Source organism: Cheilinus undulatus, linkage group 9, assembly GCF_018320785.1.
Source record: "Cheilinus undulatus linkage group 9, ASM1832078v1, whole genome shotgun sequence".
In the NCBI taxonomy this organism is placed as follows: domain Eukaryota; kingdom Metazoa; phylum Chordata; class Actinopteri; order Labriformes; family Labridae; genus Cheilinus; species Cheilinus undulatus.
In genome coordinates this window covers 30,908,683-31,485,398 of record NC_054873.1, presented here as the reverse complement: position 1 = coordinate 31,485,398, position 576,716 = coordinate 30,908,683, and the positions used below count along the sequence as shown (strand labels likewise).

Below are 576,716 nucleotides of genomic sequence, written 5' to 3'. Positions count from 1 at the left end.
ATATCTCTTTATCGTTGTAATATTTTTACCTGGTTTGTAATATTTCGGCACACTGTACTTGCATTTTGAATGCCTAATAACTGCTATGCACTATAGGGATGTGAATCACTAGTGGCTCCATGATACGATATCATCACAGTACTTAGGTCATGATTAGATATTGTGATTTTAAACATTTTGCAATACAATTAGTACTGCAATTTGTGATCTATACCATTTTTTCAGCTGTTTAGTTGATTTAGCATTAGCCCTGACCTCATGTTTGTCGTATTTCCACAGAATTTGATTTTCATGCAGCGCTCATTGCAAAACCCATATGTCATGTCCATCTCATTTGTGCCCTGCTTGCATTCCTGATGCCCTCTCCCATGTGCCGCCATATTTGTTGTACTAATTTCTCCTGCTCTATGACTGTCACCTCTGCTGACCTCACTGGATGCAATCAAGGATATGCTTTATCAGTTCACCAAAGAGTAAGCCATTTGAAAGACAAAGCCACTAAGATGAAACAAAGCCACGTGCAACATAGGAGTGCAAAGCTTTGACAGTGCAGCTTGTTGTAAATTAAGGTTCACTGTGACAGCAGAGTGCGAGTGATGTCAAATACCTTGACTGGCATAATAATAAAGTCAGTTTATGTGTATTTATTTAATGAAGCCTAGCATTAGTTCATGGTAGTCATATGCCCAGCAGTGATCACCTGATGGCCGGCTGATCCTAATTATCACCTCCCAGCTACCACTGCCAATCACAGCTCTTTCTCTTTAAATATGACGTCCTTCTCAGTAATCCCTGCTTGCATTAACGGTGATGCACATCTCTGCTGCTGCTGCTGGCAAAGCTCAACCTCCTCCACCCCAGCCTCCTCCTTTATAGCATAAAGCTTGTTGCACCCTCATATTCAGATTCATGCTACTATGGATTAATTGCTTCTGAACTAATTTTATTGTACTCAGTACACATTGTCATAAATGTATCATCCATGTGGGGGTTTCTAGCTATGTACTCCCCAGAAAGTCAAAACATGCTGCCTGACTACCGGGGAGCATCTTTTGAGCAATACAATGGTTAAATATATGACAAGAGTGTTCCTGGCAGAATTTATTTATTTAGGGGACTTGGGTAAACCTGATGCTGCCTTACATTGAAATGATTCCCTGTCTCATCCTCTAGTTAAAGAAAAAGATGTTATCAATTAAACCCAGGTATCTGATAGGCTTCGTCAAAGCCCATCAGATCCCAGGTATGGGAACTCGGATTATAGGATTGGTACTTCTCAAATAAATATACATTAAAACATTTTTTATTACACTAAACAGGATTAAGTAAAGAAATCTTGATGGTATGTGGCTGTGATGGTTGAACAGAGTATTTATGTGCATGATGCCATTTATAGCTCAACAGCTGGGTGATGGGCAACCACGGCGCTTCATCCCTGGAGCTGCTGCTACTGTAGCTGATGAATAGCCACTGAAGTCTCTGTCTGCCAACCTACCTCCTCCTCAGTACACATAATTCCAGTTTACAGTTCTCCCTTGGCTGTGGCATTTTTATGTCAGGGATGTTGTGCTCTCTTCCAGGAAATGGTATACGTGATCAATGAGGCTGTGTCTGTGCAGAATGTGTTGGAAAAGGGAAAGAGTCTTTGATTTTATGAAGACACTGACTTATAGGCACAAAATGCAAAGGCTATGACAGATCTATAAAATTGTACTTTTTGACACTGCTCTTTTCTTTTTGCTCCCTAACACTTGAGGTTACATTTTCCCTCTGATGTGGTGAAGGCAGCCACTCTAAAGCCCACTGGATTCAGAATCTGCCTGATGGTAGTGAGCTGGAATCAATTGGATTTTTGCGCGGTTGTGGCCCACCTCTGGGGTTAGCTTGCCCACAGGCATGGCTCAGCGTCCTCAGCTGTAACGCTGGGCACTGGTCCCTCTTCATGAAGCAGAAATGGTGGAGCACAACGGTAATCTCTCCTCTCTGCCGAGTCCCAGCTGTGGCCCCCGAATCCCCACCAGAGCCTTTAGTATGGAGGAGGGAGACTGCATGGACCTCTAACACCGCAGCCATGGCCACAAGGACAGTCACACTTAGCAATCATTCAAAGCTTGTGCTTGCTTTAATGAATCTGAGTTGGAGGGGTATCCAATTTAGAAGACTTTTTGAAGGACTTCTCTGCGCAAAACCAGCCCTTAGCCAAGGACTTCTTTGGCTTTCTCTCTTTACAGATTGAACGATACAATGCACTGACTTTCTACAAGCTTCACTTTGTTTTTTAGTTCTTGAAGAGTACACTTTCTACCTTCATAAACAGAAGCTTTCATTAATATTTAGGGCACAATCCAAAGACCTTCAGCATTCATTTCTCTTTCAGTGTTCTGTAGTTTTCTACATCTTGTAATAGCCTTCATTCTGACACACAAAGAGTTTTTTTCAATGGCATTTCTATCTTTTTTTGTTTGTTTTGACACTCAGTAAGGCATTTAAATAGAATATCTCTATTTTAAAATGTGGAAGACCTAAAAAAGAAAGATAAAGTTTGTTCAGGTGACCTTTTCAGAATTACCTAAAAGGACAAAAAAGAAATGCCTAAACTTTCCAGTTACAAACATACATTTAAGATGACAAAGCATCGTTGGAAATTAAATAATGATTGGATCCTTCATTGATCATGGTGTGTCCTCTTCCAGAGAGGTCAGAGCGCAGAGTCAGGTAACAACTGGCAGGGATTCTGAATTTTTTTTGCTCACGGACACTTCAGTAAGACGGATGTTTGCAGACAGAAGGGCTTGAACCTTTGTCCTTTGTTTGAATAATTGTGTCCCTATTCACAATGCCTCCCTCCTCTGCTTCAGAAAGCTACTCACCAGCCTGAGAATGAGTAGAAAAGAAAGTGTAGATAAAAAAAAAGTGGGTCACAAAATCAGACATTGCGGCTATGATGTAAACTATATGGACAAAAGTATTTGGCCTCATTTCATTCAACCTTTTTTTAATCCCGAGATGCCATTGAAAGCATGCTCTCATTTGCAATGACGTCAAAAGTACAGAGACAATAAGTAAGCGAGGAGAAAGAAACACAAATGCAAATAGTCATAGATTCTTGAGAATAGGCACAGGAAGTGGAGCACAGATTAAAAACAGTTACGGTCATGTACAAAGTACTTCCTTATCATGTTTTAAAACTGTCCTTAGTTAATAGGCTAACCGTGTTTGCTGTACAGTTTTCCAGGTGTGGGCTGCACAAGAGCTGAAAGATGTTTCTCCTTTTAGTGTTTACTCTTGGAACTTCAAGTATTATCCAGTCACTTGAACAAGTTTGATAATGGCTAGGACAGGTTCAATAAAGAGATTAGGTATAACTGCAGATGTCCAGACAGAGCTTTATAAATAAAAATGATTTATAACGGTAATTTTTGAATTTAGGTATTTCAATCAAACAGCCCAGGTGTATAAAATCAAGCACCTAGCCATGCAGTCTGCATTTGTGATATGAAAAGGGTCGTTCTGAAGAGCTCAGTGACTTAAAGCATGGTGCTTTGATGGATGCCACTGCTGCAATAAGACTGTTCATAAAAAAGTCATCCCTGCTGGATATTCCACGGTCAACTCTAAGTGATATCACTTAAAGTGGAAGCGTTTAGGAACAACAGCAACTCAGCCATGAAGCAGAGGACCACGTAATCTCCAGTGAAGACCTGAATGCGTCAGCATACTGAAACATCTTGGTCAATGCTATGCTTCCAAGTTGTGGCAACAGTTTAGAGAAGGCGCTTTCCTATTCTAACATGACTGTACCTCAGTGCACAAAGCAAGGACTATAATGAGTGTGGTGTGGAAGAACTTGACTGGCTCACTCAGAGTTCTGACCTCAGCCCCATCAAGCCCCTTTGGGATGAACTGGAACAGAGATTGTGAGCCAGGCTTTCTTGTCCTTACCTCGCAAACACTATACAGAATGAATGGGCATAAATGTTCACATAAACCCTAAATAAATCTTGTGTAAAGCCTTCCAAGAAGAGTGGAGGCTGTAACAGCTGCAAAACTTCAAGTGAACACAATGTCATTACTGACCCTGTTGGTGTAATGGTGAGGTGGCCAAATACTTTTGTCCATATAGAGTATCTTTACAATCCATCAACTTCCTGTTTGTAGAACAAAGAAAATATCAATGATACTAGTAAAGAGGAAAAGGAATCCAAGTTGTGCTCTGGTAAACAACTTTTCTAAAAAATGAATACATTCAATATGGAGTTCAGTATGCAGCCACACTGACAGGATCCAGTGACTTTATTCAAAGGGAAGCCTGGGGAAAATTGCCCATTGTTATCTTTAGTAATCCGTAAGGTCTCAGAGCTACAGCGCAGTATGGTCTGGGGCTTGGTTGCTAATCGTAAATTCACAGAAATCTACTTAGAGAGAAAGGCAAATATCAACAAGTCCTGCGCTGGCTTCTCTATTTTCTCATTAGGCAGATAGATGGCAGATAGCTAGCACTGGGAGAGGTGCAGGCAGGAACAGATTAGTCTCCCCTCACAAACAACCACATATCCTTGACTTTTAATTAAAAATGCCATCGCAATTAGACACGGTAGTTTAAAGGACCGCAGAAATAAAAAGAGTTCAAGCACTGCTATAAAAGCAATCCGGCGCAGTTCCAGGAGAATAAAGCTTTTTCACTTTTCCCATTGTGAATGTGTTTTTCTTAAAACGGAAACTTAAATCGGCTTATAGGTTTTCGCAAAAGCACTGCAGTAGTGGCAAAAAGAGGAGCCTGAGAGGAGAAAATAGAACTCAAAGTCATCAGAGTGGTTACAAAGGACGCTAAAGATTGAGGTCAGTGGAGGAGGAAAACTATTCTGTCGGCACAATAAATGAGAACAATTAATCAAGAGTTAATGTGAATCACACCATTTATCCATCGAAACAATCTGGTTTCACCGAGTCACATTACTAAGGTAATGAATCTGTGCATCTCTGACATTTCAGATACTTCAGAGAGGGACAACAGCCTGTGGCAGCCAACAAGAGGCTAAAAATGACTTACCACAGAGCTGGAAGGGGTGCACAATGTAGCTTTCTGCATCTGAGTTTAACATGCACAAATGAAAGCAGTGTGTGTATGGAGAACACAGAAATAGGTCTGTCATTATGGCCCACTTTCAGTCCTTCTCTGGTGAGATGCCTTGGTTATTTAACAGTATAAATGGCTGACATTAAATGTAAGCTATTTTGTGGTGGCATTTATAGCAGCATGTTATAATGAAAGTTTTTACCAACGGAAAAAAAATTCCACTAAATATCACTGAAAACACAGCATTTTGCAAATGTTCTAAGTCAAACCATGGATTTAACAGCTGGACCTTTGTCGTCTTGCCCCTAATTGTTGTATGTGACTGCTTTTAAAACGTTCCTTTTTCCTCTGCACAGTCATATTACATGAAGTTCTTCTTTCTAATGTGTTTTACCTGCATGTGAACAAAGATGAGCACATTCCCTTTTTGTAAAAGAATAACAAATTGGTCCTGGTGATTTAGTATTCCCCTGGGTAATTGGTTTTCTGGAGTGGTGACCATGTGGAGATGAAAAACAATCAGCAAAGCTCCTACCAGATGCTGTAATTACCTGAGCGGACTCACACAAGTGCTCGAGCACACTGGAGTAGAAGATGCTCACCCAGTGTGATCTTACGTTTACAGAGAGGGAAGGGCAGTACCTGAGGGCTTCATTTTGACAAGTAGTATTATGCAAAACTAACTGAAGTGTAAAGCCAAAGTAGGCACAAGGAGTGGAAAAAATCTACTGTATGATCTATTAAAAGGGGGTTTAATCCTGATGGCTTAAAAAGCTGTAAATATACATTACACTGCTTTCCACATTATTATGCAAATGACATTTTTTCTCTTATTTTACTAAATATTAATGCAAATGACAGTCAGAATATTTTTCAATTCATCAGCTGTTAGAGTATAATTCAAATGTTTTTGAACATACTTCATAATAATAACCATTATTATTTTTAAAATAAAAACCTAAAAATGAACTGTTCCACATTATTATGCAAAACAGAGTTTTAAAAGATTTTATAGGTTGTAAAGAACTGAAAATGGGCATCCATTGAATTTGCAGCATTAGGAGGTCATATTTACTGAAATCAAAAGCTATTTCATTTAAAAACATCTTAACAGGCAAAGTTACATGTTAACATAGAAGACATTTGTGACTGATTCAGAGCACAGACGGTTTCATGCAGATAAAGGCATAATGAGGAAGGTTTCTGATGCACAAATACATCAGATTAAGAGAGCAGCTGCTAAAATATCATTACAAAGCAGCAAACAGGTATTTGAAGCTGCTGGTGCCTCTGGAGTCCCACCAACCTCAAGGTGTAGGATCCTCCAGAGGCTTGCAGTCGTGTATAAACCTACTATTCAGCCACCCCTAACCAATGCTCACAAGCAGAAATGGTTGAAGTGGGCCCAGAAATACATCAAGACTCATTTTTAAACTGTCTTTTTACTGATGAGTGCTGTGCAACCCTGGTTGGTCCAGATGGAGGAGTAGTGGATGGTTGGTGGATGGCCACCATGTCCCAACAAGGCTGTGACGTCAGCAAGGAGGTGGCGGAGTCATGCTCTAGGCTGGATTCATGAGGATAGAGCTGGTAGGCCCCGTTAGGGTCGCTGAAGGTGTGAAAATGACCTTGGCAAAGTATATAGAGTTTCTGACTGACCCCTTTCTTCCATGGTACAAAAAGAAGAACAGTGCCTTCTGTAGCAAAATTATCTTCATGCATGACAATGCACCATCTCATGCTGCAAAGAATACCTCTGTGTCATTGGCTGCTATGGGCATAAAAGGAGAGAAACTCATGGTGCGGCCCCCATCCTCCCCTGATCTCAACCCTATTTAGAACCTTTGGAGCATCCTCAAGCTAAAGATCTATGAGGGTAGGAGGCAGTTCACATCAAAACAGCAGCTCTGGGAGGATATTCTGGCATCCTGCAAAGAAATTCAAGCAGAAACTCTCCAAAAAACTCACAAGTCAATAAATGCAATAATTGTAAAGGTGATATCAAAGAAGTGGTCTTTATGTTATAATATAACTTGGCCTGTTAAGATGTTTTTGATTGAAATAGCTTTTGATTTCAGTAAATATGACCTCCTAATGCTTCAAATTCAACGAATGACCATTTTCAGTTCTTTACAACCCATAAAATATTTTAAAACTCTGTTTTGCATTATAATGTGGAACAGTGCATTTTGAGTTTTTTTTTTTTTTTAAATAATGGTTATTATTATGAAGTTTGTTCAAAAACATTTGAATTATGCTCTAAAAGCTGATGACTTGAAAAATATTCTGTCATTTGCATTAATATTTAGTAAAATAAGAGAAAAATGTCATTTGCTTAATAATGTGGAAAGCAGTGTTTGTGTAGCAGAACATTTTGACACATACAGCTTTCTGTTAGATCAGAGGATCCCAAGGCACACTTTGAGGCAAGGCTAGGTGTGCCATGGGAATTCGTACATCCATGAGTTATTACAATAACTAGATATGGTAACATGCTAAACAGGCTATTTTGCATGCTCATGAATACTGTGTACCCTGAAATTTTGACTTTATATTAAATATGTCTTTCGCAAAAAAAAAAAGGGGGGTTGGAAAACTACTGCGTAGGCTGTGTAGTAGGCTGATTATCTAAATCAGCCTAACTTCTGGGTAAAATATGGTGCGTAAATATTGCAGTAGTAGCCTTTAAGACATTTATGCTAGCCCATAGACCTCTCCACTTGTAAATCTTGTAAATACAAACTGGTGGACAACCATGATATGATAATGTGCACAATGACGTAAGATTAGGGATGCACGATAATGGATTTTTTGCCGTTATCTGATATGCCAATATTTAAAAATGTATCCAAGCCCATGCAAATATCAATACCAGCATTTATAATTGTAATTCAGACTAAAAACCTGTCCTTAAAAACATATTTTCAAGTTAAACCTTTTGAGCCCAAAGCATTTTTTCTAAACATTTTATCCTGGACAAGAAAAGCTTGTAAAATATCAACCCTGAGACACAGTCAATCTCTAAACATCCTTTTTTTTCAGGACAGACTAGGTTTTAAGAATATGAGTGCTGCAGTAATGTCACTTGAATAAAAAAAATGATAATCTTTCTGTGAAAAAAAGTCTTAAAAATATGTACATGATAGCAAACAGTTTTAGCTGTATTTGTGCCAATACTCAAAGCAGTTCCTGTCTTCAGAGACACAGAGGGACACATCAAAGGCCCTCTGTCTCTCTCCAGTATGAGCTTTACAGGCTGTTTTCACTGGTAGAAAAAGCAAAATTCTGCAAAATATGGTGCAACAATGGATCAGCCTGCCATTGTTTGTCGCAGCCCATGTGACAGCCATTGTAGGGAAACAATATGGTGGCCAATGCTAAGCTAGTGGCAGATATGATTGATAAACTGATTAAAAATTGATAAAAGTGTTCAGAATCTGAGCAACTGGTGTAGATTTAATATTTAAAGTCACTTAAGTTCCAGGCTTGATAGAAAAATATCCATTATGCTAGAACAGCAGAATGAAGAGCCTTCAGAAGAAAAAAATTAAGTGGCTCTGACTTATGGTTCAAAAGTTAATTAACTTTAAGCAACCAGTGTCTCTTCTTGTCCTATACAACAACATCAATCTCAGAGGGTTAAGTACTAATTTGTATTTTTATATGATACAATACAAATTATGCAAATTTAGGAACGCACAATGTTGGATTTTTTTTTTTTTTTTTTTGGCTAATATTTACAAATTACCTTTAGCCAATGCAAATATTGATTCAGAGATTTATAATTGTAGCTCAGACCAAAAACTTTAATCCTTAAAATCACATTTTAAAGTTGAATGAGAGAGGATAACCAAAGAAAAAGATTCCAGCTGCAGTAGGTCGGTTGGTCCAACCTAACACGCCACAAACATATGGCCAATGATTAAAGCTGATATAGGCCAATTTCAGCATGGTTGTAAATACTGGCAGAATTTTTGTAACTGCTGATAATGATGATGAACTCTTTAATATAATACCTGCCCATGCCATGCAGATAATATTGTGCCTCCCATTCTGAAATGATAAGATAACACATCACCCAATGCCATACCATGTACAAAATCACAAAACAATACAATCTTTTACCATACGATATATGATACCATACACTACAATATCAAACAGAGCTATACCATATGATAAGATATACAATAAAATATATCAAACATGATAAAATGATATGATATTAGAATGACAGGATACAAAACAAAACGATAGCTCAACTTACCATTAGTGACCCAAGGAATGGCACAAGAAGGGATTCAAACGCAGACCAGATCCGATGTTCAAAAAGTACACAAAAAGGCAGAGCAGAATCAACGAAAAAATTCAATGGAGCAGTCAGAAAACACGAAAGGTCATACACTGGGGTACTAATACAAGAGAAAACAAGGCTGGAACAAGGTCACATGAAGGAGAACGCCACGAACTGGCAACATCAGGGAGCACACACTGGGATTAAATACACAGACAATCAGGGGATAACGAGACACAGGTGAGGGTACTCGGGTTGGAGCTGACACATGAGGCAGGAGACATGTGGAGCAGGATCTGAAAGACAGAGGCAAGGGTAAGTAAAATACAAAATAAAAGGAAATAAACATGACCTAAGTTACATGGCACAACACATCACAATACAACATGATAAGACATGATACAGTATTACCAGATATGGAGGTATACAATGGCATATGAAATATTATTAAGTGATACAATAGGATACAAAACAAGACAAAATGATACACAGCATGTGAAACATACACAACACAACACAATACGATACACAGCTGTATCACACCATGTAGAACATGCAATAATTTGATTTGACTCAATACAACACATTACAAACAAAACAATGTCATCACTACCGTATTACACAACACATCACAATAGGATAACCATTATATATCAAAAATGAAAAAACAATATGATACTGTATCTTTTGATTAAAAACAAAATGATACCATGTGATACAACAAGACACGACACAACACAATATGACCGTATGAAACAATGCAAATGATATTATACTCTGAAATGTAATACGCTGTGACATCATACCATATGAAATGTAACAAAATGAGACAATAAAATACAAAACAGTTCATTTTCCCAGCCTCCTCTACAGCGGAACCAATGAATGAAAACAATGGCAACAAACAATTCATATGTAAAACAGAAGCACTTATCATTGTTAACCACAAACATCATACATCACACATTTACCATAAGGAATGTTATGCACACATGAAAATAACAAAAAATAATAGAAAAAGATAAGAACAGATAAGAAAACCATGACAAATTAAATAATATTTAAATTTTCTGCTCTCCCCCAGTCTGCAGTACAAAGCGAGTGAAAGAAAGAAGAGCGCACACACACACAAGGCAGCTGATGTGCTGATCTGCTCTTGGGCAGAGAAGTTCTTGTGAGCAAGATGAACAACTGCCAACTCTTCAGTATGTCAAAGCTTTCCCACCTCTGTTGACCTCATGGCCACACTGCTGACATGTTAGCTTGAGTGTGTGGGTGTACCGTAAGCGTTTGTCTGGCTATGCACGAAGTATGAAACTGTGAGTGTGAGAGAGTCTGAGATTTATCTCAGAATCAGATTTATCTGTGAGGAGCAGACATGTAATTGGGTAAAAATCACTGCTTGTCAACTGGAAAAGTTGGTAACTGCAAGGCTTAACGAGGGCCCAGGAGGGCTAAGAAACTAAAATCATTCAAAATGTGCAAAATTTGCAATGACAGTAGGAAACCCCCCTCTTAGGGCCCCATCTGCCGGATCTCACTCACACCCTCACTCAAGTTTTGATATTACTTACATTAACAATCAAATATAATATTCATGGGAAATTTGTGAAACACAATTTTACCTTTTTTTTTTATGAACAAGGAAGATGAATGTTCATTGGAGGAGTTTGGAGGATTTTTGCCAGGGTCCTAAGCAGCCTAAGAATTAGAACTCTTAAAAAAAGACCAATTCTGATCAAAAGTAGTTTTCTTATTTAAAACCCCTTTGTAAAAACATGCATTATTATAGTCCAGAATGTTTTAAAGAACCCCATTAAAGAGACAATAGCTAAACTCCATACATTCAGTTGGACTTTTGTCATTAAAATAATACCAGAACTGTAAGCTTCATTAGCATATAATTTAGCCCATTGCTCTTTTACTTTGTGATATTATACAGCTTGTTCTTTATTTTTGTTCTCAAGTTATTGTATCTCCATCCCAGTAGTGTTTAATATGCATGATTCTCAATGGGTGTTCCTGATTAAAAAAGGAGAACAATAGTTATGTAAAACATCCTGTCTCTGTTTTTCTGACAGTAACTCACCAAAGGCTAAAAAAGTGGGCCAAAATGAAGTTCTGGCATGCATGCACTCAGCTAATTACTGTCAGCTTGTATTTGATGTTGTGATGTTCTTATCTCAAAGCAAAAAGGTGCAACCTCTGGACAAAAGCAATCTGTTATCATGACCTAAATTAGTACTAATAATAGACTGATTTAAACAAGCTCCATCCTTTGTTTTTAAAATGCTGAGGAAAATGTTCTCTCGCTGTTCGGCTTGATCTGCCCGTGGGGATTCATCATTTTTGTACAGCAGTGTAGATGATTAAAAGCAAAATTGCTTAAAGGGGTCTCGAAGAAAAGAAAGGAGAACATTAGAGGTAAATGTTAATGCTTGAAGGATGGGAGGTTAATGTGGTGCCATGCTGAGAGAACTTGTTCCTTCCCTTCAGTCGACTTTGCACTCCTGATTTCCTCTGAACAAAATGACCTCTGCTTTGAGTCAGGCACACAATATAATGGCTACCTGATGGCAGCCGTACCTCATCTGCTCCAACACACAACAGCAAAACACAATGTGAAATGGCTTCAGACAAATGCATCACAAGAGATGTGACTGCAAGTAGTGACTCCCAGCAGGAGGGCTATAATATTTTGGAAAATGGATATCCAGATGTTGGTATGTATAGAATATGTATATCTTGTGCTTCACTTGATGTGACAAAGCCCTCTTCAGAGATGAGAGTGTGTCCTGAGTGCAAGAGGGCAACTTCCCTCACTACTGAATTTGTGACAGCAGCTTTAACAATTAATAAGTACTGCCAAAAATTGAACAGATTAAAGAGGTATTTATTCTCATTAGTGATGTGGTAGGCAGCTTAGTCAGCTGATAGTGGGAACTCATATGTAGATGATCACTGAAGACTTGGCTCCTAAGACAGAACCCCCATTAGTCATGAATTATTGGTGGTAGAGTACTTTAGGACATTCATTTAGGGGATTAATATAGTTTCTATTAAAATCATGGTTTTCCCTTAAACTATAAATGTGTACTGATTTACCAACAGTCTAGAGAGAGAAAGACCCAAACCCTTTTCTCACATGGTGAGAGAGATCACAGAAAGTCTGAGCAAGAGCATGCCACGTCATCTACTAGGGGTTGTAACGGTATCGGTAATACAGTGATACCACAGTAACAGAGGCATCTAAATCCCATCTCGGACAAGTGATAGTTTCAAATGGCATGTCTTCAGGGCAGAAAATGTAGTCTTTTAGTGGAGCAGAGCTAATAAACATGGAAACAACATGGAAACAGCAATGGCGTACCTACCATGCTTTGCACTCCACTCGCTTGCTTGATTCTACAGCAAAAATGGCAGACGCATGAAGTACAGAGAAAGAGACAAGTGACAAAGGTTTTGAGACTGCAGAGATGACTTTAAATCTGACATGTGGAATCATTTTGGTTTCCTGGTGTCAAGAAATGAGAGGAGAAAAAGTGACGGAGAAAAGACAGACAGGTCAGTGTATTATCCTACAGATCCATTTCCTGGTTGAAACCAGACTCTACAAACGGGAGAACCTGTTGCTATTCTGTTTTTTGTTTTTTTTTTTTCATTTTTGACCAAAAATGGGGTGGGGGGTGGGGGGGTGGAAAAACAAGCTGTTTTTTCCATTTTTCATTTGAACCAAAAGTAGAAAAAATGGAAAAATGAGCCATTTTGTCATTCTGGTCGCAAAAACAGAAAAACAAATAAGTGGTCCAAATTTTGTTTTTTCAATTCAATTTTATTTGATGAAATGCTTGAGGAAAAGGAAATCATGTGACCATTGGGAAAGGTGAGCTTTTCAAAATAAAAACCTTCATGTCGAAACAAGAGCCATCCATTGAATTTTACAGTATTATAACAGGCCAAAATGCTCTATATCTATGTATGATAATGTAAACTGTAAATTGCAATTTAATGGACTGTAATGTTATTACCCTTTATTATATATAAGGGCTGTAAATAGATTAGAATTTTTAATCACGATTAATCTCACGAATTTCATAGTTAACTCAAGATTAATCATAAATTAATTATATTTTTTTAATCTGTTCTAAATGTACCATACAGGAGTATTTCTCAAAATTTAAACTTTTATCAACAAAAGTGGACAAAAATGCTTGGTTGTTCATGTCAACAACCCAAAACAACAACAGATAATGTCCAAAAAATTCTCTAGTCTAAGTGCAAAGATACTGAATGCTCCAAAAATATGCTAAGAGCATAACGCGGTAAACTCAAGCCCAACAAGGACAACAGATGGAGATACTGACCTTAATGTAACACTACTGAATAATACCACAATATAGAGTCTAACTTTAGACTTCTAGAAGTTACTCCTCTGTTGTTTTCAGCAGCTTAACCCAGAACAACAGATCTCATCATCACACATGGACATAAAGAACATGGTCAGTCAAGTTTAAATCACTCAAAGATCATTCCTGGTCCTTCACACTTAGAGCAGAGAATTTTAACCTAACGTGGGGGAAATAACAGCTCACAATCATTCCTTTACACCAAGAGGACTCACAACAGGATCATAAAGAAAAGACAGACTAAAGTTGGAGAATTACACTACAGATCTCTGGGAGAAGTCAAGTTTCCTCTGAGAGCCCAGCAGTAAGGCACAGACATATCTGATGGTGTTTCACTGTTCTGACTGACTAGTTCTGTTCTGACACTTGGTGTGCTAGGCCTTTAATATCCCTTTGTGGCCTAAGTGCTTTTATTTTGAAATGCTGCTTGACCTACATAAAGAAAATATTTCAAAGGTGGAGAAGGACCAGAGCACCACTCCAACATTGATTGATGACATTATATTGTGAATCCAATATTGCTGTCATTGTATTGTATCCCTGGTTGAGTTTATTAAAGCTATTCAAACAGGTTTATATCCCATATGTGAAAAAAAAAAAACAGATGTCGCTTTTGATTTTTAACCTCCAATTTCCAAGTACAGCAACCACGCTGAGATTCTCTGGCAAACTGTACTGCAGCACAAATCTTTCTGCCTTTTTTGTACCTTTGTAAATGGAATTCTAAAAATTTTGCCAGCTGTTGTATCATTTCAGTTGAGTTATTTCTTTGTATTGTGATGCTTTCATATAAATATGCATTTTCTAATAAACACTTGTAGGAGGAACAGCCAGTAACATCTTTTTGTCTGATCAGCATCAGTGACAATATCTAATGTTTGGAGGAGCAAGAGGGCACTCAAGAACAAGGGGTAGGGCTAAAAATTTGAAATGGGGCAGAGCAATAGAGTCACTTTACTCGTGTCTGTGTGGATGTTCTGTGGTCATTGCAGCAGCCAACACCCTGAAGCTACTGTATGCTGTTTACCAGCCTGCCTTTGGAATCATTACTCACAGCTGTTATTGCACACAGCACTGTGGATGCACAATACATTGCACGTACTCTACTGAAGCACCGAAAAAATATCAGCCAGGCCTCTGCCTGTGCAGCTGTAAGAAGCTGTCAAAAGTTGAAGGGCTGCTGTTGCACATGCTTTAATCACAGACACATCATGGTGACAGAGCCGTGCGTAGTTTAATAAAGCTTCAGGAACAAAGGCTCCTCTCCTGTAAACTCTCTCTCGTAGCATATGTGAGCAGAGCTTGAAGAGCAGGCATAACCATCTCATTGAGAAGGACCTCTCAGCAGCTTGTAAAGGGTCTTGGCATCATGTCGCTACTTCACTGCATGCTGACAGCCCAACCATCAAAACTACACTTTTCTTTGGAGGCTCCTCAATTATTCACTCTTTCCTCAGAGTGTCAGTGCTGTCTCTCTGCTGACACCACCCCTACCTGTTTTCTTCTTTTTCTTTTCTTCTTGTCTCTCTTTCTGCCGTCTACTTGCAGGTTTCACACGTCAGGTAAAACTCAGACAGTGAGAAAGCAGTGGGAGAATGAAGGATTAAAGAGCACAATGCTTTTAAGGTCACAAGAAAAGGCCCTTAAACAGTGCTTATCTCTACAGAGAGCCAACATCAGATACCTTACCAAGGGGAATAATTATCTCTGATCAGAGGCTAATCTAAGGCTATCAAATAAAAACAAACTTCACAGTGAGAGTGAGGAAATGCAATTATTCAAATGGGATAGAAATGCAAATGTGTGGTCTTATGTTGAGGAAACAAGGAGCCAGGAGGAGAGTTAGTCCTCAAAAAAGCAGACTCCCAATTGACTCATGTTTTTTTCTGTAATTGATGTCAATGTCCTGGTGGACATGCATCATTTTATATTGCAGGCAGAATTGTGTGGAGTCAGCTAGCTGCTAATCAAAAGGAAATGAGTCTAACTGGGTTTATGAATGCCCACATGCAATAAAATTACACCATCATTAATGTAGATTAATGTAGATTTATTTAACAATATTGTATGCCAGGTTTAGATTTAACAAATCTATTTAATGTTTGGCCAGTGTTTTTAAATAAATCACATTTAAATTTATTTCTTCTCAAAATGTTTAGTGGCATAAGATGAAATTATGTTGCAGTATATAACTGCAAAGGACAGAAACTGATATTTTTGTGACATGTTTCTTCATTATATTTATGTCTACATATGATTTCTTTTTCAGTGGGTTTCTAGATCATTGCTGAAAATACAGTGTTGAATAAAAGTAAATGAAACTTGCATGTTTTTTTCATAAAGATAATCTTTGTAAATGAATGATGTATCCATCTTATTTGTTTTCTAAATATAAATGATTAAAATAAAAAGCTAAAGTCATGCTGTATTGAACTACAACAGTAAGAGGCAGGCTCAGTTGCTGCCCTAAGGGTAATGACGTATTACCTTGCAAAGCAGATGGATATGCCCGTTTCCGTGTTTCTCATTGGTGAATCCATCTTGCAAAGCTCCCATCTGAACAGTTTGGGCCCGGTTTGAAAGTGACAGGACCAATCAGCGTCTAGGGGCAGTACTTTCAGGTGCGGTGGAGTCGAGATGTAAGCAAGCAGCAACAAGACGCTGGTGCAATTATGGTGGTGGACATTATAGAGGATGCTGCTAAAGCGCCAGTTTTATCAGAACTAACGACATTTCTTCATTAAAAGAAAAACAGAGAACAGCATTGAGTTTTCTTTTCAAAAACAACAAAAGTCGTGTACTGACAGTCGCCATGGTTCACTTTATGCAGTTCACTATGGAGTTTACTCTTTTGGTAGGGGAGCACCTCGGTAGCGGCTATGTCATGTACTTTGTTGCTCTGATTGGCCTGTAGAGATGTGACAGACAGAACATTCACCCAATCACCCTCCGAGATTTTTTCAAAGCCTCTGCCTTTTCTCAAACGTTTCCTATTGAAGCTTTCCTGTGTCAGGTTAAGTTTTGTAAGTATTATATTTTTCACCCTTTTTCACCTTTGTCTTTGGCAACACAAAGAAAACAACAGGTCACTATTCTAAAACCTGTTATTTCAGCTCAGTTTCCTACTTCAACAGCTGACACAATGTTTTCATAAAGTAAACATACCGTACCATATCGTGTAGCTTTTGCAGTTATCAACCCTTAAACAAAAACAACAGCCATTCAAAATACCTGGAGACTAATCCAGCTGTATTAGAATAACTTTGCATATGCAAATTTTAGTCCGATAAACATTCCTTCATCAGCTGTGCACATAAGCGTGATGCACAGTACTTTACAAGAGAGATACATTATGATTGGTAGAAGTTTTACTGTATTCTTCAGTACATTGATTTGGGCAAATTATTGTGGAATTAAATAATGTTCATTAGGGCTGACAGCTTCCATTTGATTGGTCAATTGCTTGGTCAAAAAGCTTTTGTCCGACCAAGATCACCCTGGTCGGCGAGTCAGAGATCACTGAGATCATGTGATCAAAGGCATTTGCACACTGATTGTCTCTCAATTTATTATTTTTTTAGTATGACGTGATGAGCCTAAAACAGTATCAATGCTTTGAATGTCCTGTTATGTTCATTTTAGGATCATTTAGCGTACCAACCAGATTCAGTGAGGAACCTGTATGGGTTAAACTGGTTCCCAGTGAGGTGACTTTTTTTTTTTTTTTTTTTTTTTTTTTTTAACCTGAGGGACCAACCAATTGGTTGGTAGCTGGGTATGATTTTGGTCGACCAAGTTTTTCTTTGATTGACTACAGGCCTAGTGTTCATGTTCTTTAATGTGATTTTAATCTGGTTTATTGCATAATTTTAGCTTGCATTAGTTTCAGTGTCATTTTAACAAGGATGGAGATTTTACCAAGCTGCTCACTTCCTGCTTTGACATGAAAGAAAATGAATGAGACTGCCTGTTGGACCTGTCAAGGTGTCTGCACTTTATTAACATTCCTGAGGTCCAGTGGGAGACGAGATCAGGATGGCCAGTGACTAGTGAGAGGCTCAGAACTGGGATTGCCAGCTACAAAGCAGGAAACGAGCTGTGGAGGCCAACAGGAAGGTACCAGCAGCAATGAGAGCATCTACAATAAGAGAAATTGAGTGGTGGTTTCACATTAGGGACTCAGACCTGGAACGGAGTACAATTGACCCATAAGTGCGGTTCATTGATCGGTGTGAACATGAACATATTAGACTTGGGTGCTGTGCCTGAGTCAGCTTGAAGAGTTGGTCTAGGGGTACAGTTCATGTGTACTTGGGCATGGTCTGTTGGAGATGTGAGCCCAGTTGTGCTCAAGTACAGTGCTCATCAGAGAGTAGAGTTGAAGGGTAGTTCAAAGCTTCTCCTGTCTCCACTATATCTAGGCAGCACAGACCCAATTCATCTTCTGAGCCACACAGCAGATTCAGAGATGAGAAAGGGGATGTCATTGGTATGTTCAAAATAATAATAAAAAAAAAAAAAACCTTCACAGTTGCAAAATGAACTGATTGGTCCTTACTGATCAAACCTGCATAGAAATGTTTGGGTGTAGAAATCATCTTATGAGAAGATCCATGAGGGATTTACGAAACATATGAATCACAATGTATGAATGAGCAGGTGTTGATTAATGGGGCTGATAAAAACAATGGCCATTTAAATAGTACAACTTTAGGCCCTGTCCACACAGAGACAAATTCAGGAGTATATTTAAGTTTTTGTTGTTTCTGTGTTTCCTCCACATGGAAACAGCAGTTTGGGAGGCTGTAAATGCTACTTTTTGAAATCCGGTCCTAGAGTGAACAATTCTGTATATACCTACCATTTCATCTACGTGTGGACAGCCAACTGCATCTTTCTTGAAACGATTACGTCATACATAGCATAGCCCACTAAAGCTGCATGCGTAGTCAAGCCAAAACAACAATGACAGATTACAGGGTTGTGTTCATGCTGTATACGAATCCTCCCTGATCTACTTCTGTCTTTTCGTGCATTTATGTGGCAGCAAGAGAGATTTAAGAATGTCTGGTAGCCTACACAACAAATGAAGTGTTTGTTGTAATGTCTAATCTTCATTTGGCTAGCTTTCTCGCCATACATATCAGTGGTGTTTCCTATATTTTAAAGCAGTGGTTTTCAACTGGTGGGATGGGACCCAAAAGTGGGTCGCGGAATAGTTTTTTGTATGTCACGACTAGGTGTCTAAAAATAATAGTGGCAAAAGTCCTGAAGTCCTGATTGGAAACGCACTGATACCTTTTATTTTACATTCTTTTACTATGAAATTGGGTTAATATAAATGTTTGATCAATATTTCAACTAATTTTTATCCTATTATTGCAAGAAATTGATTCTTTTCCCATGATAAAGAAGTAATTTCACAAGTTCTCTGGAAAATTGGCAAAAATTGAAACTCAATGATGGGGAAAGAGGGTATAAAATTAATCAGTTTGTCCCTTTTCTTTTTTAAAATCAGGTGTTTTGGTCCAATCATGCTCCGAGCTGCAACATATTCAATTAACTAAACATGTATTGTTCAAATTTCTTTTGGAAACTTGGGTTGCGATTTGTCATAGGATAGACTGGTGGGTCCTGAACCACTGATTTAGAGAGATGGATGAGCTCCTGTCTCTTACAGCCTTCAGATGTGCGGCCATGCTAAATTACATGCACAATTGATTATCTAAATCTTTACATGTCAGTTGATAATGATCTAATGTAACTTTATATCTGTTTTGTTTATGGTCAACTCTTTTCACGCTGAAGGTTTAGGGCCAGAGGTGAAAGAGGTAATATTTCAGTGCTCTCCAAGATTAAAGTTGATGAGGATAAAGGTTGAAATGTTCAGAATAAAGATTAAGTTCAAGAATAAAGTCTAAATACAGTTTCAAGATTAAAGACAAGATGTTGAGAATGCAGTCAAAGCCTATTACCATCATAAACAGCAGACCTTGGGCATGAATTAAAAGGAACAAATCAACTGTGCCCTAAAAACCTTGAGAGATGCAGTTGCAACCATGCTATTCTGGTCAAATCTATCCTTCCAGCATCATATTTGTGAGTGCTGTATCAGCACTCTAGGATTGTCCTTTGTTGAGTCATATTGTTGGGTCATATCTATACTGCTGTTTAAATTACATTTAATTCCATTTATTTTATATTCTTAAGGCATAATTTGCCAATAATTTGTAAATGTTCTTTGTCCTCTCCATTACTACACAGTACACAAACACAGCAGCCCCTCTCTGTGTATTTAGTAAGCCTGTATTGTCCTTGATGCTCTGATACAAACACAAACACAAACACTCGGCTTATTGAAGAGCAGATGAGCACTGTTACAGAAGACTGTAAAAAGTGTGCCAGGCTTTATTCTGCCAACAACCACAAGCCAAAGAATTCAATTAAAAATATGGCAGTGGAGTTCCTGATGATTAATTTCTAAAATATCAGAGAAAGGGGAGAAATAAGAGGAAAAGCCCACGGATTAAGCTAACAATACAAAGCAGATGGTTAAGCTGAAAGCAGGGGTTCAAATATTTATGGAAAAAGTGGAAGAACCTTTTTTATTCTCATGTCAAAGTCAGACATAAAGAATCCTACTTACAAAAAGGCCCAGTATCCTTTGCTGCATGATGTTATCTGTTTTACGCATGGTACAAATATGGTGAAGTGCTGCATCTGCACCTTCTTTAATTTATTACCACCTTTGCAAGGTTGCTCTAATGGAGTTACAAAGACCCTTGATTGACTCCCAGTACCACGTCAGGTTGATAGCCACCCCCCCACACACTTTCTTCAGATTACCAGCCGTAGGTACTGAATGACAGGATGCAGAATATATGTTAGGAAATCAGAGTGTACACATGCTCAACATGCTCTGTCAGCATGGTAACAAATCAACATCACAGACTTTCCCTCTGCTTTTACTTTTGATCTCCCCTTCCTCTTTCCTGAAACACACCGCTTTTCTCAATTTACATTCCTTACATGCATCCATATAAATACTCAATGCACACATTTACTTGTGAGTCCAAAATTGGATCTGAAGATGCAGAAGAAAAAGTTGATCTTTAAATTTGTTTCTTGGCTGAAGATAAATAATTGATCACAGAAATGCTCCAGGGGGAGTTGTGTTTCGCAGATATGTTGATTTCACACCAATTTCCTCACATATATCGCCAATCTTGGTGTTTACCCGGCATAAAATTAACACAGACTGGACAGTTTCTCCAGAACTGAGTGGAAGATGGGAGCGAATGATAAATAGGGCCTTCAATGGGACACATTTGCAAAATGTGTGGAGAAAAACGGCTTGAAGAGGAGGCAGAGGAGGCTTTCACATGCTGACAAGACAGATTCCATGATCCATATCTCTGTGAGAAATCACTCGGGCAGCAGAGTAAACAACAGCCAGGCTCTGCCATGGGATCTAAACAAATGCCACGTGTCAAAAGACTCAATTGAACAAGTGAAAAAATTCAATATAATGTACAACAGAACAATCAGTGTAATGCGCTGAGGTTTCTACGACTGTGCAAGCAGCACAAATCTAGAGCAGAGTGTGCTGCTGGCAAAACCACACAAATCATCAATTTATGAGTTCTGGAGAGAGGGGGAAAAGTAGTTTTTATCTGCTTAGCAATACTGACAAAACCTCAAAGATTTTACTGAACGATGCCATGAATAAATTTGCTGAAAAGTTCTGTCAAAAGATATTTCTTAGAGGAGCTACAAAGCAATGTTTTCAGGATGTTTTTCCAAAATAAACAGAATTATTCTTGGCAAATAAATGATGACAGAAATGTATTCATTATTCATTTGATCCATTTCAACAACAAAACAGCTGACAGCAGTGTCTGTGCATGTCTGAGCCTGCGTGTGTCATTTCACATCCAGGAAACTGAAGTCCTGTGTTCTGCCCTTGCACTTCATTAGCATGTGTATGTTAGCATGTGAAATAGTCAGCAACAGCCCAGACTCAAAGCATTTTGCTCTTTTTTTTAGCTGTATGTAAAGGAAGCTTGGCTGCAATTTGTTTCTGTCAGGATGATCAATGGCTCTCACTAATATTACAGCTTATATGGATATGGGAAGGTGTATCTCTACAGCAGGGAATCGATAAATCTGTGATCCTCCGACCAGCAGCTCTCATCGTTCCAAGAGGTTTAGAACCAGGGTGAGCAGCCTTGTATGCCCATTCACTAACTCTTTCACAGATTTATAAAAATGTTTCTTAAATGTGCTCTAATAATGTCTTAGGTATTAATTCTCCAGGATGACAGCTTGTGAGAGCTTTTTCCTGTTTGGGGTCGGCTTGTACATCATGTATTATTCGTAAAATGATAGCAAACATCTTGTAGAAAGTTTCTTTAATTGAAAAGTTAACTTTGGGAAGTGTGGCAGGCTGCTTCTTCTGTTTGTTCTTGACATTTTTGTTTTGATGTTTTGGGTGTGGTGGGTGCTACCTCGGGGACTTCACAGCAGCGTTGCACTTCCAAACTGTCCTATCAAATATCCTGGAAACAAACAAAGAGTCAACGCTGACATGCTTACAAGGAAACTGTGAGAGTGGGAAGTTATGTTAGTCCAAATTAACTCTGAAGTCTTGGAAGTCCAAAAGCCCACAAAGAGTTAAACTCAGCTAAGGGCCTCCATTCAGACAAATGATAATTAAACCATGTGCATTTATTTTTATGGGTAGGGACATCGGCTTTAATCCTGGTTCCACTTCATCACAACTCTAGTGTGCAAATTTGATTTGTCTAGCACTTAGTATGGTTATCACCTCACATCTCTAAATGCTTCTGTGTGCATTTAAAATTCCAACATACATTGATTATTATCCTTACACTTTACAAAACTGTGATTTTTACCACAGTTTAACCAATTTATCTGACGTGGAGTTGATCATTATCACAATTTACCAGTTTGGCATTTAAAAAAACTAACTTGTTACAAATTAAGAGCGGTTTGGGAGCCAAACAACCAGCTCTTCTGAGCTGAGCCAAATGATCTGGATCTCTTAATACAGATAGATTTCCCATCACAACGAGTGAGACTGGATGGAAATCAGCTGAAAAAACACAGGCAAGACTAAAATAAATTCTGTACTTCCGGGACACAAAAGTAACTTGAGGATAAAGAATGTTTTTATATTTGCACTTTGAACATTTTGTGTAGTTATAAAGCTCTCAAAGCATTGCCATTTTGGTAGTGTTTCTCTATGCTGAAATGACTACTTACCCCAAAAGGGAGCTATAGACTGCTGTGTGACGTCATCTGCAAAGAACCTATCGCAAGGAATTAAGAAATTTCACCACCTCTGTGGCATTAAAAGATTTTAAGAATTTGGAGAAATATTTGCCTGCAAATGGGAAGGCTGTAACCTTGCAAAGCAGACAGATTTGCCTGTTTCCATGTTTCTCACTGGCAAATCCATCTTGCAAAGCTCCCATCTGAACAGATTGGGCCCTGTAAAAAAATGATAGGACCAATCAGCATCAAGAGGCAGTAATTTCAGGTGCAATGGAGTCGTGACATAAGCAAGCAGCAACAAGAGGCCGGTGCAATAATGGTGGAAGACATTAGCGTGCATGCTGCCAAAGCGCCAGTTTTACCAGGACTTGATGATATTTCTTCATTAATAGAAGAACAATGAACAGCATTGAGTTGTTTTCTTGTATTCTTTTCAACAATAATAATAATAATAATAATAATATCTTGAATTTATATAGCGCCTTTCAAGAAACCCAAGGACGCTTTACAGGAACACATAGACATGGACAAACTATGTGAGGGGTAGGATGAGTGTAAGGGGTGGTTTAGTGAAGACTGTAGGCTGTGGTGAACAGGTGGTGCTTGAGACGTTTTTTGAAAATGTCTAGAGATGGAGCGCTACGAATGTCTGCAGGAAGAGTGTTTCAGAGGGTGGGAGCAGCAGCACTGAAGGCTCTGTCTCCATAGGTTCGGAGTTTGGTTTTGGGTATGGAAAGTAGGCCGGTGTCTGAAGATCGAAGGTTGCGGGATGGTGTGTATGGATGGAGGAGATCAGAAAGGTACTGGGGAGCCAGAGCATGGAGAGATTTGTATGTGAGGAGGAGGACTTTGTAGTTGATACGGGACTTGATAGGGAGCCAGTGGAGGTGGATGAGGGTCGGAGTGATGTGTTGCCAGGGTCTAGTGTGGGTGAGAACTCTAGCTGCAGAGTTTTGGACGTACTGAAGCCTGTCCAGGGTTTTGCTGGGAACTCCAGACAGGACTCCATTACAGTAGTCCAGGCGGGAGGTTATGAAAGCATGAATGAGTGTTTCAGCCACAGAATCAGGGAGTGATGGTCGGAGTCTGGAGATGTTCTTGAGATGATAGAAGGCAGATTTGGTGACAGACTTTATGTGGGACTGGAAGAAGAGGGTGGAGTCCAGGATGACGCCCAGGTTTCGGACCTCGGAGGATGGACAGATGGAGGTCCCGTCCACATCGAGCATGAGATCTCCAACCTTCTGCAGCAGCGCTTTGGGGGCCACCACCATGAGCTCTGTTTTATTGCTGTTGAGTTTGAGTTGGTTAGAGGTCATCCAGGCTTTGATGTCGTGGAGGCAGTTTACCAGGGAGTAAATGACAAAAGCACTGACATGTCTACAGTCACCATGGTTCACGTTATGCAGTTCTGTTTGGAGTTTACTCCTTGGCTACATCACATGTTTTGTTGCTCTGATTGGCCCGTAAAGATGTGACAGACAGAACGTTTGGCCAATAACCCTCTGAGTTTTTTTTTCAAAGCCTCTGCCCTTTCCCAAACGCTGTGTATGAGTAGTTTTCCAGATCTGGCATGCCAGGTAAGGAATGAGGCCCATTGACAATCAACCTGTTCACATGTTTTTTTTTGTTTGTTTTATTTTGATTTTGATCTCAATTGTGATGTAGCTGAAAAGTATATTGAGCCACATGATTATTGTAAGATTATGCTTGCTTTTCCAATGAAGAAGATTAGCTTTTTTGGCCATTGTTAAGGCGATCCTGGCTGGTTGTGTGTTTCCAGGTGCCTAATGTTGTAATAGCTGTTTAGTCTTCTGGGCTAAAAATGGAAAAGGAACAACTACATTTTTATCCATGCAAAGTTTAAAAGCTAGTGTCTGTGATGGTATGGGGGTGTGTTAGTTCCTGTGCCATGGGTAACTTCTGTTACACATTTGTTTAGTCACCATTGATGCTGAGTGGTACTTACAGGTTCTGAAGCAACATATGCTTCAATCCATAAGGATTTTTTTTAGGAGATGAAGATGATGAAGATGAAGTCACATCTGGACAAGTTACAACATCATGGCTTCAGATGAGTACCAGGCAGTCTAGAATTGTCTCATATTAAAATGTATGGCACATTACATGACAAATGTCTACATATTTCTAAAAACAATAACGTTTATCAATTTGAACGTTCTATATGTTGTCTTTAAACTGTATGCAGGTGAATATATCAAATCACTAGCTGGGTTTCCATTACACTTGGAAATGCGCAAAATTGAAATAGCGCGATAAAAAAAATGGTAATGGAAACACCTGAATTTCGAAAAAACCCTAAAATATCGCAAAAAAGTTTTTACGCTTTCATGAGGAGGTTTTTCAGGCGTTTCGATAAAGAAATATATCGCAAAGTGCAATGGAAACACTTTTTCCGCATTTACAAGTCACGGGACGTGACGTATGGTCTTATGTGACCAGTCACTCCGAGACAACATGGCGTGGTATGTGTAGACAAAAGAAGCGATGACACTTTTCCTAACATCATACACAGCAAATTCGGGGCACTGGAATAAACTCTGTGTGAGTTAAAATCAACTCATCTGAGTGTACATGTGAGACCATCGAATAAACTCTAGAGCCGAGTTAAAGCTACTCTTTTCTGGGAGTTGATTTTTAACTCTTGTCAGGAGTTAAAATAAACTCTTAAGGGAGTTTAAATACTACTCTCACTAAGAGTAAAATTAACTCCCATCTTGAGTTATGTGAACTCTTACTCAGTGTTTGTAGTTGACATTTCAGAGTGTTCATTATTTTGTTGCACAGAGGTTATTTTTCAGACCCCTTTAAAAACCATTAGGTGATAATCTACCATGCCACTAAAATCTGCCAATTTTCATTGGTCATTGTGGCCAAGCTGCTGAGATCTGATCAGGATGGAGCAAAGTGGTAGGCAGCTCATTGCCCCTTCACACGAACTATACATTGCTATGTGTGGGAAGTGTATAACTCAAGGGACAGTGTTACTCATGGTGCAGATGTATCTAACATCAAATCAACAATAATCCACCAGAAGCATGAGCAAATGAAACACAGCAGTGATAACTATACAACAGGTAACATCTGAACACATCTAAACATATATAAATACATCTAAAAACATCTAAAATACATCTAAACACACAATGCATGATGGGAAAACTCTGCTCCCCAGATTTGAAGTGGCAGTGTAGGTGTTCAACAAAGCTGTTGGGAATGAACTCAGGAACAGAGTTGATTCACTGCTCTCAACACCGTGTGAATGAACTACATTTTTAAATACTGCACAAGAGCATCACTAAACACTAGATGGAGTCTAAGTGTGTGAATGTACTCTGAAAATCTAACTCTTTCTCTCTTTTTTGTTTAACTCCCAATTTTTTCACTCTGGGAATTTGCTGTGTACTTCTACCCTTATGCGTGGCTTTTGCCATACATACGGACTTTACCTCTGAACTATCATCCGTTGCCTTCGGCTTTTGTTCAAAATTATCAAGGCAACGGATGATAGTTCAGAGGTAAAGTCCGTATGTATGGCAAAAGCAACCTCTGTAGATGTAACCAAAACTGTACCAACACACAACAGGTTTTGAGCGTCAAGCTTCCCTGCAGCGGATTCACGCGAGATGAGATTTTACAAGAATTGCAAGGCCTATGCCCAAAACTCCCTTCAGTGGAAACGCATTCGAAGCGCAATTGTGCTTAATCGAAATTTAAGGAATATCACTTTTATTTTGTGAAAAAATGTAATGGAAACCCAGCTACTGTCTTGTGTTTTCATTCTAAATTTATAGTGTCCTGACTTTTTCAGAATAAAGGGTTTGTACATCACGAGTGTTACATCATGGGGGATATTTCTGAAAAAAATGCACCTCAAATGCTGGTCGTTCACTCTGTTTTTTTGGTTTTTGTTGTATTTATCATCTGTTTGTTTTTCTTGCTATTGATCATTTAACAGCAGAATCCAGATGGTCCGGTGCCACAGATCCACTTTCACTGTGCTGATTGTCTGACAAGCAGCTGTTTTCTTTGTTTCCTGGGCGATGAGTCCTGCCCTCAGTAGTATAAATATACTGTTTGATTGGTTGTATCAAGCAGGGATGTTCAGGACTTGCTGACCAGAACAGGATGAGATGTATAAATAGTGTCTAAAGCAGCTCGATAAATACAAAGTAAACTCTGTGAGTAAACAGTTGCCTTCAAACTACCCACTTGGTGAGGATTTTGCTTTCTCTGCATTGGGAACAGCTCTTCAGAAATAGAAATTGACTTATACCATACAAGCTAACTGTGGCTAATACTAATACTCCATGATCACCTCATCAGCTCCCTGCCACAAGCACATTTACTTAACAAGTCCATCCGGATCAAAACACCATGATGGGCTGTTTTTGGATGGCAGGGAATGTTGGAAGTCTTTCTTTAAAAACATCTTCACCATGTATCACCAACAGCCCATTAGCTAATAAGCTAGCTGTCCTACACTTGCTCACAAAAGGTCACACACTTAAAAATCTGAACACATAATAACTGGAAATTAGTTATCTTCTTTTAGATAGGGTAGACACACAAAAGGCTTCTCTGCATTAATGAATCTTTATTTCAAGCTAGTTCGGTTTGAGAGGATGGTGGGGATAGCAAAGAGTTACATCCTTATTAGCAACACATTACTTTAATAAAAACTCTAATTAGTGACTGCATTTCTCTTTCCACCTCTACGGGACAATTACTACAATAAAATTATGCCAGTGATGTATTTGCCACATGTTCTTTTGACCTAAAGCAGTGAGACTAATCAGTGTAGCCAAACTATATGAACTACTGTCAGTTACACAGAGACTCTTCAAACTAAGTAAACACACTTACATCTGCTAATTAGCCATACTACTAAGAGATGGTTATGTTACAGAAATCATCAAAAATACTTATCTGAGAGAAAGAGGGAAAATAATGCATCTGAACTCAAGATGTACAGTGATCAGGAACAAGTGCATGTATAATTGTGTTTGTTTAAGACACAAACACAACATCAGCCTTGCATATTCAACTCCCTTTAACCCTCTTTGTTATACAAACAAAATCATTGCTTGTATGAAATTGAAAAAATGTTTGACTTAATCTCAATGCATAATGAATCACATTCATTCATTTTAAACCCAATTTGACTATAAATCAAGCATCAAAAATAAAGGTTTAATAAATGAATTAATGTTTTTATTTTGTTTATACATCTGAAAGAAATATTTTGAAGTTTTTCAAGCTGGATTGATTAAGGTGCATGTCACAAGAGTAATTGTGGTTTAAGATCTAACCAGTCCCACCTGAAGTTTCTCACCCCTCTTTATTTTTGCCGGGTGTCCATCTGTAGAAGTTCCCCTGTGTACACCTGCTCATGAAAGCATCCCCTCATATCCACAGTAAACAGCACGTCACCGTTAGTTGTGTCGCTCATATTAGTATTGTTTTATTTTAGTCATTACTGTTTTCCTCTGATGAAGCCTGCAGACCCAAAAGGCTGTTCAGAAATGCTCAGATGGAAGAGCACGTAGCTGGTAGCTGAAGCTCACATTGTAAAATAGTGCCAAACACAGAGGCTTTCTGGGTGAAAAATAAAAAGCTTTAAATATATATATAAATAGATATAGCGTGCAATTGAGCCAGCATTGTTCATGGCCGATTCTTATCTTAACCTTACAAAAATTGCACAGAGAAACTATACCCATCTGTTGTGCTACATAGCCCTGCTTCTCCAAGCAAGTCCTGTTTTAAAGGGGACATATTCTACCCTTTCAAGACAAGGAAGCAGCTTAACGGCTGCTTCCTGTGTGATGCCGATGTGATGAGAAAGGCAGCAATGCCTGTGAGCCTGCGCTGAGGGCATCAGACCCAGCCTTTACGCTTACAGATCACGCTTACGGATCTGACTACAAATCATGCGCAGTACAGGTGTTGCAAAAGTAACGCCTGTTTGACAGCCAATTGAGATGCAGGTTCTGAACCAAAATGAACTAAGATCACAACTACAAATTGGGTCTACATATTTGCAGATTAGTGCACACATTTGTGGATCTTTGTACAAATTTGCAAAACTTTGCACACATTTGCAGATCTTTGCAGGGATTTTCAGATCCTTGCACACATTTGTGAATTTGTGCATGCATTTGCAGATCTGTACACGCATTTGCGGATTTGTGCACAGATCTTTGTACGCATTTGCAAATACTTTTGCAACAATAATAGCTCCATATATCCAAAACGGGCCTGTGAAGTCTGTTGCTTTAAAAACACTCTAGTATAGGATTATGTTTGTCTAAATAACCCACTGTTTCAGCCCTGCCCAGAACGAGCTGTTTCTGTGTCCATGGCTTAAGAGTTTTTTTTGATTGCTTGACCAAGATTTTGAAAACAGGGCTCATTTTGTCAAAACACTACACACAATTCACACAACCACACACACAAGTAGCAGAACACCTCAGATCCTTTGCAAAATGAAACACTCTTGTAAAAACTATACACTAATTTATAAAAACCATTTTTTGTTACCATATGTAACACACACATTTCATACGACTTAATTCTGTTTGAACCAGTTACACACTGCTGTTGCTAACCTAAAACACTTTTAGCAATTCTACTTCTCAGTGATCAGAGTACTGTAAGGGAAGTACACAGAGAAAGGGCAAATATACAATTTTCACCAAACACGACACAAGACCAATGCTGCAGACTGATGAAAATATAATTTTCTTTCTCTCCATATACCCAAATCAGTCAACATGTCAGCATGGAGAATCACAATAAAACATGTCAGGGGAGGGGATTGTGGACAGGCCAGGGGCACATATTTTTGTTAGAAAAGCCTGAAAAAGTGATTTTTGCATAATATATCCCCTTTAAGTGGTAAAGCTCAATGAAATTACAAGAGGCTAATGGCACTTGCCAACTTCAAACTTTTGAAATATCCCTTTAACAAAACCAGCATTAAACAAAATCATTAATATAAAATCAGTAAATAGTAACCAAATAAGAATAGACTGAAGCCAGTGGCTTATTTTATCCTATCCTGAATCTGCCAAGGAAAAACCCTGAAAATCAACAATACAATGAATTTATATATATTTAGTTGCCCAAATCTAGTACATTTTCCTCTTGAATTAACAGTAACCATTTCAATGTTTTTCCTTAAAAAAAAAAAAAAAAAAAAAAAAAAAAACTTTTAAAAAATCATAGTGACTGACTCTTGCTGCTTTTGTGGGCTGTACAAAGGTGGTATGGTCCGTACTTTCTGTCCCACAGTGAATCATTTTTCAACTGTATTTATCTGGTTGTATTCATCTTTGAGCTTACTGAGGATGCAGTTAATGTAAATTAAATATGATTCATTTTGCTATATGTGCATTTTGTTTTATATATGGCAGCCTCAAGAGACTCCGATAGTTTGGAGAGAACAGAATCACAGTGTGAAATGGGATGTATGCTGCATACAGATGATGTGGTCCCACAAGCTGTGTTGTAAAGCAGCAGTGGACCTCTTTAACTACACACACCACGCCATCTCCTCTTTATGTTCTTCTCTCTCTTCCTCTCATCTGAAGAAAACCTCTATATTCTGTTTGAAACATCCCTTTTTGGCTGTCTTCCCTATGAATTAAACTCTGAGCCATGCTGAGAATTTGCTGCTCTTAATTATTGCACAGTAATAAATGAAGTCTAAGCTCCAACTCTCCAGAGTAGCTTACGCTGATCTCCAGCAGAGAGGCTAGTGTTCCTAACCAGAGGCATCGCTGCTCACCCACATCAGTCTCATCAAGCGCTGTGGCTCCGCTTCACTTACAGCTTCATATATATGAGAGCTTAATAGAGACTGATTCATTGATATTCCAGCCAAAATGCCCAGGGATTTGGCAGAGCAGCCACCAGCAGAGGAAAGAGACAGAGAAAACAAAGTGATGAAGAATGATTGGGAGGGGGAGGCGAGAGACTGAGAAAGTTACAGCAGATTTGCAGTCACATGCTGAGATGCCAGGGATGATAAAACCATCTCTCACAGACGGGCCCCTGTGATAGACTTGATTTGGTCCCATCACTCACCCCACCAACCCTCCTTTTATTCTCACACTGCCCTCCTGAATTCTTCTTCTCTTATTCGCTGACTCAAACATGATGGAGAGGAGTGGGGGAGAGATGAGCAGCTTGCCTAGTGTCTCAGCAGGGTGAGGGAACATATTTGACAGAATCAAATCATAGCGGTCAAAGGTTGAAGCCTACAGTCTCCCTGTGGAGAAGCAAATGGCATCAACAATACATCTCCCTCTTCAGAACTGAAAAAACATGTTTTCATGTGCTCTCTTGTAAAATTCATGCATTTCCAAAAGGCTTCACTAACAGGGGCATGTCCAGAATTCTTTACTTGGGTGACCTATTTGTTACATGGAGGCTCCTGTGCAGAGGTTTTGAAAAAATCTGACAGTGCTGAAGCCTCTATAAAGCAAACAAGGCCATCAGTGACAAGACTGAATAGGTCTATATGGTAATTCTCAAAGCATTTTAGGATAGACATGGCATGTGGACAAGTTTGTTTTCATTTTACATTAAAAGACAGTGGAAATAACTTTTTCTTTTGCAAATACTGCATGCATGCTCAAGACAAAAGAGGCTTGGAGTCTGCAGGACTGACCTCCAACAGACATTCAGGATCACAAGAATGCAAACAACTTATAGACAGAGAGTTTCCATCTTCTGTTTATCCGAGGTATTAACTTTGTGGTATAGCAAAGACAGAAAGTCAAAGACTGATATTCTCTAGGCTTTTATGGATTCAAAGTTAGGCACAATTAAAAAAAAACATCTACTCAAAAATTGTACCTATTGGCAGTTTAAGGATAAGCTTGGTCAAGTAACAGCCTTTTAAGAATGACAAAATATGTATTACCAGTGATCTACATGTAACAGGACACTGTATACTGTCCACGGAGGGCTCAAAAATCCACACAGAAAGATTCTGACTGCTGCTTTGGATTAAATACTGAATGTTCAATATTGATGTATTTTGCTGTAACATTTTATGAGCACAAATCTCTCTTTTTAATCTACTCTCTTATTGAGCAAAACAGCATTATGATGCAAAATAATTCCACCATAATTATTATTCTCAAATTATCAAAGTGTAATTTAGCTTGAAAACTTTGAGAATTTTCGTACATTTTTCACTGTAATTCAATCTGAAACCTGCTCAATGCTGGTTTCAACATAATCAAAGAAATCCCAATTTTATTTTAAAGTTTTTTACATAAACAGAGATCTAGTCATCATTAAAACTAAGGTTGGATTACCTGGTTTTATTTTTTTATTATCCTTGTTTTACTTTTTACTAGCCTAGTTTTAAGGTTGGATCCCATCTCATCGCTCTTTTACTGTAAGTTTTCTTTGAACAATTGGTCCAAAAATTTAAAGTAATAATTAAACTGCAAAAGAAAATGGTGAACAGGTAGATTGTGAGGCAGATTTACTTGTGTGGTATAGTTATTCCTGTGCAAAATTCTACATTATTAAGGTGTTGAATATTCTTCCATAAACATGGCACTTAAGCGGGTGGGCACTACTTAAAATGCCACCTTTTGGTCGGATTCCCTTCTTTCAAGCACAGTCAGCAAAGGTTCAATTATCTAATGGTTCTAAAGATTATCTTGCCAGACTTTCCTGTGTTGTGAAGTGTGTTAAGAGGGATCTTTCCCTCCCTTATCGCTCTATCTCTATAAGGAGTGTAGTAGGACTAAAATTGTTGTTAAAAGTAAGTTTTTACTTTGCAAATTTTGAAGTTGTGGGTGCGGAGACTCTGGCTTTTGGTGAATGAATCTGTTACCGTGGTGTGCCATGTCAGTCATCTATAAACCACATAGTATAGGAACAACACAGTAAAACCTGTCATCATATGCCTGATGCTGCCTCGCTCATAAACCAGTCTTAACTTGCATGAACACATTTTAACACTTTTAGAGATTTAGCTGACCGGTAGGGGGTTTTAAATTGGCATCCCCCACTGGTTTTGAATTACTGTTATTTAACCCAGTGATTCTTAACCATGGGGCCGGGGCCCATGGTTGGGCCGCAAGCGCCTGCTAGTGGGCTGCCAAAAAAAATAAAAAATAAAAAAACATTTTTTTCACCTGTGGGCCATGAGGGCCACCAGGAGTAAGTATTGGCCACGAGAAGCTAAGTTGTAATACACCTCCCCTCCACTTGGTGGCAGTGATGCATCAGGCAGTTGACTAACAAGCTCAAACAAGCAGAAGAAGACAGCCGCGAGTCTGGAGCAGAAGTCGTGAATAAGTTTGTAGGCAAAAAAATGATGATAAAGGTACAGAAGCGGATTAGTGCCATTTTATGGATAAAATAATTTTGGGCAAGTCGAGATTAAAGTCGAAATGACAAGAATAAAGTCGAAATTTCGAGAATAAAGTTGAAACACAATTTTGAGATTAAAGTTGAAATGACGAGAAAAAAGTGAAAACTTGTTATTATTAACAGCGGATCATAGACGCTTTGTGCTTATGTGGCAAAGAAGGAATCTGTTGTTAAATCCAATCATGAGGTATAATTTCACATATTCACTGATATGAGGCATAAGGCTGTAGAGACAGTCATGATTCTCTGTTATTGTCTTAAATACTCATACATTAACAGAAGCAAAGCAGCGCTAATGTCTCTTTTCCTCTTCCTTTTCCATCTGATCACCTGTAAGTACATTAGATATAGCCTAGTTATCGAATACAAAACAAATCAAGAGTATGATTTCCAATTCAGTGTTAAAATTTGAATGGGCCCCGGGGCCCTCTGTACTGGAAAGGTTGGGCCTCAAGGTCAAAGAGGTTAAGAACCCCTGATTTAACCTGTATTTATCTCTCTGCATTTATCCATGTTAGTTATGATGTTAGACCTGGGTGTACTGTGATATTGTGTTAGACTTACTGTAATACATTAACGTAGTGCACTGCATGTTTTTTTGTTTTTTTTTGTTTTTTTAGTAGTGGTATTCTTGTTAGTACAATTAATAAAATATTTTTGCATGTATTTAGAATGTTTCTTGCTAAAAATTGTAGAAATAAATTCATATTTTTCTTCTCTGCTTTCACTTTCCTCAGCCATCTGAGCCACATGCTATTTTTCAACCACTGTGTCTTGCCTGGACTTATTGTCTCGAAAATCTTGTAGAACATCAACCCTGTGGTGCACAGTTAAGCTATGAAAAATCTCTTTTTTCAGGACAACCCGGGCGCCAAAAATATGTGAGCTGCAGTAATGTCACTTGAATTTTAAGCAAGTTATGAGGATTTAATGGCAAAAGAAAAAAAACTAAACAGAAATGAAAACACAGAGATTTTTATGTGTGTAAACAATAATGACTAAGACTTTTCTAGCAAAAACGTGTTCTCTAATCTCTTGGGGACTGAAAAGTGAAAAAAATAATCTTTATGTGACATAAAATTCAAAATATTTACATTTTTACAAAAAAGTCCCTGTGCTTCTTTGTAATGGCTCTATTTATGCCATTATTCAAAGCAGTTCCTGTCTGCAGTGACACAGAGAGCCACATCACAGGCTCTTTGTCTCTCTTTCACTCTATTATGAGCTATTCAGGCCGTCTCCAGCATGATCTAAGTAAAAGAGGATGACGTGATGACAGAACAGCCTGCCATTGGTTGTCACAACCTGTGACTAAGCATTGTCGGATACAAAATGGCATTATAGGCATTTAGAAAACAATCAAAAACAATTACAAGAAGGATTAAAAGAGGTTCAATATGGGATTTACTGGTGTGGATTTACCCTTTAGATATCCTGGAAAGTCACTCAAGTTCTGGGCCCGCTTAAAAAAGCTGCCCCAAGGAATTTGAAAGCATGGACAGCATCTTTGGAATGGCAAAATGGTGACTTCCTTGTTGGAAAAAGTAAGAGGCTGTGATTTAAGGTTTAAACGTTATTGAAGCTTTTATAAACTGTGTCACTTCTTGTCATATACAACAATGCTGTCTCAGAGGGTTGAGTGTTCAATCAAGTCTGATATAAAAAAGAGTTCTTACTAACCACACTGATACTCAACAAGAGCTGGGTTTTTTTTTATGTTTTGTTTTTGTCTGTTCTCTGCCTATGAGTAAAAACACAATCTGCACTACTTGTGCCGTCACAGTGAGTCATTAAAATAGGGCCAGTCCCTATCTGCACCAATAGATCCCCAACCATGGACACAGAAACACACTGCTGTATTTGTGTGGGCACACTCCTAAGAAAAAGCGTTGCAGGGTGAATGGATCTAATTTGCCTCAAAGAGACATACACCAAAATGCATAAACTAGAGAAAGGTTGTTTAGAGCGGTGAGCAGGTGGCCTAGTGGTTAAAGGCCTCCCCATGTACGCGGGCGGCAAGGGTTCAAATCTGGCCTGAGGCCCTTTACCGCATGTCTCACCCCCACTCTTGACTCTGTTTCTGACTCTTTCCACTGTCCTCCTCTATCAAATAAAGGCACAAAAAGCCCAAAAATAAATCTTAAAAAAAAAAAAAAGAAAAAATGGTTGTTTAGAGCTAGTTAAGACAGGGTCAAAATCCTCCTGGTGCTTGAAACATATTTATTTTAAACAAATCTTGGCACAAATGGTTAATTTAGACCACGGGGGACTGTCTTAAAAGGTGAGAAAGTATTAAGATGGTAGTAACCAAGCTCACACCTTCAACGTAGGTCCTGCCAGGCTGCCATTTATAGTTAAGGGTGCAGGAGGCTCAGATTTCAGGGGGGAGGATGATGCTACACAAGGCCAATGCATCAGCTAATGAATCAGTTTAGGCTTGATTAAATCTTCTAACTGCCTCTTTAACTTCTATTAAGGTTGTAATTTTGATGTTTAGTATGTATTAACACAGCTTTCCATATAAGCTTACCATTTACATCATTAGGATGAAAGACATGCTCGCATGGCTCCTTTGATTCATTATCTAGATCCTGTAGCAAGAGGCTGACATCACACAGGCCTTCAATTTGTGAAGATTTCCCCCTCCTTACAGATGGAAGTTAGCTGTCACTCTTTTTCAGCTGCTAACACTTTGATACGCAACACCTCATAGAGCCAAAGCACCAATTGTGGCTATTATACAGTGTTCAGCTCACTAATAGATTTATTAGAGGGCTGGAGCCAGCTTGTTACCGGCAGGCTGAGGGAAAGAGCCGAGAGAGTGATCTCTGCATCTGCATGCTGCAGCTGCCTGAAAAAAAAAAAAGACCATAAATTAGTGCTGTGGGGTGAATATGTGAACGCGATATCTGGCGAGAGACGTCTGTTCTCAATCCCTGGCTGATGGTTGAGGTGGCATTCTTCTTCTCCCTCTGTATGCATAGTCATAGAAGCCAGCTCTCATTTCCCTTATCGGGGTCCATCAGCATGCCTCATCCTTAATCATCAGCTGCAGAGAAAGGTCATTACCCAAGTAAATTACCTCTTTAGCATTTGATTATTCACTTTTCCCTCTTTCCTCTTTTTTGCTCTTTTGAGGAAGGAAGCATCAGGCAGCCTCACATTTACATACATATCTTTATACATGACATGCTTCTGTATTGAAACCATTTTTTTCCCAGCAGAATCCTTTCTTACAGCACACACTCTTTAACCTGTGTTAATAATGCACTATTTGAACATTTGATATCTTTTTATTACTTTAAAATCCCCAACCTTCTGAGAATGTATTCCCAACAGATGACATGCGGTCAAAACAGTATAATATTCCAGTTTGCATATTTGCATTTATGGGAAAAACACTGAATGATTAAACACTCTGACAGTCCGGTGCACCTACGCAGCACGCGTTGTAAAACATTTCCTGAAAGCTGAGCATAATTCATTTCCCAAACACTCACACACATACACTAATAAAAGTGTTTATCATTGTGCATGGTACTTCGTCCGCCGCTCATTTTCTCCTGCTACTAGACACTCAAACACATTTCTGTCCATCAATATATTTCATGACATCTGCAACGAGTATGGACCAGTTGAACATATTACACAATGTTCAACTTTAGGGTATGGTAAAAGGGCATTGTCACTTTTGACATTAAGATAGCTAAAAAGGCTATAGAGCTTACAAGTGTCATGATTAAACATGACAAGGCCACTGGGCAGTGATGAAAATGCTGGATTTTAAGGGCGAAAGAACAGGCTTAGAAATGTATTGTACAAACTTGCTATGAAACAGTTACATAACATTTTTTACCTACGGCGATGAAATCGGCAGGGGGTTATGTAAAGGGTTCCATATCTTTGTTTGTTTGTTTCTTTGTATGTATACAAAATAACTCAAGAACGGAAAGTCGGATCTTCACCAAACTTTCAGGGAATATTGGGATAGTGACAGGGAAAAATCGATAAGATTTTGGTGATGATCCGCGCACCCGTTCGGTTTTTCTCAGACTTCGAAATTTTGAACACCATAGTAATCAATGGGAGTGTGAGTTCCTCTGTGGCTTCTGCCCAGATCAGGCCGTCTTCTCAAACTGAGTGAAGGAGACTGCAAGGAGACTAGCTACAGTGGTCACCTTTGACTACTCTGAAGAAGTTACTTTAGCATCTGAGATGGGAGACTCTGCAGTCAACAGCTGTTGTCTGAGTTCTTCACTAGCCAAAGCTTTATGAGAAAGTGACAAAGAGAAAGCTACTGTTGAAGAAAACTCACATTAAATCTAGAGTATGCCAAAAGGCATGTGGGAAACTTCATGGTTAAGTGGGAGAAAGTTCTTTGGTCTGAGACCAAAATGGTGCTTTTTGGCCACAAGACAGCACACCACCACCGTGAAGCACAGTGGCAGCACCATGCTGTGGGGGTGCTTCTCAACAGCCAACCCTGGAAGGCTTGTAAAGGTAGAGGGTGAAATGAATGCAAAAAAATGTCCTGGGGGACAATCTTATTCAGTCTGTAAGAGAACTACGGCTTTGGAGAGATTTTATTTTCCAGTAAGACAATGACACAAAGCATACAGCAAAAGCTGCACAGAAATGGTTTAAAGACAACAAGATACATTTTCTGGAGTAGCAGAGTCAGAGTCCAGACCTGAATCCATTATTTTGGGTATCAATATGCTCATCATTTACAGTGTTGTATCAATTATGTCCTGTTAAAAAAAAAAACAAAAAAAAAAACAATAAATTCTTCGTGTCAAAATGTTTGTTTACAGAATTAGCATAGTAGCACTGCCTTGTGCTAAAATGTAGTCTAGTCTTATGTCGGCTTTATTCAATTTAGCCTTAAGAAATTATAACTGGCCTCAGTTTTTTTTAGCTAGCCTTTGCAGCATTACACTGTGTTAAGAGTTTAGATGAATGTCATTTTATAAAAGGCAGTCAACACTAAAGTATGACAAATCAACTAACATTGTTTTTTTAAAGCTGCACCACTACATTTAGCTTGCCTTGTTAGCTAGTGAGATAGGAAGTCAGCAAATTTTTATACACTGTTAGTATGATAGGGACTCAGATGCTACTTACCTAAGGAGTTAAGACTCGAGCTAAAAAATCTCACATCTTCAAGTTCTCTTTATAATTAAAGAAGAAATGAGAATATGAAAAGATTGTCAAGTTTTTGTCTACACAGCATTGAAGTTGTCATGAACGATTGGATTATTGAATTCAGTGTTGTGACAATGGATTTGAGTAATTAACAAACTCAAAACAAATGAACAGCAGAAAAATAAACTAGATTGTATTTCTTGTAAAAACATAATATACATGCTTTACTTGCACCAATGGATAGATAAATAGTGACACAATAAAAGGCTTAACCTTGGATTTTCAGCAAAATCACTTGACCCTTCCAATTGTATTGAAATACCATTATGAATATAGTATTATATGGCTGTTTTTATTTATATTGCATGCAAATATTGATATATCCTGTCTAATGCAAACACTCCCTCCATCGTTGTCAAGTCCAGCTTTCGTTCAAAAGCTTTTGATGACTGTTCTCTGCATATGTGAATTTTTTATTGCACAGTCAAGCTTAAAATCCTGGATGTTTCCTTAGGAGATATTGTCATGCACAGTGCTGCCTTAATATTTTCTCCCTCCTCTCAGTGATAACCAGATACTCATTTACAGTTGGGAGCATTTGTCATCCATTGCTTTTCTCATCCACCTCACTGGACATGCAAGGCCAGTCGTAGCCCAAAAGGCAGCGGTGTATGTGCATAATTTCCATCGCTCCCTCAATCTGTACATCTCGCCCAACCCTTCTTGAAATGGTGGCCATGAATCTTCATTGCATCCGCTGGTGTGGAAAGCGCCCTCTCCTAAATGACTATTGATGATAATGCCACACTGTAAGGAATGTGAACACAGTATGGAAATGGTACCACAAGCCTGGAGGACTGGAGAGGCAAGGTTTAAGAGAACTGATTGGTACAGATAGGCTGGGAGGGGAAGCAATCAGGCTTCTGCCTGGATGTAAATTCTCTCTGAGGGGACATATACTATACTGTTTTACTCGTAAATAAGAAGGTCCTCAACATCCATGTGAAATTATAGACTGGAGACAGGGAGTATTCGTCTGCATCTTGTAGAGGAATAAAAAGGAAAGTCCTTGGAGGATAAATTTCATGTTCTTTAGGATAAAACATGTCATTTGTTGCATTGCTGAAAAATAGGTAGGCAGATATGTCTGGACTTGAACTGTGGCCAGTTTTCCACAAAAAAGGACTGACCATTTAACTAAAAGTTGTAGTTTTTATCCTGAAATGAAAAATATAAATGGAAAAAACAACACAAAAATTATTGTATTCAATAAATTGTCTTCTGAATATTTCCTTTTCAGTTTTCCTTTTCTTAGTGTGGCTTGAAATTTGTTGCATAGTAGATCTGGTATTTCAGATCTGCTTTCAAGAATGTGTTTTTTACATGGGCAATTCTTTTGGCCCATACAGCTCCACTGATATTTTTATACATACGAGAACTGTGGAAAAGTGCTGTTAAATAGATGCACAGAGAGGGACCCAACTGCAGTCAAGATGGTCGACATGGGCGTTGCTATACATCAAATCCATGCCAGAAGTCCCAAGCAGAAGTTTCTTCTTCGTGTTGGACTCAGCTGCCAGTGTTTGTCAATCTTTTTCAGTCAGTCTAAGCCTAACCCTTGGTGCTGGATCTCAAATATATCACCTTCCCCACTGGCTTACCCTGAACCTAACCACTCGGGTTTTAATGCCTAAGCCTAACCTTAGACGTAAGGACTTCCGGTTGAGACTTCCGGTATGGATTGGATGTATGTCGGCCATCTTGTCTGTCTTGTTCTGACCCTTTGCAAAAAACACTTGAAATTTAGCTCAGGTTCCTCCCATTTCTTTCAGTCTTTGCTGAGATGTTTTACACTTTGAGTGGAACCCACCCATGTTAAATTAAACTGATTGGACATGATTTGGAAAGGCACACTCCTCTATTGCAAGGTACAGATCTGGGCAAGGCTGCAAAAATATGTTGCCCTGAAGGTTTCCAAGAGCATGGTGGCTTCCATTATTCTCGAATGGAGGAAGTTTGGCACGAGGACTCTTACAAGAGCTGGTCACCAGGCAACACTGTGGAATTGAGGGAGAAGGGTCTTGGCAAGAGAGGTGACCAAAAACCCAGTGGTCACTCTGACTGAGCTTTAGAGATCATGTGTGGACATGGGACAAAAATCGCTGCAATCCTCCTCTGATCTGGGTTCTGGCTCCTCTGATAGGCTTGTTTTTTTTTTTTTTTTTTTTTTTTTTTTTTTTTTTTTGTAGATTGTTTGTTTGTTTGTTTTTTGTTTGTTTGTTTTTTTAAACTCCAACTATTAGTGTTTTGTGTTCTTTAATTGTCAGTTCTTCTATGCAGACTCCAGGTCAACACAGTTACGTTATTTAAAGTAAAGCACTATTCTTCCAATTAAATCCTTAACTCAGTAGCAGGCCTAAATGAACTCCTCACAAAAGCATAGTAAGGTTATTTCAGTCAATTATTTTTCCCCTTCAATAATACCAATTGGTCTTGTATTATATATTGTAAAAAAGCCTAATTAGTCATCTTTACAGTGAGGTATAACCTGTAATGATCTTGCATTCATGGATTAAAGATATCTAAACCTAGAATGTAAACATGGGGGTATTGCCTGCATCACTGAAGCAAAGTTCTGGATCTGACTTTTCTGGTTTTCTGGGTACAAAGAGTGACCAAATGTTTAAAGTTGATGTCTTCATTTTTCTGCAGCAGTTTTGTTAGCTGAATCCCTCTCCTGCAGGTGATGTGATTTTTATTCTATCCTTTACAGAAAATAATTTTGTAAATTCTGTTGTGCTCTTATCTAAATCATTACTGATTACCTCTCCAAAGTGTGGTGATGATGATTGAAGTACAGTGTAATTGCTGCAGATGGTTTGCAGGTGCGTGTGTAATTAATGAGTGAATAAATGACACAATGTGTGCTATAAATAACCACAGCCACGTGTAATGGCCATGCATAAGAACTGCTGCTTTGGCATATGACTTCACCAATGTGATTCAGTGATTATAACGTTTGCTCTCCTGTTATTTTCTTAATGAAGAGTCTGGTTTGACTCCATCTAAGAAATGAGAGTCAGCGAGATCCAAACACATCATAACATATAAGTGAGATCGGGGAAATTGACTCTTTAAGATTCTGGTTTGATCTTCAAAGACATTTGAGCATTAAAGTCCATAAATCAGTTTAGGAATAATCCAGCATAGAAGTGTCTGATCTTGGCCTAATTGCTGACATCTCCCTTTGCAAAAACATCACCAGAAAACACTAATGTGAAAGGATGCGTAAAGAAAAGTCAACCTAAAGACTTCTCAATCTTCTCAATGTAAATAAGACGGTCAGGGCAGTTTTTGCTGCAGGCTCCACACCAGTGAGACCAATCGCTGCCAGAAGCATACAGTATTGAGATCCCCCCTGCCTAGGCCACATAATCAAACACCATTGAACGTTACAGATTCTGACAGAGGATCCGAGAACCTAATCAAGACCTTAATACACTTCCAAATGCTCAAATCTTTTCATGCAACCAACATCCAGCCTCTCTGCTCGGTCTTTGTGCCTTTCCTTTCCTGGGACTATCGATGTGGAATAGCGCCAAAAAAGGGAAGCAGTCATGTCAGAGAAGATTTTCTGGAGGCCTTGACAGAACGGATGGGTCTCCATTACTGTAATGAGGCTACAGGAATGGCCGCCACGCTTCCCTCATTTACGCCATCTCAGGCGGCGCCTCCTCCAGGGGATTCTCTCTTTTCTCTATAATAGCCTACTCAGTCTTCTTTTACTCCCTCTCTCTTTTGCTCTTTGCTCTCATTCCCTTTTTACTATCCAAGAAACTAACAAGAGTTGTGTACATTTGTGTGTGCGTGCATGAGGAAGAGATATACCAGGTGAGGAGCGTAAGGTTAATGAGGAATGCCAGTATGTGTCCAGAAAGTAGACCATCTTAGCATGAAAACAGGGAGTTCATAAAATACGCCTAAAGCACCTTTTGGGATGCTTAAATAGTGAGGTATGGCATTTAATTCAAGTGTTATAAGGGGCAAGCAATGACTTTCCTTCTAGAAAGGAGGGTAGAGGAGAGTTAGGGCCACACAGTGAAAGTCTTTGAAAGTTTGTTTTCTCTCACAGCTGACTGGTCATTTGCAACAGCTCACTGCAAGAAAAGAATTGCCCCTTCTCATTCAGTCACTTTTTCTCTCTGGTTTCTTTGTTTGAGTTAAAAAAAAAAAAAAAAGTTGGTACAGAAAACCTTAAAAAATAAAGATATGAGGTGAAATAGAAGACGCATATATTCTTATTATTGTTGTTTACATGGTAAAGTAGAGGTTTTCTTTAACAATATTCATACCACTCTCTCTAACCTTTAACTAGTTTGCCTTTTTGGCATAATTTTTTACATAGGTTGGAGGGATTTTTCAGTATTTTTAGTTGGCAGTAGTAGTGGCTCTAGCCTCCAGAAATTTCTGTGTGCATGTCCCTTTAAGCAGATCATGCTGGGAGCAGGAAGCTAAGCTATTTAGCACTGCAGACTAAATACTGGGCGCTGGGTACAGTTGTTCTGTGCCGTTTAACAAGTTTTAAGTAAAAATGGCAGCACTATTTTGCAAGGCAACCATTGGCTATGCACTCTTTTGCCACAGCGTATTGACATCTCATGATCAGCAGTTAAGTCTAAAGCTAAAGCTAGCTTTTTCAGCTCATGAATTGTTTTCATAAAGTAAACTTATCATGCCCACTGTAGCTTGTCTAATTCAGCCATTACAGAAATAAAGTGACAGCCATAAACTTACTTGGATTACTAATTTCCACTCAGCTCTTCTAGTCCAGGTTTTTCCAGCTTATCTGTGGAAAGTTGAAAAATGTCCATAAACACTGTGGCTCAGCACAGCAGGGAACTCTGGATGGGGAGTGATGCAGGCTGCAGGCATCTGTAAGACACTTTCTTCTGATCAGAAAAGTCATAAACAAGTTGTGGGAAGTCCTGCTTGTAATAACAGTCGTTGCCCTCTCTCTTTCTTCCTGCTGAGTCTCCTTCTACACAAGTTGTTCCTCTGTGTACTGGGTCATAAAAGTACTCCCTTGTATCCATAGTAAGTTGCACATTATTGTCACTTTAGTTTCCATAGCAAGGACTGAGGTTACACTTGTGCTGATGTTAATGTTGCTAACTGGATTTTCTAAATGCTAATACATGCCAACGCACTTGTTCTCCCACTATGTTGATGAAGAGAGATGCCTGAATCAACTATGAAGGTCACTGCTGTTTCAACACTGCAAAGGCACAAACCCCGATTTGTGGCGAGACCTGGTTTGGGTTGGTTTATGCAAACACAAGACACTTGTGCTCTATAGAAAGGATAAGCACTCAGGGAAGAAGACCTTAACCCTTAAGACCTTAAATGTTTACTGTTTGCCTCTACATGTCAATCGTGCAGACTGTTGGCAGCAAGAAGCCTACACTTCACCTGGGTTGTCAAGTGGGTACCCCCCTTCATCAGTGTTTCATCCAATTAGTCCAGTGACACCTCCAGAAGGCTGAACAGTGACCCCAGCATCCAAGAGCCCCCCCTCTCCATGCTAGCTCTCACTGTCCACCATGCCAACATGGAGACCCAACTCATAATTACACCTTGTTGGATTTTTTTTTTTTTTTAAATGGTCATTGCAGAGTAACAGTGAGGTAATTTTTTTATGTCAGTGACACTGTTGCTATGTGATTAGGCATTTTCACGTGGACAAAGAGATTTTTTATAAGTGGCTTGAGTAGAGGAGAACATTTTTGAATTACCACAAGTGGGAACAGCTGCCACTGTCACTCACATGAGGCCAAACACAACGGAAAATTTCCCTCATTCACTGAGTATTTCAAGTGGTTGCTATGCTACTCAGGGCATGCTAGTATGCATAACAGTACAAGTCATGCAGGATTGGTGCCACTTTTTAACTGCTTTTCTCCTTTCTTGAATTTATAGAATACCATTAAAAGGTAGTTTTATATCCAGTCCAGGTCCATGATGTTTTCATGTAATGGAAAGAGCCTTGTCTCTTTCCACATGAAGGTGTACAGAGACTAGAAATGTATAATAACAGTCCTGTACAGGAGGACAAGTAGTGAAAAGGTTTTTTAAGTTGCTTAAAAAACTTCAGCTGAAATGCTTCAAAACGTGAAGTGCTATTTTAGTGGCTGAAGTGCATGTTTAGCCTCTATTTAACAAATCCTGTCAGTCAGTAGCATATGCTTTTTTTGAAGAGGACTTTTTGTCAGACATGAGTAAATTTTAGGAATTTATACAGAATGATTTGCATCTATCAGCTGAAACTGCATTGGCGAAGAAACCTACCATGTTACAGACAAAGTTTTCTTGTCTTTTCATCTTATCAACTCAACAGGAGAGGGATTTTTCTCTAACATTTTAAAGACAAACGGTTAACTCTGCAGCTAGAGTGACTGTGTAGTCTCTCACCCTTGTGTCCATCAAGCATGGCTAAGAGAGTTTAGAAGTTTGTGGCGGGAATGTTGGAAAGAGAGTATCTTTGCCACATGTAGCTGCTTTGCCATCATCTACTCTCGATGATTTGGAGGACACTGACCTTGTCCTGTAGCTGCTGTGCACACAGGCTGTTTTTGGCTTAAATCTTCATTTTTATTCTCCATTTGATGTCAGACAGATTTCAGATAGAGATTTAAAGTAATGTGTTTAGTGATCAAGAGGGCTCTACTTTTGCCTCCATCAGTGGATGGAGTTTTTTATTAATATTGTTGTAGCATTTTCTAAAAAGAGGAGTGCTCTTAAGGCTTTTTCAAGCTCACCTGAAAGCCTCATTTATAAGTGGAAGAGTGTTTGTCATTGTTCATAATAACAAATTAAAAAGAACAGGCTAAAACAAAACAAGAGGGTGATGATGAGCAGTTTAAACAATATCCCAGCCACTCTGACTGACAGGCAGGCCAAGTGTTTATAAGACTTGCCCCATGAACTGTGTCCTCCAGCCAGAGTCTCACTGGGTTCTGCTCCAAGTAAGATTCTCAGCTCAGCAGCCTTGAAATGGACTGTAGGGTCAAGTATTGCTCTGTAAGCTGTGGAGCAGGAGGTTCATTTACTTTCCTTTTATAGTCAGGAACACTCTCATCAGACACAGTTTTACTTGGTGAGGAAGGCTCTGCTCAAAAGATGCTCCCTGGGTTAGTCAAGCAGCATGCTTCAACTTTCCAGGGAATGCATACATGGATACATTAATGACAATGGGTACTAAATACAATAAAATTTGTTCAACAGCAATTAATACATAGTAGCATGAATCTCAATATGTGGGTGCAACAAGCTTTATGCTTTAAAGGAGGAGGCTGGGGTGAGGAGGTTAAGTTTTGACAGCATCAGTGTGGTGCGTCAGTATAAATGCAAGCAGGGATTGGCTGTGGGAGCTGGGACGCTATAATTGGGATCAGCTGGCAGTCAGCTGAACTCAACTGGTTGTATGACTACCCTGTCCTGCATGAACTAACACTAAACTTCATTTTACTGTTTTTATGTGCTCTTGCATGAGCATGGAAAAGAATAATTCTGATCAACAGTTTGTTAAAATGTATTATTTGTAAGCCTGTGACAGGCTGTCCTGCCCCAGCCCAGATGGCAAAAGTGACATATCACTTACTGGATGTCATACTAAAAAAATATTTTTCTCCACAAATTCAAGAAAGCTAGAATTATCATTATTAGACAAATAAAGTAGTGTAAAATAAAGAGTGTAAAGTAAAGTGTACCATTGCTCTTGAATGTTTTTGGCAGAGTATCTGTTAACCTGTATTTACCATTCTTTAGCCGGTTTCACGGGATGATGTCTGGCAAATAATATTATCATCAATTATCTGGCTGTCAAATATGCCAATTACTTGATAAGTAAATAGTGATTTTTTTTATTATTTTTTTTAAATGTAACACAGTACATGGCTAATTTAGGCATTTTATATTCATAAGATCAACGGAGCAAGCTTACCTCCAGGGGACTTTAGAGCTACTGAACACTATGCAGGGAAATTGGAAGGATTTGAGTTAGACATCTACGCAGATAATAAGGAAGCCGCAACAAAGGGAACTGCAGACAGCTGAGCAGTATAAACAACGCACATCAAGAGGACTTTGAGGAGTGGGTAAATGTCCCTATGACCAATTCTTAGATGGAGTAGGGCTGTATTCACACAGAATCATGTCATGCAGAAAGGTGTGGGTCATTTGGGCTGGTGGCAAGAGCACCATCTCACTGGCCAAAGCTGGGAGCACTAGCTTGGGGCTTTCTGGTTAATCTAGCCCAGTGGTTCCCAACCTTTTTTGTGGAGCCCCCCTACTTATATCTAAGAAAAGCCAAGTCCTCCCAAGACCCACACAAATTAAAAAGTGATTGATTAAAGTCAAAAATCAGCATCAATTTTAATTGTTTCATAGACGCAGCCAAAATAAAATAGGTTTATAAATGTTCATTATCTCTGTTCATGTTTATTTTTATAAAATATTTAAATAAAGTTTTGCCATGATCTTAGTTGATATGCCAGTCTAATCTTGACAACCCCATAGCAGACAAAGCCTTGCAACCCCCTGGGGGGGGGGGACCAATGATCCAGCCTATAGCAGCAGTAGCAGCAAACAAAACCCCAACTGCAGGGAAAAGCTATCAATGAGAGGACAGCACTAAACTGTCCAGAGTGGACACTTTGTCTTTCCATAAGAAACCATGATGGTTGGATTTACTTTTTAAGTTGAGGTTACAGTTGAGATCATCAGTTTAGGAGGACAAGATGGGACTCCTTTTTTATTTCTAATGCAGAGTTTTAAGGTTATGTCTAGTTAACTAAGCAATTAGTTAACTAAGTTAATTATTTAATTGGATTCTGTGTTCGTGTTTTCAGTGTAGGGTGATATCTGGCTGTTGTAAGCTGCTAAACTATGGTAGCTATTGACAGAAGAGATACTTGCCTTACTGGTCTTTTCAAGGAGAAAGTTTCCAGGTCTACATCTATGCTAACAGCCAGAGGTGACAAGTTACTAAGTACAAATACTTCATTACCTTATTTAAGTAGAAATTTTGGGTATCTATACTTTACTGGAGTAATTATTTTTCAGCCTACTTTTTACTTCTACTCCTTACATTTTCACACAATTATCTGTACTTTCTACTCCTTACATTTAAAAACTAGCCTCATTACTCCTATTTCATTTCAGCTTGTTTTCATTCTGGCTTGTCATCGTTCAAAAAAACACAACCACCCCCCACAAAAACCTATTCAGATAAATTGCACCATCCAGACAGAGTGAATTTGATTATGGTTGGATGAGAAGAATAAACATAATACCATTCCAACACCCTATTGGTTTGTACACGATCCATTGCACCTTCGGACACGACACAAATCACGTCAGACTCCAGCAAGGAAATAGCAGACGTATGTAGCCTAGTATGAAGATGACCATGGCAGAGACTCAAGAGAACTCGAGTGAAATGTCCCAACCAAGCAGCAGCAAGGAGGTAGCCAGGAAGACCATTACTTGTAGGCAACTAGTCATCATATCTTCCTCTCCATGAAACACATGTTTTAATGCTCAGTAGTACACATGTATGGTTCTTGAATGTATTTGCACTGTGTTAAAATGTGTTCATTTTCAATGGGCATAAATGTGGCTGAAACAGGTGCATCCCACATTTTTAACATTAATTATAACATTTAATTATAACATTGAATATAACATTAAAGCCATTATGGCCTTTAGAAAAAAAATGTTTTTGGGGAGGTGGGGTAGTGCACTGTTGGCCCCTGTGGCGCAGTCTAAGCTTTTGTCCTTAAAGGCATTTTTTCCCCCTTACATTACTTTTACTTTTATACTTTAAGTAGTTTTGAAACCAGTATTTTTACACTTTTACTTGAGTAAAAAGCTTGAGTTGATACTTCAACTTCTACAGAAGTATTTTTAAACCCTAGTATCTATCCTTCTACCTGAGTAATGAATGTGAATACTTTTGACACCTCTGCTAACAGCTGTGTCAGGACATGATCCCAGTGCAGTGTTTTTATGATTTCTTGGTGATATTTCTTTGAAAGAAGCAATATGAAGCACATCGACATATTCATAAATAATATTGCTGATACTAAAGAGAGAAGCAGACGTCAACATCTGGAACACTGGTAAGAAGCACCAATGTACAGATGCATGCAGGGGTGGAGGTTACCCACATCATTTGAGTCGAGTCACTGACATTTGTGTGAAGTATTCTAATTCTGTTTCTGTTGATTTTATGGCTTCAAAGTAGGTCTACATCTCAAATCTAAATATCAACTTTAATACATTGTACCTACTCTTAACACCAGTACTTCTGCTGTAGCGACTGCCGTCTTAGTGGTCATATGTCTGCAAGTGGTCTATAGTAATAAGATGCTGCATTGTCAGTCATCAGCGTTGTTATTGGCAATGTTGTGTTTTGAAATGCCTATTTCTCTCTGGTTTTAAGTGCCATAGGTGTTATAGTACTGTGCAGTGTAAGGATTGTTTATTTTACAGTGTAAAGGTTAAGGCCTTTGTGATTTTGATCTTTTACACAATGCCCATGTGTAAAATACTGGCCAAACATGCTCCATTTATAGAGAATTTAATAAAAGAGACTATAGATGCATGACATTTTACTCAGAGAGTCTGCCAATCCCAGCTGCCAGGTTTTAAATGCTATTGATCTAATTTTAGAGCACACAGAGGTGGAGAATTGGCTGGCCAGAGTTACTAAAGTCCAACAAAGCTTTTCCTCTCAGGTCCCATTTAAACTGCATGTTAAATCCCTCCCAGTCTGTTCATTTTTTGCATACACCAGAACAGGTAGATGAATCCAGAATGATACAAAGAGATGGTAAACACACAGACACTATGTGTGTTTGTATATCCCTCCTTTAAATGATCAGCATTAGTTTGATATGAAACAATATTAGTGGTTGGACGTGAACCCACTGCATTGTGATTTCATAAAACATGTATTTAATCTCAATCGTAATGTAAATTAACAGCACATGGTAATTTTACCCTGGGGTACAGGGTCTCCTGAGTGAGATCAACCAATTAACTCATTGCCAGAAGAAGTTCTTTTATCAAATTTCTCACTCTAATTGGAAGACCGGGTGTTAATTTTCAGTGTCTGCATAATGAGCCCAGCACATACAGTTTGAGGAGTGATTGCAGTGTGGTGTCTTTGCCAAACAGTGAGTAAACATACTGAAGGATAATTAAGAAGAATCCCTCTTCTTAGTTTAACGATTTGTGTGTCCCTGACAAGTTAAAAGAAAATGCACTCTGTTTTAGTGGAAAAGCTTTTATATTAAGAGTGTGTAATGATGCTTAATGAGGTTAAATATATCATGCATTTATGAGAAGCTATTTATGAGGATGCACCCCCGAGTTGATTTGGTTCTTATTTATTTGAATTATTTTAGACCAAAGTTTTTCTGTGGTTTGGAAAGTCTTTTGGTTCCCCTGGAATTGCACTCATGATAAAACTCTCTCTTTCCCCATGTGGTAGCAGAGCTTACTGTTGGACAGAGATAAGTTGAAGTGAATGAATAAATACATGTGTGAGTCATGTTTGAACCTGTCACGTGTGTCCTGGTTTACTGCCTGTCTACTCTCTCCCTGGAACGAGTCTCCCTCCTCCCTCTACCTGCAGCACACCTGAGTGGGATCTGTATTCACAGTGGAGGAGGAGCACATTTAGAGAAGCAGAGAGAGGAACATGTGGCTGGCAACCACTCCCAGACAATGACCACCTGAGGAGGTTGGTTGGGTTTACTTTTCTCCTTGTTTTATTTAACTGTTTGCTGATGATTTCAAAGCAGTAATCTGTCTTCTCCGTCTCTGTCCCCACATACTAGTATGTCGTGATTGCTGAGAGGGGTCTGTCTGCAGAAGGTTCATCTCTGCTGGCCACACTCACATATTATCCATCTAACACACCGTATATCCCAGAAATTAAGTGCCATAATTTGCTGGTACAACATCTTTCCAGTTTGAAATGTTTTTTTTTTTGTTTTTGTTGTTTTTTTTTTTGTATTCAACTTTATTCGTAAACAAATTCTGGCAGTTACAATCATGAAATAAACACATTGCAAACCTTACAGACAAAGCAACATTTCATAAGTTAAAAAGAGAAAAAGGTCAAAGGTATTATACGGGATAAAATTATTTTCTAGACCAGTTTCAGAATTAGTTACCTTACCTTCAGCAACATTGCTAAAGCCAACTAAGTAGCTTACATAGCTACTTTTTGAGCTTATCTTTAGCTACGTAGCTCCATCATCTACATTGTTTACACAGCTAACAGAGCTATGTAAGCTATGCTTGCCGCATTTTAATGTTTTTATGGAGGACAAGTTTTTTTTCCTGTAAGAAGACTGTTTAAGCTGCTTTATTACATGTTTTTAACCAAGTTTTGCAGGTCAGGTGGCATTTGGTGTCCTGTTACCTGAACCCTTACCCTAAATGAAAATTTAATCCGATTTTATTTTGAAAGTTTTAGTGTGTATTTTCATTAGAGCTACACAGTGTCTCAGACGAATAGTCTGCTACTCTTGCTGCTGTAAATTTTGGAATTTCCCCTTGTGGTACTAATAAAGGAATATCTTATCTTATCTTACAAGATGGCTGTCAGAGATGAAGTGTCTGCAGCCAGACTGTCTTAAGACGGCTTGGGTTTTTTGTTGTAGTTTGGGCTGTAATTGCTGGTAGTCCTGTCCTTCGGTGTTTCTTCTCATTTTCAGTGGAGGGTAGATTTGTCGAGTGTGATTTATTTCATAATTGCATTTCAGTCTAATCTAAATAAAGATTGGATTACTGGTTAAATTTTTGATTCCTTGTTGGTATCCTTTCTGGTCTCAGGATCCCAGATACACCCTCGCTCCATTTCATTCAAGATATGCGCCAGGTCTATTTTTGGCACCAGCCGCTGCCAAATCACGTCGATCCATGTAGAGCATATATCGATCCAAACAGCAGGAAAAATGTGCAAAGCATCCAGTCAAAATACAACACAATGCATGGACTCCCAACAGTAAATCATCACTATGTTACGACTGTGTCCCATCCTGTGGCACAAACTACAGGTCACCAGTCAGTCAGTGGGTCACAGAGCTACTACAGCACCACTGATGAAAAAATTAATTTTTGAGGCAGAAAACCACAGAATTTAAATGAAACCATTAGTGCTCTAATGCCGTCACACAACTGACTATAGTAGCTTTGCAACTTCCATTGCAACACATACAATTCCCTTTGACTGTAATTTTATAATTTTATGAAAAGAAACCCTATTCTGCAGATTGACACCAGTAGAGAAAAATAATCTGTTTAGATAGGAGAACTGTTCTCCTGTGATCTCAAGTCCCCAGCTGTTCAGGGCTGTGCAGTGTTCCAGGAATATTTCCAGTGTGCAAGGTCAGTCGCCATTGGTCAGGGCAAAGGGCTTTGCACCTTGAATGCAGTGCACACAGCGAATGTGGATTTGGAAGTTAGAGCAATACAAGAGCAAACTGAAGGATGCACTGTCTGGTTAGTGTGAACCAGTGCTGGGCAAGTTACTGAAAAATAATTACTAATTACAGTTAGTAGTTCTAGTTACTGCTAGAAAAAAGTAACTGAGTTGCTGCATTGTAGAAGTAACTTTGAAAAGTAACTCAGGCGCTACTTTTTTTGCCTCAATCCTCATTATTGTACACATTACAATAATTAGTGTTGTTATGGCTATGTGAGAAGAAATAACTCTAATTTTAGAGAACATTGTTGCATTATCATTATGTTGGAAAGTGGTGAAACAATAGAACACAGTAGAAATGTTTCTAAACTTTTACACAGTTAAAACATTTTACACTGTTTAAGGGGTCTCAAATAGATGTACTCTACTGACAGTGTACAGATTAAATCCCAGCTGCTCTCAAATGTCTTTCTACATGACGGTCCTATCTCTCATCTTATCTGTTTTTTTTTAATCATTATTTCTCTGAAGGCAGCGGTCTGTAAAGCTTATATCACGTCTTCAAAACATACCTTGCTATCAGTCTGTTTAGTGCTTCCTTTGTGACACACTGTGCAGCTGGCAGGGATTTAAAATTCAGCCTTGGTTGTTTGGATGGAGTTGCTCCTGCTTGGTCTGCTGAGCTAATGTTAGCTGCACCTGGGTTACAGCTCTCTGGAAACTAGTTTAGCTGAAGCATGTTGTTTAACTCAGTACTTCGTGGGGTAAGAATTATTGTTCTTGGCAGTGGAAAAGTTTCCTGCCCTGTTCTTTTTTGTCTTTTATCCTAAGGAGGGGAAACAAATGCATGTATTTCCAAGACAGAAATACTCACACTTGACTGCTCAGCCATGATGTTTGTGCGTTTCAGTGCCTGTGTAGGTTTGTGTCTCTACAGCGCCTCTATTCTTTCTCCCAGGATGTTGCTGTGCTTGCGGTCCCGTCACATCGTCCTCCGGACCGGATGTTTTATAACCGTCATCATCAAGTTGTCAGCCGTAAAAGTAATGCGTCACGAGTGATTTAAATTATCTGTAATTGTAACGGCGTTAAGGATTTTAAAAAGAAATGCATTTCCCTTCTAGTTACCATAAAAAGTAACAGAGTTACACTGGTGTGAACACAGAGCTGAGAATAACAAACTCAGGTGGAGTTTGACTTCAGTCTCTCTTTGTAAAGTCATTACTGAGCAATGGATTTAGTTTGGATATACTTTATATGAGGGATATAAATGTTTACAATATTGAGCGTTATTCTTTTGAACAACAACTGTTTTAAAAGTAAGGCAGCAGAGACAGCCACAGAAAAGAAGTTTGAAGAAGCTGATTTGTTTGAATAGTTAGAATCCTTTGGTTTGTTTAAATACATTTGAATACAAGCGGGTGACTCAGCATCCTGAGGTGACTTCAGATTACGTTTCTGTGTTAATACAGAATCAGTCATACACTAACCTGTTCACATAGGAAGATTTTTGTCTGCCTGATGGAGATATATTCTGCCATTGACCATACTCTATTTTCACCCTTTTAATTTTTGCATAGTAATGTTTTAGCACCATCTCTCCTCCAAGGTTTTTCTTGTTCTCACTGTGGGATTTATGTTCCTTATATTCTTTATTTATCATATGCATGTTCTAGAGCCCATTTATAATGAGCTAAGATGAAGGGATACACACAGCTCGGTACTCACACAAAAGTACTCATGCTTTGAGGTCTGCTTTGACAAGACGCCATCATCAACAAAGAGGCTTTGGTGTTCGCTGTGATCACATCATTAATTCAGACATGTCTGAACTGTGATCCATGATGTACTTACATGTTTCTTGCAACATTAACAAATGTTAGATATTAATCCTTGAAAGAGACACATGCCGCAGTTCAAAGCAAGAGCGCATAAGTCAAAGCCGAGGTTCCCAACATGACTTATTTCATCTCAAAACAGCATGCATTTTCAAACTGTTTCATCCACCAATCAGCTTAACACATGCCGTAAGATGAATGGAATCTATTATCTTTCCTCTTCTTTGAAGGTCAGCCAACTAACTTTTAAAGTTATTGTCCAAAAAGGAAAAAAAAAGGACACAGCAGCAGTGGGAAAAAAAAGAAACATTTCCACTTTCAAGAGCTCACCTCACTGGATGTCTGAAATTTCTCATTTGGAGTTGACAGGGTGCTGCTGGGAGCAGAGCGGCCTCACTCAGGGACAGCTCTCTGGCTGTGGCTCCTATCTCTCATTTTCTCTCTCCTCTCTGCAAATACGCCCCCGTACCTGCTCACATAACCTGAAGACAGCCAAGCTGCGCAGCAGTGCGGGCTCCCCACTCACAACAACACAGCGTGCTGGCAGGCGCTCAACAGAGAGGTAGTATAGCATCATTGTGCCAGGTGATGTATGTTTGTTGCTGTACGGCTTGACTGCAGCACCTGATCTTTAGAGCCTTGATTGCATAAGAACATAGTTGAAATACACAGTTTTATCAACATGAAAACTGCAGTTTTAGTCATCGTGAGTAGAGAAGGATAAATGACACAGCACTTTAAGCCTGCAGGATTTTTTTTTCTGTTAAGATATGAGAGAAAGGTTGGTACATTTCTGCCCTGAACCTTTGACATTTCCAAAAGCTGTGGCCCGTGACAATGCCCTTTAGTCCTCAGACATTCACAGAGTAATTATGAGTTGACTTAGAGGGATTATACTACATGAACGTGCTTTTGTTCCAGTGACCTTGGAGAGGTTGACTAATCTCTCTAATTGAGTGGTTGTAAACACTGTTGTTCCCGCTCCGTTCCAATGTCAATTTGCTCATGTTTGTCGACAAGCTCTCGAGCGTCATCTTCAAGCATTTGCACCACCAGTGAAGGTATTATGACAATCTTTTTATTTAGGAGCTATTTGGCAAGCACGAGACACAGCTTTCAGCGAAATGCTTCAGATCTGTGAATGGTGCTTATAATTAATGTATTCAAAGTGAAGGGGGGAAAAATAACTTTGCTTGGAAGTCACATGCAATATTAAAATCATGTTTTCAGTGTTCTCTTGTCTGGGGCACGCCGCACACCAGCAGCAGGGGAAAACGATACTAAATATTCATACTTTAATAGTATTTCTGCATTTCACAATAGGATGATGGATTTCCCTGTCCATGCCCTCCTTGAAAACCCAGTTTCATACATATTTAATAAGGTCCTCTAAACAATTTTTACATTTTGTCATCTTCAATGATGCATGCCATCAAACTCACAGGAAAAGTGCTTCATTCCACCCCTATACTCTGCACCCACCCCTCACCCTCCCATCTGCTGTTTGTTACACAGCCAACTTTCACAGGTCTGTATTTATTATCAAATCTTTTAACCCTGGCTCCAATGGATGGCTGCAGTGCCAAAGCACCTATAATGGAGCACGTTCCTGTGATGTATTAGTCAACGAAAGATGTGAATTTGAATGATATGATTGTGGCTCTCAAAAAACCTGTCTAGAGTGTGTAGATGCGCCTCAGCTAAGTGGGATGCATTAATCACAACATCCCTGAGGCCTGTTTAGTGCATGCTAAAGCAAATGTTCCTGTTCATTGACAACGGTAGAAAATTAATGGAGATAGGACACACATTATGGAATAAATCAATGCATAAATAAATACTATGCTCACACAGTGACTCCCAGCACATTCAGCGAGATAGGTGAGGTACACCTGTACATTTTCATGTATATGTGCTGCCGGTTATTATAGGAATGAAGATACAGTTCATTCATCTGCTTATTCAAGTAGGAATGACAACTGTTTGTATGTGGCGCATTGGTGCAAGATGACAGAGAATAAATATGCAACTCTCCATGGGTGCAGCGTGTGCATCCGTATGCATGATAGCCCGAGACTTTGTCCTGGACCCAAATTAGCCTGTGCAGTATCAGTGAACAGCTTGTAACAGTCCATTTCATCCTGACAGCAACACTGGAACTCTACCAAGTGAGAGAAAACATGGAAATTGACATATTAGACACAATGACAGGCAGCTTTCTCCCTGTCATCTCTCTCTCTGTGAAACACGTGCACACACTCTATTATACCAGGCACTCAGATATCCCCATCTTGGAAAACCTGCAATTAATTCTTGTAATGGGATTTTGTTCCCTTTTTTCTGCTAAACTTATCTCACTGCATTGGTCACTGCAGAAGATAACCTTGGATAAATGAACACTTGGTAAAAACACACACGATAGCGATAACATGAAATAGTCAAGAGTTTCATTTGGTCTCTTTTTCTATCTGAAGCCACAGGCTTTCATAGAATTCATAAAAGCAAAAGCTCATTAATTTGGATGAGACGATGAAGTAGCTGTTTTAACCTGATCCATGGAATTCCTGAATCCTTGGTGCTGTCTGTGGTTTTACTCCTGATCTTTAGTAACCTGTTAAATGATACAAATGTCTACTGCTGTCAGTAACGTACGGTTAAGAGGCTTTTTTGACTCTGTCTGTTAAGCCCATGACAGTTTGCAATTTGACTTTTAATGTTTACTCAGTTTTCAAGAACAGCCAAATTAAGTTGTTGAAATGTATATTAACATATGTTAAAGAGCACTCAGGCTTTCTGCCATGATTGGTAACAGTGCCAGGAGTAAGGGCTGGCATGAGATACTGAGACCTCGGGGTAAGACTATAGGTTCTTTGCAGATGATGTCACACAGCAGCAGAGTTGTGATTTCTGCATAGGGAAAAGCTACCAAAAAGGCCATGTTTTATGACTAAGCCTTATGACTGAGCCTTCTCATAACGAAAACACACATTAAAACTTTCAGAAAAAAAATCGGATTAATCCTACACTTGGGGTTAGTGTATGGGTTAGGATACCCAAAGTTAAAACTAAAAAATCTGATCTACAAAACCTGATCACAAAACATTTATTAAAGCAGAATAGAAAGTCTTCTTACAGGAAAAATCCTTGACCTCCATCAAATCTTCCCAATGCAGCCAGCGTGGCTAACCGAGCTACACAGCTAAAGCAAAGCTCAAAAAGAAGCTGCCAAGGCTACATCATCTGCATGGCGATGTTAGCTTTCAACACATTTGATAACGCTCACATTGCTAAGGTTAAATTAGCTATGAGAAAAGAGCTACGTAGTTAACATAGCTAGGGAGCTAAAGCTAAGTTCACAAAGCAGCTGCACAAATTTGCTTTGCTATGTAAGCTTTAGCTATGTTTGAAAAAGCACACGTTGCTAAAGCTTACATCGCTAAAGCTAATTTAGCTACATTGGCTTATGAAGTAACGTTAATTACGTAGCTAGCGAAGCAACGTTAGCTCAAGCTAAAGCTTATGCAGCAAAAGTGACCGTTCGTGTAACTATGTTCTCTACAAAACTTAAAATGTTGCTTAGTCTGTAATATTTGCAATGAGGTTATTTCATGGGTGTAATGGCCAAACTTTGTTTTTATTACTAAAGTTACATTTTTAAAAACGTTGCACCTGCAAATTACATGAGTCTGTTCTAAAATAGATGGCTTCTCAGATGAACGGTCTGTGAGAGTGGCTGTCAGAGATGTTTAGTCTGCAGCCTGACCCTTCTCCATTTTTAATTCTTACTTCAAATAAACCACAGAGGCAAAATCTTTATTCTTTCTAACACTCAAAGTGGGACCTGGAATGAGAAAAACAGATTAATATTCAAATGGCATCAACAGAATGAGGATAACACATTTTGTCTCTGTAATAATAAATGATCTAAACTGTATGCTTTAGATTGGTAGATATACATTTAATTTTTTAGCTTGTTTACTTCAGTTGGAATGAAGCTCATATAGTCAGTGGAGCAAACTGAGGCTATTTTTAAAACAATACAAAAGGTTAAAATTTGGCTTTGACTGATGAGACTGCTCTGTCGAGACAATATGGTGAATGACTTTAAACCTCACACAATAACAAAACGGCTCAGGTTCAAAGTCTGTCCATCGAAACATTAATTAACTGAGATAACACACCAACTTTTAACCTCATTTTCACATTTAACTTCCAAAACAAAAAAGGTCATTAATTGCTTTTTTCCACCTCCCCATGAGGTTAATTTAATTTCACAAAAGATCCTCCTCTCCCTGCTGAAATCATTTCAATCAGAAAGTCTCTCTCTACATCCCACTACCACTTTATTTTCTCACTTTTCAAATAATTAAAGTCCCTTCAGAGTTTTAAAATGTGACTTCAACTTCCGGGAAAGACTTTTACCTTCAAGTTTTCTACAAGTGAAATAAGCCGTCCTTAATAGTCATCATGTTGTGTCCTCTGCTGAAGACAAATTGTCTGTAATAAAGGATTAGTATCATTAGGTATGTCAGATAATGAAACTGGAGCTTATACAGATGGCACTCAACAGTGCCAACCCCTTGATGATAAACACTGTAAATAATCCAGGATTCAGAGGACGAGTCCTCTTCTCAGTGTGCGTCCGCTATCCTGTAATCGAGTTCAAATTCCATTAACAGAGCCCTGTCTTCAGCAAAATTTCCCCCTCATTAAAAGGTTTAGAGACTGCTCCACTTTCCCCATATCCACTCCCATGCTCTTTGCCTAATTCATTTACCCATGCTTCCTATACACACCAATGGTATAATTGCAGTGGTAATGAACGTGCAAAAGCAGCAAATTGGGATGGGAATAACATTAGCAACCCCAGCAACGCTCCCCTCTCCTAACCACCCCCCTTTCGGCACATGCATGCAAAGACCACACACACTCATAACACACACACAGATGCAGTCACCACAAACAGACACACCTGCTCCACCAGCACAGCTCTGTTTCCTGTTACAGGCCTCATTCTGCTAACTCTTTGCAGACATACAGCTGGCACTCTTGGGGCCTAAATATGGTCCATAGGTATCTGAGTGCCCTCTGTAGTCCACTAAGCTGTGACACAGATGAAGGTCGCACAGCTTAGGCTGCATGATTTAAAAAAAAAAGAAAAAAAATAAGCCCATTACATGTTTATCAACAACAGAAAGCAAATAGGGGCAGCTTTCAAAAAGCAATTACCCATGATTTCCAAGTTGCATAATGCTTTTATTTTTCATAGAGGGGTTAGAGGGTGATATTAGAACCACAAGGCTGAAATGGATAAATAGGAGCAAATGCGAAGGGATGGATAAACAGAGCAGCCTTTGAGTAAATATGTTTCAAAGAGACGAGTGAATCATAGCCAAACAGAGTCAGGAAAAGAAGAGTGTGCTCTGTCTATGTGGGTTTAGATCGTTGAAAGGTGCAGGTCTGAATCTCTAAAGACACTATGTCATAAAGTTTAGTACCATGAGGGAACATGCAAGGAGATTCAGATGCTTTTTGTGAATTGAGATTGATTTTGAATCCCAGTTAAATATGATTTATGGTATTTACAATTGAAAATCCACCTTTTTCTTTTATTTTTACATCTCTTTGTGGTGGGAGTCTATATTTTCTTTTTCTTAATCAATGGTTCACAGGTTAGTGTATGACTGAATCTGTACTAACATAGAAACGTAATCTGAAGTCACTTCAGGATGCTGAGTCACCCACTTGTATTCAAATGTATTTAAACAAACCAAAGGATTCTAACCATTCAAACAAATCAGCTTCTCCAAACTTCTTTTCTGTGGCTGTCTCTGCTGCCTTACTTTTAAAACACCGTTCACCATTCTATAAAATAAATAAAATTGTAGCTTAGTTGTTTATATTGTAGAAATACAGTACCTTTAAAAGTATTCCAACCCATTGGGTGTTTTATCCTTTTATTGATTTTTTATGAGTCAATCATGGTCGATATATTTGGCTTTTTGGAGAAAAAAGAATACTTTTTTAGTAATGAAAACAGATTTCTACAAAATAATGCCGGTTAAAAAAAATATGCAATGTAAAATAAGTGATTGTGTTAATATTCAGCCTTTCAAGTCAGCATTTAGTAGGTGCACCTTTGGCTGCAATCATAGCACTGAGTCTCTGTGGATAGGTCTCAATCAGACATATCTGGACACTACAATTTTTATTTGCAAAGCTGCTTAAGCTCTCTCAGGTTGCATGTGGATCCAGTGTGAAGAGTCCTAATCAGGTCCTTTACTGGGCTGAGGTCTGGACATTGACTTGCCTACTCCAGAGCATATACCTTGTTGTCTTTAAACCATTTCTGTAGCTTTTGCTGTATGCTTTGGCTCATTGTATTGCTGGAAAATAAATCTTACCCCAAGCTGTAGTTAACATTCAGACTGAATTAAATTGTCCTACAGGGTTATTGAATATTTTTCCACATTCTTTTTACCCTCAACCTCTTACAGGCTTGCAAGGGCCAGCTGCTGAGAAGCATCCCCAACACATGTTGCTGCCCACCACTGTGCTTCACAGTTCGGTGTCCACCATAGTGTCTTGTCCGATGGCCAAAAAGCACCATTTTGGTCTCATCAGAGCAAAGAACCTTCTTTCACCATAACCCTGGAGTCTCCCACATACCTTTTGGTGAACTCTGGTCCAGATTAAATCTGAGTTTTTCTTCAACAATGGCTTTCTCTTTGCCACTCTCCCATAAAGCTTTGACTGGTGAAGAAGCCGAGGCAAGTGCCCTATGCAGTCTCTCCCATCTCAGCTGCTGAAGCTTGTAACTCCTTCAGAGTAGTCATAGGTGTCTTGGTGGCCTCTCTCACTAGTATTCTTTCTGCATAGTCCCTCAGTTTGTAAGGACAGCCTGATCTTGCCATATTCCTTCCATTTCTTGGTGTTGGGTTTGACTGAACTCTGGGGAATGTCCAGTGCCTTGAATACGTGTTTGTATCCATTCCCTGAATTGTACTTTTCAAAAACCTTTCTCTAGGTTGCGTGGAGTGTTCTTGTTTTCATGGTGTAATGGTAGCCAAGAATGCTAAGTAACTAGTGACTGGACCTTTGAGACACAGGTGTCTTTATGCTGCAATCTATTGAGACGCATTTGCTGCACCCTGGTGATCCCCATTTCACTAATTGTGAGACTACCAACACCAGTTGATTGGACCTCTGTTGAATAAAGTCAGTCATTTTAAAGGGGGTAAATATTTATGCAATCAAATATTTTCCCTGACCTATTTTAAATTAATTGGCATTACTTTGTTGAAGTCTGTTTTCACTTTGGCATTAAAACGGTTTTCTTTTTTAAAAAAGAGTTTTCAAAAAACCCTCACCATATTGACCCTACCTGATTTATAAAGACAATAAAGGTTAAAACATCCAAGATGGTTAATACTCCTATAGCCACTGTAAGCCATGTTTCCTCCTATTGCTATTTTAATGCATTAAGACAATGTATTTTTAAAATGTCACTGTAGTCAAATGGAGTCAACCTGATGGTCTTAGTCACCTACTTCTACCTCGATGTTTTAGCATCCTTCAGCCCTCAGCTGTGTGATGCACTGGCTGAGGCTTAGAGATGAAAAGGGCACTGATAGATGAAGCAAAAAGGAGAGGAAAAAGAGCAGTGACAGAACAAGAAGCTGGACTACAGTAAATATTTTCTAAAAATAGGGTTTTACACATTGGGGAGAGCTTTGTGCAAGAGTTGGCTGCAAGCCTGATGCTGAGCTGGCTACATTGCTGATGGAAGCAAACTGGCTTCACTTTTGTCCAGCAAGTAGGTGTTATGATCTGTCTCATGGCTAACGGGAAAGCAACAACCTGACAGCAGTGATCATTGCTGCAGATGTAATCCATAACAGGTTACAACTTAATGTTACTGGTGTCATCATTGTTTCATGTTAGGTATCCTTACTGGTTGCACCTCAGATTCACATGCAAATAAATAAATGAGTCCATCATATGGCATAAACTTGTTCCTTTCCTCTCCAGTCCTTAAGTTGGTTTTACAAATATGGCAGTTTATAAAACTGTCTCTGGTAGCATGTGATACAGTAGCCTGTCTAATGTAGCTATTTAGCCACAGCCTATAGACACAATGCCAACAGTTAAATACACAAACACCACATGCTAAAGCTGTAGACCCGAGGTCACTAATTAGCAGACTGCTAATTGCCATCCTATCTGGATCCATGCATACCTGTCAGCTTATTCTGATGAGCGCTCCTATCACAACCTGTGCAGCTTTTTTATTTTCACCCACAGCTGCAGGGACACAGAGAAGTTTGAGGGAGTCTCAGAAACAATGCAGAGAAAGGGAGTTAGGCAGGAGTAAGGACACTAACATTAGAAAAGATGGTAATGAAAAAGACATTTTAATTGAAAAATGATGGACTTTTTTTTATTCATCCAATGGGCAGATTAAATCCACCTCAAATGTTTGCTGTTGAGCTTGTATATTGTTTTCACAGGTCACCATAGGTCACATTTACCTATTGACTGTGTTTACATGGACTTGGGTATTCAGTTATAAGTCATATCCAGGATTTTACTCAAGTACATGTAAACACAGTCATAGACACCCATTCACTCACTCTGTAGAATTGGCAATCTAGAATTGGGGCGACTGTGGCTCAGTAGGTAGAATGGGTGGTGTGTAAATGGTAATGGATGCATATGAACGGGATCAGATAGTACTGATGGCCAAATCTCCAAAGCAACCTCTGCCATCCGTGTTTGAATATGGAGTGAAAGGGTGTGAATGGGTTGGTGGGACCAGCAGTGTAAAAGTGCTTTGAGTTGTCAGATGACCAGAAAAGCACTGTACAAGCTCAAGTCCATTTACCATTGGTATTAGCCCTTTCAAATTCATCCATACCCATTTAAATGCCCAAGGACACTTCAACATGTGACTGCGGGAGCTGAGGATCAAACCTACGACCATCCGATTGTGAGACAACCAACTCTCGCCGGCCACATCCCCCTAATGTCAAACATTACTACAAGTCAAAGCACACATTCTTTCAGCAACCACACTGACATCGGATCTGAGGACAGAAAATAAAACTGATATGATCAGTGATACAATCATTCTCTGACCAACAATGGTCCCTTAAAGCTGTTTTGGTCTTCATGTCCTTAGATGACTGTTGGATTGACTGATATAGGCCTGATTTCAGCTCAGATTTAAACGTTTTACAGGATGGGAAGAGGGAGAGAAAGAAAAAAGTGTACGTTACAGCTGTTCATTTCAGATTGTTTTTAACTTAAAGATTGGCTTAAAGAATTAATATGTTACAAATAGGGCTGTTAATGCGTAAATGCTTGTGATTAATCTTGAAACCTTAACACATTAAAAAAAAGATAACACATTTTAATCATATGACTAAGTTTGGCCACAACTTCCTCCTGTAGTCCTCCAGTGTGGGTGTTTACATGCCTGGGGGTGAAGATGAGAGAAGCAGGTCAGACACAGCCAGCAGTGATGAACGAGGAGACAGACCCAGGTCTGTTTAATGGCAATTTTCTTTTAAAACTCAGGTGAATAAAAGTTGAGATCACTGTTCCCTCTAAGGCGTATTACTGCACAGTTGCACACTGCTCTCCACCTCTCTTGCAGAAGAAAAAAAAGTTGATATAAAGGTAAAAAATCATTCTGTATTTTAACCAGCACAACATTACATAGATTAAACTGGGTCAGAACAATTTTGAAAAAAAAATCTAAGTGCAAATATTTTGACTCGTATTAATAATTAAATATAAAATGTTGCATCAAAAAGAATGATTATTCTTACATCACTCTTATTTTGATTAAGAAAAACTTTTTGGGGGAAACTATTCTAAAAAAAGACAAATGTTTGCATGACTGATGGAACATCTTCTGAATGAAAATTGTATTAAACTGGTATTTTAACACATATTCCAGGTCAAAGAAATAATGCACCTTTTGTGATTTGAAAATTGCAGTTGGATATATCGAAGTTCAGTCTAAATCTGGATTAATTGCTCAGCCATATAGAACTTATGTTTTAGTTTTAAGTAAGCAATACTTATTCTTTCTAGGTGGTTCTTGTCATTGACAATCATCCCTTAATCTGCAGAGTTTTCCCAGAATCCTTTGGTTATTAGACAATTTTGCACCATAAATGAATGAAGTTACTGACTCATTAGTCCCGACTGTGGAGACTAATTTCACAACAGCACAATCTGGGTCAGTGCACTTTTTAGCCGCTGTATTTGTAGTCATTCATGTTAGATTACTTTGGGTGCCATGACTGCTCAATGTTAAAATATCAGAATATCTAAAGTCCCTCTTTTCCCTTTCTCCTTCTCTCTTTTTGCATCTCTTTATCTTTTTTGTGGCTCCTTCCTCTCTCTTTTTGCATTTTTCTCCACAACCCCAGCAACACTTCAAATAATGACTGTTCATTATGAGTCTGCCTCTGCTCAAGGTTTCTGCCTGGTAAAGGAAGTTTTTCCTTGCCACTGTGATTTTTTTAAATGGTGCTGAACTCATGGTGGATAAATGCTGGATATTTATGAATAATATAAACAAAGACTATGATCCAGACCTTTCCTCTGTAAAATGCCTTGTGATAACATTTGTTATAAATTTGTGCTATAAAAAAAAAGGACTAATTGAGTATCACTTAGACATCTTCAGTGGGCGCCAAAGCACACCAAACCAAATTCTCCATAATATTGCTTAAAATCTTCTTTCCTAAATCTCCAGATACTATTTACTATGGATCATTAGGCTTTACAACAAACCTCAAGGCCCTCAATAATACACTCTGCATGCCTGAGTTGGCTGGCACTGTCTTCTTGAAGGCAAAAGTCATTGGCATATCCTTATTTACGTATGAGGCAAAACTGAACCTGCTCCCTTCATACTTGTGTAATCTTATTTATTTAAAAAATGTTGGAAGCCTCTTCACTCTGCAACCCAGTAGCAAAAATATTTCTGCTATCTGTCCCCAAAGTGCATATTGAAATAGGGAAAAGGAGTTTCAGGTATGCTTATCCTGCGGCTTGGAATCTGCTGCAGGAGGATTTGGGCGTGGGGGAACTGGTTTCTTTTAATCTTTATAATATTAGATTGAAGGTGTTGGAAAAAGATGCATCGGGATGCTGTGGTGTGCTGCTTCCTGACTCTGCTACTCTCTTATACAGGAGATTCATAGTCGCAGTCATTATTTTTTGCTAAATCAAATAAAATACTCCACATTTGTAATGGGCAGGAGTATTGTTTGTTATACTGTCTTAGCATTTAGTGATTATCACAGAAAAGTTTTTCTCTTTCTGTGATGGCATTGCCTTTGCAGGTCTGCAGTAATAAGCCAAAGAACTGGCCAGTTTAACCTTTTTCTAAACTAATGATGCTATTAAAACACACACAAACGATGGTCACTCTTAAACATTAATTAATGTGCCATGTAAGAGGAAATCTATCCAAGAATTGTGCAACTATCTGTCTAAAACCAGATTTACACTGTCACATGGCTAACATGGATGTTGGACTGTCTTCAGCCTGATCATTCATCAACTGTACAACTTTTCACATTTCTACAGTGAGAGCAGATCCAAGGGCAGATTCCTCAACTTTGGGGCATTTTTTCCTTTTAAAACTGTCAGACAGTATTTTAAATCACCATGAAAACAGCAATGCCATTTTAACATGCCTATTTCAACTACAATATAGCAGGAAGTAGGCCTACCTGCTGATGGTGCTGTTAATGTGTGAGATATGTGACTTCAACCTCCATGTGTGAGACTTTTGAAAGGAAACTCCACTGACCTCTTTTATACACTGTGAGCACATAGAGTGCCTGTAAGATATCTTCACCCCCCTTGGATATTTGACCCTTTTGAATTATTAATCAATCATGGTCAATATAATTTGGCTTTATTGACAAAAATCAAAACACCTCTTCAATGTCAAAGTGAAACAGATTTCTACAAAGTAATGTCAATTAAACTGAAATATAACCTTGCAAAGCAGATGGATACGCCCATTTCCTTGTTTCTCACTGGCGAATCCATCTTGCAAAGCTCCTGTCTGAACTTTTTGGGCCCGGTTAGAAAGTGACAGGACCAATCAGCAACAAGGGGCAGTACTTTCAGGCGTGGCAGGGTCTTGATGTAAGCAAGCAGCAACAAGAAGCCGTTGCAATAATGGCGGAAGAGCTTAGTGTGGATGCTGCTAAAGCGCCAGTTTTATCAGAACTTGACGACATTTCTGTGTTAAAAGAAGAACAAAGAACAGCAGTGAGTTGTTTTCTATTCAAAAATGACAAAAGTCGTGTGCTGACATGTCTGTAGTCGCCATGGTTCGCATCATTCCTCGGTAGCTGCGCAAGCGCACCTCAATTGCTACTATGTCACGTGTTTTGTTGCTCTGATTGGCCCATAAAGATGTGACAGACTGAACGCTCATCCAGTCAAACTCTGAATTTTTTTCAAAGCCCCTCCCTTTCCCAAACGCTTAGAATTGAAGGTTTCCCAGATGGATGAGTGAAACACATCCAGGTTAACTTAAATATACAATGTAAAATTAGTGATCGTATGAATATTCAGACCTTTTTATGTCTTTTACTTTATTCAACAGAGGTCTAGCCAGTTGGTGCTAGTAGTCTCAGAATTAGTGAAATAGGGTTTACCTGGGTACAGTGAATGTGTCTGAAGTGATTGCCGTGTAAAGAAACCTGTGTCTGGAGCAATCACTGGTTAATCAGTATTCCCGGCTACCATTACACCAAGACAAAGAACACCCCTGGAAACGCAGGGAAAAGGTTTTTGAAAAGTGTAAGTCAGGGAATGGATACAAAAAAATTCCAAGGCACTGAACATCCCTCAGAATTCAGTTAATTCCATCATCAAGAAATGGAAGGAATGTGGCACATGTCTAAATGTGCCTAGATCAGGCCATCCTCACAAACTGAGTGACCATGCAAGAAGGAGACTAGAGAGAGAGGCTACCAAGACACCTATGACTACTCTGAAGGAGTTATTTTAGAATCTGAAATGGGAGAGACTTTGCTGACAACAATTGTTAGCTGGATTCTCCACAAGTCAAAGCAATATGGCAGAGTCGCAAAGAGAAAACCACTGTTGAAAACAACTCCCTCAATTTCCACTAGTGTTTGCCAAAAGGCATGTGGGAGACTCTGGTCAAGAGGGAGAAAGGTCTTTGGTTTGATGAGACCAAGTTGGTGCTTTTTGGCCGTCAGATAAGATGCTAGTTAGAGGACACCAAATGCTGCCATCCTCACTGTGAAACATGGTGGTGGCAGCATCCTGCTGTGAGGGTCAAATGAATGAATGAAAAAATCCTGCACAATCTTATTCAGTCTGCAAGAGAACTACAGCTTGGGAGCAGATTTATTTTCCAGTAAGACAATGAGCCAAAGCATAAAGTGAAAGCTACAAATACAGTGCTGTGAAAAAGTATTTGCCCCTTTTCTGATTCCTGAGTTTTAAACATATTTATCACACTGAAGTGTTTCAGATCATCAAACCAATTTTTATATTTCACAAAGACAACCCCAGAAAAAAAAAAATCTGGGTCTGAATAATTATTTCATTTTTTAAGGGGAGAAAAAAATCTACTAATCTATCTGGTCCTGTGTGAAAACATAATTGCCCCTTTGAACATAATAACTGGTTGTGCCATCCTTGGCAGCAATGACTGCAACTGAAACAGCAAAGCAGCCTCAGACCATCACACTGCTACCACCATGTTTGACTGTTGGCATGATGTTCCTTTTATCATGTGCTGTGTTATTTTTATGCCAGATGTAACGAGCAGCACACCTTCCAAAAAGTTTAATCTTTGTCTCATCAGTCCACAGAGTATTTCTTCAAAAGTCTTTGAGATCATCAAGATGTTTTTTGACAAATGTGAGACGAGCCTTTGTGCTCTTTTTTTGTCAGCAGTGGTTTTGGCCTTGTAACTCTCCCATGGGTGCCATTTTTGCCCAGTGTCTTTCTTATGGTTGAGTCATGAACTCTAACCTTAACTGAGGCCAGTGAGGCCTGCAGGTCCTCGGATGTCATTCTGGGTTCTTTGGTGACCTCCTGGATGAGTCGTCATTGCACTCTTGGAGTCATTTTGGTTGGCCGACCACTCCTGGGAAGGTTCACCACTGTTCCCAGTTTTCTCCATTTGTGGATTATGGCTCTGACTGTGGTTTGCTAGAGTCCCAAAGCCTTGGAAATGGCTTTGTAATCTTGTCCAAACTGATAGATTTCAATCAGTTTGTTTCTCATTTGTTCTTGAATTTCTTTGGATCGTGGCATGATGTGTTTCTTTCTAAGATCTTGTAGCCTACTTCACTTTGTCTGACAGCTTCCATTTAAGTAATTTCTTGATTCAACAAATCTGGTGGTAATTAGGCCTGGGTGTGGCCAGTGAAAATGAACTCTGCTTTCCAAAAACTGGCTGATCACAGTTAACTCATGATTTAACAAGGGGGGCAATTACTTTTTCACAGAGGGCCAGTCAGGTTTGGATTTTTTTGCCTCCTTAAAAAGTTGAATAATTATTCAGACACCACATTTCTCATTTACTTGGGTTGTCTTTGTGAAATGTAAAAACTGGTGTGACGATCTGAAACATTTAAGTGTGTAATTTCAGAAAAAAATCAGGAATCAAAAAGGGGGTGAATACTTTTTCACGGCACTGGAAATGGTTTAAAGACAACAACGTGGGATTCTTGAGTGGTGGAGTCAGAGCCCAGGCTTCAATACAAAAGAGAATTTGTGGCTTGACTTGAAAAGGGCTGTTCAGACTTGATTCCCATGCAACCTTTCAGGGCTTGAGCAGTTTTGCAAAGAAGAATGGGGGGAAATTACAGTGTCTAGATGTGCAGCATGATTGAGACCTATCCACACAGACTCAGTGCTGTGATTGCAGCCAAAGGTGCATCTACTATATGCTGACTTGAAGATGTATGCACTTGTTTTACATTACAGTTTTTTAATTGACCGTACCTTGTAGAAATCTATTTTTATTTAAGAGTTTTATTTTAATTTATTTTATTAATTTGCAAAGTCAGTAAATGGGTAAAAATCCCAGGGGGTGAATACTTATTATAGGCACTGTAAATCATGGGCAATGGTTTTATGTCGTCCTCTATTCTGTCGCACATAATGAACTGACATTGACACAAAGTCATTATAGGGATGGATATGACTCATCAAATTCTGTCTGATGTTGTACATTAGCATATACGTTTTTTTTTTGTTTTTTTTTTCATTTTTGTGAATTCAACAGTGAATGTTTTTGGCTTGAGTGAACAAATAATGGCCAACATACAAGGTAAAGATTAAAAATAATCATGTTAAGTAAATGAAGAGTTGAATGAGAGACAAATTGTCGTAGTGTATGTGTTTATAGAACAAAATAAAGTTTATAAGGACAGCTCACAAGCACTCACAACAAATTATATTTTCATTTTAAAGTTTTAAGACTACCCATCCCAGCTACTTTCCATCAAATATGCCCCAATTCTTGTGCCATCGTTGCTTCTAGGTATGGAGCTGCATTTCTCTAACCCAATTAATGTTATGCACTTTCCATGTAATGAGGCAACAGCCCCTACTTCATGTTGGCTGGCATGTGCCTCTTTGTCAGGGGAGGATGCAAGGGCAGGGATTAAATTGCATTAGCTGCATAATTATTTCCCCTGAAATGGATTATGACAAAAATTAGCATCCAGGGCTGTGTGCAATAATGGACTACTGCAAGTATTTGTGCCTCTGCTTTATTTGTGTTCCTTGTTTTGTTGTTGTGTGCTTCCTTAGATAAAGTGAGGATTTTCTTTTACTTATTAGGTCATATGTGCATCTAACACTGCAATATTCAGAACATGTGTTTGCCTTACACATACTGTAACAAACACTGTAGGGAAAATAGCTATTTCATGCATGCATGCTTTCCAAAAGCCCATCTTCAATGCAGGAAGACACTGTGAACTATGATTAATGGCTATTTGCCTCTTGCATTAGAGATGAAAGAGGGGGCAGTGCAATTGCTGTAAAAGGACTGGAGATCTTGTCTTTCCAAATGCTTTCTGTTTTACAGAGTTTTTTAGGGATTTGGAAACAAGGTGTCTGGCAGAAACTCTGAATTTTTGCTCATCCAACCTTGAAAAAATAGCACACTGCAGCATGATTACGCCTCTCACATTTTCACAAACTGTCAGAAAAACAACAAGCAGAGGACACACATCGCTTCAGGGGAAAATATGCATACTAAGATATTGTTTCCTTTGAAAATACATGGGAGACCTTTAGCTTTGGTATCTTGTCTTCTGACTGTTGTTTTTGCACTGCTAAGCACAGCGACGTGTCTTGGAGGAGGTTAGAGTGACACTGTCAGTAATGACAGAGGAGACTTAGTCAGCTATCGCTCATAAGTGACAAAACCAATTAGGATCACCTGGAAAAATTTGGTTAAGGCTTGCAATTACATATGCCTGATAAGCACTATTACCCACATTACAAGGTGATCTGTGTGCATATGAGTGTGCAGAACATCTTTAAGGACCTCTAATATGATTCCCTTGGTGTTAATTCAAAGCTGAGTGTAAATGCTCTATCAGGTCACAGGAAAGCTGTATGCAATCTCAAACACCAGATCAAACTCAGAGTCATATGTATCTTGTCTTTTATGCCAGAAAAGGCCTTTGATAAAGGCTACACATGCATAAGAGCATCATATTCCAGGCTGTTAAATTGGCTGATGAATATGCTGTGAATTTATTGGCATATCTTTGATTTTTATTCTCCCTTTCTTTGAAGCTTTCGAGTGAAACTGTTGGCCATTACTGAAAGATGTAGATCAATGCCCCATTGGCTTTTCCTTGTTGTGCACTCAAACTTGAGAAAGCTTGGAAATCTGGTAGCAAGCCATACTGAAACTCCAGGAATCCATTTAAACTAAGCGGCCTATTACAACTAATTACTTATCTTGGATGGTTGCAGCCATCTGGTAAATAGTGAGTGATTTAAGGTAACCCTGTAAACAGTTTTCCTTTTTTCGCCAAGTCCGTATCTGTTGTGGAGCAGGGACGGACCAGCAGTATTGTGGCTGCTTGTTGTTCATGCTTAATTAAATTTGCTCATCGACTCCCTCAGTAATTAAACCCCAGTGAATTTTTTTAGCTGGGGATCATCTCCTGGGTGCAGACATCCCATTAGGATCAGCAGGATCTCCAATGGAGAGATGTTTGGCTTTTCAGCTTGATGAATCCAAAGAAAGTTCACCCAGACGTCTCCAGCCTTAAACTATTATCACATGTTCCTCTCTATTTCTACTTTTCCACAGCTAACAGTGGAGACAGCATGAAGATAAAGTTAGTAATTTAGATAAACAAAACTTTAAAGTAAACTTTTAATGAGTCCAACTTTGTGAACTCAACCCAGAATCCTTGGGAATTATATCAATATTGACAATTCTTCACCACACAATTTACATCTATCGACATTATTTTGTACCAACACAAGATCTAATTTATTCCTCTTGCAGCAATGGAAAAAGAGGAGAGCTTTGAGGTAAGAAGGTTGAGAGGGCATGTGGTATTTTAGACCTAGAATTAACATCGACCTTTTGATTAACTGTAACCACGCTTATTCAAGCTGTCTAGCACTAACCATGCCTCAGACATAATTCATTTGCCATAATGATGGCTTTTACAAGCATAAAAGCTGTGAAGCTGCTCTCTGTTGCTCCCTGCTCTGGTGATCAGCTGATTATGGCCATTTAGTCTTTAAATACCAAACCAACCAGATCTTCGCATGACCTTTTCATCTCGCTACAGCCTGAATCATCTCTCTGCTGCTGTCAGCTTGTCTTCAATGTCTCGCGACCCCCTCCTCCCTAGTTATCTCCTGTCCGGTCTACAGCAGCGGTGTCAAACTCAATCACAGCAGGAGCTGGATTCTGAGTTTAGGCCTTACTGAGAGCCTAACAGGGTCAACATTAAACCATAAACTGTAAACTTCATTTTCACCACAAATGAATTATGGGAAAAAAACACTAAGCACTGATGATACATGATGTGATTGAAAACAGTCAAATAATCAGTTTAAAGGCTCAAAATCTGAGATTAAAAGTCAAAATGATGCTCTTAAAAGGCAAATATATGAAACAGAAAGTAAAAAAATAGGTAAAAATATGAATATGAAAATTTCATTCACCCATATATCTCATCTTATTCTGATACTTTTCTTTTTTTAAACAATTATTATTGTTGTTGGTATAATGTGTGAGGTTACATGAGACTGTAGTAAACCACCCAGTTCCTCTTATTAAAAAGCAAAAAAAAAAAAAAGAAATATATATATATATATATATATATATATATATACAAAAATGAATGGAATTTAAATGTATTCCAAATAAATTTATTTGAACTACTACTGAAAAATAAATATAATTTTGTAAGAACAAGGCTTGAAATCTCTGTCTATACTGTCTTGAATGAACCTCCCGCCACTAGAGACCGCTGTAGCTTCAGTTAATGGCCGCAGCCCTCCTCTCTGACTGTGGTACGACAGTTTTCCAAAGTAGTAAATAGTAAATAAAGTGGTATGTGGGCTGTTGAGGGTTAAGCTCACGTATGACTACTCACCCGAAGTGAAAAGAGGCCAAATATCAAAGCAGATATTAATATTCAAAGAGGAGTGAAGGCGGGCGGCGCTAGCTTTCAATGCTAACGTCACACCCACTCTTTTTTGTGTTCTCTCATCTTTAGAGTAGTTTTGACTATTCTAAATATAGAATAGTCTATCGAAACTGTAGGATGGGTTTGGAAAGGCACTGTCAGTCAGATATCCGATCTATTAATTACGTCCATATAGGACCTGATACTGATATTGGATCGGATCAGTCCCATCCCTAGTATCTAGGTTCATCAATGTCTGGGTCCAGATCTTAAAATGACCATCCCACATCACATGCCTCATCTTTCTTCTCCCTTGACTGCCACCAGTGCCTAAACTCTGCTCCTATCCTGCTATTGGCCTCATTACAACTTTGAATTTACAAAAACATCACAATGGAGTATAATCTCCAAAGGCATTGCACATGTAAAGTGAAGTCTCTCCTCATTGAAATGACTATATGTACAATGTAAGGGGGTCTCCAGGCTCATAAATCCATGAGTCCATGCAGGGCACAACTCTGATGTCACTTGATGTATTCATATTTTTGGTTGTAAAATCTTCAGCTCTATAGTTTTGGTTCAGTCATTTTCTTCTATTGGTGTGATTCTGAACACAGAAGGCTGTTACAAGTTTTAGGCACTAAAAGCTAGCTGTGACCAGAGAACCAAATATGCCCCTCAGGAATTACTGGACACCTGCATGCCCACAGAATTGGCTGGGCCCCTGACAAACCCCAGCAATTTAGCCCTCCCCATTTGTGACTTATTGATGATATCAGTGCATATGTGTTTGATCAGTAGCATTGTAGCTGGTGTCCTGACTAACAGTTGTCTCATTGTGGAGCTGAACAGTGCATCCAACTACAAGGTTCTGATGTTCAAATTACTTATTCATGCCACTTTAAGACTTCTTTTCATCATTTTTTCTGCCCATTTCTTAACCTATTTTTGCTACATTTTACTGCTTTAGTCACCCATTTTTCACCCATGTTGCAACTTTATTTGCCATTGTTTGCATATTTTGACCTCTATAACCCATTGTTGCCACTTTTTGAAATTGCCTTTCATCTTTTTCTGGCCAGTTTTGCTCCTTATTGACTTTCTGAGCCCTTTTTGCAGTTATCCTCCCTTTACCTCTTATAATCCATTTTTGCAACTCTAACAACTTTTCACACAAATTTTCGGAGAGGAATCTACGGTGGGGCGACCTTGACCATGGGACAACAAGTGACATACTTACCCTCGTTGGATTTTTTCTTAGTAAGTGGCAGGGGTGTAACAGTATGGAAAAATTACAGATCAGTGCATACTTCGGTTTTGAAGTCACGGTTCGGTACGTTTTCAGTACAGTAATTAAAGCGAATTAATTATACATTTTTTTCTCATTGTATTAAATTTTATTAAAATAAATAGGCTGAATAAATTACATTTAAATTATTAATAATGCTGCAACCTTATAAATAAATACATTTTTGAATTACTAGGTTATTTTCATTGATATATTGACATATTTATACCCATTCTATAAACCCTGATATTTCCCAGCCAACTTGAATGCATCATCAAACAACCGTAAATTAGCTTGTTATGCATGCTAATTAGCATCTGTCCTGCCGATTTCAACACAGATCTCAGCACTCGATTACTTTTTTAACCAGTGAGACCTACTACAAAGTTTGGGAGAACTTTTCACAGCCCATCTTGGTGGATAAAGAGGTTAGCCATGTGAAATCTGAGGATAACTTTACCTATGACACAGCTGCCGACATGACGGAGTCTCCTCTCCCCCTCCTCCGATGCTGACAGTTAAAGGTACACTTTTGGAATTAATTTGATACACAAAACCAGAGCACCATTGTTAAAATACAAAGATCTTAAATCATGGGAAATTCATAACCAGCTGGTGAAACTTTTTGTTGTTTTTCCTCGTTACAGTGATGTTCTTGTTTAAGTGGTCCCTTTTCAAATCCTTTGACCAGTCCGCTGGACGACATGCTGTCAGTGACACACCAGCTGAATAATGTCAGCGCTGCTGTTGTTGTCTTTGTCCACTGTTGTATTTTACTGGGAAACAAAGTGTTTCTTATCAGGACACTTCTATCTGGGAATATTCAGGCTGCTGCTGTCATTTGCTGTGGTTGCCAGGACAGTGTGACAGTGAGTTGTTCTCTGGTTTTTCGTCTGTGTATGAGCTTCGTTCAACATGTATCCATTCAGTACATGTCTGTACCGTACCGAGAGGCCCGTAGCGAACGGAAAAGGTACAAATACACGTACCTTTACACCTAGTAAGTGGTGTGTTATCTTTAATTCCATCCCCCTCCCCCTCCCCCTAACCCTAACCTTTAGGGTTCAGGGTCCTAATCCTAATCCTTTGGGTTTTCCTAAATTTGTGGTGTACTAAATATAAATGGGTCCCTCCTGCAAATGTTCTATTTTCACTTTTAGATTCTGCTGTTGGGAAAAATAGCCACTTACTGTAACTTCTCACAGCGAGTTGAAAATATATGCCATTCTGGTTCGGGCTTGGGTCATGTATGGCACTTCCAGCCCCACAGTAATAAGACTGGATATTAAACAGGCTGAATGTTAAATATAGTCATCATGGATTAACTTTACAATGGACCATGGTTTTCCTGATCTTCATGGGCCCCCCCATTTGGCAAGGCATTAGAAAGCCCTCCCCTTTACCCACTCTTATGGGCAGCCTTGAACACCTGTACATTAAAATGCATTGTGTGTCTCTTTATCCTCCTATTGTACAAAAGTGAAGTTACAGGCGTGAGCTACACCACCCGTTTTGAGGTAGCTAACTTTGTACTGGTAGAGGGATGAACCAAATACAGAAGAAATAACTCAATTTGTCCTTGGAAAAATTGCTGTTGTCAGCATTTACCTGACATGACAAGACTGAGCTGGCAAAGCCTTTTTGTATTCATATGTGTGGTATGAATTCAGAGTGGGAAACATAACAACCTGTAGAAAGCATCATCATCATTGTCTCATCACGCTAAACTCACTCTTGAGCAAACATTATTCAATCTCATTCTTCTGTGTATAACTCAGTCTGTATGGTTACGCTCAAGCTTTTATGTTAGTTTTGAAAAATAGAGATTGTCCATTGCCTGCACAAAGCCTTTTTTTATCCCAGTCCATAACTCCATAACTCCTCTCAGGCAGCTGTTGTGTTCATCGTAACACACAGTTTATGATGCAGAGTTTTAAAAATGATGGAAACATAGCTAATGTCTCCTGGACTTTTAGCTGAAAAATGCAGCCATGGATTGGATTTATCTTTTTTTTAAATTTTTTTTCAATCTGGAAATGTGTGGACTTTTCAATATTAATGCTCTTGCCTGGTGAAATGGTGTCGTGGGGCAACAATATGAATATTAAGGATTTTGCCAACATAAAAAGATCTGCATATTCTGTTTAATGTGCAGTATATCAAACAGTAATTCTACACTATTCCAGTGAGTATCCCAAGCCAACATTTCCTGTGATTTGATCTTGACAGCTGCTCTGCACGCTGTACCCATCGAGGGAATGTACAGTAAGGGAAATTCCTCTTAATCCTTGCAGGAGTTTGAGGCAGTATGCTCTTATTAATATGTAATATCACTTGATCACTGGGTCTACAGACGGCTTAGTTTGTTTCCTGAGAATAGGCTGATCATCCATGACAAACAGGTGTATCTGCCAGTCTCCAGCTTGCTTCAGCATTAACAAGATCCTCACATGGGAGTCAAAGCTGAACATTATGAGCAAAAGGAAACGAGAGCAGCTGATCGAAGCCAATATGTGCCTGCGTTATTTTGGCCGTGTCATTTTTAAGATGAATGATGCATGACATGTAAAAACATATGCCTTGACAGCTTTCATCTTGTTCTTATAAAGGTCAAACTGCATCTTAAAGGGGGGACGGATGTTTATGTGTGCATGAGGCAGCAGACATTTGAAGATGGCCCACACTGTCACAACAGAGAGGAGCACATGGGCACACAAAAAAACAGAAAATGACAGTTGTGTGGCTTTTTTTTTTTTTGTCATTCCACTAGCAGCCAGGTAAGTCCTTATTCTCTCTGTTGACATTTGAGCTATGTGCTCACCAAGGTGCTGCAGTTCAATTCATCATCAATTCAGCTCCCTCGTAGAAAACACACAATACACCTGCAAATCAGTAAATGTGCAGTGATTTAAGCTGCCTACACATGATCCCTGAGAGTGTGCAGCTTAATGTATTTGAGTCCTCTCAGAGCCCTGCATCAGCACTTGGTATTACCTTCAGTGTGTTAGAGAGAGAGCCTTCTTCCTGGCACCGTCACAAGCAGGGCTTGGACTTCTGAATCCTGCCTGTCAAAATTCAAATGGACCCTTTGGGAGCGGTGTCATTCATCTCTCTTCAGTCAATAGCTGGCAGCTCGGTCCCTCCATTGATTATCAACAGCAAGGGAGGCGCCCAGGGACGACAGGCAGGCCTTTTGTTCCCTCTCCTGAAGGAGGACTGCCAGAGAAATAACTCGGCACAATTAAAATCTCAATACATCAGCTGGAGTTTACTTTATGTTGGAGGCCAGCTGTTATCTGAAGCACTCCATGAAAAGAAACAGACTCTGTCCAACTGCATAGAGATGATTATGCTGTCATATTTGGTTCCCTGCTTTATTGTTGTTGGTTTTTGTCTTGTTTGCTCTTTTTCTGGTTATAAATTGCAAGCAGGAATGCTTCATCTTCGGTCTCCAAGGCAAGGACTTCATGATTAGGCTTTCATTTGTGTGCAAAATAGAAAAGATTTTCATCTAGAGCAGATCAATCCATGTCAACAAAGGAATTGCTCATCTGACAAAGTGGCACCATCACACAGGGGTTGAGTTCAAGGTTATAGGTTAAAGACAGCTCCGTGGCAAAGGCCGTCCTAAAGGTCATTGCACTTGTTGCACTTTCACCCCTCAGTGGATTGCTCATCATGATGAATTAAGTCTCCTTGACAAAGCAGGGAGCCAAGTGGACAAGGGTAGAGCCCGGAGACATGAACCTCAGCTCGCACTGTCAACTTCCATAGCCTCCTGCAGAATGAATAAGTTAACAAGCTGTCATAACATTATAGGGAGTAGATATCTGGAGGTTTGGATTCCAAACACACGGCCCTGATTTGCCAGTGTTGTGCTGAATGTGCCGATGGGTGCCGGCAATGTGATGTGAACACAAATGAAGTTGGGAACACGGAGATAACTGCACCGTCCACTCTGTCAGACTTCTACAGAAACTTTTGTGTGTGTGTAACTATATAAATAACACTTTTCAGTCACAAGGGAAACAAACGGTGTCTGCAGAAATGACACACAGCAGAATGAGGCAGGGATTGAGGTCAAATTTTAGGCTGCATTCAAGCAGGCAGCCAGGCAGCGTATACCTGTGTTTAATGTGAGCCGTATACAGAAAGAGAGACTTTAATGGATAGATGCAGCAAGTAATTCAGGCACTGCATGGAACCTAATGAGGGATAGAATTCACAGAAACCAATCTTTTTCCCTCCATTGGTGATGGCAGGTTTTTTTCATGGAGCTACACTGCCCTCTGACAGGTCTGACAGGTACTGCAGCTTTGATTTAACACACTCAAGCTCTGATTTTTGCCTCTTTTCTTGTGTATTCTTAAAAAATTAAACACGGTAAAAGCCTCATTGTGTTCCAACCACTGACTCTTAGCTTTTACTGTCTGCTCTGAGGCAAAAATGGTCAACTTGAAGGTTTGCCACACAGCAACAAACCCTGAAATATGCCTGATGTGGAGCCAAGGAAAGCACAAATGTGAATTGATCTCTCCAATCAACATGATGAATGAGGAACGCCAGGCGTGCTTTCTGCAATGCCAGGTCTCGCTCTGCAGTTTTGTGCATTGCATTGTGTTTTGGGAGAGGATTTTTAGTCGATAGGCTTTAAGCGAAGCTGTGTTGTTATTACAAAAGTAAAGACAGTATTTACACGGACGTATTTGCTGATGTGATGCAGCAGGCTCTCACTGGATTTATCCCTCAGAGTCAGGGTGAGGAATGCATTCCTGGCAAAATAAAACATTTTCATCACACACAGTTGATAGTGTCTGCAGTCTTGCATCTCACTGTTTGGTTGCATACATATTTTATCAAGCATAACTGCAGTGAGAGAAACAGGCAGGCATGAGCATTGTGATTGCACTTGCTTTATTTAAAACCTGGATGGCATTATGACGTCCTCTTCTTTTCTGCAAAAACATTACAATTCACATTTGAAGCAGAGCTTCAAATATGTATGAATCTTGGAGCTATGTGTTCTCCAGCTGCAGATCACACGAATACCATGGCACACCCAGAGCCGTTCATTATTCCTGCCACCTGTTCTGAGAAACTCACAGTGTTAGTATCAAAACAGGTCAAATACAGTCTGAGCTTTGTTTTCAAGCAGCATGTCCAAATATAAGACTCTTTCTTCTCCTGTCCTCACTCTATGCAAACAACAGGGTGAAACACAGCAGATGGCAACGTGTGTAAACTCTACCACAGATTGCACAGCGTTGGGTGATCTCATTATACGTGGGCACCATCCATGGCTTTGACACTCTGCATGCACACACAATATTTTACATCAGAGTCATCATTATAGCTCTACTAGGCTGAAACTTGTGTCCTGGCACTGATAAAGGAAACACTGCCTTTAGGTTGAAGATGAATATCTCAAATCGGTCTATTAAAACCACAAACAGAATTTAACAGCTCTATGATTATACTGTCCCAGCACATTTACCCTCTGAACTCCTCAAAAACTGCAACTTAAACTAAAAGAAACGTTGACATAGCCTTAAATTTAAAAGTTTCCTTTAGATGCATACTCCCTACCATTGTCAGTATAAAGCATGCATTATCAGGTTAGACTTTTCAAGGAATCAGGATATCAAAGGTATGTTTTGAAATCCAATAGGGCTCGATAAACTTTTCGCTCTCTATTTTGAACATGCAAAAATATTTAACATTTTGTTAAAGCTATAGAAAAGCAGCAATGTGATTTATGCTAAGGAGGATTTAGGATAAGCTGTGTCCCTATTTAGGGGTTGTATCCTTCAGAGAGCACATCTAAAGACAGATGACTTCATAGCAGCAAGTCGAAGGCTGTCCTATTTTGAAGGCTCCTGCAAATGCAGCTGACAAATGTGTCCTCCTTTTCCTGGACCACAAAGTATGCATCCTTCATGGCCCAACAAATCCCAGGATTCATTGTGCACCACTTCAATCGAGCTACTAGACTCTCGAGCAGCTAAGTAATTCAACTCTGCTAAATAGCATCTAATAGTAATGTTAAAAAATGTAAGTGGCATTGGAATTGGAAGTTACTGTTAAACTAATAGGATAAGTCACATGATAGAGATTATGTCAGGTAGTTCTGGTGCAGCTGTTGGCTATGCTTTCCCTGGACAGTAACCCAGCCACTAGCTTAGAGTGAACAGATGTCCCAATTTTCTGGGACAGTCCCTGTCTTAAGACGCCTGTACATGACTTGTGCCATCCTTGGGGATGTCCCTAAGTTTACTTTCGATGTGAAAAAATAGCCTCTTCTTGTAACTCTACAGACTGATTGAAACTCCCCCTGACATGTTTCAACGCTAAACTTGTTAATTTCCTGGAAGTAGTCTAATATTCTTTCAAAATAACAGTCAATTTGCATTTTGCTTGTTAAATGTTGCAGCGGCATCTCTTTCATGAAACATATTCCAATAAAATAGAATTAAGTGAATAAAAATTCCTGGATCTAAAATTTTTGGGGAAGTTTAGTGAATTGCCTCAAGAAGAGGGAGAGTAGAAGAGTCACAGATGAACAGTTATGTAGCAGAGTTAACCTATTTTATTTTGATTATTGGCTCTTTTTCAGTATTTTTATTAGGGATAAAATTGTTAACACAATACAGTCTCAGAATAAGGCCTCAAGGCTGTGTTTGATGCCTCCCACAAAACTTCTTTACTTGAAACTTTAAGTGTCCCCATTTGGTACAGCATCATCATGACAATGTTTAGTGGTTTCCATCTGCCAAACTTGAAATGTCCACAGTTTCTGTTAAGAAATCTGGTCACTTTATCCTGGAGCTGACTCTTCTTTGGTCTGCACTGGCAACAGAAGCTGGCTAGATACAGCAGTGGTGACCCTCCAAAGCTAGAAATGAATTCTATTTAATACATGTGCCATTCTTGGCAAAGGAGGCTGAGGAGTACCTAAACACCCGGCATACTGGGCAGAAGAGAATAGGAGTGGGAGAAGAAGTAAAAGAAGAGACGCTAACTGCTAAGCTAAGCTGAGAGTACAGTAAAAACACAGTAGCAGTGAGATACAAGGGAAAGATGTGATATGCCCACTGCAGTATGTAGGATGTGGTGAAAGTAACTTCCAATATCCAAATGCAATGGTTGTGCTGCCAGCAAAATGCACTGCGGAGCAAATCACTCCCTCCCTAGTCAATCGGAGTAGTTCTGCTGCCCTCACTCCGGTCTGGCTCCAGCGTGTCCCAGAAGCAACACTCCACTCCGCACTCCACAGAGCTACTGCGGTGGCATTGACAAGGAAAGGTTAACTCTTGAGTTGGAAAACATGAAACCACACATCCTTTTCAGAAAACATAAACTGTTTAACTTACTTATGTACTCACCTGTCTTGGAAGCAAAAAAAAAACATGGAATCATTGAAATGAACAGCAAATCAACCCCAAAAAGACAAAATAATCTGTCCTTCACATACGAACTTGCAGTTCTCAGGAATGCAATGCGTTGTGCAGTGCTCCACACACCCTTTCAGTTTACAAGGTTGCTGGCCTTCAGTTGGAGCCAAATAGTTGCAAAGAGCAGTTCAGCCTGCTTTTGTGGATATAAGTCTCGAGCAGTCTGAAAAGCTTAGTACGACAGGCCCTGCCCCCAAAGTTCCTTGGCCTTTGGAAAGTACTAACACCTGACCATTAGACCCTGGTTCCTGCCAGGATATACAGATACATTTTTTATGAAACAGTCATCCACATGACACCACTCTGAGAAAGACGTGTTGTATGGAAGCATAGGGAGCTGGTTTAGGCAGCACCACATTGTGGCAATAAGGAAATGCTGCAGCAGGTAAGATCTGCCTCTCTTGCCTTGAGCTCGGCAGTCTCATGTTAATATTCCACAGGCTTCAGACACCTGGAAGCCAAGTGAAACTGTTACCCAGTGTCGTGTTTGCAATGACAACTGGTTGCTTTATTTTATTCTTGGCCCAAAGCGAGCGCTTGACAATGAAGAAAGATAGAAAAAACTGATGTTAGATTAAGCACTGGTTCTGAACCAGCCCTGGAATGGGCTTGGTGGAAAAGGGGGTAACCTTAAAACGTTCCTACTTCTTAGGAAAGTTCCTGCCTTCAACATTAACTTCATCCAGTACTATGCTTTTATTTTAATGATACAATTTTTAGTAAGTTATACATTTACAATTGATAAATTTTCCTGAGATTTTCTGAGTCCATAAAAGAACCATGAGAATATCATCCATGGCTTGTGAGTGGTGGTCTAATTAAAGCAATATTTCAAAATAATAAAGACTCATCCTTATTTATATAATTTTCTATTTATGAATTTGGAAATGTCAAAGTCTTTTTAAATGTTCTCCTCCTCGGTAATGATCAGCCCTATGACACAAGCATAATAAATTAGCTGTTAGGAACATTAAAGTTTTATTTCTTCAATTTTATTGCAGTTAAAATGCTGCATGTCGAAAATGATCTGCCCTGTGGATAAACATTAAAGTCAAAGTCTCCTTTCAATATGAAATTATTAAATGAAGCTGGGGGAGTGGAGTTTTTGGTGCAGTGTCAGTGCCTGATCTGTTTAGTGGTTATGATGTTTACAAGAGCAAGACTGCACTATTGATTTTGTCATTCCAACGGAGCAAAAGCAATCGAAGGGCGTCCTTTACCTTGTCATGAGTCACATAAACAGAGCACCTTTTTTCTTATACAGTTTGTCTTTCAGTATCAAGAGCTAATGTCACAGGGAACACACCTCTAATAATGATCAATCTGCTGCCATCATGAGAGCATTAAAGTCCTGATCCAGCCCTGGACTGAGACACAATGGGGGGGTGGGGTGTCTCTTTCTGTGGATAGATGAGATTTTGTCCTGAGTGCTGGTTTGTGTGCCAAAATCTCCAGTCTGAGTCCTCCTCTGCAGCCCCGTGTGGAATGTGTCTGGCACTGCTATCGAGTGGGCTCCAGATTTCTATCCACACCACTCAAGTGGCTTTCAAACTTCTCTGGGAGCCCTTTTTTGTTTTGTGACCCACAATAATTTAGCAGTCTATTGTGTGGGCTTATCAAGCAAAATGTATCCCATTTTCAGGCTGCTGCTAACCTGTTATAGTGTTTTATCCTGCTGCAGAGACCAGAGAGGGCTTTGGCAACATCACATAGCAGTAATTTTGATATAAGCTTATACAGAATCATTTCCTGACCCAGTTTAATCTCCCTGTGAGTCATCGTTTGGGTTTCTACCCAAACACTCTCTCGCATGCTAATCTTGTGTGCAGATTTGATGGAGCCAATTGTCTGGGAAACATTAATTATTATTTCCTATTACACACAAGTGATGACACTTGACAGCAACAAAATAAAAGCCTGCAGATGCCCCTGATGGGTGCATCAGTAGGAATAGAAAGCAAAGGAAAATTACAGAAAACTGGACACTCTCTTTAATTATATGATGAAGCCCCACATCTCCAAATGTACCCAAGCATTCACACACCATTATTTCCTAATACTCTCTTTTGTGTGAGCTTGGCTGGACACATTTCTTCTCTGTGTGGCATCTTCCCATAATCATCTTTTGCTCTCTGACACTCTCTCGTATACAAACATAGCCTTGTGTTTGTGTGAGGAGTGGTCTGGAAATATAGGAGAGCCACGACTGATGGAAGAGACAAAATGAGACAGAGAGAGGATGAGCTATCTCTGCCAAGGCAAAACAAACCCAGGGAGTGAAAATCATCTTATCAGGGTGATAGCAGACAAATAAAAAGGGAGACTGTCAAGAAATGATCGCCTTGGTATTCAAGCCGTGACTTTCTGTGTCTTGTCACCATAAAACAGAGGGAATGCAAGCAAGAGAAAGACACTGAGAGGGAAAGCTGTTGATCTGTTTAGCCTGCTTGCCTCATGGCACTGCAGTGCATCTCCTCAGAAATGGCTGTATTTGAAATCAGCTTTATAGAGTAGAAGAAGACGCCGTGGAGCTTGAGCGCCCTGTGCCCGGGCATGCCTGTCAGTCCCAGGAAGAGAAGAGTGCACGGATGAATTGTGATTGCTTACATACACAGCTACGCAGCAAACATAAATCAAAGACTACGCTCCCTTTCCAAAATAAAAAAAAAGAAGAATCAGATGCAGGTGGAGAAAGCAATGAGCACTAAGAATGGCTGGAGAAATAAGGAGGCTATATGTAGTTCAAGATAAAGAACTCTTTATTTTGCCTTGAGTGCAGTGCGGAGATTGTGCACTCAGAGAAAGCGTTGCTTGCAATTTTAACGCAAAGCACGGCTCTGCTGCAACCTGTCTGAGACAGCAGGGACTCTCTCAAGTGGCACTGACAGGGACCGTCTGTGAACCTGCCTGTGGATCATCGTAAACCCTGCACCTGCTCACGACTGTAGCACAGCACCCCGCCGCTTTATATGCAGGCTGCATATGGCCAAACACATGCTGAATATATGCACCATTATGGGCCATAATTTATCATGTGTCCTAAGGTATTGATTATGTGCTCAGTGATAAGGCAGTGGAACATGCTTATTGAATATGGATAAAACATGCATCTGCATTCATTTGTCCACACATCTAATTACTGACGAACACAGCGACAAATAATCACAAAGGAGGCAGAAGCTTTAATTAAAAGCAGAAAATGTAAAAACTCAGGAGACGGAGGGCCGAGTAAGCAGGCTGCCAAGCCAAAGACATCTCTGGATGAGAAATGTGCACGCCCTATCACTTTCTTTTGTTTGATACAGACTTTTTGCTGCTTTTCCCTCTAATCGACTTTCATGGCAGAAGTGATTTGTAATTAATGGTGGTTTTGTAACTCATCTATATCCCTGAACCTTGACGAGAGCGATCGATAGCTGTGCCTGTGGCCTCCTCTCCCTCTCTCTCGCTTCTCTTTTTCTTGCCACAGCAGAACCTGCAGTGTCCTCACAGGTGGCACAAACAATTACGACAAATAAGAGTTTCAGTCAAAAGTACCAGAAAAAAAGCTTTTTCTGTTCTGTCTATTTTTAGCTTAACAACAGAGAATCTTCTTCAAGTGAAGGTGACAAAAGGCCTTTTCTCTTGCTGTTTGGATTTTTCCCGGCATTGGCTGCTGACCAGGGGTCCTGGACACCCATAGAGGGGGCATCAAAGATCTCAGGGGGGAGCAGTGCTTTATCTGCTTTGATGTTGTCAAATTTGCACATATTGATTAATATCATGAAGACAGTGCCAGTGAGAAGAATTCACCCCCTGGGATCTTTTACTTTACCCCTTTAAATGACTTTATAAATCAATCATGGTCATTGAAATGTGGCTTTTTAACCTTTTTTCAAACAAAAAACTCTTCATGAAAACATGTTTCTAAATGACTACATAAATATTCATCCCCTTCAAGTCAGTATTTAGTAGATGCACCTTTGGCTGCAATCACAGCACCGAGTGTGTGTGGATAGATCTCAATCAGGCTTGCACATCTGGACACTCCAATTTTACTCTATTCTTCTTTGCAAAACTGCTCAAGCTCTGTCAGCTTGCATGGGAATCAGGCATGAAATGACCTTTTTAAGTCCGGCCAGAATTTCTTTATAGGACTGAGGTCTGGACTTTGACTCAGCTACTCAAGAATCATCACCTTATGTCTCAGGATTTTCCTACATTTTGCCGTGTTCATTTTACCCCCTACCTTTACAAGACTTCCAGGGCTGGCAGCTGAGAAGCATCCCCACAGCATAATGCTGCCACCACTGTACTCCATAGTGACAACTGTATCTTTGTGGTGATGTGCTTTGGTACAGGTGCCATATTCCTTCCATTTCTTGATGATGGATTGCAGGGCCTTGGCTTTATTTATCCATCCACTCACTTACATTTTGCTCTGAGTTGCTTGGAGTGTTATTTTATCTTCATGGTTTAATGGTAGACAGGAATAATGATTAACCAGTGACAGGACCTTCCAGACACAAGTGTCTTTACACTCTGATTTCATTAATTGTGAGACCTCTGTTGAATTAGGTCAGTTGCTCTAAAGAGGCTGAATATTTATGCAATCACTTGTTTTACCTTACAGATATTTATTTCATTGACATGACTTTGTCTGTTTTCACTTTGACTTTTTTTTTTTTTTTAAAAAGCCAAATTATTTTGACCATGATTTTATCAACTCTGCAGCACACAGCATTTTATCACTTTTAATGTGGAAGCCAGAAAGGAGGTTGGGAACCACTGGTTTAAAGCAAGAGAAAAATTGTAAACATAAAAATCAACATATTATGTCAGGAACAAGATCCAACAAATGTTCAGTTTCTTTACTACAGCTGCACAAAGAAATGGCTTTGGCAGAGACGAATGGATTTGCACATTAATGGTATAATTTATACCATCTAACCTTTATTTAATCAGGTAGTCCTTTGAGATTAAGATCTCTTCTGAGGGAGACCTGGCCAGGACAGCACACCACATACAATTAGAGAAGGCTGACACACAACAAACACAACACACAATAAGGAAAGAGAAGAAGAAAACAAACTAGCTAAATGAGGCAATCACACTTTTTCAGGGAAATGGGTTGTTAACATGGCTCTGACATGATCCAGTGGGACGAGTTTTTTTAGATGAAGGGCACACTGTAAAACATTTCAGACCCAGGGAGAAAAATAAGCAAAGGCTTTTCCGCTCAGCCAGAGCAAACCCTGGTAAGAAATCCACCTAGAGGAGGGAAGATGAAAACTACTGCAGGCTTTCATTAAGAGATCACAGTATATTGAAGTTAACCAGCAAGACCTTAGACACAATAATATGCAAATGTGTAAGATTCTTTTCAATAAATTGGCAGAAATGTGCAGTAATGTGGAGAGAATACTTCCTAAAAGAGTCAAAACAAACTTTGTCTGAGTTTGTTGTTTTCAGCTCTGCCTTTACAGCAGTCATTTCTTACATGCAGCTGTTTATGATAAAGTTCTTCTTTTTCTAAGCAAATCCCCCCTTTAAAAACAATCAGCCCTGCTTCCAAGTAAGGGAGAGAGAGGACAGGCTGTTTGTAGAGGCATAGTGGAGGAGTATCAAGGCCAGAAGGTTCAGAGGGGATACGTAAAGAAAAGCTGTGTTCTGAGAGACTGTTGCCAAAGTGCAACATACACTAATACTCTGAGATTCACATTATGATGAGATCTCAAAGCATCCTGACGAAACCTACAAGCAGAACAGCTAAGAGGAAAAAAGAACTCTAATGCGTTCCACTGTAGTCTTTTGCAAGTCACATTGTCATGCAATTCTGAATCAAACAATCGCGTTTGGCTGACTTTTCTTATGGTGTGGAAGCCAAGAGAAGAAACAACAAATCTTGTATTATTTATGAGACATTTCAGGGTTGCCAAATGCATATAACTTAAATATTTACTCTTTTACTCTGAAGTTTGGCCACAAGTCACAGTCTCCAGGCTTCAAGGGCAAGTCCAAGTCAATTCTCTTATGGTTTAGTAATGGAAGAAACATTTTAGAGTAAAATAAAGCCAATCCGAGTCTAAATGTCTGTGCTTTACTTTGCCAAATAAACATTAAGTTGCAAAAAATAAATGAATAAAATAAAGCCAATCGGGCGTTTTAAACCCAAACTTTTTTTGCCTTCATTATGTCCTGCCACTGGGCCTGTGTGAAACAATTTTTGAGAATAAGTAAATCAAAGATTATGGAACAAATTAAAAATGGAAAAAGGAACTTGATGCATACTGAAATGAAAATAAAGGAAAAGAGTTTATTGCTTGATAAGACAGTGCAGATGACTTATGACATGCCCACTGAGCTGTCTATGAGGGTTTTTTTTACTGAAATGAGGCATCAAGGAGTCGTGGTGGCAGTGGTGTGCACAGACTTTTTCAAGGGCAGGGGCGAAAAAGAAAAGAAAGGGCACATACAGCGTGTTCTCGCCACTGAAGAGGGCACTAAGTTTCGCGTGTTTTCGAGGGCATTTTAGACATGTTTATATGTTCTACAAATGGCACATTATATAGCCTTAAAACAGACTAACTGGACAGACTACTTAATTTAGATTTTTAATTTAGATTTAACAGGCAAACCCCCCCCCGCACACTACTGCATGGTGGACTTGTTTGACATCACTGTGGCTCCAGGGAGACACTGCAGTGACTTAACCATGACAAGATGACAATAAAGCAGGCAATTAATGCAATTTAAAGAAAATAATAGACACACGAGTTATGGACCTTTATCACATCACAGCTAATGCTGAAAGCCCTGCTTTTCACTGTACATACAGTGTGTTTTTCCTCACTGCTGATATGTTTGATGGTAACAGCAGGAAACTTGCATCCAACAGTATACCTGGCCTTGAAGCTGACTGTTCCGATAACAATGTCACATGTGGAGTCTTTGATTTGTGGCTCCAGATGGAGTTGTGAAAATCCAGAGTAGTGCAGGCAACAGTCTATGGGTATTGGAGTATATGAAACAAGAATAAGATACTTCTGTGTCTATTTCATTGGTTGTTTTCCTTTTTTTTTTTTTTTTTTTTTTAATCTTCATATTCTTGTGTATTGCTAAATCAGAGAAATAATCTTTCAGCTCCTGTGTGCTCAGGTATTAATTTCAGTTCATGTATATAACCTACTAAAGTTAGCAAGGCCATCAGTATAAAGGCTGATTATTACACAGCACCTATAAAAAGTGTTCGTCCTCTTGGATGTTTTACCCTTTAAGTGATTTTAGAAATCAACCATGGTCAATATAATTTGGCTTGTTTGAGAAAAAAATCACAACAAGCCTCTTTAATGTTGAAGTGAAAACAGATTTCTACAAAGTAATGTCAATTTATACAAAAAAAATCTAAGTAAAATTAGTGACTGCATTAACAGTCAACCCCATTAAAGTTACTGACCTAATTCAACAGAGGTTCAGCCAACTAGTCTTAGTAGTCTCACAATGAGGGAAATGGGGCTCTGATGAGTGCAGTCAATGTGTCATAAGTGATTGTACTATTAAGACGCCTGTGTCTGGAAGGTCCAGACACTTGTTAAACAGTATTCCTGGCTATCTTTACACCATGCCACCAGGCAACATGTTATGTTTGGCAGGCACAAAACACTACACATCACCACAGACACACCATCCCCACTATGAAGCATGTTGGCGGCAGCATCATGCTGTGGGGATGCTTCTCAGCAGTCAGCCCTGGAAGGTAGAAGGTAAAATAAATGCAGCAAAATATAGAGGGGAAAAAAAGGTGCATCCACTAAATACCAGCTTACTTATTTTGCATTGCATATTTTCATTTAACTGGCATTTCTCTGTAGAAATCTGTTTTCCATTTGACATTGAAGAGGGTTTTTTTCTTTTTTTAATGAAAAGCCAAATTATATTTTTTTAAGGCACTGTAGTTAGTTTTAAAATCTGAAATTGCAACTGGGGGGGGTTAGGTGTCAGAAAAACTGCAGAAACAGACTGCTCATGTATTTTCCACAGCAAAGATTAATAGCTTTGACTTATTCAAGATGAATATTTTGTTCAGTAAAACTAGTTATGTATGAACAGGACAAGAAAAGTGAAGGGGTACTGCTTTGTCTGATAGTCGCCAAAATCTAACATTTACAGGAGCTTTACAGGCTGCAAATTTTTTGGAAAAACAATTAAGAAATAAATACTTCTTTCAGTAATTGAAAAAATAAATAAATAAAAAAATAAGAAAAAAAAAATATTCAAAACATGTGCCCAAGCTCTCATTCCCGTCTATCATACTGAGAAATTCACTGGTGCGTTTCTCTGCTCTCACCCTTCGCTTCATTTAAGTCTGTGTATCTCCCCACTCTCTCGCATGGGCTCATAGTCAGCTCAGGTCTTTATTTGATTTTATGTCTCTTTCAGACCAGTGTCTTTCAATCATCCTCCTTTGGGTCATACCCCTGACTTGTTCACATATGAAACACTGCACCACGAAATTTATGCTTCAGCAAAAAAAAGGAGAAAGAGAAAAAAAAATCTAATCCAGCAAAAAAAAAAAAAAAAAAAAAAAGATGAAATAAGATGGCAGGAAGAGGAGGAAAGAGCGTTGTGGGTTAATGATAGATCCACATTTTTTCCTGAAAGGTCACTTCACAGACAGATGGCAGCTCTGTGCAGCTCCACTAATGTTCCCCATAATAACACATCCTTCCATTTCCTTTATTTGGGAAGTCACCATTCATTTGGCACTGGGAAACTTCCCCCTCGCCTTGACACAATATCAATCACATCCGTGTCTCAACCGAACAATGCGGGCCGCTCCAATGTTAATAACAACCTTATCAGGTAAGAAGGAAAAATAAAGCAGCTGCCTCTTTCACTTCAATCACCACCATGAAGTGACAGGAACAGTTACAGCGAGATGACACAAACAAATTAGGGGACAGAAAATGCTTGACAGGATGTGCTATCACCTTGTGTTAGGTCCTGGAGAAGTGGCACTGTATTCACTAGTGTCAGCACTCCTATAGCTCACACATACACAGAGTGGAGAGCTGCTGCAGAGCCTGAAGAGTGAGGATGAGGTTGCTGTAAAAGCAATTTCCTCATGAGAGAAAGGTCTCATAATTCTTGTGAGATGAAGCATCTGGGATGATTTGGGGACAGATGGGGGGAAAAAAACAGTATGAAATTCAGCAATGTCCTCATTCACTGGGATTGTGTTTTTTTGGTAACCTTTCTCTTGAAAGTTTCTCTGATGTATTTCCCCTGTTTTGGAGGGACTTCACATTAATCACTGTTGACAGGCAGCCAGGCCTTCCTGTTGACGACAGTGTTTCAAATGTGTTAGTGTGCCTACAGGAAAAATATATCGCACAGGCAATAATGCATGTGCACAGTGTTCCTGTATCTCTGATGAACATGTGTTTAAATGCTGCAGTTTTTTATCAACAGTGCAGGGATATTTGGAAACAAATTGAGATTGAAACAGTCATACAATTTATGCAGAAACCCCTTCTAGAAACCCTTTGAAAATGGCCCAAAAGTCTGACAAATGTAAATACTAGCCTCAGAAAAAGCAATCAATTATCATAATGAGAGAGTCCAGAATTTTTGTGCATGAAGAATTAAGACATTTTTATATTTATTTCCTTAGATTCAGAGATTTTTTTTCTGTGAAAATTATAGGAACTCTGTGGTGAATTGCTTGTGAATGAGTCAGCTCTATTCCAGCTCTCTAATGTGGACAATGAACGCCATCACCTGTCTGAGAGCTGGTTTTCTTTTTATTATCGAACACACAGCAGAAAAAAGGACTGACTTCAATTCACATGAGGACAAGTGCCTGATGACAAAGCATTGGTTAAGAGTGTGAATCTTTCAGAATCTCCCAATTCAGTTTAAATCTCAGGGTTACAGTTTTATTTAGAATCTTTTTTTTTTTTTTTTTTGTTAAAACCTATTCCAGATGAAAAATACAATCCCTATTTGCTACAAAGAGGCGCTCATTTTAAGATCTAATCCATTCTGCCATGCACTAAGAAGCTGCTCATTTTTTTGACATTAAAAATGTAGGACAAATGTGTTCAAGATAATGCAGTGTTTTTTATTAGTAACAGCAGGTAACTATGATGAAAACACAGAGGAAAACCAGCTATGATTAAAGAACGTGGGCTGAAATCTGCTAAGTAAATACCATGAGATGCCTTGAGAAAAAAATGCAAGCTCTGAAAACTAAAGAATGTTGATGGCTTCACAGGAGCACATGTCTTATTCAATAGACGATCAGAATCTGATAATTGAAGTAATGCTGTGCATGTTGATCTGCACTTGTTGGCCACTGCCCCCCTTAAATGTGCTACACTACAAGATAACGGTGCAGATTTTTGGACGGATTCCTCCTGCCTGATTATCTGACTGTTCTAAATATTATCTTGCCAAATTTTCTGTTGCCTAAAATTGATTTTACCTTTACCCAATCTGTATTTGAAATGGTAAATATCAAAAAAGTAGGGGTGTGACGAGATCTCGTGCCACGAGATCTCACAAGATCAAAACGCCACGAGATTGCTATTTCTTTTGATTGTTTTAAATATGGATGTCCTTAAAGAGGATGACATAGTTTGATTTTACTGATGCAGCGCTCTAGAGTTAGGCCTGTTGAAAATAGTGCTTAAAATACTTCCAAAATAATCTAAAAGCTTTTATTATATATAATTAAATATCATATTAAAAATAGTTATTGTAATTGTAGTGATGAGAGCATAGTGTAGTAAATTAACAATTTTGTAGGCTGTTAAAATGAAAGGTTTGATTTGAAGGGCATGAAAATGTACAGTTTGAGTCAGAGTTAGACAAAACATACTGTTTGGAAGCATGGATAGCCTACTCAGTACTTAGTTCAAACATTTTTGAGTAGACCTAATTGCTTTGCAATTTTGACTTTCAGTTGTTTAAAGGACATATTTTCCACCCACGTATTTTTTTTTTCCAAATTAAAAAAAAGTGTAAAATCTCGTCTTGTCTCATGAGATAAGTGTCTCATCACACCCCTACAAACAAGCTGACTTTTTTACATCTCTCAGTTTTTTCCTTTGTCGCCCATTTTTGCCACTTTTAACCCTTTTTTGTTTTTTTTGGCCTTTTTTGTTTCCCATTTTTGCTGTTTTTTAGATATTTGTTGCCCATTTCTGCCACTTTCAATCCATTTACAACCTATTAATTGAATTTTTTTTTTTAATAGTTTTTTTTCTGTTTTTTATTTTTTATTTTTTTACTTCTAGCCATCTTTGCCACTGTTTGCCCTATTTGCCACTTCTTTGAGCCATATTTTTGCACATTTTCCCAATTTTGCCATCGTTTTGCCTGATTTGCCATTTTGCCACTACTTTTTGCCACTTTTAATCAATTCTTTCCAACTTTCACCCATTTTGTCAAATTTTTGCCATTTGTTTCCAATTTTTTCTGTTTTTAAGCCCCTTGTTACCCATTTCTGCCACTTTCAATTTACAACCTATTTTTTGCTTTTTCCCCCTATTGTGCCCATTTTTTTTCACTTTAAGCCATTTTTTCCAGTGTTTGCCCTTTTTGCCACTGATTAGCCTCTTTTGCACCTTTGCCACTTTTTTTTTGCCAATTTTAACCTCTTTTTTTGCCATTTTTAACCCATTTTCAACCCTAGACCTTTGTTTCCCATTCTTGTTTTCTTAGCTACCTGTTGACTGTTTCTTCTACTTTCAGCCCATTTACAACCTGTTTTTGCTGCTTTTTGCCCTTTTTTCCAACCTTTTTTATAATGCGTTAAGCCATTCTTGCCACATTTTGCCACTTTTAAACAATTTTGTTGCCCTTTCCACCCACTATGTCATATTTTTGCCACTTTTAACCAATTGTATTGCCCTTTTTTTCTCATTTTGCTGCTTTTTTAACACTCATTACCCATCTCTGCCACTTTCAGTCCATTTTTTTCTGCCTTTTGCTCTATTTTTCCAACCCATTTTTCCTTCTTTAATCCATTTTGCCACTCAAACCCTTGTTTGTCTCTTTTCACAATTAGTCAAATATTTTCCAATAAAAGTTGTCTCAGTTTTTCTCCTTGATTATGACATCATGATGTTTGTGCACATCATGGCCTATCGCTGAGTTTGGTTCACTGTCCACCCATGTTGTTATCATTACCGATAAAACATTCATTCTGTATTAAGAAAAGGGTTTCAAGGGGTTTTTTAAAGTTACATTGATAAGTAGCATAAATAAAACATTTTTTTTTCTTTGATAAGAGTGGTTGTTATTCAGGGCAAAAATAAAATGTGGTTATCACACCTTAACTTTACAATGGACCATAATTTTGCTGACCTCTGTGGGACCCCAGTTTGGCTGGGCCCCATAAAACTCCCCTTTATCGCCTCTTCTGGGCAGTCTTGCAGGCAGAATATTAATATTTCAGAGAAAGCCATCAATTAGCAACACTGAGAACTAATGCTAACCAAAATGAAACATTCTTTTCCCGCATCCAAATACCAGCTATTAAATATAACAGAGAATAGTGTTGCTCTAGGATTTATATGGTTTAGTATTTTAATACTCACATAAATAAGCACATATTTGTAGGAGAAAATATTGCTTCATTCAGCTGATTAATTAAAGCCAAAATGGTAGAGAATGAAGAGCCTTTAGAGAGCTGCTGAGCTGAGCCAAACTATGTGGCTCACTAAAAAGAGCTGGAAGTTCTTTCACTACCTGATATTTCTTATGGCTCACAACTTAATATAGTTGTCTGAGAAAACTGGAGGACTAATTTTTATCTTTAGTTGTGTTTAGCTCAGCTTTTAAAATACTAGGGAAATTATTAGGCCACATTGTTGACATTAATAGCACAAATCTTTAGTGAAAATTCATCTGTAGAGGAAGAAAATAAGGGCTGTAGCTGTAGCTCCCACATCTTACCATTGCATGCTTTCCAACCCTAGAAAAAAAGTCTTATTGTGTGGTATCAAGGAGAAAATGTCCAGCCAAGCAGAAGACATAAACAGGAGCTCCACTCTGCTATTATGTCCAAACACAGGGATGGTTGGCCTGGCTGAGGAATGACTCACTGATTTCAAAAGCTGGTTGTAGCATGTGAAAAGCTGGAGCAGAGCCAGTGGCTAGCCTCTGGGGATGTGGTATTTATGCCTCCTGTTCCTCTCTTCCTCTTTCTCTTTTTTGGTTGCAGAATTCATCATAAACAACCCTGACACTGTCACAGTGTCGATATCACTGTTGTCATCCAGTGTCTTTCAATTATTAAACAACATTCGCTGATTACATGTTTGAAGAATTAAAAGCTCTTTAATTATCGTCCTCTTTTCACTTGAAACATTAAAGCTCTGCATACTCCTCTGTAGGAAAAGTTTGTTCACACTCAGGAAATCACATTTACTAGCAGAAAGGCAGAGAGAAGAAAGCTGCTAAAGTTGAAGTAGAGAGAAGGTTACACGTGAAACAATCTGAGGGAGAGGGAAGTATGGCTTTCCATCACCAGCCATCAGCTCAAACACAACCTCTCGCTCCCCTCCACTCCTTTCCATTTATCTTCCCTTGTGTTACTGTGTTCCTCAACAACCCCTGGATTGTTGGGGGGGGGGGGGGCGGCGCACAACAACCATTATCAGACATGAAATACTACTTGCCAGAAACATATTTTTTAAATGTAGGATTTTGTCAGCTCCTGGTGTAGTTGGCAGAACAGTGTACACAGCCGCATTTTACTGCTGAACAAATATTGAATTCATCCAAAGCTGCTGAATGTTTCTAGTACATTTCTAGTGCAGCATTGATTAACATCACTGATGTATTGTTTTTTTGAAACTTTTCCGTATAAACAGCAGTTTTCTTTTTGTTAATTCTGCAGATATTAAAGCAATATTACATCAGAGGAAGTGTTGTCTAGTGCATTTACTATACAACACAACCACAAAAACCTCATCAAAACCACTTCTACACTCTCTGGTGTGCCACCAATTAAAATGAGCCACATCATCAGTGAACAGCCAGTCATACTGTAGAGTATCAGTGGCAGACACAAGACTCAAAGCAAATCTGACACCCAAACAGATATGGCACCTTCAGTGGTTTAATGGCTAGCATGTCAGTCTAGTATAAATGCAGGGATTTTGCACTTACTCAGATATGCTGTGACACAACACTGAGTGAGTTTTTCAGCAGGACCTGCTGTCTGCTGTGAAGACTGAAGAGTGCAGTGAGTTAATGTGTGTGCTAAAATCAAGTATACTAAACTGTATGTTTTTTTAACTACATTACCCCTGTAACAATGCAAAGAAACTCAGGCAAAAAAAAAGTGAAATAAATGATGCAACATATTTTAAACAGAGTGCAACTAAAGCCGGACAGCATTGTGCTCACATCCCAAAAAAAAAAAATCTGAATTCCGTCCTAAAATAGAGAAGTGCTTTTCTTAAGTCTTGATGAATAATTAAAAGGTTTGAGCTGACGAGATTTCAAAGGTCTGGTAGAAACAGATGAAAATGCAAAACAAACGGTAATGAACTCTTGAGCATGTGAGGGTGCTCGGGGAGGGGAGCTGCTGAGTGGGACAAGCCGATAGGAGCCTGCACGCTCCTGCACTGTCAGATCAAAAAAACGCCTCTGTGGGCATCAAAGACACCTGCAGCAGCAGTGTCTCCAGTGATAAAGATGCCACTCTCCCTGCATTCCACCTCCGATTTTAATTACAAATATTTATAAGCAGCTTAACTGCATGGACAGGGCTTTTTCTTTTCCAGGAGAAGGGTGTGGGGGTGTCTGGGTATCAACGCAGCTGTTGACTAAGATAAGATTATTTACCACCACTTTTTTTGTTATTTTTTTTATTTGTTTATTTCCTGTTAATTATTCATACCCCCACACGATCATCTGCTGTTCTTCCTCCTCCTCGATACATTAAATGGGGGATAGCATAAATAAATAAAAATAATGATAAATAAATAAATCATGTCGGGGTAAACATACCCAGTGAAAGAGCTGGAGGCTAAAGTTGTCTCCCTGGAAATTAGACTCTTGTCTTGTGAGTGGAGACAGAGAGAAGGTTTCGCATGTCAAATCCTGCAGGATCTTAAACTCCTTACTTTACAACTTTCATGTTGTTCAATTATTCATCACTCTTTGCACACAGTGCAATTTTGGATAGCACTGCATGCCTGAAATCTGCTCACCTGACAACACTTTTACATTAGGAAATCGTAATTTCACCTTAAAGCCTATAGTTAGAAAAGAAAAAAGGAGATGCAGGAAGAGAAAAGGGATAGGACACATCACCACTTTAACCTTCATGGCATTTTTTAATCCTAGAGAAGTGCACCAGTCACCTTGCATGAGCAGAACGTCAAAAGGACAGAGGAAGAGAGGGCGTTTAAGGGCAAGAGAGAGTGCTTTTCTGTTTTCTGTCCACTTTTAAAAGCATAATATGTTGTTGTTCATAGAAATAAGCAGATCACATCTGACTAAGCAGTTCAGGAAACTGAGTAGAAAGTTTTTGTGAGCATGTCAATAACTCAACACCTCCTGTAACTTTATGCTGTTTTTTATCAGATAGGGACGCCATGGTGGCCATCAGCTAATGGGAATCCTGATCAAGAGTCTGAATGCTGATCTAAATAGTGACAGGAAAGCCAATTGTAGCGCTGAGTGGTGACATGAGGAGGGTTTATTCTGGTCCCAGTGTTCTGAGCCCCAAATGGGAGTGCAGGAGGGTTTATTTTGTTTCCAAATCGGAGGTGGACAGTAATTACATTTAGTCTCATTAGTCGTTCCCCCTTGACTCGGCACGGTCATCAGGGTAATGTATGTGGCCCTTCCTGTTTGGGCGAAAATGGATTTGTGCTGCATTAGCTGATGAAGCAGGTAAATTACATTATGTCCCCCCAGTGTGATCTTAATGTCAGTGATTCTGGGATAGATCAGACTAGTGGACAGACTCAGACTTGTTAGCATGCGCCGCTCTCGGAGTGGAGTAAAAAGACGGAATCAGACAGCTTTTTTCTTATAATACTTATTTTTAGAACCTTAAAGAGTCACCTCAGTGAATCTCCTTCAATTTGGATTTAATTCTGTGCCAAATGGGACCATTGATGAGGTGTTACAGAAGCAAAGAAGTGATGGAGGTTGGATTTCTCACACAAGCACAAGGTTGAATGAGTGGCACAAAAATAAAGAAATAAAAAAAACTTTTTTGCAATAGAATGAAAAAGATGAAATCATCAGTGGTTTCATCAAACTGCAGGGTTGAAACCGTGCTGTGTCTTCTCTCTACCTCTCAGAGAAAATATATTGAGTTTTGCTCTCCTACAGGTGTACTCCTCATATCTTACCAAAATTATCACCTCTGCCAAGCAGGTTGTTTTCAGCACTGTTTGTTTGTCAACAGGAGGATGGAAAAACTTCTGCTCCTATTTTCATGTAACTTGGAGGTTGGGTGTAGAAGAGCCAATTAAAAATGATCACATTTTGGAAGCAATTTACATCTGCTGATGTACAAATTATCAGGATAGACTCACATACAAGTCAAGGCAACATAAAGATGTAGTATCTGTCTTTGAATGAAAATAGTCATTTCCACAGTATCAGATAGCATTAGAAAGCATTGATTATCGCACAGTGGCATTATTTATGATTCATTTTCAATTAGAAAATGAAACTGAAAGATAATGGGCATGAATTTATTTGATTTGGAGATTGATTGGCAGCCAGTCACCATTCACTGAAAAAGTCATGACCTACAATATCTAAAAATAATGCCACAAGAGGCCGGCGCATGACATTAGCATAGATGCTGCTAAAGTGCCAGTTTTATCAGAACTTGACAACATTTCTTTGTTAAAAGAAGAACAGAGAACAGCGGTGAGTTGTTTTCTTCAATAATGACATGTCTATAGTTGCCTTGGTTCGCGCGTTATGCAGTTCTCTATGAAGTTTACTCCTCGGTGTGGGTGCGGCTACGTAACGGAGTGTTTTGTTGCTCTGATTGGCTCCTAAAGATGTGAAAGACAGAATTTTATTTTTTATTTATCCTTTATTTTAGCAGGGAAAAACCCACTGCGACCAAGGTCTCTTTTCCAGGGGTACCCTGCAGCAATACAATACAATACAGGATTGAAAAAAAAATGTACATGGTTATAAAAGTTACAAATACATTCACAAACACATATACAATTTGTAAACAATGTTCATCCAATCCGAGTTTTTTTTTTTCAAAGGCTCTGCCCTTTCCCAAATGCTGTCTATGAGAGGTTTACCAGATGGATGTGCGAAACAAATTCATCTGGCATGTCAGTTTAAGGAGTCACTGATCCTATCAGTCTGCTGCTGCTTAGTCCTCCACCTGAAGCAGCTGTGATAAAGCCCCCCAAAACTCTGTTTTAATTTACTCTAGTTTAAATATTAATCCAGTGTTTAAATCTGTATTGCAGCACATTAAAGCCTGTTAGCTAACAAATGTTAGCTGTCAGCATGCTAGCTGGCATAACGTAAAATTTGATGACTTTAACCCTGAGTAGGGCACTCATTAAAATACTTGGAAATTCAAAATTTAAGCCCTAGAAAATTATTGGTGGACATCCCAACACTTTTTAGCTTTGTCAGTTACAAACATTTTTTTTTTTTTTACATTATTATAGTAAAAGTCAAGGTCAACAAAGTGACCACATGTGGTTCCTAGCCAGTTTTTGGTAAAAATAAATAAATAAATAAATATATAAATGAATAAATAAACCCTCCATAAAGAGCATGCATATTAAAACATTAAAAATGGGGAAATACTGTGTAACATATGTTTTGTCAAATTAGAATTTAACGCCACATTAAAAATGTATTTAAATACAAAATACTCATTTTAAACACATAATTGTTTATTACAGTACATTATTAAACTGTGAGGAGGATTTCACATGCTGCTTCTCAATTAAACTTAAAAGCATTGGGCATCAAATACTGACAGGTTAAACCTCACAGAGCCATCTGAGATGGCTTCATTGTCTCCTGTCAGGGTCAGGGACATCAGAGTTGGTGAGGTTGTCTTTACATTCTGACCTCTTTTGAAAGTAAGACTTGGTAGGCTTCACAACTGTATAGGTTATGGTGGTACCACCAGTTTTATCTTGTAAATCCAACAGAAGACCAAAATAATCACAAGTATCAAATAACTATGTCATTTTTAGCAGTGAAGAGACTCAGAAGAAAAATAAAAACTGATTTATGCCATTTATGTATCATTAAACTGTTATAGTTGTGAAACTGACTAAAATCACAGATATTTCACTACTCATACAACTGATTTTTCATTAAAATTCCACCAAAAATCTCCAAAAATATCACATATTAAAACTCTAAAACAGTTTAAGCAGAAATAATGTTTACTGTAGAATTAAAAATTGATATAAGTTAAATTCTGCACTGGATACAACAAAACTATAAGAGACTAACATATTTGGGGGGGATTTAGGCAATTAATAATCTCTGGTATGACAGACAAGAGGCAAAAACTCTTTCATGCTCTGATTATGACCAGGAGAGGTCAAAATAATGATTTTGGTATGCAACAATGTCCTTATTTTTTCTACTGTTTCATGAAGAGATTTGTTTATTACTAGAAAAACATTCAAAGGGTTAATGAATAGACTCAGACTGACCATGCACTAAGATTGTAAAATAAGACGAAGGTTGAAGAACTGTCACAAAACCAAAATCTTCTTAATAAGCAGTGAAAATACAGAAGCTAAAATGGTACTTTTAAATCAGCTTTAAATCTCGGCTACATGTCAGTATGGGGGGTGGGTGACGTCTTCTACCAAACAAGTTCAGAAAACCTGTCTACCCCTTACAGTTATCTCTGAAGCTATATGTAATAAGTTTTACCAAGACACTCTGGACATTACAGATGATCCCAAAGCTTTCAGTCACAGGCTTTCAGGGTAAAAATGTATCTATTGGAACCAAACCAATGAAAACAGCTATCTGAGGACAAAAAGGTCATTCCACGAGAAAATGGCATATGAAGCCTTTGGTCCCTCCACAGTTACACTGGATGAAAAGTGAAAAACCTTGTAAATCACAAGGAGGTAGTGAAAAAGTCTATGAAGAAAAGACAGCAGCTATAGAAGCAGAAGTTCAAATGTCAGCAGCACTAAAGCAAGCGTGATCCTGGAACTAATATAGACTGTCACAAAGACAATGAACTTTTAATTTAAGGCTATGTATAGTAAATTTTATTTACATATTTCCATGAAAGTTCCTGACAGTTATCATGACAATATTATCCATCTATAAAAATAAAAAAATCAGTGTAAGTGGAAAATTACAAGAAAATTTTCAGCTGTATCTTTTTTTCATTTACTCGAAAATACCTTGAAACTTTAAAGAACATTTCCAAAATAAATGGACCTGTGACAGGTTTCCAAGTCCTAATATTTTTCACAGAAAGGTCTGAAAATTCAGAATTTAGAATTTATTCCATGGTGCCTGAAAAATTCCTATATATAAAAAAAAATAATAGTTAAATGCATACATACATACATACATACATGCAGTGAACTCAGCAAGTATTCAGACCCCCGTCACCTTTTTCAATTTTGTTATGTTGAAGCCTGATGCTAGAATCATTTAAATTTGTTTTAAACTATCATTCATCTACACTCAGCACCCCATCATTACAAAGTAAAAACAGATTTTTAGAAATTTATGAAAAAAAAAAAAACAACTATATATTTGTTGGTTGAGCTGGTGGCTGGTGCTAGCTTGGATAACATAATTCTGGGCTCAGTCTGGTCCTGACCTGATCCTTCTCTTGTACAAGCCTGGAGGAAGCCACTTTACCTCCGTCACATAGACTTTTTTTGCATTCTTGACCCCTTTGGCCCTCAGTAGCTATCTGATCTGGAACAATGAGTCATCAGTAACTGTTATTTTTGCCATCCAGTGGTTGTTTCGTGCTTTATTATGGAGGAGAGGATGAGTGTGATATGGTGGAGCCTTTAACTACTATAGCAAAAATTCTGGAAACTCATTTGTCGACCCCAAACTGGACCCAACCGTGGGTCCCGATCCAAACTTTGGGAATGGGTGGTCTAGAACCATCAAGAGAAAACATAAGACTGATACAAAAGTCACAGAAACTTCCAAAACCAAACTAAACTTTTTAGAAGCTGTTGTGTGGAGGACTTTGCTGCCCTATGAGACCTTTGCCATGGTATCAGTAAGATGTCATGTAACAAAAGTATGAGTAGTAACATGAGAATGCAGATAATAAGGTTAAACCAAGGTAAAGCTGTACTTTCCTTCATTAATCAATCTGTTAAGTGTATTACTTGTTGAAATTCTACATTTAGTTTTAGGTGCTGACTCAGAGTGCTCAGCACTTTAATTTTAAGACATTAAATTGACAATGGGGCCATGGCTTCAGTCAGTGATTCAGAAATGTCAAGAGACAAGAAAGGAACTGCACTTTCCAGATAATTACACAAAATTAGAATCTTCTGTACTTTCAAAATGAGTTTAATTAGTATCTACCATGTATTAATTTGTCTCCTATAGAAAAAGGAAGTTATGTAACTCTCAAACTGTTTATGCCACCCACAGATGTACAACAACAAGTTAATTACATACGTGCCACTTCTTACCCACTTCCATGCTGCCTTTGAGTTTGCTGTCATCAACAAGTAATGCAACTTCTGACAATAAAAGTAGTAAAAAACTTTTTTTTCACATTGTTTGAGAAAAGAATGAGCTACAACTAATGAAAAAGGTTATTAAAAATAATACACGCAGCTTATCTCAAGGTGTAGAGACTTTCTTCTACATTCTTACATTTGATGTTTGCATGAGAGGCAGTTTATGACTTTGAAAGAGGGACATTCTGCCCCATAGAATGGGCCTTCTTTGTGTTGCACTTAGTGTTCATCTGCCATAGAATATTTTAAAGCTGGAGTGGATTGACAGAAAGAAGCTCCAGCAGGGAAAATTCAGATATTAAAAGAAACAGCCATTTGGTTGGTTTAGTCTCATTGACTGTAAATATCACCCTAAACCCTTCAAGAAAACAAGCCTAATTTACTTTTTAATGGACTACCAACAAGGTTTACATAGTATTTCTAATTTTTTTCCCAAAGATCCCATTTTAGCAGGACATCTGTTAGAGGTAGAGAATAGCAGATGGGGATTTGGTAGCAGATTGTAATGTGTTGAGCTGAGCCCACACTGAAAGATTTATAAAAATCTTACAGATGTAGAAAATGTGAGATATCTCACAACACAACAAATAATGAATGATAAAACAACTTTCTTCCTACAGTTTTTGGAGAGCAATCAAAATAGTACACCCCGCTAGCAGACTGCATTCACAAGCAGCCAGATTACTATCTATAACTCTGGAAATCTTGCAGAATCTCTCATGGTCAAACAAGACTTAAGAGTAAACACACATGGTAAAGACAAGCAAGAACTATGCTGAGGCGAAAGAGCTGGTAGCCAAAGGTCACGTTGATAAACAGTGCTAATCACAGAGGCTTTCTGGGTGAAAATTAAAACGCTACAAAAATGTTCGATGAAGTGTATAATAGAGCCAACATTGGGGTTCTTTTGGTCTATTTGTACTGAAAACTTGCAAAATTACATGGAGCAGCTTTACCATTCTGTGGCACTATGTAGTCTAGCTTCCCCAAGCACATCCTGTTTGAAGGGCAATGCTCACTGAAATTTCTGGAGGTTAATAGCACTACTTTTGCCAAGCACCTCATACAACCCAACTTCAAAAATACAGAAATATCTCTGTAATGAAACTGAACATTGAGGTTGTGTTCTGGCCACTAATCATCAGTCTGAGCCAACCTATCTGTTGATTTTTGACGTTAATACACAGTAAGTTCTCAGAATTAAGATTGTAGTAGCCTCTTTAAGTGTCTCCATGTTTGTAGTTTACATCCCACACATCAGGTAGGTGTATATGGCCTGAGCTCTCTGGTGTGCTCTGCAGAAGTTTCCTTCAGACATGTGTCGCATATGGGCAAGTTCCCAAGCCAGATAATATAAATATATAATCCCTCCAGCAATCCTGGAAGTCCCATGGGGTCTCCTCCCAAATGGGCGTACCCGGAAGACCTCCACAGGAAGGCATCCTAATCTATGCTTGAATCACCTTAACTGGCTCCTTTCAATGTAAAGGAGCAGTGGCTCTACTTCAAGCTCCATCCGGATATCTGAGCTCCTCACCCTACAAGGTTGAGCTCAAACATCCTCTTTTGGAATCTCATTTTGACTGCTTGAACTCACAATCTTTCAGTCATTACCCAGAGATCATGACCCAAGGTGAGGGTTGGAATAAAGATCTACCAGTAAATTGAGAGCTGTCGCCTTCCAGCTCAGCTCCATCTTCACCACAGCGGTCAGGCTGCACCACCTGCCTGTCAGTCTCATGGTCCATTCTGCCCTCACCCGTAAACAAGAGCCCAAGGTACTTTAACTCCTTCACTTGAGGCAAGGAATCACTCCACACCTGGAGGGAGCAATCCAGTGTTTTCCGGCAAAGAACCATGGCCTCGGACTTGGAGGTGCTAACCCTCATCATGACGGTTTCACACTTAGCGACAAACAACTCAAATGCCTTTTGGAGGTTTCTGGCAGAAAAAGCATAGAACAATATCATCCACAAAAAGCAGAGCTGAAATTATGAGATGCCATAATTCCGAAGTAACCTCCATATGACTCCCTTGTGTGACAGGACCATAAACCTCCTCCAAGTCCACGAAACACATGTAGACTGGATAAGAAAACTCCCATGCTCCCTCAAGAAGTAATGCAAGGATAAAGAGCTGGTCCACTGTCCCACAGCCAGGACAGAATCTGCATGGTTCCTCCTGTATCCAAGGTTCGACAATCCCTGAAGGCTCCTTTCTAGCACCTTAGAGTAAACTTTACTAAGGAGGCTGAGTAGTGTGATACCCCGATAATTGGAGTACACCCTCCTTTTTTTAACAAGTCTAGATAAAAACCCATATGGCTGACCACAACTATCTGGGATGCCTGTTGAAATGCCTTACTGGCAGAGTGATTTTTTCATTATTGTTATTTTTTGTGAGCCAAATTTATTGTGGCTACTTAAATGTACATAGCTACATGCTGTCCTCTCTCTGTCTCTACTCTTAATAAAGCTCTTCTCTGTGTACATATGAAACACCACAGAGACATGTGTCAGACTTCACTGATAGAGACAGACATTGAGTCACTGGAGATTAAATCTCTCTCACAGAGATTCACTGGTATCCCACAGGTTGATCACTAAAACAAGTCTGAGATAAGTGCAATGTTGCGAGTAAGAGACAGGGACTCCCCTTCCATTGGTGAGGGCTTACAGACCTATATGGAGCAAGACCAGAAGAACCCTGGAGCTCAGAAATACGACCAGGATAAGCTTCCGCCATTCCTTAAGGGCGAGCCCATCAGAGACTTTGGTCCCAGCCATACCCAGCAGGCCCCTAGATGTCACCTATTGAGGCCACTGCAACCCATCACCTGAGACACAACAGAGATCCGGGCTGTATCAGGGCCAGAACCAAGGGTTGTTTAATATAGGGATCTGCGACACCAGCTCAATCAGCAGGGCAACACAGTGGTCCACGTGCAGCCAAGGTTTCTCTCATCGGTGAGCTATGGTTCTTCATCTTGTGGTTCCTCGGATCGGCCCACATGGACGGCCCGCTGCCATGCTGGTGTGCCAGTCTCGTGCCAGTGTACGGGGACTTTGCTTGTTTTAATAAAGAAATGTCCAGTTTTGACTAAAGTGCTGCTGTGACTAATTCAGAGCTAATCCCTCCACCAGCAGCCGTTGCATATACAAGCATTCACACAAGAAGTTACCTTTCCCCCCTCACCTATCACATAGTCATGCCAAAGCAGGTCGGCAGAAGAGTGAAAACATCTTTCCCAATATGAAAAAGCCTATAGGGTTGTTTTTGTTCTTTGTCCTACAGAAATGTGGCCCAGTTCATGTGAAACAGAGGCCATGCTAAAGCTATATCTGAGTATTTAGAGCAGTCGAGGCAGTCACTGGAGGGCTTTCAGTTCCACTAAACCCCACCCATAGTGCAACTCTATATGTATGGCTCTAGTTAACACAGTGGAGGTAGCCAGCATTCAGCAGCATTCAGTCCAAGCAAACGCATCTCTGTTATGATAGGGCTTAGGAGGTAGGGTCACTCAGTCAGTTACTCAGTCAGTCAGTCAGTATACAGACAAAGCCATATGTAGGGCTGACCTCAGCGGTCAGCCAAAAATGGAGACCACAACCTCAGTCTGCCACTGTTAAGCTACCGTCCCAGACCTCAGACATATCAGCCACAACAGTCCAACAATTCCCAGGGCCTTCAGTACCTCTGAGCAAATCTCATCTACACCTGGTGCCCTGCCACATAGGAGCTTTTCGACCATGTCAGCGACCTCTGACAAGGATATAGATGGAAAAAAATGGGTCTTTCCTGGATCCACAAATCTGCTTCCATCTCAGAGGACGTATTTTTTTTATATTAAATGCCTAATTAAAACTATCCTTTTTTGCAAGATTATCACTTGTGTTTTATCCATCATGATAACAACTTACTTTCACAACTGACTTGAAGTGCAGCTGTTTCCGATCTGAGGTCTGCAGCCAGCCAGCAGTTGGATACTTTGGCTTCACTTCCAGGCAGCAGTTGATATGTCCATTTTGATAAACAGTTTATGCTTCTACATTACTTTGCTTTCTGCTTTAGGATCCCTACAACAACAACATATTAGATCATAAATATTAAACAACTGTATTATTTTGACATTTATCTTAGCAGATTAGATCACCTCACACCGCAGGGAAATCTGGTTAATATTTAGAAACATCAACAAATCTGTACGTTCCTTTCTTTTGGTGTCAGGGGGAATTGAGCCCAAAATCTTCCAGTGTTCACCCTGCTTTATTTATAGTGTTTACTTCATTGTTTTTCCTCATCATAGCCCCCAAACTCTAAATCCAAAGCTATTCTCATGAGCATGAGTGATGGATCTTACGTATGCTGCAGGGTTTTGTCATTTGAGTGTAAACATGTTGTTTTACTGCTCGGGGCAGCAGTCTTTGAGATTTAGGGTGGACCTCTTTAGAGGTTTTGCTGAGGTTGTGTTCATGTGGTGTTTCTGCATCTGTAATTATAGAAATAAACTACTCTTGAGAAAAAAAAAATTAATGCATGACACATCTCTGTAAAGTCTATTTAATCTAAACTAATGAGAATCTAAAAAATCCATTACAACAGTATAAAAACATGACTGACCCTGTTATAAGAGTGGAAGAGAGAGATTTCTCGTACGAAAACTGGAGCAAGGCAAACACACGGGATCTATATTATGTATTTGTCAAGCACTCTGTGGAATTGGCTACACTGATGATATCTCACACTCAATAAATAGGCTTTGGCCAGAAAAACCTTCGGCACTGCTGCACGCAGGACTCCAGGCAGATGTCTTGTGCGGAAAATGGACAGAAAAGAGCAGAAAAGTCTATTTTTCTTTGGAGTATTACGCTCTGCTCTCTCGTACAGCTGGAGGAGGAAGCCAGTGAGTGCGCACAGGAGGGCTGTAATATGGTTTCAGTGTCCGTGACCCCTGGTGGTCTAGTACCCTCAGGTGGAAAAGCTCTCAGACTGTGTTGGCACGTCAGTACTCCAATTATCAACAGCAGGAGTGGCCTTTCATTTCTATTACTCTTCCTTTCTTCTTACTGCACCCTTCCTCAGCTCTCCACTCTGCCCCTGGCCCCTTCACCTCTACTCACCTTCAACACTTTCCTTTAAATCTTGGGTCTAAACAATCATACCCTCTTCCCCCCACTTACCATTGTACTTTTACTGTACCCAATGACCATCCAAAATCAACTCGCCCGTCACAGCCCGAGCCAGGATTTAACAAGAAGACGTCTCTCCAAATGGAGGCATTGTGGAGTCTGGAGATGATCAGGCAGGAGAGGATCTTATGTTTCAGCTGAGCAGTCGCAGACACACCGTCACTAAAACACTACAATCCACAGGAGAGCTACACCGCCACATTGAAGTCTCTAATCAGAAGACCAGTCGTATCGATTTCCTTCCCCCTACTTTTACTTCACAAGTCTCCTCTCCTCTGTTCCCTTCAGTTGCTTTTTTCATTGATTGCTCCTTTTTTCTTTCTTTGCAGTAACTTTTAACTTGATCTGACAGCTATCTCCACATTTTTTTCCCATTTCTTTCAGCTCTTCATTACTCATCTGTACCCCAACTTTCTATTCTCTAGCTTTTTAATCCTACTTTTATAACATGAGCTGCATTTTTATTCCTCTGACACTATTTTAATAGTTTGAAGTTATTGAATGCATACCTGCCAACACTCCCATATTCCCTTGGTTTCTCCTGTATTTTAAAACAATCCCTCAGCCACCACCCATTTTATTTTTAACAGGAAACTACTTTAACATTCACAGTCCTAAAACTTTCTAATAAACAATCCATACACATGGATCCATGCACTTTGTTATTTTTTTGAAAACAGCAGAGTCCCTTTAAATCTTCTATGAATGTTGATGCACAACTTTAGTGCTATTTAGTGTATAAAACATACTTTCAACACCTATTTTCATCCTGTAAACCAGAGAAATGAATGTACTTATGTAAAATGCTAAGATGTGTGCAGCCAACATCATCAATCACTGCACATTTCCTAAATTCAGCTCCATTTATTATTGCATGTGACCTCTACACTGCTCAAAACATGTTGGGAAGGGATACAAAATGGTGCAGAACACTCTGGTATTGAGGTTGAAGAGGTTCCTGAGCCACACTGATCATTTTACTGCAGACTTTAACTACTCTCAAAAGGACATTTTTGTTTCTAATGTTTAGGGATTAAAACCATCAGATAAAAGAAAAAATGAGCACTGGCTCAATAAAAGGATACTGAAACATATTTAACAGGGTCCCGTCAACCTGGAGTTTCACAAGCTTTCTGAGACAGAAGAGACACTGCTGGCTTTTCTTACTCACTGAGTCAGTGTTATGCTTGAAGGTCAGTTTCTGATCAATTATAGTTCCTAAGTACTTAAAGGAGTCCGCCATTTCAATTTTCTGTCCGTTGATTAAAGTGCTGGCAGGAGAAGGAGGGGAGTTTCTAAAATCAATCATGTCTTTTGTCTTGGTCACGTTAAATCTTGACGTTAACTCTTTGAGTCCTAAACATAAGAAAATCCAGAATCCAACCAACAATACTATTATCATGGCCAAGCTGTGAGTTTCCTGACAAGCATATGAGGCTGGACAGTGTTGAAGGCTGAAGAGAAATCAACAAATGATAGAATGAGTGCTAGAGCCTTCAAGATGACAATCAGTATAATTAAGCAAAGTTATTGTGGCATCTTGGACACCCCTCTGTAAGCAAATTGCAAAAGGATCAAGCAGATGTTCAGTCCTGTTTAATATTTAATTTTTGATCAACTTTTCAAATTATTTTATCACTAGGGAAGTCAGCACTATGAGCCTGAAATCATTTAAAGTGTCTGGACAAGATATTTTAGCAACAGGGACTATAGTGACCTGTTTCCACTTTGCAGGGACTCTGTAGAGAAAGAGACAAGTTAAAAATAAAGGTAAAGATGGGCAACAATGGATGACCATAGGGCTGCAATGTTATCAGTGCTGGTTTTAATTTAAAAGAGTTTATAACAGCACAAACATTTAAAACAGACACCAATTCACCAAAACCGGACCAAGACTTCTTTAGAAGAGCAGTTTCATTGCTTAAATCGTGCGTATCAAATCTACAATAAAAGATATTAAGCTCATTTGCCAGGACTAGATCAGAGGAGAGTCCTTCTAAGAATTGTTTTTTCTTCACATTGATTGCCTGCTCTGTCATAATCTATTACTGTTTATTTACAACTGTTTGTTTGTAGCGCCGTTTCGTCCTGTCCTCCTGCTTAATCTCTTTTTCTACAGACTTGAGTTCAGAAAAAATTCCCCTTTTTAAATAAGAGTATTTTCTTCCTTAGCAGCACTCACTCAGTTTGCTCACTCAAGGTTTACTATTTGGGTATACTTCAACAGTTTTTACAGGGATGACATCCTCACAGTAATATATCCAGGAGTTGACCATATCTGAGTTCATCAATGCCAGCAGCAGATTCCTGAAACACATCCCATGCAGTACTGTCCAGGCAGCCCTGCAGAGTTGAAACTGCTTCTTGTGACCATATTTGGATGTCTTTAGTTGTGACTTTCCCCTTCTGAAGAGATGTGCAGTAGGTGGGAATCAGGTGCCCACAGCAATGATCAGCTGAGCCCAGCAGAGGGAGAGGGATTGATTTATAACTTCCAATTTCCACAAACAGCTACCGCGCTGTGATTCGCCAGTGAATCGTACTGCGGAGCACATCACTCCCTCTCTAGTCTATCAGACCATTTCCACAGCCGGCACTGCAATCCGGCAGTGGCGGGTGCCTGGAGCGCCAGTCCTCTCTGCTTCCTTTGAGACACACTGCAGGTCTATTTTCAGCACCTGCCGCTATAAAACCGTGTCAATTCCTGTTGATCAGAAAGCTCCAAAAAGGAAGTCACAAGTGTAGAATATCCGTTTCTTTCGAAATACAACACAATGCATGGACTCCCTGTCGCAAATCATCACAATATCAACATTACGTTTCATCCTGCAGTGAGAGCAAAGGGTCACCGGGGAATCAGTGAGTCGCAGAGCTACAACAGCACCATTGACGAGGAAAAGTAAACTTTTGAGGACATTTAGCCAAAGAATTTTATATAAAACCACAGATCCTTTAAGCAAATATTAACCTTTTAACTTCCTAATGTACTCACCTAGGCGGAAGCAATAATATCATGGATTTATACCAGAAAGGATGATAAATTAACCCCATAAGGTAAAATAGTCCGCTGTTGACATACTATTCCTGCATGAACTCGCAGTTCTCTTGTGATCTCTTCCTGCCCATTAGGGCTATTTGCTGTGGCACAGCGATCTAGACATGCTTCCAGTGGGCGAAGTCATTCGCCTTCGGTTGGAGCAAACCCGCAGTGTTTCAGTGCGCAGTGCAGTCATACTATGTGGAAATTGCGGGTAAGCTTCTTTGAGAGAGCCACACCCCCAGCCGAGAACCATATTATTTCTAGTAGAGCAGAACACATTCTGAAAAACTAGAAAAGCACTCAGAGAGTGCAGACCTCCGCCATCAGCCCTATCTCCCAATAGTGAAGAATCCTTTAAAAACATTCCTGGATCCAGACGGTGATCCGGATCACTCCCAAAATCAAATTTGCCGATTACTCCCTCCCCGGTGGGGTGGAGACACAGTGAGGCAAAGCACTGACTTCGCTACGTGTGGAAGTCATGGCAGAGGGTGAACATTCCTCTATTCCTCCCAGCATTGTGAGTATTCTCAATACAATTCGCTGTCTGTCTCTCTGTTACGCTCCGACTTGTCTCCTCGACCAGGCGTGCGTCCTTCAAACTCTATGAACTCCAAAACCTTGAATAAGTTACTCATGTCCGCCATCTCCTGGTGTAAAGTGGTAACAGCCCAGACCATCGCCATTAGCCCTATCTCCCAATTGTACAGAATCCTTTAAAACATTCCGGGATCCAGACGGTGATCCAGATCAGTCCCAAAATCTAATCAGTTCTTCCTTATGCCATTTATGACATTTCCTGAAAATTTCATGAAAATCCGTCCATGACTTTTTGAGTTGTGTTGCTAACAAATGAACAGACAAACAGCAGCAGAAGACAAGATGTTAATGCTCAAATGATAAACTTTATCATTATTCTTTTCTGAAAACACATTCTCTATTTGATGCCTGCAGCACATTCCACTAAAGCTGGGACAGGGGCATGAAAACATTTGGGGTCCCTTCGAAAAGTCTTTTTTGTTAGGAAGGTCCCTCACTACTGTTGGGTATTCAGAAAAAATCTGGAACATTCAAAAGGTAAGAGGGCTGATGGTAACAGGTAACAGTACTATGATTCAATAGGTTCAGTTGCTAACAACCAACAACAATCCCCAAACACTTTTCAAGAGCTGTTAGAAAAAAAGTTGATATAACACAGTAAAGCTCTACCCAGAATATGTTTGCATTTCCTAAAAACAATTCAGTTGATCAGTATGAATAATAAATGAAAAGGATTTGCAAATCACTGTGTCCTGTTTTATTTGCATTGTCCATCAGTTTTGGTGGGGGTCAGACATTCCAGGATTTACAATTCATCAACTTTCAGCCCCTCTGTCCAAATGATCTGGTAATCCACAACAAGACTCATGGGATGTGTACAAGGCAACACTTTGTACAAGCAAAAAGATGAGATAAAAGCTGCATGACAGTGCAAGTTAGCAGGAAATATCCCAATTTCCCCAGAATACCACAAAGTTACTCAGAGCTGGACTGCTATATCTGTTTGTAACTACAAATAAACTAGATGTAAGCCATGCATCCTGCAAAGTGTGAAGGGTTGTTGTTTTTTTTTTCTTTTCCATAGGGCACAGTGGCAAAAATGATGTGACCCAGCATATCTGCTCCTAACAGCCCAAGCATATCCTGGAGGCACAGAAGGGCACACTGATGATATCAAGCTTCATAAGTAAAGAACAGACAGGGACAGAGAACATCTTAACAGGGAAGCAGCTCTGCTGACAGCAAAGAAACACCTCAGGGTTTTATTTTGGGATAACTCCAGTGCACCCTGTGCTCCCTGATTCTGGCTATGAAATGTTAGGATCAGAAAAAGTTTATGATTGAGGAAAAAAAAGCAACATATCTTTTTCAAGGTATTTTTTTTTTCTTATTATTTTAATGATTAGTTTATTTGTTTGCATTCTTTGTGTGTACGTCTTCTCACTATGCCACAAAATGCTGTTTTTTTTACTGACATAATTAAGTGTCAGAGGCAGCCATTTCCCTCTTTTTTAAGTAGAATCAGTCATACTTTAGACACCTTGGACAACCCACCTCCAACACCCACTTCCACAAGCTGCATTGTTGGTATTTGAGGATAAGACACAGAAATCAGAGATGTTGCTGTGATGCTGTAGTATTTTTTTGGCTGGGATCACAAATAAATGGTGTTTTTCTTAAAATAAGATTGATATTTTGCAAACTTCTGTCCCCTCTGGGAACATATATCATCATTTCACACTGGTAAGTCTAGCTTCAAATAATAAGGCTAATAAACATATGGAGAAAATGAATGGGATTATATCCTCTGGAACTACACTTTTGAGCCCTTTACAGTGGTCTGATGGAATACTGGGTTCTGATTGGCTGCAGTGTACATGTTAATCACTACTTTATAATTGTTATGTCATTCTGATTCATCTGGCTGAATGCACTAATTTTGGTGAAAATGCAGGGGCACCAATGGCCTGGCAGTGGGTTGGGCAGTAAGATTTGCGCCCCATGTGCGTGGGCAGCATAGGTTCAAGTTCATCCTGCATGCATCTGCCCCACCTCTAGTCACTGTTCACCTCTCTATGTACAAATGCTAGATCTGCTGTTTGCCAAAAATAGGCCCAAGGAGGCAGTTAGAATCATGTCATTCACCCAAAACTTTAAAATTCACTCTTAACAAAATTAATTCCAAACCAGACCGTCTCATTTCAGATCAGCCTGAGTGATCCATGCAGGATGCTCACGAACTGAAACACAGTGACTATGTGTCCCACCGTTTTATTCTCTCTTAATTGTCTCACCTTTGTGTGTTACCTTGAGTGTATTTAGTCTTCAGTTCTTTCCCCTTTGAGCAAGCTTGTTTGTCAACACCATGCTGTGTTTCCTGTGGATTATCTCTGTGGCTCCTCATGTGTTTTTCCCTTTTGACAGACTTTGTTGTTATTCCTTTGGATTATAGCACCCCATGGACTCTGTTACACAGTAAGCCTTTTGTTTGTCCTTTTTTGTGTGTACTAATACAACTATTGACTGCGTTTAAGTCTTCACCCTTAAATGAAAAAGTGTGACAGTTTCTAATATTAAAGGGCTTAGTGAGAAACCTCTGTTAAAAGCGTGGGCATTTAATTTCAGTCTCTCTATCATCCAGCCTTTATTTGGAGCAGTTGGCTTTTAATTATTCACAAATTAAATGTGTGCAACAGCAATGGGGAAAATAACTGAATAATTTTGCTTAAACTTTTTTTTCTTTTATGCAAAATTGGGCTCACAGGAAACATATTGATTATAAATCATTAACCTGATTTTGCTTTTTAAGTCAGCATGCAAAACTGCAGCACTGAGGGAAAGAGACAGAAACCTCGGTTAATATAATCACTTATGACTGCTGTGCAAACGCGTGTGCCTGTGAAGCTGTCTAAACATTTCAGTGGAGATCTCACTACTTGTTTAACCAACATGGTGAACTGAAAATGGCTTGCTGTGCTCACATGCTGTGAAGTCGCCTGCTCATATTAAGGTTGCTAACCCTCCACCTGCTACAGATACAAAATACAGGTAAACATTTTTCACTCTTTCTTTGACAGTAGTTAAAGTTGAACTGTTTCCTGTGGGATTAACTTGTTTGTGTTTCTATCACTTAAAGATAAGACATATGTTGTCAAGACAAAAGGAAAATAATTCTCCCTCTGAAGGTCTACAGCTGTCACAATATGCTGCTGCAAAACTGTTAACGATCAGTTCAACTCATATTACAGTCATTTGATATTGTCTACATTAATTTGCAATTAAAATCAGAGTTTGAAGATCCTTGTGTTTGTAAGTAAAGCCCCACATGGTGCCTGATTCTATCTCCAATCTGCTACACTCCTACATCCCCAGTAGACCTCTTGTGTCCCGAGAACAGGGTCCACTTGTTGTCCCAGGGGTCCAACTAAAAATGAGTGTACCTTTGAAGTTCGGACTCTCTACAGCACTCTCCCTTTTAACAAACTCTGCAGCCTTAACTGAAGCTTTTGAGGAGCAGCTTAAAGACATTTCTTCAATTGGTTTTCAACCACCTGATGTTGTTTTGTACATTTCCACTATCTCTGTGATTTTTCTACTTCATTTTTATGAATTTTTATTGTTATTACTGTAATTGTGTTGTTTTGTAAAACATCATGTGGCATGCTTTGTGGAAGGTACTCTGTGCTCTATCAAATAAACCTCCAATCTCCATATCATCGATTAACTGATGACACCCCTGATTTTTAGTCTGCAAAAAAAAGAGAAGAATCATACTTGCTATAGTCATCACGTGATTTAAAGTCCTCTAAGAGCAATGCTATAGCTGGCATAGCAGCATACTCTATTTACTAGAGTTCTGAATACTGGGCCTCATTCACCAGTATCTTGCTCTTTAGAAAGTTTCAAAAGAAGACTCATGACATGTTTTAAATGCTGAACCATGCAAACCTGCGCTCTTAAATTAATGAGTGTCATAAGCTGAAAGCTCATAGACTTAAAAAAAAAAAAAAAAAGGAAACTGGATCTTGGAAACACATCACTTACCCTTGGACCTGGTAAGTTTAAAATGCTGTAACAATTCAAACAGTTGTGCTAATACAAGCAAACTCCTCCATAACTCAACCTCAAAATCAATTCAATACCCTACAGAAAATGTGGACACTCCTGTGTGGCATGATGCAGCTATATTGAGTGAAAACCTGCTAGAGAACAGTGTGCAACATCTTACAACTCTGATGAAAAGGAGAAAGAACATCATTGAATGAAACCTTCATGTTCATTAATCACCTGTTTTTTTTTTAAACAGGTCAGGCTTTTTTCCCAGCACTGGAAAAATCTGGATGGCAAGCTAACGGACAAAGAAGACTTCTAAAGGTTTTCCCTCCCACACTAAGCCTTAAGCCTCAAGCCTGAGCTCCCCCCTTTCCTGGTGTGGTAGGCCAAACCCTAAACCCTTTACCTTTAGTTGAAAAAAAACCCTTTTGAATGGATTCTATGGGTATTTAATTATTTACTGTGAACCATAGATAGAGCTTTATTTGATTTAAGAATCTTTCTATTTATTTAAACAATCTGAAAAGTGAATTCATGTACCCTTGGTTATTCATTAATATGCCTTAAAATGGAATTTTTAGTTGAATGTGAATTTTTTTTAGTAGCTTTTTAGTGTGAAGCCTTGACCAGTATACTTGATTTTTTCTGATGTGCACAACTTATCTGTGGGTCTGCAGGTCCTTCCTGGACATTTTGACCATGGACTGAAGAAGAAAGAACTCCTTGTATTCGCTTGCGAGGAGCTTTGACCCCCGGCAGTTCAGCTTCTAAGAGGAACTTCAAAAATGCCCTCACATTTCCAATCACAATCAGCTGGGTGGTAACGGAATGCCTCTTCAAACTGTTGACCCATTGAAGGAGCCTGTCTCTGTTCTTCAAGCAGTGTAAAGTCATCTCAGGTATTCCAGTTTCAGCCATAAAAATGAGCCAACGGCAAACATGGGTCCCATGCTGCTTGGCATTCTCTTGCTGTCGCCCCCTGGCACCAGACATGCGCTGTAGCCAGATTTCTAGAACTTTCTCGAATCTGGGCACTTGACTTGAATCGACTTCTCTGAGTGCCCTTTGGAACTTTGTTCGCGTGGATGATGGTGAAGGGGATATCTGCCTCTGAGGACTAGACTGCTGATCCTTCATCTGATCACTGCTGAAATCGTTCAGTTTTTTCTTCACCCTGTGTAGCTTTTTCTTGAGTCTGACCTAATCTTGACAGCAGTGGTGTGATACTTTATGTGATACACTGCTGGAAGGAGCAGAAGAGGTACTAGGATGTGAATCTGCACATCCTGGTGTCTTTTCCCTCCCTCTGTCCTCTTGCTCTTCATTTGTCAAGGTTGTCCTCTGTTTAGCACCAGTGATGGATAGTAAATATAAACTTGTACCAAATAAATCAGATATTACTCATTCAGATAGTGTTGTCATAGAAACAGCGTGCGGCACACTGTAATTAGAAAAGCATGCAGTCCAGATGAATGTTTTAAAAAAAACTATTGAGCAGGCAGGATTTTCATCAAAATAAATATTATTTACTGGAAACTTACAAAACTGGCATTGTTACATGCTGGCACAACATTTAAACACATTTAATACTCATGTATGAAGTTTGATTTTTTTACAGTTTGAATAAGTGTCTAATGAAAAAGAAAAAATATTAACGTGATAGGTTTATATTAATGTAATTATGCTGTATCCAAAAGTTGTGTCTGAAAATCTAGGCTAGGCTAGGTTGAATTTCGGTAGGGCAAATATAGCACCCCCTGTCATCACAGGGCACTATGTGAATGACTGCGCCCCAGTCTGTTGATAGCCAGTGTCACTGCCTTCATTTAAAGTTAACAGCCAAGTTCATGTTGTGTTTTTGCTCATTGTGAGGCAAATTTGGCAAATCTATCAGCCACAGTGGTCTCCTGGTCAATAACTACATCATAACAAGGTCATTTGTGAAAGAAAAATAGACTTCTGTCACTGCTCTGCCACACCGCAGCAGTGCTCTGACCAGAGTTCACCGTAAAGTCAGGGGGCAGGCTAATTGCTAGAGGGCTCATCTATTTTTCATGGTACAAGTCGCAGCAGGAACAGACATCTTACCGGCTTAAGGTGTGCTTTAACCCATGTTTCATTTGTCTTTATTCCTGGATGATTAAAAGAAGCAGACTGTGGCTTTGTCTCTCTCAAAACAGCAACAATTCAACCCCTCCTGTCTTTTAGTGTTGCAATGCTAAAGATCAGTAAAGTACCCCACCATAGAGATGTTCTATTCCTGCCAAGTCTGTAACAATTAAAGCCAATCCGAATCACCATTGAAGACTTTTATTTTGAAGCGCAACATCAGGAAATGTTGTTTTCAGCAGCAACTTCAATGTTTCATGAAGGAGAGAGACCCATTACCAGACAACGTGAAGAGTAAAATACAGAAAAAGAAAATGAAACAGATGTTTGAGCTCTAAGCTGTCTGTCATGACATGAATGTGATTGTTTCTCTGGTGGGTTAAAAAAAAAGGTTTTTTTTCATAGAAAATGATTCCTCTGTTCAGATTGAAGCCGTGTTTTTTATTTTAATTTTTTTAGAGGATCGTCTTCCTCATGAGTGGGTGTGGCAGGAGCAGTAGATTTTTTATCTTGGCTAAGATCAAATCCGATGAGAATACTTTATATTTTGAATGTAAAATTCTTTAAAAAATTATCAAGTAGGTTTTAATGAGATACAAATGCTTATTTCATGAGTTTGAACTTTGTACAGTTACACATCTTTACTTTGAAGCTGAGATCATATTTTTCGTTGATTATTTTGTGTTTGAAAAGTAAAGGCCCTATACCATTTTGAATAATACTCTTCTTTAAACTTGTTATAATTCAGATTCACTGTCTAGACTGTTCCTCTCTCTTCATGTGTTTTCTCATGAACAGTGTCTGGCCGTTTCTTCTCCCATGCTCCACAAAGGTCCGGTTTCATCATTAAACAAAACACTCTGCATCTTGTGCCCTAAGGAAAACTCGCTCTGGTTCATATTGTTTGAAAAACACAATTCTCCATTTTAACACCGAATGACTGCACGCTGAGAGCAGTGAGTGATAAAATAATGAACTCATTGTAGCTGCGGAACTAAAAGACATGATTCATCATTTTGGTGATCCTGCTATATTTCTCTATACTTGCCCGCTGGGGAGACTTTGTCTTCCCATTATAATTAGCATCCAGGCTTCCTCTGTCTAGCAGCCAGCCAGCAAGGGCACTCGGGGATGGTTGAGTCAATATGTCTTCTCTGCACTTTTAATGCAGCAGCACAAACTGACTGACAAGTCATTTCAACAGGGCTTGATTCCCAGATTGCACTTCCCTCTCACGCTGCAGTCTCTTATGGAGGTAAGTGACTGAAAGCAGCTGCTTCAACTTACCTTCAGCACACTTTCAAGGACTGTACAAAACTGGAGGGAAATGATGCACCGTTTTCAGCGCTAGGAGTTGCATTAGAAATATTACACTTCATTTAGTAGTAGTTCGAGACAGCTCAAGTTGTTGGAAATGGCAGGGAATTCAGTTTAATGTGGAGTATTTTGGAAGACACTTAAATTAAAATCATTTACTCAGAAAAACATGTTTTTGGAGCTCTGACAGGTGTAACATGGGAAGTCTTACCATTGAATTCAAAGCGTTTCAAATACTATCAAAATACTAATCAGCAAACTGCAAAAAACTATAAATTCTCCCACTGTTTTAAAGCATTCATTTGTTTCATTTACAGAAAAAAATCTGTCAAAACTGCTTTATTACTGAACTAATGGATTTAAGTCAAAATTTGCTTTAACAAATGCCTTCAGAGGCAGTGGGAAATAAAGTAAATAAAGGAAAATAATGGATATACACTACTTGCCAAAAGTATTCACTCACATGCCCTAACACGCATATGAATTTAGGTGACATCCCATTCTTAATCCATAGGGTTTAATATGACGCCGGTCCACCCTTTTTTGCTATAACGGCTGCAACTCTTCTGGGAAGGCTTTCCACAAGGTTTAGGAGTGTGTTTATGGGAATTTTTGACCATTCTTCCAGAAGCGCATTTGTGAGGTCACACAGTGATGTTGGATGAGAAGGCCTTGCTCTGAGTCTCCGCTCTAATTCATCCCAAAGGTGTTTTATCGGGTTGAGGTCAGGACTCTGTGCAGGCCAGTCAAGTTCATCCACACCAAACTCTCCCATCCATGTCTTTATGGACCTTACTTTGTGCACTGGTGCACAGTCATGTTGGAACAGGAAGGGAACATCCCCAAACGGTTCTCACAAAGTTGGGAGCATGGAATTGTCCAAAATGTCTTGGTATGCTGAAGCATTCAGAGCTCCTTTCACTGGAAATAAGGGGTCAAGCCCAGCTCCTGAAAAACAAGCCCACACCATAATCCCCCCTCCACCAAACTTTACACTTGACTCAATGCAGTCAGACAAGTACTGTTCTCTGGCAACCACCAAACCCAGACTTGTCCAACAGATTGCCAGATAGAGAAGCGCTATTCGTCACTCCAGGGAACATGTCTCCACTGATCTAGAGTCCAGTGGTGGCGTGTTTTACACCACTGCATCTGATGCTTTGCATTGCGCTTGGTGATGTATGGCTTGGATGCAGCTGCTCGGCCATGGAAACCCATTCCATGAAGCTCTCTACGCACTGTTCTTGAGCTAATCTGAAGGTCACATGAAGTTTGGATGTCTGCAGCGATTGACCCATTCTTTCACAAATGTTTGTAGAAACAGTCTGCATGCCTAGGTGCTTGATTTTATACACCTGTGGCCATGGAAATGATTGGAGCACCTGATTTCAATTATTTGTATCAGTGAGTGAATACTTTTGGCAATATAGTGTAGTTTACACTTCACAATATCTATACTGTCTCTCTCTCAATTTAATGCTGTATAAGAGCACTGGCAGCAAGTGTCAAAATCTTCCTCACATCACGACACTGACGACATGAGTGTTGTTCACAAGTTTAATAATGTTGAAAGTTGTGAAACTACGAATAAAACATATTAAATTACATTATATATACTGTATGTGGGGTCAAACACAGCATACTGTCAGTAGTGGTACTACATGAGCTAAAGCTGTTAACATGAATTTGTAAATCATTCTCAAAATAGTAGAGTTGGCAGAAACTCAAAAAATGTCTGTATATAATGAGAGATTAGCCACATAAACAATATACATGCAGACGATGCCTTGAAAGAAGAAGGCAGATGCAGGTGGATTGTGAAGATTGCCTCCTTCCACGTAACCTTGCAAATCAGATGGTTTCACCCGTTTTCATGTTTCTTACTAGCAAACCCATCTTGCAAAGCTCTCATCTGAACTGTTTGGGCCCGGTTTGAAAGTGACAGGACCAATCAGCGTTGAGGGGCAGTACTTTTGAGCACAGCAGAGTCGTGACGTATGCAAGCAGCTAGAAGAGGCCGGTGCAGTTATGGCGAAAGACATTAGCATGGATGCTGCTAAAGAGTAAGTTTAATCAGAACTTGACAGCATTTCTTCATTAAAAGAAGAACAAAGAACAGCATTGAGTTGTTTTCTTTTCAAAAACAACAGAAGTCGTGTACTGACATGTCTACAGTCGCCATGGTTCAGGTTATGCAGTTCTTTACGCCTCGGTAGCGGCTACGTCACATGTAATGTTGCTCTGATTGGCCCGTAAACATGTGACAGACAGAACATTCATCCAGTCACCTCCAAGTTCTTTTTCAAAGGCTCTTCCCTTTTCCAGATGCCATCAATGGAAGGTTTACCATATGGATGTGTGCCAGGTTACCTTCCATGTGCTCCCAATGAAAATAAAACTCCTTCCTGTCACATGTTAAACAGTAACCTAACTCAAAACCAGCCACTAGGGGGCAGAAGAAGTAAGTTACAGCTGTAACAGGACAATATCAGTACTGTAAAGCTCTATGAACAAGTTTGATAAATTTACATATCGCAATGAGGAAACACACAATAGACAAGAACGGGCAGCAAAGCACAACTGAAACACCATGAAAACCTATAAACCAAGCTCAAGCTGTGCAAAGGAGATCTTTATTGCAACATGTCATTTAGTTTAGTCAGAATTTGACCATATGCTCGCCCCCATCTTATAATAAATGCAGCAACAGTTCATTAATTTTCATTAGTGCTGTCAGAAATTTTGATGAATTCATCATAGAAAAAAATAAACATGATTAAAAACACATATGCAGATTAATTGCACTCTGATGCCTTCACACATCTGTACCCAGTAACTTAGTAGACTTGAAAAAGCATGTGAAAACAGTGCCTGTGCTCAATTTATAATGTTCTGTCCATCCCAGAGGCCAACATGGTCTGAGAACCAGTAACAAGTGGACAATCTGTCCATAGTCTTTTAGCAAACTACACACATGTGCACAAAAACAAACTCCATGTGTCATTTTTCAATTAGATTTGAATCCATGCCATAGTTTCAAGAGTCTTAAACAGGACTGCCCCTAGCCAAAGTAAGGCCCTAAGTAGACTCTGGTATGAGGCCCCCCTACATTGCATGAGCCCCTCCCCGTCTGCACAGGCTTTCCTCACCACAATATACTCACTCATTACTACCTGAGCATGGAAGATATTAAAGAGCAATTCTGAATTATGGTTAAGTTATTAACAAGGATAACATACCAAATACTATCAAAGACTTTGTTTTTGAAAAAAATTATCATCTCAAAAATGTCACAAAAATGAATGTTGCTTTTAATGCTCATATTTCTTGTTTCTTACATGTGACTATAATTAATTAATTTATTACAAAGCCTATTTAAGTCACAGCACTAATTTTTATCCTCACTCTTATTTATCTGAGAGGACCACTGGTTTAAAGCCTCAACAGCCACAGTGATGAGGATAAAAGATGGCATTTCTTTTTTGTCCTATTTGTACATTTAAGGGAAAAACCTTAGAAATATTAGAAAAATATAACCAAAAATATATTTCAGAATTGTCCCCTCTAGTCTATTAAAAAGCATTTTTATTGACAAAGTAATCCTGCTGGATCCACAGTCTTGGTGCTATATCTTTTTCTCCTTAATTCAACTCTTTCATAAAAACACTGTTTATAAATGTTGCCACTTGCCAACAGTGATATTCTCAAGAGTTCCTAAAGAGTCTCTTCGTCACTGCCAACCCATACTTCAGGAGCAAACTTAACCCAATATGTTAAAAGAAAGCAGTTAAATAGATCATTAACAAAAGACTCCAATACGTCTCAAACCCTCCTAAAATGTTCTGTTCCCAAACTTCACACAGTGATGGGCCAAGGATTGCAAGTACCATGATTAATGACTTCTTTTTTCTTTATCTCTAAGTGCTTCAAAATTGTAAGTTTGCCACTGAACTTGAAAGAGATCCAAACTGTGACTTCAACATTTCTGAGTCTCAGTTAACACAAAGCTGAAAGTTGACAGAATTTAGATCTCTAAATACTTCATCAAAGATGAAGAGGGAAAGTATTTAGAGTGCTTTTTCAAAGAAACAATCAAAATGCTTTTTAAGTATTTGCAAAGTAGCTTGCTTTTCAATTTCATTTTTAGTTATTCCCACCTTTATTGACCAGATTATGATGGTCTGTACCGCATCTTGTTTGGGCCAAAAATTGAAGTAAGCCATGTAATGGCAAGTAAGCCTGCCTGAGGCAGAAGGATTTACAGTTGTGCTCTGGATGTCCTTGCACATTATCAGGGGCATGGGGAAATAATCTCTTGAAAAAGTAACAAAGTCCACACCTTTAGGGCAGAGTGAGGGGTGGATGTGGCGGGTAAGCGCAGCCTAGGGTACCATCCATGTGGGCAGTAGGGTTTCTATGGGCCCTGGTAGAGCTGTAGATATCTCAAGAACCCAAAAACTGCCAGACATCTCAAGGCATACTGACAGGGGTGAAAAGGCCTGGACAGAAGACATGCTGTCAAGCTTGACTCTGGCCACCCCCCTCCAGCTCTGGGACATGGTGACACATCAGGTCCCGTGATGAATCTTACATGCCTTAAACTTATACACGTGACTGTATATCTGATTGTAAAGTTCTTTGTAGTGGTAACATTAAAATGTTAGCTTTAGTTTTACTACAATAAATCTCCCTAAAAGTGATTATATTTGTTGTATGGGCTAACTGAGGCAAGACTATTTCAGAAAAAAGCATTCTTTACTAAAGAGGTGAGTACTTCCATAAAATGTAAAACCAGCCCTTTACTTTGAAAAGTACAAATCAGAAGTGTAACCATCTTCCCACTGACATATTCTACCTTCGTCCTTGTCGTGGCTGAGTTGCTGTTGTTCCTAAACTCTTCCACTTTGTAATAATATCACTTACAGTTGACAGTGGAAAATCCAGCAGGGATGAAATTTCGTGAAAGGTCTTATTGCAAAAGTAGCATCCATCTGACTGATGACCTTGCAAAGCAGATGGATTCGCCCGTTTCTGTGTTTCTTACTGGCAAATCCATCTTGCAAAGCTCCGATCTGAACTGTTTGGGCCTGGTTTGAAAGTGACAGGACAGATCAGAGTTGAGGGGCAGTACTTTCGGGCGCAGAAGAGTCATGACGCATGCAAGCAGTGAGAAAGGCCGGTGCAGTTATGGCGGAAGACATTAGCGTGGATGCTAAAGCGAAAGTTTTTATTAGAGCTTGACGACGTCGTGTACTGACATGTCTACAGTCATGTTTACATTATGTAGCTCTCTATGGGGTTATACTTTCGGTAGCTGCGCTTGCACACCTTGGTTTGGGACAACGAGTTTTGTTGCTCTGATTGAACCGTAAAGATGGAAAGGCTCTGCCTTTTCCCAAACGCTGTAAATGAGAGGTTTTCTAGATGGATGTTTGAAAGAAATCTATCTGGCGTGTCAGGTTATCTGATTGAAACACTTGAATTCAATAACGAACAATCATGAACAGGTGTTAGATACTTTTGTCCACAGAGTGTGTTCATTGTATGTTGAACTACATATGTAACACGAAGAAAAACCAGAGCACTTAACATGCTGAAAATTCAGAAACCCCACGTACAGATTCTGGAGTTAAGAATCTGTGAATAGATGTTTGAATTTTCACTTTTTCTTCAAAGATAAAGCAGCTAGTTTTCACACTGAAAATCTGTCTCTATACCTCAGTGATTTCTAATCTTAAATCTTGGGCAGTGTGAGGGTCCTGTTCTCATGCCACCCAGACAAAGATGGAGAGTTTAAACTATCACTCAAGAAGAAGTAAAATGTTTGAAGTGATTTAAACCACTCTTTGCCGTATAAGAGATAAATTATAAAATGAAATCACACAAGAAAAAGCAGCTCATGCTTTTATGTCATGAGGTCATTAATAAAGTAGCAATCGGTTATTTTGATGACGTGTCCCTGCTTTGCATATTTTCATCTCTCCTTCATGCACTTCATGACCTTAGGTTGCTTTTCAGGACTTAACGTTGCAGCTTTCAGCCTATTGTCATTTCCCTCCTCTCTGTTTTTGTCCATTCTCCTTTTGTAATGTACCTAAGAGCGTAATGAAAACAAATCACACAAAAAAGCTACTTCACTAGAGTAAAGTAATGAGAAAGTGTGGGTTCGTGTAGTTGTTTAAAGGTAACACAAGTGGAGCGGCTTTTTCCCCCCTTGAAGGTTACAGAACAACAAGATTAATGGAGTGTCAGTCTGCAGGCTTAAACGGCTGGCATTGAATGTATCTCTGCTAAGAAAATGAAGGACTGACTGAGAGAGAGAGAGAGAGAGAGAGAGTGGGAGGGCGTGCGAGAGATAGTTGAAGAGGAGTAACAATGGAGTGAAAAGTGAGAGAGATATTGGGGGAGTTTGGTGAGACATTTAGGAGGAGACGACAGTATGATGATGGGTGAAGAGGCAAGTGATGGATGAGACAGAGAGAGAGAGAGAGAAACAGAAAGAGAGAGGGAGGACAGAGGAGAGCAATTGTGCTGTTCTTGGCACCTCCACAGAAAACACCTTGGCAAGCTGTCAATCAGAACGGCTCGCTTGATTGATTTTTTCTCCTCGTTTCAATCAGCATTTCACTTGTGCCCCTCTCTTCCTTCAGAATGTGCCCTGACGCAAATGTTGGGCTTTTTTAACATCCTCGATGCTTCAGGCCCAGGCAAAACGACCACTGATATGATGACTGGAGGCCCACAGAAATTAGGTTAGAAATTAAAAATGTGGTCCAGTTAATATCATTTCTTCACAGCTGAGATGTGCTGCCAGGAAATTAAAACAGCACATGGGAGCAACAGAAACAAAAAATTTTATGTTAAAGTTAAAAACAATCAAACGTAACCAAAAAAAAAGAGGGGAAAAAATAAAGTTGCTAGTTGAGTGTCTCTGCCTTTGCCAACAACTCAACATGAATCTAATCATACTTCTCTTTTCCATCACATGTATTTTATTGTGTATTTTTTGAGAATGCTTTTAGCTGTACTTTGGCCTCCATTTATTCTTAAAGGACCTTGTTTAAACTTCATAACTTCATTTATATAACAAAAAAGCTTATACTCAAAGCAAAGAGCCTCTTAGGTTTTATCCTTGCTCAAGTGTTTTGACAGCAGATGAGAAATTTATTTATGTTCAAAGTATACAGCGCATGTTCATACCAGATGAGAGCTTCCTTCTAGAAGAACATGCCAAGAATAGAGAGACAACCCTGAGAAAATATAAAGGTATGACTGGTATTTTTCAAGTTTGATAGAGAAAGGTATATGCTCTATACTATAGGTACTACATGCAGCAGATATCCGAAGCTACATATGGAAAACAGAGTGAAAGTGTCATGTATTTCAATATTTTCATCATGTCATCCTGTGCCTGACAGTCCTTTTCTTTGACTTTAATCTAACGAGCCTTTGTAATATGGTATGCAGTAAATCAGTGGCAATATGCGGTGGCTAGACCAAAATCAAAGGCAAACAAGACCATCTTCATACAGATTGATTTTTCTTATCAGCTTATTTTTACTGCTCAAAATGGCTCCTGGGGGGTAGGTGTCATACAGAATGATGAAACAGGAGGTGCAGAGACATCTATCTTAATAAGAGTTAAGAGAGTGATAACTGTCTCAGAGGGCTGGGAGAGAATTTTTGTTGGGGAAAAAAAATAGAGCAGGTACAAAGCAAGATCAACAAAGCAACAAGTGGTGTCACTTTGTCCACTGGGGGAGCCAAACTCAAAACAAACTCACAACTTTAAACCTAAATGGAGATATGAAAGACATGCAGTGTCATGACTGTTGTGAAATACAGAGCTACAGTCAGGTCACCATTGCCATAAAGCAGCCCCTTTCACATAAACATGTTATAATGACCTTATCCTGGTCCACCTCCATCTAAAATGGGCTGCCAAACGCTTGATTTTTTTAATAACAACACAATTTATCGCATAATTTCTCTAGTTAAATCTTTTTAAATCTCTTTTTTTAATCCCCTGTTGAAATTCCACCATTTTGCATTTAAACTGTTATTTGTTTGATTTGGGCGTCCTAAACCAAGACATGCTTTAATTTGGAAGAAAATAAGGAATTTTTGATGGATCAGGAATAATAACATCAACTTTTTTTGTGAAAAAAGGGAACTTAACATGGATTAAAAAGGAAAAAAAGGGAATATTAAAAAGATAAATATTAGATAACACAGGTTGCAAATGACTTTTGACTTCTCCACTGTGAGTTTTTCTGGGATTTTTCTTTTTTTTTTTTTTATGAAATGTGTCATTAAAGAACAGTGGTGAACCTATTATACATCACTGTGGTTGCAGGAAGATGTTGCAGTAAATTAGCCAAAGTGTGCTGAAAGGGGCAATAAAGCATGTGTTTTTTTCAATCACTGCACATAGTAGGGCCGTAATTGCATAGCGATTAGTGTATTAATGTCTAACTGAAAGCATATACAGTGCTTAACAAGTTTATTAGACCACCTGTCATATTTGTCTCAGAGACCATCCAGCATCATGAAGTGCTTTAATGCGGACTCTTTCATTTTCAGTGAGCTCTCCACGTTTTACCATTTTGAACAGGAATGAGGAATTTCAAACTGAATTCACCTTTTATACCCAAATTTGAGCCGGCTCACTGGGCTTCTCTGAGAAGTCAGAAATTAATCAAGCATAACATTTAACTACTAAAACTATTTTTTCTGTTCAGGAATGCAATTAGATAACTATAATTTCACATATTAATCAATAAATAATAATGTGCTTTACTATTTTTTTCAGTTTTTTTGTAAATCAGTATTTAAACTTTAAAATTCATGGATAACAATAATAATTATATTTTAGCATTAAAAATATCATTTGGGCTAAAGAGCTTCTACATACTGGTGTATTAACCATTGCAGAAACATAAAACATGATTTTGGTAATTCCCAATGCTGTTAATTAAGGGCAGCTGTGGCATAAACCTTACTTTAGGTGGTGGTCTAATAAATTTGTTAAGCACTGTACTCTTATCAGCACACCCATCTGACAAGAGGGACAGGAGGGAAGGAGCTCATTTGAATTTAAAGAGACACAAGTTGTTCAGAGCTGGTACAGAATCAAAACCTCCTCCAGTGCTGGATTCTATCTGCTGGATATTATATTTTTACCAAAGCACGGCACAGATGTTTTATTCAGCCCACAGGGGACTGCGTTCAAAGGTGGAAAAGGGGTTTGAACACTCTATGGACAAAAATATTCCACCACCTGGCCACTACACCCACCAGGGACTGTAAAGGCATCATATTCAAATACATACTTTAATATGGAGGTGGCTTCCCTTTTGCAGATAAAACAGCCTCCACTCTTCTTGGAAGGCTTACCAAAAGATTCTGGAGTGTTTGTGTGGGAATTTGATCCCATTCATTCTGTGGTGCATTTATGAGATAAAGTATTGATGCTGGACGAGAAGGCCTGGCTCTCAATCTCTCTGTTCCAGTTCATCCCAAAGGTGCTCGATGGGGTTGAGGTCAGGGCTCTGTGCAGGCCAGGTTCTTCCACACTGAACTCAGTACACCATGTCTTTATAGTCCTTGCTTTGCACTGGGGCACAGGTATGTTGGAATAAAAAAAGGCCTCCCTTAAACTGTTTCCACAAAGTTGGATGCCAGCATTGTCTAGCACTGAAGATAAGGGGCCTAGCCCAAACCTCACAGGTCCATATCGTATCACAAATGTTTGCAAATGGAGACTGCATGGCTGGGTGTTTGATTTTATACAACCATGGCAACAGGTCTGATTGAAACACCTGAATTCAGTTATTAGCAGGTGTGGTCAAATACTTTTGTCCATATCGTGTACATCAGCATTAAGTTCCTCGGAGGAATTTGCATTTTGTGTCAATGTTGGCACCACCTGTAGCCAAAGATGTGAGTCAACCCCAATGGTTTTGTCACGGACATTTGAAGGAAAGGTTTTCTGACAAAAACAAACTCTCAGCCCTCTTTCTTTTAACTATAAATCATTTCATTTCTGTGCTAATTTGTTTACCTTGTGGTGAACTGCTTCATCTGAAACTTACCCTATGGCAGCAGAAATGCCTCTACAGAAACAGTTTATCTTATTGATGACCTTTTTATATTTGTAAGTCACAAAGAGATAAACATGAATTAAGGTCCAGGGTTCATGATCGACTCTCGTAGCTGAGTGACCTGCATATCGCCACCTACTGGACTGGGCCTGTAACAGCCAAATCAGAAATGTGATGTCTCATGTGCCTTCTACTTTTCTTTTTCTCTTTCAAGTTGTTCGGACTTTTGAGAGCTTCAGAGCAGCACCAGTGGGGAAAGCAAAATCGTATGGACTTTCCTTTGGACGATGATAAGGAATGTGCGAAATGACAAGTGAAATGTAAATACAAGGGATGAGATTGCATTATCATTTTATTTATCAGCCAAAGAAAAGCACACACATTATGAAAATGAAAAAGCATTTCTGGTATTGCTTTTTCATTTGATAAACAGCCAATAGCATTTGAATAATGAAGTGCAATTATGTGTCCCACTTTCAGAAAACTGAAAAATAAATGTCTTTTTCTTTTTAATTGAATAATGTCGAACATTGAGCAAAGTGAAGATGAAAATTAAAATGGAAATTGAATAATTGAATATTAATTTTACTTATCAGCCAAAAAAAACACACACATTTTGAAAATGAAAAAGCATTTCTGCTTTTGCCTTTGAATTTAATAATCAGCCAATACCATTTCAATAATGAGGGAAATTATGAGTTGAATTTTCAGGAAAAATTAAAAGAAAATGTCTTTTCCCTTTTCATTTGAATAATGTCCAACATTGAGCAAAGTGAAGATGAAAATGAAAACCAAAATTGAAAAACTTAAATTTAATTTCATTTATGAGTCAAAAAAATGCACACATATTTTGAAAATGAAAAGGCATTTCTATTATTGCCTTTTAATTTTCATATTAGACTTTTCATTTTAATTTTGAGCACTATACACTTCCATATGGGGCAAGGCCAATAGTCCCATTAAGACAGAGCAGAAGCATGTGGTGAATTGTACTATGCACTGCCTTACTGTATACCAGAAGTATTTATTTATTTATTTATTTATTTGTGACATGGAACAATGCACATTAATGGACATAAACATGTGAATGTGCCAGATTGTAGCCGTGGGCTAATTTCCATCTGTAGTCCCTGGCAGGATGATGGTATATACAAGAGAAAAAGTACATTAAAACTCTACATAAGAGTCAGACAACACCAAAATAAGATAACATAGATGATACAATGAAATACAAAGACCCAAATAAAACAGTACTTAGCTTAGGACAGACCAGAGATGAATTGACCATTCCAGTTAAAGTGCATAAGGCATACGATAAAGTGCTGTAGTGCTAAAGTGCATGTGTGCTGATATATTCACATGGTCATGAGTGTGCTTAGAGAAGAAATTGCACATCACCCTTGGCCTGGTTAGATAAAGTGCTACTATTATTGCACATAGCCCTATTGCACATAGTTAGCATTAAACAGATGTGTTTATGCATATATTATTGCACCAAGAAAAAAGCATACGTAAGTGTATCTATGTAGCTATGTATTATTGCACAAAATATGCATACATAGCTGTATGTAAGTATGTTTGCATAGAAATATTGAGATGGTTAAACATGGTCACAATTCTGGTTTGTCCTGAGCCATACTTTCAGATTACCCTTGAAACTTGCAAAGCTGGAGCATTCCCTGACAGCGAGTGGTAAAGTGTTCCACAGCGTGATTCCTCTGAAAGATTTGACATTTTGCCCAAAGGTGGAGCGCCTAAGAGGTATCTCACAGTCCCCTCTAATAGTTGCTCTGGTCAGTCTAGTTGACGACTCACTTATTGTTTTCTGTTTGATGTAATCATTTAGTGGAGGCAGTGCTAGCCCATGTAAGACGTTATATATCAGGCAGAAAATTTTAAATTTTTGAAGATTTTCAAAGCTCAAGAGCTTGTACTTTTGAAGGATATTACAGTGGTGGTATGAGAGCAGTTTCCTGTCCAGTAAAAGCTCTGTATAACCTCGCAGCTGCCAATCCATCTCACAGTCCCTCCTCTTCTTGCACAAATTGTTCTAATCTTGCTTCACAGCTGCACATCTGACAATGGGGATTTTCTGAGAAATAATAGTCTCTTATCTTTCAATGTGTTACCATATCATATGAATTTATGCAGATGACAGTGTTTATTACAGCAGTATGGCTCACACCCCTGCTGTCGTCCACTTTACACTCATGTGGCTGACTCAGATGGCGGGAAAGGATTCCTGAGGTTAAAAAAAGGATTGATTGTGGACAGTGGGGGTGTGTCTGAGAGACAGAGCACATTGATTTCCATGTGGATGGATGAATAGAGCAAATGCTTTTGCTTTCTTTCCTCAATTCCCCCAGTATCTGTGAAGGCCAAGGCCAATCAAATAGCCACCAATTGTTTTGTTTTTTCCGTGAAATAGTGGGGCAAGAGGGAGCAGGTTTTATATTAATCAGAGAGACGAATGGGGAAGGGCATGTGGGAGGTGTCCTGGGAGAGAATTTCAGCGGTTATTACGAGCAAGTGGAAGTAAAAGCAAGCAAAAAAGGAGGAAAACAGAGGAAGAGTAAATATGAAAAAAAAAAACGAATAGAGGGTGGCAGGTGCAGCTTTTAATGTAAAGGACAAGCCCTAGAGTATGCATGCTTGAATATTTTTTGATGTGTGAATACACAGTGCCTACAAAAAATGTATGCACCTTCTTGAATACTTTACCCATCTTAATGTTTTTATAAATCACTTATGGTCAATATACTTTGACTTTTTCACCCCGAAAAAATACAAAAAAAAAAAAAAAAAAACCTTGTTAATGTCAAAGTGAAAACATATTTCTATCAAGTTATGTCAATTAAACAAAAACACACCAATAGTATCAACTTGTCGGCCTTATGTAGCATTTATCTGGCACGTCTGGCTGAGATGTGGCATGGCAAAACATATGTGGGACCAATGGTAACCACATACGTATGTTTTGCGATATCTTCGGACTCAGAGGGAGTTTCTTCTTTTGAAAACTTTTGTAGTTGAAGCTCTCTGCCCAAATATTAGTTTTGATTTTTGGGTGACATGTGGTATACAGTCTCCTCCAAAAGTATTTGAATGGTGTGCCCAGTTCCTTTATTTTCGCTGTAGACTGAAAACATTTTGGTTTGACTTCAAAAGATGAATATGAGACAACAGATCAGCATTTCATCTTTTATTTCCAGGTGTTTTATTTCCACATATGATTCAAAACTGGAAAGTGTACTACCATCTTGTGTCACAGATGCCACTTGATATCTACCTGCATTTGCTGAGTTGGCAGACAAGCCCTGCCAATCACAGATGACGCTCTGTTTCCATCGTCCTTATGCCTTTTCATTGATAGATCCATTAACAAAGTGCACTGCTCAGTCAGCTGAGGAGTTTATTTCCTGTTGCTCTTTCGTATCTATGGCCCATCCTACCGTATTTTCCGGACTATAAGTCGCTCCGGAGTATAAGTCGTATCAGTCATATCAGTCAAAAAATGTGTCATGAAGAGGAAAAAACCATGTAAGTCGCACTGGACTATAAGTAGCATTTATTTAGAAATTGAAACAGCATTGTCTGTGCTCTGATAGAGAGGCGGTTGCGTTGCATGAAGCGGTAACACCAAGAGGGCCTGCCTGAAAAGTCATTCATATTCATCCCCTTGGCAACTACCAGGGCATGGAGACGTAACTTAACCATTGACAAGCCTCTCCCGGCAGCACGTTGTTTAAGCACCCATCTGTGGACTCGTTCCTCCAGCTCTGGCCATGTTGCTTTCAGCCCGTGATTAGCTTTCTTTGTTTTCTTCATTGCAGTAAGAGTAGCCTCTGCTTCTCGCCAGTCCCTCACAAGTTTCTCACTCACTCCAAACTTTCTTTCTGCTGCTTGATTACCATTTTCGGCTATTTTACAACCTACAGTTTGTAATCTGCAGGGTAGGATTTTCTTTTTGGGGGCATTCTGTTTGTGTTCAGTCTTTCTCAGTTGTCTTTAAGTTGATGTTTCAGTTAATTTTTTCAGTGGTACAGGAGCAGCATATAGTTGTCAAAAGCCTAGAGCCCTAACCCTCTCGTGGCTGTAGACAGTAATGTTTACTCCTTGGTTCATGTCAGTCAATATGAATTAACATTTAAAAACATGTTAAATTATATATATTTTGATATATAAGTCGTGCCTGACTAAAAGTCCCAGGACCAGCCAAACTATGAAAAAAAGTGCAACTTATAGTCTGGAAAATAAGTTAAGTACTGGAGTACTGAACTACGTTTACATTCCCTTGGAATGTTATGAGTTTGTAATGACTATTCTAGTTATTGGACAACCCCTCAAGCTTTTCTGGGGAAAAGGACTCCTTGCTTTTGTCAGACTTTTTATTTTGATCACAAAACACATGAAATTCTACACAAATTAGAGGTTTTGTTAAACATTTTGTTTGGCAAGTGACCAGGGATATGTTAGTTAAAGCCCACTGAGGTGCCCAGGCATCAGGGATTAATGAACTTCAGTGGATCAGGTCATCACGGTGTCCATTAATCTCTGATAACTGCACACCTCTTTGGACAATAATCCTTACATATACCAGCCACTTTATTAGGTACACCTGGACCCCTTTTGCCTCCAGTACTGCCTTAATTCTTTAAAGCTTAGTTTCAACAAGGTGTTGGAAACATTCCTCAGAGATTTTGGTCCATGTTGACATGTTAGCATCACACAGTTGCGGCAGATTTTTCAGCTGCAGATCCATGATGCAATCAATTTTTCTTTGTGTGAGTATTTTTGTAAGTATATATTACATGCAAAAGTCACTATAGCCATAAGAAGTAAATATCCTCTTGTCATTTCATTTCCCATGGTAATTCATTAGTATTGTGTTGTTTTGAAAGTGAATATGAACCTTTTTCTACTGCATTATTTGCAGTCTGATGTAACCTTTGACCTTTGTTTTTTTTTTCAAATGAAATAGGAAAATAGCAAACAAAATAGGACATTTTCAGTATGAACCAAAGCAGAGACTCACTGACAGACCATCATGACCAACTTTAGAACCAGAAACCTTGTTTTCTAATCATGACTATACCATTATCACTGTTATCTCCACATTGAAGCAGATTTTTCATCAGTATAGTTTGAGATTTTCAAAGATTTGCTTGATTTGTTGATGTCAGCGTTACCCTCTCAGTTATTACCACATCAGTGGTTTTAGTAAACTTTATAGAAAATGAAGCCAATATGGCTGTATGTGAATACATGTGAAATCCTGTAGATCCTATCAGTGAAATGTTAGAGGAGATGATTTAAACTCTGGACAAACAAATAATCATTTAACCTTTTATGAGATTAAACCTTGTTTTTAAACCTAAATATTTCTTCTCTTATTTAAGAGACCAAAGAAAGCAACAGAGAGCAGACAAAGAAATTCAAACACACATGACTCAGTTCAGCATCAGTATATTACTGATTTACTGCATTTCTGAAGTATTGGCTAGAAATGACGGGGTGGGCGTGTGGGTTTGTAAGGGGTTGAAGGGGTTGAAGGGCCATGGGGAGCAGAGTGCGTGGGAGACACACAAAAGTTGCTCGACCTCATCGGCTTTCTCTCCCTGTTTCCATGCTCTCTTATTCCTGCCTGATGCTCTTCCCTCTCTTTCTGCCATGAGCCACCGCACTGAAAAACAAACCATTTGTTAAGTTGTGAATAAAAGAGCTGATTCAGCAGTTATCTGGAATGTTTTGTAGTCTTGAACACGTATCATGATGACATACATTTCTCTCTCTGGGGTCTCTGATATGCCATCGTATTGCGCTTTTCCAAGTTGATCTTTGGAGTGTTGTTTTGCCCCAGAGATCTGATTTCTCTGAAGGTCCAGTGCTGATGATTTATCAGACTCTGCAAAACACAAAATATGTTGAATCACAACCTGTGTATTTCTTCATAGCAGGGCAGTGAGCAACAGCTGTGGTCACTGTTGTGCATGTACAATCTTTAAGAAAAGCTTCACTGAGCATGCTCGTATTTTTTGGGGAACTGAACAAATCAGATTGTAGCTCAGAAGCAACATGAGAGTATAGCCTGTACTACAGTTCAGTCTGAAGACAGAGAGTAACTGTTCGAGGTCTGAGGTCCCTTTGCTGTGTTAAAGATCATGCATGTTTTCCAGTCACAACAAATAAACTTCAGTTAGAAATATCTGTAAATGAACACTTTCAAAGGAGACCCTCCTTTAAACATGAACCTCACAGTATCACACACTGATCATGAAGTCTCTGTCGCTCTTAATCTTTACCTGTCCTTTTGTCTCTCTCTCTCCGTCTTGACCTTTTTTACTTCCTCCTCCTCCTCTCGCTCTCTCTTCCTCTCCTGATCATTTTTGACTGTTTGGATGCTCTGCTGCTTCTCTTCTTCCTTCTCTATTTGATCAGCCCAATTCAGCACTCCCTTTTCTTCAGCCTCACTTTTCACCTCTTCCTTCTTCTCCTCCTTCTCCTCTTGGATGGTTTGGTCAAGAAGGCCTGGCTGCTCTGCTTTTTTAAAGCTGAGTGCTGGAGGAGTGAACTGACAAAAAAAGAAAATGTTTATTTCAAATAAAAAAGCTGAATTTAGCTGCTTACTGAAACTTTTTTCTTTTAAAGTTTAAAACATGTCTATTCTCACATACCTCTTTGGTGTCAGTCAAAGCCTGAAGCTCAAGATCTTTCTTTGGGCACACTCATACTAGGCCATCCGTACCGTGCCTGGGCCTGTTTCAGCCTAAGGTCCAATACATTTGTGAGTGCTATTGTTCCGTGCGTCGGCGCAGCATGCTTCACGGCCCCGGCACAGAAGGACGAGGTGGGCCTAGGCACAGCACAGATGCAAATGAAGGAGCACAAGCGCCGGAATGTGACGTAACGTGAAGTAACAACAAGAGGACCCGCCTCAGAGTACAGAGAGCACACCAGACAGCAGCTGCATGCTAGAGAGAGCAGGATTTTTTCTAGAAAGATAGTGAGAACTATATATTTTGTCTCATTGTAGTTCAATAAGTTACAAAGATCTTATCAAAGCTGAAGAATCTGACTTCGCACTGCTCCACTACGACCTTGTTCTAATGGATCCCCGTCCAGTCCACATTTCTGACCAGTTTCTAGCAAAGTCAGGCTTTAACGACTGTGAGAGGTTTTTTAGTTTATGAAATAAAGCTTCGTCCCTTGTTTGAGTCACAAACAACCGCTCACACGTTAACAAACACCTTTCATCCTAATGCATAAAGTGTGTGGTGTGGTCAAGCTCACATCTGATTTAATTATAAAAAAATAATATCATCCACTGAATTAACTTACCTTTAATTCTATTTCATGTTATCAAGAAGTAAAATTGTGGTCTTGGTCGCTGACATTTGAACGATCGTTTATTAATCCTGTGGCGTATTCACCTCCAGCTCTCATCAGATGGTTAATATTGCTCTCGTCGCGATTGAAAAAAAAAAAGAAAACATTTTATCTGAACATTTAATCCTGCTCTGGACACAGGCTGTCCCATGACATGACAGCTTGTTTGGTGCAGCACTGAAAGGCATCCAAAATTATGCTGAGAGATGGCACAGATCATGGCACATAAAGGAATGCCAGGGGGATTAGGATTGTATACAGACACATATACAAGGTATGACTGTAGGGGCTCATACGAGTTAAAAAGTCCGGGTTTCATTCAGCAGAAGTGCTTGGAATTCTGATAAGGCTCCAGATTATATGCCGTGAGTGATAACTCTCCGCTCTGAACCGCTTTCTCTCTCTCTCTCTCTCTCTCTCTCCTCACAGGGCTCTGTACAGTTTAATGTAGCAACTGATCCCAGGTCAGCTTAAATAACTCCAGTGTCAGATCAGATATCATATAAATCTGTTGCTATTTTACAGCCTGAAAAATAATACTTATGTAAACTGAGTCATCAACACGTATAAATTCATCAACAGTGGATTCTTCCTGTGATGACGTCGGCACATGACGTATCTGTGCCCAGGCCTGGATGTGTTGAGCAGTGTGAGTGCGGGCCAAAGGGGGGGCAGGGGAGGGGGTCAAATGGGCTTTAGCAAGGTTAGAATACAGCACGATACGCATAGGCATCAGTTTAGGGGGGGGCGGGGGGGATGTGTCCCCCCCACTTTTTGCCATGGGTCATTTTGTCCCCACCACACACAGATCCTTCATGTGTAAGCCATTATAACCCTGCTTATTTTCAGTAGCATAGAAAATTCTGACGCTCCTGAACGTACTATCAGCACGCTACCGATAGTTGTATAGAGACTGAGACCCGGCAGACCTCTGCAAGCCAACGGGCCATCTGGGGTCATGACCTCACGCAAGCTCTGTCACACAGAACAAAAATGGCATAGCAAAAACAGATTTCAGACTTCTTTATGAATCAACTTAAGAGCTAAAGTAAGCGGGGAATTGGAATCAGCTACCTGCAGAACTTGAAGTGAAAACAATGACTGCCTGAATTCATCGGTCAGTGCTTTACCTGAGAGAGAGCCAAGAACTAACGTTTGTCAAGCTAATATAGCCAAGGAGGCTGCAGCTAGCTCCGACAGGTGGATGGACATGCTTTTTGTGGTGAGGGGAGCAGGGACTAACACACCATGTACTTGTGAATGTGCATGGAGAAATTGTTGAACAACTGGATATACAAGACCTGATGAAGAGTTTCATCAGTGTGAATCCTGAGCGCAGAAAACACCTTTGGAGTGACAGCATGAGGTAAGATCACCTTTTCACACACACAACAGTAGGCTGAATACATGTAAAGTTGTTCTTTGCCTAGGGCGCCACAGTGAGGGGGCCGCCGTCATGAGCCCTTAACATTTTTAATAGGTCCATCATTATGACGGATCATCAACTCCTGCAGCCCTCTAACCTCTGCGCCCCTCGTTCGTGAAACAGTTCCAGCCTCACTTCACTGCTCTCTGTCTCTCTCTCTCCATGCACGCCCCCGGCCCACGCACACTGGAGCCCAGCAAGACGTTGAGAGATAATAAAAGTTTTCTTTTTCCTCGTTCACACAGCGCTGAACGGACAGGATGTAGAGATAGAGTCCTGAGTCGGCCAGGTACCTGCCAATTCCTCCTGATTTCCTGACCATTAACACCTGCTTGAGCAGTGTGCGTCATCCCTCCCTCCCACCTGCACCTGCAACATGCGCGTCCAATTCCTCCTAAAGTCTGACCATCTACGTAAACTTCAGAATGACAGCTGCCTTCAGTTTAAGAAATTATAATGTTGCATTCACTTAAGCACTGCACTTGACAAATACGGTTTTTCACTGTCCTACTCAAAGTTTTCTCACTGAATGAAGCATGAAAGAAAACTCTCACATCCTCGTCAGCTATAACAGCTGGCAGCCTGGACTAATTTAACCCTGGTTATATTAATAAGACTAACATCAGAATCCTATTTACAGATTTTATGTACACATCCTTTGTTTTTTTAAGCTGTAGATGGAATTATTTTCCTGATCATTGTTTGCGAGTGCAAAAAAGCGCAGCACACTTCAGTCAGCTCCTACAGAGAGTAAGTTTTTACTCTTTATGTCCCTTCCTGTCCCTTTCCTTGTCTGTAGTTAAACGCTTTATGAGAAGAGGCCAGTTTTTAAGGACAGAAGGAATTTCCCCTCAAATAACAGACTGTTGGCTCAGTGTCTCTGTGTCAATCTCTTCCTGTGCATCATAAGATGCATGAGTGCAGTGGAGACAGTTATACTGTCTGCAGTGCTATGAGGAGTGTTAAAGCTTCTGTGCACATTATAGGAATTAGACTGTGCCTTGTTTACAAAGCAAAAATTGAATTCAGACCTGATCCCAATGCAGCCATATAACTTGGTTCTTTTAGTAGCCTAGAGCTAACAGGATAATAGTGGTGGGCGTATCGATCCTAAAGTATCGATATATCAATATTTACAAAGTACTCATTTGGTATTGAGTACTTTTTAAAAGTATATTAAGTATTAAATGAGTACTTTAAAAAAAAAGTCTAACCATGCACCCCATCTGTTTGTTTGCAGTCGCTCTCGTCTGTTATGCCAAAAGTCCCCTGCTGCACTGTTTTCCGTGTCACATGACTTTGGCGACCAATCGGATAGAGCAAATGCGCACATACACACTCAGGCCTTGGGACACTCACACGGTTATTCAGAGTCCTCATGTCTGTATCAAACTGGAGGGAACGGCAGAAATAAACTGCTGCAGCTTTGTAAAATAACTTTCCACAGAAATGCAAAGGTGAGTCAGCATTTCCAATGTCTAACAAGTTTTTCTCTCAAAGTTATAAAAAACTGATGCATGAAGAGGATTTTAGAGTCATGTCTAATCTGCACCGCTCACTTTCCAACTAAAGACATTGATGGTGTTTATCATTGAGCCAAAGGCACAGCTAGTGCTGTTAGTCATAAAAACCAGGAAAGAAAGAAGTTCTGTAGCTGACTCTGATGCATGTGTGATTAATTTTAATTGACTTTGAGAGCATACTTCTAAATCTGTTCTTCTTCATTACTGTTTACTAGTTTTTTACTTATAATTTCACTGCCTTTTCCAAAAGTTTAAAAAGTTTTTTGCAGCATTTTCTCAACCCACACATTGAATAGTCCACAGAGTAATTTACTAATTTAAACAGTCTAACCATTAGGTACCGTGGGAAAACTGAAAAGATAAAAACAAGTCCCATGTTACAAAAAATATATAAGTTAAAATCCTGCTTTGAAATATGTTTTACACCAATACTTAGTTGATAGTTAAAGATAACTCTAAAAAGAATTAGTTTTATTAATTAAGACTTATAAATAAATGATAGATTATGTTTTTGGAGTTTTTATTGGCCTTATTCATAACAATTTAATAATTATGTATACTGCTGCTTTTACAAATAAAAAGTATCGGTATCGAGTATCGGTATCGGTGATACTGGTCCTGTATTTACTTGGTATCGGATCGATATTAAATTTTGCAGTATCACCCACCACTACAGGATAATTCTCATTTAAAAACTGCTTCAGATGCTCTTGAAATATGTCTGTAAGCAATTATTTCCTAATGTGTTTATAACCCCACGTTTCTGACACTGTGCTGATATGATGTGTAAATCTTGTGTGGTGGATAAGTTTATCAGTCAGAGGTGGAGCCATTGGGTGGCTTGTGGGGTCTATGCCCCTAATGTTTTCTCAAAAGCCCTGAATCTTTAACTTTGGTGAAAGTACGTTATCTCTGATTACTGATGAATGTAAAAATAATTATCTTGGATTTTGGTAAACAGATTATCAGCAATGATCACAACATCTGTTCTGATCATTGCTGATCACAACATGGAAATTTCATTTTTTGTTGCCACACTGTAAAAAATAAACAAATCCTGTAAAAACTGTCACTAAATTGAATTAGTGGAGGCCAATTGAATTTCAACTGATGCTAGCTCATCGAACCTCTAGGTGGGGTGCACATTTAAACACATGGATCCAGAAATCAGATTAACCATTTATTGAAGATGAAAGGATGGATGAATAGGTGGATGGATGGATGTTTTTATTAATTTATGCATCCAATATGTTACACAAGGAGTGAGGAATTGCTTCAGCTTCTCATATGTGTCCTTTAAAGTAGACAAACAATTCTAAGTCTCTAGATCTTCTTTGTGGTTTCAGTGGTCAAACAAACTTCTACTTAAGTGCTGTGGCAGCATGGACAGAGCAGGCTCAAGGACAAAGGGAGGCCGATAACCACACCCATCTCTTAAATAACCTCCTGAGGCTCCTCCTCCCTGCTCTGCCATGATTGTATCAGTAGGACTGAGGATTTGAGATTTTTAACAAATCCGATGTTTTTTTTTTACTTTGAAAAGCTTAAAAGCACATGCTACAGAATAAATAGAAACCTTACTATTAATTGGCCAAATTGGCTAGAACCGGCCCTGTTCTTTGTTATTAGTTAAATTCCCTGATGCCATATCTTGGTCTGTATGTATGCCAGTTGTCTATGTCTCAGTGTGGGAGTTTGTTGTAAATCTGGCTTTGTTGACAGCCAGTGCACAGCTGCTCTTGTATGAGATATGAGAATAATACTGTGTCTATGCTTGCTGTACGATCCTGTTCTGTGAGAGTGTTTTGTTGCTGTTTCAGAACTGATAGTAAAAAAAAAAAAAAAAGTGATATTTCACTTAAAACATGAAATAAGCCTACGCTGCAGATGCATTTTATAGTAGCCTTACCTAAAGTAAAACCAATTATAGTCATCATCCCCAGCACTTCTCAAAAGTCACTTTTGCTGATAGTTATTGACCCCCCCCCCACACACACACACACACACACACCCACCCCCACACACCTACACACACCCACACACCCCCCCCCACACATACACACACACACACACTTTTCAAAACAAACTGACGCCCTTGACAATACAGATGGCTTAGTGTGAATGTGCCTTTAGTTAGCTGGTCCAGAATGTCGATGTAGGCCTTGGTTCTGGCCTGCTTATGGTTGATGGCCCTTTTTAAGAGTCCATCTTTGACTTTGAGCTCCTCTTGGAGCTTGGTCACCTCCATGTTGTTGGACTCTCTGAGCCCATTCATCTCTGGTTTAAAAGCGTTGATCTCTTCAGTGGCTCTTTGCAGAGCCTTTCTCTGGCTCTCAATGAGCTCACTGTCAGTGAGTGGCTGCTGTGGCTGCACTATAGGCAGTGTGTTCACATCATGAACGGCACCAAAACTGACTGGCACACGTGCCTGAAAGACAGAAATAAGTGATGATTACAGCAGAAAATACTGACTTTATTCACATGCCCAGGTTTGTTCTTAGGGATGTTTTAAGCCAACAAGCTGTAGTTTTCAATTTAAAATGTAAATAGTGGAGTGTTGAGTCGTAGAATCAGTGTTTTTGAGTAACTTTCATTTTAATTAAAGTGTCAATTCAAATTTTGTAAAAATAACTAGTTACACAAAAAAGTCAGGTGATTTTGTTGATGAGTGTTGTAATTCATTCTGACGAACCACAGTAATATAATCACAGCTACGGTGGCTCCGAAGGTCAAAGCATGACAAAACAGAGCACCACAGCAAAATAATAGAAAAAAACACAACATCTAACGAGACAAATTGCACAGAACACAATATTTTAACTAAGGATGCCCAATATTATTGGCATGATATCACAACTGGCATATATGAAAATTTCTGATAACATTTACATTAAATATTTTGGCTACAAAATCAGCCTATATCAGCTGTAAATGTTGGCTATACAAACAAATATGTTTTTGAGTTTTATGCTAGTCTAACAGACTGGGTTTTAGGTCTGAACTACATCAAAATATCAGTAATGTTATCAGTATCAGCTCAAATTAATCTAGCTGATCAGATGTCTTCAAAAATCCATTGTCATGCATTCTTAATTTTACCTTAAAATGTGTTTTTGTGAGCCTGTTTTCACATTTTGTAGACAGCACCCTCAAGCAAAGAGCAATAACTTCAACATTTGGAAATTAAACCTTATATTTGGACTGTAAAATGTGTTGCTGTATTTTTGAACCTTTATACCTAATAACTGTGTATCAAATAACTCCCAGAAATGTACTTGTCCACTCTAGCTTAGTTATAAGAAATTTTAGTGGGAAAAAGTAAAAAGCCAAAGTTTAAAGTAGGCTGTAAATTAAAGGCTTTAAAAGGTTAATGTCAAAATGAAAACAGATTTCTACAAAGTACATTCAGTTAAACAAAAATATGTAATATAAGTGAGTGAATGCATAAATAATCAGACTGACCTAATTCAACAAAGGTTCAGCCAGTTGGTGCTCGTGGTCTCACAATCAGTGAATGTGTCTCAAGTATAAACACACTTGTGTCTGGGACGTCAAGTCACTGGTTAATCAGTTTTCCTGGTTACCATTACACCATTTAGACAAAAGAACACTAAGCAACTCAGAGAAAAGGTTAGCAAAATGTACAAGTCAAAGGATGAATAAAAAAATTTTCCAAGACTCTGAAAATCCCCAGTAGTTCAGTTAAATTCTTTATGGAAATGGAAGGAATATGGCACATCTGTAAATCTGCCTAGATCAGGCCGTCTTTGCAAACTGAGTGACTGTGCAAGAGGGAGACTAGGGAGAGACCACCAAGACACCTATGACTACTCTGAAGGAGTTACAAGCTTTAGCAGCTAAGATGGGAGAGACTCTGCATACAACAACTGTTGATCAGGTTCTTCACCAGTTAAAGCTTTATCTGAGAGTGGCAAAGAGAATACCAATGTTGAAGAAAACTCTGATTAAATCTGGACTAGAGTTTGCCAAAAAGGCATATGGGAGACTCCATGGTCAAGTGGAAGAAACTTCTTTGGTCTGATGAAACCAAAATGGTGCTTTTAGGCCACCAGACAAAATGCTTTGTTTGACAGACACCAAGCACTGAACATCACCACAAACAAACCATTGTCACTGTGAAGCATGTTGGTTGCAGCATCATGCCGTAGGGATGCTTCTCAGCAGCTGGCACTGGGAGTCTTGTAAAGGTAGAGGGAAGAATGAATGCGATAAAATATAGGAAAATCCTGGAGGTCAATCTTCTTCAGTCTGCAAAGGAACTACAGCTAGGGAGAAGATTTATTTTCCAGGAACGCAACGATCCAAAGCATACAGCAAAAGCTACACAGAAATCATTTAAAGACAGCAGGATGAATGTTCGCTGAGTCAAAGCCCAGACCTCAATTATATAGAGAATATGTAGCTGGACTTGAAAAGAGCTGTTCACCCCTGATCCCTGTGCAAAAAGGAGTAAAAGTTCAGTGTCCAGATCTGCATGATGTGTAGAAATGTAACTTTTTTGTATAAAAAATCCAAATTATATTGACCATGATTGATTTATAAAATCAATAAAAGGGAAAAACATCGGGGGGGGGGGGGTTATTGGCATTGTAGATATAGAAAACAGAAAATTAATGCATGCTTTAAATTTAGAATTAAAACAGAAAACACAGTAAGTGATAGGATGAGAGCAAATGCCGCTCTGTGCCCTCTGCGGAGCAAAAGCAACATGAGAAGGTGATAAAATCAGCTTTACTTGTAACTTAAGTGATGACATCCATCCGTCATACAACATACATCTTCACAGCTTACTCATGTGTCAGTCACTGTGATCCTTCTCACATCCGACCACTTCCAAGATTGTGCAGCAAGTGAAATCAATTATCTCCCACCAGCCTCGTTTTTCCCCCCTGACCCTGTTGCTTTTTTGCATTTGCCACGAATATGAAATCTATGATGTAGATTACATTTGTGATTACAGAACTGCCGTCTTCCTTTCCCACTGTGAAGAGGTGGATGTAATCGGGGGTCTAGGTGGTAAAGGGGTCCTTATTTAGTTTGTGAGCAAAGATAGCGGCAGGGAAATGAAAAACCTGTCTCATTTCCTGTCTGCTACAGCCACTATGAGGTTTCAAAGCACAAAATGTTCCTATGGTGATACATATCGCTCAGCCTTTGGACTCCAATCGTAAACCTAACACAAAATTGCTTTTTTCACTCCCTCTCTGTAGGCCACTGTGAAGCCTGTTTCGAGCTGGGGCTTGAGAGCAGGGCCCATTATGCAAGGAAGGAGTCATGCATTTCACAATTTCCTTTTGTCCTCAGCTCTGCGGCCGGCCTGGAAGTCTCATTCACCGGGGTCACACTGATAGCCACAACTCGGAGTCTAATTAGTCCAGAGGAAATATTGTAACGTTTATTGCATTTTATATCCTGTCTGCAACAGATACAGGCTTCATAAATATTGTAAGTTCGAGATACACAGACGCCAGATGGTTATTAAAAATGAAAGGAATGCTTGACCTCCAAATACACAACACCTTCCTTCCTATCATGCCCCACACTTCGCCTCCAAGGGACCTCCCAGGGACGGGAAGGATGAGCGAACTGAGAAGAGCCTCAGCATCATGTCAGAGATCCCTCGCTTCTTATTTTGCTTCAGCAGACACAAGTGCTGATTGTCCTGAGCCTGCTGAGAGCCACCAGGGAGAGGGGCCAAAAGATTAGGGCTGACAGGGAGAGCCACCTGGGAGAGGAAGCATGTTACAAACATATAACAGTGTCATATAGGGCTGACTCCACGCTGAGGTAGGAGACAGTGCTGAATTGCTGAATTTTATGGCAGCAGGTTCCTTGATGGTCTTGTGTTGTTGGCTAGGAACACAACAACACTTGCTGATTTTAAGCATCCTAATGACTGGGAGGCATGGAAAAAAGATTCAATTTGGTGCAAGTAATGCAGAGAATGTAGGAAAAAAAAAGCCTTCATAGAGCCATACTGAAGTCTCTTTTCAGTCAGTACATTCTCGTTTGCATCCATACCAGATTTCTGCTTTATTTGTGTTAGCTGAAGCCGTTTTGTGCCCAAGGTATCATATGAGACCGTGGTTGTGTTTGCAATTTAAAGTGGTGTAAGTGAGGAAGCCAGACAAGTTGTATTATGAGACTCAGCCAATTCTCTAATGGCAGCTGTCTGCATTTTTTTACATCAGTGCATCACCTGCTCTCCCCCTTTTCTAGTAACATTCCATTCAGCTTTTCATAAAGGTGTTATCTCACTGTTGTGCAATAGCAGCAGGGATAGCTATACAGGATACTGGTGGGATGTGAACAGAATATGCTCCAAAAAGATGTGTATGGCACTGTAATTGAAGAAGATTTTTTTTTTTTTACTTTAAGGCAGGAGTGTCCAAACTTTTCCCTCTGAGGGCCACATATAACCTTGCAATGCAGATGGATTTTCCCGTTTCCATGTTTCCCACTGGTGAATCCATCTTGAGAAGCTCCCATCTGAACAGTTTGGGCCCAGTTGGAAAGTGGCAGGACCAATCAGCACCAAGGGGCAGTACTTTTTGGGGCGGCTGAGTCGTGATGTAAGCAGAGGCCAGTGCAATTATGGCAGAAGACATTAGCGTGGATGCTGCTAAAGCAATAGTTTTATCAGAACTTGAGGACGTTTCTTCGTTAAAAGAAGAACAAAGAACAGCATTGAGTTGTTTTCTTTTCAAACACGACAAAACTCGTATACTGACATGTCTACAGTCGCCATGGTTTGCATTATGCAGCTCTCTATGGAGTTTACTCGTCTGTAGCGGTGCACCTCGATAGGGGCTACAAGGTCATGTATTTTGTTACTCTGGCCTGTAAAGATGTGACTGAACGTTCATCCAATCACCCTCTGAGTTTTTTTTTCCAAAGGCTCTGCCCTTTCCCAGATGCTGTCTGTGGAAGGTTTACCAGATGGAAGTGTGAAACACATCCATCTGGCATGTCAGGTTAGGCTACGTACAGAAATATGTAAGAGTGATGGGGCCACTTTCACATTCCTTGCCTTGAGAATATTTTAGTAAGACCAGTCTAAGTAAGTACATGCTTAGCAATTGAATACACCTAAATGGCTTTTTAATGGCTGACAAGGCAAATAAACAGTCATTTTTTTTAGGATTTGGGGAGCCAATCAGATTTCAGGGGGCCCTGTTTGGCCCTGACTACCACTGGCTCCACCCCTGAAATGCTATTGGTGCTGATATTTGCTGCAATAATCTATCAAGACATTATTACTCCAGATATCTTCTTGGCAAAATGTTTGTTTACAGAATCAACATGGTAGCACTGCCTAGTGGTGAAACTAAAAAGTACCATTCAGTTGAGCACAAGGTTCATCATCTCATGTGGGCCATACAGTTGCTAGAAAAAGTATGTGAACCCTTTGAGATTTCTTGGATTTCTGCATAAATTGGTCATCAAGTGTGTTCCGATCTTCATCTAATTCACAACAATAGACAAACACAGTCTGCTTAAACTAATACTGCACAAAAACATTATATGTTTTCATGTTTTTATTGAACAAAACATGTAAACATTCACAGTGCAGGGTGGAAAAAGTATGTGAACCTTTGGATTTAATAACTGGTTGACCCTCATTTGGCAGCAGTAACCTCAACCAAACGTTTCCTGTAGTTGCAGATCAGACCTGCACAACAGTCAGGAGGAATTTTTGGACCATTCCTCTTTACAAAACTGTTTCAGTTCAGCAAAATATTGGGATGTCTAGTGTGCATCGCTCTCTTGAGGTCATGCCTAAGCATCTCAATTGACCTATGGCTAAGTCCCGCCCTCAAACGCGATGAGCCAATCACAGTGCATATACCACTCCAATACACTCGGACATCGGCTGCCTGGATGTCCATTGAAATGAATGGGAGAAGGTCCGTTTTTGTCCGGTTTTATGAGGTTTTTTGAGATTTTAAGTTTAAAAATGGGCAAACGGTGTTTATGGGGCACATGCGACTCCAACACAAGGTATCCTGAGAGGCTGGGCGATGGAGTGTATTTTTTACCCGTTCCTAAGCCACATCTAAACCAAGAAAAGTGTCTTCTTTGAATAAAAGTTTTGCAGTAGACCACAACATCAAGTCAACATGGATAAAATTAACAACGTCTGTTCTAAGGTAAGCCAACATCGTATTTGAGGCAACATATTGTCACTTTGCTGGAAAGAAATATAAAGTTATCTTTAATATCACTAACTTTAGCTAAAGTTAGCCTCACGTTAGCCTAACGTTAGCTCCTAGCTGTGTTGTTCATTGTCTGAAGTTGTTTGCTGGGAGTTCGTTGGTATTTTGTGTTCTAGTTTTTGTACTTTGGTGATCGTACATCATTGTTAGCTGTTGTCCAAAGGGTTAGTTAGTTAGTTAAACTAACGTTAACTTCTGGAGCTCAGCTTCATTAACTTATCTGTAATTGCCGAGATAACAAAGGTTGGCAAACGTTATGCTGAATGATTCAGTGTAAATATTGTAGCACCAAACTACCGAAGAGACACTCTTGGTAAAGATGGTAAAAAAGGCCATTATATTCTTTTCATATTAGGAGCCAAAACCTTAACTTCAGTGCCACTTTCATGCTGATCCTCTATCTTGTGGTCTGAGATTGTGATGGCAACGAGATGCAGTTTATCACGTTTGCACTGGGACCTGTAAATTTTGGCTTGTAATTGAAGCTTTTTATTGATCTTCTCGACAATAAAATGATTAATATATCCCTCCAATGCGTAGTTTAGACCCTCTTGGTGGCTTCTAGATGATATGTGATCTTTCTGTCTCCAAAAATCATCAATGGCCTCCTGTGAAATGTCTCCTACTGTGACAACTGCAGTAGCGTCTGTCAGTGAATGTTCATTGTTTGTCAAAGTGAGTGGAGGGGGCGTGGCTTAGCCATAGGTCAACTGGGTTGAGGAAAGGACTCTGACTGGGACACTCCAGAAGGCGTATTTTCTTCTGTTGAAGCCATTCTGTTGTTGATTTATTTCTATGCTTTGGGTCGTTGTTGTGTTGCATCATCCATCCTCACTTGAGCTTCAGTTGGGGGACAGATGGTCTTAAGTTTTCCTGTAAAATGTATTGATAAAATTTGGAATTAATTTTTCCATCAATGACAGCAATCTGTTCAGGCCCTGAGGCAGCAAAGCAGCCCCAAACCATGATGGCCCCTCCGCCATATTTCACAGTTGGGATGAGGTTTTGATGTTGGTATGCTGTGCCTTTTTTTCTCCATACATAGCGTTGTATGTTCCTTCCAAACAACTCAATTTTGGTTTCATCTATAGACAGAATATTTTGCTGGTAGTGCTATGGAACATCCAGGTGCTCTTTTGTAAACTTCAAACGTGCAGCAAGGTTTTTTTTTTGGACAGCAGTGGCTTCCTCCGTGGTGTCCTCCCATGAACTCCATTCTTGTTTAATGTTTTACTTATTGTAGATTTGTCAACACAAATGTTAGCATGTGCCAGAGATTTCTGTAAGTCTTTAGCTGACACTCTAGGAGTCTTCTTCACCTCACTGAGCATTCTGCGCTGTGCTCTTGCAGTCATCTTTACAGGACGACCACGCCTAGGGGGAGTAGCAACAGTGCTGAACCTTCTCCATTCTCTTCATGCAAGTCAACAATTCTTGTAGGTCTTCTGAGAGCTCTTTTGTGCCAGGCATGGTTCACATCAGGCAATGCTTCTTGAGAACAGCAAATTTAAAACTGGTGTGTGTTTTTTATAGGGCAGGACAACTTTAACCGACACATCCAATCTCATCACATTGATTGGATGTGTCAGTTGACTGACTCCTGGCTCCAAATTGCTCTTGGAGAAGTCATTAGCCTAGGGGTTCACATACTTTTTCTACCCTGCACTGTGAATGTTTACATGTTTTCTTCAATAAAAACATAACATTTTTTGTGCAGTATTAGTTCAAGCAGACTGTGTTTGTCTGTTGTTGTGAATTAGATGAAGATCGGAACACATTTTATGACTAATTTATGCAGAAATCCAAGAAATCTCAAAGGGTTCACATACTTTTTCTAGCAACTGTATATCATTTTATTTCTAGCATTTGCTGCGGGCCAATCAAGAATGGACTGCGGGCCACATTTGGCCCCTCAGCCATAGTTTAGATACCCCTGCTTTAAGAACTAAACAAGAGTCTTGTTTGTTGGCCTTAACCAAAATTTAAACTTGAGTTTCGATGCTTCAAAGTCCCCTCATTGATTCTGTTATCTTCATAGTTAGAAGGTCAGGGTTACTGGGTCAGGTCAGCTCATAATTGGACCCACACTGCACTGCCACCCTTAACTTATTTAGACATTACCCATGTGAGCTGCGTGCCACAGCACACATTTCTGAATCATTTTTCCAGGCCTAGATTAAGATAGTTGCCTAAACTTGTGATGATCAGTTGTAATTTAAAGCTGCCAATTCTGACACCTGTACATGACCATCAATAGCACATAAGATCACTCCTGAAAGGCTTGACTATATTTTTCAGCAGGAGAAACCTTTCAACGGTCCAAACCGTTCTTTTTTTTTTTTTTTTTTACAGTTTTTTTGTTTGTTTTGTCAGAGAACACAGAGATGTGCCAAAATTCACAAAAGTCAAAGATCTGTTCAAGAGCTTTAGATAAAAATTTAAATTTTAATCTGAAACCAGCATCATGAAGAATTGTGTTTTGAAAATATACTTGACATCAGTGTAGCTTTTTTTCATGACATATAAGCAAGTGTTAGTGTCTCTTACATGCTATACTTCAACTGTCAACAAGGTCACCCAGGCATTACTCGGCTGAACATGACAGTGTCACTGTCACTAAGACAATATTCAAGCTAAGCTGAGGATTCTCAGTGTTTTTCAAGTCCCTGTGATAATTCTCAAGTCAATAAAGGAACAGATAGATGTAGATATGTTGGTTGCACTGCCTCACACCCATGATGTTAAGTCTACACAAGGTTAAGAGCTGGTTTTGTCATATGTCATTGCGTCCAATCTCCTCTGATCCATGTTAATGACCCAACCTTATGCTTCATGTGTAAAGGTCAAGTTCATTAGACATTATACCATAAAACCCTGCCTTATAAATCATCCAGCGAGAACAAGAAACTGCTATTTTTAAAGCCTAGAAAGTGCTGAACAAAATCACTACAGACTCCAGATATTGACTTGAACTTGAACGCCCTCCCTCCGCTGCTTTTCTCCCTGCTGTCCCTGTCCTCGTCAGGAGTCAAGCAGGCAAAGCAGAGATGAGGAGCAGTGTAACCAAATTGAGTTTTGGGCAGCAAACATGGAAGTATACAGCAGCAGTCTGTTTGTCCTCGTAAATCCCACTGATCCCCCGCAAAATCCAGTCTGGACCACAGAGGGCTCTGTCTGGGGCCCAAGGCAAGCCCTGACAGGTGGTGCTGTACTGAGTATTGGCAAGGTGACTGTCTGCATCAAAGGGACAGTGGAGGCAACTCTGGAAAAATATTACTCCAGAGATCCAAAGCATGCATAATAAATAATGTTTTCTCTCTCTGGGTATTACCTTTTCTCTTCTTTTTTTCATGCACTGACATGTAGCCTTATGTTATGCACAATAAATGATGGCAACAGGGTTTTTTACAGTAAGGTGTTTGTATTTTCTGCCACTGTGGCAAATAGAAAAAAAAGTCAGCTTTGTATTCACACTGACTTCATGTAATGCTGTATCTTTTGTGACATGGCTCACTTCCTGCTAATTTTACAGCCAACATTTATTCTTTAAACAGTTTAGCTAAACTAAACAGTTACAAAACTAAGCTAAATAACAGCTACAGAGGACAAATATGTAGCTAACTTCTGTGTCAACTATGAAAAGTGCATATAACAAACAACTAAGATTAAAATGATAAATTGTTTATGCAGTTAGCTAAAGCTAACTCCTTGCTAGGGCACCCAGTGAATTAGCTAAAAATGCTAGCCCTAGTTAGCTGCCTTTAATTGTGAGATAAACATTGACATACATATAAAGGCTTCACAAATAAAGGCACGAGAGTATGGTGCTTTTGCACTTAACCAACTGCTAACAACAGAAAAAGTTGCTACACTAACTGGCTAATTCATTCCAACTAGGATCTGCAAGATATGCAAATGAGCGTCAGCAACAAAAACATCCTGTTATATTGATTCCTTGTATTTTCTGTCATTCACTTTGAGATAGATGAGAAACAAGGAAAGATGGAGATGAAAAGGCATCAGGAGTTCCAGACAATAAGATTATCTTGATTGTCTTACTCTTTCCCGACTAAATGGGGTTAGCTTGTTTTACAAAGCTGAGATAGTTGTGTATTCGTAATTTCCATATGTCTGTATGAAGTGCTGTGCTCTGCTAACATGGAGGCAAAACTATTTGGCTCACACTTCTATACACTTGCATACTAAGTAAAAGGTGGACCTAAATGTATAGGGAATAGAATAACATTTTATCTAGTGTGGACAGCAAGCATGTGCTTTGTGATGCATCACAATATCTTACCCTCACATGCTTTACTGTGTAATTTCTTCATAAGAAAGAGAACAGGGCCAATCATTAACACATCAAAAATGCAACTGATAACTTGTAGCAAAAAAGTATATTACTAGTAGTATGTAAATAAAGATGGACAGGGCAACAGCTGCCTAGAAGTGAAGCTAGAGGAGTTATAGAGCTTCATGTGTCAGTCATAAACCTTACCTCCTCCATGTTATGGGATAAAGGATGAACTGTAAATGTATGAGAAACTACACACTGTCTTGCTTTATGTATATTAAGTGAATCACACAATGTTTTGGTCTAACCAACCTTTATCATGTATAATATCTCAATATCTAAACGACCAATCAGAGGACTAACCTGACACACCAGATAGACTGTTTCAGATATCCATTGCATTCACATTCATCTGGGAAATCTCCAATACAAAGTGTTTAAGGAGGGATGGACTTTTCAAATAATTCCCTGAAGATGACTTGAAGAACGTTCCGTCTGCCGCATGCATCCACAGCTCTGGTCGTAACCTGAGCTTGACAGACAGGTACGGGCATAACTTAAAAACAGTGGAGCTTGTTGGTGGATAAAACCCATGCTAAGGTCAGTTAGGAGCATTTTCTTTGCCAAAAAAAAAGCTTTCGTTCTGGCTCTTTGCTCTTGCTTAATAAATAAATGTGACCCAGTTTTAAAACAAATGCTGCTATACTGTGGCTACATCTGGACTAATTGCCACACTGGTGGCAGCCATTGTATTTACTGGCTTATAGTAAAATTAAACCCTGCCCATAACTGGAAGAGTAAAACAATTGACATGGGATCTGGCCAATCCATATGCTTTGCAGGGTTACCAGGGAATGACTAATGCGGCTCCTTGCAAAATTTTGAACCCAGACTGGCACAACAGAGGAGGAAAGGTGAGAGGAATCATAACAAAAATTATCAAAAAAAATCATTTAACTTTCCATAAACATGAACATCTGCTTCAAAATTACTTTCTGATTGCACATCGTGTCACTGGGGTACTTTGGCTTCATGTTTGCACGATGGAAGGAGGTTGATCACACTGTCCATCTTTATATGCTGTCCATGGTTTAATTAAGTGAACCTATCATGAAAGAAAACCATAAGGGAACCAGGGCAATGACATTAACTGATAATCCTTATAATGATATCAGCCAAACCATCTCTATATATATCAGAGCTACCTGCTATAGAAGCTTGAAATGTGATTTTTGTGTGATCCAGTGGAGAAGAAATTAAATTTAATAAACATTTTATTTTCATAAACAAATCAACAAGAATAAAAGGAGCGTGTCATGAATCATCACCACCACAGTCCATTTATCAGCAGCTTTGAGGAACATGACAGGCCAGATTGGTCCATCATGGCAATAATGCAGCAGCAGGCTCTCTCCTCTATCTTCAAAGCTATGAAATGTACTTACTACTGCAGCTATTTAAGACCAATTGCTTGGCTGTCTGCCCGTGTTTGTCTAAGCAGTGAAAGCAAAGCCTGAGCAGACTCTCTTACATCGAGTGTAGAGCTCCTCGCCTTCTGCTGGCAATGCTCAAACATGTATAGGCAGCATGTACGTATGTGTGTATCTGTCTGTGCGTGTGTTCAGTGTTGCAGAAATTTGGTGGTCTGTGTGTGCAGTCATCACCATAAGTCATTAGTGCAGTGGGACCACTGGGTGAGCCGGCTCAACGCCTCAGATGTGGTAACAGTGACACCCACAGGAGGGGAAATGTACCTTTATTCTCAGCTGGAGGGGAAAGAAATCCACTCAACCTTTTCTGATTGTACCCTGGGTAAAGGAAGCTCATGAGACATATTGGGTGAGGTTTAAACAATAAAATACTGATGGCACTATTTTTTAATCCTTATCTTAAATAGGTCAGGAGGGGACTTTATACCGCAAGAGTACTGAAAACCATGTCTTGACCAATTTGCTGTGTTTTTACAGTAGTGTCTCTACACAAAGCAAACATTTTCTTTCATTAGGAATCAAAAGAATAAACATCCATGATTCATATGATCTCTGTCACTGATTTAAATCCGCCTCTTTATTTTGGATCCTTTATCAGTGAGCATGAGCTATAAAATATTTTCTGCTTCTGGTGGACCTGTGGGACTGTGGAGTTTGAGAAGTGTGTTTACTATCATAAGCTGAGGCTCAAGGCTGTAAACAAGGAGCTGTGATTGGTCTAAGGAAGGAAAATAAGGTTTCTATGTGCTCAATACTTAGTGGATATTAGTTTCTTGATAACCTGAAAGCACTCGTCTGACCTGACATTAAACCCCCTTTGATCAAGATTTAAATGCTGTACATATAGGCTAATGTTGCATTGATTTTTTTTTTAGCCCTGAAAAACTGGATCAAATTCAGAGTAAAACAAAATAAAGGTGCAATTTGTGAAGACAACCAGTCAAAGTACTTTTTGAAAAAAAAGGGGAATTTTCTGACTATTATTTGAAGTATTAGGCTTTAAAGGGTTAATGTCAAAATGTAAACAGATTTCTACAAAGTAAATTCAGTTAAACAAAATTATGTAATATAAGTGAGTGAATGCATAAATATTCAGACTGACCTGATTCAACAGAAGTTCAGCCAATTGGTGCTCGTGGTCTCACAATCAGTGAATTTGTATCAGGTGATTGGAGTATAAAGACACCTTTGTCTGGAAGGTCCAGTAACTGGTTAATCAGTATCCCTAGCTGCTATTACACCATGAAACCAAAAGAACACTCCAAGCAACTCTGATTCAAAAGTGATTGAAAGGTATAATTCAGGGGATGGAAACAAAACATTTCCAAGGCTCTGAACATCCCATAAAGTTCTGTTACATCCATCATCAAGAAATGGAAGGAATATGGCACATGTGTAAATCTGCCTAGATCAGTCCGTCCTCACAGACTGAGTGACCGTGCAAGAAACTGGTAAGAGAGACAACCAAGACACCTATGATTACTCTGAAGGAGTTACAAGCTTCAGTAGCTGAGATGGGAGAGACTCTGCATACAACAACTGTTGCCCGGGTTTTTTATCAGTCAAAGCTTTATGGGAGAGTGGCAAAAAGAAGCCACTGCTAAAAAAAAATGTAATTAAATCTGGACCAAAGTTTGCCAAAGGCATGTGGAAGACTCCATGGTCAAGTAGATGAATTTTTTTTGGTATGATGAGACCAAAATGGTGCTTTTAAGCTATCAGACAAAACACTATGTTTGGCAGACATCAAACACTACACATCACCACAAACACACTTTCCCCACTTTGTGGCAGCATCATGCTGTGGGAGTGCTTCTCAGCAGCCAGCCCTGGAAGGCTTGTAGATGAGACGATAAAATGAATGGGGCAAAGTACAGGAAAGTCCTGGAGGACAATCTTTTTCAGTTTGCAAGAGAACTACAGCTTGAGAGAAGATTTAGTCAAGTGAGTCAAAGCCCAGATCTCACTCCAATAGAGAACTCATTGCTGGACATGAAAAAGGCTGTTCATATCCGATCCCCATGCAGCCTGACAGAGCTTGAGCATTTTTGCAAGAGGAATGGTGTAAAATTGCAGTGTCTAGATGTGCAAGCCTGATTGAGACTTATCAACACATCAGACTTAGTGCTGTGATTGCACCCAAAGGTGCATCTACTAAATACTGAAGGGGATGAATATTTATGCAGTCACTTATTTTACACACATTTTTATTAATTTTTTATGTTACTTTGTAAAATTATATTTTCATTTTGACATTAAAAAGTTTTTTGGGTGTTTCTTTGTAAAAAAAAAAAAAAAAAAAAGTAAAAGAAAAAAGTCAAAAAGGGCCAAATATATTGACCATGATTAATTTATAAAAATCAATAAAAGGGTAAAACATCCAAGGGGGTGAATACTTTCTATTAGTGCTGCACAAAAGAGTTCAGGGAGCTCAAAATCCAGGTGAATATAATTTGTATTTATGTGCTGTCACTTGCATGATGATTTTTCTAACATTTTGTACTTTTGTCTTAATACAAATGTGAGTAAACAGCTTATATTTCTTATTATTTTAGTTCTTTGCTATTTTTCCTTTTAGTAATTGAGCTGATTTCAGCAGCTCATCGTCATCACAGGAGCTCCATGGCACTGTACAGCGTTTGTACTTGTTTGTCTCTGCAATAATAGACATCAACAAAGGATCTGGGATGGAATTAGCCACATAACAGGAAGAGAAGATGAAGTAAAGTGAATCATCTGTCACTCTGGTTTCCATCTGCCCATGAAATGAACAAATTACTTTGTCCTCCATCCAGGCCTGAAATAACACCAGGCAGGTAGACGTTACAGTCGGCTCCTCTGTCCTCAGTGTACCCATTTAGGTTCTGTATGTCATCAAAAACAAACACTTTCTTACCAATTACCATGATTCTCATCAATTACCCATCTGGCTTTGCTAGGAGTTATTTTGCTGTGAATGTCCTGTGAATGCCAAATGTTGCCTGTACAATTTCAGCCACGTGGCTCTCCAGCTGCTGTCTGCTTGGCAGAACATCGAGCTAACTGGCTAAATGGCAGCGTAGCTTGTTGAATCAGGGTGGTAAATATAGATTTGTGACAAGCCAAGGCCCAGTGTTTTTTCAGTGTTTGGAAATTTAGCTGATGTGCTTTAAAAAACATTCCTGCAGTTTTGTATTACAATAAAAATGATACTCGAGAGTCCTGAAAGTCCAGCTGTTCTGACAGAAATTAAAGAGCCTTGATTATATTTTCATGTGCATCTTTTTTATTGTCTTACAAAGCTGTGCTTCTCTCAAATCATTTTGATTTGCATACAGAATCTTGGTTCTTATATTTTATAATTAAAATGTTTATTGTCCAGGTGGGACTGGTTTAATTTTATCTGACACACACACCAAATTACAAATATTGTTTAAAAAAAATTGCACCAAGAGTGCAAATGCCAAAGGTCTATAAGAATAAATGAAAATAAAAGGAAGAAAAAAAAAACTGACTGATCCTGAAAGGCAGGCTACAAAATGAATACACTTAAAGATCGATTTAAAAGAATCAGGCAATAAAAGTTGTCAAAAGTTTTAAAAAACACTATCACATCAGGGGTATTAAAGCAACGATAAAAATTCATTGGAGGAATATAAACCAAAAAAATACAAAAGCACTAAAGGGCCAAATACTGAGTGAAAAGAGGTCTTAAGAATGCACACCTGTGCCAGACAAAGGCCCCATGCCTCTCTCATGTTTGACTTGCCTTCTCTGAGCCTCATCACCTGGGTGTTTCTGTTGGTGGCCCCACTAACAGTGCACCTGCAAACAGCATTGGGGGCACACAGGGGTTGGGGGTGCCCTTTTATCTCAATCCTCATCTCTCCTGTCGGGGTTGCACCAACTGAAAGTCTGTGGTCACGGCCCTTTACTCTGTTACAGGCAGTGGCACCACCTGGGGGGAGAATGAGCCTGTGCTTTAGTGCTGAGAGACCCCTGCAGGAGTTAGCCTATTTACCTGGAGTGAATCATGTTTTTCAAGCAAACAAACAAAAACAGGAGCATGCAACACTGGGCTACATCATCTTAGATATAATATACTCCACATTTAAAGGGATATGTCAGTATTTTTGAAGTTGGGTTGTAAAAGGAGCCTGGTAATAGTAAATACATTAGCAGCAAAAGATTTCCATCTTTGTTTGAGAGAGCACTCACCAGGGGTGGTTTTAGAAACTTGGAGGCCCCAGGCAAAGACCAATATGAGGCCCTTCCCTGTCTTGCTAAAAGCAATCAGTGAGTGAATGAGATATTTCGAAGCATGTCTTTTCAGGTAACAAAGCCAAATAACTACAGGGCATACCCATATCTAAACATAAATACCCAGATAGTCAACAGTACTGAGTCCTCACCTCTTTGAAGAGCATCATAAGTCACACACACATCTAAATATTTTAACATGTCTCTAGATGGAACTGTAGTTAGTTTGATATCCATTCTTCTGCCACAAATCATGTTTTTATTCACAGCATGGGCATTTTATCACACAGTAATCCACCAGGAATTGTTTCAATTTGTCTGTAGGGATCAATTTACTTGATATGACATTTTGGGGCTTTATAGGGGCCTAAAATCCATACACCAAAATCAGTTTTACTCTGTTTTGGTCGATCTTCACCCCTTTTTTTACATTTAAAAACCCATTTAGTCATTGAAAGTAATTTCAGAAGTATACCTCATACTGGAGGCATGCTTGTAATCACTGTAACCTGTGGCCCTTGGAGCAGGATATTGCCTCCCCATTATGGTAAAATGACCTGTGGTGCTCAGAGTACAGGCAAGGAAGCTAGGCTATACAGTGCAGCAGATGGGTACAGTTGCACAACGTTATTTTACTTCATTTTTTTAAAAGTGTTTTGCTTTTTGCCTTTATCAGAGAGGTCAGTCGAAGAGAGACAAGAAATATGGGGAGAGAGAATGCGAGAAGGCATGCACCAAAGATCTGCAGTGTTGAGGACTATTGCCTCTGCACATGGGCATCTGCTCTACCAACATAGCTAAACTGGCGTCCGTAAATTAACTGTGTTTGGCACTACTCTACAATGCAAAAAGGCTACGTGTTCTTCCTCCTTATTGTTATCCATTGTTATCCTCTGATGAGCAGTTGGGGCCGTAGTGGGGTCAAGTACTGGTAACTGGAGCCTTCATTGAGGTTTTTGTCTTTTTGATTCACTTGTTCACTGAAAAACATTGATGTTTGATGTAAAATAACTAGAAATATGAATCCGTTACAAAGTGGAATATTAAAGATCAAATAGTGTATTTTTCTCCTGACACTGTAAAGTAACCAGGTTTGTTATTTCAGCTCATTTTTCCACTTCAACAGACTGACATATTTTGTGTTTTCATAACATAAACATAAATTGCCCACTCTGGCTTGTCTGATAATCAGTCATTTGACAATAAAAAAGACATCCAAAAACTTACTTTGATAACAAATTCCTATTTGGCTCCTCTGGTCAGGGTCAGATATTAAAATTTACCTTTAGAAAGCAGAAGCAAGTGCATGAAATTTTAAGTAAGGCAGAGCACCCTGGTATGAGAGTGATGCAGACTGCAGGTGTATAAGCGCTGCGATGCTTGGATTCAGAAATTAGCTAAAGTACTGTTGTAACTAAGGATGTTTTCACGCCTTTAGTTCAGACGATCTGGACATGATTGGTCTGTGTTGACATTTAAAAACAGACCAAAATGTTTAATGTGAGGAAAATGCTCCCCCTTACTTTCCACATACACCAGCTGCACCATGCATCGCAGTTCTGGTTTTGCGCCAACCAAAGGTGAATCCTCTCACACTGGAGCATGTCTATAGTACTCTGCATCGTTGCACTGTCCTGAGGAAAACTGAAGGTAATTGGCAAAGTATGTTGGCATGGAACTTTAATACTTCAGTGTGAATGAATTCATATGAAATTAACAGGCTAATTCTGGTTCTCTGAAAAATCTTAAATAAATAAATTGTGAGGGGCAATATTCATGGTAATCCCGTAAATGAGCGTTTTACTGAAAAGAGAAACATCCTTATACCAGGGAGTGATGCCAAGGTAAAGAGCGCATATGCATACAGCAGCCTAACAAGTGGGAAAAAAAATTATAGGATCCTTCAGGCCTGCCTGTGGTTTTCAACACATACTTCTCTGGCCATGGTAGCTGGTTTGGATCTATCCAGCAGAAGTTCTTCCTCTGTGTCATTAAAGGTAAGGCAGATTTTTGGCCTGTTATGACCTAAAAAGAGCAACTGTACCTGTCTGTAGTGCTGTATAGTCTGCCTTTGTTGCTAATACTGTACTCCCTCCTTGAAGTGGCATCACAGACTGATATCTCTTGAGGCTAAGATAATTGCTTTTAGGAAGGTCCTCATATAACCTAACTTACTGAAATATCCCTTTAACAGAATATCAAGAGCGTATTTCTCAGTGAAACAATCTTTCTTAATTACAGCACAAACCCATGAAGTCTAATACAGAGATGATCCTCTGCAAGTGCCTGCCTTCTAACTCAGATGTCACACATGGCTGATACTGTATGCTCATTCATAATACAAAGTGTTGACGAAGAAATGTGTGTCACTGCCATGAGACTTTACTTTCTCCTGCCCCAAGAGTTTAAGACCGGAAAAGGTCTTGTCCTTTAGGTCCTGCTTCGCATTCCCATCCACCAATTAAATGTGAGGTGACAGAAGCAGACATTAAAAATGCATCACTTCAGACTGAGAAGGCGAATGTGAACACATTCTTTTAATGTTTTTAAGTCAAGTCAACCGGCATGCGTGCTGCAAAATTTTTTTTCTGATTTTCTGCAGCATGAACACGATCGGAATCGTGTCACGCACACTTAGTTTCTCTTTCTCGCACAGACCTTACATTTATTTTCCCTTCTCCTCCGCTCAATGATACGAACACAGAGGCTATCATGCAGGTGAGCACACTCTCAGGTACAAAAGAGAACAGCATCAGGGACTGACACATAAGACTGATGACTCTGCACAGAGTCTTTGAAAGCCGGCCACAGCGAGGGAACAAAACTTAAGCCTTTAAATAATTACAGTGGTAAAAAAAAGTCACTGCAAAGCTGGATCATTAGGGAGGCACTAACACTCAGATCTAACCTATGTTGAATTAGAAAACACACTATTTGCTATCACCTCCCAGGTTTCAAGCCTCTGTAAGCCATTTGTTTCTGCAAAGAAGCACCGGGACTCAGAGTGTGGTTACACAAAATTAATTACAGTGCTGCATGTTCACCCAGTGGGCTACAAACGCTGAAAAAGTGACAATTTTACCAAGCTTACACCTTCCCAGCAATTCTTTACACCTTATACTCACAAACACACCAATGCACTCTGTTTCCCTTGTGCTTTGCCACTGTGGGACTATTAAACTACATTTCTAACTCACTACTGAGAATGACTGAGACTTACACAAATTAATTGAACCAATATGTATGAAACAGTGCAGGATTATGGATTATTAATTGCATGTCTTTGGTGAAAGAATTTTCTGTTTCTCAGACACTGACATTCCTGAGAGTGTCTTCACTTTCTCTGTTTGATAACATTTTTATTTCAAGAAGTCTTCCTAATTGCATTCTTTTCGCAGCTCAGGTGCACGCTGCCATCAGGCCAAAACCTCCTTTCTCCAAAACCACCACTTTTCTGGGAATTTAAAAATACTGTATTTTTCACTGAACTTTAACACTGAAAGTTGACAGTCTGCACTTTTTGACACTTCTTCACTGTATAAAATTTGTAAAACATACTGACAGACATACAGTAAAGGATGACCAATAGCTCTGGTTCATTCTTTTTCTATGTGCTACTGATGCCAGAAAGCCTGGACCTCTTCATTTTCACTTTGAGTTTCAGTGGGGTTTTTTGTTTGTTTGTTTGTTTGTTTGTTTGTTTGTTTGTTTGTTTAATTGAGTTTTGGGTGCTTTTAAAAATGTGAAGTACAACACTTCCCTGAAAAAGTTCTTAAGTTAAGTCAAATTACTGATCTAAAAAAGTTATCGAAAAAGCAGAAGTACACAAAAATGTGTAACAGCACCTTTAAATAAAGCCAGAAGGTCAGTGCTGTGTGCTGTTTTATTTCTCTGTTTCATTCACTGTGCTGCTCCCTTTTTTCCATGAAGTTGGCTAAGAGGAGGTACCAGCTATTCATTCATTCTAAATTAAATATCATTACTGATAATATTATTGATTATTAAACTTACTCAAGAGTCACTGCAAGGGGGAGTTAGCCGATGGACCTAGAGCAGTGACTGGCCGTATTCTAAGGTAGGAAAAGACTGTGTGTATGCCTGTAAATGTATTGTTAGACTAAAGTCCCGTTTGGTTGTAAACAGCTCCAGTTGTGTGCATAGCTTGCCGTCTGTCTCCCTTTTTTACCAGGCTACATAATAACAGATTAAATACTAAAATAACTTGGCACTGGCTGGAGATATGTACTCAAATAAAAAGTAGAAAAGCATGTGGTGTTATTAAGAGTAGGACATATTTGCCTCTCTGCCTCTAAACTGTTCTACCATAGGAAACAATCAGTGTATTAATTGGTGCTCGTCGGGGGGGGGGGTTCAAAAAATCGATCATGATTTGAAAAAAGCAAATGCCGTTTCACATGGTGAAATAATGCCACTGTTGTGAAAGCTTGCATTGACTCACAACATGCTCAGGAAATTATAATTTTGTGTGCACACAAAAAAATGTACCTGGCGTGCAAAGACCTAAAAACCTGATTTATGCTTCTGCATCAAATCTATAATGCCTGCATAGCCCTGAATCGACACAGATGCCCATGTGTATAGTCCAACCTCCTAAGCAACTATGCAATGATGACGGCAGGCCTTGTGATTGGTCTGCTGGGTAGCAACGGGTCAGTCTCTGAGTAATGTCAACGACGCATTTTGTTTGTACTCTATGGCTGCAGACAGTCTCACAAGTCAAATCTACGTACCTGCATTTGAGAAAAATCAGATATGCATTTTCTCACTCATGTCAGTGGCTGAATTATGGCAAAAGTTCCACAATCTTCTGGCCTGGCTGATTCAGCAGCTGTACTTTCTATGTCCTCTGATTTCACCTGTCTTTTGTTCTCTGGAGTAACAGCAGTTTAAGTCATTGGTTCCCCACTCGAGATCTGGGAGCCCCCGGGGGGGCACCGGAGATCTTAGTGGGGACGCGAGGATTTGGCTGCTCTGAGGGTGCCAAAATTACATTTGCAAATATTGACAAAATAAGTGAAAAAACTGAAATCTATTTAGATTTTTGGCGGCAGTGTGTCACTTTTTCTTCTCTTTGGGGTCATGGGGCAGCTCCTCTTTTCTTAGGTACATGTAGGGGGGCTCCAAGACAAAATGGTTGGGAACACTGGTTTAAGCAACAGCTGATCAATATTTATTAGCTCCAACTTAAATATTGTATGCTCTGGTTTAACTGCCATGGCTTCTTACACCAAACCAAGCAGTGGAAAAGGGAACTGGCACCAAAACTGTACAATCTACCAGTGGTCTGGTGGACTACTACTTTGCCGCATGTAGTGCTGACGACAGTTTAGGTCGCCAAAAATTCAATGCAGAAATAAAAAAACAGCCTTGAGAGTTGCACAAAACACTCAACAACTGACAGGTGGGCAATTTACAGCTGTAAGCAAAGAGGCTAAAGCTCATCTCAGCACCATGCCTTTGCATGTTTCTAAGCTAAAAATTATTTTAAAGAGCATTTCCAGTATGGCAACCACCATTGTTGGACTTCAGACTGCACTTGAGGAACAAATGGGTGGCATCACTGAAACCTTTTCTATGTAGTCTGTGATTCTGGCAGAAGGATTGTGGGTGCTCAAATATTGGCAGTTAAAATTGACTGCAAAACAAAAGCTTGAATCACTTATTACCATGAAAATAAAAAATTTAATTGTCAAAGAGAAACTTGTAAGGTTCGGGTATGTTTTATAGTGGCTGACTTGTTCTTAAATTGAAAATCCTTTATGGTCATTATTATAAATGTCAGCAATAAAAACAGAAAAATGGTACGTCCCAAAGCTCCTTCACCATCTCTTTTATCTAGCTGCCATGTTTCATTATCAGAAACTGTTGTGCTGAGACATTCTTTCTCCGTCCTCGGGCCCCTGGCAGTAAGGGTCAGTTGCAGCTGCATCTGACAGAAGCCGGTGAGTCAGTGCGACATCGTCCTCACCTTCTCAGTAGGACACCAGCCATCAGAAAATGATGGAATGACAAACAAAGGACAAGTCATCCTGTTTTCTTCACCTCTCACTCGGCCAGCCGTATGAAAGCATTATGGGTAAAATGTGCAGAGAAATGTTAATGTGCTCAACTGAAGCCATCACAGGTATGCCGACAGAGTAATGAATGCTGCCACCAGAGGACACTTAATTGCATTCAGACAGGCACATGGAGAGATGTGGAAAGACAAAACCATTAAGTCCTTCTCCAGCTTTTCCCATCTTCGTGCTGAATGCTCTGCTGGCTCCGCCTGATTAGGAATGACAGCTTCTCTTACCTGCATGGCAAACACCCTCACATTCCTTTAGACTAGAGTAAGTACAGCATTACTCCGCAAATGATTATCTCATTGGGTTTGTTTTGTGCCATCATCAAACGCAATTCAGGAGTGTGACAATCAAATTAGAGGAAATGAGAGATGACTTGCTGTTCAATTAAAATCAGGCTCCAGTTGTTTCTGAAGGGGGTTGCTTATCAATGTAATTGAATTGTATCACCAGGAAATCATGCATGGAAATGATAATTCTGCAAAGTAATTATTGAGCTTTCTTTAACTTGATAAAGTAATTATTTAGCCTTCTTTTACTCTTAACCAGTGGATGTTGCAGGCAAGCATTTTATAACCTGCAAGAATTGAAAGTGGAACAGAGAGCTGCCAAACACAACACTTTTGTTTGGCACAATCTGTCTCTCGGCTCCACCCACAGACCGAGCAAACAGCTCCGGCTCCCCTGAGAGAAAACACAGGCTTCAGGCTGCACTGAAAGCGAATTCCATCAAAATGAAAGGCCTTATTAGTTGTGTCAAATACCAATATTCACCATGGCAAAGTGCACAAAATACAGGCAGAAGCATACAGCGGGCCACATCAACAGCTCCAGGGAAAAAAAGACCCCCGACAATAACTTGAGGGACGACGTGATGGCAGACATATGAAAGACATCACAGATGACGTCTAATCTGTATTAAAAGACCTGGGCCGGCTGTAATCACCTCTCTGTCACCGTGCTAATGGAATTTAAAGGCAGATAACAGACACAGGGGAGCCAGAGGGGTCAAAAACAGCACAAAATACACAAAAAGCCAAAAACAAGGCAGAAAAAAACACTCGGTATTATAGAAGACAGACAGAAAACATTGCTGCCATTGTGATGGCCAAGACAAAGCAGACTAAGGGGAGCAGAAGGTACCTGTCAAAGACAGACGAGGGGATACGATTATGTACTCCCCTGTGTTCATAAAAGGGGATTTCAATCAATTTCAAGGAGCCAACACTATTAAATATTGAAACTCTCCTCCTGCTGCTTGCTAACCTTTCCTCCTCCTTAGTTTGGCAATCACAGACATGATGTGGTTCATAATTAAACAGCCAGACCTCCTTTCTTTTTTGACTACTATGAGACATTAATCAGGGTCTAAGAATATCCCATTCACATGTTAAAATCTGAATGATCTCCATAAACATATGGCACAAAAGAATATGCAGGTATGTTAAGTGTTTCAGTGGGACTTGATTGTTGTGCAGCCACCATTCAATCTTCTAATCAAAAGGAAGATGTAACCTGAAGATGGTTTAGATTTCATTCACTGATCTCTATGCAGATATCTGTTGAATCCCTGAATTACCAAAAAGTGTGATTTATAATGTGTGTGCAAGATAACTTTTTTTTTCCTCTTTATTTTGATAGGAAAAGAGGCAGGAAGTAAAGCGAAAAACATGCAACAACCAGGATTAAATCATGCAACCAGTGCATTGAAGACTCTAGCCTCAACACCCAGTGAAAATAATCTTTTGAGTCTGGTTCTGCTCAAGATTTGCATCTGTTAAAAAGAGGTTTGTCTTTGGCACTTCTGTTTTTCTACATGTGGCTGTGCTCCAGGTTAGGTCAAATTACTTTAATTATGTTGAGGAAATTAATACATTTAAATTACCCCAAAAGCACAATTTTACCATAGACACTTAATAGACAGCAAATTGGCAGTGAGTAAATCAGAGACAGAGACAGGATTGGCACTCAAACAATGTAGTTTATTTTGATAAATTTTGAGATGAGCAACAAGTCAGTATCACTTTTAAAGAAAGTTAAAAAAAAAAAACACCACTAAGTAGTTTTGATTAAATAAAGATTAAACAAAACAAATAATAAGGTTGAATATTGCAGACTAAGGGCTTTAAATGCTCGCTAGTGACTGGGATGGGGGCGCTGACTACTTACCATACACACTGGTGCCCAAACCTTGCACTCACTCACACACACTGCAACCAAACAGAAAGAAAACGTACCCAGTGCCAACAACCACTCACACAATCAAGGGGAGATGAGGTGCAGGTGGTGAGGCCTATACCTGCCGACAGCCCCAACGCACTCAGATGACGACGCACCACTCAGCCTGTAATACTCCCAATCAGGAGAAAACAGAAGAAAAACAAAGTTAACTAGAATGCCTTTACAAGGGAAGAAAACAATCAACCTAACCTGCAACAACAAAATGCTACTCTAAAGAACCAAAGTGAACAATTCAGCAGAACGGATCACACAATTAACCAAAATAAAGCATTCTAAATAAAGAAAATAAACGCCAAAATAAACAAGCAAAATCAGGCAAAACAAAGCAGCCAAAACAAAACAGCCAAAACAAAGCAGCAGTGGCAGTTGATCTTAGAAGAGCAGCATTAAAAGTTCATTCACTGGCTCCAACACTACAGGACCAGAATCCACACGTCTCAGTCACGCTACAATGAAAACAGCACCACCATCCAGGAAAAGGAGTCAAAATACAGAGGATAAAGCAAAAGCAGCAGCCTTCCACGTGCCAAAACGGAGGTGCTTATATAGTACAATACCTGCACATAAATTTAAGAAGAGGGAGGTGCCATCACAGACTGAACTGTGTGACTGAGACTATGGGAGCTGAGTAGGGACAAAAAGGCTGCCAGCTACATACACATTTCATGCTTTGCTCATGGTGGATCTATTTTGGATCTTTATAAAAAATAGAACAAAGAGTTGTCATGAACAGGCCCTACACAAATGTCGATTAACTGATTTGTAAAACAAGTTATCTTGTGTGCACTGGATAAAAGCTTGATACTGCAACATCATTCGTGCACACAAAGTTTCTTTTACTTTTATTCTGTGCATCTGCAATCCAGACGCATAACACACTCCAAAGCTTGACAAGTGCATCACTAGTCTATCTTTGCCACCGTTCTCCACTCAAGATACGCCTATTAGTAGTGGAAGTCGCTTTCAAAGCATATCAGCATCTATCCAGTCCCAAAATACAACCCAGCGCAATGGCTCCTGAATGTATCTCATCCCTACCAACATAACATCTCATCTTGTGACATAACCTGACAGTCATTGCTCTGTTAGAAGGTCACAGATGTAACACTACACCATAGGTGAAGAGAAGTAAACTTTTGAGGTGGAAAATCAATAACCTTGCAAAGCAGATGGATTCGCCCGTTTCCATGTTTCTCTCTAGCGAATCCATCTTGCAAAGCTTCCATCTGAACAGACTGGGCCCTGTAAGAGAGTGACAGGACCAATCAGGAGTAAGAGGCAGTACTTTCAGGCGCGGTGGAGTCATGATGTAAGCAAGCATCAACAAGAGGCTGGGGCAATTATGGTGGAAGAGATTAGCGTGGATGCTGCTATAGCCTCAGTTTGATCAGAACTTTACGACATTTCTTTGTAAAAAGAAGAACAAAGAACAGCATCTAGTTTTTTCTTTTTTTCAAAAACCACAAGTCATGTGCTGACATGTCTATAGTCGCCATGGTTCATGTTAGGCAATTCTCTATGGAGGTTACTCCTTTGTAGCAGCATACACCTACGACATTGTGTGTTTTGTTGCTCTGATTGGCCCGTAAAGATGTGACAGACAGAACGTCCATCCAATCACCTACCAAGTTTTTTTTTTTTTTTTCAAAGGCTCTGCCCTTTCTTAAACACTGTCTATGAGAGGTTTTTCAGATGTATGTGTTTCACACATCCATCTGGCATGTCAGGTTACTAGAAGACATAAACCTTTCAATTTTGTAGTATACTCACCTATGGTAGAAGCAAAAAGCAAAAAAAAATAAATAAATAACGAATTGAACAGCAAATAAACATCATAACGGCAGAGAAATATTTTTTTACACCATAGCCATACCTTATCAACCAGCTAATACTACAACCTCCTAGACGTATAACTTTCTTTTTTTAAACAGGACTTTTTTAAGATCATGCTGGCCAAGATGGGGAGCAACACCATTCTGGCAATCAATTCAGTAACTATTCATGTAGCTCATCATTTTTTTTATTCATTTACACTACCTTTTAAGGGATTTACCTTAGTGCAATAACTGCTTGTGGTCATTTAATTAAGTGTAAGTCAGAGGCTTGTTTTTTCCCCCCTTACCTGTGTATTTGTGTATTTATTTACTCATGTAACATCTGCCCACTTATCCATTCAGATTTTTTTTATCTGCTTGGCCTGACCACATTTCAACAAATATGTCTGTTACAAATGCCTAATCTATTCATCTGTATTTATTAACATTTTTATGGCCCCACATTTTTGACCACATTTGCCATGTTGCTGTACAGGACTACAGTCAAACAGGTTTTTTTAGATTCTTGTTTACACAATGGTGAAACCAGACTTTCTTCCTGGGGTCGGTCCAACTGTAACAGGACTTACACAGGGGTGGCCTGAAGTATGTGCACTCAGAATGAGAAGCATTTATTTGCTCTCTCTGATTTCATTTAACTTATCTAATTAACCTACTAACACTAAAATAACCTTTAAAGCAACGGTTCCCAACCTTTCTTCCCCATCCCACCTCTCACTCAATGACAGCTGGGCTAGGCTCCAGCCCCGTGACCCTGGACGGAATAAGCAGAATGTAGAATGTAGAAAATGGATGATGGATGGACATAAGGTGGAGTGTGGAGGCTTTGCATGGTGGTCTATGCCTTGACATGAGGAGACATTCACTCAGTAGGTGGGCTCTGTACGTGATAGGAGATGCAGAAACACAGCAATGCACATCACTGGTAGCATAAATGCTTAATGGCAGAGTCCTGCAGGATAATGTTACTGTGGAAAATAACATTTTGGTCACTTTGCTAAGAATGATGGATGGCTTGCTGCATGGAAGATGTTGTCAAGATAAACTGAGTATGTATGCACCTTTTAACCTTGAAGTATGAATTGTCTTGTTAGTCCCTTTTGTCACTCTTTGATGAGCTATAAAGCTTAAAAATTGCTTCCAGCCTGCTGCATCCACAGAGACACCGCAGAGGAAAGCAGAGATGAGCACAGACACAGACAGTGCAATAAGCAATACTGGTGTTTATTTAGGTTGGCTGCTCTTCAAAAGCAGGTTTTTTAAAAATGGTTCCTGTGATTTAGCTGCAGTTGATAACTACAATTTAGCTCCATTTGCATTAAAGCCACAGGGAAACACAAAAATAACAGTAAAATCACAAACTTAAAACTAGTTTAAGGAGGGATGGAGCCTCCCTAAGACTGAGCTGGAATTCCTGTCATTTAACACTGCTTTGAAACACTGGAATATCTGAAAAACGACAAAATTGCCAGCTGGGAATGTCCAATGTGAAGAGAGTGGATAAGCAGATGATTAAAACCTTTCCTAGTGTGAACTTCATGCTGCATGTCGAAGTCATCCATTCTTTGAGTCTGCCTCTTTTAATCCATTTTATTTCAAGACTATGTTGCCTTTTCTCACATCTTTAGCCGTTGTGCTGTGTGACTCTCAATACCCATGAACCAGAAAATTCAAACAAGTCCTAACTTGTTTTACCAACAACCTGACTGCATGTTTGACACCTAAAACCAGAGACAGGGAGGAGGGAAATTGACGGGGGGAGGAATAAAACCTGTTAGAGTAGGAAAATGTGTCAAACTGAGCACACTCTGACATGCTCCTCTATGGGTTTGTGTGTGTCATGGGGCCGCCCTCAGTCAGTGCAGGTTGTCGTCCAGCATGTCATAGTTATTGGAATGTTGTGTTTGATTCCTTCTCTTAACACATCAACTGTACATCTGCCCACACATCAGTCCAAGTGTGCATCAAATACGGACAGAAAAAATTATAGGGCCAACAGCTTATCCCACAGATACTAGTACAGACTGCCTAGCATCCCTTATTCATGCATTATAGCAGAGGGTTTGATACAAGCAAGCAGAAATTCTTGATTTGTGCTAATTTCTAAATTTAAACCATTAATAAAAGTATTGAAAATGAAATCGTATCTGTTTCATTTATCACTTTGATAGATGGAGCACTGTAACAAGTAGCTTAAATGTGAGTTAAATCAAATATTAAGTAAAAGGTAAATATTAATTGAGGGTTTTTTAAATGAATTGGAGAGGGTAGATTCAGCTTTCTCTGTTTACATCATGCGGGATCTTTAGTTAACCTTGCAAAGCAGTTGGATTGGACAAACTCCATGACTGTCAGGCAAATCCACCTTAAAAAGCTCAAATCAACTTTTGTGCCATACCTCAAACACTTCCGACCAATCAGTGTTGTTTAAAGAGAATGAAGCAGGAGCTACAGGTGGGGTTTTGTTGTACTGTGAGCCAAAAGCAATGGCTGCCACCAGCATAGCAGTTAGCTTAAATATAGCTATAGTATAGTGGTAGTTCTGTCATAACTGGACCTCTTTATTAAAGGTCACATATTTTACCTTTTAAGATCAGTTTATGTTGGTCTCAGAGGTCCCCAGAACATGCTGGTGAAGTTTGTTGCCGAAACAACACTCCAGTATTTGATTTTTGCATGTCTAAAAACCCCCTGCTCAGAACGAGCTGTTTCTGTGTCTGTGTCTTTAAATGTTAATGAGCTGCCTGACTCCACCCCTGACAACACTCCTCTCAGGAAATGGATGTAGCTCTCCTGATACTCCTCTCAGCAAGAGCAGGAGAGGAGGGCAGACCTTTCTCCCAAGTAAGGAGGGCCAACCAAACCTGAGGGTGGTGCTAACTCCCCACATGACATCCTGACAGAATAAGTCTGAAAAAAGGGGAGGGGGCGGATTTTTTTTTAGGTGCACTGTAAGCCTGTAGCCATTAGCTTGCATGAAGCTGTATTTCTTTAATAAAACGAAAGCAAAGAGCCACACCAAAAGTTTCTCTTAGAGAAGAGGTTTTTGCACAACTGTTAGGCTTTAGCATGAATTTTAGCCACCAATAAGCTGCGCTGTTCAAATACAACAGCATTAGCCTGTATGGCTGAGGTTAGCTCTGGAGCTACACGTCTACTATCTCATTTTGTCTTGTCACTCTGATGGCCTGTCATGAATGTGACAGGCAGAACGTTCATCCAATCACCTTCTGAGGATTCTGGAAAAGTCCCGCCCTCCCAAAACGCTTTGTATGAGATAATCCCTAGATGCAATGGATGTTTGAAACAGTCTATCTGGTGTGTCAGGCTAATCTTTGCTATGAAAAAGTTGGTGACCACTGCCTTAGACACCATGCTTTGTCAAAAGAGGGCCCTAGATTATTCTTTCCACATTTGCATACACAAATTTAACTTTTAAAGAATATTAAAATATTGGTGAAGTTCTGGCTTTGGAAATTTCTTAAGACTTTGTGCCATGCTTGACTATTTCTAAGTTGTAAGATAAAACTAATAAGTTTGTTAAATAGAAACATTTAACCCATAATCTTATGGTGCTTTCAGACTAAAAAAAACTGCTGAAAATTTGCTGTAATTTCAGAGTGAGCTACTTGTGTAAAGCAAATGGCTAATTTTATGTTAGGCCATATCCTGCCAGCCAAATGTATATGGTAGGTAGGTAATGTGAGTGAATGTAGCAGAAAATATTATGGAAAATTGCATGCAGGCCAGTGGGAGGGGGTTTTGAGGTTGATATCCTACAAATGCTGAGTGATTGGTGTGTTTTACTTGTACATAATGAAGATCCTGGGGTTTTTGTGCATCAGTCTGTTCACCTCTGCCCTTTTGTTAATTTGGCAAATACTTCAAACATGGCATCAACATAAAGTCAAATATTGGACATTCCTGCTCTGTTCTTATTGTGTCATGTCTTTCCTCCTCCCTTCAGGGGCCTCCTGTCTAAAGTTTTGGAGAAATATTCAAGAGTGCATAAGTGAAAATGGCTTTAGTCTAATTCACCCAAATAGCCTTGAGATGGGCTGTTTCACTCAGGTGCCAAATGCTGAGCGGTCATTGATCATGTGGTCAAGGCAATTACAGGCCCCTCAGTGTCAAAGAGGCACAGCTCCTCTCCAGAAAGCCCCCTTTCACTCTGATTTTACGCTTACGGCAGCATATTTATAATTACACATGCTAATCAAGGTGGGAGTTCACAGTTAGCTATTCCATTATGTCAGCATCTCCTAGTGGCAACAGAGAGTCAACCGCCAAATCACTCCTTCGCCATTTGGCAGAGATTACAAAGACGACCCCCACCACTCCACACCACTCCACTGTGTCAAACAGTTGACATTGAATCACACAGAGCATTGATTAGGCATGTCACATATCGCAAAACATGTATGAGATAAACACACTCAGAGTAAATGAATACTTCCAAGTTTTAATTGTGATCAAGGTGAGAGCACTGTTGTGGAAGACATTCAGAGAATAAAGAAACAGGAAGAGCTGCACGTTTAGCACAAACAGCAGGACACCTACAAAATCTGCATGTAGATTGAGCATAACAACGCTAACACAGACTATTTAGAAGGAAATGGCTTCCTTAATCACCCACATAATATGCATTTAATATTATCTGGTTCCTAATAAATTAAAGCTTGGCATGTAATTGTCTCTCAGAGGCTTAGTTTGGAGCTGTCGGTTGTACTCTTTTGAATTGTTAAGTTGACTCATTGAGTTTTTTTTAATAAATTGGCAAAATGCAGAGAATCCTATTTACTGTCAGAACCTCGATTAAAGAAACCATTCTCCATGAAATAGCATTTTGGTCTTCTTATATGGATGCTGCAGGGCAATATTCTGCTGCTCTAATTCAAGTGTAATCAAGAAAAAATGGGATAAATTGGCATAAATGAAGATCCATACACACAATTAAGCAAGCTGATTTTCAAATAATCACAATGTCGTCCTGCTCCTCTTAAAGAACACCTTCTTTTATATGACAATCTGAATTTAGAAAAGATACAGAAAAACTTTCCTTGGAGGAAAGTCATTCAAGGTTGTGCAATAACATTCGCTAAAATTTAGTCCAAGGCCGAGGCGTAGGGCTGTGACAAAATCCCAAATGAATTCACTTCACTTCAGGTGGAGTTTTATGTAGTAGACTATATAGTGAGCTACTCACATTTACAATAACATACAAAAACAATGTCAGACAGACACTTCTGTCTCACAAAAGACCAATAATTACACAATGTGACAGCCAAAGGTACTAGAGCAGGTGTCCAAACTATGGCCTGGTGGCCAAATGTAGCCCGCAGTCCAATTTTGACTGGCCTGCAGCAAATTCTAGAAATAAAATGAAATATGGCCAAGATTTGAACACAAAGCTGATGCTTGACTGTACTGTAGTAGTTTCAGCACAAAATAGTGCTACCATGCTTATTGATGTCTTTTTGTGACTAGACTGAGTCAACTCTGTACATGGTAAACATATTGGCAGCCAAAATGATAATAATATCTTGTTTTCTAACTCCTTGATAGGTTATGGCTGCAAATAGCAGTAACCAATAATATTCCGTGGGCAGAGCTAGTGGTAGCTAGGGCCTAACAGAGTCCCCTGAAATCTGATTTTTGTCCCTAAAAACTTGGAAATCATTGTGTATTTACCTTGTCAGCCATTAACCAATTAAAGCCTGAAAACACAAATTATAGCCAGAAAATTCTCATTTTTTGGAACTGAAGTGTTTCTTTCACTTTCTACCAAAATTCAAAAAATCCAAATTTCCATAAAATTTAACGTATATTTTTTAGTATCTCACTTGATACATTTGATGTTTTTGGTAACTGATAATCCACTTTAGGGCATTTTTATCATTTATGATTGTATTCAGAGAGTTTTCGTATTTTATTGATCATATTGATTAGATGGAGGTGTCATAGAAGTGTATATCAAATATGACACGACAGGCTTTAAAGGGTTAAATTGAGCACTTAGCATTAGGTAAGGAGTCAAGCTCTGCCGTGATCAGCTGATTCAATTCAAGCCATCATCAGCTGCTGGCCAGCTGATTTGCTCTAAGCACGCTATTGGCCAATCGCTCTCATGGTACCTTATTTAAACTGCTTTTGCAGCCCTCCTCCACCCCAGCTCCTCCTTTATTCTGCTTCTGACCTAATCAATGTCATAAACCTCACATTGCAGATATTAAAGTGGCCCCATTATCCTTATATATTTCTGTATGTGGCCCTCAGTGGAAAAAGTTTGGACACCCCTGTACTAGAGCAACACAGCTGCACAGAGACCACACATTATAGACCTGGCTAATCAAAATTAAAATCTTCATGCAGGAGGATGGTTTAAAACCTTTTTCCACTTTGGGAGATGTTTGAAAACAGATTGCATCTTATACGACTTTTTGTACTTTCTGGATTTTATGGTAAATGGCTTTTTGCTGGTAATTCTGAGCTGCATGATACAAAAGATGCCATCTGTAATGTTAAAGTGATCCCAAAGGGGTTTTTTGGTTGATTCTGCTAAACAAAGGCAAACTCATGTCTTTTCAGCCATTTGATGGAAAAGATAAGCTTCAAAAATTCATAAATTATAGTTCAAAACAACCAAACAAAGGCCCCCACCCCACTCCCACTCAGTCTCAGTGACTTATGCCTTGCAAATCACCTGAACGGGATATCACACCACCACTATAGAAGATGAGTTTCTTAGAAGACATTAAAGTTACATGTTCCCTTTGTTAAATTAAAACACTCCTCTTACAGTTGCATTATGTGAATATTGTTGAATTATTTGTTTAATGAGACTAGCAGCTATGAATTTTTATGAATAATAATAACTTATGCCAAACAGGACCTCCAGACTCCCCTGCAGCTCTGTAGCATATTTTCCTCCCAGCTGCTTCCTGTCAAAGCAGCAGCTTCATCATTCATTACAATAAGATAAGGCAGTCAGTGAAAGAAAGCTGCATGAGAGCAGTATCCTTCATCATATTCTTATCATACAGTGTACAGTGTGTAGCAGTCCGTAAAATTTAATCATGATGATCAAGTGCTGTTATTGACTGATGCTGCTACATGCAGTGTCCGATGTGTTTGGACAGTCAAGGGCCTCTCATGCTGAAATGTTTTTCATGCTAAAGGATCCTATGCTCACTCAAGTGCCTTCTAATCTTAAAATTAATCAACAGGGTGATCAATTGGAAACCAAATATGGGATCCTATCTGAGACCATCAGTTTCAGCATGCAGTTCAGTGATGTATGGTATTGATTGCAACAGGGAGCCCTCTAATCAGAATCATGGTAAAATCAATAGCTGGCATTGCCTGAGGTCCTGTTCATGCTTCAGTGTACACATCTGAAGTAAACTCCATAGCACTGAAACAGCCGGGCCATTTGCTTAAAGAAAATCAAGATTCACTGCAGCAGGGAGGACTGCGGAGATTCAGAGGGGAGACGGAGAGATGAAGAAGGGAGGCGAACAGGAAGGGTTATTCAGCAGGACAGGAGACTCCTCAATCAATTTTTATCAGTTAGCACAGAACCAGGGAAAAATTACCTAATGTGGTGTATGAGCAGGTCAAGACCTCACCTTTTGTTGTATAGAGACCCAACATTAAACTCACACGAGTAGGCATTTAAAAACAGTAATAAAGAAATTCTTCCTTTTCACGGGCAGAAATCTCGAGCAGAACCAGACTCATTAGGGAGCAGCCATCTGCCAAAACTGTGAGGGCCATGAAACTGGGACAGAGAAACAGAGACAGAGACGGACAGTCAAAGAGACAGACCTTTAACACCTGACTCAGTGTTACTATCAATCATCTCTCAGTCAACTGGTTATGAGAAGACTTAAACACAAAGTTGCTCATGCAGAAATAGCCATCAGCGAGAGCATCATGCCCATTTAAGACATTAGGTTTTCCCCACAGTCTTAATATTATTTGATTTTTTTTTAATTTAGTGTACTATAGTTATGATAAATATTTAAATTCGGGTGTATTCTTTCTCTAATTCAATGTGCTATACCTTAAACATGACCACCCCCCAACTCCCCCTGTAGATGGTTTGATCCAAAAGCTGCTGGACCAGCTCACACCAGCAGGGGCGTGGGCTCACAGAGGCACTAATTACAGGTAGCAGTCGCAGTGTACAGGTGAGACCGAGTGCCAAGCTTTTCTTTTAAACATGTAAAAATGAAATATAACAAGTCTTGCATCATTCTGCACCTATAAGACATAAATTATCCCTAATTCCTTTGGTTTTCTCCTCTCCCTTCTTATTTGGTAACTTGTCAAAACGCAGCTTCCTGTTTCATACTGATAAAGCGAGTTTAGAGCTAAGTAAATCCTGATGGCAGTTAGATGACTACAGGTAATTTATAAAACACTAAATCAGAGTGGAAAATACAGTTATGTGATACTTTCTGGTCAGGATCAGTGAAATATCTTCATCTGTAAAAACAAGAAGAACCAGGTGTAAAGGATGAAAACCCAGGAGGACGGTTATAGTGAGATAAATAAAGACACTTTATTCTATATATTTATTAAACCCCTTTTAACCACTTTTTCCACCTAATTTTGCCACTCTTCATTCATTTTTTGCACTTTTCATGAACTTTAAACACATATGTCACAATTTAACCACTTCATCCATTTTTCCCCACACATTTTACCACTATAAGCATTTTATGTGATTTTTAACCCTTTTAGCCACTTTTTAATCCTATTTCACTACTTCTTCTGCTTATTTTTGCCACTTGTAAACCCTTTTTCACCACTTTCTACACTCATCGTTGTCTCTGTAGCCCCCTTTGCCATTTTTGGTCCATACTTGCCACTATTTGTTGCCATTTTTCATTTCTTATTGGCACTTTTTGCCATATTTAACCGCTTTTCATCCATTCTTTCCCCACCCATTTTTGCCACTTGTAAACCATTTTTGCCACTTTTTAAACAGTTCTTACCACTTTATTATTATGTCACTTTAAATCTATTTCAACAACTTTCAACCCCTTTTTGCCACTTTGTACACCCATTTTTGCCATTTTTCACCATTTTTTTTTTTTGGCTCTTTTTGCCAATTTTAGCCAGTTTTCTGCACATTTTTCCCTTCTTGTCACAATTCTTGAATATTTTTCCCCTTATAGATATGTCAGTTTCTTCATCATTTGTCCACATCATGGCTTGGCTATGAAGTCTTATTTTGCTTTCAAACTTGTTTAGTTTAATGTGCCAATCCACATTGTTAACATAACCTCAGAAATGTAACTCTGTTTTAAGGTAAGAGATTTACATTTTGAAAAAGGTAAGAAAAATAGTTCATCATAAATACAATCTGAAAAAAAAATATTTGACAAGCATTGTTATTATTCAGGTAAAAAAAAAAATATGGTTACCACAGCTTAACTTTACAATGGACCATGATTTTGCTGACCTCCTTGGGTCCCAAATTTGGCTGGGCCTCAGAAAGCTCTCCCCTCTATCCCCCCTTTGGGCAAGCCTTGCTGGTCTGGGACGTAACCAGCCTAAATTGTAAGTTTTATCAGAAAAGGAAGTTTTTAGTAGTTCATTTTTGTGTGTGTGTGTGTGTGTTTGTTTGTTTTTAAACTTGATGATTAAATGCATTAACTCTCTGCAGTGCTGCAAGGGTCAGCAGGTGAGGTCCAGCCACAGAGCAGTGCTGCTGTTGTTTGCCACATCCTGCCCTGCTCCTCCTCTGTTTCATGATCTCTCCATCTCCCCCAGGATTTAGTGAAATTGCAGGTCACAGTCATGTTGTGCTCTCACAGTCTGCCCCGTAGGGAGAAGAGAGACAGGGTGAGGGCAGATCTTAGCTTATCAGCTTAAAACATGCTTTTAGGTTACCTCCTCATCATGTAACAGTCCTAAGTCATGAACTGTGACACTGTCCTGAAGACAGCTGAATGAAGCAAAGCTAGAGGAGCTCAAAGGAGGCAGCAAAATCACCTCAGGGTTTCCAGCGGTATCTGGTGTGGTGCCAAAGTATCCGAGGCAGACTGCATTCCTGGCATCCTGCCACACACCGAGGCAGCTGAACGCTTCTGTTCACCTACACAGAGAGAGGACAACAGAGGAGAAACACTTTTCAGGGATTTCAAGAACAATAGGAAAAGGATGTAATAAGACGAGAGATTTACAACAAAGAAACACTGAGCATGGTGGAGGCACTGTGGATTCCACATCCTTATTTCTTACAAAACTACCTGAAATGCAGCTTTTTTTTCCCCAAATATGTTTCCTGAGAATCAAATTCTACCCGAATTGTGGTAATTGGCAGCTCTTTTCCAATACAGCCAGTCAGACTAAGGAAAAAGTGAGTGTTGGCTTACAATGCACACACAAATGAAAATTTAAGGCAAAGGACTGTTATGTAAGAGACCTGGGTTTGTTTACTGTGTCCCACACATTAGCTTTAGGCTACTGAGACACGTAAGAGTAGGAGTAGGTGTTGAAAAAGTCCTGCAGTGTGCTGCAAATCAGCCTAAACTTTTTATATGGGTATTTCAAAACTGCTTGATTTGATTTATTGGATTTTTCAGGAGCACAAAAAGTTGTCAACAAGTAAACTTTTCTCCAATAAAACATCAAGCTCAATAGAGAAAAAAGTAACATGAAATGATCATGTTTCTACATGTTTCTTCCTGCTAATGAGTTGAAAAAAATAATTAAATTAAATGTTTCACAATAAAAGAAGAAAAACGTTTTAAGCAGTGGTTCTCAGCTGGTGTAGCCTCAGGAACCACTTTATGAAAAATGTCAGAAGGTACAAAATGTTTTACAGAACAAAACAAACATCCAAACTATTTCATGGACTTTGTGACTACTCTTTGTTCCAGGGTCATATTCCCAACACACTGAAAACAGATCCATGACCCACTTTTTGGTCCAGACCCACCATTTGAAAACTCCTGTCTGCTGTAAAGTGTAATAATTGCTGCATTGGTGACATGAAAAATAAAGTTGTTTTTTTTTTTATATAAATATGTTGTCAGATATGCATCGTATTGAAAAGTAGAGATATGCTGATGGTGCTGACGGTTGACTGCTGTTGCTTGTTGTTGGTTGTGTTTTAGCAGTCAGTGGGCTTTTATGTATTGTAAAGAAATTAGAAGAAAAAAAATAGTAATTATATATTTTGGGTGGGTTTTAAGTGCATTCTAGCAGTTTTTGGTCAGGTTTTGAAGTGGAAACTAACAGCTATATCTGACACCACAGCAAACATTTTAGATAGAAGCTTTACATGATGGAAACTGGTCAGCCCATCGACTTTGTACAAGACAGTCTAGCTGCTAAAACTTAAATAAAATCAGATTTAACTTCCATTTAGGGTTAAAATAAGGGTTAAGGTTATGGTATGGGTATAAAACATTTAATAAGGCTGAGTGAACAGTCTGCTGACAGGACAAAAGCTCGTCCTCCATTAAAACACCCGAATGCAGCAAACAGCTTACTCGCTCCATTAGCTGAGTAACCTATGTAACTAGCATAGCTAACATGGCTACTTACCTCAAGCTAAGATCAGAAAAAAGTTAATGTACATTAGCCTTAGCTAAGTTTGCTATAGCTAACATTGCTAAAGCTAATGTAGCTACACTGGCTTATGTAGTCATGTGAATTATATAGCTGGCGCGGCTATGTTAACTTTAGCTAAAGCCAATGAAGATAAAGTAAGCCACCTCTCATACCTATTTCTAAAACAGGTCTATACATAATTTAATCCCATTTTAGGCCTTTGATCTTTTTCTCTGTTTCATCTATGAACATTGTTTATGAATAAAGTTGATTTAAAGGGTATATATTATGCAAAATCACTTTTTCAGGCTTTTTTAACAAAAATATTTGACCTTGGCCTGTCCACAATCCCCTCGAGTACCAGGAAAATCCATTCTTTCTCCACCTTTCAGAAAATGTGTCCTAAAACAAGCCGTTCTCAGATTTTCTCCTCATGATGTCATATGGGGAGTCAGCACTGCTCCCAGGTTCGGTTGACCCTCCCCACTTAGAAAAACAGTTCCAACCTCCTCTCAGCTCAGCTGGCAGCTGAGAGGAGGATCAGGAGAGCCACATCCATTAAGCCACATCCACTTCGTGAGAGGGGCAGAGTTAGACAGCTCAGTATCATTTAAAGACACAGAAACAGCTGAGCAGGGCTAGAACAGAGGGGCTTTTAGACACGCAAAAATCTATTCAGTAATAGATTTTTTTAGCTACAAACTTTAGAAGCATGTTTTGGGGACCTCTGAGACCAATATATAATTTGTCTTAAAAGGGTAAAATATGTCCCCTTTAATAAAAGTCTAAAACTGGAAATACACTGTACAAGCAAATTATGGCACTGCTCCGGTTTAAAGTGTTTATAAAACTGCCCGACACACTATTTGTGTTTTGGTTTTTGTCTGTAAGCTTCAAAAGTCTATGCAAAAATACAGACAGAATAAGTACAGATTGAAGACTCCATCCACATACAGTATCTATGTATTGAACAATGAACATAACTGAGGCATCATGAATTCACTTCAGAAACCAATGGTTATGTCACTGAGATTACATCAGTGTTGTTTTTTTTAATCCTGCTTTAATATCAAATGTTGCTTAAGACATGCTCAAGTGCGCTACATATAGACAGCTACAGTAACACCAAAAGGTTCATAAAGTTTTAATAAAAGAAGACAAGAAAAAAACACAAGAATGCATTTACTCAAAAACAATATTTTTAGCAAAGTCATTGCATAATGTCATGGGAACTAATATATCCTGCATATTTAAATGTAAGTTACACCAGACAGATCTGTTTCACTTGTTAAAAAAAAAATATTGCACTTATGAAATAAAGTTATTGGGAATGTGTTGCAAGAGTGTAATGGGTAGTCCACACCATTGTTAAAATGTAACCATGGATCTGCAGGTTACTGATAACCACATGGTAACCAGTATACTGCAGAAATATCAACCAGTGAGATGGAAGTGGCCCACTGGCACTGAGTCCCAATCAGCACAAGGGGAGCAATTACCGGCACATTAAATAGTGATAAACACCACTGCACAGTGATCGTCAGAACATCAGAGCTGTCAACGCGTCATTCGTCAAAACCGCGCTGCAGGGTAGCAACAGTCAGCCAGTGATACATTACAAGGGACAGAAACAGGTGCTACCATAGATTCTAATTACTTTGTTCTATCAATTATGTACAAATCCTTGCATGGCCTGGGGTCTGCCACACACCGCTGCTGTGCCTCCTACTCACTCTCTGCACCATCCCAGCTGCAGCAGTGCTTTTTCAACACTTCTTTGTGTGGATGCCTCGAGGTGACTAGAAAGGTTTGTTTTTCCAAGGCTGAATTCATACAGATGGAAAAACTTCTCAAAAAATAAAAGACAAGAAAACACACTCTGCATATCCCACTGACATCTGAATTCATGCGTTATCTCCTCTCCAGTAACAGGCGTAAATTCCTTCTCTTCCACTCAGCCCTGTGAGCATCAGTTTAGACACACAGGTGCTTGCCTGTTTTGTGTATTCAAGCTGTAACGGTCTTCAAGGCACTTGTGGTTTCTGCCTTTGTTTTGCACACTCCTCAAGTTTTCTCTCTCAGCGCTCGGTGCACAAAAACATTATGCTAATGAGTTGGTAGACATCTGCTTCCAGCTCTGTTTTTCTCTGGGTGTTTAGGCATGTGTGTAAGTTTGTCACTCAAAAAGAAGATCTGCTTTTTACCTAGTAGGTCAATATTTAAAAATGAGACATATATAAAGGACTTCAGACTTAGTGTCTGTCAGAATGTCTTTATCACTATGGAAAAATGTTTTTCAGTTGCACCTTCCTTTTAGGAAACAGCAACATTGTACAATAGTGAACCAAACCTTGTGTATTGTGGGAAATAATGACTCGCAGCATGTCATTCAGAGCTGGCAGAGAGTTTTTATGCATTAGGCAGGCTGAACCCAACAGCATGCTCAGAAGGCACAGATCATTTTCATGCCAACAGTGAGTAAAATCATGAAGTTAAATAAACAGGAAAATCATAGAAAGTGAAGGTGTTAGAAGCAGGATCAAAGCAGTCAGTTTTAGCTACACAAGGAAAACTACAAATGTGAATCCAGGCTGAGGGATACAGCCATTATAGTAACATGTCGAAACACTCTATCAAGTGGAGCTGGCCTTGAATAAATATTTGTTTTCACATTTGTATTAGGCTGATCTAACATTTTCCAAACCAACAGAAATTCATTTAACAATGCCTCCTGATTAATTCAGTGTTTGATTAGATCCTTTGTTCTAACTCTTCATGTGATTAGAAGTGCTAGCCTGAAATAAAAACAGTGTTTTTTTTAAATGACCCATATATGATTTGTTTTCTACAGATCCAAGCTTGAAGGAAATTGTTTGGATTATAAAGGAATCTACTTCAAACGTACAGAAGCTCTACAGTGCCTATATAAAGTATTTACCCCATAAAGGTTTAAGCCTTTCATTGATTTTATAAATCAATCATTGTCAATATGTTTTGGTTTCTTTGACTGAAAAAATACCCCAAAAAACTTTTTAATGTAAATGTGAAACTAGATTACTCCAAAAAAAGTCTATTAAACAAAAATGTGTAGGGTAAAAACAGTGATTGCATAAATATTCACCCCCTTTAAAGTGACTGACCTATTTCAACAGAGGCCTAGCCAATTGGTGCTAGAAGTCTCACAATCAGTGAAATGTTTAATCAGTATTCCTGGCTACAATTAAACCATGGAGACAAAAGAACACTCCAAACAACTCAGACTAAAGTTTATTGAAAAGTATAAGTCATGTGATGGATACAAAAAAATTCCAAGGCACTGAGCATTCCTTGAGTTCACTCAAATCCATCATCAAAAAACAGAAGGAATATGGCATATGTCTAAAACTGCCTAGATCAGTCTGTCCTCACAACCTGAGTAACCATGCAAGAAGGAGACTAGTGAGAGAGGCCACCAAGACACCTATTTCTACTCTGAGAACTTACAAGCTTCGGCAGCACACAACAACTGTTGCCCGGGTTCTTTATGGGAGAGTGGCAAAGAAAAAGAAACTGTTGAAGAAAACTCGTTAGATCTGGACTAGAGTTCACCAAAAGGCATGTGGGAGACTCCATGGTCAGGTGTAGAATTTCTTTATTCTGATGAGATCAAAAGGGGCTTTTTGGCCTTTAGACAAGATGCTATTTGGCAGACACCAATCACTGTACATCCCCACATCCCCAGCATCATGCTGTGGGGATGTTTCTCTGCAGTCAGCCCCTGAAGGCTCGTAAAGAAAGAGAGTAAAATGAATGAAGCAAAATGTAGGAACGTCCTGGAGGAAAATCTTATTTATTTCGCTTGTGAGAAGATTTATTTTCCTGCATGACAATGATCTGAATCATACAGGAAAAGCTACACAGAAATGGTTTAAAGATAACTATATCAGTGTTCTGGAGTGGCCAAGTCAAAGCCCAGACCTCAATCCTGTAGAGAATTTGTGGTGGGACTTGAAAAGGGCTGTTCACCTCTGATCCCTGTGCAACCTGACGGAGTTAAAGCAGTTTTGCAAAGAAGAATGTAGTAAAGTTGCAGTGTCCAGATGTGCAAGCCTGAAGCTGTGATTGCAACCAAAGATGCTTCTGCTAAATACTGACTTCAAGGGGGAGGATATTTATGCAGTCACTTATTTCATCTTATGTATTTTCATTTATTTGACATTAGTTTGTGGACATTTTTTTTTTTTTTTTTTTGTTAAAAAAGTCAAATGACTTTGACCACGATTGGTCAAAAATGAAAAGGGTAAAACATCCAAAGAGCTGAATACTTTTTTATAGGCACTATATATATCTTTGAATAAATCTGGGGAGTTTTCAGTTTAAAATTAAAGCCAATGTGAGGAATTTTAAAATATGCACTCTCAATAGATCCGGTTTCCCAGTACCATGCTGAAGTACAGTTGTCCCCCATCCCCTGTCCCCACTTGCCTGCACTCGCATCACTCTTGACCTGAATGGACCTTAGCCAGATACATGATGATGTTGGAATATGTGTGATTTCAAGAAGAGGTGTGGTCTCACAGAGTCAGCACAAACAGACAACATGGCAGGACATCTCCCCACTTTGTGGCTTATTTTGAGTCACTTTGGTCAAACAAATATCTCTCAACCCCAGGTTAAAATGATTGTTGAGGGGAACAGTCCCACTGAATATACACCACGTACATGTTGCACTCCCATGCTTGTGTACAATCATGCCATGCTGAAGCCCACCTCTTCTATCTGTGCCAAGGCCAAGGAAGTGAACCGTGCTTGAGTGCATTAGGGAGTCACACCGGTCAAATAAACTGGACTTTGGGCCTCAGGTGTGCTTGGGCATTGTAAGGACTGCTTAGTACACCGATTCTAAAAATGGGGCCATGGACATAAGGGGGCCTGTGGAGGCTGTGACAGACAGACTTTGCAAGGCTAAATATAAATGCACACTTGAACTTCAACAACACCAGAAAGACGAATAAAAAGACGAGCAAACGTATCTGTGTGTGGATGTGTATGATGATGGGTTGGGGAGGGCTTGTAAGTATTTTCAAATGCTAAAAGGCTAAAATGAACTTTGATGTCTCTTTTTGACCCACTAAAGCATCAGATCAGACCATCAGTGAAAAAAATGAATGGTCTTACAACCCATACCTGCATGAATACAAGACAAGCCTTATTTTAAGACCATCCCCACTTTCAAAATCAGTTGGTCATAAAGCAGTTAGGAGCAAATCTTGTTTCAAAGAAACTCTAATAAAGTAGTGCTGCTAGAAGGTACTATGTTGGTTTTACATAAGGTTTGTGATGTCAAGCTGTAAAACCTCTGGTCACAGGATTGGGTCATTTGTTTGAACGGAACTCTATACAGAATAAAAGAAAAGACAGCCTTTTGTGATTCCCCCATAGGTGTAAATGTGTTCATTTCAACAGCTTAAAGTAGAGGGAAAATAAATAGCAATGTACAACAAAAAATGTGCTTATAACACATGATTGCAAAAAATAGCAATATAGAAGTTTTATTTACGTACTTACAAATGTATGACTTCACTTGTGAAAGAATCAAGACCAGATTTAAACACACACAGTGTGTATGGTGACAAGGTGGAAAATGAAATCTAAAAGTATTAATAACATTAATTTTAACATGCATTTGAGTAGTAAAGAACAATGTACTTTATGGATAGGTGGCTGTAACATTGTTGAGACTAACTTTGTGCATTTTATGATGTTACAATGCAAAGCCTAGTCATCTTTGGGGCTTTTTCTGCCTTTGTTTGAATGATAGGACAGAGAACAGAGTCGGAAACAGAGATGAGAGGGCAGGGGATGACATGGGGTGAAAGAGCTATAGGGCAGACTTGAACCTGAGCCGCCTACATTCATGGTACATATAATAACCAGGTCATCTGCAGCCTAAAGTCATCATTTTTATGTGTAGCTCACTGACAATGAGATTTGGGATCCCAGTAAGCTGTTAAACTGGAAAAAAAAATAATTCATGATCAGGGTAAAATTGTTGTAGAAGAGGTGTTTTCCATTATATTCTAGTGTAGCTGTAAGTTCTGCTACATTCTTATTCCAGAAAAACAATGGCTGTGACTTTGATGCAGTGTCTGTTAACCCTAATTGGGCTTTTCCACTACGGCTTTGGGCCGTGCCGAGCCAAACCAAGCTGTGCTGAGTTGCATTCCATCACCAGTTTGGATGCGCCAAGCCGTGCTCAAATAGGCCAGCCCCACCTTCAAGCGCACCGCGCTGACGTCGAAGCGCTTAGCGGAGTCTGATTTGCTAGGGGGATTTACCCCCTCTGCTACTGATACCCCTCCATGATACATTTTCACTCCAAGGGAGACGGGGGAGAAACGTTTTATCTCTGCCTCTGCTCCAGCTGTCCATAACTCTGTTACAGCGGTGTCAGCAAGACCAGCACTCCAGATTTATGTGCATACCATGGTCGGACAGATGCGCACTGCTTCTCACACTGACCAGTGAGATCAAGAAGGACCAGGCGCAGATCCAGGAATACACCTTTTCTGCACCTACCAGTAACAAACGTTTGATGCTGGAGATGTTCGTAACATTTTGCTCGGTCTTTAATTTATTAACTGGCACTAGTAAAGCATGCCGTTCTCACTGCCCAATCCAAAAATATGATTGTGTTCATTTTCTGCTCTTTAGAGACCCACAAATCAATAATAAGCAGAAATAATTTATTATTTATTAACTTTCTTTTTTGTGTGAATGTTGGGGATTGGGATTGAGTTAATACAGATTTAATGTAGAGGTGTGTCCTGATAGGAATTAATATATCTAAGTGTGCCAATTCAAAACACTCTGTCATCATGCAGTTCCATCACAGTGACATGCTGATGTTTCCTTACTGTGGTTATTATGAGTTACTAGCATCAGTTTGGCTGATATACTTTTCCTCATTAAAGCTGTGAATGGATAACACTGTTGATCTTTAAAACTGCAGACACATGAAGGAAGGTGGTAAGATGGGTTCATGTTATCTTTTTGATCCAGTGTTTGAAATTCCAGCTGCTGTAGATCATCACATCTACATCTACACTGTTTTAATTGCTCTGGGTTTCACACAGGTCAGGATTGTTGAACAGACAAACAAAGTCTCAAAGCAGCCCCCTTGTCCTGTCTTTGGTCTATCTGATATTCAGCGCTATCAATGAAGCGAATCACTAAATGCATTCAGGCAGCACACCTGCCACTGAGCAGCAGTCACAGACTGTTAACCTCAAGATCTGGAAGTGTTTGCGAGTCAACGAAGCTTCACAAACTCTGTCAGCCTCTGCCTTTGTCAAAGTTTGGTTACATAAAGACGGATTTGGGTTCATCTTAGCAATTGTTGAAGAGTGAGGGCTCACACTAAAGCGAGCTCAGAGCGCTGAATTCAGCCCGAGGCAAAAGGTAAGAAAAGCAAAAATGACTTTTAATTGAATGGAGGAATTAACAGTTTTCAGGCTATTTAGATGAAAACTATGCTGCTGGGTGACTTTTAGACTCCATGTATCCTGCTGAACCAAAATAATAATTAAGACAGCTTTTAAAGTGAATGATGATATTCAGTCATTCCCAGAGGTTGATCTTAAAGAGATAACAGTCATTCAACTGGATTTAATTGTTTTAAAAGAAAAACAGCCTTACTATTACCTGAAGCATGACATTTATGCTGTGTTACCTATTGTCCAGTAATGTTCAGTATCAGGAAATGTGAGCCTTTTTCCAGTAAAGTCATGCTGACTCCTGTCTTCATAAAAACATATGCAGAAAGTTACTGACTCCACTTACGTAGACCATTAAGCTTCAAGTTTAAGTATGGAAAAATGTTAATGGAGGGTTCTGATTGTTGTTAAAAGCTTTACAGCAGCCCTGTGAAGAGGCCAAGAGTTTTACTAACTAAGTCAGACTTGAAAAAAAGGGAAGAATCCTTTATGTGGCAAACAAGAGAAACATAAGAGGTATAAATAAAGCAGGAAACTACCATAAATTAAATGGTAACAATTAGATGGCCTTTAAATCAGTGGTTCTCAACTGGCCTGGAGTCAGCACTAGAGGCTGACTTTTTTTCAGGATTCCAGCAGGATGGGAGTCATTTTACAGTGTGATCATGTGACTGGGATGCAGGAACCATCATAATAATAGACCTTTTTGTGGTTTTGCCAAAGGCCTTGAGTGGAAAGCCCTAAATATGTTTTAAAGGAATCAATTCCTCAAACACATTAAATATAGCCTTGCATTCTATGTTTGGGTATGTATTCAACTATTGAAATGATGGGGATGGGGTGGGAATAAAAAAGGGGGGGTAGTAGGATCAGAGCCAAAGTCATTCTCATGAGAGTGGGATGGGATGGGATTGTTTTATTTCTCTGGTTTGGGACAGGATGGGATTATTTCTGTGGGAGTGGGATGGGATGGCAATGCAAATCCTCTCTTGTGCCACCCTCTAGCCAGGACCCACTTCCACCTCCTTTGTTGACCAGCCACAGCCCAAATTTCTGATCTTTATTAACCAATCCCAAAAGTTTTTGATAAAAGTGGGATAGCTTGGACTTGAAAGAAAGAAAAGATGGAAGTAAACAAAGGGATGGAGATGTTTCCTTCAAAATAAAGCATATTGTAAATTCTTTTAGTCATTTTTTTCCCGGCATATGTATACAACCCACTGAAAATGGCTTTGCGACCCACTTTTGGGTCCTGACCCACCAGTTGAGAAGCTTGATTTTGGATTCGCAGGGTGAGGACACATTTGATGAGGATGTTTTCCTTGTTTTATGTCACTCCTCTGTGATGATCACTGTTATCCATTTATTAAAGCATGAGCTGTTATTATATTTGTACTGGTAGCAACATGTCAACCATCTTTGATCAGCCTAAAAATACAAGCTGAATGTTATTATGAGCGTACTCAACACGTGGCCCTCCAGGTGTCCCTTTCATAAACAGGAAGTCAAAATTTAAACCTCCAAATGAAAACAGCCACCAGCTGACTGACATATTGTGTTTGTGTTTTTGTTTTGACGCAGGCACTAGCTGGAAAAATGACTCTAAAGCCATTAACTCCAGTGAACTGTGCAGGCCTCCTGCAGCCTGGCTGCTCTTTGCTACATCTGGATGGAGAACTCCTCCTCTTTGGCCAGAAAGGTTGGCCCAAGCGCTCCTGCCCCACAGGTGTCTTTGGGGTTCGCCTTAAAAATGGCGAAATGAAGCTGAGGGCCATCTCCTTCTCCAACGACTCCTGCTACCTTCCACCGCTGCGCTGTCCAGCCGTTTGCCGCCTCGACCCCTATGATGGGCTCCCAGAGGGTTACCTCATCCATGGAGGCCGTACGCCAAATAATGAGATCTCCTCCAGCTTGTACATGCTCACCACTGATAGCCGCGGATGCAATCGTAAGCTGACCATACGCTGCAAAGAGAGAGAGCTGGTGGGAGAAGTGCCAGGTGCAAGGTATGGACACACGATGAGCATGGTTCAAAGCCACGGAAAGACGGCGTGCGTGCTGTTCGGTGGTAGATCCTACGTGCCGGCCGGAGAGCGGACCACGGAGAGCTGGAACAGCGTCGTGGACTGTCCTCCTCAGGTGTTTCTATTCGACTTAGAGTTTGGCTGCTCCTCCGCTCATACTCTACCAGAGATCGGCGATGGACAGTCTTTTCATTTGGCCTTTTCAAGAGAAGACTGTGTCTACCTCCTCGGGGGTCACTCCATCACGTCAGACTCCCGTCCCCCTCGACTCTTCCGCCTGCGTGTTGAGCTGCTGCAGGGCAGCCCTTTGCTCTCCTGTGAGACTCTGCACACTGGTATATCCATCTCTAGTGCCATAATCACCCGCACAGGCCCCTCTCACAGATATATCATCCTAGGTGGGTATAGGTCAGACTCTCAGAAGAGGTTGGAGTGCAGCACTGTGGTTCTGGATGAGAAAGGGATTCAGTTAGAGCCTTTAGAGACACTTAAGTGGACCCAAGATATCATCCATAGTCGCACTTGGTTTGGAGGCAGTGCAGGGGAAGGACGCGTCCTAATTGCTGTACCTACAGAGGGAAGGCCAACACAGCCAAATATGCATTACATGTATCATGTGAGCTTCCAGACTGAGAGAGACGGTAAGGAGGAAGAAGGATTGCAGAGCTGCAGCCAGGAGTCCACAGACCATGACAACTCAACTCCTTTGGAAGACTCAGAAGAGCTCTACTTTGGTCGAGAGCCACATGAGCTGGAGAGCAGTGACGGGGAAGAAGACACCTACAATGAGGACGATGAAGAGGACGAATCCCAAACAGGCTACTGGATCAAATGTAGCCTGGACTGTCACTTGGATCCCAACACGTGGGAGCCGTTCTACTCCACAGAGCTCCACCGGCCGGCTATGATCTTCTGCTCCAGAGGGGAGGGTGGACACTGGGTCCATGCTCAGTGCATGGAGCTGTCAGAGACCCTGTTGCTCAGGCTGTCACAGGGCAGTAAGAAGTACTTCTGTCTAGACCATGGAGGCTTGCCTTACCAGGAAATGACCCCACCACGACAGGTGATGCCTCTGAAGCGGACCCCCCTGAAGGTTAAGGACAGGAAGACTCCTCCAACAATCAAAATGTCCCCTGCTAAGAAAAGCTTTTTCAAGAGGCTGTTTGACTGAATCAAGCCAACATTTTTTTACTTTTACATGATAACATTTGAGAGAGAGCTATTAGAAATGTGTTATTTGTGTCTTTATTGTGGAAAAAGAGCAAAATGAAGGATCAAAAATCAAGCTGTAGAGATCTACATCTTTTTTGAAACTTTTATGAAGAAAATATGAAATAAAATTGCATCAATCATTACAAAATAGTGTTTGTATATTGCCTTTTTATATAGTTGTTGTTATTGATTGATCAAAAATAAACTGTCATTTATTTTGATATCGCTGAAAGTGAGCACATATTCATTCATTTTATTTTACTTTTTTCCTTCAGTGACAAGTGAATTGCAGTTGTTTTTCTCCAGATTTCAACTCATTTGTTTTGTTATCCAAGAATAATAAAGGTGGTTTTCCCCCTTTAAAACAAGTTATACAAGAAATAAACTGGTTTACAGCCTGGTTCAAAAAACCAAACATGTCTCATTAGCTAATGTCTTCATGTCCTCTCACTGTACAGGGGGTGCTTTTTTTTTTTTTTGTCCCACAATCGTTTAGATAATATTCGGGAAAAACCTCACTGCACACTGATTGGCATGTCTCATGTGATTGACAGGTAGTCTGACAGGTACACGCTACCTCCAGAAGGGCGGCTTTAATGCTAGCTGAGCTGACAGGAAGTCAAGCTCAGTGGGCGGGCTCTTGTCTGCCGTTAGGTTGATCCAAAGTTCGATTGAGACAGCAATTTCAATATGGAGCCCGCCATGGATTGGCTTCAAAAGCTGTTCGAGTCCACCTGTTGTAAGCAGACAGCTGACATCACAAAGGCTTTGTCCAATTCTTTCTACAGTCTATGCTCCTAGCTCAGTGGTTCCCAACCTTTTTTTCCATTGAGCCCCTCCCTTCACATATCTAAGAAGAGCTGCACGCCCCCCAAGACCCACTTGGAAAAAGTGACATATCAAAAATTCACATAAATTTGAATTGTTTTCGTCCTTTAAAGCTAAATACGATAGCTCAAACCACAAGGGTTAATGGCAGAATACCTCGGTGAGCCTGGGTTTTATCATGATTTTAGGTAGTTTGAGTGAACCTAATTTTTACATCCTCAGAGCATCCCCCCCGAAATCTCCGGCGCACCCCCAAGGGGGTCCCGGACCCCAGGTGGGGAACCAAGGTCCTAAGTTATCCCTGATGCGGTGGTGTTACAACTCTGCCAACCACACCTGGTCTCCCCTACGTATTTGGACAAAAATATCCTTTCTGATACTCTAGGGATAAACTCAAGGAAAAATATTAAAAGGGAGAAACTATAAACAGTACAGGGCATCAATAAATAATAATAAAACATACTGCACAGAATGTTTTTACATACCTGCTGTCCTTTTCCTTTTATCTTAATTAGCATATTTATATTGTTCATTCTTATTGGTGTTCTATTGTATTTTTACCACCTTCTTTCTCTTTTGTTGTGTTGATGCAATGCCAGATTTTCTCCTTTGAGTATAAATAAAGTTATTATTTTATGTTATCTTACAGCAACCATACAATAAGATTAGATTATGTATGCTTTATATCTCCTGTCCTAATATTTTCATATTTTGTGTAACAAAACTTCATTCCATCAATTTCCAAAGTTAAATTAAGGACTTAAACTAACACTTCTTAATACTGGCTTCCCTGGCTGAGTTGTTTTGACATTAAATTAAGGGGAGGTGGTAAATTACATCTAACATGTTAATTTCTTTTCAGTTAGCACTAAAATGAAATCAAGTGATGAAAATGCAGCCTGAATGAGCAATCAAAATGTCTTTATTGTTTATTTTTGAAAGGCTGTCACAATCATTGTATATAACAGAGAGATTTATTAGCGACTCACAATTGTGTTTCCTGTTTGTGTATTCATTAGTCTGTGACAGTTCATTATATTTTCATTATTATTGTTGTATTTTGTAGACCTGAGTGTTCAAGGACTGAATGTTCCTGGGGTTTTTTTATTGTAATGCAATAATAGAACAGGTCTCAACATTAATTGTTGAATAAAAACACAGAGCAAGATTAAGTCAGATACTTCATTTATTGTTTGTTCAAAACAAAGATAAAAGAAGAAACGTATCTTTCCTTTAAAACAATTGTAAGTTTAGAAAACTTTCAATCCATTGCAGTTAAACTCTGCAAGAGAAATAAATCACCTCTGGAAGTTTCCTGCAGGCCCAGTAAACACTTCGTAAGGTAACAAAAAATGAGGGAAAACATGGTGAGAAGTGGAATGCTGTGATTCATCCATCATCCATTACATTGGATATGCAATTCATTATGGTAGAACACAAATCTGTGACAAGTTGTGATGTAATGGACTCCAAAACACGGTGTTATTGTAGGACTATGACAACTACGGAATGAAATGTGAATATTTCACAGCTGTCATGTGGTTAAACTTACGACATCAAACATTCAATCAAATAAGAAGACAAAATTGCCTGTCACAATGCAAAATTGTGAGGGCAGAAAGAGAAAAATAATCAATCAATCAAACAAATAAAGTTGCCAAGAAATCAGTTTACATGAGGTCTTTGGAGCTCCCACCCATTCCTCTTCTCTGTCAGCCGAACCAATGAAGAAATATCAGCAGGAGAGAAAGAGCCAGGTTATAAACAGGACTTTAGAAAAATCCCTGCCTCCGTGAGAGTCCACCGGGTATTACGCTCTGTAATGGACCCTACTGTATTTTATGATATCAACAAAAAAGGTCAGTATATGCTTCATTTTATGTGAAGAAGTGGAATAAGTATCATCTATTCCACTGTGCAAAAACTAAAAGAGATAAAATTGGTTCAAAGTGACCTGGCATCCATTCTGGCCCTCAGGGATCCTAAGATAAAGCACTAAAGTAATCTTTTTCAGAGGGCACTCATGAAACAAAGAACATTTGGGTCTCTGTGATTGCATTTTGCCTTGGCTCAAAATGATATATTAATACAGTGGCCACAAATGTGGTCTTTTTAACACAATTTCCCTCCATGAGTTACACCTCTTTCATCTGTTTCCATAAATATCCCCACTATAAAAATTCATAAATGTGTCATACCCTTGCAATACAATAAACTGTGCCATATTTCAGACGGTGCAGATATAAAAAGAAGCCCCCTGCTAAGAGGAGGACAAAAGACTCACAGAGAGTGTGTTATTTCTATCATCCTCTCCTGCCTCATCTGTAATGTTGTAAGTGAGAGTTGACAAGCAAAAGCAAGGTAAGTGTAAATGTGAGGCACATTTAAGCAACAATTCAGAGTACAAGTAAACATTAAAAGCAACATTAGCACCCGTTTAAAACCTTGTCGTGAGAAAACAGCTTCCAATTTACTTTCCAATTATTTTATGTCTTGCCTCCAGCCAGACGCTGGCCCCCTTTTTCTGTTATTTTTATTTTAATCAATGTTTAAAGAAAGAAAATAAAGATTGTTGAAACAAGCAAGTAAAATGCCGTACAACAATAATGAGATGACTGCAGCTCTTGCAGTGAATTGTCAATCTTGTGAATTGTCAAGTTATCAAGAGGACCTGGCATCAGGCCTCGATGTTGGGCAATTTAAGCTCATCTGTTGCAGACCTCTACAGTGGGGTGACCTCAGCTGTGGAGCAAGAAGTGACGGACATTACCCAAGCAGGAGCCAGAATGTCATACTGAATGACGCATATTTTAAGCTCGCTGTTGAAGGTTTCGATAAGTGGCTATTTTTCACAACAACAGAATTTTACGAATAGAGGTTGAAAATTTACTGAGGGGGACAATTTTCAATTTAACACATTAAAAAACTATGGAAAAACCTAAAGAGGGTTAGGGTTAGGGTAAGGAGAAGGGGGAGGGGGATGATATTGAAAATAAAATGCAACAAACTAAGAAACACCCAAACAAGGTTACGTGTGTACTCTATGGTCAAGGTTGCCCCATTGTAGAGGTCTGGTAAGCCCAAAAGGCCCCACCATAGAAGTCTGCAGCCAAATACCTCTCAAAAATCATTCATTTCCATTGATAAGTACTCATCATCATAGCCGTCTACTGAATTGAGGGTCTCCTGCAGAGCTTGGGCAGAGTTTTTGTGAGCTTCCATGAACTTTTGCAGGTACTTGGAAGTGTAGAGCCAGTGATGTTTCAGCACGTCCTCCAGCTCAAACACCTTTGCCTGGCGTGCATTCATCCTACGGAAACGTCTGAATAGTTTATTAGCTGATTCATTCCCCTCACTAGCCCAAGCCCCGATGGATCCATCTCTCTCTATGATTTCAGGCACATGAGCCAGAGTCTTGTGCAGGTAGTTGGTAATCTTTCCATTGTACCTGTATTTGAAGGTGGTGGAGAGGAGATCAGCAAAGCGCTGGGAGTTGAAGCTGTAGCGGCAGAGCTGATCTGGGCACTCTTTGGCTGGGCAGGTGGCACGCCAGACAGGCTTCATCTGGAGATAGAGCCTCATGAGGTCCCTCAGGGCCTCCCGCCTTTCCTCTAAGGGCACCAACTCACACACCACCTCCACAGCCTCCATGGTCATTAGCCTGCGGGCATAGTTCCCATTCATCCTCATTACCGGTTTGAGCTTCATCTTCTTCCTCAGCTGTTTGTCAAGGGCTGCCCTCCAGCTGCGCCGTTCCTCCCGGGTAGGGTTGACCTTTTGGTGCACCTCCCCGATCTCATCCTGGAAGATTTTGTAGAACTCAGTGGCATTGCCAATGTCACAGTGTAAAGCGTCAAGCGTCGGCTGAGTCTCCATGAATGGCTTCGCTGAGACCCCTTTGACCCTTTCTCGAAGCTCATCTGCGGACTCAGAAAAGGGGTTAGTCCTCCATATTTCGTAACGTTCAAGGTTCTCTTCATGACTACGTGTGATGGAGTGCAGCACCATGTTTTGAGAGGCCTCAGCTCGACTGGAGTCACAAAGAGTGCAGACGTAGGTTGACCCTGAAGCCTCGAGGCCCTCCATCTCACGCACCATCTTTTCGTCATACCCCGTCCCTCTGAAGTGAAAGCGGAATGAGCGAGGCAGCCCACCGATGGAGAGGATGAGCCTGCTTGCTTTCATTGCCTTACGCTCTGCAATGACCGGGCTCAGGACTGCTGTGAGCATCTCATGGTCTGATTCATCCACAAACGTCAGGCAAAGGGGTTTACAGGACAGCTCTGAATTTGGCTTTGGCTCTGTGAAAATGGTGACCTCTTTGTCCCGGTCATCTGCCAGGACGGAGACTGACATAATGGTGAAAGAGAAACGCACAGCCTTCTCTGGAACAACTGGTCCTGCGCCGTGCTTTTCGCTGACATCGCCCATGCCGTCACAGGATTCTTTGATCATGACACTGAAGCCTGAAGTGCAAGCGCTGTCTTCCAGCCCGCTCTCTCTCAGCCCCTCCACGATGTCCTCCTCCAGATCCTTTAAGGCTGACACCAGCGCCACATCATAGCGAAACCGCCGAGTGATGGTGTCAGCTAGGGAGTCATCCACAGAGGAGGCCCATCCAGAAAGTCCATTAATAATGCCGACATTGCAAGATGCAGACACATTCTTGAGAGCCGGCTGCCATTCAAACTGGTGGAATCCAGGGAGAAGCTCTTTTTCTGTTGCTCGCAGGGTGTGCAGGGGCTTAAAGATCTGGCGGCCACTTGTGGCTTTGACAGTCCTGTACATCTTGTGATACTGGCTGCAGCTCAGGAAAGTGTTGACCCGGATGGCCAAGCACACTGCAGGATGCAACCCAAAGCCTCTGCCTGCAGAGAGAGAGAGAGAGAGAGAGAGAGAGAGAGAGAAAGAGAGAGAAATAAGATGAGAGAAAGTTTCAAAGAGACACAGAAAGAAGCAAAATTTCAAAGACAGGGGTGAGAAGAAAAGGATCGTGACTTGAAGAGAATTATTTAGCACCAAACTGTGGAAGCCCATTTTGAGTGCTTTGAAAAGAAGTGTCGTATCTAAAATTTCCTCATTTGATATCCTGAATTTGGTGTCATTTATACTCTGCCACAGAGAGAATCACAAATTTAACACCCAAATGCGAATGTATCATTGTCAAAAGCCCACAAGCCCATGATTAGCAAATCCAATATTTCCTAATTTCCAAATGTTATAAGGGGACAGAGGGTGAATCAGCGAAGCCAGAAAAAGTGATGTATTGGCTGCAGATGAAAACAGACACCAGCTGGTTTCTATTCCCCAGAGAGGACGGTGGTGCTGTCTGTGTAATTTGCAGATACAAGAGCTGCTGATGTTGTTTTGATTCTAACAGCCCCTTCACAAGAGTTGTTATTGTGCATTAAAGGGAGTGTGAGACTGAGGGGCTGACAGACAGGCAGAGCCAGAGTGGGAGAGAATGAGGGAGGGGTTGGGCGTATAACAGCGGTCAATACACAGAGATGGACAATAATGAAATGCTTTTCAATCCGATTCACAGAAAAGTTTCTTTGGCTGAACAGATTTTTATTTATGAGCTGGGCTCATCCTTGAAGTAAGGCTGAAATAATGAATAAAAGCAATCACCCTTTCATTTATGATCCTTTTTCTAAGAATAACGTTTAATAAAGCTGTATATAAAACTCTTGCCTTGCATCATGGCCTCTAGCTCATCTGCTTGCCGGTGTTCGTTCAGTGATCTCAGTGCAAGCAAGAAGAGTGTCTGACACACCGACTTCAGGTCACCGCCTTCCTCTTTGTCCGCAAACTCCTTCACCTGGTTCTTCAGCTCTTTCAGCCTATGCTTCTGGGCACGACGGGTTAGCAAGAGCAAGTGCTGACGGGGGCGCCCCCCTTTGTTGGTCAGCAGGTAGTTGTCAAGCTCTGAAGACTGCTGACTTGCATCCTGCTCATCCAGTTCATGGCTGAGACAATGAGCTTTAAATGAGTCCAGGCTTACTTGTTTGCCACAGTCACTGTTAGGGCAGAGCAGAGGCAGTGAAAGAAGGGCTGATACGAAGGATTTGGCAGGAGTTTTGAGGTCATCGGGGGCACAGGGCAAGTTGCAGGCTGGGCAATGAGGTCCCAGAATGTAGTGATACTTAAAGATACAGCTCCGGCAGAAGAGGTGCCTACAGGGGGACTGGACAGGATCGGCGAGCAGGTGGTCGCACACTGCGCAGGTGAAAGAAGAGAGGAAGTCTGCAGGGAGATTCTCAGAGATCTGCTTGGTGCTGAGGTGCTCTTTCTGACAGTGGGTGATGTGCCTCACCCATTGCTCTCTCTGTATGCTCGGTTTCCTCCAACCCCTCGGAGCAGGCCCCTGATGACCGAACGGTCTTAAAACCCTCCTCTCGCTGATAGCAATAATGTCGCCATGATCCCACCTTGTTCTTTTTGCAAGGTTCAGGGTTCTGCGAATGGCTCTGCATCTCTTCCTCCCGGTGCGCTGGAGTGAAGGTTTCCTGGGGAAGCAAAGGTGGCAGTGGGAAGAGTGAGGTTTCCAATCTGGGACCCTCGTTCTGGAGAAGCTGCAGACACCCCCTCCCCGTATGGCCACCATCCAGCAGCGATGGCAGAAAGACTGAGGGTGGGCAGATTCTGTGTCCTCTGACACATCCACTTTGAAGACTTTGAGTATGACCTCCGGCCAGCTGGTCAACTTTGAGCCCATTTTACGCAGAGTGCCTCTGCTCACCATATCCAGAATACCGTGAACATCATGAACCGGTCCTTTGACTTTACTTAAGGTCATTCCACAGAGACGGCACAGGCACCTGTAAGAGAGGAAAGTGTGTCAATTCTTGAAACCAAATTCACTTCACTGATTATAGTTGTTTTAGTAGTAACCTGCTGAAATCTGAGCTTTTGGTTGCGGCACATTTTAGTTTCTCTCTCTGATTTGGGATGAGTAGGACCTGATAAGTTTAAAAGCTCAGCCTTGTCTTTAAACAGAAATTAGTTGTTTTTTTTTTCCAGAAATGGAAAAATCTTCAGGGGTCTTCAATCAGTAAGAATGGTATCAGTCACTGGGGGAGGTATACCTTTCTTATTTTGAAAATGAAAAATGATTTATTAAAGCCAAGCATTCACAAAATTTCAACCAAAAGTTCTTAATTTCTTAGAATTTTTTCTTTCCACAAATAAAATTTCAAGCTTATTCTCCTTAAATTTCATAACCAATTGCCCCAAAAATAGAAAATTTCCCAAATTTCCATGAAAATACCTAAAAATTTCAAAGCAAATCCCCCCAAAAGCCAAATCATATTCACAAAATTACAAATATATTGAAGTGCTTAAAAATTTCTGAACAAGTTCCCACAGAATGCTAAAAAAATGCAAATATCCCCCAAAAATTCTATGGAACTCTCTGAATTTCTAGGAAAAAATCTTTACATCTCATCTCAATCTCAGAGTAGTAATAGTTCTCCCAAATTTCTTCAAATATTTCCAAAATTTTTCAGTGGATTTTTATAATGTAGCCTAAAATTCCAACAGAAATTTACCAAAAATATCCATTTAAACTCCTGAAAAATGTCTTGCAAATTTCCTTCAATTTCACAGCACATTCCACCTGAATTTCAGAACTTAATCCCAAAAATGTAGCTCCTGACATTTCCATTAATCCCCCTGTCCCCCAGGCTGGCCCACAGAACTAGCTAAATCCTTAAAAAGCCCAGTGAATTAGCCCTCCTCAGCTGTGATTTATTGAGGATGTAGAGTAAGTGCATGTGTGCATTGGTGCTGGTGTCCTGGCTAACAGTCACTTTATTTTGGACCTGAAAAGTGTGACAAACTATTACTGCATTTCGATAAAACCATTCATTTGTGCTACTTTTTAACCTGTTTCACCACTTTCCAAACAATCTTGGCTACTGTTAACCCATTTTTGCTTCTTTTCACCCATTTTTGCCACTTTTATTACATTTGTGTCACTTTTTACCACTGTTAACCCAAGTAGCTTTTTGGCACTACTTTTTCACACTACAGTATATATCCATTTCTGCTCCTTCTTGCCCTTTTTGCCACTTTAAAACCATTTTTGTAGCTTTTCAACCAAATTTCCCCACTTTTTTTGCCACTTTTTACCACTTTTCACCTGACAGCTATTTAAATATTTTCCATTAAATTTATCTCAGTTTCTTCCACTATTTTTCTGGCATCCTGACTTTTGTGCAACTCATGGCTTAGCTCAGAAGTCTGACATTACTCTCCAAATCATTGAGTTCAGTGTGCCCATCCACACTGTTAACATTACCATTAAAAAAGAAACTCTGTTTTAAGAAAATGTGCCTGTGTTATTAAAAGGCCTATTTTGTACTACAGCATAAATAGATAACATTTATTTTTTGTTGCTTTGATCAGAGTGGTTATTGAAAATAAAATGTGTTTTTCACAGCTTAACTTTAGAGTGGACCATGATTTTGCTGACCCCCATGGGCCCCCAATTTAGTTCTCCCCTTTCTCCCCCGTATAGATGGCCTTGCCAACCCCAAAATTCTCAAACAAATTCCCAAAATTTTCCCAAATTTCCAAATTTTCATGAAAATACATAAAAGTTTCTAAACAAATTCCTCCAAAAAGTCCATTCAACTTCACATACCTTCTCCTCAAAATTCAAATGAAACTCACCAAACTAAATGAACATATAATTTTTTTAAATTTCCTTGAAATTACTGAAAGAGTTACTGCACATTCTCCCAAAATTTCAAGCAAACTACCTCAGTTGAAATGGACATGGACAATAATCTTGAAAACATAGGGCAAAGGGCCCTTCTTGTGGTAAAGCCAAACTGTAATATCCTCATATGGACGTAGATGGATTAGACATTTGATTACCTGAGATGGCTCATATGGGCGTCCATTTCCTGGAGCTTCATATCAACCCTCTGGCCCGGCCCTTCCACATTTTCCTTGCTTTTTCCACCTAGGCACATTTTCATGATGCTCTCTGGACCCGCATCTTTATCTGGCTCTATATTTGGAGCTGCAGGAGGTGAGATCCCTAACAAGACTCCCTTCTCAGGTTGGGTCACAGCGGGGAGAGGGGCCTTCTCCATGGACCTCACTCGAAACAGTTTGAACTTCCACTGAGAATACGCGGAGTGGGGATGGTGGAGCTCAGCCGGCACAGAGCATCTGGGGTCATCTGTCTCCAGGCTCTCCTCGGCCATGATGAGATTCAGACCTTAGACCCTGGAAAGAAGAGGAGAGATTGGTATGAGGCCTCGGAAAACCATGAAAATAATGTCTGCTGTCCATGTGAGGCCTATTACTGGATAAAGAGAGAAGATTTGATGGTTCAAACGCTCAGACATCCCTGGTGTCTCGTCAGAGTTGAGCCTATGACACAATCTAACAGCTTTACTCGATTCCTGTCGAATTTATACACCAGGTACACTGAAATCCCACTGAAAAGGGAGTAGAAATCCCTGAACCAAAGTGCTATATTATATCATAAGTGGCATTTAGATCTAGTGTAAAATGCATGAGACAAGTGCTGCTGGGATCGATACAGCACCAAAAAAAATCTTCATTTCTCTCATCTCCAATCCCATCGCTCAGGGAGACGTTGTGACTTTTTTCCTTTGACACAGCGAGTTTGCTAAATGGGCAACCTTATCCCTGTGAGGCTGTCAATCATTTATATTAGTCATTTTCTTGGCTGGAGACAGAATTGGAGCCCCCGGGAGCCTTCGACTGGCATTTTAAATGTGGAGGGAAAAAAACTGGAGACATGGGGAACTTATTTCATAATGCATGGGTATTGACCAACCAAGAAAGGAAAAAGAAAACAAAAAAAAACATCATATTGAATAAAGATCCAAGAGAATTATTCCTAACAGAAACCAGTTAAATCTAAAAACCATATTTCAGCAGCCAAGTGCTGTTATGATATGGCACAGGTAAGATCAATGATACAGCTGCTGTGACAGACCTTATTTCATCTCCTACTGTTCTATCTGGGCTCCATTACCAGCTCACACAATAAAGCAAACAATCTTACCATTACACACATAGTCCACACACTCCAGGATCCTCCATCTATCCATCTTTGAGCATCCTTCTACATTTCCCTGCCCGAAGCCTTGAATCTGGCAGTCTCCTTCATTTCCCAGCCCTCAGCGTTCTTCACAGACTAAACTCTCCTTTAAGACAAACAGCTGAGCCTGCCTGCATGTGTGTCAGCTGGGCTCTTACCTTGTTTTTCAGTCTCAGCTGGCGTCAAATCCCCCGGGGAGGTCTCTCTGCATGGGAGCACAAGGGAAGCCCTGAAGCCAGGCCTTTTCACACAGCATATACAGTAAATGTTTGAGTTTGTCGCAGCGTGGAGCATCTGTTACCAGGAGTTGTGGCTCCATACAGTGGGATTGCTCCTGTCTGTCTCCTTGTGTCTTGTATTTATACCCTTTGGTGGGATCCCAACAGTCAACTCCTGACACCTGATACATGCAGCTGATTTTAACAAAAAAAAAAAACAAGGTCAACCCCAAAGCACAGATGTAAACAGTTATGCACGTACAGAATCCAACAGCAGTAACCCAAACAAAAAAAAACACTTTCTACCAACCACAGTGATCCTCAGCCGGAGACACTTTAATGTCACTTTATCTAAGCTTATGTAACTGCAGCCTGAGCTCATCCAGGTGGTCTCTATCTGATTACTGTTCAACTTACTCCAAAGACAACTGCTGAGCATTCATGTGTCCTGAAAAATAACTTAAGCTGCCAAACATCACTAAGAATTTACATTTAGAACATATTTTACAAGATTAAAGTTTAAAGCATTTATATGAAAATTAATTATGAAAAATCTGCATCAAAACAGACTCGAGTCTGTCTAAGAGCCTTTTTCCAAAGTTGATTATTGGTTCATTTTCAGAGTTGTTACCTCACCACCTTGTCGTGAAACCTCTGATGTATTTGCTGTTTTTTCCCATGTTAAGAAAAGTTTTCTGACATAAATCTGCCATATGGTTACCTAAATGTTTCAGTAATTATAAACAAGGCCGCCCATATAAGGGGATAAAGATGAGATCTTTCCAGGGCCCCGGCCAACTGGGGTCTCATGGAGGTCAGGAAAATCGTGGTCCATTGCAAAGTTAAGCTGTGATACCCATGTTTTATTTTTAATCTGAACAACCTCACCTATCAGAGCGACAGACAATAATTTTATTCATTTATGCCGCAGTACAATACAGCCATTTTCAAGATGTAAGCCCCTTTTCTTAACAGAATGGCCCTTTGAGGTAATAATGACAATGTGGATGGGCACAATAAACTAAACCATTTGGAAAGTAATGTCAGACAGGATGCCAGAGAATAGAGTAGAAGAAACTGAGACAATTTTAGTGGAAAATAGTTCAATAATTGACAAATGAAACAAAACTGGGTAAAAAGTTGCACTAAAAAGGTTTGAAAAGTGGCAGAAATGGGTTAACTATGGCATTAAGTCTTGAAAATGGGTTAAAAGTTGGCAAAAATGGGTTGAAAGTGTCAGAAATAAGTGAAAAAGAGCATACAACATGGTGAAAAATAATTAAAAGTGGCAAAAAAAAAATTGGCAGAACATTTTCAAAGGTTGCAAAAATGTTGTAAAAATGGGTAAGAAGTGGCAGTATAGGTGTAAAGTGGTAAAAAAAACAACAAAAAAAAAGGGGTAAATATAAAAGGTGGTTAAATTGGCTTAAAAGTTCTAGAAGTGTGCAGAAAGGTGTTAAAAGTTGCAAGAAAAAGTTGTGAAAATCAATCATAGAAGGCTAATCGGGCAGCAAAAGTGGTGAAAAGGTTAAGAAGTGTCACGATTACACAGTTTCAACATCAGACCCAATGATAGCGAGACATTTTTCAGCTCCAAAATGTAAAATATAAAATAAATGCTTTTTTTCTCTAGAGTGCTCATCTGACAAACGCTCTGCAGGCATTTAAAAAAACACAACAGAAATCCTCAGTATTGTTGCTCATCTTTTTACTTGCTTTTTAAGGTCACATACAGTCATCAGTATTAGTTTCAGTCTGTTACATAATGAGCTAAAATCTCTTCACAGGAGCTTTGAGAAGGGATTAGAACGATGATAAACTGTGGCCTGTAGCTCCAGCTATGCTAAAGTCGACACTAAACCCAGAGCAACTCATTAAGTTGTCACTTAAGTTGTGTCATTGTTTGGTCACAGCAGTGAGATATGAAGTTCATCTCATCACAGCATCCAAACTAACTATAATATTTTCACAGATATGATGTTTTTACTTCATTCAAATGATAAGTGTTGGTGGTGGTGGTGGTGGTGGGGGGGAGTCATTTTGATGTGCCCTTCAGGTGTCCACTAAAGGGACAAAATTTAACAATGCCCTCTAGATTGTCCTCAAAGTGCACTTATTTGACAAAGTTCCCTTTTTAATGCCCTCTAAGTGGTCAATTTGAACAAAGTGCCCTCTTTGGTGCCCCCCAGACCAAAACGTGACAAGATGTTGTTCTTGGTGCCCTTGAAGTGGATAAAAGTGGACAAAGTGGCCTTCTTGGTGCCCTCTAAACAGCATAAGTAGATAAAGTGCCCTCTCCGATACCCTCTAAGTGGGCAAATTTGACAAAATGACTGCTTCAGTGCCCTCTAACAGGAAAAAACGTGGCAAAGTGCCCTCTTTGGGGTTCCTCTGAGAGGAGAAAAATTGGACAAAGTGTCCATTTTGGTGACCTCTAAAGGGACACACACAGATAAAGTGCCCTCTTTGGTGCCCTTTATGGACAAAATCTGACAAATCTGCTTTTTTGGTGCACTTCTAAGTGCACAAGATCTGACAAAATGCCCTCCTTGGTGCTCCTTTAGAAGTCAAAATGTGACCCACTTAGGGCCCTCTCAGTAGACAAAATTTGAAAACAAAAATAACCTTTTTATTGCCTTTTTAGAGGACAAAACATGAATGTGCCCTTTTTAGGGCCCTTTACCATCCTGTCTCTCATGTTGTATTATCTCTGAGTAGAGAAATGGTTAACTCCTGTTAACCAATGTTAATCAACAAACAGTGACAAAATGTATGTAAAAAAATGTCAAAGAATTGTCAACAGGTGATAGCCAAAGCCTATATCTTAATCCTACAGGCAGTGTATATTATCAGCAGTGGCAATGAGTGGTGAACATGGGGCAGTGTAACAGTACTTTATTGCAGGATGAAAAAAGCTAACTTGACATGCCAGAAACACTGTTGCATATATCTGTGGCTTGGGATATGCTTTTAATCGAGGTAACACCTCAAAGACTGTCTGCAAAGGGCAGAACCTTTAAACAAAGATTGCAGGACTCTGTCACATGTGAGGAGAGCTCAACCAGTCCCTTCCAGTCCTGACTGTTTATCTCTTTTCCTTTACACGCTCCTCATGTCAGGGCTAGTATGTTGTGCCTTCATATGGTCTAGGCTTAGATGCATATTTCTATTCAAAATGTACTGAGCCATTTCAACGTCAGAACATGTCATTTTTTTCTCTGTTGTAACTGATGCAGCAGCACATTGGGTGGTGACTGTTGTGAATTAAAATGACAAAAGGTAGCTTCAAGAGTGAGTCATGTTAGGTTGAATACCAATTAGCAGTGCGTGCTCTGAGTGTTCGTCTAAGAATAACCACTTTGATCACTGATTTTTCGAAGTCTATTAAGGTGCTTGCATAGATGCACAGAGCCATAACATGAATTAATGATGCATAAGAAGACCAGAATGTTGTCTTTTCTAAAATAGCTGCATTGGTTGTAGTGTGTGGGACCTTCTTTTTATGCAGACATACTTCATGCATTGTCACGGCATTTATCACCTCTGCTTCTCCAAAAGCTGTGTCTATAGCCATTCATACTGAGTTAGAATTGGAAACATTATCTGATCTAACATCTCAGTAGGTATGAGGAGTATTTGCCCAAGATTATTCTTGTTTGTAATTATCCGGGGGATTAATCTGGTGTTTTCACCACAGGAGTCTGTTGCTGTTGCATTGGATTTGCCAGCCAAGTCATTAGATACACAGTCAGTGGGCACCAAACAACAGTTGGGTCTCTCCCACTCTTGTCAGCTTAACAGGGGAGCAGAATGAAAACAGGCAGACTTTGCAGCTTATATTTGGTGCATATGGTCATACTTGACCTCATACGGCAATGGCAGACTAGTTTGTTCCTTTGTGACAGCGATGCTTATTCACAGAAAAGTGTCAAAAAGGGCCTTTTTCCCGGCAAATCCATCAGACACAGCTGGGTGATTTGAAGTACGCAATACTTGATTCATTACATATCAAAGAACAAGCAAATGATGGATTGTAGCAAGATGTTCTCATCCTATTTATAGATGATATTTAGATTTATGATCGCCAACTAAGCCACATGTTTCCAGAGGTAAACGACACACCTCGCTCCGCAGCAGACAGGGACGGCGCTACAGATGTCTGCATGACAAACAAGCGCTGACCCCCCTGGAGACCCTCATCTCTCCGTGCCTGCTAATTGACTTGTTATTGATCAACTCAAAGACAGTCTGATTTATGAGGAAGACGAGTTGTGGAGACAGCCACCTGGCACAATGCGGAGTGTTATGAATGTGAGGAGCAGACCCCGCGGGACTGGAGGCTGCAGTTTAGGAGGACATACAGGAGTTTGCAATGCACCAGTGCACTGACATCTTGCACTGGGAGGGGGTGTTTTTTTCTTATGTGATAAATCCAAACAGCAGCGAGAAACGTGTGCATGAGCACACTGCAGGTGTGTGCAATGGGATGGATTAGTAGGGATATGACAGGGGCTGTGCATGTGTTTGGGGAGAGATGGGGAGAATAAAGGCCAGGATAAAAGCTGTGTGCCAACACCTGGAAACAAGAGCAAATAAATACAAAGCAGTCCTTCTAATCCATCCTTGAGAAACTTCAGAGCCATTACATTTGGGTCAGTGTGTGTAAAACAAAGAGGGGGAACAAGGGGAAAGGTGTAAGAGGTGAGAGACAGAGAAAGGGGGGATATAGTTGTGATCTTGTGTAAAGGAGTTGCACAGGATAACAGGCTTAGCTCAGGGAGGAGAACACAAAAAGGCTTAAGGCTGATTGCAGTCTGTGACAAGAAAAGGGGGGAAGAGATCAAGCCTTCCAGGCAGAACTATGTAAGCCAAAGGTCCAAAAAAGACAGCTGAAGTCACACAGCAGCTTAAGGAAAAGTGTCAATAGCAGAGATGGGTGAATGAATTCCATATGCAGCTTCGGTAGCTTCTTCACGGGGAATAAAATGTCACTATCGTCCACATTTGAATAGACCGACCAAAATTGCTGCATGATATTTCTAAATGTCATGCAGAATGTAGGCATCTTTGTGATTGTATTCAGGGTAAAGAGGGCATTCCACTCTCATATTCCCACTGAGCGTTATGCAATATATGAAGCGTCGGGTATGCAAATTTCTAATTGCATTTTCATTGCACGTTCGACAAACTTCTCCAGCCTCGCCCTGCCAATTCCCAGCTGAGTCGCCTCCCCACTGTCCACCTCTCCCATCCCTCATCTGGAGACATGATTCGAAGGATTAATACTCAAAGAGGTGGACTTTAATGCAGAGCTATTTGTCAAAGGTACCTGCCAGAACAAACCCCTTACCCCACCACTCAAATCCCACATCATCCATCTCTCCCTGTCTTTCCTTCTCAAAGTCTTGTTTCCTCTCTCCTTATACCCTCTACTCTGCTTTTGTTAATAATCAATTATGTGATTATCCCAATGAGGTGATTAATTACTGGCTCTCCGTCCCTCTGTAATGTGCCTATAATCACACAGTGACAGCCAGGGGACAGCTGGGTTGAGCGATGCCGTCTGGAGGCCTCGTATGACCCCAAATGACTCGGCTGCGTTTGTTGTCTGCTCATCCTGACTGATGGAGCTTTAACGGAGAGCCCAGACACACCACAACATCCCCACAAGCAGTTGACAGCCTGACACCACAATATCTGCCACGTCCAGTTATCCAAATATTCATTTTATTGGATAGAATAGTCTGGGGACTGCATTAATTTGTTCCAAGTCTTGTTTTATAACTTTCCCTGAGGCACTGCAGAGTTATTTTGGTTCTGGACCAGTTCCATTCATCTCCTCTGTTCTTGAGAGTTGGACAATAAGGAGAACAAGTTAAGCTAGAGAGTGTCCTTTTTTGGTTTCTATTGTAAATCCTATTACAATGGCGAGATAGGTTACAAAGGGGGCAATAACATGCTGAGATTGCAGTGAATTCACAGTGTGATTGTGTTGGAGTTTACATTACAGCCCTCTGAATAAAGCAAGACCTGCATTTGAGCAGACAATCCAGATGGATGTTGATCCACTCGCAGTAAAGCAAATGAAATTAAACCCTGAGCTGGATTCAGGAGCACTAGAGTGGAGTGGGGGAAACAGGACCGGTGTCTTTAATCAAACTAACAATACTCTTTAATTCTATGTTAATTAAATGTAGATTTCCCTGATTGCACAGCGGTGCCCTTGATGCCTGGAGACCTCCAGTCACATAAACATCCACTCACTGGCTTTGTCTCGTGTTTAACCACGTATTAGTCCTCTTTTCCCCAAACTGTCTGGTGCAGGTTTACACAGCAGGTCTGTCAGCTGAGGGATAGCATTTAGCAAACAACTCCTCAAGATTTCAAGCATCCAGCATCCTCAGAGGGAGGATTTCTTGGCAAGTTGTGAAACACCTAAATAAGTGGGTTAGCTGTACAGTTTGAGAGCAATACAGAATCCGAAGCGGTAATAAATTTCACACTATTTGTGTCTTGACTGGTCATTCTGCCTCTTTTCCCTTCCTTACTCACATCCCCAGCCTCCTTCCATCAATGTAATGAGCAAATCACGGCCCCCAGGGAGAGATGTAGAGAGAAAGATTGGTCCCATTATGTGTCGAAGAGTGTGAAAAGAGCAGCGCCGTTGTCCGTCAACTCTAACCCCCGACCGTGCACGGTCTTAACTTCCCACCAAACACAATGGACTCTTTTCCAACAAGTAGATCTGCTTATTATTTCCCCATCTTTTAACTATAAAGTCCATTATAGAAAATGCCAGGACAGCCATGCCCTTTTCTGCACTAGCTCTGCCAGAACTCAGACAAGGGAACAATGGACCCACTAACGCACTGTGATTCAAGGCTGATTTAGAGTGACTGGTCTTAAACCCGACTTACAGAGTACAGTAATTATAGGAGGAGAAGGGATGGGCAGTGAAGGAATGCTAGGGATAGGTGGTGGTGGTGGAGGGAGGGGATTGGAGTAGGGAGGTTGTTGTCATTTGGCAGCCAGTCCAGTTGGAGAGAGAAATTACATTTGGAGCCAGAGCCTTGGTGGTGAAGCATTTATCAACCAGTCATCGCAATGATTCACACGATCCAGCGGGGAGCCGTTATTTTACCACCCCGGTCTCTCACGGCAACCTGCTGGTAGTGAGGATGATGATAGCTGTGGGCTTTATGGGCACAGGAGCAGACATACACAGTAATTTATCAAGGATAATAGTTTGGAAAGTCCCTGTCTCCTTTCAGAATTCATACAAAGTCCGTGGATTGGACGACACAGAGGGTCGTATGGTGTTTATTCACTGCTGAGACACATGAAAGAGGAAAGGACAGACAAACGAGGTCTGCAGTTGGAGAGGTGGAACTTGTAGAGGCCTTATTCTTCCAATATCCCCTGATTTTAAGTCTTAGACAGGACTATTATGTATACAAAGTATTTTATTGACCCTTTGATGCATGGAGGTCACTACAATGGACAGCTATTTAAAGCTGTCATATGCATGGGTTTTTATAACAGCTTTCAAGATTAAGCGCATTAATTGTGATTAACTCTGATCCACTACTAGTGCACCAGTTTTTTAACCTTGATTAATCAAATGCCTTATTGTCCCTGTTCTCTGTTGATACATTTTGGTTAATCCATGTCAGCATCTCCCTGCAGCCACAGATTTGTAAATTAAGTAATGTTTTATTTCACTTTTAAAAAAACCTCCCAGACAGCGGATTGGATGAGTCAGAAGTCATCTGAACCTTGTGCTAACAAAGACTTCACTTTTTTATTGTCACATTATTTCCTTTTCAATCTATTACAAATTCGTTTTGCTGTGGTTAAGTTAGTGTTACAGGCTTCAATACTTATAGAGCAGGTCTGTATCCAAACAGGAGAATTTGATTAAAATTGTGCGATATTTTGGGATTAACAACAGGAATCCTGAGATTAATCACAATTAATTCTTTAAATATTTTGACAGCTTATTTTTTATGACATAGTTGTCCATCAGCAACAGAAGAGTGCACTGCTGCATCATTCTATACACTGACACTTACTGGCAAGTCATTTTAAAGGCTTTTTTTCCACATACGGTTAATAGCTGGTAAGGAATGCCAAGTTACTCTGAAATATCCATCCCAATCTTGCATGTAAAAAAAGTTTTAACAGGTAACGTCAGGAGTTGTGTCACTGTTAAATTTTCCAAGTACTGATTTTAGCTGGTAGAAAAATCCAACTAATCATCCATCCACTGAATTGAACATCATTCATCCCTGACATGCTAGATAGACTGTTTGATATATCTGTTACATAGTATATATTTCACATTCATGGGAAACTTACCATACAAGGCGTTTGGGAAGGGGAGGACGGTGATTGGATGAATGTTATGTGTGTCACATTCATTACAGGCCAGTCAGAATGATAAGTCAAAATGAGATAGACACGTGCAGCAGTTGTAACCTGAGCACGACGGGCACTGCTGTAGCTACTGAACAGTGGAGCTTGTTGGTGGATGAAACTCATTCCGAGGCCGGTTGAGAGAAGTGAAAAAACATCTGCAAAGTGAAGCTGTCAGTGTAGCTCTTTGCTCCTGTTTCAATAAAGAAATGTGGCCCGCTGCCGCTGTACTATAGCTACATCTGAGCTAATCGCTACACCAGTAGCAGCTACCCTTTCCCAGTATAGCTAAACCCTGCCCATAGCTACCTTATTCCTAGCCCCCATGATATTTTGTGTGAAATGTGGGTGCAACTTCAGGTCCTTTCTTGAAGATTTGAAGATTAAATGTTATCTGCTACCCCCAAATAGCTTACCTAATATTACAGCCAAATATTATTATCCCTCCAACGTCTACTGGAGAGGACAAAATGAAGAAATTGCATCCATTAAGGTAAACTAGTATATTTAACTTATTTTTTTGGCTTTATATCTGTATTTAAATAGCAATAAGATTGATCGTGATTTGTTTAAGGTGTTGACCTCAGATGCTTTTAAGATAAAATAGAGCCCAGTCAGAGCTTTAACATTTCGTTCTTTATTTTGTGTGTTTTCTGAAATTCTTATCTAACTGACTAGTCCATATTTGTATGTGAATTATATTAACATCCACAATTCACTTGGTAAACTCTTCAGTTTTACAGATCTAAAATTCAGTTTTAATAATTATTAATAATCATTATTAAAAGACTCACAAATCTCTTATGCATTCAAACAGCTTGTTTAAAACACAGTTGTTAGAGGTACATATTCAACTCTGTCTAGTACCACAGACATAGTAAGATGCACCAAGCATTACAGAAAACAGATATTACTTTCAGCTTATGATAATATTTAGCTGGATGACTGATTCTAAAAAAACATAAAGCAGTATTAAGTTTAGGATTTTTCCCTTTTTAAACAACTGCTGTTGGTACTAAGTCACTTTCAGTCACTGGAAAAAAAATGTAGACTATTGCTATTAGCATTACTGTAAGATATCAATGACCTTAATTAAAGGAGTTTGTTCTCAATAGAAAATAAATGTTATTTCAAATTCAAGCCCCATACTTGAAAGTTTTTACAAATAATAATTTTGTTACTTTAAAGTTGACCAAAAAAAGCATTAGCATAAACATTAGCTAGCTAACGCTACAATCTCCGCTAACAGCTGAAGTTTTTATCCTGAACTCACCAGTGGGCACTGTAGGTGGGCCGCAAAAGGTCATGTACAGTAACTAAAACTAGAGAAAATTTAAAAATGTTTGAATCATGTATTAAATGATCATAAAATACTTCATTACATGTTTATTAAGTCTCAGAAGTAACAAAACACAGTCAGACATTTTAACTCATATCAACTTTTAATAAATTATTTTTTCTGACGGTGTCTTGGTTGAACTGGCATTGGATTAACTGGTGACACGCTGGTAACCTTTATACTGTGCCACAAGCTTGCCATTTCTAAAAGTCATGGTGGCAGACATCAAACATCAACAAATGTGTGCACACTTGGACATCCGTCCCCAGTCTTTTCACTTAAAAACACACCCAATTATGTGTATTGACCAACAGGTAAACGTCCAGTCATGAACTCATTTTTTACATTGAAGGAGAAAAGCTACTTTGAAAATGCAGACACCTTCTGACTTGTGCCTCCAGCAGACGCAAGCTACACACAAAGCATTCTGGGAGCCTCGAGAAGTGCGAGGCTGGGAGCTGTCTGGAATTTAAAACTTTTTTTCTCTCTCATTATGTGAAATTTATCCTTAAAAATGAAACGTTGGTTTACTTTAGAGTACCTACACCTTATGGAGTTCATTTTTAAATGAAAAGACACCTCAATTATACAAAGACTTTCTTCCGTGTCTTTTTTTTTTTTTTTAAAAAACAAACAAACAAACAAACAAATCCATTTAGCTATAGCTAACAATACTATCTGTACTACTAGTTCTATGTTCTCACTCTACTTGTTGCTTAGCCTATATAAACCCAGATGCTGTGGCTGTATAGGCTCTGTTCATTGACTGGCACACACACCTGTGCTTTATGTTATGTTTTCAGCCATATTGTAGACATTTTTCAGTATCTGTATCACGACAATTCTTGTCCCTAGCACTGAATGTATAAAGATCACAAATAAATGAGGTGTCTGCCTGCTTGGGGAGTGCTTTGGGTGCAGGAGGAGCCAAAGGCATTGATACAGTTTTGCATTTGCTGCTCTGCCTCTACAAGCAAATGCAACAGCCTCTGCATAGGCAAGTACATTCCTGGCTGAATAGGGAATAAGGGATATAGTCATGGGAAGCATGTGATGGCCTTTTCATAACAATGATAAAAATGCTATTCTTCTATTCATACTCCCCTCACTCCCCGTCTACCGTCTTTCCTTTTTGTGCTCCCGAGGGACACACATCTTCTAATATACACAGGTTTTCATCCATTCCTTTTTTGTGAGAGACCTGCAAAACAGACAGAGGCAGCGAGAGGAGAGGGAGAGAGATGAGGACTGTTTATTCAGTCAGATGGTCTAACGTGTGGGGAATAGATTCGAGCTGAAGAGGAAGCTGTCTACACAATGGCAGTTGGCATCTGTGAGTGAAAGATGCTGCGTCTGAAATCACTCCCTGGTTCACAAATTCACTTCACTCTCTAGTGAGTAGTTAATTGATATTTTAGTCACTGAATCACCATCTTAACTGACAGGTGTAGGGTTGTTTTATTGCAGTTTTTTTAAAGCAAGACATTGCATCGTGGTATATTTGGCAGCAGAACCCAGAGTCTAAACCTTGGAGCTGCTCTCAGTGTCTTTTTCGTGGCAGAGACAGCATTAGAGCTTCTAGACATCTGCTTTATACTGTAGAAATACATAGGCCTACATGATGTCTAAGTTGAGCATCTTAACTATTAAGACATAAATAAAAATAGCTTTAATCCTGCTTTACCTGCTCTAGACCGTGTTGTATCATTGCATCTAACAGTATAGAGACTGGTATCTTTTTAGTTAAATACTAGTGTGAAAACCAGTGCCGTAAAGCTGTGTGCACACTATGTGACAGCCACATAGGTTATATTAGATAAACTTTAAACTACTATTTTAAGGTTCAAAGTTACATACTATAGTTTTGAACAGTATTCACTTGAACTGGTCCAAACTGGTTTGTTACAAAATCCTTCCTTTATCAAATTTAGCATTTAGGACACAGATAGAGAGTAGCTAAGATGTCCTAAATGCCTTATGGCCATGATGCAAAGGTAAAAGACAGTTGTATAGCAACACCTAATATAGTTTATTGTATAACTAAACTCTGTGCTGACACTCCGCACCATTTCCAAAATCATACATCAAACTTACACAACTAATCCTGAAATAACCACAAGGTTGATACACAAAACAAGCATCTATCAAAAGCTAGCTTAAAGCAGTGAGGTCTGCTAAAGATGCCGTTAGCTGAAAGCTGCCATGGGGTTATCCTTTCAGTTATTTTTGAATCAACTAATAAATCATGTCATAAAAATCAAAAACTGATATAACAATTTTAAACCCTGTACCAGAGGTCCATGAGAAATCATTCTTAACTTCAGAGGGGAAGAACCGTTTTTAAATTTGTGTTTGTTAAAACATTTAACTAGCTAATGGAAAGAACCTCTGCTAGCAGCTGCTGTGTTAATTAACAAACTTACAATACAGAATAGAAATCTTAAAAATAGATTTTTAGCATTTTATAAACACCCTAAATACATGGACCATAGCTGTGAGGCTTTTGGGTGGTGTGTTCCTGTGGCTAACTATGTTAATGTTTGATTTAAACGTGCTCACAGGCCAGGAACTAAGCACAAATCATCTAGTACAGCTGAAAACAGTTTTAAACTATTTTTGGGTATTTTGTCATAGGCAGAACTAGATGTCATAAACATGTATGACAGAATAAGTTATACAAACAACATTAGTGCTGCTAATATATTAATTACTTTACTGCTACTACAGAGCTTAAAACCTGTGTTACTCCAACATGTAAACAGGAGCACAGATAAAACATGCGCATATCGTTAAAATGGTTAGTGAAATTTCATCCCTGCAGGATATTCCACAGTCAGCTGTAAGTGATATTATTACAGAGTGGAAGCGTTTAGGAACAACAGCAACTCAGTAGAGAAGCAGAGGACCACTTAAAATCCCAGAGAGGGATCTGCCAAGGCTATGGTGCGTGAAAGTCACAAACGATCTACTGATTCTATATTTCTAGACTTCTGAACTTCCAATGAAATTAATGTAAGCACAAAAACTGAATGACAGGAGCTTCATGGATGGATTTTTCTGGCCGAGCAGCTGCATGTAAGCTTCACCTCACCGAGTCTAATGCCAAGCATCAGATTGGGAAGTGCATAGTGGTCTGATGGGTGAGTCTGGGTAAGGCGGATACCGGGAGAACGTTATCTGCCTGACTTTTCCATTACATTGAGCAGCATGGCTCTATTTTGTTTGACTCAGAACAGCCAACCCATGCAACAGGGATTAACTTTTTCAGTATGAGCAACCGAGGTCACGTCTAAAGCCGATGGCGCAGGGTTTTGAGTTGATGACCTTAAATAGCTGCGCTTCAGTAAGCATTATTCAGCCAGAAGAAGAAGAAACCCCCATTTTTTCTACCTTAAAATTTCTTCTTCTTCTTTTATTGGTAATCCAGCAGGCATTTTAAAGTTTGGTGCTGTGGTTTACTTCTAAACGTCTGTGAGACGCCCCCAAATGATGACAAACCATGTCACTGCCATGTGCTTGTAGGCAGTGAAGGCACGTTTGGGCCCTGTTCATTAATGTTTACGCATACCAAGACTTCCTGGCCAATGATATGCTTCCAACTTTGTGACAACAGTTTTGAGAAGGCCCTTGGCTGGCCTTCTCGTCCAACATCAGTGCCTGACCTCATCAATACTCCACAGAATGAATGGGCACAAAATTGCACATAAACACTCCAAAACCTTGTGAATGCCTTCCAAGAGAGGGGCAGGAAGCTATTATGGCTGCAAAAATGGAGGCCATCTCCATATTCCCAGACAGTCAACACTATAATCTGTGTCTTTCTTTTCTCTCCTTTCTCCTCCTGCTTCACTACCTTGTGCCATTCACCATCACTGTAAAAAAAGGTGTGTGACTCCTCTAGCAGAGCATAGCCCATTATCGTAAATAGGCCAGTAAGTAACTTCACACAACGTGTCTCCATAGCAAGCACACTCTATATGCAAAGTAGAGGCGCACTGTTGGAGAAACTCGTGCCAAGTGATTATATTTGTAATTTAATTTCCTTAGTCACACAGAGATAAGAGAAGGGAGCGGCTACAGTTGGCCAGGAATGAATAGAGTGACGAGAATGGGACTACAGCTTCATTGTATGAACTGAGATGTCCAAAAAGACAACACTTACGAACAAGGGTACTGGTGTGTAGATATGGCGCATACACAAGGTAGAGAAGTGTAAACTCAAACACACAGAAACAGCATCAGAGCAGACAAAGAGAGTTCGACAATGCAGGAACACCTGCACTCACAAACCTAATCGATGGGAGCAAAAAGCATAAGAATCAAGAAAGTCTTTTTCCCTGATGCAAGCTCTGTCTCACTTCTTTCTGTCAGCACTCAGCTCCTCCGAACAAATGTAATCAGCAGGGTGGTCTGGGTGGGATGTCAGTCTCAAAGAGCAATGGCTCATTGCAGATTCTGCAGGCGAGATGAACTCAGTCCCTGCAAGAAAAGACGACTGAAGGACATAAGGTTTTCTCTTCGTCTCCCTCCTTCTGCCTGCTTTTTACTGAGGCTGTAGCGCTGCCGACATCAAATTTCCCTTTTTTTCCAATTTTCAAAGAGGGTCCACTTACACTGATGGCAATGCAGAGGAAAGGCACATGTGCTCAAGCTCTGATTCTGACTGCATGAAAACATTCAGTCCCAAAGAGAGAGCCGGCGGAAGAGAAAAGGTATGGGGTTCGTCACTATCTGACACCTCACATGGCTGTGCAGAATTCAGGGACAGTGTGAAACTATTGTGTGACATCTCCAATCCTCTCTCCCCCCTTTGTTCTCGCCGCCTCTCATCTTTATGTCTGTCTCTCCCCCTGCTGTCTTGTCTTTCTGTGTATTTCTTCAGTGTTTTCACTTTGAACCCGACAGCATTAACCTGTCAGAAAGTTACAAATGTTCTGAGTGAATTATGTAAACCATGGAGAAATAAAACTGCAAAAAAAAAGCATGGAGTTCTCACTTTATTTTATAATTCATCACACTCAAAGATCCAGCCAAATAAAAACTTGACTTATTAAGTAGTCCGGCACATTCTGGCTGAAAATCCTCAGAAATATGCTTGAGAATATTAATCACACTTTGTCTAGCTCGCAAATAAAAAATCAAACACACTCACACACAGAGGCACACATGCACAGATTTTTTTTCCCGTGGTTGCATTGCTCATCAAATGGGAGCTGTGTCTCACACATTTCACCAGATTTCATTGCAAGAGGCAAAGACATAGATGTTACTCCAGCACCACCAAAAGGTAAAACTGAAAACAACACTTTATGTTTCTCTTTTTCTTCCCATCCAAAATACAAATTTACAGCACTGAAAAATCAGATTAAGGATGCTTCTTCTTGGCAGGCGGCAAGTTTATTTATTTATCGCGCTGAACACAACCACAGACCCGCATGAGAGAGGAAAAACACACAATTTCTACTGGGGGGATGGCACACTGGCGGTGCAGCGTAATTAGTAGGACATGGCTGTATAATTGGTCTCTAATTGATATGAAGAGCTGTGGTTGGAGCCAGGTTATGTTCTACACATGCTGCCGGCCTCAGGCAGGAAACAACGGTGGCCTGCTCAATCTTTGTGCCATCTTCTGATTGATGTCTCTGTAGCGAAATGCCCTTCAACAATCAGCACTCGGGATCTCTCTGTGTCTATCAGGCCACCTGTCTATCTGTGTATAACATCTCCTACCATTCATCCGTCATTTCTCCCTTTGTGCCTAAACGTCTTACTATCTCTTTCTCTCCATCTCCACATTGATTCCGCCTGTCTTTCTCTGAAGGCGTTCTCAACCTTTGCGGTGTTTCTCTCAGGAAGAGGAAGGAGCAGGGTGATGGGAGGTGAAAAAGCAGAAGGTTTGTTCAGGCATCCATAAAAGACGGCGCGCTTTCAATAGCCCAGACGGCACCTACCAGAGAGAATAAAGCAACTTTTTATGAAAAGGAAATCAATTTTAAAAAGACTTTTATTTACAAAAGAAACTGGGTCACCTGCTCATTCAATTTTGCAGATGAGCTTTGAAGAGGATTCTGGAAAAAATCTGGAGCTTAATAAGAGTCAGGGTGCAGCTGGACACAAGAGGTCAACAGACAGTAGGCTGAATGGATTTGAAGTTTTTCAGGGAAAGGTCTTTACAACAATTCTGCTCATGGATTGCATGCTGATGCAAGACGACCTTCAAGGACATTCCCCTCATTTACACAGCAATTAAGCACTACCCTGTTGGTAAATTGAAAAAGAGACAAAAATCCTCTGTGGATTTAATAACAAACTCATTACCAGGGCCCAACAGGGCGGAACTGCCTTTTAATTAGAGCAACACCTGATTAACGCCCAATTAACAGAGCCGGAGCCACTTAATTCTCCACCACTTTGGCAGGTTGCAAGCATAAACATAAGCGGTCCAGCGTCAGAGTGCTTCCTCTTCTCATGGGAACGCGTGAGAGAAGAGTAAATAACGACTTTGGAGGCAGTCTGTTGTCTGGTGGTCCAAATCTACTGCAGAGCTGGGAAAAAGTGGGCTGGAAATACATGAGGAGAGTATTTTCAGAAAGGGAGACAAGCTGGCAAAAAATCTGTTTCATTACACGTGAAACTCCTGGTGGGCCAGTGTGGGACAACTATCCGAGCAGTGAACCTTCGTACTCAGATGCCTGCTCACACTTTTCCTCCTTTGTAAAATGGCTCTAGCTTGTCTTCAATACAGACAGATTATTACAGATGTAAAGCTTTATTAAGCTTTTCTCTTTTACGTAAAGAGACACTAGGATACAAAAGGATGTAAAGTTTTATTTAGCTGTTTCCAGCACAAGTACAGCACATTTTAGCTTAGTAACAGTCCATGCAGTTGAGTGTTAATTTGAAATAGAATATAGGACATTCTGAACAAGTGTAATCAGGAGAACAGCACATTTTTCTTGGTCCTCTGGTGGAACTCTGACACATTACAACAAATAGGAAGAGAAAATAGTCTTTTTGTCACTTCAAGCCTCTGGACACCCACACAGGTGTTTTTCTCTGGCTGATAAGGTCAGGGCAAAATAAAATAGGTGAAGCAATGAAGAGAATCTTTGATACAATGAGCTGTGAGTGAAATGTATACACTGTAACATATGCCTGAGAAGAGGTCTAAATAAACTTAGCACAAAAAGTAAGAACTCGTGTTTGGTAGATTATTTCTTTGATGTAACAATGCTTCTTAGTGATAAATCTTATACCACTGGAAAGCCTGTTCGCTTTTAAATAGTGCAACATTAGTAACAAATATGCATTTGTGCGATGAGCAGCAGAGCGGAGTAAGTGGGTTGCACCTAAATCTTCCATGCAAATGCCAAACAGCTTATTCTGCCATTGACACTTGCTTGGTGTTGTTTGGTGGATTGGATGATTGAAATCTGAAGACAGGCCTCCTGGCTGCACTATGAGATCCGATATTGCCTGCGTTCAGTCCGTTCTAGATTGTCTGGGCAGAGAGCCGTAGGTCTTATCATCCTGCAAACCCTGACTGCAAATCTGAAGAAGACAGCCTACACTTCCTGGGGGCTGACAGGGTGAGGAAACTGTCGTCTTAGTGTATCGTCTTCTGGGGACGCCCACTTTGCAGCCTGTCCTCTGACATATGGAACTTGGTTTTCAGTTTGGAGATGGTGCTAGGGCTCACTCCAAATAATACTGCAACTTGGTTTTGCAGAACACCAGCTTGAAATTGCTCTATCAGAAAGGTCCAGTACAGATCAGTCAAATGCGGCATGCAGAATCTTGGAGCAGACACCTACTGACCACTGTAGCAGGGCCCATGCTCACAGGTGCTGCCAACCAGGCACCTGGTGGTACCAGAAGCTCTAAACAAGAGTCAGTAACAACAGCAAAATAAGCTGTTTTCATGGGCACAGCCCGCATATTAAGCTCTGCTGCTCATCCCACAATGCAAGTTCCTTACAAATGTGGCACCATTTAAAAGTGAATTAAACAGGTTTTGCAGTGGTATATGATTTATCACCAAGAAACATTGTTACAGCAAAGAAATAATCTTCCAAACACAAACACATTCCTTCCTTTTTGTGTGATGTTTATTTCTTGGAATATGTTGCATTCCTTGCTGGCCAGATTTTTGACTTATTTCTTGACTTACCTTACTTGTGTTTGTGTTTGTCTAGGTAATTCTCCTAACACATATTTCAACTACTGAAGGAGGAAATGACAAACTTATCTTCTTCCCAGGTGCCCATAAAGGGGTTACAGGTCTCAATACACTGGCTGCAGGATTGAGTCCTGATCCCATCCTTGTACAAAGGCAAAAAGCCCAGAAGAAATCAAAAAACCCTTGTGTCATTTGGTCATCGTACAACCAATCATAGTAAAAAACAACAACATCAACCAAACTGTAATCAAAACACTTTTAGTGCTGCCACACTTACTCAAAAGTAAACATTTCCTGACATTTTCAGGGTGAAATGCATGCCTAATGCAAGTGGAGGAAGCTAAATGTCAAGGGAATTTTCCTTGTAAAGTCTGAGTGAACTACTGTGAGAACAGAGCAGAAAATGTTCAAGACAATTCTCCACTAGTGATTGGAGTGAAAGGGGAACCCATGCATGACCCATACCATCTCTCTATATGTCATGAAACAACTCAATCATGTTTCTGTTTGCTATAATAGTCTTCTCTGCTCTTTTGATGATACGCAAAGTATGTCAAACTTCACTTCACACCGATATAAGAGCAAAAATCACATCATAGTGTCCAGTGTTTTTTCCACTATTTGTGCATTGTTGTTGGGTTTTTTTCGCTTCATCTCATGTCTCATAGGGATATTTTTCTGCTTTGAAGTGCACGTGGGAACAAGAAACTCAGGAATAAGCAAAGCAGCCTTCATGACATTTTCTACAAATTTTTAGGAGTGCATACACAGTGGTGTTGTGGTGCCCGGTAGGTAGTAGGATCCAAATGGGAATTTATGATGAAGGAAACAAGCTGATAGAAAGTAGCATCTCCAGCTCAGTTCACTATGCTAGGAATCCCAGAGGACCACAATGTATGACCCGCCTCACTTCAGTTCTGATTGGCTTACTGTAATATTCTCACCCAGCCAACCAACAAGGGCAATTAAGAGCTACTAGCCCATGAGAGGAAAAGTAAGACAGACCCCCATCTTAGGAAAAAAGAAACAGCATACTACTTAATGATATGCATCAGAGGGGATATAGACGTGGGTAAACGCATGACACCACTGAGCACATGTGAAAAAAGGAGGAAAGTGTCAACTTTCAGTCATATTATTGGTCTTTAGTGTTTCGCTTTTTTCTCTCATACCATACTGAGTGCAAAAAAGTAAAATCTCCACCTTGATCAGCTCTTCAGAAAGCTGGAGTCTTCAACCTCAATGACTTCTGTAATGTAGGATCTCAGTTCCTCTAGCTGACACTTAAAAGTTAACAAATGTCAGATCATACACATCTTTAAGCCAGTGAGGGAATGCTGGCTTCTCACTGACTCTGTGTGTGGTCATGCACAATTTAGACAGCCACATTTATTTTACATGTTATGTCCTTATTTCACCCCTCAAGATTCTGTCATATACCTCTCCAAAGGCACGCTGCTTTCGCTGTTACCACGGAGATAACTATCACTGAAAGTTCGTTTGGCAGCCTTAAGTTGAGAGGCATACCGCCACTTCTCCACAGCCTTCTCTAAGTCTGGCAGGATGTCTGGCACGATAGCCTGTTCGGCTATAAAGACAATCCCCTCCACAACCAAAAGTAGGACCCATCCTAACGCCCCCAGCCACCAGGAGGAACCGAGGCTGGAGAAGTCCTGATGGATTTCTTCCCTGTGTTGATAAGTGAAAAAAGACCAGCTTAGGAGGAAGAAGAAACCTGTAGATAAAAGAGGAAAATGAGTCAACTCAAGTATCATTGTGCGGAAAAGAAAAAAGTCATTAAGGTCAATTATTTTGTGCTTCAGGCTTTAGAAAAGAGTTTGTATGATAATGAACTGCAACTCCAAGGAAAAAGTCTCTTTCAAAAGTGCTGCCCTGCAGGGTATGTAAATGAGCAGTACATAAAAGATTTTCTAGAGGTTTCGCTTTGACATGAACTGCACAAACCAAAAGGCTATAAGAAGGTTAATTAGAAATGGGACTTTATTCTATTTCTTTTTTTTAAACTCCCATAACCCCAGTTTTTCACTATCAATGAGGTGAAACACAAAAACATGTTTGGAGGCTCAGGCAGACAAGTGCTTTACACATTTTAAATCAGTGCAGTGATGTTACCTGTGGAGGCCATGGTGAGCAGCAGCAGTGTGGTGGGATAAAGTGCTTGTCCTGCCATGAGGAGAGAGCGAGTGTTGGAGTAGGAGCGCACCGTCTCAGACGTCCAGCAGAGGGCGAACACCAAACACAGAGCACCAGTGCTCACGGCCATAAGGAAGGCAAGAACTCCAAACACCCTCTCTGCTTCTAGGGCTGGGAGACATAAAAACCATACACAAAACAATGAAATACATCAACCATAGTGATCAGAATGATGAAGACAAAAAGGCTGAGTTGTTGACACACTCTCAGTGATGTCCTAATGCTTTATTTCACTTTCTACCTCTGAAACCAGCTCAGTAAAATCCAAAGGTCATGAACTTTTTATGGTATTTTCTGTGCATGAGGGGAAATCAGGTTAATGTCACACAACACTCGGATCGTTCTGAATGTGCGTCTGTGCAATCATGTATGACTCACTGAAATACATCAAACATTGATGGTAAAAATGTATTTAGTCACTGTCTAGATGTCAATATCTAAAGTTTAGTATTGCCTATAAAATGAGAGCATAGCTTTTGAATAGTATAATACCTTAAAACATGGGTGTCCAAACTATGGCCTGTGGGCAAAATGTGGCCTACTGTCCATTTTTGATTAGCCCACAGCAAATTCTTTAAATTGAAATATGGCCCACATTTGAGGAAGGTTGTGCTGGACTGTATTGAACTTCCCGTTACATCACAAGGCAAAAACAATTAATCTAATTAATTTAAACTAAATTGACAAAACTCTGTAAATGGTAAACATATTGAGACCCAAATTAGTAATGTTATCTGGATTTATAGCTCCCTGCTGGAAGGAACATGGCAGCAAACAGAAGTACCAATGGCCTTCCAGGGGCAGAGCCACTCTTTTCAGCCATTAACTAGCCATTTAAACACACCCAATCCCGAAGCGTATCTTAATCTACATTAGCTTTGCTTTATAATATCCTCAAGGTAAGGTAAATGAAAGTGGAACCTTTATACACATATATTTTTTTAAGCGACCCTCAGCAGAAAAGGATTAGACACCCCTGCCTTAAAAACATAGTTTAAGTACATGAGGGTGAAGAAAATATTGATTCTGGATAAAATACTTTAACATTTTGCCGTGGGGACAGACACTGCTGATGACATAAAACCCTTTTTTAAATTTTTTTTTCTGTAATATGTACAGTTAATAATTGTGTAGCCAAATACAGTATAATAATGATGCGCAAGAAAACAATATATGTATAATTAGGACAATGTAGAGAGTGTCAAAGTGTATTGCTAAAATGTTTTAAAATAGTGCACTACAAAACAAATATTGAATTTTTTCACTAGGCCTTTAGTTTGATCAAATTTAATCAGGTGCAAAAATGCAAATAGGCTACATTGCTGGGATGTAAAACCCTTTAGAAGATATTAAAATGTGTAAAATAGGGCATTGGATAAATAGGTATAGCCCCTTTAAAATAAGTTATAATAATTCAGTTGACACATCTTTTGTTTCATTTATTGATAATTCAATGCAAGCTGATTCAGGCTAATGTGCTATCCTGGTACTATTACTAACCATAGTTTAGCAAACACTCTTAACCTGACAGTGTCCTGATAATAATCTATCTTGTCCCTAAATGTCCCTTTTGGAGTGACTGTATATTTTATAAACATTTATTTTTTCTTAGGCTGACCATATTTAAACCTCCAAAATTTAATTCTACTGTAAACCCACTTGTATCATCTCAAGTTACAACTACGTTTTAAATCAGTGCAACTTTCAACATGAAAGTGTCTCAGAGAACACAGTTAGCATCTGGCTGTAGATGCTAATACTCTCCTGGTAGTAATTTATAACAGTTGAGCTAACATTGTTACACCCTCCATTACAATTAATCTGTAGGTAGATGAATACTGATAATCATTCTTTTTCCTGAATGTCTCTTCTTTTGGAGAATCATCTGCTCACCTTATGTAAGAGCTGTATTGTTAATGTTAATCCCAGTGTGAATCATTCCATCATTCAGGTTTCTGCTGGTGAACTTTGCAGGCTGGTGAAGAATTAAATTGAAATCTTGCCACCTGTTAGCTAATTTGTTCTTAAATTTGCTACAAACCTGCTAAAGTTCATGTCAGTTACTTCTAGTCTGACTCTATTGTATGTACTGTATGAATGTAACCTTTTTCCTTGTGTTTTTTTATTATTATTATTATTTGTTGTACTTCCTGAGTTGGCTACTTCATATTGGCCTCTTACACAGCAGTTGTCACACTTTATTTGCTCAGGACACACCAGAGATCAAGCCAAAATCTAGACTTGACTCAAGGCACACCATTGTGCCTTGTCACACTATTTGAGACTCTCTGCTGTTATGTAAAGCTTCCCTCATGACATTGGGAATAGTGCAGCTCTGTCAACTCAGCAGAGTCTGAACTGTGTTTCCAGCTTTTAATATGTCACTGTAATCTCTAGTACATTCATTGTACTATAGTCTTCTTAAATTGTATTTTACTTACCTTTTCAGTACTGTTTTTTTTTTATTTATATGCATTGTCAACAAGCTTCTAGGGAGTTTCAACAGAGCCTTTTTGGGGTGCATTAGCTTCCTGCTTGTATAGACAGGTCAGATGACTTCTTGGTTTAAGTCTTAGTGTGAGTAAGTGAGCACAAATGGAAATGACAGGTTTACTCAAGCTTTCAAGAGGCCTAACTTTTTAGTCAATCGATCTGACAAAGCTGGTAAAACCAGGCTTCAGCTGATCATGAACTCAGCTCATTTTTCTTCAGGTATGTGTGAGTCTCAACAGATTCAAAGAATGCTTTTCGAAGGCAAAGGCACATGCTCAAACTTGTTTACTTCTGCTGAGAAGCTCTGTAACCCAGAGTATTTCAAAATGTTCCTCCTGGTGCTGATCCCTTTTAAGGACTTAGAAGTGTAGGCTAAAAACATCTCCCTCAGGCTAATCTCCAGGAGAGCCAGCGCCTCATCAACACAGCCTACAGAAACCTGTTTATGCTTTGTTCAATCTGCATCCTGCATTGTACATTTACTTTAATATTTTTGCACATGAATTCACATTAAACCTAACCCTGAGAGACAGCTTGAGACAGGTGACTCATTTGTTGACAGCAAACAAATGACAGGAAGGACATAACAGATTGTTGCTCACCGTTGAAGACGATGCCATCTTCACGAATTATCTGGTCAGTTTTAGTGTTATTCCACTCTGCCCAGAGTCCTCTGTCATTCAGCCAGAACGGTGTCCAGACTGCGTAGCAAACACACAGGCAACCTGCCAGCCCTACACAGGACTGAGAAACCCTGAAGCGACTGATGGAGTCGCCCAGCTCCAGAAACTTCATGTTCATGAACGTCCAGAGAGAGAGTAAGGACACCTGGAGAGACAGGGAGAAGTAAATTAAAAATGGGGGTTAATTCAATTTAAAAACAATAAAAACCAGCCCTAAAACAACTAATAATTCCAGATAAATCAGCTTTAAAATGTAGACTACTTGAAGTGTAGTCTTACCTTTGTTTCTGTAGAGAAGTCTCAGGAACAAACCTGTTCGGTTAGTGTCTGCAGGAAGAGCAGTTTATACAGTAGGAACCTCGAATGTTTACTGATGTACAAATAGTTTAAACACTCTGACACCTTTGTACTCCTACTACTCATGACCACAAGCCCTCACTCGCAGATCAAACCCTTTCAGTGTTTCTCCTCCTCTGCTGCAATGGAAACTCCCCCTGCTAGCGGCTAAATTTCCCCGAGAATTCTCCACTGAGTCTCATGAGCTCACACTGTAGAGAAAGTGAAAGCAGCAGCAACAACAACGACCCTTTCAGTAAATGAGGAAGCAGAACAGCATCTGTTATGAACAAAATACCCTTTTAAATAATTTAAAGGAAGTCTTGAAAAATCCTTAATATGGCTGATTCTGTGAATTCAAATGCAGAAGCTGTGTTTGTGTTTGTCTCGGGTGGGCTGACAGCGAGTTAATATGCAAGTTTAAAGGAAATCCCACTGACATAATGCGTGGAGGAACAGCGTACTGCGGCTTTTGATGATTTAACCCCTATTATCACTCCTCTTCATCACCTCCCCTTTACTTTCCTTTGACAGTGGAACAGCTGTAAGCCCACTTAAAGGCAAGGTTTTAATCTCACACTGAGAGACCCTTTGAGAAATCTGCCTACAAACTAAGAGATGTTATCTTAAACCAGAATTATACAATACACTGCACTCCAAATTATTATGCAAATGATATTTTCTCTTATTTTCCAACATATCAATGCAAATGGCAGAATATTTTTCAAGTCATCAGCCATTAGAGCATAATTTAAATGTTTTTGAACAAACTTCATAATGATAATTATTTTAAAAAAACACCTCAAAATGCACTGTTCCACATTATTATGCAAAACAGAGTTTTTAAAGATTTTATAGGTTGTAAAGAACTGAAAATGGTCATTTGTTGAATTTGCAGCATTAGGAGGTCATATTTACTGAAATCAAAAGCTATTTCAATCAAACCATCTTATCAGGCCAAGTTACATGTTAACATAGAACCCCTTCTTTGATATCACCCTCACAATTCTTGCATCCATTGAACTTGTGAGTTTTTGGAGAGTCTCAGCTGGAATTTCTTTGCAAGCTGTCAGAATATCCTCCCAGAGCTGCAGTTTTGATGTGAACTGCCTCCCACCCTCATAGATCTTTAGCTGGAGGATGCTCCAAAGGTTCTCAATAGGGTTGAGGTCAGGGGAGGATGGGGGCCACACCATGAGTTTCTCTCCTTTTATGCCCATAGCAGCCAATGACACAGAGGTATTCTTTGCAGCATGAGATGGTGCATTGTCATGCATGAAGATAATTTTGCTACAGAAGGCACTGTTCTTCTTTTTGTACCATGGAAGAAAGTGGTCAGTCAGCAACTCTATATACTTTGCCAAGGTCATTTTCACACCGTCAAGGACCCTAAAGGGCCTAACATCTGTCTCCTCATGAGTCTGGCCCAGAACACAACTCCCCCACCTCCTTGCTGACGTCACAGCCTTGTTGGGACATGGTGGCCATCCACCAACCATCCACTACTTCATCCATCTGGACCATCCAGGGTTGCATAGCACTCATCAGTCAACAAGACTGTTTGAAAATAAGTCTTCATGTATTTCTTGGAGCACTGCAACTGTTTCTGCTTGTGAGCATTGGATAGGGTGGCCGAATAGTAGGTTTATGCACGACTGCAAGCCTCTGGAGGATCCTACACTTTGAGGTTGGTGGGACTCCAGAGGCACCAGCAGCTTCAAATACCTGTTTGCTGCTTTGTAATGATATTTTAGCAACTGCTCTCTTAATCTGATGAATTTGTCTGGCAGAAACCTTCCTCATTATGCCTTTATCTGCATGAACCCGTCTGTTCTCTGAATCAGCCACACGGTACAATGATCACGCTTAATTTTTCATGAAATATCTAATGTTTCAGTTCCTTGTCTAAGGCATTACACTATTTGACACTTTTTGGCAGCAGAGAGATCCTTTTCTGTCCTAACCTTGCAAAGCAGATGGATAAACTCGTTTCCTTGTTTCTCACTGGCAAATCCATCTTGCAAAGCTCCCATCTGAATCGTTTGGGCCCGGTTAGAAAGTGACAGGACCAATCAGTGATGAGGGGCAGTACTTTCAGGTGCAGCAGAATCATGACATAAACAAGCAGCAGCAAGAGCTGAAGCAGTTATGGAGGAAGAGATTAGCGTGGATACTGCTAAAGCGGCAGTTTAATCAGAACTTGAAAACATTTCTTCGTTTAAAGAACAAAGAACAGCAGTGAGTTGTTTTCTTTTCAAAAACCACAAAAGTCGAGTACTTACATGTCTATAGTCGCCATGTCTCGCGTTATTCCTCAGTAGCTGCGTACATGCAGCTTGATAGCGGCTACATCACGTGTTTTGTTGCTCTGATTGGCCCGTAGAGATGTGACAGACAGAACGTTCATCCAATCACACTCCAAGTTTTTTTCAAAGCCTCTGCCTTTTCTTAAACCTTTCCTATTGTAGCTTTCCAAGGTGGATGTGTGAAACACATCCATCTGGTGTGTCAGGTTATGTCTTTCCTATATTGCTTGAAACCTGTGGCCTGCTTAATAATGTGGAACATCCTTCTTAAGTAGTTTTCCTTTAACTGGCAAAATAATTATCACAGGTGTCTGAGATTGATTTCAGTGATCCAGAGAGCCCCGAGACACAATACCATTCATGAGTTTAATTGAAAAACAAAAATTTGAATGTTTATGACATTAAAATTCAATTTGCATAATAATTTGGGACACGGTGTACAATGAAAAAGTATAAGTTGCCCAGTGATAGTTAAGGTATTTGCAAGATATCTATAAACAGATAATGAGATTTACTGTAGAAAAACAGCATATGGTCACATAAGGATATAATAATACATCACTTTATTCACAGATCCTTATCTTTAAAGGAAATGACAACATTGTGATAAAGTGTATATAATCAAATAATAATGCAACTTTGATCTAAAGACTTGAAATATATAAGAATAGAACGTATGCATTTGGCATTCTCTTAAAATATGACAAAATAAACATGTATCTTTTATATCCGTATTGCAAAAAAGCAAGGTCATATTGTATATCAGCTTAGAAATAAGGCCTCAAGATACAGATTGATAAGTAATTATTTCAGTTCTTCCATCCTGGTCATGCCTGCATCAGTTTCCCCCTTCTCATTAGCCTCCTCTCATTGAGTGCTTCCTCTTCACTCACAAACAGGCATCAGATTTGACCCCATGTCAGGTGTTTGTATCAAGCTCTTCACAATAATTGAGGGGAAAATGCTGGGCAATGAAGTGCTGCCTCTTGAAATCTGGCAGCTTACATGCATGTCTGTTTGTCCTGAGCTTACTTTCTGGCTCTCTGTAGCAGAGCCTTGAATACATCAAGAATCTCTGGGTCCTCCCCGGCAGACAGCTCTGGAGTGTTTTTCTCCAACCAATCAGAAGAGCGAATTTGGTGCCTGAGAGTACCAATCAGAGAGTCCAGACCCTCTTCAGGCTTTGATGCTTGGCAGTCCAGCAACACAAGCTCCTCGGTGGCCAGCGAGGCTGTGTCAGGAACAGGACTGTCCTTCTCCTTCAGCTGGTCGGATGACTTGCTCCAGGGTGATGATGCTGAATTCACAATCACAGCATTGTCTAAATCTGAACTGTCCTCTTTCACTGATTCTATCCTCTCCTTACTGCCTTCTCTGATGCAGTTTGATTCAGAGCTGGTGCTGTTTTCTTTGATTTCTTTTAAAGCCTCCTTGAATCTTTTCAGGCCTGAAATAAAACAAACATTTTCAAATCAGCTAAATAACTATTATCTAGTCAATACAGAGATTATGGCCCTAATCTGGGGATGAGCTGAAATAACACACATTGACTGAACAAATGTAAAAATAGGTATTATCTAATCTATGTGTAGAATATGGTATAAATGGGAATAAATGGGAAGGAATTAGTACTTAAAACCCTAAAAAACAACATATTTAAATACCTAGGTCAGAATTAAAGTTGTACTTCATTCATTCATCCCCATAGGGAAATTCATAGTTTACACTGTTTTGTTGCTTTTTACATATTACACACATATACAGTGATGGCCTTGCTGCTCATTGCTAAGCACTGCCATGAGCTGTGGGGGGTTCAGTGCCTTGCTCAAGGGCACTTCGGCAGTGCTCAGGACGTGATGGCACCTCTCCAGCTACCATCACTTTTATGGGGGTATTCTAACCATTCAGTGGTCATAAAAAGAAAAGGAAATAGCACGTTATTCTGGATTGTTCACTTTATACTGACCAAGCTCAAGGCGATGCTGTTCCTCTGCAAAGATGATACGGAACCAGCCTGGTGTGGAGCAGAAGAAGGCCTGACCACAGCTTATAAACACCTTGTGTCTCTGGATACTCCTCCACAGGGCAAGCTCCTCCTCAAACGATGGCTCTCTGAGGTACTAAAGAAACACCAGGGAGAAATTAGGGTATAAAACCTTTGCAAATGCTTACACAAAAAAGGAAATCATGCAAAGCTATTTCCATTTTAATAGCAGAAAGAAATATGAATAAATAAAACATGAGCTCAAACATCCAAGCATACCTTTCTGAGGTCGACCCAGACATACAGTGTAGCAGGCCAGTCCAGGTAAGGGATGCCCATACTCTCCAGCTCACTCTTTACATAACTGTGAGCAGCTTTTAGTCTGCGTCTGTTCTCTGGCAAAAACTCTTTGTTGATCCACTCTACAGAAAAAATGAAAAAGGTAAATGTAAATAGCTTGTTTAACTTTTTGCAGAATGAGGTGTCGCAGAAGTCCATAGCTGGCACCTGTTACATCAGAGGAAAATAAAAGGTTGAATGATGTCTCTCGGAAACTTGGAAATCACAAGCAAGAAAATATTTAAATAGTTGAGGCTCTTGCATTCAAAACAATTACATTCATGTATTCTTCTTACTCAACCAGGAAAGTGCTTACTGGCCAGACAGATGTTGCTTAATGTACACATACAGTATGTTTAATGACTTTAGTTGTTTAAGACCTCTCATTATCTGAGGTTAAGTGTACATACTGGTACAAAGTGTACAATGAAAGTGATAAACCAAAAATGACTGGAAGCAAATTTGAAACCCTGCCCAACTAAATGAGTGGAAGAGCCACAGAGATTACAACACACATTGGTATTTTAGAAATTTGGGCTAATGATTAACACAATAGGGACAAGTGTAAAGCCCTAGCATTACAAGAATGTCAATGGTAACTTATATAAGGTGTCAACAGATTATTTGTTGAAAAGAATTCATTGTCTCTTAAAACCTGTCTGTGCTCCAATTCTAGAAACACAAGCAGCACATCTGATAACTCAAAGAGATAGGAATTTCCATTTTTGTTATACAATTCTTTATTTGATCCAGGATTTGCTCTACAATCCCGTCTCTATTTCAGATAAGTATTTCAGAAAAGTCTTATATAAAATATTGTTAGTACTTTTTATTTTAAAAAATTGCTTTTATTTCAAAGAATACTTTTTAGTCTACAGAACCCATAAAAAGTATTCACCCCTTGGATGTTTTACCTTTTTACTGATTTTATAAAATCAATCATGGGCCATCTAATTTGGCTTTTTTTTAACAAAAAAAAAATTGAAAAAAGGGGCGCAGGTGGCAGAATGGATAAGGCGCGCAACCCACATACGCGGGCGGCCAGGGCTCGAATCTGGCCTGAGGCCCCTCACCGCATGTCTCTCCCCGCTCCCCTCCCCGTCTCCAACCCTATCCACTATCCTCTCCTCCATCAAATAAAGGCACAAAATGCCCAAAAATAAACCTTTAAAAAAAATAGAAAAAAACCTCTTTAATGTAAAAGTGAAAGCAGATTTCTACTAAGTAATTTCAATTAAATAAAAATATGTAATGTAAAATAATTGACTGCATAATTATTCACCAGGCTTGCACATCTGGACACTGCAATTTAACTTCATTCTTCTTTGCAAAACTGCCCAAGCTCTGTCAGGTTTCATAGGGATTGAGGGTGAACAGCCCTTATCAAGTCCAGCCACAAATTCCCTATTAGATTGGGGTCTCAGCTTTTACTCAGCCACACCAGAATAGTCACCTCGTCTTTAAGCCATTTTTGTGTAGCTTTCTCTGTATACCTTGGGTCATTGTCTTGCTAGAAAGTAAATCTTTTCCTAAGCCATAGTTCTCTTGCAAACTGAATAAGATTGTCCTTCAGGATTTTCCTAGAATTTGCCATATTTATTTTACCTTTACAGACCTTCCAGAGCGGGCTGCAGAGAAGCATCCCACAGCATGATGCTGCCACCACTGTGCTTCACAGTGGGGATGGTGTGTTTTTGGTGACATGCAGTGTTTAGTGTCTGACAAAATGCTTTGTCTAATGGTCAAAAAGCACCATTTTGGTCTCATCAGACTAAAGAACTTTCATCCACTTGACCATGGAGTCTCCCACATGCCTTTTGGCAAACTCTGGCTGAGATTTCATCTGGTTTTTTTTCAACAGTGTCTTTCTCTTTGCAGCGCTCCCATAAAGCTTTGACAGTTGTTGTATGCAGAGTCTCTACAATCTCAGCTGCTAAAGCTTGAAACTCCTTCAGAGACGTCATAGGTGTCTTAGTGGCCTCTCGCGCTAATCCTCTAGCACTTCTTGGTAGATTTAAACATGTAGCATTTTCCGTTCCCCCCTTGTGATGGATTCAACTAAACTCAGTCCAGACTTAAACTTAGACTTTTCCTTCACATTTTCTCTGAGTTGCTTGGAGTGTTCTTTTGTCTTCATAGTGTAATGGTAGCCATGAATTTTGATAATCCATTAACTGAATCTTTGACACACACAGGTGTCTTTATACTGTAATCACTTGAGAAACATTCACTGAACTCAGATGACATCCATTTCACTAAATGTGAGACTATGAACACAAATTGGCTGAACCTCTGTGGAGTAAGGTCAAATACCTAGGAGGTGAATGTATATGCAATCACTCATTTTAAACATTTTATTTAACTCACATTAATTTATAGAAATATGTTTTCACTTTGACATTAAGGATTTTTTGTATTTTTTTGTCAAAAAGCCAAATTATATTGACTATGATTAATTTATAGAATCAATAAAAGGGTAAAACATCCAAAGGGGTGAATGATTTTTATAGGCACTGAATACATTTAAAAAGTATTACATAAATGAAAAACCATAAGAAAAATTAAATTTTGCAATTTAATTGTCAAATATTAACAATGAAACAATCATATCGACTGAAATTGATTTTAAAAAGCATAGAGAATCAGAAAATTCTCTTAAATTATTTATTGAACATGTATCATATTTTGATATACCTTAGTACTGACAATAACATGACAACCGGGCCCTCAGCATAACTGCCAATACAGTAGTGTTTGGTCTTTGGTTACTTTTGTTACTTAACTCAGTGTTTTTTAAGTGCTTTTTTATTTTAGGAACTACCCATTTAAACCTTACCCTAATAATTTTAGGTATACACAAGATTTTGACAGGGATTGATTTATGGATTTTAGGTTCTACAGTATGTTTGCAGAAGCACATGTGAAGTGAAATCCATACCTCTGTCCCGAAGCAGTTGTGCTGTCTGGTGCTGAGTGATTCCAGGGATGGTATGAAACCTGCCAAGCTGGGCCACAGCCTTCAGTATGTCTCTGTTCTCAGTGTACAGAGTGCCAATTCTCATTCCTGATATTGCAAAGTCCTAGAAGATAAAGTGTCTTTAACTGAAAAATAACCACTCAAGAAAATTTGAGATTTTACTGTGCTTTAAAATGTAAGAAAAGTTTCACAGAGCCAGTACATACCTTGCTCATACCCCACAACACATATGTCCTCTGTGGGTCTGGCAAACTAAAAGAGATAGACCATTAGCAGCTGAGATGCTGGCAATTAAGGCTTTAGAGTTATAATGCAGATGTAAGTTCGTGCAGTACCTGTCTAGACTGAGGACGCTTTTAAATGTGAAAGATTCATCAAAGATTGTCAGCATGTAAAGTTCATCAATGATTGCGTGGAGCTCATTGCTAAAGGAGGAAATAAAGGAGAGGAAGGATAAGATGAATGTTAACAGTGCCGAACTGACAACTATGGGTTTTACAATGGTAATGACCTTATAAAGCAAAACAAAGCTTCTTCAACATCCTTTGTAGTTTCTGATTTCATAATCCAAGTGCCTACATGGCTATATGAAGGGAATAACCCCAACAAATCACTGACAGAGTCTCCTTGAAACTTGGCTGCACTTAACAATATGTTATGGTGAGGAGAGGTGATAAAACTCCATCATGGGTGCTTCAAATTCCACATGGGACAGAGCTCCTTTTCATAAAATAAAGAGTTCACATCAAGAAAGTGTATGCAGTGGCAGTGTGCCATGGCACTGCATGCAGGAAGCCAAACATTACTGAAAACATGCAGGATTGTTCTGCCTCCTGTGTTAAAGGCAAAGGTAGGAGATAAAGGTGGAGTAAACATACTTTTTGGCAAACTCCAAGAAGGCAGTCATCTCTTTGAGGGTGTAGATCTCAGCCAGAGGGTTGTGAGGGTTCATCAGCAGAATAGCTCGGATGATCACCCCCTTAAAGAGACAAATAGCTTTTATATGCTAATAAACTGAACTATTGCATCTCCACAGAGTAACAAAGGAATAAATAAAGATAAGTCTGAATTAGAAATCGGTGAGATAAATTGAGCAACCGAGGAATTTATCTAAATAAAGAACTTTGTTTAGAGTGCATTGGCCTCTCTCGAAATTTATGTAAGTGTTCAAGGAAAAAATCCCGAGTTACCTCTTGCTTAGCCTTTTTTAGTCCTGCTTCCAGTTTTTCCACAGTGAGATGGAAGGGTCGGCTATCTTTTCCATCAGGCTTTAAATAAAAAAAAATAAATAAAAAAAAGTAGACAGAGAAAAATGCTAAGAAATCATCAACAAGTGCCAACGCAACTGAATGCTTGAGATATGACGTCCTCAATGTAACACAAGTAACATTGAGTGTGAACAATAACTAAGGCAACATATGAACATACTGGAAAGTACTGGAACTGGAACATGATACTGGGAAAACTGAAAACATCTTTTTTCCTGTGATTTATCTTGTGATGTGTACACACAGAAAATCAAACCAAAAACATGTAATATGTTTCTCATGTTCATGTAAGTCAGCATGAGTTTTAAGAATTGGAATATATGTGATTACTTTATTCAGTATTCCAATAATAGAAGGAAATTCAGGAACAAATACTAACAAGTGTATTTTGGCAAAAACCCAGTTTTTATATTTATCCGTAGTTCCTTGTCTTGAACACTGTGCTTAAACATGAAGCTAATAATGATGTTTCACTACTAAATTTGCACCAATTAAAGTGAAGTAGCTAATAATTAGTGGAAAGTCTCCTGACTGAATTGAATTTGGTGTGCAAACATAACCTTTAAAGCTGGGCCTCCATCAAACAGGAAAGATGTGCACATGAGAGATAATTTCCTCTTTAAACCTCATATTTTTTTCTATTGAGATCAATTCATTCAATACAATGCATTTATTGGAAATACTCATATTGTGATAACAGCTGCAGTGTTTCCCATACATGTATCTGGGCAGTAGGATGCCCAGGTAAAGTACCTGAAAAAAGTATTCATCTCCATAAAGTTTTTACCCTTTCATTGATTTTATAAATTAATCATGGTTAATATAATTTGGTCAACATCAACACAAACACAGCATCCTGCGGAGGGCAGTGGTGACAGCATCATGCTGTGGGGGTGCCTCTCGTTAGCCAACCCTGGAAGGCTTGTTAAGGTAGAGTGTAAAGTGATGGTGGCAAAATATAGGAAAATCCTGGAGAACAATTTTAGTCAGTTTGAGAGATAACTACAGCTTGAGAGAGGATTTATTTTCCAGCAAGACAATGACCTGAAGGACAGCAAATGCTACACAGATATGGTTTAAAGACAACAAAGTGAATGGTCTGCAGTGGTCTAGTCAAAGCCCAGACCTCAGTCCCACAGAGAATTTGTGACCGGACTTGAAAAGTTATGTCCATACCTGATCCCTGTGTAACCTGACAGAGCTTGAGCAGCTTTGCAAAACGAATGGGGTAAAATTGCAGTGTCTAGATGTGCAAGCCTGATTGAGACCTATCCCCACAGACACAGTGCAGTGACTGCAGCAAAAGGCGCATCTACTAAATACAGACTTAAAGGGATGAATATGTATGTAATCAGTTATTTTGCTTACATACTTTTATTTAAATGAGATTACTTTTTAGAAATCTTGGGGCTTTTCCACTATGACTTTTGGCCATGCCAAACAAAACTATGCTGTGCTGATTTGCTTTTCCATCACCAATTTGGCAGCACCAAGCTGTGCTGAAATGGTCCTGCTCATGAGCAGAGCTAAAACAAGCCAGCCCCATCTCCAAGCGCGACGTGCTGACATCAAAGTGGTTCACAGGGTGTGGTTTGTCAGGTGGATAAACATCCTCTGCTACTGATACCCCTCCATGATACTTTTTTTAGGCCACTGGGAGATGGGGAGATACATTTTATTCCTGCCTCTGCTCCAGCTGTATACCTCTGTTTCAGTGGTGGTCTAATGTCAGCATTCACTGTAAAACTTAAACATTTATGTCACACGACCAAAACTTGGGATTTATGTGCTTATACTATGGTCCAATAGTTGCGCACAGCTGGAGTTCTTGCAGAACAGACCAGGCACAGATTCAGGATTCCAATTTTTTCGGCACCTACTAATAACAAAGTGTGAATTATTGTTTGTTCATTGATCGTGGAAAGAATGAGAGAGAGAGAGCGAGAGAGAATGTGAAAAGAGCAGCGTGCAGCACTGTCTGTCTACAGTTTGATTTTTCCTTTTAAACAATGTAAAGTCAATCAGATAATACAGTGTGGAGAGATCAAACGCCACTTCATCAGCCCTTGATGCGCCCTCAAATGGGTACCTCAGTTGTGGTGGAAAAGCAAATCCCCTGCTGCGTTGGGCTGCCGTGCCGAGTCAAACCAAGTGATGGAAAAAACCCATCTGTTTCCAAGTAAATATTAAAGAGTTTTGATTCTGTATCTTTTTGTCAAAAAAGCCTAATTATATTGAAGATGAGTGATTTATAAAATCAACCAAAGGGTTAAACATCCAAGGAGTTTAATTTTCTTCATAGGTGCTGAATATTTACAGATGCATAAGTATATTTGCACAGCATTTTTTCTTTCTTGAATTTTTGCATTTGTATAATAACCATTTGTGCATCAGCTAGCACATCCCTCCTGTAAATGCATCAACTAAGGGGCAACATCGCTTTGTATGCCATTGTTTCATGATTTTTCATCTGTTTCCTGAAGCCAATATTATGCTGTACCCCTGCGATCAAGGATGATAGTACCTCATCAACAATAAGCCTTTCACACATGCAGCTATGATTACAGACAATCTAGTGTACAATTCAAAAGGTGAGTGATGTTATTTGTTTGTGATTATACAACATAGTGTTAATGATTACTATCAAAAGGGAAGAAAAACAGGATGGAAACAAAAAAGATTTACAAACAAAATGAAACAGGCCAGGAAGGCCATCCCTAATACACAAGCAAAGTGTCATTTATGGGAGACACTGTATTGCAATGTATTGTTTAGCCCAAACTGGAAGTAATTCAGGCATTGTACTCTTACCTCACAGTCGAGAGGAACATGAAAGAGTTTAACACCACTGTACAAAAGCAGATCTGCAGTGATTGCACCATAGAAGGGAGTAGATATGAGAACAGCATCTGTGACGGGAAAAAACACAATGAAATGCCTCTTCTCTATGCTAATATTTATTTGTATGAATTCACACTTATAAATCTACGTCGACTGTGCATGTGCAAAATGTTCTGGCAGCTGTATCCAGGGTCCACTTCCTTAAAGATTCCAATTTTGTTTATGCTCTTTGACTTAAGGATACTGTTAGTTATGTTTAAATGACTCTCTTTTTCTTTATTTTTAATTTCACAAGAATAATTCTTGGTACAAACAGACTTAAAGCCTGGTAATATTTCATGTTCACACATTTGTATTGATGCAGAAGTTTTATGGATGTGTATGTGTATCTCAGTGCATTGTGAACCTACCTTGAGGGTCGCAAATCACCGTGCTAATACATGACAACAGGGAAGTGCAGCCATTCATCACCACAACCTGAACAAACACACGCATCACAATGTTATAAAAGACCCAATTAAGGCACAGAAGGAGGCTGATAAATAAGCTACAAATTCATCCACCCACTAAAACAGTCATTTGTTACACCAGCAAATTAAGGTGGTCACTCCAGGAAAAAAAAATACATTAATTTGCAACATTTGGCCTCTTAATAATCATTACGGTGTAAATCATGTAAATGAACTGAATCTTCTGCCTTCATTTCTTGGAAATGAATGGCTGTAATCCAGAGCGTCTACTGAGGCAGAATGAAACATGACAAAAAATATGTTTTTGTTAGTAATTACATTCAATACTGTGACTCCATATCAGTCATTTGACTTGGCCTTTTTTTCAAACGACAGAAATCCACATTTACTAGTTATAAAAGAACCAAAAACAAGAAAAAAAGTGAATGTTTTATAGTAAAACTGCATTTTATCACTCTCCCTGAAGAACGCTGTGCTCTTTCTAGAACGCAATGCATTTAGCTAGACTCCTGTCTGCTGTTGTCCCCAGTGGTAGAATGAGTCGCTCAAATACAGCTGGCTTGCAGTGTCCCACTCTGCTTTTGGGGGCTTTTGCACCCAGCTCTCAAAAGTGGATCATGAAGCAGCTTTCAATGGGTCGCAAACGGGTGCGCAGGAAAAAAAACAATGTACCAAAGTAGCAAGGATGTACAAAAGTTGTAGGCTAACATGTTTCCATTTATTTCTATCTCCCTCTGTTTTACTTGACAACCAGTAAATTCTGGTTAATTTCTTGAGATTTTGACTTATTTATCCTATTATTTTTGGGTATAAATATTATCACGAAAACTGATTTTCCTATGAGGATTTTTTTTTTTAAATCTTAAAAAAAATTTACTTTTTCATAGCAAAGCAGAGTGAAATGACATGTTTTTTCCAATATCTTGTTCAGATGCATGTTTCTTTCTCTTTCAAGGGTGCAAAGTGCAACATTTTTGTGAAATGAATTTTAGTGGTTGAAAATTTTGGGAAATTTGGGTAAAGATTTCACACTAAGGTGCTGGTGGTAGATCCCATGGTTAGACCAGTTGAGAACCATGGTGCTAAATGACATTATATCATTGTAAGAAGGGTGGTATGTCAGAATGTGTTGGGGTTGTTTTGTGTCATTTCTGTTGTGATATGAAGTTTAATGTTACTAAAAGATGATATTCTATTAAACTAAGTATTTAAAGGCCCAGCGTGAGACAAAAAATAAAAATTAGCTAAAGCCTCAAACTGTGCAGTACGTAAGTTTCATGCTCAGTTTTAGAACTTAAACTGTACTGTCTGTTTAGATTTAAAAAAAGCTGAGTCAATATTAATTTCAAGTAAAGTCTTACTGAAAATTCTCCTTTGTTGAAAAAACATATCTATATAATAGTAACATGTAATAAAGAAGTCCTGTTGACCTTATAGTTGTAGAACTTTGTAATATCAGTGCACAACTGATGAGTCAAAACTATGAGAACTATGTGTGGTTTAAGCGGTTAAAGCACAAATCATCATGCTCATCTTGACTGAAAGGCTTTGGCCCCTTAGTTCAGCTAGTTTTGAGTGAAAACAACCTGGATTTCTTAACCCATTCTATGCCATCCAGCTAATTTTTATCCTGTTCAAAGAAAAAATGCATATGATCAACATGATACAAGCTTTTAAAGATTACCAAATTTGTTTTAGCAATGCTTTAAATGGGACACAACACTATAAACTAAGCTTTAAATTAAACAACATATTAATTTACTTATGTTATTTAGTGAAATGTTGTATAAGGACCAAATCCTTCCTTTCATGCAATCCTGATGTGTACTTTATTTACTAATGTTTAAAACATAAGCTACCTTGTAAAAGTGACAGATTATTTGATAAACAGAAGAGTTTTCTTACATTTTCTTCCAGTGCTTTAGTCTGAATCTAGCCCTTTCACAGGATGAGGACAACCCTGATTTTTTTGGCATCAAATAAATACCAATCCTGCTTTAAGTTTTACTAGAGATGCACCAGATTAAAACCAGGATTGGATTTCAAAATTAATTCCATTTTGATAGCCTAGAACAATCAAGGCTTGGAGATTAGTTATTAGTATACTTTACATTACCCATGTCTTCAAAAACAAAACATACTCAAAGTTACCACTACTTATGAAGACATATCACTTATATTGTACAAAGAAAACTGTGTTCCTCACATGTATTGTGTTGTGATGTAACTTTGTTAATGTGATAAGGTGTTACATTCTTTAACATTTTTTCTGTGCCTCCAGTGAATACCTAACTTGGGTTTTAAAATGACATCAGATTTCCTATTGATTAAAATCACTTACGTTGTCTGCTTTCAGCGGCTTTGGAGAGCAGCAGTAGTGAGTCAGGAACTTTGCAACCTCCTGTCTCAGGCTGAATGAGAGCAAAGTTGAGAGGTTTTAAGAGAGTTAATTTTTAATTCAAAAACAATCTAGCATGAACGTATGTGCATGTACTCCTAAAATAAATGGTAAGCATGGCTACAGTCTAATAACTTACAATGCGTGTCCATTTGTGTCTGTATACTGCAGCAGGGATGGCTCAACGTGTAGCATGTCAGGTTTGGTCAGCTGTTGCAAAGAAAAAATGTGAGCGCAACCAAAAATAAGTGGTAAACATGTTATATTTGCTTTTGCATAACCTCTGGATAAAAGGTGCGTTGTTTCTATCTTACCCGTTCGTGAAGAACATCATAGCAAAGTTTATTCTCACTGGTGCCCAAGTTAATTATCCCCTAAGAGAGACAAAAACAGCACAAGAATTTCATGGTGATAGTGTAATTTTTTACACATACAAGCCAGCAGGACTGAGACTTACATTAGGGTTTTCTGTGATGTGGAATTTGTCCATTTCATACACGCAGAAGCCCTCTGAGAGAATGCACTTATGTTGTTGGATGCCATTTCCCCGGTTGGACAGGTACTTGCTACATCCAGGAGTTTCAGAGACTTTCTCTGCAGCCAAATCACTCTGAGGCATTTTGCAGGTCTTCCCAGAAGCAGGCAGGTTAGCTTTTACTCTGCCCTGAGTGGGAGCAGCCTGTGATATGGGAGTTTGTGAAGGTGGATGAGTTAAAAAAGAGGAAAGAGAGGGGGTGGTCACTAGAGAAGCTGAAGGATGAACAGACGGTGAGAGGGAGGGGTCAGTCTGTGCTGTTGGACTCTGTCTGACTGCAGCCAAAACCCCTGTGAGCATGCTGAACAGGCGGAGCTCATGCTGGCGCTCCTGCTCTGCCCTTCGGTCCTCCCTCTGCTCCCTCCGCTCCTCTGCTTCAAACTCTCTCTCCAGCCGCGTCTCCTCCATGGAGAGGAGGCGTTCCTCTGCTGACTGCTGCCAGTTCAGGAAGCTGACCAGGGCTTTATCTAGACGGCCTTGGCTGCCACATCGAGCACCGCTGTGGCACCATGATGTTCTGCCACTGAGGCGACGCTTCCTCTGTCTCACAAAGGGGCGGGAATGAGGATTCCCTTTACTGAGCTGATCAGATGTGTCCCCTGTCATCGGACCACCAACAGCCTGGGTGGCAGTTGCAGTCGGACCAGCAATGTTCAGGTCACTGAAACCTAGGGAAATAAAACAGAAGAGTCACTTATATCACTTTCTTACTTCACGTCAGTGACACTGATCAAAGGTGGAAGAAAGCTGATAGAATAACATATCATTGTTCTGACTCATGACACAATTACTGAATCACAGGTGCCAAATATTTCTATTTTGATTAAAAAATACCACATTCTTAACAGATTTTCCTGCCGATTTGATTCACTGCATCACTACTTTATGGCCTTATACTGTAGTGCATATGAGGGTAACATGAATCAACGATATTTTGCCAAAGAAAATATCCAAGAGAATGGATAAAAGAAGAAAAAAGACAATGTCTGATAGCTGATAAATGAAAGGATGAAAGGCAATTGAGGAGGAAACTGACACCAAAGTTCTCAGAATAGAGTGTTTAAATCATATGCCCCCTTTTTGTGAACCCACTAAGATTAAAAATAAATTATTTGATTAATCTGATATCGTGAGGTAAGATTATATGATTGTCTTGCAATGTGTCAAAGCCGAAACTTTGTACTGGGATGTTATTGCTATTGTGGGCCTCTTATAATGTAGTCATACTATGATTTCCACCCCTACTATAGATCAGTGGTGTGCCTGACACACTGGTGTGCCTTGAAGAAAGTCTTAGTGTGCCCTAGAATTTTGTACAACCATATATTAACACTTAAATCTAGGGATGTCTGATATTATCGGTCTGATATCGGGATATTAGCTTAAAAAAGCAAATATCAGTATCAGCAAATATAAATATTCCTGCCGATATTTAGACTGTGAATATCAGCATATATCATCTTTTATTTTGGCCATATATATATCAATAAATTAGTGGAGTTTTAGGCTTGACCAACAGGTCAATGTCATTTTCTTTATTTATCCTTGTCCTTTAAACTTTAAAGTGCTTTTTTAAGACACTAAAGTTTGTTTCTTTTGTTCATCCTTAAACCTTAAAGTGTCTTCAAAGGACTGAAATCTTTGGTCTGAATAAATTATCCAATTATCTATATCAGCTCAAAGGAATCTGTAAATATCGGCATAACAGCAAAAACCAATTATTGTGCATCCCTACTAAAAATATACAACAAAAAGTACTGTATTAAAATGTCTGTATACATTCTTACTCATCTAGGTTGTGGTTTTCCAAATTATGGTTCAAACTGGACTTGATTGAGGTTTGTAAAGATTTTTTGCCTCTCCTCAAAAAGGCTTCCACATGACCCAAAGAAGAAGGAAAGGTGTACTCTCTTTAAGACCCACAGTCAAGTCCAGTTTCCCCCCTTTTGGACCAGGATTTTGATACTGTAACATGGAAAATAATAATAATAATAATAATTAATTAATTAATTAATTTAAAAAGTTATCTTGCCTGGATATGAATATGGTGTGCCTCGAGAGTTTGGTTTGATATGAGTTATGCAGTAATAATAGTAATACATTAATAGTGTTTGCACTATTAACCTGTAGGTGAGATTCTTGCATTTGTTGAGTGATCTCTTGGGCCCAGAGTGTTGTCTGCCTCCAGCAGAGACTGACCATCAGTCTCCTGGTCATCTCCAGAGCCATAGTACATCTCAGGTGGTGCAACACTTGAGTTCAGCATGCTTTCATCAACATCCTCACATTTAATATCCAGAGGATCTCCAGGTTTTGGAGGCTGTCCAAACAGGAACCCTCCTGAGGAAACAGGACCAAAGGCGTCTGGTGGGGTCCCTTGCGTGAATGAATCAGAACCTACAGGAGTCTGCATCACCTGTTGAGCTATGACAGCACCGCCCAGAGAGGAGTAGGTGATGGCAGGTCTGTTTGCCAGAACCCTGTCCATGACGTCAAAGAACTTCCACGTCTTTATTTTGTAGTTGTCCTTAATGCGACGGTACTCCAGCTTCATCTTTTTTATCTTCTCCCTGCACTGGTCACCGGTGCGATAGATGCCCTTTTCACGCAAGATGTGGGCTATGCGGTCAAAGACACGCTGGTTGCGCAATGAGCTCTCCAGTTCAATCTGGACCGACTCGTCGGACCACAGCTGGAGCAGCTCCACTATCTCCGGGTCGGTCCAGTTGCTGCCTCGCTCGTGCCTCCTGCCGCGAAAGTCCATCCTTTAAGTTATAGGACGTTTTCTGCAACAAAAGACATACATGTAACGGTTCGGCTCCTAACTTCAGGAACACAAGGCATAAGTGCTTACAAATATCTATAGTTCACGCGAAGAGTATAAACGTGAATGTAATTTACCCACTTCTAATGTTTCAGCGTAAATCTTAAGTGCTGCTCTCCGTTTGTTGTCCAGCTGTCACTCAGATGTGATACGAGTAGTCAGTCACACGAGTAGTCATGTGGCTGGTTAACCCGGTTTGGACTGGTTTAGAACTGCAGAGCCTGGACCAGCCGGGGTTAAAACATAAGAGACATTCTAAAATGCAGGATTTGTCATAACTTGATGAAATGGGGAATAGACGCTTACACGTATTTCTACATCCGGGTTGACGGCACATGCGTGCTGTCCTTATTCCGGGATAACTTTGGTCCGTGCTAAAGAGGGGGGTGGTGGCTGCTGAAAGCGGGCTGGATTTCGCTCATACTAGACTGTATCAGGGTAGACAGCCGTGCGAGTCAGAGTAGAAGTGAGAGCTCTGTGATATGTCCCCCTCTACCGTGTGGTGAGGTGTTTTACATGTGTGTGTGTAAGTTCGACGGTTAGCCACAAGATGGCGGTCGCATATAGCGATACGAATTAGACCCAGGCTGGGAAGCAAAGCACGTTGCACGTTTTCTTTACAGGCGTGCCCCGGTGTTCTGTTTTAACGATACAAATATAAATAGGAACACCGTAAGGTATCAAAAATATTTTCTAAAAGGGAAAATCAACCATTTTCACGTCACTCTAAAATATGTAGAGGGTTTCGCATACTATATGATATCCTGGTACGTTGACTTTAAGTTATTCTTTAAAAAATGTAATATATGTGTTTTTTATTGTTTGAGACTGCAACACAACGATACATTTCGCACCTGCTAAACGCTCCCCAATTTACGCAAAAACACCCCACAGTGACACGGTGGGTAATTTACCCTTCATCAATCCACAAAGCAACAGTGACCCGCCCTACTCAACGAACACAGTAAAGCGAATCAAGCACACACGATATTCCAGGCGCTACATGTGACGTATTTCCTGGAGAAAAGGAGGATTTGTGGCAGTTTGTTGTCATCTCCATCCAGTAGTGAACCGTTATAGTGTAAAGGCACGTAGCCCTTTATTTCCCCTTCTGTTTCTTGCCCTGTACTTTCTTTGCGAGTTTGACTCCATAGCACACTCCCGAAAAGACACAAGAATGAACTGAAACTGAAAGAAGAAACCGAGAAATAATTATATGGGCGCGACGGTTGAAGTTAACTGGCATAATATAACCATGATATCGCTGATGGCAAGTTGGGGGCGGATTCAACGCAAGACGTGATAGTTAGATTCGGCGCTTTTGGAGGAGGATGGCAGTGTGCGGGTAACATTATTTATTCGCCTCTTGGACCAAGAAGAGGACGTAGAACGTCAGGTTAAATGTTAAGTTGCAAGTCGAACCGCAGGAGAAAGGGGAGTCTCCGCCCGCCCGCCCGGAGGACAGTGGAAGAGGATGAGGAGGCATGACGTCTCGGTTCTTGTTGGCATCTTCATTGTTGTAGAAGCATCCAAGAGTTAGTTGGATGTGTTCAAAGCAGGGAGGGCAGCCGTGGCAGAGTGGGTGGGAACAATGGGAGTATTTGCTGAAAGCGTGACGGCTGTTTCACCATAAAGACTTTGCCAGCGCTGCCGACAGTCCTCACCAGTCTTCCCAGTCAGGCAAACCCATCACTGGTGTAGACAACGGGCTTTCTAGGTGGTGGACCTAATTTGCCATAGGAAACATGGCTTAGCCTGATAACGGTTAAGCTTTCGCCGCTTCATTTCTGAAGTTTATTGCTGGTAAGATAACGGCATGTTTTTATTGTATTATTTCCATTTGAAATATCTTAATTGAGTGTGGTTATTCAGATTTATATTATTTGTTTCTATTTGTGTTTCTGTTATATTTTCGCGCTCTCTCACTTATTCACCCCTATAAACTCACCAATTAAGTGCTTGTATCTGTGCAAGGTGGTATTAACTTAAGTAAATTCCTTAATTGCTGTTTGTCAGACATGTTTAAAACCTTGATGCTCGCTATAACTCTTCCTCCTGGCATCAGATATGTGTGCCTATTTTGAGACAAGCAAAGTAAGCTCAGTTTGAACCAACACGCTGGAAAAACTTTAAGTAATCTAACTCATCCTGTTTTGTCCTCTGGTTGCCAGTGTTATTTTTTACTTCTGGTGCAACTCCCACTGGGATCTCAACAAGAGAGAGGAAGCCAAGGTCACCAGCTACTGAGGCAAACAGCTCAGATCCAAGCTTCCTCCTCAATCGGCTTACCTCACCACATCAAAGATCAGCCTATAGAATTATTTTTTCACCCTTTGTGTTAGACTGAAATCTTCCCCAAGCCAGTTTAGAGTTTAAAGCTGTTAAAAGGGTTGGTCCAGCGTTTTTGTTTATGTCGCCAGAGGAAGTTAGGCTGAATGGTTCACAAACACTTCGCCCCAGACACCACCTTTCAAGCTCTTTTTATTTGTCACCAGTTCTGGATTTAACTGCACAATAGATGACGATTCTCACATTTTAAAAGAAGCATGTAATGGGATTGCAGTGGAGGATAAAAGAAGTAGGAAGACAAACTTGTCAACAATATAACTCATCTATAAACTAGGGCAGAGAAAGGAAGTTTGACACAGGGAAAAATGCCAAGATTCAGATGGTTGTTAAAAACTAGGCTGGATGTCTCAGTGGGACATCACTTAGAGAATTGATTCCTCCTCCTGGACACATTGCTGCTGCCCTAGACAACATTTTATCAGGCTTTTCCATCTCCGCAGCTCGTAGGCTGAGGGAGCTAAGATTGATCAGGGTTTAGTGGTACTCAGTCACAGCGTCCTCTCTCTTACTTCACAGTGCGCCTCAGATGAACGCAGTACAGCTCACTTCCAGCTGCGTGTTGCTGTCCAGACAGAGCACAACGTGCCTGTGCAACATCTCTGGTTTTCCAATCGCACTCTTATGTAGAGCAAATTATCCTCTCAGGAGAGGATGCTTGGCTGTCAGCAGTGTTTCACAAATGCAGCAGTTCTCCCCTGTGCCTGGCTTTTTTCCTATGAGAGGGCAGCACAGAGCACATGGTGGGTGTTGATTTGGCTGGTGGGCAGCCTAAAATAGAGCTGGAGTGCTGCATATGGTCCGTCACAGCTTCGCATGCTTGTCATTAGCAATGGAGAGAGCCTGTTCATCCCCATCAAGTGCAGGTCCATTATGCTGCCAGACATGCAGAGAAAAGGAACTGAATGAATATACTTTTTGTTGGATACATCATATTTTTCAGAAGTGGACTGGACATGTTGATGTATAACCCAGGGCCCCTGCTGCTGTTCACTGAGCTGTTTCTCTGCTGTTGCTGGGGGTCAAGTGTTTTTCAGGTCACACATGTTTTCCAAGTGGAAAGGAAAGAGGCAACTTTTAGCTCTCAATTGCATTCCCTTAGTTTCAGCTTGGAACAGGCAGAATATACACCTTTTTTTTTTGAATAGAGTAGAAGATCAGGATCTGAGTTTAACTTTTAAAATCAGTTCTCATGTGCATGACTCAGTGCTATGATGTTGGTAATATTCAGCAAAACGGTTGGTGACGTAAGTGTTCATGATGTTCTGGGAAGATCATTTAATTGAGCTCCATTTCCCTGATTCATTTTCTTACTTAGTTTGGATATGTTTTAGAAAGTAAAAAGAAGAGGAAAAATATCGATATAGCAATATCATGTCTCCGGCTCCTCACAGCAGTGCCTAGGATGTGAATGGCATTAACGGATGAAAGATAGCCGTCTAAAAAGAAGTTGACAGGGCTCTAAAGAAGATGACACCTGGGTTATTTTGGACAGCCATTAGGTTAAAGGATAAAGCGTGACAAGAGGTGAAACTTACAGGGATTATAAAACCCCAGTTCCAAAAAAGTTAGGGTGCCGTCTAAATGTAAATAAAACAGAATGCAATGATTTGCAAATCTCAGTTAACCCATATTTGATTAACAGTAGGACATAAACAATATATCAGATGTTGAACCAGAGACATTTTGATATTTTATGAAAATTGTTTGAATTTGGTGGCAACAATCTTAAAAAACGTAGGGACAGGGCAACAAAAGACTAGAAGAAGTAGGTGATACTGATGTAACGGAGAATTTTGCAACTTATTAGGTTAGGTGGCAACAGTTCGGAAACATGATGGGGTATAACAGGAGCATTTTAGAGAGGGAGAGTCCCTCGCAAGTAAAGATGGGCAGAGGTTCACCAATCTGCAAAAAACTTCTGTCTGAAAAGTGAAAAGGTTTTAAAAATCCCACCATCATTAGTACATAATATCATCAAAACACTCTGAGAATCTGGAGAAATCCCTTTGTGCTAGGGACAAGGCCGAAGATCAATACTGAATGCTCGTGAGTTTTAGATCCTAAAGGCAGCACAGCATGATAAACGGGCATGATTCTGTACTGGAGTTGTCTGTCATTACATTTCACCGTGCAAGTTAAAGGTGCAGCTTGTAAAATTAGGGGATATAGCTAACATCAAACAGTCAGATTGTAGATTGAAATGCTCACTTTTGGTAGTGACTCTGGCAACTAGTATAATTAAAAACCTGTGTATCTGTTATTTGTTCCCTTCTGTGGTACTGTAGAAACGTGCAAGATGCAAAAATCCATGGAGGCGAACTCCATGGAGGGGACCCTCCCCTATGTATAAAAAAATGGCTCATTCTAAGTTAATAAAAACAAGATAGTTTTCTATTTAAAGATGATTAAACACTAATTTAGATGGATCTACTTCTGTTTATTGTGTTTCATGTTTACTAAGTTAGTTTAGCTAAATGCTACTAGGCTAAACATTACACACTGCACCTTTAAAGCTCTATCATGCAATGACAAAGCCATAAGTGAGCATGATCTGGAGATGCTCCTGGCTTTTCAGGGCCAAAGCTCATTTAAATGGACTGAGGCAAAATAGAAAACTGTTCAGACACTTTCAATGCTGAAAAGTACATACTGTATACTGTAGATGTTTAAGGGCAACGTGCACCCGTCCAGACGTCTCTTTCAAAGAAGGCCTTGTATATTTCAGCAGACAATGCTAAACCACACAGTTCATCCATCATAACAGCTTTGCTTCACAGTAGAAGAGTCCAGGTGCTGAACTGGCCTGCCTGCGGTCCAGAGAGATTTTACACAGTGCCCCAAAGATTTTGGATTATGTGTTGTACATGAATCTTGCACTTTACCTTTTTAGGGCCATTTTATATTCTTCAGTTAATCAGATGTTGTGATTTATCATCAACTGACTGTCTTGCAGTGCAACACTTATTGTAAAAAAATATTTTGTATCATATTGTGTCTTATTTTATTGTATCTAAGTATCATGTAGAAATACACTGCTGGTGGGCTGATTTCAGTGCCATTTTCTCTCCGAAAACAGATAAGTTTGTCCAACAGGTGTCTTCCTCTGCCAAATAAAATCTTCTCTGAGTCAGCAGTTGGGTATAAAAGTTTCCACGTCTTAAATTGGTGCAACACAACAGATAAACATTTGGAACAGATACAATTTCTCGCCTTTTTTTCTGCCACGTCTGTCAACAGGCCAGATGTCAGTAGATACTGAAGTGAAACTGGTGCACTCATAGAAGGGTTGGAAATACCTGCCACTGTGGCTGGTGGATTAAAAAATCTACCCGCCAATTACTTTTTTAGCAGCCAGTTCATTTTAACAAGCAGCAGGAGTTAACGATAGTCAAGGCCTATAGTATTCAAGGCTGTTTAATAAATGGACATTTTCTAACTATGAAAAATATACTGGCATGCTCTGTGCTTTGTTCATAAAAAGAAATAAATTTACTTTTGTGTTATTTTGAGGCTGGTTAGAGTTTCCATTGCAGTCAGGTCCTCGAATGCAGCTTTAACTGCAACCAAATCCCAACTGAGAGGCAAGATAAAGAACTTATTGTTAGAAGCTTATATTTTGTTCTTCTATTTGCTACTGCATATGTTAAGACACTTGGAAGCCCTTCTTTTAAAACGTGCTGTACTTTTTTCTTTACAGGGCTCTGAAAAAAATTGAACACCAACTAAAAGCATCTTGCAGTAATGTTAACTACAGGTAAGGCTTTTGGTCAGCAAGCATGTACAGTGCTTAACATATTTTTAGACCACCCTAACCCTAACCAAAGTAAGGTTTATGCCACAGCTGCCCTAAATTAACAGCATTGGTAATTACCAAAGTCATTTTTTATGTTTCTGCAATGGTTAATACACCAATATGTAGAAGCTCTTTAACCCAAATGATATTTTAATGCTAAAATATAATTATTACTGTTATCCATGAATTTTCAAATTTACTGATTTACAAAAAAAAAGAAAAAATAGATAAGCACATTAATATTTCTTGATTAATATGTCAAATTATAGTTCTTTACTTGCATTTCTGAACAGAAAAATGAGTTTTATTGGTTGAATGTTATGCTTGATTAATTTCTGACTTCTCAGAGAAGCCCAGTGAGCCAGCTTGAATTTGGGTGAATTCAGTTTGAAATCCCTCATTCCTGTTCAAAATGGTAAAACATGGAGAACTCACTGAAAATGAAAGAGTCCGCATGAAAGTACTTCATGATGCTGGATGGTCTTTGAGACAAATATGACAGGTGGTCTAATAAATTTGTTAAGCTCTGTAGGTCAGATTGGCTCTGCTCATAAAGTAAGTAGGAATAAGCAGAAAGCCAAGATTCTGTTCATGCTTTTAACTAACTTATTCACTGTTATGTTACTCTTCATTTAACTTCCCCAGTGGCTGGTAGGTTGAGCAAATTCACCTGACACTGCTCAAAAATACCAACTTGTGGCTGGTGGCAGGTGCGAGTTTCTTACCCTGAATCATAGAATGATAGATGATAAACTGAGATTGCTGCACCTTTACAGTAAAGTTTCATGAGGTACTGGCTAAAGTTTATGTTTTTATTTTAAGTTCTCCCTGGCAAGGATCCCTTGAATCTGGTAGTAGATGATGTGTGACAAAATTTTGTTTGAGATTTCTGAGAAAGTTTTTGTTGTGATTGTGTTAGCTTTAAATATAATGTATGAAGGAAGTTAAAAGTAAACCATTTAAATATTTTATTGCACGATTTTTAGAACAATTGCAGCATATTTTGGCTGAGCATTGAATTTTAAAGACCTGAAAATTATGCTTGAATTGTTACATTACTTTGCAAAAGTTAGTATATTTCCAGGTAATTTACCTCCTGCTGATTTGTCTTCAGGGGAGCATGGTGGCTTGATGGTTTGCACTGTTGCCTCAATGGTTCCTGGTCTGAATCTCAGTTGGGCATGGCCCTTCTGTAGTAGTAGTTTGGTAGTTTGCGTGCATGGGCTCTCTCTGTAGTCTGGTTTTGTCCCATTGACCAAAGACTTGCCTGTTAGGCTGATTGGTGACTCTAAATTTCCCATAGCTATGAGTGTGAGCTTGCTTTGTTGTTTGCTTTTATATGTTATTATAGGTGATTGACTGGCAAACAGTCCAGGATGTACCCTGCCTCTCATCCGGTCACAGCGAGGATCCAGCCCCCTTCAACCCCAAAAAGGATAAGCTGTATAGATAATTGATGGATGGATGATTCGTATGTAGATTTTCTTAAGCTTTAGATACAGGTTAGACCATCATATCATATAGTTAAAGGAAAGTCTATATGGTAAGAGGACAACACATTGTTATACATTATTCATGTTGGTATTGCTGTATTTGAAACCTCAGCACCACCACTCTCCACCCCCAGATCTCTCTAACCCTTTCTTAGTTCTCTGCTGTCTGCCTCCTAACGGGTCTGAATAGCTCATGTTGCTCAAAGCTGAGAGTTAGTAGAGCATCCAGCAGCGTAGAGGCTGTTGCCCCAGGGCTTAAAGCTGATATCAAGACAATAATAGATGCACAGTGTTGGCGCATAAGGGATATTGAGGGGGCGTTGCAGGACAGGGATTACTCTGTGATTTGTCCGTACAATACAGCTTTGTCATGTTGGCCACTGAACAGCTCCAGTGGAACACTTTAAGGGCTGGAGAGTGCTCCTCAAGGGCATCTCTGCTTCTGTTTCTGGGACAGAGGAGAGGGATGCTCGTTATTAATTTTCCAGACTGAACATCCAAGCAAAGTGTGTTGAGAGGAACAACCTGTTGTCTTTTTGCTGCTTCTGCTCTGTCTCCTAAATGAGAGAGCATTTTTTGAAGAGCGGGAATCTTTGATCAACATTTCTCACCATCCTTATCACCATGAGATGCTGAGCTACTCTTGGAGTTCTGTCAATAGCACCAAACAGAAGGTGCTGAATTAATAATTTAAAGCTGTCGTGTTATTTTAGAATACCACAGGTCACTTCTCCACCCCTGCATCTAGACTGGCTCACTTACTGGAGTAGGGTACTGATCCTGAGAGGTTATGCAACCATTTTTTCTTCTTTTTTCATTGTAGTCTAGATTCCAAAGTCTTAACTTCTTTGGTGTTTTTAAAGAAGAAGTTTAAAGCCTTTGATGTATAATGTAGGAGTAAGCAGCTTCTTGTTCTCCAGGCTCTGTTTTCAGACAAGGTGTTTTGGGCGTTATGTTCTCATGTGCTCATTATTTTCCCCAATGCTGTTATATAGAAGCGGAACCCCCCGCTTTTCTCTCTTCTCTATTTTCCTCCCAGTCCTCTAAGTGACAGCAGACCCCCTGCTCCAGTTTTTGTGACTCAAGATCAGCATCTAATGAGCTTAGAAGAATTCCTCCACAGGAAGACTGACAGCCCCTGGTCATGTTTCCACCACCTCTCCTGCTGCGTTCCAATCACACCCACTCTTAAATGTATCAGTGAAGTCACAGATGTATCAGTAGGCCTCTTCTAAAATAGAAGCTTCCATATGCTGTGGTTAATTGTTAAGGTGTTTTAAAGGCAAGGCCACTCTCTATTGGCAGAATGTTCTCATATGGACTTTTTTGAGAAATTAAGGGAAATTCGAAAGCTTATGTGCACACCTAAAAACGTTGTTACATTGCAAATTGCCCACTGCCGACAGGAAGGCATTTTTCAAATTAGCTTCATTTTTCAACTCTGTAAGAGAGGGCCAGTTAAATTGACAGGTTCCATATTCACTGTGTAAAATCAATATAGATGGCTCGCTAAAAGGAGAGCGTTTTTTTTAACCTGTTATAAGATTAACACAATGCAAGCATAGGCTATTGGGATGAACCTCAGCACTGTTTTCTAGAAGAAAGTAAGGCTGAAATGTTTTAAGTCTTATTGTAAATGTAGAAGTTAAGAGTAAAGACTGATAACTCTGAATGCCGATTTCCTTATAAAGGCCTATCCCAATATCACAACCAGTATTAAATCACAGTACTTTTTTTTTTTTTTTTTTTTTTTTTGGAAAGTAATGTTTTGTACTTTTTATGCTACTTTAAGGTGCAGTGTGTAAAATTGGGGAATGATACAACATCTAAGAATCAGATTCTAGATAGTGACGCTCACTTTTGATGTCAACTCTGTTGCCATGGATGTCATTAGACCTAAAATGTTTCTAAAATGGCCTAAAATTGTCCATTTCTTTATGCTAATAATGTGTAGGAACAGGGTTTGAATGTCCTCTGAATCTGCAGACTCTAAGCTTTCTACCCTGCCCTCTCCTGTTTACAGTGTGTCCATTTTAGAACATCCTCGGGTCTCAGATGCAGGTGTCAGATCTCAGATAAAAAGCATCAGGTCTCAGGAAAAGCTTCAAGTCTAAGGAAAGCACAAGTCACAGCTTCAGTTAAACATAAGACTGAAAGATATATACATGTAGATGCTGAACATTTTAAATTTTACTAGATGCATAAATAAATGTTTTTTAACATCTTTTTCAAGAACTCACCCCAACATACAGATAGGCCTATTTATATACATTATGGTTCATTTTTACCAAGTTTGTTCTGTTACTTGCTACCTGTCTAAGATTACACACTGCACCTTTCATATGTGCATGTTTAGAGTTGAGGAATACACACTTTAAAATTATCATTATTATCTGCATTTTTCCTTGATAATCAAGCAAGTAGACTCATGATACAAATTATGTCTTGTATCGTAATTGCTATTACAAAGAACGATATTGTCCAGTGTCTAGTACAATCGCAATCACACTTTTCGTTTTTTTTTTTAAGATTATTTGCAGTGCTTTTTTCTATCATTTGATGGGACAGGAGATTCTGGTCGCGCAGCTGTAGCTCATTGGGTAGAGCAGGCGCCCATGGGCAGAAGCTGTAGTCCTCAACACACTGGCTGGGGATTGATTCCCAGTCTCTGCATGTTTGATGCATGTCTCTCTCCCTGCATTTCCTGTCTCTCTTCAGCTATCCTATACCAATAAAATAATCTTTAAAAGAAAAAAAAAAACAGGAGGTGAGACAGGAAATTGATCCAGTGCCTTGAGGACTACCGCCTCTATATGGGCGCTATCCCAAATTGCTATATTGGTGAGCACTCTGGGAACAATTTGCACTTGAAAACAGTTTATTATCATTGTTCAGAGTAACAGCCCCAGTAAATTGCCCCAGTCCAAGAGTTGAAGGTAACCATGGCTGTGGTGTTACTCAGTACAACAGTTGGACCTAGATTGTTGTATATTGGAACAGTTACTGCTACAGTATTTCTATTTACTGTGGGAATGCTAAAGTAAGATCCTGCTGACATTTGCTTTTGCTGCCTGGTGGATTCAGAGGTACCAGTTTGATCAAGCAAAACAAAAACCTTTTGTAACCTACATTAATGATATTCAGAGTGCCTGAAAAGTACAAGATGATACATCTGGTTAACAGTCCCAGTGCTCCTGTACTCTTTATCAGTGCTCATGGAATGTGTCTTGTCCATTCAAATTACCTGATTAAACTCCCTCTCAGAGAGGGACTCGGCCAAAGTTCTGTAGCCAAGTTCTGCTGCCTTTATACCTTCATTCTTTAATACTGATTCTACTGTGACATAATGTGGTAAAAACATGGGAGAGTGTAATCAAGCAGTGGGAGCTTCACATTCATGCACAGTCAGACATGCACACAAAAAGTGCTACTATCCCCCTTGGCTTCCTCTTTTCACCTTTCTTACACCTCTGTTATTTCCCCTCTAAAGCTGGCACAGAGGTGGGATCTCTTCGTCCTCCTATTACATTTCCTTGGCATTCATAGTGAAGGTGAGACTTCTGAGGGTAGTAAATATCAGGCCTTGAACTAACAATCTAAATAGGGCTCAAGACTTGCAGAATTCCTGGATCATATTGGTAACTGTTTTTTCCCCATATAACTTAAAATTTGTATATGACTCAGACTTCTCATACATTGTCATGCATATTTCATACCTCTATTTTTTACCCTGGTTTTTATTATATGTGTGCAGCATGAGCCCTTTTTGTAATCATTTCATCTTTTGGGTAGAACTGACATGTTTTTCTTTTTTTTTTGTTTTTCATTGCAGCAGTGTTGGGACGTGTATAGACCTTTTAGATTTCGCCACCCCTTGCCAGAATACCCCCCTCTTAATTGAAAAGCACTGTTAAGATAGATATGTTTTCTTTTCCCCTCTACTACATGTGAACCCTGAGAAACAGTCGGCTCCTCTGCAGGTTTCCCTTACCTTGCAGAAGAAAAAGGCTCCCATTGTTTCCCAAAATCCATTAATGAGACGGAAAGTCTGCGGCTCCATCGCAGCCGCCATAACCTGCAATGTTCATTACCCTCCACAATTTGTGACAGTTTGACAGAATGAACACCACACTGCTGATCTTGCTTTTCTCCCAGCCTTAAGGGAGTGGGGATAAAAATGTTAATTTGTTCTGTGGGTGGCCATGGAGAAAAAAAAGCATGTGGTTATTAAGACAATCAAAAGGGTTTATCTTCTTAGAAGTCAAAACTGCTGAGGAAAGATCAAGACTGTATGGAAACTAGATCATGAGATGCCAGTATGATGCAAGATCGGAGCAAGTAAAGCTTCTTTAGTTGTCAAAATAAAGGGATCATCTTTTCAAGGATGTGCTAAGTCAGTTTCATTGCTCATTGGTGTCAAGTTATTTAACTCCAGCTTGATGCTCATACTCAAGACCAGCGTGTTGGACTGACATCACTAACTTGTCAGTAGAGATGGGACGAAGCCAGTATAATACATGACATCCGATATTAATGTCATTGTTTGGGGGGTTTTTTTGGACATCGGACTGACAGCGCCAATCCACGTCACCGATACAAATTCAAGTTTTGCATTACACTATGAATGCTACCGTGACCACACCGCACAGTAGCATCCATCGTGTTATAACGACACACTATTTACAAACACTGCCATGCATTTAAATGCATTTCCGCATTTACTTTTAGAACACTGTCTGTGATTTAATCATAAAAGGCAAAAACGCCACTTTCTGTTTCTGTTGTTGGATTTTGTGGTCTTATGTAGCATTTAGAGCTGAGATATACAGGTAAATCTCTAAAACTTAGAATATCATGAAAAAGTTCAATATTTTTTGTCACTCTTTTCTGAAAGTGAAACCCATATATTATATAGACTCATTACACATAGAGTGAAATATTTCAAGCTTTTATTTCTTGAAATGTTGATGATTATGGTTTACAGAAATGCCTTCAGGTCATCTGCGTTGTTGGGTCTGGTGTCTCTCACCTTCCTCTTGACGATACCCCATAGATTCTCTATGGGGTTCAGGTCAGGCCAGTTTGCTGGCCAATCAAGCACAGTAACACCATGGTCATTGAACCAGCTTTTGGTACCTTTGGCAGTGTGGGCAGGTGCCAAGTCCTGCTGGAAAATGAAATCAGCATCTCCATGAAGCTTGTCAGCAGAAGGAAGCATGAAGTGCTCTAAAATGTCCTGGTAGATGGCTGGGTTGACTGTGGACTTCAGAAAACACAGTGGACCAACACCAGCAGATGCCATGGCAGCCCAAATCATCACTGACTGTAGAAACTTCACACTGGACTTCAAGCAATGTGGATTCTGTGCCTCTTCACTCTTCAAGGTCCAAGAGGCTGGAGGAACTGTTTTTTTTTACTTATTTGAGATTAATTCTGGTCTATATTCATTTCTACATATTTACTTTCAATACATTATTTCACTAACCTTGCATAGCAGATGGACCCGCCCATTTCCTTGTTTCTCACTGATGAATCCATCTTGCAATACTCCCGTCTGAACCGTTTGGGCCCGGTTAGAAAGTGACAGGACCAATCAGCAACGAGGGGCAGTACTTCCTGGCACGGCAGAGTCATGACATGAGCAAGCAGCATCAAGAGACCTGTGCAATTATGGTGGAAGACATTAGCATGGTTGCTGCTAAAGCGCCAGTTTTGTCAGAACTTGATGAAATTTCTTCGTTAAAAGAAGAACAAAGAACAGCAGCGAGTTGTTCCCTATGGAGTTTAGTCCTCGATAGCGGCTATGTCACGTTTTGTTGCTCTGATTGGCCCGTAAAGATGTGACAGAACATTCATCCAGTCACATTCCGAGTTTTTTTTTTTTTTGTCAAAAGCTCTGCCCTTTTCTAAACGCTGTGTATGAGTGGTTTTATGTGTGAAACACATCCATCTGTCATGCTGGGTTAGTATTTCACCTTTATTTTAAACATTCACTTTGCTCCAGTAGCCCTGACGTCCTGTTGGTTGTTTACATCTGGATTTCTACAGTGTACTTCAGTTTCAAATGTAAAAACATCAATTTTTTTTTTGCTGCTATCTGTTTCTATGTGAAGCCAGCACACAGTTAAAATACATTTATTTGAAATAATACAAAGTTTAATGCATTTTAAATGTTTCTTTGATCTTTGAATGAAAAAACAATGTTTCATTTTAAATGACGCCTGGAATTCATGCAGGACACAATTGTCAGTTGCCAGTCATGATCAGCTGACAGCCAGCCAATTACCAATTATCATCTCCTAGCTTCCACAGCTAATCACAGCTCTTTCTCTCAACACAGTGGGTATGATACATGATGTACTTCTCACTAATCTCTGCTTGCATTAATACTTATGCACCACGCTGCTGCCGCTGGCAAAGCTTCACCTCCACCACCCCAGCCTCCTCCTTTATAAGTTTTTATGCACCTTCATTCAGATTCATGCTACTATGGATTAAATGCTTTTGAACTTAGTTTTTGTATTCAGTTTGCATAAATGTACCTACCCCATATCCATATGGGGCTTTCTAGCCATGCACTCCCTGGAAAGTCAAAGCATGCTGCTTGACTAACCCAGGGAGCACCTTTTGAGCAGAGCCTTCTCTGCCACGTAAAACTGTATATCCATTTTGCGGTAAAATGGTAATATATATGACAAGAGTGTTCCTGAATGAACTATAATACTACCAGAAACAAAAAGATTTTTTATTAGGATTTATAAAAGTACAAGAATCAGTATCGGTATCCCTTCAAAAAAGTGAATCAGTGCATCTGTAATTGACGTGGGAGGTTAAATAGATGGATACTTTATTAATCCTGAAGGAAATTCAATTATGCTGACACAGCTCATGTGTGTGTTGAATTAATAAAGATTCAGATTGGACTCTGAACCTGCTTCTAATTCCTCTCACATCTGTTCATTATTTAGCCCACTGCTGGGACCATGTAGGTGTGCTGGACCCCCATTTCACCTCCCCCTTTTCTTTTTTCTTATCAGATGAACAGATATATTTAGCAGATTCCCTCACCTTATCATCTTTTTCTGACTCAGAGTCAGTTAACTTATCACAAAGGTTTCCTTTTTATGTTTGACTTACATGCTCCTTCCCTTTGATGCAAAAGAGCTACAAATGAAAAGCCAGCAGAATGTCACTGTCAGGGGATCTTTTTGAACCTCTGCTGTTATAATGGTCGTTTTCACCCTGCTTGTTTTTTTTTTTTTTTTTTTTTTTTTTTTTTTAACTGTTCAGTCAGCAGCAGTCAGCAGGACAGAACCTTTTGTGGTCTAATAAGTAAGTGGTCGAGATAAAACATTTAAACATCCTAAAATAGTAGAAGCGCTCAAGACGCACTCTCCTCAGATGCCTGGTGTTTTAGTATATTTTACTGCTAGTGATGCAACTAGCTCGTCCTGTGTTTCAGAACATGCCTTGTGCATATAATTATCATACATTACCATGAGAGGTTGGAAAAAGATGAGGGGGGCTGAAAAATGTAATTCAGACTACAGCAGAGTCCTTGTCTATTTTGACCTGATATTTATGCGTTGCACATTTGTGAAGATATGTCTTCTTCTCTCACTGGTTTGACAGTTGACAGTGAGCAAAGTATGATGCATGATAAAGCTGTGGGTGTGCTGTTTATTTTTGGGCTTCTTTTTCTGAGTAGTATCTGCAGTAGGTAATGCAAGCCCAAGAGTGACCCAGTTAAGAAGGCCATGTTTGTGTTTCTAACAGCTCCATCCTCTTCTTTCATCTCCAGGTCACTGTTCCACTTTGCTGCTGTGAGGTAGAGCAGTACCGCTCTGCACTGGGAAGACGGACAGTTAGACCACCCAGTGAAGCGTTCTCCTTTTCATGGATGCCAGGGTGGTCCTGCTGCACTTATGGGCAGTCCTTGTCCTTCTGACAGCAGAGCTGAAGTGGACTGATGCTGCCGAGCACTACACCAATGCTTGGGCTGTCCAGATTGAGGGAGGGCCCGAGGAGGCAGACCGCATCGCCAGAGAGCATGGATTTATCAACCACGGCAATGTAAGTTGACTGTATGTCTAAGTAAATATCCATGTTTGTAGCTTCAAACATGTTAATCTCTGCATGTGGGGCTGTAACCTGATAAATCTTAAGTCTTGTAGGTGAATTTCAATGTTACAAAGCTGTTGTACATCAAAGCTGAGCATCAGAGAACCTGACACAACACCTCCAGGCAATCCTGTTTGTGTAGCGGATTGCAAAAGTGTGGCCTCCTCCACTTCTTGTAGCTAAAGTGGGGCATGCATGGCTTCCTAATACACTGGCAGACGCTTGTGTTTACAGAGTAGTGTTAGGAATAGACTGGAATAATAAGGCTGTTATTTTAGGGTCTCAAGGAAGGTTGTTATATTTTATAATAATGTAGCTAGTTGAATTTTATCACTCCTACTATAGATTCTGTTTTGGAGATTGCAAGTCATTTTAATAAAGCAAGTTGTGTAACACAGTTTCCATATGTGAGGAAGGAAAACAAGTGTAATCCGAGGTAAAGAATTGGGAGGGGGGGTTGTTGTAGTGACTTATAGTCCTTTCAGTGGAGTGTCAGGTCCCTTGAATATTAAACTGCTTTCCTGTCTAAGCTTTTCCATGTTTGTGTTCAGCGGATGCAGGGAGTCTCTTCTTGGTCCCCTCTCCCCCTGTTGCTCCACTTGAGACTAAACTTCATTTGCATGCATCTTTGTGGAGCTGCCTGAGTGCTGAACACCCCAGTGAACAGCCTTCTGGATTACTCCTCAGGAATATGCGTAGGAGGTTCTGCATATTCCCACTGCACTTCTCCGTACCTCGAATAAAGAGGATTTTCTAAACGAGAGATTTTTCAGAATTAATTTTGGGCTTATCTTTGCTTTCTTTATATGTCAAAGATTAAGCTTTGTCTGGAGTGCAAAGCTAGATGTTTTTAGTCTCCTTCTTATCGTAGTGAACAGTTGTCACATGGATTTATGTCAGGTTGGATGAGATTAGATGTGTGTCATTATTAGATGCACTTTTCTGTCCAGTCGATTATATTAAACTGTATCCATGCCTTGGCTGGTCTTCCATTCTGCTTGAGTTTGGAGTTCATTTAGTATCGATTTGGATATTTGCTGTTGTTCCAACCGTCTAAAACTATTGTTCTGGTGAGAAAGAAAGCATGCACTTAGGTGTAATGGCCCTTAACAGGCGTTTAATCTTAATTGCTTGGGTGAATTCTTAGATAGTAAATCAATCTCAGGTTTTAGTGATTTTGGTAAAATGAAATGTTCAATATTCTGCTCACTACTGAACACACTTGAATATTCTAGACAATCATCCAAGGACACATCAATAAGGAGCAGAAAAAAAAGAAGAAGCAATTTATCTTTCTTTCATATCCCTTGTTTGTGATCACTTTCCAAAAAAAAACCTTGGCTGCCTTTCTTCTGTTTATCTCTCCTTCCTAATTTACGCAAACCACAGAGACATCTCCTGCCCTTTTTCTCTCAGACAAACCGCCAGATTAATGTGAAGAACTGAAGCTGTATTTTTCCCCTTCTGCTAATCAGTGATTGCATCAGAGGAGTCGAGCTGTAGTTAGCCACAGGCACAAGTCTCTAAGACGGCTGTCTGTTACTGAAAATCTGATGCCATATGGCAGCTTGTCATTTTAGAGTATGTGAGATGTGACATCAAGTCACTGGGGTCCCTGAGCGTGAAAGAGGAGCGTAGCCATATTTCACAATGTGGTTTCTTTAAAAAAAAACACCCTTCCCACGTTATCCCAGCCAACCTACAGTACCCTCCCATGGTTCCTGGTGCCTGACACCATAGCCCACAAGATGTCTGTCGCTTTTACAGATGTGGTTTTTCACCCTGAAGATATGCTAGACTGCAGCTTCTTTTTTGCAGTTTTTATTTGAGTGGCACGTATCCTGGCAGTGGATATATATTCATCTATATTTCTGTGAGCGTAGAGAGGGTGGGGATGGATAATTAAAGGTTAAACTATTGAAATAAATGACAGATTTCCATCTGTAAAATAAGAAAATGTAACAAGTGAGACATTTGGTGGTAGAAAAATGCCTGTGAGGGCGTGTGGGAGACAAAAAGAGGAAGTTGGCTAATGGAGCATAGTATTATGGACCAAAAAGCATGAGCGTTGGATGGCTGGAAGGGCAAAATTTAGTATTATCCACTGTCTGGAATTAGATTTTGTGGGAGTCTATCCTCAGTCATTGTTTCACAGAGGACACAGCTAAGTTTTATTTTACTCGCTGGTCCCATAGTGGTTGCTGCCGGAGAAGGATGATATACACTTCAGGTGATGTGCAGTGTTTGTACCCCGACAGCAGTGTGGCTTATGTAAAAGTATGAGTTAGGTAAGACCGAGGGGTAAACAACTTAGTCATTTTCCATTACTGCAGGTTGTTACAGGGCACTTGAAGAAAGTAGAGGCTGATGTGTTTTTGGCAGGTAATGGGATTTTGATCACTAATGTGATTATGGGATCATCACATATCAGATTATTTGTTCAGTGCTCAGAAATGCCTCATCTTGGCACATTTCTACGCATTTGCAGCATCACTCTCTTTGATTCAGCTTCCTTTTCAAGTCTCTTGGGGAAAACATGCCTGAGTGTAAACATCGTCAAGACTGTCTTTCTCTGGTGACCACATTTTATAAGCGATCACAGAAGGGTTGTTTTGTCAGTTTCCTCCTGATTTTTTCTGCAGTGTCTTTCTTTTACTTTTAAATAGTACTTTTGTGCCAGCACAGGGGTGTGATACTTGGGTATAGACCTAACTGCATGCTGTTTTCTCAGTGAGAAGTGTCAGAATCATTGTGGTTATGAGGATGGGCAAGCTCTGTGGGTGTTGACACACCAAACCAACCCACTGTGTGGATTAGACATTGAATGCCAGTTCCTTTCTCAGTGTCCCCTGTGTCTTTCTATTTCTCTCACTGTATCCCTCCATCTGCCTTGTCACTTTCTATTAAAGGCTCAATACCACTCCTAATCTAAAGTAAAACCAGCCTGCTTCCCACTGTCTGCTCCAGCTGCAGTCAGTTTTTATAGTACATGCTGCAGGAAAACACTTCCCTTGTGTTGCAGGGGCAACAGGTCATCTCCAGGTGGTGGTTTTATACCAGTACCCCTTGTACTAGGTAATTACACAATATATTCCTCCAAAATTCAATATTACTGCAGCAAATTATCTGTTTTTCATACCATCACAGCCTCAAACACACATAAACAGATCCCCGCTCTGTGCTCAGTAGAATGTAATGTGCTCTATTGCCATTGTTCATTACTCTGCTGCACATGATTCCCTGCCAACTGTGTGATGCATGCACCTGCTGGCCAATTCTCTCTCCCTTTTTCTCTCATTTCTCTTTGTGGATCCAATTCAATCCAAATGAGCTGTATTGGCATGAAATGTAACAAAATAAATACATGAAATATACCTCGCCTTTTTCTCTCTCTGCAGTCTACTTACATGGTGGCTCTGTGAGATTGCCCCAGCTCTGCAGGATTGAGTTAGTGTTACATCGGTAAAGAAATGACACCAATGCTTTTAAGAATGTCCATGGGCAGATAGTTTTGTGGGTGAGGAGAGTTTGATTATTTTCTATGTGAATGAGATTTGTAAAGCAAGCTCTGTCTGGATGATTATGTTGTGTTGTGTAGTGTCATGCTTTTATTGCACTTCCATTTGCCATGACTGCATCAAGAAGGTATTTATGTTCTTTTGTGTGAGTCTTTGCGTGTTAAAATTTGTTTCTTAAGCTTGCTGATGTTTAGTGATAATTTAGGGTAATAGTCTCTTTAATGGAGAATCAAAGTGTCTTTCTCTTTCTCTTTCTCTATCTCTCTCTCTTTCTCTGTGGTCCTTCATTTCACTGTCTGCCTGTAGTTTTCTCCTGTGCATACCCATCCTGAGACATTTCTATAGTCAGAATTCAGCCCATACCACACTGTTATGCACCAGACAGACAGGCAAAGTCTGCACTGCCAGTATTGGCTATATTCTACTCCTCAAAGGACTTTTTGAGAAAAAGAAGGAAGCCTCTTTGGATGAAAGCTGTGAAGTCTTGCCGTTGGCATTAACGAATCTTGATAGAAAGAGACTGTAGATGTGCTAATATATTACAATGTTACCAGGAGAATTCATAAAGACAGAGTTAGATTCCTAAACTACTGATCTTTAGGTATTATCAGACTGTGGTCTCCAGTCAATTTCAGAATGTTTGTCTTATTGCCTAAACGTTGGCTGTGAATATTTACGCTTAAATGCAGGATTTTTTCTGCAACCGTTTAATCCCCCATGTAAACACCATTAATATTAATATCAAAATGTACTTACTCAGTATGGAATAAGAGCAAGTTAATACAAATATTTGACATCGTTTGATATATGACATGTTGGTTTTCGAGCCACTGGCTCCCAACCAGGGGTCCAGGCCCAGCTGGGGCACTGCTATGGGGGCAGATCCCAGGGGAGTATAATGCTCTTAGGCATTCAAAGTAAGATTTTTCCATATGAACCAGAATAATGATAACTCACTGGATAGTTTATTAAATAGGGCCTGTTAAAACTTTGTAACCTGACAAGTCAGATAGATTGTTTCACATAACCGTATGAGATATATTTCGTTACAACATTGCATTCTCATCTAGGTCACAGTGGACATTTGGGGTCATTCTTTTTTCTTGGTGTAAATCAGTGATGAAATGTGATAAAGTTTCTTAATAAACACATCATGCAGCTAAAACATCAGGCATCACCAAGGTTTTTTTTTCCTTCCTGTTTTCTTTATTCTTCTCACTTTTTAAACTAAACGTGACATAACGCTACTTTTTGAAACTTGGTCCCAGAGTGAACAAATCTGTAAACACTTACTGTTTCGTCTGCGTGTGGAGAGCCAACCGCATCTTCTTGAAACGATTACGTTAAACATAGCGTAGGCCACTTACCCTGCATGAGCATATCGAACCAAAACAACAATGACGGATAATTGGGGTGTGTTTGTGCTGCAGAGGCTATTGAGCTAATTATGACTTTTACAGCAAAATCCAATGCTCCTTTACCTCCACTGCGAACAGCATACACCATATGTTCTTAAATCCAACACGGAGAACAATCAGAAGGGCAACTAGAAGAACGTTTTTGTCAGTTTTCTGTGATCTTCTTCTCTCTTTTGGTGCATTTCTGTGGCAGTGTTACAGCGCCACGTACAGGCTTGGCGTATATACTACAGTGTTTCCAGTCGTTTTCAGTGGTTCCGTGCTTAGACATTTCCTGAAACGATTTACTGAAAACTTTTTCAAAACGAAACTGAAATATAATGTTTTCGTCTCATGTGGACAAGGCCTGAGCCTCTGCAGCTTATTATCACATTTTGGCCATTCTGTGGCTCAGCGTATGTAATCTCGTGTGACCCACAGTGACCTTTTACCTTTTACAAGTGTTAGGTTAGCTGTAGGAGCTCTGTAGGCAGCTGCATATGGGTAGCTGGATGTGCCGAAACGTCTTTCAGTTACAGTTCTGCACCTCACAAATCATGTCATGTGGACTTAATATGAAGGACAACTAACTTTTGAAATTTCTGCCCATCTATACGCTTTAGAAAAAAAGTGAATATGATAAAATCCTTTGTTCTCCTGTGCTAGCAGACACACAGAGTTCTGTCTATCCAAATCTTCTTTTGTTTTTTAAATTAGCTTTAATTTGTGTTACAATACAAGTTACAAGTAGAGAAGGACAAAAATGTATGGACCAGTAAAAACTCATTTTATTAGTAATCTTCAAATCAACCATCAAAGTAAAATACTTGGGCATATGTGTGATAAAAACTTTCTTAAACATAATTTCATAATGTTTGCAGTATGGGATTTAGTCTATGTTATAAATAAGCTCAATGACACTTAAGAAATTAGGAAATTATCTTGTTTTTCCTCTTTTTAAAATTTTTGTTAGAGTAAAAAGTAATTTTAATTCCATAATTATTTTGTACCGGATGGAATCAAACCAGATTGGTGGGGATGGGACCAAGTCTTTCTGTGTTGTAATGAGATGTCAGTGAATCAAATCATAGCCTGTGAATCAAGATTCAAATCGAATCATCTTGAGAAGGAGAGATTCACTCCCCTAACTCCTAGTGTACCAACATTTTTTTACACATTTCACTACAGAATCAGATCATTTTATCTGACAGGTTGCTTTTTTCTGTCCGGAAAAATAAGTATTTCGCTTGAGCAGTCGATAAACAAGATGCTAGCATAAAATTCATTGGACACAATAGTTAAACACCAGTAACTGATATATCGTTTGGCTGATAGACACTGTTTGTAAATAAGGCAGATATGGGCAGATACCCATGTGGAACAGCTGCATCTGTGCATCCCTACTATAAAGTAAGGAGGGGTGCGGTCCATTTACCACACATTACATAACTTATGGACAAAATGGGCCAAACATGGCATGTGACGCAGTAAAAATTGAATCTTCATAATCATGTTTTCATGTTCATGGGGAGCCAAAACTGTTATTGACATTAAAACTTGATGAATTGCCCAGCACTAGCTTGATGTCATCTCAGATAATGATAAACTGACATATGAAACACAGTAATAAAAGCAACCTGGCACTAAAGCACATCCACTATGAAATATTCAAAGTGTTTGCTCTTGGCTAAAGTCAAGCTGAGAAATGCAGTGTCTATATTTTTATCCTCTGTGTATATTTAAGTGTATTTGTACTTAATTCAGAATATTAAATTTCATACAGATTGATTGGAAAACATTGCCCTGATTCATTCCTGCTCTTGCAGCACCATTTCCTCCAAACATCATTAAGCTGCATGATAAAAACCCACAATTTTCAGGATGAGGGCCCCAAGACTCCCTAGTATCGATCCTGGTTTTTTTTTCTTTCTGTCATCCTTTCTGCTGCTCCCTCCTCCATCTCATGCAGACTCTTTTTCCTCTTTAAATAAAAATGTGTAATCTTCACAGAGACTAACTGATTAAGATAGTTATCCTGTGGAGACATACATAGCAGCATGTCCATAGAAATTGGACATACTCCACAGGAAATGTGATAATACTGTTTTTGTAAATGAACATTGACTAACAGACGTTTCAATGTGGATCAGTCACTCTTCATCAATAGACACATTAAATAACTACCAATACAATACTAATATCACCAGGATGTACAACAAAATTTGAATGTGAGTTTGTAATTAGTTTGTGAAGTAAAAATGTCAGTAAGCTTGATTGTTGTAAGAATCTTTAGTCTGTAATTTCTTATTCATGGTGCAGAAGCACAGCATGGCTGCAGAGCTTTTGTTGTTGAATCAATAGAGGAAAAAAGCATGAGATGTCGATAGCTGGATCCCATGAGAATTTAGAAGAAAAGTTCTCTTTTCTTATTTTGCAAGCCCCAGCTGTTTCTCTACACCCAGCAGCTGCCTCAATCTGAGGTCCTTTCAAATAAGATAAATGAGTGGATTCATAAGATTGAGCACTGGTTTTAGATTATTTTTCATTTAATAGTGAAGAAGTTGAATTAAATTGAATAAGCACAAAAAATATTTGAAAATGCTACAACTCATTTGTTTTGTGGGATGTGTTTAGTTGTCATGTTTATGTATTAGCTTGTATGACTTATAGTATGCATGCAGTCTTTTCACATCTGTCATAAAACTTACAAACAGTTAAACTAGGGATGCATCAGTCTAACTTCAGTATAAATCGATATTGGCCCCATTTACAGACAGCAGCCATCGTCTAAGTGATGTGGTATAAAAAGATATCACCAGTGTTTAATTGTCATATCCAATCAATTTTATGTTGGCCTCTGGTATATCTAGCTGCTGAACCAAAGGTAGAAAAACTCTCATCTGCTTTTATTGTCAAATGGGAAAGAAATGATGCATACTAGTCGTGTTACACCAAAAGAAGAAATGAAAAACACTGGCATCAGCATCTTGCCTAGTTAAACATTGGCATTTTCACAATCAGTGCATCTCTAAACTAGATAGAAATACCAATGTTTCTAGAATTTGTAAGTATATATTCATTGGTATTGTTCATCTTTTACATTTTGAATGCACAGCCAAGTAAGTACCTTATTTTCTTTAACCTGTTGTCCTTCTGTTGCTTTTAAGGTTTTTAAAGTTTTTCCTGTTTTGATACTTCTCAAGATACATCTTTTCAAATGATATAATGGCAGTAATATTTCAGTCAGTCATCTCACATTGTAGTTTGTTTAAGCATCTATTATGGCAACATAACATGTTTGGCATCAGGCCCCCACTTAAACACTCCTCACAGATTTATTTTACATGCAGAATTTGAAGAGTGATGAGCAGCTTAACAGCTTAAACCCCACAGTTGGAGCCAACATGTGTATGCTGGGGTAAAAGTGGGTTAAAGTGAGAGCAAAAATGTCCAGAAATCTTGTAGCTTAAATAAACCACTAAATAAGAAGGATGCAAGTCATGTGATTTGATCAAGATGCATGTCAGGTGCGAATCATTGGGCTCGAGATTCCTGACTGAACTCACTCGCAAGCTTTGTTACATTAAATCTGTACCAAAATGTACTGAATAATTTTAATTAAAAGCTGTCTCGAGCAAAAGAGATAGCGGTCATAGTCCATTGAAATTTGCAATGACAGTGAAAAGGCAGTTCTCACCTCCTTTTGGCATCTTTCAGAGCAGGGATCATCAGCTACATTTGCACAAGGGCCAGCTTTTATGGATAGACACTAGGGGGTCTAACTTCCACATAAACTAAAGTAGAATACATTTTTGGGTCAAATGAGCATATTATTGTATAAAAAGTAAGATCAGGCCCAGATCCCAATATTGCAGCCAGTAACTGTTTGCTTTTGTTTGTTTTTACACATTAATAGGTACTTTAAAAATGTAGTAAGTACAAATATACAGAGATTTCCAATTACAGTAATGGCACTAAAACATTGTGAATAAATTAGTGGGATTAGTGTTGGAAAATTTGCTTGTATATTTGGTAAATACAAGAAATGACCAAATAACGGTCGTCTAGAACATCAGTTTTAGTTTCTATGGTATCTAAATAGGCATCGATATTGTTAGATTTTTTCATTAGTTTTGTATTAAAGGTTTAAATTCTAGTATCCTGACTAGGTGTGAGCCTAGAGGTCGACCGATTATCGGCTAGATCAATTATTGACGCCGATGTTTGGCATTTCACTGATTGTCAGCATCAACATTTTATTTTACCAATAATCCATTGGTACTTTGGTTCTATTGCAAAGTGTGTTGTCCCCTCTGGCTTAATTTCCACCCTCCACAGTCTGAGCAAAATTCCTTTATGCAATACAATCTGATTGGCCAGCTGTTACATGTGTAGCAGCGAATCAGCATTTTATCCTGGGTGCCACTAACATAGTAAGTGTGTTGCATCACTTCCTGCTGCTACTGTGTTGCTCTGTGCCGTTTCTCATTTGGAGAAGCTAGGGCTAAACTGTTCATTTTCCTTCATTTTTTTCCATGTTAAGTTCATTTTGTACACCGTAATAAATGAATATCGGTTCCAAATATTGGTACTTGATGTCATGATCTACTAATATTAGTATCAGTATCAGCTCTGAAAAAATAATAATTAATCCTGACAGCTTTGGTTGCTTCTGTGTATTTAGTTGCTGCTTGCTCTCTTCATTCTCCCTCTCTGTGTGCGGGTATGGGTATTTGTGAACACATTAGGTTTTTGTGTCAGTTATCTCTGGATTGGGTGCAACCCACTCTGCCTGCTCACTGCCTCAAAGCCATACTGTTAGAACCTGCCCACTGGCACACCTTACTACAGCCTTTTCTGGCAACATGGTTACTATGGAGAAAACCACCAGCGTTATTATTTCCAGAAGATTGATTCCAGTGTTTGCGGCGAGGGGATGCTTTTGTTGGCAGTACAGCACCATGTGTTTTTTGAGATCTTAAGGCCACTTGGCATTTCAAAAAACTGTCCTCCTTCTGGTATTTGTGCTTAATTACAAAATTAAAATGAGTCTCCCAATACAGCCATTTTTTTTTCTTGTTTTTGCTTCCTTATTGCTTTACTCATGCTGTATATGAGGGGTTTTTTATAACTGCATCTTCCTCTTGCATCCCCAATACACCACTGGGTCCACTGCAATCTTTTCATTTCCCTCTGTGGCTCTTTGCCATTTTTACCTGCTAACCTTTTTAATCTCATCCTCTCTTAAAACTTCCGATGTTTGCAGGTGGTTTGCAGGTCTGGTCTCAAGGCAGTTTCCCTTATTTTTTCACTCCCCCTCTGGGATCTTGTTCCCCTCTTCTGGTTGTCCTCTCTCTTTTCTTCACTGTCTAGCCTTTCCTTTCCCTCATTGTTTACTGATCTGGGTGAAGAGTACTCGTAGCCCCTCAGCTTTCTCTCATTTAAATGCACCACTTCATTATATGAAGCCTGTGCCCATGAACCTTTTAGCAGTTTCCAAAAATGTCCCCTGAAATTGAGGTGGCACTGTTCCAGAAATCCACAAAACTCATCACTCTGGAGGTAGTCTAAACTTTTAATGACAAAAAAAGATGGGATTTTTAATTTTTCTTAATTTGCAAAAGCCAGACGCTGTCTTCACATGCTACAAGACATGGCAAGACGAGGCAAAACAAACACAAAGAAAGAAAGAGCTGTTAAAAACAGTGAAAACCTGCAAGATGAAACAATAGAATAAAGAGGATCAATTAGAATAAAATGCAACGAGGATGAGGATATTTGTTTCAAAGCATTGTTAAACAGGAGAGTTATTAGCTTGGATTTAAGAATAGTAAGCACTGTCTCCAGACCCAGCTCTGAAGGCTATTGAGAGGCATCAACACCAGATACAGCTTCACCATGTTTATTCGGGAAGTATAGTATAGCCTGGAAGGTACTGGGTCAATAGGTCTGACAGATATCTAGGCCCTTACCCATTAAGTAATTTATGGGCAAGCAAGAGAATTTTGAAGTTAATCTTCTGAGATATTGATAGTCAGTGCTGAGATCTGAGAATTGGAGGTTTGAGCTAAGCTTTTTTGTTCTTGTTAGAACCCTGGCAGCAGCATTCTGTATCCACTGGGGCTGTCTGATTGCCGTCTTTGACAGACCAGTTAATAATCCATTGCAGTAGTCCAGCCTGCCAGAGATTAGAGCATGTTTAAGTATCCAGATCATGTTGTGATATCATCTCTCTGATACTAGCAATGTTTTTGAGCTGTTTTTAAAAAAAGGATTTTGTTATTTATCTAATGTAACTTCTAAAGTTAGGACTTGAGTCCAAGATTGCACCAAGGTGTCTAACCTCAGTGCACTTTAGGCGAGTGCAGGTTTTCTGTCACTGGCCCAAAAAACAGCTTTAGAAAGGACATCTAGATACTGATAGCTTAATCTAGTGTCCATTGTCCAAATTGGTCAAGAATATTGCAATAATTTGATGATTCCTTTCTTTTAATTTTAATTTAAGCTCTTTTAATTTTGTTATACAGAATACCATGAAATCAATTTGAGACAATATCGCTTAGGCCTGTTGACTGGTTGCCGACAGCAGGAAAAGCTTGAGCCAGCTTCACCCAGAACAAACCCATTAGCTCAATAGCTCCATGTTAGCTATTATAACCAAATGTAGGCAGGATGTCCGCTCAGCATGCAAAGTCCAGTATCTCTTTAGTTTGATTTATTAAACTGGTACACTTTGAGTAAAAGAATGATTTCACATTCTGGGACTCACACAGAAGCATAAACAATTCAATATAGAGCACTAAAATCCACGCAATCTAGTAAAAGCAAACTTAAGATCTGACGTCAACATCAGCCCTTTTTTTAAGCAGTTTAGAGTCTGGTTCTTAAGTGAAAACCTAGGCAGATCAATGTGGGCCAGGATAAAGTCTATGGGGGTGCTCTCTGTTCCTCTGAGATATGGAGCCAGCCACACATGTGCTTTGTCTGCCTCCATTCATGTTTTTCTTCTTCAGTGAGATCTTGTTTTTTTAACACAACACACATTTATAATCTGGCCCCATTATTGACTCAGGCTCTCTTTGAGTAAATTGAAGATAGAACTTTCCCTTTGTGCAGCATCGACTTTTGTCCAGGATACAATAGAATACAGCCCGAGATTCAGCTGCTAAAGCTACAGCTGGATGAGTTTGGGTTGCTCTTCTCAGCCACAGTATTTTTCCTCCTGTGACTAGATTGAAACTTCTTCATGATGTGGAAGCACAGTTTGTTAAAAGCAAGCAGTTTATTGTTTGCTTGCACATCTGTCAGTTGTTAGTCATTCAAGTGCATTTTTGTTTCCACATTTATGTCAGTGTCTGCAATCATGCAGTTGTTGGCCCTTGGGATACACTGAATATTTAATTCCTGCAATTATCACTGTAGTAAAAATTGTGCTGGGGCTACTAGGGCCTTGCTGGCTACGTTATTATCTTTGAGAGGTTTTTAAAAATGTATTTTTGCATACAACATGTGAAAAACAGATTGGCACTCTTAAATTCAAGTATCAATAAAGAGTTTGATAATAGCCATCTTTATTTTTCCAGCTTATTGAAGAGCTCTTTTGTAGGTAACTTTTTAACCTGTTATTTAGACTTCAATGGCATGCATTTCAATTAAACATCTCCTAACAGAAAGTATTTATAACACTTCTAATCCTGGCATTGAGTTGCGACTTGATGTTCCACTTGTGTGGTTATTTCAGGGGCTTTAGTTGGTGTTGTTGATTTGAAGTGGTGGGGTTGACAGGGGTTAGCTTTAAAAAAAATCCTTCAAACTCTTCACTGTTAAATGAAAAGTTTTTTGGCAGAGACTAAACTTAAAATAACATTCTAAAGTTTTAAAAAGGTAATTCTGGTGGCTGGAGAATTTGAAATAAAAGATTTAATACACGCTGCCCTTGGTGGTCCTTAATATTTCTGCTAGCTTATTGTTCCTGAATACCTTTTTGCAGCAAAGAAAGAGCTGTGTGTGAGCAGACTGTCAAACATAGGCATTATACTTACTGTATATATTGGTGCACATTTGTACTGTCATAGTGTTTGGTTGCACTGAGCTCAAAGCAGTCAGGTGTAGGTTGCAGAATGATTTGTGTAACCGCCAGAGACAGGATGGACAGGTTAAATGTAGCCTGCATGGCGTGCAGTCAGAGATGTTTTCCTGCAGTATTTCAGGCTTGTGAACACCATCATGTCAGGCTGCCTGCAGACATTTATTATATCACTGTGAAACACTTAGAAAAGCCTCTGACTTGCTCTGTAGGTAATAATTCATTAATTGCAGCAGTTACAGTAATGCCAGTTTTTGGCCTCGATCTGCTGAAAGAAATCAGCCCAGCTTAAGCTGTTATCATCTGGAATGCTTAGAAATGCAATACTCAAACTGAAATGAATTCACTTTTTTAAACAGATTGTGAAACTGCAGCCATTACTGCAGCAACTATTGCTGCCTCTGACAGTCAAATAAATGCTGCAGCTACGAATGCCACTTCCACTGAGGCCACTGCTGCTACTGCTGTCACAACAGCAAGTAATGTTACTGCACAGTGAGAAATGTGTGTGCCAAACTCTCTGAAGGCAGTCATAAGTAAACACATTTCTGGAAAGTGTGCGGCTGTTAATTAGCTGTAGTTAATCAGTATGGAAGAAACCGTTTTGGTAACTATTACTGAGGTCATTTGTTGCTCTCTTTTTTTGCAAGACAGAGCAGAATCACACCAAGAACAAAATAATAATTTCTCTTCAAACACATTGCAAGCCTGAATAATTGAATTAAATTGCTGTCAAGCCAGTAATCCACAAAGCCACTGAGCCTTTTTTAAAAGCTAGCCTCTCTTTGCAGTTTTAATGCAGAGCTCGGGAGCACAGCCCTTATCTTGAACACAGGTTGAAAAAAAAGAACAATATGCAGAGACCTTGAGTCAGCCTTGGGAACCCCTCATGGGGAATAACCTCGAAGCTTTCTGCATGCCAGACGGCGAAACTTTTCAAGCAATGCAAGCAAAAAGTAACTCACTGCACAACTGTGTTTTCTTTTCCCACTGTGAGTACAATAGCATTTGTCTTAACCATTGTTTCCCTTCACATGCAAGCATTCTAATCTCTGCTCATGAGAAAATATTTCAAAAAATGTAATGTGTGTGAATAACAAGGGCAGGAATGAAAAACACAAGTCGGGAATGAAATAATGCGGTTATAGGTGAGGGGGAAATTGTTACCCAGAGGTGCCAGAGAAAGATCAGATCAGTGCTCAGCCAGTATTACATTGTGAAGCCCTCTGTTCTATCCCTGCTCCAATAAAACATGTCAGAGAAAAGACAAGCCAAAGCCAGCAAATTGTACAAATAATAAGTAATTTGACTGTTATTGAGGACATGAGACAAGTTATCAAAAAGTTATTAGTTTCTTCTGCTGTGTGCCCAGATTCTGTCGCTTGTGAAATGTCTTTTTATTTGATTTTTGGTTTTCTTTTTTTTTTTTTTTTTTTCCACTTTTCATTTTTCATTCTTTATATTTCATATCCTGTTTGCAGTTGCAGTGGTATGAATATTTCAAGACCCCATGAAATGTAAATCAGAGCTCAGTGCACAGAGTTAATTTAGATAAAAGGAAGAGATGCGCAGATTTTCAACAGGGGCTTTTATGGTTGCATGTAGAATGGCTGTGCTGCATTCATAATGCTTCCTTTTTGAATTTATGTCTTTCATTTGAGTAGATTATGATTTTAAAAATAACCAGTAAGAGTTAAAGATTTAATTCCTCTAGTTTAAGAAGCATACTGGAATGACTGGTAGTTGTTTGAAAGTGATGCTATGACAAATTTAATCACATCCTTTTGAGGACAGAGCCCATGAAGCTTCAAACCTTAGAAGGACAAGGCCGAATAAAAAAGTCATCCATTGTTAGGCTGTTTTAAATATGAATTTTCACTTTGCATGCGTCTGATACTTGATGTCTGTGATCTTCCACAAGAGTCTTTTACGTCGATAGAGGACCAGCATGCCATCTTTTCTATTTAACCTCAGGCAGTCTTTTGAGTAGAGAAGCATAAATCAGTCATTAAGCATTACTTTTCTCTGGAAGAATACAAATGACCATGTTCTCTCACCTCCCAGCTTTGTTCTACATTTTAGCAGAAATAATTTATTCATTTTCCATTTTTAAGTAAAGCACGGATCAAGCAAAAACTTTATCAGCAAGCACTAAAAGTATCCAGAAGGACCCATCATTACACTGCCAGGCATCAGACCGCACTCCACGAGTGTCTTTTTCACTTTCATTCCCCCTCATCCAAAGAGGTGGCTGATAAGATGGCAGAGAAAGTTCTGCAGAGCGATATGTACTTTGGTGCTGCTGTAAAAGTATAAATATGACCTTTAGAGGAAGGCAGAATGGAGAAGTAAAGGGTCTGTGAGTGCGGGAGGTATCAGGCTCCCCTCTCAAGCGTGACACTTGGTCAATTGCAGGCTGATGTGATTTAGCAGAGACAAGACAGAGAGTGATGGTGAAATAACAAGGCAGCCAGCCCTCCCTGAATCCCTGACACAGGCACTGCTGGAGATCTGGTAGCTTCTCCCTGGAGGCTGCAGAAAGTTGGAGGGTTAGTTTTTCAACAGTGGCATTTTACAGTAGCTTCAGCATGCATTATTTAATTGAAAGTAATAAGCATTTGTTAAAATTTTGGCAGGAAGAAAGGCTGTCACAACTATAAAATTATATGTTTGTAGTGAGAGGAATGCAAGGATAAAACAAAACATTCTCTTTAGTTTGTGTTGTTTACAAGGACTTTTTATGATACCAGACTTTTAATCTTTTTTGTATGAATTTTTAGAAATCAAATTATATAAACGCCTGTTTCAGTGCCACATTAGCAACAATTGAATCCATAGGCTTTCAGTAGTTGTTCATTTCTTATTTTCAGTCATCAACCAGATGATTGCCAACTCTTGTGGGTTTTTTTATTTGAATAAGGTGTACTGAGGTATGACTGGAAATTTTTAACTGATCATTCCTCTCCTACACCTACAACTCTGATAAAGTTATTTTAAAGGTCTGAGGATTGTCACTGGTATCCATCATAAAAATAGCAGATTATATTGTTTTACTTGCATGATTTTGAAGAAGTATTATACTTAGAGCTTTCATCATGAGAGATCCATAGTGCATTCAAATAAAAAATAATGCTATTGATTTCATGCTTTGTTGTCCCTGTCCTTTGTTGAGGCCACTGTAGCGACACACCAATGTAAAATAAGTACATTTCTCCTTAAAGTCCCTGTAAAGTGATTAAAAAATCTGTATTTTAGGTTTGTTGTGTGACAGGCCACTGTGTTATGAAGCACTAGGATAAATCTCAGTCGTGGAAAACATCTCTAAGTCACAGAGCGCTTCTTTTAATCACCCGGGGACTAAAGACATGAAATATGGATTAAAACACACCTTCAGCAGGTAAGATGTTTATTCCTTCTGGTTCAAGTAAAAAAATAGAAAAGCACTCCAGCATTTAGGCGGCCCCCTGACCTTATCATGAAGAGCCAGAGCCAGAGCAGCTGCCTGGCTCTGTGCTAGAGCCAAGAGACAGAAGTTGGGAATTAAATGTAGTTTTCTAACACAAATCTCTCTGTTATGGTACTTGTAAGGACCCATAGGCCTCTGTGACTGATAGTTTTGGGAATTTACCACACAAAGAACAAAAACACAACATGTGGCTGGCTGTGAACTTCCAACGAAGGCAGTGACATCAGCTAACAGCATACTGTTGAGATTAAGCGATTGGTGATTTTATATCGTTACGTTATGGTAATTCCCCATAGCGACCTGTGCCGTTGTGAGCTGCTATATTTGCCCTGCCCAAATTAAACCAAATCATGAAAGAGGTGAAAAACTTAAGAACGGTCTAAATCCAAAATTCACACACATGTAAACTTTTTTTCTCACTGTCTAACATTAAATCAGATTAAACTTTTCCTGTTTTTGGTCAATTAGGATTACCGAAATTATTTCTATTTGCTAAATGCCAGAATAATGAGAAAAGGATTTTTTTTAGACAATTTTTATTACTTTCTTCAAAGTCAGAAGTTTACATACACTAAGATTACTATGCCTTTAAACAATTTGGGAAAGCCCAGATGATGATGTCATGTCTTTGGAAGCCTCTAATAGGTTTATTGACAACATTTGAGTTAATTAGAGGCACACCTATGGATGTATTTTAAGGCACACCTGAAACACACTGCTTCTTTGTGTAACATCATGGGAAAATCAAAAGAAATCAGCCAAGATATCAGGAAGAGAATTGTGGACTTGCACAAGTCTGGTTCATCCTTGGGTGCAATTTCCAGATGCCTGAAGGTGCCACGTTCATCTGTTCAAACAATTATACGCAAGTATAAACACCATGGGAATGTCCAGCCATCATACCACTCAGGAAGGAGACGGGTTCTGTGTCACAGAGATGAACGTGATTTGGTCCGAAAAGTTCATCTCAACCCAAGAACAAAAGCAAAAGACCTTGTGAAGATGCTGGCTGAAGCTGGTAAGAGTGTGTCATTATCAACAGTCAAACGAGTCCTGTACTGACATGGGCTGAAAGGCCACTCTCCCAGGAAGAAGCCATTACTCCAAAAGAAACATAAAAAAGCCACATTACAGTTTGCAAATGCACACAGGGACAAAGACCTTAATTTTTGGAGAAATGTTCTCTGGTCTGATGAAACTAAAATTGAACTTTTTGTCCATAATGACCATCGTTACATTTGGAGAAAAAAGGGGGAAGCTTGCAAGCCTGAGAACACCATCCCAATTGTGAAACATGGGGGTGGCAGCATCATGTTGTGGGGTTGTCTTGCTGCAGGAGGGACTGGTGCACTTCACAAAATAGATGGCATCATGAGGAAAGAACGTTATGTGGAAATACTGAAGCAACATCTCAAGACATCAGCCGGGAAGTTAAAGCTTGGGCGCAAATGGGTTTTCCAAATGGACAATGACCCAAAGCATACTGCCAAACTGGTTACAAAGTGGCTTAAGGATAACAAAGTCAATGTTTTGGAGTGGCCATCTCAAAGCCCTGATCTGAATCCCATTGAAAATTTATGGGCAGAGCAGAAAAAGCATGTGCGAGCAAGGCGGCCTACAAACTTGGCTCAGTTACACCAGTTCTGCCAGGAGGAATGGGCCAAAATTCCTGCAAACAATTGTGAGAAGCTTGTGGAAGCATATCCAAAACGTTTGACCCAAGTCATACAGTTTAAAGGCAATGCTACCAAATACTAATGAAATGTATGCAAACTTCTGACTCTCAAGAAAATAATAAAAAAACGTCTAAAAAATGATCTCTCTCATTATTCTGGCATTTAGCAAATAGAAATAATTTTGGTAATCCTAATTGACCAAAAACAGGAAAAGTTTAATCTTATTTAATGTTAGACGGTGAGAAAAAAAAAGTTTATGTGCCTTTTTATACAGTGTATGTAAACTTCTGGTTTCAACTGTAGATCTTTTCACGTTTACAGCAACCTTATTCCTTCTAGTGTATTGAGACACAAATTTGAGCTTTAACTTTACATTAATGTCTCATATCACTTAAAAAAATCTGACAGTTCAAGATAAGTTAAGTCCAAAGTCAGCAACACCTTATTTTCTTTCTCATAAGAGCCGGTCTGTATGTAAGCAGAATGTCAATTGTCACTAATTTTATAAAAAAAAAAAAAAAACACTTTCAAATAAATAGTGGGGTTCCAGTATTTGATAAATAAGAAAAAATAATTGTGAAATTCTGAGATGAACTAATTAAAAGTTTTAATTGTTTTGTTTGACACCCATAAGTATAACATTGAAAATTTGGACAAACTTTAATTTAACCATAAAAGATCAAATAATCTAGTTTTAATAATAATCTAGATGAGCTCTTTTGTACTGATGGATAAATGCTGTATAGGACCATAGTCAGAGACTAGATTTTTGAGTAATTACAGTATGATCCAATTAGCTCATGCCAGCCTGCTAACGCAGAAAGATTGCCTTCCATGTGAAAAGAGCAGCACTCACAGTAGAGGATGAGTGCAGAATACTTTTCAGAGTTTATTTCGTTTTCATTCTCCTTTGGAGTCCTTTGTGGGCAAAGACTGCCAGCGGTGCCGCATGATCGGCTCCTTCTCCAAAATTTAAACGCCACTGTGGTTCTTCAGATGGTATTCTCTAAAATCAAAGTGACATTAAAGAATGGAGCAATTGACCCAGAAAATGCCAGGGGCTTTTTGTTCAAATGGCACTTATAAACTTCTGGCTCTTAGCTCTTGATAAAGACTTTGTCTCAGATACACAGTCATTTAAGCTGGGACTATGGATGATACTGAATGCGGGACCTGCTTTCTGTATTCACTTACAGCCCTTATCCAGTGATGGTCATCCCTTGTGACACAGAGCGTACTTTCTCTTCTGCACACAAAAGCTTGTTTTACTTCAGAGAGCTTAAAAGAAACACCATTTGCACCCATTTTGATTTATGCTTTTATACCACATACTGGACACGCACGTTTATTTATGTGTGCTACTTGGTCATAATAAGAACTAATGTACCCGCTACTTAAATGCCTCCTCATTAAAAGGTTGGGTGGAATAGGGAGCACTATAAATTTTTGGTCTACATTATACTGTAATGGGAAAGATGACTGCATTATTTATGTCTGCTTTTTGTATTCACTTGTAGCTATTGCAATGCTCCACACATCATACATTTATACTGGCTTATACTGCCATGGAGGCTGCAGGCTATCTCACCCAAGAAGTTGTACAGTAGAACTGATACTTCATTTTTCAAACTCGTATACATATTTAGGCTATTATGCACACTTTGGTTTTGCCACATAGCTGTTGAATAATAATGACTGATCCATTTAAGTTAGATTGTGCAGAAAAACAGTTTTTGTGTGTTTATGAAGCAAATGGACATCAAAGATGGCATGTCACAGCGTGTTTGAGCCACCCCTCTGAAACATTGTGGGCTGGAATAAATTTGTCTGAGAGATCACAACACAACAGAGAAGATTTATTCAATCTATTACCCAAATGCATCAAAGAGGCTGTCAAAGATGACTGAAATTTTTTCCTCAGCTTTTCATCATAAACCTAATGACATTCTGCCACCAGCTCTAGTGCTTGTTGTTGTTGTTTTGTGGGAGTATTGAGGAAAGGAAAAAAAAAAAAACAACCCAGCACACCATGCTGTCTAGATCCAGCCTTGAAATTGTCTGTGTCTCTGTTATTGATGTATGGGAGGAAATTGAAAAACAGAATGAGGTTAGAAAATATGTAAAGGTTCCCAGGATGTTAATCCCTTGTTCTGTTTTGCAGAAAATCTTCCTCTCCGAAGCATAAGAGAAAAAAAGTCCAAAGGTGCTAGTCATATGATGTAGCTTTGCAGAATGCTTGAGTCATTTATCACTGTTATGAAGGCTATCATGGGACCTTGCACAAGAGTCCTTTATAATAAGTGCTCTGTTCTCCCATATTTTCAGTGCTGCCACACAAATGCACACCACACAGAAAATATGAGTAGTAGTTTAGTCTTTTGTTTCAGCTGCATTAGATATATAAACCCTGCTAATATATGATGTCTTTACTCTTAAATCACCAAAATCAATAACATGTCTACATGCTTTTTGTTTTCTTGGTTGTTGTTTTTTTTTTTTATAATCTTCCATTAATGCCAGATTTCTCTTCTTTTTAAAGTCTGTGTCCAGGGTTTTCGTTGTCACATCATTACAGGCAAATATGCAGGCGTCCTTTCAACCCACCATGTGGTGTTGGGTTAAAATAGTTGTAAATGCCATGCCCTTTCAAGCACAGGCACGTTTTACCTGGAATGACACCATTAAAGGTATACCTGCAATGGATAAATGCCAGACCAGAGACCTTGCTAGTTATTCACTTAAAATGTTAACTGTTTTCACAGAAACCCTGTGCAGGAGACCCCTCAGATTTTTTAACATTTAAGTTTTTCTCTGATCTAAATATTTTTGTTTCTTTCTTTTTTTGTAATTCTGTGTGTAGTAATGATAAATACTGTTTCCATTTGGTATATTTTCCCACCAATTCCATACATCATACCTACAAATAACCCCCAAAAAGCACTGGGTAAAGGTTAAAAACACAGGAGGTAGGCTATTTATAGTGGGATAAATAAACAACAGGCTATCTTAACAAAAATGTTACTTAAATGGTGGGAAAGGGATCCAGATAATTTACTGCAAGTAAAATTCCTGCATTCAAAACTCCATTAATTAAACAGCTGTATGGTATAACTAATCTCATATGCTTAGTAGAGGTAAAATTACTCATAATGCAGAATGTCTTGTATCAGAATTTCATGTTTTTAATTTCTTGTTGTTTATATTTTGTATTGGTAATGTAAATCTGAGAAGTCAGTGCCTCTGCAGATTAGTCACTACCTTAAAAGTGTTCTTTATTACTGTTTAAATACTTTTTTAACTTGCAGCAGCTCTTTTATAAAGCTCTTTTCCTCTTGTTATTCAGCCAGTTCAGTGCAATCATAGGTGGATGTGATGTTTTCAAGCATGAAAGCCACTTCTAACCTCAGTATAACATTAATCTGTGATGGAGACACCCCCACCCATTTCAACTTCAACTTCAACCTCAAAGTTATTGTCCCCTGGGAAGATTTGCTTTGCAGACAGTCAAAAACATGATACATAAGAAACAAAATCACACAAACTCAGACACAACACTGAAATGAATAAATTCAAAAGTTCATAAAAGGTCAATTGAATGCAAAAACATCATTAAAAGACTTCTCCAGACATCTGTAGTGAAAATAAAGTGCTTCATATTTGATCATTGTTAAAATTGTGTTTTGTAATGGCTTGAGAGATGCAAGAATTTATCATTTTGTTGGGTTTCGTCTTTTGTAGTCTGAATATGCTGCCAGAGGGTAAGAGCTCAAATTCATCATGAAGAGGATGATCAGGGCGCTGTATGATGTCCTGAGCCCGAGAGACTTTACCCTTTTATAAAAAGTCGAACACAGAGCAGGTAATTTAATACCAATAATTTTACTGGCAGCCTTAAAAATGTGTTCTAAGCTCTTTTTATCTCCTTATGAAAGGCCAACAGGCCAGGAGATAAAGGCAAAGGTTAGGACACTAACATTCACCTGCACAAGCAGCGCCCTCCCCACTTGCAAATGTCAGATCTCCCTTGCACAGTGCAGTAGCAAATATCAGTAATTAATAAAGTCATGAAATGTTTCCTTATTTTGATAAACAGTTATCTTGTTATTCACGCATGCAATTCATTGTCCTCTTTTTAAAAAGTCTTCAATTTTAAACATCAACAATGACAGCAGCAATCATATGTTTACAGTATTTTTCATACATACATTTAGGGGCCATCCGCATGGTGACGCGTTTGGGAGTATCCACAAAAGTTTTATATCGTGATGTTCCATCCACAGAGAACCAGCATTTTGGTAGCCCAAAAACACCTTTTTTTTAAGCAGATTCCAGAGTGGACAAATATGTATATACGCAACCCTTGTGCCTCTCTGTGTACAACCAGAAACATCTTTTCTGAAACGATCATGTCATAACTCCCTTAACCCGCTAACAGCAACAATAATGGTGGATTACAGGATTGTGCTTGTGCTGCAGAAGCTACTGAGCTTATTGTGACTTTTACAGCAAAATCCTTTGCTCTTCTGCTACAACCGTGAGCAACAAATGCTCTTGGAGAACAGCATACGCCACATGTTCCTAGATCCACCACGGAGTGTAGGACAGGAGAAATTTTTGGGCAAGAGAAAAACTTTGGGTGCACATGCTCCACAATCTCCTTCTCTGTTTTTAGTGTATTTCTGTGGCAGCGTCACAGTGCCACTTAAGTACCTGCTCATGCACCTCGGTCGTGGCTACATCACATGTGTTTTTGCTCTGGTTGGCCCCTAAAGATGTGACAGACAGAACATTCATCCAATCACACTCCAAGTTTTTTTAAAGCCTCTGCCCTTTCCCAAATGCTTAGTATTGAAGGTTTTCCAGATGGATGTGTGAAACGAATCCATCTGGCGTGTCAGGTTAATGTTTTTGTTCTTATGCAGACATCTTTAGAACTATGCCATGGTTATGGAAAACTTTTTTAAAACAAAAACGAAAGAGATCAGTTTTGTCTGTGTGTGGACAGGGCCTTGGTTTGTTCTTTGGTTTGTGTTATACCTTTGCATTGAAATATTTTCATAGGAAAATAATACAGATTTAAATATGAAATAAACATTCTTGGGATATTGCATTCACAAGCCAGGGATGAGCATGTGCCCCAATGACCTTTGACCAAAATCTAATTATATAACTCTTGAGTCAGAGTAGGCATCTAAATATATTTGGACATTAATTATTTTTTTATAACTACTGGTAATATTTTTTGATCATTTTAAGCCTGAGATATTCAATCCCCCAAATTTGACTGGAGGTTTCAACCTCAACTTAACTTTGAGGCAGCAATTCCATGATGGCGACAAACATCATTCACCATTGAAACAGCTTCAGGAAAACTCTGGGTGGTTTCTCTAGAGCTACATCCATTTTATACAGTATTCCAAGACCAGCTGAAATGAACACTCTCTGTTAGTAGGGCTTTTACTCCCAAGTCTGAGCCAGATGACTGGAATATCCTGTTAACAGTCACCCTGCACTGATTGTCACTCAGGTTTTACTAGGTCCTTGATGAGACTATCAACTTTAATATGTTATATAAATCTTGTATCCATATTACTATTTGAGCCAGATTTCCTACATTTTAATAGTATCTGGAGACTTTAGATAAAGATATAAATGTGATAAATCATTTCACATATTTAACATGGATGATATGGTACGTATAACTTCTGATGAATTTGTGCAGTGACTCGTTTCAGCCCCGAGCTTCAAATTGCTCCACCATGCCACCAGTTTTGGGCACAAAGCCAGCTCCCTTCCAAAGGTTATTTCAGGCTTCTCATGAAGCTATGCAAAGCACATGTTCTCATTCCCAATACACAGACAACTCCTAAGACACTATTTTTTTGATCTCCGTGCATCTGAGGCTCAAGGAAGGGGGCTTAATGTTCCATGAATTTGAACGAGGCTCGGTTCAAAGATGCACACACCCTTCCTGTCTTGTAGCCAGCTTTCTCTTGTAGTGCCATGGCCGCCTTAGTTCCAAGTCTTAAAAATCTTTTATTTAATCTAAGACTGTGAAAGATCCATTTTTCTCTGGTGTGCACATTGTGGGAATCTTTTCTTATTAAACTGTATAAACCCAAACCCTTCCATTTGAACAGCATAATAATTTGATCAATACAACATGTGTTGTAGATGTGTGAAATTGTGTTTCTCTGTTGTGAAAGCTTCGGTTAGCCTAATCTTTTATTTCAGTTTCATCAGGTTGGTGTTGCATTTCAAAGAGTTGCCTAGTAGTGGTTTATTCAATACAGAGAAACCCCTTCAGCAGGCTGAAATTCTTGAAAAAAAGTAAATACTGCTTTCAGAAATAACGGGTAAATAAATGAACACAAGCATGAAAACTAGAAATTGAAAACATTCTTCAGTGAAGGACATTCTTCTCTCTCTCTGTTGGAAATGTATTAATAGCAGATTCATCACATCATGGTATGTTATCATTAATGCTGTGTGTATAGTTTAATATGCACATGTAAATCTATTACAGCAAACCTACTTTGGGCTTTTTATAACTACTGCTATCATTGTTTTACAACCCCCTTTCCTTAAAGCTAGGAAATTGTGTCAAATGTGAATAAAACAGATTGCCAAGATTTTCAGCACATTCAAGCTCCATATTTGATTGAAAATAGCACTGACAGCATGTCAATTGTTGAAACTGAAGTTTTTTATACATTTTGTAAAAAATTATGTGCTTATATATATTTTGTGATGCAACATATATTTGAATAAGTTTGTACAAGATTGTGTTTATCACATAGATGCACCATCTCTTGCACCAAATATTTTTAAGGGAGACAATTCATGACTGCCAAAGCCAGTTTAGCACCCAGACTTTTTTACAGTGGAGCAATGTCATACATGCAGTGAGGGATTTGGCATTGTGGTTCTTGGTTAAAAAAAAATAAACTGAAAAAGACACTGACTACTTGACCTCATAAGCTGGTCCAAACATACATTGTTAAGCACATTTGTGAAGGTTTCACAAATCAGTTCAGGTCTGGCATGGGAGCACATGCCAGTTCGGTATTTCACCACTTAAGCCTTGGTCCTGTACTTCTCTGGCCTCCTGATGGCCATCCTGCCATCTCTCCAGGTATCCTCCCAGCTGCCCCCTCCATGATGCACGGAGTTCCCCCTGGCGTCTGGGCCAGCCCAGTGGGTTCTGGGCACCCAGTATACAGTGAGCTGGATCAGGCCCAGAGAAGTGTGCCAGGTGCCCATAAAAGTGTAGCTGCTGTTCCCGTATCAGGCAGCTGACCCTTCTCATCCCTGCGCTCCTGAGCACGTGAGCATTAGACACAGTCTTGCCAACGATACCCAAAAATGTACTAAGGAGAAGTCATCACAAGGAGTCCTGCCAGCATCCCTGGTCAGTGTCCTTGCCTCACAAGAGTACAGCAAGACTGGAAGGACCAAGAACTGAAAGACTAGTGACTTTCATCTGCACGCCCAGATACCTGTGACTCCACGCTGTCATGCCCAGCAAAACCCATTTGCAAGCCCAAGTCTGGGGTTGATGTCAGCCTCACTGTCAGCGAATCGATTGATTACACTGCCAAGGTAGATGAACTGCTCTACAACTTCCTCCTTTCACAGACATAGATTCCATGGCAGTATCCAAGGCATCCCCAAATGCCTGGATCTTTGTTTTGGCCCAGGAGACCTCCGTTCCTGATGCTTTAGCCTCACTCAGCAAGTTAAGACCCCCCCCCCCCCGAAGAGCAAAGGGGCTAAGGCGCAATCCTGCCTTACCCCAACATCAAGAAGTTAAAGGTGGAGCCACCACACTTCAAAGCACTTTCTGTACAAGAAGGTCCAGTGAAGTGAGGTGGCTCCGTGAGTGCATTGATGATAAATCTCTGGCCTGGCCAGTCTCTAGTTAATGTCTCCAAGCGTTCTGTGTGTAAAGTTGGGCCATAATGCAACACTGTATCCCAGGTTTTTTTTAAATAGCCACAGTATTGCTTTAAATCCCATCATGAAAAAATGCTCTCTAATCAGAGTATGTTTATGATAAATGCTTTAAGAGTGCATGCCAGTTTCCAGCAGCAGCATCACTTTGAGGATGCTGTAAAAGTGGTAACAGCACTCATTTTAATGATGTTGGCCTAATTTGTCCAATAGAGAACCTGTCAAAAAAAGGACTCCCTTTTTAGATGTGCCATTTGCACGTCACACGATGGCACCGTGCGGCACAGCACTGAGGTCTTTAACAAGGTCATACTGCAGCAGGCACCGCCCATTGTAATTAAATCTACATTTTAAAAATACCTTTATTTCTTCTTTCTGGGGGTCAATCTGTGATGGGAAGATCAGTTGAACTGCATTGGTACCCAACTCACAGCAAGACGGAGCTCGCCATTGTTTTCCACGCATTCAACATCTTTATCAAAATTAAGGGTCAACTGATACTGGTTGTCAAGGCTGATATCAGCTTTCAAGACTAATATCAATTTTGTTTATAAGTAGTGCATGTGACTGATATGCATTTGTTATGACAAACAAAATCTACTTTACGTGGCAAAGTAAAACAGGATGTTAAAAAAACTAAGGAAAATTTAAAAACTAGCTCTGTCAAAATGAGAAACAGCACAGCACAACACTGTAGCAGCAGAAGACAGGAAGTGATGCTGAACATTTCCTGTGTCAGTGGTACCCAGGCCTCAGTGTTGATTGGCTGGTGGTTGTGTGACATCAAGCCAGTCAGATTGTGTTGTGTGGCATTTTCCTCTCTACTTTTGTCATCCCCACTTATGTTAAATATCACCAAACGGTAGACATAACTCCAACTTTGACTACATTCTCAGTAGGGCTGGGCAATTAATTGCAAATTAGATTAAATCGCTATATGGACTGCTGCAATATTCAAACCGCAAACAGTGCAATATTTCTTTAACCTGAAATGTGTCAAAATACCAGATACAGTTTTTTTTTGCAGTAGAAGTTTTATGCTCTACACCATATGCAAACATTTTTTAAAATAAAAATCCAACTTTCTTCTTCATGTGTACGTTTTTCTTATTCAAAATAAGAATAACAAAAAATATTATCATCCCCTTCAATACAGCAATTGATTTCAAATTGCCATATGAACCAAAATCACGTTTTATTCATTCATTCCTAATTTTATTTATCTAATATGGTGCTTGTTTGAATAAAGAGTGATTTATTGCACAATTAGATTATTTTTGCAGATCGTTCAGCCCTTTATTTTTAGACAACGAGAGGTTAACATTTTGCTTTCAAATAATACCTGTGACAGTATCTGCTTTGTTTTTGTACTACTGCTAATACAAGAACTGCCAGTTTTGTGTCAGCAGTAATACCTGATTCTGGTATCTGTATCCGTGTTTCACATAAAAAATCTTTAAATGTGCTCAAAGTTATGCTTTTTATTAAATATTAGCTTTTTTAAATCAAACTAATGACAATAACAACCAAGAAAACAGTCATTTTAGCTCCACTTGGAAAATATTTTAATATGAATTAAATGTGTGGGCTTAAGCAGGAAGCATATTTATCAGAAATAATTGTAGCCCTAAATCTAAAGCATTCACTGTAAATGATGCTGTGGGAGAGCAGGTGTTGACTTTTAGAAAGTGGCCGTGTTAACTGGTGACCTTCCAGTTGTGTCAGCGGTTGTCATTACAAAATTGTTGAAACACTAAACTTTTTCTATTAATTCTAAGAAATGCTAACCTGACACACCAGATGGATGTGTTTCACACATCCGTCTGGGAGAGTTTCAATAGGAAACGTTTAAGAAAAGGCAGAGGCTTAAAAAAAACCTTGGAGTGTGATTGGGTGAACGTTTTGTCTGTCACATCTCTATGGGCCAATTAGAGCAAGAAAACACGTGATGTAGCAGCTATTGAGCTGCACATGCGCAGCTACTGAGGAATAATGCGAAACTTGACAACTATAGACATGTAAGTACTCGACTTTTGTTGTTTTTGAAAAAGAAAACAACTCACTGCTGTTCTTTGTTCTTCTTTGAATGCAGAAATGTCATCAAGTTCTGATAAAACTGGTGCTTTAGCAGCATCCACGCTAATCTCTTCCTCCATAACTGCACCAGCTGTTGCTGCTGCTTGTTTACGTCACGACTCTGCTGCGCCTGAAAGTCCTGCCCCTTGATACTGATTGGTCCTGTCACTTTCTAACCGGGCCCAAACAGTTCAGATGGGAGCTTTCCAAGATGAATTCACCAGTGAAAAACAAGGAAACATGCGTATCCATCTGCTTTGCAAGGTTAAAGAAATGCTAAGCAGATATTAATTTACTGAAAAACTAAACAAAGTGGCCCTTTAAGTTTTTGACAGTGGTTATTAAACTGGACACATTTGATGTTTGGTCACCAGTTAGCATGGTCACTCATTAAACCATACACCAGTCTTTGATGTGAAGGAGACGATAAAATCTGTTATATTATTGTCCATGCTGGTCAGCAGTTATTGGTAAATATTTCTGCCAGGTAAAAGTGTATGTATGATGTATATATGTGTATGATGTGAATTAGGGTATATGAACCATACCTAAAGCAGGCTATATTACTTTAGTTTAGCACAGTAAGCAGATACATCAGGTCAGGCTTCTAACTGGGATTGTAAAATCCACAGTGAGTTTTAAAACTTTTGTTTTGGGAAAACAGGATATGCTGAGTAACTCAGGGCTCTGTAGACTAGCTTGCACTGCTAATGCTAACAGGGAGGAAAATACTTGCATCTGGTCTACATTTAAAAATGCACTCAGCATTTTATAAAGTATGTAAAAATATCGATTCATGGACATTTTGAATTGATTCTGAATCGTAGAAAGTAATACATGTGATTTGATTTTTTTCCTGGCACCTCGAGGTGTCCCCATTGTATAATGTGATTTTTTTTATCACATGACGTAATAACATATACTGCAGGAAAATTTGGGGAATCTTTAGTCATCCCATTGCTGCATCTTAAACTGAGTGCTGGATGGCCTTACTTCTCTAGTCCAGATAAAGAAAGTCATCACAGTCAGTTTTTATTTAGATTTAACACAGTGTCCCAAGTTTTTAGGAAAATGGTTAAAAAATGGTCTTTTACAACCACTTATGTGACACAACATTAAAAGCAGATACCTGAGAGAAGAGATAATTTCCTACATTAATCAGCAAGAGTAGAAAAGATGGTACTAATTATTCCCCATCCTTGCTTCATAAGGGCCCTCTGTTCTTGTTAAACCAGCTTTGCTCCACTCAGCCCTTTACAATGCACGAACAGAGTGCACACTCAAGTGTGCCACCTGTCCCCTGGGGAGGCATTGGCAGCATGCTGGGATTAGGAAGAATCTATTACATACATTTTTAATTAGTGCATCTAAAGTTTGAACAATCAGCTCGTTCTATGTAGGAGCAATGTGTTTCTAATACGATGTACTGACAGAGCCAACATTACAGTCCTATAGGAGGTGAACAGCTTGTAGATGCCTCTTTGTTCTACTGCTCAAATATGCTGCCAAGGTTAGATGATGTCTGTCTTTTTTAAAGAAGACAGTTTGGTAGCTGTCATTGTTTCCTCGCAATGAATAACAAGCAAAGCAAAACTAACAAATTGTAGTAGAAGAAAAGATTGGATGTACATAATAAATGTTAACATGAGACAAAAATCAAAAGGTTTGTGGTGGCCTTAGTGCATGCTATACAAAGTTTTAAAAGAGCAAAGAATAAAAGTAGGTATCAAAGTGCAGCCAACTCTGAGCTAAAAGGCAGCAGACAGAACAGTCCCGACACCACAATTGAGGTGTGCCATTGAATTGCCAGTGACACTTCTAACCTGCTGCACCTCTTGACCTACCTTTGTGCCAGGCGAGCAATCTGAATGTTCAACTGTGCAGGGAAAATGAAATAACTGCACCTCAGGAAAATGCTACAAACCAAGATGTCCTGATGTACAAACAGCAGAGTTTGGGCTGGAAAATATGATCATTTATTTTACATGCAGCCTGAATCTCATGGGTTTTTCTACCCAATTTACATTGAATAGATGGGGAGATAAGAATGATTTAATAAGGGGCTCAGCATGAGGGGAGGGATAAAATATAAGCACTGAATATGTCAGTATTAATAGATGGAACCAGGGGACGATTCACAGGGGAATAAAAGAAAGACACACAGAGTAAAGGAATTAAATTGACGAGTGCTGAATGGAAAATGGAAGTGGAGCCTATTTACTTCAGCTCCAGAAAAACTAGGGTGACAGAGCCTGACGGAGGCTTCTCTGCCACCAGGGAATTCAGCATAGGTGATGTGGAAAAAGAGCAGTGGGGCTGAGTTACACCCTGCAAATGAATAATCCAGCAGCCTCACAGGATCCCGACGCTCTTTAAACAGGCCACCGTCTGAGGAGCAAGCCGGAGGGGACAGCTGGAGGCTGCGGTTGTCTTTTTTTATTGACCTCTTCGTGCGCATCAAGTGGAAGACAGAGATACGGAGGCGTGACTGTGTGAGCATGTGTTTCTTCCTCATGCTCTTGTGATGTTTAAGCAAGAGTGTGAGGTGATTTTTTCTCTCTCTCTCTCTGCAGCAGGGTTGCATCTCCTCGCTGAATGTCTGAAGGTGCTGACAGCTACCATTTCCCTGATCTGAGCTCTTAAATTGAAGGGCAAACACCAGGCGGAGGGCATTTTGCACATTTCCCATCCAGTGGTCCACCCCTGCTGCTGCTGCACACCCACCGTGCTTTTGTGCTCTTGCCTCACCCCTTGCAACCACTGATAGATTGACTGAACAAAAATCAATAGGACAACCATTTGAGTGCTCTTCAAATTGATTTTTATGGACTGTATTTACTGTACTAACAAGAAGAGGCTTTTCATTCAGCAGGAGAAGGCGCTCTTTCATGACTCTGCAGACAACAGGTTGAAACAAAACCACCAGAGCAAAGAAAGATAACTGGTGGAAGCAGAGCAAAAAATACTCTTTTTTTTTGCTTGACAAAGTGAAGTGCTGCATGTTTGTGCTCTTCACTTCAGATCACAATTTTAAATTTTTATGACAAGGCAAACAAGGTAATGTTCTGCATGCAGGTACAAACAGAAGGCCAACAGTACCCAGGTTGTACTTACACAACAAAACAAATTTTAATACCAAACACTGGAACATCCTCAATATTTCACAAGATTTCCTGTTACAACAAGCCTTTTCCTTTTAAATTCATTCTCTTGCTTTTTTTTTTCATCCTCTTACTTATTTGCATAATGTGTTGCTTCATTGCCTAAGCTCTTTGTCGCATGCACGCACAGCAGTGGTGGCACATTTGTTTCCGCAGCTCTCCTAGATCCAGAGAGCGCTGATCCTGTTTATCTGTTTAAAATGTCTGCGCTCTCTCCCAACCCCTCTGCAGACAGCTTCAAAATTAACCCCGTTTGATCTGCTTTCCGCTGAAGTTGTTTTCATGTATCTTACAATATGTTCTTGGCTGCACCTTTGGCAAAGCACGTGGCCCCTTTTTCAGTAAAGATTCTGTTGACCATTATGTCTAAATTCATCTATCTCCTGTCTTCTCTCTGCCTCTATTTCTTGCTCAATGAGTGGTAACATGGAGGGCTGCTGAGCTTCCTTTGTCCCTGTGCTCCACAGGCCATCACTCTGAATTATTAGACTCATTTAATAGCATGATTACTTATGTTACTAATAGAAGACGAAAGCAGGTCCCAACACGCTAAAAGCAATAGATTTCAGTGTCCCTTGACTCCATGAATATTCGACGCTCTGGTGGAGCATGACTAAAGTTCGGTGTTTACTAAAATGGTTAGCTAATTTCTCCATCCAAGTCCAGGATTTGATTCAGGAAGAAACTCAGTGGGATAAATATCACATTAAAATGGCAAGAGGGGATCTGAAATATTTAATATGTCTCTCTCTTGCACATATACACTCTCTCCTGCTCACATGCAAGGTCTTTTTTCACTAGACTCAGTCTCTCTTTCTCAAGGCTACAGCTCAGGGAGGTTTTTTCAGTGTATGTGTCCATGAATTTCTTTGAACACCTGTGAATTTGAGGTGGCGGCTGGATGCCACTCCGAGAAAGGTTTGGCTGAGTGATGGTGTACCTCTGTATGCATAGTGTATGCAGAATTTTGATAAGCCCTCATTTTCCTGCTCTGTCCCCTGTCCCCTATCTCAGTGGTTCTCAAACCACCCCTTGGGGGGGGGGGGTACGTAAATTATCACGCATCATGCATAAAAAGAAGCACAAGAAAAAGTACAGAGGGCTTCTAATTTGGCTGCTCAAAGGACCACAAAAAGTAAGAAGCCACACTCAACTGGCAAAAGCTTGTATTTTGGTTGAAGAGTTTAAAATAAAGCATCTAGGAGTACTAATGGCAGTAATTTATGTTTAATTAGCGTGAGGGTTATGTGGGGGTCCTTGGAAAATTTTCTGCCCTGTAAGGGGTCCCCAGCCCCAAAAAGTTTGAGAAACCCTGCCCTATCCGCTCCTGTAGAAATCACAGAGATAAGCAACATCAGTAATGCTACTTTTACTGCATTTTTCATTTCTGCAGGAGATCCATATTTCAGGCAATTTAATTTTCTGGTCTGATTAGAGTTTAAATCTACAGTATTAAGGTGTGTATTTCCACCAGTCATGAGTACAATCACGGAGGGCGGCAGCATTATTGATAAGCATGACACTTCAGTAGTCATTTTCAGTGATAAGAAGTGTAAGATTTGAGTTTTATGGTTTTAGCCTAAGGTTAGCTATCCATAGGGACTCTTTATTTCTACCCTCTTAATGCTGTCATGATGCATGCCTTTTCTTAGCTCTCCACTGTCTCTCTTCATCTTTCCCCCTGTGATATGTTTCTTTCTCCTGCCTCTCCTTTCTTCCATATTCCTCTGTGACCTACCAAGAATAGGACTAGGCCGAGCTGGACACGCTATTAGATCCTCCTTACCTCCCAGGTCTTAGTGCTATTCCCACAACTGCCTGAATAACCCCTTCATAATTCCTGTTGAAGAGAAAGTATTCACTGGACTTAATCATTTTTCACACCTTCCCTGCCGCTTCTGTCTCGTTACTTAGCCACAACTGGTGCCACGGTTTCCATGGGTATTTTGTAATGTCCTTGCTGTTCAGCCACATAATTAGCCAAAAGAGTTTTTTGCCTTTCTTCTAAGAAAACAAGTCCCCCAAGTGGGTGAATTCGGCCGAGGCAGAGAACATGCAGAATCAGAGCTATAAGATGCAAACAAATAATTACCCTTCATTTGAAAACACTCAATTAGCCTCTATTTCAGAGCAAAATAATGAGCTGGTACCACAAAGCTGAACCCTAGAGCTTCCCTTGCAATTAGTCTAAAAGATGGCAGCCCAGTGGCTTGGAGGACGATAATAACATGACTGTTTTATAAGCCTAACAGCAAATATCGCAGTATATCGACCCAACAACATTAGCTATGTAAAGCAAATGTTTCTGTGGGGTTCATGGACTGCGGTGTGCTTTGGTTGAATGACAAAACATGAATAAAAGGAGAGGAAGCATATTAAAAACAGAAGCGAGGAAGAGATGGTTGTTGGGTTGTGTGGCAATCAATGAACTCAGCAGCACTGCTGACATTTCTATCCCTTATGCTGCCGCTGAGGGCTTTCACACTGTACAGACGAGCTGAAAGCATTGTGCGTGTTTTCTATATGTGTCTAGCACACTGTAGCCTCTTTTATCATGGTTAGTGGAATGAGCCGTCGCAGGCTGTGTATTAAGATCTCTTTGTCTGGAGTGAATCACTGTTACTGCCGTCTCTAACCTTCCATTGATGCTGCTGTTTTTCCTTGAACGAAGGATCTGATTGATGCCAATTCCAATAAGGGGGATTTGCCTGTTTGCACTTTGGGAATACGCTTAATGTAGAACTTTGTCACTGTCAATATCAGCATAGTGGACCTCTGAGCTCCCAGTGCTCAGTACTGAAGATTTATATTCATCCTCGAGCTGAATTTGTGTAAACGCACCAAAACACACAAGCACAAAAGCCCTGTGTATCATTGCATTACCTCGCTGTAATCTGCACCCATACTCTCATTCTTAGCCATCTCTACAAAACCTCTTCACTGAATATTGGAATTATTTAGAGCGTCCCAGCAGGATTTCAGTTTGGAGATGAGTTAAATGAGACTTTATTGTGTGCATTTACAGTCGCTACTCTTGAGACAAGCACAGCAAGTCTGGCATGACACAAATATCAAGCTTATTTCTTGCAGCACAAAAATTCTCCCAGTTTGATTAGAGGGAAAAGAAACCATAGCTTATTCTCAAATCAGCGTCTAACATCTGGGAGATGCTTAAACACTCGTGTGCACACACTGCCTTGTGTAATAACATTAGGTTACAGCCCAGCCAAAGCTCGGTACATTTCTCTTTTCGGCATCACTGATCTGAAGCCAATCCCCCATGGCCAATATTGGCTTAACAACTGTGGCAGGAGGCGGCGAAAGAGCGAGACAGCCACCAGGCAGCGAGGAGACTGGGACAGGACGCAGCAGAAAGGGGATGTAAGAGGAAGACCATGACATTACTTTCAGTCACCTTGAAGTTTGACAACCACTCTGACTGATATTGTCAGCAGATGGCTTGAATTCCCCATTGGAGTGTAGAAAATACTGAGTTTGACCTCTGATATGGAACATGCTGCTGTAAACTGTGTGTTAATACTTTCAATGCCAAATAGGAGCACTAGGTAGCAAGGAGAGTATGTAGAGGGTTATTAGAGACTAGAATAGAGTAAAAAGAATGTGGTGAGTGGGCTGAAGAAATCTTCAAAAAACTCTAGATCAACTTGTTGATGTTTCACATGCATCTCTTGGACTGGCAGAAAGCTTTTGATAAGTCATCTCAATGCCAGTTGCACTCAGACTCAAGCCAATGTTTAGACACCCACATCTGTCGGTTTCACAAGTTTGCATTCTTTGAAGTTCAAACTTTTCCAACCTTAACACTTGAAATACTTGACATTCACATCAGATGAACCTAATGTAGACAAATCTCGGTTCATGAATAATGTTTTTAAACTGTCACTGAATTTAGTTTTTTTCTTTTGGCTGCAAAGAAGATTCAAATCAAAAGTGGGGAGAGAGGAATATCTCTCCACACTATATGCTAATTTCATTTACAACACATATTTAAGAGGGTTCAACAGGCGTTCAAAGCAGTGGAGTACTTTCACCTATGCAAAGGCTTGCAGTCACATTAGTGCTGTCTCATCACAAGGCTGCATTTAAGAGACTGAATAAATCCAATATCAGATTGTAGTTATATGTTTTACTGATGAGCTGAGATGAGCCAAAGCAGAATACCAATGTATTGCCGGTTTCCAGGGCTACAGCTCTCATCATATGCCAAAGTAGCACAATGCTTTTGAGCCTTTCAGGTTTTTTTTGACATTTTTCTCCTATGTGATAAGAATCTTTAATCATCATACACTGATATCTTTAAGCTTCCAATTCAAGCATTCAGAATCTAATTCTTAATTTACTTAAGTTAAAAGTAAAAAGGTTTGTATAATCTTGTAGATATTTCCTTTGCTGGGCTGCGCAGTGGTGCAGTGGTTAGCCGGGTCTCCTGCATCCTTGGGTTCTTTTCAGGTACTCCAGCCTCCTCCTGCAGAACAAAAACATGCAGATTGGTGACTCTAAATTGCCAGAAGGTGTGAGCATGAATGTTTTTTTGTCCCTGTATGTTAGCTCTGTGATGAATGAACTAGTCAGGGTGTAATCCACTTGCTGCCCCCAAACCCTGTAGTCCTGAACAGGACAAGCAGGATGGATGGATGGATGGTCTTCATAGGAGCAGTGAGCAATCAGCTCACAAGGTCTGTACTAAAAGAAACATTTGAAATGCTCATTTACCAAAGTAAAGTAAGACGTCTACTTCATTGAAATGCAACGAGAAGTATTTTAAAGAAACTTCACTTTAGACCTTATGCAGCTCACAACTATCTGTATTCAGTTGCTGTCAAAAGTTGAAGTCGTTCAAGGTCAAAAGGAGAATATGCTTCATAGTATGTATTCTACAAACAAAATCATTTCAATTGCTACTTTACAACCTTCAAAGACAGACTTCAACGCCATTTGAATAAACCTCTAGCTCTCAGTAATCCAACTGTGTGTTGAAAATGATTTGGAAATCTGATAGCTAAAGGTCACATCTGCTGGTGTGATTTTGTGTTTCATTTCACATGTTTGGTAGACAGAACATTCCTGCTGGTGCGATCTTATTTTCCCTTTAATCTAATTAAAAACACTCTGACGTTAGCTCAGATTAACCCAGTGTTTTGTCCCCACCCCTCGAGTTCACCATGTGCAGATTTGAGTTTGGTTTGCAATAAACTTTGTTGAAACTTTTTACAAAATCAGAAATTTTCCAATGTCTTTTGATTTTCTAAAATACTTGACCTAACTTTGTTCTCGAAAATGAGTCATGAAGATATATATTTTATTGGTCAAAGTAAGATGTTAAGCATGAACTATGGAGAATAAGTTTTACCTACATCTAACAAAATCTCAGGGATGCATAATATTGGATTATTGCCAATATCCATTACACCTGTCTCTGTGTTGAATACAGTTCCTCCACAACTCCGCTCAGCCCAGGCCTGTCCTCCCCTACATCAGTGTTTATGCAGCTCAGTTGTCTGAAATTCTCTTTGTTTCAGCTTCTTTTTTACATCTATGACAAACTGAAATCCTTCCATACCATCGATTTCCTTGCATAGTTTCAGTAGCTCAAAGTCCCCCCAGAGATAGACTTTGTTTGAAGTCACCCACAATGATCACATGAATATTAACCACCTGAATTATCCATGTGCTGCCTATGTAGATAAACAACCCCAGCACAGGTAGAGGGTCGTAGTCAAATTATTTTCATTTGACTGTGTTTATATTAAAGAATTCTTGCAGTATATATTCCAGTTAACACAATGTATAATATGTAGGCTAATTATTCACTATTTACTTATTTTGGTAATTGAAATATTTTTGAGCCAGACATTTTAGCGGTTAATGTTTTTATCTGTTGGACATCCACCTGTGAAACTGGCCGAAGACTGGTGAATGCCAGCTAATGGAAACTCTTAAGTCCAACAAAGCTTTATGTACCTTTTTTAAGAGCTACAAACAACACTGTACCAACCTGCTGACAGACCTATAGTGTAGTGCACAAAAAATGTGACCCTTTTTTTTCAGCTTACACTTGATTTAATTAATTAAGAGGTTTATATGGGTCCTTGGTAAAATCCTGGCAAAGTCATTGAGATTGCCCCCAAAGAACACGTTCTTATCAAGTGCAAAAATTTAAACTAGCTTAAGTTTAGACCTACAGTAAATATTCGGTCCCTAGAACACACCGTAAAGTTTAAGGAAATAGAAAACAGAAAACTTCTACTGAGATTTGTTGATTCAGCATAAAACTCCTCAAACTTAATGCTTCACCCTATAAGATTATTCATTATGGAACATTTGTTTATTTCTGCCAGTATATATGATGTTCATTTTTGTATCTAGCCAATTTTGTACAGTTTAAATCATCTTCCCTCACAATTTGTTGCATAAATATTCTCCATAATTCAGGGAATTCAGTGTTGAATGTCCTTAATTTCCTGGGGAAGGACCCCCAGACCACTCTGTTTTTATTCAACTCACTGTGATTTAATAAATGCGTACTGTTGTGAAACAGGGCACCAGGTTGCCCATTTAAAAATCAGTGTAACCCACTAGTATTGTGACATGTCATCCCTGACAAAAAGCTTTATTCTGCTCTTAATAGTTGAACTGTTTAGAATCAGCTCAGCACATCTGCATAAATGTGTTATAATTATATCAAAGTAAGACATTGATGGAATAGAGGCATTAAATGTGCCAGAAATGGTCAAATTTGGGCATTGTATGACCTAAAAAAAATATTTTTGCCCTGTACCATCTGACATTTCATAAATAGTTTATTAAATCAGAAAATTCAGCCCTGGTCTGGTGTACAAAGAAATCATATTATTTCATTTTTGACCATACACCTTGCAAAAAGTGGTTTTAATTTTCTTAGCTGAGGTCTTTTAAAGGTCTCAGAAAGTCTATAATTGGATTTTTAGAAAAAGTACAGGAACCCTGTGTCTACTTAAACCTCTATTATTGAAGTCTTTTGGAGCGCCCAACCCTTTACCCAGCCACCTAAGCCTCAGGAGTAAAATGACCTGATGTGATTGGCCACACAAAGGTAATTTTTTGGCCAAATCGTATTTAATAATGAAATTGAAAAATGAAGATAAGCCTATTTGAATAGAGAAATTATATAATGTTTACTTTTTCCGGCACTTTTGGGACTTTCCTCTGACAAGTATTTCAACATTACTGAAAAACAAACTCTAATCTATTAATAAAAACACAAAATAAAAACTAAGTTAACTCAGTAAAAACTTATCAGGTGTCAACTAAAATTTCAAAAAGTGTCAATACAAAATAAAAATTAAAACTAATGAAAAATCCAATACTATTATAAACTTGATTCCTGCCTTATCTTGTGAGAAATCTGTGTATAAAGTTACATTGACTGTTTCTGAAGATTTGCATGCAATCTACATGAAGTTATAGACAGTAAAAGTTAAAAGCGTCTGAAAATGCAGCCTCTGGCACTGCCCAGTGAAGAGTGTAAAGGGCAATATGCCTCTTATGCAGACTCGGAACATAGTGGCAGGGTGACTAATGACCCCCAGTGCTCTCAATTATCACTGCTGGCACACATACACACACCATATGATTCATTCTGGTTCGGACTTAAGAGAGGCATGACTCAGCCGCACTTATGGGCAGCTACAGCAACATTTCTATCTCCATCTCAATTTCCCAAGACCCACAGACTCTTGGTCTAAATGAGGACATCAGCACTCTAGGAAATAGGTTTGTACCACAGAAAAGCCACCCCAGTGCTGCACGAATTAGCTTTCTGCTCCGTCGCAATCAATGTGAAATTGGGTCTCATTAATTTCTCGGGTCACATCTTTCATCACACCTCAATCTTGCATCATTCACAGGCCATTTCCTCCTGCGTGGCTTTTACGTTACTCTCCAGACAGGGTCTCTGTAAGGTCAGGCACTGATTGTCTAATTCACTGAAAATGTCATAAAGCCAGCATCATCTGAACAGAATATCCAGTTAGAGCGATAAAACCCACCATCCCGTCTTGTCTTAACTAAAATATTTCAGCCATATAGGACTGCCTTTTCCTGCATGTTCTGATGTCTGTGAAATCCAATTTTATGGAGTAATTTCTCTTGCAGTAGCCATATTTTTAATCACTCAAGGATTGTCATGCTGCAAAGCAGTCCCCCCACAAAAGCAGCCTTATTCATCTTTTCTGCTCATAATTATGTGCAACACAAACTCAGGGGGAAAAGAGATTATTTTTCTAGAGCGCCAAGTAATTTAAGACCAATGGTCACTCCTTTTATGTGGAAATTATCACAGAAAATGATTTAACAATCAAGTCTTAATTGCAAATATTTGACAAATGGAGCGAAATTGGCTGGCACCAGGTTGGCAGCTTTATATCTACTCTGCCAGAGAAAGGCCTGTGAGCTCCAGCCTCCAGCCTGGATGGCTCAGGCACAGACAGTCGGCCGGCAGAATCAGCCCGCGGCCCCAGGAGAGCCTTCCATCCTGCTGCGTCTGCTCTTCTGCGTCCTCACACACATCCATCCTGCCTGGTCCGCCTGTCAAACCCTTCGTCTCCATGCCTCCCTCCTCTTGTCCCTCCCCCCCTCTCTCTTCCTGCGCTCCACTGGGCTTGTGAAGGTGAGCCAGTCCCCAATGGCACTACTGTACAGATTGCAATACTTCCTTTTCAAATGGAGGCCCCTCTCTGGTGAATAAACCCATGCGTAGAGTGGCTGAGCCACCTTTTGTTCACATGTTTCTGTCGTCACACTTTTTACAAGGATGTCTGTATTTTTTAAGCTCAATCTTGCTTTTCAGGTCAGTCGTCCTTGACCGTGACAAGGGGACACATTGCTCAGTGCGTCACTTAATAGCAGGACTGACAAAAAGAAAGTTCTCCCTGAGGTTTAAGGCCAGTTTGGTGACAGCTGTCACCCATACGCTTGTCCTTAAAAGCTCTTTTATGCCCAATATGTGTGAGGGAACAAAGACAGCGGCAAACTGAATGGTTTTGAAGTGACTCCCCCTCTAATGGATGCAGCTAATGTTTTTTGAAAGATGCTGTCCATCTGTTGCTTGATGTTGACACACCTCTATCTGTGCATGCTCGTACCCGACGTTCTCTCCAATCAGCACCTCCACCTCTAGGTTAGCTTCTGTTTCTTTTTGTTTTGAAGCTCCATGGTTTCTGAAGCTTCCTTTATCATTCTTTGTGAAAATGCAGAACATGAATCTTTGGTCTGTTGAAGCCCTTAAATGGATATCTGCACCGTGCTGGCTAGTGAAACTTTAACACCTCATTTAAACAATGATAAAAGACCCATTTTGTTAGCATTAAATGACTACTACTCTCATGTGGTTTTTACAGCACTTCTGTGGCTAAGATTCATGCAACGTTTTATAAGTTCTGATCAGGTAATGGCTGCTTTTTCTGTGATAAAGAGAAAAGGTTCTCATGTGGCTGGTAGCCAGTGTAGTGATAGCTTCTCATTCCATTTTAAATGTGGACAGAAAATGATAGGCTCCTTTGGCTAAATGGATATGTGCATGCCTTTTAAAGCACTTTCTTCATTATACACTGTGTCTAAATGTCCTTGAGAATGCCCTCATGAACACAGCGTGTTATCTTGCTGTCACTTTGCTGCAGGTAAACTCAGTGTTTTTCCTCTTTGTGTTTGCAGGTTTTTGGAGATTATTATCACTTCAGGCATCATGCAGTGGAGAAGAGGGCTTTGTCCAGCCACAGGGGTATGCACATCAGACTGCAAAGAGAACCACAGGTACGACGAGTGTCAGTTCTCACACAGCTCATTGCAGCAGTCCCTGTTGGCAACAAAAGGCCAAAAGACAGATTGGATTACACAAAGAGGAGGTATATATCAAAAGAGGTACGGGTGCCAGTGTCAATGACAGCTTGTCAAACTCTGTATTCTTTGTAGTCCACAGCAATCCTCCTATCGGTCCACATGACCCTATCAGTGGTGCCACATCGCTGTAAATATGCAAAACAAATTCCGTGTAAGAACACAGCAGCTTTTTTTTTGTTGTCACTTCTTTCCCAGTTTTCACAATCTTTGGTTTTGCTTTATTTCTAACCAGAGGGGAAATTGGCATTCATAAGTAGGACATCCAAAAACAAATTAGAAAACATTTTCAGTGACTGAACACCATCTTTTCTTGGACATCTGGTTCTCATTTTGCACGCAGCCCAGCCACCAATTTATACCTGGCATCCTATGAGTATACTAAATGTTTCTGTCTATACCAGACAGAATTGAGTCTGCACAGAGATGCCAACATAAATAAAGGATTTTTTTCTTGCTAGGAATGAGGAGATAAGCAGTCTCACATCACAGCACGTATATCCATACTATGTTTGCCCAGAAGAAAGATCCGCCAGTATCCACTGTCTCTTTGTTATAGGTTAAAAAACAAACAGTCTTTTATTGATTTGTTTTTCTTGAAGCCGAGAGAAAAAAATACTCTTGTCAAAGTTGCAAATAAAAAAGCTTATGCAGAAAGCAAGTAGCTTTTTTTTCACATTCTGTGACTTTGAAAATGACGTTAGAAGCCAGAGGAGAGAGTGGAGGAGGGGAAAAGCACTTAGTCAGTCTCGTTGTAAATCAGCCTTCATGAATAACAAAAACCTGTTTCTGTATTTAAAAGGTTCTTGGCGTTCTTCACAAAATGACGTCCATGCACTGGCCGGGATTGAATATGTTGGTTAATTTTGTTTAACAGCCTATACTCTGATTGAATTCACACCAGAAAAACATGTTGTTTTTGATTCTTATATAAAATTAGATATCTGCCATGCACTTGGCCTCAGATCAAAGCACATCAACTTTAGCCGCCTCGCACTACCAGAAAAATAATCCTTGAGAAAACATCTTTTAAAAATCCATTTCCTTTCACATAAAAACAGTTATTAGATGAGAAATTTAAAGATAAATCTGCCGCTGTGTTGTTAAGGAAAGGGCAGGAGGACACATGCAAAGGCATGTCTGTTTAAAAAATGTAGTTAATTAGATATAAGAAGCTCACATCATTCGAGTCCTCATGACTTCACAGACGCTTTTAAGGGAGCAAAGCAAGTACAGTTTTCAAATTACATTTATAATTTCACTAACTAAAGCAAGAATAATTTAATGAAGTCTAGCCTTTTTACAGCATGCTTCTAGAGCACTTCAGACTGGCTTCCCCTGAAATCTTCCTTGTTTCTTGTTCACACATGCACTTCACAGAAAAGAGATTCTCTGTCACACCAGATATGGCAGGGGGTCTGTGGAACACATGGAAACGTTGGATTAAGTTCAGTGCTTTGATGACAGTTTTTTCGTTAGATCAGTTTTATGTGTAATTTAATGTTTTTCCGATATAAACTGAAGAGCAGATGAATTAGTATGGTGTATGAAACAGCTTCACTGCAAAGATCAAAATATTTCTTACCACTGGTCATCCAGTCAGCTCTGAATTCACCCTGATGTCATGCACCAGGCTGGTTGTAAAAGTTACAGGTAGAGTTGGAGGGAAAATCTGAATGTCTCTATTCACACAGGCAGGTCACATTGTTCAGGAACACAGTAGTACAAAGATTTTGTAGTCTTTGTGCAAAAATATCATACCAATACTATATTAGTTCCTTTTGAAAGCTATCAACTTTATTTTCATCCACAGATAAGCTTATGAGGCCAAGAGATGTTGCTTAGTATTCATCATCTAAATTGCTCTGAAGCTTCAGTTAATTAACATTTTACTGTGTTGAATGCAAAAATGTGAAACTGATCATCAGCTCATTCATGTTTGAACTGGAAAAGGGAAAACTTTTGTTAATTAGCTGAACTGAACATGTTCAATCCACGGAACAATATTACGGTATGAGATCGGTTCCCAACCTTGGTTTCAGGACCCCCTAAGTGGATCTTTACGGAATCTAAGGGGGTCATGAGTAAAGATCGACCCTCATTTTTTTTTCAAGGGCCAATATCGATAACAACAACGACAACAAGAGAAACAGCACAGAGCAAAACTGTAGCAGCAGGAAACAGGAAGTGATACCCTACACTCCCAGTGTCAGTGCCACCCAGGCCTCAGTGTTTCTTGGCTGGTAGTTGTTAGATATCAAGCTAGCCAAATAACGCTGTGAACAGGATATCAGGTGAGACTGTAGAGAATTAAGACAAAACCAGAAGGAGAGACACACCTTGCAGTGGAACCAAAGTAGCATACAATTGAATGAATTGATTACCTCCAATTATCAGTCAAATAAAATGCTGATACTGATTATCCATTACATGAATATTGGCATCAATAATCAGCCAGGCTGATAATCAACCACTATGGGCAGTTGCCCAGATGGATGTGAAATATATCCCATGCAAGGATCAATGAAAGTTTATCTAGTATGTCAGGTTAGGTTGAAGGGGCTTTGAGGAAAAAAGGTTGGGAATTATTGCAGTATGATATGACCCTCATTGGTATCCTAGACAACTGGTTCCCAAGCTTTTCCCCTAGACCCCCCTCCCCATATTCATACATATTCATGTATAAGAAAAGCCCCCCAGGGACCCACTTGAAGAAAGTACGCATCAGTGTTAAATGTGTTAATTGAAATCCCAGCATAATAGGCCTGCATAAACTTGTTTTTGAAGAGAGATCTAAATATTATTATGGCAGTGTATTAGGGCCACTCTAGTAACAAAGTAGTGAAATTCTCAGGTTTAGAAAGCTGATTTATGAGAAATAAATAGAAATGTTTGACTGTAAAAGTTGTAAAGAATTTTAAAGATCATAAAGTCCAGAATCAAACCACGTTTTTTTCAGTTTGACTTCTTGTACATTTTTGAAATTTGAGCTTAATCTAGATGTAAAAAAAATTTAAGACTTATCAAACTGAGAATATAGCAGTTTTTTTCTTGTAATATTCCAATTTTTTTTTTACTGAAATTCGGAGTTCATTTTCTTGCAAATCTACAACTTTATGATCTAAAAAAATAGATTGTTTCACAAGGTTTTTTTATTTTTGCTCAAAATAAACAGATTTTCTTCCTTTTTATCTTTTAAGTTTTCCCTACATCTTTGCACATTTTATTTCTGTTTAAAGATATGTAACTTTATTGCTGGTGTTGGGCCAAAACCTTATATCTCCACTCTTAATTATGTTAATGTTTTTTTTTTCACAGATCATTGTTGTTGGTCACCCTTTTATATCTGTTAGCAGGTTTAAACCAAGCAATAAAAATGTCAAAAAGATGCTGTCTATGACCATTCTGTGTTAAACTAAATGAAAAATACAGCATTCTTATTTTTTCCTGAAAAGTGGTCATTATGGAGATAGGTGCTTTGGCCCAACAGCAGCGATATGTACATATTATTTTGATAACATTAGAGCAGATAGGGTCCTGCCCCCTAAGGGGTGCCCAGACCCCAGGTCGAGAACCACTGTCCTAGACAGTGTTGTGCTGCAAACATTTAGCTGCCTCTCACAGTAAAATCAGCTGATAAAAAAACAACAATCCACATGTAAACAGAGAAGCAGGTACCAATGAAAACCACAAAGAATATTTACTGAAGAAAGGAAAAGGGAAAGAACTCGACACTATTGCACAGCCCTACAGGTGAAACAAACATGAAATTCATTTTGCATTGAGGGAATCTGTACTATTTGCTTGAAGAAGAGCTCATAACTCTGTGTGGAGGATATGAGATGTGTCAGATAACACTCTGTTCTTTCTCGAGTACAGACTGCTCATATGTTAATGAATCTGCCTAAACTCTCAATAGTGATGCGCATAAAAATCATGCCAGGGATTTTGTCTATTGTCATAGAAAGTAAACATATCTCAGAGCTACAAAAGTTGGGAAAAAAATTCCAGGCAGCATCAGCCGCAGCAAATTACTGTGCAGCCTCTCTTTCAGTGCTGCTGCCCCCTGACTCAGCAGCACACTGCTGAAATGTTTACATTGGAAACACTGGAGGCAGCGTTGGTAATTGCTGCTATTTAAAAGCCTCTTAAGGGTACCTGACTGGTGCTAAAAAGAGGGCAGTCACAAGGTGGAAAACAGACTGGGGTCATATTGTAGCAAGCAGAGCCCAAGGACTGCTGTCTGGCTTTTTCTCCAGCCCGTATCAAGCTGGCTTACCGAGGACTGATGTGGTCTGACAGTCGCTGAAGGCCCAAGTCATCATTAGTGAGACATGGTGACACTCACTGAGGCCAGTGATGTCAGGGGTCAAGCTAAAAGGATGCTAACAACCCTTAAGGTACAGGTGTCTGTGGGAGAAGGGACGGAACTGGAACTCAAATGTTTATAAGATTTGTTTGGAGAGCTCCAAAATCTACAACTAATAGGATTTAGTATGAGCACTGACAGAGGCAGGGATTGGCAGGGATTTAGTCATTCTTACAGAAGAGGATTTAATGACTTGCTATAGTGGATTTTAGAGTTGTATGCATTGTTGAGGGAAAGGAGGCAGAACAAAATGTTTGCAGAACAACTAAACTAATAAGGAAAAGTCAGAGGAAAAGGAATGGGCGCATAATTAGCAGCTGGCAAGGCCTGGAATTAATCTGGAAAATGGAAAGGAGAGATTTATTGTGCGTTGAGATTGAGCATTTCCTTAATACTGTATATGCTGTTTGGCAATCTGAACCAGAGCAAAACATCTTGAATTTAAATCTGAAGCCTTCGCAGCAGAGCGAGGAAGATAAAGACATTTTTGACTGAAGAGATTCCATCTCACAGGATCATCTCAGCGAGTGGTTTAAGCTAACATCCTGCATGAACCAGCAGCAATTCAGGGCAGCAGGTTTTCTGGCTAAGGAGCAACAGTTTGTCCCTAGGTTACCTTCCCACCCACACAACCAGAAACAGTCCGAACCTCAGGCGAAGCACAGCCACTGCCAAAACCCACCGCAGCATAAGTGAGTGGGTTTGTGTTTACATGTGTTTATTAATGTGTATTCGTTGGGATATTCATGCGTGTGTGAGCGAGATCATCTGGTCCCTGGAAGAGGGTAAAAGAAAGGTTCCGCTTCACCTGGTTGAAAGAAAGCTGATTTAAAAAGACAGTGAAAACATAATGGTTGGATTTGGATTAGTCAGTGCTTTGCTTGAGCTTGTTATAGTGTTTCCTCTCTGTAATCCTGCTGCCGTTTCACACATTACCCCCATTGTATCTTTGCCTCTGCTAACATGCTGCTTATCATCAGACCCTTTGAATAATCGCAAAGCAGCAAGACGACACTGGCAGCCACACAAGCTTGTGAGGGCTGCTTGTCATTTTTCCCTCCACACCCCACTCTACCTTCTCTATGAGGGGAAGAATCGATTTGTTTTGGGGTGGCTGCTGTTGGGTTTTGTACAAACCTCGGCATAAGGCAGCTTACTGCATGCTGGGTTTCAGAGGGACCTTGCCCGACATCTCCCTCTCTCCCTTTCTTTTCTCTCGCAGTTTTTGCACCAGGGTTTGTCTCTGGCTGCGAGAGTGCATTTTGCCTTTTCTCCTTTGAGGCTTTTTTTTGTTAAAAGATAAAGCCTGTGATTTTCTGTATTTTTTCTTTTGTCAACAAATCCCATGAGAGGAGAAAATTCCAACAATGCATTTGTTTATCTCCAAATATTGTCTGACTTTACTGCTTATCTACTGCGCTCAGTCCTCGGGTTTTTGGTTCCTACTGAAGATGATGTTTAAATATAAATCAAAGAAAGGACTTTTTAGACAGTACCTTTGCTGCAGCTGCAATATTTAAGGTAGAAGTCCTCACCACTAGTTTCTAGTACCTGTTGGTTTTTGTTTCAGTCTGAAAAGGTGATTCTTTTAATATCGAGTAATTCATGAGGAAAATATTAAGCGAAAGTCTAATATCATCTGGTGCCTCTCAAATGTGTCATGCTAGCCCTCTTTGGAGTGCTGTGCTCTAAATTTGGAGCTCTAATCTGTGAAAGCAAAATAATATGAGGAGGATTAACTAAGAAATATAGGACTCTGCCACAGTAAGATTAGAGGAGACAAATTTGTTTTTGACTTGCATGTGTCGTTTAAAACAAGGTAATGCTTTTAAGCAAGGTGGCACAATTAAAATCAATTAAACACATTTAAAACATATCTATAACAGAAAGAGAAGGGAAAACAGAAACAGTAAAACTACATTAAAGCAAAGCAACAAGAAAGGATAATGTATCAATTTTATATCATCCTACATGAGTGATGCAAATTTTTAACCTGTGTTGCCAATTTTTAATATTTCATTTAAAAAATAACTGTTTTCCAAACAGATTTTCCCTGAAATGTTTCCCATTAGGTCTCTTCTCCATGATGTGCCATGGTGCTGCTTAAGACATGAATGAGGGAAACATGAACTTGCAGTAAACAAAGTAAAAAACATCTACTGCAACACCTTTTCAGGGGCATTTAAGGATGTTTGGTTCATCAGATATCATGACATGACATGTCATAAGCCATCACAGAATTACTGTTTCATGATTTTTCCATCAGTAGGGCTGGTTATTTCTCACATGAATTGCTATTGTTTGGTTTTCAGAGACTTTAATACGAGGAACGCTTTTGCAGGGTCACAAAGCACAATTCATAATCCTTCATCATTTGTATTGTTTTTACCAAGCATATGCAAAGTCACCTTTATTTTCCTTTCTCATATAAATCTCTCTAAATGTACTTTATGACTCCTCAGACTAATTCCTAGTAACATTCATGAAAATAATGTAAGATTTAGAGGCAAATATGAAGGGAATCTGAATTGATGAATTCTTGTTATCTTGAAGTGAGCGGCAGGATAAAGTGTTAAACAGAGTGTCTATTATTCCAAAACCAGCTAAACCATAACACTGGGACTTCACTCTGGAACTTAAAAACAGTAACTATAATCAATTATTTCATGATTGTTTATAAAATAGATTGTGATTGTCTTTAACATTGACATCGGCCCACAGTTATCCATATTAGTCGGGTCGACTGATAAGAATGATGTCTTATCATGTGTAGATGGAGGTTTGTTGTGTTGCTGCAGTATTTCACCTTGTTTTATGTCCAACTCCTAACTTCCTGCAGTTTAAAGAAACCTGAAATAAACCAGTATGTTTGCTTTCAGTCTTGCTGGCAGCAGATAGACTTTCCCATCCGTATTAGTGTTTAGATCTGAAGCCCCTGCTCCATCAGACAGTTCAGTGTTGGCTGCTTTTTATTGGCTTTTTAATTTCAGCAATGGGATGTGTATTTCAAAACAGCCATCACAGCATTTGTGTCCATATTTTGTATCACATTTATAATGTATTAGTATACAGTATTTCACCTGACATTAGTAAGTAGTAGAGACTGTGTAATTGATTACTTCCTAAACAACGCAAGGTTTAATAGATCATCTAGGTTAAGAGATGCTGAGCTAGTTACTTAGTGTCTTTTCAGTCAGTAATGCTACTGCTGTGTCACCTGACTCTAATCCGGTTTTTCCTCTATTGGTATTAAGTAGCATTTAGCAACACATTTCTGATGATACTGCCACAGTCTGATGGTTGTTGTGCTCAACAGCAGTAAAAGTAATGGGGAAAAACATTTAAAGTTGAGTTAAAACCTGCATGGGATTTTTTTTTACGTCTATTCGAATATTTGAAAATTATGACTCAGCCCTATCCCACAATTCACTTGTGTTGCTCATGGATGAATTTGGAAATCAATAGAGGTGTATGACACAGAGGAAGAACTCAATACATTTGGTATACAAAAACAAAACATTGCATTGTTACTTTTGATCATTTTACATACTATCATCAGGCTCATCCGAATACATTTTTCCATGTAGTCTGGAAACACAGATTAGCAGATCAAAGCACAAGCTTTCCCCTCCACCACTCTCTCTCGGCGTCACAAACAATACCAGCACGGCTTCTTCTTAGTCATCAAACAGGAAGGCCCTCAGGACACCATGCAAGAGATGGAACAAATCGTTTATTACTCAAGTGGATTACCAACTCAGGCCATGTGCACAACTCCCTCTCGTCTCATGATTGCAATATTGCAGTTGTTTCAGCTGCTCTTTGTCCTCGGCCTAGACCTCGAGGCCATGCTTATTGTGCTTTTCTGTGCTCTTATTTGTTTCAACTTGGTCTTACAGGGTTATTGACTAAACCTTGATGTACTTGAGACAGAGAGCTTGGCAATGTGGCTAAAATGCGAGGTTACTTTTTGTCTTTCATGACTATGCACAAATAATCCCTCCGTTTTTCATACTTGAAGAGTTTTAATAATTCTGTCACCCTGAATGACACTTTTTCTGAGGTGATTTGGTATTAGCAAGCATATAAGGTAGTTATAATATGGTTATATTTTTTAGACTTTGATTCTGATAGTGGATGGCTTTACAAAGGCCATGGCCTGGTTCATGCTTTCACTTGTAATTTGCTCCGATAATAATGTGTTGCACAGCATGCAGTAGTGCATTGAGGTCGGCCTTGTGCAGTTATAAATGTTATGAAATGAGATAAATGTTAATTAGTCTAGGGTCAGTTGCATAAGGTTAATGGCTTGATTCTCTGAGGCAAAGTTTTTAACAAGGTTAGGAGCGAAACAACTCTCCATAGCTCAGTGTGATGTTATTCAGGCCGGGTGCTTTGTAGGAGCGTGTAATCATGAAATAAGCAAGGAAAGAAACCTCGCCACTACAAACAACTCTGACAGCAACAAGAGAGCAGAACGAAAAAGAACTTAAAACTTATATGAAAGTTGTACTTCTGAATCTGAAGTTGAAAGGTTTTGGCACAATGTGCTCGTGTTCTTCGCACAAAAGTGGGATTACTTGAAGCAAGAATTTAGCTGAGGATGTATTTAACATGAACTGTAATAATACACTACAGCTGTTTGCTTATACTGCCTTAGAAGATAAACGTATCTGCTCAGGTTTCACAAAATCTATGCAAATTGTTTAAATTGTGGCAAAACATGGAAGCATGTTTACTGCGCTCTGAGTTTAGATTAATACTGCATGATCCTCATGGAGACAGAGCAGTGAAAAATTTTAATGAGCTCCCAAACTTCACAGTAAATGAGCAGCAGACAGGTAGTACTTGTCTTCACAATTTTGTGGAGGCATTTGTAACCTTATCCTGTTTTACTCAGCTTTCACAGCAAATGCTCAGTTGACATATGCAAGTGAAACTCCAGTATTACAACTGTGAAAATAAAGGTGACAAATACGGGGTCTCCTGTGCTTAAGGTCCCCTCATAGGTGGAGGTCAGTGCCCTTAGAAAAGGACCAGAGACATTAAAAGATGATTCAATGTACTAATAAGCTGCAAAAAGTGACTCATGTGCTGCAGTTTCTTCCTTGGATTTGCCTGGGATAAAGATTCAATTGACTTGAGTCATTTTTTTAATCTCATCTGTGTCAGGGCTCTGACAGTGACATGGATGTGTGGATTTGTAGCTGCTACATTTGCAGGAGACACAACTCTTGGGTGTTAAACCCTTCTATTGATTTTGTAAATCAATCGTTGTCAATTTAGTTTATTTCTTTGGTCCAAAAATATATATAAAAAACTCTTTAATGCCGAAGTGAAAAAGATTTATAGAACATAATGTCAAATGTATCCATCTTATGAAATACTTTTCAATGACCTTTTCTCTGAGTTGCTTGGAGTGTTCTTCTGTCTTCATGGTGTAATGGTAGCCAGGAACACTGACTGACCAGTGACTGGACCTTCCAGACACAGGTGCCTACAGTCACTTATCCTAGGGGGTGAATACTTTTAAAGGGACTGTATATGTATTAGCCAGTGACATAAAAAGCTCAATCTGTTGTGTGCCCCCTCACTACTTTATTTTTTTCTCTTAATACTATGAAAATATTATTGGGTAATTTTACTCTCAGTCATGCTCACAGTGCCAAAGTACCTGTCAGAAACAAAGACATACTAGCAGGAAAGAAGAACAGGGAAAAGTGTAGTGCAGTGCACAGTCTGGCAAGCTGACAGACATTAATGATTTGTATTGTGTGGCTTTTGGCAAGGATGTTTGGAACTGTTTTCTGTAACTTCAGAAACAAAACTTTTAAATGACATTAACTATGTGTGATATTAGCAATTAGTGTCACCCACCCCTTCCATGCTGTGCATATCCCTGCAGCCTCCAGGACTTCAAAGGCTTCTACTTCAGCACACTGTACACTAGCCACTTTTCCTCTACATCTCAGGAATGAGACAAATTAGATTTGCTGCACATCTCTGCCTCTCTTTCTAGTTATTACTTTTTGAACACAGCTGGGGTCGTGTTTTCTGCAAACTACAGGACGCGACAATATCGTCTGGGACTAGAACATTTGTAATGACTTAATATCATGTGAAAATAATCATATAAACTATGAGATTTTTTTCTGTGTGTGTGTGTGTCTCTGTGTGTGCGTGTCTGGGCACCCCAGGTCCTGTGGGTGGAGCAGCAGGTGGTGAAAAAGAGGAAGAAGAGAGATATCTACGAAGACCCAACAGACCCTGATTTTCCTAAGCAGTGGTACCTGGTGTGTGATGCTCTCCTATCTTTAAAGCCTTATTTATCTTTTATCATTGAGAATTCAGTCACACAGTCAGCGTGAGTTCATTTGAAAAGTGGGGAAAAAAATGTAGTCGTATGCTGGTCGTATAAACGCTACGTAATTGTAGTCAGAAATTTAAAAAAAAAAGTGTACATATTGATTTTCCATGTGTTTAGTATTCCACTCATGAAGCAACCAAAAAGACCTTTTTTATACTGTGAGATTTGGTAACTTTTTTTCCCCACTTTTCTTACATTTTGATGTGAAATCTTGAACGTCTCTTATTTAGCCCTCACTGAGCCCTGATAGCTGCAGCCCTGAAAAGGACACCTAATCTGAAGATGTATTCATCATGGCAGTTGCAGGAGTTATTTATTCCCTTATGGTCAGTCAGATAAGCATAAATTGAATTGCTGTCGTTCAGGCCTTGGTTACATCAGCTTCACCACCAACACAAGGCGAACCGTGTAATACAATGCATCCAGGGATGCTGTGTTGAATGTAGAATTAAGTGTCAGGACGGATCCACCACTGAGCTGTATCACCTGTGAAACATTGATAGCGAACGGTCCTGGCTCTGTCTGTTTTTTATTCAAAGCTTCTCTTGGAGATGCTTCAATTTGCCCTAATCTTTGCTTTTTTCTTCTTTATATGCACAAAACCTCTGTCAGGGCAGCGGATTAATGACAACATTGACTATCCCAGACATAAATCACCAGTGAATAGAAGTTGTGAAGGCAGCACTGCCGCTCAGCATTAGACCTCTAATCTTCTGATAACTTAAACCCTTTTTACTCTTATTTAACACATCCTACAAAGCATCGAGTTAAACACCACACAAAAAAGGCTTATTCTATAGAATATACCTTCAGTGCTGACACTTCTTTCTTTTGTAAAATCAGTTGATTGTATTCAGAGTGCTTTCACTCTGTATTGATTTATCTGAGTGCATCCTTTATACTGAATACCAGATTTAGTGTTGAATGTCATCTGTGACAGTTCAAAAGCAACATCCAGGAGTTTTAGCTACTTAACACCCCAGCATCCTCACAGAAGTGCACATGCTAGAGTTTTGCCTTGCGGCAGAATCTTAGCAGGAAACAGGAGGGAATAGATAAGTCTGTCTGTCTGAAGTCTTCCCCTGCTGCATCTGCCTATTTATCTATAACCATCTTTTCACCTCTTATACTTTCAACTGTATAGATACCCTTTAGCCTTTAATTTATACAAAGCATGCTGTTGCTCCTGATATTTGCTCCCCTTCTCATCTTGAAGTTCACAGATATTTTTCATCCTTACCATGGACCTTCAACAAGTTTCCTGTCTTCTTTCTGACAACACAACTAAAGCAGGAAGCTCACACACGTCAGGTTGACGTGTTAAAATTGGATTTTTAGTGTCCATGAAGCACCTCTGCTCTTTCCTTTTATGTCACATTGTTTATTTGTGAACAGAGCGTTTTGGTTCTCTCTGTGAACATGACATTTTGCAGCAAGTAAAAAAAGGTCTTTGGGGATGATTTCAGCTTTTTTCACCTTTTCAGTTTGTCTGTGAAGTGTCAGTCATAGCAGACTGACAGCTGAACTAAGGCTCTGTGTCTCTTTCAGTCCACACCAACACATCAAGACTTGAATACCAAGGAAGCTTGGGCTCTAGGTTACACGGGCAGAGGTGTAGTGGTGACAATCCTGGATGACGGCATCGAGAAAGACCATCCTGACCTCATCACCAATTATGTAAGGGAAAAATGCAGACTCTTCATTTGAAAACAGTCTTTACGGCTGAAAAAAGTCCAAGAAAAAGTTCAACCAGAGCGTGAAGGGAAAGTGATGCAACTTCTGTGTTGACAGCTTTTCATGTCTCTCTCAGGACCCTGAGGCCAGCTACGACGTTAATGATGGAGATGCAGACCCCCAGCCAAGATACACACAGCGTAATGAGAACAGGTAATGGGCCTAGGATTTTCTTTTTAGCCAAAACCCTGGTTCACCCTTGAGTTTGAATTCTGAAAGAGCTAAAGAGAGTAAATAAATAGTTGATAGAAAATGATACAGTAAGAAATGAAATATATTTTGGTACAGCTTTCAACTGATCTATTTGCCGTATAAACCAATTATATAAAGGTTTGAAGCACTGGTGCAAGCATTTTGCAAAGATGTGAAAGAGCTCTTTTTTTGCTTGCTTGGGTACACAAGCTGTGCTGCTATGGCTGCTTTTCAAGGTCCAGTCGGTACAGCTCCGCAGCCACTTCAGCTCGTATTTGTTGCTAATACAATGCTTGTTGACTTGCCCTCAGCGATTCATGCACTTCCCTTGCGGTGTTTGTTGATCGCATTAAACATGGTTGCCCAGATTTAATGATGGAACTCTAAAGCTTCAGAGAGGGACCAATCCTAAATCTTCAGCCTGCTCCCTCCTCTCCCCGTTTGTCCAAACACTTTGGTCCTCTGCATTAGTCCAATCCCAGTGGAGCAGATGAGAAGCTATGTCTCGCTTCTGAAACGCACAGCAGGATTTGTCCCAAATCTCGCTCTTTTCTGCAGCTTGTTGTTTGTTGTTCATTGTATGGGTTTCAGATCACAGCATCCACTTGAAGTTAGCAAGAGAGAGAAGCTAAATACTGTGAGTCGAACAAGTTTTCACATTATTATTGAAAGTGTTGCTGGAGACTTGGATCATGTCTTAGCCTTCTGAGCTGAGTCAAACTTCCTTATTGTTTATCTCTTTAAGCTGCATCTGTTGTATAGATAACATTTCCTCATCTTAATGTGATCTTTTCATCTGCAGAATCTACTTATCTTGAAAGAGGTTAGCATCAGCAGGTTTCTGAGCAGTGGCCTCGTTCCCCGTCCTTGCCGTCAGCTCGAGCAGCCATGCAGAGCGACCCCAGCTCCTCCTGCCAGTATGAAGTAGATCCCACTCTGTCCTGCTGATGGAACAAAGCACTACTGGAGGGGATTACTCCTCCGCTTCTGGTTCACTTCTACTCCCCAACTGCAGAGTGCTTTTACCCCTGAAAGACACACACACACATTCATACAGTCATGTAATAGAATTACAGCATGCACAGATTTGCACTCATGCACACTTTTCTACTCGTGTCAGTGGAAGTGGCAAAGCAATTATCTTGGACTGGATCAATTTATGGGCATGCAGTGAAAGCAAGAGTGTGTCCACAGCACAGAGCTGTGCTGTTTGAATCGACCTGTGGAAAAATTATATCCAATGAGTTATGTAAATCATCATGGAGTAATACATGCTGACAGTGAGTAATGCATACAACCCCCTCACACTGAGATTATATGAATATATTCATAGGACAACAAAAGTCAGATGCAGGCGTTTTCCATTGCTGCGAAGGCCGGTTCATTTGTACAGATGACACGCAAGGCTGATTTTTGAATTTTCATCTGTTGATTTTCCCTCAGAGATGATCTGTACCCAAGTGTTGACAGCTCGGGGAAGTTTCGTAGAAGAGGGTGCAGGCTAGTTTGAAGGGTGGTTGAAGTCTGGCCAAACACATAATCTGTTTGTACGTTATCATTATAACAACTCTGACCTTATTTCTCCATTTTCATCTGATTGTGTCAGTGTGATGTGGATGTGGAGGGCGGGGCAGGGCATGATTGATTTCACCTTCTGTCCCCAGCCTGTCAGTGCAGCAGAACAGTATATAATATTTATAGAAAAAAATGGAAGGATTGACAAAAGGGCAGTGCAGTGAGCAGCCATAATATCAAAGGATAATGATTTTTAGAAGTAAAATGTTTTCCATTTTAATATATACCACCAAACTCTTAGTATTTTAACTGAAAAAAAACTGTGTTTTATGTCTTTACAGAGTCCTCATTATTCAGATTGAGTCACAATATATTTCCTGTTTGTTACAGAAGGGTGCTTGTATCAGGTCCTAATGAGACAATGTTGTACACTAAGATGCTGAAATTATTTGATATTAAAAAGCACCAATAGTTTAAGATAATGCAGCTTTATTTTGTGACATTTTGAAAATATTTTCTTAAAAGAATTAACAGGAACAAAGATCACATTTGTTATTCTTAACTTATTCAGGAAGTTACAAGTAATAAAATAATGTAATAATAAATCTAAAGCCTTATTGTTGATGATAGTGGAGGAACACAGGTCTTCTAAATGAGATGCACTCTGAATAGATCTGATCAACCTTCTTCTCAACCTGGGAGATTATAACATCCAAGCACATCTTTACACTTACTGTAAGTAAAGACAGCACAGGCTGAATGACTCACTTACTTTATAAACAATACTGATAGTCTGTCAGAATGTTAAACTAAAACATTTTTCGCTGATTTTAAGAGCTAGCTGATGTTAGCAGCACAGAACTTACACTTCTGTTGTATCTGTCTACTAAAGAAAGTGAAAAGGGTGCGAGGGAGGCCTCAGACTGGCTACTGGTAAAAACTGACTAAGAATGAAAGACAGTAAGATTTTAAAAATTGATTGTTGGGCATTGACACAGAGTCTTAAATATTAATAAAGTAACTGGTGTATTTTTTTTTCAACATCTTTGAGGTCCAGTTGGCTTGTTGGGAAGAGCTAAAACTTGACAATAGTGAAGAAGGTAGTGCTGCATTTATGCTCTGAGAAGAACTAAACTAACCTTGTAAAGCAGATGGATTGGTCATATTCCATTTGTCATCTTGCAAAGCTCCAATCTGAAATAATATTGATCCATCTGAGGAGAAATCAGACCGATCAGCGGCATTTGAGGAGAACTAGGCAGTAGCTATGGGTTTGGTTTAGTTGGACTGCAAACAATGACTGCCACTAGTGTAGCAATTAGCTTGAATTAAGCTATAGTATAGCAGCAGTTTTATCAGATCTGCGCAGCATTTGTTTATTAAAAAAGGCGCAAAGAATTACACAGAAAGCCTTTCTTGGCAGAGAAGATGTTTTTGCACTTATTCCAACCAGCCTTGGCATGAGTTTGATCCACCAACTGGCTCCACAGGAGGCCAATTACTGTTTTAGACAGTACAAAAAATCCAAAATGAACAAAAATCTGCTATAAATGCAAAATAGTGGAATTCCAAAATGCAGAAAAAAAGGGAGTTTAATGACAATTAACTACTGAAATTCTGATATAAATTGTGACTCAAGTTTTTATATATTCAGGGAAGTAATAATGATCAAAATCATATAAATCTTATAAATTATACATGTATGTGTGTGTATACTTATCAACAAGACAAGGTTAAAAGTATATGGCTGTCCGCAGCTATCTGGGATGCCTGTTGAAACGCCTGACTGAAATGTGTTTTCTGGTAGAGTGAATTTGTCATGATTGGTAGTAGTTTATTATTTTTAGCCAAAGGTATAGTAAGTGGGCACTGAAATGTAAAGAGCTACACATTACCCTGTCTCTCCCTCTGTCTGGCTCCTTCTGTGTGTGTGGAGATGAACCCTGAGCAATGTCATCCCCCCCTCCCCTCCTGCTTTTGTTTTACCACATCTGATTGGTTAAACAAAGCCACACATCGGCTCAGCCGACACTCTCTGTATTCTTTGCTATTACTGCGCAAAGGGAAGACAAGACTACAAGAAAAGAGCAAAAACTCTGCACAAGACAAGCTGTCGGTGTGGCTCTGTGCTCTGGTTTTAACAAGAACAGCGGTCCCGGTCAGAGTAAACTGCAGCGGTCCTACTGCGTTGTCCAAGCTAACAGCTAACGGTGGACTAAACGGATCAAGCCCACCGCCATGATCCGAAAGCCATGTCGAAACAGACCGGAAATGGAGAGAGGACATTTTTTTTCTGTCACAGAAAGCTTTCAGTGTTGCTCTCTGAGCTTGTTTTATTTAGACCAAGGTTTGGTTCAGACAGAAGCGCCAAAAACAACAACAACATGAGAAACTAAATCAAAGACATTCAGACACAACACTGAAATGCATGAATACAAAAATATGGAAAAGGTCAACTGAAGGTAAACCCATCATTGAAAGGTATCATTAGACATCTGTAGCGAGAAAAGTGCACCATATTTGCGGATTTTTAAAGAATGTTGTTGTGTAATGGCTCAAGTGTTGAAAGAGTTTTTCGTCCTGTTAGGTTTGCCAGAGGCTCGGAGCTCAAATTCATCATGAAGAGGATGATCAGGACTGTATGATGTGATGTCCTGAGTCTTAGATTTTACTCTCTTGTAAAAAGTCAGACAGATCAGGCCATTTAAAGGGGGCAAATTATGCAAAAATCACTTTTTCAGGTTTTTCTAACAAAAATATGTGCCCCCGGCCTGTGCAAAACCCCTTGAATTACCAGAACCCCCCCTCCACTTTTCAGAAAATGTGTGCTAAAACAAGCTGTTCTCACATTTTCCCCTCATGACCTCATATGGGGTGTTAGCACCGCCCCCAGGTTCAGTTGACCCTCCCTGCTCGGAAGAGAGTTCTGCCCTCCTCTCCTGATCTTCCTTTCAGCTGCCAGCTGAGATGCTGGATAGCTCAGTGGGTTACCCAAGAGACAAGGGTTACTCTTGTCTGAGAATTTGATGGTTCAAATCCCAATCAGTGCATAATCCAAGTATAGTTTGGGCCCTTGGGCAAGGTCCTTAACTTTGGATAAAAGAGTCTGCCAAATAATATTGTAACATCAAGAGTGCCATGTCCATTTCCTGAGATGGGTGTGGTCAGACAGATCAGTAACAATTAAAGCCACAGACACAGAAACAGCTCGTTCTGAGCAGGGCTGAAAGAGAGGAGTTTTAGACATGCAAAAATACAATACTGGAGTGTTTTTTCAACAGCAGACCTCACAGGCCTGTTTTGGGGACCTCTGAGACCAATTTAAACTTGTCTTAAAAGGGTAAAATATGTCCCCTTTAACATCAGTAATTTTACTGGTAACCTTAACAATATGTTCTGACCTTTTTATTACCTCCGCCAAGGAGGTTATGTGATCAGGTGGGTTTGGTCTTTTGTTAGCAACATAATTCAAAAAGTCGTGGACGGATTTTGATTAAATTTTTTAGGAAATGTCAGAAATAGTATAAGGAAGAACTGATTCGATTTTAGGAGTGATCAGGATCACCGTCTGGATCCCAGAATTTTTAAAGGATTCTTTACTATTGGGAGATAGGGCTAATGGGGTCTGCGTTGTTACCACTTTACACCAGGAGATGGCGGACATGAGAAACTTTAATCCCAGCAGCATTTTGGGTGTGTTTCTATTCAAAGTTTTGGAGTTTATAGAGTTTGAAAGACGCACACCCAGTCGAGGAGACGAGTCGGAGCGTAACAGAGAGAAAGACAGCGACTTGTAGCGAGAATACTCACAATGCTGGGAGGAATAGAGGAATATTCACCCTCTGCCATGACTTCCAGTCGTCCGATGAGACCATGGTTGAGACTGTCAGTGCATCTGTTGGTACCCTAGCAAAGCCATTGCTTTGCTTCACCGTGTTTCCACCCCACCAGGCGGGGGGAGTAATCGGCAAATGCCGTGGTGGGGGGGCACATGGGGATGGATCCTGGAAATTTTTTTAATGGATTTTTCACTACTGGGAGATAGAGCTAATGGTGGAGGTTTGCGCTCTCCAAGTGCTTTTCTAGTCTACTAATGAGAGGCTACCAAACAAGGAGATAATGGTAAAGATTAGGACATATTCAACCATAGAATGAAAAGACTATCACAAGTGTCCCGCACACCCTAAACTGGTTGAGCTTCTGGAAGAATTTCAGTCACTATGGTGATTTTTCATAAACTACATCAGCATTTAAAGATAGCTGCTTATCAATGACAACACCAAAGTTGTTGTAGCTAGGACTGCAGTCCACTGTCTCCACCTTGATTGTTGTTTAAGAGGTGGATTTGGCTTCTTAAAATCTATGCACATGTCTTTCGTTCATATGCTATTTAGGATAAAGGAATCATCACACCACTGAATAAAATCATCCACCAGTGGTCCAGGTGCTGTATCCTCCCCTGCAGCAGACTTACTATGACTGTAAACTTAAGAATGTATCTTTCTGGTTCAGAACTTCTGCAGTCATCAGTGTACAAGATTTATAAAATAGGTGAGAAGACACAGCCCTGTGGGGAAGCAGTGGAGGAGAACACATCAGAGAGAGAGCCGTTCACTCTGACAGACTGGGATCTGTCTGTTAAAAAAATTCATCCAACAATACCAGAACAAAGGTTTAAACAGTCTATCTGACGTGTCAGGCTTGAGATATATTGAAGTGAGAAGAAATATCAGCTTAAAGGAGAAATAAGACATTATTTAAGATTGCATAAATGGATTGAAAACATATAAATGTTGTACTTTTACTTTTTTGGGTGTGAAATATTATCTGCAATCAGTAAAATGGTGTTATGGGCCAATAATAAAATCCAGAATGGTGAGCGCATTTAGGCTATGAAGTATTTTCTAAATCTAAGATGTGCACACTGATGTGCAATTTTTAGTTGATCCATTTTAATTTGTAGAAGAAAATTGGTGTAGGGATACGTTTTTCTTTCAGGGTTTTTATAATAGCTTTTGTAAATCTCTTGTTTGAATAATTATGAATAGAGAGAATGGTTTAAATTCCTCAAAGCTGCTTTGAATAACCAAACAAATTAAGTCACCTGCATTCTACCCCCTCTTCCTCAAATTTAGTCAGCCACACACACACTTTACACACACACACACACACACTGCCTGTCCTCTCCATAGAGAGCCATTAGCGGAGGCACTTTTCACTGGGAACCATTAATTGGGAACCACAGGCCTCCACATTAACACTGAATGTCAGCAGCCTTTATTAGAAGTGATAAGCATGGTGTGTAACACTGTAACCTTCAGTCCAAATCAAACCATTAACACATGATTATTAAAGTGACTAACTCAAGGTTAGTAACATCATGAAGCAGACATGCGGTAGCTTTTTTGGTGTTAGATGGCATTAAGGGAAGGCCATGAAGTGTTTGCTCGCCTCCCTCACCCTACCAAATTGCTTTGTCCTTGGTGGCACATGGCTATTTGTTTCTCTGACCGTGAAACTGCTTCATCAGCAGAAACACACTGGAGAGGAAAAATGGAACATAAACCTGCACTCGAGCTACAGAAGATACACATCTAAAGTTTAATTTGATTTAATTCTTATATTTTATTCAATTAGTCAAGGCCAGGCATGCATCCCCTGTGGAAGATAGTTAGAAGAATCCCTTAAATGATGAAGAGGTTGGTACATTTTATTAGGGTATATTTTAATTTGATGCAGTAGAGTGTTTTCTAAAAGGTTTTCATGCTTGAGAAGACTCTGCTCTCTAAAATTAATTAAAATGTTGCAGATAAAAGAGTGCATATGCTTGTTATTAGTGTTATAGAGTACCTCAAAACTCTGAAATCTTTAATGACTTACACATTAAAACATTCAAAGTTATTATAAAGCTGCACTTGCTTCAGCAAAGACCTTCATCCCCTGGTACCTAAATCAAAAAGTGACAGCTTACTGATGTTGAGGTGAAATGTTTCTGTTTCACTGTCAACACATTTCAGTCATGTCACTGTGGAGTATTTTTGTACTTAGCTAAAAGAAAAGAAATCTCCCTCTGTTGCAGCACCAGAAAAGGAAACATTGAAAACAGGGTTTAAAATCTACCTGCAGGCACTGTGTCTTTTGCCAAACTCTGCCAGACTAGAGTTGTTTGAGGCCTGAAACACTGCCTAATGAAATATGTAAATTCTAATGACAGCGCCTGTCCTGGGCTTGGTAAATCCACAGCCCAGCTGTACACGCGCTGCATGCTTATCCATGTTTGTATGAAGTTAACCTGAGTCATCAGGGGATGATATGAGACAAGTCAGACTGAAGGAAAGCTCACATCAAAGAGGACAGCCTCCTCCTGCGTCGTCTGCTTCAGCGCCTCTGTTGCAGTGTTTGACACAGCAGGTCTCACCTGTGCTGACTTTCCAAACAAAGCATTAAGTGAAATGGACAATTCTCAAGCCTCCACATTTATGCTGTTATGCTAAGAATGAGCTTAGCTATAAAAGGCGTCATTGTTCATTTAGTTGCTAGGGAAGTAGAAGAGATTTTCAAATAAAAACAACTTTATTCCGTGCAGCATTTGTAGAACTAAAACGTTGCATATATTTCTCATGCCAAGGTTGCTAAAAAACTTTTCTGACCACCCAGCAGGTGAACTCAGCTTTCAGTCAGTACAAAGTGAACATACTAGAAAAGAGAAACTTCTGTAAGCCCTTTTATAAGACCTCATTCATCATTGTGGGGCTAATGCTTGACAACTTGACAAAGGACTCTGAGATGCCTTTGTGCTATGAGAGAAGAGAAGGAACAAAAATAACACGAAAGAGTAAAGCACCTGCAAACACGAAAAATTCTGTTTTCTCCGGCCATCACATGCTGCAGATTACTTCCTTCCTGTTTACGCAAAGTTTATCAATTATTGTTTACAAAGCTGCCACCCTTTGTCAGGCCTGAATAATGTAATTCGACTTCCTCTCCTCTTGTTTGTTGTGTTGGGGACTGCTTGTTGATATTCCACACAGCCTGGCAGTCTTTCCCAACGCGATGTTGGCAGGAACCTCACTCTTAAAACCTGATTCTTCTGGCTTTCTGCCTGTTGTCCAGCAAACTATTTTTGCTGGAGGAAAAGAGTGAAAGATGCCAGTCTCTTAACAGTTCAAAGTTGTAAAGCCCATGGTTATTAGAGGTGATAATTGACTGCTAATTAATCTGGACTTCTGTTTTACAAAAGTGAAGCCAAAATATTGCACAATTGATGCTTAAATGCTGCACTAGTAATTTATTTTGAGCCAAGAAATGTGCAGAAGGGAGCTGGCTCATGCAGCCTCAGGAGTGATTATCAGCCCCCTTATGCAAACTGTAGCACACCCTTACCTTGCCAAATAAGTCAAAGATCTCTGCGAATGGTACAGCTTGAACATTTTGTCTCACCTTTCCCTCTCAACTCTGCTAATCCATTTGAAAATGCTGCAAGAAGTGAATAATATTACATGTTTAGCAAACACTTGGGTAAGTATGATATTTACTATCACAATATAACACTGGGTTTAAAAAAAAAAACTAATTTGGGGCTTATTTTAACTGAAGAATTTGACCCATGTCCCATCTGTTAACATGGAGGAGGCGGGGTTTATGATTTAAACTGCAGCTTGATAGTATGGGAAGCTGTACAGTTCGTATAAATAGTATTCACTCCTTGGATGTTTTACCCTTTGATGGATTTTATAAAACAATCATGGTCAAGCTTTTGTGACAAATTAAATTACCAAAAAAAGCTTTTTAATGTTAAAGTGAAAACAGATTACTGCAAAGTAATATAAGCTAAATAAAATGTGTAATGTAAAATAAGTGATCGCATAAGTATTCACTCCTTTAAAAAGACTGACCTTATTCAACAGAAGTCGAGCCAATTTGTGCTAATAGTCTCACAATTATTAAAATGGGGATCACCTGAGTGCAGTGAATGTGTCTCAAGGGATCATAGTATAAAGATACCTGTGTCTGGAAGGTCCAGTCACTGGTTAATCAGTATTCCTGGCTACAATTTCACCATGAAGCAAAAGAACACTCCAAGCAACCCAGAGAAAAGGTTATTGAAAAGTACAAGTCAGGGGACGGATACAAAACAATGTCCAAGGCACTGAACATCCCCAAGAGTTCAGTTAAATCCATGATCAAGAAATGGAAGGGATATCGCACATGTGAAGCACAGTGGTGACAGCATCATGCTTTGGGGATGCTTGTTGACAGCCAGCCCTGGAAGGCTTGTAAAGTTTGATTGCAAAATGAATATAGCAAAATATAGGAAAACCCTGGAGGACAATCTTATTCAGTCTGCAAAAGAACTACAGCTTGGGAAAAGATTTATTTTCTAGCAAGACAATGACTTGAAGCAAAAGCAAAAGCCTGATTGAAACCTTTCCACACAGACTCAGTGCTGTAATTGCAGCCAAAGATGAACCCACAATTACTTTCTTAAAGGGGGTTAATATTTCTACACTCACTTGACTTAGATTACATACATTACCTTTTTGTTTTTTGTTAAAAAAGCCAAACTGCTTAATTGTTTTATAAAATCAATAAAAGGGCAAAACATTCCAGGGGGTGAATACTTTTTTATAGGCTCTGTAAAGATTTTGGCTTCAGTTTCATGTAGATGATGTGCTGTCCTTTATTCTTGTAGCTATCCTCTGATGATCAGGGAAGCATAGAAAATGACGTTAAAGGAGATTCTAGTTCTGATATGCCAAGATGTTTGCTGTTTCAATGTTATTTAGACTTTAAGCCATTTAATATTTTTTGATGTTTGGCGACTAAAATTTGTTTTCAGCAGCTCACACTGAGTCCTTTAGTTTTTATTTCATCTCCTTTTCAGATACCTTATCACTGAGCAATGGTCCTTTCAACTACAATGGCCCCATTAAAGAAGTTTATTTCCTCTCCTGCCATAGTGCTCCATACAGCAGAGCCATCATATATTTTATTTGGGGAGAAGCACAGCTGGTATTGTTTTGCCTCGGATTCTGAATAAAACACAAGACACTTGTGCCCTATAAAGAGGATCAGCGCTCAGTAAAGAAGTCCCTCATCCATTACTATTTGCCTCCACAAGTCAACCGTGCAGGCCAGTGGGCAGTCAGAAACATGCACTTCACCAGGGTTGTCAAGTGGGAACCCTCCTTCGTCAGTGTTTCGTCCAGTTAGTCCCACGACACCTCCAGAGGGCTGAACAGTGATCTCCAGCTTCCCAGAGCCACCTTCCTCCATGCCAGCTCTCACCACCTAAGATTGGTGCAAACTATCTCCTGTGGCACAACAAGTTTCCCTCCTAAATCTACCTGTGTCTCCCAGTCCTTAGCATCCTTTAACTGGCCTGACTGGTGCCTACCTAAAATCCTACTGCCTTTAACCTTCTCTCCTTGGACAAACTGAACTGTCCTCGTTCCCTGATTATGTCCTGCATTCACCTATCGCCTTCTGTTTTCAATTCCTGCTGCTAGACTTTTCAAAACCCTGTCATGTCTCCATGTATATCTACCTTGTGACAGACTGATCTTACATCCTGTCAAAATGTGCCTCAAGGTTGCTGTCTTGGAGCACAAAGGACACGATGGGTCCCCGTCAACCCAGCACTTCAGGTACTGGGGTGATGGTAGGACGTCATAGGTAGACCCTTGCAGGAATTTGATCTGCCTATCTTCCATACTCTCTAACTCAGCTTCCTCTTCTCTACACTCTCCCAGTTCATTCACTGTCCCTGCTTAGCCTGAACCACAGCTTTAGTACACCTTACTACTTCCTCCTGTCTACATACCTGCTCCACTACCAGTCTCCTTCTATCTTTAGGACCTGCTTTGTTCCACACTGGTCTACCTGAGCCAAGCCCCGGGCCTCCCCAGCCTATCTGGACATTGCCTACAATCTCAGCATGCCTAAGAGCTGCCTCTGCCTCCTCTACTACCTGTCTTGGGTTCCAGTTCCTTCCCCTAGTTGGATTTGGAACTACACTGCTAACTATTCTATCTTTGCTCCCTGCTAACAGCAACTCTGTTCTAACCTTTGAGCACTTGAACTCTTCTGTCAAGCTAGTGATCAGGAGCTGGAGTATCCTTTTGCCACACTGCTAAGGCACCGAAGAACACCCAACCACTTCCTTACATATGAGTTAATTACTCTTTCTAGCTTCTCTACCTTTGATATTGGGATCTCATAAACTGACATGGGCCACATCAGTCTAGGAAATAGCCCAAACTACAAACACCATAACTCATGGGAGCCCTGATTTATCAGTCCTCCCTAATCTCTCCACTACATCTTTTCTAAACTGCTCCACCTGTTCACTATCATCAAGGTCTTCATTATAACATCTCCCTAAGCTTTTTACTGGCTTGTCCCTATTTCTTCCTCATCTACAAAAAACTTGTCAACAAAAACTGTCAACAATCTTCCCTCTGGATACTGAGATGCTCCTGGACTTACTAGGCATGATCTTCATGCTAGCCCACTTGAGATTATTATTTAGCCACTCCAGTAGCCTTCTCGTGCATGGCACTGTCGTGGTCACCAGCGTCATGTCATCCATGCAAGCCCTGATTGGTGGGAAGCGCATCCCATCCTGCCATCTCTCCCCTCCTACCACCCACTTGGAAGCTCTAACACTGACTTCCATCGCCATTGTGAAGGCTAGAGGGGAAATTGTGCAATCTGCCATAATACCTACCTCTGGTATTTCCCAGCCTGTCATGAAGTTCCCAGTACTAATACACATCCTAACATCTCTGAAATACATCTTCACTAAGTTTATCACTATCTCTGGCACTCTAAAGAAATCAAATGCCCTCCAGATAAGACTATGAGGTACTGACCCAAACGCATTTGCTAGATCTAAAAATGCTATGTGTAACTCCCTATTCTCTGCCTGGATCTGATGCCAGATCATACTTGTGTACTATGCATCCTGCAAACCTGGGATCCCTGCTTTCTGCCCTGTTGTGTCTACTAGTCTATTTATTTGTAAATAACTGGATAACCTCTGTGCCATGATACTGAAGAAAGTCTTCCCCTCTAGTATAAAAGACACTTTGATTTATGTCCCTCCTCCTCTTTGGAAAGTTTGATATTTTTTCCGTGATGTCCACAGGAGTTTCCCTCCACATACAGAAATGCAAAGTGCAGACTTTAGGGTTTCATTTCATATGGACTTACAACTTGATTGATTCTGATTCTTTCCCCCCCTCTCCTGAATGTTTTATGAAAATAAAAGGCAAATGTTATTCCATGTTGGTGTTTTTCCATACAGAAGACTAAAATATGACACTTCATCCTCTTCACCAGGCTTTAGACAGCACCATTGTGTCTGTCTGCACAATGGCGAGACATCCACTTCACACTCCAGTGTAACCATTTGAACAGACCTGCCTAAGGCCATAGTTGAGCTGAGCCGAGCAGAAAATAGTCTAATCCTTTTGGCAGCCTGAGTGAACAGACCCCATTCAGCCCCTCTAAAAACAGATATCAAACAACAAAGCAACACCAGCACACAGATCCAGCAGTTAAACTGAGCAGGAGTTAGACATCAGTCTCACATGGTGGCATTTATTTAATAGACAAGCTCTAGACTGAACAACACTCTAATATGATCACATTTATATATTATCTACTTACACTGACCTCTCATCTTACTGTTAAACTAGCATATGAAAAAGACTGCCATGTCAGCATGGATATAAAATCTGCTTCTCCTTCACATCCGTAAATACCAACACCTACAAGTTACTCATCACAAAGAGTAAAACTCAGTCGGTTAAAATATCAGTGTTTCAGTGACTCAGGAGCAGCTTTATATAGTTTGTTTGTTAAATCCCAAATACATCATGAGAGTATGTTGAACATAAACCATTTGTTATAGGCCTGAGATATAGACATAAAAGGTGACAACCTTTAAAAGTGTGCACCAAAAATGGTTTCAATAGTGATACAATTTCTTAAGTAACTTCAAAAGCATCACCCTGCTGTCTAAAGGTAAAAGCTTGTGTAAATGAATAAATCGTCATTGGCTCAGACAGCATTGCAATTGTCATAAATGTTAAAAAATCTGTTTTTCCATCACATCTTACAAAATACAAAACATATAGATCCAAAGTAGTGAATATAGAAACAAACCAGAGTGTTTCTCGGTACCACAAAAGATATTTGAACGAAGCACATTTTTCCTTCCCACTTTTTTTTTCTTTTATAAGAGCTTATTCTGATCTCTTTCCTTGAAGTAACTTCAAATGCTTTTCAAACCTAAGATATAGAAAACTTAAAGGTTATGTAAGTTTTGTAAGGTTTGCTTTTGCTCTTTTCTCCTACCCCTTTCAGCCACACAGTTTTATGTTTTCGTACTGCTTGAGCACAGGGTTGTCATCGGCATATGTACAACTTTGATGATGTGAAGACAGCAGACCTAAGGTGCTTCACATAAGCACCCCTGAAATTTTTTTAGAATATTTCAGGCAGACTGCTTCTGAAATCTTCCTTTTCTTAGTTGTTTGTTCTCACATGTACCTTACAGCGAGAGACCATCCCTGTCAGACAAGAGGGGTGGGTGTCACACGTCATCAGAGATGAGGTAAAAAGAATGATATCAAAGTTGAAGACAAAGCAACAGAGTCTGCTATACAGGTGCATCTAAAAAAAATTAGAATATCATCTAAAAGTTTAATTTTCCCCCATAATTTACCTCAGAAAGTTACACAAAAGGAGGGTAAGCCACATAAGGCCTCTGCTGAAAGGGCAGGCTGCTCTCAGAGAGCTGATCAAAGCATATTCATGGAAAGTTGACTGGAAGGGAAAAGTGGTAAGAAAAGGTGCACAAGCAGCAGGGGTGAAATCAGACTTCAAAGTAGATTCAAGAACTTAGGGGAGCATCACAAGGACCAGACTGAGGCTGGCTTCAATGTATCAAGAGCCACCACACACAGACAGTTATACTCACGTATAAATTAAGTATTGAGTGAGGTTATTCAGCACATGAATGTGGAAGTTAACCTGCAAAAGGATCCAAGGTCAGCTGTGCTAGCACTGCTAAGGCTAGCTTTATTTTGGTAACCATGTTTCATTAATGGTTATTGGGTCCTTCACTGTTACAGTGTGAGGTTAGTTTCGGCTAAACACCATTATAATTTGTGTGTAAAGGTCATATCAGATTATTTGTCTAAGAACATAGGAAATGTAATGAGATTATCACATTGATCCACTCTAGTGCATGATATCCTTGACCTTTCAATAGGATCAAGGATCCAAGAGAGTATAGATTAATGAGGTCGTTAAGTTGGCAAATGTAGAAAACAGTTTCATTCAGACGTTTTTTTCTTTCATTTCTCAGTGCCTAAACTTTATGGAAGAAGCCTCTTTCAGTTGCATTTGTAGTTTTTTCATCAGGGCATTGAACCCATTGATACAACAGAGGTGCACTGTAGCTGAACTGAGCCTCTATCATAAATGTCGCTATTCTTCAAGGACTTATGAGGGTACTTCACTGAGAGAGAAAGAAGAGTGATTAATGGTCAGCGTGGGTTGTGTGCATGTTTCGCTTTTAGACATGGAGAGTTTTACAAAGTAAGAAAACAATTAGAAACCCTTAGATATTCACTCTCTGTGCTGCCATGGTGATTTCAAGCATTGACATCAGATGCCGGTGTGAAATAAAACCTTTTCCTGCCAGTACATTTGAAAACCTTCCCTTTTTCCCCTCATGTCAACTACAGCAAAAATGCAGCTCCAGCTTTGAAATGAGTTACAGCACACATCAGTGTAAGTTCGGGCAGATGTTTTAGACAGTATGTAAATCTATTGGATGTCAATTTCTAGTTAATAAAAAGGAAGTCATTGACACCATACTTGTAAAAATAAATACTAAAGATGCAAAAGTGTTTTTCTTATAGCTGAGTACTTTTACTATGTATGACAGAAACTTCTGCCCAAGGCCACAGGGAGGACATGAGGGTGAGACAAAAAGTAAGAGGAAATGGGTTAGAAGTGACAAAAATTTGTTAAAAGTGACAAAAATGGATTATTAGTAGGGATGTCACGATTACAGATTTTCTTGGTGCGATTATTGTCAGAGAAATAATTGCAATTTTATGATTATCACAATTATTTTTGCATTAATTAATTTCACACTACCATAAATAAGTAAAATCACATGAACACTCCTTATAGGTCTTGTATTTTAATTTATTTCCATCTTAGGATGCTCTCATGACAAAATAATATGTCAACAATGTAAAGTAACCAATAATTACCAGAAAAATGATAATAATCCCATTTGGATGGACCACTCAAGTGGTCTTAGCTGAGTAGTGTTTGAGTTAAAAAGCTGTAATGCAGTCACATCTATTTTATATCCCTCAAATATAAACACATTCTTCATATTCACAACTGTATATATTAAAGTCCCTCATCAAAAACTAAATTTTCCCATTTTTAGTTGGCATTTGAACATATATAGACTACAGTTGTCTAACTTACTGAGATTTACTGAACGCATCATATTTTCCGTCTTCAGCTTTAAAGTTTCTACACTGGATTAATATTGTTAACAAACAGGACTTGCTCAAAGTTTTGGAGCACTTTTCAGCTTTTATCTGAGCAGCTGAAGAGGAAAATTGCCCTGAAGCAGCTGAAGTGAGGGATATGAGCCTGTTACTCCCAGCACTGGATAGCAGCAGGATACCATATGATAGCATGCCACTCACGGGAAGCGTCTTTTTTCCTCAAGCCGACAGTTTAAGGTACATTCTTGTTTGATGTGATGCATGACACTTCTAGTTTATGTTCCCCTTGTAAGAACTGATGTATGTTTTTACACCAGTCTTATCTTAAAATGACGTTATGTCACAGAGCCTGTGAGACTCGATAGCAGTATCGATAAGCTAAAACGTTATTGATTTCGGCTATTTCAAAAACACAGAACCAGGTCCTTAAAGACCCGGGTTTTGATCCCCATCCCTAACATTGACATGACTTAACCCAGTTACTATTTACCTTTACTTTGGCGTACAACGCCGGGTGGTTATCCCGCAGGTGCTGAAATATTGCCTGATTTCACGGCATCTTTTTTTGTGGCATGTTTTACATTTAGGCTGGCTGTCTTCCACAATGACACTCTGGTCATTTTTTGTATCCAAAAAATTATTCACGGCTGACTTCAACCGTTTATTCAGAGGGAGTAGCTCTTCCTCTTCCATGCCATAGTTTGTTTGGGACTGTGACACGCCTCCGTCTGCAACTGCAGGCAAGCAACAGGAGGCGGTGACACGCGGATGTTGTGTAACTTTGTTTTCGTTCTGGGCGAGTTGCGCTGATGTACCAATATGGTTCCCGGCATAATATTTTTTGGAAATTGACGGTATTTAGGAAACTTTACGATTACCTAATCATAAAGTTTAATACCGCAATTAATCGTGAAAACGGGTAATCGTGCCATCCCTATTCTCCATCACTAACACAGACAAACATACACACCTCCTGCTCTCTGCCTGCTGCCTCACACATCTCTGATCCCTCCTGCTTGTATTGTGACAGATCAAATGTATGATTGCGTAAAATATGACAGATTTTGAATATTCAACAACCAACTTTATAGTCCTGTCTTGTCTTGCTAAGATGAAACTGTGTGTTCAGAGATTTAGTTGTCAAAGGGCTTTCTTTTTACTTGTGATTGCCTCGTTTATAGTCATAAAAAAATAGTTGTTGACAGAGATTTCATTGTATTTTTTTCAACAAATTATTTATGGCTAGGGAAGCACAGTATCTCTTTTTTTCCTAGTATCTGAAACAACCTTTACAAATTAATTTAAGCTGATATTGATATCAGTATCAATATGTATGCATTTAAGACAGTCTTTAAAAAACACTCTACAGTTTAAGGAAAAAGACTTCAGCTGACATAGGTATGTTGGCCCTGCACAAAACTTCACATGTACAAAATACATATCGCCGATGTTCACAGACAATAAATCAGTGGTCGAAATAAGCAGAAATCCTTTTATATGGTATCTGTTGATACCAATAACTGAATGTACATGTTATATAAATACATACATATGAAAAAAAATGTGGATTTTTTTTTCCCAGTTGAGAGCCTAGGAGTAGACTGAGTGAAGAGTTAGGTAAAAAACAGAGCTGGATGTACAGTAAGTGTCACCCACATGCACTGTGACAGACTGCACTGTCCATTTTATTGACTCTGTGTGGGCTGTGGTTACATTGCATCATGTTCAGAGATTGTGTTTGGCAACATGTCTACATTCTCCAGTAAATGTCAGAGCAATGACTTGACCAAATATGGTGCCTTGTCCTGAGGAGCAGAGATAAAAGCATAACCTGATTCTGTTCCTTCACTCTGCAGATAAGAAAAGGTCACATTGGCTGTGAAAACACAGCGTCTTCAGCTCAGCAGCCTTTATCTCTGTTTTCTTTAGGCTTTGTTACTGCTGTTTTTCCATAGCTTGAATTTCAGACAAAACATACAATCCATACCATCCTCCTGCTGACACTCTGATGATTTATTTACTGTGATTATGTTCCTCTAAAATGAGGCGCTATTTTTGCATTGTTGTTTTCCGACATCTCTTGTATAGACTATTCTAAAACTTCCAACCTCATGACTCACCGTCGACATCTTACAGATCCATGTAGGATGGATATAGAATGGAGGCATTCGTTAAAATGTCTTGGAAATCATTTAATTTCATGGGAATTTGACAGATAAAATTGTGGCTTCATCTAAAATCACTTTGTCTGCTCTGGCACATCTGAGCCTCTCTGGAAATATTAAGCTGTCTGGCTGTGTTAGCTGAATTCAATCCAGGCCAATCACTCATTTGCTCACACACGTGTGTGCGTGCACATGCAGATGGTACTCAGCTTTATCTTGGTGTGTGTGTTGCCTCCCTTTAAATGTCTTTCTAGGCCTCTGGCTCTGTGTACTCTCTGCTCGGCCTGGCTCAATCCACAGCCTGGCATCACATCTGTGGCCACAGCTCCTTAGTCTGGGGTTATGTGCAGTCTGGAGCAAAAAATTCTGTGTTAGTATGCTGGAGATGAGTCATTACCTGCGCATGTACAACAACCAGCATACCAAAAATGTAACACCACGGATTGCTTTGGTTTCGGTTTGACAGCGGTGAAATTCCAGCTGATAAGATCTTAAATTTAAAGAAAAAACCTGTAGATACATTTCCGTGATGCAGATTTAGGACAGCTTTAATGTACAAAGCAAAACTCCAAGCCAAGCTTTTTGTTTGTTTTGTTCCTCATCTGAAGTTGATGACAGGTTACACTTCAGGCTGCTATTTGCAGTTCAGTTCAACTGCAAATTTCTACACAGAGCAAGCATGTTGTATTTCAGGGCCAAGCCATCTGGCCGGCCGTGGTGCTAACTGTGTTTGTATGTGAGTGTATGTGTAGGTGTGTGTGTGGGTGTGGGTGTGTGTGTATGTTTGGCTGCAGTGAGTGATTGCAGGCTTTCTGGCCTGTGTATAACTGGATAGAGAAAGCAAGGATACTCCTACTGTTTAGATTGCACAGTGACATTAGAAACATAACTATACCATAACTTTATTTGTAAAATTTAGACCGTTTTTAGCAGAAGTCCACTGATAATGGTATTTCAGGTTCGATAGAGACAATTATTCGTAGGTCTTGAGACCAAAAGACAATTTTTGAATTGAAATGCATTTATTATGGCAAACAAAATGTGCTTAATGTAATAAAAGTAAAATTGCACGAACCAAAAATTATAAAATTAAAGAGTTTAGCAAGAGCTCTGCAGCACAGAGCAACATAGTAGCTGCAGGAAAACAGGAGGTGATGGCTTACGCTTACTGTGTTAGAGGCACCTGGGCTTCAGTGTTTTTGGCTAGTGCTTGTGTGATATCTAGCTAATCAGACAGGGTTGTGGATGGGATATTACTTGAGTCATTGGTGAATGAAAACAGAGAAAGAGGGAGAAGATGCGCCTTCTAGTGGAGCCAAAGTGCACTTTTATAAATTATCAGAAAAATGAAAAACTGATGCAAAAAAATAGGTCAAATGCTAAATATCAGGGTCAGTAATTGATGATGCCTAGTATTTAGAAGCTTGCTTATGATTTTCAATTCATTCCTTTCTTGTACATCTGTATTATGAAACAGATTTATTTTCTAAAAGTGGCAGCCTTTTTAGTTGGGCTGCTGGATGTAATCAAGACAGTCTGGCTGTAGACCGTTCATTTCTGACAGCCACTCTCACAGACCATTCCTCTAAGACATCTGACATCTCAAAAGGGAAATACACGCTAAAACTTTCCAAATAGCATTCAATTAAAGTTCAATTTAGGGTTAGAGAAAGGCTTAGGATACCAAAGGCAAAAGTCAAAAACCTGACCTGCAAAACCCTAATTACAAAACATTTAATAAAGCTGAGTAAACAGTGTAATTATAGGAAAGAAGTTCATCCTCCATGAAACACTCAGCAAGAATAGCTTACATAACTCAGTTATTACGTAGATGATGATGCAACATAGATAATGCAGCTATGGAGCTAAAGCCAAGCTCACAAAGCAGCTACAGAAGCTACATACCTGCATTATCTGTATTGCTAAGTTATATTTATCCATGTTTGCTAAGCTCATGTTGCTAAAGCTACCTTAGCTATAGGTAACATAGCTATGTAGCGGACATAGTTAAAGCTCAGAAAGCAACTCTGTAAGCTAGGAAGGTACTTTATCTACAGTATGTGTCTATATTAGCTTTAGCTACATTTTTAAAGCTCATGTTGCTAAAGCTACTTTAGCTATAGGTAACATAGCTATGTAGCTAACATAGCTAAAGCTCACAAAGCAGCTATGTAAGCTATGAAGGTACATTATCTATGTGTCTATGTTAGTTTTAGCTATACTTGCTAAAACTCGGATTGCTAAAGCTAACTTAGCTAAATAGGCCTATGTGGTACCGTTAACTTCAGCTTGAGCTAAATCTAGCGAAGCTACAGTGAGCCACCATTAATGTTTCTACATTTTAAGTGGATCTTTAAATAATTTAATTCCGGATTCGACCTCCGACCTTTCCTCTGTTTTAATTCAAAAATTTTGCTTTGTCTGTATTGTTTGCAACATGATTATTTCAATGATATAACTGCCAGATTATGTTTGTGAAAAAAATTAAATTTTTCAAAGATATGAACATTTCTGCCGATATTTATAGTTGATATGTTACCATACCTATCAGCAGTATAAATCATGTATAAGCCTTAAACCTCATCAAAAAGTACAAAGAAAACATCAGGTATAGGTGGTGGGCTAGGAAACTGCACAATCAACAACTACGAGGCAATCTACTTCCACCCTCCTCTCTCAGCTCTGCTTAAGTCAGTTTGTCTTTGCACGTGAGATTGCGTTTTTTTTTTTTCCTTAAAAAGGGTGTATATCTGTATTGGCCTAAAAAAAGTTTGTGTGTGTGTGTATATATATATATATATATATATATATATATATATATATATATATATATATATATATACATGCATATCAGACAACAAAAATCCACCATCAGGCATCTCACTTTTTTGATATGAATGCTAAATTTATTGTTTAAAACATCCCACATTTTGACAACCTTACAAAGCAGTGATGTCTTCCAAGTTTGATCTAATCCACATTTTCATGTAAAACAGGTATAGAAAAATAAGCACAGACAGTCTGTAAAACTGTGCCAGCTTTTACTGAGTAATGACGGCAGATATTTCTCCCTCCAGCATCCTGCAGCATATAAAATCTCACTAGTATTTTTCTCTAGTAAAGCGAAACTCTTAAATGCTAGTCACTGAAACAAAAGCTATTGGTCTTATAGCATTTTTTCTTCTGTCTTTTTAAGACTGACAGTTACCATTCAGAACCCACGCCGTAGTATTTCCACACATAATAACATGACTGATTTGTATGGACGAGCCTGTATAGGCAGCCAGTCGGAGATTGTCAGGCACACAGTGGTGAGCTAAAATGTAATGAGTGGGCAGGTCTGTTCCTCTTTAGTGCTACGAATAAAAACCCGCTGAAAGCTCTGCTCACCACTTAACATGCAGACAGAGATGTCCTGCCGAAACAGAAATCAACATATCTGGAATATGAATAACCGAGACTGTGGACTATGCCTTGAGCTCTTTCAACCGTTACATGTTTCTTTAATGATTAGATAAATTTTGAGATGGACTGTAATAATTCCTCATTAGGGCATTATGACATTTAAAGCTGCTGGTGGTACATATAATTGGGGGAAATGGCTCACTATATAATGAGTCCTGATTTAACCAGGGTACAGAAATAATTCTTCAGGGAGCTGTTTAACTCTCCGTCAGCTACAGCCATTTATACAGTGTGAAATCAGCCAGGTAGCAGTGAAGCTATGAAGTTAAACCTCTTGATAGCAATGCTCAGATTTTAATTGTCTTCTTGATATATAACTCCCTGCCATTATATTGTACGAAGGTCCCTGTATGAATGCATATCTGCAGTGAGAAACAAGCTCGTCACACCTGCTGATTGCTTGTTTAGTCATCACTTTGATGCTTGTAGTTGTTGACAGCTCAGTTGATGTGATAAATAATTTGTTAAGAGGCAGGATTTTACTGCACCATTTTTCTACATGATCCTCCTTCTTTGTTTCATTTTGTTCTTTGATGTCCTAAATCCTCAGCTCATTAAAAAGGAAAAACAGGAGTACATTTTGGACGAAAGCAGCCGTGATCGTCTGCTACAGTGTTTTTATAGTGAATAAAACTGAAAATTAGCAGGTGGCTAATATATGACTGTGCTCTACAGAGTCCTAATCAGCATCTCAGCTGGAGGCGTCGCCATGTTCTGACCCTGTTAAAACCACTTCGTCCCCTGCCTCTTTATCAGGGAAGGTGTGGAGATCAAAAAGGAAGTTGTTTTTGGCTCTTCTCAAACAGTGCTGTCCATGTAATTAGCTTTGTTCAGATAACATTTACGCAGTGTGACCCAGACTGGGGCGTGAATCCATACACCCCCTAATCAGGTATCTGCTCTTTAATCAGGAAGCAATCTTAATGACCTGCGTGAAATACCAAACGGTCACTCTGCATCATGTATTTGCTGTCTGATCACATCGGTTCACCCCCAGGAGTGGATAAGACACATTTAACCCATTTTGCTAACAATCCTCGTCTGGAACAATGCACAGCAGCGCAGGTTTTCACATTTTTCTCCGTCTTCTTTAGGATCTAATCTGTGGTTAGAAAGAGCACATTTGAGGGGTCTGAGTTTGTTTGTTTGTAAGGTATTTGACATCTTGATATCAATGCGTTGGGGTGCCTTTCTGATCTCTGGAACACAAGGCTGGTTTAAGATATTAATGAGCAACTCAGTGAATAATTTATGTACATCAATAACATCAAGGTTAGGCTGTGTTATTTAAGTCTTTGGCTTGTGTAGTCTATGTGTTTATCCTCAGGTTATTTTTGATTGGAAGAACCTTCATCCTGCCGCCCGTAGCCTGTACAGTCAGAGAAAACATAAGCTAAGGTAGAAGCTGATTTAAGATACCATTTTTATTATGTAACATTGTGAGACTTCTGTGTTGGCATTATATTTACTGCAGATGTTGTTTCATGATGGGTCCTGTTTACAAAAACTTATAAACTAGAATAAAGAACTGGTTGATTGCTATTCATGAAATATGCCCAAATGTTGTAGTCCAGAGGCTGTTACTGTGTAGCTTTAGCCCTCCAAGGCGCAGAAGCGTCCCCACAGCATGATGCTGCCACCACAGTGCTTCAAGGTGGGGATTGTCTGTTTGTGGTGATGTGCACTGTGTAGTGTCAGTCAAACATAGCATCTTGTCTTAAGGCCAAAAGCAAGCCTCTCTCACTAGTCTCCTTCTTGCAGTCACTCAGTTTGTGAGGACGGCCTGATCTAGGCAGATTTACTCATGTGCCATATCCCTTCCATTTTTGATGATGGATTTGAAATCTTGGAATGTTCAGTGCCTTGGAATGATTTTGTATCCATTCCTTGCCTTATACTTTACAATAAGCTTTTCTCTGGGTTGCTTGCAGTGTTCTTTTGTCCTTATGGTGTAATGGTAGCCAAGAATACTGGTTAACCAGTGACTGGACCTTCCAGACACAGGTATCTTTATACTACGATCCACTGACACACATTCACTGCATTCAGGTGATCCCCACTTCACTTGTTGTGAGACTACTAGCACCACTTGCCTGAACCTCTGTTAAATTAGGTCAGTGGCTTTAAAGGATTGAATATTTATGCAGTCACTTATTTTGCATTATATCGTTTTTGTTTATTTGACTATATACTTTTAGAAATCTGCCTTCACTATGACATTAGAGATGTACTGTAATTTTTTAGTTAAAAAGCCAAATTATATTGATCATGACTGATTTGTAAAACCGATGAAAGAGTAAGACTCCAAGGGGGTGAATACTTTTTTAAAGGCACTGTATTTACAATGTTACAATGTTACAATGTCATTTAGCAGACGCTTTTCTCCAAAGCGACGTACATTTGAGAGCAAGAACAACACAAGCAATGATCTAGACAAGAAGAAACAACATCAGTAAGTGCCATCAAGTGCTTCAGGTCCAATTGGACGCAAGTGCTGCCGTGTAGAGTTTAAGGCAGAGTACCTAAAATATACGTTGTTTATGTAGTTTTTTTGTTTGTTTGTTTGTTTGTTTGTTTGTTTTTTTGGTTTTTTTTTTGTTTGTTTTTTTTGTTTTTATGGGTTTTTTTTTGTTATTAGACAGCAACAATGAATCAAGGAAAATGTGGGATCACTAATCGCCATTCATTAGACTTTACAACAACTATTTACCAAGTACCAAGTGCTGGATCATTCCCAAAGAGCTGGGCAAAGAAATCCCAGAAGTAGAGCAGGACAGTGCGAGCTAACTATAGTTGGGAAACTCATTCAACCACTGGGGGCAGCAGTGGAGAATAGTCTGGCTGAGACTCAATCTACTACTGGGGACAACAGTAGAGAATTGCCTAGCTAAGTGCAAAGTGTTCTCTGAAGAGCTGGGTCTTTAGCCTTCTCTTGAAAGTAGACAGGGAGTCTGTAGATCGAATGGAGTTGGGTAATTCATTCCACCATTTAGGGAATTTTTATTTAATGAAAAATTTTGCAGTTTGGACCTTAGATGGAACAAAACTATATTTGAACAAAGAGACAGGGCAAAACAAAAATGTTTAAAAGAACATTATTAAAGATGTCATGGAGGACAGGCATTTTCTGTCTAGAGGTCTCAAGATATTAACAAATTTTTACTGGAAAACCAGCATTGTTATCCAAGATGATGGGATTAAGAAAAGGTTATATCTCAGGATAATAACCCATTTTTACTCATTATCACCAGATTATGGATGGAAATAGGAAATATCCAGTATAGGGGCTATAGATTGCCTATTGGTGCACAACCTGGGATCAAGTTCAGCCTGTGCCTCTTTTCCTGCAAGTTGTTTCCCACACTCTCATGCCTGTTTCTGACTCTCTCTGCTGTTGTACTTTATAAATAAAGGCATACAAGCCGAAAAATAAATGATTAACAAAAGGAGAAGAAACTATAAAAATGTAAGGCCACATAGGGTTTCTGTATATCAAGAGATCTATGTCAATATCTTAAGAAAAGAACAAAAATGTCCTCCTTATCATGGTAAAATTAAGTAGAATAAAATATTTGAATGTGTCTGCTTAGTGCTTCTCGACATCAGACTTTTGCCACATTTTTTCCTTGTGGGTCAGGACTCAAAATTAGGTCATGGAGCTGCTTTAAGTGGGTTGCAAATGTGAGCCTGGGAGGAAAAACTGTGACAAAGATTCTATGATATACGGAAGCCCTAAGCGGACATATCCTAAATATTTTTTCTAGGTGTTTTTTTTTCTTGTTACTGTGGAAATTTTGATTACTATTTCTTTGACATCTCACTTATTTGTTTCATCATTTTAGAAAACACAGCTGGTTTTCCCATGATAAATTTCTTTAGCTCTCTTGAAAACAACTAAAATGTACACATTATCCTAGGATAAATAAAAAAAAAAATTGCATGCATGTCCTCTCAGGGCACTTCAATCATGTTTTGTCTTATTTGTTCCAGGATCCAAACTGCAACATTTTGTATTTAATAAATGTAAGTAGTTGAAATTGTTTGCATATTGGGGCTGTAAATTCTCATAAAAATATAGTGGTGGGTCCTGAAGATAGAGAAGGGGAGACTGGTCACACTGGCTTTTTGAAGATTCCTAGAGGGGAAATAGTGCAGGACAGTTTTCAGTGAGGCCAGGGCATGAGTTTTTGTGCATCTATTCTGGTATTATCTGGTATTTCACCATATGGAGATAGCAATCCTCCAGTCCTTACCAGAGAAAATAATTTCCCCCAGCTTCACAGGTGAAATATTAAACTAGAATATGAGAGATTCAGATATTGAAGTTTATTTGTAGTGCAGAAGATCTTTACAATATCTCTTGGGCATTGGGGTTAATAGTTTGTTTTCCTCCCTCAGTGTGAAGCAGATGTGATGTTGTCTAAGAATTCCTCTTTTTACTGACTATTGATGACTTAAAGGTTTCGGATTTTCTGCTTCTCAGCATTCTTGTTTTTATTGTTTAAGGCTTTTGAGTGTTTCTTGTACTTCTTTATGGTTGTGTTGCAGACATAACATGGTTTCCCTGGAAGTAGCCACAACTGACCAGCAAATTTTATACAGCACATCTGTTTTTAACACGCTGTCTCTACAGAATCCAAATTATCTCCAAATGGCAGAGATGTTGTTGTTTTTGAATCTCAGTCTATTTGTATTCAGCATTACTTTACTTGTCCCTTCTCTCTCATCCACCAGGTTAAGGAACATCTCTGTCAAGTTGTACCCAGGAAAATGCTGACTAGCTGGAGATTAATGTGATTGGTTAATGTATCAAGGGCTCCACCTGATTAGTCATAAGTTACATGCTGAAAGCTTGTGTTTATGGGGTCTTTGTATGTGTGTTTTTCTATTAGTTGTCTCTCAGGTGTACTTTAGGATTAGGTCATTGTGCATTTTCATCCTTTGATAATGATGAAAATGTAGTTTATTGTTCAGGCTTTATTAAAACGTTAGTCATAATTCTGCACCATGAGTGTGTGGGTGTGTGTGGTCAGATTTGAGATACAGTGTCTGTAACTGATGCGATAACCTCACAGTTGTCATCAGAGTCTGATACAAATGTAAATAATCTGATTTTTCAATGTTGTGCAATCATGAGGGCCTTTCTTTAATTTCTTCAACATCCTACAGTGTAGGTACTACTTTGATTTGTAGTTAAATGAAGCCTATTTTACAGCCTTTGTCACTGTAAATCTGGCTCTTCATTACTACTTCATAGTCAGCTCAAAGGGTATTCACACCATGTTATTATACCTTGATTCTTCAAGCTTTCTTGCACTTGATGTTTCATTGCAAACACAAGTACTACATCTCCAAAAGGGCCACTGGGTTTATGCTCCTCTTTTGCCTGTGGTGTATTTTTAGCACCACTTCAGCTACTGTATTGTTTAAAAGCTTGGCACAGTCAAGGGAACTACCTCTTTTAACTGTCAGTATTTAGTAGAGTCACTGGGATGCCACTGTTTTATGTGTAAATACTTTCTTTTTTATCTTCCTACTCTATATACAGTATCTTATCTGTGGATCTTTCTCTCCCCAGACATGGGACTCGATGTGCAGGAGAAGTTGCTGCTGCAGCCAACAACGGTGTGTGCGGTGTGGGTGTGGCTTATAATGCTAGAATTGGAGGTGAGTGTTGCATTGGATTATTTTTCTTAATCTCGGAGTCTATCATAATTAAACTATTTTCAATGAGTCTTTATTATTTGTAATTGGAAATTAAAAACACAATAAAAATTCAGATTTAGTCTTATTAATTCCCTTGAGGCTGGGATTTCAACTGGAATCATATGAAGATGTTCTCACAGATTCATTGAGAGATTTCAGAGCTGATTTTCAGATTTTTTTTCCTGAGCCATTGACTGTCTTCAGCTGGCTGACTGACTCCCTTTGTTCAGATGCACAGTGTGCTGCAGAGATAGGACACAATGCACACTGAACTGTCCTTGATCTGTTTCCTAAGAGCTGAAAAGCTTTTGATCATTTTTTTGACAGTTTCCTCTAGAAAGTAGATCATTGCTTCTTTAAGACTGATGTTTGCCAGTGTCATGCATCTTACATAACTGCAAGAAAAAATGAGAATGTCATCATGGCTTGTTGAAAGGATTTTTTTTTTCTTTGAAGGGGTTTTATAAGATATTTTTACTTGTAAGTGCATTAGTCATAAGCAGTGCTGGTCAGCATGGCCTCCTAATGGAGGAACCAGCAGGTACAGGCATTGCATCTCAAATGGGGCCATTTGAGAGGCACTTTGGACTACATGCTTTTATGTACAACTAATTCTTTTGAAATACAATTGAGTAGGGTAGTAACATGTGATTTGCTACTTTTATATTCCTGTAAGGAGATCTATGTTATCATACATCCTAACTGTACTGCATTAAAATACAGGTGCATCTCAAAAATTTTGAATATCATGAAAAAGTTTATTTTTTTCCTGTGATTAAATTCAGGTTTTTGAAACTTTCAAGATTGTTTGTCTCAAACTTGATGATTACCGCTTACAGCTCACAAAAATCTAAAATCCACTATCTTAAAGAGTCCAAAGAAGCATTTATAATACCGAAATGCTGACCTTCTGGAAAATGATGTTCATTTATGCACACAGTAATTGGTTACAGCTCCTTTTGCACAAATTACTGCATCTATACGATGTGGCATGGAGCCAATCAGTCTGTGGCACTGCTGATTGTTTTGAGGCCCAGGTTGTTTTAAAAGCAGCCTTCAGCACGCCTGTATTGTTGAGTCTGGTGTCTCTCATCCTCCTCTTCACATTTCCCTGGAGATTCCTTATGGGGCTCAGGTCAGGCCAGTTGGCTGGCCAGTCAAACACATTAACACCATGGTGAGCAGGCCAGATTCTGGTAGTTGTGGCTTCATTGTGGGCAGGTGCCAAGTCCTGCTGGAAAAGGAAATCAGTATTTCCATAATGCTTCTCAGCAGATGGAAGCATGACGTGCTCTAAAATCTCCTGGTAGACAGCTGACAGAGTTAGTTATCTAGTTCTGTTATTATTCTGTTCTTTAATGTTGGCTAGCAAACAGAATTTATATACCCTGCAACCATTGTCTGGCTATAGTACAGCATCACAGCCATGTGGTGATAAATAAAGTAATAGACAAAATATACACTTAGATAAGATAAAAGAAACCTGGAATATTTAATTTTTATTAACAATTTTATTTTGCATATTTGGTGCATGTAAATGTTTTAGATAATCAAATAAATTTTACTTATAGAGATAACCACGGTGGAAAGAGAAGATTCTTGATTCAACAGGTCAGTAATCAGGCCTGAGTGGCAAGTAAAATTGAACAGCTTTCCAAAAAAGGTGGTTAACTCATGATTTATCAAGGTGTGGCAATTACTTTTTCACAGGTAGGTTTAGATGGCTTTTTTCCCCTTAATAAATTAAATAATCATTTTAAACCTGCATTTGGTATTTACTCAGGTTATCTCTGTCTATTAAATTTGGTTTGATCTGAAACATTAAAGTAACAAATGTGAAAAAATAAGCAATCAGGAAGGGGGAAAATACTTTTTTTTTTCACAGCAGTGTATTCTGGATATACTGAATATTAATACCCTAAAATCATGTCCCATCCCCAGTAACCCACTTAAAAAATGAACTATACCTTTAAGACTTAAGCATTATGTTTATTACAAGGTGAGTTCAACCTTTTTTATATTCAAATAACCTCTGAAACTTGGCCTGAAATTTAAATCTTTCCTCTGCCAATTTCATAAAAGCAAACTCAATTTTTTAAGAGTTTTCTTGAGTCCCTTGTGATAAGAGAACAACTTTAGTCTAGTATTATACAGAAGCCAAAAAAACCTCACTCACAGTGGAGCCCTTCTCATACAGCCCTGTAAATCTTCTACCTAAGAAAAGCGCAATCCTCTCAGAGCAGTGTCTTGTTTAAACAGTAATGAAGCTGTCATCACACAGATATGCATTAAAACAAAGATATTCACAGAGGTTCATTAAAATTAAAGCTGTGATCACAAATTAAGTCTGAAATGTTTTTTTCTGTCTCATCTATTAAATAATCTTTGCGCTTGATAAAGTTTTCCATGGAGGCTTTTGGATTTTTTGTCACCAAACAATCTGTCAGTGACACGATGGCAGCCAACAGGACTCAGCGGAGCCCTGAGCAGCCTCGCTCACAGATGTTCCTCATAACTCCCCTTCTTTGTCTTCATTACTATTCATCTCCCGACAGAGCCACGCTTTGGCCCCCGCTCTCATAAATAACTCCACTGTGAATCTGTTCACGTCATTTGGGGTCACTGGATTGTTTATAAACAGCTGCGATTTACTTCCAAATACAATTGTTAGTGTGTGTGTGAGAGCATGTGAACTCACGAGGATGGCTAGATGTGTGTATCCTGCCTGAGCAGTGATCTGTGATTAGAGCTAAAAACCTGTAATTGACCCTACTTGGCTCAGATTGTGTTCCTCCCCCTCCTACTGTACTTGTGTGTACTACACATGCACCTACACACTGATAGCTGCTTTGCTACCTGCTACCTCTGACTCAGTCGCTGCAGGGAACTCACACTTCAGTTTCTTAATAAGGAACCGTCGAGCCGCAGGAAGTTGATGGGAATTGTTACGACAGTTATTATCATTACTGCAGCAATACAGCCGCTGCATAATGATCACCAAACAAACACTGTGCTTTGAGTCGCATGTTTAGCCCAGTTAATTGTATTTTTTTAAACTACTCAGTATTCAAACTTGGGCCACACACAGTCGCGACGCCAACTGAGTGATTACAGCTTTGGCTCCTTCCCCACTGGCGTGTGTTTGTGCCTGCAGGGCCAGACAGGTTGTCTAGAATGGATTATTGAAGTCTTAATGCAGACGTCGGCAGTTGTGCTGTTGCCTTGGAGGTCTAGGGGTCCTCTCCCAGTAATGGACCTTGGTGGAGGGTGGTTTCATTTCACAGCACTCTACAGCTATTAATGTTCAGGGGACTGATCTGAGGCTGCTCACTTCAAAGAGCTCAGACTTTGCCACGTTCAGGTATGATCAGATGAAAGGTGACATTTGGTGCTACCCCGTGGACACAGCAGTCTGCTGGGGGCTTTGTACACTCTGGTGGTGGGAGTGTACGTGTGGCTCCCTGTTATCTCCAGTCTCCTTGTCCTTTCTGTGCCTTCACAGGGGTCAGGAACTGGCCTGTCTTGGTTTAACAGCCAGCTGGGTTTTTTGTTTATGTGACAGCGGAACAGTGTCGTATCTGTCAGAGCAGCTTTGTAGGCTAAGTCATTAAAACTAGAACTCTGGAAAGCCTTTGGTTTTTCTTGTGATGTCTTCGGTTTGTTAGACACTTTTTTCTGTGGTTTGTTGTGTATTTGTTTGTTTTTGTAGCAGGAGATAAAACTGGCATTTGCGGTCCAGAGATTTCTTTCGGTTTTGTTCTGACAAGTTTTCTGTTCCTGTCATCTCACGCTGTGATTTTTTCAGGTTTGACACCTCTCCTCCCATCGGAGGCTTAAATTCATACGCTCAGTATCTCTTTACCATCTGTCATTCTGTCACTTTCTCCACTACTTTTCATGTCTTTAGTTTTATAAACCTCATTTTCACTGCAGCAAGTGTTTCTTCTTACAGGAGTTCGGATGTTGGATGGGGAGGTGACAGACGTGGTGGAGGCTCACTCACTCAGCCTAAACTCTCAGCACATCCATATTTACAGTGCCAGCTGGGGCCCAGAGGACGACGGCAAGTCACTGGACGGTCCTGCCAAGCTGGCTAAAGAGGCTTTCCTCCAGGGAATCACCAAGGTCAGTCAGAGCTAATCATGAACAACTTTAGCATCACTATCAAACTCACATCAGCTGGTTAGAAATAGATTGTACCAGTTTGATATTTTAGCATTTAATCTTTGTTCTAAAATAGAGATAAAAATATGAATACCATTTCTGTCTTGTAAGTATGACTTTAAAGCCAGCAGAGAGTTGTCTGAGCTTTATAGAAACTGTCAGCATGTGAAAATAACTGCATAACAAAATCCACCAGAGTTTCTCTAAAGGTCACCGATCTTAGCCGGTACAAAAACTAAACCATAAAAACATAATTTGACATTTTACATGTCTCATGAGCTTAGCTTTTTCTTTTTAAGTTTAGTGTCAAAGTCAATCACTTCTTCAAAAACTGGCTACAGGAACGTTGAATTGAAGTTGGAATTTGCATGAAATAACTGGTCAGGGGAAGAAATAAGTTTGGACTCATTGTAAGTCTTGGAAAATTAAAAAAAAAACAGACTTTTGGGCTACACAAGGAAAGGTAAAATAATTGTCATTTCAAATGAGAGCCTGGCAGCTGGTTTCAGCCAGAAAATATTACACCTGTGCTTCTCTTAAAAAAAAAAAAAAAAAAGTAGCTTGGCATTTTGTAGCGGATTCTCAGTGACAGCAATTTTGTCACCTTTGGACAGAGCAAAACTAGACAATTTTTTGTTTCTTCCTTTTATGCTAAGCTGGCAAACTGATGGCTTCCAGTGTTCAAATCATTAATGAAAATAAGTCAAGGTTAAAACCTAGTACATGGCTGACTGCAACTATCTGGGATGCCTGTTGAAATGCTGAACTGAGCTGTGTGTTTTGGTGGAGTGATTGGTTTTTGAGGTGTGTAATTGTTCTGTCCTTTATGTCTGTGGGTTGAGAATTGAAGTCCCAAAAGTTTAAAACATTAAGGTCTGTTGGCAGTAGACAGTTAACCTGACACACCAGATAGACTGTTTCATATATCCATTGCATGAATATATTTTATACTCATCTAGGAAAGCTCCCATAGAAAGAGTTTGGGAAGGGCATTGGAGAAATGTTCTGTCTGTTCCATTCATGACTGGCCAATCAGAGTGACGAGACAAAATGACGTTGTGCGCAGGCGCCCTCTTGAGCTGACAGGCTACTGCTACCGTACATTGAATGGCAGGGTATCTCAGTGAATAACAGTGATGCCAAGGCCGGTGGGTGGGGCGTACAAAAACATCTTCTTTGCCAAGATAAGCTTATGGTTTGGCTCTTTGCTCTTGTTTTAAAAGGAAATGTGGTCCAGTTTCACTTAAACTGTTGCTGTCCTAAATCTACATCTGAGCTAACAGCTACCACAGCAGCAGCCATTGGATACCCCATCCGTAACGACTGCAAACCTATGCTGTAGCAGACTAGGGCAAGAGCGAGAATATCTTTCTCTGTCATGAAAACCTTTCAGTGTTGCTCCCTGCCCTTGTTTTAATAAAGAAACGTTGTCCAGTTCTAGCAAAACTGCTGCAGTGGCTAAGTCTGAGCTAATCACTCTACTAGCAGTCATTGTATACAACCACTAACCCTTTCCCCCAGAACTATCATGTACTCATGCTGAAGCAGGACGGCAGAAGAGAGAAAACATCTTTCAAATCATGAAAAGCTTGTAGTGTTGTTTTTATTCTCTATTTCATACAGAAACGTGGTCCAGTTCTAGTTAATTTGATGCTATGCTAAAGCTACATCCAAGGAAATCACCACATTGGAGGCAGCCATTACATACAGCTTTGAGTACAACTAACCCTGCCAATAGTGCAGCTCTGGTGGTCAGCCAAAGATAGAGAAGTAAAGAGAGTTTAAGTTATTCTAAGTGCTTCTTTTATTATTGTAGTTGTAGCAAACATTGCATAGTGTGTGCACAGTGTTAATTGAAGATGTGACACACACACACACAAAAAAAATACATGGAGATTTGATTTGAAGTGCTGTTAAAAAGCTCAGTTTGAGTCAGAGTCAAGGCCGGTTCAGGCTACACAAATTCACCAAGACTTTTGCTCAACTGCATCATCATAGCTCATCATCAAACATTCGACCTGATTATGAGTGTCGGGGAAGACCAGCACTCTTGTAGTCTGACATAATCAGGGATGCATTCAAGATGCCATACGATCACAATTCAACAAGTCTAGGATGTCAGAATTATTCTTGCATCATCTCAATAACATGTATCCTGACGCCTACCAATAGAAGAGCATTTTCTCTCCATCTTTGCATCATCACTTAGCAGTCCTCACTTTTTCTCCCTCATGGCATCCTATGTGTACATAGAGTGAAAACATTTGTTTTAGATAGGCTAATTGGGCTTGTATCACATTCATACCTCATGTTCTTTTTGAAGGATAGCTGGTCCATACTTTCCAACTCTTGACACATTGGAACTAGTCCATAATTGTTATCCATAATCCATAATCTAGTCCTGAATTGTTTCTTGTTTGTTGTTTTCTTCTTTTCAAAACAAAAGACTGGCATCACAAAGAGCGCTTCAGTTGTGGTGATGATTGACAGTCTTTGACCCGCCTCCTACTACACAGTAGTGGAGATAGTTGTGGCGACAGCATACTATGATTGGTCGAGATCACACTTGTAGTGTGGTCATTCTGTCAGCAAAGACAGGACAGAATTTTTGTTGCATAGTCTGATATGGCGCTGTTATGAAAGACGTCACACATCAGATGTAAATATTGCTAGTGCCACCTCAATCTCAAAAACTTTGTCACTCAGTTCTCTCTTGCTAATCGTAACATCAACCATTTGCACGCTATTAGACCAAGCCAGTCAATGGAGGGCAAAGGATGATGGGTCTGAAAGGGTTCTTACATCCCTTCGCTCTGCTCCACTAAAAACCTCTTTTTGCCCTGGGGACCTGTCTACCTATCTATCTTGTGTAACCGCCACATGTCCACGACAACATTGAGATGCTTCTGCTACTACAATACTGTGATCATAAAAATACTGTTACATCTCTGTTAAAATGTGACTAAAACCAATCAGTATTTCCTCAAAAGACTAAACTAAATTTAAAGAATATTTGCCAAAATTAGCAATGCTAGCTTCAGCTGTATGTAAGAAGTGTAACTTAAGTTACCCAAAGTTTCAATTCCTCTAAGTTGCATAAAGAAAAATGTTCTGTATTGCTACTAAAAACATCTTACCAAAATCTGAGGTGTGAACGTACTGTATATCCAAATGCACAACCCTGCTGACTCAGTCATAAGCTAGAATGTCTGTGAGATGTACTGTAGAAAAGGACAACTCAAGGTTAGCTTGTTAATTACCCTCTAAGTAGTCCTTCAGAGTTTGGTAGAGTGAGACATTAAAGAGTATGACTTATTGTCTCAGGCTAATGTCATCATTCCTCATGTGTCAGCATGCTACATCAGAGACTTCAGTGGCACAGCTGAATGATGAATGTAAAGGGGGAGAAAATAGAAAATGAGCAGCGAGCACTGACGCCGAACAATAGCAGAATTCAAAGAAGGCAGCAATTAGCGTATAAATGAGTGAAACTACAGATTTTCTGTGGAAAAGAATGATTCATAAGTCCCATCACAAAATGTGAGGCGCTCCACATATCACGGCGTGTTAGTGAGGAAAAATTGCCTGTCAGCAGCACAACAGGATCTATCTGGTTCAGCGTGTGTTCTCCTAGTGGAGAGATAACCCCTGGCACTGAGGTGTTATCATGTGGTTGGTGTAACCTGTAGTTAAAGCAGCATCAGGTTGGAAATGCGGATGAAAGGTTTAGAGTATTATTAAAAGCTCAGGACTCTGTGCTACAAGGATACTGTATGATTCAGACAGCATCATACACACTGCTTTTTCAAGGATATAAATGTCACAGTCCATTAGAAACATGAAATGGATAATCCTGTTAAAAAAAAAAAACCTCTAAACAAGATAATTTAGAATCAGTGATGAGGGCAAATTGAGGTCCCTGTGATTCTTAATCCTTTACAATCTGATCAACACTGCCATGACAGCATTCATAAGGAAGCGAAACTCCCCGTGTCTTTGTGTTTCTGTGGAGTGTGAAGCCAAAATAGTGGAACTGACAGTGTAATGGGACTTTTATTTTCTTAACAGCCAGGGCCAAGACTTGAGCAGGCAGAGAGCAGAACAGACAGACAATCACAATCTCTAACAAAAACAGGAGCAGCAAAACATGTTCTTTGCTTTTTTTTCCATCAAACACTCTCCCTGAAAGCAGCAAGGTAACTTTCCCCTTTCAGGTTTTCTGTTTCTGTTTGTGATGAAGAGAGGAGGAGGAGGCAAGGGAACACATCTGTTTTCTTTCACCTTATTAATTTGTTCCTCACCATTGCCTGTTTCATTGTTTCCGCTCTTTGTATGAGAGATGTAAAAGAGGTCCCTCCACTCTCTTTTATCTCTTTCCTGCATCATACGCATTTCTTGCTTTCTTGTTGTCTGCTCTATAATGAATGTGTCATCGGCTCACTTGGTTCAGACTGTAGGTGGAAGAGGAAAAGTTTTCATCTCAAAGTTTTATAAGGAAGTTATGGTTCAGTGCAGCTTGTTTCACCGTCAGCAGGATTACAGAAAAACTAATGGCCTCATTTTCATAAAACTTTGGACGGGTGAAGCCTGAGCAAAGAAAGTTTCATTAAATCTTGTATTACATATGCACTATAGGGCTATACATCTTCATTACATCATTATCCTGGCATGAACTTTCAAAATTACGGTGCCTCCAAGGGACATGGGTGGAAAAAAATTGTTTTAGGCGAGCATCATAAACTACAGCCATGGATGAAAGTATTGGCACCCCTGGAATTTTTCCAGAAAATTCACCATTTCTCCCAGAAATTGTTGCAATTTCAAATGTTTTTGGTATTCACGTTTATTTTATTTGTGTGCATTGGAACAACACAAAAAAACTGAAGAAAAGCCAAAACTGACATAATTTTACACAAAACTTAAAAAACTGGGCTGGACAAAATTGTTGGCATCCTCAACTTAATATTTGGTTGCACACCCTTGGGAAAAAATAACTGAAACCAATCATTTCCTATAACCATCAATAAGCGTCTTACTCCTCTCAACTGGAATTTTGGACCACTCTTCTTTTGCAAGCTGCTCCAGGTCTCTCAGATTTGAAGGTTGCTTCTTGCAACAGCAGTTTTAAGATCTCTCCATAGGTGTTCGATGGGATTTAGATCCGGACTCATTGCTGGCCACTTCAGAATTCTCCAGCGTTTTGTCTCCAAGCATTTCTTGGTACTTTTTAAGGTATGCTTGGGGTCATTGTCCTGCTGGAACACCCATGACCTCTGACACAGATCCAGCTTTCTGACACTCAGCCCTACATTGCAGCCCAAAATCTTTTGATCATCTCCAGATTTCATGATTCCTTGCACACATTCAAGGCACCCAGTGCCAGACGCAGCAAAACAACCCTAAAACATCTTTGAACCTCCACCATGTTTGACTGTAGGTACTGTATTCTTTTCTTTCTAGGCCTCATTCTGTTTTCTGTAAACAGTAGAATGATGGGCTTTTCCAAAAAGCTCTACCTTAGTCTCATCTGTCCTCAAAATGTTCTCCTAGAAGGATTGAGGCTTACTCAGGTACATTTTTGCAAACTCCAGTCTGGCTTTTTTATGTCTCTTTGTCAGCAGTGGGGTTCTCCTCAGTCTCCTGCCATAGCGCTTCGTCGTATTCAGATTACGACATATGGTGCAAGCTGACACTTTTGCTCCCTGAGTCAGCAGGACAGCCTGAATTTGTGTGGAAGTTGACTGAGGATGTTTATCCACCATTCCAACTACCCTGCGTTGCATTCTTTTGTCAATTTTTTTCTTCCTTCCACGTCCAGGGAGATTAGCCACAGTTACATGGGTTATAAACTTCTTGATTATGTTATGCACAGTAGACAAAGGAATTCAAGATCTCTGGAAATGGTCTTGACACCTTGAGATTGTTCTTATTTTTCCACAATTTTGTTTCTTAAGTCCTCAGAAAATTCTCGGCTCTTCTTTCTCTTCTCCATGCTCGGTGTGACACACAGGCACACAGCACAAAGGTTGAGTCAAATTTTATACATTCTAATTGGCCTTAGGTGTGATTTTTATATTGCCAGCACCTGTTACTGCCACAGGTGAGTTTAAATGAGCATCACATGCTTGAAATAAAATGATTTACCCACAGTTTTAAAAGGGTGTAAATAATAATTGTGTGGCCCATTTTTTAGTTTTGTGTAAAATTATGTCAATTTTGGCTTTTTTCTTCTGTTTTTGTGTTGTTCTAATGCGCATAAAGGAAATAAACAGATGTATACCAGAAACATTTGAAATTGCGACAATTTCTGGGAGAAATGGTGTATTTTCTGGAAAAATTCCAGGGGTGCCAATACTTTTGTCGATGACTGTATGTCATGCTCACAAGAAAATACTATCTTTTGTTCACTCAAAACTTTCTGGTGTATAACCACAAACTTTGTTTTTTTAGTAAATATTCCTTTAGAAACTCTGTACACAATCAAGACATTGCAAGAGTTTAAATCAATTTCAGTAGATAAAGAAAGTGTTAACAAGCAACACTTCATCATTCAGCATTCTTACATTTTGTCTTCTGGATGGAGATTTGAAGATAATGGCTGTGATTTCACAACATTTTGATGAAGTCAGATGAAGCTCAAGCTGGCTCTTTGCAATCCTCTGGTGAAAATCCAGTGGTGGAAAAATGAAGCTCCGAGATTTGGTCTGGACTCAGGAGGGAAAATTTTGCAAAGACAGGCAATGTGTAAAAAATGAAGAACAGCAGATAGAGAAAAACAACTGAAGTTGCAGTACTATGCTCTCTTCATTTGTTGCTATTTCTCATCTGATATTGTATTTGCAATATTAAACAATGTGATTATTTTTTAATATTTTTCTGATATCACTTATATCTATGATGTGCCCACTTATGAGCAATTATACAGAACACGCTATAATTGTAACTCAGTAATGTCTACCTTGTACTTAGTCTTTCATTACAGCTTTTTTAAACAAGCTGCCATTTTTAATACATGCCTACATTTTGCCTACCTTCCTTTGTTTTGTTTAGTTTTTTCAACACAGCTCAGTCCCCACCCCAACCACATTCATACATTAAAACTTAAAAAAAAATGCTTTTGACCTTGTGCAAGATTACATTTGTCTGACAACATTAAACACACTGAATAAATACTGAATACTTTTTCTGAGTACAGTAGGTAGATACACGACAATAATCTTCATGTTGGAATGAATGTTAGGTAAAATTAGTCTGCTCTCTGACCAAGCCTTTTTGTAAATAAAAACTCAGTGCACACTCATACAGGTGAAGCTAAAAGCAGCAAGCACTGATAGATATTTAGGGAAAAAGTTTGGATGCTTTAGATAGCACGGTAGACTGTGAATTATATTGGCAGATATCAGTAGTACAATGGTTTTCCTGGTATAACTATAGTATGCTTGCTGCCAGGTATAGTTGTAAACATATTTTTTTAGTTTTCAGTTTTAAACACAAAGGAATTCCACAGTCACTGAATATCACAGTGTGGTGTGAAAAAATAAGATACAACATACAAACACCTCCTTCTAACTCCAGTTGTTTTTCCCACTTTTTCTCCCGAACTACCCCAGCATCTAATCCTATCCCCCTGTCCCACCCCTAAAGGTTAGTGTTGTTCACAAAACAAAGATAAGTGAGCAAACAATAAAGGTCGAGCAGCCTCACACACTGAATCCCAGAATCATATGGTATGAGTCATTCCAGTTTTTTTATCCCAGTAGCAGCTATAAAAGAAGATTTGAAAAGAAACCACATTCTGCTGGACCTTTTAATCTTTTCTAGTTTTAGATGGAACATGACATCCTTCATCCACCTGGCATGGGAAGGAGCCTATGAATTATTTAATGTTTTCTTGACCCTCAAATTCCACATACACCGTCTGGGCAGCGATCCACATGTGAAGTGTGCTCTGGAGTCCCACTGCAAACGCTCCAGTCTGTCTTTCAACTTCAACTCAACTTTAACTTTATTGTCCCCTCAGGGAAATTTGCTTTGTAGCCCCCATGCATTTCAGAAGCGCTACTCCTTGTCACTCCACTGGAGATATGCACCAGGTCTATTTTCATCAGAGGCTGCTGCTGAAATGCATCAATCTACATAAAGCAGATTGACCCAAACATGAAAGTATACGAAACATCAGTCAGTTTCAAAATACAACACAATACGCAGACTCCCAATTGTAAATGTCCTCATTATTATCAACATTACGTCCCATCCTATGGTACAAATCAAAGGTCATCAGTTGGTCAGAGGTTCATTTGAGTAACATGACCCCATGGTCAAAGAAAAGATAATTTTGAAGTTGAAAATCATATGATTTTATGTGAAAACAAACATCCTTTCTATAAACCATCAACTTTTTAACTTCCTGATGAGCTCACCCATGGTAGGAGCAGAAGGAATCAGAGAAAAATGTTGAAGTCAGTGTTGTAGTCGAGTCACCAAACCTTGAGTCTGAGTCGAGTCCCGAGTCCCTAGTGTTCAAGTCTGAGTCGAGTCCAAGTCACCAAAGAAAAATCAGAGTCAAGTCCCCAATATCTGAGTCTGAGTCGAGTCCCCATTGCCCGTGTTCGAGTGCTAGACAAGTCCCCAGTACCTAAAACCTAGAGTCATATTAAATCAAATTATTAATTATTTTTAAGCCATTCCAGCTTTTCAGGTGAGCTATGCTGATGTGTTTTAATGTATGAATTTCTTCAACTTTTTATTCTAAAGGACTAGAGGAACTGTTAACAGCAGTTGTGCATGAACAAAACCAAACATCTCTGACCCTGTGGTGGAGTAGACTTAGAGACCGTGTTAATTTTGGTAACCGTTTTTATTTTTAGTCTTTAGACAAAAATATGTTTAATTTTAGTCACATTTTAGTCCTGATCACCCTTCACAGTTTTACTCTAGTTTTAGTTGATGAAAACTCAAAAACATTCCAGTCCAGGATGAGGGTAAGTGATTTTTATTGATATTAGTACTCTTATTAATACTCCTTAATGATCACACTCTTCATTGATAATATTAGTGATATTAACAGGATTATTTGTGTATATAGGGTGGAAAAATGAGACATGTTTTTAACTGAACTCATGCTTTACCTCTATTTTATACAAAATATTCCTCTTTTAAAATGACTGGGTTTGTTCAGATTTCTCACTAAAATCTAAAATTCCAATTTTCTCTGTGGGACATTTGAACACATCACGAAAAGGTGCCACCCCTATAGCTCACTAATCAGCATTATCTTGCCAATGCTTACGCAGATTTCAACGCTGGATTAACATTTTTAACTGACAGGACTCACTACAAGGTTTAAGAGTTTTTATCACTCTGTCCCAGACTGAGGAGGATTACTGTATATCAGCAACAGCAGCTGATATAATGAGTCTGTGCAGCCGATGGAGATTTTCTGGGATTCAGAGGTAGGCTGGCTGCATTTAAGTTTAATTTCTTGTAGATTACCGTGGGAATACAGAGAAGAGCCACAGGTTTAAACTACCTATCAACCTATCAGCTCCTCTCTCTGTCACCCAAGCTCCCCCGCTACTCCTGCTCTCTCTCCTCTGGTTGTTTTCACAGACAGCAGGTTAGACTCACATGAACGCGCATGCAGGTGAATGCATGCACCACGTACTGCATGAACACTGATCAGTTATGCTGGGTTTTCTCACACAAAAACAATAAATATTACAGAATAAAATAGTCTTCAGTCCAAGTCGAGTCATGAGTCCAAGTCGAGTCACAAGTCCTCCAAATCAGGACTCGAGTTAGACTCCAGTCAGAGTCCGGGACTCGAGTACTACAAGACAGGTTGAACTTCAACAAATCATCCTCAGAAAGGCAAAGTAATTTGTTGTTAACATACAATTCCCACATGATCTTGAAGTTCTTCAGTGATCTTGTAATCTCTCCTATCCTGCAGCCCAGGGCTGCACTCCACTGCACATTGTGTGTCCAGTAAGAGAGGGGCCAGTGGAGTATGTGCAATTTATGGGTAACTGAAATTCATCGGGTCATTCTGCTATGATTGTGACTGATCTCTAAGGGAAAAAACATTTTAAGCATAATTCTTATAGGTTTGGAGACAGATAAATTAGTGGTGCAAAAATACCTTTCAATACAATATAAAATCTGTTAAAATATGGTAAATCTAAATTTAAACTCGGACAAAAATATACACTGTAATACTCCTTTTTAATCAGCAGAAGGTGCAGTCAGAATTTGGCTTTTCTCATTTGTCGTCAGTGGCTGAAGGAGTATAGCATGCAGACATCGAAGCAAGACGCAATCAGTCTGATTTTGATAACAGTATTATAATATGTATTGTGAGTTAAATGTAATGCTACATCTCCAATGTGCAGACACAAATAGAGGTTGTAGTGGCCTTGAAAGAGGTTTCCATTTCCAAAGTGCACTTCTGATTTTAAAAGTCAATACACTGGAGTGCTGTTCTCACCCATGTTGAGATATTTGACCTCAGATCTTGAACTTTTAAAAAATAGGTTGTGATTAATGCAAATAAAGTTGGAGTAAATTGGACATTTTTACTTTGATTTATACAGCATTTTTCATTGACACTCAAAAAGTGCTTAGCAGAAGAACCCATTAAAAAAAGAGTGCCAATAGGTCAGACAAAGAGAAGATATACTTGGCAAATACAGTCTAACACTGTACATTATGTCAGCAGAGATAAATCTTATTAATAGCATAAAGGATATGTCTATAAGACTCCAACAAAAGGGCATTGAGGTTGCTCTGCACTGAGAGGATATTTCTGTGGAGCTCTGACTGCAGATGCCCTTCTGCCCTCTGTGTCCAGCATGCCCCCCACCCCCACCCCCCCACCCCCCAAGGGGACAGTCAGCACCAAGCGGCCAGCAGACCTCAGGCCAAGATCAGCAATGTGAGAGAGAAGGTCAGCTATGTAGGAAGGAGGCAGAGCGATCCTCTGTACAAATAAGCAGTAAGGCTTAAATCTGATTCTTAAAGCCATGTTTAACTTATTCTCAGAGGATGAGAACATTTTCAAAACATTTTCCAAACTTGTGAACAACCTTGCAGCTGTGTTTGGTACAAACTGAGGGGTGCATCGATTTCTATGGCATTTCATCAAATGAAGAGTTATGTTGATTTAATCTACTGGAGACAAATGTATGACAAAAGATTCGTGCGACTCTGAACAAAAAGAACGATCTAATCTTAGTAATGCTCTGAGTTGACAAATGACTCTCTTTGTTGCTTTGCTTGAACATAAAATTTTAATCTGAGTCATAAACCTCCCAGAGATGTCAGGCCTCATGTTGGCAGTCTAGGTCCAACTGGACTAAGTGAAAGTGTTTTGTGTTGTGTGTTTTAGGAGCCTAGTCTCACTGCCAGGCATCATTTAGTCGTTTGTCACACCTTAATTCTATTCAGCATGAGTAGATCTTGTAATTACATTTCTCTTGTTTGTTATCTGATGTTCTGCCGCAGTAAGTTGCCTGACATTATGATGTATTAATAAGGATTGTGCCTACAGCAGTTCACTGTTTCTGAACACATAAACGACGAGGCATTTTAGTAGACTTAGTTGAAGGCAATTTTTCATATTCAACAAGCTCTTGTTAGTCTATTTTTCAGTGCATTTCTCTGGATCCCAGCTTCATGAGAGTATAAATTTGTTTCTGTTCCACAGGGACGCAGTGGACTTGGCTCCATCTTTGTGTGGGCATCGGGTAATGGTGGCCGGGAGCAGGACAACTGCAACTGCGATGGTTACACCAACAGCATTTACACTCTGTCAATCAGCAGCACCACGCAGTCCGGCAGCGTGCCTTGGTACAGCGAGCCCTGCTCATCAACCCTCGCTACCACCTTCAGCTCTGGAAACCCAGGGGAGAAACAGATAGTGGGTGCCCACACAAACACACACAAACTCAAACTTTTTCTCAGATTTTGTGTAGGATCTTTTTTATACTTTGGATCCGTGGCAACAGCAAAAGTCAGCTCTGCAAAAATAACCATAAATCTTCAACTTTGTACTGGCCAAAAGTTGATGTGGGTACATCAAAGTGAATCCTCCTGAAGTGCACATTCACATTAATCTTGTGTGTCTGAAATCAAACATGGGCATCAAACTGTCAGAATCAGAGTGACTGATGTGTAACATACAGTGAGCCAAGCTGACAAACACTGAGAGATGCCACATGCTTCCTTCAAGCTGCTTGTCAGCTGAAGAAAAAGATTTGCCTCAGGGACGTCGGATAACATAAAACAACCATGAATCTGCCATTCGCTCCAAAATACACCAGAGGCACGCTGCAGGCGAGCAAACACAACTCATCAAATGGATGAAACTGAAGTGCTTTTGAAATGCACCGCAGCGCTTTCTTTGTATTGTTGCTTTAGTCAGAAGCAGTCAGTTGTTGTAAGGGTGAGTACATACAGATTTCTTTCATCCCTAACTTGTATTTATGCCTGCTTTGTCAGATTTTTGTAAGCATCCACAAGCAGACCATATTTTTTGATAAATCCCACTTTGACTTACAAACGTCTAATTTACTGGACCAATGCAGTGACGTCTGATATCTGTTAATCTTTTCTATGCAGCATTTTCAAACTAAAAAGATACACTTTTAGTTAGTTTTCTTGTAAATAATTTTTTCTGTGTAAGGCTGCTACCAATTTATTGAACTGAATCTCTTAGCCCAGTAAATATATCAGAATTTTTTTAAAAATCACATCACGATCCCATCAGATTACTCAGCCCTAACTTAATGAACTGATTTTAAAAAAACAATTAATAAAACATGGCAGCTTCTTTTTTTTTTTTAGACCAACAGTTGGCTTGTGTAGACATCTGCCCTCCTTTTGTTTACTCCTTTGAAATTTTGATTCCTTTTAACTAATAGAGGTCATTAGTGACACAATCTGTTAGGCAAAAAAGTTTAATATCAAGAAAATTTCCCTAACCTTCACAGCTCTTTTTGCCCTCTGGCCTACTGTCGTCTCTGACGTGTCTCCATCATGACCCAGGCGGGCCTCATTAGCTTTCTGGCATTGGCCAGGAGCGAGAGCAGAGTCAGCCTGGAGTGATAACATACTTTCTCTCACCATCAGTCGACCTGGCTGGACTTATTTGGCTGACATTCCCTGCCCTGACTGCGACCCTTTGGCAGGGATCCACAGTCCTGAGAATGAACCCTCCTCCTCCTCCTCCTTACAGTCTAGGATCGCTGCAGGCAGAGCTCACACCGTCCCATCCCCCTCCCCTGCCTCAGTCATATTAAAGTGGGGAGCTGAATGTGTCAGATTAAATGTGTGTCTCCCTCTCTATTTCCTCACACTTCTCTCTCTTCTCCTGTCGCCAAGGTGACCACAGACCTGAGGCAAAAGTGCACAGACTCTCACACAGGGACGTCCGCCTCAGCTCCACTGGCTGCTGGGATCATCGCTCTGGCTCTGGAGGCAAAGTGAGTGAGCATGACACACTCTTTTTTTTATTTTACTTATCCCTGCAGCGGAAACAGCCTCTTTTCAACCTTTAGCATCAATTTTCATGTGAATAATAGAATGTATACAACATGGACATCACCTGTTGGTTACCAGAGGTGTTCTAAACAGTGGCACTGGAGATGCTACTTAGAGCCTAGAAACGGTCATACACAAAAAATGGGCCATAGAATGCAAATTTACCAATTTTCAATCAGCAACATATTACTAGAAAATTGATGTGACAAGTAAATGTCAGCCTACTCTTTTGCATATTTTCTGTGCTGGTCTGTTGCTCAGGGCCCATGGAGTCTTGAGTCTAGAGAGGGGTATAGCTAAAACCAAACACATTTAAAATCAGCTTGAAAAAACAAGACAGAAAGCAGTGTTACTGAAGAAGTGCACTCAAAGCATTTTAGTACAGTTATGTTGGAGGCAGACACACAGGGTTACTACAAGCCAGAATACAGAGTGAAGGATTTATAGTGAGTAAGGGAGCATGTACAGGCCCTGTAAAAAGTATTCACCCCTTCAATGTTTTACCCTTTTCTTGATTTTATTAATCAATCATGGTCAATATAATTTGGCTTCTTTGACAAAATAACACCTTTAAAGTTGAAGTGAAAACAGATTCTGGTAAGATTCGTAAAATACGTGACTGCTTAAATATTCAACCCCCTCAAGTCAGTATTTAATCGATACACCTTGTGCTGCAATCACAGCACTGAGTCTGTGTGTATAGATTTCAATCAGGCTTGCACATCTGGAGGGTGTAGTTTTTATCCTATTACTCTTTGCAAAACTGCTCAAGCTCTGTCAGGATGCACAAGGATAAGCCCTTTTAGAGTTCAGCTACAAATTCTCTAGTAGATTGAGGTCTGGGCTTTGACTTGGCCACTCCAGAACATTGCAGTCTTTAAACAGTTTCTATTTAAGCGTTGACTGTATGCTTCGGGTTAGTGCCGGGTCTCTGAAAAATAAATTGTCACCCAAGATGTAGTTCTCTTGAAGACTGATTAAGATTGTCCTCCAGGATTTTCCTATATTTTACCACTCATTGTACCCTCTACCTTTACAAGCCCTCCAGGTTTGCTGGCTGCCAAGAAGCATTCCCACAGCATGATGCTGCCAACACCATGTTTCATAGTGGGGATGGTGTGTTTGTGGTGATGTGCAGTGTTTGGTGTCCTCCAATCATAGCATCTTGTCTGATGGCCAAAAAGAACCATTTCTGGTCACATCAGACTTTCTTTCACTTGACCACAGAGTTTTCCACATGCCTTTTGGCAAACTCTAGTCCATATTTAGTATGAGTTTTCTTCAACAGTGGAATTTTCTTTACCACTCTCCCATAAAGCTTTGACTGGTGAAGAACCCAGGAAATAGTTGTTGTATGCAGAGTCTCTCCCATATCAGCTGCTGAAGCTTGTACACAGGTGCCATATTTCATCCATTTCTTGATAATAGATTTAACTGATCTCTATTCTTTCAAAAACCTTTTCTCTGAGTTGCTTGGAGTGTTCTTTTGTCTTCATGGTGTAATGGTAGCCAGGAATACTGATAAACCAGTGACTGAACCTTCCAGAGACAGGTGTCTTTACACTACAATCACCTGAGACACATTCACTGCACTCAGCTGATTCCCATTTCACTAATTGTGAAACTACTAGCACCAACTGGCTTGGCTGGAACTCTGTTGAAAAAGGTCAGTCGCTTTTAAGGGGGTTAATATTTATATAGTCTTATAATTTACTTTTCATATTTTTGTTTATCTGACATTACTTTGAAATCGGTTTTCACTCTGACATTACAGAGGGTTTTTTGTAATATTAATTAGGAAAAGCCAAATTATATTGACCATGATTGATTTATAAAATCAGTGAAAGGGTAAAACATCCAAGGGAATGAATACTTTCATTGGCACTGTGGCTGCTGCAGTATGACTTCAGGTGGGGACAGCTGGTGGTGCAGCTGTGTTAATGGTGCCGCAATGAAAACTGTGTATTTAAATATGTAATTTTAATTCCACGACAGCCAGCATTCTAACACAACATCAGACACCACAATGGTCTGCCAGTCAGTCATGTGAGATGTCACTGTTTGCACCACAGAAGCATTCAGCAGCAGTGAGCCTTTGATGAAGTTAAAGAAAATGGTATGATAACTGAAAATATAAGAGCATAGAGTATGATGGGGCTCACAGTGCAGGGGTTAGCACTGTTACCAAGAAGGTTTCTGGCTTAAATCTCGGTCAGGCGGGGCCTTTTTTCTGTACTTAGGTGTTTTCCCTATGCATGTGTGGGTTCTCTTTAGGTAATCTGGCTTTCTCCCACAGGCCATACATGCTCCCCAAGTTAAATGGTGACTCTAAATTGTCCATGGGTGTGAATGGGAGCCTGCCTGGTTGTTTGTCTCAGTATATCAAGCCTGTAAGTGAATGGTGACCAGTCCAGGTTGTAACCAACTTCTCTCCTAGTAAAAATGGGATTGACTCTAGCCCCCTGCTACCCCAAACAGCCTAAGTAATGTAGATGATGGTTGGATGGAAAAAACATGAACGGCAATTCATTTTGTCCTGATACCTCTTATATCTAGCTGCTGAATTAATTTTTTTAAATTCCTGGGCAGAAAATGTGACCAGTTAGACAAACTTTGATCTGTTTTCCTGCTGAAAATGTTGGCAGTAGTAGTGTTACATCAAAAGTGGGGTATCAGAATTAGCATCAGGTTGTGAAACATAGCAATTTAGCCCTAAGTTTTACCATCAGAGCATCTCTAACCCTTTCTGTAGACGATGCGTCTGACAGTCAAGCCAGGCTGCTGTCTGCTGATGATTCACTGTTCTGATTTAATACATTAGGTTTTAGAGGACACATTAAATCCTTGTTTATTTGTTTGTGTTTGACATCAAACAAAACAAGCAGAATAGTATTACAGTATAGTCTTTTTCTACCTGAAGGTAACGTCAGAGCACTCAGAGTCCAGTTTTATTTCTAAACAGGACAAAAGAGAGCACGTCACTAGTGTACATTATAGCTACTCTGATGCTGTTAGTGAGGCTGATTTTAGATATTGTAAAGACTGCTGTTTATAGCCTATAGTTTGTGGACCATTCACAGTTTCTCAAGTGGCAGTGCTGCTTCATAACTCTTTGCTTTATCCCACAAAAATGATTCATAAAAATAATTATCTCTTCAATCTTTGCCAAAGCATCTTTCAAATGTCTTTCAGTAAATCCTCTCTTTGGTGTTTTGAGTGCATGTAGGCTGTCAGTCTTTGTGTGTATGCCTCTCTGCTCATTCAGATAGTTTCCATAAATAAATCTGGAGTATTATAGTGGAACTGAGTTACAAGCAGTAGCCGGGGAACAACACTCATGAAATTAGTTTTAGCCTCAGCTTTTATGACCGTGGCAATGGTTTGAATAATTGCTTAGAAATGTTGTGTGTTTTATTTTAGGTTCTTATAGGCCTCAGAAAACATGCAAGACACATGTGTAAGAAAAGCTTGGATGAGAAGCTTGTAGATTTTATTTTATATTTGCATAAGAAGAACCTGAGGCTTTTAGTTTTTATATACATACATTGTCTTGGTACTTTCCCTCCCTGACAGGTCAGCTTTGTATTCACACCACCCACATGAAAGCACAGGCCACACCCATCCAATAAGAACAGCCTTTTTATCTGAAGGCATCAACCCCAGTACACTCTGGGTGTTGAAGTATTTGAAGCCTTTAGCCGTATGTGAAAAATTCAGCCTTGATTCTGGAAATTCTTAGGCTATGTAGCAACATAAAAAGACACCTTCCAACTGCATAGATGGTAAATTTTTATAAGTCTATTTTCCTGCCGGTTTTACTTTAAGTCCATGGGCAAATGGCTAAATAAGCTCACCTTTCAGTTAAATAATCAACAAACCTAATTATGCAAATGTTTGCAGAACTCTTTGTCCTGAGCAGATACACTATAAGAAAAAGAAATGATCAGTTTACTGTGCATGTGAATGAAGAAATGTGCTGCAAAGACCAAAATGTTTTTGTACCAGGTTGCAAACATGTTTTTGTGTTGTATAATTGGCATTTATGGGCACTACAGGGATTCGTTGTTTATTTTGGAGCTAAAGTTGTATTTGCACTCCTACATTGGCTTAATTTGTCAACACAGGAGGTTGGCACTTGAAACAAGGGACTCTGCAATACAATTACCAAAGTCAAATATACAACATCACTTTAGATTTGTGAAATAAAACCCATTAGAATGACATCTTTTTCAGTTTTGTTGACATGATAAATAAAAAGAGGTCAGATCTCCTGTGAGCAGTTTTTTTTAAATTGGCCATGAAGCAGACTGAATTTACTGTTTTTTACATTTACTAAAACACTTAATCCTTAAACAACCCTTTTGCATACTTGAGCACAATTTGCAAAACTCATTCACTTTTTTGAAAAACCCTCAACACAGTCACAGTCTCAAAAACACGATCAAAGCACAGTACAACACCATTTAACACAACCAAAACTAAAAAACACTTGTTTTCTATCATGTGGAACCAATTTAGGCCAGTTCAGAGAGCAAAAGTTACTTGAAAGATGGATGGAGACAATCTGGGAGACTGAGAGAGGCAGCAGATTACCAGGAGGAGGAAGAAGACGAGGAAGACTAAGGCCAAGAATAGAAATAATTTCAGATGAAATTTCAATTGCTTTGTTTTGCAACATTCTTCCTCTTAACGAAGAGGGTAGATGCATGAAAAATCACATGCTACTACTATGCAATGTATAAAATCTGATTGAGATGTGAATGATTTCCTTAAAAAAGTAGAGAACAAAGACTCAGACACAGCCCTGTCTGTTCTTGCTATTCAAATTGCTTCCCAACATTTCAGTTCTCAAACATCCATTATGTTTCTTCTAACAACTGATCAACCTGACGAAGGTCTGAGTACGGAAATGTCAGGAAGCAGTGTAGTAAGTCTTGGAATTGTGCCAGAGAGAGTGCTGAAGTGTTTTTATTGTCAGCCTCTCTTCCATACACCTGTCCAGCTTTTGTTCTATGAACAAATCTTTTGGAAAATGTAATTTCCTTTTCAGAATTTTACCTATTTCTTGTAATGAACTTCGCTTCCTTACTAACTTAGTCACTACTGACTTAAAAACAAATGTTTCTCTGGAGCAATTCCCTGAACGCTTTGTTTTCTGTTTTGTAATGTAGTGTGTAATGGCTGCTCTGTAGTGTTATATGCTGACTGCAGTGTGTCTGATTTGAAAACACTGTTTAGTTCTGAGCACAGATGAATCTGATTTGATGTGACAGTTTGATTTTGACCCAAGAATCAGAGGTTTTGTAAATGTAGTTTGAAAACTGAGTTTTGTGTTCTCAGTTTAGAGAAAAGGGAGGAGGATTTCCTGACATGTGTCTTAGCTATTGTGAAAAACTGTGAATACTGATGTCTCTTAATGACCTACGAAAGTAAAAGACACCATCAGCTTAGAAATAAACTATTTCCAGACAGAGACAGACAATCATTAACACTCACACCTACAGGCAAAAGAGTCACCAGTTAACCCATCAAGCATGTCTTTGGACTGTGGGAGGAAGTCAGAGTACCCAGGAGGAACCCAGGCATGCACATAGACAACAAGTTTGAACATAAAGGCAACGCTCGACAAGGATTCAAACCAGGAACGTTCATGTTGTGAGGCGACAGCTACCCCTGCATCTACCTGCAGACCAGGATCTGTCACAATACTAGAATTTCAAACTTTGAAACACTTCCATTAAAGATCAACTTACTGTATATTGACTCAGTTTTGATGCCAGGGTAGCAAATATAGTCAATAATAAGACAAATTCTTAATTTCTGCTGTCAAAAAGGCAGGAAAAGTCAATCTAGACAGTTTGCCTGAGTTGCTTGCAGGTTTGCTTGTATTTAGGTCAACTGGTTATCAGCCAGCCATTTGTCAGCATTTGGCAGATTATCTGTATTAATGATGCAGTTACTGATCAACAATAAAATAATTCATTCAAAAGTGCACCACTGTGACTCTGTGAGGTGTGTCCTTCCCCTCTGGCTCTTTTTTGACTCTCCAGTCTGGAAAAAAACTGTGGAGCTTCATTTGGGAATGTCCAGATCACTGATCTGGACTTTGCTGATGATGCTGTGATCCTTGTATGTGGATGTCCTTTTGGGTGTTCTTAACTTGCTGAGTGAGGAGGCTGGGAATGTACTTCTCCAGGGCCAAAACAAAGATCCAGGTGTTTGGGCATGCCTTGAATGCTGCCATGGAATCTTTCTGTCTGTGAATGGTGAGTGCATGGCAGTTGTAGAGCAGTTCATCTACCTTGGCAGGGTAATCCATCGATATGTGACTGCGACACAGTGTGGTGTTCCCCGTATCTGAGCGTGCAGGGGGAAGTCAAAGTCTTTCACTTCTTGGTCCTTCCAGTCTTACAATACTCTTGTGAGGCCTGGACGTTGACTGATGTCCAGAGGTATCGACCAGACTCCATTGTGACAACTTCTCTTTGGCACATCTTTGGATGTGGTTGGCAAGACTGTTGGCACCTTTGGCACCTGGTGCGTGTTCTCCAGGGCCTGATCCAGCTCCTTGCGTACTGGGTGCCCAGGAACCTGTGGGCTGGTCCAGACGTCCAGGGCGGAGTCCAGAGCAGTACAGGACCAAGGCTGATGTGGCAAAGTGCCAAAGCGGCATGTGCTCCCATACCTAGCTTGACCTTACCTGACTTGAGTCCCACCTAATTTTCCTGCCCGCATCACCATCATATTGGATATCATGTGTAATTGCCAATCACTGCAAAAGCCTGAGTACCACTGACACATATCAGTTATTGATTTCATTGACTACTAAGAATTGGCATGGGTATCAGCCCTGAAAAATTAATATCACTCAATCTCTTATTTATTCTTCTTCTAATACTGTCTTTTAAATTACATGCTGTTTCTTTTCAACCTCCTGCAAATTTCAACACTGTGGGTCATTCATATAATACAAAATTAGTCTTTTGAAAACACGTTGTATCGAAAAAGTATATAAATTGCCAATGCATTAACAGCCTCACTCTGCTGGAGTAGTTAATCATAGTTTGATGAGGTTCAGAATCCTACAGGTCTTGATTTTGTTTTTTTTAGGACCTTTATAAATACAGTTGTTCAGAAATGAGTTAAGTAGAAGTAGTAGTAACTTTTTACATTAAATCAACTGTGACTTTTGGTCATATGAGTTTCAAATTTTGGTCTCCTCAGTAAAATTTCAGTATAACCCCGGGATGCTGGTTTGGCCCGGTTAGTGGAGTGGGAGTCCCATGTGCAGAGTCTGCAGTCCTCTTCGCTTTGGTCACAGGATTGGCTGTCAGTCCTGATGCTATTTGATGTGTCGCTCAGAACGCTCTCCCCCACATTTCCTGTCTCTTTTAAGTGTCCTTTAACAAGGAAAAGGTACCTTGAACGACCTATTCTAACACCTCACATCCTTCCAGTGCAAACTTTTATTGCTTTTTATAACTCATATGCCTTTGAAACATTATGCTTTGTGAAAGCATCCAGAAAAGGAGCTGAACAGATACCTACATTGTAACAGTTTGAGGAACAAGGCCAGGCAGCTTTTTATGTCAAGTTAGGTGTGAGACTGAGCTGGTTTTAACACTACAGAAGAGCTAAAGAAAACATTTAAAAATCTGAATTAGTTATAGACCTTATCTGTTATCCTCCACTGTGCTCCTGTGGGAGGTGTGTGTGCATATGGGTGCGTGTTTGTCTGGCACTCACGTCTGAAAGTTTGCACGCTCGTCTGGGAGTCAGAGCTGGCCCCAGTCCCAGCCCACAACTTTTTCCTCAGCAAATGAAGCTTTTGATAATCGGTTAATTAGCAAGACAAACCAGCAACTGCCTCCCACTCAGACACGTGAATACCTGAAGGGATTTTAAACTCAAGATGTCTCTCGTTATCACTCACTCGGGTGTCACAATCTAAGCTCTTGTCAGCCGCTTTAATGTGTTTTCTATTATGTTGGTATCTTTAGTCATATCTCGTGCATGTTGAGTCCTCTTATCTGTCAACACTCTTTCATTCTGATTCACTCTTTTTTTATTTCCACATAAGCAATTAGCTGACAGGTGTCACATCAGATCCAGTCTCTCCTCACAGCCCAGTTCAGGAAAACACTGGCAGTGTCACAGGTTTATCTCCGCTCCGTCACCTCTGATATGAAAAGAGAGGGGCTCTGACTGACAGAGCCAATGTTTACAACATGTAGACTATCTTTCACTTTCAACACCAAACCAGAGTCAGGGTTTGTCATTGAGCAGCTCCCCCTCCCTTCTCTTCCCATCACCATCCGACCCTTCTCTGACAGGCAGCCATAATAACAGGGTAGCTAGTTTATCAGACTGGGACCACACTGGAAGCACAGAGATGGAATCATTTAATAGGCAGGGTGTTTTGGCTTTCTGCTGTTTTTTATTATTTTATTATTTTTCCCCCTCCTTCTCCTACTCACTTTTAGCCGAGGTGACATTGAGTGGTTGGGGGATCTTGTCCATTAATAACACATGAGAGGATGTGAGATGTGAATGCTGATGCTGAGAGTGGCGGAGGTGATGCGCCACAGTGCATTCTGTGTTTCCTTTTCTATCAGCTCTGATGTTGCTCTGAGTGATTCATGGTTTGATTATCTTAACCCACGGAGTAGTTTCTCTTCACTCAAAGACTTCTCTTTCTGATGCTTCTCTGCTGTGACTCCTAATAAAACTCTTTTTTTATTGGGCTCTATTCTGTGGAAGGTGACTCCATCCCCTGAATCCCAGACCTCATTAGAACTATCATTACAGAGAGGTCCACACAGTCCTCTGTGGTGTTGTATTCACTGTTTTACTTCGTTCCCTGACCTTTCAACACAATGGGTTATGATGTAACTTTCATACTGGTGTAATGTGAACCCACACCTTTGTTATGGTTGACTGACACATCCCTCAGGGCGTCCACTACCTCTCAGTGTAATATTTCATAAATGTAGAGCTGTCCTTTCTATACATAAAAAGTGCTAGATCACATTTCAGGTGTCTACAGCCTCTTCCTGACCTTTTTCACATCCCATAGCTCTTCACATTTCCTACTCTGTATTGTCATACAGTTGAGGTCAGCAAAAGCTGACTTTTCATAATGTGCATGATGTAGAGAGTTATACCACCAGCTGTTACATAGCACACAGAGTCAGCCCAGTCACTCTGCTTTCCTCCTGTTTATTTGCAGCATGAACCTGACCTGGAGGGACATGCAGCACCTGGTTGTGAGAACGTCCCAGCCCGGGCGCCTCAGTGCTGGGGATTGGAGGACCAATGGAGTGGGGCGCAGAGGTAGAGGCTGACTAATACACACCAGGCACAGATGGTATCATGAGGGGTTATATATGTGCTTCTATCCCATGTACATAGTGGAGCATTTTGAGCACAGGAGAAGAGTTTGTAAGCAAGTGAATTATTTTGCAGACACTTCATTAGCATGCAGAGAGACGCTTAATTAGAGCAAACAAAAATCTGTCATGTGCAAAGTAAATTTAAGTGAGTGCCTGCTATTATGCACATAATCACATAATAATAACCCCTCTCACTTAGTCTCAAGCTCCCTTATCTGTGCACTCCTTACCTCCTTACTCCTCTGAGACTTGCTCTCCTAACATCTCTATGGGCTCTCTGTTCCTATCCACACTGACAACACATTACTTTAAACCCTATTTCAGCCAGTCAGAAAATGCATTATGATTTGAATTCAAACATAAATCAGAAGCCAAAAGGGAGACGTTTATTATTATATTTTCATTGTGAGAAACCCATGTTTTATTGCATCATATAGACCCCTTGATAAATTGGCATCTTTTTTTTTCCACGTAGCCAATCAAATCATGTAATTTTTTTACCCTAATTGCAGGAAGTTTGTTGGAGTTCCACTGTAGGCAGAGCTGATGGTCACACTGATTAACATCAGCATCAACTGCACAGTAACCAACTTTATCTTTGTCTCTGAAGTCACAATCTAACTCAGCATAAAGGCATGATCACATATCTTGTCCTTGTTTAGCTGCAACAGACTAACTGGCATGTAAACATAGCTTCAAATATGACTTTGGACCTTTTAATGTTGCTGCCATCGTTATTCTGTGAGCCACAGCTTAACTTTGATGATTTATATTTCTCCCGCTGGTTCTCAGCTGACTACTAGAAAGAAAAATACATTTGATATTTCCTTTTCATTTTATCAGCAAGCATCTGACAATAAATATACAACACAATGTTGCTAAATATAAAAGTACAACCAAATAAGAATAGATTGTGGTTCCCAAACTGTCAATCTGGTCAAGTTTTATTGAGTTAATCAATCAGTTCTTTCAAGAAACGGTCTTAATTTGTAAAGCATGGCCCCATTTCAACAAAAAAGCAGGTCAAGACTCTGTATTATTTTTTCATTATTATTTGAAGAGACTCAACATTAATCTATCATGAGCAGAAAACTTAGCAGTGTTTAGCAAGTAACAGAGGCAAAAAAGTTCCTTTTAACAGGCAGGTAGGCAGAACCAGCCATCTTTAGCAACAGTGTTGGGCTTACAGAGAGAGAGATGGAAGAGACAGAAAAACAGGGAAACAACAACAATAAATAAATTCAGATTTATGCGCCCACGCTGTACACGTAGAGTCCGAATGGACTTTGGCAAATGTTATTGTTGTTTTTCTTAAGTCTTACACACTGAGGTTGAAATCATATTGTCTCCTTTTCACGCATCAGTGACCTCAAGCAGCGATAAAAACACTCTCACCATCTCCCGCCCACACACTTAAATGTATCTCCAGGAAATACATCTAGCAGCTAAATAATAATAAATATTCAGTATCAGCTAGAGGTCAGCGTATCAAAACCCGCATTCCTGCAGTTTTCATTGTGATTTAAGATGTTTTTTGATGGTTTGATTTTGATAAAATACTCCAAAGTTGGGGATTCTGCTCTGGCTCTGCTCCCACTGTGTAAGTCAATGAAGCCGTACAACCAAAATATCAAACTTGCCAGAAATACATCTGACCAGTCGGGAGCAGTTAGTCAGGCTGTGGCCAGCCGTCATGTCCCTCTGTACACTGCACGAAAAATGATGGACCACCAGGCTGAAAGGCAGCTGGAAATCACAGTGTATGACCAGGTTTGGGCCTTGTTTACACCTTTAGGACAGCCTTAATGCTTGGTGTGAAGCACCTTGATGTGTTATTAGAGCACTCAGGTCACTCTCAGAGGTAGTCTGGAGGGCATTTGTCCACATTGTTTTAGTAGCGTGAACGTCATGTGTCCTGGACCACATTGCAGACTGGCCCCTTAAGTGATTTGATATGTGGCTACCAGTTGAGAAGTGGGAGAACAATGCTACTTTCCACTAGGCTGAAACAATGACACATTTGATCTTTGAAGCATACAGGTACTTATTTGCATACACTTCTAGCCAGTGAGTTCAAAATGCAAGGTCAGTGGAGACACATTGTTAATGCAAAGTGTGAACAGTCTGATTCAAGTTCTGTTCACTTGTGATCAGATAACTGAATGTTAATACCAGATGTAAACTAGGTCTTAGAGTCACATTAACATTTACAGTTTGACAATGTTAGTTAAAATAATGTTGTGGAAGCTGGTGTCATTAAAAGCAATGCAGTTATGAATAAAAGTATACCTCTAATATCACTGTAAAGACTGGATTATGAACTGACTGTAATTTTAATTTAATTTTAGGTTATCATTTTCATCACCAGCCTGCTTTTCCACCTTTTTCTCTCCACAGTAAGTCACTCCTATGGTTACGGTCTCCTGGATGCAGGTGCGATGGTGGCTATGGCGCAGAACTGGACCACTTTGGGGCCACAGCATCAGTGTGTTCACAGCATGCTGACAGAACCAAGGTTAGAGGGCCAACTCAGACCTCTCTCTCTCTCTCTCTCTCTCTCTCTGTATTTGTGTGTTTGTGCATGTACCACACTGAGTTTTTACTCTCATTACGAGCACTTGCTGTTCTATCATCCAGCTCAGCCTGATGGATGTCACCTCGCCTGGCCCCGAAGCCTGGATGCTCTTGTAGATTTGTAGCACTGTCTTATTGTGTGTGTCCACTTTATACAGCCACACAACATTAACCTCTCTCTCCCCACCTCCTCCTCCTTGTGTCAAAACCTGCAGAGACATTGGGAACAAACTGGTGTTCAGCAAGAGCGTGGATGCCTGCTGGGGGCGACCAGAGTATGTCAGCTCTCTGGAACATGTTCAGGCTCGCCTCACTCTCTCCCACAACCAGAGAGGCAAATTGGCCGTTCATCTCATCAGCCCGCTGGGCACACGCTCCACCCTGCTGTTCCCCAGGTACACTGTAAAACACATCACTACACACAACAACAGTACAGCTTTGAGTGAATCTCTGTCTCTTTCAAAAACACAGTGTGCATGCACGTATGCTTCATTTTGAGCTGAGCACACAAGGTTATAATAGTTTTGGATTTTTCATTATTTTTTGTGTGTGTGTTTCAGTTTGGTTTAAATTAGGTTTTAAATCTGTTTTTTTGTTAGGTTTTTATTTTGAAAAAATTATTTGTTTAACATGAGGTTTTTTTAGTTTTAGTGTTGGTTTCAGTCTTTTTTAGTATTGATGCACTGATTGTAAAAATCAGGCCCGATAAATATCGACCATAACCAATGCTGATGTTTTTTCAGTAACTGTTATTACTGGTTGAATTTTTGTGAATGTTAACCACCTCATTTAAGCCAGGGACCCAATTATATTTTCTTGTTCAACAAAGTATAATTTCATTCTTTATTACTTTAGAGAATAGAAAAATTAAACCGTAGACCTACCCCATAGTCTACTTCTTGGTTGGAAGCATGTTTTTCTCTACAAACATCAGCCTCTCTTCCTTGTTGCAGCTCAGCCCCAGTGGCTGAACCAGCAAGTATGCCCATCAGTGGTGCATCAAGCTGTGCTCACGCATTTTAATGTTCTCATCAAAATAACAGTCCTTGTACCAGGATCTAACAAAGTAGCAGTGCAGAAAAGTGGATCGGACTCTATTTGTTCAAACCTTTTGCTTAGAAGCCTCTATTTGTTTGTTTCTGAACAACATGATCAGCAGCTTTCTCCGTGCATAAAAAGTCATTTCAGGGTTCTGAGGGAATCTCGTGAGCAGCCAATTTGCTGACTTTTCTTGTCAGCTGTTCAGTCGTAGAAAACTATGATAAAGTTTTCAGGCTAACTGCTGTGAAGTTAAAGTTGCAGGGAGATCGTAGTAAACAGTGCATCTTTGGCAAGTGTGCTTTTGTTTGAATAGGTTTTGCACCTTGGAAAACGTAGCCTACTACTCAACCAAGTTGAGACGTCCTGCTGCAGCTTTTTTGGCTTCATTCCCAACTGAAGTTGCACAGCCTGCTCGCACTAGTGGGCAACGGGAGAATTTTTAAAGTGTACCACTATTTTTTCAGACAATTGCAGCCACATCCAAGAATGCCGCGTGCTGCAAACTTGGCAGATCAGGACAGTCAGCTGGAGGGTGTGTGCACATTATGAAGCAGAATTAGTCAAACCAGTGTCTTTCATTGCTTTTGTCGTGTTTTGGCTTTGACTCTCACAACAGCATGCAGTTCAGATTTGGGTTCAACATTTGAAAAAACATCAGCATCTGTCGTCGGCCAATCCGATGAGGGATAACAAGGCAACCTTTTGGCCCATGGAGATTCTCTACTGATGTACTGGTGCATCACTATTTTTCAGGAATATGGGATACTTGTCAGCAGCGAGTCCCAAATGATCCAGAAAAAGTCAATATCATATGATTAAAAAAATCATATACGCTTCTCTTCACTTGTTTTATTTGTTCAGATGTACTATTTGAACACATCTCAAGACCTAAAATTGACCAATCGGAATAGTCCATTTCAGACTTGCTATGCTTGGTCGAACATGTGTTGCTGCTGTCAAAGACTAAAAACTAAGGAGATTTGTCCCTAATTTCATTCTATTTTAGTTAGTTCTGTAAACACTTTTTCAAAGCATCATTTTTATTTTAGTTTCAGTAAACTAAAACGGTTTGACTCCCTTATTTCTGAAACACCTCAGACACTTTAGCTTTGTCCTTTCTTATTTCAGGCCAAACGACTTCTCCTCAGAGGGATTCAACGACTGGGCTTTTATGACCACCCACTCCTGGGATGAGGATCCTCGAGGAGAATGGACACTGGAAATAGAGAACGCATCTCCTAATGGGCGTGATTATGGTAACCCTGCAAATCAACATTAATTGTACAGTCTGCTCACATCCTGTCAAACCTACTCTCATGCCAGCCTTCACGGCCCCCTCATCAGCCTAAGTCCTCTTGCATATTATTCAGGGTTTTTTTCTGAATGTTTTCTCTGCACAGATTTAAATTTTTTGTTCAATTTCTTCTCAAATCTCTGAGATTTAATCACTTTTGGTATCAAGGGAAGCAGTGCTCAGAACAATTCTTCTGTACAAATGTTGTCAGCAGCGTTTCGACGATCAACTTGATTATGTTGAGGATGTTTTTATGTATAACACTTATGGGCTTCCAAAAGGCAGAAATAGCAGCACATTGTGGAGAAGAGTTAACTCATTAAGTTGTAAAGCTTTCCTTTTGTCGTGTTAGGTAGAGAAATGATATAAAAACACATGCCTTCCTCTCTGCTTATGTTGATCCTCCTCCACGGTTGGGTTCAGTCTGCCCTCATCTCTTGTTTCCTTTCCTTCCACCCCCATATCCTTTTCTCACTGAGTTCACACTGTTCCCTCTCTGAGCGGTGTTACATTGATATTCTCCCACTTCTTTCTTCTTCTCTCCTGTCCTCCCAGGTATGCTGAGTCAGTTCACCCTCATCCTGTGGGGCACGGGACCCAGCATCCTCAACCCCTCGGCGTCTGACTTCCCTAGACCGTCAAATAACAGCTGCAAGACATTTGACGCCCAGCAGATCTGTATCGGTGAGATTTTGGTTCAACCAGAGCTTAATCTTTTTTGGCTCAGGCCCACAGTTTGTGTTACGAAAACAGGCTTTTGGTCAGATTGTTTTGGGTATTTCAACTTGTGAAAGCGAATGTTGTGAATACAGATTGCCCATCTTCAAGCCTCTCGTGCATCTGTTTGCACACAGTCGGTGAATATGCACGCTGCCATATGCCATATTAGTTTGAATCAGAGTGTGGGACGTATGGAGGAGCAGCAGGGGAAAATTAAAAACTGCATCACTGCAAGAGGTGCAACGTCTTCAACAACTGCTGAGGAAGATGAGTCCCTTATTGAGAGGCAGATGAGGTCGGATGCTTGTTCTGCTCCAAAGAACACAGACGCTCTCCTCTTAATCATCCCAGACTTCTCCATAATTTATTTACAATATACATTTCAAGTGTTAGCAGAAACATTATTATACAGTGTCCCAGTTTCATATCAACTTCCAAAAAAATTAATTGAAAGATTTCCTAAGAGGACTTTGAAAGACAGAGCTGAAAATGTGCTCCACTTACAACTCATGGCCTTGTTTTAAAAATCGAAACATCTTATTCTGTGTCAAGTGGATGTAAATTATGGGGAAGAATACTATCGACAGAATATAAGGAATAATAATGTAAACAGAGACAATAGATTTTAAGCACATGCTTTGAAAAAAGCCTTTATTTTCAGTGCAGCAGACACACATCTCAACAAAAAAAAGTAAACAAACCTAAAAATGAAGGTGAAATGATCTGATCACAAAGATGCTTTAAAAACTGGCAACCATTTATGGCTGATGGCTACACATTACAAATAGGCTGATCAGTGTTGCTGCAGGTATTTAAAGATATCCAGCAGTGAACTCATAGAAAACTCAATAAGAAAGAAGATGGAGACAGATTAAAGAGACTCTTACAAAGAGAATACATTAAAATCTGCACAATAAACCAGGAACATGGTATCTCTTCTTTTCTTTTAATTTCTTTGTTTTAGATCCTGAGTTGTTTTTATGCACTCATTAGCAGCCCTGCTAGAGTATCCTTTCACAAAAAATAAATAATGTTTTTTTTTTTTTTTTAATCCTGTCTCGATCTTTGTAAATGTTTTAGATGATTGGCCCCCTTTTCTTGAATATATATTTGCTGTTTAAAAACTATGTGAATACCTTTTTGCAGCTTTGTAAAGGCAGATGGGGACCATTTTGAACCTCCCTGAGCAAGTAAAGGCATTTTGATTAACATTTGAGTAGCTCTAAACTTTGATTTCCAAATTTAAGACCAACAAAAGGGGAACTTCTTGTACTGTTTTGCTCAAATAAATTAGTAATTTTGTCTGTTTATTCAAAAAACAATGGCATATGTTGTCAAAAATTTTAATAGTAGATCATAAACACTATTTCTGTAGAAAGATTACAAATAAAAAGTTTTTGTCATCTACTACTTATGTTGACTGTTGTTAGAAAAAATTGGGACACAACTGAAATTGGTTGGTGGCTTTTTTCCAGTGTTCATAGCTTTTACAGAACAGTGATCCAACAAAGTTGATTGATCATTTAAAAAAAAGTGTGGTTTGCGCTGGTTTTGCTCTGTGGGTAGAGTAGGCAACCCTCTGTGGGTAGAGTAGGCAACCATAAACAAAAGCTACAGTCGTCAACACACTGGTCTCAGGATTGTCTCCCAGTCTAGGTGCATGTTTGGTGCATGTCTTCTCCCGCTCTCTCTCCCCATATCTCTCGTCTCTCTCCAGCTGTCCTATTAAAAAAAAAAAAAAGGCAAAAAGCCCCTCCTAAAAACATGCTGCACCCATGTGTAGTACACATTATATACCTTTACATTAAAGTTCTGAATTTCATTGGATTTCCTGACACTAACTTTTCTCTCATTCCTTCATCTCCCTCTCCAGAGTGCAGCCCGGGCTTCTCCCTCTTCCTGCAGGGTTGTGTGAAGATGTGTCCGCCAGGCTTCACCTCAGGCCCACAGCTCCTCAACCTCTCCCTGGAGAACTGGGTGGACCTGTCCTCCGTCCAGGCCTGCCTGCCCTGCAACCCCGCCTGCCTCACCTGCTCTGACACGGGGCCTACAGACTGCCTGTCCTGCCCACCGCACAGCCACTTGGTCCTCACTTCCTGTCTGCACCAGAACCAGGTCCAGAGGAAATCTCCACTACCTGGAGGACTTCAGGGTGACACAGCACAGCTAGAGGAGGAGCCCCTCTCAGCGGCAGACGACAGCGGAGACGCAGCAGAACCTCCGGGGCTCAGCATCCCTCCGTCCACGCCACTGCCAGCCATCGTGGCCGTGCTCAGCTGTGCCTTCATCCTGGCCGCCTTCATCGGGGTCTTCTTCTTGCTGCAGGTGCGCTCAGGTGGCGCTTCTTTGGGCTGGAGGACCAAACTGCCTTCTGTGTACCCTCAGACAAGGGGGGTGCGGGTGGGCTTTGGTTTTGGCTTCGGCCAAGGACAGGAGAGGAAGGCCCGGATATGTTACAGAGGGATCCCCACTGTGTGGGGGGACGAGGACATGATCGCCTACCAGTCTGAATCAGACAGCGAGGAGGTGGACGCTCACAGTGAGAGGACAGCTTTCATCAAGACGCAGAGCTCGATTTAACTGATCCTGAATCTGCTTGATCACCTCAAGAGTTTAGATCTGAGCGTGTGGAGGTGATATACGAAAGAGAATCACACAGAATCAGAAACACAGGCCTTAATGTCCATCTAAAAAGACGTTCAAATATGTCACAGAATCAACCATTTGCTTTTATTTATTTACATGTCATTATTTATCTTTATTTTATTTCAGAAGCATTTTTATGCATCTTTAACTTATTTTAATTTTACGATCTTCCTTCAAAGTTTTATCTTATTTGTTAAATGGATTTTCAGAAATTTGTAACATGCTCTTAAAGTGAAGGTCCTGTTTTTTAGAAATATTTTGGTTAAAATCAAAAGCAGTGGGTAAGATATCCTGATTTCTGACTATACCCCAGGTAAAGGTCAACCTTGAATCCTTCATCTACTACATCTTTCCTAATATGTACCCCAGTCTGAGAGAAAAACACTGCAAGAACTCAAATCCAAGCATATTTATTTGTCTGATTTCTCATCAAAATCATCTCATTACACTTTTTTAAGCCACATTCACTTGACAAGTCTAGATAAACATCTTATTTATAGACATTACAAGCAAAAAAAAGGATTTAATTGCTTTTCAGAAGTGAAACAGGCTGCCACTGCAGCAAACAAATTTACTTGTTACATTTGCTGCATCGGCAGCCAATTTCACTCTTTACAAGCAATCACTGCAGCATTTTTCTGCTCATAATGTCTCAGAATAAGATGTTTATCTGGACTTGTCAGGACAATGTGGCTTATAGTGAGCATAATGAGACATTATGTAGACAAATATACTTTTCAGGGCTTGAGTTTTGCAGCGAGAATGTTTTGTCTCAGAAGCAAATCAGAGCTTAATATGTTGACATGTGAAACTTTGACGATGCATCGCTGACTGCTTGTCAAATATCCTTGGGCACATTTTACAGCAGGTTAAGAAGTGAAAATATTCACTATAATAAGTGAGCTGAAGTTGAAGTGTAAAGTGAGTAAAGTGCATCCCTTTCCAAAATCCACATTCGATTTGACCCTCTTACAAACATCAGTGCAGGAGGAGCTCTAATAAACTGCGTTGTTCTCTTTTATCAGATTCCTGGCAGATTTAAAGGCTAGGGGTTGTGAAGTTGGCACGCTGCTCATTAATAGTAAGAAAACTTTAAATTGAAGATTTCTGCAGCGTACTGGGACGGCATAATAAAACACCCCGCAGGCTGTTTGATAAGGAGGGAGCTGTGGAGGATGCTCACTTTTCAATCATAGCACAGCGGGGATTGCTGCCGCAGCACTGACATATCAGATATATCAGTCACAAAATCTCATTGACTTGTAGCGGGGTAGCTCTGTTTCCACGTCAGATGAAAAAATACTGAACCCAGAGCAGTTCGGTTGACCTTTACAGCATTTTTCTTCTTGCTGGTAAGAAAAAAAGATCATTTTCTCTTCATTTTCCCCCAAGGAGTATTTATTGATTTTGGGGCTTCTCTCCCAGAACGTCTTCATCAGGATAAACCTCTTTCCCTTTTTATTCTCAGCACCATACATTAAAAGACAAACACAGGCTTTATTTCCCATCTCCAGCAGTGTGGCCTCACAGCTGCACATTCTGAATCTAAAGAGCAGAATGGTTACAGAGATTAATACCTGCAGAGATCTTTTCTATCTTTGTTTTATATCCTTTTTTATTTAACTGACAGTGGATGTGAATATTGTGGAGATCAGTTTCATGCTGGAATAAAACAAAAACTGGCTGTTGCATAGACAGGCTTCATGTCTTTACTGCCACGTTTTAAAACTTTTATGTTTTTTAAATCCAGCCTCCTGACTCAAACGGCACCCAGGAGAACAGATGGCTTTTCTCTTCTTCATGGCTGTAAATCATCGTAGCGACTGTGTTTCCTTCACTCCAGGTGTTTTTTCGCTTTATAAGGGTGCCAGCGTTCACATCTTCTCCTCTTCCTGCCAACATTCCTTCAAAAAGTGTATTCCCAGGCTTCAAGAGGGACGGCCCTGTAAAAGTTTAGATGAAAATAAATGGAACAGGTTTGTATGCATGTGGGAAAACAATGCCCGCCAGTCGCAGCTTTGTTCATTAGCAGCTTTCCACAATAACACGCTCTACAGAGGCAGGTAACTGGGTTCATGGGTGAAGGTACATTCACTCTGTGGTCCATAATTAGATCTGCCGGGAGAACTCGCTGCACAATTCAGCACCCTTGTGAAGTGTCAAGCTCTGCATTATAAACGCTGTATGCTGAATGTAAAGGTGTTTGTTAATTGGCTCCTGTAGCAGAGGAAGGTGTTAACTCTGAAAGCCTTTTATCTCCACATTCACACCATTATTACACATTCTTTCACATTGTATGGCCTTTAGCTCGTATTAATTAGCTGTCATGTTCAGCACAATGCTGCCCACTAACATGCCTTGACAACAACAAATATTAGATTAATTTAACAACAACAAATTAGTTCCTCATTAGCTGATTTCATGTTTGGATCAATTGGACACTGAGGTTCCAGTTTAATTATTCCAGCTGCTCAGACATTGTTAGATTGTGACCCAGCTGCCTGTTTGTTCCTCCTTCATGGGAAAATAGAATTGGCAGCAACAGCAGAGTCTGAAAGAAAATGCAGAGGCTGGATGTCCCCGGGGTGCCACCACAGGCTTCATCAACCACCACCACACATACAGGATGGCCTAAGGCAACCCTGATACCACCATCTCTTCTTCTTCTAAGGCTCTTATTCGTGTTTACAGAGCAAGAACAAAGAAACCATTATTTTAATGTTGAACTCTAGTTAAACAGAGTCACTTAAAGCCTTAACATCTCTGACACTCAGGGGCAAACATGGGTGGAACATTTCTGCCGTGTTTATTAATAGAATAAGATTTTTCTAAGTTTGTTATTCATTAGAAGTCTATTATCAAACACAAGGCCACAGTTGGTAATAAAAAAATAGATAAAGCTAAGTGTATAATACGTTTTAAAATCAGGACCCTTTGAAGCTTCAGTGCCCATCTCATCAAGACTCATAAAAGTGACTGCTCCCTCACTCCTCTCCCTTTTTTCTAGAGCTCCCTCCTTCCTTCACCTGCTTCCTCATGAAAGCATATCGATGCTGCATTGATCTCTGGAAGTCACAGATAACTGAACTCTTCTGCCAGTGAATTCAGTAGCTGTATCTGAAATTGCCATGGCTGAATCACAGGTAACAAAATACGTTGTCACTGAGGCCGGGCAATAAATCGAGATTTAGATTAAATTGCTATTTAGGCTTCTGCAGTTTTCAAACCTCAGGAGGTGCAATTTTTCTTTTAGCTGAAATGTGTCAGAATACCAGGGCTGTACGGCAGCACAGGGGTTAGCGCTGTTGCCTCACAGCAAGAAGGTCCCTGGTTCACTTCCCGGTCAGGGCCTTTCTGTGCAGAGTTTGCATGTTCTCCTCATGCATGCATGGATTCTCTCCAGGTACTCCAGCTTCCTCCCACCACCTAAAACATGCTCATTAGGTTAATTGGTGACTATAAAATTGGCCATGAGTCAATTTATATGTCAGCCCTTCAATTGTCTGGCGACCAGTCCAGGGTGTACCCCGCCTCTCACCCAGTGACAGCTGGGATAGGCGCAACCCCAAACTGGATAAGCGGTATAGAAAATGGATAGAGTCAGAATACTAGTTTAACACATATTTTGCATAGAGACGTTTTACTTTGCACATCATTCAAACATTCAAGTGTTAGTTATTCAGAAAAAGATGGCAACAAATCCTTCTTTATTTTTGTATATTTCTTTTCTTATTGAAAGGGAAAATATCATTAAAAAAAAAAGATCATTTCCTTCAAAATAATAATAATATGCATTATGAGTCTGAATAATAACAATTTTTTTATTTTTATTTTTCAAAAATATTTCAGCCCTATTTTATAATCAATCTAATTTTGTGTTGGCCATAATATTTATTGCTTGTGTTTGGTAAAATAAATAAATAAAATAAAAATGAGGAACTAAAAAGAAAAAATGCATATTAAAATGCAATATTGGAGAAAAATGGTATTTTGATTTTTTTGCATATTATTCAGCTCTATTTGTCACAAAACAAAATTTGCAATTATGAGAAAACTGAACTTATGAACATATAACAAATAGCATAGTGTAAACAAATAGTGTTTTGCCTGGAATAGAAAATAAAGCCATGAAACTGTTGAAGCCTCCTTTTGACCTACAAATGCAAAGACGCATCACAAACAACAACGTTTTCCACATTATTAAGCAAATGACATTTTTCTCTTATTTTCCAAAATATTTATGCAAATAACAGTCAGAGTATTTTTCAAGTCATCAGCCACCAGAGCATAATTCAAATGTTTTTGAACAAACTTCACAATGATAACATTATTTTTTTTTTTAAATAAAAACCTCAAAATACACTGTTCCACATTATTAAGCAGGCCACAGGTTTCCAGCAAAATGGGAAAGAAAAAGGATCTCTCTGCTGCCGAAAAGTGTCAAATAGTGTAATGCCGTGGACAAGGAATGAAAACATTATATATTTCACGACAAATTAATCGTGATCAAAGCACTGTGAAGAAATTTGTGGCTGATTCAGAGAACAGACGTGTTCGTGTAGATAACGGCATAATGAGGAAGGTTTCTGCTTGACAAATTCGTCAGATTAAGAGAGCAGCTGCTAAAATACCCTACAAAGCAGCAAACAAGTATTTGAAGCTGCTGGTGCGTCTGGAGTCCCATCAACCTCAAGGTGTAGGATCCTCCAGAGGCTTGCAGTTGTGCATAAACCTACTATTCAGCCACCCTATCCAATGCTCTCAAGCAGAAATGGTTGCAGTGCGCACAGAAATACATGAAGACTCATTTTCAAACTCTTGTTGACTGATGAGTGCTATGCAACCCTGGATGGTCTAGATGGAGGAGTAGTGGATGTTTGGTGGATGGCCACCATGTCTGAATAAGGCTGTGACATCAGCAAGGAGGGGGTGGAGTCATGTTTTGGGCTGGGTTCATGAGGAGAGAGCTGGTAGGCCCCTTTAGGATCCTTGAAGGTGTGAAAATGACCTCGAGTTTCTGACTGACCACTTTCTTCCATGATACAAAAAGAGAATCGTGCCTTCCATAGCAAAATTGTCTTCATGCATGACAATGCACCATCTCATGCTACAAAGAATACTTCTGTGTCATTGGCTGCTATGGGCATAAAAGGAGAGAAACTCATGGTGTGGCCCCCATCCTGCCCTGACCTCAACCCTGTTGAGAACCTTTGGAGCATCCTCAAGCTAAAGATCTATGAGGGTGGGAGGCAGTTCACATCAACAGCAGCTCTGGGAGGATATTCTGGCATCCTGCAAAGAAATTCAAGCTGAAACTCTCCAAAAACTCACAAGTTCAATGGATGCAAGAAAAGTAAGGTGATATCAAAGAAGTGGTCTTTATGTTAACATATAACTATGCCTGTTAAGATGTTTTTAATTTCAGTAAATATGACCCCCTAATGCTGCAAATTCAACAAATGACCATTTTCAGTTCTTTACAACCTATAAAATGTTTTAAAACTCTGTTGTGCTTAATAATACGGAAAAGTGCATTTTGGGTTTTTATTTAAAAAAAAAAAGGTTATCATTATGAAGTCTGTTCAAAAACATTTGAATTATGCTTTAATGGCTGATGACTTGAAAAATACCCTGACTGTCACTTGCATTAATATTTTGGAAAATAAGAGAAAAATGTCATTTGCTTAATAATGTGGAAAGCGGTGTACTCAAAATGTCATTTTCAAAGCCTGTGAAGCAAAGTTCAGATGAAAGATTCACGTCGCAATAAGAGCATTTTAGAGTGTCGCTGAGGAGAAATGTAGCAGAGTGAACTGAAATCACCTTAAATCGAGGGATCTAGTTTTTCAAATCACAGACAGCTGGTTTTTGGATATTGCGAGCCTATAAATGGGAGATGGATACCTCATTTTGAATGGCTGTTAACATCAACAAATATTTTTAAAGCCGAATATTTCTTTAGATGAAATCAGGCTGTGAGTTTTTTGTTTTAAGTAAACTTTATACAGAGTAAACTTCAGCCTGAAAAAATACTCCTGTCACCTCCATCATCTGTGCACACAAGCAGGATGTGCAGCACTACACCTGCTAATATATGAAAAATTCAGTGCTTCACTAGCTAAATTTGTCTGGACAAAAAAAAGTTTTCCACAGATTCCTTAGTTATGACAACACTAGGACAGCAAAGCATTTTTGGTTTATATGTGCTGTGTGATTGTACTGCTACAGTATGATGGTGACATTAAGTGGAATAAGTGATGAATTATCCTCATACAGCCTCATGGTTTATATTCTCACGGTTATAAAAAATACAAAAAAAACAGCAGATTTGCAGTACTGCCCTTCCAAAGACAGATTTATTGTGCAATGACTTAAGAAATAAATCACTTAAAACTGAGTAACTTTGAGAGGCATTGCTTTAAGAACAGCACGTTGTCCCCCTGAACAGGTAGGCTTTCAGTGTGTTGAAGAGCGTCCCATTGCAAGTCACTGTGAGCTACAACTCAACTCACTGAACTGCGCCTTTCAGAACCTCTTAAAACAAAAAGAGAGGAGTTATAAAAATGTGTCCCCCATACAGTGTGTGCCCATGAAGACAACCTGTTCCAACCAAAATGTTATTTGAACCAGGCGGTTAAAATGTTCATTTCTGCGAGAGAAATCAGCATTTTAAGTTTTCTGCACTTCCATATTGGCTTCATTTTCAACCACAGAGGGTTGCAGCTAAGATCCAACAAAGACCAGTGACACTACACCAGTGTTTACTCAACCCTGGTCAACAAAAGAGCCAAACTGCCAAAAAATACCATTGCAAGAGCCACAATCTAGGTGGTGAAAAGTGGCAAAAAGGGTTAAAGTGGCAATTAAAATAAGTTAAAGGTGAAAAAAAGGCTGAAAACTCCAAAAATGCATGACAAGAGGTAAAAATGGAGAGAAAAAGTAACAAAAAGGAGTTACAGGTGGGAAAAATTGGGCAAAAAGCATCAAAGAGAGAGAATAGCAACAATGGGCAAAAAAAAATGAACATAGAAGTGGCAAAAAATGGCTTTAAGCAGCCAAACTGGATTAAAAGTGGCAAAAAAAGGAAAAATTGCTAATAAGGGCAATCAAAATATACAGACAAAAAATAATGCTTGACAATTAAGTTTGGCAATTAAAACCTACTGTATAAGTGTGGGAACTAAACGGATTAAAGTGACTGTCAATGGATCTTTTCTGGGGTTAGAGGTTTCCATTTTTTAAGGTTTTCTAAGGGAATAATATTTCAAATTAAGACATAAAAGAGCCACAAATCATCACAAAAGAGCCACGTGTTGAGTAACACTGCTCTATACATTTGTCAGAACAAAACAATGGTTTTAAAGTCACCATCAGAATCTCAACTTCTGTCTTGATTGATAAAAACAGCATAAAAATCTTTCTGACAATCCAAATCCAGTAAAGGATTTCATCTAAACAGATGACATTCATAATTATTTTCTATGAATAAAAATGTTGATATAATTAGTTGTAGCTTGGCAGAGATCCAGGAGAAAGCTATTGACTTCATAAAGTTAAAAAAGCTTTCATAATAAAAGCACCTGTGGCATTCTGTCTTATTATTCAATAAGCTTTCTAAAGCAGTGGTTCCTAATCTTTTTAGCCTGTGACCCCCAAAATAACAGCAGCAGAGAGCGGAGACCAGCATCACCCCTGGAGGTGGTTTGAGTGTACGATGTTGCGCAAAGCATCATGTACGAATTTACACTGTAGTGCATTTTTTTTTACAAATTACCTGTACTCAAGCATCTCAATAACTATGTTTCATTTCAAATCTGACACATTCAAAGGATATTTTCTATGGAAAAAATATACCCCTATGAATCATTTTGCATTTCACATTGTCTTTTTTGGAAAGCATCCTGCAGCCCTCCTTCACTGCTCTATAGTACACAGGCTAGTATGCACATGCTTACAAAATGATAAGGAAATTTTAAGATCTGATCATTATTTTTCAAATAAACATACACATTAATATGTGTATAAAAAAACTGCTGGTTCTGTCTTAAACTTTTACAGCAACAAACTCTGATTTTGCTTTTCTTTTATTAATAAGGGATTTCTTTCCCTGCTCTGTTTTGTCACTACTGGTAATTAAAGCCCTGCTTTTATCCCCAACACTCTCCTCAAACTAACAACACATGAAGGCATTGACTCTGCAGCCACACTGACTCAATGTTGCCCCCTACTGACAGAGAAAAGAGAAGCTCCTCACTCACACAAAGGAAACCCAGAAACACGCTGAATAAAGTCAGGATTTACAGGTGCATTAAGACTAAGGAAATCTAATTAGTTTCGGATAAAGTGATTTTTATTCATTTATTCTTCTGTTCCCCTGCAGCGTTAATCCATCATGAATTAATAGACACAGACGAGAACTTGCCTTCATATATTACCTCTGAAAAAAACAGAAATAGCGCTACACAGATAGCACATTTTATAAAAAAGAAAGACATTAATACAGACTCAGACACACAGAAAAGACGGAGGCAAGGTCATAAGACGGCAGGAGAAAGTGCTGTTCAGGAAGCAGTGGAGTCTGGTCTCACAGAAACATTTAAGCGAAGGAGAAAGTGTGGTTTATTCAGCTTTAGAAAGCAGACGTGAAGCAGAGGAGAAAGAGAGTGGGGAGCAGCAGGAGGCCTCTTGGAGAATGAAGGAGATGAGTGGTTAAAGTGATGGGACACAGCGGGGGAAAGGGGGAGATGCTGGTGCAGCACAAAGTGCGACACAGGTAAGCCATGAGGCGTCCGGTCTCAGCCTTGGACACAGATGACAACATCCTCCACGGCTGCTGAGGAGGTGGAAAAAATGCCTTAGGTCAAGAAAAGAAGAAGTGTGGAGCTGAAATACTCAAATTAAAAGCTCCATTTGGAGGAGCTGAGGATTGTTTGTTTAGACTCAACTTAAAAGGGCCGTCTCACTCAAATTAACACATTTCTCCCTCTCAAGTAATTTAGTCGTGCCTTGAAAGGCAGTTTTGTTTCATGTGTCGAGCTTTTGAGAAATCCCTCTGGAGATTTCTGCCACCGATGGAGATGAATGGAGTTGGGCTCAAAGCACTCACAGCTTTGAAAAATTACATCTAAAAATTTAGCAGCAACATCTTCCAGAAAGTGTCCCACCCACAGTTTTCACACATGGAAACACAGCTTCCCATTTGGATAAGACATATCAGTCATCATACAGGAAATTAACATAGTTTAGTGTTTAATATGTGCAGCCTGGAACATCTGAATGTCAAAAATCCTCTTCTGATTGTTTTGGGGATGCTTCTTAAGCTGAGCTGGTTTCATTTTGAGCAGCAGCTCGATCTCGTTTGAGATGTGTGGTTGTATAAAAGTCAACAAGCTCACTGAAAATCAAGCATGTTTTAATATTCCTATTGCTGTTTGTATGCTTTCTAACCACTTTCCAATTTCAGGACAACAGGATTAAAAATTACTTGAAAAGAGAATCTAATTTTGTACTCGCAGCATGGTTTGTGAATTATCTCAAACTACGGGGGCAATTCTTCAGGAATGACAGGATGCTGTCTCTTTTTTTCTGAATAAAACTTTTTAATGTATTGCGCACAAAAAAAAATCAGACTCCATTATCTTCACTGTATGTGGGTGTTAAAGTCAGATAAAGTGCTGAAATGAGGGAAGGAAAATTTATGGACAGCAATTTCAATAATTTAAATAAGTTTCAGGTTCATTTAGTGAGAAAAGAATGAAACCTCCTCTTAGATTTCTGCCTTTCAAATGAGTTTGTGCTACTTGTGGCTATGTATCAGAGTTCACTGATAGCTTCGGGCAAACTTCAGTATTTTCGACATTTTTCACAAGGGTTAATCAATTATGCAAACAAATGTTGAAGGAGGCTCAAGGCAGATATTAGAAAATAAAACCAGCTTAAAGATAATGATGCAACTGGACGAAGTTTGCCTCACTTTTTTTTTTTTTATCAACGCCTCCCGAAATGATATGACCACCCCCCACTTCCCAAAGAGTCCTAGTAGACCTGACAGTGCTGTGAATGGTCCCTGATAGTGCACACTGTAATCTCACATCAACATACACACACAGCACACATACTGATATATCTGCCACGTGGAATAAATGAGGTATAGTCTTTGTCTACTCTTCTACTGCATACAGCGTGGTAAACGCAGCCAAACTCTCAGCAGTGAAGTACAAGCGCAGGAATGACTGACAGGAACACAGATCCTCCTCCACAGATTTTCTACTATCGGCAGAAGGGGTGAAAGAAAAGTGTTCAGACCATCTATAAGCAGCCAACAGAAGGCAAACAGTCGTCTGATATGGTAAGAGATCACATTTTTTTATCGCATAGTGACCGACGTGACACTCTCAGGACATCGTTAGCTTAAAGAGCCGCAGCGGCGCAGGTGAGATGAAGAGACAACACATTCTCTTTGCTGCATTCGAGTCTGTCTGGAACAAAAAATTAATTGCAGTCAAGTACAAAAAAAGGAATTGCTGTGATGTGTCTTCTTCACTGCGTACATAGAAAAAAAAATAAAAACCAATACATCAAATAAAGCTTTTTAAATTGCACTCTGATGTGGCACGAGTCCCAGCCCCCAACCCTCAGGTCATTTTGGATATATTTACATTCAGTAGTTCAGTCCAGGATGGAGTGAAGATAGAAAAAGACGAGTTCTTACAAAGAGGACTTGATAACAGAGAGTTTCACGGCTGCTTCTGATCTGTGCAGTCTGTTTCTGCCAGCTTCAGTTTTTATCTTCTCTCATAGAGATCCACAGCCACCACCTGCCCCCTGCTGTGCACTCAGTCCTGTTACAGTTGACTGTCCTCTCCCATCCTTGGTGTTTTGTGGTTCTGCTCAACAAAAACAGAGAGACTCAGACCTCTCTGATGCCAGTCTGTGGCTGGCGTGGGCCTGGTTCTTGGTTCCAAGGAGTCTGCTTTTGGTGTTTTTTATTGCCTCTGAGTGCGGACAGCTCTTAGCGCAGCTTGAGCTTGAAGGCTGAGATCTCCATGGGATCGAGGTTTATGGACGAGTCGTTGGCCAGAGGCGTGCTGGAGTGCATCAGAGTCAGGGAGACGGGCTGCAGCAGCTGCACATCCAGATTCTTAAAAAGTCCTGATACATTCAGCTGCAAAAGAGGAGAGCAAGGAGGCATTAGATACAGCTATGTGCAAGAGAAAATACAAATATAGAGAAACAAAAGGAGTCTGACCGAGTTAAATTAGACACAACAAGCTTTACAAATATTTCACTGGAAGTGAGAATCTTGCATTCAATACTCAGTTAAGTAAAACAGAAATATCAACACTCAAAGTGAATTTAAAAGCTCCCGTGAAGAGTTTAAACTGGTTAAGAAACAGACTGAAATTAATACTGATGCCTTTAGATGGGCCACAAAAGCAAACCGGAGCCTTGGGAAGACCGACTATTTCATTTTTGTAATTTAATGCCTCATACCACTGTTGCGTGTGAGTGGGAGTCAGATACAGTAATTAACAGCACACTGTGATAACAGCCTTTTACTGCATTTTCAGCAGGGAAATAAATTTGCATGCTAAAAAAACATCCAGATAAGATTTTTTTGTTGATGTTAAAAAGCACTTCTTGAATATGTACAGGATCATACATCAAAGACAACAGATAAGCAGGTTTAACCACAGGGGGCGCCAAATCCAAACAAGCCAGAAGTTCCTTAGAGGAGCTTTAAGTATTGCCACTCCCTTCATTATTTACTGCATGCAAAAACTTAAATGGAATAATGCCTTCCTCAGGGCTTGACGCTAACTTTTCTCCCAAGGAGCACATGTGCTCCTAAGTTGAAAAAGTTAGGAGCACATAAAGAAATTTAGGGGCACAATGAAAATTGATCAAATAATGTTTTCATAATAAACGTCATGCAAATACCCATTTAAAAACAAAATTATTTAATGAATTTGTATACAAAATGTACAGAATGGTAAAATCATCAAGTTTTGAAAAAGTATTGCAATTTAATTTTGTCTTTAATGTTACTAATTTTTAGGCTATCTGACAGTAATCGTGGGTACAAGAGCTCCATCTATCCTTAAACATTCTCCAGGTCCTCTGAATAATAATACTTAACTTAGGTACACTTCTGTCCCAGTCCTTAAAATGGTCATGAGGCCGACTCTAAGCAGACTCTGGTATGAGGTGTGGGTGGGATACAATGTCTGTATAGAGTCAGAAGAACCAATCTGTCACTGATAATAAGCATATATTTATTTGATTTATCACTGACATCAGGCTAAAACCTTGTATCTCAATTTTTCATGATTTTAATTTGTTTTCATAAATCATATTTATATCATTTTTTATAAATTATAAACTTTTCATTCCCTGAAAAGTGATCATTTTTGAGATACCAGTCTCTGGCCCAACACCAGCGTTGTCAAAGTTCCATCTGGCCTAAAGATTTTTTAAGATATAAGAATGTGCTGAGTTTGAGCCTTGAGATGCTTTTCAAAGAAAATGATGAATGATGGTTGGCTATTTGGGTATTTATATCTCACATTGGGGCATTTACTGTAGTTCTGTGGCTTTATTAACATAAAAGAGATGCTTTCTCATTTTTTCCACTTATTATTAATCCTTTAGTTAAAGGGGGAGGGGCCTCATTTTGGGCTTTGCCCTGGGCCTCCAAATGACTAAAACCAGCCCTGTCTCACACCTGCAGCTCTCCAGACACATCTGCCTCACCCTGCCTCATGTTGGAGCTGTGGTTTTATATTTCTGCTCTTTTGACAGTATTTATGATCATTAGTGCATTAAAGATCAAATAAAACACCCACGTTTGGACAAATTTCACTAGATATTAGATATTACATTATCTCCACATGTGATCTGTGTGTGTTATGCTCATTGATGACACACGTTGGCATGATTGTCGTAAGATCTGGGTGTGAGAGAGCATCGGCAGGATGTGGCTGGAGAAAAAGTTAAAACAAGGAAATGGGAAGCTTCAGATTAAACACGACAGCACAGCTCAATGAATGAGCAAACTAAAGAGACGCAGCACCGACAGACTTCTTCTGCTCTCCTCTCTTACACACACTCCTCCGTCGAGCACATACGACAGTAATAATATACGTATTTAAAATAATGAACGTTTAGATTTGCAAGTTAAAGCCTTTCTTCTTTATGTGGGTAACAGATTTATTGATGTGACCTACCATGAATCTTTACTGATGACAGTGTTTACCTTCATGAAGGTTTTAGTTAGTTAAAGTTTGTGCAGCTGTCTGCACGTCAGCAGACACGCTCAGCCAGTGGAGGCAGCAACACACTGCATCTGGCTACTTGGGGGCTCCGTAGTAACAGAAACGAGAAAGGAAAATCAAAAAATTAATGAGTAGAAAAGCTCAGAGTCGTGCTTGCCTGATCGGGCCAGTCCTTAGCAAGTTTTGCTTGCACGTCAGCTTTTTGAAGTTGCCCCAGGCATTCGGGCAACTGTTAATGTCGGACCCTGAGGGCGGCAACTTTATGGAGTTTCATCATAAATTCACAAACTAAACAATTGTAGAAGGTGACATTTGACAAGAGAGGATGCAGAACAGCAGGTGAAAATATGGGACAGGCGTAACCAGAGTTTCAGTAAAAGAGAGAGAGAGAGACGGAGAGAGAGAGAGAGAGAGAGAGAGAGAGAGAGAGAGAGAGAGAGAGAGAGAGAAACAGAGAGAGAGAGACAGACAGACAGACCGAGCTGACACTGCGCGCACATAATTGGTCACGGATGGCATCGATCTCCAAAAAAACGATATCTTGAGGGTTAATTTACTAAGGTGTGAAGACCAGGTAAAATTTATGTTTAGACAGCGTTGTATATACATACTTTAATCATTTTAGTCATACACAAACCAGTCTGATGTACAGAAAGACAGAAGCAAGAAACGCTCAAAGTGAGGGCCCCCTGGATGGATCTCTCCTTCGGCTGATTTTTATGCGCACATGTGCCCCTAAATATTTTTTACAGTTCGCACACACCGATTTTTAGGCACAAATGTGAGTGAAACGCTCGCACTGTCGAGCCCTGCTCCTAAAATGTCGTGAAACACAGTGGAGCCCTTTTTAACTGCTTTATATCCTGCACACAGTATTATGATAAAGCATTATCGTGAAGGAAGGAGTCTATATTACACATTTATCTAAAAATAAAAGTAAAGTAAATATCTAAAATCATTGTGACTGAAGCAAAAGTGGAAACAAAATCCATACCAAATACCAAAGACAACTTTTATACAAAATTGTGCTCTTAAATTCCACTTGAGTACCTGTAACAAATTACATTTCCCCAGTTAATTTCTTTTTCTTCCATCAAAAAATCTGACCTTGTGCAGATATAATAGAGTAGTGGAAGATAAGGTTGTCAAAATTCATAATACTACAAATTTTGACACCACGTATTCTTAACCATTATAATCTGATATTTTAACGACAGTGCCAGAGCTTAAAAAACTACAACTATTATATAAGATGCGTGTGAGAGAGGAATAAATCCATTTAAAAACACCAAACAATCACCTGTACACAGACTGAATTGCACAAATACATTGACAACGCTTTTGTATAACTGGTATAGTTATATTGGCACAAATGCTTCGGTTTAACATTGGCTAATATATTCCTTAGTTACAAACATCAGCTACTGGCCAAATAATGCAGAAGGCATAGAAAAATAGAAGGAATATATACTAAAAAGCATTGTTTTTCTGTTGTGTCCAATCAATTGTACACTGATATCTAGTATATCTAACTGCTTATAATAAAGAGATTTTTTTTTTTTTTTTACAGGGCAGAAGAAGTGGCCAGTTAGAAAAAACTCTATTTCCATGCTCAAAAGTGAGAAAAAAAAATGTTGTCATAGTGGAAGTCTTTACCCAAAAAGAAAGACTGAGGAAAGCACTGGTACTGGCATTATGTTTAACATCAGTTTGAACCCCAATATTCACGCTGCATCAGTATAAAGAGGTTGTCCTTGCAATTTTAGGTAAAAATACAAGAAATTTCCCAGTAATGGTTGCCTTATTTTCTGTTGCTGTGGCCTCAAAGAAGTTACCAGTGAAGAGTTTAACAGTTCACATGGGTCATGGTTCAGTTTGTGCCTTGGTTTTAGGGTTCAGTATGAGTTCAGTTAAGCAGGACAAAAAGTCTAAATTATTCATAACATGACAGTGCAAGTTACTGCTTCTTGTATCTTGAGCTGTTTAGAACTACCAATGATAGTTTTTACAGCCTGTAGGGTATGAAATATTAAACAAAAAGAGGAAAAAAGTTTTATGAAAATAAATACATCTTCTGTTCTGAAAATATCAAATAAATGAAATGTCAAAAATAAGACAATAAAAACATGTCTTATAGAGCGATGATTATATTTCTTTTTCTTTTTTAAGTGTGTGATCACAGATGTAGGTCTACAGTGGCTGCAGTGCCCATTCATGCTAAAACCACTGCTCATTTATGCCAGTAAACAACCATGGACTGGATTATATACGTATGTGATGGGACAAAGTAACATTTGAACGTTTTAACACTTAAGGGGCTTTTCCACTAGGGGTTTGGCTGCACCGAGCCAAACCAAGCTGTGCTGATTTGCATATCCATCATCACTGAGGCCACGCCAAGCTGCGCTCAAAGCAGGCCAGCCCCATCTCCAAGCACGCCATGCTGACGTTGAAGCACTTCACGAGGTCCGATTTGCTGGAGGGATTTACCCCCTCTGCTACCAATACCCCTCCATGATAAATTTTAACTCCACGGGGAGACAGAGATATGTTTTATCTCTGCTCCAGCTGTCCATAACTCTGTTACAGCGGTGTCAGCACTTTATGACTGAAACATTTATGACACAAAAACAAAATTTTAGATTTTTTTGCATACGACGGTCCAATAGTTGCACATGGCTTCTCACAGTAATGAGTGAGATCAGGAAGGACCAGGTGCAGATCCAGCAATACAACTTTTTCTGCACCTATCAATAACAAAAGTTTGACCATTTCCAAATGAATTCTAGACTTCAAAAATAAAATGCTGGAGATGTTCGAAACATTTCACCCATGAAAGTCAGTCTTTCATTTATTAATTGGCGCTAGTAAAGCATGCAGTTCTCATTGCCCACTCCAAAAATATGATTGTGTTCATTTTCTGCTCTTTAGACAAATCAATAATAAGGAAACTGTTCTTTGACTTATAAGCAGGAAAATTCTCTCCTTTGATGAGAAGCATGAATTTTTGTTTGTTAACTGATTGCAGATAGAGAGAGAGAGAAGGAGAGAGAGCAATAAGAGCAGCTTGCAGCACTGTCGGTCTACAGTTGTAGACCGTGTGTGTGTGTGGGGGGGGGGGGGTGTGTGTGTGTGGGGGTGTGTGTGTGTGTGTGTTTTCCACACTGACCTGCCCCTGTGTGGTGGTGCAGTTGAAGCCCAGGTTCTGAGCCTCAATGCCGCAGTCCAGTGCCAGACGATGAAGAATCATAGCTGTGTACTGAGACGGAGAGTGGGGGTCTTGCTGCTCACACAAACACAGGATCACCACAAGGAACATTTTTACAGTCAGTCCCATGAATATTTCAAAAATAAACCATGATTATTTGTTAGCCTGGTGGAGTTACCTGGCTCTGGATGCTGCGCAGGTTCAAGAGATGGAAGTCACACGGCATGATGGACTTCAGAGGGGCGAAGGTTTGCAGAGGAGGGATCCCGCGTCTTTTAGGCAGGACGGGCAGCGCAAGGACCTCGTGGTTCAGGAAGGCGTTGGTCATGTGACTGAGTATGGATGGGAAGCTGGTTGTTGCACTGTCCTGCATCTGGAGGAGGACAGAAGCACGTTAACACCACACTAATGAGTGGCAGTGAGGCTATGAAAACAACTACGACTCACTTCTAGGGAGGTTTTAAGCTCTTACTGTGCTAGAGGAGGAGAGAGCTCTAATTACTTAGATGTCTAAATCTGGTCCAGACAGAACTAATCTATCTTGATTTGTTTTGATGTTTTGATGCAGCTCAAATACTGTGATGTTTTTTTCAGATATCTTAAGGATGGTGTTTGATGCTTTGCATCAGGCCAGAGAAACTTTATCCCAAACACAGTCAGCAGTTTCTCCACAAAGCCAGATGATCAAACTGCAGCCAAAGCCATTCATTCTCTGTCATGTCATTAATTTACTTTACAGATTGAATCATTTGTTATTGTTACTGACAGGCATTGTTGTGAAGATGGACCGGTTAGCCTACAGCTACCAGGTGGAGGAGAGCACAAGCTATGATGGCATCTAACAAGCATCCTTTCTGTTGCCAAGGCAACATTACCTCTTGAACTCGATCACTCAAGATTTTGGAGAGGAAAGAGTGAAACAGGGAGGAGAGTTTGGCAAAGAAGCCAGCACGCTGACGATAATGAGGAGGAAAAAGAAGAAAGCAAAGTTAGAGAGGATGAAGCAAGAGACAGAAGGGTTGTAATAATAAGAAAAAAACATGAAGAAAGGTGTTAATGAAGACAGAATGAAGGACATGACGCTCTTATATTCCACAGCCGTGCTCAGAGCTCATCAGCAGCGCAGACTCAGACATGTGGGCAGGAATTTCAAGAGCGCTTGGCTTCAATAACCGCCTTCGCTGTCATCTTCCTGACCTTGTTGCCCGTGGATCTCCTCTCCAGCAGCAGACGGAAGCGATTTGCCGTCTTCTTGTTGTCCTTCAGGCCCTGACCCAGCCCACGATTATCATCCTGCATCAGCCGCCGGTCCATAATCACTTCAAGCTGGCCTGAAGAAGGAGGAGGAAGAAGAGCAAGGACAATGGCTTTTATACGGAGCCTTTGTATTGAACTTTAAGACATCACTCAACTGAGATAAAAAACACTATTAGCTATTCGCCCTTTACAGGCGCCTCCATTACTCACATAACCACGATAAAAGGATTAGCACAGTACATTAACGTGAGAGCATGAACTGGTTTGCTCTTTGAAAAGATCTTCAGGGAATAATGCAAGAGGCATAATACCATCAAAGGTAAGGGACAGAGAAATAAAGAAAAAAGATGAGAAATTATAAAAAATGACACATTAAACAATACAGACCATTCTCCAGGCTGCTGACGCCCAGAGACTGAGCTGTGTGCAGTGTGAGGCGGTGATGGCTGTCCTGGATGTACGCCTGGCTAGGCATGGGGTAGAAGTTGGCCTGCAGGGGGAGCTTTAGGTGATGGTGGCGAGGCTGAATCTAGAAGAATAAGATCAAATACTGAATAAATTAATATGAAAGAGATCAGGGATAGCTACCTTAGGAGACAAAAATGGCCCTAAACTCAGGAAGAAATTCATGTAGACAGGATTTAAGTCACTAATAGCCCAATTAATTTGAATGAATTGTACCAGCTATGTGCTCCATCCTAAAATCCCATTTGCAGAGCATATCATGATATGAACTCTAGAGATGGGATACAAGTTTCACTTCAAAAACAATTCTTCCTCCCTGCAGTGAGTCGGCAAAAGCAACCCATTCTAGAATTAAAAAAAAAAAAAAAAAAAACCTTCCATTTGTCCTGATTAATGAGCCAGCCAGTCTCCACACATGGACAAAAGGTGTAACAACATGCTAGGGTGAGCCTCTGGTAGCCCTGAACTAATTTGACAAAATCTGCAGTACCGTAGCCTCTGCCTAACCTGGACCTTTGTCGCTTTCTAATTATAGTCCCATCACACAACGATGATTCCTTTTAAAGTTTTAGAAAAAGTCACTCACAAATTGTTACCCTACCTTCACCAAAATAGCATACTGGACAAATTTCAGTCAGGTTTCAGAGTTGCTCACAGCACTAATTCTGCCTTACATGAAGTCAAAAATGACCCCCTCCTCACTGTTGACGCAGACAACTGTGCTGTCGTGATTCTATTGGACCTGCGCACCGCATTCAACACGGGTGATCGTGGCATTTTATTTAAGTGCCAACAACAGCCTCCACCACTTAGAGGTGTTACCCCAAAGTGTTTCATCTCCCATTTAGAAAACAGGACATTCTCAGTGAATAAAGGCAGTTCTACTTCATCTACAGTCAAACCTAGATGTGGGGTAGCTCAAGGTTCCATCCTAGGCCCCATTTCCTTCTCTATATTCATATTTCCATTAGGGAAAAGTATAGAAAAAGCTCTGTCCATCCATAAAGCCAAACAAACAGACTTAAACACTCTCAAACAGTTTCTAGATGACACTGATTGCTGATGTGCTTCTCTTTGGCTCACCTCATGCTATCAAACAGGTCTTGAGTAGCTTAAGTGATCTGTCCTCCCCCATCAAGCCCCAGGCTACAAATCTTGGAGTGATATTTGACTCTGTCTTTACAATAGAAAGCAAAGAAATGGTTACTAGTTGAAACCAGTTTCTTTCAGCTGCAAACTATTGTCAAATTAGAGCCAATCCTTTCTATTTATCACTCAGAGAGCGTAATGCATAATTTCATCTTGTCACATTTGTGCCACTGATTTTGTTGTATTCGGCGGGAATCAGCCAGTCATCCCTGGCCTTGCACCCTCCTGTGTAGCTGACCTTCTAAGGCCTTACACTACTCCAGGCCCCTTCGATCTTCAAGCATGGGCCTCCTGGCTGTCCCTCGCTCTAATTAGAAACTTAAAAGTGACCAAGCTATTACAGTATGGGCTGTGGAGTAGCAGCCTCACCCTCAATCAGGTCTGCTCCCTCTGTCAACTGTTTCACGTCCCATCTCAAAAAATACTTTTACAGTTTTGCTTTTGAGTCCTAAGCCCAGCGCCCTGGACTCTGTATTTAATTCATTTTAATTAACTTTTTATTGTTAAAGTAATTATCATAATTTTTCTCACTGCCGTGTTATATATGTGTGTGTTTGTGTCAATTTTCTGTTTGATTTTCTCTACTGTTGAATTTTTATTGACTATTGACTGATTCTATTGACTAACTGATTGACTTCTTATAATAACAGTCATGGTAGTTACATTAATGGACTTATTTACAGCAGATTTAATGTATTTTTGAGTCATACAGAGACAAAATTGTTGTCCTAATCACTGAAAAGCTGCACAACACGTTTTACCCCAGTTTTTAAATAGTCCATCAGCACATCCCTCACTTTCTTGTCAGTCTTTAGATTTCCACAGCATGCACTGCGGCCCGTCTCTGGCCTGTACCAGAAGCACCACACTGCTATACTTCACCAACAATACACATTGTGACTATTTTCAGTAGAGCCTGCTTCCAGCATGCCTCAATTTGCACAGAGCAGATAAAACAAATAAATAAATGAAAAACAAAACACCAAGTTCAGACTGCCGACTGCTTATTCCATTACTAAATCATGATTCGACAGAACAGAAAGCGAATGACCCACAAATCAAACTTTGAAAGGCGAGGCAACATTTTGTTTGTATGTTTTTCTCTTTATTCCCATGTGAACTTGTGATCTAATAATCCATCTGCTCTGTGCTGAGCTCCGCTTCAGAAACGGACCCAGTGGATGAGGCCGTGCATCGTAGGTCGAAAGGAAACTGTGGCGTGGTCAGCATGCTGCACAGATGGACTATGTGGAATTAGGGAGTTATAAATTCTGCCATGCAGTTACAACCAGCTCTCAATAGACTGAGAAAATTTCCCTCCAACTGGATATGACTGCTGGAGCTGAGTTTTTTTGACTGAGATGACTTTTGTTATGAGGTTCATTTGCAGAGAAAGAAGCCAATTCTTCCCTTAATGACTGTAATAATTTGTTTAAATAAGCACCAACACCACCAGTCCGCAGACATCCTCTTTGCCCTGAAGCACATCAAAAGCTGCATGAAACTCTTTACATTTGCTCTGTGAATGAGATGGAGGCTAATGTCCCATTTGTGTAGGTTTAGAGGGTATAAAAGCCATATATTCCTTTTTTATATCTGGGCCTTAGTCTCAAAAAGATTATGGACAAAGTCAAGTAATTATTTTCAAAAAGTTAAAAGTTAGTCCTCTCTTCAGCAGAGGCTGTGACTGACCTGGAAGCCGTTAAGATCCGTGTAGAAGACGCCTCCACTCTGGATGTCAGTGACCAGCCTCATGGCCAGCTCTTTATTAGTCTGATCTCTGATGTCCACCATGGTACTGATCTCAATAGACAACCCATCCACGCCTGGAAATAAAACAGAACAAAACTGTGTTTTTCAAATGCTACATGGGGATTTTGACTTCTAGAAGTATTAATATGCTTCTGACAGGAAAAGTGCCTACCTAATTGAATTATAAATAGTAATTTTGTCAAACATATTGGCTCTTTTTGCAATGGACCATCTGGTGCCTCTTAACTAAACAGAAAAAGCTTTCAGAAAGCCATTTGAACTGAATCCATTTGGTGGTGTGTGTATTACCTGGCACATTGTAGATGCGAATGGTCTGCTGAAAGTGCTGGTAGTGTGCCACCACCTCCGAAAAGAGGGGCCCCTCCACAACACGTACCACCGGAGGCTCTTTCTGGTTGTAGGGCTGAAAGTAGGAAGAGTCATAAAAATGCAAGAGGAAAAACAAGTGTTGAGGTACAGTAAGGAAAGGAAACCATTAAAATGTTGTCTATAAAAATCAAGGAAAAGATGAATAAGCACCCTAGTGTGCCTGCCTTCCTGCCCCCGAGCGTCCCAGTATGACACAGCGACAATTCACAGAGGAAACACTATCAAAGCAGCAAGAAAACATCCGAACAACAACTACTGAGAGAATACCTTCGCTTTGCCATCAGGTAGAAAGAGGTACGCTCCACTTTTGTCTTTGGAGGGGCGAGTACCATAAACCATGAACTGCATCTGAACCTTTACTTCCTGAGGATCATCCTTACGCTTGATACTCTGGGGATTAAAATAAAATAAAGAAAAAGGAGAAAAAAGTATAGAAAGAGATGAAAGGATGTTTGAGAAGCAACAACGCATGCCATGTTCACTTTGATCAAACAGCTGGGATTTATTGGGAAATCAAACTCAGGGTTTCTTTTTATCCTACAAAAGATCAAAGTCGCTACGGACGACTTTGAATCTGAACGAAGGATTTCCTCGACAGAAGTTCAGGTCGATAAATTACAAACCTCCAAAAGGCCAGTGGATCCAGAGAAGCCTAGAGTGAGAGACTGACTGCTGATGTAGAAGGTCTGAGGGTCCGACTGCTGCGAGCGAACAGGGAGGGGATCAGCAGCCCGAGCGGTGGCACCCCGACCGGGCAGCCTCAGCAGGGTGTCTGAGCGTAACGTCATGGGCGAGTCAGGAGCATCGTAAATATGGAAAACAGCAAGACCCAGGGGTGGCAGGCGAACCATGAACGTTGCCTGGACAGAAGAACAGGATGGAAGAGGGGTTGAATAAAAATGAATTAAAACAGAAAATAAACAAACTCTGGTGTGTAAAAGCTTGTGTTCTTTCAGCTCTAAATTAATTTCCCCCCTCTATCTGCACAGCGAGTGTTGACCATTAAGCAGTCATTAAAAGTTAAAAGCATTTACACATCAGCAGCAGTGTGCTATAATTAAAATGAGATAAGTGATTGTGTTAATGTGTCTGTGTGTCTGACCGTCTCACTTGAATTTATAACTCACCATGGGTAGAGAGAAGTTTATTCAAGCAAACAAATCAATTTAAAGTTTTGGGGAGGAAAATAGGATGTTTTATTCATACTGCAGTGCAGATTCAATATATGTTCTGATTCAACTGGTTGTTTTTGATTTAATTTTGTGAAAATTTAATACACACGAGTGAGTTAGCGGACAAATCTAAAAGAAGGAGGTGGAAGAACACTCAAAACTGTGACACCATTTTATTTGCAATTAATTTTATTCTGAGTACTGTTATTTTTTTATTTTTTACATAAAAATAAAAACTCTCTCCTTTAAATGCCAGTCTGAAGCAATTTACAATTTACCACCAGAATACTTTTAAAACTATTTGGAGAGAGGAGTCAAACAACCAACCCACATGCTCTTTCTGAAGTACTGCTGCAGATATTGTATAAATTATTCTGACTCCTGAAGGATAAAAGATGTGCAGAGATGTAGAAAATAAAAAGGAGAGATTCAAAGTTTTTTTCAAAAGTATTTTCTAGTGACGTTTAGTTTGCAGCACATTGCACAGTTACGACATACAGAGATAATTAAAGGAGTACTTCACAATATTTAGCATATCACCTCCTCTAAAGGTATTATCTATGACGGTTGAATTTTAGATTTGTGTCTTCATTTGAGCAGCTAAAGTAGTCTAATGATGTGAGCCTCAAACAGGAATGAGGAACATGCATAAAAGTCTTGTAAATCTGCACCTTGGGAAAACCAAATCCCCAGATTATTTTCACTTCAGGATTTGCCGTTTTCTGCACCTCCAGACACTGACACAAGATACACCACTTGAGGCCTTTTTTTTAGATTCTGTGCAGCTCTTGTTGGAGCGACAGTTTCACACTGGTGAATTTTTACATGATGTACTCTAAAATGCCTTTAATCTAATTGAGGATTGATTGTTTATCCACGGACCATAAACCCTCAAACAGCTGTCCAGATATAGGTTCACACTAGTGCTGCCTGAATTTGGATTAATAAATCCCAGAAAAGGACTGGCCCAAAAAACTACCACAGAATAAACACACTCTATCCTAACACTCCACTGGTTATATAACTGTGCTCAGAAAAGCTAAGATAGGGCTTTTAGTTTTAATATTTAATCTTTCCAAGAGAAAATATGGTTTAACCCCAACATGACCTGAGGAAGGTGGAAAGTCAACATGCCTTTATTCTTTCACTCTAGTTTGGTACAACCACAATCATGGGGAAGACTGCTGACTTGACTCTTGTCCAGAAGACAATCACTGACATCCTTCATAAGGAAGGTGAGCCACAGAAGGCCACTGCTGAAAGGGCAGGCTGTTCTAAGAGGCTTCATCAAAGCATATTCATAGAAAGTTGACTGGAAGGAAAAGTATGGTAAGAAAAGGCAACAGGGATGAGCTCAGCGTTCAGAGGATTGTCAAACAAAGCAGACTGAAGGAGTCTAGAGCGCAGCGCCGCGCAGTCCTGATCAGCAGGAAGAGATCATGGGAGAACTGCGAGTTCACACAGGAATAGTATGTCAACAGTGGACTATTTTACCTTTTGGGGTTAATTTATCATGCTGTCCGGTATAAGGTCATGATATTATTGCTTCTGCCATTGAGTGAGTACATTAGGAAGTTAAAAGGCAGTGTTTCCCATACAGTGGCGGTCCGCCACAAATAAATTAGGCACTGACTGTTCGCCCTCACTCTGTGAATGTAGCGTCGTTAAAATGACTATTTCGCGAATATCCGAGTATAAATTATGTGGCCAGTTTACAGGTAGTTAGATGCCTTTCAGATGCCTTTTTAAGACGGACAATGAGAAACTGCGTTGGATCTGCAGCGTTGAGCAGTCGTTCAACTTTGAAAAGGAGGAGGTCTAACTCGCGCGGTATTCGTTAATATACGCCACAAGATGACTCCGAGATAATGGCGGCAGTATCACAACACGTCACTAAAGACATGAGCCCAGTGTTGTTGAAAAGCCAGGATTTAAAAAATCTCATAAAGACACTTAACCTAGAACACAAGATTTGCCTCATGTATGAACTGGACTGTAAAGAGTATGATATGAGACGCCAGACTCACAAATACAGATGAGCTGAAGGCAGTTATCAAAGCAACCTGGGCTTCAGAACACCCGAGCAGAGCCATGGATTGATAAGCTCCATGCCACATCACACAGATACAGAAATCCATGCAAATGGAGGCCCAATCAATTGCTGAGTGCATCAAATGAGCATCATTTTCCAGAAAGTCAAAATTTCTGTATTATAAATCCTTTTGTTGGACTGGTGTTTAGTGCTATTCTAACATTTTGAGATAGTGGATTAAATCATCAAGATTAAACAAATAAGTCATAAAACATTTAACTCTGTTTGAGATTAAGATAGATTATCTGGAAGTGTCACTCCTTGAACTAAATCACGGGAAAAAATGAACGCATGATATTCAAAGTTTTGAGATGCACCTGTATAGTCATACCTTTCTATAGAATAATGCAGCCACCCACACCTGCCTACATCACTTTCACACTTAGACCAAGGCCTCAGGACTACATTCTTTTAATCTAAGCACCTAATAATAATAACTTTGTACTAAGTGTGGGGAAAACTGCTTGAAGAGCAAAGCAGTTTGCAGTGGTCAGTACAGACCATAATGGGAGACACCACTGCTGTGCTCATAGTATGCCAATTTCACAATGTGGAAACCCGCAGTGCCTTATGAATTTCATCTCTTACCTCAAACACCTCTGCACTCATTTGAGTGGCAGAGCTCCACTGAGCACTCAGCTGCACAGGGACAGTCTGTCCGTCCTCTGTGAGCACCCGCACCCTGACCGTGTTGACCAACACAGTCACCGCACACAGCCGCTCCTGCTCGATGGGGTTGAACAGAACCACATACCTGTGGGGAGAGGGAAAAAGCAATCAGATGCACAGTGTGGTGGTGGAGTGGTCAAAGAAGGGTGGAAGAGGAGATTAAAGATATGTGGGGATGCAGATAATACCTCGGCCCTGCTGGGTCCAGCTCGATTAAAGTGCGCTGAGGCAGAGAGTCTTGTGTAGCCCGCCTGTCATCCTACAGAAATAAAGAACAGAGCACAGAAAACACACACTGAGTACTTCCACAAGAAACAGAACATACATGTTTTCAGACTGCTCTTGATTCAGCAAGGGAAATGTTCCTGAATATTTCTTAGTACCGTCTCTAGGAATGGCTCTGTCTGGTAAAAGCGATAAAACTCTTTGTTCTTCATCACCAGAAAATGAGCAGCATTGACGATGACTCTCTTCAGGCCAATAAGTGAACGCAGTAATCTAGGGTGGAGAAGGAAGAATCATTAAAAGGCTTGCTTCAGCAAACAACATTTTGTTTCGTTTCAAAGAACTAAACAGAGGAGAACAAAATAGCCACAGAGATGGGAAATTAGAAAGAGTGGGGAACTATTTGTCTGTTACATAAAATACTATAAAATGTAATCACAGTCCTTTTTCTTTACTCCTCACCTGGTGCCATAGTCGACAACAACATTTTCTTTAGCAGTGCCTGTAATGGCATCGTGGTGTTGGAAGAGAGCAACAGACCGCCTTGCATCGACCAGCAGGGCATAATCTGAGACCGGGTACCGCCCCTCCATACCTGCATGGCGAGCATTCCCAACCGCCAAGCTGTAGAGAATCTCTGCCCCCCTGAAGAGCATCAATGAGTTGTTAGCATTGACAAGCCATATAAAGAGAGACATCATAGCTTCTTGAAGTCAGCTGTGTTAACTTAATGTTGCATATTCCCAACTACAGATTATTTGGAAACGACCCTTTGGGTATCTATTACAATTCATATACACATGCAGTGCTCTGTTATGTTATCAGATTCTAAAATAATGCTCCTGGCTTATCATGGGTTAAATTTCCAAGAGGAACTCTGGTTAATGTGGAAACCCTTGTTAAAAGTGGTACCTCTGGCTGATTATGTCTTGTAACAGTGTAATTAGTGTTTTCTGATTTGAAAAACCCCCTCCTGCTGTCCTTTTCACAGTCCTTTGTGTCACTCAACAAAAAGCCTTTAACCTGAAAAAATGTGTCAAAAAGGCTTTTTCCACAAACCTGAAGTTAATTAACGTGTCTGACACCTATTATGTGGCAGCAGTTTCAGGCATTGATGATAAAAAAAGAAAAAAGAAATCTTTTAATGATAATGTTGTTGGATCTTTCAGTATCATGAAAACATCAGTTTGAATTATGTTTGTCTGTCATCCATATGTTTAAATTTGCTGCTCCCTTTGCTTGACACAAACTCCATTAAGACTTGAGACTTAATGATCTACTCTCAGGGGACACTTTTAAGATGAATTTACAGATATGTCAATGTGAATGTTCAAACTTCATTTCGGTCCCTTATCTCTTTTCGATTCCGTATCTTGCATGTTTTCCATAAATGGCTGATTCATCAAGACATGGAAGGAATACGGTGCATGTGAAAATCTGCCTAGATCAGGCCGTCCTCACAGACTGAGTGACTGTGCAAGGAGGAGACCAGTGAGAGAGGACACCAAGACACCCATGACTACTTTGAAGTAGTTACAAGCTTAAGCAGCAGAGACAGGAGAGACTCTGCACTCAACAACTGTTGCCTAAGTTCTTCACCAGTCAAAGCTTTATGGGAGAGTGGCAAAGAGAAAGTCACTGTTGAAGAAAACCCAGATTAAATCTGGACAACAGTTCACCAAAAGGCATGCGGGAGACTCCATGGTCAAGTGGAAGTTCTTTGCTCTGATGAGGCTAAAATTGAGCTTTTAGGCCCTCACACAAGACACTTAACACTGCACATCAACACAAACACACCGTCCCCACTGTGGTGCACAGTGGTGGCCGCATCATGCTGTGGAGATGCTTTTTGGCAGCCAGCTCTGGAAGGCTTGTAAAAGTAGTGGGTAAAACGAATGCAGCAAAACATAGGAAAATCCTGGAGGACAACCTTAATCAGTCTGCAAGTGAACTACGGCTTAAGAGAAGATTTATTTTTCAGCAAGAGAATGAGCCGAAGCATACAGCAAAAGCTACAGAAATTGTTCAGCTGTAACAAGCTGGATGTTCTGGAGTAGCTGAGTCAAAGCCCAGACCTCTATCCAATAGAGAATTTGTTGCTGGACTTGAAAAGGGTTCACGCACAATCCCCGTGCAACCTGACAGAGCTTAAGCAGTTTTGCAAAGAAGGACTGGAATAAAATTGCAGTGTCTAGATGTGCAAGCCTGACTGAGACCTATCCACACAGACTCAGTGCTATGATTGCAGCCAAAGGTGCATCTACTAAATATTAACTTGAAGGGGATGAATAGTTATGCAGTCACTTTTAATTTACATATTTTATTGAATTGACATTAATTTGTAGAAATCTGTTTTCACCTTGACACAGAAGAGGTTTATTGGAATTTTTTCCCCAAAAAGCAAAATGATATCAAGCATGATTTATCAAATCAATAAAAGGGTTAAACATATAAGGTGGTGAATACTTTTTGTAGGTACTGTATATTCACGTAATCTAACAAGAGTTGGTTACCTGTAATATAAAAAAAACTTTTCCTAACGTGACCTTGCTCTTCTGATGTGTTTGAGATAAATTAGACATATGGAAAAAAATATTTTAAGTGAATACGAGTTAGGTGTATTGAAGTTCATACCAGTGCCAGGTAATTATGACTTTTCTATACATTTGTGGGAGATATTAGATTCTAATCTATAACTTCTGCATTCAGCCAGTTTTTCTTCATTGTTTTTTTTTCGGCTTATTTTGTGTTATGTCTGTATTGTGGATAGGACAGTGGATATAGTAGGAAACTGGGGGAGAGGGAGTGGAAAATGACTTGTGAGAAAAGAGCCACAGGCTGAATTTGAATCCGTGCCACAGACTTCGAGGACAAGAGCCTCTGGGGCCTGCAGACATAACCACTAGGCTTACCGGTGCTCTGGCGCGACAGTGTTTTAATTGTTTAACAGGATCAGTCAGGATGAGGTAAAATTATCTACCTAAAGGAGCACACCACATCTTCACGTTGTTTTGCATCCGATAAAAAAACAAAGAGTCTATTGTAAGACTCTCTCACATTAACAGCTACAGCATTCATATTACACCACAGGTGTGTCAGTTATGGAGATTAGTTCTAATCTGTCTCACCTGAGGTGTGACTCTATCACACGGTCCAAGCTCTTGTAAAAAGGCCGGGATGTGAAATATCCAGTCCAGTAGTGGTCTTCACGGTCCGCATAGGCAAAGAAATCTCCACTGAGCACTGGGAAGTCTGCAGGTCTGGATCCTGGAGCTACTTTGTGTTCTTTGTATACAGCGTTGAAGTAGTCTGTGAGAGTCCCAAACTGAGCCTAAAAGAGGCACATACAGACACAAAAATACTTCACTCAAACGCAGCTGAGCAAACAGATAAAGAACACTCCTCATTACTATGCATGCACCTGTCATCTTGCATGGCATCTTCTGAACAAAAAAAAAGAGCTGTGATGGATTCTTTGTTCTGTTGGAGTTAAATACCACTGCATGATTCAATATCACAAGTAAGATTGTACATTCAGATGCTGAGAACATCACACACTGAGACACAGAGGAAAATCAAAAAGACGCAAAACAACAATGTAAATTTGTGTATACGACAGATGACAAATTATCACTCACTTGTACGTGCATCTCTGGGTGGGAATTCATGTAGTCAAACAGTTTCTGGTAGTTCATATACTGCTGATCCCACTCAAGGGCCTTATCATAGCGGAAGTCATCTCCCAGGGGGACGAGGAGCACCTTGCTGCGGTAGAGTTTGGACTTTTTACGATACTGATCCAGGAGCAGGTTTGCCCTAAAAGAAATGATAGGAAGAGCAAGTAGGAGGGGGAAAAAGTGAAAACGCTGAAAGGTCACATTTCTTGGCATTCAAACTACCTCACTTTGCATTCACCAGATTTGCTGAAAAACACTATGACCTCGGAAAGAGGAGGATCAAATAGGCCCTGGAGGCTTTTTCCATTAGCAGCTGTAATATGTCTTCTGAAAAGTTCTTAAGGTCTCCTAAAAAAGGTTTAATGACACTGCAAGACTCCGTGCAGTTAGTGTGGGTCTACCCTTGTTCATCTACTCTGGCATCTTCTCTGGCTGTTAGCATTGGCACAGTTTCAAGTTTAGTTTATTTGGAAGAGACCAGAAGAGATAACAATGTGGTTGCAACAGCACTGACCAGTCTGTTAAATTCTACAAGGAAAAAGGAATACTTCCTTGGTATTGTAAATACTATAAACCCAATTAATGGTGGGTTTTTAATCTGAAAATTAAAACTAAATATTTAAAACACCTTTAAGAGTAACCTCTGTACTACCTCTCATTATCATTACAGCAGCAAAAACCCAGCACATCTCTCACTAATAATTTAATCATCGGTTGTTTTGCCCATTAATTTGTCAGTTAAATAGGACGGATTTTTTACCTTTTCTGGGATTACCATACGATCCTTACAAGAACGCTGAGTAGTCAGCATACAAAAAAATCTATTTTTAAAGTCTTTAATTTCTTAGCAGTGGTAGCATATAGACAAAAACAAACATTTTTCAGTGCTTTGCCTTCATCAGCACTGCCACTGTCCCAAATCAGAAAAAAAAAGGGTATTTTTTACACTGATGATTCAGTCTTCTTTTCTGTCATGCATCTGAAAAGTTTTTTGTTTGGTGTGCTCACCGTTCCATTTTTATCATGGTAAAGACCACATAATGAATTGCACAAGTAACAATGCAGTCTGTTTACAGAGGCCTCGCACAGATTTAAATATGCAGTTTCTATGTAGCTGTGTAGCACTTTTAGTACCATCAGTTGTCACTTTGTCATACCAGCAGATATTAGCTTATCGGTATTGGCAGACAGCAACACTTCTGCCGATACTGACGACTGATTCTTTGGCTGTGAATATCAGCATATCTCTACTGTAATTTTTCCCTTTTTACTAATAAGTTTGTAAAGTTTTTGGTTGGAACAACAGACCTATGCCAGTCCAGGTCTTTTTCTTTGTTTATTCAAAATCTTTTAAGCACTCAAGTTTAACTTGTTTCTTTGTACATCACATTAAAGTGCATTCAAAGGACTGAAATTTTAAGTCTGAAATACGTATCTAAATGTTTGTGTCAATATTGGTATTAGCCAATAATAATCTGTAAATATCAACACATCAGATACCAGCAAAAATCCAGTATCCCCGACTGGCACAGCAGCTGGGCTTTCAGCCTAATGTTGATAGTTGTGAAGTACGTACCCACAGCCCTCAAGTTGGTCAGTCTACCTCCACTGGTCCCTTGTTTATAATTGACCAACAAACCAGCTCTACACAAGGTTTAATTCTTTAGCACTATGCCATAGTTTTCTTTAAATGCATGATTATGACTCAATGAGGGAGAATCAATGTTTAAAAAAACTGACACCTTCATTCTGGTCCATGTCATAATGAACTCCAGCTCGTTTTTAACAATGAAGCAGCAGCAAACTCTTTAGATAATGTAAAGGGAAATAACAGTACATTTTAAACACCACATTTTAGAGTGACTAGGCCACACAGTATCCTTTACACAACTTAATATCTTTAACTACTGTGTAATGCCATTCAGCTTTCAGAAAGGACTAAAAAATGTGAAAATCCTGGCCTTTAAGAGGCTGAAACCCAAGTATTTCTTCTTAAATGCTTTATGGATTATCAAAAGAGCTGCAGATTAAAGTACTGAATTGAGACTTAATAGCTCAATTCTGAGCTTTAATACACCCAAATAACAATAAATTCACTATTTTCAAGCTGATAACAGCCCAATTGAGACCAAGTGCCTTTACAGTGCTGATAGAGATCTTTAAAGTTATTCTTTAAAGCAAGTCCAGGGCTTCAACTTTAACTTTATTGTCCCCTGAGAGAAATAAGTAGGCACAAAATAAATGTAAAGCTGCTACTTGCTTACCTTAGCTCACCTTAGCTCTTGTTTTACAAGAGTTTGTTTGGACAACTGTGGAGTAAACCAATGCCATACTCTGTAGCATTTATAGTCTAAGCTTATTTGCAATGCCCTTCCCCAGATGGACCTTTGAAATACATTAAATCTATAAAAAATTAATATAAATAAATATAAGAAGCACAAAATAAACTGGACATGAAAACAGATATAGCACTTAACCAAAGTTAGAGGCAATAAAGTTACAAGTCTCACCTCTCTGCTACATTGGCTTCCACCACAGTTTTTGGTGGCACTTTCCACGGACAGTTTATGCGACCACCTGGTAGCCTCTTGAAATCAAACTGGCAGCAGATTTTTGGGTCAGGCCCGCATGTGTGAGGCACATCGTAGCTGTAGAATGGCATCATGTGGCAAAACATATCCGTGCTGGATCCAGTGTCTGTCAAAGCAGCAAAAAATAAATACAGTTTTGTAGGGGTGTAACGGTATTTGTATTCGTCTCGTACCATCATGGTATGACCGTCACAGTTCGGTGCATGCAGTAATACGACAAATACATCTGAGTGAGTATTAAAAAAAGTCGAGTTCTCACTTCAGTCCAGGTGACGGCAATGACCCTAAAAGCTGCCAGCAACCGTCATTACAGAAGAAGGAGCAGTTACAAAAACAAACGAAGATGAGTGATGGTGCGTGTGGAGTTAGAAGAGCCGCCGGCTTCATTTAAATCACCCATATAGCAATGGTGCTCTGGCTCTGTGAATCATATTAACTTCACCTTCACTCTTGGAGGAGTGAGAGAGGGACTCTGCAGCTGTGTCATAGGTAAAGTTATCCTCAGATTTCACACAGCTTTAACCTCTTTATCCTCCACGATGGGCTGTGAAAAGTTCTTCCAAACTTTGCAGTAGGTCCCATTGGTTAAAAAAGTAATCCAGTGCAAGTTGAAATCGGCAAAAAAGATGCTAATTTCCATACTTAACAAGCTAACTTGCAGTTGTGTGATGATGCGTTCAAGTTAGCTGGGAGATTTTAGTGTTTAAAGAATGGGTATAAATATGTTAATATATCAATGAAAATAACCTAGTTATCCAAAAGTGTATTTATTTATTAATTTGTTTAATCACTGAAGAACTTTTGGAGGGAGGTCGCAGCATTATTTTTAATTTAAATGTAATTTATTCAGCCTATTTATTTTAATACAATTTAATTAAAGAATTAAAATTACATTTTATTTATCTGTTTTAATCACCGTACCGAAAACGTACCGACCCGTGACTTCAAAACCGAGGTACGTACCGAACTGTAATTTTTCTGTACTGTTACACCCCTACAATTTTGACTTGAGAGACATCTACTGTTGACAGTAGCCTCATAGGAGAGGGTTGATTTACAAAACAAGATACACGTCATGTTAATACAATTAAGGTATGAAGACACACTGTGCTCATCAACATGTTGAAAATTTCCATTTACATCTAAAGTGCTCACTGGGGATGCTCCATAGTAATTCTGGATCAAACTGCAAACAGTAACTCTTCATTACAAAATGAATCCCCAAAAGAACTAATTATCTCAAATTGATCGTATCTAACTGTGCAGTATCAGAGGATTGTTCCATTACGAACAAATGGACTGTAAATCTTCAGCAGATGTTCAATTCATTAAGAAATAATAATGAAGATGGCTGTTTTTAAGCTGTTACACACTGATTGTGCATCTACATTTCCCCCCCTCTTTCAAATGCCACGATAAGAAGGCATGACTCATCCTGCAATGAGCTTAACTGAGATAAGCATATGAATCATATGACATCCTCGTCTCCGGGCCACTCACCCCATGCCTGCCTCCACATAAACTCCAGGCTCCGGGTGGAGGCAAAGTGTTTTTTGATGGAGTAGTGGACCCGCTGGATGAGCATGCTGGTCAGGTTGGCTCTCTTCAGCAGGAAGGGCATTGTTGAGCTGTGGCCGAAAGGGTCGATAGCCCACCCGCTGCGGGGAGTTATGCCTAGGACAGCAAGCAGGAAGCGAGTATTTCAGGTTAAGGAGAAGATAAAAGAAGAGATGCATCTTTGAGATAACAATTCTCCTCAGCAGGAAGCAGTGAAAGTAGCACAAAGCATTTTATTACCCACTGAGTGAGATGCTACACTTGCTGCATGCAGGGTAAAGCCTCAGATTTATCATCAAGAACAAAGCAGTGTTATCATCTTAATTTTAGATCTAAAGATAAAGGAAAACTTTAACTATACTTAAAGTCTTAAGTTATCTCTGTGTACCAAGATTTCTCTCCAGCCACTGATGCCCTTCAATAAGCTGGTCTATCATGGCAAAGTAGTGAACGTTTGCTTCGTCCGTCATCACCCATCCGCCTGTCACAATCTCCAGCTGCCCTCCGAGGATCAGTCTGTTGAACAGAGAGGATTAAGAAAGCAAGGTGAGGATAATCTAGCCCTAAAGAGACAGAGTCACATTAAAGCAGATAACAAACTATTTTTAGAGCTACCACACTCTGCCAGCGGATACTACCCATTGTGTTAAACACTGGACTTAAGGCACCAACAGCCAATGGGGAATCATCAACTGTGACTCACTTGCGCATCGCCTCCTGTTTGTGTATGTCTGCGCTCTCCCACCACTTGGAGAAGAATGAAATCTCCGACCAGATGAACTTCCTCCGAGGATCCTCGGCCAGCTTCACCACCATGTTGTTTAAAATGTGTTGTGTCTGGTCTGTGAAGTACTTGTCAAAAGTCTTGATCCAACCTAACGAGATTAAGTGGATGAATATGAGCAATTTTCACACCACTTTTTTCCAACAGTCTGTACAACAAAATGAGACTATTTGGGAAGCAATACACCTTCTCCCCTACAACATTTCTATCTAGCTGGACAATACAAAGACATAAAGACAGGGCAGGTAACATACTCTGCAGAAAAAGCACAGCAGTGGGTCAAAAATAAAGTCATATTTTATTTAGGTATGGCTGTTCCCTCTCAGAAAAGCTATTTAGCTGCAGAGTAGTTTAAAAGAAAGTGAATAAAATGTACTTTCTATGCACTTTCAGTACTGAACTGTGCAGCATACCATGAACAATAAATGTCCTGTCGATTCTTGCCGATTAAGGCCTCACATACAAAGAGACCTTTCTGCAGGTGTGTATAAACAAAACCAACACAACTGAGGTGATATTAAGGAAAAATCAGAGCTTTTGGTAAGGTGTGCATGACTGCATTAGAACGTTTTGCTTTATTAAACAGATTAAAATCTTATGTGGATTTAAACTTGAATCCATTACCAGTTAACCTTCTCTCACATTATGGCAGCTTAGCCTGGCTGTATTATCATCGGTTAAGTCAGCATAGGAGCATGAAAACTGCAAAACTCCGAGGAGTTTAATTAAGTTCAGCTCCCGAATGAAGCTTATTTCAGTAGCTGATTGAGGACATTTTTCAGCTTGTCAACGTATCAATAACTGTCAGTGCCTGTCACAAGCATATGGCAGGCTGGAGAAAAAAAGGAATGGGAATGTTATTCAATAAAAAAAATCAAGGCATTCTAACTAAATAGCTAGAGTTTACTAATGCCGGTATCTTTCATATTGCATTGTTTGTGGCTAAGCTGTAAATCCTGTCGAATATATGCTAATAATAATATTGACAAAGAATGAATACCATTTTTAATTATTTCTGGGAGCCTAATACTTGCTCAAAATTAGTAAAAGCCTCATGTGTGCTACTTTATCTGCACACCAGAATGATTTTTACCTGCGGAAAAGAATAAGTTTTCAAGTAAGTTTTGCTTTGTGTTTGTCCTCTGCATTCACCTGGGTCATTATGGGAGTGAGGGACCACAAACACTTGCAGCGGTTCATTATTCCACTCTTCAGGGTCATAAGTAATGTCAAAGCCTTGTTTCCATACACCTCCATCAGGGTTGTCAAACTTTAGAAGAGAGTACACATCCAGCATCTACAAACAAAACACAAACTCATCATTTGCTCCAGGACAATCCGACCCAAAAATAACTATGCTATAAAATCCAAATCCGAGCAACAATAAAGAATATCACTATGTATTCAGCCCACCTGAACGTCTGTTTGACTACGGCTGCCTACAGCAAATTGGCAATCCTGGGGCTTTACAGCGAGGAAAGTGGGGCGGCCGTCAAAGGGAAGGACCCAGGAACCGTTGGCACTTCTGAAAGGCAGGTGGCCACTGGGAGACACAGCTCCTGTGTCTGTGAGCTCCATCACAGAGTCCTTTATGTGGCTGATGATTTGGTGGTTTTCCTCCAGGAGCTGCTCCAGCTGCTCTATCCGGTTCTGCAGAACAGAGATTTGGCTCTACAGACAAAAGCGCACACACAAAAAAAAAATCATACACAGCTGTAGAACATCGTAAAGCATCTGTTAAACAAACACACATTGTTCTTCTCTGTTGCAGTTTCATGACTAGAAATCGAATGATCTGTTATACACAAAAAACTTTAAATCTTTTGAAACAAAAAGTCATGGGAGAACAGTCAGGCCTTATAAAATGTACATTAAGACATGTTGGTCATATGGTTATCTGAACTAAAAAAAAATACACTTCAAAGTCAGTAAGGCTAAGTGTAAAGATCTGTAAAATGCCTGAGCTTCCGGGCCTTAGAGCACTCTTTATGTCTACCTCTACACAGAACAAAACAACAGAAAATCAGTGCAACAAATTTAAGTGCAAAGAGCAGGTTTCACAAGTCATGCAAAATACCACTACAATCATGTCCTTACCCGTGGAAAGTTCCCGCCATTCTGTCGCCTTGCAGGGTCATGTTGGACTCGATCCAACATCAAATACAGTGAAAACACAGCCACACAGAATATGGCCCCTCCACAAACTGTCACCTGTTTCCTCAGCTTCATCCTCCCCTGCAGCAGTCCACTTTCCGGGTTTCGATTTTTAAGAAATGACCTTGTCTGTTTTTTCCCCACACAAAGGGAAAAAGTCCTTGAAAAGTGGAATGTAATCCTTCACAGTGCTGAAAAAAATATGGAAAGTAACAAGCTACACCAGTGTTGATGGTTCAGTTCCAGTCCTATGAAGCCTCCAGCCTCCGCTCACCATACTGGAGACCACAGCGAAGTGGGCTACAGCAGTGGTATTACTGGACAAGTGTTTTAAATCAGCAATAGCTGGCAAGCAGTCTGTCAGCTTTGGCCAAACCACAGCCACCGGTGGTCTCCTTCAAAGTAGCCCTTGTACTCAACCATCCAAACTGAGGAGACTGCAGAGAAGAAGAAAAAACAAACACCACACAGAGGGGGGCTCAAACAGGGACCCTAGTGTCCCCACAGCATGATGTTTGTCACTGTGGGCCCGCTCTACTGCTCTAGTCCTCACTCCCACTGCAAAGTATAATCCTCCAGTTTTGTCCTTTAGCTTAGTTGGCCTCCAGAGCCATAACAGTTTGCACACTATGCTGCAAAGAAATAGGCTGAGGCAAAAAAAAGAGCAACTTGGCTTAGAGCAGCAGCTTTTTATGCAGGTCTCAACTCTGTCTGAAGCAACTCCAGGAATTAAAATGAGACAAATGTTATTCTTCTCTCTGTAGCATAGTGACAGCAGATCCACTGTGGCAGCATGGGTGGTGCGTCTGCTCTTGATCTCAAGTTGTAATCACTTTAGAGGGACCTCTTCAGCTGTAAGGAAAGATTGGATTAAAAAAAATGGTGCATGCAAAAATATGTACACAGCCATCTTGACAGAAACTTTCAGTGACCAAGCATAAATATTGAAACTGTGTAGAATGAGTACTTTAAAGATCTAAAATGTAATTTCATCTTGGAAATCCCAGCACAGTCTCGTCTCTCTTCTGTAGTGGGTGTTCCCCTACTTTCCTCTTTGTGCAAATCCAACAGGATCCTAATCCGCTCTCTCTTCAAGCTGGGACGATTTTAGCATTCCTACAGTGAGGTGGGATAATAATCTGGCATTTATTTTCTTAAACTGAGTAACAAATAGCCTCACTGTCTGCAGAAATACAACTGTATATCAGACCATATAGACCTGCTTTGTTAGTTGTGTTTGACAGAGACTACAGCCCTGCTCTATAGAAAAAAACGTGTAAATACACCACAGATAATCAACTTCTATTTTAATTCACACTTCCTAAAATTGACAATCAGATTGCAAAACACACTGTTCCTGTGACTGACTCGGTGATGGCTCTTGTGTTAATGTTCAACTTGTCAGACTTTTATCACAGGGCAGTTAGCCATTTAACACAACGATGTTTCAACTCAAGAGCATTAAAATACTTGTCATACTGTCATTACCCAGTATAAACTCAGATATACGGCGACTTGTTAATGTATTTAACTGTGTAGCCCATTGACAACATTAACGTAGCCTGTCAAGCTTCAATAATCGCGAATACTTTAAGATATACTGGATATTTCAAATATGCAGCTAAACAAGCTAACGTTAGCAACGATACCTCACAGCATTTAGTTTAAACATCCCATGGTTTGTGAGCTAGCTCTTTAACAATACACTTAACACTTTTGCTTTTGTGATTAATATACATTAACAGCTGTCTTGAGAAACCAGTGCTGCACGGTACATTGAAATCTAAGGGTACAGACGATAGCAAGTAACGGCATGATAACATTAAGACAATACGTGACTGATAAGCCCTGGCTAACCGTTTACTTTTTTTTTATCTCAGCCTCGGTTTATATTCATAAACGACCTTGGGACCCTATCTCTTTGTGAACCAGAGGAAGAAATCTGACGTTACCTATCAAATGCGAGTAATCCGGAAGAGTGTAAAGCCCAGCGGTGAGCGTGCTTTTAGCTCCAGGCTGACAGATTACCAACTGAACCAGCTAGCTTAGCAGCTAGCGCCACTGAGCTGTTGCAAAGGCTTATGGGAGGAGAGGAGCTGCGCATCAGTCCGTGATTGGCCAACGGCCTCAGCTTGTGAGATAAATATGCACTAAAATACGAACCGTAACCCTGGTGTGGAGACGAGTATGCTGTTTGAAGTCAGAGTGAAAGGGAGAGGCGCATATTATTTGCAAAGAAGTGAGTCACTGACATGTAAACATAGACTGTGTGCAGTTAGCAGTACAATAATATGGAAGAATTTAATAGAAACTTAATTTAAGTGACAACTAGTATACATCAACAACAATTTAAACTGCAAGACCTACACATTTGAGTGTAAGCTAGGAGTGCAAATTATTCCTAAATTACTATTCCACTTGAGGGCGTTTTTATCATTTATCAGATTGTATTCAGATTTTTTTTTTAATTTATTGATAATATTGATTAGATAGAAGTATCTTAAAAGTATGTATCAAATCTGATACAACAGTCTTCAAGGGGTTATTATTGATATAATGAAAATAAAATACTAATAAAAACTGAAACTCTAACTAAACTATTAATTTATTGCATGCTTTTTGTCCCTGCTTTATGTCACATGCTATATGTTCCAGTCAACACACTTTGGTTAATCCGTATCAGCATCTCCCTGCAGCCATGGTGATTTAAAATAAGTCCACCACTGCTCCTTGATGTCTTATATCAGTTTTAAAACTCACAGACAGCTGAGCAGATGAATCAAAAGTCATCTGGACCTTGTGGTGTCAAAGATGTAACTACTTTATTGTCACCTTACTTCCTTTTCAGTCCATATCAAGCTCTTTTTTCTGTGGTTGAGTTCATTTACACTTCGACTTGCCTATAAAGGTCTGTATCCAAACAGAATACCCTTAGTTTTAGACAGCAGAAAAATGCAACATAATGGGATTTTAAAATCCGATATGAAGGGTGCAGTTAATTGCGACCAACTACAGAAATCCTACTATTAATCGCAACTGAAATTTTTACCCTTACCCCAAATAGTAATATTATAATAAAAAAGAATTATTTGTCTAGCACTTATCAAAGCCAACATTACAAAGTGCTTCACAGAACATTAAAGTCTAGTGATAAAAACCCTGTTAAAAGCCAAAAATCAGGGATTTAAAAGTACATACAACAAGCAATGGTAAAAAATTAAAACTGACTATATGGAAGGATAAAAGAGGACTGATAATTAGATAAAATATTTAAAACCTAGATGTGTGTTTGAATAAAAAAAAATTACAAGGAGGCTTTAAGATATGTTTTTAAAAGTGATTTAAGGGAAGACACTCCTGTAGCTTGTCTGAGATCTTCTTATCTTGTATGTGAGATTTTGACTGTTTGAAGATTTACACCTGTTAAAAGACTATTACAGTGATCAAGCCAATCAACAGATAAAAGATTGAATAATTTGTGTGTCATTAAGAATAAGCACCAATCTTATTCTGGCAATATATCTCTGTTCATTTTAGTTTATTGAGCACATTTATAAAAGCACATGACAGGACATAGCTGAGGTAATGATAACAGGACTGGATGATTTTGTTTGTGTTTTTCAAAAGTAAGGCTGCTGCCAAAAAGTACTCAAAGGTGTCTGCAATTTGGTTTTACATTTATTGAGAGGGAAATTTATCTGTAAAGCCTGAAAAGTGTGTTTTGTTATTTGGTTTCACTGGAAAATACAACTGTATGACATCAGCATAACAGTGGAAAGAAATATTGTGTTTCTGTTTGAAGCAGTAATGTAAAAACTTGAGGACAAACTAAAAAAATCAAGAGCCAGTAAATGAAATGAGGGAAATAAGACAATAAAATACCACATATCAAGAAAATAAAACAAAGCATAATGACAAAAAGGTAAAATATAGTCCAATCAATGAAAATAAGATGGAATAGGATGGCTAAAATATAAAGCAGTTGAATTAAAGTTAATTCACTAAAATGGTTAGTGAAAAACTAAGTAAATGAAAAAGAATTCTCCAAAACAAAATAAAATGTCAGTTATTGGGAATTATACCAAGAAAGACACAGAAAACTTACTTTCCTGATCCAAATATTGTACGGGGGTGGTTGCTTTTGTTTCCAGTGCAGAGTGATCAGCCTTTAAGCGAGAAGAATCACAAAGCCGATTACTGTGTGGGTTGTACCCATGATAGTAAGTCAGCAGTATCTGGTTTAATCATCTACTCTGATAAACAACACAGGGTCCAAAATACAAAAGTCCAATTAAAACATCACATGGAACATGAGAAAACAAATCTCCAGTTGAGACCACAGTAGTACATTTATCTATTCTGTCCCAACAGGCTTGAATGAGTGAAACCAAGCTATTTAGATAGATTTAGGTACATACAAGTCTTGAATGATTGATAAAGATACAGATTTTAAAAAAGGAACTTTCTTTGCTCTCAGATCAGTTTCCATTTGATTGCATTTATTTATTTTTTATGATTAATGATTCACATTTTTAAAAATGACCATTACTGGATGCTTAAAACCAATTTTAACTTGTGTTATCATGCAGCATTTATGTATGTCTAACGTACTTTCCTATAAACTGCTTGGCTCAAACGTTGCAGCCTTTTATGATTATTATATAACCAAGCATCTTCATGACTGCTGAAAAGAATGGATCATTACTCTGCAGGTAAATTTACCCTGAGCATCCATTGTAGAAAACATAATGATACCTTGCAGGTGTGTCCATTGTGAAGTTCTTTCAAAGGACCATCTCTCTTTATGTGTTTATGGAAACTGGAGCTTAGCTGACACTTCATTAATTAATTAAACAGATTGTGTGGGACACGACATGGACAGATGGTGTTGTTTTGGTTTTGTTTCGTCATGAGAGGCTGATAGATTTTGGTGTGAACCAAAAAGCTGCAGTAAATTTTGTACGACTGAAAAGTGAAAAGTGTTATGAAGAGAGTTGAGAAAGATATTTGTGCATTCAGGATGAGTTTTGGTGATGACAGAATCTTACTTTAAAGGTTTATCCCTCTCAAAACAAAGTTGTGATGAGGAACAAATGTTTACACAGCTGGTTTTTGATTGGGGCTCTTCTCTTTGGGTGACTGATGCTGTCGCTGAGCTCCACAGACCTCCTGTGGATCCGCTCAGAGGTCTCACAGCAAGCCCAGCCTTTAGAAAATATTTACCACATCCATGGAGGATCTTCTTCCTAAGCCACAAAGCCGCCATCGAAACTGGAGAGCCTGAATGGGTGTACCTGAGTGCAGAGCCTGAAGGGAAGAACCTCGTCTCTATGGCAACAAAGGTGTACAACAATGATGATTGCCTTTCCTGGAAAACGAGAGTCCCCAAGCGACTAATGCAGGAAACACCACACCAGGACATTTCCTTTTGTGCTTCTTTCCTGAAGTGGTATGTTAATGTGAATGAATTGTACATTTGAAACTCCCAGGATTAGACTCTGTTAGACGATTGTATCAGTTTCTTTTTCTCTTCGTTTTCTTTTTCCTTTAGGGAAAACAAAAAACATTCATACACACTGACACTGAACTCAAGTGTTATATTACTGGACTGAGTTTTAAAATATCTCTTTAACTTGTCATAAGCTTACACTGGAAAAAACGAGCTATAAAATCTACTCAGGAAACAATTTGCACCTATTTTTACTTAATATTTTGAGCAAATAAACACTGCAATATACACAAATAAACTGGGTAAATTTTAACTCAACATTTCTAATTAGATCCCACAACTTATTACTTTATGGAGATTATTAATATGTACTCTTTATTTTTATGTAAAAACTGTTTAATCTTGTGCATTTATAATGAACTGGCTTTACACAGTATAATTTCGAACTATTTATTCACTCCAAGGTGGTACAGCCATACAGACAGGTGAACTCTGACCTAGGAAGGGCTCCTCAATTGAATTAAGCACATCTGTCAAACAAAGGTCACAGCTACTTCCAAAGGCAGAAAGTGACTTACTGAATGTTTAACGTCACTCGTGGTGCAAAAGTGTCTAGTAACACTATTACAAGAAGCACATGATAAAACCATGTGTAATTAAAGGTCACATATTTTCCCTTTTAAGACAAGTTTATATTGGTCTCAGAGGTCCCCAAAACATGCCTGTGAAGTTCGTTGCTGAAAAAACACTCTAATATGAGATTTTTGCATGTCTAAAAAAACCCCTCTGTTTCAGTCTTCTTCAGAATGAGCTGGGGGCGGTGCTAACTCCCCACATGACATCATGAGGGAAAAATCTGAGAATGGCTCATTTCAGCACACATTTTCTGAAAAGTGTGTGGGGGGGATTTTTCTGATTCATGGAGTTTGGGGACAGGCCAGGGGCACATAATTTGTTAGAAAAGCCTGAAAAAGTTTGTTTTGCATAATAAAACACTTTTAATGACTCTAAAAATCTTTATTGAAACTGATGTCAACATTTCTAAGTAGTGGAAAAACTTTTTATTTTTTCAAATCATTACAGGTATGTTATGTTGTTAACTTATTTCTTATCTTCTAATTGTCAAAACTATCCGGCTCTAGCCGTTTTATGACCCAAGGTGAGATTCCAGTTTGGTGCCTTCAATCCCCAGCACTTCATCATCACTTCGGAGGAAGTTGATTAAGTTAACTCATCAAAATTGGCATAGAAAATTTGTTTAACTGTATTAAACATTTCTTTACCAAGGAAGTCATAAGCTCAGCCCAAACCTCAAGGGGTTTGGGTTTTTTTTTTATAAAAAGCTCTATTTTTATGGTATTTTATGCACTCCGAGCACCTTGAATTAGTCACTGAATATTTGAAATGTGTGCCTTAAATCTAATTTACGATCAAGATCATTAAACTTTTATGGTTGGAATTTGGACTTGTGCAGTGTTATGCTGCACTGTTTAGCCTCTATGAACTACTGCTGTCTATATTTCATTTCTTTCTTAAAAATAAACTGCTCTCTCTCTCTCTCATCATCCTGATGTTGATCCTAAATAGTGTGTCATAGCTCCAGTTTATTTGCAAGTCATTCCAGTTTAAAAGATACTGATTTTTGTTGACAGGCAGGTAGGCAGGACACACAAACACAAAAAATAATCTACAGTAGAGGCATCAAGGTGAGAGGCTTAAGCAAATAAGTATCAGAACTATTTATATACAGGGCATACGGAAATGCTCAGACACGCTTCACTTTTTTCAGTTGTTTACAATCATTTTTGTTCTCATTAATCTACACTCAGTGCCTCATCATGATGAAGTGAAAACTGAATTTTTGATAATTTTGAAAATGTATTAAAAATAAGTGTTCAGACCTTTTGCAACAACACTAAATTTAGTTTAAGTTCCTCCAATTTCTCTTACATCATTACCGAGATGTTTGTACACCTTGATTGGAGTCCACCTGTGGTAAATAAAATTGTCTGGACATGATCTGGAAAGGCACACACCGTTCTATAGAAGGCATCCCAGCTGACGATGCATATCAGAGCAAAAACCAAGCCATGGGGTCAAGGGAAGTGCTCAAAGAGCTAAAAGACAGAATTACTGCAAGGCACAGATCTTGGGAAGGCTGACAAAATATTCCATTGCACTGAAGGTTCCCAAGAGCAGTGGCCTCTCAAATAGAAGAAGTGTGGCACAACCAGGACTCTCAAGAGCTGGTAGCCTGGCCAAACTGAGCAATAAGGGGAGAAGGGCCTTAGTTAGAGAGGTGACCAAGAACCCGATGGTCACTCTGAATGAGCTCCAGAGATCCTGTGTGGAGATCGGACAAAGTTCCAAAAGGACAACCATCACTGCAGTCCTCCACTGATCTGGGCTTATAGTATAGTAGCTATAATTAAGGCTGATTTATTGCTTACGTTTGTTGAACAATACAGGAGCTTAAAAAATAACTGCATGCCCAATTGCAAATGAAATATTGGAAAAAAATGCAATTGCATCACAAATCATTCTGCACTAGCAGTTACTTAGCGCTCAAGTACTGAAAGTAAACTTTAAATCAAATACTTTTTACTTTTACTTGAGTTTGTCAGGTTTTGTTTTTTTAACTGTACTTAATGTCCAGGTAAATTTTTGCCAGAGTAACTGTATTTTCATATAAGTAAAATACCTACTTTTTCCACCCCTGCCAAATGGAGACACAAAGCCCACAAAATTCCAGGCATTGCTGAGCTTTCTTACACTAAACATATTAACATCAGTAAAACACTTCTTCAGATAGAGCATCAAGTATTTTATTGGTAGGCTCTCTGAGCCCTTTTATTTCAATTTCATGACAGCCTGATAATCTCTCTGTGCCTGTGTAGTCTGAAGAAAGCCACAGAATAGGTATGTAACCAAATAAAGCAGAGATGGAGCAAGGGAAGCTCAGGCGCCCTTCTTCCTTATATGGTCATGTAGCGTAGAGAGATGGGCGGACCCGTTACCGAAACGTCATCAAAGTGCTACGGACTCCCGGAAGTAGAGCAAGATGTGACATGCTAAGCTGAAATGACCACTGTTTGTGAACAAGTATCGAAGAATTTCTCTTTGCTTATGTTCCTATAGAGTAACTTCGTATTGACTGTAGCACACTGAAAATGGAAACCAGCGACAAAGAAAAGGTAAGACAATAAAAGTAGCGAAGAAACCGTTTTTAGCTTAGCAGATATGAGCTAGATGGATTTAGTTGGAGAATTTCCCTCATCATGACCTCTTGTTGCTTACTTTTTCTCTTGAACTCAGAGACCTGCAGCCCTGAAGGAGGAGGGCAATGCCCTGTTCAAGGCAGGAGATATGGAGGGCGCTCTCTGCTGTTACACCAAAGCTTTAAGGCTGAGTGATAACCGAGAAGAAAGTGCTGTCCTTTACCGCAACAGATCCGCCTGCTACCTGAAACTGGAGGACTTTAACAAGGCAGAGGCTGATGCATCCAAAGGTGGGGTAAACCTGTGTCAGATATGTTTTAACCACACAACATCCTCAATCCCTAGACTTGTCTTTTCCTAAATAGGGACCCTGACTGACTTGGATTTGGGCAGAGGTGGGAAAAGAACAAGCCTATTGTACTCAAGTAAATTAGAATTAAAATTACTGGCTAGTAAATCTTCTCAAGTAAATTAAAAAGTATTTCATTTAAAGGTGGCTTAAATTACTGAGTAGATACTGAGGAGTTTTATAGTAAAATACAATCTTACTTTATCAGAAATCACAACATAATATGGATTTACAGTCAGGTTTTTCAGAAATAGTAACACCTTTAAAATAACTAAGTGAAATGCAACAGCTGTGCTACTGTGCAGTCAAAGCCGAACTACTGGCCAGTTTCATGTTCTTGACAGAAAGCTAGAGCCTCCGTGTTTTCATTTTTAGTTGTTTTTTTCCCTCTATAATATATGCTTTTTAAAATGTAGTGAAGTACAATACTTCCCCCAATAAAATTACTGATTTCAAAATGTACTCAGAAAAGTTTAAGAATCCAAAAAACAACTCAATTACAGTAATTTGTGTAAATGTAATAAGTTACTTTTCACCTTGAGGTTTAGGTTGCAAAAAGTTTCCAAATTGTGCACTTGAATTGCTCAGTAGCAACTTACACTATGACAGAGATGCTATTGATGATAATTTGACCCTTGGTCACAGTGTACCTGAACACTTCCTTAAGTAATTAAAAGTGATGAGAAAAAAATGTTTGCAAGTAACTTAAGAGTTAGTGGTTTGCACCAGAGAAGCCACAGTACCAGAATATTATGCTTTTATATGATGCTAACTCTTAAATGATATCCATGCCTTGTTGGATGCCATGATAACAAAAATTAAAGTCTGAGTCATCCAAAAGTGAATGAAGTTCCACCTTTGTTAGATGCCAAAAGGACAATATTTGCTTACCTGTGAATTTAAATGGATCACCGCTGCTTTTTTAATCACCTGTGACAGCTTTGTGTTAAAAGTAGAACAGAAGATGTTTACTTTTTTAAAACTTCAGTGCAGATTATCAGTAAAGATCATTGAGGTGACAGATGTTTTATTACTCCAAAGCATACGGTTTCAAAGAGGAGATATCAAAAAAAATTTACATTACAGGTAAAAAGCAGAGACTATTTTGTTTTATTGTTCTATCAAATGCCACCACACACCACAGTTGGTTATATCCTGTAAATATCTACGTGAACCCTTACATTAAATATTATGATTTGTTTTGTTTTAAGCTCTAGACACTGACCCAGGAGATGTAAAGGCCAGGTTCAGGAGAGCTCAGGCTTTCCAGAAGCTTGGCCGTCTTGACCAGGCCTTCATGGATGCACAAAGATGTGCCCAACTGGAGCCTAAAAACAAAGCCTTCCAGGATCTGCTCAGACAGCTTGGAGCACAGATCCAGCAAAAGGTGATTTTTAAAAAAAAATCCTTATCTATTTTGTAAAATCCCACTTGACTTTGTGTTTTTAATTAAACATTAAACCTGGAAAAGTGTTGCTGATATGTGTATTGTCTCTTTATCTTGCAGTCGATACAGTTAAACTCCACAGATTCTCGTGTGCAGCAAATGTTCTCACTCCTCTTAGATGCATCTGCCAGTGACTCAGATCGACAAAAGGTAAGAAGAGCTCTAAAATAATACAAAAAACTCACTACATTATTTCAGTCTTTTGTTTTGTGTTTTGATCTTTTTTCTTTGCATCTGTTATTTGAGTGGAGAGCTGTACTGCACCAGTGTAATATTTTCCGTTTTTTGACTCCAGGCTGCTCAGAATCTAGTTGTGTTATCTCGAGAAGATGCAGGAGCTGAACAGATCTTTCGAAATGATGGTGTGAAGCTTATACAAAAACTACTTCAGTCAAAGCTGGAGGATGTTGTTCTTTCTGCTCTGAGGACCCTTGTTGGGATGTGTACAGGGCATCAGTCCAGAGTAAGTGTGACTATGGATTCATCCTCATTAAAGTAAAAAAATACCAACATTAATTTTCTGCTTGAAAATACAATTAAAACACTGTTGTATCTGAATTTTATATATTCTGTCTTTATTAATTTGTTTCCATTTCTGCTGTAGCAGAGCTAAGTATAGATGTTTATCTAACTCTACATCCGTGTAGGTCTATTACTGTACTCAGCATCATGCTCATCAGTCGATTTGCTGCTTTTTACAGCTGACATCTTCTGTTTTGTTTCCAGACAATGGCCATAGTGAATGAGTTGGGAATGGAGCAGCTGTGTGCAGTAATGGGATCAGGAGCCTCTGCTGTGTCTCTGGCTGTCTGCCACCTGCTGCAGGTTATGTTTGAGGCTCTGACAGAGGGCATGAAAAAAGAGATTAGAGGAAAAGATGAGGCCATTCTTCCAGGTTAGTTTGGACTCTGATCAGTTTTTTTTATTTGAAGTTGGCTACACATGAAAGTTGACCTATCACAAGTGCTTTTTTGTCTCTGCTCTTTCTTTTTGTTTTAATGATATTTGATTTTAATTTTTAACACAGAGCCATCCAAAGAGCTAAGATCTATGCTACGCCACCTCTTGGAAATGATGCCAGCTTCCAATGTGTCAGGGCAAGGCAGAGATAGCGCCATCAACCTCCTGGTCAAACAAGTTCCCCGCAAGTCCTTGAAAAATCCAGATAACTCCCTCACATTATGGGTGATAGACCAGGGTATGAAAAACACACATGCACATAGCTCTCATGCTTTGATGGAAACAAAACAAATGTAGTCCCTCTGCATATCTATTGTTATTTTTGATACAATTACACCATCATGTAAAATAGCAGCTTAGCTATTGCAAGTCTATTTCAGACACTATGTTGCTAACTTATCAGATGTCTATGAACTCTTTTCATCCTTTAAGGACTAAAGAAAATCCTAGACGTGGCTGGTACTGTCCCTGAGCTCTCAGAAGGACCACCTCTTACAGAAAATTCCCACATGAGTTGCTCTGTCTTGCTTAATAAACTCTATGATGACCTAAAGAGCGACAAAGAGAGGGATAACTTCAACAAGCTATGTGAAGAATATGTGCAGTGAGTCAGCCACATAAGTATTTCTGAGAATTTCATACATTTAAGTCACTTTAAACCACACATATACATGAACACTTTCATTTTGTACTGACTTTTTTGTCTGATATTTTCTTGATAGACAACACTTTAGCAGACCTGGCCTTGACGGAAAGCTGCGGGCTATCCAGACTGTATCTGTGCTCCTCCAGGGACCAAGCGAGGTGGGCAACAGAACTCTAGAGATGTCGGGAATGATGGATGCGGTGATCTCCTTGTGTGCTTCCGAAGATGTGACGCACCAACAGGTGGCAGTGGAGGCTCTTATCCATGCTGCTGGGAAGGCCAAGAGAGCCTCCTTCATCACAGCCAACGGTGTTGCTCTTCTGAAGGACCTCTACAAAAAGAGTGAGAATGACAGGATACGTGTCAGAGCCTTGGTGGTGAGTGTCACAGCCAAGCAGGTATTTCTGTTTAGACAGCCGGAGAAAGAACACCTCTGCATAATAATAGTAAATAAACTGTGGCTTGTGGCGGTTATTTTGTAGGGTTTGTGCAAGCTTGGATCAGCAGGAGGGACAGATTTCAGCATGAAGCAGTTTGCAGAGGGATCCACTCTTAAGCTTGCCAAGCAGTGCAGGAAGTATGTTTGCATGAGTTGAAAGTTGAACACAGATAAAGATATAGAGGAAATGTTTTCACATAGTCACATAGCTCAATGAAAATGAAAATTAAGACGTGTCTGTTCTTGGAATTAGAAAAAGAAACCAGCTGTAACTTTTTCTTTGTTGTAGGTGGCTGTGTAACGAGTCTTTACCCGCAACCTCCCGCCGATGGTCAGTGGAAGGCCTCGCCTACCTCACATTTGATGCGGATGTGAAAGAGGACTTGGTAGAGGACAAGAACGCCCTCCTGGCCATGTTTGAACTAGCAAAGGTTTGTCTCATGATGGTATTTTAAAGTAATACTACCCATGATGCCAGATCTATCTCAGAAGAGCGTTTTTTTGCTACATTTAAAACTTTCAGGAGATTAAACATTTATGCGGTGTTGACTGAAACAGGTTTAAAAATAACTTTCCTGTGTTCATTTAGTCTGAAGATAAGACTGTGCTCTTTGCTGTGGGCTCCACATTAGTAAATTGCACCAACAGCTATGATGTGGAGAAGCCAGATCCACAGATGGTAGAGTTGGCCAAGTATGCAAAGCAACACGTGCCTGAGGAGCACCCCAAGGTACCATTTAAGAAGTGTATCACTTTTCTATCACAGTTTCTTTAATTTTCCAACTTTATACTTATCTTTTTAGTGCTAATTTATTTCATATCCACTCTCTCTTTAAATAATGTCTGTGCTAAATAAGTCTGTCTCTCTTTATGTCTCAGGATGCTCCCTCCTTTGTGGAGAAAAGACTGGTGAAGCTGCTGGAAGCTGGTGTGGTGTCTGCGTTGGTGTGTATGGTCAAACATGAGAATCCTGCCCTCACTGAGGCCTGTAGGGAGTGTATTGGCAGGTGGGAAAATAGCACCTACTTTTTCCAAATAACTGTTTTCACTCTGTAAATTTTCTCTTATTGCCATTTCCTGCGACAGGGTCTTCCTTGCTCTGGTGGAGCGGCAGGAGGACAGAGGCGCAGTGGTGGCACAGGGAGGAGGAAAGGTAGAGCACCTTGATGAAAATAAGAAACATTTTTCTGCACCCTTGCCTAAACAGCTTGCTTTGGCAGGTTTGTGTTGATCTTTTATTTTTCCCTCCATAGGCTTTGATACCACTGGCATCTGACAACACAGATGCTGGAAAAATCAAAGCAGCACAAGCTCTGGCAAAAATAACCATCACATCTAACCCAGAGATCGCCTTCCCAGGAGAACGGGTAAGAAATAAATGCTGTAAAAAAGACTGCTCAGTTGAAAAGAATCCTTGTATTGAATGTATTTTCTGTTGTCAGATCTATGAAGTGGTGCGTCCCCTGGTCAGTCTTTTGAGTCTTGAATGCACCTTGCTGCAGAACTTTGAGGCACTCATGGCTCTCACCAACCTGGCTGGCATCAGTGAAAGACTCAGGTTAGCCACTAGGGGGAAGTGTCCCCCAAGTACACAGTATGCTGCATGCCATAAAATTAACTGTTGTAGATATGATAAAGTCAGATGTGATAGGGAATGCTTTGCGACTGTCTAATCTTGTTGGCAGGGACTACATCTTGATTTAATATTGTTTTAAATTTCTAATATTTTCTGAAAATCAACTTTTCTTAAACAAAAAACAGTTTAATAAATGTTGCATTTCATTGTTCAACACATGTGATCACAGTTCTCACCTAAAAAATGAACAAGCTGTAAAATATTTGTACTATAAATGTTTTTTTTTTTACATTTTGAAAGTAAAAATAAAGGTCAAAATGAAAGTATTAGTCATTTAATGCTGACCATCTTTTTTTTTTTTTTTTTTACCAAAGTTGTGAGTGTTGTTCGAAAAAGATACTACTGTTTATTCTCTTACATAGCTGAAGTGACGTCACTTCAGTTAACGTCTCTAGATACTTATGTCTGTATATAATACAGCTTTGTCTTCAATGTTATTTTCTTTATATTGTTCAGTGTGTTTTGTATTCTCTTATGTCAATGGCTGATATTATTCCACAGACAAAAGATCATAAAGGAGAAGGCTGTCCCAAAAATTGAAGGTTACATGTTTGAGGAGCACGACCTGGTCCGAGCTGCTGCCACAGAGTGCATGTGTAATCTGGTTTTAAGCACAGAGGTAGAAAACAAAAAGAAAACACAGTCATTGGTTATATTCTTGCAGATGTATATATTCTTGTAGATTGAAAAATTAAAGTAATGATTTTTTGTGATTGTCCTCAGGTGCAGAAGCTGTACCTGGCCACAGGAAATGATCGCTTGAAGTTGCTTGTGCTGTACAGTGGAGAGGAGGACGAGAGGCTGCGGAAAGCTGCTGCAGGAACTCTGGCAATGCTGACAGCTGAGCAGCCTGAGCTCTGTGCTCGAATCCCTGGAACAGTAAGCATACCACTGTCCCCTGACATCCGCCAGCGCAGCACTGTCACATACTATTATGAGTCGTTTTTTTCTATTTTATGACCCTTTGTTGTCCTCTCTTTTCAGACAACCCACTGGCTAGAGATTGTACAGGCGCTCTTGCTCTGTGAAATATCAGACCTGCGTCATCGCGGAGTAGTCATAGTCTACAATATGATGCAGGCAGAGAAGAGTCTGGCTGAGACGCTCATGGGGAGTGAAGCTCTGGAAATTCTTTCTGTCCTGGCAAAGGGAGGGGAGGGCACGCCTGGGCCTGTTGCTAAGATCGCTCAGAACTGTCTCGATAAGGCTGTGGAGTATAACATCATAATGACCAGGGACAGAGAGCAAAACGGCAAAGAACTTGAACCATGAAAGCACTTCTGCCGTGTGTGAATGTGCCTCCTAGCAAAGTAAAAGTGCTCTAAGCATTAGATGGGACCAGTGAAGTCGTTTCAGTTTGCACAGTTTGGACAGGCACAAGCTGAAACACTCAAATGTCTTAACCAGAAATTTAAAGCAATAAAAAAGGACAGGGAGGAAAAACACTCAATAAAAAACCGGCTGATACTTACAGTGTGTCACAGATTAGCCTGTAGTTTTTGTTTCACAATGCTTTTACATGGGTTTTATTTATCTTTGTTATAATTACTTTCTACTGAGACCAAACTAGCATTTTATATTCTTCACTGAAGATTGGCATGCTGTCATTTTTTATTATGCGGACACAAAATATAACCATAATTATCATTCCACATTGTCTTTATATTCAAATGTAAAAGTGTATCCACTTTAATATTCGTTCTTTTCAAATATAATGAACTTTAAAAAGAAACAAAGCAAACACACAATCATACCCTTTTATACCTGTCTGCTGTATTTCATGCCAGTAACATTGTCATTATCACTCCACGGCACTTTCGAGTGTGATGCCTTTATGGCTGGTTATTGTTGACTTTTACTGACTGAACATATGGGTAGTAAAATAAAACTGCTCCTGAATTTAAGTTTCTCTCCCTGCTGTGGTTTCTGCTACGTGAGAGCGCATGCGCAGTACGCCTAGTTGCTAACAACAATGCTTAAATATGTGTTTACGTGCCTTTCAATGAGTAGCTAGAAGAAGCTAAAGATTTTCCAATGCGGTGGTTTGGCTTTGGCTTCAACGCGTTTGGGCAGATATTCAACCATGAAAACTCAAGTAAAGAAGAGCGTAGCGACCCTGTGAAGTACGTTAAAGTGAGTAGCCCGAAAGAGCTAACTACGAACACTGACTGCTGCTTAAAACCTGTGGTTCAGATTAAAGCCAGCTGGAGTCGAAGAGTATCTTTACATTTGAGTGGTAAGTCTATCAGTGGTGAGGTAATCTTAACAGCTATAGTTTGACAGTATTATTACGTGTATGAAGTCAGAGCTTTTATATAATGATCGACTTGTATATTATTTTTATTCTGTTAGGAAACAGCTGTGTGAGTTTGGCAGGTTTCGGTGCAGTCCTCTCCAATGACTCCTGTGTTAAAAACAGTCGTGGCTGTTCAGATGCCTTCATCAGTGAATCGTACCTGACCCTCACTTTCCCGGACAGAGTTGAGTCCTGGGATCTGCAGAGGGAGGGAGAGAAGACCCCAGCATGGAGCATGGACACCAAATCACCCTCTGAGACCTCTGGTAATCCTCCTGTTTTATATTTTTAACTTATACGAGGAATATTACCAGTGAGATACAAAATAGCATAAAATGTCTTAAGAAGCATTTGGCAGCTGCTTTGTGTGTCGTGTTAACTGGCTAAACTGTCCACCTATTGCTGCTTTCCAGAACCTTTGACTCTCCCATTGGTGCCTGGGGGTTACATAGCCATGAAACCACCTTTCTACCATACCCTATCACCTCATCTAAAAGCCAAGAGTCTGTCACTGAGTGCAGAGCATGCCATCCTCCTCACTGCCTCTGGAGCTGTATACACGTGGGGACTGGGCAGGTAGACCTCATACTCATCCTCATCCTCTTTTATCAGGAACGCAGGCTACAAGAGCTTCATGCATTCCTTGGTATTTTTTCTTGTGGATTTGTTAAATTGGCAGCCATGGACAGCTGGGGCATGGATGTCTTACCTCTGAGGAGGAGCCCAGGGCAGTGGAGGCTCTCTGGGGGATGCCCATGAGCAGTATAGCTTCAGGAGGCTGGCACTCTGTTTGCATCAGTGGTACGTGTCCTACAGGATGTTAGAACGGTTTATAACATGATCTTGACTTTTGAAAATGTCTTATTTTCCTTTTTTTAAGATGGAGGTGACCTTTATGTGTGGGGCTGGAATGAAAGCGGCCAGCTTGGACTTCCATCACAAGGTTTAAGAAAAACTCAGTTGCAGAAAATGAGCCATCAAGCTGGTAAATATGTTTTCTAAACAAACATGTTAATGAAATATAAAATAGGGCATAAAACTCCTAAAAATGTAAGTTTCAGTATAAACATCTCAGTTGTATCTGTAAGGTATGCTTCCAGTTTGTGAACTCAGAACAACAGATGACTAATGTCGTTCAGCTTGTTGATTCAGTGTATTTGTCTCAAAGAACACATCATTGTTTACATATTTTGAGATTTATTGTTTATACTTGAAGCTGAAAAGGTAAGGTATGACTGCCCACTTGCTCAGTGCAACATTTAGGTTTAGCCTGAACAAATCCTCTGGTTGAAATGCTGTTGTTTACTAAACGTTTTTTGAGCGATTGTGCTGGCATACCTCTTTTTATGCTGTTGTCTTTAAATTTTATGTGATGCACATATAGCCACTCAATGCACCTCTCTGTCACCAGTGTATTGTACATGCAAACTTGGACAGATGCACAATCTGTTCAACTGTTTATTTTGTTGTGTACTGCTCATATAAGCCTCCTACATTGATAAAATATGTTGTCCTAAGCATTTAAATATTGAATACCCAGAATCTGGAGCTCTATGCCAAGTTGCCAACCCACCTTCTGCTGAAGATTTGCAAGAGGAAGAGAAACATGATGAGGTATTCATATCGATCCAGGCGTTCCCAGCTCTGCTGGATGTCACTCCATCATGTGAAATAAGGAAAGTCAGCTGTGGCTGTCGACATACAGCTGCTGTGACAAGTAAGAAACCTCATTTGACAATCAATACATATTTCTTGGCAAATCAATGTCTGTTAATCATCTCTTTTCATTCATCAGCCAACGGTGACCTCTACACATGGGGCTGGGGTAAGTTTAATTTAATTTGGAGCTACACTGACAAAAAGATACTGCTGCAAATTAGAAGCATCTTTAGCATGTTCTATCTTTACTTCATTTTTATTTCAGGCGACTACGGCCAACTTGGACTTCAGCATTTAGTTAGTGTTGATGAGCCGCAGCACGTGGAGTTCTTCAGGGAGCAGCACATGCATGTGACTGATGTTGTGTGTGGGGAGTGGAACACTTTTGCTGCTGTTGTCAAGGAGGAAGAAGGAGCTTGCACCTAAAATTATTAGCCCGTGGACTTTGGACAAAATATCTGGAAGTGTAAATTATGTCAACAAATAGAATGCTTTGAATTAAATTTATTTTGTACAAATAGGAAGTTTTTCATTCTTTTGTTACAAAAAAAAAAAGAAAACTTGTTAAATTGGTAGTTTTAGATGCATTTTAATTGTCTTTTAAGAAATTAAAAAATAACAGTTCATATATTTCACAAACAGTACATAAAAACGGTGAGGCAGTAAATGTAAATATAATTTAAGGCAAACATCTAAAATTGTTCTACTTGCAATTAAACACCATAAGATTTAAAAAGTGGTGGGTCTCCACATCCTGTTAGGTCTTCACAGCACAATCTTAAAAGAACTGTGGAAAACCAAAATATAACAGAAGTAGTTAGAATAAATGTTTATTAGTTAACTTCATATAAGTGATGAAAAATGATGAAATTTTAATCACCTGACAAAATCGGGTGATCTGGAGATGACATGCTGAAACTCTGAGAGGTTAACAGTTCCATCTTTGTCAATGTCTGATTCTTCGAGAATCTAAAAATCATGGAAAGAAAACAATTGATGAACGTGTGACCATGATGTGCTATAGTTATGAAGTCACCTTAGTATTTTAAATATGGAAAGCCTGAGTCAACTCACATTGCCAATGAGCTGCCTCATTTCCTCAGTAGTCAGTCTTGTTTCATCAGTCTCACCAGTCAAGCAGTTGACCAGCTTCTCCAAATCCCCACAATCAAGAGTTCCATCATCGTCAAAGTCTGTAAAAATTATAAAGCATGCTACACACATTGCAATCCCTTGCACTGATTTCAGTCCCTTCATAAAAAAAATACTGCTCACCAAATATACGGAATGCATAGTGGGATTTGATTTCCAGGGTTGCAGAGTCACTAAAGGCACTCAAAAGGTCCAGGAAGTCCTCAAATGTGAGGCTTCCATCTTTCTGCTCAGATGTGGAGAATACATGGCAGATTCGTTTCCTGAAAGGGTTGGACTGTGAAGAGAAAGGTGCAAGGGTCAATTCAGTTTATCAGTACTAGTGGCACTTCCTCAATACAAAGCACAGAAAGTTCTAGTGTCTTGTAAACCGAAAAACAAATACTTTTCATACCCCCATACGTTTCTGCTTTGTTAAGAAATATATTTTCACCTTGAGCTCTGGCAGAGTCAGAATCCTGTCCATTGGTACTCTGGTATTTGGAAGATCCTTCTCTTCTTTCGTGAGCAGTTCAGTGAATCTTTTGTGTGCGCTAAAAACAAGAAAAAAGCTTTGTAAATGCTCCGACATGCTGTGTTTGATTTACAGAACTCTGTTTCAAAATGCCAAAGTCTGTATCGTTGGTTCGCTGTCTCTTACTCACAGAAGAATTTCTTGTTTTGTCAAAAACGTCAGTTCCTAAAAGTCAAAGTACAGTAATTAGATTGGCAAACGTCACAAATTAAATCAAACAGCTATCATTACTTTTATAAATATATATGTATAGTGAATGAATTGCTTTTAAGAGTCTTCCTTTGAAAATGTACCCATCCATCAATGCAAACTAGCAACTTAGCACTTCCTACTGATATAAGCGTCATAACTGCCGGATGTTTACCAAAAAAAATAACCCTACGGTGTTTGTTAAAAGTTATAAATTAAATGTAACAACACACATTAAGCTGATCGAGGCTTATCATGCTTTAATTAGAAAATAGCTACAATGTTATCATTGGCAGTTACGGGTCGTAACAACTGCTCCCAGTTTTAGATACTCGGCAAACTTTATAAGCGTAATGATATACGCTGCTTTCGGGTGGCGCTCCGGGTACTTACTTGGTATTCCGAAAGTAAATCCTTCCCAAGTTGACTTGCTGTAGTCCCCATTTTGATGTTGTCGACTTTAAAACGACTTTGTTGTCAACTCTACCTCAGCAAACTGTTGACTAGTTTTACATGGCGTACTTCCGGTATCGCACCAATGTGTTCCCTTCCCACTATCGGGTTACGTCACGATTTCCATGGTGACATACTTGCAACGGCTCTTAAAAAAGCCAAAAGTTCTATTTAGCACTCAAAATATTTTCAAATTCGACCTTTCCTCTAAGTATCAAAACCTTTTGGCGTTTCAGAGTGCAACTGGTGGCGTTTTTATTACATTATAATTATTTTGTGGGCTTTTTGTTTAGAAAAAAATAAGAGAAGAAGTATGAAATATGAAAAAAGTTACTCTACAGGCTACGGAGATGTACGGAAGAGTATTAGGGCCACTGAAAAAAAAAAATAATTTGAGACTTTTTTTTTCAGTTGTGAGATTAAAGTCAGAATTCTGACTTTTTTCTCAGAATTCAGACTTTAATCTCAGAATTCTGACTTTAAACTCAGAATTCTGACTTTTTCTCAGAATTCTGACTTTAATCTCAGAATTCTGACTTTTTTCTCACAATTGAAAAAAAGAAATTTGTCTCAGTGGCCCTAATACTCTTCCGTAGAGAGGACATAGTAATGACATACAGTCTTATGTCTGAAACAGAACTTTGGTGAATCCCATTACAGCCCCACCCCAGAGAATCAAAAGCATTGCGTTGAAAAGACTCATTTTTTTTCTAATTTAAAGTGTGATTTAAATAAATAAATTGTTCAAATTATAGAATCACCCTCGTTGGCATTTTCTTTCTTTTTGATGTACTGGATTGATAATTAGCTCAAGTGATGCAAAAATAAGCCGTATCTTTAAAAGCTATTTTCTGGGTGTTTCCCATGAAAAATTAAAAAAGCCTAACCCGAATAAGATAGTGGATAGTTTTGGAAACTTTGTGGAGAGAGAGGGTAATGGTGTCAGGGAAAGGAGACTTGAACCCAAGGGCTGCTGGCTTCAAGGACAACAGTCTCTAAACATTTTGTTGTTAGGCTTATCCAATGGACCAGCAGCATCCTAAATGAACTACATCTTGAAAAATGAAAAAAAAAAAAATTACCTCCAAATTCTCATCAGCAAACGTTTACATTTTTCATAAATGCCTATTTACTTGTTTTCTTTGTTTTTATTTTTATGTCTCATTTGCATGCTTTCATACTTCAAAAGCAAATCCAAAGTCAGGGAGATTTCTGATCAGGTTATCTTTATTCTAGATCTTAACACCAGAGTTATGATCTGGGCAAAAAGCTACAGCAAACAATATCAATAATTTTACTTTAAAAATTAAAATTGTTTTTAATAAATTTTACTTGTGAAACATTATGAAACAAAATTGTCATTATAGCTACAAAAAATCAGCTTCCTGTAATGTATCACCTTATTGCATCTGCTTTCTGAATTTTCTGAATAAAAATGAGAAAAACTGTCAAAGATTTTCTCAAAAGTTTCAGGAGATGGTCACATCAGGCTCAGAAGGAAAAGAAGAGCTAAGCTCCTTGGTCTGTCTCCCAGTCTGTTGTATCTGAAATGAAAATACACAAAAGAAAGAATGCTTAAAGCGAGACATGAATATTTCAACACTTTTTCTTCCTACTCAATAATCTTTACACTTGTACCTGTCATTCTTGTTCCCTCCTTGGTCTCAGCTGGAACCCCAATTCCATATTCATTCTCTGCAGTGATTCTGAAGAAGTAGATTCCACCTTCTTCCAGGTCAGACACCCTATAGGACAGTCGGCGGCACTTATCTGTGAGTCTCATCCACCCTTTTCTGCTGATGTCCCGAATATCTACAAGGTAGTGCTTGACAGAGGCTCCTCCCTCATTCTCTGGGATATCCCAACATACAGTAGCAGAGGTCTTTGTCACATCTTTTACTGTAATATTTGTTGGTGGGCCAGGTGAATCCAAAACCCTAACATTCAGGGTCAAAGACACAGATCCAGCAACATTTTGCAGTTTGACTGTGTACTTGCCAGAGTCATCACGTGTTGCCCCCTCCACTGTAATAGAGGTCACAGAGTTGCCAGTGTTGATCAGTCCTCTGATTCTCAAGTCCACACCAGCTTTGTCCCATGTCACACTGGGAGCAGGTTTTCCAGTGAAGGGCACAGTCAAAGTGAAGGAGCTTCCATCTTTAACAAGCAGGGTCTTCCTCATCTCAGGGCTTATTTCAAACCTTGGCTCTTCCTCTCTTTCCATTGCTACCTCAGGATCTGTTTCAGGACTTGGCTCACTGATGCCAATCTTGTTTATGGATCTAACAATAAAAACATATTCTTTCCCTGATGTGAGTCCAGTGACTGTGAGCTCAGTTTGATCTGTGTTGTGAACACCAACAGTCCACTCTTCTTCTGTGGATTTTCTGTACTCAACTTTGTAGCCAGTGACTGCTGCTCCACCATCAAACAGCGGCTTATTCCATGACAGAGTGATGGAGGACCTGGATGAATCAACTATGGTGGGTTTTGCTGGAGGGGAAGGTAGAAACTTTGGATCTTCTGCCAGCGTGAGTGGGCATGGAGAACTTGGCTCACTTAGCCCTGCAGCATTCTCAGCAAAAACTCTGAATTCATACTCACATCCCTCATGTAGGCAAGAGGCTTTCACGCGCAAGTCATAAACCGGTTTCTTATTGACACGGACCCAGCGAACACCCTGCTTTTCCCTCTTCTCTATGATGTAACCACTGATGCGGCTACCGCCATCACTGGCAGGTCTCTTCCAGCAGATAGTCATAGAATCACTGGTTGCACTTGTGACCTCAACATCCGTTGGAGGAGATGGGATTGTGAAGGGATCACTTGCCTTTACTGCCTCACTTTCCAACGTTTCGCCCTCACCATACTTGTTCACTGCTCTTACCCTAAACAGGTATTCATTTCCTTTGAGTAACTTGGTTACTTTGCAGGTAGTTGCCATCATGTCACCATACACCACTATCCAAGAAACACGGCTGGTTTCACATTTCTCAACAATGTAGTACAAGATCTCTGCTCCACCTGTCTCATGCGGGGGTCCCCATGACAGAGTACATTTCTCTGCTGTGAGTCCAGACACTTCCAGGGGTCCAGCAGGTGGTCCTGGCCTATCCAGGACCTTGCAAGTAACAGCTCTAGATGTTGTACCTCCTGTACTCTGTAAGGTCAGTGTATACTGTCCAGAGTCTTTTCTGACACAGTCTCTGATAAGTAGAGAGGTATGCCCTTTTGCTGCAGTTATTTCAACCCTTCCCGTGGTGCCAATATTTCTGTCATTCTTCAACCAAAACACAGTTGGATTAGGGCGGCCAGAGATGTCAGCATCTATTCTTATGAGCTCTCCTGCCTTTACCACAACCGCTTGTCTGAATTTGTCATCCATCATAATTTTGGGGGGCTCTACATCATGTTGCACTGTAACAGCTCCTGTTGTTTCAGAGGGTGCACTAAACAGCTCAGCTGAGTTTTTAGCAATCACTCGAAAGTCATATTGTTCACCCTCTGTGAGGCCAGTGACATCCAAGAAGGTGTCCAGTAAATTTGTGAAGTTGCATTTGAGCCAGCAACCATCTGGCAGCTCTTTACGCTCCACAATGTACCCAGTTATTTTAGCCCCACCATCATACTCTGGTTTGTCCCATGAGAGACAAACAGAGCTGTCAGTTATATTGGTGAGTGTGAGGTTCCTTGGGGGATCACACTGGTCTCTAGCTGCTGCAGGCTCTGATGCCTTACTGCATGGTCCAACACCAGCCATATTCTCAGCACAGACCCGAAACTCATACATCAATCCTTCTTCAATGCTTGTTACCTTAAACTGGTTGTCAGTAACAAGATTTCGGTTCAACTTTGTCCACAAGATACTGCTTTGATCTTTGCATTCAATGTGATAACCCATGATAGGGCTTCCTCCATTATGCTCTGGGTTTCTCCATGAGATCAGCATGAAAGACTTTGATGCACTTACAACATGGAGATTTACTGGGGGACCTGGAGTCTTAAAGGGATACTGAGCAACAACAGGTTCTGACTCAACAAAATGGCTTTTCCCATAGCGATTCTCTGCAGCAACACGAAACTGATATTCTGCACCCTGTGTCAGACGAGAAACTTTGATTGATGTTCTGGCAACAGTTGCTGACACAGTTTGCCATGATGTGCTGCCGGTATCTCTTTTCTCAACAATATAATTATTAATTTGACATCCGCCTGTATAATGTGGGGGCTGCCATGACATATATATAAAGTCAGCACTTACTTCATCCATGCTGAGGTCACTTGGTGGTCCAGGTCTTTCAACAACATTTACACAGATTTCAGCAGATGTGGTTCCAACTGAGTTGGCCACGGTTATCTCATACAGGCCACCATCTAATCTGCTTGCATCTTTAATGACCAACTGGGATGATGTGTCAGATGTGTGCACATTTACCCTGCTTGTCTCTTTCAGCTCATTGCCCTCTCTCTTCCATTCTGCAGTAGGTGGTGGTACGCCTTTAAAAGGAACATCAACCTTTAAATCGTTTCCTGCCCTCACAGTGAATGTGTTGGAAAGTAGATTAATAATGGGCTGAGCACTACTGTCAGTAACTTTAACAGGTGCCAAAAGTGACTTTGGTTCACTTTTTCCCTTTTCATTCACAGCACTCACTCTAAAGAAATACTCTTTTCCTTTCACCAGCCCATTAACAGTCACTTCTTGTGCTTTACTTCCCGAACATGTGGTCCATGTGTCGTCTCCCTTCACCTGCATTTCTACAACATAGCCTGTGATTTTGCTTCCTCCGTCATGATCAGGCTTCTCCCATGAGATCCTTGCACTGTTGCAAGTAACATCACCAAGTGTGACTCTGCCAGGAGGAAGTGGAGCCTCAGACACTTTAACAGGATCAGCGATCTCTGCTGGCAAGCCAGTGCCAAACTCATTTACAGCAAGGACACGGAAATAATAGCAGGAACCTTCCTGGAGACTGTCGATCTTGTATGAGTTTCTCACACAGTTGCTACACACGCTTGTGAATGCCTTCCTAGCCTCCTCTCGTTTTTCAACAATATAGTGTGAAATCTTCGATCCTCCATCAATGAGAGGTGCCTCCCAGGAAACTGAGACAGAGTCTTTCTTTACATCAGTTACCTTTAAGTTAATAGGTGCACTGGGGGAGTCCAATACTCTAACATTGATAAAAGCTGACTTGGAGCCACTATGGTTCTCAGCAGTCAATACATATTTCCCTGTGTCATATCTATTGACATTTTCAATCAGTAACTCAGTGTGGGAACTTGTTACCTCAATCTGAGCACGCTCACTGAGGACACCACCTTCCTTGGCCCATTTAACCTCGGGTTCTGGCCTTCCTCTTATAGTGACAAAGAGGCGCAGGGTTGAACAGGCTCTAACACTGACAATCTTCCTCAAGGTACTGTCCAACTCAATATCTGGGGCCTCCAGTTTTTCAGCAGCTACCACAGTCTCAGGTAGATCCACAGGTTCTCCAACTCCAGCAGCGTTCATAGCACATATACGAAAATTATAAGATGCATTTTCTCTCAGTCCCTTTACAGTGAAGTTTGTGTCCTCCACACCTGTCCTTGGTGTGCATGTGTTCCACTCATCTTCTGTTGCTTGCTTCATCTCAACAGCAAACCCACTGATGGCTGCGCCACCATCATAGATGGGCCTTGACCAAGTCAGAGAGACAGTTCTGCTGGAGTAGTCTATCACTTTTGGGTTGGTTGGAGGACCTGGAGGGTAGGTGGCTTCACATACTTTGATGTACTCACTTGGTTCACTGGGTGCACCAACACCAGCAGCATTTTCAGCCAGTGCTCTAAACTGATAGTAATGTCCCTCTGTGAGCCCTGTGCATCGGAAACGCAAGTCATTCAGTCTTCTCTTATTGCATTTAGTCCACCTTACGCCTTCCTTGTCACGTTTTTCCAGGATGTAGCCATCAATTTCTGAGCCTCCATCAGTCTCAGGCCTCTCCCATGTTAACACCACAGAATCACCAGTCACAGCACTTGCTGTAGGGGTAGATGGTGCACTAGGTGTTGTAAAAGGGTTTTGTGCAATGAAGGAGTCTGATTCCAGAAATTCTCCAACACCAAATTTGTTGACAGCAGCAACTCTGAATATGTATTCTTTCCCAGGCACCAGTTTTGTCACTTTGTAACTGACAGCTTCAACGTGATTATCAACTTCTGTCCATGTAACACGGCTTGTCTCCCTTTTTTCAATGATGAAGTGGGAAACGCTGGCACCACCATCATTTACAGGAGGGTTCCAATAAATATTACATTTCTCTGCACTGACAACTTTCACCTTCAGAGATCCATCTGGAGGACCAGGTCTGTCAAGGACTTTCACATTAAATGGGATAGATGTAGTTCCACCAATGTTACTGAGGTTGAGGAGAAAGTGTCCTCCATCCACTCGTGTACTATCCCTGATGGTCAGAGTAGTATGGGTCAGGGTGTTTTTGACCTCCATTCTTGGTGTTACTTTATCAATTTCTTTTCCATCCTTCAGCCAAGTGACTTCGGGAAGGGGCTTTCCAAAGTAATCAGCATCAATGATGAATGTCTCCCCGGCCTGGACAATAGATGTTGTCTTGAACTTTGGATCAACGATTGCTGTTGGTCCTTCGATAACATCCTGAGCAATGATGGTTACACTTTCCGAAGGCATACTCCAAACACCAGCCCCATTTTTAGCAGTTACTCTAAACTCGTAATGTTCACCTCCTGTCAGACCTGTGACTTTGAACTGATTCTCAATAACATTTGTGAAATTTGCCTTCATCCATCTGCCATCTGGGAGCTCCCTCTTTTCAACAACATAGCCTGTAATGGTGCTTCCACCATCATATTTTGGTTTTGCCCATTGCAGTGTTACGTTCTCTCTTGATATAACAACAGCTTCTGGTTTACCTGGTGGATCACAGCGGTCTCTTGCCACATAGCTTTCAGATATTTTGCTTGGTGGGCTGATTCCAGCAATATTCTCAGCAAAGACTCTGAATTCATACTCAATGCCCTCCTCAAGTCCACTTGTTTTGAAGCGAGCATCGGGTATCACAAGCTTGTTCAATTTGGTCCATAAAATGCTGTTCTTCTCTTTGCGTTCAAGGTGATAGCCAATAACTGGGCTTCCTCCATCTTTGGCTGGAGGATCCCATTCAACCACCATACTGTACTTTGTCACTGTGGATGCAAAGGGGGTGCCAGGAGCAGTGGGCACACTGAAAGGATACTGTGCAATCACAATAGGTGAGATGATTCCAGTACTCTTTCCATATCTATTTTCTGCACTCACTCTGAATTGGTATTCATTTCCTGTCTTCAGTTTGGTGACTTTGATCATGGTTCTTACTGTTGTCGCTGACACAGTTTGCCATTCAGTGCTCGAGATTTCCCTTTTCTCCACAATGTAGTTGTCTAGCTGACAGCCTCCCGTGTACTCTGGTGGCGCCCAGGAAATGGTAACATAATCAGAACTGACCTCATCAATCTTCACAGGGCCTGTTGGAGGGTCAGGCTTTTCAAGAACCACCACTGTGATTTCTCCCGAATACTTCCCAGCACTGTTGCTTGCAATGATAGAGTACTGACCAGAGTGCTCCCTAGCAGCATGTCTGATATGAAGAACTGTTAATGATGGCTTGTTTAAAACCTCTAGCCTGGATGTCTCCTTGACTGCTTGACCATCTCTTTTCCATTCAATCTTTGGTGCTGGGTGCCCGACAACAGGGATCTCTACTTTTATATCTCCACCATTCTTGACAGTGAATGTGCTAAAAGTTATCTGGAGCTTTGGCTTAATAGCATTTTCCACATCCGTGTTGGCTCTAGGTTGGACCAAAGGGTCAGGTTCAGGCTGGCCTAGAATGAGGGATTAAACACATTAACCAAACAGAACATTAGTTGAGATCACTGTGTGGTCAGACTTTATATACACAAGGTCTTAGCAGTGTTCTTGTTAGCCAAATAAACATGTGTTTTTTAATTGATTGACTCTACAGATAAATCTGTTAAAGTAACAAATATTTGACTGTTGATCAGTTAGGTTCTTAATTTATCTAGATTCAGTCTGTTCTCTAAAATCTTTGTCCTGTATCACAAGTAGGGCCTGGAAAGTAACCAATTACATGTACTCAGATTACTATAATACCTTTGGTTTCGTTTTATTTGAGAACATTTTAAAATCAGTAATTTTACTTCTACTGAAGTGAGTTTGAACCAGAGTAACTGTACTTTAACTTGAGTACAATACTCCTTTACCTTATTCACCTCTGTTGACTACACAGTAGCAGATAGCGAGAGAATGATTCCACATCACATCCAAAACTGGAGTGTTGATATCTCAGAGTTAAAGATTTTGGAATTGATTTTAACTCCCAAAGAGTAATTTTTTACTTCAGTCTGAGTGAAATGGTCTTCAGTGTTGGAGTTATTAGACAGTGTTGATCCACCAATGTTGGTTCAACTCTGTAAAGAGTCAACTAATCTAAGCTCCAGCCAATGCGATCTCAAATCTGGGGGGAATGTGTGGGAGAGGTTTCCCATCATGCCCTTGGGTAAAGTGTTTAGATGTGTTTTGTATGTGTTAAGCTGTGTTTTGATTATGCCTGCTTTTTGGTCTTGTTTGTTGCCAGGGCCTTTGGTACTCCTAAAGGACACACAGTTCACAAGAATACACTGCCTTGCAATGACATCGGCTCTCTGCTTTTGCTTTTCTGTTTTTGCCAGAAGAGACACCTTGCCACAGATTTTCAAGAGTTAATGCAGCTATGTCATATTGTAAAATATCTGACACTTTACAAGTATAGTTTAATGATACATGGAGTGGACCAACACGGACACTTTTAAAGTGTTAAATTTAACCATGTGAGTTCAATTCACACTGCCAATTTTGCTGTGTATTTTACTTTATTATTGAGGTGTGACTGTACCTGAACAACACGGTTTGAGATCTATTCTCATGTTGTTCTTGTCAATATGGAAAGATCTTATTTTACTGTACAGCTCCTCAGCACTAGCTACTCAGGACTTTAAGTCAACTTTAAATTCAATACTTTTTACTTTTACATGAGGAGATTTATAACCAGTAATTTTACTTCATTAAATTTCAACCAGAGTAACTGTACTTTTACTTGAGTACAACAGTCATGTGCATTTTTTTCACCTATGATCACAAGTCACAACATATACAGGTTACAATATGATGAGATAGAGGGCATCTATAACTTTTAATGTAGGCCTATGAAAGCATATAACATGGTTTGCTTGCTATGTATATAAACAATGTGTACATAACTATTTGTTTCAACTTTCTCACCCATATTAAGTCAAATGGATGCAACATACCTTGGACAATGACTGTTGTGGATGACTGGGCATCCCTCGCTGTGAGGCAGGCATCAGTGTCTGGTGTCACATTTATATTTAGAGTGTGACTTTTATCTTCTGCTTTCTTTCTCGTCTGTAAATGAGAAAAATAGAAGGCAATATTTAATATTTGAAAATAAGCTTACATGGTAATGACAGTATATGATCCTTTTTTCAGAATTTCCATTGTTATATTTTAAGGCATCGTGGATAGAAAGAGGTGAGTGCTCAATCTAATAAGAGTAAGACAAAAATAACTGGTGTTTCACAACAAGCTAGTATGTAGGTTAATGAGAGTTAGTGTTGGTAACAGACACTTGGTGTTTAGAATAACTAGAGGAATGACAGCTGCCATCTGTTCCACCAAACACAAAAACTAAAAAAAAAAAAAAAATCCTACTCTTAAAGGTATCATAAGAATGAACTTTTTCACAAGAAAGAGAGATCTTCGCTGGTGCCCTCAGCTGTTTTCCAGAGCAACTGCAGTATAACAACTCTTGAGATGTTATTAAAGAAATTTCAAGTATTCATACAAAATACTTACCTCATTGTTGCTGGCTTCCATCGTTTCTCGTACTTATTATGTCAGAATTCAGCTATCAGTTTGTGAACATGCATAGACTGGTGAGAGCCTAAACTACACAGCCCTGCCAATCACTGCCTGCTTTATCTCTAAAAGCATGCAGTGACTGAAATAACCATGATACCCGATTGGCCAGCTGCTCATTCTCTCAAGTTAGTTGAGCCTACATGTGTCAGCTGGGAAAAACTGGAGAGCTGCTCAACAGTTAAATATTGCAGACAGACTATTTCAGTACTAGGGGGTTACCATATGTCTTTATATTCAAAGAGCCACATTTTGTGTGTTGTTAATAAGTTAGTGCTGGTTGGTTTTATCATAGGTTAACTCAAAATTTTAAATGAGTAATAAAGTTTATTTTTTCACGTATAACAATGCTATATGTAGTCCACGGGATGTGGCTTACTTGTTTGACACTATGCTAATGTTATAGTTTTGTTTTTTTAATTAAATTAATAGACATTTTTAACGACCATTTCCTGTCATGACTCACCTAAAATTACCAGGCAAATACACAAATAAAACAAAACAAATTATTGTTTTTTTTTTTTTTTTAAATTAGGCTATCATTGAGAACATTGTTTGGGTGTAAATACGCACAGAAGTCCTTAAATACTAAATTCTCCGGAAAGTTCTTTATAATTAGCGTTTATTTTGGCTAACTGAACCGGAAGTAGACTTGTATACACCAACGAAGAAGAACAATTCCACGCTGACATGCTTGGTAAACCGGTGCTAGGAAAAAGAAAGCTTGTAAATACAAGTTATACGAACGAAAGCATGAGTTAACAGGTCTTTTTTTAAGTTTTATAATCTATTTTTTGATTGAGGACGCTGATTTTGATTTTGGGTGACAAATACTCAGGTAAGTACTGGAAATAGAATTCGTCTTGTCTCATGCTATCTCGTCTCACGGGTAAAAAGTCAATGAATTAAATGAATGAATGAATTAAACGTCAGTACGATCAGGTTAGTTAGTTTTGTAAAACAGTGTTATTCCTTGATCGTTTTTTTTTAGCTTACTTCGATCCAAATTTTTCCTTCACAAACCTTCATGGGTTTAAAGTTTGATTGTTTAGTGTTTCTACCCTCCATAAATGTTACAGCGCGTTTTGTCAAAGCTGTATCTTTTTGTACAGCTGACTCTGGGTGCTTCTCACGTCTCTTGTTAAAAGGCTTGAGTCTTTTCCTTGAGTCTTTTCCTTGAATCTTAGTTCCGCCCCTTAAAGATCGTGGAGAGACCGAGGAATCGACGTGGAAGACTGAAGCCATAAGACCGATGTTTAACGGTCCATGGGACGTCCTTCTCTCTGCAGCGTCACTTGAAGCTACGTCAGTTTATGATGACGGTGCAGGCTGATCATCAATCAGCTGATCACCAGTCATCTGTCAGGAGTCAGAAACAGCTGTGTCTGCCTAATTTGTTCTGTATTTATTCTAAACAAATCTCCACATTTACAGTGTTTGGTCTCAGTGTGATCAGAAAACACTTGCATGAAGAGAAACCTGCAGTAAACATCAGAAGTTTTAAAAGCTCGATAAATGATGGGCTGGGATTTTAAAAAGTGTTTGAAATAAGCATTTACAGTGAGATATTGAGAGTATATTTAATAAAATCAATAATAAAGAGTGAATCAGTATGGAGTTTAATATTTGATTCGTTTTCTGATTCACCCTTAAGCATAAAACATGTTAAAAGCTCATAAAATCAACAGAATTAGATATAAATCTTCCCTTTCCCACCAAACACCAACATCATTTAGAGGATTTTTTCTACATTCGGTCCGTCATATCCCTGAATTTAGACAAAAGATAGTCATAGGGAATTAGTAAGTTATTCTGTCCTTCTGATTTAGTCCAAATTTAGCCCAATAATAGTCGTTAAAAATATGACCATACAGTGATGTCTTTTCAACCACCTGAAAATTACATCTTTAAACCTTTCACTTTGCTATTAAATCTAGATGTTGTTTAGACATAGTGGAGACCTTTTTTAACGTCTTTTAAACTATTTTTTGATATCAAAAAACATGCGGATTGTGGACTTTTTCTACCAGTAAATGCTATATTATAAAATTATCAGAATTATTCAGCGTGAAGGCTACTGATCAAACCTGATGTTCACTGAGACTGATAGAAACTTTTAACCCTGCAATGATTTAAAACGTGTTTCTTCCTGACAGACAGTCTGCTGCTGTCTGAATTTAATTCTCTTCATGATCTAATAAACAGAAATGACTATTCCTCTGGTTTTGTGAGCTTTTAACATGTTTGATGTTTGAAGGTGAATCAGAAAACGAATCAAATATTAAACTCCATACTGATTCACTCTTTATTATTGATTGTATGAAATTTATTCTCAATATTTCACTGTAAATGCTTATGTCAAACACTTTTTTTCAATCCCGTTTATATGTTTATATTCTGTTTAGAGTCCATTGAGACCATTTATAGTCTGTAATAAACTCCGTTTTCTCCTCCATTATTTATCTCTGCTGCTGTGAAGTTTTAGACATCCACTGTGTATCAGCGTCCAACCCAAGCGGCAACCTCCGGTCCTAAAAAATGAAGCCATTGCAGAAGTGCAAAAAATTGCTATACCACGAGTGTCCACTTGAGGCTGGCTGCAGGAAAACCGGAGGTTCCGTCTGCACACATGTTAAACAGCCGGTTTTGACACACAAAATAAGCTGGTTTACAGCCTTGTTCAAAACACCAAACGTGTCTCATTAGCTAGAGCCTTATTGTGCTCCCACTGTACGGGGGGTGAATTTTTTTGTACCACGATCGTTTGAATTATATTTAGGATAAACCTCACTTCACGGTGAGGTGCGCGTCTCATTTGATTGACAGATAGCTCGGCAGGCAGAGGCTCCGTTCCTGTCAACCGGAATGCTAGCTAGCAGGCTGACAGGAAGTCGCACTTAGTGGGCGGGCCGTTAGGTTGATTCAAAGTTCAGTTGAGACCATGATTTCAATATGGAAGCATCCACGGATTGGCCTCAAAAGCCGTTTTACTCTGCCTATTGTAAGCAGACGACTGATGTCACACGGGGTTTGTCCAATTCTTTCTACAGTCTATGGTCCAACCAGAGAGTGATATCCACTAAGGGGGCGTGCCTCTGAGTAAAAAGAGTTCCGGGAAGCCTGCTCTCAGGTGTCTTTGCTCATCAGTCTTCAAATCTCAGGCCTCAGTCTTATGACTTGAGTCTTAAAACCCTGTAAGCACTTTGGCACAGCTGTTAAGATGGCGGATCGGAAACTACTTCCGGTTCGAGCGAATCTGTGGGATCGAGGACCAATCTATAAGCAACATGGGATCCGGCTAGTATATTTGATTTAATACATGAATCCATCTTACTGGTGGTAATATGTAGGTGCATCTAAAATATATATATATAATTTAAAACTTCCCTTTTCCTGTGATTTACTTCAGAAAGTTGAATTTCCATATGTTGTAGATTCATCTCATACAAAGTGAAATGTAAATTTTTCAAAAGGTCAGCATTTCTGTATTCTTTTTTTTTTTACTGATGTTTTGTGGTGTTCTTTTAGATGAGGATTTTTTAGGCCATAATCATCAAAATGAAACAAACTTCAGTTTTTAAATATTAGCTAAACTTTAAGTGAGACACATCTAGAATATGTGGACGTTTCACTTCTTGAATTAAATTACAGAAAACAATAAACATTTTACCAATATTCTAATGTTTTTTTTAGATGCATCTTTATGGCTGATGGCTGATTTCATCCATTTTCTTTCACCTATGATAGCACTTACATTTGCAACCACTTCCTGTCTTTTCTTTTTTTTGATTGCTACTTAGGACTCTAGTACCAAATTATGTATTAGTAGATGTATGAGCAGATTGATACCATATGTCCAAAAAAATGTGATACACCCATGAAAATGCAGCATCTCCTTTTCAAGGAGGTCCAAGCACAAACATACAAAATGCCTTTACCTAACAGACAAATAATTACATTGATACAGATGGTTTTCCCTCAGCCATGTAGCCACATGTAACCAGACTCTCTGCGTGATGATTCAGCAGAATTGCACCATTTTGAACTAACATGTTGAACTTGCATGGCCTTTGTCTGCCTTTTGTCCCAATTCTCACATTACCCCTGCCTCTCTGTTCACCCACAGATCCCACCATGCCTCTGATGTTTCTGTACAGCAGCCAGGACTTTGTCACTGATGTGCACCGGACCAGAGGAAGCAGTCTCGTGCCAACCAAGTTTGACACAACTATCCAAGGTGGCTGGAGAGACAGGATGGACAGAGGACTCTTCCGTTATCACCTTGGGGATTTACAAACACGTATCCTGCCAGGCCACCACGGCTTCATTGCCCAACTTAACATTCAAAGAGGAACAGAGAGAAGAAAACCTCAGGAGATATTGAGCATTCAACAGGAGTTCAATGCCAAACAATTCAATTTTAACAAAATCAATCCAGAAGAAATCATATTTGAGATGATAAAGGACACTGAGGGAGGAAGTGAGAGGGGCCAGCTGCATCAGCCCTGTAGGATGGTTGTGCTGGTCAACATCAGCCCTCTTGAGTTTGGGCATTGTCTCTTTGTTCCAGATCCTTCACACTGTCTCCCACAGGTCCTGACACCGTTCGCCATCCAGGTTGGTATTGAATCTGTGCTCCTCAGCGCTGATCCTGGCTTCCGTGTGGGGTTCAACAGTCTAGGAGCATTTGCATCGGTCAATCATTTACACCTGCATGGGTACTACATGGACCATGAGCTCAAGATAGAATCAGCGCCAGTAAAGCCACTGCTTCCTGAAAAGGGATTTTATCATTTGTTGGACTTTCCTGTTGGCTTTTTGTTTTACACAGAGTCAGAGCAGGTGGAGAAAGTGGCCGGAGCCGTCTGTGTGGTCACAAACTTTTTTGTGGAGTGTAACATTGCTCATAATCTCTTCTTAACTAGAGGATGTCTGCCCATGTCTGAAAAGGATCCCTGCTCAAGAAAAGGTGTTCGAATCGCTGTATGGCCGAGAATATCATGCTTTGGTGCCAAGGAGGAGTCTGCCTTTAATGTTGCTCTTTGTGAGCTGGCTGGACATTTACCATTTAAAAACAAGAAGGACTATGAGCTCACAACTGAGAGGGTTGTGATAGAAATAATCCAGAAGTACCTCCTGCCTGATGAGGAGTTTCATGCTTTGGAAAAACAGATTTTAAGTCGTTTGATGGCTCTGTAACTCATACATGCAAGAGTCCTGTACTTGAGCTGCACATTTCACATTTTAGTCCAAATCAAGTAAAGACTTTTTTGTGACAATCACATAAAAATGGCCAAGTATCTTCACTACCTGTCATACTTAAGGGAGTAAACTGTATGTATTCACCTGCACTGGATATAAAACAAGATAAATTTCACAAATTCCCACCCTGGAAATCCCCTTAATATATTCACTGAACTAATGTATTTGGGCTTAAGAAATGATTAAAAATGATAAATACCAGAAGAAATTGTTCAGAAAATGCACAGATATTATGTTATTATTTTCTAGTAACATGTTTTATTTATATACAAGACGCCTTGTTCATGAATTTCTTGCTAGACAGGCTTGTTTTAGCTTTTCAAAGATGATAAAGCACACTTTACCATCTTTGTTGATGCTACTCGTCAGCAGGTCAGCAAGTATCTGTTGTGGAAAGACCCACAGTGTAACATTTATTGATAGTAACAAAGGTGCATAGAGGCCTATTTTTCCAAGGCAGTGATCATCCTAATAACCCTAAGATCACTCTTCAGTAGGTGGTCAGTAAAGGAAAACTCTCAAACAAGCATCAGGATGAGATTAGACTGTGTTTTAGTCTGAATTGTAATATATTCTGATACAGAATGAAGGTAAGTGAAAACACAATGTGTGCTGTTGGCTTGTATCAAAGTGAAACAACCGAATGAGTGGGATGGTTCAACATAAGAGTTGTGTAAACTGGAAATCTTTCATGATGTGACAACAGTATGTGTCAGATTAACCTTATGTGGTAGAAAACAAAGATAAAAGACAGAAGGTGTCTGCTGTCATGTCCAAATAGCTCCTTATTGCATACATTCTTTCTTTCCTCAGCAAGGTTTTAAAGCAGAGGTTTATTCTACTATTATCATTAAACACCTAGGTAAACACTGATTGCCAGAGGTTAAAAATTGGCCCATATGTCACAGTAAATACTGGCTCACTGTCATTGCTTTGACGGACAGAGATTTGTGCACATTATTCACTGGTAGTTTCCATATTGACCACCTGTCCTCCTTATTCTGACAGTTTTTCCACTTAAAAGGTTGTTCAGCTTAATTAACTACATAATGCATTGCATGTGAAGCCTTATTAGCTTAATTCACCTTATGTGACATGACTATATTTCTCCCCCTATATTTTAAATGTAGAAAAGCTGCTTCAGCAAGCCTGCTGGAGGGCAAAAATTGAACTGCTCAGAGCTACACATCATCCCCAAAGAGCGCATCATCTGCCAGAATTACATCACCAAGGTAGCAGTGTTCAGTTGAGCAGTAAGATCAATGAGCTCAGATACCTGCTCACTCATTTTAATTAATGAACTTCCTTATTGGTGGGGACATGGTCTGCCTGTATTTTAGCTGTCAACATATTAGATTTCACACCGTGGCCAGCAATGTACAAATTATCATCTGTAGACTCATGAAAAATTCAAATGAATAGTTTTGTTGTTAATCATCCTTTTTATATTGATGTTTCAAGGAATTTTACTGGCAGAGCAGAAAATACAGTCCATGATTAAGTTATTTTAAAATTTTGTTGCAATAGCAAATTGCAGCAGTCAAACAAACCATACAACCCAAAACTCAAGATTTTCATCTTTAAATGGTTAAATACATATTTGTGTAAAATATTTAATCATTCATCTGGAATTTGTAAAAGAAAATAAGAGCTAGACATCATGTAGTAATGCTTGCTTTTTATGAAGAAAGTCACTGGGTTACAAACTGTATATTAACAGGTCTTTGAACTATATTTAACACATTAACATTTCATTTTTAGGCAGTTTTGTCCTTTCACAATCATTAGATGACATTAGAGAAAATCACGATATTCATGGACTGCTGTGTTTTGCATCTTATGTAACACGTCCAAGCGCTCGTGACACAACAAAGAAGAGTCATCCTTGATATTTACATTTGACAGTGTGTATGTTTATCCATTTTTCACTGTAAACTTAACGTAGTTCAAGAGGAACAGAGGAAGTTTACTCTATACACTCTAAGTTAGACTAGACTGAGAAAGGAGCAACACATCTACAAAGTCCATCATGAGGCAGGAACCACTCCTTAAACTACAATAGCTGTGAGAGCAAAGACACAAAACAACAGTATCAGCATCACCTGTGTAGGTTTCAACCCTAATGTTAGCACAGTTGTCTTTTAGAAAGAGATAGCATTCAGTGATGTAGTAAACTTGGAAGTTTGGTTATTTTGAACCATAAGCGGTGTAAATTATCAGCTAATTAACTATAAGATAGCAACGCTACTTAGTATGAATTTCCTAGCTTGAAATGTACTTCTTGCTAGCTTTGCTGTGATTTAAAGGTGCTAAATTTTATGTTCTGGCTTGTAACATGGCCGAAATATCCCTCACAAATATCCATAGGCTATACTATTGACCTTTTGTTTTAATTTATCAAAAGGGGATGAATTCATAACAGTTGGAAAAAAACACCTGGAAAAATCTGCAATCATCTTACAAATGCTAGCTTGACAAGGTAGTCCCACACACACAGGTGGAAAAAGTACAGTTACATTGGTTGAAATATACTAAAGTAGAAGAAATAGTCTATAAATCTACTGAAGTAAAAGTAAAAAATTAGCTAAATCATTTAAATTTTGCTCGAATTACTGCATAGCTACTTTGACGTGCTGAAACTACAAGATAATGAGTCTCCATTTATAATGAAGGGCTGTAAGATATAGTTTTAAAAACTGAACCTCCGACTTTCTTTTCATACCAAACTTGAGTTATGATTTTATTCAAAGTTTTTCTTCTAAATGAAAAAGAATCTACTCAAATGGGTTTCTTTCATTTTCATCAACAATGTCTACCAAATCCAAAATGAAAATATTTTTCCAGTTGATACTAAAAACATTTTTATAATTTCAATTAAATCATTAACTTGTTTTTTAAAAGATTACCAATGGGGTTAAAGTTAATCTTATACTGTGCCTAAAAAGTGCAGAAATACTAGACTCTTAATGTTATAGAAGGAAATCAGAAAGAAAAAAATAGCCTTGCCTCAACCTTGAACCTGCTGCTGTGATGGTTGACTTGTGGCAAACCTGTCGTGCATCTTTCTAATGGGGCCCAGCATGGATACACATTATTTACAGTTAATGCTTCAGGGATCAGCCCTGTAGAGGAGATGAGAAATCCCACACCCTCTGACTTCTTAAAGGAAAAAATAACAAGTGCTGTAGAAGCTTGTCTGCATATTTACTATTGGATAATCTTTGGTTAAAAGTTTGTTTTTTTCTGAGACAGAGTGTTTGTGCTAAGGAAGGAGGATTCATGAAGATTTCATAACTATGTTATCCCTCTTCATCTGAAGTGGATTAACATTAACCTTATGTAACCTTACCAGAGTAATATAACCAATGCAGTCTGTTTACAGGATGCACAATAGGTATCTTCTCTCTTAAGTTTGATCAGGATCTGAGGCACGTTCCCTCTGTCCTGTTTTATAAGTGGTATGTCAGAGCATCATCTTTTCAACTAAAATATAAATTCATACAGAGAGCTTTGGGGAATGCATATATTCCCAGTAAGCATAAAAAATATGTTTGATTTATCTTACTTTGAATGCCTAACCACTAAAGAAGAAAGTCAAGTACATTTCAAGTGCATGAGTGGAGGGAGTGGTAGGGGGAGTGTCCTCAAAATAAAGCAAGCACCCATCTCTGCTCATCTTCACTTGTGCTTGAGATGCTCAGTGTCTGTTATAGTAATACTTGGAATTAATATTAACCAAGAACAATGGGCTGTGTTCAAAGCTTCAGGGACATGTGTGACCGTGAAAAAAATACCAATGTCCGTCTAAGTCTTCCAGCAGTTTGCTTCGTGTGGCAAATAGCCATGATCATCTTATTTGGGGTTTTTATTCGATACAACGAAGAATCAGATACACACTGGGTAGAGCACAGAAAATATAACAATATATCGAGTGATATAGAGAACGACTTCTACTTCAGATATCCAAGTAAGTAACTTTGCATTTCTTATTAATAATGTTTTACTAGTGTTCTTTATTGTCCACCTTTGTTATAAAATCATTTAAAAATCACAACTTGTTTTTTAAGTATATATAGAAACTCCTAATTTTGACTCATCTATCTTTAAAGTATGAAATAAACATCTACATCCTTATATATCCCTCTTTTTCTGTCTCATTTTAGTAAGATTTTGCTGTTTTTTTTAAGTTGCATATATTTCTAATTGAAATAGCGAGCTGATTATAAATCACAACCTCTTAGATTCTTCCTATCTTAATCTCACAGGTGCACATTTCCCCAGAGGCTAAGGCTTTTCATGATTTAAATTTAGCTGAAATACACTTTTGCTTGTGTATTTGTCATGTGGATGTGAGTGTATTGTATAGGTGTGGTTGTATTGAATGCTTTCCCAAAGTTTCAGTGTCCGCCTATCATGAAACTATCTGATATGGTGTTGGATGTCAGATGATAAATGTATGTCCTGGGACAGTTTGCTACCTGGAGACCAATAAGGCCACATACTTATATCATGCCAGTCTGTTTTCTAACATGAAAACCTCCGTCTGTGTTGACAAAAGGAAGGTCTGACATGTCTGAAGCTTTTTCTTTTTGTTAGATGGTAAATATTACACCCTGCTTGATGTGAAATTCTCAATGAAATCCATACCTGTACCGAGTAGTCGGAGGCCATTGTGCCCTGAGGTGTGTCAAACAGTTACAGAGTTACATTGTAAAGGATACTGGCTTGTTTATGAAGGCATGCACATTCTGTTGTTTGATGCTTAAAGCAGACAGTTCCTGTTTCACAAAGAGGAGACGCCTGTTACTAAATGATTTAAGGTTTGTTCATTTCAAACAACAGAGTAAGCTCTGGGTTTGTGATCATCACAGTATGTTATCATAGTTATTCTTTTGGTTAATGAGGCTCAACGATTATGTTTGCTCAAAGAAAATCACAGCACAGTCTCACTTTATATCTTAAGCTGAGATTTCATTGACATCTATGCAAAATGTAATGCCATTTACCAGTGCTGTATTCATCCTGTTTGGTTTCGTTTTTCTTTTGTGTTCTAGTATTTTGATTTAGTGCCTTAATGTTCATGTCTCAATATGATGGTATAGATTTATTCAATGACAGTGTGAAAACATTTTTAATGTTATTGTTAGTGATGCCCTTGTCATCTCCACCTGACTTCCCCCTGTTACCTAACATGTCATCACGTGGCCCTGCACTGTCGATCATGTTGTCAAAGCAAACTGTCTGTAAACAGTGCTTCCACGTGCGTGTCCATTCATTCATAAGAACGTTCTGTTTATTCAATACAAATTTATAAGACGATACTTTTGATATTTATAACAATATTGTAAAAAAGCTTCCAGATAATCTTTTTAATTACTTGTTTATATGTGACATGATTAAAAAACAGATATTAAAATAACTTATAATGCCACTGACATTTCAAAAAATTATTATAATGTAAATGTTATTTCTTTTAATCTATGGAAGCTTAAAAGTGCATCAATCCAAACATTTGTTTTATTCTGTTTTCCCATCTGTTCACTTGTTTTTTGATAAGTTAACTTCTGTCATTTTCTTGAGATCCGGAAGGATAAACTCATTTTCACAGGAAATCCGTTGATGTTATTTTGAGAAATAAGTTGAGTTTAAGCTAAGTTTGGCAGCCAAGGTCAAGCTCAATGGCATTGCACTACCAGGGGCTTGTTGCAGCTCTACTACTGGCCTGTGGCAACCTTAGGCCAGTGGTTCCAAACTTTATTCCTTTGAGTCCCCCACTACTTGCGTTTTAGATAGAAGTGACAAATAGTGGTCAATTATTACCATCAGTTTTATTTCTTTCATTTTTTAAAACTAAACAAAATAGCCCTAAACATGCATGTTCTTACCCAGAGACCTCTGTATACGATATTCATAGGTGTTTCATCATGATTTTAGCTAGTATGTTCAGATCTTATTTTAAGTGACTCCAACACACTTGGGTACCAAGGCCCTATAGGTTGTGCTTACTCGCCATTACACTCCTTTTTTCAGTCTCAATTTTTGGCCCAAACATGCCTTAAAGTTCTGCACAGTACTGTTTATAATTGTCATCTTAGTAAAACTGAGCAAAGTAAACTATATGGATTGTGTCCACTTTGGGCTTCCATATCAATCAGCTGTTTTAACTCAGATCACTAGCTTTACCTCTAGCCCAGTTGTAGTTTACAGAAATTGTTTACTACAGATATATTTGAATACATTCAAAACGGAGCATACCTGAAACTAAAATATCAGGAAAGTTTCTTTGGATGCAACAACCAGTCATAATGACAAAAGGTATAAGTAAAAAACACCTTGGCTTAGCTGCTAGCTCTAAATTCTCATTCATATGGTTTAGAAACTTCCGCTTTTATAATTCATAATCTAAAGTACCATATATTTGTTAATAATACGCCCATTTACAGAGGTTCTGTCACTACCATCAGTTTATAAAGTGCTCACCTGTCAATCATCTTATAAATCTACCCCTTATTTGACAAACATTTGTGACCGGCCTGACCTAAATCAGGGCAGATAAAAATCTTACTGACTAGGAATGGGTCTAGAAATATAAGCCAAGTAAAACATGAGCCTGCATATGCTTCTGTTTCCCAGGATATAATCCACAAGTGAAGATCATGCCAACCCTGCACAGAAAGGACCAGAGATTCCTTTCCTTTTCATTGTTCCTGCTCCATCCACTCACCCTCTTTACTGTATCTCTCTTTGTCTTACAGGTTTCCAGGACGTCCATGTGATGATCTTTGTTGGATTTGGCTTCCTGATGACATTTCTAAAGCGATACAGCTTTGGAGCCGTGGGTTTCAACTTCCTCATCGCAGCCTTCGGCCTTCAGTGGGCACTACTGATGCAAGGCTGGTTCCACGCCCTGGACTACACTGATGGAAAGATCAAAATTGGAGTCGAAAAGTAATGGTTGAGGATTTTAATCAAGTCAATTCATAAAGCATGAAGAGAATTGAAGTTATTTTCAAAAACTTGTTCTGCTTGCATGGTTTCTGCAAAAGAATCACAGGGATAAACGCTGACATTAGCTACTGAAACCAGTCTGACTGCGTACATCCCAGAAAGATATTTCCAGAAACTCTAGACTCAGTGTGTCCCTGCTGGAAGGTAAACAAAAACTCTGGCTAATGAGGAGGGCAGATGATTATATATTTGATAGGGGTTCTACCGTGAGTGTGTGGAAGAGAATTAGAAATTAGAAACGGTTGACAAGATTTACCATTTATGTTTACAATATGCACAAAAAATGCTAGACTTTTTTTTTTTTTTTGTTACATTTTATGACTATGTCCCAACTTTCCTTTACAATATGTTTGTCCCTGACACTTCTTTGTTTTTCTTTCAGCCTGATTAATGCTGACTTCTGTGTGGCCGGCTGTTTAATCGCTTACGGTGCAGTGCTTGGTAAAGTCAGTCCAGTCCAGCTGATGGTTCTGACTCTGTTTGGGATCACATTGTTTGCAGTGGAGGAATATATTATCTTAGATCTCATACATGTAAGTTCAAACTTTTCTCTTCCTTTGAAATGATTCAGGGTTTCAGACCTTACTTAGATGGGCCACACAGGTTTAATTGCAGCAACCCAAGTATATTTGCTCACCATTTTTATTGGTATATAATCATCATCCATGGAGAGATAGAGAGGCATACTCTGGTATGTCCCTTGTGTAAGTGCACCATTTGAGGAGGGACATGTCATGTAAAAAATAAGGCTTCTTACGTAGATTTTGAAACATTTTTGCAGCAGCTTGATGCAGATATAATCCTGTACTCCTGCACTACAAGATAATGGTTGCAATTTGCTACCTCATCAACGATAAGCCTTTACACACAAAGCTCACCTGCAATGATTACTAAATGCCAAGTGGAGCATTTTCGTAAGATGAGAGATGTTATTTATACAAAGTACTGCTGGTGCTGACAAAAGAGCAGTGACACAAAAAAATAAACCAACAAAATGATGTAGATGGGATGACAACTCTGCCACAAAGTGTGGTACAGTTCTATATCTATATTGCATTCAAACAATATTTCATAATCCACACTATAATCTGACTCTAACAGAGTAAAATAAGTGACATAAGTACTCTGTGTCTAAGTATGAGAGGGGAATAGCCTCTGACGGGTCAATTATGGGGGTCATTTGTTAAGAAAATAAAACATTTCAGCAAACAAACAGCCAGAACTTGATAGTAAAACTACCAGTGTGTAGACAGTTATTAACATTGTCTTATATTGCTACTACTATTAAGGTCTTTGTTTCCTTTCCTAAAGGCTAGAGATGCCGGAGGCTCCATGGTGATCCACACATTTGGAGGTTATTACGGTCTTTCCATCTCGTGGATGCTCTATCGGCCAAACCTGGACCAGAGCAGTCGTCTCCAGGGCTCCGTCTACCACTCAGATGTCTTTGCAATGATTGGTGTGCATGACTCATTTACATTTTAATGTTTTTTGATATTTCCTGTGTTTCTGGAAGAAACTACTTGATTTGTAAGGTCCACCTTGATTTCCACATACAGGCACTCTTTTCCTGTGGATGTTCTGGCCAAGCTTTAACTCAGCCATCACCGACCACGGTGACGGGCAGCACAGAGCAGCTATCAACACATACCTCGCTTTGGCTGCCACTGTGCTCACCACTGTGGCCATCTCCAGTCTGTTTCAGAAGCATGGGAAACTGGATATGGTAGCTACCCTGTTTGTTTGTCTACTCACATTGTCTAGTGAAGAGAGAGCAGGCCGTTAACACTGACTGTTTCTGTAAAGTATTTTTTTCTGTTTGTTTGTCAGGTTCACATCCAAAACTCCACTCTTGCTGGAGGTGTTGCAGTGGGAACTGCAGCAGAGTTTATGCTGATGCCCTATGGGTCTCTGATTGTAGGATTCTGCTGTGGCATCATTTCCACGCTGGGCTATATCTACCTCACGGTGCGCATTTGAATTCTTATGAGATTATTTTTAGAATAACTATTGGTCACGGTCTATGTTTCCCAGACAAAGTCAGATAAAACATGTTTTTGTCTCTCAGCCATTCATGGAGAAACACTTGAAGATCCAGGACACGTGTGGGATCCATAACCTGCACGCCATGCCAGGGGTCATAGGTGGCATTGTGGGAGCCATCACTGCTGCAGCTGCATCAGAGACAGTTTATGGAGCAGAAGGGTGAGTGGTCCCTGCTTACAGAAAAGGAAACAGCAACAAGACTAGCAGCATGTCATCTATCTGCAAGGATAGAAATTTTTTTCAGTCAGTAAAAATGCATGTTATCATGTATTTGCGTGGCCTAATGTGGTCTTCTCTCACTCTGTTTTATGTATTAAAGGCTGGCAAACACCTTCGACTTTGAGGGTGATTTCAAAAACACAGATCCCACCCGGCAGGGTGGTCTCCAGGCTGCAGGTCTCTGTGTAGCCATCTGCTTTGGTGTAGGGGGAGGCATCATTGTAGGTAAGGGAATAAAACACTTCAGCTCAAAGCATACATAACATAGTAAGTCTTATGATATGTTTGAAGTAAAATAAGAGTGTTGATACTTAGCAATGATTAGATTGTTTGTGATAGGATACTGACTGTAGTTGTCTTCTTCTCAGGATGTATTTTAAGGTTACCTATCTGGGGAGATCCTGCAGATGACAACTGTTTTGATGATGAGCCCTACTGGGAGGTGAGGGATAACTACTGTAAAAGTTCAGTTGTTACCCCAGGCTTTCATTTACTTCAGTCAAGGAAATATCATGCATTTAAAGTCTCAATATAAACAAGACTCTTGTGCAGAAAAGACTTGCAAAACCATAGATTTTCATCAACTATGTACAAAGATAGGATATGTCTGAACAAATCAGAAATTAAAAATTTGATCTTGCTATAAAACAGCCTGTCTTTGGTAACCTGCTGCAATGAGGAGGTAAGAGGGAATCCCGTTAATATTATCACTAAACAGAGCTGGGCCTATGAGAAGGGTCTTGCTGCAGACTGTTCATCTCTGACGGCCAATCTCAGGGACAGAACTTTGTGCGTAAGTTAGGAAGCACAACTATGAAAATGAACACTCTGCAGCGACAATCATCTGCTTTTGTTCAGATGGTAGATTAGAGGTTCTTCTGTTTGTCTATTTTGTTCTTATTTGACCTGAAAATTTTGTAGTTATTAATCCTGTAAGGAGCCAATCAAGACCCAGTAACACATTACTCAAAATGTTCTGCCTTTGACAAACTATAAACATGGAGAAAAGGCTGTGATGTACAATTTGTTTTGCAGTTTCTGCCCTGCAATATTTACTATTACTGTGTCCCTTCCTAGGAGGCTGTTTGTTCTAGTTTTTTTTTTCTTTTTTGCTAAGTGGGCAATGTCACTCTGCATTCACAATTTACAGAGAATGCATTTATAATGTTGCCTTTTATGACTTTAAGAATTGCGTACAATGTTTTGTTGTTGGATGATTGTGTCCTCCTGAAATCATTCTGATTTATGTTTCACAGCTTCCTGATGATGAGGAGAGCATTCCTCCGATCCTTCAGTACAACAACCACATGCAGAACAAAGAAATGTAAGTGTCCCTTCATTTTATCTGTCAACACTGCTCTGTTTATGGAGACACGCCGTTCTCTCAACAAACACATGATGTTCGTTCTATAAGTGCCTTTGTTGCTGCTACATGTGATACATCTAATGTCCTCTTGGTGGCAGCAGATTCAAACTTTTCAAGATGCACGTGACTCAGTGTTACTCATGTCCTTTGTTGGGTATTTGTGTCCATAGTGTTGATTACAGTGTGAACACATACAGCCAGGATGTCTGCAGACAGTACGGCTCTGTGAGGGCGATGTCATAAAACGCTGATGTGGACCCTGAGCCATGTGTCTCCACACGAGGCTCACCTGTGCTGTTTGTTGATTTTCACAGCACAGCTCCACACGTGCTACTCTTCAAAGTCACCTTCATGTTTTCCCACATTAGTCATGTTTACTGGAAATGATACTATCAGAAAAATGAAGCGTGAACTCTGTTATAATCAAAGATGATTGGATATTTTTTATGCACAAATACCATCTGTTCAAATATTGACATTACATTCTGTTTTATTTTAAGATACATATCCAGCCATCCATTTACTACACCACTTATGATTAAATAAAACTGTAATAACTGAAGTTAGTTATTTTATTTGTATAGAACATTAAAAAACAGTTTAAAAAATGCTTTGAAAATAAGTAAGGCATAAATAAAACAAAGCAAAAACACAACAGAAAGACAAAACCCCAACACCAAAAGAACCCATGAGAAATTCAGCACACATTTGAACCCAGGACTCAAATGATAAAATCCCAAGAACATATAACATGAAGCTGAGAAACACATCATTAAAACCCAGACTCATAAAAACTCGAAATAAGATGAACCCAGGCAACACAGGACCCCTACTACATAAACTGTAGTTCTGTGACTGAATATTATGTGACATTTTTTTCTTTCTCTCTTTTCAGGGCTGAGTCAAATTTCACCATGGATCAGAACTGACACAACACCATCATCCTCTGTTTTTCCTATACGGCCAATTTCTTTCTTTAATTCTCCTGCAGGACTGAATTATTTAGTTGTAAGATTTATTATCAATCAACAATCAAACACTGTCATCAGTTTTATCACAGTGAATCCATATCTCTTAACAGGTTGTTCAGCCTAAAACGAAGTCCTAGTGTCCTAATCAGTTTGTTTTTTATTTGTAGAGAGAATGCATGAGGGGAAAAACATTCATATTTTTTGCATTTATTTTTTAATTAAAATCAGCAAATATTTAATTGGATATTCGCTTGAAACTATCTGTTAAATGAGAGAAATAAGCTTGATATGGTGGAACTTCTTTTTATTTTTCTTTAACATATGATTGTGGTTATCTTTTACTTTGTGCTGGATTTAAAAAGTCCTGCGCAAAAAGAGGCCATTCATACATAAAGCAATAAAAAGTACAGTATGGCATTAAAAAGAAAGCATTTCAAACATTCTGAGCTTTAAAAGGCATGCAATAGAAAAAAATGAAAGCCCTGATGAGATAAACTATTTAAAACAATATATTCCTGTATGTTTGCTGTACATTCTGAGTTGCACTTTATGGAGTTTTTGTGGGGTCTTTCACATTGTAGTTTTCTTAGTTTTTTTCTATTCTTGTGATCTAACGTGTGACAAGAACAGACTGACTTAACAGCTGTCAGTTTTGGGATTTTTCATTTATGCACGTGTACTTTTTCTTTTCTTTTCTTTTCTTTTTTTTGTGTAATTGTGTCATTAATGCCAATTATGCAAAAAAAAAAAAAAAAAGACTGTGTTTATTTGTATTTATACTTTTACACTGAGAGGTTTTGGGAATTATTGTACATACTGATTAAGGAGCTGTAAATTGTGAAATTACAGTCAAGCCTGCTTTAATTTAAGGTATTTTTAGTTTGAAAACTGAGTTTTTAACTCTTTATTTTAACCCCTTTAAACATTCGCTTTGACACAAGATTTCTACAAAAAATTACTGTGACAACTTCATTTAGATGTTTGCAAAAATAGTACAAAAAGGGACAGTTTCATCATTTTTTGGCTGGCTCACAACTGCCATTAATTACTGTGCTATGTACAGCTTAAAGAAAGGTTAAGGTAAAGTGTTTTTTATGTTATAGTGAATGATTTTGTCAAAACTTTGTATAGTAAGATGTTGTAAACAGTCGTACAACTATTTTTTGCTGTTAAGGTTGATTTCTGCTCATTTAAATTTGATGATTAAATAAAAGTTACTGACAAGTTTCTTAATTGTGTTGTTTGCTGTACATTTAGCCTACTTTACAATCAAGTTCTTTGAACACCAGTAGAAAATAATACATAACAAATCAGGGTGTACCACAAAAGAAAGCCTCTTCATATATGAACCTCCTCAGTGTTTCCTCTCCTTTGGGGTCAGGCAGAGGGCTAAGGTCAAACACCCTTATTGCTCTCTTGGGATGCTGTGGTGACCAAAACAAACCAACCTAATCATTATGTTCTCGGGTCAAAGGGGAGCTAAAGGCCAAGGTCATGTGCAGGGCTAAAGACATAGCCTAGAGTCAGTCATTTTCAATAGACTCATTGATAGTTTTCCTGTACATTACAGCATGAAGATGGGTGCTTCTTTTGCATATGGGTAGACATCATGAGTCATCATAAGGAAATTCATTTTAAGAAGAGCAAATAACTGCTCCATGATGCTTGGTTTTTCTGTAAATGAGACTGAGCGCTTCTTTCTGTCCATTATTTCTTCATCTGCTGTAGTTACCATGTGCTGCATGCCTGCGTGTGCCGTTTCATTGGTTGAAGGAGGCAGCAGCACTTTACGGTGGGAGTGTGAACGATTCCCACACATGAGTAGCAGTGAGGAATCCATCTCCTCGTCCCGTTTCCTCGCCAACAAAGGCAGGCTTAGTGCTGTTTTCTTTTGTCATCAGTAACGTGTTTGAGTAAAGGAGGTAATGGTGCCACAAGTGCTCCAATTAAACGAGATGCAGCCCTGCTGGGAAGAAAGGCTGCCCCACTGCCCTCCATACCCCCCCCCCTCCTCCTCCTCCTCCTCCTCGATACATACACACAAACCGGGCCTCTTCTCATGCTACCCCCATGCAGTTCCCGCCCAACACTGCTCATGTATATTCATCAACTGCTCAAAGGGCAAATGCAGAGGCCTGTTCAAACTAGATCAGACTTATTTATTAATGATGCCTGGCCTTCCCCTCCAAGTTTAAGGGAGCCATGCCTTATGGCGGCCATGTTTAAAGACTTCTCCTTTTTCTGCACAGATACTGACCACTGATGTGACTTCCTCAAACTGTACAAGGATTTGAGGGAGTCCGGAGGAGGTGAGAAGGAGAAACTTAAGGAGGCAAGGGGCATGAAAAAGGGGAGGGACAGGGAGAGAATGAGGCCTCACTTCCATTGCTGATGACTGACTTGCCTGCCATTCGGGCTCAATCATGATCTTTGATTGACAGGTCGAGGGTGGGAACGAGGGGTGCAGGACCAGAGCTTATAATGGGAGCTGCACAAAACATACTCCCATACAGGGGGCTGCAGAGACGCTCATTAATGATAAAGAACATACCAGGGAAAGCATGTTTTCTCTGCATGCCAGAGTTGTTGTTTGCAGGCTGAGATTAGTTTGTAATCTTCTGCTCATGGTGGTTTAAAGTGGACAGAACACTGCAGGGCTAAGGACAACGTGGGAGGTCGAGTTTGAGCACCTGGTTGTGGCTATTTGGCTTTCTTTCCTCATTATTATGAGAAAACAGCGTAATATGAGTAACGGCTATTGTGTTGCTTTGCAGTTTTTTACTGGATTGTGTTAATCTTTACAGATATGTGTCAGTCACTGCTGTAAAACGCCCCAGAACTCACTTTACAGTTAGCAGGATTTACAGCTGTTAGAGAAGCTTTCAGGGATCCATGTACACTCACTAATAAAAAGAGCTGTAAAATCCCTCCCACTGAAAGCAACCACAAGTCCATAGAACTCTTCATAAACTACTCAAGCACTCACTTCTTTATCCGCCTCTGTATTTTCTCTCCTTGCGGTTTCCCCCTAACAGTCACGTCTCAGCAGGTGCATCCGACTCCTCAAACCTTTAAGACCATTCAGATACATTTTTGATGCCTAATGATTGCCTCTATTGGGCTAAAATTTCCCACCATGAATCATTTTAATAGGCCGTTCTTTGGTTCTTGTACTTCACAACATTTTAGAGGAAGTCTTGCAGTTTGTATTGTGCTAGATAGATTTGACTTGCCTTGGATCCTTTCCTTTATATCATTCTTTACACTCTACTCCAAATTTACCATCCTATCCCCGGTCCTGTCAGGGCAAGCCCAAAAAAGAGAGAACTTCCACCTTTATCCTCATTTTACATTTTCATACTGAACTTGACTACAAAAACGTAGTTTGCAATTTTCGATAGCAGGTGATGGTGATACATAACACAACATCATCGGCATATAGAATGACTTTAGGTGTAAGGCGAAGATCTCCTTCCGAGCCGCAACAATACTTATTTGTTGTTTTTGTTTGAAGGTTGGTCTTTTCCATGGCTCTGACAATAAAAAAAACTCCCTGACTGATTCTTTTTTACGTTTTGCAGACTTAACAGTCTGTTTGATAATTGTAGGAGGGTTTCTAGTGGTGACATTCCTCGGCGTATAATTTCCTATTCGATTTAATGCAAAATATCTAATGAAGCAAAGTTGGTTTGCAAAATGTGGCTAAAGTTTGCAGTGCTTTCCACAGTCATCCTTTGATCCTCCTTGCAGGTTATCCTCCATATTCCTGAGCAGGATATTGTCCTTCAGTACTTTGGTTATGTGTGACTATAACCGGACACAGCCTCTGGACAACTTTATCCCCATTTTTTGAATCAAAATAGTGCGTTTGACCAGACACTGTCTCTCTCTCCAATGACCAATCTGTGTGCTTGGTCAGGAAGTGCTGTCCATGCCTATCCTGCTGGAAACACTACCATAACACATTTCCATGTATACCTCGACAACAGATAAGCCCTCGATTAAAGACAGTGAAGGTGATTATCAAGAGAGAAAGATGGATAGTTTCTAGATCAAAGTTGGTGAAACAGCTGGATTAAAAAATGTAAAGCCTGGGGTAGGGAGATAGTGCTGTTGCCTCACAGTAGGAAGGTCCCTGGTTCGCTTCCCATTCAGGGAGTTTGTATGTTCTCCCCGTGCATGTGTGGGTTCTCTCCGGCTTCCTCCCACCATCAAAGACATGCTCATTAGGTTAACTGATCATTGTAAATTGGCTGTGAGTGTGCCTGGTTGTCTGTGTCTATATGTCGGCCCTACGATTGACTGGCAACCAGTCCAGGGTGTATCCTGCCTTTTGCCCAGTGACACCTGGGATAGGCTCCAGCCCCCCATGATAAGTGGTATAGAAAATGGATGGAAAGGTTGGGGCATAGGTAGCTCACTGGTTAAGGCATGCACCATGCGGCATGTTCAAGTTCAAGCCCAGCCTGTGGCTATTTTCCAGCATGTCTCTCCTTGTTTTCAGCTATCTACTGTCCTCCTCTGTGAATAAAGGCATGAAAAGCCCCCCCCCCCCCCCCACACACACACACACAAAGGAACCTGTAAATAAGTTTTTCAGTTCAGTTTAATCAATCATCAAGAAATGGAAGGAATATGTTGCATGTGTACATTTTTATGTTTTTTATTTATTTAACCTTTATTTAACCAGATAAAACCCATTGAGACCGAGATCTCTTTCACAAGGGTGACCTGGCCAAGAGGTCAGCAGCACACGTCATAATGAATAATACATATTCAAGAGACGGATAATACACAATAAGTTAAAACAACAATAATTAAGAATAGAGCTACATCACATTTCAAAGTGCATGAATAGTGGCCACAATAACAATTTAGAAACACAAGCACTGTTCCACAGACTCGCATTGTCTATCATTTAAAATGGAGCGAAAGTTTTCCAGTGAGATGAGTTCGGTCAGTTTCAAATCAGTCTGGAGGGTATTCCATGCAGAGGGGGCAGCAAATCTGAACGCTCTTTTCCACTGTTCAGTCCTGACATGAGGAATAAGCAGGTGGAGAATATCACAGGAATGCAAAGCGTAGTGGCTTTTAGTTTTTTGCAGAAGAGTGCATAAATAAGTGGGAACCAAGCCAAGAAGTGCCTTGTAGATCAAAGTCAGCCAGTGAGTGTACCTGCGAGCACTCAGAGAGGGCCAGCCAGATTTGGCATAGAGTTCACAATGATGAGTGAGGCAGCTACAGCCAGTGACAAACCTCAGCGCGCAGTGGTAGACAGTGTTCAAAGACTGTAGACATTTAGCTGAAGCAGTCATATACAGAACATCACCATAATCAAGCAACAGTAGAAAGGTTGCAGAAACAAGATATTTACGAGCTCTGAGTGAGAAGCAGGACTTGTTTCTGTAATAGAAACCTAATTTTACCCTGAGTTTGGTGACCAAACTGACAATATGTGCTTTGAACGAGAGCTCACGGTTGATAAGAAAACCCAGATATTTGTAATTAGAGACTAGTTCAATGGGAACACCTCGTGAAGTTAAGACTGATGGGATGTTCCCTGGTAACTCACTGGAACCAGAAAACACCATGAGTTTGGTTTTGTCTGGAATTAAAACCAATTTAAGATTTTTTTAAACAAGATTGCACATCAAACGCAGACTGTAAAAAATCAAAAGTCTGCATAATCGAAGATGACCAACAATAAATAATGGTTTCATCTGCCTATATCAGGCTGTCCTCAAAAACTGAGTGACCCTGCAAAAAAGAGACTAGTCAGAGAAGCCACCAAGACACCTATGACTACTCTAAGGAGTTACAAGCTTCAGCAGCTGAGATGGGAGAGACTCTGCATACAACTGTTGTGAAGGTTCTTCACCAGTCAAAGCTTTATGGGAGAGTGGAAAGAAAACTCAATGAATCTCGACTGGAGTTTGTTGTACGGCATGTTGGAGACTCCATGGTCAAGTGGAAGAAAGTTCTTTGGTCTGATGAGACCAAGGTTTTGCTTTTTGGCCTTCTGACAAGGCATGTTTGGCAGACACCAAACACTGCAAATCCCCACAAACATACCATCTCCACTGTGAAGCTTGTGTTGGCAGCATCATGCTGTGGGGATGCTTCTCGGCAGCCGGCCCTGGAAGACTTGTAAGGGTAGAGCGCAAAATTAATGCAGCAAAATACAGAAAAATCCTTGAGGACAATCTTATTTTGTTTGCAAGAGCACTACACCTTGGGAAAAAAATTATTTTCCAGTAGAACAATGACCCGAAGCATACAGCAAAAGCTACGTAGAAATGGTTTGAAGACAACAAGGTGAGTTCTCTGGAGTGGCTTAATCAAAGCCCAAACTGCAATCCAATAGAGAATTTGTGGCTAAACTTGAAAAGTTCTGTTCATGCCCATCCCTGTGCAACCTGACAGCTTGTGAGCAGTTTTGCAAAGGAAGAACAGAGTACAAATTGCTGTGTCTAGATGTGCAAGCCTGATAGAGACCTATCCACACAGACTCAGTGCTGTGACTGCAGCCAAAGGTGCATCTACTAAATACTGACGTGTGTGTGTCTGTATTGTGTTTTTCTGTCAATCAATATTTGATCCATCAGATCTCCTTTTTTCCCCTCTAAATGGTTATAAGTGCCAGAAGAAATTTAGTCCAGCACAGTAAGGATACAGTTTCTGTGACTGTATCTCTGCTTCATCTTGACTTCCAAACAAAATAACCATTGAATAAAAATGTTGTTGCAAAACATAAATCAAGTATGTACTGCTGCATTTTGTATCGAGTTGGCAAATGATCAAAACTGACATGAGCAGAGTGGAAGCAATTCAAAGCAGAGGCCTCAGAAGAATCACCAAAGGGATGAAGTAGAATGAATAAGACTGGACTTACTGTATGTACAAATTTACATTTATGCTGGCTACTCAAGTATGCTATTCTGCACCTCTTTTTTCCAATCTTACTGTATTTTTAAGGCATACTAAGAGCATTTAAGCACATATCCACTACTGGCATTTTCTGCAGAAGCAGTTACAAAGCATTTGGTACATTTTGCTGTTGTCTACACTTTTTAAATTTTTGCCAAACAGGCCCTTGGACAATGCACTTGTTACTTGTAGTGGGGTATTTCTGTACATTTGTAGGCCTTCTGTTACATTCAGTTTAGTAAATGATCTGCATACTTCCACCACTGCCCCTCACTTTTTCATCCCTCCATGAAACCTACTGATGAAGGCCCCAGGTATCCACAGGCCTCCCCACGCCACTGACTGTCCACAGAGGCTGCTTAAGTGTCCCTATCGGACCACAGCGGAGAGGAACAGCAGATTAACCATGATCCTATCCGCTCACGGCTAGCCCCTTCATACGCTCCGTTACACCAGCATTTAAAAGGAGGAGGGGACACCATTCAAACCCCTGATATGAATCCCAGACGCAGGGACAAGAACAGAGCTTTCACCCCCAGCTCCACAGAAAAGACCCCTTTCTGGCACCCTCTAATTCTGGTTGCTACGGGCTCCTGGGTTCAATGGCAGACTCCTGTTGTGAGGGGACAAAGCTCCTCAGTCATACAGTGATGGTTGCTAGGGGAGGCAGAATGTATGGGGAGGGACGGGCTGCCGTTGTCCCAGACGAAATGTCTCTCTTAAGGCGACCAAGATCTGGTGATTGACAGGTGGCTACACGCTCCACTGCGGATCACCCGGGAGGTCTGGGGCGGCCTTATATCTGTGACCGGTGTATGTGTGAGGGTATGTGTGTGTATAAGACAGGACACGTCAGTTGGCACAGAAAAAGGTGGTTTTGGGCAAATTGAATCAGATATCAGCTGTTATGAAAGTGGAACTTATTATTACCTGCAGAGGGAGCTGCTTCTGCTTCAAGATGCTCATTTACCTGTTTATAAAGCCATTTTCTGATGTTCTCACCTGCAGCTGAGCAGCTGGCAAGGATCAAAAGTTCATACTCCATTTTTAAGTTAAGTTCAGGTCAGAATGTGATTTAATCAACTTGAATTTCTGAGCTTTAGAGAGTGAATGATTGTTTTTGCAGAGTTTGACACTAGAGGACTAAAAGTTTCTCTTGGCTTATTAGTATCTGACTGTTAATGAGCAGAATTTGAATAATAAAACTAGTTTTAACCGATCATTTTCACACTATACTTGAATCTTTCAGTGCTTACTGTAGACTTTTAAATAATGCAGTTTAATTCATTCACAAAATGTTGTCAAAGGGATTAAAAGGAGTTCTTTTTTATTAAGGGGGGGGCAGGCATGAAATGCTGGTTTATAGATTCTCGATTCTGTGCATCACTGCACAATACAGAATCATTTTAAAGATCATTTTGGGAGCTTTTGACTTTATTTAGATAGGGCAGCTGAAGAGAGACAGGAAACACAGGGAATGAGAATGGATGAACATGCACCCAACTTCACCAAGACCGAGAATCAATCCTGCAACCATTGTGTTGAGAAAGATAGCCTCTGTCTATGGATACTTGCTTTACCTTCTGAGCCAAACCAGCACCCTGCCAAAGTGCCTAAAAGATTTGATCTCAAGTACAAAAGAAACAGCAAAGTTTTTACATCCTGAAATCTATGCAGAGGTCAGAGCATAGATGATAATGGAAATTGTTAGAAAAGATTTTTTTGTGTGTCTTTTTTTGCAATATTCTACTTTTGCAGGCAAAGGCAGAAATGTGTCTTCGGCTTGTATGCAAATACATGTAATCTTAACACAATGTATTAAATTTAAACCAAGTGGCACATTTTAAAATGGTACATGGAAATATGACAAGTGCTCCACATTCAACAACCTCCTGTTAGAGGTCACAAACTTTAAGTGTTCCTCCTAATGCATCAAGGAAGTATCCATGCCATCAAAAACTGTAAAAAAAAAAAAGACCAAAAAAAATGAAAGCAAGCTGGAATTTTTCTAAAACTGTGCTAAATTCAAGAAGCCAATAAGCATTAAAGATCCAGTCAAAATCTCAATGCACACCATACCCATGTAAAGCCTCTTTAACGTGTATTACAGTATCTATAACTGTGACGTTGTATAAGCTGTTCCCACAGCACACTGAGACTTGCATCAAGGTGCTCCATGGCACACCGTTTGAGAACCACTGCCATAGAAGCACATTAATAGTTCTGATCTTGTTGAGACATTTGTCTTTAACAGCTGTGAAAGTGCATGAACAAGTCTTAAGAAAAAACACTGAAGTGACACTACAGTAAAACTTTTTAAAGAAATGGTTGAAGGTGATGGTTGTTCAAGTGTGTAGTAAAAACTACGGCTACAGATATTTTTGGTTCAACGTTGGCTGTTAATATAAGGGATAATAAATGAATAAACACAGTCAGTGTTTGAAAGGGCAGGCAAACAATGAAGACGAGGGGCCTTGATCTACTTTTATTTTCATATTTCAGTCAGTTTAAGTAGAGTTAGCTGCTTGTTGTTGGATGGTTCAAGGTGAATTATTTTCTCTCACTCTTTCCACTGTCTGAGTTTCACTCATGTTGACTCTGCTCTGTTCCTACTGCCAGCTTAGAGACAAAAACATTGTTAATGTAATTTTTAACATTTCAATGTGGAATACATCAACTATTTAAAAAAAGAGAGAGAATATAACAGAAACGTGTACAAATACTATTAATACATAAATAAAACTTTACTTATTCTTCTTTCTATCATTATCTGATCAGGCAAACAGTGAGAAAGTTTAAGAAAAACAACAGTAAAAATGAAAGGTTTTGTGCGCATAAGGGAGAAAAAAATGATATGATAATAATATATAAGAATATATATATAATATAAACAATGTAAAACTTTGGGATTAGAAATATTCTGATTGTGTCTCTTTCCTGCTCCAGCCTGAGAACCATCAACTCGCCGATCTCTAGACACCAGCGGCCCCTGTGTCCCCCTCCGGGGCCACGGAGGTGAGTGGGAACAGACAGGGAAGGATGTGGGGATCTAAAGGGGTTCACACACAACACCGTCCTCCCCTCAGAGAGACGTCTGGGACTGTCTGGCTTCTTCACTCCCAGACAGGGAGCCCTTCCACCCGTCATCCGCCAGTTCCCCTTCCCCCATCCCCTTGACCTTGACTCTCTGTCACCGTGGCCCTCCAGACAGTCCCGGGTCACAGGTTAACACAGCAGCCACACATCAGACACGGTTCATGTCCCCTGTGTCCGTATGAATGCTGAATGGTAAATCACCCTAAAATCAGCCTGTAGGAATGTGGCTTTGGATTCCTGCAGAGATGGACCCAAAGACCCCGGGGAAAAAGAGAGAAGTTATTGAGAAGAGCATTAAAACACATTAATCATGGTTTGTACCCTGGGGACAGAGCTCAAACAGATAAAAACTTGTCAGAAATAACCCTGTGTTAAAGTAAAATTAGGTTAAAAATGCACATGTAAAAATCAGTTCACTTGCAGTATCTCCATGCAGGGGTGGTGCTTTTACCTCTCACCTTTGACTGCTGACTCACAGCCTCTTCAGCCAATCACAGCCGAGCTTTATCAGCGAGTCACCGCAGATCTGTGAGAGAAGGGAACAGGCTGCATCCTCACATGGCTTTTTGAAAAATGCAAACCCACTCAAGAGTGGAGCTCTGCTGATGAGCCCCCCCCCCCCCCCACACACACACACACATACACACTTGGTGTGGGCATGCGCATGAAGCTGTAGTGTCTCAATATGGACTCTCATCTTTCTTCCTGTAACATCACATCACTCCCTTTATTCCCTGCTGTCTCTATACCACCTCTATACGCACTAGTTCTTTCAGCATTAGTTACTTTCTTCTACATTGTCTAATGAAGACTGCATCAGTCAGCTTCTGCTCAGGCGTAAATTTCTTAATCATTTGTTTTGGAAGATATTTTGGATCTTAAGCAGCTAATCCATAAAATTTAACCCTTTGTTGTCTGAACTTGAAAAGTATGGGGAGTGCAACATCACAGGACATAACAAAGCCAGGTGTGTTTTCCACTCACTAACTGCTGTTTTCACATACACAACATATGCAGATAAAATGACAAATATGACAACATACTCATAAAAAAATCATACAACAATTTCTCTGCTCACTCACAAACTAAAGAAAGGCAGCTGAATAAAACCTGAAGACATTACTGCTTTTACATTTTTGTTATACCTTTTCAAAAATCATTTGTAATGGCAGCACAAGGGCAACGTCCCCTCTCTCCATCTGCTGTGTAGCCCCTTGTTTAACAGCTTCAGTAATTTAGTGGTTCATCAGAAAATTGTAGATATATATTGCCATTAATAGTAATGTCTTTTTGACACAGTGCAGGTATGGGCTTTTTAAATTGAAAGCTACATTACGCTATTTTTCGCTGGATTTCCCTATGATATAGAGGGCATTCATAATACTACATTTTCTTTTCTGTGTTAAATCACTTACAATCAGCAATAAAAGAAATAAAATTTACATACATACATATATATTTATATATATATATATATATATATATATAAAGAGTCCACATTAAAGCACTTCATGATGCTGGATGGTCTCTGAGACAAATATGACAGGTGGTCTGACAAATTTTTTAAGCACTGTATATATATATATATATATAAAGATAGATGAATGAGCAAATTAGGCTTTAGTAAGCCAATAGAATATTATTAAGTCACGTTAAGTTTTCAATTTTATTTTGTCTCCAATCTTTTAATTAATTTCTAAAATGTAAGTGTGAATTGGGTTGAGGAGCATTTTTTTTTTTTAATATATTTTTAATTTGTGTGACAGCCATGAAGCAGGTGACAAGGACATGAAAACAACAAAATTCCCCACAAATAAATGTCTGGTTTACAACAGCATAGGTGCTGTTAACATTAAAAATGAGAGATAACTTATAGAAAATAAATAAGATTTAGTCTGAAAATAGACTAGGTAGAGAGTACAATTATGTTAATGCATCCAAAGACATGTAATAAAAAGGAACCTACTTCCTTTTTCTTTATTTTTCCTATGTATTTTTGTCTTCTTTCATTCTTTGTTTTTGCATTGTTCCCTGTTCTTTTCTTTTCTTTTAATTTAAACTTTTTTTTAACTCAATGAACTCGATTCAAATTCAGAAACATCTAACAATTAATTTGTTTTACCGTTGCAATAAAGTATTAAAAAAACGTTGACTTTTATTGTGAAAGAGTTTGCACTTTATGGAGAAACATCTATTTTCCAGCTTACGTTGCTGTTAAAACGCCCCCAAAGCTGTGGGAATAGTAGGTCTACTTAACAGTATTTTCTATTTTTATTTTCCCCTCAATGTGAGCGAATGCCTCACAGTGTGTTGAATATTTTTAAAATCATAATAGCCTTAATAAATCTTATTTTTATAGCCTACGCACTGAGACACAAAAGTACGAAGACGTAGCCCTGTATAACTTGACACGGAGCTGTCCACTAGGCCTGGAGCTCACCTTTCCCGCACTGAGAGCGGTTTAAGAATATTAATAAAAATGAACTCGTGTTACAGACCATTCCTGAGTATCATGTTAGCTTACTATTTAATGTACCTGCAGGCCGTTTTTAATGCGCATGTGGCCTGTAGGACAAGTTCAGTCTTCATAGAACTGGCACAGGTTGGCTCTTAATGGAACTACAGCACATTACACTGTTTGTCCATTAACTGAATTACAGACTGAGCACGAGGCGCGCATGCTGATGCAATGACGCAGTGACGCACTAATCAAAGATGGGCTCTTTGGCTGTAAACACAGAGGTAAGGTCGTAATTAAAAGGGTGTAAAGGGATCATCCAGCCGCCTCATACAACCACGTACATTAACGATCATACAAATGTGTTTCTTAGTTTAAAAATGCATTTCTTCGTTTGCACTGGAAAAATAAAAATCAAAACTTTTTTTTAACGAGTGACACTTGAGGAATCTATGGGATTAAAAGTTCAAATCAGGGAGCATCTTGACAGGAATATTTAGGAATAACAGCACGATTTTATGAACACAAGCTTTAATTTCGCTTTTTATTTTGTGTAGTTTTAGATTATTTTACGTGGCATTTAACGACAGGATCACGTGTCTGCATTTTCAAATTAATAACAGTCTGATCTGATTCGGGTTCAGTTTGTAGGCTGCTTGTTGGCGCTGTTCTTTCAGCACCACATCAGAGCTTTCCTTTTTCTTTCACCATAGACAAAACTAGGAGTACTGTATCTGCCCCTCTTAGGCGGTTTGATTGTTAAAAATTTTTTTTTTAGTTTGAGTTCCACAAAAAGCCTCACTATTTCTTTATAGCAAATACATTAAAGCAAGATAGTCCAGTATAAGGAATATCATGGAAAAAAAGCAGCTTATTGTGTGGTTGGTGGCATAAAATAGATTTAGAATCATATTTTGTGTCGTGCAAGTATTTCTTTAAGTCACACCTTGCCACAAGACATGCTAAAATATTCAGGAGTGGAGACTTTGAGTTGTGCTGTAACTCATTTGGAGGTGATGAAAGTGCAGCCTAGTGTTTACACACATTTGAGTATTTCCAGTAGTTCACTGGTTTTGTCAGTTTAAAAGAATTGTCACAAATGTTTTTCTCTTGCTATGACTGCCTTTAGCAAAATGCCGTGGGCCCCTTATTGCTCTTTGCCGGGGGCCTCCAAAGTATTAAAACCACCCTTAAAAGCATGTGACACTGGAAAATTATGGTAAGTAAAGGGTAAGTAAGACATTTTGGAAGCATGTTTTCATTGTTTTTTGTATCAGGATCATTAATAAAAGATATTTTAAGTCATGATTACTTCTATCAGTGATGAGAGAAGCCCAGAGTAGTTTGGATTAAACATGAGCTCCTTAGAGGAGGAACCAATTGATTATACAGAGACCCAGACAGTACAGAGGGAGACGGGGCCCCCTGTTGTTTCAAACCAGCTCCTCTAACTTCCTAAAGAGCAGGGGCCCAGAGGCAGAGCTGTGAGTCTCCAGTCCAGTTCAAAACTCCTCTGAAGCAGCACTGGTGTGAGTGCGAGGAGGAGGAAGGACTTGTAGGACACATTAAATCAGCCTGATTAGGAGTTTAGGCGAGGGCAGGGCTCAGGTCTGTGCTGAAAGGGTGCTGGGCAGCTCTTGAGTGATACTATTCACATCCAGGGAGAAAGGTCAGTGTCAGAGGAGTTCACAGGCCCCATATCTATTCTTATGCTAAGGGATCATGCACATAGGCTTATTCAGAGGCTGGAAAGGCATAAACAGCTTCCAGCGACTTTCCCTCCAAAATGTTTGGATTCCTCTACTAGAGCCGTGAGGTCCTCCCTCTCTCGCTCTCCTATGAGGAGGAAGATCACTGAGCTTAAACTCTTTCAGTGAGCTGAATCAAATGTTTTTAGAGTCAAATTTTGTTCTAAAATGTATTGGTGTAAAAAGAAATGACCTGAATTTGTGAAGATTTGTTTTGTATTTGTTTGTAAAAAAAAAAAAAAAAAAAGGGAAAAAAAGAATTGATTGTTGATTTAATTTCTTGCTCTAAAATCTTGCAGTGGTGACCCTGCCTGTTGTTGTTTCTCCCTTTTTATTATCTGTTGTTCCAGTCACTAATTTTAACTTGTCTCCAAGTTTTATTCACTTGATCCAAATAGACTCCTTCCAGTCCATCTCAGAGTCCAGTAGTCACTGGGGAATAGCAGGAAATAGCCACTTAATTAGCGGCCCTTGACCTTTGGCTGTGGCTCAGATGGCCCCTGACCCCAGCCTCCCTCCAGCCTGTTTATTGTCCTCTGGGGGACTGTCCACACCCTGACCTCCTGACCCGTGCTGACCTGCAGAGACTTCACCAACAGGTCCCTGACCAGCTGACACTCATTAAAAAGCAGTATTTTAACCTGAGCAGCTGATTCAAGAGCCTGACATGAAGCCCTCCGACATGTGTTTAAACTCTTTGCTGATGGTTTAGGGTGTAGTAAACAGAATATGACACTTTTCTAAATGATGAAAATCACAGAAGTGTAACCAGGTTTTCACAGACTCATTTTTAAGCTTTCATTCCATCCAACCTCTACACAGGCTGATTTCACTAATTGGTTTCCATTCATCCACAGAGGGGAACTAATCACTGAGATCAGCCGCTGTATACTGTTTGGATGGATTGGAAACATGCTGACTACTGCATGGACCTCCAAAAAATACATCTCCACTGCTATACGAGGAGGATTTAATGGTATTTCTGTTAAATAAAGGTGTTTTTACACACATTGGTTACAATTTTACTACATGTTTTAGTTACAGCTTCCTCTTTACTATACTGGTGAGTATCTTTTGCCAAGCTTAAACTTTTATTTCTGCTTTAATACAGAAAAGGCATCCTGTTTTCTAGATCTAGGTGCTCTTGATATAGAGTACTCGTTTTATCTGATAAAAACTTCACTTGATTTACAATTTTCCCCTTGCATGATCAATAACTTCAAAAAAAAAAAAAAAAAAAAAAATCAGAAGAAAGAGGAGATAGAGAGGCTTTTAATGCTTTTAATGAAAGGTAGAAAATCTTAGATTGCAATTAATTACTGTGTTAAAACTTAAATAAATGATGTGTAACTATGGAATAAATATACACAACAAGCGGTTAAAAAAAATCAGCACTTGCATTTAAAGTCATAAAAGATTATTTTTTAACCACTATAGGCTTATTTTAGTGAGTTTGAACCCAAGATTTTTAAAAGTCTAGTTTTATTTGAATATTTGTTTTATTTTGAAAAACATTTTTATTTTAAAATGTTACATTTTTTATATGTAGGCTAACTTTGAAACACGTGACTTTTCCGTGTCATTTTTTTTACGTCTACACGCGATATCCAACAAGATATTAATCCATATTGGCTAACCTATTTATTTTAAGAGAAACCACTCATTTCCGGTCTAACGGACCTGTCTGATTTTTTTTCTGTCATTTTTAAGCGTTTTGTTTTGTTTCCATAAAGCCTTCAGAGACGGAAATAATCCCCTGTTGACCCCGCGCGTGTCCATCTGTTGTTTGACTCCGGACACAGATAAGGGGGACACTGATTGAGGTCCGACTGACACCAGGATGGCTTGTAATCCCCCGAACATGATTAATCGCAAAAACTGCGCATGGTGGGAAGTGGTCCATTTAGACTGAGAGAGAACTAAAAATTGGTGCTAGTAATTTTTCTAAATAGAATTTTAAATCTTTAGCCAAGGCCATACGTTTTATTCTTAGTCTAGACCTTTAATTTTCCCATATATCTACTATGTAACCCTTTTAAAAGTCGTCCTAATAAAAAAAGGATTAAACAAACAAAGCTAATAAATCATTTTTTAAACAGGCATTTATTCATTTTTGTCTGCTGAGTTTTGAGGCTGACGAACTTCTTTTTCTTCACAAACTGATTCAACACACGTCCCTCTGTCTGCTCCTCCTAATTAAAACTTAATGCAGGGTCATTCAAACGCTCTCTCACCATCCTCTCTCACACACCCACATTTAAATATTACCATGTGGATCTAAAAAAAAGGGGGGGGGGGGGGGGGGGGTAAAGAAAGAGGTCAGGCAGGCTTTGCTCTTGAACCAATAGGCCTGTGTCTATTTAAGACTTATTTATTTACACCCTGCTTCCTGAATATCGAAGACAACTGAAAATGTGACACTGAGAAATATTGAGCATTTATCTGCAACAATTTATTGATAATGTAATAATCCAATGAAAGGCTCTCGGTTCAATTTCCTTCCTTCCAAATAAAACATCTTATTAGCCACCATATATTTGTATTTACATTTTCAAAGATGATGCAGCCACCTATTCAAAGTGTGTAATTTTCCCTTGCTCTTTAACTGCATGTTAAATTACTGATATTATTGTAATTTCACATCTGTAAAGTTAGCTGGAAATTTATCTCTTCATTAGATCAGCATTATGATGCACACTGTGTGTTTTTCTTAAAATCTGGTCTTGGTACTTCCACAAGTGAAGGTGTAAAAATGTAAATATGTAAACAATACTGTTACTGTTATTACCATTGATATTTTATGTTATCTTGTGTTTAAGTACTGTTGGCATATTTTTCTTTCTTACTTTTGTTATATATTTCCAATTACTTTTCCCTCTCCTGCTGAGCTGTCGTAAAATTCAAATTTCAAATGAGGGATCAAAAAAGTTTCATTTTCTCTTATCTTATAAACCAGACTGTAAAACTGTTATCATTTTCATTCATTTATTTCAAACATAAGTCATCTACAGAAGAGAACTTAAAACAATAACCTTAAACAGCCATGTATCTGTATTTATTTCAATTAGACATACAGCAACCACAAATACTTAAAATTTACACATGCATAAGCCATATAAATGTACACATGGAACTGTAAAAAGCTTTTTTCAGTTAAAAGTGTAATACATTTTTTTTTTAATTTCATCTCAGTATGTATTTCAGTGTATCTCAAGTATCTAGACCCTGAACAATATCTTGTAAAATCATCACTTTCATGGATATGATTTTTAAACACTAGAGGGTGAGAAAATATCATTTTTTTCTGCAGTTCTTGAACTTCAAGAGGTGAATGCTTCTTTTCAAATTTTAACATGTTCGCATCATTTTGGTGAGTTTGGTCCAAGCTTCCCCGGCCTGCAGATCCTGTTTCATCCTGAGGAGAAATGATGGAGAAAACTATTAGCATCACAAATGAACTTAAAATCTACACAGACAGTTTTAAGTTTGTATTTCAAAATACAAGCCAAATAATTACTTAAAATACAAATAAAAGGCTTTCTTTTCAACTATTGCAGCATAAAAAAGATATTTAAGTCAAATCCAATGCTTAAAAGACTCATGCTTAAAAGCTTCAATTGTAAAGCATTTCAAAGCGTGCAAAATGTTGCACTCTTAAAACATAAGGCATCTGCATCGTTAGAACAGAAGAGAGGACCACAGGGTAAAATGCACTTGTAAAAGTGAGCTTTGGGAGATTTTAAAACAAAGTATATACAAGAGGATATTGATTCTGCAAACCAGCTCACTGATGAGATGTTTTCAAGATACTGAGTTAGTTTTTTTTACATCATTCGTAGTTCACAAATTACAGGTAGTGTTTCAGAAAAACAAACTTCCTTTTCATGTTGTGTTAAAAAAAAAAAAACCTTCCCCTGCGCTCTGCGTGTTGTTCTCCTCTCCCATTTTCAGGCTGTATGCACGGAGGGATCTCGAAGCTTTTATCCCTGCAGGGAGCCAGCCCCAACTCTTTCTCTGTCAATTTTCGCCCACTCCCCAATTCAGACGAGCCCTTTTCTCCCACCGAGCCCACAATGACGGATTTGTCCTCGTTCTCTTTGTGCACCTCTGACATCTTTTTTTTTTTTTTTTTTTTTTGGACTGCTCCCTCTCTGCAGACGGCATGCAGCGTATGCAAATACATGCTCCTTTCTTCCTCAGACCCCTCCCCTGAATGAATACAGCCTTAAATGAGGACACACTTGCACACAGTTACAGAGGGGGCATGGACACACACACGTATTACAATCAGTGGATTAGCATGCCCTCACTGACATGCAGTCACTCAAACATGGAGCACGGAGTATTTCGATATAAGATGAATGTATGATCCACGGATGTCACAGATTATTGTGTGTGTCTGTACGTGTAGATTTCTTCCAGACTGACAGCAGGAAATGTAACATAAGAGGTGATGTAGGACAAACTTATTATTATCAAAAATATTCTGACAGAAATGCATTTTTTTAATATTTAGTACACAATGAATTGGAAAATAATACTGCCTATTTAAAACACTAGACTGTAGAAACTCATACAAAGCAATTTTCCAATAAATTTGCAAAATGCAAAAAACTCATACAAACTTTTATTTTCCCTTGAAGAAAAATGACCTTTCTTCAGAGTGACGACAGTCAATTATGTGTTTATCCCTCCCTCTCTTAAGATGGAGCAACAGCTGTGAATTTTTTTGTATGTTTCCATCTTGTATCATCATGAATATGTTTCTTTTCCCTCTGTTTTATTTGTCTTGAGCTCCATCGTCACTTTGTCTATCATGTTTTGCCCTGTGTGGTTTCTTTGTATTAAAGGATGGAGACTCACTTAAAGTAAAACAAATCCACCTACTGGTACAAAGAAGGAAACCCAACCTTAATCGTAGGATCATTTTTGATTAAAGCACTTGGGCTAAATGCTATTTGTGGGGTGATTTCACAGTTTCACCTCCAGCTCTGTTACTTGATGTCTTATAAGCCATTATTCTGAGTGCACTCACACAGCTTTGATAAGGCTGCAACATAAGAGAGACTAAGTTCAACTCTGTGGAAGAGGAGTAGAGTGGTGATGAATTATCACAGTGTCTGATGAACAGAAAGCGGCAAACATTCCCAAGCTGGCCCGTGCCATCTGTGAGCCAGTGTGAATGGGTTAGAGATAGTTTGTGTGGATGTGTGTGTCTGTGTGTGGCAGGGGGTTGACGTCTGCTGGACAGCTCTGACAGTTCGGCCTTTTCAGACGTACATTACTGAGCCGACGGGCCTCTTTCCCATAGCAACCCTTGCAGAGGTCAAAGGCTATGTACCCCCCATCCGCCCACCTCCGCCACCACCACCTCCCCCTCCTGTTCAACACCAGGGTGGCCACAGACTGTCTTTGCTCTACAGACGGGGCGGCTGCACCCACGAACTTGAACTTGGCTTGATTTCTGGTGGATGACGATCGTAGAGCCATGTGAGAAAATGTGCAAAAATGTTCAACTTCATGCGTTTTTGTAGAAGCAGTTCCTCTTTTTCTCCCTTTGGAGCTGCGTTAAAATCACATACATAAATCACAAAATACTTCAAAAATGAGGTCACACCAAGGATTCCCCCCTAATTCTCCTCACCCTAGCACCTCATCTCCTGATTTGATTACAAAAGGCCACTGTATTAAAGGCTCAGTCAACTAATTCTTCTCTACTTTCATTGGAGCACACAGGACCCCCATGCAGCAACGCCACAGTCAACAGACATAATCTGCAAAGCTCTGGATGTAGAAACTTCTCTCCATCTTCCTCTAAGATACTTAATGTCAGGCTTTGTGCTAGATTAGTCTCGGCAAAAGTTGCATGAAAAAAACCTGATGAGCCTCGCTTGACCCACATTGGACTTCTTCCAAGACTACAGGCGGCCCGTGAGGCGGGCTTTATATATCACAGGAGAGCCGTTAAAACATTCATACAGTCCACGCATAGTGAGGAGAATCCAAAGAGGTAACCCAGGAGCTATATGGTATTAACATTTCATCGCTACTATGGCTACGCTGCTTCACCAGCACTCGATTGGAAGTGAGACCGGCGACTGTCGCTTCATCATGTCACACATTATAATTTCCTAGCACTGAAAACCCCACATAGAAAAAGCAGTACATAGTTAATAATGAATAACAGAGAGAGGAGAGGCAAAAAAGGGAAGGTAATCTTCTATATTCTGCCGTTTTCTGCAGGGGAAATTCATTTTTCTGTCCATTTTTTAGTAATGTACATGAAGGATTTGAAGGATGAATATTAAAGTCGGTGTATCTCTATACTGTGTGAAGGAAGAATCAGGGACGCTCACATTCTAAATCCTCCTGACACGGTGTCAAAGCGGCTGACCTCGCCAGTCGGCTGCTCTGGTACAGACCATCTTGATTGAAAAACTCTTTGTTTCAAAGCAGATTAAAAACCAGACTCTTAAGCTGTTTGAAAAAAAGACATCACAAAACGTTTGAATCTAAATGAGCTCACCTTGGTGCATAGTTTTAACAATCCAAACGTACACTGAAATAATCAGAATTACAGACAGATAAATACAAACATAAATATCTTGTGTACTTTGTAGAGTGAATTCTCTACCTTTCTCAAAAATGCTGTCAACTGCTGAAGCATCCACAGACAGCTTCATACAAACCTCTCCTCTTACTGTTTTCAAACACAGATGTGTCCACACAGTCCTCCTCACAGCTGCTCTAGCATGGCCCTACACAAGCTAGCAGAAGCTAACTTCATCAGCACATGCAGTGATGGCTCAAACATGGCCGCCCACGTGCTACACCTTCCTCCTCTGCTGCCTCCTTTACATACATTTGTCTTTAACCCTTTCTTGGCATGCAAAGCTTCATCATTCTTCTATACATTCGTCTTTCGCATACCGCAGACCCTTGCATCAGATACGTAGCATGAAGCGAGCTACAGCTCCAAGATTAATTCCTCACCCTCACCTTTCTTTCTCTCTTCTGTCAAGTCTGCCCGAAGCACTGCGCTGTATATCACAGATGAGCAGCGCAAATGCAATTACAAAGACAGCTCTGAGTCTTTCATACGAATAAAGAGAGGGAATAATCTTTTGACGTGTAGGCTGCATACACTTTACACATCATGTGGAGGCACATGTACAGTATGAGCCTCATTAATAATCATTACAGCTGGTTACATCATTTTGCTTGTTAGGCACACCCATCGCCTAAGCTGAGTCATCCTGACATGCTAACTGTCCTGTGAGATTTTTTATGGTGTCACATACAGATGTGTTGATGCTTCTCACATTAAAAAAGTCACAACAGACTAAGCATTTTCAAATAATAAAAATAAATAAATAAATGTGTGTGAAAATATTATACTCACACCTTTTTCACCCAGTTATCTTGTGTGTGTTAGGATGTTGGCCTGAGCGTATGCACCTATATGCATATCATGCATGTCTGCATGTCTGATGCCAGTGAAATCCTTCTCATTTCACAGAAAAAACAGCATCTACATGCTTCTCAGACATGCAGAGGAGGCTGAATAGACTAATGAACAGTCAGGTGGCACGTCATGGCCCAGACGACCACCCCCCATCTCTCACACGTATCAAAAACACATACACTTGCACCCACATTAAAACTCAGCAGATCACCCGACCCTGGTGATCTGCACGACAGTCTAATGTCTCAGGCATCTGCTCATGTCTAGTCTGGAGGCTCTTTCCCACCCTGCCCCCAGCCCCGGGCCCGCTGCAGCACCCGCTCCCACAATGGTGGGAAAGCAGGCCTTTACGGAGGGAGCAGGGGTAGAAGGGAGGGGGGTAAACAGCTATTGAGGAAGGAGAGAGGGAGAGAGAGAGAGAGAGTGGGGCTGAATGATAATGTGAAAATGCACAGCACTGTTCATTAACACACAAGCAGTGCAGCTGCACATGTTGGCCCTAAACACACACACGCTCATGTGTCGCACTACGTTGCTGCAGGTCGCAGCCAGAGGGTACAGAGGAGTACAGAGAGGCTCAACGCCATGATCAGGGGCAATACAAAGATCCTTGTGTGAGAGTGTGTGTGTATTACTCAGGTCATGATGCAAGAATTTTAAACTTTGATATGATACCAGTAAAAATCAAATAATATTAACAACAGTTTTGATTCTACGGCAACAAAAATAGAGTTTGTTATAAACAAACTGCAAGCAAACTCCTGCTGACTGTTTAAACGGCACAAATAGGCTGGTGTGTACACTTCAGACTGTGTCCATTTCTAAGTATCTGTCTCTTGAAATACATGTGTCTTTTTTAAGCTTTGCCAATATTCACTGCTATCATTCATTGTAATAAAGGAGAATGTCTCTTTTCAAAATGTTTGGTATTGAAAATGGTCAAAGTGTAAGAAATTTTGACAAATACTGGCAATACTATCAAGTATGTGTGTGTATACGAGTTATGAGTGTGTGGGAAGTTGCAGGCATGGAAGTGTTAAAAATTTGTCTTTACAAGCCGCCTTTTTTTTTTGTCCTGTTGGGTTCTACGTGATAACAGGAAATTTTGACATCAATGATGTCTGGCTTCTTTAATCTTTGAGGGTCAAATTAAGTTTTTAAGCATTTGAAAATCATTAAAGACGCAGCACATATTGCAACTTCAGTATAGTGTGGTGTTCAATCTCACACTTTCATAGAAGGAAATGTCTTAGTTTAAAGGAGTAGTTGCATCTGACTGTTAATGGACATGCACGACATAATTGGCATGATATCTGTATTGGCAGATATGAGCCGAGAAAGCTAACTACTAGGATTGGCAGATCTGCTGATATCAACAACAAACATGCTGGCTGTAATTATCAACCTATTTCTGCTGTAAATAGTGGTCTATATCGGCAGTAAATATCAGGCTATATCGTATGTCAATATTATATTGACATATGATGTAACAGTTAATATAATATTGGCTGAAAAATCTGTCCTGTGTTGGCTGTAATTATTGGACTGTAAAGTGAACTGGCTGTAAATATCGTCCTAAATTGGCTATAAATATCAGCCTGCATTGGCAGCAAATTTTGGCCTATACTTGCTGTGAATATTTGACTACGCTGGCTGGTAATATTGGTCTGAATTGGCTATAAATATAAGACTATGTGGGCACTAAACACTGGACCATACTGGCTTTAAATATAGGCCTATTTCGACTGTAAATATCAGACTAAGCTGGCTGTAAATATTGGCCGTTACTGGCTGTAAATATTTGACTATACTGGAATTAAATATCAGGCTTAATTGGTTCTAAGTATTGGACTATACTGCCTGTAAAAAGTAGACTATGCTGGCAGTAAATATCGGCCTATATTGGCTCTGGATATTGGCCTATCTGGACTGTAAATACTGGCCTAAACTGGCTCTTAATATTTGACTATGTTGGATGAAAATATCGACCTATACTGGCTGTAAATATTGGAATATACTGGCTGTTTATATATGACTTTACTGGCTGTAAATATTGGCCATGTGTTTGAATTAGTTTGTGGAGTTTTGATTTTTACGTCTTTTCCACATTTAAACATCAGTATCAGCTAAAATAAACTTTTAAATACTGGCATATCAGATATCCACAAGAGGCAAAAGTGGTGCATCCCTGGTGTTTAAAGGTGATTCCAATTATTAGTAAGTATATGCATGTGTATTTTGTATGTGTGATGTATCGGGTTCAAGCCCCCACAGAATCTAGTTTATATATAAGGATAGATTATAAGGATTCGGATATAAGGCTCAGTAACATGTTGTTCAGAAACCAGCCCACAGGGATTAGTTAAGTGTATTACTCTCATATTTTGCCTGCTAGAAACCAGACTTGGTAGTGTAAGACTTAAGCAGGAGTCCTGTTTGCATTAAACAGTGTAAAGCTGAAAGAATAGAACAATCAATGATGTTTGGCTTATATTTTTGAAATATTTGTATCATTCTGTCTTATTTTTGTTTAATGGTGATCTTAATGCTGTTTTTTAACTCCTTGAGTTGCTCATATAGTTCTGCCCAAGAAATAAACCTGCCTTGTCTTACACTGGAGACAAAGAATGCATTAAATCCAATGTGTGACATGTCAACGCAAAGCCATCTGAACCTTTGAAAACTTTGCTAATACTGCATCATAATACAAAAGCTGCAAATACTTAGGGTTGAAAATAGCAATCACATTGTCAGACAAAAAGCTGATTAACTGATTTAATACTCTGACTGTAATGAATCCATGTTCAAAAGTGGTGTGTCAAACCTCTGATAGAATATCAACACCCCACCTTTCAGCATAATTCACCTGAAATGTTTAGCACAGTAAGAAAGCGAAAACGCTGCACTAATCGTGATGATGTTGGTTCCATAATAACGTTGTTTTGCATGAATTAATCCATTTGGTTTGTCGGGCTGAAAAACGACATGCACCTCTGCCTGGTGTGCATCAGGGAGTAGAGCAGCACCATGACTAGAGAGGGTGGCAGGTTTCCTTCAACCAGTGCCAGCTCATTAATTTTGTTTGCTACCCAGCCCCCCCTCCACCTCTCTTCACCACCAACCACAACCTACCTCCCTCACCACCAGCCGCTCCCCCTCCTCACATCAACCCTTAACTGCTAATTAGCAGGAGCAGGAGATAGAGAAGAGGAGGGAGAGGCCGTGTGTAAGTGGAGGAGGAGGAAATGGGAAACTCTTCTTCTTTCTCTCATCCTTTCTCCTTCTCCCCACCCCCCATCATCACACACAGAGGCATCATCACCACCACCACTGGTACCCAACAGAAAAACCATGATGCTGCTCACCTCGTATGCCAGCCCCAGCCATTTTAGGTGTTGCAGCAACAACTCTTCCAAGATGGCTCCTCCGAGCGCGCCCATACTCGCAGGATCCGGCTGGGTCTTTGTCCGCTTCCTGGCACGGGCAAGTCGTCCCCCGTTGGCAGTACAGATGGCATAAGAGGCTCTTGGGTAAAAAGGGGTGAGGAGTTGGGGGAGGGGAGAAGAGGAGGTGGCAAATCCGGACACAGCGTTTCCACCCTTTCGCCTTGTTTTCTTTTAACGATGGTTATGCTCTCTTTCAGGAATCCTCCACCACTACATATCGTTAATGGGAGGTCTGTAACGAGAGCAGATAGAGAAGAGAAAACAGAGAATAAAACACCTTTGGTTATCAGTGAGGCCAATCATGCACTGTTTAATTTTAGGGCCCTTTATCATAACCTTTTCTGTTGTGGTTTTACACCTGATTTCGAAATTTAAAATACACAACTTCATAATACTTTATGAATGTAGTTCACTGAAAACTAAATTATTGGGGTCTTTGAGCACATGCATGCATATTTCTACTGCAACAAAAAAGACTCATAGTTCTTATAAACATATACATATTGCATCAAAGAGGCCCTTGGATCGTCGCCCACATAAACCCTCAGTATTTCATATTCATTAAGGAGGCATGCCATGTTATCACATCACCTATGCCAAGCAGAGCCCGAGTAAAGACTTGGACCCCGGCCTTTTCACATTTCCAATATCTCTCTGTGAAACAAAGCAATTAGCCCGGTTTGACAGCAAGCTCTGCTGCAATAGTTTGTATGAGAGTGGACGAAAACTCATTCCCCTTTGTGCTCTTTAGGCTTTAGTGGTGGCTGGGGCCGGGCGTATGCACAGCACAGCGCTGAAGTACCAAGTTGAAAAGTTCAGCTCCTGTCTTACAGGATAGCTCTTTTTGAGGAGACACAGTGATTTCCAAAGACTCACTGCAGCTTTAAATGCAGATGCCATGTGTTCTTATTAACCCTGTGAGTGTGGGTGTAAGGAGCCACACCACTCGACTTTATTATGAACAGAATGGGAGAAAGTAAAGAGCGGATAAAGCATTCACCTTCCTTTTCTTTCTTCTATAAACAGTCTCACAGCTGCCATCAAATATGTGTGTTTTTAATCTAACAGACAATAATCCTATAATAATACCAAAAACCAGCAGTAAATAAATCTAGAATACAAAACATATATGAGGAGGACCCGACTCCTCCTCTCACCTTGGCATAAACACTAAAAAACCTCCAACAAAACAAAACAAAACATAGACAAAAGGAAAAGGAAGGTGAAAACTTTGAATCAAAGATGGCTGAATATGGTTTAGCTGCATCAGTTTCAGGTTGGTGGTATTGTGGATGCTAGCTCTCAGTCGCTCTATCATAGCTCACAGGGACACCTAAAAAGAACATAAAACCCATATAATGTTAACCCGTAGTTTTATAAGTGAAAGGTCAAAATCTGTACTGATTTTTGACCAAACATTGCTCCCTTCTTACATTACTAGACTTTATTTCCCCACAATAATAAAAGAAAATCCTCTTAGCCTATGCAACTGAAGCTCTGGTCTCTCCTGAACCCATTTGGGAGACGTTAAACCTGAGAGTTTTTTCCTGATTAATTCTCCAACCACTGTACTGAGTACATTAAAGACAACAACTGCTATCAGCTCTAAAATAGGCTGAGTTCTGAATACAGGCCTTGCAGCTTATCTAGTATACATTGTAAAAACAAAACCATGTGAGATTAAAACAAATAGGAAAACAAAACAATAAACCTAGCCAAATCAAGCTTTTAAACATGAACACGAAGTTGGTTCAACTTTAATTGTCTTCTCCTCTCTTAAGGTGGAAAAATGAACCGAGGTGTCTGATAAACATGCTATCAGGAAATAATCATTTCCAAAAGCTCTGTAAATAATACATGCAAACCACTGATGCTGTTAACTAAACTAAATGTTTTTTTAAGTGATGAAATTATCAAACTGCAAAAATCAAAATTGTGTCTTACCTTTGTGAGGTGAAAAAATCCGCCTTTACAGTTTGAGATGTCTCAGTCTCTCTCTCTTGTAAATAGACGCTAATAGAAGTCGTTTCTACTTTCGGTTATCTAGCTTTATGACAGGGATTTAACACTCATACAGCTAGATAACCAAAGACAAAAACAGACATCTTCTCTCTGTGTCGTTTTGTAGACCGGCATGATGCCGGCGTCATCTAAAGAAGGAGGTAAGGACACATTAGTAGGCCTGTAATAGCCAAAAAACACATACAGCTCATTTCTTGTATGTTTTTTTTTATTTAACGTGAGAGCACGAGGTGACCGAACACGGCACGTGCACGATAAGAAGACAGGGGACAGGTGCGTTTAATTGAACATTTTAGTGTAGCATATTATGCTGCACATTGTATGAATTAGAATTCAAAGTCGTCTTGAATTTATGTCGTGATATAAGGTTTCTGGATCAAGGCCAGGGTTAATTTTGTGATTAAAGTGGCCTGATTAAACTTTGAATTTCCACAGGTTTAATTTGGTATTTGGAAAAGCTTCCGTAAATGTCTGAGAAAGGAAAATTGTTAATTTACAATTTTTACATACTCAGGCGAAATCTATTTATTGAGGCCTTGTGAGTTAGCATATTCTGCACTATACAGTATTTCAAAGAGGAACTGTAAATATTAGTCCTTGGCATGATCTTAAAAAGTTACAATATAATCACAGATATGAAACAGAATCTCAGTCACTCGTGTTAGCACACATTCAAAATCCTAACCTGCTCACTAGAACACATTAAATACCTAATTAATGTACTTGTGTGAGTCAGGCCTGTATCTGTGAAACTACCACCTCCTTACGCTGGGAATCTGTAATTTAACTTATTACACATAACTGTTATTCCAATACTCTTCATGAGTGACTGGTGACATTTAACAACTACGCAGGGAGAAATATTATATGAGACTCATTCAGATATGGGTTTGCCAACTTAGAGCTTAAGCACAATTTCATATAAGCCCGTTTCCTACGATAAATAAACATCCATGTGACCAGCGGCCTGCAAACCATGACCATTAAGCTTATAAGGAGGTAAGAATTAAAGAAATTTCCCCTTACATGCAGGGTTATAAATGATCAACAGCTGACTCTTTGAAGTATCTTCTTAATTTGATTTGAGCTGGGTTTTTAGAGTCTTTAATTTGGCTCTGGGCTCTGGTCCTCTCTGGGGGGCAAAGAATCCCCACTTTTAATTTGAGTTGGCCTACTTCTAAAACTAGACTAGTATTTCAGATCGCATGGATTATCTCTGGGCCCATAAGCTATTAAAGAAACCATTGTATTAATGATTAATATAACAGGCTAAGGAGTGTTGAGATGGGCTATATTCTGGCACTTTAAAAACAAGGATTTTTGTCCGTTTAGGGACGGAGACCTGCCAAAACGTTTTCCTCTTACTTGAAAAAATACATTTTACATTTCTGACGGTCGAGTAGCCTAATATTTACCACTAGTGAAAAATAAAGTAACATGTAAACTAAAATAACATCTCCTGTGTCTAATTCTCGACGTATCACACACGTACAAGGCATGAAAACAATCAAAGCTGGTACAAAATCTACCGCCGTCCTTGCTAATCCAGACGTTTCTTAGCTTACCTGTTTCAGGAGCAAAGCACCTTCCAGAGGAAAAGTCCCCAACTTTTCGTCGCAATCAATTCCCCAGATTGATTTTTAGTCTGCGTTACCATCAAGCCAGCCAGAGAGTCAGTGTGCTGCTGCTGCCAGGTGAGTCCAGTTTCATCCTCAATCCTCCAGCATCTGCCTCTCCTCCAGGCTGCGCGCTTCCTCTACTCGCTCCCGCACTGACGTCATCCCAGAGCCATGGAGGCGAGCTGACCAATCAGAGAGTCCGCCGGCAACAAAGAGCGGACCATTTCAAAGTGACTCCTCACTCCTGACAGTTTTCTCTGGCTTTTGGGGGTATTTTCCTAACGTTTAGCTATTGCTAATAACCATAATTAACGACCTCTACACTCATACCACATTTCTGTTTTCTATCTTTTTTTATACTCTTATCTTGTTGAGCTTCCCAGACTATGGAAAATTCCAGATTTTGACTTTTGATGGACTCGCATTTCTATTTGTGCGAATCAGAATTGAAAGTTTGCCTTTGCTACATGGTTAAAAATAGCCTAGAGTTTAAGCCATGTCGCGTTATCTGCATTATCAGATTGTGTAATATTTTCAAGTCTTAGGTATAAAAACATATATTTTTGATCAATTCTCATTTTAAAGGAACTGGATACGTTTAGATAATGTTGAATTCAAATTAATAGCTATAATAATTCAAAGGCAACCCTTTTTAAATTCCTAAGCCCCCTTTTTTCAGCCCTATAGCTTTTTCTCTGTGGGAACCTAGGACCCATTTTAACATTTAAGTCTAATAAATAAACCTACTGTTCTTACAGTTTCATTTAATGTACCTGGTTTAAAAAAGGTAGCCAAAAACATTTAAAATCAAAGAATTAAGTAGCATTCCCACTGTAAGAGAAAATATGAGCCAGATCTTAAATGGCCAAATAAAATGAGCAATAATGAAATAGCTCACTTCCTCGTTTTGTCAGTTCAGACACTTTTAAAAAAACATAAGAGAGTAGTTTTTGTCTTCATTGATAAATAAATAAAATGTCCTATATTTTCCTATTTCTTCTATGGATTTTACCAAAAGCAATGAATGAATGATGTTGCCTTGAGAGAGGGAAAGTAGAGAAAGGGATGCATGTGTCAGACACCCCAAATTCTTTTTGGTGCCAGGCTGGACATATTACAAGCTCAAACACAAAACTCTCTTCAAGCCATGCAAACTGTTTCACAGAGCAAAGCAGAGTGCAGCATCTAACAGACAGGCTCCTTATCAACATGAATGTACAATGAGAGAGGCCCCTGTCAACATAGTTCAAGACTTCATACATCCAATATTCATCTTACAGCTTGAGAAGTGTGAGGAAATTGCAATAATCCTCCAATACATGCATGCTTTACACTCCCTCAAGCCACATCATGCTTGGTTACAGCATCCTTCTGAGATTATAAATTTGAGATTAATTGTAGAAAATACACTTTTATTCCAACCATTACAAGTCCAGAATGCAGAGGTCACTCAAACACCAGGTCTTTCTTATAGACAAGCAGCGTGAGTGCCGAGAGGAAACCAAAGCTGAGCCTCTCATTCAGTTTTGTTTGCCCACAGTGGCACATTAACTGCCCTCACAGGCCTGGGACAAGAAGAAAGGGGAAGAAAAAATATATAAATCATGCCAGAGACATCCTCAGTTTCATATTTGACACACGTAATGTTAATGTGTACATTTAAATCTTTTAAAATTGTGAACACTTAAAGCCATGCCCTTACCCTGGAGGTTAGCATTTCAACAGTGCCACCTACTGGATTACTGCATAACAGCAATGAAGGCACTGTTTCTACAAGAAAACTTCATTTTAACTGTGTAGAACACCCAAATACAAATTGTAACAATTTTAAATATTCTCTCGCACTCCATCTACAACATTTTTAAGTCTAATTACATAGAAATATATATTTATTTTTTAAAGGAATATTACACCTACTCTTAATGTATAAAGAGTAAAGGCAGAGTGAAACACAGTAGATGGAATATTATGCTGTGGGCTTTTTTTTCCTCCATGTGTTTGAAACTCTGAATCTCAGAAAAGAGGAAGGAATCACGAGGAAAGAAGGATATATATTTTTACCTATACAAAACCTAGTGTGGGCAACAGTTTTATCTACCTGAGTCTGAGTGTGTTTTTTGCATGGAGGAGTTAATGTAATGAGTGTTTTCTATGTGCCTGAATGTACTTGGAAGTGCTTTTCTTTGCAACATTGCCATTATATGAGGGACCTGAGAAAACAGCAGATATCTTCATTGCCACTCACAGATGGAGGTTCAGTATCTACTGACAGGCCATCTCTATCAAAAAGATGGTGAGACAGAGAGAATCGCAGGGTGTCTTCTTCACCTGTCCAAAAGACTGACCCAGATAAATCATCATACCAATGGATGCATACGTCATTACTCACTCATAAGCTGCCACTTGTCTCTCATTGACAATATTTTCAGAGCTGTTTCCAGAGAGGACGCTGGAGCACCCTCTGCTGGCTGGAGAGGAGTGAAGAAGCATATTCTCATACTTACATGTATAGTGTGGTATAAAGAGCTTGAAAGCGCAATAAAAATATTATCTTTGTCCTTAAAAAAGAGCTTGAGACAACAGCTGCTAAAATATTTTCAATCCTAAACCTCTTGTGGCTGATCTCTGATCAATTCTTAATAAATTGCCACATGGAAAATTTATTCCAACTAATTTATACTATCTTCTGAGTGCCATTGTCTACATCTACTTTATTGGTGTCACGATACATCTAAGATCTGTAGAGTGATTTTTAAAGTAATTTTAGATTCTTGAGATAACACAGGAATGCTGATTATTATATTCAGAATGATCATGTATGTGATTTGTAACTATTAATTGTTTAGTGATGTCTGGCCCCCCTTTTTACAAACTCCACAGAGCTTCTTGGGAATCCAGTCTCAGAAATGATCTTTTTAGGAATTGTCATGATTGATTGTATTTGCATTTTTATTGAGTTTGTGAATAAACTGAACTGACTGATGGTCTCACATTCAAGTACAAAACAGCCCCAACCAGCCCCAAGATTGGACAAGATCAGGTGTGTTTAGGGTGGTATGGCCGAACATATCTTTTTTTTTTTTTTTTTCAGAGGGTGCATTTAAAAATCTGGCAGCCTGTCTGTACTGTACTGTACTTTTGAATATCTGAATAAATAACCAGTTGATTACAGCAATGTTTTCCCACTTGGACAAACTGTTGCACTGGCTGGCATTGTTGCTAAGGAAAAAAAGAGGAATAACTGAGTAACTAACCATTATTGTAATCATTATTGATCACTTATTGGCCACTAACTGACCCATTACTGACTACTTGTTAAGTGCCCTTTCCACTTTCTTAGGCTAACACTTGTTTACCACTGTGGGTGGTTGCTAAAATTATGATGTGCGTCAAAGCATTAAACACTTAGAAAAGTGTTATGCTGTTTTCAGTCAAGCAGCAGCGCCCTCTTCTGTCCACTTATAGAAAAGTGGGATTCTGAGGGGGTTAGCGCTCCATCTAGTGGACAGCATGAGGTATTGTTCATGGCATGCCAAGGGAAAAAAAAGAAGTTGACACATTTTGGTCAATATCATAAAATAGAATTGATAAAATAGTGGTATAACAGAAAAGAAAGTTCTGTCAATGATTTACAGGCTTCGATTCTGCCTGTGATGGTTAATATTTATTGTCTTTTTCTTAATTGTATCCACATGCATGGAGGTCCTCTGCCTCAACATTAACGGGTGACAAAACTTTAACCTCCTGAGACCAGAGCTTTATCTGGTATGCATGTTCTTTTTAAATCTATATATCCTAGTTATTTTGTAATCAGTAGGACCTTGTATGTATAATTACTAAACATTTAAAAATAGAATGATGGCCTCACATGAGGACAGTGGGTCTTTTTTACTGTACAGTAAAGACACCATTGTGAAGCACAATATGGGCAGTTCTGTGAAACATGCAAAATAAAGTTGGAAACATCCCATAAGAAAGAATATATATAACCGTTTCCACTTAAATCTTGATGTGTGTTTCCGAGTTTCATATTGTTCTCATGTTTCACTACCAAGCAAAAAGTTTTATGAGATAATAAAGATGAGTCTCTTAAAGGTTTTTAGGTTTTGTTTCAATCTTTATTTGCATTTTTTGCATTTTTAAATCTATTCAGTAACTGAAATTTTTATTAAACATTTCCAAGTATTTTTGGGGGTATTTCTCCATTAAATACCATTTTTTGTAGTACAGGGCATACAAATATTTTAAATTATTTCTGAGTTAAGGCTTCATAAGTTTAATTCCGCATTTAACAAAAAAATTGTTGTTGTTGGTTTTTTTAAATCATAATTAATGGTTCAATATTTTATTATTTTTAAGACATAATGCCATGTTACAGCACTGATTTGGTTGTTTCAGCATTGTTATGTTAAATAAGAAATTTATACAATCAATGTGTTTTTTGCTATCTTCTTTCTGAAATAGGTACGTCAAAAAATGAATTTTGAAAAACTGAACAGAAATTCTGCAAAATGGTGACAGTTTTATTCTGATGAAATGAAATGTATAGGTTTAAATCGAGTATTTCTAATAATCCCATTCTAACAAAAAATCAGAGAAGACTAATTTGGATCACATGCACATGTACATGCTGTAGTTAATTTCACTTGTAAACAGTTTCTTTCCAACATCTTCCCAAGCTTTACTGACAGATAAAATGATAATGAAGTCACACTGCCCTCATTGCTGTTTAGCAGTGTTGTAGCTTGTTGCTTTTAATAAAACTTGTCAATTGTACATGCCATATTTAACTAAAAACATCATTAAGCATCAATGAACAAGTTTCAGTCATAAAATCTGAAGGGTTTTGTGCCTTGTACAGTTTTGTGTCAAACCCAAGCATTTTGATTTGAATGGCTGCGATCTTTGATGCACACTGACCATGTTTAATGTGCTTTTGTGACACAAGATGGCAAACAAAGTGTCCAGGATTGAGGCTTATAGGTCTAACTTAGGTAATGGTGCAAGGAACCATGACCTCCTTTGAGGATGCTGGGATGTAGGAGGTTGACAAAGGTCAAGCACTATTTCATACTTCTAATTTCTATTCATCTGAGGTTGAGACTTTACTTTGTCATGTCACACAGTGTCCACAAGGAACATTTTATTGACAGTATTTCAATACAAACATCAAGGCACAAAATCCTTTGAAAATGTCAATATCAGGTGCTGATACAGAGTCAAACAATACAAAACAGAAATAATGTGAGAGCCTTATTTCAATAACAAATATAAGTCCAGCAAGGTAGAGAGCCTTAGAGCATTCTTCTCCTTAATGCATTGAAGAAACTTTGCAAACTGTTTCAGTTCATTTTTAAATGCTTCAGTATGGGGTTTACTAGTTGGTAATTGAAGGATGCTTTAAGAGCTGACCTGAGGATACACTATATTGCCAAAAGTATTCACTCACCCATCCAAATAATTGAAATCAGGCGTTCCAAACATTTCCATGGCCACAGGTGTATAAAATCAAGCACCTAGGCATGCAGACTGTTTCTACAAACATTTGTGAAAGAATGGGTTGCTCTCAGGGGCTCAGTGAATTCCAGCGTGTTACTGTGATAGGATGCCATCTGTGCAACAAGTCCAGTCATGAAATTTCCTCGCTCCCAAATATTCCACAGTCAATTGTCAGTGGTATTATAACAAAGTGGAAGAGATTGGAAACGACAGCAACTCAACCACGAAGTGGTAGACAGGACGGAACGGGTTCAGTGGATGCTGAGGTGCAGAGGTGGCCAACTTTCTGCAGAGTCAATCGCTACAGACCTCCAAACTTCATGTGGCCTTCAGATTAGCTCAAGAACAGTGCGTAGAGAGCTTCATGGAATGGGTTTCCATGGCCAAGCAGCTGCATCCAAGCCATACATCACCAAAAGCAATGCAAAGCGTTGGATGCAGTGGTGTAAAGCATACCGCCACTCGACTCTAGAGCAGTGGAGACACGTTTTCTGGAGTTGGATAAGTCTGGGTTTGGTGGTGCCAGGATAACGGTAGCCTACTTGTCTGACTGCAGCGTGCCAAGTGTAAAGTTTGGTGGAGGGGGGATTATGGTGTGGGGTTGTTTTTCAGGAGCTGGGCTTGGCCCCTTAGTTCCAGTGAAAGGAACTCTGAATGCTTCAGCATACCGAGAGATCTTGGGGAAATCCATGTTCCTGACCTCAACCCGATAGAACACCTTTGGGATAAATTAGAGCATAGACTGAGAGCCAGGCCTTCTCGTCCAACATCAGTGTGTGACCTCACAAAAGCGCTTCTGGAAGAATGGTCAAAAATTTGCATAAACACACTCCTAAAGCTTGTGGAAAGCCTTCCCAGAAGAGTTAAAGTTATAGCAGCAAAGGGACAGCCGTCATATTTAACCGGCAATATAGTAAACATGAAAAACAATGCAGTTATTAGTTAGAAAATAACGACCGCGGCAGGACTCGAACCTGCAATCTTCTGATCCGAAGTCAGACGCCTTATCCATTAGGCCACGCGGCCGACGTGACACAATAGGTGGAGTCTATGAGAGATATTGACGTATTTCAGACGAATAAGTGAATAAATATAAAAGGATATTGATGACCAGAATACATCCATATTCAGGACTACTCAACTGACTCATTGCAACCCCTCCAGTGTAGAGTTAAGTAATTTACGTGCTGTTGTCGTTCAATACAAAAGCAGTCGTCCGGACCGCTAGGGGTCGCTAAAGTTTCTACAGCATTAGAACTCCGCAAGCAGAGGAAAGCATCGTGTCAAGGTAGTCTCTGCATGGTACAAAGAAGCGATTTTAAATAGTTTTTCGAGTATTTACTGTTAAACATCATACAGCAGATTTGATGTGGTGTCCTTTTTACTTAAAACAACGACGTAGCTAACAGACTTACCGAGTGCAGCTGTATTTTATGTTAGATGATGAAAAAATAGCAACTGTACCATCGAGGAGTGATGAAATGCTAGTAAACATGGCAGCAAGTCTGTCATGAACTCATGCATTCATTGACACTGTAGGTCTTACCTAGTTGTTAGTGCAGATAAGACTCGTTATGGTTATTCATGCAGGTTTTGTAAGTTAACGTGGAACTAATTTAAGTTTGATGATACGTTACTGAGGAAGTTGTTCTTGGATCAAATTTCAGAAAGGTCTTCAAAATCCTCATAAATCCAACCCAAGGATCAGGACCTTGCAAGAAGGATCTCACAAGTTAGATCACACTTAGTGGTGAATAAGTACCACACCATTGGTGCATGTTAAATGTATGTTCTTTCGGTTGTCATCACACGAAACTAGATAGAACTTGGGCTGAACCGCCTTTTGGTAATACTTTTACAGGATCTTGTCATTTCAGTGTGAAATCCTCATGAGGTGATGCTGCATGCGTTGCGCTGTCCTCTGCAGAGGACCAGCATCTCTCTGCGATGGACATGTCAGCGCTCCCTCTGCTCCACAAAGCCTCGCTCTGTTCAGGGAGAAGACTCCACAGAGACCCGCCTGAACCCCCTTAACATTCAGATGTTGTCAAGGAACCTCCATGAGCAGATATTTCATGGTCTGGAACCAGAGTACAGAGAGGATAGTGTGGCACGCAGCATCGGGCACCTGCAGAAACACAACCTGTGGGGGAAGGAGGCGTCACTGTTACCTGATGTGGAGCTGAAGCTTCCCCAAATGCATGGAAACAATATTGATGAGCACTTTCGAATCTTGGCTGAGAAGCAGAGTCTTCCCTATCTCGAAGCTGCCACCAAGCTGCACCAGGCTGAGCTCCCTCCAATGCCACAGGAATGGAGTTTTGAGGGTGGGTGGACCTGCTATGGACCCAATGGGGAGAATAGGAGGGTGGATTTCCCAGAGGAGTCGGCGCTGGTGTTTGATGTGGAGGTGTGTATGACTGAGGGGCGGTGTCCAACGTTGGCTGTAGCTGTGTCTCCCACAAACTGGTAAGAAAGTTTTATGATTGTCCCAATAAAGGCAAAAATTCTGAATGGTATTATGTTTTCATGCACAAAAAAGGGATTCTAACCATTAACATCCGTCTCCAAAGCTTGATCCAGAAGGTGCAGCTTGGCCTTGTTGAGGCTCTTGAAGATGTTTTGCCTGGCCTCTGTAAGACTTCAATTCTGTAACTGATAAGGGCCAGAGCTAGAATTTTAAACCTCTGCAAATGATCTGAGATAGTTTTTGGCAGACCAAGAACCTTAACCAAGTTCAGTTTGCACTTTTGGATTAATTTAAGTCGACCTCGGACCTGGATGAATGAGGACCTACACAGACACATTTCTCTTTTGCTGCTGAAGGTACTCTTGGTGCAGTAAGCGTCTGATCGAAGAGCGATACAGCTGGTCAAACCAGCTCACACTAGCAGACCTCATCCCACTGGAGACATCTTTAAACTCTGCCCGCCCTCCAGGAGGTCAGTGGAAGGAGAGGCTCATAGTGGGCCACAATGTCAGCTTTGATCGATCTTATATTAAGGAGCAATACCTACTAAAGGTTAGTATTCAAAGTCATTAATTTTGTTTTATCCTTGTTAGCAGTGATTTAAAATCACAGTTTATCACGGTTAGGCCTGTAACACAATTTCTATCATTTTCCTTCTATTTACCATAACAACAGATTTCAAATAAAACAAAATGTGACTGTGTAGACTTTAAGCTTTAGTTTAAGGGGTTTCTAGAAAAATAGCCATGTATCATTTAGGAATTAGAGCCATTTTACTCAGAGCACCTCCTTTATTCATCATATCCAGACCTTTATCTGCTTCATTTGTCTTGGAGTAATGATGGAAAAGGCCTGCCATCCTGCCACGAAACTGCTTGTCAGTTAATTGTCCAAATGCTTTTGAGCCCCTTATATTGAAAATAAAATGGCTGTAATTGCTAAATGGTTAGTGAAATATTTTTGCGACGCCCCTTTAGAGAAAGCTGAAAGTCTACACTTCAGTCACATTTCTCTGTTTTATTCCAGACCCACTATGGTGAATGATAGAGGCAAAACAATTGCTCTCCAAATACTTACAGACCTAACTGTAGCTTTTAACTTATTTTCAGTGTGCCTTCTTTATTTGGTTTAAGACTCTAGTTGTATAAATCAATGGTTCCCAACCTTTGTTCCCCTTAGGGCACCCCTTACTTATATCTTAGAAAAGCAAAGCCCCCCCATGACCCACTTGGAAAGATCTATTTTGTTTCTTACTGACAAAAATCCCACATTCACTTGTTCTTGACAAAAGATCTGTGTGTCTATGTTTTATGACCGTGTATTAATGCTACTCTAGAAAAAATGATAATAAAAAGGATCTGGTAGTTTTCAGGAAAAAAATTAAAATTCTCAAGTTTCAAAAGTCATTAACAGGAAAAAAAGGAATTTTTTTTAGTTTAAAAGTTGTAAATGTACATCAACAAAAAAAGTAGAATTTTGAGCATAAAGTCAAAAATCCAACTACTGTTTTTAGTTTGTTTTCTTGGAAATTTTTTACAATACACAGTTGTAAATGTACGATTTTAACAACTTGACACTTTTCAGTCTCTTGTGTCAAAATTTAAGACTTTTTAAACTTGAAAATTCTAAGTTAGATTTCTTGTAAATCTATTACTTTGTATTCTTAAATGTTGTGACTTTTTTGCAGAAAATTAACAGGTTTTCTTAATTTAAAAAAAAATTAGGTTGGCCCTAATACACTTTGGTTTTAATCATACATGTTTTTAAAAAATATATGTACCTATTGTTGGGAACACTGGTAAAAAAACTATGGAGTACAGTAAATATGTGTAGTAGCATATGCCAGCCGATGTATAAAACTGAATGTCATGTACAATCAAAACATTGTTTTCTCTAAGGGTTCTAAAGTTCGCTTCTTGGACACCATGAGCTTTCACATGGCAATCTCTGGGCTCACTGGGTTTCAGCGCACACTATGGATGGCCAACAAACTGGGAAAAGGGAGGGGTCTTCAGGAGGTGAAGGAGCACATCAGAAAGACTGGACAGAAAAAGGAGGGCCCGACAGTTTGTATACTTTATTCACCATTGAATTTTTTCTTTACAAAATAGTTTCAGTGTCTTTTGTGACCTTTTTTGCGTCATTACTAGTAAAATTGATTTTACCATGATATTTCTGTGTATATATAGATTGGCTCCTGGAATTGGGTGAATATAAGTAGTATCAATAACCTGGGTGACGTCCATGCTCTGTATGTGGGAGGGCCACCGCTGCAGAAAGAGGTCAGAGAGACCTTTGTGAAGGGAAGCATGGTGGATGTCAGGAACAACTTTCAGGTCAGATGTTAACTCAACTCCTGTGACAGATTATCAACAGCCATGACCACAACGTGTTTATATGCTATCATCATTAGGTATCGACTTATAATTTTACCTCTGCTGACCTCCGCAGGAGCTGATGCGGTACTGCGCCATGGACGTTGAAGCCACGCATCAAGTCTTCACAGAACAGCTACCGCTTTTCCTGGAGAGGTCTGAAAAATTTTCTCCAGCTTTTAAATGTGGGAATTGTCCAGACAGAACTATCTCTTATTTGTTGTTTCCTTACAGTGCTTCAAATTGACATGATCTCATCTTTTACAAGGTGCCCCCACCCTGTGACGTTAGCAGGAATGCTGGAGATGGGGGTGAGCTACCTTCCTGTCAACCATAACTGGAAGCGTTACCTGGAAGATTCAGAGGACACTTACGAAGAGCTCCAGAGAGAGATGAAGAAGTCTCTGATGGCTCTAGCAGACGATGCCTGCCAGCTGCTGCAGGATGACAGGTGAGAAGAGCACCTTTTTTATAACTGTGTTTCTCTTTGAAGCTTTTCAGATAACAGCTGGGAATTTACCCCCCGATTTAAGGCACAAAGAAGACCCCTGGCTTTGGGATCTGGAGTGGGATGTGCAAGAGTTCAAGCTGAAGAAAGTAGCAGTGAGCAAGAAGAAAAAAAACGCTCAAAAACAAACTGCTACTCCTCTTCCAGACTGGGAAGAAGGTATTAAATTCAACTCACTTTTATTTATACAGAAACTTTCATATGAGCTCACTGGCCAGAGTTCTTAAAAATGCACAGGCAGAAATGAGAGCAGGAGATACAATTTTGCATGATTTACAGAAAGAACAACAAATAAAATGTTTCAGTGACTGAAGATCTGTAATGTAAGGCAATGTAAACCATATAAAAAGTCTTAAATGGTGAAAACACAGACTCATGGTAAAAATTAGTCCAAATGAATGAAAATGAGCCAGTGCTTCTGTTTTTAATTGGTTCCAAACATGGTGAAATACTGTTACTAAAGTCAGTGAAGTAAAACCAGGTAATTTGTTTGACACCAGATCCAGGCCCCCCCTCCGAAGAGGAGTTGGCTGGCCCGTGCCCCAGCAGACTGGCTGTGGAGAAACTGAAGGAAACTGTGAATCAACTTCCCAAGAAAAGACAACATCTGCCAGGGCACCCGGAGTAAGATCCCTCTGAAATATTTATGATCTTTCAGTTCTGACTTCTTTATTCAGTGTCCATCAGAGCCTCCCCTCTCCTCTCCTCTCTGGTCCCCTCAGGTGGTACCGTAAGCTGTGTGAGAAGATGTCTGAAGATGACAGCTGGTCACCTGGAGCCAGCCTCATCAGCCTACAAACGAGGGTGACGCCAAAGCTCATGGGTCTAACGTGGGATGGTTTCCCACTGCATTACACAGAGAAACACGGCTGGGGCTACCTGGTACCTGGACGCAGGGATAACATTGTATCTGAGGAGGAAAGCGCTGGGCTTGTGTGCCCACACAGGTGCTCAATCCACTGAGCTTACAACATCCAAACATGAGCTCATAAAGGTTTATTCTACTGTTTTTACAGGATAGATTTGGTCTGTTTGTTTACCTAAACATTGTTTTGTCCCACAGAACCATTGAGAGTATTTACAGAGAGTACTGTGAGCAGAAGAACAAAACTCCGCCTGAATATGAGGACTGTGAACCTTCAGAGGGCCTCATGTTTACTGACAGTACAGTGTGGGCCAAGGTGCGCCTCCTTACTTCATGATTTACTGCACTGTCTGGGCTGTCTTTTTATAAAATATCTGGGGAGAATATTTAAAATGTATAGAGATTTCTCAAAACACAAGAGGTACAGAAAGATGTCAGCATTGTGTCCGGAAGTCAACCTCACTGCACTGCTGTGTGCAGCATACCTGTTAATTCATCTCAGGCTGATTTGTAAGATAGGGTACCTTTGCAGTGGGATTTTGTGTACATTGAGAAGGAGCTGATGAAATGAATGTAAACAGGGTAGGGGTATTAAGTTGAGGCTTCAGCCTACAAATTTTCAGTCCTTTTTTTTCTTGCATTTTGTTTATCTTTTGTTTTTTAATGCAAAAATAGCATTACTTGATGTTTATTATTGCTATTTGACCAGTACAATTGAGTTTTATCTGTAAAAAAGATCAAAACAAACTTAGAAATAATAACGATAAAACAAAAAATTTTAATTTTAAATTATTCTTTGCTTCCCTGCTAATCTTTCTGTGCACAAAACTCCACCATCTTGGACCTTGTTGACTCTTCATACATAATGTTGATCATTTAAAAATACCAGATTGCAGGCTGTTTTCTGTCCAACCCATTCTATACCTCGCTCTCTGACTTTTTTCTCTGCATGCAGTTTTACCCCTGTATATATGCAAGTGAAGCACCATATTTTACTTAAAAAGATATTTCCAGAACCTGTATAACAACTGAAACACCTCTGCACAGGTATGACAAACAGCCTGTTAAATTGCAAATATTAATGTTTGTTTTATTGACATGTATTAGAAAGAATTTGGCTAAGTGCACATCTCTTCCCCTGCCTGTGCTCTTCTGGACAGAGATCTCATATCTTCTTCCTTGAATCAGCTGGAGGCACTCTCCTATTTTGGGGGTTACATGCCAGAGTTTTTCTTTTTCATTGGGGTTCATTGCACAGTAGCATTCTCTGCCTTGGTCCATGAATGACTCGTTCCTGTAACTCAGTTGTCATCAGGTTTCCTCGGTTCCCCAACACAACCTTGTTGACCTGGGTAGCATCGAAGCCGCTATAGCTCTCATTTTGATCATAATCATACCTTGCCTAAGGGCCCACACTAGTTACTTACTGTAAACTTTCGTCATTATTTCAAATTATGACTTTGAGCTTGCCAATTTCATGTGTGAACTTACTGAACACAGTCTGGTTGATTGCTTGAAAACTCATTTTTATAAATGTACTGACTTAAGACAACAGGAACAACTTGTATTTCATACATTCTAACTTTTATGTGAATATTCATCAAGATATTATTTTTTATGGAAGGATTTAAAAATGTTGAGTTTTTATAAATATATACAGTATAAAAATCATACTGACTAAGATATGTTTTTTGACTTCATGTCTAGGTGGAGCAGTTAAGTTCTCTGGAAAATCTGACAGAGGAAAACGGGGTCAGGGTGATGAAAAATGGGGAAAGGAAAAAGGTGACTAATGAAATGTTTTGTGAAGATGTTATGAACATGTTATGACACTATACCGTCCTGTTAAATTACTACAATCCAGTTCTCTCTATTTAGAGCTATCATCCGATTCTCTGTTGTTCTTCCTGTGCAATTAGCACAGACGTTGTATAGATAGTATTAATATAAATATTATCATTTTTTATTGCAGGTGTTATTTTTTTGTTTTACTTTACTGAAATTAAACCTTAGCTACAGTGATGTATGAAATAGTTTCCATTCTTCATTAACAGCAGTCCAAAGAGCCGCACATCACCCCAGAAGGAAGTCAGTGCCAATATCACCATGGTAATGGCCCTTATAATGATGTAGATATCCCTGGTTGCTGGTTCTTCAAACTGCCTCATAAGGTAAAGTTTCACTGTTACCTTAAAGTGTCCTGAAATAGTAGTGTGAGTACATTTTTCTTTATACAATGCCGATTTAAACATTCTCATTGAATATAAATGTATTTTAGGATGGAAATCACAACAATGTGGGCAGCCCTTTTTCTAAAGACTTCCTGTCAAAGATGGAGGACGGCACTCTCAGGGCAGGGCGGGGTGGAACCAACGCCACACGAGCTTTAGAAATCAACAAAATGATGTCCTTCTGGAGGAATGCACATAAACGTATAAGGTACTCCATGTTTCTCTAAGTGGGTGATAACAACCATGTATTTCATCTTTCACTGCATAGGTTCTGTCACCTTTTGAAAAAATCTTAAAGAATCTCTTTTGGAAATAGACTTTTGCATTTCCATAGGCTTTTACATATTCTTTGTTCTCAGTATGAGTGGGTCTGTGTGCTGTTTTTGTGCTGGATCTCATTTTGCAATGCATCCCCTCCAACCTGTCCTCACTGCTGTTCTCGTTTTATTTCTATGATTTTGTCTGTCTGTGCTGTTTTTTATTTCCTGTCATAAGTCGCTTTGTATTTGTTGTTTAGTGATATACAAAGATGTTTTTCTCTGAAAGCTCTCAGATGGTGCTGTTACTACGAAAGGGAGAGCTTCCCCACACTGTCAGCAGGTTTGTCTGTTTACATCAGTAGCATTTTTTGTATTTATCGACTAGCTATTTCGTTGTTGCAGTCTATAACAGCCTCTCTGTCTCTTAAAGACACAAAGATTTTGATGAAAAGGGTCAGTACGGTGCCATATTACCTCAGGTCATCACCGCTGGGACGGTAACACGGAGGGCTGTGGAGCCAACGTGGCTGACTGCGAGTAACGCTCGGGTGAGCTGATAGAAAAACTTCACATCACATCACCATCTCAGCTGTAGGTCTGAGCTATGCTGCTCCTATCAGCTAATTGAGATTTTTAGTTTGCTCTTTTTCTGTTTACAGAAGGATCGGGTGGGCAGTGAGCTGAAGGCCATGGTGCAGGTGCCTCCTGGATATCACCTGGTGGGAGCAGATGTTGACTCTCAGGAGCTGTGGATTGCTGCAGTGTTGGGAGAGGCACACTTTGCTGGCATGCATGGTGAGATCTCTTATCAAACCTTCTTGTAGGCTTTTGGTAAGCTAGAAAAAAACAAATTAAAAAGTAGTAGAGGACTATAAATGGGTGTTTCCAACACATCAGCTCTTTTTAGCTGTCCATTTTATATGTTTCCTAGATTTTTAATGTTCTTAATGAGAGGAAAATCCTCCTCACCTGTTGACCCTTCTATACCTGTTAAATCTGCCACTTACAAACACTTAACAGGAAACTTACAGCTCTTTTGTAAATGCACCAATTGCTGTGAGACCATTTTTGTTCATGTAAATCCTTAAATAACGACCTGTGGTCAATTAGAGGCTGGGTCCTTATTACAGCCCATTGGGCCCACACAAACAAAAAAGGGCCATCTTCCTTTAATAGGCTGAGGTATATTAGCTAATTCCTGTACATTAACAGCTACACAGAAATAGTTTAAAGACAACAAGGTGAGTGACGGAGTCAAAGCCCTGACCTCAATCCAAAAGAATTTGTGGCCGGACTTGAAGTGGGCTGTTCACGTCTGATCCCTGTGCACCCTTCACAGCTTGAGCAGTTTTGCAAAGAAGAATGGAGAAAACATTTAGTGTCCAGATGTGCATGCCTTAATGAGACCCATCCACACAGACTCAGTGCTGTGATTGCAGCCAAAAGTGCATCTACTAAATACTGACTTAAAGGTGATGAATTTTTATGTGGTCATTTATTTCACCTCTTTTTTTAATTGATATTACTTTGTAGAAATCTCATTTCACTTAAACGTCAAATAGGTTTTTTGGTAAATAAAGCTAAATTATAAACACCATGATTGTTTTGTAAAATCAATAAAAGGTAAAACATCCAGGTGGGTGAATACTTTTTATAGGCACTGTACAAAATACAAACCAGTCATACACCCATGTATTTAATTTTACTCTGATTTTCCATGTAACGTGTACATTTTGCTTCCTTTCTCAAGACTTGTTTATTTGTTATCTCGGGATACTGAAGCTGGTTTTACCATGATGATTGCTATAAAACAACCAACATGTGTATGTTAATACAGGAAACAGTGAAATGAAATAAACATACAGTGTCATGAAAAAGTATTTGCCCCCTTTCTGATTCCAGAGGGGTTTTTTTTGCATTTTTATCACACTTAAATGTTTTGTGTCATCAAACCAATTTCTATATTTCACAAAGACAACCCAAGTAAATAGAAAATGCAGTGTAGATTTGTTGAATGAAGAAATCACTTAAATAGAAGCTGTCAGACAAAGTGAAGTAGGCTACAAGATCTCAAAAAGAAACGCATAAAGAAATTCAAGAACAAATGAGGAACAAAGTGATTGAAATCTATCAGTCTAGAAAAGGTTACAACGCCATTTCCATGGCTTTGGGACTCCAGCAAACCACAGTCGGAGCCACTATCCACAAATGGAGAAAACTAGGAACAGTGGTCAACCTTCCCAGGAGTGGTCAGCCAACCAAAATGACTCAAAGAGTGCAACGACAACTCATCCAGGAGGTCACAAAGGAACCCAGAATGACATCCAAAGAGCTGCAGGCCTCACTGGCCTCAGTTAAGGTCAGCGTTCATGACTCAACCATAAGAAAGACACTGGGCAAAAATGGTATCAATGGGAGAGTTCCAAGGCCAAAACCACTGCTGACAAAAAGAACACAAAGGCAAGTCTCACATTTGACAAAAAGCATCTTGATGATCCCGAAGACTTTTGGAGAAATTTTCTGTGGACTGACGAGACAAAGATTGAACTTTTAGAAGGTGTTCAGCCCGTTACATCTAGCATAAAAATAACACCGCAATTGATAAAAAGAACATCATCCCAACAGTCAAACATGATGGTGGCAGTGTGAGGGTTCGGGGCTGCTTTGCTGCTGAAGGTGCAGTTATTGCTGCCAAGGGTGGCACAACAACTTATTAGGTTCAAGGGGCAATTACTTTTTCAAATAGGGCCAGATGGATTTGGGGTTTTTTCTACCCTTAAAAAATGAAATAATCATTCAGACACTTAATTTTTATGTACTTGTGTTGTCTTTGTGAAATATAAAAATGGGTTTGATGATCTGAAACATTTCAGTGTGATAAATATGCAAAAACACCAGGAATCAGAAAAGGGGCAAATGCTTTTTCACGGCATTGTATGCATGCATCTCCTCCCACGCCATCTGTAACAATGTGCTTTTTAAACATGTTTGTTTTGTCCTGTTGCTTTGTTCAAGCATATGTTCACTCTAAGGTCTAAACTGAAACATTTTGTATCAATAAATTGAAGTAGTTGAGAATAATTGGATTTTTTTTTTTAATTTTGGTTGATTTTTCATTGAAGAGTTGGTGGTGGGTCCTGAGGATAGACCTACAGAGAACCTCTGATCTGGCTTTTAATACAGTATTATTAACTCAAATAGAAAAAGAACCTTAAAGAACTTCAGTTGTGAATTCTTTAAGATAAATTAAATGTTAGACCTCCACTAAACCCCTGCTGTCCACTGTTATTCTGTGTGAAGCACAGATTTACAATCATACTTCGATGAAGCAGGGCTGTCTTCATCTGATGTGTCTTCTGGTTCTAGGGTGTACAGCGTTTGGATGGATGACCCTCCAGGGGAAGAAGAGTCAGGGCACTGACCTGCATAGTCGCACTGCTGACACGGTGGGAATCAGCCGAGAGCATGCCAAGGTGTTCAATTACGGGCGAATTTATGGAGCAGGGCAGCCCTTCGCTGAGAGGCTCCTAATGCAGTTCAACCACCGCCTGAGTCAGATAGAAGCTGCCAGCAAGGCCAGGCAGATGTACGCGTTGACAAAGGGCACACGCAGGTAAAAAGAGGTACCATTGTGTGCTGGTGGGGAAAAGTTTTAACTTTCTAGAGCTCAAATGACTCTGTTAAGTTTTTGTCAGATATCATCTCTCAGAGGAGGGAGATTGGCTGGTTCATGAGCTGGATATAGAGGTGGAGAGAGAGGAGAATGGAGCCATCACCCTGGAGGAGTTGCGGAGGATCACCAGATTAGCCACAAAGAGGTAGAAGAGCAAGGGAAAAATCACAAAAACATCCACATTTAGGAGTACAAAAACCCATTTCTGTTTCTCTGTTTTGATATAACACAGCTCTAGACGAAAGAGATGGGAAATGGTCGACAAGCGTTTTTGGGCTGGAGGAACAGAGTCGGACATGTTCAATAAGCTGGAGAGCATTGCTCATTCAGCCGAGCCAGCCACTCCTGTTCTGGGCTGCAGGATCAGCAGAGCACTGGAGCCCAAAGTAGTAAAGGATGAGGTCAGTGGGACAAAATAACCCTCAATTCAAAAGGCATACTAAGCATATTTATAAGGGATGCCTTCAGCTGATTTTCTGTAGAGTCCATATTTGATGAGGTTTTAAATGGTCTTAAAGATAAGCGGTTGTCATATTTTTGTGTTAGTTTATCACAAGCAGAGTAAACTGGGTGGTCCAGAGTTCTGCAGTGGACTATCTTCATCTGATGCTAGTGGCCATGAAGTGGCTCTTTGAGGAACATGACATTGACGGCCGCTTCTGCATCAGCATCCATGATGAGGTGCGGTACCTCGTCAGTAGCAAGGACCGATACCGAGCAGCGCTGGCTCTTCAGATCACAAACCTGCTCACAAGGTCTGCTCTGTCATGTTCTATCATTCCTGTAGTCAAATCTGTTGCATTATAGACAAAGAACCCTGACAATGATGTGCTTCTGTGTCCTGCAGGTGTATGTTTGCTCATGCATTAGGGATGCAGGATCTTCCTCAGTCTGTAGCTTTCTTTAGTTCAGTCGACATCGACCAGTGTCTGAGGAAGGAGGTGGACATGGACTGTGTGACCCCCTCCAACCCCACAGGACTGGAACGGAGATACGGCCTTCCATCAGGTGAATGTGCACTGGAGTCTTCACAATACCATAATTTTCAATTCTGATATGATACCAGCTAAAATTAAATGATATTGACATGTTTCCATAACACAGCAACAGAAAATGGTGAATTAAACAGGTAGTGAGGATAGAGGCTGTTCAGGAGGTTGGAGTGAAGAGGCACACAGCTGGCAGAAAGAGAAATGTCTTCTGTATCAGTCAACAAAATCTCAAATCTTCTTCCATACCTGGACGGAGGTTTTGGTGTGTTTTTAGAGCTCTGTCTCTCCCCACTTTGGGTCAAAATACACATGTGCATGTTTTTTCTTCAAGACTTTGCTACTTTTGAACGTAAAATACATTTAACAACCTCAGTCCGCACACCTTTATCAACTTTTATTTGTAGGATGAGACAGAAAATAAATAAAAAGTAAGAAGAAGGACATTGAAGTTCAAAAGCAATGTAATAAACATGAAATTATTCATTCTTATAATAACGCTTGGAAGTCCACGGGCTATGCTTGGTGTTTACTCAATACTTTTCTTTTGACAATATAAATATCTCAGAAGATGTTTACCATGCTCATGTTTGGTATAATTTTTTCAGCACAACCTCAACTTTTGGAAATGATTTTTTTTTTAACTTACTGTTTTAGATAAATATGAGCCCCCCCCACCCAAAAAAAAAGAAAAAATGTGAAAGTAAGACAATTCTTGAAAAAAAATCCTAAGTCATAATTATGAGAAAATAAGTTGAAATTATGAAATCAAAAAAGTCAAAATTATGAAAAAAAATGTTGAAATTATGAGATAAAAAGTCATAATTATGAGGTTAAAATTAATAATAATGAGATAAAACATTTAAATTATGACTTTTTATCTCATTATAAGGACCTGGGATTCTTTTTTTTTTTTTACTTGTGTAATTTCCACATTATTCCTTTTTTAGGTCGGCTTTCTTAGATATAGGACTTCCAAAAAACAAAGAAAAACAATAAACAATCAAAATATGATGAACATGTTATTTCAAGAGTTAGAAATTTATAAAATGCTTTAAACTTACACATAAAAGTGGTACAATTACATATTTTAAGACAGTATTTTTTAAAGAATGCATATGTATTTATAGGGCTTTTTTTGTTTACTAAACCAATGTCCAAGTAATTTTTGTATTTGAGTATTTGGAGAACAATATGGCATTCTTTGCATTCCAACGCTGTGAGGGATCTCCAAACAGAGAAAATTAAACATAAAAAGATGTGAGACAACATCAAGCTAAATGCATAAAATACAATGATATACATTTCAATTTTGAATGTCCCACTCTACAATATTTTATGCAAGCAATTTCAAGGAGTTTTTTTTCCTCCAAAATTACCAGAAATGCTGAAGTTGTAAAGAAATCATCAGTGACATTCCTGCACAGTTTGGAATACTGCACCCCATTTGTAAAACTAATTTTTATATCAAATTCAAATGATCATATTTCCTTTAATCAGAAATAGCACATCATGTGTGCGTGATCGTGGCCTCTGAGGTTTGATATTAATAACTTTATTTTGTTTTTATCTAGCACTTTTAAAACAGATGTTTACAAAGTGCTTTAACAGACATAGCAAAGATGTGAACTCAGGTTAACATTAACAGAAGAGGTCTTAAAGGTCAAACAAGTTGGAGGTGTAGCACAAAGTCAACATAAATTAGCACAACTAAAAGGAATGGAAATGACAGTCTTGAAATGTTGTTAAAATAGTAAATGATGAAAATATTTAGAAAAAGATTATATAAAACAAAAAATTCTAATAACATATTGGCACATTTAAGAAGATGACATCACACCATTAGTAATAAAACAGAAATAAAAGGATTATAAGCATAAAGAAAGAGATAGAATAAGTGAATTAAAAACATAAAAGCAAGTCTGTAAATGTAGATTAAAGGAGTGAATTACTGTTTCTGTAAGCCTCATCTCCTTGGGCAGGTCGCTCCAGTGGAAAAAACAGCCAATAATAAGAACCAAAGCTATACCCAAGTGTCAGTGTCCACAAAAATTCAATACTGAAAGACACGAGAAGTCGTTTTATTGTGCCAAAACACTTTCGTTTTATTTACACTGCTTCACACAGCCTCAGTTGAAAACAGTAAAATATAATATTTAATCACATCAAGCAGGGTAATTAATTTCAGAGAATAATTACAATGTTTTCGTATTTATTGGCAAACTACCAACACTTATAATCTCTTACTGTTGAGGCTCAGAAAAAAGCCCAAGCAAAATACTATTAAAAAAAGACTACAAAACACGTGTCAATTGAATAAAAGCAGAGAAACAAAATAGCATAAAAAAACCCAGAAGTTTTAAAGCTGTAACATCTCTTTAGATTCATCTATACTGGTAATGCACTTGTTGCTTTAGTGCTGTAGCAAGTAATGGCACACCAGGGAGATCTTAAATATTGCAGTCTGCAGCTACTAGATCCTCTTAAGTAAGAATTGTGAGTGTTTGAATCAAAGTCGCAACAGAACTTGAAAACTTTTAGCTGTAAACTTGCAATGACAGTCATAAGAAACCATTAAAACTGAGATTTGACTTTTTAAGAGGTATGTTATAGAATATGCACATTTATTTTGAACTACAAAAGGAACACAACCACATTTTTAATATTGTGCATTAACTTTCCACAGGTGAGGCTTTGGACATTTACCAAATCATCAACATCACTAAAGGCTCTCTGAACAAAGGGAGACAGAGGTTGGTGGGTGGAGCTTCGTTATCAGAACAGTCTGAAGTGCCGACAGGCGGCTCAGCAGCTGAACCAGCCTAAGACCAGAGATTGCCGTGCATTGGGGTGGAGCAGGAGATCACTGTTTTTTCTTCTTCCGTTTGGGTTCTTGTGTCTCCTCTGCATCCTGTGACTCAGCAGGCTGAAAGGAAAGAGGATGATGGACACTGAGATCTTAGGAGGAAACTATTGGAACAGAGACTGCTGCACAGAGAAATGTTCATAAAGGTCAGACTGTAAACCTGCACTGATTTACCTCATCACCATCGTCCTGCTCCTGTAGGGCTGCATCCAGAGTAGCTGCATTGATGCGGAAGTCTCTGGAGGTGCTCAGCTTCATGTACTGCATCAGATTCACCTGCAGAAATGTAAAAACACGTTTCTAAAACCCTGTGTTATAAAAAAAAAAAAAAACACGTATTCTGATGGTTGTCAGGCGGCTTATCGTTAATATCTTTGTTGGACAAGTTTCTTCATGTTTTTAAAAGCCATAGGTTAAGTGTTGAAAAAAACACAAATACCTTTGACTTCTTTGAGAGTGTGATGAGGAATTTCTCGTATTGCTCAATGCAGAAGATCAAGTTAGGGATGGCCTTGGTTTCACGCAGAAGTTTGGCCTAACGAGAAAAAATCTGGGTCATCAAACTTTAAACTATTTTATTCATAACTTTAGGTTTAGGTTCACATTTAAAGATGGCAAGAAAGATACACAAAAGATGTAATAATTATCAGCCATTTTAATGGTATAAGATGTGAATATCCTTACAGATGCAGCATTGTTTGCTTCATTCCTTTTCTTTTTCTTCTTTTCATCTCCACCACCACTGAGTTCTCCACTCTGATAGAAAGAAAATCTCGATTAAAGACCTAAAATCTCAAAACAGTCAAATTAAAAACATAAATATGAAACTGGACTGGGCTGTACCTGAGCGTATGTGATGAAGGAGTAGCACTGTGGTGTTAGATGTGAGCCGGAGAGTTTGACCTGCACAGCAAATGCTCTGTTAATTCACTATCAGGTATACTGAAGGTGTCAAATAGAGGAACATCATGTCATCAGACTCACCAGCTTCTCAAAGCGCGATGGCAGAGCACCATGCAGGCTAGCAAACACTTGAATGTGCTAAAGAAACACAGAAAATAAATTTCACATCACAATATCTACCTTCATATTGAAATCTCAGACAAATACGTACATATTTGACCAGCGTAGTGAGGATGGTGTAGGTGCGGCTCAGCTCTCTCAGCAGTGTAATGGTGCAGGTGCCAGGCAGCAGAGCTGTCTGCACCAGCTCGTTCAATGCCGTTAGAAGAGTCCCAAGCTGCAGAGTCACAGCTTTCTCAATCGGATCCTGCTGGTCTGCGGTCTGAGTGGATTCAACTATAAAATGCAAAACCACAGAAGTTAAGTCCCTTTTTACCTCTCAACTCCAACCCTAAAGTCAACTAAGCATCAGTGTGAAATGCTTCTTAATCCAACCTGATTTGTCAGAGGGTGTCTGGCTTTTCTTTCTGGCAATCAGCCAGTCCACTTCATCGAGCACCCGGTCAATCTGAGACAGGACCAGCAGCTGGAGAGATGGATTCAAACAGTAATGAGCACAAAGGATTTTGAGGTATACAGGTGTAATTACAAACTAGGATCTGAGATTTAATAAAACACTCACGGCTGCTGTGGAGGCAGTTTTCATGTTGATAATGGCAAAGTGGTTCTGTTTTTCCACCTCCACATCCTGATCAAACACAGGAAATGCACATTTAAAATACAGTTTCCCTATTACTGTCAAATATTTATTTAGCACAGCAAAAATCAGGGCAAACAGATTATTTTAGAATAGGGATCATCTTAAATGTAGCACGTATGCATGTGACATTAGAGCTGCAGTGAGGAGATTTAAGCTTGTTATGAATCTGACTTAAATGAATGCAAGTAAGCCTCACTCAATATTTTATTCAGAGTTTCTTAAGTTTGTTCAACTTGTTGTTTGTGACACATTGTTAAACTACAGGCTTGTTTGCTCCTGTGTTCTTAAAGTTATGAATGCCATGTGCAGCTGGAAGCTGGTACGTTTTCCCCAGTGAGCAGAGAGAAACACCCCTTTTATGAGTATTTAAAGTCTTTCAGTGCAAGACTGTAAGGTCTTGAATTTGGTTGTTTTTTATTTCTATAGTAACCTTGAGAGGTTGTTTCTGTAAAATGCTTTAAAATAAGAACTAAAGAGTATTATAAGTACCCTGAAATGGGAAGTTATATCTTTTTTTTCTTTTCTTCAACCAAAAGGAATGTTGTTTTTCCTTTTTAGCTTTAACTGTAGAGCAAGCTTGTAAATGGGTACTTCTAGATAGTGGTATAACTACTTTTAGGCTTCTTAATTAAAATATAAGGCATTTCATTCAGTTACCTTATGGTGTCGGTTAATTTTTCTCAGTCTAATCTCAAGATTGTCTAAGAGAGCCTAATTTATATTCTGCAGTAGGAAATACTGCTGGCATTATTTTTCTCTGTTGTCACATTTTTGTCTTACTTTCGGCAACGTATACGTAACTGTAACTTGTTAATGTTATTCCTAAGAAACTGAGGATGAGATAGTCTTTAAATGTAAAAAGAGGGTCTTGAAAAAGGTCTTAAGTTTTGCATAAAAGTCAGATTTACTGTACATAGCCTGTATGATAGTTCTAAAGTGGATTTAGTGTTGCTCAGAATTGAACCACAACAGACCACTTTAAGTAAACATTTGGCACTGCTAACAGATAAATCAGATTGTCAGTTCAGATAGCGCTGTCATCAGAAACACTAGTTTAAGCCTCATCTGGTATTGTTTCATAAAGAATATGATTTGATTGGCCTACATTTACTCTAAAAGCTGATACTGTTAAATGATAAAACATAATTTGAACACATTCAGATATCCATGTGTGAAGGTAGGTTTTTATTGTTTTAAACAGGTGTTTAAGGATTTTTTACTTTAGTGTTAAGTTTATATTCATTATTTTACATTTTGCATTTCGGATCAAACACTACATGGTTGAAATCAAATTTAACCACTTTTAAGTCATACATTTTTGCATTTTTCTAACAATTTAAAGTGTTACATTGACAAAAATCCAGTAAAATTTACTTTTAAATGACAAGTTGGTGTGTCAATTTAAATTAAGCATATTTTGGTGCTGATATGTGTATAATAGTGATTTAATCCTGTCATATCAGCACTTAAATGTGCTTAGAGATCCCTAGTCTTCTTAGATTTTCTTGGTCAAAAACAAATCACGGATAAAATTGAAGGTCAGAATCTTCTAATAAACTGTAAGCACATTTAAATAAATTTCTCCTTAAGAAAAGTTGATGAATGAGGGCCAAAATCTCTTTATGAACTTATAAAGCAAACAATGCTATTAGTGCTAGTATTGATTATTAATTCTCTGTATTTCTTTGTAAATGCCTTTAACAGCAACAAGGGTGAAAGGCAGCATATAAAGCAATCAGTTTCACGCAATCAGTTTCACGTAGCTGAACAGCATTTGCTTGAATATTTTTCACAGTAAAGATTCTTAATGAGTGGTACATTTCCACATTAAAGCTAAGACTACCACCCAGAGGATATGCTGTGTATCTCTGAGGGATACATGTGCTGGACAATGGGGGAACAAGAAGAAGGCATTTTCTGTGGTTGTGGGATTTGTAGAATTCTTTTAAGCAAGTGATGAACATGAAGCCCGATGACTTCGCCCTCCAAAATCTAATCAGATCATCCTTGAGTTCAAGTGTACTTTTGTGCAAAGTTTGAAAAAAATCCCTTTAAGAATGCTTGAGATATTACATAGACAAGAACGGCCCGGACAGAAAACCCCAGCTGATACAGAAAGTAAGTTTAAAGTCTGATGCGTAGCTGTGTCCTGTGTACCTGATCAATGTCTCCCAGTTGGCTGTGGATGTCCTGGCAGAGCTCCAGGAGCAGCCTTACTGGGCTCTTGTAGAGGCCATGTAGGCTGAAGAGGAGAGAGAGCAGGCCCTTGGAAAACGCTGAATCCTCTAAAAGGAAAAGGATATTTTCAGAGCGCACCTTACAACTCTTCACAAAGGCACAAAGATCAGATAACATCACTCACCAAAGCTTGTCTCCTTGCAGACTTTGACAGTCCATGTGATCATCTGAACAAACTGTAGATGTAGGTGTGTTAGTTGGACTTATAATACGATATTTTCCTTTAAACACATTCATTTAGGGTGACACCTACCTGTTGAGAGGATGGCTTGAGCTGACGTGAAAGCACGCTCAGGATGCTGACCAGCAGCTGCGCCTCTTTGCTGTTAAATTCATCCTCACCTCCACTTAGCTGGGTGAACAACGCCCTCTGGTGTCAGGGAGAGAACACTGCATGTTAGTGAGAAGTCTGAAAAAAGGTCAAACAGTCCTAGCTAAATTTAAAGCTTTAAGATGCACCTGAAACTGTCTGATGTAAAAGAAGTTCATCTCTGTGACATCCTCTGGCTCTTCATTGTCCTCTGACACTTCTGCAAGAAACACAAAATGGAGTGAATTTCAACAGTCCACAGATGAAAATACCTGAAATCACTGCTTTTATGTTTTTTTAATGTATGCCTATCTGACCCATAGTTGAGAGGAGCTGGGGCATCCTGTCTGGATATCTCTGCTGACAGGTTGTGAATATCCTCAGCAGACCTTCCAGACACATCAGGGACAGGCTGGAGCGCTTCTCCTTCTTCCCAGCATCCTCCACAGCGCTGGGGATGTTGGTGTAACGCCACATCAGCACACTGGGAGGAAAATTGTACACAGAGTTCCAATTATTTAAATGAAGACAAAACTTGAAAACTTAGTGCCGACATTTTTTCAAGGGAAGAAATTTTAACCTTGTCATGTCACAGAGGAACCGGAAAGTTTTATCCGTGTTCTGCCCGTCAGGCCCATCTGTGTGTCCAGTCTCCTCCAGCTGCTGGATCTTCTGTACAGCAACACTGACTGCATAACGCACAAACTCTCCACTAGAGCGAAGCACTGACAGAGCCTCCTCTCTGCTCTGAGTACTGTCTCTGAAATGAGAGAAATTTGACATTTTGGTTACAGTTGTTTGCAGAAGTGCTTTCTGATACTGCATAGTTGTTCCTACAACTTCTATATTCCACTTACAGAACACACATCTTGAAAAACCAGTTGACTATTTTAGATTTTGTCATTTTGCACTGCCTACAAACACCCTACACACAGACAAGCCTATTACGGAATTAACTTAAAATAGCTTTTATGTTCTGTATCTTAATAGAAGTATATTATGGTTTTAATTCATAAAATGCCTTCTTTATATTCAAAAAGGGCTAGCTACTCTTTCAACAAGCCTTGCTAACAAAGCCTCCTTAAATATTTACCTGAAGAGCACAGTGAGTAGCGTTGATATGAAGCCTAAAGAGAGTAAACTGCGTGGAGTCTTATTCGTAGGGACTCGACCCTTTCCAGATTTTTCCTTCAGGATCTCAGACAGTTTGTTGTAGCGGTTGAAGAACTCCAAGAGCTCCTCGAAGTTGCTTTTACTAACAAAAACACAAAATAATTATTGCAATATTTCCAACATTTATGCTTCTGCCCACAGAAAAATAAGTGTTTGTTACCTGTAGTTTGCTTTATTAAAGCTGAACTCCATAAGGACCTCATACATGCCCATCACCAGCACAGCGTAGATGTTATTCTTCACCCCAACGCTGGATCCCATGGAGAATTCTGCCGACTTGTCCTGGCAGAAACATAGACAGAAGATATAGTGCCTTATGTACATAATCATCTCTTTGGCTTTTACAGCCAAAATTTGATGGACAACTTAATGTGAAGGTACAGTAATGCAGTTTTTTTTTTCCACATAATCTTCAATGCAATATATCTCTCCCTCCCATTTAAAAAAAATACAGACTTTATTGCTTCCCCCTTTAAATATAATCCCAGTTAACGCAGTTTTGACATACAGTAACGATATAGGAAAAGTCAAAAGAGGATCAAAAGAAAGTTGGTGTTTGAGAGCCACAAACTAATAATTTGCAAAAGTGCATCGGCATGTTCACAAAGACCACTTGGAAATGAAAACAAAAGATGGCAAGGACATGATCATGTAGTCATTCTAGAGGTATTCATAAGCTCATTTTCTTTCACCAGGCTATAGCATACTGCTGACAAATCAATAGTGATTTCTCCTGCTATTAAAAGAAAACTTAAGTCTGCAGACACCTTAAAAGTCATTCAGTGTATTCCTGTATGCATCAGTTTTACAGTATAAACCTCTGTGTTGCATACCAGTTCAAAGTCCTCCAGCTCACTCTTGATCATGCGTCTCATCATACTTTCCAATATTGCCTGCAGTTCAGACTGGTATCCCTCCTCCTCCTCCTCCTCATCATCGTCGTCGTCATCACTTTCCTCAGCGTTGCGGCGGACTGATCGCCGCATGTTCTGCACCCACTGTAGGCAGTGTACTGTACAGCTCACCAGATGGGCCTGAAAGGAGAAGAAACATTATTTATGACTGACATAAACACAGAAGAAAACACTATCATAAAAGCCTGATAAGACATAGATAAGAGCACCAGAGGCTCCTGCAGGTAGACTTGATCTCCGAGAGCAGTGATGCATGGCTCCAGTTTAACAGGAGGAAGGAGGTCTTGTTCAGGCTCATAGTATCGCTTCAGCTAAGGTTGAAAGACAAAATCAATTCAAATAAAATACAGGTGGCCACATGAAAGGTTAATTAGAACAATTTTGTATAATAAAGTGTGCACTTGAAAGACAGGCATACCTGGGAGAAGAGGGTCTGCATGATTGAGCCTGCAAGTTGAGAGTTGCGACGAAGAACATCATAAAAACCCTGAAATAGAAAAGATTTTTTTCCAATAAAGAAATGTTTTCACCCCACTTGACGTAGATTTAAGCTTGACACATTGAGAACTGTTTTTGTGTTGGCAGCTTTAAAAACAAACTGAAAAATCTGATGAAAGACACTCACTTTGGTGAGTCAGATCTAATTTTAACCTACCAAGGGACTGCAGGTGTAAATTGGCTTCAAGCTATGGTGGCTAAGTCTTCCCACCCTGGCTATAATGCCACATATTTGAAATATATAATTTCAGAATTGTAGACACCTTTGGATCTTATTAAAGCATTCAGTCTTTTTGGGTCTCAGGTCTCAACTTGACAACATTTGTCAACTCTTTCTTGCAAAAGGGCTAAAAAGCTGTTTGATGGTGAAGGCATTTCTTCTGTTTATTTAAGTTTTTTTTGTTAGGGACAGATACAGTATGCATAGACAACTGAGAACAGGCATTCCATGCAAGTCTCATAGTGTTTGTAGCGAATGCTAATTTGCAATACCCGTCCCTAGAAGGGCTTTTTATGCGCACAGGTCAGCCCTCTTCAGGTCACCCCACAGAGTTTCAGCAGGATTCAGGTCTTGGCTCCATACGGGCCAGCCCAAACTTTTCTCTTCTTCTGTCAAAGCCATACTTTTGTAGTCTTGGATTTATACTCTAGGTCACTGTACTGCAGAATGGTGAAATCCCTCTCTTTGTCTTCAGCTTTCATGTAGAAACCTGAAGGTTTTGAGCCAAAACCAACTGGTTTTTGGGACTGTTCAGAATTCACTTACACCTTAGCTAAGACCCAAAATCCAGCTGAAGAATAAATACTGCTGCTTCCATTTGGTTTGTTTTCAGTTGAATTGTACATCGCTGCTGTCGGCAAAGATTTCCTATCTCTAGAATCACCAACTTTCAAAAAATAAAAAAGTAAACTTTATTTTTCAATTAATTTTAACACTGAATGATCAAAGTCAGCATCTTTGATACTTTTTTTTAATCATTTTAAAATTGTTAAAATCCCACTGACAGATGTAAAGGTGGACCAATAGCACTGATTTATAAAAAGATCATGAAAAATGGAGATATGAGGTTTTAGCCTGACACCAGCAATATGTCATAGATAACATTAAAGGTGTAAAAAGCTCTGAAATGAAAATCTTTTACATCACAAAAACAATCTCTTATGGAGCCGTAGACTTTTTATAGCTTCTGTAACTCTGGTACTATGCATCAAATGGAAACATTTATATTAGGTATTGTACATTATCGCTTCACAACACAATAAAATTTAATGAAACAGAGCAGCAACATTTTCAAAGTTAGAAATTTTTAAAAAATCCTTACTTCGTAGAGCATGAGGCGAACGTCAGCCTGCTGGCTGAGGCAGCGACGCAGGCTGCTGAGGATCTCCAGACAAAATGCTTCATTAGCAGCAGAGTTGTAACGAGAATGAACGTCCACTTGAATCTGTTCAGGCAGATGGTCACTGTGTGTAAGACTGCAGATATTTTCACAGTTTTTCTAATACAATACTGTTATGTATATATTAACAGGAATCTGTACATCATTGATACAGTCTACAGAACCAAGCAGCAAGAAAGCTAAACCAAAGCTCCTTGAAAATGTGTATGCACTCCTGAAAAATTCCCAAAATTTGGGGGTTGGGATCCAAGTGTAAATCCAGAAATTTCACACTGACTTTCTGCAGAATTTTACAGCCAGCCCCCATGTAAAATGTCTGCAGGAAGTCACAGAGAGCTGATGAGTGAATGCTGCAGGCAACATTAAAAAATTACTGCAAAGACCACAAATTGTAAGTGGAACCATACCTGGCTAGAGGAAATTGCCTGGCTGCACTGGCTGGAGGCCAGACTGCCCAACACTTTGAAGTTCTTCAACAGCAACAAAAAGCCAGTCACTGCAGACTTCCTGCCATCCAGCTGACTAGTAAAGAGTATGGAGGAAGAGCATTTCAAGACCTTTGTTGAATATCTGATATACCTTCCTTAGTAATGACTGTAAAAATCATCAAATGTGCAAAAGAAATCATGACCCAGTAACTCAGCAGATATCTTAATCTAATTAAGAGCAAAGCAGCACTCACCTGGAGAACATGGCCTTACGGAGAACAAGAATCAAAGCATCTTTCAAGGACATGCTGACCTTAAGCAGGGGCTGGGGATTAAATAAGGAAAAACAACATCTAAGTAAGTACGTAGAGGGTAAGAAAAGTTGATTTATATTGCACATTTTAAGAAGAGATGTCATAAAGCACTCACGATAAAAGATCACAAAAGGCAACACAATAAAAAAGAAAATTACAGAAAGGTAGACTGAGGCAGGTTAAACAAAAGCAAGTTGAAACAACTGTGTGTTCAACTGAATTTTGAAAAAATGTACAAAGAGTTCAGAGCTCTCAGTTTGGTTTGGAGACAGCTTCTAAACCACAGCCTTGAATGCAGTCTCCTTAGTTTTAAGTCTGGTATGAAAAGCATCTTCAGACCCTTATCACAGGACCTATGAGTTCTGAAAGCCCTCTACAGTGAGTGTATATGTCTGTGTTTTTAGGTACCTGAACTGCTTTAAGGAGACCCTGAACTGTGGCCAGCGGCAGGTAGGACAGGTGGTCAAACGTCTCTGTCACTTTTGAGGATGACTCCAGGAGGATCATGGGAGCAGAGATGACAATGTCAGTGAAAAGGTCTGAAGGCAGGGACACAGAAAAGAAAAACAAAAGTTAAAATGTACTTATTAAGGTAATAATACATCTGTGTATTATATCTCTGAGGGAGTGTTACCTAAGTAATGGCTAACAGGAGAGGCTGTCTTTGTAACCAATCGATTCAAGACTTGCTCCAGTATCTCTCCTCTGATTGGCTCGTGCATCTGTCGCGGGAGGAACACACATCACACAGCAAGAAAAACTGAATTTAAACATGTACTGGATGATTAATGCATACACATTGTGATACTTCTATAGAATAAACACCACATGTTACCTTGAAGCCCTGCAGGAGCACCTGTCCACCAAGCTTACATGCCTGTTGAGCGGGGGTCCGGGCTATGGAAGCAGAGCCTTCTGTGGTCTTTCCAAAAGGTCCAGGTTTGGGTCCAAAGTTATCCATGAGGAAGAAGCCCAGCTGCACTAGACCCTGGGTCACATGGTCCCAACCAAACACACTGAGCAGGTGGAGAAGACATGGGAAGAATATCAAGACATAAGAAGGCATAGTCATGTATATTGACTTTGGTCTTCATTTAAAAGAAGGTTTAATCAAAAGAACGATTCATTTTACATTTGAAACTTTGACATCATGTTCAAAATTGCGAATCAATTGGAAGCTTTTTATCTTAATTACATTCTAAATTTACATAGTAATCAGAATAATCCCTCTTATGTTTTAAGTGTATCTGACCAAAACAATTGTAGTATGTTTCTAGTAATGAAGTGTCTCCAACCTGTTCTTGACTGTATCCTGTATCATCTGAGCCACACTGCAGTGTACAGGCAGGAGGTCCTGCAGGAACTTTGATCCCTGCTGCAGTTGCTCATCCTTAAAGCTCTTGATGACAGCACCCTTCAAAAGGTCAAACACCTGCCAAAACCAGGTGAAAGAAGAGAATCAAGTACAAGGAAAGGAGTACAAAAAGTAAGACTTAAAAATAGCATGGGGAAAACTAAATAGATTTCTCACCTGTTCTTCATAACGCTGGATTCGTGCCACTGAAAGCAGCAGGGCAACACTGAACGGGCACAGGTCCCCATATGATGTCTGTAGAAATGTGATTCATAATTTATGATAAACTTAACATCATAAATATCAAAAATAGTATGTAAATAACGAATAAATAAATTCTAAGTAACCTTAATGCTTTTAAGAAATTCTCTCCCAAGTTCGTGATCAAGCCGTACAGCAAATACGATGTGGAGGATAGCAGTGCCCTCTACATGCCTTAACTGGTCTTGTGGGATGGACTGAACCTCAAGATCTAAGCTCCTGATAAAAAATAAATAAATAAATAAAAAAACAATCACTGAGTAGAAAGTTGGAAATATCAAATTTAAATTTGATACAGTATCTTAGAGTAGAAGCCGCTCACTCTCCGTGTTTCTGCTCTTCCTCCTGACGTGCATCTTGCTCCTTAAAATAATTGATTATTCCATCCAGGATCTGTTTCTTACATCCCTAACAGACACAGAAGTGAGGCGCATGCATTTAGATACTCAAAGAAAATGGATTACATGATGACTTGTTGCTAAAGTGAACTATGCTATTTCTCGCACACATATACAGTTACCTTAGCAGATAAAAGCAGCAGCTGGTAGACCAATGGAGGGACCTCCTGCAGATCCAGCTTAGTAAACATCCTCAGGACTTTCTCTACAACAAACTGAAGCTCCTCTGTTGATAAGGGGACATCCCTACAAAGAAGCATACATAAAAATTACTGAATAATGCTGCATGTCCTGACAAAACGAAGCTAACATGGTGATATGATTGTAAATCAGTACCAAAAAAATACAATAAAAAAGTTAATGAAAGGTCTTTAATGCAGTATTCTGCATAAAAATGAACAGTTTCTAAGGACATGGCCTAAGGTTCTACCTGAACATTGTTGTGAGGTGAATGACACATTGCGGGTCCCATCTGAAGAAAGAAAAACAAGAAAGCATCCTTATTTCATTGATCCATATCTATTAGTTTGAGCTAAAAAGTTTGGAGAAAAGATATTCTGTCATTAGGAAAAAAGCCAGTGAAAAAAACACCTCTTCCTTAAAATAGCACATGTAGAGTTTGATATCTTTTGAGTTCTGACCTGCTAGAGCAGAGGCTGTTGATCAGCTGTTTCTTGTATTCCTCACCATTGAGTTCACCTAAAGTTTTTTTTTTAAATAAAATAATAGGCACCATCAAGAGACACAGTTTCATATTCATCCACACAGTTTGCATCTCAGAGATGCAAATGATTTTTGATGTGACTTAAAATAAAACAGGAAGTGAGGCATTGCACTTACCTTTGCCATAAGACAAGGCTTCACATGCTGAAAGGGCAGTCAGCACAGTAGGAAAGAGCTCCAGAGATTTCCCACTGCCCATTTTTCCCATCTTAATGGCTTCAACGAAAAGGGACGCCAGCTGTGCAAGGCAGGGTCCTGGAAGTGTATGAGTCTGTGTGCAACATTGAAAAGACAAAGTAGTACACTAGGAGTAGACACGTCAGTTAATAGGGCTTATTTATATGAAGGATGGAAGTAGTAAGCATTTAATCATAAAAGTGGAGGTGATAAAAACTCATGTGAACTGAATAATGCATTTTAAGTAAATAAGAGGGGATAAATCATGGATTGTTTTGAGGTTGTAAAAAGGCATATAAATTGAAATGAACGAACAAAAATATTTTTTATCATTAACATGCCATTTTTGTGACTTCAACAACCTTTGAGTCCCCTTTCCTTAAATGACACATAAAAATGTGAATGTAAAACAATCAATAAATGATAAAATTTGCCATTATTTTCATCCAATTGTCCCAATTTTCCCCAAATCAACCTCAGATTAATTGATTCTACTAACAATTTATCACTTCATTTTTTCATTAAAATGCATTTTTATCACTTCACCCATCACATACTGAGGGTTAAATAAATGAGTAAACTGAAAAAAGAAAAATTGACAGTTTTAATTTTTACCTCCAGCATCAGTAGTCCAATGATGTCAGCTGCCACCTCAGTCTGAAGATCCCCAGATTCACACAGAGGGATGCAGTGCTGATAAACAAGGAGTCTGCGGTTTGATCCCTCAGTGGAGTTGGAGGGTGAGCCTACATGAACAAGCACACAGTTCACTTCTGCTACACCCTACATGACTGTCAGGGCAGAGAAGCTCTTTCTTAGTGGACTAACCTTTAAATATGCCTTTTATCATAGAGCCGACCTTCTTCCCCTTTAGTGCACAGTTGGTAATGACGGTGATCAGCTGGAAAGCAGATATAAACAATAAGTCTGACAAAGCAACAGTAGCCTCATGACGGAAGTCGAGCTGACAGAATTACTATACCTGGTCATTTGTAAGAGAGGTCAGGTATTTCTGAAGTTCAGCTGTACTGTCTCCATCCGACAGGCTAACTATTTTCTCTATTTCCGCCCTCATAATTTACCTGTGGAGATAAACGTGCTGTGAAAAGCAGGACTAGTGAGAACGCTCAGTATGTTTATTCCATAAACGTCACATTTGATAAACAGCATGCAGAGATGGACACTCTACCTTTTCTTTTCAATGGTTTGTCGTCGGCAAAATTTTAAGTTTGTCCCCGAATTTATCTTAACCGAACTTGTGAGTAAAGTCAAGTCATCGGTATTGTTCGTGACGCTTTCATAATGTCGAATGTAATTCCCGCCAGTGGGCACTTCCTGTTTTGCTTTTTCGGTTGCCTCTTTAGACCCAAAATGCCGCAAAATAACATTATATGATTAATCCTTACGGCGTCGAATTTAAAGGTTTGAAGTGTGTAGCACAAGTAGCGGAATTGTATCATACACATGGGAAAATTTTCAATGCGTCTTATTCCCTTTTGAAACAGTTAACAGAAATCTCGTTTTTACTTATCTGGCAACCTCAATCACAAAGCACGCCCCTAAAGGTAAAGCATTTTTTTCCTGTTGCCAACATAGACACGAAGATATTTTCATGTTAGAATTATTATATCTTGGCTCAATGGTATTAAACTATTTGTATATATAAATATCTTAACGATTTATCCACTATTGTCGTCGTTAAATGTCATATTTGTACTGCTAAGGTCTCCAGTTGTCATGTACTCATCTCTTGACGACAACTTTTGTCATAATGTCTGTATTTTGGTCTATTTAGCAGACTTTTTGATGTTTCAGAGCCAACAAAATGTCGAAAATGGCCTTTTATGAAACTCCTATAATCTTTTTTATTCATCACAGTGGTACTAACAAGTCAGCAGGTGTAGCTTCGCCTGAATTTCCAATTTCCATACACTGTGCCCTTTGGTGAAATATTGCCAGTAAAATACCACTCCTCCTCTTTTGTTTTTTAAGTTAGTGCTTATTGCTTTTAAAAAAAATTATAAAGTACAATTAATATCCCCAAATACACAAAATAAAAGTGAAATTACGGATTTCAAATACCTCAAATATGTAAGTTCACAAAAGGCAGTCGATTATAGCAATTAAAGTAAATGTAATTTTCCAAGCGTGATTAATAACAACCTGTCCTATAGTGTATAATCAATATATTGCTGTGTGTTCTACAGAGAATCCCGAATCTAATATAAAATAAATTTCGGTATGAAAACTTACTTTGTCTGTAGTTTCAAGTAACCTGATTTATAAGTGTATGTCTGGTGTTTGCGACAAAACAAACGGCTTAAAATAGATTTATTTTTCAGTGAATTACTAGTATTTCAATAGTGGATAGACATTCCGCAGTCATAGGTTTACATTCTTTGTCAGCCGCACCTGCACCTCTTCAACATGGCGCCCGCATGACGCATGTCAGAAGCCTGAAGTAGCATCTGCCTGCAGATGTTTACGGACTGATCCAATACCAAGTGCTGGAAAAGCCCACTACCGAGAGGGACCCAACTGCAGTCAAGATGGCCGACATGGGCATCGCTATACATCCAATCCATGCCAGAAGTCCCAAGCGGAAGTTTCTTCTTCGTGTTGGACTCAGCTGCCAGTGTTTGTCAGTCTTTTTCACGCCTAAGCCTAACCCTTGGTGCTGGATCTCAAATATATCACCTTCTCCACTGCCTTACCCTGAACCTAACCACTCAGGTTTTAATGCCTAAGCCTTACCTTAGACGTACGGACTTCCGGTTGGGACTTCCGGTATGGACTGGATGTATGTCGGCCGTCCTGTCTGCATCAAGGTACTCTTGGGGGGAACTACCCAGCTCCTTTCAAATGACCTAATGTAGGCATACGAATGCGCACGTGTATTATTTTGAAGACATTGCACTCTAGCACCTTAATTTTGAAGAGGACACACGATTGATGGCGCACACTAGCCAATCAGAAGCAAGGGGCCACCGAAGGCCCACCCACCACGTAAATTAGTTTTTTATTTATTGGTAGAAACAGACAATTTAATGAACGGGCTTAAATCTTGTTTCTGGTTTTGCCTCCAAAATAAATTAAATAGTTAGTGTACTTGTTGGTTTTGTTCAAAAGTTATAAAAACAAAGAAATGACTTGTTTTTTTATTTTTACTTTTGTTATTTCTACCAACAATTAGTCTGATAAAATATACCTTTGTCATTCGCATGGCTGTGCATGAATGTTGGGTACTTCGAATGACCTGGGGAAAAGCGAGTTTTACATTCAGTCCATTTATACCACTGAATGAAGCTGCTAACTAAAGTGACAGCCATTTTTAATAATAAAGATTAATATCCTGGGTTGCCTTTACACAGTCACAAACATTTAATACTAGTGAATGATTGTAGAAAGAAAACCATATGGGAATAAAGTTGTTACGTTCTGTACGTAAGCCACTGTGACGTCAGAGGCAGCGGTCTGCCCATGCTCGCGGGGACTGGAGGAGATGAGCCTACTGCAGCTGATAGATGTGTTTTAGTGATGTAATGTTGCCTGTTTGGTGACAACGGATGGCTGTTTGTGCCAGGCTCTGCGGAGTGGGTCAGTCGCGGAGGTGCAGGAGGCGACAGAGGCAAAACCAGCAGGATCAGGGAAGCGATTCCGAAATGGACGAGGAAGAAGAGGAGCGGATCGTCGGACACAGGCAAGCAGACGTCGGTATCGGCTGCGGAGGCCTCGAGAGCGACGTCGCCACTGCAGGGCCCAGTGACGCTTGTGAATATGGCAGTGGTCTTGTCAACAGAAGAAGCTTGCTGGAAGCCAGCAGCACGGGACCTCCACATCCGCAGTCATTAGCGGATTTACCACCGGAGCTTCTGGTGGAAATACTGTCACTGCTCCCCGGAACAGTGCTGCCAAATGTTGCCCTTGTCTGCAAGAAATTCAGGCAAATCGTAAACACTGAAACCATCTGGAGACGGCGGTGCACTGAAGGTAAATGTTGCGACTGTAAAGGTAACACGTAATCATACAGGTACCCTCAACGTGTAATGTTACACTGCTATAAAGAATTCTAAATGTAAGTATAAGACTATGTTAGATTGCTTGTTTTGTCGACATGTTTTTGTCAAGCTCGGTACCCAGCTCGGGCTCACTGGAAATATGCAACCTTAAAAGCATTTCTATTGATCCGTACGGGATTTAAGTAGCAAATGTTCATTAACCCCGCGTCCTTAGTAGCTCCTGCAGAAAAACAGACCACCAAGGCCTCTCCCTGACATTGGGCCTCTGCCAGCCTTTCTGTGTCGCTGATAAGAGTGTTGATGCCGGGTCGGTCTCAGCCTTTTAGAGGCCTTCAGTAGTATTTTGATCACAACACCAGCCTGTATCCTGTGTAGTAAGACTTTAAAAAGTTCCAGTACTTACTGGAATTGCTTCTGAAACACAGAGGTCAATAAGAGGAAATGTGAAACTATCAGAATGTGATTTATTTACTTATTAATCAGGAGTTAGAAATGATAGAACTGTCTTGCAAGGCACATGTTAGGGATGCAATCATATTGGACAAATGCAGCACCTCTTTATTTTTGTGTAAAATGCAATCTGAAAAACACATAAAATCAAACCAACACATGTAGAAAATACAGTGTGTGCCGACATCACAAGTGCATTTTCTACATGTATAAACATAGTGTACATTAGTAACTTATAGATGTGCCTGTCAGCTGCGGTGCTTTACACTACACCTGTGTTTTAAACAAGCAAAATCAATCTAAAAGTATTCATTTTACCACTTTAGTGGCACCATTTGTTTGGAATGTAGCTAAGAGCTTGCCACAGGTTCATTTATTTATTTATTTATTTTATAAGGGACAATGCACATTAACTAACATGGATATGTGAAAGTGCTGGATTGTAGCCATTGGCTAATTTCCATCTGTAGTGACCATTGTAGTTGTGAGTGTGAAGGCAGATGGTAAAGTGCTGTAGTAGTGTGCTGATGTATTGCACATGATCGTGAGTGTGCTTAAGGAAATTGCTCATTTGCCCTTGGCCTGGTTATTTAAATTGCTAATATTATTGCACATAGCTTATCTGACTGCATCTGAGTAGTAATAGAGTAATGTTTTCTAAACATTTATCTGACAGGTTAAATATATGCATGCTTACTAAAAATACTTGCTTCTTTCACTGTTATTCTTTTTTCAAACTGAGATTAATTTTTGGCTTTTGCCATTTGTTTTAAAGCTCTAATACTGCAGGAGCAATTATGTTGCAGTTTATCATGCAGTCCTAACACTTATGATTTCACTATTTATATTTTGATCCAAAAAATCAAATGAATAAAAACAATAAAACAGAGCTAATATTGTGACTGACAACTGTATCCAGAAATATTGAATTGATAGATAACTCAATATCATAGTGATACAAAGTATCTGTAGGTAGACACATTTAAACTTTTTCATCATGCTAAACATCCCTGAAAATGAAGTCTGTCTATGCTGAGAAGCTTCTGCCTTAGCTTTACAACATAATGTAACTTTGATATTAAACAAATAAGCAGCTAGAATGCATTACACAATGCTTGCATAGTAGGCAGTGCCACTTAATTTTTCATGTTATTGTCCTTTTATAGATCAAATCAGACCTTTTTAATCATTTTATTTATTTTTTATTTTTGTATTGTGAATAAAGCTTGAGGTGGATGTTGGGACAAGGCAAATAATGTGTTTGATAGAACTGGAACCCTAAAGGATGTTGTGTCCTTAAGTGATTCACATAAAATAGTTTACCTGGCATGTGTAGTAAGCATTAAACAATGGGGATTTATACAGTATTTTTTAAATAAATTAAGAATGAAGCTTATCTATTTTTTAACCTTTTAAATAATTTCAAGGTCATCTCTTGGGCTAAAGTCAGAGGCATATAAATAAAAGCTTGGCAATTTATGGAAATTTAAATTTAATTACACTATGGCCTCCTGTAATTCATAAATTTCAGAATGTGCAACGTTCTTATGAGCTGAAATTTGAGTCAAAATACCTGTTTAATACAATTTTTGGAGCAGAGATGCTTCACATCATGCAAACATTCATGTCTTTTTTTCTAGAAAAGTTTGCAAAAAATCCTATTTTTTATCAAAATTATATGTTTTATTTGACATTTAAAAAATGATATCACATTTGCAATATGAGTCAAACCTTTTTCAGGTGACTATTGGCCTCTGAATGGCTTCTTATTTTGCTTCTACCTCAGACCAGCTGTGTATCTTAAAAATCATGATAGTCTTTTTGAGTTTGCTGCTGATAAAGTTCATGTTTCTCCTCCAGGATCATTCCGCGGGTGATCCTGCATGATCCATAACACCATGAATCATACAGTGATCTAAACACAAGTTATTACGATGTTTAGAATTTTGAAAAACTTTGTAATCATCAAGATATTAAGAATGCACTAGCACTAGGGGTAAATGCTAATCCTTTTCCTTTTCCATGTTTCATCTCTGCAGAGTTTGGTATGAAGGAGGATCTGCGAAAAATGGAAGTGGGTGGCGTTTCGAGCCGGGACCTCTACGTTAAACGTGAGTTTTTTTCTGCTGTCATGTGTCATATGTCTTTATCGAGTGAAGTATTTTGTTTCTTGAACTCCTATTATTGCACCGCTTTGAGTAGATGTAAAGGTAGGTGTCCTAAAAAGATCTCCCTGTGATTCACCGAAGATGTGAAACATAATGTAGTATGACCTAAAAACATGCCAAACAATGTGGCAGTTATTTGATTTGAATATTTTACTGCATTTACTGGAAGGCAGCGTTGAGACAGCAGCAGCAGCAGCCCTACACATACCTGTGTTGTGTCCAGGTGTCAACCCTCGTGTGAAGTCTGGGCGCTTTATGAAGCTCCTCCCGGACTACGAGCACATGGACTATAGGGACATTTACACGTGCTGTATGTACATGGCTGAAGCATGAGGGTTGTGTTTGAGTTGTTGTTGCAGCAGCAGTGTTATGCATCCTGTAAATAAATTAAATATCTTTTCAGGACTGTTTGCTTTTGTGTTAAGTATTAACAGGAGGCTGGAGAATTTGGGTTATGTGTGTTTTGTTTAGACTTTGTTTAGAGAAGAGCGCGACTAGTTTACACTATCTTCTTTGTGTGTTTACATCTCATAGATTCCATTCGTATAGACACTAAACAAACTACCGCTTTTTAACATACTCTAGAGTTTCTAACCTTGCAAAATTATAGCCTATGGTAAAATATGGGGGCAACACTGCAGGAACTGATCAGTGTAGTGTCATGTTTTGCTATGTGTTGCAGTGCTTCACCCATACAGACATATCTTAGGCTTATGGCAGCCTGACATCGGACCTTATGGTGGACTGCTCAACGTTGTGGTGAGTTATGATTCCAAATTTGACTTAATGAGAAGTTTGTCAAACTCCTCTTTTAAAATCATACAGGAATGATGCTACAATATTCAGCTTTTAATACTGTTTCAGGAAACCTACTTTCACTTGATTAACTGAATAAAAGTGTGATCCATTTAGGTGGACGGGCTCTTCATCATTGGCTGGATGTATTTGCCACCTCATGACCCCCGTGTGGAGGATCCCATGAGAAGACGACCGCTTTTTCGTATCCACATGTGGGAGAGCAACAAGGCCACAGTGGAGTGCATGTACGGACACAAGGGCCCCCACAAAGGAGACATACAGGTGACACTTGTGGGGCTCTAAAGCTTCTTTGTGCACCAAAGAAATTAGGATATTTATCGCCTCAAAGAACACTTTCATTTGAGGTTATAATCTTATAAAGTAGGTCATTCTTAAATATGTGTCATTGTTATTTTTAGACTGTGAAAAAGGACGAATTTTCAACAAAATGTAACCAGACGGATCATCACCGTATGCCAGGAGGAAGACAGGAGGTGGGTCAACTTGGATAACTGTTACAATATTCGTTCTAGTTTTAGTTATCTAGAACAGTTCCCACTGTTCTAGATAGTCACTTATCTCATTTGAGTATGATTTTATAGCCTCTGTACTTTGATAATTTTAAAATTCAAAGACTGCTATCAGCATTCTGTCATTTGTGTCTGTGTCTGTTTGGGTGTGTGTAGGAGTTCAGGACATGGTTGGAGGAAGAATGGGGTCGAACACTGGAAGAAATTTTCCATGAGCACATGCAGGAGCTCATCCTGATGAAGTTTATTTATACAAGTCAATATGAGTGAGTCTTTTTCCTGTATCACACTTTTATCTCAAGCTGTTATCCAAAGTGTTGCTATGTGTTATGCCCTCACTGGCTTTTAGAATTCGTACAAGACTATTGTGTTATCTAAAAAAATGAGTCTGGTTTCTCTTAATGGATGACTGTATATCCCCTGTCCTGCTTTCTTTTGCCAGCAACTGCTTGACATACCGGAGAATCTACCTTCCTCCTGCAATGCCCTCAGATCTGCTGCAGCCAGGTCTCTTCAAAGGAACCTACGGCAGTCACGGCTTGGAGATTGTCATGCTGAGTTTCCATGAAACATCTGCAAGGGCCACAAAGCTTACTGTAAGTTTTTACATAAGAAATAAACTGTTTATAAAGATAGACAATAGGCATCAACCTTCTGTTGTTGTACAAAGTCAAAAAAATACCCCTTCTTACAGGCATTGATTGGATAGAAGAGATTTGGTATTGATGTCACGCTGCTATTGTGAACAAGAACACACGGCAACATAGCAAAAGATTAGGGATGTAATGATATTAAAATCTCAAATATCCAGACAAGTCCACAGTACAGTAGTTATTGCGGTATGAAAAAAATCACAAAAACAACAAGTGAAGACTTGGAAGTAAGTGACACCAGCATTTATTAAACAATTGCACTTTAAATATTATAATATGGCAAAACAGTGCCGTAGGTGTGCACTAGGCTTAAAAATATAAATCTAAGCTTAGACAAGTGTTTACTAACCTCAAAACCTTTGTTTTTCACCCCTGAAAACAGCTGTGGGTCTTTGTCAATATATTCACTGATACACCGAGTGATCTGTTGAGCCCTCGCACCATTGTGTTCAAGTGGGATTGTGAACACTTCCTTATGAGTATTTTGGCCTGGCTGTATTCTGCTCCTTACATTTTTGCAAATCTTTTCGGGGTGATGATTTGCCAAGTGGCTCCTTGTATTTTGCATATTCCCTATCACTGCAGTCTGCTCGTGTCTGCATACTGTTTTTGTTTGTCTGTCACCTTTTCTCCTTTCTCCTTTCTCGACACTGGAAACAGAAATGCTTCTTAAATCAAGAGAATAACATAATATGACCGATGGAGTCCAGCACTTCTAAGCTCCACCCATCTCCACTGTTTACTTGTTGTTTTATATTAAGGACTCTATATGTTGTTTTCACTAAACAGTAAACCAACATTTTGGTGTAAAGATCAAGGCTATAATGTTTTGGATTTTTCATTACTTTTTATTTCTATTTCGTTTTCACTTTCTGCCAGTCAATCACAGGGCTTCCTTATGATGTCATGTGGGGAATTAACACCACCCCCAGGTTAAGTTGGTCCTCCCTGCTTGGAAGAAAGTTCTGCCCTCCTCTCCAGATCTTCCTCTCAGCTGCCAGCTGAGTCAGACAGCTCAGTAACATTTAAAGCCACGGATACAGAAACGGCTCGATCTGAGCAGGGCTGAAACAGAGGGGGTTTTTTTTAGACATGCAAAAATCCAGTACTGGAGGGTTTTTTCAGCAACATACTTCACGGGCATGTTATGTGGACCTTTGAGACCAATATAAACTTGTCTTAAAAGGGTAAAGTATGTCCCCTTTAAGGACTTAAGTTGTGTATAAACATAAACTTTAAATAAAGAGCAGCCTATTTCAACGTGGTTTTAAAATGCAGGATTTCTACTTACCCTAGACATGTATCAGAAAAAAACTAAAGCTAAATGTAATTACAAACTAAATCAAAACAAAGCATTTTTGGAAAATAAAACTGAAGTCAACAATGAACCAGCATTCATCACTTATAAAAATTAAACTGAAATTGAAAGCAAAAATTGAAAATGAATAAACTAGTATAACCTTGGACGGGACAATGAGTGAACATGGCTGTAGTCTTCCTGGATGTACTTATGCCAAGCTTCATTTCAGTGTCCCATCTTTAAACATGGATGAGGCAGACAGCAGCAGGAGCCCTAAATATTTTGCCTTCACTTACGTGTTGCACTGTCCAGTTTCAGGCAGCAGAGATGCACTGTTTTCATATCAGATTTCTGCAAAAGTGCCATAAAGAAGGTATGCTGCCATTAGGACTTGGGGCATTTACATTGTTTCCCATGATACAGGGTGTCCACATCTGTTTATTTACAGTATGTTTCAGCGTTCCAGGAAAGTGAAAGACAACACAGCAGGGCGAGAGCTCCACATGCACACAGCGATGCGCTCTTCCGCTGGCTCTGCTGATCTTTTTCCTCTGTTACAACTTTCAAAGCTGGCTCAGAGTGGGATCACTTCATCCTTCTTTGATGTCTCCCCAGCATATATAGTGAAGGCAAGACATCACAGGAGCATAAATAGCAATCCTTGAAATGGCACTGTTAATCAGCCTTCTGACATAAACATGTCAGACAAAAGTTTTAAATGAAAGGACTGTTTTCCTGTAATTAATGTAAAACCCCCTTAAAGCAACAGAAGGCAACATTATGCCATTTCAATAATATATTTAGATTATTGCATGCCACAAAATATTGAACTGAAATTATGTCTAATCTGTGCCCACCTCTTAGCATTTGATTAAAAGATCACCTGATTTGGATTTAATACCAATGAGGATTGGCAGGCTTCTGGTTGGCCAATCATAGCGACTCTGTACAAACCAGATTTCAGATAAATTGTGCATCTCTCTCTACCTCTTCATTTTGCTTTGGTTGTGCTGTGAGCACAAAATCTGTTCACACAATAGCTTCTACTTTTTACTTTTTTAGATTTACTTTTGAGTTTTTATGCTGTTGTGATAGTGGAAAGAGCAAGTGGCTAGTTAGAAAGAGAGATGGGATGACGTGGTAAAGGAGCCACAGGTCAGATTTAAATGCTATCCACTCACTGAGGACTATAGCCTCTGTACATGAAGTGTGCAGAACCTTTAGGCTCCTGACACACATTTTGCCTTTTTTTAATGTGTATTTATCAGCTGTCAGAGTTTCTGTCCTTCAACTCTGACAAAATTAGCTGAGTGGAACAGACATTGCCACATCAACAATATATTGGTGTATCATGTAGAAAGAGGGGTTAAGCAAAGTGATATGAGGTAGCAGAGGGAAAGGGGGTTTTCTTTCCATTGCACATCCATATTGCTTACTGAAATCCTAATGTCCTGGATTTTATCATCCCCCTGTCAAATTACTTCTCTTTAGCCCACACTCTGTTATAAACAGTACTAAAGCTATAAAGTCATCATTAAATGACCCTGTCTTCTAGTGCTGTAGACTATAACATTCCTCCTCTCGGCAGGGAGACCCTAATGTTCCCGCAGGACAACTCACCCTGGATATTGACCTGAGCCGGCCCGTGGTCCTCCCTGACTTGGAGCGACAGCGCAACATAGAGGAGCTGTCCCGGCTGGTACTGGGGGTACACGAGCAGGTACAGAGAGAGGCAGAACAGCAGGCGACTGCCACAGCCAGAGGAGCAGCAGAGGAAGCCTGTGGTGGTGCAAGCGAAGCAAAAGGGGCCGAGGCAGACAGTAGTGTATGTTCAGATGGCTGCCAACCTGGTCCCAGTAATACAAGCAGTAATCCTCCTGATGCCCAGCCCTTTGTTCTGCCCATGGGGGTCATGGCTCGCAATGAGGTGTACCCTCGCACATGCAGGAAGTGGTAAGAACTTGTTAAAGTGTATGGATTGTATTTGTGTTTACACTGGTAACAGCAAAGATAGACACAATATGCCTGAGCTGTTATGAGATAGGTTGGTTCAAGTTCACAGCCAATAGGCTGAAATAATATCTGTTAGTCTGTTTGTTCTCTTCAACCACATGATTCTTGAAAGTTTATAAGATAAGTGCAGTATATAATTCTTCCAGATAAAGCCAGAATTTGGAATTTTTACAACAAGAGAAGTTGACCTAGATCAGTAGTTACCAAACTTTTTCATCAAGCTTCCATGGCAGATGACAATATTTCCAAGCCTCTCCCCCAACCTTTACCTTACAAATCAACATGTAAACGTACTGAATAAGTCCTAACACTTATCATCATACAGGTGAAGCAGAGGGCGAGATATGTATTTATTAGCGTATTTTCTTATCTTTGGTGTAGTTGTTGGGATCTCAAGATTCATTGTTAGCACTGTACTGACCTGGAAGTTGTGCAGAATAGCACACAATGTTTTTTTCTTTTTTTTCATTATTTAGGCTTGCCAGGCCCATATCACTTGCCCCCAGGCCCCACATTGTAAATTGCTTCCTTAGATGAATCATAAAATATAAAATATCTAAAAAAAAAAAAAAAAAAAAAAAAAAAAAACGTTTCAAAGAAGAGAGGAAATAAGCTTTTGTTGTGAAACAAGGATGATGTACTGATATTTATGATGGGGATGCCACTGAGAGCCTCCCAGTAACTACAGTCTAGTGGTAACAGGTATTGGGGTTTCCAACACCAATCATAACCCTGATTAGAAAATTGACCATTTAATACACCATAGATAAAAAATTTTGGGCCACAGTGCAGCATAATGACAACTTTTTTCTGTAACCATTTTAATTTTACACCCCAAAAGAAAACAGATAAATATAGTGTGATGTTTAATACAGGATATCATTCATCCATAATGTTAAATGATATATGGCTTAAGTAGTATTAGCTTTAATTAGACATGTTCTGTTCACCTTGAAGTCATTGAAATAGATATGGAGTCAGAAATTGATTTATTACTGAATTTATGTTTATTCCTTTCAGCTTTTATGGGACAGGCCTGATTGCAGGGCATGGCTTTACAAGTCCAGAGCGCACCCCGGGGCTCTTTGTGCTGTTCGATGAGGACCGTTTTGGTTTCATCTGGTTGGAGTTGAAGTCTTTCAGTCTGTACAGCCGCCTGACGGACCACCTAGCCCACGCTCATGCACCAAACATGGAGCGATTTGAGGCCATGCTGCGCAACATGCAGTCCTGGACATCCTGATGCAGCTTGCTTTGAACCTCCTCCCACAACACAATGCATAGAAACATCATGAAACACGAATCACCTCTGTCCTTCACTGACAGTGTTGCTATCATGATAGCATATGACCTTAAGAGTCACTGTCCTATCTGTATCTTTTTCAGAAACATCCAGTTTTACTGTCTAACGGAGCTAGTTATGTCACCCTCACCTCGCACACCTGTGCTCTCGTTTCTGTACGAGCACTTTCAAAGGCCTCCTCAGTCACCCTTATCGCCTCACCTCAGTATGACCTTACTCCTCCAGCGCAGCATGATAACAGGTCACATTAAAATTGTATTATTTATTTATTTATTCCCTGCAGGAGAGAAGGAATGATCTTTCATACCACTTATAAAGGAGCAAACTGTACGTGCCTCTGATTCTAAAACCATGTCTGTACTTGGTAGTGCTTGAAGAAGATAAAGGTGTCCAATGTATTCTACTATATAGTATTACACAAATTTTAGTGCCCAACATATTGAACTGCATGCTGCATTTTATTTAGATCTAATCACATTACAATCAACAAATATCCTAACATTGTGTTTTATTGCTCTTCATTTTCTTTCTTTGACTTTTTTCTTAAGAGATCCGTAATTTTTTTTTTAAAAAGGGCAGCATCTCAGGTGTTTTACTTTTACACATTTCAGTATTTTTGTGTGTAACAAAAACTTAAGATGTTGCGTCCATTTTATTAATTTGTTGAGTAGAAATTCTGTGTGAGATTTACAATGGGCAGTTTTTCTAACCATTGGCAAGAGAGGATTTGCTGTCTTATCAACCTGAGTAGCTACAGCAGTCAGTTTTGGTTGAACTGATACGTTTCTGCTCTTTGAACTTAGGCGATAACTTTTACAGCTGTATGCTTTGCATCAAACATCCTTTCATAATGTTATGTAAGCTGGAAAGATGTATTGTAATGCAATAGAATAACTTAACCTATACATACTGATAAGCTGGATTTAATCAAAACTTGACAGTTTATGTGCTTATATATTTATGGTCTGAAACAATAGCTTCTCTTACCTTTGAAATGTATTGCATTTGTTGTTTGTTTCAATGGCTGACCTTAACGTTTGCCTGGCTTTACACTTGCAAAGCTTCTCCCTCCAGTTTCCTTATTTATTTTGAACCTGAGACTAGGCTAGCTGAATATTATACCAACCAACGGCTAAAAGTGCATCTCAAAGTACCAAGTAAGTGTCTGTATGTGTCTTTATGGCCTGATGGTGAAGCCCAGTAGCTTTCCTACTCCAAGTGCACTTTTCTGGGCTGTACAGTGAATCAGTAAGATCCATCAGCCTGCACTTTTATATCAGACTGCAGCTTTACTAACATTTGCAAAAAAATTAAAATAATATGTGTCTGCTAAAACATGTTCAATTTAATTTGACCACTTAATACTTCCCACTTAAAATTGGTACTTTTATTTTACACATCCTTTCTGTAAGCCCTCTGCTATTTGAATTATTTGCTTTTAAAAACTGTTGCTTTGTACTATTTTCAATGCCATACTCCTGATTTTATGAAAAACAATCCAAGTTTGTTGTTTTGAACTGCTCACTCCAGACTTCAGGGAGCTTTTCAGCTTAAATGCTCTTCTCAGTAATAAAAGAAAATAAAAACTAGAAAGTTTTTCGTCAAATCAGTTTATTCATTTCTGCTGTTTGTGTGTGTATCCTATCCCCCCTCACTAATGTGAGATATAAGACCAAAAATAACCAACAAACTCATGATCATGTAGAGGTTTAAACTCACTTGATAACAATTTAGGCTGGACATCTGTGACACATTTAACCATTTTCACTCTAGAATTTGTTTTTTTCTGTGTTTTTTTTTACACAAAAGAAAGAAAGAAAAGAAAAGCATTTTGGCATATTGACTGAGGAATGCAAATAAAATATAATGTAAAGGAAGTTATGAACACTGATGTCAAAAGGTTTAAATGTAATAGAACATCAACTATTAGACTTGTACACATATGAAGGTTTAAATTGATGTTCAGCATAAAAACTAGATAAAAAACCTGATCCCACTTTACAGTTAAAAAGCGAATGCTTTTGAAAGAAGCTCACACTTACAAATGCAAAATCATTTCAGTGTTTCCCACAGGACTACTCTGTACTTGGGTGACCATCCTGCCCCCTCTCATTTTTTGAGTTTCTGCTGTTATGACAGTATTTATCAACAGCACGAAGTAAATAGATGCTCAAATAACACTTGCTTTTTGAAATGCTGGGCTAAAGGCTTATTCTCAATAGGGTAGAGGTGGTTCTCAACTGGTGAGCTGGGACACTTCAAATCCAGCTTGCAGCATACTGGGTGCCCAGGACCTGGTGGGCTGGTCCAGACGCAAGGGGCAACTGTGTGTATCTGGAGGATGGCCAGAGCATTTCAGGACCAAGGTTGATGCGGCGAAGTGCTGAACCGGCATATGTTCCCATACCTGACCTGACCTCAGGGAACAAAAAGTGGATCCCGGAGCTGTTTTCAGAGGGGCACAAATTTGTGCCGAGAAGAAAATGATGAAAACAAGCCTATGGAGTACTGGAGCTAGTAGTGGGCAGACATCAGTGTGTGAATGTGGAGTGAAAAGGTGTAAATGAGAAGGTGTGACCTGCAGTGAAAAGTGCTTTATCTAGTCAGATGACTAGAAATGCCCTATACAAGATCAAGTCCACCATTTACATTTTAAATCATTCCACTTTACCATGATTATGGGTAGAGTATTTTTACCCACTTCTTTTATTCTTGGTATATCAAAGTTGCTTCCATGATAATAAGATGATCTAGTCCAGATCCTCATAAGTCTACTGCGTATTTCACCCTGTATACCTCAGTCTCTTCCTCCAAGCCAGCTCATTGGTGTCCTGGTCCAGTTTCTCAATCAATCAATCAATAATCAAACTTTATTTATGAAGCGCTTTTCATACATGACATGTAACTCAAAGTGCTGTACATAGACAAATTAAAAACATTCCCTCAAACCCACCCACCCCCACCTTTTGCGTAATATAGACAATTAGAGTCATTCCCTCACACCCACACACCCGCAACCACCCTATCCCACTATCAACCACCCTACAGACAACAGTTACATGTGCACCCACTCACACCCACTCACACACACCGTTTCACAAACACACCCCCCCACACACACACACACACTAAAATAGTGGACATTAGGCTGAGTACAAGAGGCTGAGTACAGATGAACCAGTTGAGAAAGCGCCATCAGAGGGGCCGTCTGCACCAGGAGCAGCGAGTCACCCACAGCTACAGGACACCGACGCAGGACCCAGAGGAGGGATGAGGCAGAGACACCAAACCTCCACCAGGAACCCACGAGACAGACCCCTGCAGCCATAGCCGACCACTGCTCCCGGTGCAGAGGGCTCCCCCAGAGGAAACACTGGAGATCCTAAAAATGATAAAAGGATAAAAATAAGTAAAACCTCAGTACAAATAAAACCTAAGAACTAAAATATAAAATAGCATAACTAAAAAATTAAGGTAGGAAAAGAAGTCAGAAGTCTACTCCTCATCTGATCCTGCATCCCTCATCAAAACCCCCACCAGAGTCAAGACTACAAAGGGGGGTGTTCTATTCCTGCCATTTTCCACACTACCCCTGCAAGTACATTTTGTCATCATGATGGAGTCTAATCGCCAACGACATTGCACATTTCCTTTTAAATTTGCAAAATAAATGCTTAATAAACTTGTGTGAAGTCTTTTCTGTTTAAATATAGTCTGTGTGTGGAAAACACTGGATTTACACAGGCTTAAACACAAGTATGTGAGTTTTTTAGAACACAATATCCACTTTGTATATCAAACGTTTCATTCTATGTCTAATGTGTTTCCAGCTGATTTTTTGGGGATTTAATCTGGAATCAACTGAAAAAAATTACAAGGTAGAGAAAGGACAGGAGACTATATCTACAGCTCACTATGATCCATGTTTTCTTTACACTGTTTCATCTTCTCTGGGAGGGTCTGACTCAACAAAATGAAGCGGTCCTTCTTCAGCTGCTGACCAGTTGTCTGCTCCTTCAAATCAATTTTCAGGTACTTTTCTTCTACTCCATACTTTGGCCAGTGAACAAGACCTTCCCCATTAGGAGACCTACACACCACAGTGTTCAAGTTATAAACAGGTTGATCTCATTTAAATGTCAGTATTACCTTTATGAAGCCTGACTCCTACCCTGTGCGAGCAAAGTTGCCCCAGTAGCTCATCACGATTTTGCTCAACTCTTCCTCCTCTTCAGGGCATACATCTAAATGTAATGAATATCTAGTTAAACACTTGAACCACGGAAGTGTCAGACTTCTGGTGGTTAGTTAAAAATAATTAAATTACACTTACCTTTTAATGTCACATGTTTAGTTGTGAAGCAAATCCCAAACACTGTAAAGACTTCATCTCCGTGGTCAGCTTTCACAAAGCTAGGCCTATTTGACTGCAGGAACTGGGGGGGATGCCGGTACTCATACAGATACACAGGTGCACCAGCATCTAAAAGAAGGTACAAATATATATCTCACACTTGTTTATGCAAAATGTGTCAGTTAACTATTTTTTTCCTGAAAATTTTCTATTATATACCTCTGTGGGCATTTGCACACTTGATGGCTGGAACTAAAATTGTCATATCTCCAAGTAGCTCAGTATACCCATTTCGATTCTTCACAGGATCTTCACCATTTCCCATATATTCATTCATGATCAAATCTGAGAGGACTGGATCAGGGAAAAACATATAGAGCAAGCTCTTGACAGTCTCCAGGTCGAGTCCCTCTGTCCAGTTTTTAGGAGCCAAGGACTGAGGGAGGAAGTGGCAGGGATTAACATTTAAGACATGAACAAAAACAAAAATAAATCAGTTTTCAGACTCAATGCCAAACAAGGTTTGTCAAGATGAAAAAAAAAAAAAAATTTCCCAAAAACAAGTGTATTTTGGTATTGAGGATGCAGACATAGGCTGTGTCTAAAACCACACACTCATTCCCCACTACTTATCCACTCTATAGTGAGCAGCATATAGTGGACTATGTAGTGGACTCAACTACAAACACAAAAATGATTTTGGACACTACTCCAACTGTGGGCGATGACATCATCGCCATCTCACAATTAAAACGTTTAGCAACAACAGTTTGTAGATTTCCATGACAACGGCTGAGGATCAAAATTAAAGATAGAATTTCACTGAAAACTGATACTGAAGGTAACATTTTTTCACAAAAATAAAAATACTAACGGAAAAAAAGTTTTGTGACTTTAGTGGGGAAAAAGTAGATTTTTTTGTGAGCATCATAACTTACTTCACATAAAGATGATGGTCTCATGTCTTGTAATCATCATAGGGGAAAAAGTTACTTCATTTTATATCTTAACATTTACAGATCAAATTCTGTGGTGAAAACCAACAAACAAAAAAGTATTAAAAAAAAGTTTTTATACGTGTTCCTGTGTTCCTCTCGTTTGTCCGTCATGTTTGAGAGCAGAAACCGCGATGCGTAATGGTAAATATTGCTTGGCTAGTGACCATTGGTTGTTCACTACTTTTCACAATGCATTGTGGGACAGAATGAGTGTACTATATAGTGAATAACAATGCTCACTCAGAATTCAGACCCCACTACAAAATGTTTTTTTACTATATAAGTAGTACACCATGTACAGTGAATAGGGAGTGATTTCAGACACAGCCATAACTTCTACTATGAGAGACAGGATGGCTCACAGCAACAGCCCCAGGGTTCATATTCCCAAGGTACTCCCCACATGATCCCTTGAGGGACATGATTGTAGGACTTCTCCAGGTAGATTAAGGAGTTCCTCAAAGTGATCTTTGGGTCAACAGTCCAGACCAGCACTTCTCCACTCCTGTTGAGAACATGTTTATGTTGTATGTGAACATGTTCTCTCAGACAATGAGATTTCCAGAACATCTTTGGAGAACCCTAAAAGTTCTCCCAATAAAATTAATCACACACCAGGCTTTTTGTTTCTACAACTGCCAATCCACGGCCCCCAAGCCATTACATCCTGTCTGCTGCTTTCAGAGACCCCAGAGTAAGCCAAGCCCAAAAGGTCTCCTTCTTCAGCCTGATGACCTCCACCAGTGGGTTTTCAGGCTGCCATCATGAAAGGCACCAGTTGTCCTCTTGATGCAACCACTCCCAGTATGGAAGCTTTAAATATGGACCACTTGGTCTCCATGTCCCCAACCTCCCCCAGGTAGCACAAAACTTCTTATGGATGGGAGTTGAAAGACCTTTTAGGCAGGGACCTCCACCTGAAGTTCTCAGTTCTTTTCACAAACTGTTCAGGATACCAGGTCGGTCTGACAGCCTAATCCACCATCTGATCCAACTTGATCCTGGAGTGATCCAGAGGCTGGACTCACTCCAGGACCACACCCAGACTCCAAGAAGGTTGTGTTCTCCAAACTGCTGTTTGGTGTGTAAAGACAACAATAAAATCATTTTATTCTAGCCTAACAGAAATCACATAAATTTGTGAATAAATCCCATATTTAAAAAATATTCAGTGATTAACTCTTGAAAATAGTTCTAAACAGCAAGTTTCTTCTTATTACATCTTTAATTAGCATCACAAAGTTCTGATTATTGATAAAATATGGATTTTTTAAATAGGTGTCAAATGGTGTACCCAGTTACACCATCTGACATTTCATTCTAAAATCAAATTTAACAGGCATTATAATGGATACCTATGGGAGCTCATGGTCGTGGTATAAAGATGTCAGAGAGTACTTTTAAAGTAAATAGTGTTTTTTACAAAGATCATGAAACATCTAGATGTTTTTCTTGGGTCATACCATTTGACATCTGATCACTGACATTCCTTGCCAAGCCCGAGAAATTTTTATAAGAGATACCAACCTTAAGCTGTACCAGTTATGATCATCAGATGTTCATCCCTGTGACATCATCTCCTCTGAAAATGTCTTTTTGAAAATTATTAGCAAAATGGCCCCTTGAATGGTGGTTACACCACGCTGACAATTTAGGAAGTCAACCGGACTCCAAAGATTCCCCAAATGATCAAAAATACACAAAACAATAGTTGTTCAAGACATTCATGTAATATTCAACAGTACTAGTGTAAAATTATGTCAGACTAGTTTATAGAGTGTTTAGTTGGGATTTTCACCTTTTTTAAAAAAGTTGAATTTTTTGGTACCAATTTTTTTGGGTTACACCACATTGACATTTTTTTGCCCGATTATTCTCTCAAAGTTGATTTAACCTGAAAATATAGACTAGGGCAATAAAAGGGGCATAAGTGAAAGGGATTAGTATGAATCTTAATTATATTCACTCCTTTTAGATACTATTAAAACTTTCGGTTACTTTAAAACATGCGTCACCTCATTGACCCACTTACATGATACTTACATCAGCAAGTAACCAGCCCCCTTCATCATTATTGATGCCGGTCATGAAGGGGATCTTGAGAAGTTCATGCTTATTGAAAAGCTCATCCACAGGTTTTCTCAGGAAGTGCCCATCAACATTTACGAAAGGTCTCGCGCTTTGATCCTTGAGAAAATAGAAAAATGTGAAGGGAAAAAATGAGGAAGAGACAGCAAAAAAGGATCAAAACATTTTTTTATCATTAGAGTCCAGTCAATCAGTCAAACATCCTGTAACTCACCATCGCAAGGTCCAAGATTGTTTCAAGATCAAGGTTTTTCATGCAATCAGCGATCTTCTGTGTGCTGTCAAGACTACAGCCTGACATATCTGCAAAGTGCTAAGGACAAAAATGTGATTGATATCTCAGCATATCAGAGAAACAAAGTTGAGTAGTGATTATGTAGATACTGTGCAACGGAGAAAGCTTAAAAAAAAAAACAACTCCTGATAATCTACCTTTGCCACTGGCAGAGGATCATTGATCATGGGCATATCAACTGCAGCGGTACCACTCTCAGCAATGCCGCGGTGGATAAGTCCTTCAGCCAATGGTGAAAGAAGCTGTTGATTCAAACCAAATAAATATTTAAGTTTCTGTGCTACATACCAACTAAACAGTGCCATAGTTGTAAAATCCTTGCAAAGAAAGAGTTTTATGCAGACGGATCCTTACCAGCAGGGACACACTCATTCCACCAGCAGACTCCCCAAATATAGTAACTGAATCTGGATTTCCTCCAAAGTTGTGAATGTGCTGCTGGACCCACTTCAGAGCTTGCACCTGGTCAAGGAGGCCAACGTTCCCAGGCATGTGTTCATCTCCAGTGCTAGATGGAGCATACATTTTAATATATCAGGATGTAATATCGGTAGCTCTCCCAGTTTTGATTTCTTCATACATTCAAGAATTCACAGATCAGATATGTAGCTAATGTGACAAACAGTCGGGCTGAATAGATATGGGGTTATCCAAGGTTTGAAGTAGTTAGGTAGTCTACTTTCAGTGCTTATTTTTTGAAGATTCTACAATCAGTGTGAAACTAGAGTTGTTGGATGTAAAGGCAAACCAGTCAAGTTTCAATTTCTGCCCCTTTGTGTCATCATCTGTATTACAGTGTAACTGTGGCTAGTAAAGAGAATATACAGTTGAAACCAGAAGTTTACATACACTATATAAAAAGGCACATAAACTTTTTTTCTCACCATCTAACATTAAATCAGATTAAACTTTTCCTGTTTTTGGTCAATTAGGATTACCAAAATTATTTCTATTTGCTAAATGCCAGAATAATGAGAAAAGGATTTTTTTTAGACAATTTTTATTACTTTCTTCAAAGTCAGAAGTTTACATACACTAAGATTACTATGCCTTTAAACAACTTGTGAAAGCCCAGATGATGATGTCATGTATTTGGAAGCCTCTAATAGGTTTATTGACAACATTTGAGTTCATTAGAGACACACCTATGGATGTATTCTAAGGCACACCTGAAACACACTGATTCTTTGTGTAACATCATGGGAAAATCAAAAGAAATCAGCCAAGATATCAGGAAGAGAATTGTGGACTTGCACAAGTCTGGTTCATCCTTGGGTGCAATTTCCAGATGCCTGAAGGTGCCACGTTCATCTGTTCAAACAATTATACGCAAGTATAAACACCATGGGAATGTCCAGCCATCATACCACTCAGGAAGGAGACGGGTTCTGTGTCCCAGAGACAAACGTGATTTGGTCTGAAAAGTGCATCTCAACCCAAGAACAAAAGCAAAAGACCTTGTGAAGATGCTGGCTGAAGCTGGTAAGAGTGTGTCATTATCAACAGTCAAACGAGTCCTGTACTGACATGGGCTGAAAGGCCACTCTCCCAGGGAGAAGCCATTACTCCAAAAGAAACATAAAAAAGCCAGATTACAGTGTGCAAATGCACACAGGGACAATGACCTTAATTTTTGTTCTGTGGTCTGACAAAACTAAAATTGAACTTTTTGTCCATAATGACCATCGGTACATTTGGAGAAAAAAGGGGGAAGCTTGCAAGCCTGAGAACACCATCCCAACTGTGAAACATGGGGGTGGCAGCATCATGTTGTGGGGTTGTTTTGCTGCAGGAAGGACTGGTGCACTTCACAAAATAGAGGGCATCATGAGGAAAGAACGTTATGTGGAAATACTGAAGCAACATCTCAAAACATCAGCCAGGAAGTTAAAGCTTGGGCGCAAATGGGTTTCCCAAATGGACAGTGACCCTAAGCATACTGCCAAACTGGTTACAAAGTGGCTTAAGGATAACAAAGTCAATGTTTTGGAGTGGCCACCACAAAGCCCTGATCTCAATCCCATTGAAAATTTATGGGCAGAGCTGAAAAGGCATGTGCGAGCAAGGTGGCCTACAAACTTGGCTCAGTCACACCAGTTCTGCCAGGAGGAATGGGCCAAAATTCCTGCAAACTATTGTGAGAAGCTTGTGGAAGCATATCCAAAACGTTTGACCCAAGTCATACAGTTTAAAGGCAATGCTACCAAATACTAATGAAATGTATGTAAACTTCTGACTCTCAAGAAAATAATAAAAAATTGTCTAGAAAAATGATCTCTCTCATTATTCTGGCATTTAGCAGATAGAAATAATTTTGGTAATCCTAATTGACCAAAAACAGGAAAATTTTTATCTGATTTAATGTTAGACGGTGAGAAGAAAGTTTATGTGCCTTTTTATATAGTGTATGTAAACTTCTGGTTTCAACTGTACAGTGCATTTAGAAAGTATTCAAACCTCTTCATTGTTTTCAGTTTTGTTATGTTGCAGCCTAATGCCACATTCGAAAAAATGTAATTCTATCCGAATTAATCCACACTAAGTATGTCATCATGACAAAGTGAAAACATAATTTTAAACGTTTTTGAATTTTTTTTTAAATATTTGTTTGGCTTCTATTGAAACTCCAAGCAGGCTGCCATGTGTCTTGCACTGAGGACAGACTTACATCTGGCAACTCTGCTTAAAGACCAGATCAGTGGAGGGCAGCAGTGCTGCTTGTCCTTCTGAAACTTTGCAGTCAGAGTGACCATCAGAAACTTGTTCACCTATCTAACTAAAGCCCTTTTCCCAACTGTTCAGTTGACACCAGCTCTTGGAAGAGGCCTGGTTGTGCCAAACCTCATCCATTTGAGATTATGAAGGCAACTGTGCTCTTAGGAACTTTTAGTGCAACACAATTTTTTTGTAGTCTTCCCCATATCTGTCTTTAAGCAATCCTGTCTTTGAGCTCTGCAGGCAGTTCCTCTGACCTCATGATCATGTCCAATCAATTTAACTTACGACAGGAGACTTCAATCAAGGTGTAGAAATATTCCAGCAAAGATTCAATGGGAGGCACTTGAGCTAAATATAAACTACTTTTGCTTAGGGTCTGAATACTTATCATGTCAATGTGATATTCTAGTTTTTTCTTTTTAATAAATTTGCAAAAAAGTAAAAGTCTGATCAGTCTGTTTCCATGGTAACTCATGTTTTCACATGGTACTTTTATTCTGAAATGTTAACGGGATAGTTTCTCTGCTGTTGCAGTAACACGCAAAGTTGTTTTGGCGTTTAACTTTCCTTTTGTTTCTACTCGATGAAAATGATTTTTAAAAATTGGATTACAAAAGATATTAACTCAAATGTGATCTCCATCTCTGCTTGAAAAATGTTGTTGTAAATTTCCACCAAACGCATGATGGGAAATAATCTCAAAAGAAATCGTATTCTAGTCTTGTAGTTAGTGACCCACAGTCTTTGCAAAGTCTTACCCTGAGACTAAAAACTCAATGGCTTGCCAACAAATTGTCTTTAGATGTGAGGTGGTCTCAGATGTCAGTCTTTTTGGAGTCTTAGTCTTTTAAAAGTTTTAACAAAGTCCTCGGATGTAAGGCTGGCATTAGTCACTTACTGTATATAACTCTTGCTCTGTTTGATACTTCCTGACTGTCAGAGGCAGAACCAACAAATTCAGGTGGGAACCCATCCTAATAGGAATGGCTTCTGGGTTCCTGTAAAAGTTCAACAGATTAGGGATAACTGGAGGCCAGATGAAGCCCCCTAGTTGAAAAAGAGGATCCTGCTTCCTTGGCAGGTGCTATGAACCTTGGAGAGGCTCTGCATTACAGGGAAACAGGGCCTCTTGGCCAGTTTGAGATGGCCAGCAGGGGCATTGGTTGATTTGCTGGACACTGTAGTCTCATTGTCTCCATTAAAGAGAGCCACCAAGGGCAGTGTGTGGAAGACTTTAATGCAAACGGGTTATCTCTGCTGTGCCATGTTTGCACAGTATTCCAGAGTCCCTTCACCCCAAGAGATAAGCTGTGGCCCCTGGCAGTTACATGGAAAAGCATGGACAAGGCCTTTGTGTTCCCGCTGAAGTGGCAGATTCAATCTGGTACTGCAATAGTACAGCTAGACAGCTGGCTTTGTACTGGCGTGGGCAAGAATAGATGCTAATATGGTAGAATTTGATGCCGTGTGTAGTATATTGCCAGAAACTTGAAAGGATTTATTTGTCGCATTTTTTTGTGAAGGTTCTCATTCATCAAATCCATGGTAATCCAAAACTTTGTTCCAAAGGAGGTCAACTGGACTTGAATTTGGTATTTGAATCTAAGAACCTCAATAAGTCCAGTCTCCACCCTTTGGACCACGATTTGGCTATGTGCTGTGTCATTTAGCATGCTATCCAGCACCCATTTAGCACATCAGGCAGTACACATCAAGGACCTGGCACAAAAGCAATGAATGACCCTCGGCCACTTTCTCCATGAGAGTTTCGGTCTGTCTAGAAAATGTAGAGATTCTAAGTATATGGTTGGTGTAGCGTCAGATAAAAAACCCAAACAAACAAAAAAATGTCTTGTATGTCCTGTATATACACCATGTTCATCATGATCATCATACTGTGAAGAACTGTGTGACTGGTTCAGAGCACAGACGGGTTTGTGCAGATAAAGGCATAATGAGGAAGGTTTCTGCCAGAAAAAATCATCCGCTTAAGAAAACAGCTGCTAAAATGTCATTACAAAGCAGCAAACAGGTATTTGAAGTTGCTGGTGCCTCTGGAGCCCCACAGACCTCAAGGTGTAGGATCCTCCAAAATGGGGGTCAGGAACCCGTGGCTCCAGAGACAAATGCGGCTCTTTTGCCCCTCCCGGGTGGCTCTTTGCAGCTGTGCCAGAAATTTGAAATAAAGGAATCTTGCCCTATTTTTTTTACATTTAACGAATATTTTTTTCTAATGCTATATTGAGATATTGTATACTTTATCCATCAAATATTTAGCTCTTTCATCCAATTACAACTTCATATTTATAAATAGGCCTATTTTATCACCTTCAATATGCGTCATATCGTGCCTCTGTGGCGTAGCAAGTATTGGCCATTTCCTGTGTTGGGAACAAAGGTTCCTTTAGGAACAAAGGTCCTGCTTCAGGTATCACCAATGACACCTGAAGCAGGAGTTTTGTGCTCATAATGCGAGTTAAGTTTTGAATATCTGAAATCTGGTTTAGCAGCAAGAGGGAAGGTCAAAGTGGGAAAAAGACAATCAACTTTAATAAGTTTCATACTAAAGCAGTGCGTACGTTGGACCAAAGTAGTGTCAGCGGAGAATGTGAATGATGATAATGTCAAAAACAGCATTAAAAACAAAGACAAGCTCACACTTAACAGCATCAGTCAGAGAGAAAGGAGGCCAAGGGATCATTAGAGGGCTGTTTTAGCCAAATAAACAGGTAAGCTCATGTTTTATTGTTATTCTCTACTCTGCTGCATTGAAGTCGTTCTTATCATTTAGAGGATTGATACATTTGATGATGTTTTAAATATTTTCAGGGGTGCAATGAATGTAAGGTACAGTGTATGACAGTGTATGTGCATTTGTGCTGTAAAAGATGAGACTGCTGATGTTCATGCCAAAAATGTCACGTGTGTTAATGTGGTGCTGTCCATAGTGCTGACATAGAGAAGGAGAAAGGCTGTAAACAGCTGATTCTACTCTCTTGTGGGTATTTGGAGTGATTATGGTGATCGCTCCGGTTTGCCTTTCTGACTGTATTGTTGATATAGTCTGTGACCCAGTGATCATGGATGCTATTGTTTATTGATCAGGCCAAATGCGTCTCTCCTACTGTGTTCCTGTATGTGACGTAGACAGACAGCAGCATAGAGAGAGGAGATGAAGTGGAGAAGGTTTTATCCATAGGTGAGCAGCAGGCTACTACAATATTCTGCATTAATTTTGTCTGACGGCAGGTGTAAGGAGTGTGTTTTGATAACTAAAGACATAATGATGATGATTACATCAGTATCATTAAGTATAAAAACAAATAATCACTTGCTGATAATAGCACTTCTAGACAAAAAATATGCACACAGTTGTTTCTTTTCTTTGGAATGGACAAGGCTGTACGTTGGATGAGCGACTCAGTGGAGGACGGGGCATGGACCTATCCTCTGGGTCAGAACTAGAGCTAGGAGTAGAATGAATGCACCGATGGAGGAAAGGAACAGAGGTATAGACAGATCAAAGCTCCAGATTTATCCTTGTGGGTGGCGGAAATTAACATCAGTCAAAGCCCTTAGAACGCAGGGACGGATGAAGTGTTTGATAAAAGGAGTGCAGGGTCGCCGCATTGATCAGTACTTCCTGAGAAGTCAGTTGAGTCAGTCGGCTAAAGTCCAGCGGCAGTTAGAAAACCACAGTCCGCAGGATATCAGTAACTCTGGCACTGCAGAGGAGGGGGATAGCCTGGGCAGAAGGGATGTGGATGACACTGAGGACGGCCTGCCAATCAGAGGGAGAACCTTTGGGCATAAAGCCAAAGTCAAATGGCCTAAGGCAAGTGAGAGGAAAGAATGGGAGGCAGTTAATAGGGACCTAGCAATGTTGTTAGAAAGGATCAAGGGAATGGTGGTAAACAAGCTAGAGAAGATAGGAGATTTAATATATGCAAATGGTGTAGAAAGGTTTGGAGTGCATAACAGAAACAGGGTTGAGAGGGTGAAGCCAGCTAAATCTAGAAGACAGAAAGAGATAGATAAATTAGTAAAGGAGACAAGACAGATAAGGAAATAGTGGAGGAAGGCTACAGAAGAGGAGAGAGAGGGAATTAATGTCTTACAGGAGGAGCTAAGAAATAGGCTAGTGACACTTAGAAGGGCAGAACAACTAAGGAGGAAAAGGAAGCAGAGGGAGTGGGCTAGGACAACATTTTATAGGGATCCTTTTAAGTTTACTAAAGGATCCCTAGGACAGCATTTTATAGGGATCCTTTTAAGTTTACTAAAGGGTTGTTCATTCAGGAAAAGGGAGGGCAGCTTAAAGAATCAAAGCAAGAGGTAGAGGATTACTTAAAAAGAACGCATTCAGCTCCAGGACAGAACAGGGAGTTGGGCCTCCCTCACTGAGCGTTGATCCTCTCTATAGGGCACAAGTATCTTGTGTTTCATTCAAATATTGTAATTCTAAACCCACAAATTGGTCAAAAGGAAAATTATGATTAAAATGCCAAGTAAGAATAAAATAACAACCAAGCGGAAAGTTATCAGTGTGATCAAACATATCAGTGGATGGACATCAGTCAGTTATGCTGATAGACAAAGACTTGGGCTAACTGACTGCGTCACCTTCATTGGAAGGTTCAAATGTACGGGCAAAAATGGCTCTTTCAACCAAAAGGTTATTGACTGCTGCTCCAGTGACTTGCAGTTGTGCAAAAACCTACTATTCAGCCACCTCATACCAATGCTCACAAGCAGAAACAGTTGCAGTGGGCCCAGAAATACATGAAGACTCATTTTCAAACAGTCTTGTTTACTGATAAAAGCCGTGCAACCCTGGATGGTCCAGATGGAGGAGTAGTGGATGGTTGGTGGATGTCCCAATAAAGCTGCGAAGTCAGCAAGGAGGGGGCGGAGTCATATTTAGGGCCAGAATCATAGGGAAAGAGCTGGTAGGCCCCTTAGGGTTCCTGAAGGAGTGAAAATGACCTTGGCAAAGTATATAGAGTTTCTGACTGACTACTTTCTTCCATGGTACAAAAAGAAAAACCATGCCTTCTGTAGCAAAATTATCTTCATGTATGACAATGCACTATCTCATGCTGCAAAAAATACCTCTGTGTCATTGGCTGCTAGGGGCATAAAAGGAGAGAAACTCATGGTGTGGCCCCCATCCTCCACAGACTTCAAATCTATTGGGAACCATTGGAGCATCCTCAAGCAAAAGATATATGAGGGTGGGAGGCAGTTCACATCAAAACAGCAGCTCTAGGAGGCTATTCTGACATCTTACAAAGAAATTTCAGCAGAAACTTTGCAAAAACTCACAAGTTCAATGGATGCAAGAATTGTGAAGGTAATATCAAAGAAGGGCCTTATGTTTTTGTTTAATTTTTTTAATTTTTTTAACCAGGAAAACCTCATTGAGATCAAAATTCTCATTTACCAGAGTGTCCTGGACAAGAAAAGCAGTAGCACAATGAACAGAGTCACAGATATGAAAAATAACAGTTATAAACACAGATCAAACAAATCACAGAGCACAAAGTCATTGGTCAACACATCTACAACTTGAAGCATCCTCCTCCAATGCCTTCAATCTACTTTTAAAAAGATTTAAAGAGACCATCTCCCCTAGACATAGAGTCTCATGCAGTAGATTCCAGGCAGCTGGAGCCGCATACCTTAAACTCCTTTTACCCATTTCAAGATGGACTTTGGGAACAGAGAGCAAAAATAAGTGTTGTGACTGAGTCACAGAGCGAAGACTGTAACTTCCATAACTTTTCAAATGAATAAGATCACACAAATATGATGGAAGCAGATTTAGTAAAGCCTTATAAATAAAGACATGCCAATGGTTTAGCCTACGCTTTGATAAAGAAGGCCAGCCAACCATACAGGGTACAATGATGAGTTAAGGACTTAAGGTTTGTTATAAACCTCGGCGCTCCATGATACACAGTATCCAAAGATTTAAGGCATTGAGAAGATGCATGCATGTATAAAACATCACCATAATCAATTAAAGGAATAAAAGTGGCAGAAAAAAAGTCTTTTCTTAGCAGTAAATGAAAAACAAGACTTATTTCTAAAACAAAATCTAAGCCGCAACTTTAACTTCTTAACAATTTGCTCAATATGAAGCTTAAAAGTCAAAGAATCATCAATCAAGAATCCAAGATATTTATAAGAAGGCACAACCTCAACTACATCACCCTGAGACGTAGTGACAGAAGGCAGGTTCAGTGATTTTTAAGTTTGAGAACATCATCAGTTTGGTTTTGTCAGGATTCAGAACCAATTTCAACTCACACAAAGAGTCCTGTACAATATCAAAAGCCCCCTGTAGGTGAAAGAGAGTCTGATGCTGTGTAGGAGCAGAGCAATAAATGACAGTATCATCAGCATATAAATGAACATTTGCATTGGGAAAATTTTCACCGATACTGTTGATATAAAGTGTAAACAACAGCGGTCCCAAGACTGAGCCTTCAGGCACACCATTTTTAATTTCAAGATATTTAGAGGTGAATCCCTCAGCCTGCACACATTGTATTTTGTCTGATAGATAATTTTCAAACCTACAAACAGGATGTACAGACATACCAACACAGCGCAGTCTATCTTTCAGAATGACATGGTCCACAGTAACGAAAGACTTCGATAAAAAAGCACTTCACAGTGCTCCTTGTTGTCCAAGGACACAACAAAATCATTTACAACTTTCAAGGCAGCAGTGGTTGTACTGTGCTTCTTTCTAAAACCTGACTGATAAAATGATCATTAAACAAATTTAACATTGTGGCTTTATCAGTGATTGTTTTGGAATCATGAGCAATACAATGGGGCAACTCAATACTTTTCTTATTCCCAGAGAGGGATTTTATAGACTTCCAAAAAGCCTTGGATTGTTCAGGCTGTCTGATGTTTCCCTGAGAAAGTGCTCCACTTTAGCATTTCTAATTGCCACAGCACATTTGTTCCTCAGACGTTTAAAATGTAACCAATCTGAATTTAGTCCAGAACCCCTGGCTCTAGCCCAGTCTGCATCTCTTTCATGCAACAGCTTTAACAAGTCAGGGGTAAACCATGGAGTCTCACCACCTTTTACTCTGAACTTCTTGAAGGGAGCATGTTTATCAATAATACCAAGGAAACCACCATAAAAATATTTCCATGCACATTCAACATCATCAATTAGGCCAATTCTCTCCCAGTCAAAGGTAAGGAGATCACAAAAAAATGCCTGTTTGGAAAGATCGAAACAGGAGAATACATATGAGGAACATTAGTTATTATCAGATCAAGTAGAGATGATTTTTCAGGACATTTCATATTTGATCTGGTAGCCTTTTCAACAATTTGGAAAAGACTGAGTGAATTACACTGTGATTTGAAATCATCAAACAAAGAATTCAACCAGTTCTAGTTAAAATCACCAATGATAACAATTTTATTATGATTCAGTTCAGACAAAAGGTTTGCAAAAGAGGGAAGTGCATCAATGAGTGCTGAAGGTGGTCTATAACAACCCACTACAGTGATGTGTTGCGTTTAGAGACCTCAAGATCAAGAGCCAGGAACTCCAATTGCTTACTCAAGGACTTAGATTAAAGAACTTTTACATGAAACCTATTTTTTCACAAAAATGGCAATGCCCCCTCCCCTACTAGATGGATCAGCCCTAAAAACATTGTATCCATCAATATAAATGTCTTTGTCCATAACAGATTTATTCAGCCATGATTCAGAAATAACAATCACATCAGCGTCAGTTGAATGCGCTCAAATAAGCTGCTGATCAATCTTAGAAATTAAACTGCGTACATTCAAATGGATAAAGTCTGTGATTTAAAATCAGCAGGAGTATTAAATCCTGAGACTCCCTCCATGTTAAACAGTTCCACATCAGCTGACCCAGGATAAGGCTGAACATTTCCAGGAATCAGCAACAACATGAAATAAATAATTTCTGTTTTTCCATCCTGGAAGGTGCCTACAGTTTTGAATTTGTTGTATTAACATTGTTATCACCCATGCTGCCAGTACATATAAAAAAGCTTTTCAGCTTCATAAGGCAAGGTAGATGAATATGGAATTCAAAAACTCCGCCGTCGAGCTCGTTGGTTTAAGTTCGTGTGACTCATGGAAAAGTACGCTGGTAAGCACACTGGGTATGATGGGCGGAGACTGAGCCTTCCTCGGCACACTCTCCAGACAAGGATCGATGAGCCCAAAGCTCCAGGGCAGCAGAGCAATGGCCAATAACTCAAGTTACAGCATCGCAGCACAGTTGTTGGTTTAAAAGCACGATAATTAGCCTCCGAAGCCAAAGGTTCGCCACTGATGCAGCGCAGCAAACAGGCTGCCTGCACGGAGCAGAAGACCTAGCCACAGGTAGAGCCAAGCGGAAGGGAGGTGCTGGTAACACTGGGTTACTCTCAGTCAACAAGCAGAGACAGTCCCCCTGATCCTACTGTCAGTAGGCAAACAGGCAGCAGGATCCAAGTTAACATGTAACTTTGCCTGTTAAGATGTTTTTGATTGAAATAGCTTTTGATTTCAGTAAATATGACCTCTAACACTGCAAATTCAACAAATGACCATTTTCAGTTTTCTTTGTAAAAAACTTGCATATCAATAGATAAAGATATCAAATTTCTATAAAAGGTTATCTTCTGTCATTACTGGTTATGACTGGAATCAGCAAATGCATAGTTGTAGACTTAACACATGAACTCTAGCCTGTATAACAGCCCAGACATGTTTTTCTTTACATTACATTTTTCTATTTAAGCTCTGCATAAAAGGCATCAAGCTGTTTTTACAAACATTGGAATACTGACTGTATGTATATGAACTCTGACCTGTTTGCCTGCCTCTCCCTTTTAACGTAAGTAACATCAGTATGTGTTGGGAAGTTAAAAAGTTCAACAATACAGGAATCAGAGAGGCTTTCAAACTGTTCTGCCAACACTGCTAACTTACTCCTTTAAATACAGCAACTGAGCAGAGGAAAACTATATCACTGAAAGCAGTTTTCACAGTATGACCATTTGAATGGTTTAGTGACTCATTACTTTTTTTTTTTTTTTACCTGAGAAAGCCCAGAATTCCCAGGCGGTACTGGATCAGAACCACAACCACATCCTGGTAAGCAGCCAGGGCAGAGCCGTCACACACAGATGCTGATCCTATAGCAAAAGCTCCACCATGGATCCAGACCATAACCTGGAAACACAAGAAAGCACCTTGAACTTTTTCACTCAACATAAAGAAAAAAACAGGATAATAAAACCTGAGTTTATAGGAACATTGATTAAAAGATACTCAACTACAGACTCAATTTCAAGCATAAAAGTTATCTATTTTTATCCTTGCTCCAAATCTAGGTATTATTCACTGAAGCTGCATCAGTGACCCTTCAAAACCAACTTCATCAAGTACCTCACTCAAATCTGCATGTTAGTAACAGTGCTATGAAGGATTCTTACTGGGAGCTTGGCATCATTGGCTCTGTTTGCAGGAGTGTAGATGTTGAGGTAAAGGCAATCCTCTGAAACGTCTGGGAGATCTACGTTCAAGCCACCCATTTTGTCAAACAGATCCACGAGCTTTGCTCTTGGCTGAATACACCTTAAAATGAGACATTATGCTTGTAGTTAATGGACTTGGCTTGCTAATGTGGTTTGCATCAACTGAAAATACATGAATCACTTACAAGGCTGGCTGCTTGGTGGCATCTCTCACTCCTCCCCATGCCTCTACAGGCTGAGGTGCAGCCAGTCTCAGAGCAGGGCTCACAGGTGGCTTGGCAAAAGGGATACCCAGGTAGGCATAGGCCCCAGTCTCCTTCCCCTTCACACTCACATACTCACCTTTTAGACTTCCGAGTGCTGTGTGGACCTCAGGAGCTGTCAGGATATAGAAAGTGAGTAACATTATTATTGCCTTAAAGATGTAACAATCAAGTTGATTGTTCTTTTAAAAGACTTGCAGACTACATTTTTATTATACCATTTGAGTGAGCAACTCCTGTTTTATCACTAGATTGTTGTTTATGCCATAACCAAAGAAATTGGACAGTTCATCACATAGTATTACGTTCTTCATTAAACTTTTGGGAATTGACCTCTCAAGGTGTTTTTATTTATTTATTGAACAAAGAAAGTGTTTTAAGGAAAATTTTGTGCCCTGGGACAAAAACATTCCTGACTGACTTTTATTATGTAAAATGGATGATTAATTATGTATAGTACAGATTTTTTTCTAACTAGTTTTTTTTTTATTAATGTGGAGCATTTTGGGGGAAGGTAATGTGTTTCTTTCAGACTGAATATATGCTGGTGGTTCACAGACACACCCTGCATTGCTGGGGTCATAAAAGGGCCAGGTTTTTCATTGACAGACATTTTAGGGGCTGAACTTTCAAATAAACTACAATAAAAAAAGAAAAAAAGATTTGGTCTAATTTACATATTTTTGTTTATTGCACTTCCAAAACACCTGAAACCAAAAGTGAACAGTTAAAATGGCAGCTTTAACCAAGAGTGTGCTGACAAATATGTGTTAAACATGCATCATATTTGCTAGTAATGGCTGACAGTTGAATTTCCCAAAAACACGATGAATCATAAAGTCATTCCTGATGAAATGGTTTCAATCTCCATATTTCATAGAGTTGCTTTAATTGGGGACACACAATACTGGATATTTTGCTGATATGCTGATATTCACAGATTAATTTTATCCGATACAAACATTTAAATATGTATTTCAGACCAAAACCTTCTGTCCTTTGAACACATTTTAATGCAAAAATTTACAGTTGATATATGCTGATATTCACAGCCAAATAATCTGTATTAAATATTGGCAAAAATTTTCATATCTGCTGATACCAATAATGACCATTTTAAGTTAATATCTGCTGATATCAGGCCAAAAATATCTTGTATCTCTAGTTTTAATAGCCATAGGGAGTTTATATAAATAAAAAAAAATAAAATAAAATAAAAACACACAGTATTTTTTTTTTTTAATCTTCACATTTTTTGAATTTTATAATGTTCTGAGGGCTGGATAGGAGAATGTGGTGGGCCTGATGTGGCCCAAAAATTGGTCACAAAGGAGATTCTTTTTCAGTCAGATGTTTTGTTCCATCTAAGGTCCAAACTGGAACACTTTTCACTTAAAATATAACAGTGACAGAGAAATTTTTGACATTCAGGTAGCGTCGCCATTGAAGAGACTGCAGTGGGTCCTGAAGCTGTGCCAGCTGAGAACCAATGTCCTAGAGTACAGGAGGATCTCAGCTGCAAGAAGCTGCAGAAACATATTGTGTGTGCCATTTTCACCATTGATGCATTTACAGAAGGATTTACTTGTGGATATCTCCCTCAAGCACACAGGTTGTGATTATATAAATTCAAAAGAGAGAATACGAGATTAGACATGCTCGGGTGGCTTTAAATATATCTGGGTGACCCACCCAAATGGAACGCTGCGAAATTTTAAATCTGTCATCCTTTTTCCTCCAGTCAGCCTGTCCTTTCAGTGTGGACTCTGCAACCCTCCTCCACCCCAGCCACCTCCATTAAGTTCATCAGCATCTAGTCCAGATCCTCATAGGGCTGATTCTGATCCCACCCTGCATACCTCAGTCTCCTCCTCCAAGCCAGCTCATTCGTTTCCTGGTCCAGTTTTTCAGAATCCTACTCCTCATCTGATCCCGCATCTCTCATCAACACCACCACCACCAGTGTCTAGACTACAAAGGGGGGTGTTCTATTCCTGCCATTTTCCTCACTACCCCTGCAAGTACATTTAGTCATCACAATGTAGTCTAATTGCCAAAGACATTGCACATTTCTTTCTTTATATTTTGTAAAAAAAAATGCTTGATAAACTTGTACTAAGTCTTCACTGATTTAAATATAGTCACACAGGCTTAAACACAAGTATGTGAGTTTTTAGAACATGATATCCACTTTGTATATCAAATGTTTAATTCATTCAGATCATAAACTGGTTTTATTTAGTGTGGTTTTAGTATTTTGATCTGTTTTTAGTTGCACACCTATCTCGTGTCATGTTTTTACCTCTCACCTCTGCCATCAAGTATCTGAGCTTTTTACTGCTGCTTCTTTAACTGCTTTTAAACCAAATTTTAATACAGATGAGCTGGTCTCCAATTTTAATCATATCTGTAAGACCACGTTGGATTCAGTTGCCCCATACAAAGCAAAAATGTCACTTAAATCACTGCAGCCCTAGCTAAATGAAGCCACTGCAGAGTTAAAGAGGGACTGCAGATGGAAAGAAAGAAAATGGAAAAAAACTGGATTACATTTTTTTTATGAGATTTGGAAAGATGCACTGAAAAATGATCAAAAAGCAATTCAAGAAGCAAGAGCATCATTTTATTCTAATCTGATCTTACCCAATCATTCTAACCCCAGGGTTTTATTCAAAGTTTGAGATTCTATCTCAAACCCCTCTCCCTGTCATTTTACTGATGCCTCACATGAGACATGTCATTTTTAACATTTTTTACAGAAAAGATTGACAGCATTAGATCACAGATTTCCTCCTGACTTTGTTTTACAACCACACTGACCCTTTTAACATTGTTTTAGCTGTTTTAATCATATCACTATGCCGATTTTATCAGATATTCTAAGTTGACTCCAACTACGTGCAGCCTTGACACCATACCAACCAAATTTCAAAGTTGACAATGTTGGGCCCAGTATTTTAGCCATTATCAATAGCTCACTTTTAACTGGCCGCCTGCTTTTAAACATGCTGTGGTCCAACCACTTTTAAAGAAACCAAAAAAAAAAGAAACCCTTCTGATCCTAGTAATTTAAGGCCAATTTCCAAACTCCCATTTTTATCCAGAGTTTTAGAGAAAGTAGCTTTAACCCAGATTTTGGCTTTTATGAATGATAATGACATCTTTGAGAAATTTCAATCAGGTTTTAGAGCACAACATAGTACAGAGACCTCAAAGTGACAAATGACCTTCTTTTAGCTGCAGACAGAGGAGAGATTGCAATTTTATTTAAGATTTAAGTGTGGCATTTGACACTGTTGATCATGCTATTTCAATTGAACATCTCCAGACCTGGGTTGGTGTCAAGGGCCCTGCACTTAGTTGGTTTCATTCCTATCTTTTAGACAGTACCTTTGCGGTCGCCATAGGTAACCACTCATCTTCCACCTCTCCTATTACTTGTGATGTACCGCAAGGTTCTATTTTAGGTCCATTCTTATTTTATATGCTTCCTTTATGTTGTATAATTAAATGTCATAATATATCCTTCCATTTTTATGCCAGTGACACACAGATATACCTTCTGCTAAGACCTGGTGATTTTACTAGCCTAGGTGCTGTTTTTAACGGTTTCAAAGATCAAATGTTGGATGGCACAAAGTTTTTTACAGCTAAATGAATCAAAGTCAGAAATCATACTCTTTAATTATCCAAATCCAAACACAAGCCTGATTAACAGTTTTCTCAGTCCACTCTCTTCTAACATCAGACCAACTGCAAGAGATTTAGGAGTTACTTTTAAATCAAACCTCACAGTCGAAGCACACATCAAGAAAATAGTCCAGTCATGCTTCATCCAAACCAGATCCATATTCAAAACTGAATCCACTTTGCTCCCTGCTGACCTTGAAAAAATTATTCATTTACTAATCTTCTCTTGCATGGACTACTACAACTCCCTTCTTTCTGGTATCACAAACAAATCACTCTCCCACCTCCAACTGGTCCAGAACAGCAGCTAGGCTTTTAACTGGTTTTAACTGACAACATCACACCACCCCTATCCACGCTTCCCTCCACTGGCTTCCTGCTTTTAGAATTGATTTTAAGACTTTACTGATCGTTTTCAAAGCTCTAATGGGTTTAGCACCAGGTTACAATCGTGAAATGTCAACCCTAATGAGCCAATGTGCTGCCATAGATTAAAGGGGGGCGGGGGCTTCCTCGTTGTTCCAAAGTTGAGACTAAAATCTAAAGGAGACAGGGCTTTTGCTGTCAGGGCCCCTCTTCTTTGGACCTGCCCAAGGAGATAAAGCTAGCAGATTTAGTATCATCTTTTAAATCACTCCTTAAAGCTAACTTTTCTAGACTTGCTTTTATGTGATGTCTCTTTTAACCATTTATTTATTTTAATTCTCCTTGTTTATTTACTCTGTTGCTCTTATTCTTTTTTCATGGATTTTTATACCCTTCTTTATTATCTCATGTCTGCTTACTTTATGCTTTTTTACTTAATTTCTACTTACTTTTTCCCCTTTTTCTTACCTGTCTGTTTTGAATCCTCCTATTTTGTTTTATCCCCACCGATGTGATGCCATCATCTTCATCTTCATGTCCTTGGTTGTTTGTTTGTGTATACAATTCTCTTATTCTCCCATATATTATATCATCTGCCCTATTATCACAGGAATCTTATCATCTCTCACTGGCTCTTACATTTTTGATTTTTATCATTGACTACTTTTACTAACACCCAAAATCTGCTTGTGTCATTTCAGCCAATAATCTCACATTGAATTTTGTTTAAGCATTTATTATGCAACATTATATATTTGGCACCAGACTCCGACTTAATCACTCCTCACAGATTTTACATATAGAATTTGAGGAGTGTTAATATAACAGCTTTAATCCCCAGTCAGAGCCAACAAGTGGATGCTAGGGTGGAGGTGGGTTGAAGGCGAGAGCACAGTGTTCGATCCAGGCGCAGCGATGCAGCAGAGGAAGAGAAAGGAAATCTTGCTGCTTAAATAGCCCACTAGTTTAGGAGGATGTGAGTCATGTGATTTGATAAAGATGCATGTCAGGTGTGAATGTATGTGCTCAAGATTACTGGCAGAACTAACTTGCTGGCTTTGTTTCATTTTCATTGTTGTCTTTTCCCCGTATTATTATCATCATAATTATTCTATATCTAATGTGTTTCCAGCTGATTTTTTGGTGATTTAGTCTGGAATCAACTGCAAAATTCACAAGGCAGAGAAAGGAGAGGAGACTGTATCTACAACTCACTATGATCCATGTTTTCTTTACGCTGTTTCATCTTCTCTGGGAGGGTCTGACTCAGGAAGTCGAAGCGGTCCTTCTTCAGCTGCTGACCAGTTGTCTGCTCCTTCAAATCAATTTTCAGGTACTTTTCTTCTGCTCCATACTTTGGCCAGTGAACAAGACCTTCCCCATTAGGAGACCTACACACCACAGTGTTCAAGTTATAATAGGTTTATCCCATTTAAACATCAGTATTACCTTTATGAAGTCTGACTCCTACCCTGTGTGAGCAAAGTTGCCCCAGTAGCTCATCACAATTTTGCTCAACTCTTCCTCCTCTTCAGGGCATGCATCTAAATGTAATGAATATCTAGTTAAACACTTGAACCAGGGAGGTGACAGACTTCTGGTGGTTAGTAAAAAGAATTATATTACACTTACCTTGTAATGTCACATGTTTAGTTGTGAAGCAATACCCTAACACTGCAAAGATTTCATCTCCGTGGTCAGCTTTCACAAAGCTAGGCCTATTTGACTGCAGGAACTGGGGGGGATGCTGGTACTCATACAGATACACAGGTGCACCAGCATCTAAAGGAAGGCACAAATATATATCTCACATTTGTTTCTCAAAAATGTGTCAGTTACATTTTTTTTTTCTTCTGGAAATGTGTTATTGCATTAACTACCTCTGTGGGCATTTGCAGACTTGATGCCTGGAACTGTGAATAACAGATCTCCTATAAGCTCAGTATAACCATTTCGATTCTTCACAGGATCTTCACCATTTCCCATATATTCATTAATGAGCAAATCTGAGAGGACTAGATCAGGGTGAAAGATAGAGAGCAAGCTCTTGACAGTCTCCAGGTCAAGTCCCTCTGTCCAGTTTTTAGGAGACATGAACTGAGGGAGGAAGTGGCAGGGATTAACATTTAAGACATGAACAAAAGCAAAAACTAATCCGTTTTCAGACTCATGTACTAACATGATACTTACATCAACAAGTAACCAGCTCCCTTCATCATTATTGATGCCGGTCATGAAGGGGATCTTGAGAAGTTCATGCTTATTGAAAAGCTCATCCACAGGTTTTCTCAGGAAGTGCCCATCAACATTTATGGGAAGTCTCACGCTTTGATCCTTGAGAAAATAAAAATGTGAAGGGAAAAAATGAGAAAGAGACAGCAAAAAAGGATCAAAAATGTTTTATCCTTTGAGGTCCAGTCAATCAGTCAAACATCGGATAACTCACCATCCCAAGGTCCAAGATTGTTTCAAGATCAAGGTTTTTCATGCAATCAGCGATCTTCTGTGTGCTGTCAAGACTACAGCCCGACATATTTGCAACGTGCTAAGGACAAAAATGTGATTGATATCTCAGCATATCAGAGAAAAAAAAGTTGAGTAGTGGTTATGTAGATACTGTGCAATGGAGAAACCTTATATATAAACAACTCCTGATAATCTACCTGTGCCATTGGCAGAGGATCATTGGTCATGAGTATATCCATTGCAGCGGTACCACTCTCAGCAATGCCGCGGTGGATGAGTCCTTCAGTCAATGGTGAAAGAAGCTGTTGATACAAACCAAATAAATATTTTTTTCTGTGCTACATACCAACTAAACAGTGACAAAGTTGTAAAATCCTTGCAAAGAAAGGGAGTGTTTTGCAGATGGATCCTTACGTGGAGGGACACGCTCACTCCACCAGCAGACTGCCCAAATATAGTAACTGAATCTGGGTTTCCTCCAAAGTTGTGAATGTGCTGCTGGACCCACTTCAGAGCTTGCACCTGGTCCAGGAGGCCAACATTCCCAGGCATGTGTTCATCTCCAGTGCTAGATGAAGCATACATTCTCAGTCTATCAGGATGTAATATCGGCAGCTCCCCCAGTTTTGATTTCTTCATTCATTTATGCATTTACAGATCAGATAGGTAATGTGACAAACAGGCGGGCTGAATAGATTTGGGGTTAACCAAGGTTTAAAATAGTTAGGTAGTCTACTTTCAGTGCTTATTTTTTGAAGAATTACAATCACTGCGAAACTAGAGTTCTTGGATGCAATGGCCAACTAGTCAAGATTCAATTTCTGCCCCTTTGTGTCACCATCTGTATTACAGTGTAACTGTGGCTAGTAAAGAGGATATACAGTGCAATCAGAAAAGTATTGAGACCCCTTCATTGTTTCAGTTTTTTTATGTTACAGCCTGATGCTACAGTTGAAAAAAATTCAATTTCATTAAAATTAATCTACACTCAGTATGCCATCACGACAAAGCGAAAACAGATGTTTAGACATTTTTGAAAATGTGCTACAAATATCCATTTGGCTTTTTTTGAAAACTCCAAGCTGGCTTTCATGTGTCTTGCACTGAGGAGAGGATAACATCTAGCCACTCTGCTTAAAGACCAGATCAGTGGAGGACTGCAGTGATGTTTGTCCTTCTGAAACGTGGCAGTCAGAGTGACCATCAGGTTCTTAGTCACCTATCTAACTAAAGCCCCCCCCCCAATTGTTCAGTTTGGTCAGACACCAGCTCTTGGAAGAGGCCTGAATCGGCCAAACTTCTTCCATTTGAGAATCATTAAGGCAACTGTGCTCTCAGGAACTTTTAGTGCAACAGAGTTTTTTTGTAGCCTTCCCCAGATCCATGCCTTTAAACAATCCCATCTCTGAGCTCTGCTGGCATTTCCTTTGACCTCATGGCTTGATTTTTGCTCTGATTTGCATTGTCAGCTTCCATAGAAAGGTATGTGCCTTTCCAAATCATGTCCAGTCAATTTATTTAAAGTTAAATGCACTGTAATGAATGCACTGTAAATGTCAACAGGACACTCGTTTATATTTGACAGCAGAGTACTAGTGATGTTTTGTTCATGTTTGAGCTGGTTCAAAGTGCTGGCTCTCCTATGTGAAACATGGGATTTGCATCCTGTTTGAGAGACCATTTACCTTTTTTTGTTTGTTTGCATTTTTTTTTTTAGACAGAAACGCTCACCAACCACTAAACAGGTTCATGCTCAATTTCACAAAATTCAGAATGATGTTTCAGGGATTCAAAATATTTCAGTAAATGATATGAGATTAAATTATTAAAAAGTTATGAATGACAAAACATTGGTAAGTCTGGCTGATTTAATGTAACAAACTGGTACAGATAATGAGCTATTTGGGAGATAAAAAAGTCAACTCACCTTGCTGAGCTGAGCAAAATGATGTAGATCACTAAAAAGACGTACACTTCCCATGATTACAGAATACACCATTCTTAAAACAGAACAACTGTCAGGTATGTAACAGGTAAAAAGTATTAAAGCATCGATGTGACTGTCATTACACAAGAAATGTTTTATTGCATGCTTGATGTGGACAGGATATTAAAGGCTGTAATATTTGACTGCTCCAGCATTACACGCAAACCTGAACTTTTTTGTTTTTCTAACTCAGGGGTCAGGAACCGTTTTGGTTGAAAGAGTCATTCTTGCCAGAACCCCCTTCCAGAAAATCTCTGAAGAGCCGCAAAACACATTTGAACCTTCCAATGAAGGTGACCCTGTTGGCCTAAGTCTTTGTCTGTCGACATAACTGATTGAGCAAAGGTATGTAGCCATCAACTGATATGTTTTATCACACTGTTAACATTCCACTTATTAGTTCTTTTATTCTTACTGAATCATAATTTTCATTTTGATGCATTTATAGAATCTATTTTTATCCTTAATGATATAATCATTATCACTACTTCTTTATTCATCAAAACACACTCCTTACACCTGCTGTCAGACAGAATTAATGCAGGATATTGTAGTAGCCTACTGTTCACCTATGGATGAAACCTTCTCCACTTCATCTCCTCTCTCTATGCTGCTGTCTGTCTGTCTACGTCACATAAAGGTGTGCAGTAGGAAAGATGGTTTTGGCATGATCAATTAACGATAAATTAAACAATATAGTCAGAAAGACAAATCGGAGTAATCACGAATCACGATAATCACACTAAAGATCCATGAGAGAGAGTAGAATCAGCTGTTTACAGCCTTTCTCCCCCTCTGTGAGTGACACGCCAGCACTGTGGACAGCGCCACATTGACGCACGTGACATTTTCAGCTCAAACATCAACAATCTGATCTTTAGAAACACAAATGCACACTCGTACACTGAACCTTACATTCATTACACACCAAAAATATTTAAATAATCATCAAATGTAACAATCTTTTGAATGATGATAGAAACAATAAGCTGTGAGCTTACTTCTTTATTTTGCTAACACTCTTTGATCCCTTGATCCCTTGGCCTCCTTTCTCTCTTTCTATACCTGACTGATGCCGTGACATAACTCATGTTATAACCATAAAACTCCTGCTTCAGGTGTCATTCATGACAAAACCATGTTCAGACCTTTGTTTCCAAGACAGAAAAGCACCAGTATGGGCTGCGTCACAGAGGCATAGCATGACGCATATTTCAATTGATAAAATAGACCTATCTGTAAAAATAAAGTTAGAAGTAAATGAAAGATGGATAAAATGTACAAAACTATCTCCATATAGCATTACAAAAAATATTTGTCTAATTTTAAATAAAAAAGTTTAATTTATTTCAAATTTGGCACAGCTGCTGAGAGCCACTTGGGAGGGGCAAAAGATCGGCATGCAGCTCTGGAGCTGCGGATTCCCAACCCCTGGTCAAGCAGCATGCATTGACTTTCCAGGCAGCGCAAAGCTAGAACCCCTTATGAATGGATACATTTATGACAATGCGCACTGAATACAATAAAACTAGTTCAACTACTTCAAAAGCAATTAATCCATAGTAACATGAAGCTCAATATGAGGGTACAATTTTATGCTATAAAGGAGGAGGCTGGGTTGGAGGAGGTTAAGCTTTGCCAGCAGCAGCAGCAACATGGTGCAGCAGCATTAATGCAAGCAGGGATTAGTGAGCACTAAGTCATCTTTAAATGGACTGCTGTCTTGAGAGAAAGAGCTGTGATTGGCCATGGGAGCTGGGAGGCAATAATTAGTGTCAGCTGGGTCACGTTTTTCAAAAAAAACAAAGAACTATTCTGACTTTAAAACTGTTGTTATAGTTAACTTTTTTAGTTAAACATTTGTGTACCACAGTACAAATACACAAACAACTGACATACATTTTCCTCCTTTTCCTTTGAAATGAATTAAAGCAGGGGTTTTTCAAAGTGTGTGAGAGTGAGCTTCCCCTAAGACAAAATTATTCATTCGGTGGACCCCCACCCACATAAAGATTCAGGTTAAAAAAAACAAACAAAAAACTTTACCATATTTTCAAACATTTATGTCTAATTTTAAATATTTTTAACATTTTTATATCTTTGATATTTCTGTCTGCAAATGTTTATAAACATCCATCTTTACCAGGTAATCAGTTATTTGGTTTCAGTAATGAATTTATTGCCAATACTAGCTGATTATTCTGCTCTGATAATCCTTAAAGCAGCATTACTCAACCAAAGAGCCAAACTATTGAAAAATACCTCTGCAAGAGCCACAATCTAAGAGGTGAAAAGGGCAGAAACAGCTTAAAGTAGCCATAAAAATAGGTTAAAGATGGCAAAAATGGTCAAAAAGTAGCAAAAAATGGGCAAAAATGGGGATAAAAAGTGAAAAAAAAAAAGAGTTACAGTTGGCAAAAAAAAAATGGTCCAAAGGTGGCAAAAACAAGGCAAAGAAATGAGAAAAGAAAAGCAGTCAAGAATGGCAAAAATGGGCAAAAAGTAGGAAAAAGTGGTATTTGATAACAAAATGATGCTTAAATGGATGAAAAATGGCAAAAACATGGTAAACAAGGGCAAAAATTGGAAAAAAAAGTGGCAGAAAGAAGTGGTAAAAATGAGTAAAAAGTAGTAAAAAATTGTATTTAATGACAAAAGGATGCTTAAATGGAAGAAAAGTGTCAAAAAATGGTATGAAGGGGCAAAAAATGTCCCTTTTTTAAGGTTTTCTGGGGAAATAATATTTAAAATGAAGACATCAAAGAGCCACTTATAATCACACATTGAGTATCACTGCCTTAAAGTTACAATAAGTCTATTCATTTTGTTCCATGCACAGCAGAAGTTAGTAAAGCAAATCACTTTTTTTTTTTTTTTTCTGGTTTATGGTTCCACGTCTCCCCTGAAATTCTGTGGCGCCCCCCAGGGGAGGCCCACCTCACACTTTGAAAACCACTGAATTAAAGTATCTTGACAAATGGTCAGATCTGACATTTCAATAAACTAAACAAGAATTCAGCTGACTTTTGTCAAATCAGACATAAAACCAAATGATAACAGGCTGTCATGCTTCACCAATGGAAATGTTTGGGGGTCTGGGATTTTTTTTTTTTTTTTGCTGCTTAAGTCAGAAATAAAGAGAGCTGATGTTTTACATAAAGATTAAAAATATGCATTGGTATAAGTCATATCAGAAATAGGTTAAAAATGTTAAGTACACTGTGGTCTGTGGCTAAACTTCTGTTCCTAATGTCGATCCGACTGAACGAAACCACATCAAACAGAGCAGGCAGGGGTACATCTATGAAAGTAGCTGTGGATCAGGAGACTGTAAGACAGATTTTGTTATTATTAGTGTTGCCTTTTGGCTCTGTCAAACTTTCTGCAGTTTCTAAAGTCTGCTGATTCAGCACTCTGCCTGGTATTAGCCTTTGGCTCTGTCCTAATGCCCGTGGCTGAGGCTAGCGGCTACTGTCGCTTCATTTTAACATCATTAGGATAATGACTTTTAAGTTACTTATAAGATTTGTTATGTTCAAACTCGAGGACTTCTTTCCACCCTTCGGGATCTTTGCAGAGCAAATTTTACAAACACTGTTGTGTTATCCTCCCCGTAAATACTGAATAACTCCACTGTCTTGTTAGCCTCTTAGCACTGAAGCTGCTTCCTCTTCTTCTCTGGTGGTTAACAGTGGGTCACGCACTGCAGTGCCACCTACTGTTTTGTGTAAAATATATGCAATATCAGCCAGTAACTTATCAGTACCGATAATTATTGTGCATCCCTAATTGCAATGTCTGTGATTTGAAAATTGCCAGAATGCCACCTCAAGAGATAAGCTGTGGCCTCTGGCAGGTACATGCAAAAGCATGGACAAGGCCTTTGTGTTCCCCTGAACTGACAGATTCAATCTGGTACTGAAATGGTACAGCTGGCTTTGTACTGGAGTGGACAAGAATATATGCTAATATGGCAGGATTTTTATACTGCCAGAAACCTGACAGGATTTATGTGTCATTTTTTTGTGCCGGTTCTCATTCATCCAAGCCATGGTAATCCAAAACTTTGGTCCAAAGAGGGTCAACTGGCCTTGAATTAGGCTTTTAATAATAATAACAATAATAATAAATTTTATTTATAGAGCACTTTTCAAGAACTCAAAGACACTGTACAAAAAATAATAAAATACATTGCAAAAAAAACTAAAACAGGACAATATCACAATCAAACACACAAGCATGCAGTCAAAGTGACAAGACAACAACAGAATCAAACATTAAAAGCCATTTTAAAAACGTGAGTTTTGAGCAGTGATTTGAATGTGGATGAGTCCGTACAGTCTTGGATGTGTTTAGGGAGTGAGTTTCAGAGGGAGTTTATTGAGGACTGTAGAGGATGTGCCACAGAGGATGTTATTGCAGTAATCTAGTCTGGATGTGATGAAGGCATGGATGAGAGTTTCAGCTGCAGGGAAGGAGAGTAGTCGACGGATGTGGGCTATGTTTTTCAAGTGAAAGAAGGCCGTTTTTGTGAGCTGGGTGACATGTTGATCAAAGGAGAGGTGACTGTCAAAAATGATACCAAGATTTGGGTGTGAGGGGAGGGAGACAGGGAGAAGGTGTCAATTGGAAGGCTGAAGTTATGGATGGATTTGGTGAGGGATTTGGGGCCAATGATCATGAGTTCAGATTTATTGTAGTTCAGAGAAAGGAAATTGTTGTTTATCCAGGTTTTTATGTCAGAGAGGCAGTTGGTTAATGTGGAGTGTGTGTCTGGGATGATGGAGGTGGTGGAGATATATAATTGGATGTCATCGGCGTAACAGTGAAAATTGAGTCCACGGTGGCGAATAATATGACCTAGGGGGAGGAGGTAGATTAAAAGGAGGAGTTCAAGCACCGAACCTTGGGGGACGCCTTGTGTCAGGGGAGCGGTGTAGGAGGAGCAGTTGTTAATGTGAATAAATTGTTGTCTGTCCATGAGGTAGATTTAATCCAGGAAGGCGCAGTGCCAGTGATGTTAAGTGAATGTTCCAGACGGTAAAGCAGGATGGAATGGTTGATTGTGTTGAAATTTACTTTAATTTTGAATTTAAGAACCACAATAAGTCTCCCCCCTTTGGACCAAGATTTTGATATGTGCTGTGTCATCTAGCATGCTATCCAGCACCCACTTAGCAGTTCGGAGCAGTAAACATCTAGGACCTGGCACAAATGCAATGAAAGACCCCCAGCCACTTTCTCCGTGGCAATGCATGGGGGCATTGGCTGGACAGCACTTCTTAGTGCCATTAGACCTCAGAGGAAATGGGCCCATGGGTCCAGGTACTACAGAGAGAATGTGGAGGGCTCTCTGGCCAAGGTCTGAAAGTGGGGACAATGACAGGGTAAGCACTGACAGCAATCTGCAAGCCTACCGGGTCACATAGGCCAATGCCTTCAAAGATGCATCACAGAGCCTCACATAAGCACACATGCCAAAAGACTGGAGAGACTGTGTATGGTTGATAGAGTTTCCAACACACCATAGTGTTGAAGCACAACATTACACGGAACAGCAAGTATGAGGTCCAAGGCCTCATTAAGTAACACTGCCAGGGAGGCAACAGCTGACTAAAAGGCTGCCTAACATCAGCTGTGTAGTGAGAATGAAGGTTTGGGTCTGTCTTGCAAATGTAGAGATTCTAAGTATGTTGTTGGTGAAGTGTCAAGTAAAAAACCCAAACAAACAAACAAAGGTGTTGTATGTCCTATGTATAAAAAACTAAAAGCCAAAGTGCCTTCCAATGGAGCCTCATCCATGATGCACTTTGCCTGTAAACTTGCATATCAATAGATAAAGACATCAGATTTCTATAACAGTTTATCTTCTCTCATTACTGGTTATGACCAGACTAAGCAAATGCATAGTTGTAGACTTAACACATGAACTCTAGCCTGTATAACAACCCAGACGTGTCTTTCATTACAATACATTTTACTTTTTTAATGCAATCCAAAGCTCTGCATAAAAGGTATTAAGCTGTTTTTACAAACATAGGAACACTGGCTGCATGTATACGCAGCAAAAACTGGAGTGTTGAATTCTCAGTGTTAAACATTTCAGTGTTGATTTTAACACTCAAAGTGTTATTTTAACTCCATTCAGAGTAAATGGCCTTCAGTGTTGGAGTTATTTGACAGTGTTGATCAACCAGTGTTAGTCCAAAACAGTAGAAAGTCAGTTGATCCAAGCCCCACCTACTGCAATTTCAAATCTGGGGGGCAGAGTTTTACCATCATGCCTTTGTGCAGGGTTTGTGATGTATTTACATGTTTAGCTGTGTTTAGATGTTGCCTGTTGTACAGAGGTCACTGCTGGGATTCACTTGCACATGTTTCTGGAATTATCTTGAGTTCCTTAGTTTTTGATGCGTTAACACTTTTGCAACATGAGTGTAGTTGTTTTCTAGGTTGGTCAAGTCTTGGCTTTGGTGACAGCTCACTTGTAACTATGGGGAGAATGCTGTCAACTCAGGACAGCCTCTGGCTCTGAGTCTGCCTCATAACTCCATTATTATAATAAATTATAATAGAAAGTTTAACAATACAGTAATCAGAGAGGCTTTCAAACTGTTCTGCCAACACTGCTAACTTACTCCTTTAAATACAGCAACTGAGCAGAGGAAAACTATATCACTGAAAGCAGTTTTCACAGTATGACCATTTGAACGGTTTAGTGACTCATTACTTTTTTACCTGAGAAAGCCCAGAATTCCCAGGCGGTACTGGATCAGAACCACAACCACATCCTGGTAAGCAGCCAGGGCAGAGCCGTCATATATAGATGCTGATCCTAAGGTAAAACCTCCACCATGGATCCAGACCATAACCTGGAAACACAAGAAAGCACCTTGAACTTTTTCACTCAGCATAAAGAAAAAAACAGGATAATAAAACCTGAGTTTATAGGAACATTGATTAAAAGATACTCAACTACAGACTCAATTTTAAACATTAAAGGTATCCATTTTCAGCCCTGCTCCAAATCTAGGCATTATTCATTGAAGCTGCATCAGTGACTCTTCAAAACCAACTTCATCAAGTACCTCACTCAAATCTGCATGTTGGTAACAGTGCTATGAAGGATTCTTACTGGGAGCTTGGCATCATTGGCTCTGTTTGCAGGAGTGTAGATGTTGAGGTAAAGGCAATCCTCTGAAGCGTCTGGGAGATCTACGTTCATGCCTTCCATTGTGTCAATCACATCCATGGTCATTGCTCTCGGTTGAATACATCTTAAAATGAGACATTATGCTTGTAGTTAATGGACTTGGCTTGCTAATGTGGTTTGCATTAACTGAAAATACATGAATCACTTACAAGGCTGGCTGCTTGGTGGCATCTCTCACTCCTCCCCATGCCTCTACAGGCTGAGGTGCAGCCAGTCTCAGAGCAGGACCCACAGGTGGCTTGGCAAAAGGGATACCCAGGTAGGCATAGGCCCCAGTCTCCTTCCCCTTCACACTCACATACTCACCTTTTAGACTTCCGAGTGCTGTGTGGACCTCAGGAGCTGTCAGGATATAGAAAGTAAGTAACATTATTATTCCCTTAAAGATGTGACAATCAAGTTGGATGTTCTTGTGAAAGACTTGCAGACTACATTTTCATTATACCATTTGAGTGAGCAACTCATGTTTTATCACTAGATTGTTGTTTATGCCATTAACCAAAGAAATCAGCCAGCTCATTACATAGTATTACGTTCCTTATTAAACTTTTGGGAAGTGACCACTAAAGGTGTTTTTATTTATTTATTGAACAAAGAAAGCGATTTAAGGAAAACTTTGTGCCCTGGAACAAATACATTCCTGACTAACTTTTATTATGTAAAAATAGATGTTTAATAGCACAGATGTTTCCGAACTAGTTGTTTTATTAATGTGGAGCATTTTGGGGTAAAGGTAATTCAGTCAGAGAAAATATGCCCAGTGTTTCTTTCAGACTGAATATATGCTGGTGGTTCACAGGCACACCCTGTGTTAACTTTGACTGAGAGCTTGCTGCGACGCTCTCTGATGCACTGCAAATTGGAAACCCTTTAATGCAAACATGGGTCACAAAGGAGACTGAGATTCTGGTGCAAACTTAGGCCCTTCTAGGGTTTCAGAGGAGAAATTGAGGGCACTAAAAAGTATCCCTTGTGTGATCAAGGGCCCTTAAAAAAACCCTATGCCAACAAAAAAGACAGCACTCAAAAAAAGTGCGCTCTACTAAAAAAGAAACTCAGGGCTGTTGTGAGTACAACTTGCATGAAGACTGTGCAATACAGGGCTCTAAAGAGTTTTCTTCTATTGGAGAAATTTCAATCAGGGGCCTTCAAGTATGTGCTTCCAGTGGTGAAACCATGATACAGGGCTCTTAAGAGGGCTCTTTTCCATTCATTCAATTTAGACATGCCAATTATTTTAAAGAAAACATTTTTTTGTCTTTTTTTTGCTGTTGTCCTTGCACCAATCAGTGCAAACAAGCTGGTAAACAATGGCTGCTGCCGGTGAAGTGATTAGCAAGGATGCAGCCATAAGGGCAGTTTAATCAGTGCTGGGAAGCATTTCTTTATTAAAGCACACCATCCAAAGATTTTCTTGCTGGAAAAGATGTTTTTGATCTTCTTTTGACCGCCTTCAGGGTTCTGCCCTCCCCAAACACCAACTTTAGACTTTTGTCTAGATCAGGGGTTTTCAAAGTGTGGGCGAGTGAGCCTCCCTAGGAGAAGATAATTCATTTATTCAACTCAACCCCCACCATGGTGAAAAAAATATATATATATACACTACCAGTCAAAAGTTTGGACACACCTTCTCATTCAATGTTTTTTTCTTTATTTTTACTACTTTCTACATTGTAGATACATACTGAAGACATCAAATATATGAAGCAAGATATATGGAATTATGTAGCAAAGAAAAAAGTGTTCAACAACTCTAAATATGTTTTATATTTTAGATTCCTCAAAGAAGCCACCCTTTGCTTTATTGACAGTGTTGCAAACCCTTGGCCTTCTCTCAAAGAGCTTAATGAGGTAGTCACCTGAAATGGTTTTCACTTCACAGGTGTGCCTTGTCAGGGTTCACTGGTGGAATTTCTTGCCTTCTCAATGGGCTTTGGACCATCAGTTGTGTTGAGCAGAAGTCAGGTTGGTACACAGCTGACAGCCCTATTTGACGACTGTTAGAATTCATATTATGGCAAGAACCAATCAGCTAAGTAAAGAGAAATGACAGTCCATCATTACTTTAAGAAATGAAGGTCAGTCAGTCCGGAAAATTGCAAAAACTTTGAATGTGTCCCCAAGTGCAGTCGCAATAACCATCAAGCGCTACAACGAAACTGGCTCACATGAGGACCGCCCCAGGAAAGGAAGACCAAGAGTCACCTCTGCTGCTGAGGATAAGTTCATCCGAGTCACCAGCCTCAGAAATCGCATGTCAACAGCACTTCAGATTAGAGCCCAGATACAGTTGAAACCAGAAGTTTACATACACTATATAAAAAGGCACATAAACTTTTTTTTCTCACCGTCTAACATTAAATGAGATTAAACTTTTCCTGTTTTTGGTCAGTTAGGATTACCAAAATTATTTCTATTTGCTAAATGCCAGAATAATGAGAAAAGGATTTTTTTAGACAATTTTTATTACTTACTTCAAAATCAGAAGTTTACATACGCTAAGATTACTATGCCTTTAAACAATTTGGGAAAGCCCAGATGATGATGTCATGTCTCTGGAAGCCTCTAATAGGTTTATTGACAACATTTGAGTTAATTGGAGACACACCTGTGGATGTATTCTAAGGCACACCTGAAACACACTGCTTCTTTGTGTAACATCATGGGAAAATCAAAAGAAATCAGCCAAGATATCAGGAAGAGAATTGTGGACTTGCACAAGTCTGGTTCATCCTTGGGTGCAATTACCAGATGCCTGAAGGTACCACGTTCATCTGTTCAAACAATTATACGCAAGAATAAACACCATGGGAATGTCCAGCCATCATACCGCTAAGGAAGGAGACGGGTTCTGTGTCCCAGAGATGAACGTGCTTTGGTCCGAAAAGTTCATCTCAACCCAAGAACAAAAGCAAAAGACCTTGTAAAGATGCTGGCTGAAGCTGGTAAGAGTGTGTCATTATCAACAGTCAAACGAGTCCTGTACTGACATGGGCTGAAAGGCCACTCTCCCAGGGAGAAGCCATTACTCCAAAAGAAACATAAAAAAGCCAGATTACAGTGTGCAAATGCACACAGGGACAATGACCTTAATTTTTGGAGACATGTTCTGTGGTCTGACAAAACTAAAATTGAACTTTTTGTCCATAATGACCATCGTTACATTTGGAGAAAAAAGGGGGAAGCTTGCAAGCCTGAGAACACCATCCCAACTGTGAAACATGGGGGTGGCAGCATCATGTTGTGGGGTTGTTTTGCTGCAAGAGGGACTGGTGCACTTCACAAAATAGATGGCATCATGGGGAAGGAAACGTTATGTGGAAATACTGAAGCAACATCTCAAAACATCAGCCAGGAAGTTAAAGCTTGGGTGCAAATGGGTTTTCCAAATGGACAATGACCCTAAGCATACTGCCAAATTGGTTACAAAGTGGCTTAAGGATAACAAAGTCAATGTTTTGGAGTGGCCACCACAATGCCCTGATCTCAATCCCATTGAAAATTTATGGGCGTAGCTGAAAAGGCATGTGCGAGCAAGACGGCCTACAAACTTGGCTCAGTTACACCAGTTCTGCCAGGAGGAATGGGCCAAAATTCCTGCAAACTATTGTGAGAAGCTTGTGGAAGCATATCCAAAACGTTTGACCCAAGTCATACAGTTTAAAGGCAATGCTACCAAATACTAATGAAATGTATGTAAACTTCTGACTCTCAAGAAAGTAATAAAAAATTGTCTAAAAAATTATCTCTCTCATTATTCTGGCATTTAGCAAATAGAGATAATTTTGGTAATCCTAATTGACCAAAAACAGGAAAAGTTTAATCTGATTTAATGTTAGACGGTGAGGAAAAAAAGTTTATGTGCCTTTTTATATGGTGTATGTAAACTTCTGGTTTCAAGTGTAAATGCCACACAGAGTTCTTGTAGCAGACACATCTCTACATCAACTGTTCAGAGGAGACTGCGCGAATCAGGCCTTTATGTTCAAATAGCTGCTAGGAAACCACTACTGAGGAAAAGCAACAAGCAGAAGACATTTGTTTGGGCCAAGAAACACAAGGAATGGACATTAGACCTGTGGAAATCTGTGCTTTGGTCTGACGAGTCCAAATTTGAGATCTTTGGTTCCACCTGCCGTGTCTTTGTGTGATGCAGAAAAGATGAACGGATGGTTCCTACATGCATGGTTCCCACCGTGAAGCATGGAGGAGGAGGTGTGATGGTGTTGGCGTGCTTTGCTGGTGACACTGTTAGGGATTTATTCAAAATTGAAGGTACACTGAACAAGCATGGCTACCACAGCATCCTGCAGTGACATGCCATCCCATCCGGTTTGCATTTAGTTGGACCATCATTTATTTTTCAACAAGACAGTGACCCCAAACACACCTCCAGGCTGTGTAAGGGCTATCTGACCAAGAAGGAGAGTGATGGAGTGCTGCGCCAGATGACCTGGCCTCCACAGTCACCTGATCTAAACCCAATCAAGATGGTTTGGGATGAGATGGACCGCAGAGTGAAGGCAAAAGGGCCAACAAGTGCTCAGCATCTTTGGGAACTCCTTCAAGACTGTTGGAAAACCATTTCAGGTGACTACCTCATGAAGCTCATCGAGAGAATGCCAAGAGTATGCAAATCAGTAATCAAAGCAAGGGTGGCTATTTTGAAGAATCTAAAATATAAAACATGTTATGCTCTGCACTCTAAATTAGTGGGAACCATGAGTTTGCATAAGAGCAGATCATCCTTCACCTTCAGCCCTGCCTGGTACTCACTTTGATCATTGTTGGTGCCAAAACCTGCACCTGCAGAAGCTGTTTCAGTGTTTAAGGTGCTGAATGTCTCAGTTACATAAACTCACTAAATTTCTTATGTACTATCAAAATTCCCCTGACTTAGTGCTTTGACTCAGTATGACCCCAGGGTTTACACAGCCTTATGCTGTCATTAGCTTGTACAGCTTTGTAAGTACACAGCATCAATATTGAGCATCAGCAGGACAACTGCAGGAAAACCCTAACTTTAATTGGCGACTCCAGTATAGTCTTTGTGGTAACTATTAATTTCTTTTGCCCCACACACAGCCAAGTTAACAAAATAAATCATCTTTATTTCTGGTTTATGGGTCCGCACCTCCCCTGAAGTCCTGTGGCGGCCCCCAGGGAAGGCTCGCCTCACACTTTGAAAACCACTGGTCTAGATGGATGTGAAATACATATATCCCATGCAATGGAAATATGAAGCAGATTATCTGGTATGTCAGATTACAAAGAACCCCTTTCTGATTGTTTGAATACTGAAAAGAACAGACACTTGAATTTTTTTAATGTATTTTGGTCTGTGATTGTGTGCAAAGCATTGGGGCTCTTCAATTTAGGCTGCAATAACTTGTGGACATCTGCATATCATCTAAGGCCTAATAAAATGGACAAGTGCTGCACCTCTCTCTATCAAATGTTGCTATGTTTCTCTACAGGCAAATAGCTAGTTGAGTAGAACCTGTTTTTTTTCTTTGTTTTGTTTTCTTGCCTAAAACAAAACAGTTGAAAAGAGCTTGTGGGTGTGACTCAAATGACAATAACTTCACAGGAAAATGAAAACACAGGCACATATAATGGCAGTTGAGCATTTAGGTCACCTGAGATTTAAAACAGGTTGGTGTGATTGTTCCATTGAAAATTTTGTGTTGGTAAAAACTGTAGTTTTAACTCTTGGGATTAAGAGCCTGGAATCTTAAAATACAGAAGCAGAAAACTTCTATATGAAATAGCCAATCATATTGTTCCATATTGGTAACGCAAGACCCCACTGAGTAAGTTTTCACACCCAGGCGTGAATAACCAATGATATTAAATTTAAGCCACATGGAGAGAAAGATAAGTCTGAATAAACAGAAGCCACATCCAGCTTGGGTGTTTTTTACCTTGCATCTTCACCTTTGGAAACTATTAGTTTAGCCAGTAAGCCTTTCTTCGGTAGGTAAGAGGTGAACAGCTAAGGACTACTACCGGTATGTGACGTCATGGTGGCACAAGAATTCAGATGCATTTACAAAATAGAGTAATGTTGTCATAGTGAGTATTCAAAATCAAAACGTAGTCTTTTCTGCATGTACAAATGCTACACAAGTTAGGTTAGCTGCACAATATGATAACAAACTTACCGCTGGGGTCTGCAGAAACACGGAGAAACAAAACAGACGCCAGACAGAGGAAAGTTTGTATTGCAGGGAGCCACATGGTGGTCGTGTCTGTGGGGATTGCGACACAGCTGAGCTCTCCAGAGAGGGAAGAGATATTCTTCCTCCTGCACTGGGCTTCCCTACTAACCCTGACTGAACAACTTCTGCATTAAATATTAGTCACAATACATGACGTAGGGCGGGGCCTATGGTGCAATGACAGGTGCTCGACACAAACCAGACTTTCCTGCCCCTTCCTCCTCCCGTTTCACTGACCTCGTGACCTCGTGCAGTTTGTGAATGAACACACATAACTTAATATTTTATCTTTCTATCCGAACACAACGCAATATACATGTGTACATTTGCAATACAATTAATCAGAGCAATAATCTCACAAAAACGGCAGAGGCTGCAGAGGATTACGGGAACTGTAGTTGGTCAAATGTTGAACTTTGGCTGAGTAACAAAGAAAACCACAAACACATTGTGACACGACCAGATAAACGGATGACTCTGCTCCAAATAAGAACACTTTCATGTAAAGCCTAAAACTTCATTAGCCTGCTTATACCATTTTAGGG

The 576,716-nt window shown here is 39.5% G+C and overlaps 16 protein-coding genes and 1 non-coding gene across 31 annotated transcripts; 8 read left to right on the top strand and 9 right to left on the bottom strand.

The window, feature by feature from the left end:
- The first annotated feature begins 187,893 nt into the window (after positions 1-187,893).
- Positions 187,894-189,492, top strand: rag2 (recombination activating gene 2). Its single transcript, XM_041796229.1, has one exon. It carries the CDS (start codon positions 187,894-187,896, stop codon positions 189,490-189,492), a length of 1,599 nt encoding a protein of 532 aa, XP_041652163.1.
- Positions 189,493-193,481: 3,989 nt separating this feature from the next.
- Positions 193,482-199,579, bottom strand: rag1 (recombination activating 1). The gene is made up of 3 exons (XM_041796301.1): positions 199,245-199,579; positions 196,056-197,182; positions 193,482-195,229 (listed from the first exon to the last, which is right to left on the bottom strand). Exons 1-3 carry the CDS (start codon positions 199,577-199,579, stop codon positions 193,482-193,484), a joined length of 3,210 nt encoding a protein of 1,069 aa, XP_041652235.1.
- Positions 199,580-216,256: 16,677 nt separating this feature from the next.
- On the bottom strand, positions 216,257-224,445 carry si:ch211-256a21.4. 2 transcript variants are annotated; one of them, XM_041794894.1, is made up of 4 exons: positions 224,269-224,445; positions 223,909-224,134; positions 220,733-220,924; positions 216,257-216,367 (listed from the first exon to the last, which is right to left on the bottom strand). In XM_041794894.1, exons 2-4 carry the CDS (start codon positions 224,105-224,107, stop codon positions 216,321-216,323), a joined length of 438 nt encoding a protein of 145 aa, XP_041650828.1. In that variant the 5' UTR covers positions 224,108-224,134; positions 224,269-224,445; the 3' UTR covers positions 216,257-216,320. The 2 variants fall into 2 exon arrangements, with proteins under 2 accessions (XP_041650828.1, XP_041650827.1); XM_041794893.1 differs by lacking the exon at positions 216,257-216,367 and adding an exon at positions 217,283-220,334.
- A 2,626-nt stretch (positions 224,446-227,071) lies between these two features.
- Positions 227,072-242,581, bottom strand: accs (1-aminocyclopropane-1-carboxylate synthase homolog (Arabidopsis)(non-functional)). Of its 2 annotated transcripts, none has more exons than XM_041794856.1 (16): positions 242,345-242,581; positions 241,568-242,229; positions 239,366-240,111; positions 239,223-239,282; positions 239,048-239,118; positions 238,852-238,921; positions 236,451-236,517; positions 236,011-236,108; positions 233,122-233,199; positions 232,810-232,910; positions 232,267-232,356; positions 232,138-232,183; positions 231,893-232,034; positions 228,895-229,037; positions 228,598-228,751; positions 227,072-228,078 (listed from the first exon to the last, which is right to left on the bottom strand). In XM_041794856.1, exons 2-16 carry the CDS (start codon positions 242,205-242,207, stop codon positions 227,660-227,662), a joined length of 2,925 nt encoding a protein of 974 aa, XP_041650790.1. In that variant the 5' UTR covers positions 242,208-242,229; positions 242,345-242,581; the 3' UTR covers positions 227,072-227,659. The 2 variants fall into 2 exon arrangements, with proteins under 2 accessions (XP_041650790.1, XP_041650789.1); XM_041794855.1 differs by having other exon boundaries at positions 242,349-242,581.
- Positions 242,582-243,338: 757 nt separating this feature from the next.
- Positions 243,339-376,375, top strand: furinb (furin (paired basic amino acid cleaving enzyme) b). Of its 2 annotated transcripts, XM_041794888.1 has the most exons (17): positions 243,339-244,070; positions 248,314-248,370; positions 257,704-257,975; positions 299,068-299,166; positions 309,817-309,912; positions 311,535-311,663; positions 311,797-311,873; positions 339,185-339,273; positions 343,265-343,437; positions 355,181-355,393; positions 356,857-356,957; positions 366,245-366,348; positions 368,805-368,922; positions 369,197-369,376; positions 371,151-371,278; positions 371,872-372,000; positions 373,910-376,375. In XM_041794888.1, the coding sequence occupies exons 3-17, from the start codon at positions 257,799-257,801 to the stop codon at positions 374,614-374,616; spliced, it is 2,520 nt and encodes an 839-aa protein (XP_041650822.1). In that variant the 5' UTR covers positions 243,339-244,070; positions 248,314-248,370; positions 257,704-257,798; the 3' UTR covers positions 374,617-376,375. The 2 variants fall into 2 exon arrangements, with proteins under 2 accessions (XP_041650822.1, XP_041650823.1); XM_041794889.1 differs by lacking the exon at positions 248,314-248,370.
- A 5,383-nt stretch (positions 376,376-381,758) lies between these two features.
- Positions 381,759-415,319, bottom strand: man2a2 (mannosidase, alpha, class 2A, member 2). 2 transcript variants are annotated; one of them, XM_041795321.1, is made up of 23 exons: positions 415,204-415,319; positions 411,042-411,950; positions 410,358-410,615; positions 410,097-410,241; positions 408,864-409,035; positions 408,549-408,676; positions 408,104-408,277; positions 406,523-406,709; positions 403,974-404,151; positions 403,464-403,666; positions 400,798-400,980; positions 400,494-400,608; positions 400,299-400,369; positions 400,030-400,195; positions 396,801-397,037; positions 396,445-396,567; positions 396,097-396,211; positions 395,728-395,861; positions 392,809-392,950; positions 392,362-392,495; positions 391,343-391,537; positions 391,126-391,239; positions 381,759-385,846 (listed from the first exon to the last, which is right to left on the bottom strand). In XM_041795321.1, the coding sequence occupies exons 2-23, from the start codon at positions 411,171-411,173 to the stop codon at positions 385,694-385,696; spliced, it is 3,459 nt and encodes a 1,152-aa protein (XP_041651255.1). In that variant the 5' UTR covers positions 411,174-411,950; positions 415,204-415,319; the 3' UTR covers positions 381,759-385,693. The 2 variants fall into 2 exon arrangements, with proteins under 2 accessions (XP_041651255.1, XP_041651254.1); XM_041795320.1 differs by lacking the exon at positions 415,204-415,319 and adding an exon at positions 413,051-413,181.
- Positions 415,320-419,578: 4,259 nt separating this feature from the next.
- unc45a (unc-45 myosin chaperone A) lies at positions 419,579-427,146 on the top strand. The gene is made up of 19 exons (XM_041795540.1): positions 419,579-419,741; positions 419,863-420,055; positions 421,326-421,501; positions 421,622-421,711; positions 421,857-422,024; positions 422,288-422,456; positions 422,589-422,759; positions 422,954-423,125; positions 423,244-423,544; positions 423,650-423,744; positions 423,896-424,037; positions 424,196-424,336; positions 424,486-424,613; positions 424,693-424,759; positions 424,860-424,973; positions 425,049-425,164; positions 425,744-425,861; positions 425,966-426,121; positions 426,227-427,146. The coding sequence occupies exons 1-19, from the start codon at positions 419,718-419,720 to the stop codon at positions 426,512-426,514; spliced, it is 2,829 nt and encodes a 942-aa protein (XP_041651474.1). The 5' UTR covers positions 419,579-419,717; the 3' UTR covers positions 426,515-427,146.
- Positions 427,147-427,192: 46 nt separating this feature from the next.
- On the top strand, positions 427,193-429,987 carry LOC121515009 (RCC1 domain-containing protein 1-like). The gene is made up of 8 exons (XM_041795541.1): positions 427,193-427,478; positions 427,595-427,804; positions 427,952-428,114; positions 428,218-428,339; positions 428,419-428,523; positions 429,079-429,255; positions 429,334-429,363; positions 429,463-429,987. Exons 1-8 carry the CDS (start codon positions 427,277-427,279, stop codon positions 429,621-429,623), a joined length of 1,170 nt encoding a protein of 389 aa, XP_041651475.1. The 5' UTR covers positions 427,193-427,276; the 3' UTR covers positions 429,624-429,987.
- On the bottom strand, positions 429,771-431,599 carry LOC121515010 (calcium and integrin-binding protein 1-like). Its single transcript, XM_041795542.1, has 7 exons — positions 431,446-431,599; positions 430,994-431,028; positions 430,783-430,882; positions 430,473-430,626; positions 430,272-430,390; positions 430,078-430,166; positions 429,771-429,984 (listed from the first exon to the last, which is right to left on the bottom strand). Exons 1-7 carry the CDS (start codon positions 431,494-431,496, stop codon positions 429,963-429,965), a joined length of 570 nt encoding a protein of 189 aa, XP_041651476.1. The 5' UTR covers positions 431,497-431,599; the 3' UTR covers positions 429,771-429,962.
- Positions 431,600-432,722: 1,123 nt separating this feature from the next.
- LOC121514489 (titin-like) lies at positions 432,723-441,566 on the bottom strand. Its single transcript, XM_041794617.1, has 4 exons — positions 441,440-441,566; positions 440,875-440,989; positions 433,144-439,389; positions 432,723-433,049 (listed from the first exon to the last, which is right to left on the bottom strand). Exons 1-4 carry the CDS (start codon positions 441,458-441,460, stop codon positions 433,015-433,017), a joined length of 6,417 nt encoding a protein of 2,138 aa, XP_041650551.1. The 5' UTR covers positions 441,461-441,566; the 3' UTR covers positions 432,723-433,014.
- A 610-nt stretch (positions 441,567-442,176) lies between these two features.
- gdpgp1 (GDP-D-glucose phosphorylase 1) lies at positions 442,177-446,883 on the top strand. Its single transcript, XM_041795955.1, has 2 exons — positions 442,177-442,340; positions 445,629-446,883. The coding sequence occupies exon 2, from the start codon at positions 445,637-445,639 to the stop codon at positions 446,699-446,701; it is 1,065 nt and encodes a 354-aa protein (XP_041651889.1). The 5' UTR covers positions 442,177-442,340; positions 445,629-445,636; the 3' UTR covers positions 446,702-446,883.
- Positions 446,884-450,508: 3,625 nt separating this feature from the next.
- rhcgb (Rh family, C glycoprotein b) lies at positions 450,509-458,332 on the top strand. Its single transcript, XM_041795598.1, has 11 exons — positions 450,509-450,731; positions 453,520-453,712; positions 454,155-454,305; positions 455,084-455,231; positions 455,332-455,498; positions 455,603-455,740; positions 455,841-455,977; positions 456,138-456,262; positions 456,406-456,479; positions 457,294-457,361; positions 458,299-458,332. Exons 1-11 carry the CDS (start codon positions 450,509-450,511, stop codon positions 458,330-458,332), a joined length of 1,458 nt encoding a protein of 485 aa, XP_041651532.1.
- Positions 458,333-493,607: 35,275 nt separating this feature from the next.
- Positions 493,608-493,680, bottom strand: trnar-ucg. Its single transcript has one exon. It is a non-coding gene; the product is annotated as a tRNA-Arg (tRNA).
- Positions 493,681-493,900: 220 nt separating this feature from the next.
- polg (polymerase (DNA directed), gamma) lies at positions 493,901-508,851 on the top strand. 7 transcript variants are annotated; one of them, XM_041795019.1, is made up of 24 exons: positions 493,923-493,942; positions 494,322-494,439; positions 494,516-495,123; positions 495,481-495,676; positions 497,023-497,190; positions 497,314-497,460; positions 497,576-497,655; positions 497,768-497,950; positions 498,033-498,166; positions 498,508-498,631; positions 498,730-498,954; positions 499,071-499,188; positions 500,580-500,657; positions 500,927-501,043; positions 501,151-501,311; positions 501,650-501,703; positions 501,794-501,911; positions 502,023-502,158; positions 504,730-504,976; positions 505,059-505,181; positions 505,269-505,437; positions 505,583-505,791; positions 505,884-506,044; positions 508,712-508,851. In XM_041795019.1, exons 3-24 carry the CDS (start codon positions 494,552-494,554, stop codon positions 508,849-508,851), a joined length of 3,660 nt encoding a protein of 1,219 aa, XP_041650953.1. In that variant the 5' UTR covers positions 493,923-493,942; positions 494,322-494,439; positions 494,516-494,551. The 7 variants fall into 7 exon arrangements, with proteins under 7 accessions (XP_041650954.1, XP_041650958.1, XP_041650953.1 ...); XM_041795020.1 differs by lacking the exon at positions 494,322-494,439 and having other exon boundaries at positions 493,901-493,942; XM_041795024.1 differs by lacking the exon at positions 494,322-494,439 and having other exon boundaries at positions 493,915-493,942; positions 494,532-495,123.
- fanci (FA complementation group I) lies at positions 508,810-522,416 on the bottom strand. 2 transcript variants are annotated; one of them, XM_041795015.1, is made up of 38 exons: positions 521,932-522,416; positions 521,725-521,841; positions 521,571-521,643; positions 521,358-521,488; positions 520,683-520,836; positions 520,484-520,541; positions 520,273-520,314; positions 519,965-520,088; positions 519,767-519,852; positions 519,531-519,663; positions 519,361-519,438; positions 519,125-519,261; positions 518,665-518,845; positions 518,464-518,551; positions 518,238-518,368; positions 517,770-517,840; positions 517,495-517,609; positions 517,010-517,132; positions 515,608-515,676; positions 515,399-515,500; positions 515,109-515,309; positions 514,436-514,557; positions 514,196-514,357; positions 513,683-513,862; positions 513,420-513,586; positions 513,252-513,322; positions 513,046-513,162; positions 512,917-512,968; positions 512,712-512,839; positions 510,477-510,542; positions 510,290-510,380; positions 510,006-510,190; positions 509,876-509,932; positions 509,735-509,794; positions 509,576-509,647; positions 509,331-509,426; positions 509,066-509,167; positions 508,810-508,951 (listed from the first exon to the last, which is right to left on the bottom strand). In XM_041795015.1, the coding sequence occupies exons 2-38, from the start codon at positions 521,815-521,817 to the stop codon at positions 508,889-508,891; spliced, it is 3,981 nt and encodes a 1,326-aa protein (XP_041650949.1). In that variant the 5' UTR covers positions 521,818-521,841; positions 521,932-522,416; the 3' UTR covers positions 508,810-508,888. The 2 variants fall into 2 exon arrangements, with proteins under 2 accessions (XP_041650949.1, XP_041650951.1); XM_041795017.1 differs by having other exon boundaries at positions 521,725-521,824.
- A 1,801-nt stretch (positions 522,417-524,217) lies between these two features.
- On the top strand, positions 524,218-535,565 carry fbxo31 (F-box protein 31). Of its 2 annotated transcripts, XM_041795928.1 has the most exons (10): positions 524,218-524,732; positions 527,251-527,322; positions 527,603-527,689; positions 528,062-528,138; positions 528,292-528,459; positions 528,597-528,671; positions 528,864-528,973; positions 529,150-529,303; positions 532,249-532,613; positions 533,694-535,565. In XM_041795928.1, the coding sequence occupies exons 1-10, from the start codon at positions 524,309-524,311 to the stop codon at positions 533,914-533,916; spliced, it is 1,755 nt and encodes a 584-aa protein (XP_041651862.1). In that variant the 5' UTR covers positions 524,218-524,308; the 3' UTR covers positions 533,917-535,565. The 2 variants fall into 2 exon arrangements, with proteins under 2 accessions (XP_041651862.1, XP_041651863.1); XM_041795929.1 differs by lacking the exon at positions 527,603-527,689.
- Positions 535,566-537,012: 1,447 nt separating this feature from the next.
- Positions 537,013-576,288, bottom strand: LOC121514882 (cocaine esterase-like). Of its 3 annotated transcripts, none has more exons than XM_041795281.1 (23): positions 576,115-576,288; positions 570,100-570,292; positions 569,873-570,014; positions 569,476-569,609; positions 561,165-561,318; positions 560,948-561,052; positions 560,731-560,829; positions 560,475-560,618; positions 560,165-560,381; positions 559,917-560,066; positions 559,756-559,828; positions 559,500-559,675; positions 554,151-554,343; positions 553,924-554,065; positions 553,527-553,660; positions 542,066-542,219; positions 541,849-541,953; positions 541,631-541,729; positions 541,372-541,515; positions 538,550-538,766; positions 538,310-538,459; positions 538,126-538,220; positions 537,013-537,358 (listed from the first exon to the last, which is right to left on the bottom strand). In XM_041795281.1, the coding sequence occupies exons 1-22, from the start codon at positions 576,188-576,190 to the stop codon at positions 538,144-538,146; spliced, it is 3,078 nt and encodes a 1,025-aa protein (XP_041651215.1). In that variant the 5' UTR covers positions 576,191-576,288; the 3' UTR covers positions 537,013-537,358; positions 538,126-538,143. The 3 variants fall into 3 exon arrangements, with proteins under 3 accessions (XP_041651215.1, XP_041651213.1, XP_041651214.1); XM_041795279.1 differs by having other exon boundaries at positions 537,013-538,066; positions 538,148-538,220; XM_041795280.1 differs by having other exon boundaries at positions 537,013-538,066; positions 538,148-538,220; positions 559,521-559,675.
- Between the last annotated feature and the right edge of the window lie 428 nt (positions 576,289-576,716).

What these genes read in the sequence shown, in the direction of transcription:
- rag2 (XM_041796229.1), top strand. Translation starts at nt 187,894, where the DNA reads ATGACTCTAAAGCCATTAACTCCAGTGAACTGTGCAGGCCTCCTGCAG.
- rag1 (XM_041796301.1), bottom strand. Translation starts at nt 199,579, where the DNA reads ATGGCCGAGGAGAGCCTGGAGACAGATGACCCCAGATGCTCTGTGCCG. An exon ending in GCCCATATGAGCCATCTCAG is followed by an intron (nt 197,183 to 199,244) that starts GTAATCAAATGT and finishes CCTCTCTTACAG; the next exon opens with GTGCCTGTGCCGTCTCTGTG. An exon ending in GCTAGAGGCCATGATGCAAG is followed by an intron (nt 195,230 to 196,055) that starts GCAAGAGTTTTA and finishes CTCTCTCTGCAG; the next exon opens with GCAGAGGCTTTGGGTTGCAT.
- si:ch211-256a21.4 (XM_041794893.1), bottom strand. Translation starts at nt 224,107, where the DNA reads ATGAACATGAAGTTTCTGGAGCTGGGCGACTCCATCAGTCGCTTCAGG. An exon ending in AGATGGCATCGTCTTCAACG is followed by an intron (nt 220,925 to 223,908) that starts GTGAGCAACAAT and finishes TATGTCTCCCAG; the next exon opens with CCCTAGAAGCAGAGAGGGTG. An exon ending in GCTCACCATGGCCTCCACAG is followed by an intron (nt 220,335 to 220,732) that starts GTAACATCACTG and finishes TTTTATCTACAG; the next exon opens with GTTTCTTCTTCCTCCTAAGC.
- accs (XM_041794856.1), bottom strand. Translation starts at nt 242,207, where the DNA reads ATGGACTTTCGCGGCAGGAGGCACGAGCGAGGCAGCAACTGGACCGAC. An exon ending in TGTTGTGGGGTATGAGCAAG is followed by an intron (nt 232,035 to 232,137) that starts GTATGTACTGGC and finishes TTTATCTTCTAG; the next exon opens with GACTTTGCAATATCAGGAAT. An exon ending in ACAGCATCGCCTTGAGCTTG is followed by an intron (nt 228,079 to 228,597) that starts GTCAGTATAAAG and finishes GTTTTATTTCAG; the next exon opens with GCCTGAAAAGATTCAAGGAG.
- furinb (XM_041794889.1), top strand. Translation starts at nt 257,799, where the DNA reads ATGGATGCCAGGGTGGTCCTGCTGCACTTATGGGCAGTCCTTGTCCTT. An exon ending in GATTTATCAACCACGGCAAT is followed by an intron (nt 257,976 to 299,067) that starts GTAAGTTGACTG and finishes TTGTGTTTGCAG; the next exon opens with GTTTTTGGAGATTATTATCA. An exon ending in GACTGCAAAGAGAACCACAG is followed by an intron (nt 299,167 to 309,816) that starts GTACGACGAGTG and finishes TGGGCACCCCAG; the next exon opens with GTCCTGTGGGTGGAGCAGCA.
- man2a2 (XM_041795321.1), bottom strand. Translation starts at nt 411,173, where the DNA reads ATGAAGCTGAGGAAACAGGTGACAGTTTGTGGAGGGGCCATATTCTGT. An exon ending in ATGGCGGGAACTTTCCACGG is followed by an intron (nt 410,616 to 411,041) that starts GTAAGGACATGA and finishes TTTTGTCTGTAG; the next exon opens with AGCCAAATCTCTGTTCTGCA. An exon ending in GTGATAGAGTCACACCTCAG is followed by an intron (nt 400,981 to 403,463) that starts GTGAGACAGATT and finishes GATGCTCTTCAG; the next exon opens with GGGGGCAGAGATTCTCTACA.
- unc45a (XM_041795540.1), top strand. Translation starts at nt 419,718, where the DNA reads ATGGAAACCAGCGACAAAGAAAAG. An exon ending in GAGCACAGATCCAGCAAAAG is followed by an intron (nt 421,502 to 421,621) that starts GTGATTTTTAAA and finishes TTTATCTTGCAG; the next exon opens with TCGATACAGTTAAACTCCAC. An exon ending in TCGCCTTCCCAGGAGAACGG is followed by an intron (nt 424,974 to 425,048) that starts GTAAGAAATAAA and finishes TTCTGTTGTCAG; the next exon opens with ATCTATGAAGTGGTGCGTCC.
- LOC121515009 (XM_041795541.1), top strand. Translation starts at nt 427,277, where the DNA reads ATGCGGTGGTTTGGCTTTGGCTTCAACGCGTTTGGGCAGATATTCAAC. An exon ending in AGTATCTTTACATTTGAGTG is followed by an intron (nt 427,479 to 427,594) that starts GTAAGTCTATCA and finishes TTATTCTGTTAG; the next exon opens with GAAACAGCTGTGTGAGTTTG. An exon ending in GAAAATGAGCCATCAAGCTG is followed by an intron (nt 428,524 to 429,078) that starts GTAAATATGTTT and finishes TTGAATACCCAG; the next exon opens with AATCTGGAGCTCTATGCCAA.
- LOC121515010 (XM_041795542.1), bottom strand. Translation starts at nt 431,496, where the DNA reads ATGGGGACTACAGCAAGTCAACTTGGGAAGGATTTACTTTCGGAATAC. An exon ending in ATTTACTTTCGGAATACCAA is followed by an intron (nt 431,029 to 431,445) that starts GTAAGTACCCGG and finishes TTTGACTTTTAG; the next exon opens with GAACTGACGTTTTTGACAAA. An exon ending in ACAAAACAAGAAATTCTTCT is followed by an intron (nt 430,883 to 430,993) that starts GTGAGTAAGAGA and finishes TCTTGTTTTTAG; the next exon opens with CGCACACAAAAGATTCACTG.
- LOC121514489 (XM_041794617.1), bottom strand. Translation starts at nt 441,460, where the DNA reads ATGGAAGCCAGCAACAATGAG. An exon ending in TGGAAGCCAGCAACAATGAG is followed by an intron (nt 440,990 to 441,439) that starts GTAAGTATTTTG and finishes TCTCATTTACAG; the next exon opens with ACGAGAAAGAAAGCAGAAGA. An exon ending in CACAACAGTCATTGTCCAAG is followed by an intron (nt 439,390 to 440,874) that starts GTATGTTGCATC and finishes CCCTCATTCTAG; the next exon opens with GCCAGCCTGAACCTGACCCT.
- gdpgp1 (XM_041795955.1), top strand. Translation starts at nt 445,637, where the DNA reads ATGCCTCTGATGTTTCTGTACAGCAGCCAGGACTTTGTCACTGATGTG.
- rhcgb (XM_041795598.1), top strand. Translation starts at nt 450,509, where the DNA reads ATGGGCTGTGTTCAAAGCTTCAGGGACATGTGTGACCGTGAAAAAAAT. An exon ending in TGGGCTATATCTACCTCACG is followed by an intron (nt 455,741 to 455,840) that starts GTGCGCATTTGA and finishes TTTGTCTCTCAG; the next exon opens with CCATTCATGGAGAAACACTT. An exon ending in ACAGTTTATGGAGCAGAAGG is followed by an intron (nt 455,978 to 456,137) that starts GTGAGTGGTCCC and finishes TATGTATTAAAG; the next exon opens with GCTGGCAAACACCTTCGACT.
- polg (XM_041795020.1), top strand. Translation starts at nt 494,552, where the DNA reads ATGCTGCATGCGTTGCGCTGTCCTCTGCAGAGGACCAGCATCTCTCTG. An exon ending in CATCTGCCAGGGCACCCGGA is followed by an intron (nt 498,632 to 498,729) that starts GTAAGATCCCTC and finishes TGGTCCCCTCAG; the next exon opens with GTGGTACCGTAAGCTGTGTG. An exon ending in ACACTTTGCTGGCATGCATG is followed by an intron (nt 502,159 to 504,729) that starts GTGAGATCTCTT and finishes TTCTGGTTCTAG; the next exon opens with GGTGTACAGCGTTTGGATGG.
- fanci (XM_041795015.1), bottom strand. Translation starts at nt 521,817, where the DNA reads ATGAGGGCGGAAATAGAGAAAATAGTTAGCCTGTCGGATGGAGACAGT. An exon ending in AGCTGGAGGACTTTGAACTG is followed by an intron (nt 514,558 to 515,108) that starts GTATGCAACACA and finishes TGTTTCTGCCAG; the next exon opens with GACAAGTCGGCAGAATTCTC. An exon ending in GACACCCTCTGACAAATCAG is followed by an intron (nt 510,191 to 510,289) that starts GTTGGATTAAGA and finishes TGCATTTTATAG; the next exon opens with TTGAATCCACTCAGACCGCA.
- fbxo31 (XM_041795928.1), top strand. Translation starts at nt 524,309, where the DNA reads ATGGCTGTTTGTGCCAGGCTCTGCGGAGTGGGTCAGTCGCGGAGGTGC. An exon ending in TAGGGACATTTACACGTGCT is followed by an intron (nt 527,690 to 528,061) that starts GTATGTACATGG and finishes TATGTGTTGCAG; the next exon opens with TGCTTCACCCATACAGACAT. An exon ending in ATTTATACAAGTCAATATGA is followed by an intron (nt 528,974 to 529,149) that starts GTGAGTCTTTTT and finishes TTCTTTTGCCAG; the next exon opens with CAACTGCTTGACATACCGGA.
- LOC121514882 (XM_041795279.1), bottom strand. Translation starts at nt 576,190, where the DNA reads ATGTGGCTCCCTGCAATACAAACTTTCCTCTGTCTGGCGTCTGTTTTG. An exon ending in GTCTGCAAATGCCCACAGAG is followed by an intron (nt 560,067 to 560,164) that starts GTAGTTAATGCA and finishes GCCTTCCTTTAG; the next exon opens with ATGCTGGTGCACCTGTGTAT. An exon ending in GCCACCAAGCAGCCAGCCTT is followed by an intron (nt 554,066 to 554,150) that starts GTAAGTGATTCA and finishes TCTCATTTTAAG; the next exon opens with GTGTATTCAGCCAAGAGCAA.